The 542,924-nt window shown below is 33.8% G+C and overlaps 6 protein-coding genes and 2 long non-coding RNA genes across 8 annotated transcripts; 7 read left to right on the forward strand and 1 right to left on the reverse strand.

The window, feature by feature from the left end:
- The first annotated feature begins 33,929 nt into the window (after positions 1-33,929).
- LOC134701091 (trimethylamine monooxygenase-like) lies at positions 33,930-44,619 on the forward strand. The gene is made up of 5 exons (XM_063562232.1): positions 33,930-34,056; positions 39,480-39,692; positions 40,087-40,251; positions 41,191-41,881; positions 44,283-44,619. The coding sequence occupies exons 2-5, from the start codon at positions 39,536-39,538 to the stop codon at positions 44,617-44,619; spliced, it is 1,350 nt and encodes a 449-aa protein (XP_063418302.1). The 5' UTR covers positions 33,930-34,056; positions 39,480-39,535.
- A 12,227-nt stretch (positions 44,620-56,846) lies between these two features.
- Positions 56,847-64,424, forward strand: LOC134701102 (trimethylamine monooxygenase-like). Its single transcript, XM_063562238.1, has 5 exons — positions 56,847-56,965; positions 58,138-58,354; positions 59,009-59,173; positions 59,970-60,660; positions 63,801-64,424. Exons 2-5 carry the CDS (start codon positions 58,198-58,200, stop codon positions 64,135-64,137), a joined length of 1,350 nt encoding a protein of 449 aa, XP_063418308.1. The 5' UTR covers positions 56,847-56,965; positions 58,138-58,197; the 3' UTR covers positions 64,138-64,424.
- A 16,738-nt stretch (positions 64,425-81,162) lies between these two features.
- Positions 81,163-84,390, forward strand: LOC134701097 (trimethylamine monooxygenase-like). The gene is made up of 4 exons (XM_063562234.1): positions 81,163-81,319; positions 81,901-82,065; positions 82,775-83,465; positions 83,845-84,390. The coding sequence occupies exons 1-4, from the start codon at positions 81,163-81,165 to the stop codon at positions 84,179-84,181; spliced, it is 1,350 nt and encodes a 449-aa protein (XP_063418304.1). The 3' UTR covers positions 84,182-84,390.
- A 20,576-nt stretch (positions 84,391-104,966) lies between these two features.
- LOC134701092 (trimethylamine monooxygenase-like) lies at positions 104,967-111,880 on the forward strand. Its single transcript, XM_063562233.1, has 5 exons — positions 104,967-105,109; positions 107,054-107,227; positions 108,232-108,396; positions 109,336-110,026; positions 111,043-111,880. Exons 2-5 carry the CDS (start codon positions 107,071-107,073, stop codon positions 111,383-111,385), a joined length of 1,356 nt encoding a protein of 451 aa, XP_063418303.1. The 5' UTR covers positions 104,967-105,109; positions 107,054-107,070; the 3' UTR covers positions 111,386-111,880.
- Positions 111,881-159,052: 47,172 nt separating this feature from the next.
- Positions 159,053-163,244, forward strand: LOC134701101 (uncharacterized). The gene is made up of 3 exons (XR_010104040.1): positions 159,053-159,242; positions 162,767-162,843; positions 163,175-163,244. It is a non-coding gene; the product is annotated as an uncharacterized LOC134701101 (long non-coding RNA).
- A 25,484-nt stretch (positions 163,245-188,728) lies between these two features.
- Positions 188,729-435,142, forward strand: LOC134701108 (death-associated protein kinase 1-like). Its single transcript, XM_063562243.1, has 17 exons — positions 188,729-188,746; positions 189,787-189,870; positions 212,567-212,665; positions 213,006-213,104; positions 213,442-213,540; positions 214,166-214,273; positions 221,942-222,013; positions 393,325-393,376; positions 418,605-418,937; positions 419,639-419,896; positions 423,639-424,076; positions 428,165-428,322; positions 429,140-430,345; positions 431,452-431,532; positions 432,509-432,589; positions 432,941-433,394; positions 434,209-435,142. The coding sequence occupies exons 1-17, from the start codon at positions 188,729-188,731 to the stop codon at positions 434,238-434,240; spliced, it is 3,672 nt and encodes a 1,223-aa protein (XP_063418313.1). The 3' UTR covers positions 434,241-435,142.
- On the reverse strand, positions 282,375-286,069 carry LOC134701106 (BAG domain-containing protein Samui-like). Its single transcript, XM_063562241.1, has one exon. It carries the CDS (start codon positions 286,066-286,068, stop codon positions 285,256-285,258), a length of 813 nt encoding a protein of 270 aa, XP_063418311.1. The 5' UTR covers position 286,069; the 3' UTR covers positions 282,375-285,255.
- On the forward strand, positions 361,792-369,509 carry LOC134701095 (uncharacterized). The gene is made up of 3 exons (XR_010104037.1): positions 361,792-361,992; positions 363,325-363,503; positions 369,438-369,509. It is a non-coding gene; the product is annotated as an uncharacterized LOC134701095 (long non-coding RNA).
- Positions 435,143-542,924: the final 107,782 nt, after the last annotated feature.

Below are 542,924 nucleotides of genomic sequence, written 5' to 3' on the forward strand. Positions count from 1 at the left end.
CAATGATTGATCACAATCAAGACTTGTGCAAACAAATGACAAAAAAACAAGCTGGAATTGAACTATAATATTTGTGCCTCTGAGACAACTCTCCATCCAAGTTGCTATATATAAAAAGTAAACAATTAAAGGTCAAAGTACAGCCTTCAACACAGACCCTTGGCTCACAGAAAAGCAAGCTATTAATGGCCTCAATTGATCTTGTATTCTTCATTCAGTATCCATTGTTATGTGAGACTCTCTGTTTGTATGTCTGTTTGTTCTCCTTTGTGTCTCTGTCTATCATTTATTTGCACGTCAAGTCTTTATTCAATAATTCAACTAACAACAGCTTGGTTAAAAATAAAAAGACAAACAAGCAACATAACATGATACACAACTTAGACAACATACAAATTAGCAACACGAAGCCCACAAAAAACTGAGTCTTAAATTATAAGACAGAACACACCAACGTCAAGATATGACTATTTCAACTTCAAGGGTGGGGGAGTGGGTTGGAGTTATGAATTTTCCCTTAAAACAATATTCATATTTAAACAAGTCGATTTTTGTTTTTGACTTAAATAAGTCGAAACATGTATTTATTATAAAAATGCAGTTTCAATTTTAGACTTATCTAAGTCAGAAAATGACAGACTTGTTTAGGTCTATTTGTGTCGGTGAAAAAACTTAATGTTACTTTGTGGCCAAACTACACTACCTATGACAGCAAAAACCTGTATGAGAGTTCACAAGGACTTGAGCTATCTATATTTAATTATCTAATTGAACATCCTTACTACACACAGCTGTTTTACCTCATTAAGTGTGATTCCAGGTGGTTGCATTGTAAGGTTAATTAACATTATCTCCGATTTTTTAGACTCTCATTCATATTTTTCATTAGAAGACAAAGCATTGGCTTTCAATGTTGTCATTTTTTGATTTAGATGCATGACCTCCTTATAAGTATGCGTGGGTCTTGAAGTTAACCAATTTTGATCACTCATCGACTTGTAGGAGTCGATATTTGCAACTTTTTGATTCTGGTCAATTATTTCTTGTTTAACAATATTGGACTTATTTAAGTCGTATTTTGTCTTACATTAAAGGGAGACAAATCCTAAAACTTACAAATTTAGACCTCTATGAGTCAAAAGCAGATTCAGACTTATATATGTCTGAGCTCTGACTATTACACTATTTACACCACTGGGTCGATGCCACTGCTGGTGGACGTTTCGTCCCCGAGGGTATCACCAACCTAGTAGTCAGCACTTCGGTGTTGACATGAATATCAATTATATGGTCATTTTTATAAATTTTCTGTTAACAAAACTTTGAATTTTTCGAAAAACTAAGGATTTTCTTACCCCAGGAGTAGATTACCTTAGCCGTATTTGGCTCAACTTTTTGAAATTTTGGGTCCTCAATGCTCCTCAACTTTGTATTTGTTTTGGCTTTTTAACTATTTTGATCTGAGCGTCACTGATGAGTCTTATGTAGACGAAACGCGCGTCTGGCGTAAAAAATTATAATCCTGGTACTTTTGATAACTATTTACACCACTGGGTCGATGCCACTGCTGGTGGACGTTTCGTCCCCGAGGGTATCACCAACCTAGTAGTCAGCACTTCGGTGTTGACATGAATATCAATTATATGGTCATTTTTATAAATTTTCTGTTTACAAAACTTTGAATTTTTCGAAAAACTAAGGATTTTCTTACCCCAGGAGTAGATTACCTTAGCCGTATTTGGCACAACTTTTTGAAATTTTGGGTCCTCAATGCTCCTCAACTTTGTATTTGTTTTGGCTTTTTAACTATTTTGATCTGAGCGTCACTGATGAGTCTTATGTAGACGAAACGCGCGTCTGGCGTAAAAAATTATAATCCTGGTACTTTTGATAACTATTACCCAATTTGAAGAAAAAAAAGATTGTGGTCAAGCAGAATACAAAAAAAAATATTCTGAATCCAGATTTTCCTACTACCTTATTGTGTAAAATATTGAACAAATAATTTGACTGATAGTATATATTGAAATATAAACAGAACTATGTTTACACTTTGATCGAAAATTTCCTGACATGGAGAAAAAACCATAACTCCCCTTTGAAATTGACAAATATAAGGATATACAAACCAAGTACTAACTACATCTAACAACACACATATATATATATATATATACAACTCGTCTAAACATCAACCCAATAATGTTAGATCTGTAAATTTGCTTTCGCAAATTTTTGGTTCTTCCCTCGCCGGGATTCGAACCCATGCTACTGTGATATCGTGACACCAAATCGCCTGCACTGCAGCCGTCCCGCTAGACCACACGACCACCTGGGCTCTCTATAAAAAGAGCTTTCGGTGGCCATATGTTACCTTTCCACGTCAGTTTTAATCTAGCGGCGTACTACAGTACATGATATATAAGGCATGAAGATGTTATTGTTACAGATCAGCTAAATTATCTATAGTAAAGGATCCTACAAATTAATGTGAGATACAGTCACAGAAAATAATTATATTCATAAGTACGTCTGAGTCAGTGACAACCCTACAACAGATGTATCCATCGGATCGCCATCAATGATGGTGATACATGGCTGTGTACATAATGTATATACAACTCGTCTAAACATCAACCCAACAATGTTAGATCTGTAAATTTGCTTTCGCAAATTTTTGGTTCTTCCCTCGCCGGGATTCGAACCCATGCTACTGTGATATCGTGACACCAAATCGCCTGCACTGCAGCCGTCCCGCTAGACCACACGACCACCTGGGCTCTCTATAAAAAGAGCTTTCGGTGGCCATATGTTACCTTTCCACGTCAGTTTTAATCTAGCGGCGTACTACAGTACATGATATATAAGGCATGAAGATGTTATTGTTACAGATCAGCTAAATTATCTATAGTAAAGGATCCTACAAATTAATGTGAGATACAGTCACAGAAAATAATTATATTCATAAGTACGTCTGAGTCAGTGACAACCCTACAACAGATGTATCCATCGGATCGCCATCAATGATGGTGATACATGGCTGTGTACATAATGTATATACAACTCGTCTAAACATCAACCCAACAATGTTAGATCTGTAAATTTGCTTTCGCAAATTTTTGGTTCTTCCCTCGCCGGGATTCGAACCCATGCTACTGTGATATCGTGACACCAAATCGCCTGCACTGCAGCCGTCCCGCTAGACCACACGACCACCTGGGCTCTCTATAAAAAGAGCTTTCGGTGGCCATATGTTACCTTTCCACGTCAGTTTTAATCTAGCGGCGTACTACAGTACATGATATATAAGGCATGAAGATGTTATTGTTACAGATCAGCTAAATTATCTATAGTAAAGGATCCTACAAATTAATGTGAGATACAGTCACAGAAAATAATTATATTCATAAGTACGTCTGAGTCAGTGACAACCCTACAACAGATGTATCCATCGGATCGCCATCAATGATGGTGATACATGGCTGTGTACATAATGTATATACAACTCGTCTAAACATCAACCCAACAATGTTAGATCTGTAAATTTGCTTTCGCAAATTTTTGGTTCTTCCCTCGCCGGGATTCGAACCCATGCTACTGTGATATCGTGACACCAAATCGCCTGCACTGCAGCCGTCCCGCTAGACCACACGACCACCTGGGCTCTCTATAAAAAGAGCTTTCGGTGGCCATATGTTACCTTTCCACGTCAGTTTTAATCTAGCGGCGTACTACAGTACATGATATATAAGGCATGAAGATGTTATTGTTACAGATCAGCTAAATTATCTATAGTAAAGGATCCTACAAATTAATGTGAGATACAGTCACAGAAAATAATTATATTCATAAGTACGTCTGAGTCAGTGACAACCCTACAACAGATGTATCCATCGGATCGCCATCAATGATGGTGATACATGGCTGTGTACATAATGTATATACAACTCGTCTAAACATCAACCCAACAATGTTAGATCTGTAAATTTGCTTTCGCAAATTTTTGGTTCTTCCCTCGCCGGGATTCGAACCCATGCTACTGTGATATCGTGACACCAAATCGCCTGCACTGCAGCCGTCCCGCTAGACCACACGACCACCTGGGCTCTCTATAAAAAGAGCTTTCGGTGGCCATATGTTACCTTTCCACGTCAGTTTTAATCTAGCGGCGTACTACAGTACATGATATATAAGGCATGAAGATGTTATTGTTACAGATCAGCTAAATTATCTATAGTAAAGGATCCTACAAATTAATGTGAGATACAGTCACAGAAAATAATTATATTCATAAGTACGTCTGAGTCAGTGACAACCCTACAACAGATGTATCCATCGGATCGCCATCAATGATGGTGATACATGGCTGTGTACATAATGTATATACAACTCGTCTAAACATCAACCCAACAATGTTAGATCTGTAAATTTGCTTTCGCAAATTTTTGGTTCTTCCCTCGCCGGGATTCGAACCCATGCTACTGTGATATCGTGACACCAAATCGCCTGCACTGCAGCCGTCCCGCTAGACCACACGACCACCTGGGCTCTCTATAAAAAGAGCTTTCGGTGGCCATATGTTACCTTTCCACGTCAGTTTTAATCTAGCGGCGTACTACAGTACATGATATATAAGGCATGAAGATGTTATTGTTACAGATCAGCTAAATTATCTATAGTAAAGGATCCTACAAATATATATATATATATAGAATAACCATACATTGTCTCGAAATATCAATGTTATTTGTACGAGGCTTAGAAACTGGTAAAAGCGAGGCTGTGCCGAGCATTTTTACCTGTTTCGAGCCGAGTACAAATAACCGATTGATATTTCGAGACAATGTGTGGTTATTCTTTATATGCTGCAGCTCTCAAAACTGTTCTAAATGAAATATTTAGGGTAAAAAACATCATTTTTAAATTTGAAGCGGACGACGTAAAATTTCCGCGAACCTGTATGTTTTATTGACATCATAAATAAAACTCTACGGAAACGCATTGTCAACGTCATAAACAAGGTGATATACGGTCAGTGACTGTATATGACATATGAATATACGGTCAATGCAATTTGACTGCTCAAATAGCACAGCTGCAGTATATATATATAGAGAGATTCTACCACTTCATTGAGTGTAGTATGATATTTATCCACCCGAGACAGTTAAATTTTCAAATATAACTGTCTAGAATGGGTAAATATCGTGTTACACGATTTGGTGGTGGAATCTGTTTCTCTAATTATTTTCAAACAATATGCAGGCAAACTTATTCCTTCTTTGCGACTGATCTGCAAAAAGATGTGTTCTTTCTATGGGATGTCATCAGACATGGTCGCCTTTTTTCATGCCGTCACAATAGGAAATTCAGAGGAAAACAAGAAAATTCGATGTCACTATCGCATTTTGACCAATGAAGAACTGAGATCAAACGAACCACATGTTGATTATTTTTTTTTATACAATGGGTGCAGAAAGGAATAAATTGACGAAGAATTAGATATATATATATATATATGTTGATTGTTTCACTAGTACTGACACAAAACAAGCTGGAATTTAACTATAATATTAGTGCCACTGAGACAATTCTCCAACCAAGTCGCAATATATAAAAAATAAACAATTATAGGTCAAAGTACAGCCTTCAACACGGACCATTGGCTCACAGAAAAAGCCAGCTATAAAGGGTCAAGTGTACAAAAATTCAAAACATTCTAATCTATATTAAAAACAAGAGGCTGTCACAACGACAGCAAACCGGATTTATTAACATTTATTTGTGTCCTGGCAATATCACAAGAACCATTACTGATGATAAGTGAAAGTGAAAATCGTCAATATCAAATTTGACCTCCATTTTGTCATCAGTATCAACATATTAAAATTTGAAAAGCTTAGATTGAATGGTTCGTGAGTAAATGCAACAACGTGAATGGTAAAGTGTTATTTGGCCTGTCTCGCTGGGCTCTATGGTTACACGAGGGGTTGATACAAGCTAAGCTTAGTGTTAGAGTGCCCTTACCTTCCTACAAGGTGTCAGTCCCAGCTAACCTCGTCTAGGCCCAGATATCAGGCGCATTGCCTTGCTCGTTCCGTGGTAAGAGGGAGATGTCATCGAGGAAGAGGCTGGAAGTACCCAACTGTTACGTCATGTCATGTGTCCCTTCGAATCCCTCGGTGATGTACCAGTACCCTTGTGACAGGTTGGGGAAACCCCAAGATCTACGGGGCAATTACACTACACCCCCCTCCATCTTAAAAAGGAAGAACTACAGTTCCGACAAAAACGACTGTATAATCTTACTAAATACTCCCAAGGGGAAGACTGGCAACGTCTTTTACTAATAAACCATGACACAGGGTATCCTAAGTATCCAACCCCCTAAATCCAGGATAAGGGAAAAATTGACAAAACTTAATATTTCCCAAGAAAACAAATAATTTAATCACCCATGTAAAAAAAACATGAAAATCCAGCTCTGAACAGCTATCTCATCTATGGAGTACCAAACTCCCAACAATTTACACACCAGAGTTGCCACAGGGTGCCAACCTCGACAGGTTCTTCAGGACAAATAACAGCCGAAATCCAGGTCGACCATAGCCATATGCTATTCCAACTTATACAGTCCTGGACATGGGTCTCATTACAAGACAATAAACTGCGTGCTCAACACGTCTAAAAAACCTGACTCTGTAATGTTCACATGCATGTACATGTATCAACTGTTCAGACCTTAACTGACAATATCATACTTCAAAATATAAAACTATCTCAATGTCTAAATGACAAGTTCATTAATACTGCCCTGAATTTCCAAATGAAACTAACTAACATGTTTATCTTTATACATAATTTACAAACGACTAAATACTATAGGTCCATAATCCCAAAACTGGGAAGGATGTACATGACCATAAATAATTTGACTCTTGTAAAAAAATCCCACATATATAGTACCTCTATATAGGGATGCATTTAACTATTTTACTACTTTAATAGTTAGTATAACTACAATTTACACAATAACAGGGTCATGCCACCACTCTTATATCTGTTTCAATTATTCAACATATTTGCACACTTACATGTGAGAGTGTGAAGCTAAAAAAACTAATAAAAATCACAGAAATTACAAAAATGGTTCACACTCAACACAATTTCAAAGGCGTTTAATCCCAAACTGGGAAAACTGTTCTTTTCTAACAATTTTACTATTGAAGGCGCCTCACCTCAATATGAGGACGGTGACCTAACAGGTTAAAGTCATCTAAGACTGATCCTTCACAGATCAGTGAAACATTCCCACTTTCAGGGAAGCGTTCTGTTACTACCTTGTACAGATCCGTCATAGAACTTACACTTGCCATACACTGCAAACCTCCATACTGTATAACCACAATTGTTGAAACTTGAGGGCTCTGTCTCGACTTGAGCTGCGAAGAAGGCTCTACCTGGGATTCAGCTAGTTGTGAAACTTGGTGTCCCAGGAGAATCGCGGTTTCATTCTCCGAAGTATGGTGTGCATCTGTGTCATTGTCCTCAATACTGGACTGAAATTTTCTCTTTTTGCTAGACGTTTCAGGGTTCAAACTTTCACTCTCATAGTGAATTTCTTTTATTTCGTCCATTACTATGGTACGTCCTTCTTGTTCAGACTGAACATTGTCTTCCTCCCCTTCTTTTTGAGGGATTGCTGACTCATCTTGAGCTTTGTTAACAAACACTGGCCAGAAACTGGCATTCATCTCAGCAAGTTCCTCAGGTTCTGGAGGATTTCTAGGATTGTAGCTAAATCCTTCGGCCACCATATCTTGTTGTTCAGGGCTTAAAAAGTGTAGAACTGAAGAAAAAACTCTCCAATTGAGTAAACAAGCATGGCTGTTTACCGGTCTCAAACTATACCTAAAATAATCTGCCCATCCCATCTCTTTACACACTGTACGATGGACTTGCATCTGTATCCCTCAAACATGTGTAGAACGGGGCACAAAAGACTTCTCATTGAGGAAATTCACCAAGTCTTTGGCAGTAACTGTTTCCTGCCCGGTTAACCATTTTGCTATGAGAATAACCACATAAGCTCTATGTTGGTGAATTCTCCATCAGTCTTTTGGAATGATATGTCTGAAAAATTTCAGAAAGATGTTCATCAAAACAATGTCGTTTTCGTCTCTTCTATCTACCACTACTGGGCAGTTCTTTACATGACATTTACGGTCTGTTGGACTTTGAACACAAGTCCTCTCCCTTTTTCCACTGTTGGGACAAGTATAAAACCCAAGGCTCTCTCTTGATTCTACCTTGTCAACCCTACTGTCTCTACATTGATCAGGCTCAGATCCCTGTGTAGATGTTGAGGCCCTCATGGCTAGGTTAGACTCTACTTGAGGAACGACTGTCTCAAGATGAAGTTCAGCATTTTGCCTGCTGGCTGGGAACCTTTGTGTTGACCCTTCTGTTCTGACGATGAATCTGAAGCGTTCTTTCCATGAACAACATTGACATTAGGTTCATGAGTTATATTTTCATCTCCCAGTATAAGTGGCATGTTCCTATTCTGTACAGTTAATGTTAGTTCTCTTATATTCATGACAACTCTATTATGCATGATAAAGTCACATCCCAGTATCATATCACATGAAACTGGAGCTACATACAGTTGTTGATTGAACTGTATATCTCCAATCTTAAACTTTATAGGACTAGAAAGCCAGCATGGCATTGTCATGTTGGTACCAGCACCATGCATGGTAGTCTCCCTGATAACATAGGGCTTAGGCTCCAAAGTGTCAAAAATTGTGTCCTTAAGAATAGTTACTTCAGAACCTGAATCAACTAGAGCGAGTACTTTCTTTCCCGCAATATATACTTCAACTCTAAAGAGTTTGGCTGATCCTAGTGATCTAACTGTACTGATTCCAGATACTACTCCTTCAGATTCATGAGAATCGTCTTTGTTATTCTCATCAAAAGATACTTGTTGAGATGTTGGCTCTTTCTGTACTGACTGTCTTTCTGTTTCTTGTACATAAAGTTCTGGATAGTCTTTGATATAATGACCTTGCTGGTGACAATTAAAGCATTCATTATTATAATAACCCTGTCTGGTATATCTCCTGTCGCCAGAGTTATTCCCTCTCCCTCGACCATAATTACGAGTAGGCGAATAATCAGAATACCTGTTGTCTTGATTAGGTGACCTAGAACTAGGACTGGTTCCATGTTTGGCTGATTGTTCCTGAACCAAACTGGTTACTGTTGACATCATTTTCTTTATATGTTCTTCTATGCGAGAGAGACGATTATCCATACTGGACTTGATGCTACCTACACCAAGAACTACTGGTGAGTTAACTGACTTCTCTGAAAGAGACTCCTCCTTCTTGCTAGTTTTCTGAATGGCACTGACTGCCTTCCTAGTGTGCTGACACCATCTAATCATATCCAAGGCTGCATCCATGGACTTTGGTTTAGAGATACAAGCTTCTGTTCCAGCAACAGTATCATTACAACCCTGACAAAACCTCATGATTGCCTGTTCAGTCATTAGTTGTTCACTGTACCTGCTATAGGCTCTAGTGGCGAGAGTCAACACTCTTTCCGACCACTCCTCTAAGGTCTCCTTTTCACCTTGGCCACATGTCTGAAACTGAATTTGTGAGGTTTCTGGCAGTTCTTGATGACCAAATCTCTTATTCATATTAGATATGATATCAGAAAAACTTGCTGTTTTGTTATTTTCTAGGAGTAAGGTGTAGTACTCACTGGCTGCATCATCTAAACACCAGCAGAGCTGTTCTCTCTTTTGTTCATCTGTCCACTCAGCAATTTTAGCATAACCAGAAAACTTGGTATAAAAGGCTTTCCAGTTGCCCTTTCTACTATAGCGGAGCGTTTTCGGGATCGAGGACAGAAATTGTCTTTTCTCCATTTCTCCTTTTTTCTACTTTCCTGACTGCTTTCAGAACTTTGCTCATCTGTGTCAGATTCTGATTGGGAGTCACTAGACCCTCTAGACCTTCTAGGGCTTGAACGACTACGGTGTAATGGAAAACTCCTTACACTTCTGAAACATTGACATGTCAGAATCACCTATATATTTATGTCTAGGATCACTTCTTTCTTGTCTCCCATAGTAATCACTATTATATTCCTTCTGTCTTACTGAAGGTTGGTTGTAATGCAGCTGAGGTGCTCCTGATGGTGGAGGTTGCTGCTGTGTGCGAGGCATAGGTAACTGAGGCACGTGTAATGGTTGTGACTGATAGCCTGAAAGGTTGGGCTGACCCAAACTTGGGTACGATAAACCAGGTATGTATTGATGGTTGTTATGCGTTGGTGCTTGTGGCAGTGGTTCATCTCTAGGAGGTTGATACATAGAAATTGGGTGACCAATCATCTTATGTTGTTGAACTTCTGGTACAGAACTTGGTGGTTGAAACCTTGGTTCTGGATAATTTGGTTTTTGATGAACAACTTCACTAACCTGTTGTTGTAGCCGCTGTTGAGGTATAGAAACCGGCGCTGCAGCTAAATGTTGTTGTTGCACAGGCTGTGCAAAGTTAATGACCCCTTGTTGAAGCTGGTCTAGCCGTTGTTGTAGGCATTGTACTTTATGTTGCATTTGCACTCTTTGTTGACTCTTGTTGACTTCCAGTCGGTGAAGACTATTGAAGCCATGTTGATATTGGTCGACATAGCGGTGCTCATGTTGTACACTTGGTGAAAAGTGAACATGGTCAGATGTAGGCGTATATAAGAACCTTGGTTGTTGGTCATAATCAGGGCTTTTATATCTTGGCGGAGTCTGTTGCACCTCTTGTTGATGGTTGCAATCTTCCTGTTGATCTACTATTGGGTTTTGAATATGCCAGTTCTGGCTAAGCGGTATGAACATTCTGTCATATGGGACATCACCGTCCTGTTGACTGTCTGGTTGAGGGTGTACAACCATGTTGATCCTTGGTGGTGGAGTGCGATACTCATTGCTACCAACACTCAGGTCTGAGTCCAAACTCTCTGAAGAAAGGCTCTCCTGTGGTGATTCACAATGTAACTGCTCTAACATAGTTAAATGTTCAGAACGCCTTTGTGTTTGTTCCAGGCAACGTTTTTCCCATTCATGACTGGAACAGGCTCCTTCCTCTGAGCAAGATGATTCTACCTCATCTTGAGTATCGTATTCTTCTAACCATTGTCTTGTGTTAGAATTGAAATCTTGCAGAAGTGCAATCTGTTCATGATCTTCTGTCCGTTTATCTCTTGGGACAGGATAATAAGGTGGTGACTCATATTCTGGGATGCATGAAATACCTGTATCCTTCAAACTTGAATGAGGACGATCCTCTGGTTCCATATCAATAATCACATGATCAGGCTTTGGAGGCAACATACTCATAGAACATGCTCTGTCACGGACTTGGTCTTCGTGAAAAATCAATTATGCCCAGAATACCTTCTGTCACTCTCAAGTGTGGAATTTGGAATAAAACATCTCTATCAATGTGGATTCCTTTTGCCCTAATATCCATCATCCTTCCTGCTATGGCCTCCCCTATGCCAGGTATGCAGGTAATTATTACCTTAGGACAGGTGTTAATTATATTGATCATGTACCCCTGCATAGTGACTTTGTACTATACAAAGTTATAAAAATTTATTTCACTTTATTCAATATAATTCACAAAATTATATATATATATATACACGGATCAACAATAATTCTTTATTCAATAAAAACTCAATTCAAAAATAAACTATACACGAAACACTATAAAAGCAAACTGCTCTTGTGTTTGTTTACATCTGTACACAGAATCCAAGATGGCGACAAAATCTCGCCGCTCACGTGACCTCGCTATCACTAAAGCAAACTTTTCAAAAAGTTTTTCCTCAGCCAAAAAAACTATACAAATACGATGTATTTCTACTGACTTTCACATAGAAAGTATACCACCGGACCCCGTTTGTCTCCCATAGACAAAATACTTATTTTTAGATTTGACTGAAGGCACTCAAAATTTTGGAGTGATGCCAAAATGGCGTCCTATCCCCTGCAGGACCAAATTTTAAACCACCCGCAACTACCAGTAAAGTGTTATTTGGCCTGTCTCGCTGAGCTCTATGGTTACCCGAGGGGTTGATACAAGCTAAGCTTAGTGTTAGAGTGCCCTTACCTTCCTACAAGGTGTCAGTCCCAGCTAACCTCGTCTAGGACCAGATATCAGGCGCATTGCCTTGCTCGTTCCGTGGTAAGAGGGAGATGTCATCGAGGAAGAGGCTGGAAGTACCCAACTGTTACGTCATGTCATGTGTCCCTTCGGATCCCTCGGTGATGTACCAGTCCCTTGTGACAGGTTGGGGAAACCCCCCAAGATCTATTGGGCAATTACACTACAATGGAAACACCATTTTACGATCTTTCAAGAACCAAAATTCCTGAACGGTAAAAGACAAAATCGTCATTATTAACCTGGACCTCTATTTTGTCATCAGTAACAACATATAAAAATTTGAAAGGCTTTGGTTGAATGGTTCATGAGAAAATGCACGGACACGACTGGAAACACCATTTTCAATCTTTCAAGAACAACAACTCCTAAACGGTAAAAGTCAAAATCGTAATTATTGAACTTGACCTCTATTTAGTCATCAGTAACAACAAATTAAAATTTGGGAAGCTTTGGTAGAACAGTTCATGCGTAAATGCACTCACACGACTGGAAACGCCATTTTACGATCTTTCAAGAACCATAACTACTGAACGGTAAAAGTCAAAATGATCATTATTGAACTTGACCTCTATTTTGTCATCAGTAACAACATATTAGAATTTAAAAAGCTTTGGTTGAATGGTTCATGCGAAAATGCACGGACACGACTTGAAACACCATTTTTCAATCTTTCAAGAACCATAACTCCTGAACGGTAAAAGTCAAAATCGCCATTATTAAACTTGACCCTCATTTAGTTGTCAGTAACAACATATTAAAATGTTAAAAGCTTTGATTGAACGGTTCATGAGTTAATGCACTGACAACATTTGATTGCCGCCCGCCCGCCGAGCATCCCCAAATCAATAACCGACATTTTTGTCACAAAAATACGGTTAATGAGAAATGAGAAAGACTTCTGAACCAACCCAGCAAAAAATAACCACTGAACAACATTCCCTTTTGTCCACCTAAACCATAAGTCATTTGAGTATAGCATACAATAAGAAACCTTCACAGTTAAATTTCTAACATGATGACCATTAACTTGACCAAGGATGTAACAAATGGTGCCGTTATTTTGAAAGCAGTGACCAGCACTATTGCTCCTATAGGAAGCTACCTTAGGTACCAGTAACTACAAACGTTTGTTTAATGCAACAGCTGCTTATTGTATATTAAGCTAGTCTGGTCATCGCCTCAAATTTGGAAAAAAAACCCGTCTAAATTAAACAGAAAATTTGTGTATATACAAAAAGAAAATGTGGGATGATTGCCAGTGACACAACTGTCAGGAAGAGACCAAAATGATACCGAAATTAACAACTATAGGTCACCATATGGCCTTCAACAATGAGCAAAGCCAATACCGCATGGTTAGCTATAAAAGGTCATGAAACGATAATATAAAACAATTAAAACCAGAAAACTAACAGCTATTTTATATAAAAAAAAATGAACAAAAAAACAAATATGTAACACATTAAACAATTGCAAATGACAACCACTGAATTACAGGCTTCTGACTAGGGACAGGCAAATACTAGTATACATACATAAGGTGGAGGGTTTAAACATGTTAGCGGGATCCCAAGTTCCCAACCCTCCCCTAACCTTCGACAGATAAGACTTGTATAACAGTACAACATAACTGAGAATGAACTATAAAAATCAGTTTATAGTTGTGCTCTGATGCTTATTCAAATTTGCAATATTTTTTGTGTAAATATATGGACATATATATAATAAGAGTAAAATCTGTGTTCATTTTAAAATCAACTGGTGTGATTTATAAATAGCAAATGATGTTACTAACCCCATTCAAGGTTACTCGTTATATAATCTATAATTATTATGTAATCTTAAAATGTAACAAGGACAATAAATAATGGATTTCATAAGTGTCGAAAAGATAACGTGCTTGTTGGTTGTCTAGACTAATTTGTATGTGCACTTCAGATTTGTGTATGTTTAACCGGATGATGGGCGTCAAGTTGGTTACCTATTCCCTATTCCCTATTCGTTACCTATTCCCTATTCCCTATTCGTTACCTATTCGTTACCTATTCACTTATAGTACGTTTGTTGTACGTTGCACCTTGTAGAAAAGGATTTTCAATTAAATTCATATCTCTGGTAACACATTGTTACTATTAGAGACATGAACACAATTATAAAAAGATGTATTTGAAGGTGCACCGTATACCCTGTGCATCAAAAGCGAATAGGTAACGAATAGGTAACAGGTTATTTACCGAGCGCTGGAACGTGTACATGCGCTTTAATAGAGTCATTTCATCTCTAAGAACACATTGTTACCACCAGAGACATGTGCACAATTGAAAATCCTTTTTTAAAAGGTGCAACGTACAACAAACATATTGAAAGCGAATAAGTAACGAATAGGTAACGAATAGGTAACAGGGTATTAACCGACCGCTTGAACGGGTACATGCGGGCTAATAGGGTCATGTCATCTCTAAAAACACATTGTTACCACCAGAGACACGGACACAATTGAAAATCCTTTTCTAAAAGGTGCAACGTACAACAAACGTATTATAAGTGAATAGGTAACGAATAGGTAACAGGGTATTTACTGAGGGCTGGAACGGGAACATGGGCGCTAACAGGGGTATTTCATCTCTAAGAACACATTGTTACCACAAGAGACATGGAGACAATTAAAAATCCTTTTCTTAAAGGTGCAACGTACAACAAACGTATTGTAAGTGAATAGGTAACGAAAAGGTAACGAATAGGTAACAGTGTATTAACCGAGCGCTGGAACGGGTTCATTCGCTCTTATAGGGTCATTTCATCTCTAAGAACACATTGTTACCACCAGAGACACGGACACAATTGAAAATCCTTTTCTAAAAGGTGCAACGTACAACAAACGTATAATAAGTGAATAGGTAACGAATAGGTATCAGGGTATTTACTGAGCGCTATAACGGGTACATGGGCGCTTATAGGGTAATTTCATCTCTAAGAACACATTGTTACCACCAGAGACATGGGCACAATTGAAAATCCTTTTCTAAAAGGTACAATGTACAACAAACGTATAATAAGTGAATAGGTAACGAATAGGTAACGAATAGGTAACAGGGTATTAACCGAGCGCTGGAACGGGTACATGCGCGTTAATAGGGTCATTTCATCTCTAAGAACACATTGTTACCATTAGAGACATGAACACAATTATAAAAAAGATGTATTTGAAGGTGCACCTTATACCCCGAGCATCAAAAGCGAATAGGTAACGAAAAGGTAACAGGTTATTTACCAAGCGCTGGAACGGGTACATGCGCTCTAATATGGTCATTTCATCTCTAAGAACACATTGTAACCACCAGAGACATGGGCACAATTGAAAATCCCTTTTTAAAAGGTGCAACGTACAACAAACGTATTACAAGCAAATAAGTAACGAATAGGTAACGAATAGGTAACAGGGTATCAACCGAGCGCTTGAGCGGGTACATGCGCGCTAATAGGGTCATGTCATCTCTAAGAACACATTGTTACCACCAGAGACACGGACCCAATTGAAAAGCCTTTTCTAAAAGGTGCAACGTATAACAAACGTATTATAAGTGAATAGGTAACGATTAGGTAACAGGGTATTTACTGAGCGCTGGAACGGGTACATGGGCGCTAATAGGGGTATTTCATCTCTAAGAACACATTTTTACCACAAGAGACATGGAGACAATTAAAAATCCTTTTCTTTAAGGTGCAACGTACAACAAACGTATTGTAAGTGAATAGGTAACGAATAGATAACGAATAGGTAACAGGGTATTAACCTAGCGCTGGAACGGGTACATGCGAGCTAATAGGGTTATTTCATCTCTAAGAACACATTGTTACCACCAGAGACATGAACACAATTAAAAAACGATTTATTTCAAGGTGCAACATATACCTCGTGCATAAAAAGCAAATAAGGAACGAATAAGAAACAGTGTTATAACTGAGCGCTGGAACGGGTACATACGCGCCAATAGGGGTCTTTCATCTCTAAGAACACATTATTAACACCAGAGATATGAACTAAATTGAAAATCCTTTGCTAAAAGGTGCAACGTACAACAAACGTTCTATAAGTGAATAGGTAAGGAATAGTTAACGAATAGGTAACAGGGTATTTACCTAGCGCTGAAACGGGTACATGCGCGCTAATAGGATAATTTCATCTCTAAGAAGACGTTGTTATCATAAGAGACATGGAGACAATTAAAAATCCTTTTCTAAAAGGTGCAACGTACAACAAACGTATTATAAGTGAATAGGTAACAGGGTATTAACCGAGCGCTGGAACGGGTACATGCGCGGTAATAGGGTAATGTCATTTCTAAGAACACATTGTTACCACCAGATTCTTGAAAACAATTAAAAAACGATTCATTTCAAGGTGCACCGTATACCCCGCGCATTAAAAGCGAATAAGTAACGGATAGGTAACAGGGTATTTACCGAGCGCTGGAACGTGTACATGCGCTTTAATAGAGTCATTTCATCTCTAAGAACACATTGTTACCACCAGAGACATGGGCACAATTGAAAATCCTTTTCTAAAAGGTGCAATGTACAACAAACGTATAATAAGTGAATAGGTAACGAATAGGTAACGAATAGGTAACGAATAGGTAACGAATAGGTAACGAATAGGTAACAGGGTATTAACCGAACGCTGGAACGGGTACATGCGCGCTTATAGGGTTATTTCATCTCTAAGAACACATTGTTACCACCAGAGACTTGAAAACAATTAAAAAAACGATTCATTTCAAGGTGCACCGTACACCCCGCGCATTAAAAGCGAATAAGTAACGAATAGGTAACAAGTTATTTACCGAGCGCTGGAACGGGTACATTCGCTCTAATAGAGTTATTTCATCTCTATGAACACATTGTTACCACCAGAGACATGGGCACAATTGAAAATCCTTTTCTAAAAGGTGCAATGTACAACAAACGTATTATAAGTGAATAGGTAACGAATAGGTAACAGGGTATTAACCGAGCGCTGGAACGGGTACATGCGCGCTAATAGGGTCATTTCATCTCTAAGAACACATTGTTACCACCAGAGACTTGAAAACAATTAAAAAAAGATTCATTTCAAGGTGCAACGTATACCCCGCGCATTAGAAGCGAATAAGTAACGAATAGGTAACAGGTTATTTACCGAGCGCTGGAACGGGTACATGCGCTCTAATAGGGTCATTTCATCTCTAAGAACACATGTGTACCACCAGAGACATGAACACAATTAAAAAACGATTTATTTCAAGGTGCACCGTATACCCCGCGCATTAAAAGCGAATAAGTAACGAATAGGTAACAGGGTATTTACCGAGCGCTGGAACGGGTACATGCGCTTTCATAGAGTCATTTTATCTCTAAGAACGCATTGTTACCACCAGAGACATGGGCACAATTGAAAATCCTTTTCTAAAAGGTGCAATGTACAACAAACGTATTATAAGTGAATAGGTAACGAATAGGTAACGAATAGGTAACAGGGTATTAACCGAACGCTGGAACGGGTAGATGCGCGCTAATAGGGTAATTTCATCTCTAAGAACACATTCTTACCACCAGAGACTTGAAAACAATTAAAAAACGATTCATTTCAAGATGCACCGTATACCCCGCGCATTAAAAGCGAATTAGTAACGAATAGGTAACAGATTATTTACCGAGCGCTGGAACGGGTACATGCGCTCTAATAGGGTCATTTCATCTCTAAGAACACATTGTTACCACCAGAGACATGAACACAATTAAAAAACGATTTATTTCAAGGTGCAACGTATACCTCGTGCATAAAAAGCAAATAAGGAACGACAAAGAAACAGTGTAATAACTGAGCGCTGGAACGGGTACATACGCGCCAATAGGGGTCTTTCATCTCTAAGAACACATTATTAACACCAGAGATATGAACTTAATTGAAAATCCTTTGCTAAAAGGTGCAACGTACAACAAACGTTATATAAGTGAATAGGTAAGGAATAGTTAACGAATAGGTAACAGGGTATTTACCTAGCGCTGAAACGGGTACATGCGCGCTAATAGGATAATTTCATCTCTAAGAACACATTGTTACCACAAGAGACATAAAGACAATTAAAAATCCTTTTCTAACAGGTACAACGTACAACAAACGAATAATAAGTGAAAAGGTAACGAAAAGGTAACGAATAGGTAACGAATAGGTAACAGGGTATTTACCGTGCGCTGGAACGGGTACATGCGCGCTAATAGGGTCATTTCATCTCTAAGAACACATTGTTACCACCAGACTTATGGGCACAATTGAAAATCCTTTTCTAAAAGGTGCAACGTACAACAAATATATTAAAAGTGAATAGGTAAGGAATAGGTAACAGGTTATTAACGGAGCGCTGGGACGGGTACATGCGCGCCAATAGGGTATTTTCATCTCTAAGAACACATTTTTACCACCAGAGACATGGACACAATTGAAAATTCTTTTCTAAAAGATGCAACGTACAAGAAACGTATTATAAGTGAAAAGGTAACGAATAGGTAACGAATAGGTAACAGGGTATTTACCTAGCGCTGAAACGGGTACATGCGCGCTAATAGGATAATTTCATCTCTAAGAACACATTGTTATCACAAGAGACATAGAGACAATTAAAAATCCTTTTCTAAAAAGTGCAACGTACAACAAACGGATAATAAGTGAATAGGTAACGCATAGGTAACAGGGTATTTACCGTGCGCTGGAACGGGTACATGCGCGCTAATAGGGTCATTTCATCTCTAAGAACACATTTTTACCACCAGACTTATGGGCACAATTGAAAATCCTTTTCTGAAAGGTGCAAGTTGAACGTACAACAAATATATTAAAAGTGAAAAGGTAACGAATAGGTAACAGGTTATTAACGGAGCGCTGGGACGGGTACATGCACGCCAATAGGATATTTTCATCTCTAAGAACACATTTTTACCACCAGAGACACGGACACAATTGAAAATTCTTTTCTAAAAGATGCAACGTACAAGAAACGTATTATAAGTGAATAGGTAACGAATAGGTAACGAATAGGTAACAGGGTATTTACTGAGCGCTGGAACGGGTACATACGCGGTAATAGGGGTATTTCATCTATAAGAACACATCATTACCACTAGAGATATGAATTTAATAGAAAATCCTTTTCTCAAAGGTGCAACGTACAACAAACGTTTCATAAGTGAATAGGTAACGAATAGGTAACGAATAGGTAACAAGTTATTTACCGAGCGCTGGAACGGGTTCATGCGCCCTTATAGGGTCATCTCATCTCTAAGAACACATTGTTACCACCAGAGACATGAACACAATTAAAAAACGATTTATTTCAAGGTGCAACGTATACCTCGTGCATTAAAAGCAAATAAGGAACGAATAAGTAACAGGGTATTATCCGAGCGCTAGAACGAGTACATATGTGCTAATAGGGGTATTTCATCTATAAGAACACATTATTACCACCAGAAATATGAACTTAATTGAAAATTCTTTTCTAAAAGGTGCAACGTACAAAAAACTTTTGAAAAGCGAATAAGTAACGAATAGGTAACAGGATATTTTCCGAGCGCTGGAACGGATACAAATACACTTATAGAGTTATATCACCTCTAAGAGCCCAAATCTTCCACCAGTGACAACAAAACAATTGAAAATGATGTTTTAAAAGGTGCAACGTAAGATACTCGTATTATAAGCCTCAAATTAAGTAGTTATTGTTTGTTTTTGTGTTACATATTTCCTTTTTTTTTGTATATGAAATACGGCGGTCAATTTTGTTGTTTGAATTGTATGAGGTTGTCATGCCTGGGCCTTTTATAGGTGACTACACGGTTTGGGCTATGTTCATTGTTGAAGGCCGTACAGTAAACTATAGTTGATAATTTCTGTGTCATTTTGGTCTAATGTGGAGTGTTGTCTCATTGGCAATCATACCACATCTTCTTTTTTATGCAAGTGCTAACACCGTGATTTCATCCCGTCGAACCAAGATCCATCTTCAAACATACGGACATAAAGCAGTTAAAAGGTAGAACGTATAAAAAAACCAAGTAAGGAACAAATGCGTATCGAACATGAAGTAAAAGGATCGGTTGAGCACAAACACATATAAATAGGTCATAAAAAGATCATTTTACATCAACAAAATTAGAACTATTACCATATGTAAGAGTATTAACAACTAGATTTGTAATTGCTAGCAATAACGGATGGCACCCTTCCCCCTATTACCAGGTGAGCGGCAGCCATTTTGACAATTCCAAAGTGAAAGAGAGCATCTACAGATGTCTAGTAACAAGTTTTATTAAGTTTGAACGTTTTGAAATGTTTGATATTTTTGCTGTTTCCATGGTTAAGGCTGCCATTTTGAAAATCCGTTTCTGCCTATGCCAGTTACCATCCTGTAAAGTTTCATCCAGTTTACTCAAAATTCTTATTTTTGAAATTTTTGACCTTTTTGCATTGTTTCCATGGTAACAAGACCTATTTTGGAAATTCCAACTCCAAATGCCACATCTACCATTGTTGCTCATCATTACTGTGAAGTTTCATGAAGTTTTGAGCATTTTGAGAATTTTGAAAATTTTGGTGTAGTTTCCATGGCAACATTGTAGTTCCAATGATCGCCAAAGTCATCCAACACCTGTATATAGTGGGCACCTACATTGTTTTAAAATATGATGATTCTGAGTTGAAGCATATCCAAACAGTTCACCAAAAACCAAAAACAGATTTTTTTTCACAATTGTGCCGTTTCCATGGCAGCCATATTAAACTTTTCAATGCCATAATTAAAAAGGGGGAAGGATATTAAAAATCAAATAAGTAACGAATAGGTAACGAATAGGGAATAGGGAATAGGTAACGAATAGGTAACGAATAGGGAATAGGGAATAGGTAAGGAATAGGCAACGGATAGGGAATAGGGAATAGGTAACGAATAGGCAACGAATAGGGAATAGGGAATATGTAACGAATAGGTAACGAATAGGGAATAGGGAATAGGTAACGAATAGGTAACGAATAGGGAATAGGGAATAGGTAACGAATAGGTAACGAATAGGGAATAGGGAATAGGTAACGAATAGGGAATAGGGAATAGGTAACCAACTTGACGCCCATAACCGGATGTTTGCGACAAAAATGTCGGTTAATGATTTGGGGATGTACGGCAACAACATATTAAAATTTTAAAAGCTTTGGTTGAACGGTTCATGAGTTTATGCACGGACAACATTTGATTGCCGCCCGCCCGACCACCCGCCCGCCGAGCATCCCCAAATCAATAACTGACGTGACAAAAATACGGTTAATGAGAAATGAGAAAGACTTCTGAACCAACCCAGCAAAAAATAACCACTGAACAACATTCCCTTTTGTCCACCTATTAACCATAAGTCATTTGAGTATAGCATACAATAAGAAACCTTCACAGTTAAATTTCTAACATGATGACCATTAACTTGACCAAGGATGTAACAAATGGTGCCTTATTTTGAAAGCAGTGACCAGCACTATTGATCCTATAGGAAGCTAGCTTAGGTACCAGTAACTACAAATGTTTGTTAAATGCGACAGCTGCTTATTGTATATTAAGCTAGTCTGGTCACCGCCTCAAATTTTGAAAAAAACCCGTCTAAATTAAACTGCAAATTTGTGTATATACAAAAAGAAAATGTGGTATGATTGCCAGTGAGACAACTGTCAGGAAGAGACCAAAATGATACTGAAATTAACAACTATAGGTCACCATATGGCCTTCAACAATGAGCAAAGCCAATACCGCATGGTTAGCTATAAAAGGTCATGAAATGATAATATAAAACAATTCAAACCAGAAAACTAACCGCCCTACTTATATAAAAAATTAACAAAAAAATATGTAAAACATAAACAAACTACACCCATGCCACTGAATTACAGGCTTCTGATTAGGATAGGCACACACATACATAAGGTGGCGGGTTGAAACATATTAGCGGGATCCAAACTCTCCCCTAACCTTGGACACTGGTATGACAGTACAACATAAGAATGAACAATAAAAAATCAGTTGAAAAAGGCTTAACTCATCAAATGGACAAAATTACAAGTACAATGTATATAGTTGTGTTCTGGTGCTTAATCAAATTTGCAACATTTTTTTGTAAATATATGGGCACATATATAATAAGAGTAAAAACTATGTTGATTTTTAAATCAACTGGTGTGATTTGCTATAAATAGAAAATGATGTTGCTGACCCCATTCAAGGTTCCTCATTATGTAATCTATAATTATGTAATCATAAAATGTAACAAGGACCCACAATAACATATGGATTTCATAAGTGTAGAAAAGATACGGTTGTTGGTTGTCTAGACTAATTTTTATGAATGAATGAATAAATGAATGAATGAATGAATGATTCTTTATTTCCTCCATGTATATGTAGATTTTGCATATAAAAAGAAATTAATAATTATTTTCACAATGAACAAAGTATCATACATTTTGAGATAAATACCCAATGAAAAAAAACCACATTTAGATAAACACACAAAACACATATTCTTATTTCTAGTATACACAACAAAAACACAATTTTGTTCAATCAACGTCTATTCAAAATTCAAAATTAAACCTTTTTTCAAATAATACATGTCTGAATTTCTTAAACATGGGATAAACATGCTTTGCTATGTAATACATCATTCTAGACCAATCTACAGGATCGAGATCGTATACTATTATATATCATTAACTTTATTTGAAAAGCACTTTACGCCCATATGGACCAATGGCTTAAAACATTATACATAATATACAGTTTACATAAAACAATGAAAATAAACAATGGACACACTTTGAACTATAATTTGTCTTTTTCTTTTTAAATCAATATATATATATATATATATATAAGAGATTCAAATTATATCAAGGACTCCCTGCCCTCAGTCTTAGTGACTTTTTTAAAAAGGAGCCTAATTTGCAAGTGTCCTGTTTTGTTTCAGGATTGAGAATATGTTTTTATTTATCTATATCATTTAAGTTATTATATTTATTTTCATTTAAAAATTCTTTTCTTAATTGTTCATTTATTTTACATTTAAAAAAGAAATGAAACTCATCATCTAGTACATCACAATGTGTACATAGTCTTAAATCTCTGGGAATTTTCCTGTATCTTCCAGTTTCTATTAATAAGCAGTGGTCACTTATTCGAAATTTAGAAATTAGTTGTCTATATTCAAAGTTTTGAGAAAGTAGGTATGGTTCAAAGTTATAGCTTTTCTTTATTTTTTTAAAAAGTTGGAGTTTGCTATTCTCTTGTAAATTTAATATTTTATCATTATATACATTTTCATAGGAGTTTTCTAGATTTTGTTTGTATATTAGCCTATTATTTTTATCCTTATTTTGGTTAACAATTTCTAAATCATTTTGACTTCTGACATGATTTACATAGTGGTACCAAGAATAAATACCTGCATTATGTAAAGTTTTTGCCAAATTTAGTGTCTCTTTTAGTAAGGGACTAGTTTCTTCCCTTAATAGTCTATCATGAAAAAGAAGAGTTTGTCTTTTTATAAAGCAATCAATAGGGTAGCTGCCTAATTCAGATCGAGCAGCTATATTGCAAGAGCATTTTTTTTTTACTCCTAAAGTTAACTTATTAAATTTATTTAGTACTTTATCAGGTGGACTTTTGTCAATGAAATTTAGAGTATCTACTTTTTTGTTATTTTTATCTCCTTTAATTGAAGCTTTATAAAAGGATGAGTATGCATCCATATACCATATTTCACTGTTATAAGTTAATATTGGTCTGACGAGAGAGTTAAATAAATGGTTTGACAAATTTACAGGAGTCTGATGAATCGAATTACAATATGTTTTTATAGAATACATTACTTTCATAGATTTTTTGGCTTATTCTTGTGCTGAATGAATAAGATTTCCATTCTGACTAATAATATTACCAAGAAATTTAAACTTTTCCATTTGCTCTAATTTATCACCATTATAATTAAAAGAATGGTTAAGATTTTTCCTATTGTTACTTGTGCTTAAAATCATAGTTTTAGTTTTTTTACAATTTACAGTTAACTGCCATTTATCACAGTATTGAGACAAATGGTTTAAACTTGACTGAAGACCCTCTTTAGTTTCAGACATTATCAAAATATCATCAGCAAATAGGAGGCTCCCAATATTTGTCTGTTCTATTTTCAAGGGATCACAGTCATCCTGTTTAAAAATTTGAGGTAGATCATTTATGAAAATATTGAATAGGGTGGGACTTAAAGAATCCCCTTGTCTTACCCCTCTAGTTACTTCAAACCAGTTAGTGAGTTTATTATTAATCTTTATTGAAGATTTAGTGGTTGAATACATATTTTTTATTACTTGATACATTTTACTGCCGATACCCTGGGACAAAATTTTATATAATAAAGCTGTTCTCCAAATGGAGTCAAATGCTTTACTTAAATCAACAAAACAAATATATAATGGTTTCTTTTTTAAATTTAAATATTTATTAATCAAAGTTTTAAATACAAATAGACTATCTGTAGTTCTTAATTTAGGAAGAAATCCAAATTGTTCCTGGCTAAATTTGTTTTCCATATATTTAATTATTCTGTTATTTAAAATTGAGCTAAATATTTTGGCAATACCATTTATAAGAGATATACCTCTGTAGTTATTTGGGTCTTTGGAATCTCCCGACTTAAATATTGGCACTAATAGAGAATATTGCCATGTTTCAGGGGAACATCCTGAATCAAGAACAAGGTTATATAATTTTGTGTAGCATTTAATAGTTACTGGACTACAATATTTAATCACCTCATTTACAATGGAGTCTGGTCCAGGGGATTTTTTCATTTTAAGGGATTTTATAACTTTATTTACTTCTGATGTAGTTATTGGGCTATCAGTTATTTCATTAAATCTATTTTCACTCTCTTTGTTTTTCAAAAAAAGGTTTATCTCATCTTCTGCTTTGTCGCAAGGTTTGTTCCAAAGACCTTGCTTTTGAAAATGGTTTGTTAGGTTATCTGATTTCATATTAATTTCTGTGGTATTCATATTATTTCTTAGAGATTTAAGTAGTTTCCAAAATTGTTGAGGGTCTTTAGTTTGAAGATTTGATAGTTTTTCAATCATTTGTTGTTGATATTGGATTTTTTTCTTTTTACTTGCTTTTTTTAAATATTTTGCAGTTTCAAAAAATTGCTGTTTTAAATTTCTATCAAATGGTTTATGTTTTAGTTTTTTACCTAAATTATTGATTTTACTTTTTAAATCTTTTAATTCATTGTCTGACCAAGGGTTCTTTTTTATTTTACTTTTCTTTTGCTTTATTGGAACTTTTATTATACATGTTTTAGAGGCTACATTATCTAGAATTTCTGTTAATGATTTTGAAACTTCATTTATGCCTTTTTCATTTCTTACAAAGTGGGTGATTTCAAAATTTAAAATCTTATTTTTCACTTCATCAGAGTTTAATGCTTCATACATCTTACCATGTGACACATCAGTCCATCTGTATGTTGTGAATTTTTTCATATTATTATTATTAAAGTCCTTTTTATTTATATATTGTTTTATATCTCATTTTAGTTTAAATGAGATCTGTACATGGTCCGATAAAAAATTCAGATCAGAGGTACAAAAATATTCTACTGAGGGCAGGAGATCCTTGCTCAATATTGCATAGTCAACTATGCTACAGCCATTTTTAGAAAAATATGTGTGATAACCCAACGAATCTCCTAAATATCTACCATTTAAGATCCTAAGTCTTGAGGATAAACACATGTTCAGTAAATTATTACCTTGTTGGTTTAAAATATCTAAATTATTTCTTTTAATAGGAGAATCTAGATCATAGTCTTGGGGTAACATATCCTGTAAAAATTGGATACTATTATTTTCATTTTCAATGTAGTCAGCTTGTTCCCCAGTTCTGGCATTAAAGTCCCCAATTAGGGCTATATCCCCATATTTTGAATAATTTGCTATCTCAGCCTCTAAATTAAGTAAATCATCCTCAGTGTGTGTTGAATTTAATGGGGGGATGTACACCGCACAGAGATAGATATGTGTTCCTGTCCCAAAAAATGTTTTATTCAGTTTAATCCACATTCTATTTGGTGACTGAGAGCCATCCTTTAGATATTCTATTCCTGGATATATTTGTTTTTTTATATAAACTATAATGCCCCCGCTATGTCTCTTAGACCTTTTATTTTTTTCCCTAGATTTTGAGATTGATACAAATCCATTTATTTGTGTATCTGCACTTTCTCCTTTCCATGTTTCAAGAATTACATTTATATCAGATTTAATATGTTCAATAAAACTAGGGTCCATGTATTTATCCCCAAGACCATGAATATTCCAAGACGCTACTGATAAATGCTTTTGTTGAAAAGTCATAATTACAAAAAAAGTGAAACAAGTTTTAAATTCTGGTGGGATAGTTCCAAGAGTTTTACTAAAGTATAACAGTTATCTCCCTTTGTACATGATGTGAATATATTACACACTTAATGTTATTCAATAGTATACATACAAGTGAAAAATATTTTCATTTAAATATATATGTCAATTATATATAAATATTCTTAAAGTTTCAGAAAAAATTTCAAGCTGTAACTATTTTCAATTAAAACTTTCTAAATGTACTTGTACATTCAAATGTATTATTTAAATTTTAGTGTAAATATTGTTCTCTAAGTGCTTAGCTTATATATATCTATGTAAACCGAACAATGTAAATAAATTCTTATAAAATACAGCAAATGTATTTCTTTGTCCTTATGAACCATAAAATATGAATAATTTGAAAGGGATCATATTGATCCTATATGCATGTAGATGAAGGAATTACTACTATTAGCTACCAATATCAAGATAATACAAATGTATTGTCTTTGTTTTCTTTTTGTTTCAACAAACATATAAGCATAGGTCAAGCAAAACATATTGTACTTCCTGTACTACTAAAATAAACAATTCAAAAATAATTAAATCTTATGTTTTCTTTCTTTCTTTTTTTTTTTTTTTTTCTGTAAAGAAAGTGTAAATATTAGAAGCCTTCAGCACCTCATCGAATCTTTCGACATCAAGTTATCATTAATTCTGAACAAAAATTTAAACAGTACCTTTCAAAATTTGATAAACTGTACATGATAAATACAAAACAATAAATTGTTACAAAGCAAATTTAAATTTCAGAGTTATTCATGTTGTTTATGATTTTGCAAAAATATCTAATTAAAAGACAATTTTCTTAATAGTTGTTTCATCAGTATTTCCATGTTGTCATTTTCATGATTCACATTGTTTCTCTCCTCTGATTGGTACGGGTAGTTTTGATCCGTTTGAATGTGTCTATTTTGGTATTCCCTCTCATTTGGGTATCTTTGATATTCTTGTCTCAGATGTTCCCTCTCATTTTGGTAACTAGGGTATTCCCTCCCATTTTGATATTGGTTATCATTATAGTTTGCATATTGGTGTCCATTAGAGTATGACTGATGACGGTTTTGTATTCCATATTGGTGATTATATCCTCGGTTGTACTGGACTCTTTCTCTCCTTTGTTGATTGTTCCCAGAACTGATTCCTAATATTGGGTTCAAAATTTCCTTTAAATTTCTGACATACGTAGGGACCCCCTTTTCCAATGACAGATGTATTCCATCCCTGAAGTCATTTCGTGTCATGTTTTTCTGTCTAATGATTGTAAATCCATATTCTTCAGTGTGATTTTCAAGGATTTTATTAAAGTCTAGCCTTTTTTCATCAAATTTTCGTGTTTCTGTTCTATTTTGGTAGAATCTAGGCAAAATTTCTCCTACAAAGATGTTGCAGTCAGGGGGCATACTCTCTTTTGTTTCTTTCAATAATTCAATAAAAGGAGGAATAACTTGGTCTATACTGTCCTCAAAATCTAAATCATTAGAACCCACTTGTATAACAACATTGTTGATAGGCGTTTTGTTGCTTTGTGATTGAATAAAGCTTCTAGCCCCTTTTATTGTTTTTTCTTTCAGTGTATTAATTTTAACTTGTTTATTTCTGTATATTTTTCTTGGCTCTAGATCTTTTACCACTGATGTTCCTATAATCAACACGTCTATATTTCTTTGTGGTTCGTTTGATTTTGATGAATTCAATCTGTTGATATTTTCAATCCTCTCAATTTTATGTTCTGACAGTTCAGTTTTTTCTTTTGTTTTAGATTTATCACTTTTTTCCAATTTATCAATTATTTCTTTTAAGCATGTTTAATCAATTTTTTCAGTTGAATGTAGAATTTTGGCTGTATTTTTATCCTGTGTGGTCAATATTGTTTCACACTTTTCTTTGATACATTTTTGAGTTTCCACGGTAATATTGTCAACAGCTTTAGAAATATTTTTTTCTGTAAGTTTTCTTGTTTCTTTGTGTTCCTTTTCAACTTTTTCAGAAATTATAATCATTTCAGATTTAATTCCTTTTGTTATTGTTGACATTTCTGTAATTTTATGACACATGTTGTTATTAGACATTTCTAGAGATATCAATTTATTCTCAAGTTCATTTACTTTGTCAATTGTTTGAAATTTTTCAATAAAGAGCAGTTCCATTTTATGTAATGTTTCTTTGATTTTATCAATATCTTTTTTACATTCACAATTTCTTTGGTCACGAGTTGATTCGTCTTCCTTACTGTTTGTATCATTTGGGATACATGTATAATTACTTCTAGTAATGTGTTCATCCTCTACTTCACTGTTCTTTTCTGTGTTGTCAGTATCTTTATCATGAACATCAAGTAAAGTTTTGGGATTTGTTTCCTCAAAGTCCTCATTGTCATCACTACTATGATTGGTAACTGATATTTCTGTTTCTGAGTTTTTATTATCAATAATTGTAAAGTTCGGGGGCCTCATGTTTTTGATTTTCCCATCTAGAATTTTTGGATTATCTCCCTTTAAACACATGTTAATCATTTTCTTAATGTTATCGAATTCCCGTTTAATCCAACCTTGGCACTGAATTCCTTGAACTAAACATTTGTACGCAGTGTAAAACAGTGTAATGGTTAAAAGTTTATTCCCTTTGTAATGGATTTGAACCACCGACTTGAACAGATTTGGGTCCAAAATCTTCTCCGAGAACGGTTTGCTTTCATCGTTCAACGTGAGAAGTCTTGATTTTTTATCATAATCAGACCATACAATATTAGTTTGAGGGTCTTTACCTGCATCAGTGAAATAACGTATTAATAAAGTTCTTCTCCAATACCCGACTGACTTTTTATTAAGCTCAAAGGTAATCTGGCGTTGATCTCTTTTTTGTTGGATACCGGTGTCGTCTGCCATGTTATTAATTTGGTTCATGTAAATGACTTTTTTACAATTATTAACGAAAGTTCTTGTGATATGTAGTTAGAATTTGTGATTGGTTTGTTTTATAACAAGCTTATTAAGTCTTAAACAGCTTGGAATCCACCAGAATTCAACCTTTTTTCACCTGCCTGATTTAGCGTGTCCACTCACTGTGGCGGCCATTTTATATTAACAGCTCCTAGTTATACTTCAAGAAGGTCATCGTCGTCTAAATTGAAAATGTCCACAGATTTTTGAATGGGAAGTTCATCTACAATTTTATAAAACATAACATTTCGCTCTGTGTCGAAAAAATATGGTTGTTGGTTGTCTAGACTTATTTTTATGTGCCAAGGCCGTAACTACCCTTGAGCCTCACTAAAATTTCGACACTGATTATTTTTTTATACATATATATAAATATAATAGTCATTTTTTGTTCTGTCTCAACCTTGATTTCTATAAACTACAATGTATTCTTTCTGGATATAACTCAGCATCGCAACGGGTGACGTTTCTCGATTACATTGACCTAGTAACGATAATCATCATGGATCTCTAGTTATAAATGGGCTATTGCAGAAAAAGGAAAAGCGACACTGAAGGTAAAGAAGGAATAATTCTAGAAGACCTTTTGTGAACAGAGTCTGAGTATTGCATATAACTTCATTATAACAATCCAAAAACGATAAGTAGACTGACAAATCAAGTACTGGTCATCGGAAGGGGACAGTCATGTCTGCGTATTCATTTCTCCGTTTCACCAACTTTTGAAAAATCAAGAACTGGGCATCGCAAGGGGGCAGTCCTGTCTGCATATTCATTTCACGAACTTTAATCTTTATCTTTACAGGCGGGTCACAGATAAATAAAATATAAATAATATGAAACATGCATGGATTAGTTTTTATCCATGTTTTTTTAACCTTAAAAATTGAAAGAATATCCCATATTCCAATTTAATACTATTGAGCCTAGGAATGGTAGAACCTTTAACACAGGATTTCGTCTTTTCTTATTCGGGACTACGGAATTTCGCTTCTTTATATTCGGGGTTTCGGAATCGGACAACCCCTAACCCCTTAATTTATAGATTCTGGAACTAAAATACCACCAACTATTTCCAGAAATACTTGAAAATTACGGACCTACTTGTAAACGTCAAAAAATCCATTCCAATTTCCCCTGTACCCATATCAGATATACTTACTATATAGATCGATAGAATCATATACTTGTATCTTATCTCATTCTATCCCTAGTTTGTCTATTCGTTGTCAGCATAAAAGCGAGTTTAATGTTTTGTAACTGCGATTGTATGATGGTGCTTACAGGAAATCGTAATTCCCTTTTGCAAACACTACTGTTACTACAGATGCTGCTACGGAATTGCTGATGGAGAAGGAATTGGAAGAAGACATTTGTCATTGTGTTGATGATAATGTGCTACCTTTAGAAACACAGACTGCCCTGAATTCCGAAATGACTGAAAACTTGGAAAAGAGCATACATGAGTGGAGAGATTGTGCGGTCTTGTCATGCTCCATGCAATAAGGATATCAGCAGACCAAATTATAATTCTGAAACAATTTGACTGAACCGCCGTAGAAAAATTTGGCAAACTCTACTGAATCGATGTTTGTTCTATGTTCTGGCAGCAGACTCAAATCAGTGATATTTGGATGATTATCTTACATATAAATTTAAATAAAGTTGTTAAAACTTTGGTGTTAGTAAAAGTCTTAAAATATGAAAAATTTATATAAAAAGTGTCCAAATTCAAAACATTATCAAACTCTCTAAAAATGCCTAGAACGCATTTTGCACCATTCATTTCATACCCTCCAAAAAAAAATTTCGCCTCGCTTCGCTCGGCTCATTATTTTGCCTCACTAAAATAAGATGCCTAGTTACGGCCTTGTGTGCACTTTAGATTTGTGTATGTTTTTCCTTCATTCCTGCTGCACACCAAATGTCTAACTAGTCTTTGTAATTAGTCTATTGAGTTGAAAACTATCCATTGAGTTAAAAAAAAACATATGCATTATTTTTTTATTTAAGGTTTCTTATGACTTTAAATAGATAAAAAAGGAAGTAAAATGTAATTTGTAATTTAATGGAGTTAATTACTTTCAAAAGTAATTGCATGAACCTCATGTCTGGTCACCACCACATCAAATTAAAAAAACAAAAAAAACTTCTATATTAGACTGAAATTTGTGCATACCAGGGGGGGGGGGGGTGTTCTGATGCTAAATAAAACATAACACAAGTTTTGCAATCGTTATTAGACATATGTGGTCACATATCTATTATTAGAGGAAAAAAGTGTGTTGACTTTGAAGTCAAAACGTCTATTTCCAGGGGCGGATCCAACCATTTTAAAAAGGGGGGGGGGGGTCCTAACCAAGGACGAAGGGGGGTTCCAACTACCTGTTCCCATCCAAATGCATTGATCGTCCAAAAAAGGGGTTCCAACCTCCGGACCCACTACCCGGACCCTCCCACCCCTTTCCTCGATCCGCGCCTTGTTTCATAATTAATTTATAAATAGCAAAATGATACTACTAACCTTATCCAAGGTCATTCGTTTTGAAATCTAGGGTTATATTAAATAATCTTAAAGTAGGACGAAGGACACATAATAAACTATGGATCTTCTGAGTGTTGAGGAGATACGATTTTTAGTTGTTTAGCTCCTGATGTACTTATTGAACGTAGGTGACGACTTTCTGATATACTACAGGGGAGGCAAATCATTTTGGATGTAGTTACCATTGTAAGTCGAGTAAATGACAAAAGGGTTTCTCGCTGCACCATGTTAATGATACCGGTATCAAATGACAGGATTATTTTATAGTCTTTTTATATGATATTTATTTGAACTTATAATAAATTCACTGTTTGGTTTTTTGATTGAATATTCTGATATCAATGTAAACAAAATTGTATAGTAAGATTTTTTTTACAAATCATTGATTCAAATAAACGGTGTTTTTCTATAATTTAATTCAGTTTTAATACACTCCACCGAGACTGCAAGATCTTAGAAATCTATTATTCGGTTATTAGTTTTAGTCTAGACCATTAGCCTAGTACTCGTCTACTACTGTTGTTCCGCTCTTTTATATCTACACAAACTTTGAGGCGGAACGTCAATCAACGAAAACCAACTTATTAACCCGTTATGGTTTTATTCTCTTGCAATAAACTATAATATTATAAGTGTATGCAGTCTTGCGCAATATGAGTGTCATTCATTCGACTTTTGATTATTTATGTAAAAAAATGAACGAAAAACAAATATGTAACACATGAACATGTTAGCGGGATCCCAACCCTCCCCCTAACCTGGGACAGTGGTATAACAGTACAACATAAGTGGACGTGGCAGGGTACTTATACATCCCGACACAAAAAGACCCAATGAACAGATCTGAGAGTACTCGCAGTTATCTGACAGCTAGTTCAAAGCCACTAACAACTAATAAAAAAATCATGTCCCTAAGACTAAACACTCAGTAGTTCAGAGAATAAGATTTTTGTACAAGATTACAAAAAATGACAAAAAATTGTTAAAATTTGACTATTAAGGGAAATTACTCCTTAAGGAGTCAACTCAAAACTTTTGTCATATTGATATATTTGTATATCTTTCTTTGCTGAAAACCATTGCTGTTTACAGTTTATCTCTATCCATTATAGTACTATTAACCAAAAACTAAAATTTCTTTAAAATTACATATTTTAGGGCAGCAACCTAACAACGGGAGTCGGATACGTCTGACAATTTACAGCCGGATAGATCTTAACCTAATGAACATTTTAACCCCCAATAAAATTTGCTCTAAATGCTTTAATTTTAGTGATACAAGCCAAAAACTGCTTTTTACCCGTATGTTCTATTTTTAGCCATGTCGGCCATGTTGTTTGACTGGCAGGGTCATCGGACACATTTTTAAAACTAAATACACTAGTGATGATTGTGGCCAAGCTTGGTTAAATTTGGCCAAGTGGTTTCAGAGGAGAAGATTTTTGTAAAAGTTAACAGAGGACAACGACGACGACGACGGACAACGGAATACGGACGCCAAGAGGTGATCACAAAATCCCACTTGACCTTTTAAATTCAGGTGAACTTAAAAGCACAATAAATGCAACATATTCAATTTTATTTAACGACAGCTTGGTGTAAAGGCAAAAAAAACCAGGGAAAATCTATACGTTGTATTGTACTTACCCATAACCTTGGACATGCGTATCTTGTTATATATAAATATCTAAATGATATTACTAACCTCATTCAAGGTGAAAGAACATTTATGATATTTATCTAAATAAGATCACGTACTTTTCTTCAATTTACTACTCTAAAGTAATCTTCCAAGCAAAGCAGGTATGTTTAAAGTTATATTATTTTATTGGTTTAGATGCAAAATATTTCAATTTGTAAAAAATAATTTATAAGAATATATTTCACGTTTTATTTTTATATTTTTGTTTTCACGCTGAACTGTGCATATTAAACAAAAAGTGCACGAGTTTTTTTTATTATTTTTTGGTGTCATCTTTCTGTTTTAAAAATTAGAAGTAACAATATACTATTTGCAAATGTTTATAAAAGTACATTATTCAATATCTGTCATGTTGCAAATGACCCATCTTACGTTCCGTTTTTTTTGCTAGGCATAGCATATGGCATTGCTGCAGTTGCTGAACCAAGGGTGTGTGTCTGTGGGGGTGGAGCAGGAATCTCCCCTTTTTTGGACGATCAATGCATTTAAATATATAATATATCAAATATCATATATCAGATACCATATAGATGATATCTCATTAAATATATAAGATAAATTATAAGTCAGGTCTGTGGGCCCTGCTGTGAATAATGTGTGTTAAAACAAATGTATTTCAACCATAGGATATGGGTTTGTCAACTGAAATCAAAGTTTGAAACATTGACCTGTGACCTAGCAACTTGTACATGTACAAGATATAGAGCGGACACGATCTTTACCATAAGACATGGGTTTGTCAACTTAGACCAACGTTTTGTTTTACCTTGACTTTTGATCTAAGAAGTTGTACATACATTATGACACACCCTCTGGTGAAAGTCAATATGCATATCAAGTATAAACTTTGAAATCATAACGGATCTCAAAGTATAGAGCGGATACGCTCTTTACCATAGGACATGGGATTATCTGCTGAAACCAAAGTTTTTGACCTTGATCTTTGACATACATAATGGTACAAACATTATGACACACTCTCGGGTATTGGTTGATATACTTTGAACTCATAACGGTTCTCAAGATCTAGATCTAAAGCGGACACGATTTTTACCATTGAAATTGAAACCAAAGTTTTTGACCTTGACCTCTGACCTAGGAAGTTTTGCATACGGGTGCCACATGTGGAGCAGGATTTGCTTACCCTTCCGGAGCACCTGAGATCACCCCTAGTTTTTGGAGGGGTTCGTGTTGTTTATTCTTTAGTTTTCTATGTTGTGTCATGTGTACTATTGTTTTTCTGTTTGTCTTTTTCCTTTTAGCCATGGCGTTGTCAGTTTATTTTAGATTTATGAGTTTGACTGTCCCTTTGGTATCTTTCGTCCCTCTTTTATGACACACCCTCTGGTGTTGGTTAATTTACATGTCAAGAATAAAGCATGAAATTATAACGGATATCTAGACAAAGAGCGGACACAATGTGTTACGGACAGACGGACCAACATACTAATCACAATAGGGCCACCTGCCATTCGGCGTGACCATTATTATTTTTAAACAACACTCGTTCAATTAAAATAAATCATAACCAGTATTAGAAACGTTCCAGACGAAAAAATAAACAATGCACGAGATCGTAATAAAGTATCAACATTTCATGCGTATTCAAGAACTATAATTTATCTTATGGTCACCGATACGACCAGTGACTCCCCATTGCTTAGTCAACGAAACAATTCTTCCTGATTGGTTCCTTGGTGTACTTCTTGACATTAAGCATGTTGAGCACAGCAAACACCATCTCCATCTAAATATCAAATCAAAGTTGCATGTATACCACGGGTGTCATTCGGTTTATCGAGAGAAATGATCGTGAAAGAATATCTAACGGCGGTCAAGTATTGAGAGACGATCGTGAAAGTTCTGGTAACGGATCGTGAAAGACATTAATCGAGAAGACATATGAAAGTTCAGTAAATATTCTAATTTAGTTAATTACACAGACATATTTACGACAAAATAAAACTGTCTGTCAAAATGGTTCAACATTATGATCAGTATGTCAGAATATCCAGTTTGAAAAGTACATAGTTATTACAAACCGACAAAAGGCAGATCGGTTCTCGACATTTCAATGACATAAAAAATGTAAACAAACTCGATTTTTTTTCACAAATTCGACTAGATAAACTACGTTTATCAAAATAAGGGCATTGTATTTGAATTAATTAAACGGTTTTCATAGTTAATTTGTATAAATATAATCTGAAACTTGATTTTTTTGGATCGTGAAAGATTACGTACAGTATTTTTGAAGATCGTGAAAAGGATCGTGAAAGATCTGATGCTACGAAGACGTACACATTATTCTTCCATAATATGATAATTGATATTTGTTATTGATATTGAAAAAGGCTAAATAGGTCAACATCCTCAATAGGTTTAAGCCAACAAGTAGAATGTTGAAGAGCATGAAGGATCCAAAACTCCAAAAAGTTGTACCAAATACGACTATGGTAATCCTTAGTTTTTCGAAAAATTCTAAGTTTTGTAAACGAGAAATTTGTATCAAATGACCACATTATTGATATTCATGTCAACATCAAAGTGTTGAATACTGGGCTGATGATACCATCGGGGACGAAACGTCCACCAGCAGTGGCATCGACCCAGTGGTGTAAATAGTTATCAAAGGTACTAGGATTATAATTTAGTACTCCAGACGCGCAAATACATTAAAATTATTATTTGGACATTTGTGAACATGTTGTTTGTAAAATAGTTGGATGATTGTGGGATGAAGTTTTTTTTATTGTCATGTGAAGTACTCACTAACCATGAGTTGTAGGATACCTATATTTTGTATATCGGATAATATACGTCATACAGGATTCACCTGACCCTGAATTTGCCTCATTTCATGGATGAAGGTTCACTCACTGTAGTGGTCAAGTCCGTATCGAGGATTCGTTAAGCTTTAGGATAATTGTCTGTTGTTATGATTGTAAGGTGTATATTTTCGACTTGTGCAAGGTTTCAACTAACATTTAGACACGTTATTAGTTTGGTTTTTTAACTCACCTGGCCCAAAGGGTATCTAGTTTAAAATATGTGTGGCGTGACCCGGCCAACCAACCAAGATTGCCGCCACGGCTAAAAATAGATTATAGGGGTAAAATGCAGTTTTTGGCTTATACCTCAAAAACCCAAGCGTTTAGAGCAAATCTGCAAGGGTAAAATTGTTAATCAGTTCAAGATCTATGTAACAAGAATTTTTCAGATGAATCCGACAACCTGTTGTTGGGTTGCTGCCCCTAAATTAGTAGTTTTAGGAAAATTTTTGCTGTTTTTGGTTATTATCTTGTATATTATTGAAGATAGAGATAAACTGTAAACAGCAGTAATGTACAGCAAAGTAAGAACTAAAAATAAGTCAACATGACCAAAATGGTCAATTGACCCCCTAAGGAGTTATAATTGTCCTTTATAGTCAATTTAACAATTTTCATAAAATTTGTAAATTTTTACTAACATTTTCCACTGAAACTACTGGGCCAAGTTCATTATACATGTAGATAGAAATAATTGTAAGCAGCAAGAATGTTCAGTACAGTAAGATGTACAAACACATCACCATCACCAAAATACAATTTTGTCATGAATCCATCTGCCTCCTTTGTTTAATATTCACATAGACCAAGGTGAGCGACACAGGCTCTTTAGAGCCTCTACAGTTTAACTTTCGAGGTAAAGTGTTGAATAGAAAAAAAAAGATATTAGCTTTAATGTTCATCCTTATCAAAATTGTTACAGGCTTAAACCACTTGCAGATTTATCAAATGGTAAAAGAAACACTGATTTCTGATTACTAGTATTAAGTGTGGTCACGCATTTTCTTTCACGATCGAAATAATACGTTGCCTGATCTTTCACGATCAAGATTGATGGAAATTCAACAAATTCAAGGTTTTCATAAACAAATTAACGCTTTTAATGGAAGAAAATACTTTAATTTTACTGTACTATCATTTACACAAAAGATTAAATTTCAAATATGTCATGATATTCTGAAATATGACCATTATAGGTACAAAAAGCGAGTTATTTGTAATTAATTTCATAGACACGCATTGCGCCTTTTGTGTTTTTTCAAAAAGTACTTCATATTTTCTTTATCTTCTTTGACAGTTATGTTGAGGAAGTTGAACCATTTTGACAGACATATTTTTTTGTTCGGATTTGTTCAACGTTTTGAAAATTAAGCGATTTTTTCAAAGATTCTGAACTAGAATGTACATTAAATGTCTTTCACGATCCGTTACCAGAACTTTCACGATCGTCGCTCAATACTTGACCGCCATTGGATATTCTTTCACGATCATTTCTCTCGATAAACCGAATGACACCCGTGTATACGGACTCAAATGAGATCGAATTATTGTCTTGCAAAACTATAATGCATCCTCAATGATTGTATGCTCATTGTGAATTCGAACTGATTCCTGGGTCAGACAAATGTCTGATAATTGTCAGACAAATGTCTGATAATTGTCAGACAAATGTCTGATAATTGTCAGACATAGTTTACACGATTGTAAGGAAAATAAATACGTTGTAAAAAAAGATAATTATACAAATATCATAGTATATTATCATTTGTCAACCTTGAGCTTTTACTTGTTCGGTTGTTACGAGTCATTAACATATATATGAAGACATGTTAAGTGCAGAATTGACCATGAACAATTAAGCAGTCTATAAGTCAAAAGTTCAGATATTTTATATCTCATTTCTTTAAAAATAATCATTTGTAGGAACAAAATCACGCATAACAGGTTAGTGAAAGTTATGTTGCCATTTCATTGTCATTTGGTCTTAGACTTTTTTAACATCAAAATACAGTTTATATATTTTACATGTTTAATGACGTCAATATGATATTTTAAAAATTCAAATTTAAAAAAAGTTTATAATCTGTTTGTTGTAGCAAGAAAAAAGAACTGCTGTTGATTTCAATGTAAAGTTATCTAATTAGTGGCGGATCCAAGGGGAGGGTTCCGGGGGTTGGAACCCCATTTTTCAATGCATTTGAAAGGAGACATATATTTAGACACCCCTTTTTCTCCTTGGTTGGGAACCCCCTTTGAAATAGATAGATAGATTTGTTTACTACATTTTTTCTGTGTCAAAAATCTAGAAGTGTCAAATACTTAATTTCAGTTCAAATTTAGACAGTCCAGCTTGAATATTGTGACCATGTCTGCCCCAATTGTTCCGCAGGGTTGGACCTCTGCGGTCGTATCAAGCTGCGCTCGTCGAAGCAGTTTATTGATATCTTAATTTCAGACGTTTCAGTCTCACTATAAAAAGTTTTGATAAATATCTGACATATATAAAGGTAATGGTGGGATTTAAAGAATAGAAAATAAAAATGGTAAAAAAAACATCGGTCAAAAAAATAAAAATTATAAAGAATAGGCTAAAAGAATAGGGTTGACAGAAAAAAAAAATGGCGGACCCCATCCAGACCATCAAATATGTTTGTTTTTATAACTCATATTATATATTTTTTTCTTTTTGCCAGAATTGTGGAATTTGGGCCAATTTGCTGTTTGTAGTCCCTTTCCCTAAAAGAACACAATGGGTAGCAAAAGGAAAGTTTGTATAATTGGAGCAGGGCCTTGTGGTACCTCAGCATTATTCCATTTTGATCAGATCAGTGACCCTTCGACTGAAGTCGTCTGCTACGAGAAAAGTGACACGTGGCTTGGGCTTTGGAACTTTACATGGATGACGGGTAATTGAAAATATTCTGTCCATTAACTGTTAAATGAGGTGGGCATTTTATCAATTTTCAATATAAATCTTTGTTCGACCATGGAAGTATTATATTATATAATCCGACTAATCATCATTTTGGCAATTAAACATACGCACTGAGTGACACAACGAGTTAGAGTCACATATGAGCCTACGTTGCTCCCTTTCGACCGACACAAATAGGATATCAAACGCATACACTACGTTTAACTACATAACTCTAAATAGAAAAGCACCTTCGTATAATAGAAAATCACCTTCGTATAATGGAAAAGTACCATCGTATATATATTAGAAAAGCACCTTCGTATAATAATAAAAGACACATAAGACAACTATGGCGTTGCATAGATTCTCTGATGATTTTTCAGGAACTGATGAATTTGGAGAACTTTGTCATGGTGGCATGTACAGGCATCTTTGGTCGAATGGTCCTAAAGAAGGTCTTGAGTACCCGGATTACACATTTGATGACCATTATGGAAAAGCAATACCATCTTTTCCTCCACGTCGCGTCTTGAGAGATTACATGGAAGGTATTACCTATTTTATTTTTTTCTGGTTTCTTTTTTTTGATGTCACTATTTTATTTATATTCAAGAGTCACTGACGAGTCCTTTTGTAGACAGAAGTCGCATTCGGTTCACAAAATTATAAGCCATTGTATTCGTAGCAACTGTATCAAATTAAAAGATGAAGCATCCAGTTTTTATAATAAAATTCTGAATAAAACGGTAAACGTGTCAAATTTACAACAACCCGTCCAAAGAGTAGAAAACAGTCCATAGCCGTCTATTGGTCTTCAAAACAGCGAGATAAATCCGCACCTGGAGACGGCCTTCAGTTGGACTCTAAACGGAAATTGTGCACTATTACGGGAAAAATGGCCCGCGGCGTCATACTAAACTCCGAAACATAATAGAAGCGAAATAACAAAACACAAACACGAATAGAGGCACCTGACTATGTACAGGCGCCAAAAAAACATAAGGCGGTAGTAAACATGTTTTGTGCGATCTCAACACTCCTCTATACCTCTTACCAATGTATAATTAACAAGCATACAGCAAAATGCACAGTGCAACTCAGTTGAAAAGAAGTCCGAATATACGATTTCAGAATAGGTAACAGAAGAAACTATGAAAAATGGCAATGACAATGCAAATGATTATGATACATGTTGTATGCTGCTACCGTGACATTACGTTTGCCAATCTATGCATTGCTTAGACGTTGTCACGGATAGCACGTGCTGTCATGAATGTTGTCTCTTATTTGGGAAATAAAATCCAATTTTGAATGGCTCTTCATTGTTTTAAACGAATCAAAAGTGTGGATTGTGATGAAAAAACATGTGATTGTAATGACTCAAAAGAGAGTCAGAAGAAAAATCGAGTTTGGTGTCTATTTACATAGCATGAACATGTTTTGGATTAATGATTAATAGTTTTATATTTTTTAATTGTCCTTTTTAGGGAGGCTTGTCAAGAAAAGTAAATCAGATTTAAAGCGTTTTATTAAATGGAACACCGTTGTAAGATACGTGACCTACAACCAAAAGTCAGATGACTTTACAGTGACAGCGGAAGAACTTAAAACAGGTCGTACTTTTGAAAACAAATTTACACACGTCATCGTTGCCAGTGGAATATTCAATAATCCGAACAAACCATCTTTTGATGGCATTGAAACTTTTCCTGGCCGAACAATTCATTCCCATGACTTCCGGGATGCTGCACAGTTTAAAGGACAACGTGTACTGGTTGTTGGAGCTAGATATTCCGCGGAAGATGTATCCCTACAATGTATGAAATTTGGCGCAAAGAGTGTGGTCACGTCTTACAGGTCAAAACCAATGAACTTCAAATGGCCATCTGGAATTGAAGAACGACCATTAATAAAGAAAATTGATGGAAAAATAATACATTTTATCGACGGTAGTTCAGCAGAAGTAGATTCAGTTATTTTATGTACAGGTTATAGATATTGTTTTCCGTACCTTGAAGACAATTTACGCCTGAAGTCAACTCTTTCGGTGTATCCTGCTGGTTTATACAAGGGATCCCTCTGGTTGAATGGTGGTAACAGAAAAATGTTTTACATGGGAATTCAGGACCAGTACTTCTCTTACACAATGTTTGATGCACAGGGGCTCTGGATATCTAGGTATTAATAACATCTGTTTACTTTAATAAGTCGAAAAGGGAAGTCGGAAAAGGAATTAATTCACTCCATACAACTTCCATATTGAAATTGGAAATTCTAGTACATTTTTATAACAATCTCCATAAGCAACTGATATTGGCGAAGACTATACCACGTCTTATATTATACGTATTTTCCTCCTAAGTGTGTAATTTTACGTATTTCAGAACTCTCATCTCTTTTTATGCCAAATTTATGGCCATTATGTTTTCTTTCTGGTCTGTGCGTCCTTCCGTCCGTTCGTCCATTGTACCGTTCGTCCGTCCGTCGGTCCGTCTGTCCCGCTTCAAGGTTAAAGTTTTTAGTCGAGGAAGTTTTTTTTATGAAGCTGAAGTCCAATCAACTTGAAACTTAGTAAACATGTTCCTTATGATATGATCTGTCTATTTTTTTTTGCCAAATTATAGAGATTTTATCTCATTTTCACGATCCACTGAACATAAAAATGATATTGCGGATGGGACATCCGTGTACTTGGGACACATTCTTGTTTTCTAATACATTTTGACCTGCATGAAGTCAGTAGGTTTAAAAATGCACACCCAAAAATGGGTCAATTACATAGATAATTCTTATAAGTATTATGGATTTATAAATTTGGACTATATGCATCACTTGAAAAGATAACCGCTATCTCACAATTGTATAACTAAACATTGTTCGGAATATATATATATACTACGGGGCGCCGAATGGGACTCTTGTGGTTTTGTACTCGAAATTCAATTTTGTACGGACAAAAGTGACTTTTGTTCAACAAAAATGTGTTCAGTTTAACCAAATTTGTAACGTACTACAAATCTAAAATTTTGTCATACAATATTATCTTTAAGTGGACAAAAGTCACTTTCGTCATGACAAAATTCATTTTGTTACACAGACTTGACTTTTGTTACCTTATTTGATAATTGGGCGACAAAAGTCAGTTTTGTATGCAAATTAGTAAAGTTTGGATTCTGTAAACTAATTTGCATACAAAATCGACTTTTGTTACACAAAATTGACTTTTGTTACACAAAATTGACTTTTGTTACACAAAATTGACAAAATTCAATTTTGTCCCACAAAATTGAGACAAAATTCAATTTTGTCAATTTTGTCTAACAAAAGTAACAATATGACTTTTGTGAGAAATTGTCTTACAAAAATCAATTTCGTCGTTACAAAAATGAATTTTATCGACACAAAAATGAATTTTGTCGTCACAAAATTGACTTTTGTGAGACAAAATTGACAAAATTGAATTTTGTCTCACAAAATTTAGACAAAATTTACTTTTGTCTATTTTGTCTCACAAAAGTGAATTTTGTTGTCACAAAAATGAATTTTGTCGCACAAAATTGAATTTTGTCTTCACAAAATCGACTATTGTGAAACAAAATTGATTTTTTTTTTATCACAAATTGAATTTGGTATCACAAAATTGATTTTTTTCTCACAAAATTGAATTTTGTCTCAATTTTGTCCCACAAAAGTCAATTTTGTCTCACACAATTGACTGTTGTGTTTTAATTTCCATATCAGGTAACAAAAATCCATTTTGTATGCAAATAAGTTTATATTTGCATACCTTTTTGACAAAATTGACTTTTGTCATGACAAAAATGAATTTTGTCTACAAAAATCCATTTTGTCATGACAATATCGAATTGACTTTTGTCATGACAAAAATGAATTTTGTCTACAAAAATCCATTTTGTCATGACAATATCGAATTTTGTCTATATATACAAAAATGAATTTTGTCATCACAAAATTGAAGTTCTCATAAAAGAAGTCTGTATCAAATAGTTTTGTAAGACAAAAATGATTTTGTGATGACAGAATTGAATTTTGTACAAAACCACAAGAGTCCCATTCGGCGCCCCGTATATACATGTATTATAACGTAAAGAATCCAAGCGATGTAATTGTGGTTTCAATGTTGTAATTTATTCAAATGAAGAAGACCGTAATTGCATGCCGAAACGTATGGGAATTTGTGTTATAGTTTTTATTACTAGTATACAATCATTCAGAGACTTTATATGGTTGTCGTTGTCGTTTGTTTATGTATTACATTTTTGTTTTTCGTTATTTTTTTTTTACATATATAAGGCCGTTAGTTTTCTCGTTTGAATTGTTTTATATTGTCTTATCGGTGCCCTTAATAGCTGACTATGCGGTATGGGCTTTGCTCATTGTTGAAGGCATTACGGTTACCTATAGTTGTAAATGTTTGTGTCATTTTGGTCTTTTGGTGGATAGTTGTCTCATTGGCAATAATACCACATCTTCTTTTTTTATATTTATAAATACATATAAATAAGTAGGAAGATATTTGTGTACTCATTATACTGATAACAATTATCCTTTACACTAGATTTATAACTGGAACCTTACAGAACGAACCAAAGAGTATTGAAGAAATGACGAAAGAGGAGCAAAAATGGGTACAAAGACGCAAAAACGTTAAAGATTGCCATGACGACATAGATGTACAAGCGGATTTTATTGCAGATCTCAGCATCGGAACTGGGTATCACCCCAATGCACCAACTGCACGTGCGGCATTCCATAAGTGGGAGCAAGATAAGGATGAAAATATTGTCACTTACAGAGACCAGCAATTTAAATCGGTCTATTCTGGTACAATGGCTGCTAAGCACAAACCGTGGTTTGAGGACTTCGACGATTCAATTGCTTCTTTTATCAAATAAATAGACATACACAGTAATATGAATTATCTTAAAATGACATACTGTCTTCATCAGAACAAACTATGTTTTTTTTATATATATATATAAAGGAAAGTTATCGTTCATGGTTTTCAGGATTTGTGGAATGTAAAAAATGTGTTTGACATGTATACTAGGCTCATCTATCTTATGAAGAATAAATATATTGTACATAACGTATTCTCTTGACTTCACCTGTTAACATATCATTGTATAATTAGAAAAATAAGTATAAAAAAGATACCCAAAATACAGAAAAAGGAACATTCAAACTATTTAGTCGAAAATAAGATGACAAAACCTTGACAAAAAAGAGAGACAAACACCAGTATACAAGATAATACTAAACAACATAGAAAACTGAAGACGGAGCAACCGCACTAACAACCGGGAGTGACCTCAGGTGCACCCAAAATAAAGTTAAGGGCCAGAGTAAATAAACGCGGGAATTTCTAGCTACATGGAGGACCTGTTGGTGACCTTCTGCTGTTGTCAATTCTATGGTCGGGTTGTTGTCTCTTTGACACATTCCCCATTGTTAAATATTAGCCACTGTTAATTAAGTAACCGGAAATTAATAACAAATCAATTATTATCCATACACTTGTTCAATACCACCACTGTCACAGGATTAGGGGTGTCGGGTTGGACGCCAATTAACATTATGTGTGTGCCTGTCTCAAGTCAGGAGCGTGTAGTTCATTGGTTTTCGTTTTTAGCTGTGTTATATCTATCTTTTTTCGTTCATTATTTCGAACATCAATTTGGCCATTAGTCTTCTCGTTTGAAATACTTTACATTTGTCATTTCGGAACCTTTCATAGTTGACTATAAGGGATGACACAGACATTTATATGTGTGTTCTGCAGCGTTCATTTTACCTAGATAACCTTTTCATGTTTCATTTAAGAAATAATTGATGCAAGCTATACTTTATTGTAGTTTTAACAGGGATAGGCATTATATTCATGATTATTTTTGCCCAAGCGATAATGAGGGCTAAAATAACACTAAAATAATGCCTACCCATGTTAAAACTACAATAAAGAATTGCACGCATCAACTATTTCGATTTGATTAGGAGAATTAAGGTAATTTCTATATCCGATGTGTATAAGTGTAGAAGGTTTATGTAAGCTCTTCCATGAAACTTTTTGTTTGTAAACAAGCAAATGACTGGCATTGTGATTTTTAGTGGGAGAAGTGTGAACAGCCAGCATGAACGGATGTCGTATCTTGGTCAAACAGGTCAATTTCCAATTACAACACATGAGAGCCATAATAAATAAACTAGTAAAAACGAGTGCCTCATTTAAAAGAGGGACGAGATATACCAAAGGGACAATCAAACTCATAAATCTAAAACAAACTGACAACGCCATTGCTAAAAATGAAAAAGACAAACAGACAAACAAAAGTACACATGACACAACATATAAAACTAAAGAATAAACAACACGAACCCTACAAAAACTAAGGGTGATCTCAGGTGCTCCGGAAGGGTAAGTAGATCCTGCTCCAGTTTTGTTTTCAACCTATCCTCATTGTCAATTTCTAGATGTATAAGTCAAGATTTGAGGCCGACTTAACTGTATCTATAGTATCCGTTATCTCTAGTTCGATGGGCTAGATGCGTTCCACATAGTCACCAAGTTTTGAATTATTTAGTGAAAGAACATTATCTATATAGCGGAAAGTAGAGTTAAAGGATATTGACAACTTCTTATCTTTCATCCTCAGAAGTTCCTGCATGAAATAAGCCTCATAATAATAAAGAAACAAGTCGGCAAGTAGAGGGGCACAGTTTGTTCCCATTGGAATGCCGAGTCTGTTGAAAAACACGTCCACTGAACGTTACAAATATGTTGTCAATCAAGAAATCAAGCATCTTGATAATATCTGTTTCAGAGAATTTGTTTGTTTGAATAAGAGTGATCCTTTATGAAGTAGGATTTATACCTCCCTAAGACAAGATATTTGTATCTACTTTGGCCATTCTTTTTATGAAGCAACGCAATATCAACTCTTTCAATTGGTCTTTTAGTTTGGAATGTGGAATAACTGTGTAAAGAGTAGAAAAGTCAAATGTTTTAATATTGTTACAAGATGAAAGAGAGTTAGATTATATGTACTCTAAAAGATCTTTGGAATTTTTTTCAAGTATCCACCTCTATAGAATAGGCAGTTTCACAACAACTTTGAAGCCCGTCTTTGATTGCTGATAAAATAGATGTTAATAATTTAGAAAGAGGTTTCGTGGAGCACTTGGATGACCCAGCAAAGAGTTTGGAAGTGTTATGAATTAATGAAATTTATCAAATGCATAACAATTTAATAAAATTCATTATTCTACAATAGTCAATATACGCATGTGCAAACACATTTTATTGGATTTAGAGCATAGGTTTGTTCACAAAGCGAAAGAAGCACGTCATATTAGAATTGTAAATATGAAATGTTCATGGTGTGTTTTCAGTTTTTCTTGTTAAATTAACCATTAAAACATCTACTTTCTTTACAAAAAAATGTATTTTTTTTATTGTCTACATTCTGTCTACAAATTCCAAATGTTATGTTATTTTGCCAACTTTTTTAAATTGCTATTGACAAACATCAGTACATTCGGTAATAATATATATGGCATGATTGTCAGATCAGCCGAAGTGTGCCAAAATGTTCACAAATCATATGATCTGACAAACCGTGCAAATTATTATATCCTCTTGCTTGTCTGATGTTGACCTGCTATTGCATTATGTAGTTCATTACCTAATCTTAAACATGTAATATTAGACGAAGGACACGCTTTTTGGTTGTGAAGACAATTTATCTGATAACGGGCAATCTAGTAAAGCGCCACCTCGAGTATATCTGCATGATGTGTGTTGTTACGTAATCGGAAATCAGAGGTTACATACATGTCGAGAAGATTAGCCTATTTTATTTAATATTGATACACAAAATATATGTGATCAGTATGTTAAATAATGCACAGCTAATCTAATGATGTTTTGTGTTATTTTTATTTTTCCATAATTGGTTTGATACAACTGATGTTAAACAGTAGTTAACAGATAAATACAATATTTGATGCTTCCGTTCTGATACCATTTAAAATATATATGTTAATTAGATTCTCCTTTGACAAATTAAGAATTATTAAACCAATTCAATATATAGAACACAGAAGAAATTATTAAAACTATTCAATAATTGACAGAAGAAATTATAAAAACTATTTAATAGTCGACAGTAGAATTTATTAAAAGTATTCAATAATTGACGGTAGAAAATTGTAAAAACTATTTAATAATTGACAGTAGAAATGATCAAAACTTCAATAGTTGACAATAAAAATTATCAAAACTATGCAAAAGTCGACAATATGAATTATTGAAACTATTCAATGATTGACAGAAGAAATTGTTTAAACTATTCAATAGTCGACAGTGGAATTTACTTTTCAATAATTGACAGTAGAAATTATAAAAACTAGTCAATAATTTACGGTAGAAATTATCTAAATTTCAATAGTTGACAGTAAAAATTATTAAAACTATTCAATAATTTACAGTAGAAATTATCAAAATTATTCAATAATTGTCAGAAGAAATTATTAAAACTATATAATAATTTACAGTAGAAATTATTAAAATCATTCAATAATTGACAGAAGAAATTATTAAAACTATTCAATAGTTGACAGTAGAAATTATTAGAACTTTTCAATAATTTACAGTAGAAATTATTAGAATAATTCAATAATTGTCAGAAGAAATTATTGAAACTATTCAATAAATTGACAGAAAAAAATTGAAGAAATTATTAAAACTATTCAATAGTCAACAGTATAATTTATCAAGACCATTCAATTATTGACAGAAGAAATTATTAAAACTATTAAATAATTGTCAGATGAAATTATTGAAACCATTCAATAAATTGAGAGAAAAGAATATTAAAACTATTCAATAGTTGACAGTAGATAAGATTAGGATATTGATGATATATAAATCATGAGATGTTGTATGACTTGAAAAATCTTGAAAATTTGCTAATGAGACAACTACCCACCATAGGTCAAATCAAGGGTTTGCATAGTGACACTATACAAATCCTTGCTCAAATGAAGCAGATGTAACTACTTATAGGCAAGCGTACGCCATTCAACAATGAACATTCTAAACCGTATAAGTCGGCTGTTAAAGGCCCAAACATGGAAAATATGAAAGAATGTTAACAAGAAAACCACCGGCTTAGTTTATAACAAAACAAATCAAATAAGACAGACAGGTGAGGAATCAAAGACAAGCTTTGGATTTCAAATATTTTGGCCACGAGCATCACTGCAGAGACATAAATTGTCGAAATGCGCATCAGTGCAGGAAAATTGGTACCGTTATTAATTGAACTAGAGGCTCATAACTTCGGACAGACACATACAGGATGTTGCGGGTTTCAACATGTTTTTGATCACTGAACCCTCCTTTACCCGAGACAGTGGTGTAACAATACAACATGAGAACATAATTAGGGTAAAAATCAGTAGCAATTTGCTTAACCTAACTGAATGATCGGTCCGTGGTACAAAATAATAGAAATAAAGCGAAATAAGAGTACTTGCAGTTACTGGAGACTAGCTCGAAGCCAACTACTACTAAGTTATCAAGAATGTTTTAATCATGTTGCTCTTCCCGAATTCAAGTATTCATAGATCCCTAGAATTTTGACTTTTGTCTTAAATGGTCGTTTATTTTTTTTCATTTTTCAAGTTTTAAATTTTCATTTTTCAAGTTTTAAGTTTTCATTTTCCTTACATTCATATTCATATCTAAACCTTATCTGCATGATGTATTTATGATGTAAATAATCGGTCCGAGGCAAAACATAATAACAAAGCAGCAAAAATAGAGTACTTACTGTAGGCTAGTTCAAAGCTAATTACAACCAAATTATCAAGTATGTCTTCGTCATATTGATTTTCACGTCAACAAATTTTCATAGATCCCTGAAATTTGAATTTTTATCTGAATTGATCAAATTTTAATTTATTTAATTTTTAAGTTTCACATTTTCATTTTCCTTTATTCATACTATGTATAACTTATCTGTATGTTGTGTTTTGTTACGTAATCTGAAATCAGAGGTAGTAAACTTGTCGAGGAGATTAACCTATTTTATTTAATATTGATACACAAAATATATGTGATCAGGATGATAAGTTTTTTTAATATTGATACATCAAATAGATCTGATCAGGGGCCGGTAACAAGAAGCATTCGTTTGTCTTACGAATGTATAAAGCGTCTTAAGATTTAAGAATGTAACAAGACCCTACCTCAGACCTATCTTAGAATGATTGACAGCCCTTAGTGTTTTGAAAAAGTGCATGGTTTAAGAACGATTCTTACATCTACCTTAATGTATTCTTACTAAATCCGGTAACACAAAATCAATCTTAAATTTTGGTCAGTTATTAAGAGTTCTTAAAACAAACTTAGCAACTTAGGGGTGTACCAAGAACATTAGCTTCACTTGACATTTTTTGTAAGAGTGGTCCCGACTACTCTTAGCTACACATACATTCACTTGTTGATATTAGAACAAGTTGCTTTAAAAAGTTAATACGTCCACCTTAGAACTTTTTTTATTCTAATTATTAATTCATCTGAATAGGAAATTATATATCAGTGTTTTATTGGCCATGTATGTGGAGGATGGTAGTTTCTTTTTTTTGTAAATCATTACAATTTTGGCTTGTTGAGAGAAGTGTTAAAAATATAGCAAGGAGAAATTTGTGACCTTTTTCGATTTTAAACCAAGAGTTCCAAATGGTGAAGTTTAAATCATCACTTCTTAAATTTTACGGAAGCCATAATGAGTTGGTTGACCAATTATTTACCGGCTTTGTAATATAATAATCAACACGATGGGCGCAACACGTGGAGCAGGATTTGCTTACCCTTCCAAATCATCTAAAATCATCTTCAGTTTTTAGTGGGTTGGGTGTTGTTTTTGTATATCTCTTTTGTTTTTTATTTACATTTTTGCCTATTGTGTCTTTTTTGTTTTCGCATCGTAATCAATATCATGGCATTCGACAAGACTGTCATACAAGTAAGAGGTTCAGCTCTTTAAACCAGGTTCAATCCATCATTTTTTTAACACGTTGAAAATGCCTGTAACAAGTCAGGAATATGAAAAGTGTCGTCCATTCGTTTGATGTGTTTAATCATTTGATTTTGCCATTTGGTTAATGACTTGATTTCCGTTTTGAATTTTCCTCGGAGTTCTCACGGTCGTAGAACAAATCGCAATCAAAGAAAATTTCGGGCCAATCATACCAATATTTCGGGAAAAAATTCACACACCTAATAAAATGGGCATTCAAAAAATCAGAATGTGAATATATATGTTCAAACTCTTTTAGGTCATTTTTTAGTAGCAATAAACAAAAAAAACTATGTTAATTGGACATGCTTTGATACTACATATGCCCTTGAATTTTTACTAGATAACATTTTTGTTCGCTTTGGGGATTCCGTATATCGTCAGATTATCGGAATTCCAATGGGGACTAACTGTGCACCACTTATTGCGGACCTCTTTTTGTATTGTTATGAGTTACAATTAATGACAAAAATAAGCAAAGACCCATCAAAACAACATCTGATAAACAAATTTAATAATACTTTTAGATATTTGGATGATATATTGGCTCTCAATAATGACGACTTCAGTATGTATATTAAAGAAATTTATCCTGCTGAACTTACTTTAAATAAAGCTAATACTAATAATGACCACTGCCCTTTCCTGGATCTTGATATCTATTTCACTAACGGAAAGCTGGATAATAAAATTTATGATAAAAGGGATGATTTTTCATTTCCTATCGTTGATTATCCGTTTTTAGATGGTCACCATCTTACGGTGTTTATATATCTCAACTTGTACGATTCGCTCGTGTTTGTAACAATGTTTTAGATTTTAACTAGAGAAATTTATATATTACTGAAAAATTATTATACCAGGGTTTTCGATATCACAAACTAGTCAAAACATTTACTAAATTTTATCATCGGTATAAAGACATCATTCGTAAATATAGCTCAACATGCAGACTTTTTATACGTTCAGGTATTTCACATCCATTTTTTTATGGAAATATTCTGTATAAAGCACAAAGGTGTCAGTATTCACCTCAGAAACTTACAAAACCTTTAAATAGACTGATTAAGAAGGGATATAATTACGATACTGTTGTCAAGTCATTAAAAATTGCATATTTTGGCGTTAATATTGAGTCACTGATAAGGTCTTTGCGTCGGAACTAAAGACATTTATTCTAAAAACAGTTGTTGGCATGACACGGGTTATGTTCTTCTCATAAATGTTATGATGGTATGATACTAAACCCCAAACAGGAAGGATTGTGCCTGATGTTCATATGATGAAATCATAATCTTTCAGTCAGTTTAATTGAAGTCTGGAGCTGGCATGTCAGTTAACTGCTAGTAGTCTGTTGTTATTTATGCATTATTGTCATTTTGTTTATTTTCTTTGGTTACATCTTCTGACATCAGACTCGGACTTCTCTTGAACTGAATTTGAATGTGCGTATTAATATGCGTTTATTTTTCTACATTGGTTAGAGGTATAGGGGGAGGGTTGAGATCTCACAAACATGTTTAACCCCGCTGCATTTTTGCGCCTGTCCCAAGTCAGGAGCCTCTGGCCTTTGTTAGTCTTGTATTATTTTTATTTTAGTTTCTTGTGTACAATTTGGAAATAAGTATGGCGTTCATTATCACTGAACTAGTATATATTTGTTTAGGGGCCAGCTGAAGGACGCCTCCGGGTGCGGGAATTTCTCGCCTGTTGGTTTTTTTATTTTGTCGGGTTGTTGTCTCTTTGACACATTCCCCATTTCCATTCTCAATTTTATTTTGAAATGTGAAAAAAATATTTTTTAACGTGAAAAAATATAGGAAGATGTGGTATGAGTGCTAATGAGACAACTCTCCATCCAAATTACAAATTATAAAAGTAAACCATTCTAGTAGTGATTTGTATGAAAGGAACGGTAGGATGGAAAAATAAGCCTACGTCATTTGAGACTCGTCATGTATACTCGATTCAAATCCTACCATTGGCTTGGTGAATAAAAGGGCCCTCAAAAGGATTCTCCTGAGACAATCATATTTTTATTAAAATAATGATGTTCTATAAGCAGTTAAAATAATTTCATGTTTGAAGCGGTGCACATTTCTTAATTCAATTGAACTTTTATCAAAAAAAGGTCCGGAAGAACAATCATGGTGGTCTGCGGCCAGAATTGTTTTCCTCATGTTAAATGGATAGTTGATTGTTATGCGCATTTAATCGTTCATTAAATCGTTTCTTAGATTCATTTAAGGTGATTCTAATTTCTTTGCGAGGAACCAAAAACGGAGACATCAGAAAATTATTAAGAACTCGTAACTTGAAAACTATTACGATGCAACTTAAGGGAGAAATAAGAGCGGACGACCTGAGGGAGCTTTGATTTACACTCTTTGAGTGATCTTAGGATTATCTTATATTCCCCTTAACTCAATACTTACGACCTCTCTAAATAAAATTTCTTGTTACCGACCCCAGGTTGATAAGTATTGCACAGCTACCAATATTTTAAAAATTGAGAAAGGAAATGGGGAATATATCAAAGCGACAACTTCCGCTGGCCCCTTTAAAAGAGTGTATACTAGTTCAGTGATAATGGACGTCATACTAATCTCCGAATTATACAAAAGAAACTCAAATTAATCATACAAGTCTAACAAAGGCCAGAGGCTCCTGCATGACTTGGAACAGGCGCAAAATTGCTTTATGAAATCTTAACCCGCTCCCTATACCTCTAGCCAATGTAGAAAAGTACACGCGTAACAATACAAACATTAACATTCATTTCAAGAGAAGTCCGAGTCCGATGTCAGAAGATATAACAAAGGAAAATAAACAAAATGACAATAATACATTAATAACAACAGACTACTAGCAGTTAACTGACATGCCAGCTCCAGACCCCAATTAAACTGTTATTAAATGTTCCAGACCATATGAGTATTTGGACCGTACGCGTACGGTCCGGACCGTATACGTATACTCATACGGTCCGACCATACGCGTACGGTCGGACCGTATGAGAATACGCGTACGGTCCAGTACGAGCTGACTATACATGTTATTTGATCATATTGGTTAAATTGAAACAATCTTTATTTTTAGTTTTTCAAATTGTTATTGATAATGTATTACAATTAGATAGATAAAATGAACAAACCAACAATTGAAATTAAGTATTTGTTTAATCGTATATCTGAATCCAATTTTGGTACTTTCGCCCAAGGTGACACAATTCAAGTAACGTAATATTTTTAGCATTTTCATGTATGCAGTTCATGCATGTTCTTTTGCATTTGCATTTTTTGGTAAAATTGCTAAATATTCTAAAACAATTGAACTCCCACTTTATGTTTACTTCCGATATATTCAATTTCAGCCTTCATAATGCAATTAATGTATTACTGATCGACATGCTTTACAAGAGATTAACATATTTAATTAGCGTGAATTAAAAAAAGTTAAAATATGAAGTTTGTGTTTCAATTACAATTGAACTTTTTTTTATATTAATTTGATAGTTAAATTATGTTGATCTGCTATATGCATTTGTATCTAATAAATTTGACCAACTTTTTTTAAAATATTAGTCAGACCGTACGCGTACAATCCGACCGTATAAGTATTTTGAAAAAGTACGCATACGGTCCAGACGGTACGCGTACGGTCCAAATACTAATACGGTCTTGAACATATATACTGAAGTCGTCATTATTGAGAGCCAATATATCATCCAAATATCTAAAAGTATTGTCAAATATCTATATCAAATATTGTTTCGATGGGTCTTTGCTAATTTAAGTCATAAATTGTAACTCATTACAATACAAAAACAGGTCCGCAATAAGTGGTGCACAGTTAGTCTCCATTAGAATTCCAATAACTTGACGATATACGGAATCTTCAAAACGAACACAAATGTTATCAAGTAAAAAATTCAAGCACAAATATAATAATAAAGCATGTCCAATTAACATAGCTCTTTTGTTTATTGCTTCTAAAAATGACATAAAAGAGTTAGAACATATGTGCTTGCATTCAGACTTTTTAAATTCCCAGTTTATAAGGCATGTGAATTTTTTCTCAATGATAATATGAGGCAAAGTGGTATATCGGGTAGAAAAATCAAAACAGATTTAAAATCACCAACATGTGCATCAAGTACTTCTAAGGAGTTTTTGACACTCCAAAAGTAATTTATTCCACTATTTTTAGGGCCTTATTTGAACAAATTTTATTGTACAAAGTATACTAGTAAGTAGAATAGACAATTTAGTAGTGGAATAATGGCTTGAAATAAATCTATATTTGTAAGGTTGTTTGTGTAGCTTTGGAAGCCAGTACATAGTTGGGACTTGCATTGTAGTTTGTTCTGCCTGTAAAGAAGTAGCTAAAAGTTTGCTTTTGTTACAGATGTGGTTTTCTGAAAATGAAGTCAGTTGGAATGTTGGTGAATTTGTGATTTCCTTTTGCAGAACCTCAATATAATATTTGCGTCAAACTATAATGATATTATTAGCAGCTTTATCAGCTGGGATAAAAACAAATTCCTTGGCTAGTCCTTTTAGTTTATGTTTGATACGCGAAATAGGATTTTTATGGTTGTTGTTAAGAGTAAAAATTCGCCTTCACCGTTCTAAAAATGTTGACACCGTCTAAATAATCATGTTAGTTGGGTCAAAGCATGACAACTTATAGTATACGAATATCAACTATCTTCATTACGGAATTAAAAAAAACAGTCCAAAGGTTGTTGTCAGCTTTTTCCCGTTTTTCCCATTTCAATCAGTAAGTACGGAGTGGGTCGTGGATGAAATAACGGCACTCATTCCAATAAATAATTGACGATATTTAGGTCCTTTACTGGGGAATGGTTTTAACTCTCGGTCGCAAACGAAGTTAAGATCTACTGTTATGACATAGGTAATGGGGCCATACGTATATTCGAAATTACTGCAAATACATGACAGGTGTATCTTTACACAATTGGCTTTAATTATTCACATATTTCCGGGTAGATTTCTTGTAAATATAACAAATAAGAGGGATTTCAGTATTATCAAAATATCCAGGAATTTGGTCTTTAACAGAATGGTCGTTTAAAAACCGGCAATATTGACAAAATCTAAACCTTTATTGACAAACTTTATTTTAATAAAATGTTTAGTATGATCTTCATGATATATATTTGGAAACAGTTTAGAATAACAATATTATATGCCATTATAATTTGAACGATTGCATACTAAGGACTGCAATATGAAATTGTGTTGCAATCCTGTAAATTGGTCGGAAATTTTCTATGATTGCGATTTTTTCTACGTCCATGAGAACGATTTTTACGAACAGTTTTAGAAATTATATCCAAAATGTTAACATAATCGGTTCTTGATATATTACCATTCCCATGATCTTATAGACTGTCTGTAATTTTTTAATCCAAATTAGTTCAATTATTTTCCTTGATCGTACAAACTTTGAATGAGATTCACCAGGCTGCTCATTTGCTACTTCTAAAAGTTGAACTGTATATTAAGATGTTAATAAATGATACTTTTGAATTGATTTGGTATTTTAAAACAATATAGGTGTTCTTGCGTGCGTTTAGCTATATATCGTCCAGTTCCACCTACGTACTGAATACCGCATCCCGGTTTGTTTCATGTGAGTAAATAAATAATATAATAAATACGGTTTGTTTCTCAAGTTATCAGGTTCAAAATTTAAAGAAAATTAGTATGTTATTTTTCTTGAACAGCCGACGAACATTTCACGGTATATTGTTCCTGTTTATCAAAGAGCAAATGCGTTTTGTATTGTTTAGTGCCATCGAAATACTATCAAGTTCTTTACATTGAGGTTTTATGCTTCCCCGCCTCCATGTTGAAGACCTCACTGTGTCTTTTGGACAATTGCACTAATTTAACCTTAAGTCACCTAGTGACAAATTATTTGTTCATCGTCAGTTTATCTGTCTTTTACAGGACACTCGTACTTATTTAACCTTCGGCCATGTCCACTATCAATATTGATATTGACCTGGTGATAAAATATTTGTTTATGTCCACCACTTAGGTATGATATACATTTATCAACATCAAGACAACCACTTAACTATTTCGTTAATACAATCATCGAGAGGGAAAGGTTTCATGAAAAGCAGGTAAATTTAAAATTTGTTGTAAAGTCTTTGGTTTGTCACCGAATTGTTTTTGTATATTGTTTTGAAATATTTTATAAAGAATTATCTAATATTTTAATAGATCGGTAAATTCTATTTTAAAAGACAGAACAAAAATCTTTCTATATTGAAGTATAGATTCTGGGTCCTGACGTTGTTTATCATCTCGATAACGTGTTATAATATTCTTTTAGTTTCATTTATGAATATTACTTTAACTGTTTATTCTGTTTTTTATGATGTACACTTTGCATGTCTCTGTACGTGTACACCCTGTCATTGTGTTATTGTGTAATTGTAAATTAATGTATTTTTGTTTTTCGTTTTTGCTAGTTTGCTTTGTCTGTGTGCCTTTCTGTGTTTCCTTGATGCATATGGCGTGACTCTGTGCTTATGAAACCAGTTATTGTGCTATGGTAAATTCTTGTTTTCTTGTTTTTCATTTTTAATGATGTGCTTTGTCTGAGTACTTTTTGGGGGTTTGTTTTTGCATGTTTGTTTGTTTGTTTGTTTGTGTGATTGTTGTGGTTGCAGTGCAGAGTTGATTGTTATATTCCGTGTTTTGTCATTACGACATTATTGCCTTATGCGTCTGTTTTTGTTAACACTGCTGTCAATATAATGAAATGTTATGCGACTGTCATGCAAGTGATAGGTTAAGCTAGCTATATAACACGGTTTAATTCACCGTTTTCTACATCACTAAATGCCTGTACTAAGTCAAGAATATGAGAGTAGTTATCCATTCGCTTAATGTGTTTGAGCTTTTGATTTTGCCATTTTAGTACGGACTTTCCGTTTTGAATTTTCCTCGGCGTTTGGTATTTTAGTTTTTATCTGATTTAACTAAAGTACGTACTACCTTTAAGAAACTAAGGTGAGGAATACTAAAAGACAGGTAAATAATCAATCGAAACGAAAAGTTATCAAAAGTACCAGGATTATAATTTTATACGCCAGACGCGCGTTTCGTCTACATAAGACTCATCAGTGACGCTCAGATCAAAATAGTTAAAAAGCCACAACATTTCTTTTTTGAAAAAAAGTTCCCCCTTCTATCTCAATTTGCGAGATTTAAGTTTCAGATGTTCCCGAAACACTTAAACTCTCGATAAATTTTCCCCATTAATCCTATCATATTATCTTATTTTTAGTATAATTGTGGAACTTTGAACAATTTGCTGTTTGTAGTCCCTTTTTCCTAAAGGAACACAATGGGTAGTAAACGGAAAGTTTGTATCATTGGGGCAGGGCCTTGTGGTATGACAGCATTATTTCACTTTGATCAGATCGGCGATTCTTCGACGGAAGTCGTCTGCTACGAGAAAAGTGACACGTGGCTTGGGCTTTGGAACTTTACATGGATGACGGGTAAATAATAAATATTCTCTAAATAACTACTGCATTTGAATAGGCATATTTATAAGGATTAAAAGGATGAATACATTTTTTTGGTACTTCAACTAGATCTTTAAAAGAATGCAGTGCAATAGGCGAACTCCTAAGACCACTAGACCACCAAGGACTCTTCTGATAGTGTATACAATTTGCCTCAAAGTAATTAAAGTAAGGCACAATAATGGTCTATCTAAAGAGACGAATGCTTTCAAACGGAGAATCCAAATTGATAAGCGGAAGGAAAAAACGAAAAAAAAAACCAACACAAAAAAAAACATCATCACCAAACGAACCACTAAACGAAACTCAGGGATGATTTGATTTTAAACTTAATATATATATTTTTTTCTTTTCTCAAGATATTTTGTGCATATTGTTTTCTCAGAAATTACAAAAATCTTATGAATTTTTTTTTCAGACTTCAAGTTTTGCATTATACTTTTATATTTGTATTAATCACAGTAGAAAATGACAAAAGCTTCAAAATGATTGATTTTCAAATAAAGAAATGATGCATTCTTCTGAAATGAGACAATATATATAACTATAATTGCACTTCTAATGTTTTATGGTCCTTCCAAGACACAAAATATTCCACGAAAATAAACTCTTCTTTCGTTATTATAGGAACTGATGAATTTGGAGAACTATGTCATGGTGGCATGTACAAACATCTTTGGTCGAATGGTCCGAAAGAAGGCCTAGAGTATCCGGATTACACATTTGATGACCATTATGGAAAAGCTATACCATCTTTTCCTCCACGTCGCGTCTTGAGAGATTACATGGAAGGTATTTTCCTTTTTATTTTTCTCTAGAGCTGTGATGTAATTTATTTGTGTGACAATTCCTTTTTATTGGAGCGTCATGGACGATTTATCATTTATCATGTCTATAATTATAGATGCAACGCGCGTCTGGCGGACATAATTTATAGCCTGGTTTATTAAATGATTTACATGTTTTTGCTCATGTGAAATGATAAGCTATATTACATTTTTATGTGTTTAGCTTTGCTTTGTTGTCACGTGAAGCACGTGATCTTATGAGTGTTGCATCTAAATGAGAAAACAAAATAAAATTTTGAAATTTCTCAGCAAAATTAAAAGTACGGATTATCATGAAAAATACCTGTACTTTTGTGCCTGTCCCTAGTAACGATGCGATGTCCTACGTTAGTCTTGTATTTAAAAAAAAATAAGTTCATTTATATCTTTCGGAGTTAGTATGACATCGATTTTGACTGAACTAGTACACATTTTTGATTTGGAGCCAATTGAAGCCTGCCTCATACTTTTTTCTAGCTGCGTTGTAGACCCATTGGTGACATTTGGTCATTTTCTAGTTTTGTTGTAGACCTATTGGTGACATTTGGTCATTTTCTGCTTTTAGTCGGGTTGTTGGGTATTTGACAAATTCCCCATTTTAATTCTCGATTTTCAGTAGTGTAATTACAATATGCTTAAATGTAGTGGTGGAGTCTTAAACTAACGTCAGAATAATAATCTAATTTGATTTTTTTCTTGCAATGATTCAAATTGTTTTGGTGAAAAATAAATACGTTATACCTTTAAATTGTCCTTTTTAGGGAGGCTTGTCAAGAAAAGTAAATCAGATTTAAAGCGTTTTATCAAATGGAACACCGTTGTAAGGTATGTGACCTACAACCAAAAATCAGATGACTTTACAGTGATAGCGGAAGAACTTAAAACAGGTCGCACATTCGAAAGCAAATTTACACACGTTATCGTTGCTAGTGGAATATTCAATAATCCGAACAAACCAACTTTTGATGGCATTGATACTTTTCCTGGACGAATAATTCATTCGCATGACTTCCGGGATGCTGCACAGTTCAAAGGTCAACGTGTGTTGGTTGTTGGAGCTAGTTATTCTGCGGAAGATGTATCATTACAATGTTTGAAATTTGGAGCAAAAAGTATTGTCACATCTTATAGGTCGAAACCAATGAACTTTAATTGGCCAGCTGGAATTGAAGAACGACCATTAATAAAGAAAATTGATGGAAAAGTGATCAACTTTATCGACGGTAGTTCGGCGGAAGTAGATTCAATAATTCTGTGTACAGGTTACAAATACAGTTTCCCGTGCCTGGACGACAGTTTACGTCTGGTGTCAACGCTGTCGGTGTATCCTGCTGGTTTATACAAGGGATCCCTCTGGTTGAATGGTGGTAACAGAAAGTTGTTTTACATGGGAACCCAGGACCAGTACTTCTCCTTCACAATGTTTGATGCACAGGGACTATGGATATCTAGGTACAACATCTTTATAATTATGTCGCAAAGCGAAATCGAAAAAGAAAATCATACACTCCTTACAATGTCTATATTACATTAAAAATTCCGGACCTATTTGTTGATACCCTAAGATTTTTAATCTTTAAGCCCCAATCCCACTAGACCACGATTGCACCACACTCACCGCAATCTAAAATGAATTCAGTTCGTGGTGATGTTGCGGTATAAGCGGCATGCAAATATAAATGGTCGTTGCTTTCACTACGCTTCTACAACGATCCCTCTACGATTATACCACGTTCTTATCGCGCTTATTCTGCTAACCCCACTACGTTTATCAAGATATTTTTACGCTAATCACGTTCTCACTACGACCAAACCACGAGTTATCCGATTGCAGCACGATCTTACCACGCTTCTATTGCGATTATAGATAGTTTTTATCACGATTATACTGCGTTCATACCGCGATCTTACTACGTTCTCAGCAATTACGTCAATATCGTGTTCCATATCAATACAGTTCCATTCCTTCTATTTTGATTAACACGTAGATTTCTCGGAAACAATACAATCATGCCACATAAATGTACTAAAATACGTAGGGTGGTGGTAGTGGTTGATGTAGAGGCAGAGGGAGCTCTCAAATAGTAACGAATCTTGATCCAGCTGAGATGTCGGACCGACGAATCCTACCTAAATTACAACCTATTGCTGGTCCATCAAGCTCAAATGACGATATTTTAGTGAACGATAGCAGAGATGACACAGCTGTGTCAATGGGTAGAGGAAGATGTGGTATGAGTGCCAATGAGACAATTCCCAATACAAGTAACAATTTATATATAAAAGTAAACCATTATAGGTCAAGGTACGGTCTTCAACACGGAGCATTGGCTCACAACGAACAGCAAGCTATACAGGGCGTCACAATTTACGTGTGTAAAACCATTCAAACGGAAAAAACAACGGTCTAATCTATATAAACACGAGAAGCATGGTTGAGCCGTTAGAGAAAATGGAGAAAAAATCCATAGTACATACAAACAAACAAATCCTGGAGAGATTTGATATATTTTATGTTAAAATGACTTTGAGAATGATTGTCGTAGTATGAACGTAGCGAGAGCGTGAAAAGAGCGTGATGAGGACGACAAGGGCGTGCTAGAATCGTACTGTGGTGTTGAACAGTTTGGTGCAAACGTGCTATGGTCGTATTTGCAGCGTAGTTGAGTCGCGATGAGAACGTAATGGTCGTAGTGAGGTCGAAATAACGTCGCTGTGAGATATTACCGCAGTTTCACCGAAAAGAATCACACTTTTGCTACGCTCTCGCTATGATGGTACAGCGACCTTTGTGATCTAAGTGCGCTCTCATTGCGCTTCTACTACGACCTGATTTCACCACGACCGCACCAAGATTTCATGTTCAACGTTGGCCACGCTCATCATGATCTTGAAGACCTCACCACGTCCATGATACGACCTTACTGCGATCTACACGATCGTACTACGGTCATCAAAATTTTAATTTTTTTACAGATCGAAGTGCGATCGTGGCCTAGTGGGAATGCAGTATTAAGCAATTTATATTACAAAATGTATTACTCAATACCGTATGTCTTTAATGTTCTCCTAGTTTGTATCTTTTACGTATTCATCACATATTTTTTTATGAATTCATTTGTAGTATATTGATTTGTCTGTTGTTCTGTTTAGATGCAGTTGAATGTATTAAAGTGCTACTCTATTTTCCAATCAATTGTTAAAAACCGCATGTTGATCTCTGGATGACCATTTACAAAATATGCTTTAGCAAGCAAGGTTTGGACTTTTTGGATTCAGCATCTCCCTTCGCTTTCTCAAATTGTTGAATTCTGAAAATCAGAAGCCTGAGCAGCTTCAAAAATGCACACTTTTATTAACTTTCCATTCATGTAGTTTGACTGAAACCATTTGGATGGCTTGTGCAGATAACCACTATCTTACAATTGTATTCCTTAATATTGTTCAGATTTTGTATATATATATATATAATTCAAGAGTTTTTTCTAAAAATGAGGGTACTTTTTAGATAGCCTTCCAAATACCGTTTCGATCTCTAACATCACTGCAGAGACATTTATTGTCGAAATCCGGATCTGGTGTACTTAAAAAATATTGACACCTTTTGTTTGTGGCATAACATCGTGGCAACAGATATTTTTTTTTCTGTTTATTATTAAATTTATATAAAGATCCATTTTGTTACATCTTGTCATCAATTTTATTTGGCAATCGTAAATGTCTGTCAGCAGGGTTAAAGAACATCAGTTGTTTGACCTGTTAGTCAAATGCGTTTTGTTTACATATACTATTTCACTTTTTTGTCTTTTGGAAAATGTTGTTTGTGCTGTTTTTAGACCCTTCTACAACGAAATTTGTTTTACAAGCACACGTATAAAGATAGCAGTTTTTATCCAACACAATCATAGGTTTGAACGTAGTTTTCAATTTAGATTCGTTTATACTTTTTCGTTTGGGCTTGTATCATATTTTCCCTACGGTTTATATGATCCGTTCATCTTATTTTTATTCTTAAAATTCAATAGTTTATCTAAAAATTAGGGTACATTTTCAAAACATTAGGGTACTTTTTATTTGGCTTTCCAAATACCGTTTCGATCCCTAACATCACTGCGAAACATTTATTGTCGAAATCCAGATCTAGTGTACTTAAAAATATTGACACCTTATGTTTGTAGCATAACATCGTGGCCACAGGTAATTTTTTTTCTGTTTAGTATTAAATTTATATAAAGATCCATTTTGTTACATCTTGTGATAAAAAAATTTTGTCAATCGCAAATGGCTTCAGCAGGGTTAAAGAACATCAGTTGTTCGACCTGTTAGTCAAATGCGTTTTGTTTACATATTCTATTTCACTTTTTTTTGTCTTTTGGTAAATGTTGTTTGTGCTGTTTTTAGACCTTTCTACAACGAAATTTGTTTGACATGCACACGTATAAAAATAGCGGTTTTTATCCAACGCAATCATAGGTTTGAACGTAGTTTTCAAATAAGACTCGTTTATATATATCTTCTAGGAAGCAAATTTACAGATCTTATATATCTTCTAGGAATATATTCTTGTATTCATTATCAAACTTATCATTTAGGTTTATTACTGAAACTTTACCGAACGAACCAAAGAGCATTAAAGAAATGAAGAAAGAGGAGCAAAAATGGGTACAAAGACGTAAAAACGTTGAAGATTGTCATGATGACATTGACATACAAGCCGATTTTATTCAAGATCTAAGCGACGGAACTGGATATCATTCAGATGCACCAAAGGCTGGAGCATTATTCCACAAGTGGGAGCATGATAAAATGGCGAATATAATCACTTACAGAGACCAGCCATTTAAATCGGTATTTTCTGGTACTATGGCTGCTCAGCACAAACCATGGTTTCAGGACTTTGACGATTCAATTGCTTCCTTTGTCAAATAGGTAGAGCTACACAGTAAAATATATGAAATCCTATTCATGTTTAAATTAGGGAAAACTACATTTTGAGCAAGAAAACTGATCATTCATAATCTTGAGGATGTTTAGAATATAACAATGTGTTTAATATGTGTTCTAGGGTTTATCATATGATAATGTTCATTTCTTTTATAAAGATATACACATACAGTCCTCATGGTGTAACAGGACAGCATTACTCAAATATGTTTCATAGAGTTAATGTTCTTTGTATAGTTTTTGCATATTATATTATAAATACGTAAATGTTTTCCGGGTGCTTTTTTATATTTAGAACTTTAATAGCGGTATAAAAGAAATTTGATAAGATCGTAGGTTGTTATTGAATCTGCCTCTGAACCTACCAAGATGTGTGAAGGCTTCACTATACTAAATATATATAAGAAGATGTGGTATGAGTGTTAATGAGACAACTCTAAATCCCAGTCACAATTTGTAAAGTAAACCATTACAGATCAAAGTAGACTTCGATTTTTATCACGGAGCCTTGGCTCACACCGAAATGAAAGCTGTAAAAAATGAGGAACGAAAAACTATTTAAGAAACCACATAGACAAACGGCACCAACTAAACAGAAGATTCAAACAATTGCTGCGCGTTTAAACGTTTTAATAAACCGCAATAATAGTGTAAATCACTACTTAGAAAGACACACTATAAAAAAATCAATTGAAATGGCTTAACTCAATCAAATGACATATTGACTAAAATGGACATACAGTGAACAGGTAAGCGAGTGTTCCAACTCTCCCTGAAACTGGAGCAGGGGTGTTACAGGACAGTTGAAATGTCATCTTCAAAACATTAAATTTTAAGTCTCTTCGGTGATGATCAAGATAAAACAGCTGAAAATCACAAACCTAGTCTAAATGAAAGTCATTGTTTAAAACAATATTCAATTTTACGACAAATCAGAAGATGATGTACTCTTTTGTTGTTTCAATGAAAAACAGTACACCGTTGCTCAATTGTCATTAATCGGTTAAGCGAAAAGAAATTCGGGTGACATACATGTACCAAAACAGAAAAAAAACATCAACCATGAGAGGAAAACAACGGAACAGCAGAAACACTTTTAGCACTACTACAAAAACAAACGCCAGCATAATTAAAAACGGACTATATGATAACAACTGCCATATTCATGACTTTTACAAGACATTTTAAGGACAAATTAATAGTAGGTTGAACGTATGTTTATGGCTAGCCGAAAACGTCCGCTTATATAGCACATTTATGAATACGTAACAAGAATACATTGCAAATAAAATAATGAACACACATTAAAGAGAAATACATAAATAAGTAATATGATAGTACACCTCAACATGCAAAGCACAGAATTATACCTTTCACACACTGTACACCATAATATAATCATAAAATGTGCGTCACACGAATGTACTAAAATGTGCCCAAAAATGTAACTGCATTTTATACGTTACACGATACACATATTGATTACAATCTGAATGCAGTTATAGTAAATACAAATTATAGGCCAGAGCACCTGACAATGATGAACAGCCTTGATATAACTTGACCTGAATGATATTCGAAATACCAGGTAAAATATCATCAAATTAAAGAAATTCACGAAGACCAGTTGTTTACCACAGATCATTTACTTTGAGGAAATCATTTCAAATGAATAGATGTGTAAAAGTTTATAATAAACCACAAAACATTCTATCGAGAAAGGGTCTTATCAGGTTTCCACAATTAAAGATAATATATTGTATAGATTAAAGAAAATATATTTGATCGAAGCATGCAATATATATGAATCATCAAATCATTCATTAACAAAGCAATAATAGAATACACTTGTGATTGCAGACAAATGTATGAATGCATATGATAATGCATTTGACATATACACAGTGATACATTGAAAAACATATAGAATCTAGACAAAAAATGAAATAACCAATTATTTGCAATAATACTAGTAGGTTATGCAAGGATTATTTATAAAATGATGAAGCAAAAGCTTGCGTTTATTTCACAAAATGCGCATGTATCAGTTCTTATGATTTATATATACACATGGAAAAAAGTATTGCAACACCTTAATGTTTTAAAACTTGAAAAATCAGCCTCTTTTTTTGGAAGAAATATAATAAAATGTTTGTATAATATTATTGAAACTTAGTTTATGATAACATTGGCATTGAAACAACAAAAAATGTTTGAAAAAAAAATATTTATGTAACCACAACTTTAATAACAAAATGAAGTGTTTTTTGTACAAAAAGATGCATTTTACATCTTTAACTGTAGTCGAACTTTAAAATGTCAGACATCTCAAAATTAATCTTCAGATGACTGTTCACATCATGGTTGACCGTTATACGCAAGAGAAAAAGTACTTTGGGCGCAGCCTCCATTCAAACAGATAACCGCATCTAAACTTCTTCTGATTCCTGCCATCAAACGACTAATTTGTTGCTTAGGTAGCAGCAACCATTTCTGATGAAGGGCATTGTTCATTTCATGTTGTGTTTGAACTGGGGTGTCCTTTCGCGTACTTTTCGCCCAAAAGTGTCCCATATATGCTCGATATGGTTCAAATCCGAGCTACGATCGGGCCAAGGAAGATGAACCGAATTCCATTGGAACAATGGATATTTCTCCACGATGCTAATTTCCAACTTTGGCGAGCTCTGCACTACATTGGATACGGGATTGTGTGCCTGTTCGTAAGCAAAGGTCTCCGAAATCGTCTTATCGCACGATAACCAGTAGCGATGAGTCGATCTAGAACAGTTCTTGTTAAAAGGCTCCTGTATGCTCACCACTCTCAAAACGACTTAAAACTGATGTTCATATGATGAAATCATAATCTTTCAGTCAGTTTAATTGAAGTCTGGAGCTGGCATGTCAGTTAACTGCTAGTAGGCTGTTGTTATTTATGTATTATTGTCATTTTGTTTATTTTCTTTGGTTACATCTTCTGACATCAGACTCAGACTTCTCTTGAACTGAATTTTAATATACGTATTGTTATGCTTTTACTTTTCTACATTGGTTAGAGGTATAGGGGAGGGTTGAAATCTCACTAACATGTTTAACCCCGCCGCATTTTTGCGCCTGTCCCAAGTCAGGAGCCTCTGGCTTTTGTTAGTCTTATTTAAATTTTAGTTTCTTGTGTACAATTTGGAAATTAGTATGGCGTTCATTATCACTGAACTAGTATATATTTGTTTAGGGGCCAGCTGAAGGACGCCCCCGGGTGCGGGAATTTCTCGCTACATTGAAGACCTGTTGGTAACCTTCTGCTGTTGTTTTTTTATTTGGTCCGGTTGTTGTCTCTTTGACACATTCCCCATTTCCATTCTGTCTAAATTCTTCTAACATTTCAAAAATGATACTTATGTAAAAAAGAAGATGTGATATAAGTGCCAATTAGAGAACTCTGCAGAGGAACCCAAATGAAACAGAAATTAAAAACTATAGATCACCACACGGCATTCAACAATGAACAAAGCCCACAACGGATAGCCAGCTTTAAGAGGTCACAAAATGGTAAATGTAAAACAATTCAAACGAGAAAACTAACGGCCTTGTTCATGTACAAAAATTAATGAGATTTTTTTGAACACATGGACAAGCGACAACCATTGAATGACAGGCTTGGTCGGGACAGACACATACATAATGTGGCTGGGGTTAACATCAGGGTTTCCGCTGGCGGTCGCCATTTTCGCAATTTGCAAAAAAATAATAATTGTGGCGATTCAAATTCGTCATTGGCGACAGAATTTGGCGAAAGAAATATATATAACGATTTATTTTCAGCCATCTTGTTTATTTACTTTGTTCGAGTTTCTCTGACTTTTCCGATCAGACAATACTCAGAATTCACCTTGAACTCGTTAAGATTTTGACAGAAAATCAATAATCAGCTGATTGCATTCATAGCTATCGACATCAAAGGACGAATTAAGAAAGGTGTTGATTGTATGATGTGACAAAATGATATGATTAAATGGCTTCTTTCACATGTCACAAAAGGGATTTATTGACCACTTTGCGACGCACATGTTTGAAGCAAATTTTTTACGCTTCCTCTCCTTCTTTTAATGATAGTGCAGAAAAGAAAATTGTTGTTATGACGAAAAATGTCCAAAAGCAAGAAAGGTCTCTGATTTAAAACTTTATCATTTAACTTTCATGTAGATCATTGATTTGAGTGGGTACTTCAAAGTCGTTTCAGTTCAAACGTGTTTCAAAGCATATAGTTTTACTTATGTACGATGGTCTAGAAAAGAAAACTGTCGTTATGAAAAAATCTATTCAAAAGGTTGGCATGAGAGTAACCCTTCAATGTAATGACTACACCTTACTCGAGGGATCAATTCCAAGTGATAAGATGCATCGTTTTGTTGTAAAAAACACTTCTTATTTAGGGGGGGGGGGGGGCTGGAAAAAAAGAAAATTTAAAATGAAAAATATATTTGTGTTACTTGGCGAAAAAAATAATAAAGTGGCGAAAAATATATTATTTTGGCGAAAGAGGTGGCGAAAAAAATAATTGACCCAGGGGAAACCCTGGTTAACATGTTATTAGGATCCCAATTCTCCTCTCCCCCTTACCTTGGACCGCAAAGTGGAAAGGGATTAATATAAGTTGCAAAACTTGTTTCCCAATCCACTATAAATAAATATGTTCAAACTAAACATTACAGCATAAGAACGAATCATAAAAAATCAGTTGAGAGAGGCTTAACTCATCAGGTGGATACAATCAGAAATGCTTCACAGAGTGGACGTGGTCGGGTTCTTCTATATCTCATACAACAACAAAAACAAACCCCACTAAGTACAGAATACAGATTTGGAAAAAACCCAGAAAAAACAAACACACCATAGATTAAATAAAACATACTCTCTATGATAAGAAAAAATTGCAAGGGTTCTACAGAACCCAGTGTCTCGCCTACTTTTGCTGCTCAACAAACATGAGTTAAAAAAATCAAAAACAATATTACCCTTGATACTATCTTTTGTTTGCAATGAAGTTTCTGTCAAAGTTTGGTAAAAATCCAGGATAGTTTAAAAAAGTTATTAGAATTTAAAAAAGTTTAACCACAGAGTGAATATATTGATTCCTAGTAACAACAACTATGTCCATTTACAAGTAAAATACGGAAAAACATCAATTTTATTTTTACAAAATTTACTTGTGGATACTATCATATACAGCCATCGTAATGTAGGACTGAAATGTCTCGTTTTTTCGACAAAAATAAACAAACAAATAAATAAATACGAGAAACAGTTAAAACAAATAATACTCCACAACTGAGAACACAATCCCAGACTTTTTAGCTAAAAGCAAGGGGTTTTTCAATGAAGCATTTTGTTTAAAGCAAAAAAAGAAAAACATACAAGTTAAAGATATTGTGTTGTACAAGTTATTATCTTTTTTCTCAACAAAAATTGTACAAGTAATTACTGGTACAATTATATTTTTACAGGTAATAAATTGTATGATGGCATCATACAAGTAATTACTCATACAAAGTGTTTGTACAAGTAATAACCTGTACAAAATAATTAAATGTACACGACATACATACTGAAGTCGTCATTATTGAGAGCCAAAATATCATCCAAATATCTATTAGTATTATTAAATTTGTTTATCAGATGTTGTTTTGATGGGTCTTTGCTTAATTTTGTCATAAATTGTAACTCATAACAATACAAACAGAGGTTCGCAATAAGTGGTGCACAGTTAGTCCCCATTGGAATTCCGATAATCTGACGATATACGGAATCCCCAAAGCGAACAAAAATGTTATCTAGTAAAAATTCAAGGGCATATATAGTATCAAAGCATGTCCAATTAACATAGTTTTTTTGGTTATTGCTACTAAAAAATGACCTAAAAGAGTTTGAACATATATATTCACATTCTGAATTCATGAATGCCCATTTAATTAGGTGTAATATTTTTATCTTAATGAGAATGTGAGGCAATGTGATATACAGGGTAGAAAAATCAAAACTTTGAACAGATTCAAAATCACCAATATAAGCATGCAATTTATCAAGTACTTCCAACGATTTCTTGACACTCCAAAAGTAATTAATTCTACTATTTTCGAAGGCCTTATTTGAACAATTTACTATAAGGTTTTTAATTGTACCAAGTGTGCGGGTAAGAAGAATAGACAATTTAGTAGTTAAACAATGGCTTGAAGACGAAATAAATCTATATTTGTAAGGGGTTTTGTGTAGCTCCGGAAGCCAATACATAGTTGGGACTTTCATTGTATTTGGCTCTGCTTGTAAAGCGGTGGCTAAAAGTTTATGTTTGTTACAGATTTCGTTTTTTGAAAATGGAGTCAGTTGGAATGTTGGTGAATTGGTGATTTCCTTTTTCAGAACCTCAATGTAAAATTAACGTCAAACAATAATAATATTATTAGCAGCTTTATCGGCGGGACAAAAACAAATTCCTTGGCTAGTTCTTTTAGTTTATGTTTGATACGAGAAATAGGTTTATTGTGGTTATTGTTAATATTAAAATGTTCTTTAAAATGTTGAATACGTATATCAACTATCTTCATTACTGAATTAAAAAAAGAGTCCAAAGATTTTTTGTCAGCTTTTTCCCGTTTTATCTATTTCATACAGTAAGTATGGAGTGAGTCGTTGATGATATTACGACACTCATTCCAATTAATAATTGACGGGGGACAATATTTAGGTCCTTTACTGAGGTATGATTTTAACTCTCGGTCTTGAACGATGTTAAGATCTCTTGTTATAACATGGGAAATGGGTCCATAAATATATTCGGAATTATTGCAAATTACATGAAGTAGGTGTATTTTCACTGATATTAACATCTTTACACAATTGACTATAATTAAACACAAATTTCCGGGTAGATATCTTGTAAATATAACAAATAAGAGGTAGCTCAGTATTGACAAAATATCCCGGAATTTGTTCTATAACAGAATGGTCGTTAAATATACCGGCAATATTTACAAAATCAAAGCCTTTATTGACATACTTAATTTTAATAAAATGTTTTTTATGATCTTCAAGGCGATCAATTTTGGGAAATAATTTAGAATAACAATATGCCATAATAATTTGAACAATTTCATACTTAGGACTGCTACAATGTATATGAAATTATGTTGCAATCTTCCAAAATTTTATTTAACTTATTAACCGGTAACTAACAGAGTTTTGTTAACAGACAATGTCTGCCGTTGTTTTTTTAAATAGAAATTAGGTCCGAAATATTGGTGTGATTGGCTCGAAATTTTCTTTGATTGCAATTTGTTCTACGACCGTGAGAACGGTTTTTACGAACAGTTTTAGAAACTATATCAAAAATGTTAACGGAATTGGTTCTAGATATATTACCAATTCCCATGATATTATCATTTAGACCGAGAGGGTAAACTGTCTGTAATTTTTTAATCCAATTTAATTCAATTATTTTCCGTGATCGTACAAACTTTGAATGCGATTCACCAGGTTGCTTATTTACTACTTCTAAAGGTTAAACTGCTAAATATTTAAAAGGATGGTTGTGCTTCTTAAGGTGTTGGTAAATGATACTTTTGAATTTATTTGGTCTTTTAAAACGATACAGATGTTTTTGAGTGCATTTAGATAGATATCGTCCAGTTTCTCCTACGTACTGAATACCACTACCGGTTTGTTTCATGTGAGTAAATAAATAATACTGTTTGTTTTTCAAGTTATATCAGTTTAAAAATTTAAAGAAATAGTACGACCATTAAATGTGGACCTTACTGTATTGTTGGTGGAAAGACGGGGACATGTAAGTCATTTTTTTGGCATGACACTTATGGATAGAAGGATAACCACGATTTTTATTGTTAAAAATGTTAGCGATGGTAGTATTTTTAAATAACCGATTTTGAAGATTGATACGTGTAGATACCCTTTGAACAAGTTTAGTATTTAGTATTTTTCCATTTCTAAGCTTCATAATTGTTTTGTTAGTGAAATACATAATAAAGGAGCAAAGATTGGCGTCCAGAATATGAACCAGCATACAATAATTTAAGTTATGTAAAATTGATAAATTTGTTCGGCTGAAAATGTCAAACGCTATCAGTATAAATTACCCGAAAAAGATAGTGTATATCAGGGTAGGACTGATGGCTGACTAAATAGTAGAATGGGGCTGAATATTGAAATACTACTTTTTGATAAATATTCCTAAAGTAATGAACTAAAGCAGTTCTCGCTCGGACACACACTCCATAATATAATATATTATAAGAGCATAAACCTGAAGCACGGGGAGGCACTCTACTGCCTCCACATGGCAGTTAAGACAAACTCTGTAAAAAATAAAATTAGAGGTATAGGTTTTGACTCAAGGGATCACAAGATTAGTCAAATGAAAGAGAAAAAGATTATGCCCTTAGTTAAGAAAAATTCCAATATACGCCTACAAAATGTTAATATTAGTTGTCTCACTTGCAATTATAAAAAAAATCAAGTTTTCAATTTGACTTTCATGTTCTGTGTAGCATCGATCTCCCAATTGTGACTATAGTTTTTGAACTATAAATTCTAGCATAAGTTGTACATTCAATAAGCACAAGAGGAGCATACCTGAGCATCTGATTGTTTGACTCTGATATTAGTTTTGATTCCTTGTATAGCGACTGTTTTCCTTCTTGGCGAAGTTGTGTTACCCTTTATATCGACTTATTGTTATTATTGTTGTTCTCTTGGCATTGTTTAAAAAACAAAAAAACATAATGGAAATGAATCAATTCAAACTTTTTTTTCGAACATCACAATATTTGAAGTATACACATGGAAAAAAGTATTGCAACACCAAATTGAAATTCAAATTAAAAAGGAACTCTTTATATTTTTGTGATATGATTTGTTGAAATAGAACTTGTTAAACATTATTTAAATATATCCTGAGTTTAATCAATAAATATCGACTCCTCATTGTTTTAAACACTTTAAATAACAAAAATTTATAAAGTTATGTTATTGACACCTTATAATTGGTCATCCACAATTCATAACTGCAGCAAGATGGCAGATAATCAGCATGAGAGATGCTGTCGCTGTGACAATTGCACTTATTGTTGGTCATCACCATTCCACTATAAGTCGTTTTGAGAATAAAAATCAGGCACCAAACGATGTTAAAGACCTACCGAGATCAAGAAGACCCCCTTTAATATCTGCTAGGGAAAATCAAGAATAATGAAGGTTTGTCAGAAGGAAACCCATTTAAAACAATACAATCCTAAAAAGAGAGCCATACAGGAGACTTTATACAAGAACTGTTCAAGATCGGCTCATCGCTACTGATTATCGAGACATAAGACCATTTCGGAGACCTTTGACTACGAACGGACACACATTTGCCCGTATTCATTATAGTGCAGAGCTCGCGAAAATTGGAAATTAGCGTCATGGATGACAATGGAATTCCAATGAAATTCGGTTTATCTTCCTTGCCTATATTAAATGATGTGCACGCGCATAGTTTATTTTCTCTTATTAAGCTCACATCGGCGTGAATACTGCTTCGTAAAGTACATGTATTTAGTTAATCAATTTTAAAGAACATAGATATTGAAATACATGAACATCACACGTGAACAGATTCATTGCGGTCTGTTTAAAAATCTGATTGTATATTTTAACCGACAAACAAAATAGTGTTAAGAATAGGACTTCCATCAAAGCCTATACATCTCATCTGATCTAATTTTCGACCAACAAAGAGTAGGTGATAAACTTTTATATGAAACCAATTTACATCGTATAATTGTCCCATACACGATTCTCAATTTGAGTTAGTAAGTATTGATCAAGCAATTGTAGAAAAGTACAATGACATTTACCACACAAATTGATTTTTAATGCCCCCACCTTACACGTGCCACGTAAGACTACAGTATGTTCCATTATAAACATATTTTATCTGTCGTCAATTGATAGTGCAGTGTAATTTCTGTGAGATCAAGTTTAAAGGTCAAACAAGGATTTTTTTTGATTTTTCTATATGTCAGCATTATTGCATATTCTAAAATTATATGATATTATTAAAATGTACAAAGACAAGAAAAAATATTTAAAAACAGTATGCTTTATTACAAATAAGGTAGAACAAAAAGTTAAAAAGTTATATAGATTATTTTAATAAAAAACCTCATTTTCCAGAAGATCTCGCGAGAGTGATACTTATGAGTGACACAACAAAATAATCGTTTGTTATTCATCAGTTCATTCCCTTATCAATTGAGGGGCCTCAGTGGTCGTTTGATATGAGTAGTTATTACTGAAATCACTAGCCAAAAAATAATAATGTTGTGACTTCAAACACCGCTCGAGTGGATGAACTTCAGTCCAATCTTAATGGAAAAGGATTGTTAGTTTTACTACTGAAAGTCGAAGGTTTTTTTCCGAAAACTCCGGCTTATTCTACCAATAAAAACTGGCCGCCCAAGTAGCACAAACTGGATGTTTTAACAAGGCGTTAAAACACATATACATATCAACTCACTAGTCCACTGCAATCATGCTTGTTGCTGAAATAAACAGTTATGTCATCAGCTACGGAAGAATACGCAGATCCTCTTCCACGTGTGGCCCCTCTTGTGTTGATCATTGATCATTCAACACATCCATAACACACTACACACTTACACAATATGATGTAAAAGTATGGAAACAAAGTTATTTTGAAATCCACCTTTAAAAAATTTAATACTCTTAAACAAATAATTCTACAATCTCTGAATTAAAATTATATTTATCAACTGTTCCGAGAAGTAATGAGTAGCTCATCATAGATACCAGGACTAAATTTAGTATATACGCCAGACGCGCATCTCGTCTTCAAAAGAGTCATCTAACAAAGTTAAAAGGGCCAAATAAAGAACGAAGTTAAGAACATTGAGAACCAAAATTCCTAAAAGTTTTGCCAAATACAGCTAAGGTAATCTATGCCTGAGGTAGAAAAGCCTTAGTATTTCAAAAAATTCCAAAATTTTGTAAACAGTAAATTTAGAAAAATAACCATATCAATGACAATTCATGTCGGCACAAAAATTGCTGACTACTGGGCTTGTGATACCTCAAGGGAAATAAATCTCCACCAGCAGTGGCATTGACTAAGTGGTTGTAAATAAACTCATCATAGAAACCAGGACTTAATTTAATATATGCGCCAGACGCGCGTTTTGTCTACAAAAGACTCATCGTGACGCTCGAATCACATGAGTTTCAGCATAAGCAGAGACAGACAATCTCTCAATAGGCTTTTTTCTTTTTTTTTTACATATATTTATATTGTAACATTTTCAAATGGTAATAAAGCGGAAACACCTTAAGATTTACAATTTTGTGCAGGAGTATATATTCCGGTCCTGTAGAGGACAAACAAGAGTTGTTTACAATTCGTAAACGGGTATTTTAGAACATTACATCACCAATTGATACCGTCGTAACTTAAAATAAAATACTGTTATATCAATTCTAAACAAACTGGTAAAGATGTAATACTACAAAATACTGAACTCAGAGGAAAATCAAATCGGAAAGTCCCTATAATAATGTCAAAATCAAATGACAAAACACATCAAAAACAATTGGACAACAATTGTCATATTTCTGACTTGGAAAAGGCATTTTCAAATGTAGAAAATGGTAGATTAAACCTGGTTTTATAGCGCTAAACCTCTCACTTTGTACGACAGTGTCATTAAAGTCCGTAATATTTACAATGATGCGTGAACTAAACATACATCATAACTAAAATAGTCAAAATATGGGTACAGCAGTCATCATCGTGTTACAACTCTAAAAGAAACAATTTATCAGACCACAAAAGCATCTATCAAATTAAAAACACATTCATTGCTGTGTCTTACATATGGTTACAGCAGTCATCTTAAATCAATGTTAAATTATAAAATGTAAATCTGTAATACCTTGGTTTATAAAATTATTTGTACAGATGACGCTTAAGGTTATTACATTTCCGTGGTAGTCTTTGATTGCTGTTTTTCATAGTTATTTTCGTTCAATGGTTGTCTTATTTGAATTGTTGTAAATTCTGTCATGGTAAAGCCTGTTAAAGCTTATCATACCTCATGGGAGTATTTGCCGGTTTTTGAAATACCGAATCACTGGTCTATTGCTATCGTACTCGCTCTGTTGCGTTTAAAATGCAATCGGAGTACGAAAACATTAGTCCGGCAAGAGTGACATTCCTTTCCCCCGACTGTTTTCTTGTAAACTACAGACTGAGGTACACGAACCCAATAAAAAACGAAGGTGCTCTGGAAAATTAAGCAGATATTACTCTATATGTGGCACCCGTCGTTCTTTTCCTTCTTACTTTATACCATCAAATATCCTACGTGCAATGGAGACGCAAAAAAACAAAAAAACAATTGCGGCCTTATTAGATGTTGTGTTATAAATAAGGTATTTATTAATATAACACAGACAATGCTTATCTAGTGTGTAAAGATCATCAAAACATTATTGTCTAGTCCGTTAAATGCAAAATAACATGACTAACCTAATTGAACTTTGATGACACCGTGCTTTGGAAAAGGTTCAAAGTTGATATCATTATATTTAGATGCGATATGTATTTAAGTAAATTCAAATCAACCTCTTGTATCATTCCTGCAGAAAAAAGAGAAGGGACACTATTTTTTTTAATCAGGTCAGTTTAAAATTATTGTGTTGTCGTTGAGTTGTTTTAAAATTAAGTTTGCTAGTTAAATGTTTAATTGAACGAAAGTTACCGGTGCGATGTTTATTTATTGGAATTTAAAGCAGTCGCTTGGTGTCATCTTTTGCAGAAATTAACACGAATCTGTCTATGTCAATTAGATAGGTTGAAAAGTATATTGCATTTTTACGTGATATTGTTTTTTTAAAAGGTATTTAAGCCAACAAAAGGGCAATTAGAATAATGTTTTTATTACCGACTTTTCACTTCGGATTATATAATTTTCCTACAGGTAACTTACTTTGTGCTAGGAAATCTTGGTACTCTGGTAATTTCAGAGCAACCAAATGAAGTAAAATTTAATCAGAATTGGTGCAATTTAGAGGATAATTGTGTCAATTATAGACAGAAAAAACGCAGAAACTTTTCCATCAAAATTGAATCGATTGTGCGATTAGTTTCACTTTTTGAAGTTGCTCATACATGAACGAGTTTCAAGATTTCAAACCAAAGAGGAAGGTAACCCATCGAAAACATTTTAAACGAATTAGTAGTAAAAAGTTGAAAATATGAAAGGTATTTTTTAAAATGAAAAATAATGAGGATCTTAATAAAATAAAATAAAATAGAAAGCATAATCCATAAGTTTCATTTTCCATAGCCATGCTAATCATAATTTGAAGCATTACTTTACTAAATAACTTAATAAATGTAGATTTCGTTGCTCGCAGTAACTTTTAAACTCAAATATGGTTATAAAAAGTAATCTATAAATCTATATGTTATAATTAAGCACTTTCGATGAACTGACAACTCACCAATTTGTTTGTATTGTATAACGGAACCCTTCCATTTAAACCATTGACAATGAATCTATAATACTAAAATTACGAGGTCCAATTTGTCAGCCGTCATCACGTAAAAACGATTAATCAAAGAATTCAACTTTATATATAACTAATATAGTACAATGGTGTTGATTAAAAAATACACCACTCCAGGCCCCTTTGTTTTCCACGTAATTAATATTGCCAATAATTAAGAAGTTCCAGATCGAGTCCGACACCGATACCAATAGTATATTCACCTGTTACCTATTACCTTATCTGTACGTTCCACATCTGACAGGCGCACCACCAAACGGTGTATTTAGAATTTTGCTGTATACTGTTGAGTAAAAAATAATCCATTCCAGGCCCTTTTGTTTTCCAAATTATTAATATTACCAATAATTGATAGTTTCCAGGTCGACGGGTTCAAACAGAAAGTTTTGAAAGCAGAGAAAAATGTGCGTCTTTTATTATTGGCATGACTTTATCAGATGAATACCAATACTAAAATAAGGCATACACTTAGTTATATACATTAATTCAGTCACGGACCCGCGATATCACGGGTGTGTTCTAGTGTTCTTAATAGTTATCCGACAAGTGTAAGATCACCTCGATGGCCGGAGGCCAGAGGGTGATCTAACACTGTCACACCAAGTCCGAGTGGGATAACTAATTTACATCCCAGCTGCTTCAAAATAGACGAAAAAACATTTACAGTTCATTAAATCTAGTTTTGAACGCCGCAAGACCATTATAATATACTTTATATATTACTATATGATGTATACCCTTTACGACCCCCGAACAAGATGAGTAGATATCAAACAATTGCCAATCGGCCCACACTGCACGCCACTTTTGAGGAGTGTAAAACCAAAATGAAAAATCAGTCTGACAACTCACTTATTAACAAAAAATGTTTAAACCCCACTGAAAAAAGGTCTGCCAATTCGCCCCACTCATTAAAAGATCTTGCTTCCTTTTAAGTATGTTAAATTACTGTAAGTTCGTATCCAGTCGTCCTGGTGTAGTGGAATTAGACGTGGCTTGACATGATAAAGGTCTTCGAATCCCAGCATAGACAGGGGATTTTTTTCTACGTGAATTTTGGTAGATAGTCTTTTCAGTATAATTAATTATAAGTTTTATACTTTATTTGACATTCCCGCTAAATGTTACAGAACAAAGGAAAGCATGCATAACAAAGAAACTCTAATTGGGGTGATCTGGAAGGAATGATCCGGCTCAGATCACCCTTGTGAGAACAAAGGACCTGGGATGTAATTTTGTATATTTACTTACGTACATATATAAAAAAGAAGATATGGTATGATTGCCAATGACACAATTGTCCACAAGACACCGAAATGACACAGACATTAACAACTACAGGTCAACGTACGGCCTTTAACAATGAGTAAAGCCCATACAGCATTATCAGCTATAAAAGATTCCAATAAGAAAATGTAAAACAATTCAAATGAGAAAACTAACGGCCTTATTCATGTTTAAAAATGAACGAAAAACAAATATATAAAATCCATTTAACATATTTAAGTAAAAAACAAACTTACTGTAAATACAAAAAGTAAAACTTTTATTTAACTTTTAAACGTTTACTGATTTAAAACAAGAGTAGAAGAAAGCATTTAATGCGTAATTTTGACATATAACATAAGAAAAGAACAAAAGAGGATAATCAATGAACGTTTTATTAGAAGTGGGACATTTAAAGAGGTATCGTATCCGTTTCTGATACGTTGACGTATCTGCAATATCTATGTTTTATTCATTTCATAGATTATTTTCGTGTTTGAATAAATGTTTTTCTATGTTAGACATCTTTCTGTCATTGATACCCATTGATGCAGTCTTTTTATTACATGATAATTTTCAATTTATGAATACTCGTTTATATCTAAACCGGGCACTCGATAAAAGACACTTCGTTCAGAAAATCGGGACTTGGTGGCAAATATACTGAAAATCTACAACAGACTTAAAATTAAGTTATTTTTTAATGAAAAAAAATAAACATAGTTTACTCACTCGTTTGATGTGCTAGCGTTTATGGTTTACAAAAAGACATACCAACCTGTACATTCAAATGAAAGTCGTGTTAAGTCACCAAAGTCGAACGCACCCTAGATGGTGTACTCGGGGTACACATTTTAATAAAAGGATTGCCTGCTAATTTATAAATTTATTATTATTGGTATTAGTAATCAATTCGATTCATATGATATGGATGATTCAATTCCCTTTTATTAGCAAATTCAAATTACGTATATACATATCGCTAAGGCAGCATTACATATAGTGGCAGCTGAGGGTGAAACAAACAATTTTTTTTCTCAGAATCAAATACAAATTTTTTTTTTCTCCAAAAACTGGAAACAAACTTTTTTTCCAAAAAAAACCATACCTCTCCCCCCCCCCCCCCCCCCCCCGAAAATCAAATGGTTGCTGCCTAACTTTATTTGTTTTATAATTCAACTTCACGCCAGGGTAGTTCTAATGATTTAAATATCAAGTTTTAAAACATGTAGTGTTATGTACTGTAACAAATGAATAGATTGATACGAAAATCACGTGATTGTTAAGGGTGTGTAAATGTTAGCTTCTGATGTCGTCCATGCAATGTTTTCATAATTGTATTATAAGAACTGTTAATATTTAATGAATGGCTATTATTCATTTTGAATTTATTGAACCATAAAACTAAGTTTTGACTCTTCAAATTGAATAATCCGCGAAGCGGATTATGTAAAATGTGAAGAGTCAAAAATTAGTTTTATGGTTCAATAAAATCAAAATAAATTATTGCCATTCATTATAAATAAATTTCCATAAAAAATAAGGCTCAAAGAACTTTTTATATCATTTATATTAACAATAACAACGTACACACAAGTTGGCGTATGAATATACAACGTCAGAGTGGGCGTATCGCCATGAAAATTGACAACATTGAAAATAAAACTAATAATTTTAACCAATTAGAAGACGGTAAATACACCAAATTTATTTATGGTAGAAACATCATTTTAGGACAATAAATATAATTAAGTGCAGATTTTGACATACAAGACGGGAGTATGTTAACACATATTATATATAAATTAAACAATTATTCATTATCATAAAAGAACAATTTATACATTAAAAATGAAATAGATTAAACATTGCCCTCTCCTTGTCCCCCTTTTTTTGATTACTATTTATGCACTTAAACAATCATTTGAATAATAACCCATATATACGTTTAGATACGCCAACGTATCAGATACGGATACGATACGTCTTTAAATGTCCCACTTCTAATAGCCAACACTGGTGTGTTTTTTTTTATTAGGTTAAACAAATACATTACATTTAAAAAAAACATTTTCTGGTGTTAGTCCTTTTTTCCGGAAGAAGACAATGGACGATAAAAGGAGAGTTTGTATTATTGGAGCAGGACCTTGTGGTACCTCAGCATTGTTTCATTTTGATCAGATCAGCAATTCTTCGACGGAAGTCGTCTGCTACGAGAAGAGCGACACGTGGCTTGGACTTTGGAACTTAACATGGATGACCGGTATTTATTTATCCCGTACCATATCTTATTTTGCTTGTACAATATTTCTACTCTAATTACATATACAAAACATTTTTTTACAAACGTTAATCAGTTTTTTCAACAGAATTAGCTTTATTGTGAAAATAATGATAACGCTCAAACACCATCAAACTCGATAGATAGAGTCGTTCATTTAAATATTGAGTGCAATATTGTTTGTTTGTCATAAGTGTCAAGTGGTGATAGATTTGAGACAACATCAGTTGATTGTGGAAAGGTACTACAAAAAGTGTGGTCGACTAGAGAGGTGAAATATACCCAAAGGACATTCATAATAAGAAGACGAAAATAAACTGAACTCGCCATCGTAAAAAAAAAAAAAGATAAAAAGACTAACTACAGTATACAAAGTAAAACTACAAAAACATAAAGATTTATCTCAAATGCGCATACTCAGGGCGAATAAACAGATTCTGCTCCACATAATTTTCATAATTGTTTTCACTTTTGAATTACATGACCTTATACATAAGATGCATAATGCTTATTTCCAAAACACAAAATCATAGGATAATGTTTATACTTTTTCGCTATTCTAGGAACTGATAAATTTGGAGAACCATGTCATGGTGGTATGTACAAACATCTTTGGTCAAATGGCCCAAAAGAAGGTTTAGAGTACCCGGATTACACATTCACTGATCACTTTGGAAAAGCAATACCATCGTTTCTTCCACGACCGGTTATAAGAGATTACTTGGAAGGTATGTTTACTTTTAAATATCATGGTTTTATTTTCTTATAAAATTGTATAGCATCCTTCCTTCCCATTATAACAAATGAAAAGGTGTAGAGATATTTTAATTGTTTTTAAAATTAGGGAGAGGGCAAGACTTACAGTAATTCAAAAATAGAAAGTGAATAAAATGACAAAATCAAACATGATATTGAATTGTCAATTCTTGTCTACTAAACGATCTGTACAATAACAAAATAAATTACTAGTGGGCGGAAAAGGACAAAAATGGTCAAGATTAACGATACAGGGCATTTATTGGTAATTACGAATACAATATACTAGTACAGTGAAAGCAAATCGGGCACTAGGAACAGCCTAATGGAACATTTTTAGTGGCACAATATATATCTTTGTAGATTCAAAGCACCATTCTTCTTTTTTTAGTGTTTCTTTGAAATGTTTTGAAAACTCTGTTACCTGGTATTAAAGCTTGTAAATATGAAAATAAACGATGGAAATTTTACTGGTTAAAATCCAGTTAGAGTTTTTACTTTATATGCATGGACATGTTACATACGATTTTGTCTGTAGTTCTGGACATGAAAGAACTTTACTCATACCGAGTATTTCTTTATTTGAAACAAAAATAAGTGCATATAGCATAGACCAGTATGGGAAAATAAACGGTGGTATTACACCTATTCTTTTAGTCATTAATTCGAAGTTTCTTTTAGGCAGGCTTGTCAGGAAAAGCAAATCAGATTTAAAGCGGTTTATCAAATGGAACACTGCAGTAAGATATGTGAGGTACAACCAAAAGTCAGATGACTTTACAGTTACAACTGAAGATCTAAAGACAGGTCATACAGTTGACACAAATTTCACACATGTTATAGTTGCGGTAGGAATATTTAATTCCCCAGAAAAACCGTACTTTGATGGAATGGAGACCTTTCCTGGGAGGATATTACATTCACATGACTTCCGTGATGCTACACAGTTCAAAGGTCAGCGAGTGTTGGTCGTGGGGGCCAAGTATTCGGCAGAGGACATAGCGTTGCAATGTATGAAATTTGGCGCCAAAAGTATTGTGGTGTCTTATAGATCGAGCCCAATGAATTATAATTGGCCAGTTGGAATTGAAGAACGGCCATTAGTCCAGAAAATACAAGGAAAAGTTGTACACTTTCTTGATGGAAGTTCTACTGAATTAGATTCAATTATCCTGAGCACTGGCTACAAATACAAGTTTCCGTTCATGGAAACAAGTTTACGACTTACTTCATCTAGTACACTATATCCTTCTGGCTTATACAAGGGTTCACTTTGGTTGCAGGGAGGTAATAGGAAACTGTTTTACATGGGTGTCCAGCACCAGTTTTTCACCTTCACAATGTTTGATGCCCAGGGCCTCTGGATATACAGGTGAGACTTCATTATTTCAAAATTCATGTTTAATAAATTAAGGCGCCACTAGGTTATCGCCTCTTAGAACTTAGTAGCCTATGTATTAAACTGATTTAACTCCCTCAAACAAAATTTTCTTTAGATTTTTTGGATTTATTGAAGGCTTTTTGCTTTTGTTTATATGATATCGGTTTATATGTTTTGACTTTGTAGACTTTCTAGAAGCTAGAATACTTAATAATGTGTTTGAGCTAGGTGATATGTTCTTGTCCAGAACTACTACCTTCTGCTAAATCTGGCGATTTCCATTTTATTATGATTTTTAAATAAACAATATTTAGAAACTGGTATGAATATGATGAAAACACTGTTGTTTTCTCTTTCTATATTCATTTAGGCATATAACAGACACTTTATCAGACAAACTAAAGAGCTGTGAAGAAATGAAGGAAGAAGCACATCAATGGGTACAGAAATGTAACAGTCTGAAAGACATCCATGAACAAATTGACTTTCAGGCTGATTTTATCAAAGATCTGAGCGATGGAACCGGATATCCACCCGATGCACCAAAGGCAAATAAATTTTTCCACAAATGGGACAATGAAAAAAGGGCGAATATAGTAACTTACAGGGATCAGCAATTTAAATCCTTGTATTCTGGTACAGAAGCTGCTCAGTGCAGCAAACCATGGTTTCAGAATTTTGACGATTCAATTGGCGCTTTTGTTTAGGAGATAGAATAATTAGGTATTTTTTCTAACTGTCTTCAAATAACATCTCCACAATGTACAATACGCCTTAACATTTTATGGTTGTGTTCTGTACTATATAAGTTATGCGTAAGGTATCTTTTTTTGTAATCTTAATTTTTAAGATGGATAATGTTATGACGTGCTTCCTCGCTTTGTGCACAAACCCATGCTCTAAATCAAATAAAAAAAATTTGCACATGCGTATATTTACTTCCTCAGAATAATGAAGTTTATCAAACTATCATGCATTTAAAAAAAAAATCACACAAACACTGAATTTAGAGGAAATTCTAATTGGAAGGTCCATAATCACATGGCAAAATCAAATAACAAAACACATCAGAAACGAATGAACAAGAACGGTCAAATTCCTGACTTGGAACCGGCATTGAATATATATTTTCTTAACTTTAAAACAATTTCAAACTCTTAAATGGTGCACATGTTGTTACTAACTCATTTATTATGACTGTTATGTGTTGCATTCCGAAATTGACATATTGACCTAGATACGACTGCCGTTCATGCTGGCTGTTCAAACTCCTTTCTCTGAAAAATCACAGTGCCAGCCGTTTGCTTCGTTACAGACAAAAAGGGAGTTCATAGAAAAGCATTCAAAAACGCTTTTACACTAATACTTATCGAACATAGGAATCACATTAATTGTCTTATTCAGAATTGAAATAATTGATACAAGCTATACTTTATTGTAGTTTTAACATGGGTAGGCATTATATTCGTGTTATTTTAAACCCTCACTATCGCTCGGGCAAAAATATATACGATTTTAATGTTAAAACTACAATAAAGTACAGTTTGCATAAATTATTTCTTAAACAATGTTAAGCTGTACTAAAAAGGCTTAAACATAAAAAAGAAGATGTGGTATGATTTCCAATGAGACAACTATCTACAAAAGACCAAAATGACACAGACATTTTAAACAAGTATGTTTTGTGTAAAACACCAATAAAGCATTTAGCCTCCATAACATCTTGTTATACTCGTATTCAAATTTACAAAATATCTATACATATAATTATTTACAAGTTGTTTTTGATATCACAATGTATTTAAGGAATGACTGTAATATTTTTTCTGTCTATTCGAAATAACATAAATGTGGTGCACACTGAAAAACGCGCGTAGCGGTTATTTAACAGTGTGCACCACGTTTTTCATATTATTTCGAATAGACCGATAAAATATTACAGTCATTTGTTATGATATTATTCTAAATTCCATTTTAAACTGTAAAAAACCATGAAAAAACGTCGATGACGTCACGGTCACATGACTAAATTATGTCTATGGGCTGATAACAAACAACGTCAGCCAACCAGAAGACGCGTTACATCCACAATTAATTTATAAAGAAATATAGGACAAAGACAACAAAGCAGCAAATACCAACAAGCAACAAAAAAAAAACGTATCAAATGTGTACCAGCGTCATCAATGAGCTTCCCATATTGTACACTACAAGGGAAACATGAAACATTGTTGAAGACCGTACGGTGATATTTAGTTGTTAAGTTCTGTGTAATTCGGTCTCTTGTCGAGAGTTATCTCATTGGCAATCAAACCACAACTTCTTTTTTATATGCAAACACTAGTTTTACAAACGGGAAATCATAAACTAAAACGGAGTTTGAGGATGTGATTGTATTAAAAGGCCGACGATATAGAGAAACAGGATTATTGGACCTCACGACATTCCGAACCAAACAACCCCAAAAACTATCAATAATTAGAGAGGTCCTCATGCCATCCCTCCTCTACTTTCAGAGGCTTAGAGATGTTCAACCATTTTTTAGATTCAAAGAAAACAAACTGCCTTATTTTTCAGAAATCCTTATGAAAAGGGAATATAAAATATGAGATTTAAAGTGTTTTGTAAGGAGAACTGCAAAAAAAAAAAAGGAATCACACATTAATTGTAAAACCAAAAACTGTATGACAGTCGGCTTTCTTCTTGATCTCAACAGTGTTCTAAAAACAGAAAACAGAAATAACAATGGGGTTAATTAAACAATGACAAATAGGCAAAATTTTTATTTAATGACATAGCTCTTTTCGCTTTCCATAGACAAACAAACCTTTAATACATAGAAATATCTTGCATTGGTAATCGAAATGTTGCAAAATATGAAAAATATGTTTTTTACTATTTTTGTTATATTCATTAACATGGAAACGGAGTAAGAACAAACGTATTTGCCAAACAGGTGTCGAGTACCTTATAAAAATTACAGTATCGTAAAAAAGTGTCAAGCATTTACAAGACAAATAAAAAAGAATGACCTTATACCGAAAAATATAATTTTATCAACATATATCTTTTTTTTTCAAAATGAACATCTGGAATTGATATGGAATTTGTTAGTTTATTTTTGATTTATGAGTTTAACCATTCATTTATTAAAATTACGAATATCTTTGGTTTTCTAAAAAGAGATGGAAAATACTGAGCAAACTTTTAAAGTCAAAAATCAACTAACAACACCAATTTGAAAGTAAAAGCAAGCGATACTAAAAAAAAGATGTGGTATGTCTGTCAACGAAACACCACTCAACAAGGGACACATACATTAACAGATAGAGGTCTCTATATAGCCTTTAACAATGAGCAAAGTCAATTCCGCATAGTCAGTATAAAATGCCCCGAAATGACATATGTCAAAAAAATTGAAACAAGAAAACTTAAGGCCTTACTAATGCGCAAAATAATAAAAAACAAACCACTAACGTAAAAGCAAGCAATATTAAAAAGAAGATGTGGTATGACTGTCAATGAAACGCCACTCCACAAGGGACACATACATTAACAGATAGAGGTCCCTATATGGTCTTTTACAATTAGCAAAGTCCATTCTGCGTAGTCAGTATTAAATGCCCCGAAATGATAAATGTCAAATAAATTGAAACAAGAAAACTAAAGACCTTACTAATGTGCAAAATAATGAACAAAGAATGAGACTTATATCAACAAAACCTTTTAGACTAAGTAAAAAAAAATACATAAAAGACTAAGTAACCCGAACCAACTCTTGTGGTGAGGGTCAGAAGAACCTACTTATTCTGCCACACATCGTGGCTATCTGATTAATAATATATCAAGGGTTATTTATTCGGCTCTATTAGTTGGTTCTGTTTCTTTCAATATACTGGTATATACGTTATCCTCACTTTATCTCTTTGGCTCTAAAATGAGACTGGTTCTCGTCCTTGCTATGTACTGGTATCTAATTTATCCATTTTTTCTGTTTGGCTATAATATCGGACAGGTTCTATTTCATGCAATATACTGTTATCTATTTCATCCAGTTATTCAGCTATTTGGATCTAATTGTATATTGTAGGCTGGTTCCATTCCTTGCAATATAATGGTAACCAAGCTATCTTTCTATTGTTCTTTATATCTGTTTGGCTCTAATAGTTGGCAGGTTCTATTTCATGTAACAGCCAGGTATGATTATCCGTGTTTCCGAACCAAACACATCAAGTATATGAAATCAGTCATAATTACTAGTAGTGTTATCTATCTGTATCTATTGGAAGACACATATGGAATGACTTCATTTGCGTCATCTTTCAGGGAAAATATATTTTATATTAACTTCTCATAAAAGATAGTCGAAAGATTCCTAAAGTCGAACATAAACTGACAACGCCATGGCTAAAATAAAAAAACAGTACACAAACCACAACAAAGATAACTTAACACGGATTAATACGAATCCGACTACGTGTCATTTGGTTTAACGAGAAAAATGATCGTAAAAAAATATCTAAAGCTAGGTTCACACTGTCGATTAGATCAAGTCGTTTGGGAAAGGATCGTGTAGAGATCGAGTTTGATCAGAATACAAACATTTTACCGTTCACTACTCGATCATTTCGAACTTTGCTCGACTAAGGTCCGATCATTTTAAGATTAACTCGACCAATGCCAGATCACTGTGACTTGTTTATTTATTTTATCCCAGACCAAATCTAACAATACCCGATCCCTTCGCGACCACATTCGACCACTCGTCGATCTCTACTCGGTCACACACGAGAACACATGAATGCTACACGATTCTCTAAACGTGTGTGCAGATCGGATTAACTATCATAACTTTGCTTCCGCAAAATATGTTGGCAACATTATTTTAAACTTAACAAAAACTCCTCCAATAACAGTACGTACGTTTATTTACTTTTGCAAGTAATATTTCAAAAGAGAGGCAAAAACCACCAAAGGAACAATCAAACTCAAAGGTAGAAAACAAACCAACACAGCCATTACAAAAACGGTAACCGACTAGATGACAAACAGCAGTCCACATAACATTGAAAACTAAAAACTTAGCAACACGTAACCCAACAAAACATGGGATCTTCTTAGAAGTTCATGAAGGGAAGAAAATCCTGCAATTTTGGCACCGGTGGATTTTTCAAATATTAAAGTAATTTTGCAATGATATTCATTGTTAGACTGCTGTTGACTAAGTTATAAAGTTGGTTTTTAAGAACATCAAGATTATATTTTACCTGTTTTATGGGCTATTTTCTCTTTTGTCTGTCCATATTTTCCGATATTCCAGAAATGTTTGTAGCATAAAAAAAGAAGATGATGTACAATTGCCAACGAGACAGCTCTTCACAGAACACCAAATGACACAGAAATTATATATAACAACTATAGGTCAATTTTTTTTCATTCAAACTTTTTGACGTAATCTCACACAAAAATGAGACAAAGACGAATATTTCTTATTTGGTGCAAATTTCTTTCTAACAGTAACGATATAAACTGTTCCGCAAGCACACGTTTTGATCATATGTTTCTAACATACTTTAGAAAGTTTGCATAAACTTTGACAAACTATACACTCGCTGTAAATGCGACTACAGTTTGTCGTTCATCGTTTGTTAGTTAAAACGATGCAATTCTTTCTAACTTTAACATAAAATAAATTATCTACACGTGTTCTTGCTTGTCACAACTGAAAACTTTGTCTAAAATTACTAAAAATTTCAATCCCCTCTAACCAAACGATGCATTTGTTTCTACTTCTGAAATGATAAACAAACTATAAATAACAGCACACAACGTTTACCGAACTTTTGTCAGAAAGAAATGCACACTTCATCTCTTGAAAGATATATGTAAAGTTGTAAACTGTTTCAGAAAAGGTATCACCCCAGTGGATTCAAATTCTACTTTGGGTCAAATTTTGGGGAAATATGTGACATCTTTGCGTTCTGTTTGCAATATTTGTTGCAAGTACATACATGTTGTTGCCATACAACAAAAAGACAGGAAATATCTTTAACCATTCAACTACTGGATATCAAATCTATGAAAAATACTGATTACATACTTATGCACACATATTTGACAAACAATACGTTTTATTTGTAAAAAAGCAAGGAATTGGGGATGGTAAAGTTTATGTATATTGCTATCTAATATAAGTACTTATCCAGTAACCAATCTCATTTTGTTATGTCATTTTCAAAAAGGAACAATAAGACTACCATTACATATCAATGTCCACTATGCGGAAGGTTTTATAAGCATTGGGTTCCTCTTTGTTGAGTTAGTGCAAGTCTCTCATACTGCCCATGCAGTGGTCATCGTGTCAGCCACTGCCTCACCAAGATTTCTCGGGCCCCGTTGCTGTCTACACCATCTGGTTCGTCTTCTATGCTCTCTTCAAGCTCCGTCACAGCTATTAACCTGTCCCTCTGAGCTCTAACCACTTTGCCGACAAATCCACTTGCTTTATTTTAAATGTATGATTTAACTCGGACCTTCTATTAGATTTAACCAAATAAACGGAGAATATGTCCATAGGACACTGATAATGTCCCAGCTAGCATATATGTAACATTATAGAGGATCATGTTGGGACGTACGTGGGTACGAACGGACAAGGGTAACACTTTATGTCCACTCCGAAGCGGCGGGAAATAAAAAAATTCTGACGTTTTTAAACATTTTTGAAATGTGCATACGCGACCGATTATTCCTACAACCAATCAGGCTGAGATCGTGAATAGTTGATTTGGTCTAGCTAGTCGTTTAATATCGTGAATTGATCGGAATTAACGAATAAGTATTCATTTTGTTGTCGTGCTTGAGTTATTAAGGAGTCTTGAGTGGTCAAGTTAAGGTCGTTTACAGTCGGATTGCGATCATGTCATAAACAGGCCCGATCAAGAATTTGGTAAAGCTTGCTCGTGAAAATTTTTACAATTGGGATCATCGAGTTGATCTGATCGGCAGTATAAACCTAGCTTTAACGGTGGTCAAGTATTGCGATACGATCTGGAACCGGATCGTGAAAGAATTTGATTGTAAATTCTAGTTCAGAATCTGTGAAAGATCGCTTAAATTTCAAAACGCGAGACAAAAGAAAATATGCAGTACTTTATGAAAAAACATAAAAGGCCCAATGCATGTCTATAGAACTAATTAAAAAAAGAACACGCTATTTGTACATATAATGGTCATATTTCAATATACCATGACATATTTGCAATTTAATCTTTGGTGTATAATATAGTAACATAAAGGTATGCTATTCCCTGAAAAGCGTAAATTTGTTTATGAAAACATTGAATTTATAGAATTTTAATCAAACTTGATCGTGAAAGATCAGGCAAACGTATTATTTTGATCGTGAAAGATAATTCGTGACCAGACTTAATACTAGTTACCACAAATCAATTTTTCTTTTACCATTTGATAAACCTGCAACTGGTTGAAACCTGTAACTATTTTGACAAGAATGAACCTTAAAGCTCTTATTAGTATTCAATTTAATACGTTACCTCAAAAGTAAAAAAAAAGAGAAGCTAAAAAAGTGTCTCAATCAGTGTGAAAAATTTAGCTCTGAGAATCGGGTCAGTACAATTCAGGCAGACCACCCCTATTTAGCCAATAATTTGGGTTTGCAACCTTTAAACAAAAATGATAGCCATCAACCAAACACTTATAGCAAAAATAGCATCTTTCTGAACAATTCGAGATTGAACGATAACCAGCATTTTTTTCAACAGCACTTTCTAAAGTTCTATGTGTCTGTATATACAATAGATGTGAATTGATTTCAAATCAGATAACTATATACTACAGACTAAAGAATACTAGAGCGCAAATTGTGAAATGTCTCGTCTGCTTTAATTATGATAATATATGTGTTGAACGTCTGTAATATTGAGGGTTTTGCTAAAAGCGCAAATACTCTTAAAATTATGAATGGTTCATAAAGAAGGCCAAGGTCAGATGAACCATGCCAAACAGATCTCTACAAACATTCCGTACACCAAATATAGGTACATCAGGTGGTATGTGTAAACAGCTTTTATTTCCAAGTATTTCCTTATTTAAGTTCAATAGTAAAGTTATGGCTTCCTAAGCAACAAATTCGTTACAAACAGTTGTAGACTTTTTTTTACCAACTGTGGTTTCCTTATCATTCCTTAGTACTTATTGTCTTGGCATTTGTTAGGACAGATGGAAATCAAATTAAAGTGTCTACAGTTTCCTAATGCCCTTGCAATCAAAGGTATCACAGAAACTGTAATGTTTCAATCCGCGACTTGAATTAAAGGTAGACTGAGCACTAAACTTTTGCAATCATATCATATCTTCTTTTTTCTTTAAATCACTCGATCATCGTGGAAAGGACGTGATGATACCTCTTTACCTACTTAAGATGTTTACTTTAAGCAAAGTTTGGCTGAAAACTGCACTTTAGTGCAAAATTGTCTCCTTTGCAATTATTTCACATCTTCTAATTTTTCTATAATGATAAGTACAATATTGCATTGTGAAATTTCGAATTCTGTTAGGTAACATTTTATTATAGTTTCGAGTTATGCCACTATTCGACAAAGATCATCCATTATGCACGATTTTATGACTAAAAACTGTAATTAATGTTTGTTCGGTAGACAGCAGTGCTGATGAGCAATAATAAGGTTTCAGTTTGCCGAATAATACGTGCAGTAGCATCATATCTTTAAACCACTCGCTTAACATGGAAAGGGAGTGACGATGCCTCTTAACGCACGAAAGATTTTAACTTAAACAGAACTTTTTAACAGAAAATCATCGAACTCGAGAGTTGTCTTTTATGACATCACGCATTGCTTATCTTAATTGATTTTATAGATTCCAAGAACTATGTATACGATGGTGCCACAATGGTCAATGGTCTTCAACTTCGTACTTTATTTGGCCTTTTTAACTTTTTGGATTCGAGCGTCACTGATGAGTCTTTTGTAGACGAAACGCGCGTCTGGCGTATACTAAATTTAGTTCTGGTATCTATGATGAGTTTATTATATCGAATCATCATATTATATCATTATTACACATGGATGTAGTAAAGAGCCAAAGCAGGATTTTCTTTCGAAACAACATGACAAATTCGAAGAAGGTTAAAAAAATGTGCATATGATATTTGTCTTGTAGTAAGCTGACATCGGCGTGAATACTGCTGTATGAATTCGAAGTTAGGTTAATCAATTATAAGGAATACAGATACTAATTGAATTAAATTGGATCAGAAAATTACAGACAGTCTACCCTCTCGGTCTTAATGATAATATCATGGGAATTGGCAATATATCAAGAACCAATTCTGTTTACATTTTGGATATAGTTTTTAAAACTGTTCGTAAAAATCGTTCTCATTGACGCTGAAAAAATCGTAATCAAAGAAAATTTCGAACCAACCATACACACATTTTGGACCTAATTTCTATTTAAAAAAAACAACGGCAGACACTATCTGTTAACCAAACTTTGATCTTTACCTATAAATAAATAAAATGAAATTTTAGAGGATTGCAACACAATTTCATATTACAGTTCTAAGTATGAAATTGTCCAAATTATAATGGCATATTGTTATTCTAAACTGTTTCTAAAAAATTGATCGCCCTGAAGATCATAAAAAACATTTTATTAAAATAAAGTATGTCAATAAAGGTTTTGATTTTGTAAATATTGCCGGTATTTTTAACGACCATTCTGGTAAAGACCAAATTCCTGGATATTTTGATAATACTGAACTCCCTCTCATTTGTTATATTTACAAGAAATTTACCCGAAAATATGTGTTTAATTATAGCCAATTGTGTAAAGATGTAAATATCACTGAAAATACACCTATGTCGTGTAATTGCTGTAATTCAGAATACATCTATGGCCCAATTTCCCATGTTATAACAGGAGACCTTAACATCGTTCGCGACCAAGAGTTAAAATCATTCCTCAGTAAAGGACCTAAATATCGTCCCCCGTCAATTATTTACTGAAATGAGTGTCGTAATATCATCCACGACTCACTCCGTGTCTACTGTTTGAAATGGGTAAAACGGGAAAAAGCTGACAAAAAATCTTTGGACTCTTTTTTTAATTCAGTAATGAAGATAGTTGATATTCGAATACAACATTTTAAAAAACATTTTACTCTTAACAAAAACTTTAAAAACCCTATTTCGCGTATCAAAAATAAACTAACAAAACTAGTCAAGGAATTTGTTTTTGTCCCGGCTGATAAAGCTGCTAATAATATCATTATAGTTTGACGTAAATTTTATATAGAGGTTCTGCAAAAGGAAATCACGAATTCACCAACATTCCAACTGACTTCATTTTCAGAAAACGACATCTGTAACAAACATAAACTTTTAGCTACTTCTTTACAAGCAGAACCAAACACAATGAAAGTCCCAACTATGTACTGGCTTCCAAAGCTGCACAAAAAACCTTACAAATATAGATTTATTTCATCTTCTAGCCATTGTTCAACTACTAAATTGTCTGTTTTACTTACTAGTACACTTGGTACAATAAAAAACCTGATAATAAATTGTTCAAATAAGGCCTTTGAAAATAGTGGAATTAATTACTTTTGGAGTGTCAAAAACTCGTTGGAAGTATTTGATAAATTGCATGCATATATTGGTGATTTTGAATCTGTTCAAAGTTTTGATTTTTCTACCCTATATACCACTTTGCCTCATATTCTTATTAAGAAAAAATTCACATCCCTAATTAACTGGGCATTTAAAAAGTCGGAATGCGAGTACATATGTTCAAACTCTTTTAGATAATTTTTAGTAGCAATAAACAAAAGAACTATGTCAATTGGACATGCTTTGATACTATTCATGCGCTTGAATTTTCACTTGATAACATTTTTGTTCGCTTTGGAGATTCCGTATATCGTCAAGTTATTGGAATTCCAATGGAGACTAACTGTGCACCACTTATTGCGGACCTGTTTTTGTATTGTTATGAGTTACAATGTATGACTAAAATTAGCAAAGACCCATCAAAACAGCATTTGATACAAAAATTTAACAATACATATAGATATTTGGATGATATATTGGCTCTCAATAATGACGATTTCAGTATGTATACTAAAGAAATTTATCCTGTAGAACTTACTTTGCAGACATCTTATACGTTCAGGTATTTCACATCCAATTTTTTATGGAAATATTCTTTATAAAGCACAAAAATGTCAGTATTCTCCTCAGAAACTAACAAAACCTTTAAATAGACTTATTAGAAGGGGATATAGATACGACACTATTGTCAGGTCATTAAAGATTGCATATTTTGGCTTTAATATTGATTCACTGATAGGGTCTTTGCATCGGAACTAAACACATTTATTTCTAAAAAAAGTTGTTGGCATGACACGGGTTATGTTCTTCTCATATATTTTATGATAGTATGATACTAAACCCCTAACGGGAGGGATTGTTCCTGATATTCATATGATGAAGACATAATCTTTCAATCAGTTTAATTGAGGTCTGGAGCTGGCATGTCAGTTAACTGCTAGTAGTCTGTTGTTATTTATGTATTATTGTCATTTTATTTATTTTCTTTTGTTACATCTTTTGACATCGGACTCTGGCTTCTCTTGAACTGAATTTTAATGTGCGTATTGTTATTCTTTTGATTTTCTACATTGGCTAGAGGTATAGGGGGAGGGTTGAGATCTCATAAACATGTTTAACCCCGCCGCAATTTTGCGCCTGTCCCAAGTCAGGAGCCTCTGGCCTTTGTTAGTCTTGTATGATTTTAAATTTTAGTTTCTTGTGTATAATTCGGAGTTTAGTATGACGTCCATTAGCATTGTACTATTATGCATATTTTTAGGGGCCAGCTGAAGGACACCTACGGTTGCGGGAATTCTCGCTACATTGAAGACCCATTGGTTGCCTTCGGCTGTTGTCTGCTCTATGGTCGGTAGGTTGTCGCTTTGACATATTCACCATTTCCTTTCTCAATATTAGATATGGGAAAACCAACCGTCTAATCTATATAAAAACGAGAATTAAGAAAACCTTATGAACCAACTCAAAGCATGGATATTAGTCTTCCCATTGAAAATCTGATCTGCTTTTCGACCAACAAAAAATAGGTGATAAACTAACTCAGGAATGTAGGCAATTTGTATGAAACCGATTTACATCGTATGATTGTCGCGCACACGATTCTCAAATCAAGTGTGTAATAATTGATAAGGTAATAGTGGAAAATTGATGTGACATTTACCATGATAATTCATTTTTAAATACAACCATCTTACACATGTAACATAAGGCTAAATCTAATCCAATTTAAAAATATATCGTATAAATTATTCTTTGTGACCTGTTGTCAAATATCTGTGCTTTGCAATTTCCATCAGATTCAGATCTAGATCAAAGGTCTATGAAAAACAATTGTTTTATTTTATAGGGCAGCATTAATGAATATTCCAAAATTACTCAAATTATTTCATATGAGGACAACAACAATTTTTAGAACAGTATGATCGGATTCATTAGTTATAAATTAAAAAAAAAAAAAAATTTAAAAAGTGTATATAAATAAATAAGTGTCTATATGGTGCTATTACAAGTTTTTTTAAGTGGCAGGATCTATGAAACTGGTGCTAGAACAATTTTGATCATATTTGTTCCCAAAAGCTTGGGGATGAATGAAATTTTAGAAATGACCTGTGATAAAATTCCATCAACAAAATATAATATGAACACAATAACATATATCACTAGTTAAATTGATGAAATGTTTCCCTTGTCATGAATCATTATTGAAGATGTTAGAAAGGTGGGCGGTGGGTGTAGACACACTTTATGTTTTATTCTCAGTTTCGTATCATCTTTTCCTTTCAGTACAAGTTTTGTCAATGTGTTCGTCTGATTTATGATACTGTGTTTCGCTTAAACATTTGTTTTATATTGTTGTTTCCTTTCTGAAGCCGTTACACCTGGAACAATGTCATATTGGTCTTTTGTGGACAGTTGTCTCAGAGGCAATCATACCGCATCTTCTTTTTTTATATTTACTAATCAGATGGATACAAATAGACTTATATCATACATCAGAATAACAAATATCAGAGTACAGATATGAGAGTACTCGACAGCTAGTTAAAAGCCACTAACAACTAATAAATAAATTATGCATCTTACACTAAATTATTTATTAGTACACCTACAACATTTAGTGTAACGACGTCATAAACAGTCACAGAAAAAAATGCCTTGTGCATTGCCAATATACTGGTATCGACAGATTGTAGAATCATGAATGTTTACATGTATATAACAATAATATTTAGATTGCCTTTAATTTACTGATCACACAATCAATATTAATACCAATAAAATCAATATTAAATGATCTAATTACAGTGTTGAATGGGTAACCTTTTAGAATAAGATTATTTAAAGAATCGGTAAGTTAACAAGGATCGTTTCTAAATTTTCGGGCTCTTTAAACAACATTTCCGTAAAATTCAGGATGTGCTATCCCGTTTGAAAAAAAGGTTTCTACAGGTATAACCAAACTCCAAAACCAAATTTGTATATCTATGGAATATATAAAAGAGGGACGAAAGATACCAAAGGGACAGTCAAACTCGTAAATCTAAAACAAACTGACAACGCCATGGCTAAAAATGAAAAAGACAAACAGAAAACAATAGTACACATGACACGACATAGAAAACTAAAGAGTAAACAACACGAACCCCACCAAAACCTAGGGGTGATCTCAGGTGCTCCGGAAGGGTAAGCAGATCCTGCTCCACATGCGGCACCCGTCGTGTTGCTTAATATGTGATTACAAATCCGGTAAATAGTCCTATAAGTAAAGGTTTTAAGGAATTTGTGGTAACGAAATCCCTGGCTTGAGTATTTAACGAAAATATATCATCAAGATAACGATAAGTGTAAAATGCAGTTTAGACAGATCTTTCCTGAGTTTGATCATAAACATGTTTTGTGAAATCTCAACACTACCCCATTCAGCAATACGCACAGAAAAAACTCAGTTTAAAAGAAGTCCGAGTCCGACATCAGAGTAGGTAACAAAAGAAAGTAAACCAAAAGGACAATGATATACAAATTATCAAAGGACTACTAACAGTTACTTACATGCCAGCTCCAGACTTCAATTGAACTGATTTATATATATTATGTCTTCACTATATGAATATCAAGTACATTCCCTCCTGTTAGGGGTTTAGTATCGTACCATCATAAAATATATAAGAAGAAAATAACCCGTATCTTGCCAACAACTGGTTTTAGAATAAATGTGTTGCTTCTGATGGTTAGACAATATAAATAAATCAATAGTAAAGCCAAAGTATGCCTTCTTTAATGACCTGACAACAGTATCGTAACTATATCCTTTCTTAATAAGTTTGTTTAAAGGTTTTGTGAGATGTTGAGGTAAATGCTGAAAATATTGAGCTTTGTAAAGAAAATTACCATAAAAGATTGGATGTGTAATAGCTGAACGTTTAAAATGTCTGAATATTGATGAATATAAACGAATGATGTCCTTGTACCGATGCTGAAATTTAGTAAATGTTTTGACTAGTTTAGTGATATCCAAAATCTAGGCCTGATGAAATAATTTTTTTTCAGTAAAACATAGATTTCCTTCGTTAAAATCTTATACGTTGTTACAAACACGAGCGTCTTGATAACCGTTTGTCGGATATCAGTGCATGGATGAGAATCAACATGCTTAAATTAAACCAAGACAAAACCGAATTAATTGTGTTTGCACCAAAACAACAACTAAAGCAACTATCCAGTTTCCAACCAACATTCGATGGAACTATATTGACTGATGCTTCTTGTGTGAAAAATCTTGGATTTTGTTTTGACAAAACACTCAGCATGGAACAACAAGCTAGTGCAACGACAAAAGCATGTTTTCATCAGATACGAAATATTGGTCGCATTAGATCCCTGATTACAGATGAGGCATGTAAGACTCTAGTGTGCTCACTCGTTACATCACGACTAGATTATGGTAATGCGCTGTTATATGGAACAAATAGCCGTGTTATAACAAAACTTCAGCGTGTGCAAAATACAGCAGCACGGCTAATAACGCGCAAGAGAAAATACGATTCAATAACACCTGTTCTCACTTCATTGCACTGGTTACCGGATCATTTTCGTTGTCAGTACAAACTTCTGCTGTAAATTTTTAAAGCAATTCATGGCAAGGCACCATCATACCTACAGGAATTAGTTGAACATTACAAACCTGGTAGAGCCTTGCGATCGGAGAAAAGCATGCTGTTACGACTACTAAACGATGTTAGGACAAAACGCTATGGTGAACGACGGTTCGATATTGCCGCACCAACTCTTTGGAACAGATTACCTTCATCCTTACGAAATGAACAATCTCTTTACGTTTTTAAAAAGGATCTTAAGACATATTTTTTCCGAAGTGTTTTCATTGATTTTTTTGTAAATTTTGAAATTTATGAACAATTTGTTTTACCAGTTGATTGTATTGTGAACTTTTACTTAATAATTTTTAATACTTGAGTCACTGTGGTTTAATGATAATCATTATTTTAAATTTATACAGAGGAAATTATAAATCATATTTAATATACCTCTATTTTTATTTTTTTGAAACTTTTTACTTTTCTTTCTATTTGATTAATTTTAAATTTTTGATATTTTTTGTGTGGGTTGTACATTTTTTTATATTATTCTATTTAACCGACAATCAATGTTTTCATTTTACACGCCACTGCTCAGAAATTGTATTTATGTGATTGTATATTTTGCTTTTATCTTATGTATCTTATTTTTTTATTCATGTTAAGCGCTAAGGGTAATTTTTCAAATTATATAATGCGCTATATAAATTTTGTATAATAATAAATAGTATAAACACCATAAGAGGATGAAAAAATCTAAATTTTGAACAGATTCAAAATCACTAATTTACGCACGCAATTTATTAAGTACTTTCAACGTTATTTTGGCTTTCCAAAAGTAACTGGTTCTACATTTTCAAAGGCCCTATATCAAAAATGTATGTATGTATCAAGTGTACTAGTAAGTAGAATAGACAGTTTAATAGAGGAACAATGGCTTGAACTCGAAATACATTTATATTTGTAAATTGTTTTTTTAGCAGAACCTAGTACATATTTGAAACTTTCATTGTATTTGGTTCTGCTTGAAAATACGTAGGTAAAAGTTTATTTTTGTTACAGATGTCATTTGTCAATAAATGATTCAATTGGGTGTTGATGAATGCTTAATTTCCTTTTAAAGAACCTCAACGAAATGTTTTCGTCAAACACTATTGTTATTATAAGCAGCCTTGTAAGCCAGGACAAACACATATTCCTTGTTTTAGATGTTATATTTGTTATTCTCGTGGGATTTTGTCTGATGCTTGGTCCGTTTCTGTGTGTGTTACATTTCAGTGTTGTGTTGTTGTTCTCCTCTTATATTTAATGCCTTTCTCTCGGTTTTAATTTATTAACCCGATTTTGTTTTATGTCCATGGATTTAGGAGTTTTGAGCAGCGGTATACTACTGTTGTCTCTATTCCTTGGCGAGTTCTTTAGTTTATCTTTAATGCAAGTAAATAAGATTACAATTGTTGTTGTTAGGAGTAAAATGTATTAAAAATGATGGACTTTTCCGTATTGTTGATGGAAAGACGGAGACATGTACTAAGTAAGTTTTTGGCATGAAACTTATCGAAAGAAGGGTAACTTTGATTTTTTATTGTCATATATTAAAAATGATAACGATTGTAGTATTTTTTGACGAGCGATTTTGAAGATTAAGACGTGTAGATACCCAATGCTGTTTTCATAAGAAAGTCCATACCTTAAATTACTGTACAAGTTATACGTGAAATTTAGTGAAAATTTGTACTATCACTTTTTGTACAAATTACAATTAGTAAAAGTCAAATTACAAATTATAAAATTTGTACAATTTGTTCAATTTGTGTATACAAATCATAATTTGTACAGATGTATGCAAAGTTTTGAGAGACCAAGGTTTACAAAATATTTACAACCAATGTAAATGCTGTCAAATGTTTTTGTTATATATTTGCAAACGTTTGACGATATGGTGAATGTAGCAAAGAAATGGATCATACCTTCCATTTTCATAGTTATTATGATAAATATTGATATTTTCAACATATTTGATTTCAGGAAAATGGAAAGTTTTGAGAGACTGCGGTTTACAAAACATTTCAACCAATGTAAATGCTGTCAAATATTTGTGTTATATTTGCAAACGTTTGTCCATATATTGTTCATGTGTATAAAGAAGTGTGTTTTATTTACTAGTACTTTCCATTATCCATGTTATCATAAAAACTTTGATGAATATCAATATTTGCTACATTACTTTACAGTCGTAATCAAAGGTTTAAGATACTGCGGTTTATAAAACATTTACAGACAAAGTGTATTTGGATACATATACGCACATTCTAAACTTTAAAAAAGTTTGATTATATGTTAATATATTCTATAAACCTCGACCACTCATAACTGTCCATGCAAACATTTTCATAATTCTTAAACTCCGAGATTTCATGTAGTGATAAAACCCTAATTAACCATTGTTTAGTCTGTAAAGTTCACAATAACATTATTGACCTACGAAGAAATCGTGCTTGGAAAATCGTTCAAAGTTGAGATGCGATAGATAGATAGATGCGGTATTTAAGAAAATTTAAAACTACCTCTTGTGTCATTTCTGATTTTATTTAAAAAGAACCCAAATTTATTGAATCAGAATTTTTTGTTTATGTGTTACACATTTGTTTTTCGTTCATTTTTTTACATACATAAGGCCGTTAGTTTTCTCGTTTGAACTGTTTTACATTGTTTTCTCGGGGCCTTTTATAGCTGACATTTTGATCAGATCAGCGATCCTTCGACTGAAGTCGTCTGCTAAAAAAAAGTGACACGTGGCTTGGACTTTGGAACTTAACATGGATGACCGGTATTCTTTTTTTCCGTTATAAATATCGTATTTTGCTTTAAAATAAAATTGAATTATTATATCCTCATAATAGACAGGAACAATTCATTGAACATACATTTATTAGTTTCTTCATCTGAATTAATTTATTTTTTTCTTTTAAAGAGAAAGTTTTAACACCATGCAAAATAATATGGTAGGGTCATTCGTTTAAATTTATCATTTATCTTTTTGTTTTCTTTCAAAATAATGATTTGAAAATCTCATAAACTTCAAACGCGTAAAGAAATCAGCTCCATCGACGCTGTACGCGACCCTTCATTTGGCGTATAAATCACCAGCCTTGCCAATTCTAAGTTAAACGTAATGTTGACCTGCAACGACGAATGTAATAAGCCGTTCAAGTTAATTCCTGAAAACATTTCTTGATTAACCTTCTCAGGAACGCCAAAACTCATCAAATATTAACAGGAGGGGAGAAATATTATTAGGTTTATTTATTACAATTTTTGTTTATGTTTTCGAAATATTCTGTTTATATTGCATGCAAAATATTTACAATTTTAAACTGAGTCCCGAAAGTACTAAACCAAGTGTTGATCAACAAGAGAGGTCAAATATACAAAAAGGACATTCATGCTCAGAAGTCGAAAACAAATTGACAATTCCAAAACTAATACATCAATATAGAAAAAACAAAACAAAAACCCCAACCAAAACTTAGAGTGATCTAAGATGTGCACACTATAAACTGATAATCAGATTCTGCTCGACACATTTTTCATACACTTTTCACTTTTTAATCTACCTTATATATAATGCTTCTTTCCAAAACACAAAAACATAAAATATTGTTTATACTTTTTTGCGGTTCTAGGTACTAATAAGTTTGGAGAATCTTGCCGTGGTGGCATGTACAAACATCTATGGTCTAATGGTCCACAAAGAAGGTATAGAGTACCCAGATTACACATTTATCGATCAATATTAAATTTAGTTAGATGGGCTGATTAGCACCAGTCAAAACTAAATTTGAAGGTCAAGACTAGTCGAGACAGGTCGAGCTATGGTCAAGACCATTTCAGACTACACAAAGATCATCAAGTACTGAATCAGACTAATTAAGTAAAGTCGAGACCTAGTCGAGTACACTTATGTACAGTTAAGTACAGTCGAGACAATGTCGAAACTAGTCGAGTAAAATTTGTGCTCGATTTTACTGGTCGAGCACAAAAACTGGTCAATTCAGACTATGAGCAGTTTGTAGTGCATGTATATACTGTAATACATTAATATCACACGAGAACAAATTAATGGCGGCAAAGATTTCATAACTTTCATCGAAGATTTCATCTAGTTTTCGACCAAAAATAACTAGGTGATAAACTTATTCACGTATGTTAGCAATTTTTATAAGACCAAAATAAACATCGTATAATTGTCACACACACGATTCTCAATTCGAATTAATAATCATTGATGAAGTAAAAGTGGAAAAGTGGAATGACATTTACCATGATAACTATTTTTAATACATCCATATCACTTCTGTTCGTTTACACTTAATTATGTCCAATTTGAAAGGATATAATATGAATTGTACCATCTGATCTATCGTCAAATATTCGCGCTGCGCAGTTTCCCTAAGATCAAAATCAAATGTCAAGGACAGACAATTAATTTATTTTAGTAGTATGTCAGCATATAAGAAACAAAGTTAAATGTTGCCATTTTTTTTCTCCTCGAAAAATGCAAATTCAACAAAGATTAAAAAGGGAAAACAAAAAACGGATAACTGTATTGTTTGCAATCTCCGACGGCATCAACTAATGATTTGATGGTCAGTTTACTGTCGACGCGTTATCATAACATGTTATAAGAATAATTGGTGTTATCAAAACAAATTGAACGTTCACGTAACAAACGTTGTTGCATTAGAATCTTGATTTACCCACTACTGTAAATACTCCTCATTACCCATTGCGGGGTGTTCCTTAGATAGGAAGCTAATACAAAAGAAAGAAAGTATTGTATCTTAGTTTAAAATATGCTTGACACATTTACACATATGAACCGTTAGGTAACAAGCATTATAATTCCATGATAATCCTTGGAATCTGTCTTTCATTGTTTTGTTCATTCAATAATTTATCATAATTCTAACCCTGGGTTGTCATCTTTGAATGGTAGTAGACTCCTTATTCGGTGGTTGTATTTTGTTGATGTGTTACATATTTGTTTTTCGTTTATTGTTTGTACATAGATAATGCCGATTGTTTTTGTGTTTGAATTGTATTACATTTTTCATTCCCATCATTTTGGGGCCTTTTATAGCTCACTATGCGGTATGGGCGTTGCTAATTGCTGCAGGCCGTACGTTGACCTATTGTTGTTTTAAAAGTTGTTAATTTCTGTGTCATTTGGTCTTGTGGAGACTTTTTCTTTGGCAATCAAACCACATCTTCTTTTTATATCTAGTATGTCAAGGCTTAAATAGCTTTTAAAAAGCTTGTTTTTGATACAGAATGAGTTGTTTCTTGTTCTTATAGCACCGAATTTGCGGTCTCTTAATAGCTTACTCGCTCTATTGCGATAAAAAATAAGTTGAAACTAAATCAAACCAAAGAATTAAAAATATTATTTACAGCCTTTTCGCTTAAGAGGCTGCACTAATAGGTCCGAGTACACAGTGATCGTCCCTGATTTTCGTTGTCTAAAAATATAGTCCCTAGTGTTGACAGTGTGTTACTGGTAATTTTTTTACAACCTTCCAAGTTTATTTCTTCCTGTTTTTTGTCTCAAACAGCAAGAATAGGTATAAACTTACAATGTGAAAAATATTCATGATATTTTAAAGTGAAGTCTAGCTAAAAAGGTTAAAAATTAGCATTTGGGAAGCTGTCAAAAGATATCAGGGCCCCTTTTTACATACAATTGTCCATGTTTGGAGTTAGAGCCGATAAAGTTATTTAAAAATGATATATAATTTGTCCCAAAAGTAGTACAGCACACTGTTAAAATATTATTGAGAAATCGCAGTTTTTTTTTATAATTTCCATTTATTATCTTTAAGAATTGCAATATGTAAAACCTGTGAACTCGGATCTAAGATAACAATGCAAACGAAGATTGAAGCAAACAGATACATCATTTGGTCTCTGGTGAGATGTTATATCATCAAATCGTACCACATTTTCTTTTTTTTTCCTGCGTGAGGTTAAGTGACACTATGTAAACCTTATTTTTCTTGTTTAAAGAAAGGTTAAATATCCCAAAGGGATATTCTAACTGATCAAACCACCTTCGTGAAATGCAGGTTCAAACACAATTATAACTGTGGCCTTAACATTATCCATTCTTTAATTTAACCCTGAAAATGCTTGTCTAGTCTTTAAAAGGGCAAAATACTTGAATCCGTCTAGTCTGTAAAGTGAAAAATAACATTACTGACCTAAGATGAAATCATGCACTGGAAAATGGTTCAAAGTTGAGATGGGATAGGTATTTAAGGGAATTTAAAACAATATCTTGTATCATTTCTGCATATAGAATATAAGGGACACTAACTTTTGGAATCAAGTAAGTTGGAGAGTATGTTGTATTGTCATTGATTTGATTTAAGTTCATTGTTGTTAGTAAGATGTGTAAGTAAACGAAAGTATATGTGTATTTATTGAAATTTAAAGCAGCCTCTTGTGTGATTTTTGCAGAAATATTTTGATGAAATACGTCTTCGTAAATCACATAGGTTGAAAAGTAGGTTGTAATTTTAGATGATTATCTTTTATTTTTAGTAAGGTGTTTTAAACAACAAAAGAATAATTACTCCAATGAGTTAAAATTAAATCGTTAGGAACTCAATCAAAAAATTGGGAACCATATACTTTTAAATTTCATTTTTCCTAGCCCTTCTTATACATATTTAATCATTACTATATCAAATTACTTGGTATATAAATAACGATACTCTTATATTGAATTTGTTTAACGCAGTAACTTTTAAACACAAATAACACAATAAATAAATAGAAAACTGAACGTTAAGATAACTGGGAGCTTGCGATGAACTGACAGCTCACCAATTTGATTGTATTGTATAATGGAACCAATCCGTTTAAACCACCAACATTTGTTTTTATATATTAACATACAAGTACCAATATTGTAATTAGATCTCTGAATATAGTTCACATTGGCACTAATATTGATTTTGTCATTAGCAAATTAAAACATAACTAAATTTCATTATCTTTTGAGGCGAGATGTATAGGGGACACAGCCACGTTAACTTTTATTTCTATAGAAGTCGCTCTTCACTATACTACTACCTGTCGATACATTTATTTTTGGCATTGCACAAGTCATGTCTTCTTTGACTATTAATGACGTTAAAATACTAAATCCCTGTGATGTGTTTTAGTCGATTTTAGTCTCTGATGCATGGTTTTTTACTATTAATTGGTTTTGGCTTTTAACTAGGTGTCAGTGACTGCGAGTACTCTCAAATCGTATTTTCTTGTTAATTCGACCTGTTGATACTGTTTATAATGCTTTTTTGTCATTTTTGATTTATATGGATCTTGTCTGTACACCCGCTTTGATTATTTGTAATATCTTCAATTTTTCACTTATTCTTACAACATTTGTATAAACTTCAAGATTATAAAAAAACGGGTTTTTTCTAAAGTGAACATTGATTGGTTAAATATTTCTCAGTGTGTTTGAATTTGTTTGTTAGCCTTTTGGTCATGAATGATTGTCTCTAATATTTAATTAACTGCATTTGTATTCAGATATCGCAGATCAAATTTATTCGTTCATTGTGTAATCATACGTTTTTTGATTGAGTTAAGTCTGTCAATTGATATTTTATCGTATGTTTTTCTCTGTTGTGATGTTATGCTATTGTTTCAGAAAAAGGGAGAAGGTTTGGATCCATTAAAACGTTTAATCCCGCTGCAAATGTTTGCACCTGTCCTAAGTCAGGAATCTGATGTACAGTAGTTGTCGTTTGTTTATGTAATATATAAGTGTTTCTCGTTTCTCGTTTTGTTTATATAGATTAGAACGTTGGTTTTCCCGTTTGAATGGTTTTACACTAGTAATTTTGGGGCCCTTTATAGCTTGTTGTTCGGTGTGAGCCAAGGCTCCGTGTTGAAGGCCGTACTTTAACCTATAATGGTTTAATTTTTAAATTGTTATTTGGATGGAGAGTTGTCTCATTGGCACTCACACCACATCTTACTATATCTATGTAAACATCGTAATTTCGACATATCTCTGAAAATCCGTTGAAGTAAAAAAGATGCTATTTGACGATGAAATCTTAAGTTAAAAAAAGAAACTGTTATTAAAATACTAATTTCAGATTAAAACGTTTTGACATTTTTTTTTATACGAACCTTTAAAATCTCAAGCGGGAAATGGACAAGAGAGGTTTTTTTTACCTAAATTGTCAATAGTCAACAATTTTTTAACGTCTAAAAGATTTTATTTTATTTAAGAATTTTTACCAATTTGCAGTTTTTGGAAACAAGACGATGGCAGGTAAAAAGAAAGTTTGTATCATTGGAGCAGGGCCTTGTGGTACCTCAGCATTATTTCACTTTGATCAGATCAGCGATTCTTCGACGGAAGTCGTCTGCTACGAGAAAAGCGACACGTGGCTTGGACTTTGGAATTTTACATGGATGACTGGTATAAATTATACTTGCTTGTACAGTAAAATATTTTAATCCTCATAATATATTACAAAACAAAAGTCATTTTAACATAAGTTAATCAGATTCTTCAACATGAAACACAATACGTTTGAGTCATCCTTTTAAATATTTAGTGCAATTTTTGTTTGTCATAAATGTGCGATAGCGTGGAAGAGTTAGATACGACGCTATACTACAGATGTTCGACTAGCGCCAACCTATTATGTATTTGTATTGTCGTTTATTTGTTTTGAGAAAATTATATTAACTTAAAACAGAGTGAAACCAGTTGAATCGACGTAATGAGCGACCCTCCACATGTGACGAATAATTAAACCAGTCTTCAAAGTAAAGTGTAGATAACATTTGTCGATTTACCTTCTTCAGGAACGCCGAAATCCTACACAATTTAAATCCGATTTATATGTTATATACAAATATATTGAAAAAAGAATTTTGTTTTCGAATAATACTGTATATATAACATACAATATTTGTACAATCTTAAAAAATAATGATAACAACACGTTTAAACTTCCATGCGTTCGACGCGTGTGTTTTGAATTAGCGTCATCAGGGACGCATACGATAAATTTGGAAAAGATCTCCAAGGTATTGTTCAACAAGAGGCAAAACATACAAATAGGACATTCATACTCATGTAATTAATTGTCAACACGATGATAAAAAAGAATAAGAAAGACCCACAAAAAAACCCAACAGAAGTTATAACAGATGCTCAGCAAGGGTAAGCCGATTCTGCTCCACATGTGTATTTGTAACTTCTTTCTTTTATAGTTACCTTAAAATGCTTCTTTAAACATTTGTAAGACACAATAATATAATATTGTTGATTGGTTTTGTAGCAATGTGTAGTGTTTCAGCTGTTCTGTTGTTGATGTGTTTTCTGAAGATTTGGTTTGTGACCCGGATTAGTTTCAGTTAATTCAATTTAACTATTCAACTTCGGTCTTTATCTTCACCTTTTTGCTTTTCTAGGTACTGATGAATTTGGAGAACCATGTCATGGCGGTATGTACAAACATCTATGGTCGAATGGTCCAAAAGAAGGTCTAGAATATCCGTATTATACATTTACTGATCACTTTGGAAAAGCAATACCATCGTTTCTTCCACGACCGGCTATGAGAGATTATTTGGAAGGTACTATTGCTTTTAATTTGACTATTTGATATTTTATTGCCTTTTAAATTATGATACCCCCAGTAATCCCAAACGAACAGCTGTTGATATATTCTTACATTTTGGCCAAGGTGTGCGAGCATTACCTTCAGAAATACAACATTTTGGCCAAGTTGTGCGAGCATAACCTTCGGAAATGCATTATTTTGGCCAAGTTGTGCGAGCATAACCTTCAGAAATGCAACATTTTGGCCAAGGTGTGCGAGCATAACCTTCAGAAATGCAACATTTTGGCCACCATGTGCGAGCATAACCTTCAGAAATGCAACATTGGATAAATTAACAGGTCTTAGAAGGGTACAATATATATATACTGATACGTGCAGCGATCTAAACACTAAACTTAATGCTTTCTTAGCCACGATGAAATCTGTGGGAATACATTACATGGTATTTTTGGGGAATTACAAATATAATTATACGGTGACGGGGAGTAAGACCGACTTTAGGATTTTAGAAAATAAATGATAGAAGGAAGAAGGTATAATTTGAAGTTCATGATTAAACCTTATCATGCATAATTTTTGTTTAATCGCAATCAAGGTCATAATCCTGGTATCTCCCTGTGCACCATACTTGTATTCGATGTGCACAGTATGACCCCTGGGGCATACTTTTATTGAAATATATACGCATGAAGTATGGACTAGAAAGTATATAAAAAAATGAATATTTCTACCTTTTGACTATTTAAGGTTAATAGGTAGTTTTTAATGGCACACTAAACGAAAAAAACTCGTCAATATTTGTGTTTCAATTTCCTAATACGAATTATATATACAGTGAAAGCTGCAAGTATCGGCAGGGTATTTACAATTAGACTAAAAATAAAGATGACTACTGAGGTACATTTTCCTTATAACTATACATTCATCCATTAATTCAATATTATTTTTATAGGCAGGCTTGTCAAGAAAAGCAAATCAGATTTAAAGCGGTTTATCAAATGGAACACTTCAGTAAGATATGTGAGGTACAACAAAAAGGCAGATGACTTTACAGTTACAACTGAAGATCTTAAGACAGGCCATACAGTCGACACCAATTTCACACACGTGATAGTTGCCGTAGGAATATTCAATACCCCAGACAAACCATACTTTGAAGGCATCGAGACCTTTCCTGGGAGAGTAATACATTCACATGACTTCCGTGACGCTACACAGTTCAAAGGTCAGCGTGTTTTGGTTGTTGGAGCAAAGTATTCGGCAGAGGACATAGCGTTGCAATGTTTGAAATTTGGGGCCAAAAGTATTGTGACGTCGTATAGATCGAGTCCAATGAATTTTAAATGGCCGGTTGGAATTGAAGAAAGGCCAATAGTTCAGACAATTGAAGGCAAAGTGGTACACTTTCTTGATGGCAGTTCTACTGAAGTTGATTCAATCATCCTGAGCACTGGTTACAAGTACAAATTCCCATTCATGGAGGATAATTTACGTTTGTCTTCATCCCGTACTTTATATCCTACTAGCTTATACAAGGGATCCCTGTGGTTACAGGAAGGTAACAAGAAACTGTTTTACATGGGAGTTCAGGACCAGTTTTTCTCTTTCACAATGTTTGATGCCCAGGGCCTCTGGATATGCAGGTAAGACACACCATTGTTTTTATTGTTTCGAAAATTGTGTTTAATAAAAGCGACAGTAGTTTACCGTTTTCAATATTAAGCCTTGTAGCAAGTGTCTCTATATAAGAGTGATTTAATTCACCTTGCTTCTTTTTCATATAATGTTAAAACGTACTTGGCGTTAATATCGGAGCTTGCATATCGAAAAGGGTAAGTAGACTATGTTGATAAACGTGTAAAGACTGTCAGTTGGCCAACATCAATAGTTCAAATAGTTTGGAAGGTAAATGATTATAATTTTTTCACCTTTTTGCTTTTTTTGTTATATATATATATGATTATTTATCTATCGACACCTCTTTATATGATCTGCTCCAAATACATGTATTATTATGAGGTAAACACTGGTTCCTTTAAAACATAAAAACTCTTCCAGTTCAGATATTTGCTGCTTCTAAGGTAAGCAAAAAGGAATAAGGAGAAAGAACAAAGACTAGAAGACTGAATAGTGTGTCCGAGTATTGTGATATGTCTTCACGAAGAACTTCTTTCTAGCATGTTAAAAATCTGTTTAAGAAAATCGGTCTACTGCAGCCAAGGTTCAAAGTCAAAATTTATTAACCTGCTAATGCGCTTAACTGACATTGAATGTTAAAGACCTATTCATCATCCGTCTTAAATCACAATTACACTGTTTAATAATTATTTTTGCATCTTTTTCGAGTAGAAAATGATCCGAATATAAAACGTTGCGTATGTGCAAAATAATTATTTTTCCTTTTAATCTACACAAAATTTAATTTGAAAACCGCCATTTTCAATCGGCGCAAAATGGAGTTACAAAAATTAAACGCGTAATTACGTATCATCAAAAATAGTTTGGTTTAAAATAGTTGAGAATTAGATCGACCCTTGAGCAGTTGACTCCGGTAATGCATTCTTCCTATAAAACTGTTTTCGAATAAAAACAATATATAGAAAATGAAATGTTCATGATACAAAAACAACTGTTGTATTCATTTTCTTTATTCATTTAGGTATATAACGGACACGCTACCAAACAAACTAACCAATTGTGACGAAATGAAGAAAGAAGCACGGCAATGGCTACAGAGGTGTAGAAACCTGAAAGGAAACATTGAACAAATTGATTTTCAGGCTGATTTTATCAAAGATCTGAGCGACGGAACTGGATATTCGCCCGATGCACCTAAGGCAAATAAATTTTTCCACAAGTGGGATAGCGATAAAAAGGCGAATATTGTAACTTACAGGGACCAACAATTCAAATCGCTGTATTCTGGTACTGAAACTGCTCCATGCACCAAACCGTGGTTTCAGAATTTTGACGATTCAATTAGCCAATTTATTAAGAGATAGACTTATTATGTATGTTCGACTTTCATTGAATGACATACCCCAAACATATAATATGCCTAAACAGTGTATACTTTTTATAATCCTGGTACCTTTAGTAACTATTGGGAATGCTTAGTTGTATTTTATTCTTACACTATAAAAAGTATGTTAAGCTTTATATTTTACATTTTGACAACATGCTTGATTGTAATACCATAACAGCTTAGCTCAAGTATTTTGTTTTTATAATAATCAAGCATTTGATAATAACTAAATAAAAGCATTTTCTATAATTTAGCCTTTATTACATCTTGTTAAAGAAATGATATATCAAAAACATCAAATGATGTGGTAAAACTTTTTAATATCACAATTTATCGTCGTCACATTGTCTGTTTCTCTCAACTCATCTCTTAATAATAGTTATCAAAGGTATCAGGATTTAATTTAGTACACAAGACGCGCGTCTCGTCTACATAAAACTCATCAGTGACGCTCATATCAAAATAGTTTAAAAGCCACAAGAAAATCCTTAGTTTTTCGAAAAATTAAAAGTTGTGTTAACAGGTACATGTAATAAAAATGATTTTCATATACTTAGACTAAATAACATTTGATTTTTACTGTATGATAATTGCATTAAATGAATGTAAAGTTTAAGACAAAATTTAGAAAGTTACTTTTAAAAAAGGTTGACTTTTCCAAACAATGTACATTATGTACATTATGTATATTTTTTATTATCTTTTTTTTTGTTGATTCGTCCATATTAAAGTGGGTTTTTTTCTTCTCTGTTGAGCATATGATAGAAAGATTTCATATCCAATGTTCTTAATTTTGGGTTCGACGTCCGTGAACTTTTTCACTCTTTGAACTTTTATTTGGGAACCACGTAAAAGGATCAATATATGAATCTATTACTTTTCTCCATTATTGAAGCATATGATCATAACATGTCATTTTTCATATCGCATGTATTATCAGCCCTCGGTCAATATTTAAGCCCTTGACCCATGCGGCTCTTTGGCTGCTATTGAACCTATGGCTGATAATACAAGCGATATGAAAAATGCGATGTAATAATCTGTTAATATAACGGATTGGAACGTCAAATACTTGAATTGGCCTTTTTTGGTCTGGACCAAAAAATATCACCAACGTCATAAAGAACAAACCGATGACGATATATTTTATCCAAACTTATCAAGCCATTTTCCGGTTTGTTGAATGATCATATCACTTGGTTCAAGGAAAACAAGCAAATACAATTTTTATATCGATATATCGATTCTCTTGTTGTCTGCATATCTATACTAAAAAATATCAATATGCAGATAACTAAATAATCGATACTTATACAGAAATAAAGTTCGAAGAAGACACATTTAGATAAGAAACCAAGTGATAATCAATAGAATACGTACAAGCTTCATCAATGAGCTACCAATATTGTACAATACGACGCAAAGTCATGCAGGTCATACAGGAAACAAAGCAAAGTAAAAAAGACAACGTTCGTTATGAAACAAAATGAAAAAGGAAAACAATGTTAAACGAAAAAAAAAGAAGGAAATCACAGATAACTACCTACTGCACGTACCCACTAGAATTGGGGCTACAACTTTGGAACCATCAACAAAGTGAATGATGAAATTTATTGAAAAAAATGCTTGACTATCAAATTTGTACAAAACATATATAAGATAGAGATGTTCCGGACCATATGAGTATTTGGACCATACGCGTATGGTCATGACCATATGGGTATATACTCATATGGTCCGACCATACGCGTATGGTCGGGGTAATAAACTCTCTGTTACATGAATTAGTTCAATCGAAAATACCTCCTTATTTCAAAGACCAGTCTGTACCAATAATTTCTTATACCTATACCAAACCTATTGCAACTAAAATTTTCAATTACAAACGCGTTTTGCAGGATCTCGATATTGACGACTTCAAGTCTAAACCTCCTGATTGCACTTGCGCTAGTTCCCAATTCACATATAATCCTGCTGGCCACGTTATTAACGGAGACCTTAACATTGTTAATAACAATTCTCTACGAAACGTGTTATCGAAAGGTCCGAAATATCGTGAGCCTAAATCCTTCAATTGGAAATACAACTTTAAAATTCTGATGGATTCAGTCGAGGATTATGCCAGGCAATGGGCTAAGCGCGAGAAGGAAGACGTAGACACTCTATCCGAATGAATTAAGGCAGTGAGGTCGTTAATACAAATCAGAATTAAGAAACTGCATGGGTCCATCAATGCCCATGCTACGTCAATCTTCAAAGATCCAAATGTTGCTAAACACCTATCTGACCTCCATTGTAAATATAGACTTGGGGCTTTGTCCCCGCAGACAAAGCCCCAAATAACATCGTTTTTGTCTGTAAAAGTCATTACATTAATTGCTTTATAAACGAATTAGGTATAGACAATTCACTTGGAAACCCAACATATACCCTCACGACACTTACCAAAGAGGAAATCCTGGATAATCATAGGTCTGTTCTTTGTTCCTTTGGTATTTCCACCAAAGATGAAGAACTGGATCTTCCATCACTTTATTGGATACCTAAACTACATAAGTGTCCTTACAAACAACGGTATATTGCTGGGTCTTCCAAGTGCTCCACGAAACCCCTTTCTAAACATCCATTTTATCAGCAATCAAAGACGGGCTTCAAAGTTATTGTGAAACTGCCTATTCTAGAGGTGGCGTGAATCAGATGTGGATACTTATAAATTCCAAAGATCTTTTAGAGTACATACAATCTAACTCTCTTTAATCTTGTAACAGTATTAAAACATTTGACGTTTCTACTCTTTACACAAGTATTCCACATTCCAAACTAAAAGACAAATTAAAAGAGTTGGTATTACTTTGCTTCATAAACAAGAATGGCCAACGTAGATACAAGTATCTTGTCTTAAGGGAGGGAAAAATCCTACTTTGTAAAGAATCATTCTGATTCTAATAAAAAATTCTCTGAAACCGATATTATCAAGATGCTTGGTTTCTTGATTGACAACATATTTGTTACGTTCGGAGGATGTGTTTTTCAACAGACTGTCGGCATCCCAATGGGAACAAACTGTGCCCCTCTACTTGCTGACCTGTTTCTTTATTATTATGAGGCTGACTTCATACAGGAACTTCTTAGGAAGAAAGATAAGAAGTTAGCAATATCATTTAACTCTACTTTCCGCTATATAGATGACGTTCTTTCACTAAACAATTCAAAATTTGGTGACTATGTGGATCGCATCTATCCCATCGAATTGGAGATAAGGGATACTACAGATACAGTTAAGTCGGCTTCATATCTTGACTTACATCTAGAAATTGACAATGAGGGTCGGTTGAAGACAAAACTTTACGACAAAAGAGATGATTTCAGCTTTCCAATTGTGAACTTTCCATTTCTAAGTAGCAACACTTTTCAGCAGCACCTGCATACGGGGTATATATCTCCCAGTTGATACGATATTCCCGTGCTTGCATTTCCTATCATGATTTTCTTGATAGAGGGTTACTGCTCACAAGGAAGCTATTAAACCAAGAGTTCCAAATGGTGAAGTCGAAATCGTCCCTTCGTAAATTTTACGGACGCCATCACGAGTTGGTTGACCGTTATGGAATAACCATTTCACAAATGATATCGGATATGTTCCTTACGTCGTAACTACAATCCCCTTCCCTTTCATGAATTTGACCTACCGAATTAAACTTTTTACCGGATTTGTAATCACATACGCAACACGACGGGTGCCGCATGTGGAGCAGGATCTGCTTACCCTTCCGGAGCACCTGAGATCACCCCTAGTTTTTGGTGGGGTTCGTGTTGTTTATTCTTTAGTTTTTTATGTTGTGTCATGTGTACTATTTTTTTCTGTTTGTCCTTTTCATTTTTAGCCATGGCGTTGTCAGTTTGTTTTAGATTTACGAGTTTGACTGTCCCTTTGGTATCTTTGGTCCCTCTTTTACAGTTTACTTTTAATACTTTTTAACCCGTTAATTAAAAAGACGCTATCATATATTTAATAGGTAATTTTATTATACTATTATAATAAAACGATTAGCTAAATAAAAAAAGAAGTTTCACACAGTCAATTTAACTTACTTGTCAAAACTATAATAAACACATTTTATACCGATGGTCCGATTACTGATGGTCATTACCGGTTTTTTATTACGAGTGAACGGCAATATGTCGACTTAAAAAAATAAATTCAAAAACTTTTTTAATGAACTGTTGAACAAGAAGTTACTGGAAAGTAACATAGTATATTTTAGTTATCTTGTGAGTATGATGTATTGCTACGATATTTGAGATCTAGAGTTTCTTAAAAAGAAAAACACCAGCGTAGACATATCGGAAAGTCCCAAGACCTCGGTATCAATGTACGAAGCTACAAAAAGGTTAGCTTTTCACTCGCAAACAAAAGGTGTAAGTGAAAAGGATCGTGCACAACCAAGACTTGCAAATGCAAAAAAGCTATGATACCATGTGGAAGTAAATGTTAACCCAAGCATATATGCAAGAATGTAATTAGCGATGAAAACTATCTGTGGCATCATTGAATAAAGATTAAAAAAAATGTGGCATCATTATTTAATTTTTAAGTAGTATTCAAATTATAAAAATAATTCATTTTGTCATCTAACCATCATTGTTTATTTAGATAAAGTTTTTGTATTATTGAAACTTTATTAAAGTAATTTATTAAAAGTACCTATATGGTCCCAATACTCATATGGTCCGGCCCGTTAATAACCAAACGAGTATTATACTCATATGGTCCGACCATACGCGTATGGTCGGATCATATGAGTATACGCATATGGTCATGACCATACGCGTTTGGTCCAAATACTCATATGGTCCGGAACAGAGACATAAACCTTAGGCTACTCATTGTACCAAAAGGTGATGATAGTCCAACAACAACTTCTTATAACTCATAATTTCTAGGCAGAATATTAATAAGAACACCAACGATTTATTGTAGAGAGGGTGTTCACAGTATGTCAACTTGTTAAAGTTAAAAAATTAACATGTTAAAATATCAAAAGGACGTGTAACATTTATGTAGAAATACAAAGAATGTATGAACCACAATGACACTTCAAGACAAGATATTCTATTCCATACACATTTTGGTAATGGTTTAACGTCATTTTGTGGTAAGTGAATCCCTTAATTATAATTTTCCAGCTATATATACATTTGAAATGACAACATCAACCATTTATTTCAAAATAAGATGACATTCAAAAGTAACACGTGATTCTTATAGTACGACCACGTGGTCTATATAGCCTGACATGCTTCAGACACTAAATATGGTTACAAAAAGTTTAATATGCTCATAAACCACTTTATACATATCTAGACAAATCATTGCGGAAGTAAAACATCAACAAATATATTCACAATCGAGATTCCAACACTTATGTTACGAATGTGTACCTCACACGCTGATTATATGTTTTGTTTTAATTGTTCGTCTTTGATAAAAAGATAAATATTTGATATCGTGCGAAAAAACTTGCTTTAACATGGTATGATCTGTACTGATCTGTTCTGTACTGATCTGTTCTGTACTGATCTGTTCTGTACTGATCTGTTCTGTACTGATATGATCTGTACTGATCTGTTCTGTACTGATATGATCTGTACTGATCTGTTCTGTACTGATCTGTTCTGTACTGATCTGTTCTGTACTGATCTGTTCTGTACTGATCTGTTCTGTACTGATCTGTTCTGTACTGATATGATCTGTACTGATCTGTTCTGTACTGATATGATCTGTACTGATCTGTTCTGTACTGATATGATCTGTACTGATCTGTTCTGTACTGATCTGTTCTGTACTGATCTGTTCTGTACTGATCTGTTCTGTACTGATCTGTTCTGTACTGATCTGATCTGTACTGATCTGTTCTGTACTGATCTGTTCTGTACTGATATGATCTGTACTGATCTGTTCTGTACTGATATGATCTGTACTGATCTGTTCTGTACTGATCTGTTCTGTACTAATCTGTTCTGTACTGATCTGTTCTGTACTGATCTGTTCTGTACTGATCTGTTCTGTACTGATATGATCTGTACTGATCTGTTCTGTACTGATATGATCTGTACTGATCTGTTCTGTACTGATATGATCTGTACTGATCTGTTCTGTACTGATCTGTTCTGTACTGATCTGTTCTGTACTGATCTGTTCTGTACTGATCTGTTCTGTACTGATATGATCTGTACTGATCTGTTCTGTACTGATATGTTCTGTACTGATCTGTTCTGTACTGATCTGTTCTGTACTGATCTGTTCTGTACTGATCTGTTCCGTTTTGATTCGTGTCAACTTATATGGTAGAAACTGATTAAAAGAAGTTAATATGTGTGGTAATAATAAAATCAACGGTACCAATTTTCTTGCACCAGATGCGCATTTCGACAAACCATGTCTCTTCAGTGATGCTCGTGGCCAAAACATTTGAAATCCAAAGCTTATATAAAAGATGGAAGAGCTAGAATCCAAAAGGTCCAAAAAGTATAGTCAAATTCGTGAAAGGAATCAGAGCTTTGCATGAGGGAGATACATTCCTTAATTTAAAATAATTTCTAATATTTTGTAACAGCAAATTTTAATAACACAATAAATCCGTATTTTCATGCCAGTACCGAAGTACTGGCTACTGGGCTGGTGATACCCTCGGGGACTAATAGTGCACCAGCAGAGGCATCGACCCACCTAGCATACAGAAAAAATATAAGATTACTACATAGCAAATGTATTTTTAGCCGTAGAGCTTTATGCTTGCTGGGTGATACTGACAGATGGATTGTAATACGTGCATATTTGATGTAAAAAAATACATGTTATGATTATTTTTAACCATAAACTTCAGCAGAAAAAATACTTACAAGTACTTTTTCAAAAGCATTTTATGGAGCGGAGTTTTACCGAGAGTATTGCTATGTGTTTCTTTTTGCTACATTGGATACAGGTATAGAGGAAGGATTCAAATCTAACAAAACTTGCGCAACCCGCAACATATTTCCGCCTGTCCCTAGTCACAAGCCTCTTGCCTTTGTTAGTCTTGTACGTTTATATGTTTTGAGTTCAATATCACACTATTTTCACTGAACTAGAACACAATTTGATTAAGGAGCCAGGTCAAGACAACCTATGTGTTCGGAATTGTTGGGGTTTCGTCTCTTTAACATATCCCCATTTCCAATCTAAATTTTAAATTATTATGATTTGTTTTGCATTACTCAAAATATATTTTTCTGTTATCCTAATATTTTTCCTGTTCTACATTTGAGGTGGATATCGTCATCCGTGTTAAAAATGCATTTCTTTGATGTGTTTGAGCTTTTATTTTGCCATTTATGTGGGACTTTCCGTTTTTTAATTTTCCTCGGAGTTCAGTATTTTAATGATTTTACTTTTTTCAACACACACTCCATAAACACCAAAGACCTAGCAATATGAACCCCATCAAATATATAATGTATCAGGTGGAACAGATCATGTTCAGCTAGGAAACGCGTCATGCTCTAGTGAGTTTCGATGGTTCAGAAAGGCGTTGCACAATTATAGGTACCTACCCTCCTTTAAATTAACCATTGTTGCGTTGTTTGTATCAACGTAAAAGTAACACTTAGTTATGTTGAGACTTATATTTCTTAATCAGTTGTCTCAGAATATCAATAAGCATCAAAAACAATTACCAATATACAAAGATGTACACCAAATAGATTTTTTTTTAGATAAACACAAATATAAAATGTATCATCGTCTAAATACAACAATCATCTTTCGTCTGACAAGATGCTAGACTATTTCTTGAAATTTTGAGTTTGATATTTAGTTACCTATGACGATTTGAATACACTGTTTAGATATATCTTGATGTATAACTGTTCCAAAGAAAATATTGTTATAAAAACAAATTCGTGATATTCAACTGTTATTTTTTTTTGGTATATTGGAAAACTTAAAATTACTAAGAAATTCTACATTTTCAAGTACGACAACCAGGGTGAACTGATTTACATATACACGGTCTCTACACATAGGATTTGTTTTTATCTTTTTATTTTCTTTTTGAAGCAGAACATACTATTTTGTCTTGATACAAAATTCATGCTTTTCACTTTTAAAACTCAAAACGAAAACTTAAAATGACGAATCTATACCCTTAAAGCTCTTTTTCCTATCTATAAGACCTTTTCCTACATATCGTCCTGAATATGCATGAAATATTTGCACCTGGACGTTAAGCAACCAACAATCAATCAATTTTCCTACATGTTTTGCATAACAACCATATCTGTTTTGTTGGTTTTGTTTGTAGAATTCTAAGTCAACTTTGTGAAAGAAGATACTATTTGGCAAGATGTCAACAGCCGTTATTTCTTTGGGTATTTTTGTTTAATCACCCTGAAAAATCACAATTATAATATTTTTTTTCTAAAATATTTTAATTTAACTTGCGGCCATTAAAAACCCCTCGTCATACATTCCAAATGCAGGGAAAATAACAACTTTGTTTTCAGAAACTGCATGTATTGTCTATAGGCTCACATATGGTCTTATCAACCTTATTTTAGGTCACGCATTTCAGTCATTCCCAAAAAATGGGTACAATTACAAAATGTCAGTGTCGCCGGCAAATAACCACAAAATGCAAGCTTAATTGGTCCTCAAAGGTACCAGGATTATAATTAAGTACGCCAGACGCGCGTTTCGTCTACATAAGACTCATCAGTGACGCTCAAATCAAAATGATTTATAAACCCAAACAAGTACAAAGTTGAAGAGCATTGAGGATCCAAAATTCTAAAAAGTTGTGCCAAATACGGCTAAAGTAATCTATGCCTAGGATAAGAAAAATCCTTAGTTTTTAAAAAGTTAAAAGCTTAACATATGTCACAGATAATCTTTTTCGAGTTCTAAGTGATTAATATGTATACTAAAATAAAATTATATTCTTTTGTGATGTATATCGTAAATATGTTTGTGTGATTTTCTATTCAATATACGGAAATCACACGAATTCCGAAAAGCTCCAAATATCGGTGTGAATTAAAATACTTTATTTCATCTAAATCATGATTAGATTTGCTTTTTTGATTTGACACTATATTGATTTTTATCCACAAAAATATTTAAGAATCAAAAGTTATAATATACACTTTGATTTACCCATTAAACCAATGTCGCCGATAAACGTATAACCTACCGTAACGTATCTGTAGTTGATACATCAAATTTAAAAATCCTGCCTTTAACTTTTATTGCAATGAAACGAAAAATAAAAAAAAAATCTTTCTTTCTCTTTTTTCTCGATTGTCGCATATAAGAATCCAACCTACGTAACGCGTATTTTGGAATGCACTAACCAAGAACAAATCAAAATGATGATTATTTCATTAAAAGCACCAATAAAGCTTCTCAAAAATCAGTTTTGAGAAAGCAACTCAACAATATTGTTACATATTTCCATGTATAATGTAAATAAAACTAACCTCCGTTTAAATAACCTCCGTGACGCAGTTATTTACAGTTAGGTTGTCAGACTTTTTTTTTATCAGTATCAGCAGCTGCCGACAGTGCCGAAAGTCATTTTTGTAGCAGACATCATTTATTATAAAGAATACAGTCAAACAAAATACAGATTTTGAGAAATAAAATGTTGTTTTGAGAAAGGTAGGTTAACTTGTTTTTTTCCCTATTATGTGAGCAACATTATAATAAACGTTATATCAGCCATTTTCTTAGATTTAAAATAGTCTACACCACAACTTGTGTAATTACGACGACAATCATAACTTTAACAGCGGTTTATGGCAAACATTTTCAAGGTTATTTAGGACTCATCAATGTAACGGAGGTTATGTAAATAAAATAAATCGAAACATGCATGTAAACACGATCATACCAATTGAAATTCTTGTACATTGTTATAGATACCAAATCAGTTCATCAATTATCACTAATAAAAGTCAAAAGGTGATGTCAATCATAGACGACATCATTGATTTACGTTACGGATGATAAACATTTAAGGAAAAAAAACTTTTTTTTCTAACAGGACTTTACTCTTTTTCGATAACGATTTACTAAGAAAAATGTTTAATTCTGTTGTCTTGTTTGTCATTTAATTCCAATATTTACATTCATTTATATGTTTGCTGTTGGTAAGAACTGGAATTGTCCGTTATGGAGGTTTTAAATGTCGTAACGGAGGATAGACATTTTCGAAATGAAACTATTTTGACTCCAACACTTCATAGTTGAGTATAATACATACATTATGGTGTGAAGGAAGATGACAGTATCTGTATAGAGCTAATAAAATTAAGTTGAACAGTATTCGGTTTAGGTAAAACATATTTTTGAGTGAAAGTTCATGAATCGTTACGGAGATTTTGACAAGAACAAGTCCATTTGACTAAAAAAAACATATAACTTGATAGAAAACCGTTTTTTAGTTTGTAATGTTAATAAATTGTTTAGAAAAGCTAGCATTTAAAGAGTTAAGTGTTACTATGTATCAGCATTCAGATACTGGTTTGATATTAACCTCCGTAACAAAGATGGGGTATGGATTAATACAAGCATAACAAATACATACAAATAATTCATAACATAAATAATAGGGTTTTTCCTGGAAAGCTGTATTATGAAACTAAAATATTATACAGCATAACATTTCATTAGTTTAAATTTATTACTAATTCAAACATGACGTGCTTCAAACGCTTTGAGTACACACCCGTGGTAAAATATGAATATATTGCATTGGCTGTTCCGATTGTACTCCCACGTCATATGTTTTTTTATGAATGAAGTACCCGACGTCATAGAATGATGACGTTATAATTTAAGCATTTTACGGGAAAATACACGCTTTTGATACCGAAAATCATCACAACAAGGAAACGTTAACAAACGATGCTAAAATGTGGTATAAACCCATTTTTTTTTATATGCATAAAACAAATATATAAGTTATCATTAAAATTCATCCAAGTGTATATAAATAAGTTTTGTGAATAGTTTGAGCATGTCACTTATTCTGTTTGCTCTGTTCTTTAACGCCAATCTAAAAGTGCGTTAATTTATGGGAACGGCAAAAAATGGCCTCCACCTAGAGCGCTTCGATCCAAAAAAATTGCCGTATTTGTCCTATTAGAATCGAAATAATTCATGGGGGCTTGAATATATCTAGATTTTACCACGGGTTGTCCCTTTATGCCGATATTTTACCCCTCGCTATCGCTGAGGGTAAAATATTTGTCATAAAGGGCCAACCCGTGGTAAAATAACGATATATTCAAGCCCCCATGAATTATTTCTTAAATAAGTTGTGAAAACTACTTATTTGAATTATTTTTTAAACGCTGTATTAATTCAGACCTTAAAATTGGTATTTGCTTTCAATATATACAGAATAATACGTATAAATCAGTTTGCTATGGTGGTAAATGTAACCCATTTCACGTGAGCCTGGATTTAAATCTTGTGTTTTTCTCTAATGCAATTTTTAAGATGACTTTATATAACACTAACCTCCGATACGTTCATACTTACCTTGTCTTTCAAAAAATGCTAAAAGTAAAAAACAACTAAAATGGTGAAAGTAAAAATTTAAAAAAATGACAGACTAGATATAGACACAGAAGAAAACAGTACTCTCTCTCTGCTCAGTTGAAATTTATTTTTTAACAGTGTCTACATTCGAATTGTACCTATTTTTTGGGAATGACTGATTTGTACAATATCAATATAAATGTACGCAGAATAAATTTAATGAACATCAAAACAACCGATCAAGTAATTTGGTTATTGTTTTTAACATTTTTTATGCATTTAATAATATATAAAGAACTTGTTTACTTCTCTTTAAATAGTCAAATGAAAATACTAATACGCGTTTAACGTATTATCTAGATAAACTCATCATTATCTAAAAGTCATGCACGAATCATGATAAACTATGTCAGGCGTACTTAATTATAATCCTGGTACTTTTGATAACTATACAAACGGAAACGAGTTTTGTTTATTATATAAAATATAATATCATGGCCTCTTTAAGTAGTCAAATGATACGTCAAGCATACCTAAATACAATATTAAACATTGTTAAAGGGTAATGACAAACACATCGTGATAAATTATTTGCAATTGCACAAGTGGTGAACATAATAGTACATATGGCTATACTTTTTTGACCTTTTGGATTATAGCTCTTCATCTTTTATATAAGCTTTGGATTTCAAATATTTTGGCAACGGGCATCACTAAAGAGACAAGTATTGTCGAAATGCGCATCTGGTGCAAGAAAATTGGTACCGTTAATTTTATTGTACTTAAATTTGCAAAACAGCAAACAACATATAATAGATTTTACAGTATGTTATATTGTTTCATAGATCAAATTCATTCGTTCAGTTAATGTTTACTTCATTTAGTTAATACATGTTTTTGATTAAGTTAAGCCATTTTTTTCGCATCATTATAGTATGTATTTCGATAGTGTAATGTTCACCACTTCTTCAGTTGAAATTGGTGCCTGTTAACCACCTGCGTTTGTTTATACATGCCCTAAGTCAAGAACCTGTTGGTCAGTAGTTGTTGATGTGAATCATGAGTGTTTCCCGTTTCTCGTTTTTTGTTTTTTATATAGATTAGACCAGTGGGTTCCTGATTTATTAGTTTTACACGAGTCATTTTCCGGGCTTTTTATAGCTTGCTCATTTGTATGAGCCAATACTTCATATTGAGATTCTAATTTGAACTATAATGGTTTACTTTTTACTTATAATGACTAGGATGGAAAGGTGTCTCATTGGCACCTATACCACATCCAATTTAATTTTGAAAGATCGATTTTGTTTCATTAAATATAACCTTTCTACAGGATAATAATGGATAAGGAATAATGCATGCTTGTGTTAGTACTTGTGAAATTTTACTTTGTGATGAACCACACCGATTCCATCAACCAATACAGCAACCATATTTTTAATCGATTGACAACATATTGTTTGACTTTTTGGTTAATTTATATTCCAAGCACAGTAGGTATTCTAGTATGTACTTATTTTGTATCGCAATTGGTTAACTCATTTGTTGTTATGATTTGAAGATTGTTTTCGCTCAAAGCATAAAAAAGAAGGTTTTTTTTTTAGTTTTTAAACATGTTAAATTTAATATTTTTTGAGATATTAACAAGTGTGGACACAGATGAGTGTGGATAGTATGTTTGGATGTTTGACGGTGTCTTATGACAATAAAGTTCTATGTTTTTCCTATATGGTGTTAATAACTGTGTTGCACGGTGACAACCGATCTGAGCATTAGAAGTGTTATTCATTTGATATTTTTTCTATGTTCAATACAGAATATGGGGAGACAGTAATTATATTAGTTACCAAATGATTATGATAGAACATGTTCTACATCTTTGGTTTTGGATACATTTTGTAGCTGGGAGAGCAATTGTTAATTTCTGTGTCGATTTGGTCTCTTGTGGAGAATTGTCTCATTGGCAATCATACCTCATCTTTTTTATATGTATTTGCTTACTATTGGTATGGTTCTATTTACATTACTTTGTGGTGGATCGTATCATTAGTAATTTTTTTTGTTAAAATGTCGAATTTCTTCCTTAGATTAGAATACATTTATTGGTTTTAAGTAATGACAATGGCTTATGTCTGACATGATTATTGGGGCTAAATGAGATAGGAAGTAAACCTCTGTGCTGATTTATTTCAATTCTTTATATCTCCTCCAAAGCTGGTCGAAGCAAAGACAAGTTTTGACCAATATAAAAATGATTTCACCAAAAGAACCTTTGTGAGCATGCTTCAAAGACTCATAACTGCTCCAAAAGTAATCCGATCGAATTTGAAGCATGTCAAGCAGATATCATCAACATCTACTTAATAAGTCTTAATATGTCCAAATACCTAAAAAGCTATTTAGTACTCAAAAGGTATTGCAAAATTATTCCTTTTCATTTTTTGTTTTGTTATATGGATACAAATATAAGTGATACATGTATCAATACAGTATTTGTTGTGGTATGCAAGTGTAGTAATTAACATTTACTGTAACAATGTTAATTCACACAAATTAAGAAATAACAAATGAATGGAACAGATGCTCCGCAGGGTGCTGCTTTATACGACTGCAGAGGTGGAAACCTGAACAGTTGGGGCTAGTATGGACACAACATTCAAGCTGGATACAGCTCTGAATTTGGATTGTGGTTAAATAGTTGACACTACATAGGTTTCTGACACAGATTGAATGTGGTCTATTAGAACTTCAACTTAAAAAATTTAAATTGGACATTTACCTATTTTGGTCCAATATCCAAAATCTAAATACATGGTTAAATTCAGAATATCATAGAACCCGAAGAATTCAATTTTTGATGAAATCAAATAATGTTTAATTTTAGACCCTTTAGACCTCCATGTGGACCAATTTGATAACCGGGCCCAAATATTAAAAAATCTAAATACACGGTTAGATTCGGCATATTGAAGAACCCCATATATTCAATGTTTGTTGAAAAGAAACAAAGTTCAATTTTGACCCTTTGGATCTTAATGTAGACCAATTTGAAAACGGGACAATACAGTGCAATTGAATATTCCTGGCTATTGGCAATACTGTGCAATTGAAAATTTCTTGCTATTGCGTAATATTGTGCAATTAGATATTTCTTGCTATTGTGCAATTCAGTGCAATTACAAATTTCTTGCTATTGCACAATACTGTGCAATTGGAGATTTCATGCTATTGTGCAATACTGTAAAATTGAGCATTTCTTGCTATTGAACAATACTGTTCAATTAAAGATTTCTTGCTATTGCAGAATACTGTGCAATTGAAAATTTCTTGCTATTGCACAATACTTACTATTAGTATGATAATTTTTGACCCCGATTGGGACCAACTTGAAAACAGGGCCCATAATAAAAAATCTAAGTACATGTTAAGACTCACCATATCAAAGAACCTCAAAAATTCATTTTTTGTTAAAATCAAGCTAATTTTAATTTTGGACCCTTTGGACCTTAATGTAGATCAATTTAAAAACAGGACCAAAAATTAAGAATCTTAACATGGTTAGATTTGGCATATCAAAGAAGCACAATAATTCATTTTTTTTAATGAAAGCAAACAAAGTTTAATTTTGGCCCCTTATTCCTTGGGACCAAAACTCCCAAAAATAATCCAAACCTTCCTTTTGTGGTCATAAACCTTAATAGATTTCTATTAACTTATGCTAAAGGTGTTCAAAAAACCAAGAAAAATGCTTATTTGAGACCTGTTTTTGGTTCCTAAATCCTACACTGTTGGGACTAAAACTACCAAAATCTATTCCAACCCTCCTTGTGTGGCCAAAGACCTTATGTTAAAATATCATAGATTTCTGTTTACTAATACTTGAGTTATAGAGCAAAAACCAAGAACAATGCTAATTTGGGCCCTTATTCCTAAACTGTTGAGACCAAAATACCCAAAATCAATCCCAGCCTTCCTTTCATGGTCATAAACCTTGTGTCTACATTTCATATATTTCTATTGACTTTTACTTAAGTTAAAGTGCGAAAACCAAATGTCTTTGGATGAAGACAATATCGCCAACGTGATACCAATGTACAACAAAAAAGTTTTCAATTTTTGCGGTCGTATAAAAAATATCTCAAATCAAATTTCTAATGGAGTTTGCAACAATAATTATTCAACTACTCATTTTAATAAAACAAAGTATTAAAATATAAATGTCATACAGTCATGGTGATGATGCCCCCGCTAACATATAACGTTAAAAAGGTACATAAAGTGAAGCTGCCAAAAATTGAACTTTAACTGAGTTAAGAGGTAATAAGCATTATATACACATTTCACTAAATTTAGTTGAGACAAACTTGAGAAATTTTTCCATTTGTGAAAGGGCATAACCCTAGAATGATAATCAAAGTGCTTGTAATCACTGAATGGCTATTAAATACTGCTTAAATTTATCAGTTGGTAGTAAAGTGAATTTTGCATTGTATATTGTATATACATGTATAGCATTATTTTAAGTTGATTCAACTACTATTCTGGACAGAGAAATCTAAACTCCAATTTTTAAAGAAGATTTCATAAAGCATTGGTTTTAGGTAATTCAACAACCATTCTGGACAAAGAAATAACTCCAATTTATTGTCTGGAATCTACAAAAATGTTTGTTGTTGGCCCTTAATTCCTAGACTGTTTGCCCCATAACCCACGAAATAGACCTCAACCTTCAACTTATGGTATTCAATATTATGGTACAATTTCAGAACAATTGAAATACGTATACACGACTTTTTGTACAGACACTAGATTAATGCTTGTTTTGGTCACCTTTGGAACCCTTATTCCTAAACCTTAGCCTTAGGGACTATATATATACCCCCCCCCCAAAAAAAAAAAACCAATCCCAAGCTTCCTTTTATGATTATAAATATTACTGTGGATTCATTATTATTCTTTGGATACCAATTTTCAAGGCATTCGTGAGTAGAGTCTATCCACGAAATTAAATGTTCAACAAATTTTCTATACCGGCTTGTATGCAGACTTTGTCAAAACCACGAAATTAAATATCCACGAAAATGCAAATTTTCTTTAATCCACGAAAATTGGTACCCACGAAAATAAATGAATCCACAGTATGTTATAATTTTAAGGCTTTCTTTTTACTTATAGTGATTTGGAAACCATCCGTCTTGGGAATACGACGACAGGATACCTACATGTATTTCAACTGCAAAAATTTCTGTGGTTGTTTAAAAATTTCAAACATGTACAATGAAATATTGTTTTAGAAATTGATAAGCCTAGATATGCCTTATAATTTCCCCCCACATAGTTGAAGGACCATTTACACTCAGAACCGAGTCAACAGTAGGCAGATAGTACAGATGTATTAAAACAACCTAGCATCATATTGCTAGTAGTGGTAGTAGCATTTTCGGGTAAATTTGTTCTTTTTTTATAATATGTTTGGTTCAAATCAAAATAGAATGCTTTTATCTCCCTAATACTTACATTGTACGTAAATAGAGGTGATACTACTTTGTCCATGAGAGTTTTCTGTTAAATCTTTATTTCACAAAGAATGATTTGCATGAACTGAGCTCAAAGCAAAGTATTCAATAATACACTTAGACAAAGAGCTAAATTCAGTGATATACTTTGTACTACAGGTCCTTCATTAACATCCATCGACCAAAACCACTTCTCAAAACCACATCTCAATCAAAGAGCTGAAAGCTCTGAAGAAAAATGACGCCACTGTCTCTAATATTGGGATAGTTTTTATGCAAGTCTTGATTTTCACGTACCGTAATTAGTTTAACAATGCAACATGTATCGTGAGCATATAATTGATATTCGTATATGTGTGTGTGTGTGAAGTGAAGGTGACAACTGGCTGTTTTTTTAAGACAAATGAATAGGTCAAGACTAGCCGATTGTACAAATAAATACCATAGAAAGGCTTGTATATATCTCACTGGTACATAGTCTGAATACGGGTCCGTTCGCGTCCATTCACGTTTGCGCCCACTCATTTTCACCCCCTTTCACTTTCACACCCTACATGTTCGCACCCAATCTTAATTGGTTTTGTGTTTAATAACTCTGTAAGCAAGTGTTTTCTTATAAGTATAATTGTTGGCATTGTCTCAAAATAAAGTAAGACAGCAATTTTTTTTTGTGTTGAATAAATCTTAATCATGTTTTGGATAGGGTATTGCTAAAAATAATACTAATCCTTTCTAAATAAAGTGGTATTTTGTTAACGTTTTATTTTGTGTTGAATAACTCTTAATCATGTTTTGGTTAGTGTATTGCTATAACTTGTTTCATTGACTTGTTTCAAAATGAAGTGAGATTCTGACTATGTTTGTTTCCGTGTGTTGAATAAATTTTATCATGTTTTGGTTATATTAGTGGATTGCTATATTTTGGTGTCTATGTTTTATTGTTTCGTTGTTTCAGATCAATGGGACCAAGCTGTTAAAAAAAATTATCTTTTGTGTTTTTTCCTTTAAAATCTTCAATGTTTTACTCATACCAAGCTATAAATACATTCAGTATTTACACCAAAGCAATTTAAAACAACAACCATGATTTTCCAATTATTCAACTTGAATTTGAATTAAAATTGGGCACGAATGAGTAGAGTGTGAATGTGCGAACGTGTAGGGTGCGAAAATGTATTGGGCACAAACAGACCTGATACAACACAGTCTTAACCCCCTTCTCCCACAAAATATTAAGTAAATAATCTTTTTGTTACTGCTATCAAAGGTCTAATGAAACTCAGATAATTTCAAACATTTGTCAAAGAATTCTAGTCAAACCGGCACCTAGTTAAATTGGCACCTGGACAAATCATCACCTGGTTAAAATCGACACCTGATATAGTCAATTCGTCACCCATGTTAAATATATATTTTTAACAGTATTTTAAGCAATAGGGTAAAAATAAGAAAGGGCTTGCCAGAATTTTATTCAGTATTTAAGCAAAAAGAGTTAAATACTAACTTTCACATTTTTGGGTGTTCATGTACATTTTGTATATATTTATTTTTCTCAACTAAATGACTTTTTTGGTGTAGTTTTAATGATATATATATATGAGTAGTCCAAATAATTATTACGTCTGGCAAGGCTTTTTTAATTTTATTCTGGAACACTTTCCTATGACCGCAAGGCTATATTAATTTTTTTTCTGGGACGCCTTCCTACGAACGTCGTAGGAAGGCGTCCCAGAAAAATAATAAAATAGCCTTGCCAGACGTCATAATTATTTTGACTAATACATGAGATATTGGGTATTTTTCTGCATTATTTTAACCAGTTGAGCATTTTACAGGATTGTTGGTTTAATGCTGTATAAACTTTACTGAAGAAAAAAAAACACCTTAAATTTGCTAATTATTTTGCATGAAAGTTTGATTTATTGAAAGGGAATCATAGTTTTCCATTTTATTTTAATAATTGACTTGTTTTTACAATTACACAAATTGTCTAATTGTTAAAACAACAGCTTTGGTAAGGGCTTCGTTGTTTACCTTTATACACAACATTATTATATTCACTTTCGTTTCGTTGTTTACCAAAATACACAACAACATATTCACTATGTACTTGGTAACAGTAATTAATTAATTGAATAGAAAATATTATAACAAATATTATTGGATGCCGAATTGCCGTCGAATAGGTGCCGATTTGACTAGATGCCAATTTAACCAGGTGACGACTTGACTTGTACGTTTCAATTCCTCTGCGATCGTTTGCGGTATTTTCTTGAGAAAATCTATTTTCCATCATCAAAGAGAAGAAGAAACTGCTTTAAAATGATTCTGGAACGCTTCATGATTGTTAAAATAAGTTTAATTCACTCAAAAACAATTTTAAAACTTGCGATGTTTAAGCAGGAAGTTTCCAAAGCATGTGTAAAAGAAGAAATTAACCGGTGAGAGTGAAAATCCGTATATGACAGATATCCCTATAGTACGACTTTGAAAGTAAAACAGTTCAATCCTTTTGTAAAACAGTCTTTAATATACCTTTCACATTAATGTTTGAAGGATCTTAAGCTTATTTAAACCATATAAGTCGGTATGAAACACCAAAACGGAATGAACAATAACCGATTACGTTTTGTAGTTTACAAATTCTAAAACTGGTTTCCGTCAAACTACAACACTTTGTTCGAGTGTAGTGGAATTCAAGTAGAAACCAGTGTAAACTTGGTCCTGGCTGATTTAATACTACACAATGATGCATAATGATAACACAAGCAGATTCCAGTTTGTATGGAAAATAGTAAATACGAAACCAAGCGCGGTAGGCAGAGAAATGAAATGAAGTTCAGGTCGGCAGTTATGGAACAATGACTGCGTCATTTTCCAAAAACATTCAATACTACATGGTTGGATTCAGAAGTCCTGAAAAAGACAAGATTTTTTTTATCATATTTTATGTACATGTATATATATACACAGGTTAAAACTTTCTTGTGGTACAATCATTCCCTATCTACATGTAGCAACTATCAATTTGCTTCTTGCACATATTGATATGTGTTGAGTTTACCTCTGTTGGAAATAAGAACACACAAACCTCCACCTAATTTTAGTCAACGGACAAAACATTCAAAACTATAAAATATTATCTAAACTTGTCAGTGTCTATTTACCATTGCCACTGAATCAGTGCACGTGATATATGTACATGCAAGACTAAAATTATAAAGTACATATATAAGACTAAAACTGACTTCATGGTAAAATAAGATTCCATATCTACAACCAATGAAAAGGAAATATCCCTCTTATAGACTAGCATTTAAATCACAGTTTTCGAAAATGGAAGCTAGGTCACTGTGGAACCTAGAACTAAAAAAATCGAAACAATATATCTTAAATATTTCAAATGCATGTACATTGTACATGAAATAATATTAATCTCTAAAATTCACCATATTGTTCCCTTTTTTATCTTCTGTTCCATACTGTATATCCAGTGGCGGATCCAGAAATTTTCTTAAGTGGGGGCCCACTGACTGACCTACATGTAAGAGGGGGCTCGCTCCAGTCACGATTCAGTGATTCCCTATATAAGCAACCAAATTTTTTCTCAAATAGCAGGGGTCCGCCCCCCCCCCCCCCTAAATCCACCTCTGATATCAACCTTTAGATGTCTTTCATTTACATTCAGTTTAGTGTGGGTTGATGTTTGATTGTTGTACATGTTACAATGAGCAAAGCCCATACGGCAGTCAGCTATAAAAGGCCCTGATAAGACAATGTAAAACAATTCAAACGAGAAAACTAACATGTCTTTTTAAGGTTACATCATCAAAATATGTAGGGTCGTATATTCTTTTTATTATTTTGTCCATTTTATTTTCTGCGCCATGATTTTGAATTGTGTGGTCTGTCTTGCATGGTCCGAGTTGTCCATGGGGCGAGAGTTCCCCTATTTATAATGATTGAATTATTTCTTACGACGGCAATAAAATGGCTTAGGGTGGGTGCTCAAAATAGGATCGGTCAGGTACCCGTAAACAAACATATATTTTTTTGGCCTTACCGAGAGCACCATTGAAATATATACAAATCACGGATCGGATACGCATCAACTATGTAAGACCTAATTTCAACACCCCTAAACAGTGAATATTTTTTTATCGCAAACAGTAGAATTTTATTACATAATCTGAAAGATGAAACCTTGAACTTCACAGGAAAAATACTCTCATTGCTGGGAAAAATCATTTAAAAAAGTATCAGTTCAATATGTAAAGCCATTATTATAGCATTTTTTCAACTAAAATAGAATTTTCATGCAGCTAAATGATAGCATCAAAGGCATACACCTTGCGTCATAATAGTAGCAAAAAGTTTTTTTTTTTTTAAATGTACATGTACTAAATAAAAGATATCATTTAAATCTATTTGTTTTAAGTTTTGAAAAACTACAAAATCCCAATTTGTGACTAAACCTTGCAAATTGAATTTTCTACTAAAAAAGTGATTTAAAAATCACTTATTTCAGTAAGTGCCCTGCATTACTGAACATGGCAATTTATGAGCTGCCATTTTATCACACCAAAACAGACAAATAAACAAAAAAAATGACAATTGTAGGATACGTTTCTGTAAAATATGATAAAATCATGTTTTTAAATAAATGAATAATACCAAATAGATACACCAAAATTTAAAGCACATTTACAGGAGGGATATATACACAATCATTGCTAAACTATACATTTCATACTCTATGCATTTAATATAAATAAATATTGGTTTAAAAAAAGAAATATTGATGTGTATGACAGTATGACTATCATGCTTATTCCAAATTGATGGTAAATTCCATGTCAGCATTGAATTCGGGAATTCCCAGGTAAATGCCATGTCTAAATACAGCTGTTTCATCTATACTATAGCTGTCTGTAAATATATTCTTCCAATCAAGGCAAACCTAGTCCAAATAATTATGACGTCTTGGACAATGTTGGAAGGCTATTATAATTTTTTTCTTTGACGCCTTACATCGACGATGTAAAAAAAAATATAATAGCTAGCCTTTGACGCCTTACATCAACGATGTAAAAAAAAATATAATAGCCTTTCAAGACGTCATAATTATTTGGACTAAGGCAATTAGTTACCCATCTGAGTACGGTGTATAAAAATACACTGAATATCCTCCACCAGTATTTACATGCGCACAGTATACTAAATCCGTTAAAGAGTAAAACCCTCCTATCCCCCCTCATTAAATGCACCAAGAATTTCAGGGCTGTATTGTAGGACATTTATACACACCAAAATTGTACAAACAACTTATGTCATGTTCTGTATACCAAATTATCATGAAATTGAGCTGTTTCCTTCAACATATACAAATATGTAGAAATAATGTACATCGTTTTCATTAAGATACCAGATACGACTAAACATGTAAACAAACCCCTGAACTACAATGTTATTTGGAGTCGTCCATAATATAAACCCCTAATTTACAATGTTGTATGGAATTGTTCATAGCAGGCGAAAGACAGAATTCGCGAATACACGGTTTCCGCTGTTAATGCCAGTGTTATCATGACTGACATTAGGGGATGAAATGCATATAGATGTCTATAAACAGCTGATAAAGTCTATTCAATAGTAACTTTTTTGTTCGTTGAAATGTGTGGGATTGTGCAGCACGTGTCATCATCACATGTGTCCCTTCGCGGCCTTCAGTTTAGATTATAGACTAGAGTAGAGAAGAGACTATATGCGTACAAACCTGATGTCAAATGAAGATATACGGAATTTAAATAACGTTGATCCTTTAAATGTACGAAACACAACCACATATGACAACTGTTCACATAAAATAGATAGTAAAATTTTCCAAATGAACGTCCATTAAAATTAAGTCTCTGATGAATAATTCCCGCGCAAATGTCATGGAATAGACCAAAACGAATTTTAGGTTGTGTTGTCATTAAAACATTCGGGTCAATGAACACAGTTAGATTAAATATATAAATATGTTAACTATATTTATATTGGTTTATCAGAAAAGTGACTTTACCAGATTTTTTGTGTGGCAAACAACGGTAAATAGCCTATATCATCTTGACATGACATATGAAAACCCCTTAAGCATAATGGTGTGTGTATTGGAATAGTCCATGGAATTGTCCAAACCGATACAGGTGAAATACGTAGAATAATATTGCTGTGTCTATTGTGGACACAGCAATAAAATCATATTTAAGATCCTTATGAGCCCGTAGTAAAGTAAAAAAAACTGTAAAAAGCCTTATTTAATAAAATTTGCTCGATTAACCGTGAAGTGAAGACTAATAACAATTTGCGTGTATAGTGAACCCCCTAAATAAAATAATACTGTGTTCTAGACCACTTCCCCTTTCGATGATCTACAGAAATGATTTTTTCATGTTTTACTATATAGTTTGAGATATTAACAATTTCCCCATAAAATCATATCCTAAAGAGTGTTTGTATCTCACATATCCTACTGATCTAACATTGAGGATACTAAATGAAATCAACCTGTCTTTTCCCTATTAAAATACCATTATTGCAACATACATATTTTCAAAGTATATAGCATGTTGACTTAAGTAGGTTAAAAAAAAAAAAAAAAGATAAATTACATTCTAGCAAAAAATATTTGTGTCTTTTTGGATTGATGTATGTATTTTAACATTTCAGATTGATGCATCTAAGCTTTTATTATTCACCAGTGGTTTACATGAACAGAGACATTTATATAGAGACAACACATATGATACTCGAAGAAAGACAACTTTTTTTTATTAACTTCCAATGACACCATTGGGTGAAAAAAGAGAACATCGTTTTTCGTCAGATTTTTTTTTTATAATAATCAACTGAAATATGACTTTTATTAATATTTCATGATGATTCAGAAAATTCTGGGCCTTAGATTTGACGACTAACATAAACTCATAGTTGGCAGTATTCATAGTTTACCCAAATTTATGTATGCAAAGAAATTTCACAATAAATGCATAAACGTAAAAAGCAAATAAGGAAAAGTACTGAACTCCACGGAATATTCAAAACAGATAGTCCTTAATCAGCTGACAAATTCAGAAGATCAAACACATCAAATGATTAAAAACAAAATTATATTTTCCTGACTTCGTACAAGCATTTTGTATGTAGAAAATAATGAATTAAACAAGGTTTTTAAGGTTTTAAAACTTTCACTTATATGGGAGTCGTATAAAATTCAATTATATTTACAATGATTTGTGAACAAAACAGAAAGAAAAAATAATTATAAATGTCAAAAATATGGGTGTAACAGTCAACATTGTATTTTAATCTAAATCACTATGAAAACAGACAAATGTCAATAAAAAAAATTAGAATTGTTTTAATTCAATATGTTCGTACGGGAAACAAGGAACATTATTCTCATACAAAAATTAAAATAATTCTTAATACACATTAATAAAAGAAATGGAATTTATAACAAAGGATAATCATAAAATATACTTGAATTGTCCTTGACCTCACTTCTGTGATGGGTATATGTTAATGGAATCCTTCTCTGAATACGGGACAAACATATTAGTAGCGGTAGACCCCAATTTCCAATGATCTTCAATTTATACCGAACATTGACTGTCAAAAAAAAATGCTTACATTCCAATTTTCAATAACAGTTAACAGCAAATACATTATCACAATATAAGCCAGCAATGAATAAGACAATAACAGCATACATCAAAGATATAACAACATAACAGTTAAACCCCTTGCCCTCCTCATCCGAGTAACACTGACACACCAAGTCCGAGTGGGATAACTTTTTTTACATCCAAGCTGTTTTGGATTAGACGAAAAACCATTTACAATTCATAAAATCTAATTTAGAACGCCACAGAACCATTATAATATATTTTATACATTAATATATGATTTATACCCTTTTTGACCCCCGAACACGATGAGTAGATATAAAACAATGTCAACTCGCCCCACTGGCCAATCGGCCCAACATATATCGTCACTTTATGAAAAGAACGACCCACTCTTGTTCCCCCCTTCCCTTTTTCATCTCAGTTGGGCATTTATATGAATGATACATCAATAATAAACTTTTCATTATTTGAGATAGCAAACAATCATAAGCTTTGTAAAAAAGTAAAGTTGACACATCTGTTCTTGATACTCGACTGTTATGTAGTATTATTGAATTCTAGTTTTGTCATCCATTGATATATATATACAAATTTATATACTTATAACATTTCCGTCTAAAGGTCTCGTGATTTCAAGTGTTTTCTGTCACGTGGTTTTCATTCATATTTGAATAAAACAATTGTGAAAGTTCAAGTAGTTTCTACAATTGTTGTGAAATTGTGAAAGTTCATTGTATGAAAATAATGTAAACAATTATTTCCTGTTATCAGTTTCAGATTGTCTGAAAAGGTGCGATATAGATCTTAACATATTGCACAGACACCTGGCTATAGTCGAAGACATGTCCCACTGTAGATGTCTTAGTAATTTGTGTCGTTTGGTTGCTGATCCTTTGGTATAAAAAGCCCACATTCTTTAAACATTATATAAATAACACATAGCTGAGAGGGTGATAGAGCAGATTGGTACCCCGAGAAAACATTGTCAACCGCGGCGAAGCCAAGGTTGACAATGCCTTTTCGAGGGGTTCCAATTTGCTCTATCACCCTCTCAGCTATGTGTTATTTAATTTATTATACTGAATGTTCTGTTATTACTGTTGATTTTTTAAAACTCAAAGTAATAAACTGTGACATCTTGTACATAACCATCCGTATTTAATAAAGCGCACACTTGATCAAACGTCTCCGTGAAGGGTAATAGAGTATTTGTCATAGGATAGAGTCATATTTAATAAAGCGCACACTTGATCAAGCGTCTCTGTGAAGGGTGATAGAGTATTTGTCATAGGATAGAGTCGTATTTAATAAAGCGCACACTTGATCAAGCGTCTCCATGAAGGGTAATAGAGTAAATTGACACCCTCGTATTAGCCAATCAAAATCTGTCATTTTGACATGAAGTATAATAATATAATTTGTTGGCTGATCATTCAAGGAATCAGCAATGCACACAACTGTCAACCAGGGACCAACTAATTAAGGAATAGCAGTACTGTAGTTGAAGAGTTGCCACCGTCAATTTAAGGAATAACAGTACTGTAGTTGAAGAGTTGCCACCGTCAATTGTAGATTTGACGGTCGCAAATGCAGTTTTACTGGCGACGCGTAGCGGAGACAGTAAAACGGAGATTTGCGACCGTCAAATCAAAATTGACGGTGGCAACTCTTCAACTACAGTACTGTTATTCCGATTCTAATGCATTACAAAAAGAAAATATACGATAAAACTTGAAAAAATGTCTAAATTTGTCAAATAAAAGAAAATCCACGAAACTTCATGAATGATTTTGGCACAAAGACGTCATGGCTAAACGTGACGTCATACAAATGAAAACTTACAAACTGGAGGATATAACGTTACCTGTACGCTTCAAATTCGGATAAAATTACATTAAAACGGCGAATTCGAGGTAGGTGTTGTTTTGTTTTCGATTATATAGTAGTAATCGAACATTTGTTGATTCATCAATTCAAAATGGCGGGTCCCTCCTTAGTTACGCCTGGTCAACCGTGGATTTGACGGCAACTTTGAGCCAATGAAAAAAATTGTTACATCCAAGTTGCATTAGAATGTAGATTTGACGGTCGCAAATGCAGTTTTACTGGCGACGCGTAGCGGAGACAGTAAAACGGAGATTTGCGACCGTCAAATCAAAATTGACGGTGGCAACTCTTCAACTACAGTACTGTTATTCCGATTCTAATGCATTACAAAAAGAAAATATACGATAAAACTTGAAAAAATGTCTAAATTTGTCAAATAAAAGAAAATCCACGAAACTTCATGAATGATTTTGGCACAAAGACGTCATGGCTAAACGTGACGTCATACAAATGAAAACTTACAAACTGGAGGTTATTTCGTTACCTGTACGCTTCAAATTCGGATAAAATTACATTAAAACGGCAAATTCGAGGTAGGTGTTGTTTTATTTTCGATTATATAGTAGTAATCGAACATTTGTTGATTCATCAATTCAAAATGGCTGGTCTCTCCTTAGTTACGCCTGGTCAACTGTGGATTTGACGGCAACTGTTAGCCAATGAAAAAAATTGTTACATCCAAATTGCATTAGAATAAACATTCTAATGCAATTATTTTGTAACAATTGTTCTGATTGGATGACAGTCAGCGTAAAATTCTCTATCTCCTTGTCTGTAACTAAGGAAGCCGACATTTTGAATTGCTGTATGTATTGACATGTAATTTGTACAATAATAAGCCAAATACCTCACATATTGCACCTAAAAATCTTCTTTTTATCAAATCTTGTTACATTTTTAAGCGGCACAGAAGCCAGAAAACGCCCGGTGTTTATGTTCACGCCGGAAGCATACTTATGACGTTACCTAGTGTAGGGACCAAAGAAGATAACATCTTTTCGCGGAATTTTCTTTAATGAAGATTTCACACTATGCTACTCGTCGCCAGGTAAACTAAATTTGCGACAGTCAAACTACCGATGGACGTTCTTACAGCTTCAAATACAATACAGTTATCTCTTAATTGTATTGTTCTTTTGTTGAGTACAAAACATTACTATACTCGTTAGTGACTTTTTATACATAAATTAAACATTAAAAATTTCGTTTTCATTTTATATTCTTATAATAATAAAGTACTTAGTAGCTATAACATTTCAGGACACATATACATGCACCTATCATAAAAAAGGAAAGGAACGTTGTTGTACCTTTGTTAATACTGGAAGGCGGATAAAAAGGTTATCCAACGAATCGGAAAGATAAGTTTATATGATGGGATATAACCACCTTAGTTAATACTGGAAGGCGGATAAAAAGGTTATCCAACGAATCGGGAAAATAAGTTTATATGATGGGATATAACCACATTTGTTCACGTTGCTTCTCTTTGTTCTCCAAGTTTTCTCACAGACCAAGCAACCAACCAAGATCTTTGGGGTTTTCCGAGTTAACAGTACGTCAGTACTTGTATTATTGTCTCGTTTTCACTACACATTTTCTCTTCCTGTATCTATTACTAACCGAACTGATGTCTTTTAAGGCAACAAGGCGTTTGCTAAATACTGCTAAGATGGACGAATATGATAAGTAATAAAAAACATGATAATTTATCTTCACTATGTCAAAGATATTTTTTTTCAATTTTTAAGAAAAATAATTAAAAGGTTTTCAAACCGTGGGAAAATAGAAAGTTTTTAAAATATAATATTTCCAAAGGTTATTATAGAAAGACTAAAGACAGGAAGGACCATAAAACGGATTTCTAAAGCTAATATCAATGAAATGAATATAATTATTATAACCATTTGTAAAATATAAAATCACAATGAAAGGTCGACCGGGAGATTTGATTGACAACAATGTATCATCATATGATTTTTTCCAATAAATTTCTCCATTGAATGTGTAATTTATAAACACAACTGTTTATTACTTATAAGTATATATATCAAAATTATTGTACATACAGGAAAAGAGTAAATTATTTTTCAAAAGCCTCATCTATCGCGGAAGAATTAGATAATTCCTAGAAACACGGTCCATCTTCTCATTAGGACATGTACAAAGGCGGAAATCGAAATTGAAACTTATCTTTGACCTGTAATATTATTTTATATCTGAAAATAGAAATGTATGTATCTGACAACAACATATTTATGTTAAAGAAAAATATATGAATTGGTGATTGGAGATTATATTATTCTAAGCCGACATATTTAAGAACGTGTTTCGCCGATTTTATGTGATATCTATACAAATGTGCATCTGTTTTGAAAGGTGTACTTCACTATTTCAGAAAATAAAACAGATACATGCATTTTTTTTCGATTTTCAGTTACAGTCGAAATTATGTGCAGAATCTATCTAAGTTTCAAATTTAAAAAAATGCTTGGCATGAGTAAAGTTTTATCCTTTCCAGAACTACATATATAGACAAAAGTTCACATGACATTTCATTGCATATAAAAAAAAACATCAATGGAAATTAACCAATCAAAATTAACCTCTTTTTTCCCCTGTGTACAAGCTTTACATCACTGCACACACGAACATAACGAACGAGTTCTGATATATAAAAACCGTATGATGCTTGTTTACAATTTGACTCTCTGTGGAGCGTACGGGCCTGAACGAAGAAGAATTTATAATACATGTATCGCGAAGAACCTCATTTAATGTTCATACTAGACAAAGAAAAAAAGAAAAAGAACCAGTTTTAATTTTGTTATGATCTCAATAGCTCGACATTTCTTCTCAAAATTACAAAAAAAAAAAACCAACATAAATTAAAACAATGTATCGAACCCTCCCCCTTCCATTTAATATACAGTTCACGTATTTGTGGTTGAGGAGTTCCAAGCACTATGCAAGTAGGCAGACGAAGAAATAAACCAATATATATGGGGTCTTCCGAGTTAACAGTACGTCAGTGCTTTTATATTGTCTCGTTTTGACTAAATGTTTTCTCTTCCTGTGTTCATTACTCATCGAGCTGATGCCTTGTATGCAGCAAGGCGTATTTCTTACGTGCTGCTCAGAAAGGTAAATATGATATTAAGTTGTATGACAGCATGATCATTTTCCTTCAAAATGCTCAGAATTTTTTCAACTTTTAAGAACATTGCTTAAATGCCTTTTCCAACCGTGGGAAAATTAGAACTTTAAAATTTTACTATTATCAAAAGTTTTTAAAGAAGGACTCAACATATGAAGGATCATAAAACGGATTTCTAAAGCAAATATATAAATGAAATAAATATTATAATGATTTTTGAAAAACACAAAATCACAATGAAAACCGGAAGATTCTATTGGCGACAATATGTCAGGAAAAGAATGACTTATTTTGCTGAAGTCTCTCCTATCGGGGAAGGCGGAAATCAATTAGCTTTAATCTTATAGTTTTGAAAACTTATAGTTACATGATTGTCGAAAGTTTTTTTTCAGTTATAAAAATGTGTTTAACTTTAATTCATGACATATAGCAAAGAGGTAAATGTCGGAGAAGCGGAAACCTCTCATCATACACATAGTAACATGTAGAAAGACGGAAATTGAAACTTAAACTTTGAACTGTGTTATCGTTTTACATCATTAAAACGGAAATATATGTATCAAAAATATATAAATTTTGAGAAAAATCTATGCATTGATAATTGGCGATTCAATTATTTTAAGACAAATTTACGTACGTTTTCGTCTATTTAATGTGGTTTCTATACAAATGTGCATCTTTTTTTAAAAGGATAACGTTCGTAATGTTTCAGAAAATTAAACAGATAAATGCTTTACTTTTTCTTCCATATTTAGTTGTAGCTAAACGAGCCAACCTCTATCAAAATCTGGGACATAGCTCATTTACTTTAACTTGACCTTAATGTATTTTACTGTTTATGAAAACTGCATGTCGACAGAGAATTACGTATTATTGTATTATATAGTTTTTTTCAAAGTCATTTCTTAAATTGCAACGAAAATAATATCGTAATGGATAACTCATGTGCTCAATTTTTGACTTGAGTAAAACGGTTCCTCGGTATGGTGTCACACCACTTATTCATTCAATTAGTATTTAGAACATGTAAATAAAAATTGAGAAAGGAAATTGGGAATGTGTCAGAGCGACACCAACCCGACCATAGAGCAGACAACAGCAGAAGGCCACCAATGGGTCTTCAATGTAGCGAGAAAACCTACTCTGACAAATAAATGAAACTTCACTTAATGAGAAGTTTTGAGGCCAAATTGACTTTTTCATTAATTTGAATTACAACATTAGGGTAAACATGTTACTTAGTTTGCTTACGTGTAGAGAAGGTTGTTAGCAATAGGCGACTTCCGGAATGTCATTACTGAATAGACCACTTTCGAGTTCATCCGTCACCGGCAAAAACTCGTCAATTATGCACGCCTTTATGACGTCACTTACCAGATAGAGGGGCTCGCCTGTATCCCTGCACTATTTACGTTCATCAAGCGTCTTAGTGATCGTCTTTGTGCAGGATAAACTAGAAATAATGGTTGCTCTGTAGGTACTTACTGACAATTCCTTAATGACAGCAGTGTTGATTGTCAATTTTGAGAATTCAATTTGCCGAATAATTCGTACAATATAGAATTAAAGTTTTCCAACCACTCGCTCAACATTGGAAGGAAGTGACGACGCCCCTAAACGCAAAAATGACGGTGATAAAGGCGCGTATAATTGACGAGTTTTTTTCCGGTGATGGATGAACTCGAAAGTGGTCTATTACCTCTCCCAAAATATGTGAAAAGTGTTTTTTTACATTTTGTTCATATGCAAAGTTATTTTAAAAACTTTCTACAAATCTTACTTTTACCCATCATTGCAAACCAGAAAGTCTAAAATTAGCAGTATTTGTACTCTACTGTACTGATTATTACTCGATCATTCTGAATGAGTCTAAAATAAGCAGTAATTGTACTCTACTGTACTGATTATTACTCGATCATTCTGAATAAGTCTAAATTTTACTGGAAATTTACTTGACCCCAATCTTAACCATACTTGTATGTACTGATTTGTACTCGACCACAATCAAGACAATACTTAAAAGTCTGAACTAATACTCGATCAGTCTGAATCATTTGTAACTTTAAGAGACTTTACAGCTTAATATGTGGTGAAGGGTTTTGCTCATTGCTGAAGATCTTATAGTGAACTATAATTGCTAACTCCTTCGTCATTTGGTCTCTTGTGGAGACTTGTCTCTTTGGCAGTCATACCGCATCTTCTCAGTACTTATATAAGTATCGCATGCAACTATTTAACCAAATGTCAGGCTTTTCTTGAACTTTTCTATGCGATCTCAAATCTGTAAGGCAAATAATATGTAAGTAACGGTTAGGCAAAATTTTAAATTGTTCAATTAGAAAACATACGAAGGATCATAAAACGGATCTCTAAAGCTAAACTTTCTTATTAATGATGCATACCGTTTCTCGATACAAAAATGTACGTCATTGCCAAAGAGATTTCTCTCCCATCACAGACAACTCTCAATCAGAGACAACTCTTCATCAGTGACAACTTTCCATCAGAGACAAATCTCTATCAAAGACAACTATCAATCAAAGACAACTCTCCATCAGTAACAACTCTCCATCTAAGACAACTCTACAGCAGAGACAACGCTCCATGAGAGACAACTCCCTATCAGAGACAATCTCCATCAGAAACAACGTACTCTCCATCAGAGACAACTTTCCACAAAGACAACTCTCCATCAAAGACAACTCTCAATCAGACAAACTCTCTATAAGAGACAACTCTCATCCAGAGACAACTCTCAACCGGAGACAACTCTCCATTAGAGACAATTTTCCATCAGCGATAACTCTCCATCCAATACAACTCTCCATCAGAGACAACCCTGCATCAGACACATCTCTCCATCAGAGATAAATCCCCATCAGATACAACTCTATTTTACATACAACTCTCCATTGAAACATCTCTCCATCAGAGATAACTCGATCCCCATCAGATACAACTCTATTTCACATACAACTCTATTTTACATACAACTCTCCATAGAAACAACTCTCCATCAGAGATAACTCCCAATCAGATACAATTCTATATCACATACAACTCTCTATTACATACAACTCTCCATTAGAGACAACTCTCCACCAGAGACAACTCTCTATTAGAGAACTCTCCAACAGAGACAACTTACCACAGAGACAACTCTTCATCAGAGACAACTTTCCATCAGTGACAACCGTCTATCAGAGACAACGCTCCATCAGTGACAACTCTCAACCGAAGACAACTTTCCATCAGAGACAACTCTCCATCAGTGACAACTCTCAACCGAAGACAACTTTCCATCAGAGACAACTTTCCATCAGAGATAACTCTCCGTCTGAGACAACTCTCAATCAGAGATAACTCTCCGTCAGAGATAACTCTCCCACAGAGACAAGTTACAACTCTCCATCTTAGACAAATCTCCACAGAAATAACTCTCCATCAGTGACAACTCTCCACAGAAATAACTCTCCATCAGGGACAACTCTCCGTCTGAGACATCTCTCCATCAGAGATAACTCTTCATCAGAGACAACCGTCTATCAGAGACAACTTACCATCGGTGAGAACTCTCCACAGAAACAACTCTCCACAGAGACAAATCTTAATCAGAGACAACTTTCCAACAGAGATAACTCTCCATCACAGACAACTCTCTATTACAGACAACTCTCCATTAGAGACAACTTTCCAACAGATATAACTCTCAATCACAGACAACTCTCTATTACAGACAACTCTCTATTACAGAAAACTCTCTATTACAGACAACTCTCCATTAGAGACAACTCTCCAACAGAGACAACTCTCCACAGAGACGAATCTCAATCAGGGAAAACACTCCAGCAGAGACAACTCTCATCCAGAGACAACTCTCAACCAGAGACAACTCCCCACAGAGAAAACTCCCCATCACATACAACTCTCTATTACATACAACTCTTCATTAGAGACAACTCTCCACCAGAGACAACTCTCTATTAGAGAACTCTCCAACAGAGACAACTTACCACAGAGACGACTCTCCATCAGAGACAACTTTCCATCAGTGATAACTCTCAATCAGAGACAACTCTCCATCAGAAACAACTTCCATCAGAAACTACTGTCCATCAGAGACAACTTTCCATCAGAGATAACTCTCCGTCTGAGAAAACTCTCCATTAGAGACAACTCTCCAACAGAGAGAACTCTCCATCAGAGATAACTCTCCGTCTGAGATAAATCTCCATCAGAGATAACTCTCCGTCTGAGACAACTCTCCGTCAGAGATAACTCTCCGTCTGAGATAGCTCTCCGTCAGAGATAACTCTCCAACAGAGATAACTCTACATCAGTGACAACTCTCCACAGAAATAACTCTCCATTAGGGACAACTCTCCGTCTGAGACAACTCTCCAACAGAGATAACTCTTCATCAGAGACAATTTTCCATCAGAGACAACTCTCTATCAGTGACAACTCTCCACAGAAATTACTCTCAATCAGGGACAACTCTCCGTCTGAGACAACTCTCCAACAGAGATAACTCTTCATCAGAGACAACTTTCCATCAGAGACAACACTCTCCATCGGTGACAACTCTTCACAGAAACAACTCTCCATCAGAGACAACTTTCAAACACGACAACTCTCCACCAGAGACAACTTTCCAACAGAGATAACTCTCCATCGATGACAACTCTTCACAGAAACAACTCTCCATCAGAGACAACTTTCCAACACAGACAACTCTCCATCGGAGACAACTTTCCAACACAGACAACTCTCCATCAGAGACAACTGTCCAACAGAGACAACTCTCCATCGGTGACAACTCTTCACAGAAACAGCTCTCCATCAGAGACAACTTTCCAACACAGACAACTCTCCATCAGAGACAACTTTCCAACAGAGATAACTCTCCATGAGAGACAAATCTCCATCACAGACAACTCTCTTTTACAGACAACTCTCTATTACAAACAACTCTCTCTTACAGACAACTCTCCACAGAGACAAATCTCAATCAGAGATAACTCTCCACAGAGACAAGTCTCAATCAGAGATAACTTTCCACAGAGACAAATCTCAATCAGAGATAACGCTCCATCAGAGACAACTCTCCATCGGTGACAACCCTTCACAGAAACAACTCTCCATCAGAGACAACTTTCCAACACAAACAACTCTCCATCAGAGACAACTTTCCAACAGAGACAACTCTCCATCGGTGACAACTCTTCACAGAAACAACTGTCCATCAGAGACAACTTTCCAACACAGACAACTCTCCATCGGAGACAACTTTCCAACACAGACAACTCTCCATCAGAGACAACTGTCCAACAGAGACAACTCTCCATCGGTGACAACTTTCCAACACAGACAACTCTCCATCAGAGACAACTTTCCAACAGAGATAACTCTCGATGAGAGACAAATCTTCATCACAGACAACTCTCTTTTTCAGACAACTCTCTATTACAGACAACTCTCCACAGAGACAAATCTCAATCAGAGATAACTCTCCACAGAGACAAGTCTCAATCAGAGATAACTTTCCACAGAGACAAATCTCAATCAGAGATAACGCTCCATCAGAGACAACTTTCCAACAGAGATAACTCTCCATCGGTGACAACTCTTCACAGAAACAACTGTCCATCAGAGACAACTTTCCAACACAGACAACTCTCCATCGGAGACAACTTTCCAACAGAGACAACTCTCCATCGGTGACAACTCTTCACAGAAACAACTTTCCATCAGAGACAACTTTCCAACACAGACAACTCTCCATCAGAGACAACTTTCCAACAGAGATAACTCTCCATGAGAGAAAAATCTCCATCACAGACAACTCCCTATTACAGACAACTCTCTTTTACAGACAACTCTCTCTTACAGACAACTCTCTATTACAGACAACTGTCCACAGAGATAAATCTCAATCAGAGATAACTTTCCACAGAGACAAATCTCAATCAGAGATAACGCTCCAGCAGAGACAACTCTACATCAGAGACCAGTCTCCGTCAGAGACAACTAGTCTGTAAACAAGGTTTACAAGGTCATGGCGTTTCTCAGACTGTAATGACTTAATTCGTTGGTTCTGTACTGATTGACATTTTAGTCTGAGAGAACAAGATTTAATTGTTTTGTTTTGTTTGTTTTGTTTGTTTTTTTTAATTTTGTTTGGGGGGTTGTGGTTGTGGTTGTCGTTGGTTCATGTCTTTTGACTCATATTTGATTTTTGTTAATTGTTTTGTTATATATAATAAGTCCGTTATAGTTTTCGTTTGGATTGTTTCACATTTGTCGGGGCCTTTCATAGCCGACTATACGGTATGAGTTTTTGTCATTGTTGAAGGCCGCACGGGTGCCTTGAATTGCTTAAATCCTCTTCATTTGAACTCTGATGGATTGTAACCATACCAGACCTCCCTTTTTCTATACTATCTACCTGACTTTTGAACTTGTTTTTCATTACTTTCGTGAAATATTTGTCACTGGACTTTAAAAAAAATCAACCATCAATCAATCAATCAATTTAATCACGTGATAAATCTATCTATCTTCTTATTTCCGCTCTCAGTCACAACTTTGACTAGTACGTGTCGTTGCATGCGTGGCTTATTTACAATTTAAAAGAAATAAACTTTTCAGTAATACTACGTGACATTGGTGAACAGAAAAAATAAAATATATAACAGTGATTTAATTATTTTTTTTGGGTAAAACTATGTACATGTTATGCAGTGTTTAGAACATCTGCTCTTTGAAGCCGTCAACTGTTGTACAAAGGATTGCTGAGGTTGGAAGTAAGTTCCATTGTACTATTTATTTATATGCGCATAAAATTAGAATTTGTAAGAATCTTTACTGGTCTGAATTTGTTTATATAGTGATTGGTATGCTTATGTCTTGTTCTGTTGTCTGATTTAATGAGAAGATCTTTAGAGTAGATTGCTAAATGGTGGTGTGTAATTTTATAGAAAACCACTAGTCTCGTCTGTATTCGTCTCAGTTCTAATGAAGGCCACTGTAGGTGTTCGAGCATATTTGAGACAGAGCTGATATTGTGGTATCTATTACATGTATAGCGGGCAGCTCTTCGCTGGACCATCTCAATTTGATTGTTTTGATTTTTGTTGTGAGGGTCCAATCCAAAAGAGCTGTACTCAAGCTTAGGTCTAACTAACGACATGTATGCCCTTTCTTTATTTGTTTGGGTGATTCTTTTACGGGTTACGTTTTAGAAAATTTAGTTGTCGATTTGCATTTGCTGTTCTATTATTTACATGTTTATTTCATTTGAGATCTGATTGGATGGTTATGCACAAATATTTTGAAGCTGTTTCAGTTTGAAGAATGTGACCATGAAAGATGTAGCCATGGTTGACTGGTGTCTTTTTTTGTGTGATTCTTAGTATGGAGCATTTGAATCTAAGTCCGATGATTTTGAATATGAATATGATGGTCTGGTAAGAGCTGACAAAAATGGGAAGCTAAGCGACAGATCAATTGAAATCGGAATAATAAATCAGTAAAAAATCATCCTGCCCCTCCTCTCCCCAGAATATCAAAAAGTCATCTTCTTACTGTTATTGTCCGTGTAGTTATCATATTCATACAGCTTATCGTCCCTACAGGGATGTTCTACTAAGGCTGCCATACCATGAAAACGTTTATCACACAGCTCACATTCTATTATATCTGCATTCATAAATTTATTAATGCTATTTAGACTAAACGCATCATGTTTGTTATGCATGTGTCGTCTAAACTATATATGTAAAAGGAAGAGGGAGAATAGAGACAGAAGATATTTCCAATGCAAAGAAATACAAACAGATATTGACCTCTTCTGGCTCACTACCGAAGAAACAAAAAAACACGCCCATCTATAGGAGGGTCACGTGGGTCAGTGGGGTTAACAGTATAGAGAATAATGGGCAAAATATAAAGAATAGAGAAAAATGGACACAAAAAATAAAGAATATAGAATAATGAGGTGCTAAAATATAAAGAAAAGCAAAACATGGACAAAAAGTAAGAAAAATTAAAGACTATAGAAATGAAAGACCGGCTCATCCAACTTCTCAGCCGCCTCCTGTCCATGATGCATTTTATTGGGGCTTTTTTTAAAAGATCAGCTGTTCAATATTTAATACTATGAAGCAGTTAGTATACTAGACTCAGGGGCGGATCCAGGATTTTTGAAACTGAGGGGGGGGGGTTATTCCCAAAAACGGAATTTATATATCGTCGAGCGGATCGAGACGATTTTTTTTGGACAACTTTATTGTAAAAAACATATAAATCGTGAGTAACATGAGAACTCTTTTTTTTTTCGTTTAAAGGGGGTAGTGTACACCCTCTACGTCAACCTAGATCCGCCACTGCGAGGGCAACCTCGTCGGATATATTTATCATGAGATTTTCCGGAGAAATAAGTCCTGAAACGAGTTGTACAATATATGCGCACCAGATTTATTTCGCGCCCCCTGTCAAAAGTCTGTTTCCTGTGAAAGGAATGGAAAAACAGACGACTTTGTTAAGATATACTCTAAGATATAACCAAGATATTGTGAGAACACAGAAAAGTAAGTGAAAATAAAACAGACTTCAATCGAAAAAAAGTTGGTTCTACTAGAACGACAGTCAACATGTAAAAAAATATGAATTTATAAAAAATACCAGTACAGTATACAACGACCTATTTACTATGGTTATGAAAAGAAATAAACTACTTTTGTTTACTTTTTCTTAAAATTGTGATCGCATAGAAGTTTTCATATCAATAATTAAACTTTTGGATACGAGTTGTCTCCACTTAACTTAAACTGTTGGACTGTAGCACCGACAAACAAGAAGAAAACAAATTGAGGGTAAATAAATTATCAAGAAACATGCATTAAAGTCATTCTTTAAAGTGGTGTTGTTTAAAAATGTACGGGAGCAACCATTCAACTTAAAAAAAAAAGGGGGGTTATGGGTTTTTGTCTGAGTCCTTTCGAGCAAAGCCTGAACAATTTTATTTAGTTTTTCATGTTTTTCAACGCTATCAATCAAATTATCTTTTTCATTTTAACACTACATGTATAAGGTATGGGGAAAATCTGGATTCAGAATAAATTTTTTTGTCATCTGCTTGAACAGAATATTTTTTTTTCATCAAATTGGGGATCTAGGAAAAAACAACAACCCCCCCCCCCCCCCCCCCCCCCCATAGACATAGACTAACTGATTGAGTTATGCAATATCATAATAGGGAATGTTGAGTTTTTTTATAAAAGGATAATGTCATAATATGAAAATAAGATGTAGTTTGAATGCCAATGAGACACTCATATGAAGGGGATGTCAGCAAACATAGGCAACGGTAAGGATTCAACAATGAGAAAAATCCATACCTTATAGTTGGCTTATAAAGGCCCCGACATGAAAAATGGGGAACAATAAATTCAAAAGAGAAAACAAACGGCCTGACATGCCTGAATTATAACAAAACAATTTATGAAAAAACAAATACATACATGTATGATTGACAGAAATGAACAGGGTTGTGGAAATATTTGTTGTGAGAACTTGTCCCTAGGCAAGTAAAACTAAATTTTACTTGTCAAGAAAAAAGTTACTTGCCCTGAATTTCCCAATAGATATTGAAGTAATGTATTGTAAGCTTGTATGATTCTTAATTTGACTTAATTTTTAACTTTATCACAAAAAAAAGTATGTTTGTGATATTAGTTTATGTGTATGAATAAAAGGATGTATATGGTTAACTTCAATAAGACAGAAACCCAACAGCAAACCAACAAAAGACATGTGAAGGGCAATTTTGCAATGTTTTTTGAATGATAGTCAGTATACATGGTATAGATAGATCCATGACATTTTATAAGATTTGAAACGAGTGAAGAAATGACTAATTAATACGTACATGTATTTATAATAAATGATTAAGTCTCCCATAAATATTAAATTGACAACAAATTAATACATTGTAATAATTTGTATACATGGTATATACTTTTAAGGTGGTATGGGAGTCTAAAATAAAAATGATAGAATTTGTTCATACTTTGCCAAAATGTAGTATCTATTGATACATGTTAAAAAATATTATAAAAATGATAGGTCACCAGGGGTTTCACTTCATTTTGTTTGAAGGGGCCAATTAGAGATTTAAGCAGGCCCAAACCTAACAGGGGGGGTTTGGGGGGGCTTCCCCCCCCACGATTTTTTTAAAATTAGACGCAAAATCCTGCATTCTGGCGCATTCTGGGCATTAAATTATAGTTCTGAAAATGTCACTTTTACCACTAGCCCACCTCAAAATTTTAACAAAAAGGCTTAAAAACCTGCATACCTGGCATAAAACTATAGTTCTGAAAATGTCATTTCTACCACTTTCCCCACCATCAAAGATTAAAAAAAAAAATAGACACAAAATCCTGAATTCTGGGCATGGCAGAAAATTATAATTGTTCTAAAAATGTCACTTTTACAGTACCACTGTTAATGTAGGCAACCTAAAGTTTTTCTAAGTAAAAAAATTGAATTTAAATATCTAACATCACTAAGTCAGAAAGTATAATATTGAAATATTTTCATTTATATCACTTCACTAAGAGATTAATTATTAGAATGATTGATTGATACAATTCAATGACACTTATGTATAAAAACTTGTTATTCATGCCAAAATAGAGTTCACCAGCAACAATCGTCCTCAAAATCTGATCATCCTCAGAATAAAAAAATACTACATTGAGCATCATAATTTATTTCTGGCTATATAATAATTGTTGATAAAAGGTTACATGTAGTAGCAAAAACTCTGAACCTGAAAAGAGGTTAATTTTATTTAAATAGGGACATGGGACAATAAGAAAATTATGGTGCTATTTACATTAAAAACCAGATACTTGTCCTACCTTTGGGGACCCCTAAAAAAATTTGGACAGCACTTCCCCTGCACGCAGCAGTTTTAAATATCCCCCTTCCCATTAACACGGTGGTATGAAAAGATGTGTTAAGAAAGAAAAAGAAGAAGTGCTGGCCAGGCTCATTTATAAGAAAACATGAGCTTCCACTTCTTCTAAATTTCGTTTGATAGCTTTTAAAAGGGTTACATACCTCAAAACTGAAAGTATTATCACCAGAAATATATCTATGATTTGGAACGGGACCAGAAGTTCTGCCAAAGCAATTTTTCATCGATGTACCCTGCCCCCTTTTCGGATGCTTTGTAGTTGCCGGCAGATCGACGGGGTCCGTTGTAGATCACCTAAACAGTAAAACTATGTATGTATGTACGTAGATCCCTCCGTTTACGGAACACCCCATGAGAGCTGCGAGGGTACAGTGGAATCCGTGTACATTACTATTCATTGATAAGCACGTGTGTCAAACAGGAAGTCTGAAATAACAGCCAATGAAAATCGTCGTTGCAACCGCATGTCGGTTTAAAATATAAACACAAATCTTCGAACTCCGTTGTCATGATTTTAATATAAAAAGATCTGATAAAAAAAATCGGACTTTTTTGTTTTTTTGTTAAGGACAACTGAACCGGCCAGAAATTGATTTGAACAGTTCAAAATGGCCGGCGGCCGGTTCTTAATGAAAACACTGGGTCACCATGCATTTTTTCAAGCTACGGGTCGTGACAAAATGACACATTTTGTATGGATTATACAGGAAAAAACACCATTTTGTGAATAGAAACTAAACGAAATGATAGAATCGTAAAATAAATTAGGAAAATATAGCTTTCAAACAATGCTTTGATAATATCAAAAGAAAAGATAGGGTCACCGTACGTTTTTTCCGGCTAAAATACAAAGTAGGAAAATTCCATGAACAATCCAACAGAAAATGCACTGTTTTAGAGTTACCTCCCCTTAAAATGACAATTTCAAAATATTTAAAAACAGCCAAAAATAATCTACACTTGTACATATATTTATATTTATAAGTTATATTCTTATAAATTGGATCTTTTAAATGTAAAAACACATGACATATCTGCATTCTTGCATCAAATTTTGCTAATTTGATAGAAAATATGGACCTTAGATTCTCTGTTTTTTACAATCCAAGATGGCGAAAGACACCCATACCACCTTTTAAAAATTAGCAAGATGTGGGTGTTTCCTACAAATTGTGCAAAAATTTAATTTATTTCAGAAGTTTCTTTACCATGTTTACTGGAGAGCCAAGGGCAGGGGAAATATGTTAAGGGCATCAGATACAGTTTCTCGATATAATGTCATTTTTATAATTTTGAAATATATTGTAGGCCTTGGCGAGTTATGAAATAAAACACAAAATAAAACATAGGTCACAGTGCATGTTTTCGAGAAAATTGAGGCTGAAAATTGGGGATTTGTGCAATTTAAAAACAAAATAGGCAATGTTATAAAATTTTTGGAGCAGATGTTCTTCGTCGTAAATTATTTAGATCGGGTTCAATTTGAAGCTGTGATAAGTTACAATAAGGAAAAAAATAAATAACTACACGAATAACTTTACAATTATTCGAGCCTTGATTGACATTCTGGACCAGATGCTCCAAGTGGTATTTTTTTAAACCTAAAAAAAATGGAAATAAAGAGTTTTTGAAAATGTAATTTTTATCAATTTTCTTCAAAACTGCATTTTGTCATGCTTTCTCCAAATCTTAAATAAAAAATATAGGTCACCGTGCCGGATTTCATGATAAACGCGATTTGTCCTAAAAATTGTGTCCCCCTTTGCAATGCTTTGTAACCTCAACATTAGCGCTAAATTGCACGACGTCGCTGGCAGATGGTTTCGACGTTATCTCTGCAAATTACCGGCGACATTTTTCAGATGTATAAATATTGCTTGTAAACTACTATCTATAAATTGGTACTATTGTTTTCGAAAATAAAATCATGTGAATAACAAATAACTCTCTCTGTTTGTGGTCTAAGTGAGAAGCAGCTCAAGAAAAGTTTTTAAGGACTGTTGATAATTTTTATAGCTTTTTAAATTAGACACTCGACAATTTAGAACTTGACATACAGGTACATTTACTGTACACACTCGTATATTATTTCATACCGTATGTTGACCTCTAGATGTTGTCCTTTAGTTTGATTTGTTTGGTTGGCTGCTGTTTCATTACAAATATTCCTTAAAATCCTTTTATACACGTTTTAATCATTGAGAAATCTGTTTTTGTTGATACGAATTAAAAGTTAACGTCATTTTGACGATAAATCAAATTTGACGCGCATTGTAATTCGAATTAGAATTTATGTAAAGACGTAAAACTTTTCGAATGCGAATTAAACTAATTCAAATGTTAGTTAATGCGAATCGAATTCGAATAACGTGTGAACTTAGCTTTATCCTGCAAAAGGAACTTCTTTTTTTTTTACATAAATTGCAGCACATAAATAAGGCCATTCCTTTTCTCGTTTGAATCGTTTTACATTGTCATTTGGTGACCTTTTATAGCTGACTATGCGGTATGTGCTATGATCATTGATGAAGACTGTACAGTGACCTATAGTTGTTAATTTCTGTGTCATGTTTGTCTCTTGTTGAGAGTTGTCTCATTGGCAATTATACCACATCTTCTGTTTTATGTGGTCAGAAAACACAAGAAAATCTTAGAAAGGAGAATCTTCAAATTGCTAAAGGATACTTTTATCCAGACAGAGAAACTATAATTTGGTTTTTGATTTGGCAAAAACGATTGAATTAATAGCGAGAGGACTGGATATATTACGATTAGTTGAGATCAAAGTCCTTCTCTCATAGCGTAATTTTATTGGTAAAAAACTAGATATTTTTTTCACCACAGCGAGTACATGAAATATCGCACGTCCATTCCTCTGTCTGTCTTTCTGGTCCTTCTGGTTAATTTCATTTTTCAAGTGTACAATTCTTGCTAACTTTCTATAAAATACGAGCGCATGATACGTCCGTCGTGTTATGAAAAAAAAATTAATACAAGTTTTTAAAATAACACGGGGGAATTCATGCTGAGTTTATCCTGACTCATTTATTATTCTTGCTCAATAGGAAGTTTATGTATCACCACATGTTTTATATGATCCCCAAATTGAAGCCCAATAAAAATTCAAGAACTCAAAAATGAATTAAAGAATCATCACGAAAAATTATACAGATTTTAGAATAAGGCCTAAATTAATATCTTGTTTGTTTCCCCAATCCCGACCCTGCCAGGCCAGGTGAGGGTAAGTAGGTAGGGAAATAGTTTTATTTTTTCCAAAAAGCTTGAACAATATCAGACGATCCGGCAAGCTTGAAAATGGAAAATTAATAAAATAATATTTGACTTAGTTTTGACAATAAAATTTGATGAGTACTTAGCACCGTTTTTGAAGGATCGGTTGGGATTGGGGAAACAAACAATATTTTATTATAGGCCTAATTCAACTAAAAAGTATGTGAAGTTTTATGTAATAATTATAAATAGTTTCTGAGATACGGCAGGACATGTGAAAACCCCTTCTTTTTGTTATAAACCCAATAACTCTAAAATGAAATTCTGAATCATTCTTTAAAAGTGTATACAGATCTTCTGATTAATATAACTAAGAAGTGTGTAAAGTTTTAAGCAATAGTCATAAATCGTTTTTGAGATACAGCAAGAACTCTAAAAAAAAAATGCTTTTGTTACAAAGTCATGTAACTCAAAAAGTTCACCAAAAATTATACAGATCGTTTGACCATCATATCTGAAAAAACAACCATGTACAGTTTAATGAAATTTGGATAATATCCTGTACCATATTTACGACGGACAGACGGACGCGGGCATTTGTATACGATAATTCGTCCAGTCAAAGTTTTTACGGGGGTTACGTATACACATATTGTTGGCTATTGCCTTTTGTTAGACATTGTTAGATAGAATATGTGCAAAGTGGAGGAAAAGGGAACTTTGTTCTTTTATAAAAGTTGTATCATGATTGTTTATATTAGCGGCATACCATTATTTATTAAACATCAATTAATTGAATAGATTGTTCAGAAAGGAAATTTACCTCTTCGTGTACCTACATTTTCGGTATTAGTTTTAAAATATCATTGGTTTCTTGTGCTGTAATAAAATGTCAGAAAATCATGCCGGACAAAATCATTGATGATGAATGATAATAAAAATACATGATATTTGTAACACCAAAAGGGTCAGTCGTCTTGAGGTTGCTTTATACTATAAGACATTTTTTGGAAGATCTCATGGAAACAATAATGTATTTTATTTCTTATGATAGTATTAGACTGTTATTCTGTTAGAATCAAATGCACTAATATTAATGGCGTAGAAGTTAGCATGCGGGAGAAACAGAAATTGGAGCATCGAAATTCCACATTTAAGTAACGATTCTTATTACGGAAAATTACACACATTACGTCCCGCCAAAAGTGACGTTTTGCGGATATTCAAACCCTTAACGTCACACCAAGAGTTAACTTTCTTGAAACTGTATTGGATGCATGACTTTTCAAATTCTCATTTGTCCTGAATATGCATGAAATATTTGCCACTGGATGTAAGGCAACCAACAATCAATCAATCAATCGAATTCTTGTTTTTATTTTTTCATATTCTCTGTATTTCTCCCTCTCCGTTTTTATGCCCCCCGCCGTAGCAGAGGGGGCATTACGCTCTACCCTTGTCCGTCCATACGTATGTACATTCTTGTATGAATTTTAATTCTAGTTTCTTGTGTACAATGTATAATTCGGAGTTTAGTATGACGTCCATTATCACTGTATACTAGTATACATATTTTTTAGGGGCCAATTGAAGGCCACCTACGGGTGTGGGAATTCTCCCTACATTGAAGAGCCATTGGTGGCCTTCGGCTGTTGTCTGCTCTATGGTTGGGTTGTTGTAGCAAATTGACACATTCCCTATTTCCTTTCTCAATTTTATGTACATCTCAAAGTTGGTTTCCATTCTCTAACTTAAGTTTGCCTCTACCATGTCTACCAAATTTTATGAAACTTATAAAAAATGCCTATTATCACAACATACAGATCTAGTTTAATTTTGGTTGTGTCACTTTAACCGTTCTAGAGTTATGCTCCTTTACAAAAGCTGATTTTTTTGTTTCCGTTCTCTAACATGTCTAACTTAAGATTGCCTCAACCAAATGTTATGAAACTTATACACAATGCTTATTACCACAAAATACAGATCAAAATTGATTTTTGATGGTTTCACTTTTACTGTTCTAGAGTTATGCCCCTTTACAAAAGGACAAATTGCTGAATTTTTCGTTTCCGTTCTCTAACTTAAGTTTGCCTCAACCAAATGTTATGAAACTTATACACAATACTTACATGACTAAGTTTAAACATATTTATTTATAGTGGATTGGGAAACAAGTTTTGCAACTTATATTAATCCTTTTCCACTTTGCGGTTGCGAGTGCTGCCTTGTAGCGGCATTAGCCTACTCTTTTTGAAATCTACAAGGGTGTCTTTAACGTGCAAGAGATATGGCTCTCTCTTAACATGGGTCAGCCATTTATCGTCCCCTTCCGACGGACTATCATCGTTTCCTCAAGACCATACTTGCAAATTGTGTCAAGGGAGAGCCGAAAATCAGTCCCTGAAATTTTCATCCCGGAACGGGAATCTATTAAACCAGGAACCTTTGTGTCAGTAGTCCGATGCACTAACTTACATGACTTATGACTACAAGACTCAGATTCCATGGAGATTATTTGGCCCTGCCCCCTCAGTAATGGTCTATTGACGTTAAAACTTTTGCTTAGTTTACATGTATTAGTTTGTGATTTGGTCAGTTCAAGCGGAACCATAAGTAGTAGACAAATGTTAATTGGTATGCATATACATGTATAACCATTAGTGGAAAGCAAAATTATATCCGGATGAAATATCATCTGGGGGAAAAAATGTTACAGAAGTTGTTGTTATTTTTGATCAGGAGGAAACATTTTCACTGTGATATATTATCCATTGCCATGAAATTATATCTGGGAAGTTAAAATATTGAATAGTTAAAAAAAAATCTTTGCAAATTACTATGTACTAATAATAATAGCGTTTGTGAATATAAGCTAGATTAGTAAATAAAAAACAAATAAATGTATTATAATGGGAAATAATTTCACAGATTATACATGTAATTGAAAATTATATCTTGAAATATTAAAGTGAATATCATTCTTTAAAAAACAAATATGAAACATATGAAACAAACCAGAAGTAATTTCACAGATCTTAATTGTGAAATAATATAATGATCAATTTAATACATGTATATAAAATAAGTTAAGTGAAATACAGGCAGAATGACAGGTAAAAGTGAGTTGTTTTCAGATCTCAGTATAAATAAAAATAGAGTCCCATTTTCTACTATGTAAGGTACTCCCAATTAATATATACCTGATCATAATTATAAATGTTTCACCAACCAAGGTAGAATATATTTGCATAATTTATCAATTTATCAATCAAAGGGAGGTAATTATGAGTCATTTATATTTTACAATTGCAAGGTTCTGTGAAATATGAAACGGTAAATATATACTGGTAAACTCTATCCGCATAAGACAGATAGAATGTCACTCTTCTGGATAAAATCTTCCTGTGAAATACCATGTCTGGAAAAAAATAACTGTGACAAATTATCCCTAGGATAAAATATCACAGAGGAAGAAATAAACCGTTACAAAAGCAAGTCTCATTTGCATGGCCCCGCAACTTGCGTTAATCTTCTTGACTTGAGACAGACACATGCATGTCTAATGTGTTTATAACATGTTTAAAGGGGGAACTATTTTATTTTAGAATTGAAACTGGGACTAGATTTGTTATTTTTCAGCACAAACAAAATGTTATTTATATACTCTTTTTTTAGGTCTAAAAAGTAGTGAACGCTGAAGAAAAGAGTACAGAAACATAAAAACAATAATGTCCTGTTAGATATATACATGTGGCCTACATAGATCTGTTATATAGAAAGGAGGAAAGTGATTCAGGTAAATTGTGTCCTGTTAGATATATACATGTGGCCTACATAGATCTGTTATATAGAAAGGAGGAAAGTGATTCAGGTAAATTGTGTCCTGTTAGATATATACATGTGGCCTACATAGATCTGTTATATAGAAAGAAGGAAAGTGATTAAGGTAAATTGTGTCCTGTTAGATATATACATGTGGCCTACATAGATCTGTTATATAGAAAGGAGGAAAGTGATTCAGGTAAATTGTGTCCTGTTAGATATATACATGTGGCCTACATAGATCTGTTAAATAGAAAGGAGGAAAGTGATTCAGGTAAATTGTGTCCTGTTAGATATATACATGTGGCCTACATAGATCTGTTAAATAGAAAGGAGGAAAGTGATTCAGGTAAATTGTGTCCTGTTAGATATATACATGTGGCCTACATAGATCTGTTATATAGAAAGGAGGAAAGTGATTCAGGTAAATTGTGTCCTGTTAGATATATACATACGGCCTACATAGATCTGTTATATAGAAAGAAGGAAAGTGATTCAGGTAAACAGTCAGGGGACTTACTGAAATAAGTGATTTTTAAATGACTTATTTGAGTAGCAAATTGGAGGTTTTAACACAAATTTGGATTTTGTAGTTTTTTCAAAATTTTAAACACATAGGTTTAGATAATATCTTTTAATTAGTAAAATTAAAAAAAATATGAACTTTTTGCTTCTTTTAAGTAGCAAAGTTCATGCCTTTGATGCTATCATATAGCTAAAAATTCCATTTTAGCGGAATTTTTAGCTGAAAAATTGCTATAATAATGGCTTAACATAATGAGCTGATACTTTCATAAAAGATTTTTCACAGCAGTGGGAGTATTTTTCCTGTGAAGTTCAAGGTTTCATCTTTCAGATTATGTAATAAAATTCCACTGTTCGTGATAAAAATTTCACTGTTCCGGGGTGTTGAAATTAGTATGGGTTATTAACAGTATGATACTTAAAGAAGTGATTTTTGGGAAGGAAATTGAGGTCTGATACGTAAACAAGTGATTTTTAAGTCATTATCCTAGATTCAGTACAAGGTCATCACCTGAAATGACCTGGTCATCCTAGACAACACAGATGTTGGTTCTGATAAGTTTAGGAACATAATTAGTCCATTGATCATTAGTATTCTATATTTAAAGCTACATTAAAATAAAATCACGTCTTCTAGTGATTTATTTGTACTACTTAAACAGGTGATTATTAAAGAAAGACAACTCTAACGTCCAACCTTTATGGAAATAATGTTACTTGAATCAGTGTTTAGAAAATCACTTGTTTAAGTAAGTCCCCTGACTGGTAAATTGTGTCCTGTTAGATATATACATACGGCCTACATAGATCTGTTATATAGAAAGGAGGAAAGTGATTCAGGTAAATTGTGTTCTGTTAGATATATACATGTGGCCTACATAGATCTGTTATATAGAAAGGAGGAAAGTGATTCAGGTAAATTGTGTCCTGTTAGATATATACATGTGGCCTACATAGATCTGTTATATAGAAAGGAGGAAAGTGATTCAGGTAAATTGTGTCCTGTTAGATATATACATACGGCCTACATAGTTCTGTTATATAGAAAGGAGGAAAGTGATTCAGGTAAATTGTGTCCTGTTAGATATATACATGTGGCCTACATAGATCTGTTTTATAGAAAGGAGGAAAGTGATTCAGGTAAATTGTGTCCTGTTAGATATATACATGTGGCCTACATAGATCTGTTATATAGAAAGGAGGAAAGTGATTCAGGTAAATTGTGTCCTGTTAGATATATACATGTGGCCTACATAGATCTGTTAAATAGAAAGGAGGAAAGTGATTCAGGTAAATTGTGTCCTGTTAGATATATACATGTGGCCTACATAGATCTGTTATATAGAAAGGAGGAAAGTGATTCAGGTAAATTGTGTCCTGTTAGATATATACATGTGGCCTACATAGATCTGTTATATAGAAAGGAGGAAAGTGATTCAGGTAAATTGTGTCCTGTTAGATATATACATACGGCCTACATAGTTCTGTTATATAGAAAGGAGGAAAGTGATTCAGGTAAATTGTGTCCTGTTAGATATATACATGTGGCCTACATAGATCTGTTTTATAGAAAGGAGGAAAGTGATTCAGGTAAATTGTGTCCTGTTAGATATATACATGTGGCCTACATAGATCTGTTATATAGAAAGGAGGAAAGTGATTCAGGTAAATTGTGTCCTGTTAGATATATACATGTGGCCTACATAGATCTGTTATATAGAAAGGAGGAAAGTGATTCAGGTAAATTGTGCAGTTAATTCAGGGTAGTATGAACCTTTATATAAACAGTATTTAGTTATAATGAAATCAGCCATTAATGATTTAATTTACTACAGATCAGAGAAAAGTGATCTAAGTGGCATATATAAAAACCATTTAAGCCTTTGACCATGCAAAACATTTTTAATGATAAATCTATTAGCTATAATTTTTGTGTCAAGCATAAAGCAATAAACTATTTCAAACCAATGTTGTTGAAATATTCATACACTGTAGCTGTAAACTCATAGTAGAGCTATAAATGTGATGAATTACAAAATGTCAGAGTCTGAAAAGACCATATTTTTTGCTCAACCAGTAATGTTGAGCACAGCCACATATTTTTCTTGACAAGCTTGGCATTATCTTGACAGTACCTAACTAGTCTTGACCTTAAAATTTAGTCTCAACTGGTCTCAACCCTGTCTGTACCATTGATCTATGCAGGGTTTCGACTGGCGTTCGCCATTTTTGCATTTTGAGAAAAAAATTAATTATGGCGATTAAAAATCATGATTGGCGAAAGAATTAGGCGCTGGAAATATATATAAAACGGTTGGTTCGACTTCGCCCTTCTGGTTAATTTTCATAAATTCACTCGTCACACGTATTGATTTTTACAGAATAATCAGCTGATTGCATTGCATGTGATATCATAGCAATCAGTAACCATTGACTAATTATTAATAAAGGTGTTAATTCTATTATTTAATGAAAATGTAAGGTGAAATGGGATCACATGTTATTTAAATTATTCTTTTACAAACTTTGATAAAAAATAAAGTAAAGTTTTATGACTCAATTTTACTTTTAAAATGAGGTAATCCAGAGCTATTGGACTCATTCAAAATAACATTAGACCAGTGCTTTTATTAATTCTTTAAGAACAGGATTAATATTTTTCACTCAGTAACTTTTGTGATGGGATACAAAAGATAAAATGACACAATTACAAAATTAATTGCATTTGGGAGCTGAGACTAACAAAACATTGCAAACATTACAAATAGAGTTGTTAACTTAGAACATGTAAAAAATCAACTTTATTCTCTATAAATGTAAGATGGAAGGTCTATGTCAATGAGGCAGCAACTAATCAACAAAAGAGGTCAACATTTTAATTAAAAATAGACAAGTGTTGTTTTTTCATTTATATAGATTTCAATTTGAAAATCTGTAATGTTTATTATCAGTATTTATTTGGTAATTTTCCAGTCCCTGTGATCATTGTCCAGTCAATGTGATCATTGTCCAGTCCATTTAATCCTTGCCCAGTTGAGTTGCTAGTATAGGTAAGTGTACATTGTATGTGAACTATATAGGATCATTTACTGCTGAAATTTGTTTTTAAAGAGAGGCAAATGTAGAATTAAAACTCTGACAGGGGGAGATAATTAACCATTATACATTTAAAATATCACAACACCTGTGTTTTTATACAATAAACAAGATTAAATCTACTAATTGAATTTAGTTGGCCTAATTAATGAGACATCGATCAACCAATCAATGAAAGAGGTCAAATTTGTATCAAACAATAGACAAGCATCTTTATAACATGTAATTATTATTTCAACCTGAAATAGAAACATTTATATTCTCATTTTACACATCTATTATCAGTATTTATTTGATCCCTGTCCAGTCAAGTTGATCCTTGTCCAGTCGATTTGATCCTTGTCCAGTCAAGTTGATCCTTGCCCAGACAAGTTGATCCTTGTCCAGTGGGTTTGTTCCCTGTCCAGTCAAGTTGATCCTTGCCCAGTCAAGTTGATCCTTGTCCAGTCAAGTTGATCCTTGTCCAGTCAAGTTGATCCTTGTCCAGTCGATTTGATCCCTGTCCAGTCAGGTTGTTCCTTGTTCAGTCAAGTTGATCCTTGCCCAGTCAAGTTGATCCTTGTCCAGTGGGTTTGTTCCCTGTCCAGTCAAGTTGATCCTTGTCCAGTCAAGTTGAACCCTGTCCAGTCAAGTTGATCATTGCCCAGTCGATTTGATCCCTGTCCAGTCAGGTTGATCCTTGTCCAGTGGATTTAATCCCTGTCCAGTCAGACTGTTGTTATAGGTAAGTACATCATATGTGAACAATATAGAATCATTTTGATACTACTGAAATTTGTTTCTAATATAAATATTCAAACTCTTTAACATGTTGAAAGGGAGATAATCAACATCAAAATACCCAAGACCAATACTTTAAAGTAAACAAGACACACAAATCAAATTGTATTGGAATGTTTTATGACTTATTTAATCAAATGAAACTCAGAAATATATTGAAATGTTAATTGAGAAAATTGTTAATTCTTTTAGAACAAGGTTAACATTTTGCATTCAGCAACTTTTGTGAAGGGATACAGAAAAAAATGACACAATTACAAAATTAATTGCATTTGGGAGTTGAAATTAAACATTGCAAGCATTACAGATAGAGATGTAAACTAAGAAATCAAATTGTGCTTTATGCTTGTAAGAATGGGAGATCTATGTCAATGAGACAACAACCAATCAACAAAAGAGGTCAACATGGTTTTTAACATATCTCTATAAAGTGTTGTGTTTATTGCATTTATATTTTCAATTTGAACATCTATAATGTCTAAAAGCAATATTTATTTGATAATTGTCAAGTCGTTGTGATCATTGTCCAGTCCTTGGGATCATTGACTGTCCAATCAATTTAATGCTTGTCCAGTTGAGTTGTTATTATAGGTAAGTGTACATTGTATGTGAACTAAAATGTATATATATAGGATCATTTACTACTGAAATTTATTTCAAAAGAGTGAATGTTGGATTTTAACTGTAACAGGGTAGATATAGTTCACAAGACCCCTGTTTTTATGTAGTAAGTAAGACTCTAAAAACTAAGAATGCATTCTGTATGAGTGAAGGTTTAGAGGTCTACATCAATGAGACAGCAACCAATCAATGAAAGAGGTTAAAATGGAATCAAACAATTCGCAAACATCTGTATAACATGTGATAATTATTTCAACCTGAAATAGAAACATTTATATTCTCATTTAAAACATCTAACATCAGTATTTATTTGATCCATGTCCAGTCAAGTTGATCGCTGTCTAGTCAAGTTGACCCCTGTCCAGTCAGGTTGATCATTGACCAGTTGTTTTGATCACTGTCTAGTCAAGCTGTTAAAGGTAAGTGTATATTATATGTAAACTATATTTTTGTATAATATAGGACCATTTTCTACTGATTTTAAAAAAAAAAGAGAGGTGAATGTAGAATTTTAAACTCTTACTAGGGGAGATAATTAACATATATATTTTACATTCAAAATATCAAAGCATTGTTATACACTGGCAGACCTATTTGGAAAATCACCGTGATTTTTGTAAAATATTCGGTGTTTTTTGGCCAATCTCCGCGGAACGGATAATAAATAGAGGTTCATCGTAGATTTTCCGTTTTACAGAATATTTTGCGGTTCTCCGGAGATTTTCCGTGTCTCAGGGAATTATCCGTTTGTCCGATAAAACGGGTGTGTATTGAGTCATTGATAGAACCAGTGATGCGTGAGCGACGGTTATTAAAAGGTCGGTTGTATAATCCGTTATGCGTGAGCGACGTTCAATCATTAATTGATCATTGTATTATCCGTTAAGTGTGAGGGACGGTTGTATTGAGGTACAGATTGTAATATATGTAGAAGTTTACAGAACTATCATTAATCGGTTGAGATATACGGAATTTTCAAAAATTTATCACATAATGTTTCTGTAAATTTAGAGAGAAACAGATTATATATTTCTCGGGGTTAAAGGTTTACTTTTATGATTGAAAAATACATGTGTATGTCTGAGGCCGAAGATCATTTAAACTTCATTGGCAAATAGGAATTTTTAAAACGATCTTGATCACCTGCTGATCCATTAATCTTTCAGAATGAAATGCACATTTATACCTCTTGGGTTTGAAGGCATATATTAGCAACATTAACAATATGCTACGATGAGATAATGACAAGTTGCGAATTTTAGTCCGAATGTGTATGTTTATGATCATATGGACATACATTCATCTTTATAATTAATCAGTTCATCTGTAATTTGTTTTATTAAATTACTTTTCAATTGTGGTATAAATACAATTTTATCATTGTGTAAGACGATTGAGAATAATGCTTTCATCGTAAATACTTCAGAAATTATAATTGATTCAAGAACCGTTTATTGGAACAAAAATAAAATGAACGGCCTTTAGGAAGTTCTAACCTTAGTTGATATCAGGGGTCAATTGGTATAGCAGTATGTAACGTAATACAACGATCGTCGATGCATAATATGCATATGTATGTATATAGTATGCATGCAACTGGATTTCGACAACTCGTGGGTTGTCTTTTACACAAAGAAGTTCCATTTTAAAGATATGAAAGTACGTCAATGCACGTCTTGTAAACTAATCTGTTACTTTTTGAAATATAAATAAGTTATATTTAAAAGATTGGATGGTTATTTCACACGTATTAAAGTTCTTCTGTCATCATTACTGTTTTTCAATTATTTTTTGAGAGTTCGATCTTAAAACTAAGTTCGTCCTGACATTTATGGAATATTTGCCACTGGAAGTTAAACAACCAACAATCAATCATCTTATTACAAAATTTAAAATATGCCTGAGCGATAATATTCTTTAAAATTTTAATGTGAAAGACAGTTTCTCCATTTATAACAAGGCACTTCCATGTCTAATTTTAAGTGTATCTACATTCCGGGACTGAGATTTATTTACTATACTAGCAAAAAAAAAAGAAAAGAAAAGAAATGATGATACGTTTTTTTTAATAATTAAATAATTAACGTTAAAAATATATGTAATTAACTTGATCTAAAACTTGACCTCGCTCATGATAGAGAATGTTAAAAATCAATTGTGTCGACTGCACGGGATTTTCCAACGGCGGGAAATACCCTGTAACTATAAACACAGGTGATGTTATATACTGACCGATTGTGGAATGTCAATTCAGGGTTAAATTGATGTGTAATGATTGACATTATTGTGCGCTTGAAAGTTGAGGCTCTAGTAGGTTCATTTCAATTGATAATCGAAAATCTAAAATCATTTTTTTTTCAAATCAACGATGAAGTTTTGGATATTATGGAAGGGATTTTTTTAAGGACAACGGAGGTACCTTAAAAGTCTATAGGAAAATATACAAATAAAATAATATAAAACAATTTCGAAGGTCACAACTTGTATCTTATAAATCAATGATAAAGCGACTTCATCAGTATTAACAGTTATAAGATTGCAATCAGATGACTTTTAATTTTGTTTGTGTTTCAGGACTGGGAGTGTATAAGATTACCTTATATTACATTGTATTTACAAATGTTTGTTTATATTGCTTGACCCTTATGGGTGTAATTTTGCAATAAAGATTATAAATATATACTTAGGATGTTCCATTCTCAGCATTGTTTCTGGTCTGTCTGTTCGTTTGTTCGTTCGTCCGTCTGTCCCGCGTCAGGTTGAAGTTTTTGGTCGAGGTAGTGTTTGATGAAGTTGAAATCCAATCAATTTTATACTTAGTACACATGTTCATGATGTTCACAATGATATGATCTTTCTAAATTTAATGCCAAATTAGAATTACCTCATTCCGTCAGTCCACTCAGGGACTTTCTATACTAAGTAAAGAAAGTCCCTGGTCTGTTAAACATAGAAAATGATAGTGCGGATTGGGCATCCGTGTATACTAGTGACATATTCTTTTTTTTAATTTATTAAACTTGTTCTCAGTGGCAGATCCAGATTTTTTTATATATAAGGAGAGGGGAGACTAACTGATAATGTCATGAGAGGACCAGCTCCAATCATTCTCAAGTGATTCCCTACATAGTCAATATTTATTTTTCAACAAAAGGGGCGGACACCGTGTCATTCCCCCTTTATAGCCGACTGAGAAACTCAAAGGGCTGTTTAGGCAGTCAATGTCGTCAAAAACTTCTATGTGTTGTATAGCCAGTCATTGTGTCAGTGTAAAACTTCCATGTATATCAATCAATCAAATCAAGACTATTAAAAACTCCTATCAACGCCATTCCCCACTAAATCCGGCTCTGGTTCTATTAATTTCATTATTTCTTCAGCATACTAGTATCGGTAGCATGTGAGTATGGTAGCACTCCATAGATAGGTCTGTAGTTTTGCATGTATGACACTAACAGTTGGCCTAACGTATTAGAAGGCCAGGGTTGGAAGGTCATTCAACATTCTGTGGCTCAATTGCAACTATATTTTCTGTGAAGCGCTACCTAAGCCGTGGCCAGGTGAACCCTACCCATTTTTTTCAAAGGATTTTCCAATAGCACATCGAAACACTTCCAGCGTTCTATATTTTTTTCACCAAAAAATTGTACCTCAGCATAATACAGGTCAAGAGGTACATTTGTTTGAGGAGGGGGTTTCAATTACTGTTCTTAAGTTTAATTTCCTGTTACTACGAATTTTCGGGATTTTTTTTTTATCAGATTTGCCCTGTTGTCTTTTCTTTTAACTCCGTGTAAACCCTCACACGCGATGTTTACAAAATTATTTAATTGTTTCAAAAATTAAATTTGTTGTATTACCTCTTTTAACAAAATAATATTTAGTTAGCTTTATTTGCGCCTTTTCAAAGTCCAAGCATTGAACATTGCAAACACATATAGATATATTCAAATGAATTAGAAAATATCTTCCCAAATCGACAGAACGTACACAGAGATATTTGCCACTGGTCTTTACCCAGTTAACGATTCACTCTTAAATGCATTTCTCAAAAAACGATGGGAAACAGAAAAAACACAGACTATATCTTTTGGATAAACAGCCAGGGACATTTCCAGACATGCATATAACTGCATGGACCATTGCTTACAAGTTTTGTGACAGAACAGACTTACAACTTTACTATAGTACATGTACAGTGCTTAGAACTGTCTCATAATTTTACTCCAGTTTACATAGTGCATTCTTTTATGTTTTATGATAACAGAACTGTGTTTTATCAAGGTTTATCATAACTTGTATGGTTTTATGATAAATGATTTCTGAGGAATATGTTTAATAATGCAAACTTTATTTAAAGATACGTTTTTTTCCAATTGGCGCTAAAGAAAAGCACCATGTGAATATTCATGAACCTACAACGATTGCTCAAAATCGTTATTTAAAAATCCGGTTTGTGAGATGTAGATTCATTTCAATACCGAAATTTCGTCTATATATTAAGTTTCACAAGTGTATAACACGGACAAGCTATCAGAAGGTACATTACTCCCATTTTGTTTTGGTGTGAACCATCGATGTTTACAGCAATATCAAAGAATAAGATGATGATGGTAGAAAGAACTATGAGCGTCATGTGGCAAATATTACATGCATATCGGACCATGAGTTGTCAATCTGTATGAAAAGATTTCCAATACAACCATATTATTGAGAAGGAATGTTTACATGCTATTCTCTCGTACTAGTATTACAGGGTTCTTGTGTTGTTCACCTTAGACAGACATCTTTTTAACGATGTTTAAAAAAAGACAGAACCAATTTAATGTCATATATCCCTATTTTTTAATATAACTATAAAATACCCCTATTTAGCGGACAAGCAGTTTATTCTTTTTTCTGTTATTGAATATTGAATACCAAGAAGGAAAATAAATCCCGAAATTAATTTGAAACTTTGATACTCAATAGTTTTCCAGCAAAATATTCACATCCCTTGGGGATAATTAGTGTTTGTCCAGTGACATATATAACATGCATGTCGGAACAGGAAATTTGGCATAATGTACTTTCAGAACCATGTTCACATCATTGTACATTAGGCAGCAACCATTTGATTTTCGGGGGGGGGGGGGGGGGGGGGGGGATATGGTTTTTTTCGCGGCAAGTCAAAAAACTATTTTTTTCTTTCAATTTTAGCATTACATATAGTGGCAGCTGAGGGTGTAACAAGCAATTTATATAATTTTGAATTGCAACTATCTATAGTTCCGTAACTTTCTATCAAGGCGTATAAAAGAATGGTCGATAAGTGCGTATATTTTTGTTAAATCAATATTTCTTGTATGTTTCAAACTGTCCTTCACTTTTGAGAACGAGTACTTACATTTCCCCAAATTTACCCTTGGAAAAAATGTGAAAACAGATTTTTATTTTATCAAATCTTTTTTTTTTTGGAATTATTTAGATTTTTATAAATAATATTCTTTACACCAGAAATGTAATTTATAAACAAGCTTATGCGTTTAGTAATGACTAGTATATTGGACACGCAAGACAGAGATTTATACTATACACCTGATAGTTCAAAATGGAAAGTTTCAAGTTATCGGTCGTATACACTGATCAATACCCTTAGAAGTGAAGCGATGCATGAACTTGCAAGTCCGACAGGAAATCGCTTGAATACCTGAACGTGTCACCTCACAATACATTTGGGAGTAATACCTTTAGCCATGCTGGTGATCAGACAAGGGAAGGTACGAATTTTATTACATAAAAGAATTATGAACAAATTAGATTTTCGAAAACAATTTTCACGGAACACTTATTTATGCTCATTTATGACTTTGAACTATGACTTTTACACCAATTCCCATATAAACAGTTAAAAACGACAGACCTTGGTTACCACGGTATTGCCGACTTATATTAAACCAAATTTCAGAAATCCTTGTATTGTAGTTCCTGAGAAAAATTTTCAACTTGGCTATCATGTGTAAAATCAATCAAGTGTTCGGTAAACAGGAAGTTGTTGAGTGATTTATCTGAAAACGCATCAAGTTCCAAGTATAGCTGACTTATATCAAGCCTGAAACCAAATTTCAGAAATCCTGGTAGTGTAGTTCCTGACAAAAAATATTCATGGGACGGACGGACGGACTGACTGACGGACGGATGGACTGACGGACTGACGGAAGGACAGACAGAGGTAAAACAGTATACCCCCTTTTTTTCAAAGTGGGGGTATAATTAAATATCTTACAATGCAAAGCTAGTTATTTGCGATGTGCGATGATGCGTAGCTGCATGGTAGATTACTACGTGAATTAGATCATTTTGATTATCTTTGAATTCACTAACACGTGGCTGTTGACACATTACACACAATATACTTAAAATACCTGGGGCAATTTACACTTCTGGTTTATTGTCCCTTTAACCAGCCAGTGTATCTATGTATGATGTATTTATCTACTGTGCAAGGGTTGTGTAGCCAGTCAAGGTCGTTAAATGTATCTCTAGCTCCATCGACAGACTCCCATAATATATTCGAAAGCGGATCCTGAATTTTGAAAAAAAAAGAATGTGAAAGGACGTAAAGACAACATTACAAATTGGACTTGTGTACATGCAACATTCAATCTATTTCTTGTGTGACAGTTTACTGACTGTCAAACCCATGTTCAATTTATTATTTTGATATGGTTCCATCATTCGAAAATAAGTTATTAAAATCTCAGTAGGCTAAAAAAAAACTACTGGATTTTACCCACAGAGTGCAACAAACACAGGTCACGGAAATGGTCTCTACTACTTCAAACTTTGGCAATCTAAAATAAAATCTTATCAGTCAATTTCATAGTATCACAATTTCATGTAACAGCAGAAGATAGTGCCTTGAAGATAGCTGAGTAAAATAAATATTTTTTTAAACAAGATATATGTAGGGAGCTCTATTTTAACCAACCCGCGCATGAACAGATTCATTTTTTCTTGTATTTACTTCCTAAATGACACGACTCTAGAAATGTTTGCCACTGGACATCAATTTAAAAATTAAATAGAATCAGACAGTCATGCTCGAGCAAATAACATTGAGAACGGAACTTTATAGCAAGATATATACTATAGTGTATACAGATTGTATTTGAACACACACGAGGGTCTTGAATATTGTCTTATAGTTGTAAGTAATTTTTCTGTAGTATTCATATTTTTCCCCATTATTCTATATTCTTTGTTTTCTTGGTGTCTATTTTATTTACTTTTTTGGCCCTTTGTTGTGCACTTTTTGTCCATATATATTCTCTCTTCTTCTATATAAATCCTATTCAAACCCTTATAAACATACACCATCAAAATGTTCAACTCAAAACCCCAGTTGACTTGTCATCCATGGAGTTTTTCTCAACTGTTGAGAATATAACAAATGCTAAATGAGTCCGTTTAAAAAAAAAGATGTGGTGTGATTGCCAATGAGAAAACTCTGGATAAGAGACCATATGCCACAGAAATTAACAACTATACATGTAGGTCACCATACGGCCTTCAACAATGAGCACAGCCCATACTGCATAGTCGTCTATAAAAGGAGAAAAAGTCTAGGAGTCCATTACTGATATAACATATATATATGAGTAATGTATCACGTATACGTCTGATGCTTAATTGTTGGCTCTGCTGGAAGGCAAAATATTTAGCTCTTTACTGACTAGTATTTAACAACTGAAACTAGATAAGTTATGAAAATCAAGGAATCTATACATGATATAACAGCAAATTTGAACGGAACCAAAACGCAAATTAATAAAATAATAAGTATACAACTTGCATTTCAGCATTTTAATATTGGTAATTATTAATGATGTAATGCGTAAATAAGTTATCCTACACAGTGGAACAAATGGGAAGCCAAAGTACGTTAATGTCTGGATTAATCTTCTGCAAAAACAATGTCATTTTGTTTATTTTATCTGGTTAAATCTTCTGACATCAGACTCGGACTTCTTTAGAACTGAATTTTAAATGTGCGTATTGTTATGTGTTTACTTTTCTACATTGGCTAGAGGTAAAGGGGGGGGGGGGGGGTTGAGATCTCATAAACATGTTTAACCCCGCCGCATTTTCCCGCCTGTCCCAAGTCAGGAGCCTCTGGCCTTTGTTAGTCTTGTATTATTTTAATTTTAGTCTCTTGTGTACAATTTGGAAATTAGTATGGCGTTCATTATCACTGAACTAGTATATATTTGTTTAGGGGCCAACTGAAGGACGCCTTCGGGTGCGGGAGTTTCTCGCTACATTGAAGACCCGTTGGTGACCTTCTGCTGCTGTTTTTCTATGGTCGGGTTGCTATCATTTTGACACATTCCCCATTTCAATTTTCAATTTTATTTCAATAAACTGACTTAAATAAAATTTAAGCAAGTTAAACTGTAGGCTTGCCGCCGTTGATACCCCTGCCGAAATATTTCGGTTCACAGGAAGTTGTTGAGAAATGAATCTGAAAACGCACCACACGGTACAACCCTGTAACCAAATTGATAGATACAAAAAAGATAGATACACAAACAAATTTAAGTTAAATAAATGTTTAATTTACATGTAATGTATGACGTACTTAAAATCATCTTTGTGTAAAGAAACGTTTGAATTTGCTGATCTTTTTGTATAGCATGCTATTTTGACGGTTACGGATTCAGACTCATTAAAGATGCATTTCTTTCTAACACAAACGATGCAAACGGCTAAGCTCGCACATGTTTTGATCATTTCTTTCAAACATACGTTTGCAAAGTTTACATAAACTTTGACAAACTATGCAAACGCTAAAAATGCTTCTGCAGTTTGTCGTTTGTTAGTACAAACGCTCCATTTGTTTCTAACTTCAACCTGATTAAACGAAGTATTTGTTTCTACGTTTGTAAAAAAGTCTGATTACCAACAACATGTACATGCATTTTTGAAAATTCAAACAGGGTCATTAAAGATTTATCAAACGATGTATTTGTTTCTACTCGTGTATCGTTTAGAAAACAGTAACGCACGCGACACAACGTTTACAAAATTCTTGTTAGAAAGAAATGCGGCCTAAGAAAAATCTTATTAGAATCACAAGAAGTTCTGATAGGTCGTAAAATAAACTTCCCATCACTTTATTCTTTTCACATGTCAATTTAAAAAAAAAAAATTCGCAACGATGTCATAATTGAAAGCACGAGGAAGGCTGACCAAAATGTTCAACTTGCGGCTAGTGATTGACAGGTATGATTATATCTTGGGGCTCTTGTGCATGGGGAGCGTGGTGTCGGACGGAAAAAAAGATTTCCAGTATTCATATATATATAAATGTCAATCTGATGTGGAAAATTGGGAGTTTTTTTTTAATAGCACAAAGAAAAAGACGTTAGAAAAGTAACAATGTGTAACTATAAACGAATTACTCGTTTATAATCTACGAGATTGATCAGATCGAAGTTTGATAAAAAAAAAAAAAAAAATAGCATTCAATATCAAACCTTGGAATAAACATGTTCAATGTATACCTGCAAATATGTCTGAATAAATTATATTGTGTATTTAAATTATCTCCATTGAATACAATACAATTTATTAAATGTATCTATGATATCCTCCATAAATAAATATCTGTACAGGTAAAATTAAATTCGGATCAACAGATTGATTTATGACCTTCCGCTTGTCCATGTTGTATTGCAAAAATATCACAGCAGGTGTTACTCACACTAGACAAGTGTCAAATCAGTATGACATTATGTCGGATTACGGCATCTGCAGTAATTAAGACCCTGTTTTTACTGTTTTTACAGGAACTGATTTATCTTAAAATGACAATAAAGAAGAATTTTGTAAGGTGAACATATTTGTAGTATTGCAAAGTTACCACGTGCATCACTGGTTCTATCACTGACTCAATACACACCTGTTTAATCGGACAAACGGATAATTCCCTGAGACACGGAAAATCTCCGGAGAACCGCAAAATATTCTGTAAAACGGAAAATTTACGATAAACCTCTATTTATTATCCGTTCCGCGGAGATTTGCCAAAAATCGCGGTCATTTGCCAAATAGGTCTACCAGTGATATCAATGAGACAGCAACCAATCAACAAAAGAGGTCAAACTGGTATTAAACAATAGACAAGCATCTTTATAACATGTGATTACTATTTCAACCTGAAATCGAAACAATTTATATTCTCATTTTAAACATCTATCATCAGAATTTATTTGACTCCTGTCCAGTCAGGTTGATCCTTGTCCAGTCGATTTGATCCCTGTCCAGTCTAGTTGAACCTTGTCCAGTGGATTTGATCCCTGTCCAGTCAGGTTGATCCTTGTCCAGTGGATTTGTTCCCTGTCCAGTCAAGTTGATCCTTGTCCAGTCGATTTGATCCCTGTCCAGCCAGGTTGATCCTTGTCCAGTGGGTTTGATCCCAGTCCAGTTAGTCTGTTGTTATAGGTAAGTACATCATATGTGAACTATATAGAATCATTTTAAAACTGAAATTTGTTTCAAATGTAAAATATTCAAACTCTTAAAGGGGAGAAAATCAACAAATAGTTTTAACATTCAAAATATCCCAAACCAATATTTATAGTAAACAAGACACTCACAAATCAAAGAACATGATAACATCATTGCAAAATTATTTTCCTTCAAAAATTGATTGGTTAAACTTAAGTGTGAACTTGGGGTAAAGGATAAAAAAAAATGGAGGTATTTGCCGTAGCTAAATCAACTATCGTATTAGATAAAGAAAGCAGAAAACTACCATACTGTTAAACATTTACTTCATCTAAATTGAGTGCTTATTATATAAGGCTACATCCCACACTGACATCAACCCTGTATTAAAAAGGTTAAACACAACATCATAACTCACATGATATTTTCAACAGTATACATTGTATGTTATTTATTAATATTTTTCAGAGATGCTTTAGATGGTGGCATTGTCTTACTGACACAAATTTCGCTGACTTCAGACGTACTTCCATCAGTTTTAATCAATTAAGTATGTATTGTATAATATATGTTTTTAGCTCACCTGGCTTTTCTCATCACTTGGCATCAGTTGTCCATCGTTGTAGTTGTTAACTTTTACAAAAATCTTCTCCTCTAAAACTACATGGCCAAATTTAACCAAACTTGGCCACAATCATAATAAGAGTATCTAGTTTAAAAAGTGTATCAGATGACCATGCCTGCCAACCAACATGGCCCACACAGTATATCCCGTCCCTAGGATTTTCATGGCAAAATTTTTGCCATGAAAACGATGGGGTATTGGAACGAGCTTTTTCATGAATTCATGGCATCGAAAAAAAAAGTGACAGGGATTGTATACTCAGTATTTCCATCGTTGCCATGAAATTTATGACAACCATTGAAGGATTGAAAGCATGGCATCGATGGCAAACTGCCATAATTTCATGGAAAGTATGGCATCGATGGCAGGTTGACATGAAAACAGTGGCTACAATTAAAGATTGCCATGGAAAAAATGGCAACGATGGCAGGTTGACATGAAAATGATGGCTACAATTAAAGATTGCCATGGAAAGTATGGCATCCATGGCATTTTCCTGTATTTACTCACAAATAGACATGCAGATAATTTTACCTTGTATGATATATTTCTGTATAGTTGAATAATATATTCTATTCAAAATAGGACAACCGGAAAGTAATTATCTGCAGGAGTTCTCATCAGATTGAATTAACCTGATTACTTTCAAAATAAAGCATAACCGTTTAAATTTCATTGCCATATATTGCTAGCAATAGCAAAATAGATTAAAATAATAAAAACTAATAAAATTGACTATGTTTTAATGTAAAGTTAAATATTTTGGAAATGTTCAAAGTTCATTATTGCTATCTGTCGTCTATCTTGTCTTGTGTTCCTTACTTGGCTTTGGCAGATGGTTGATAACCTGGTTGACAACTTTCCATTTCTTTCGTATGATGCCTAAAAAAAAGTTACCATATATAATAATTTTTATTCTGAAAAATATCATATATATACTAGTGAAATAACATTAACCAAAAATGTGTGATATTTTGCACTGCTGGTGTTTGGATCGTTATCAAGAGATAATGTGTGATAATTATTTAACAAATTGGAAATCTTTGTAAGACACACATGTAGATGCTCCGTAGAGCACATGGCAAACTTCCAACAGCTGTCATGTTACTCATTGAAGTGCAAATTATATATAAAAGTTTATATAGCTTTCTATATCCATATCTTTTGCTGAATTGATAACATTTCCCCATATTCCTCTATTTATAGTTATATCGTACATGTATTATTAACATAACGTATTAATCGTGGTGAGAGTGACTATTACTGACCACAAAAGAAACAGTTGATTGTAGATATCATATAGTTTGTATTGTTGGTTTTATTTTCCAAGATTTAGTTCATGTCCATCAATGTTTTGATTTTGTCTAACATAATAAAACCTCAGTCACCGTCTTTCTACTAACAGTAGATAAAGGCATATTTACCCTTATAGTAAAAGCAAGTGACATTGACCTTTAATAATTTTTCATTGTGGTGATACGTACATATATATTGCTGTCATTTTTCTTGTTTGACACTGGTTTCTGTCCAATTTTCTTTCTTTGGTGTATCCATATAGTTTCTGCTACTTGTGGGAATGGACTATCTGTTGAAAGCTGTGATTCTTGATGTTCTGTTCTACAATAGGCCTGTAAAATTTCATTGAAAACTTTATGTAAATACTAAGATACTTATCATACATGTACCTTACAGAAAAAAATCTTATCAATATCATTTGAGTTTGACTGAACAATCATGCCGTTGTTCACCAAGCCTTACAGTTAAACTAAACAAAGACACATATTATTGGTATACATGTAAGGAAATTTACCTGATCACAGTAATGACTATTGACTGTAAACGCCAGTGTAACCCCCCCTTTGTTTTCTAAATTGAATTTTTAAGCTAGTTTACCCAAGGTGAAAATGAACATGCTTCCAACATAAAATGCTCTTAAAAATAGTATAATTGAAAGAAATTATATATGATAATATATATTGTTCACTGTTGCCCTTCCATGTTCTCAAACTTCATCGGGATACAATGTTGACGTTATATTTTTCTCTGATTGTGCAATTTTAATACCTATTTGGAGTTTCTAGATACAATTCATACATATGAAATACAGTGATAGCCACATAGAAATATCGACATACCATAATGATACTTGATAAGTGGCAAGTTTCTCCTCAACTTCTTTCTTTGTTGTTCTATCTTTTCAAAAACCGGAAAGGCGCGAGTTTAAGTAATGCGCATGCACAATATAACTTCCTGTTCAAATCCCGCTAAAATATGAATATCACAAGTAATAGCTTTTCTAAAAAGCTTGCCGTATTTTAGCTGATAATATTGAGATCAGTGGTCTCTTTAAAGTATAGATTATTTTTATTGGAATATTGCACTCAAGCAATATGAATACATTGCACGTTTTTTCTATGATATTTTAATAAAATGCACTCTGAGTCTATAATCAACTTGATAAGAATAGCATATAACCTTCATGTACTTTTGAGGATTACTACTTGACAAAAATGTCTAACTGTGTATTTTAATTTTTGATTTTTGGTCTTGTTTTCAAATTGTTCTACATTAAGGTCCAAAGATTCCAAAATAAGACTAAGTATGATTTCATTAAAAATTGAATTCTTAGGGTTCTTTGATATGCCAAATGTAACTGTGTATTTAGATTTTTAACTTTGAGTCCCGTTTTCAAGTTGGTCCACATTAAGGCCCCAGGGTCCAAAATTAAACTCAGTTTGATTACAACATAAACTGAATTGTTGGTGTTCTTTGATATTCTGAATATTAACATGTATTTAGATTTAGATTTTTGATTATGGGCCAAATTCAATTTTTAAGTTGTCATTGTGACCACATTTAGCTCCAAAATTAAAATGTTTTGTTTGCATTCACCAAAAATTAAATATAAGGCGTTCTTTGATATATGTTGAATCTAACCATGTATTTCGATTTTTCTTTGATATGCACAATCTAACTGTATTCAGATTTTTTATTTTGGGTCCTGTTTTCAAATTGATCCTCATTAATTAGATTAATTTTCCCAAAAAAAATATTCTTGGGGTTCTTTGATTTGCTGAATCTAAACATGTATTTAGATTTTTGTATATGGGCCCAGTTTTCATGTTGGTCCAAATCGGGGTCCAAAATAAAGCTTTTGTTTAATTTCAACAAAATTGGAATTATTGGGGTTCTTTGATATGCTGAATCTTAACATGTATTTAGATTTTTTATAATGTTTTCAGTAAATTTTTATGTTTCAAATCATCAAAATATTCGAAGTCCAATTTGTTTTCATTTTCATCCTAGAAAATTTCTAAGTACTGCTTTTCCATCGTTTGCCTTCCTTAAAAAATTCAAAGTCCAAGTTTGCCATGGTTTCCATCCCCCCAAAAAGTTAAAGTCCAAACTTTGCCATTGATTGCCATAGATTTTCATCCTTTCCATGGAATTTCTTTCATGGCAAATATGAAAACGATGGCAATTTTTTGCCATGGAAAATTTTTGCCATGAATTTCATGGAATTTCATCAACTTTTACATTATTTCCATCCTTTTTCCATGCAAAAATCGATGGCATAGATGGAATGCCATGAAAATCCTAGGGACGGGATGTTTAATCATATATGTCCGATGGCCCTGTCTGCGAACACCCATGGTCGACATGGCAAAAAAAAAGAACATGGGGGTAAAATGCAATTTTTGTTGAGCCTGCGACTTTTGTTGCAGAAAGCTTCATATAGGGAAAGTGATCCGACGGCGGCGTCAACTAACTACTTAGACCTTTATATTTTAGAAGGTGGAAGATCTGGATGCTTCATACTTTGTCCTTGACCTCATTTTCATGATTCAGTGACTACTAAATTTAGATTTTTTGTAATGTTAATTTCTCTCTTATTATGAGTAAAAGGATAACTATATTTAGAATGTGCCTACCTTGCAAGGTCTTCCTGCCTGTGAGACAGTTTTCATCTGACCTCGACCTCATTTCATGGATCATGAACATGTCTTTTTGTTGTTGGGAAGCACAAGTACCTGGCCACGTCTACTCTGTGTAGTATTTGTATTTGTATCCATCTCATGAGTTAAGCCCTTTTCAACTGATTTTTATAGTTCGCTCTTATGTTGTACTGTTATACCACTGTCCCAGGTTAGGGGGACAAATGGGATCCTGCTAACATGTTTAACCCCGCCACATTCTGCATGTTTGTGTCTGTACTAAGTCAGGAGCCTGTTATTCAGTGGTTGTCATTTGTTTTTGTGTTACATCTTTGTTTTTCGTTAATTTTTTCATACATAAATTAGGCCGTTAGTTTTCTCGTTTGAATTGTTTTACATTGTCATTTCCAGGCCTTTTATAGCTGACTATGAGGTATGGGTTTTGCTCATTGTAGAAGGCCGTACGGTGACCTATAGTTGTAAACTTCTGTGTCATTTGGTATCTTGTGGAGAGTTGTCTCATTGGCAATCATACCACATTTTCTTTTTTACATATAAGGTTATGTTTTCGTGGTCAAGTCCATATATCAGATACTATAAGCAGTAGGTCTACTATATTTAGTGTATGGAATGAATGTTAGGTGTACATGTCCAACTGGCAGACCTATGTCATCTGACCTTGGCCTAATTTTCATGGTTCAGTGGTGTATGGAATGATTGTAAGGTATTCAAGTATATCTGGTTTTGTTTATCTCACCTTGACCTCATTTTCTTGGATCATGTTAAGTTTATGTGATACTTGTAGTTAAGCTGTATATTGTGGTCTATCAACATATAATTAATGGTCAGTAAAGCGGGAAAAATTGTCATTGTGTGCACTTTTGTTGTCTATCTTGAAAACTGCTACGAAGAGGGACAATCTGACAGGGACAGAAATGTTCTCTGAATGTTGAGACCTGCCTGTTGTCTATTTATTTCAAAACTGTCTGACGACTTTCAGGAGTAATTGCCATTAAATGTAAAATTTCGCTAATTTTGTTTCATTTTTATAGGACTGCAAAAACAAAATTTTTGTGGTCCGTTTTTTGGTATCACTTCGTTGTCGTCGTCGTCAGAGTCAGTGTCGTTGTCGTTCAAAGACATTTGGTTTTGTACTATATCTTTAGTATAGGTAAATAAAAATCTATGAAATTTTAACACATGGTTTATGACCACGAAAGGAAGGATGGGATTGATTTTGAGAGTTTTGGTCCAATCAGTTTAGGAATTAGGAGCCCAAAAAGGGCCCAAATAAGCATTTTTCTTGGTTTTTGCACAATAACATTAGTATATAAGTAAATAGAAATCTATGAAATTTTAACACAAGGTTCATGACCACAAAAGGAAGGTTGGGATTGATTTTGGGAGTTGAGGTCCCAACCAAGGGTCCGGAAACGGTCATACTTGTCAGTCATGTCCTAAACTGAAAGTGTTTGTCCTAAATGTGGACTTGGGATTTAGGTCATATTTTATTTTTCAACAGAAATAATTTTGGTCATATCGTTGAGATTAAGTTTTAAATCGCCATTTTGAACTTGGTTTTGTTTTGTTATCCCTTTCCTGTAATAAAACTGCCACTCCAGTAAAGTGTTATAATCCTGAGGGATCTCCTAATAACTATATGAAGTATTGGCTTCTGATCGCTAATCTCTTTACCTGTGATTTTAATTCACACCTGGCTATTGATCACAAGCTCAGAACTAATATTTGTTTAGAAATTAAAATTCCATAACAACTGTCTTCATTATTAAATTTCTTTAAAGCTAAGACAATCGTCAATTCTGATTTAAAACTTGATTTAATTTACGTAGAAAAAGTATTTTGTCACTTCTAACACACATGCTTTGTTTACTATGAGATATATATGCATGTTGAAATCTTCTTCCCCAGATTAGACACTAAATTGTAAATTCAAAAGGATTTCATGCTGAATAAAGCAAGTGCAAGTATTATCATTCATATTGAAACACTATCAAAGGTAAAAAATTACAAAGCCGATGATTTTCTGTGAATTTGATAAACAAGACTAAACCCGTAAATGAGTCAGGAATTGGTCGTTTTAAAATTTCCCAAAACATAGGGTTTCAATTTTGTCTTCAGAATCAAAAGAAACGTAAGCCTTGTCTGAGAAAGTTATCGTTTTGAGTCATTAAAATCATTTAATTTTTAAACTGTTGCCTTCCCTTAATTTCTCTTGAACAATTTTAGGGAAATGGTAGGAAAATTCATTAAGTAAATGCGATGAAGCAACAGCAAGTTTGTTGAGGCTACGAGTTTGAGCATACTAAATAATGAGATTTTGACAATCTTTTTTCGAAAAAGGACACCCAACTTTAAAAATGACCGAATTTAGGATCCTTGGTCCCAACAGTTTAGGAATTAGGGAAAAAAAAGGGCCCAAATTAGCATTTTTCTAGGTTTTTGCACAATAACGTTAGTATAAGTAATGGAAATCTATGAAATTTAAACACAAAGTTTATGACCACAAAAGGAAGGTTAGGATTGATTTTGGGAGTTTTGATCCCAACAGTTTAGGAATTAGGGGCCAAAAGTGTTCAAAATTAAACTTTGTTTGATTTCATCTAAAATTGAATTATTGGGGTTCTTTGATATGCCGAATCTAAACGTGTATTTAGATTTTGGATTTTTGGTCCTGTTTTCAAATTGGTCTACATTAACCCTTTCACCGATTGCTGCCCTGACAGAAGTTACTCTGTGACGATTGCTTCCCTGGCTACTATTACTCAAGTGGGAGATCTTCATAATAAATGTCAATAAAAACTTGTTGATAGCTATTTGTGTATTTATTTCATTCACTAACACCATGTTTACAGTTTTGTTCATGTTTTGACAATTTTTTCTTAATAAAATATTTATAAATTTTCAAATTTTCGGCATTATTTTGGTGAATTTCTCAAAATTCGTCTCTTTCACCCCAAATCGTAATTTTTTAACCCAAAACGGCAAAATTGTGAAAATTTTTATGAGGCTGTACAAATTCCTCACAATGATCGATGTCTATTCCAAGTGTTTTGTACATAAATCGACGATTTATATCAAAAAAGTTTACTAGTTTGGCTTCAATTCTTCCATTTTCCTTCAAAAAAAATGTTCCCTCATTTCAAATCTTGTAAATTCCGTAAATTTCCTCTGATTTTGACACGATTTTCAGCACTTTCATCCGGGTAATTCATCAAAGAAAGATAACTCATGTTTGCACTGTTTGAGCGGGAAATGTAAAAGAGGTATTCCGATCCCGGTAAAACGGGACTCATCGTCAGCTGTCTGAAGCGTGAATCCTGGTAAACCGGGACTCGTCGGCGAAAGGGTTAAGGTCCAAAGGGTCCAAAATTAAACTTAGTTTGATTTTAATAAAAATTGAATTCTTGGGGTTCTTTGATATGCTGAATCTGAACATGTATTTAGAGTTTTGATTATAGGCTCAGTTTTCAAGTTGGTCCAAATCGGGGTCCAAAATTAAACTTTGTTTGATTTCAACAAAAATTGAATATATTGGATTCTTTGATATATGCTAAATCTAACCATGTATTTAGATTTTTGATATTTGGGCCAGGTTATCAAATTGGTCCACATTGAGGTCTAAAGGGTCAAAATTGAACTTTATTTGATTTCATCAAAAATTGAATTCTTGGGGTTCTTTGATATGATGAATCTAACCATGTATTTAGATTTTGGATATAAGACCATAAAAGGTAAATGTCCAATTTCAAAATTTTAAGTTTTTAAGTTTAAGTTCTTAGACCATTCTGTGTTAGAAACCTATGTTGTGTCAACTATTTAATCACAATCCGACTTCAGAGCTGTATCAAGCTTGAATGTTGTGTCCATACTTGCCCCAACTGTTCAGGGTTTGAACTATGCGGTCATATAAAGCTGCGCCCTGCAGAGCATCGGTTTTTAGGCAGTTAAGCTGCCTTATGCGAGCACCCTAGATTCCTACCCAATAAATGCTGAAATACGTGCCATTGTTATTATCTAGCTGGTTACTATGTTATTTATAACTTAATGGACTGTTTTTTCATACTTTACATTCTGGATTAAAATAATAAGACCAGAAAAACCTTAAATGATCGTCGATTTTCCCAAAACTTTTGAAGTTGCACATAGGAAGTAGAGCACATTAGGAATCCTTGTGTAGTTTGTTATCTCCTGAGCTCTTGACTAAGCTGTCAAAGAACAAATGTATTAGATATTCAATCGCCGAAAACCTCTAAAGACAAGTAGTTAAGATTTCCCAAATTGCAAAAGTCGTAGGAATATTGTTTGTCATCAATACGTAGTACAACGTCAGTAGTCTATTATATAATAATTTCAACTGTTCATGCTGTTGGCGGCAATTTCAAATTAGAAGACGAAATTTTTATATCTTTTCAATTTCTAGGCAGGGGTTCAAATTAACAGTGGTCCGAGGTCCGCGTCTTTCCACTTTTGCACGTGGAAATTCGACTTTGTTTCTAGCGACGCCGACGAAGTCACCTTCCACTTAAAGAAAATAAGAAATAACTTTGCTAACCTTTTCACAACAGTCTCCAAATAAACGATATAAAAACTTATTTTCATCATTATAATTCATGACAGCGATGTTTATTTTGTTCAACCGCTAGCTTTATACAGAAAATCGCCGACAAATAGTGTTTAAATTCGATTAAAATCGTATCTGATTAAAAAAAACGACATTGTAACAAACACAATAAAATGGCTGCCGTGTTGACAAAATTTTTCAATATCGGATCCTATTCCGGAAGCGGATAAGGGTAATTCTGGGTTTGGCGGTCAAACAGAAAAAAATCCAGACAGGTGACAAAATAAGCATAGTAAATGAATATAAAAACTATAATTGAAAAGCAAAAGATATATATATATGTTAAAGAAAGAAATGTTCAGCAGAAAATATTTTATACAGACACTCAAAAAGCTAATACTTTTTGACAAATTTTTATGTCAAAATCCAATACAATGTGACAGCAGGGAACAGTATATCTAACAATATATACGTTCATGGTCACAGTATAAATTTTCTTTATCAGTGATAAATGATGACAATGCATATGAGATGCTTTTAAAGTGTAAACAAATTACTGCAATTTTAAAGTGGTATTTTTTCTCAATTTTGTAGGGTCAATTAAAGTAGCTGGAAGTTTCTTACTTTATTTTCACAAAAAATGCAGCTATATTATATAATACCTGAATGCAAGCAAATCATATGATATATAAGTGGCGTCCTTAAGCCACACTACCCTCTCTTGTTTGATAACTTGGAAACTTTAGATCCCCACCCCTAAACCATATTCCGGTATTCAAATTTTGGACAATATGATAAATAAAATAAAATATAGGAGAAGTCCTTTGAGTCACCCACCCCTGCTATTTGAGAACTTGGAAACGGTTGAGATCCCCACCCCTTAACCATATGTATTCATGTTTGTGACAATATTACAAATCAAATGCAATATAGGGAGCGTCGCTGAGGGTCACCCCACCCCTCCTGTTTTAGAATTTTAAAACGGTCCAGATCTCCAACCCTAAACCATATATATGCATGTATGGGACAATATAACAAATCAGATAAAATAAAGGGGGAGTCCCTGGGGTCACGGTATACCCTCCTGTTTGAGAACTTGGAAATGGTCAAGAATCCTAACCCCTAAACCATATATACTCATGAAGAGGGCAATATAACAAATCAAATGAAATATAGGAGAAGTCCCTGTGGTGACCCCACCTCTCCTGTTTGAAAACTTGGAAACAGTTGAAATCCCAACTGTAAAATAATATATATTAATGTCGGGGCCAATATAGCTAATTGAATGAAATAAAGGGGGATTCCCTGGAGTCACTACCCCCTCCTGTTTGATAACTTGGAAACAGATGAGATCCCCAACTTTAAACCATAATCATTAATATATAGGACAATATAACCAGAGACATATATTGTATTATATGTCTCTGATATAACAAATAAAATGAAATTTAGGGGATGTCCCTAGGGTCAACCTACCCCTTCCTGTTTGAGAACTTGAACACCGTTGAGATCCCCACCCCTAAACCATATTAAGTTTTCATGATTACATTTGCCTTGGTTTTTGGTTAACTGCCATCAGCGCTTACAGCGCTTTGATTTTTTGAAGTTTTTGCCTATTATCTCCTCAATATTTCTGAATTTGCAGTAAATGCATGCAGCCACACAGGTCTATTTATCTTGGTCCAAGATACCCTAGGGTCTCACAGCATAGGCTAGTGCCATATTCAATAACGTCTTTTTGTATAGGAATAAGCAACAATCTAAACTATGACAATATAACACACTATTACAAAAATTTACTTTTCAGGGGTTTGAATTAGTGTGGACCCAATGGTCTGGGCACTTTCATTTCTGAGAGGTAACCCTTTGAAATTGGAAAACAAATGTCCAATGCCTCCCATCCTTTAAGTTAGTGCTTTTTTCAGAACTATTACATGTCATGCATGTCTTGAGAAGGGCCTTTCACTTGAAAATTCAAATGGTCTACATGGTTCAGGACTAAACATTCTTTTAAGCAAATTTTAAAACGTACTTATAGAAAATGGCTGTGGGCATGAATTTCGCTATCAATCTATTTACATCTATATTTATGTTTATATCGGTTATGTGACTGACGGCAGTCTTTGGAGCTCAACTCTATACTTATTTAAATGCCGCCAGGACTCAAATACACACGAAACGATAATACATATTATCAAGCCTTGTAAAGTGTTTAATTAAGACTTTTTCTAATTTGGATATACGTTATTTTTCACGTACTCCACTTGCTCTGTGGTGATTGTTATTTGATGTCAAGATCCGGTAAACTTTGACAGTAAACTCATATATGTTATAAATCAAATATGAGAATTTGAATCAAATCGGTGAACATGAAATTGACAGCCAATGTAATGGATTACATCAAATTTGCAGTTTGAAAGTAATTGTAATTTAATCGATGACATTTTAAAGTATTCGACCCTATCCCTGTATGCGGTATGGGTGTTGCTTATCGTTGAAGGCTGTGAGGTGACATATAGTTGTTAACTTCTATGTCATTTGGTCTCTTGTGGAGACATGTATCATTGGCAATCATACCACATATTTTGTTATGTTGAAAAACATTTGCAAAAGGGTCATACTTTATTTATGATTTTATTGTCGAGCCTGCAAGCTCGACATAGGGATAGTGATCCGGCGGCGGCGGCATTAGCTAACTTCTTAAAAGCTTTATATTTTAGAAGGCAGAAGACCTGGATGCTTCATACTTTGTATAGAGATGCCTCATGTTACGAACTTTCCGTCCGTCACATGTCCAATGTCCTTGACCTCATTTTCATGGTTCAGTGACTACTTGAAAAAAAAGTTAAGATTTTTTGTATTGTTAAAGTCTCTCTTATTATAAGTAATTGGATAACTATATTTGGTATGTGCGTACCTTGCAAGGTCCTCATGCTTTTTTCAGTTTTCACTTGACCTTGACCTCATTTCATGGATCAGTGAACAAGGTTAAGTTTTGGTGGTCAAGTCCATATCTCAGATACCATAAGCAATAGGTCTAGTATATTCGGTGTATAGAAGGACTGTAAGGTGTACATGTCCAACTGGCAGGTGTCATCTGACCTTGATCTCATTTTCATGGTTCAGTGGTTATAGTTAAGTTTTTGTGTTTTGGTCTGTTAATATTTCCAGACACATCATTTAAATTTGCTAGTTCCTTTTGGGTTTCGAATGATTCTGCCTTTTTGAAAAATCTTAAATTGTAAAAATCTGTCTCATGTTTGGGAGGCTGATGGGTCAATCCATTGTCCAGTAAACCCATAATTAAAAATTAATAATTTATATTTGCTGCTGCTTTGCCTTTGTATCTACATAAAGCTGAAGTCAAAAGTTAAAAACCTGGCTCAGATGGTTTATAATTCAAATTTGGATTGTTTTGTTTAATACTTTGTTGATTTCATGATAAAAAAGTATATAATTTTGTATAGACTTAAAATATTCTGAATACTAGTACACATGTAAAGATAAGAAGGTATAGGTAACTAAGGTGTTCCCTTCTCATTGTTGAAAGATGTGCAATAACTTGTTCTTTTGTCAAAGTACCATACGCTCTTTAATAGTCTGACTTTTGTAAGACTGATGAGCTGTAGGATGTGTGAATGTTCTGTCTAACACAAATAGTATTGCCGAATATAGATAGATGAAGATGTGGTATAAGTGCCAATGAGACAACTCTCCATCCAAGTCACAATTTATAAGTAAACCATTAAGGGTCATAGTACGGTCTTTAACATGGAGCCTTGGCTCACAACGCTCAGCAAGCTATAAAGGGCCCCAAAAATTACTAGTGTAAAACCATTCAAACAGGAAAACTAACAGTCTAATCTATATAAAAAACAAGAAACGAGAAACACTTATGAACCACATCAACAAACCACAACTACTGAACATCAAATTCCTGACTTAGGACGGGTGTAAACATTTTAATGTATGAATGAATTGTCAGACTTTAATAAAAAAATCCAAAAAAAAGAGTGTTAAAATACGGAAGGCAAACTCATTTTGATATCACATTGAAAAAAAAAATGCACATTTTTAAGAGACTATCAGTTGTTGATGTTTATTTGCCGGTGTAGCACCATATTATTTATACAAACCCCCCTCCTGGCTGTATTTGGTGAAGTTCCTAATCCGTAGGATTACCACAAAAGACCTGCTTATTGAATAAGGGAGCACATTGGTATATTAAATTAGACACAAAATAGCAGAATGTTTATAAACATATGGTATGTTATAAGGACATATTCAATATTTTATGACACATTATGTTAAAAGTTATTAGTCACTTGTGTAATAAATTAAAATTCATATTCATTTACCATGATTAATTTACAACTACACTAGCACATGTTGGGAAGGTAGGCAGTCTTTCTTTCTTTTTACCAGAATTGGGTTTCCAGATGGTAAAAAGAGAACCACGTCATGAAATTATTCAATGAGTTTTTTGTACATTTAAGCAATGATGAAATTTTATTTCAATCATTTTGGTTTGTTCCTTTCTAGAGTTATGGTCCTTGATCATTGGGAAAATTAAAAGATTTTTTGGCATCTGGATAATAAAGAAAAAACAACTGAAATGGTATATACATAATGAAATGTTAAAGGTATGTTATTGAGCACAAAACACAGGCGAGGCTCAGTATCACTTATTTCAGTATTTACCATTTCGGAGTTGTGGTTGTTGATAATTTTCAATAAGCAGAAACAATTAGACTGGCAATTATTACTCAACAGATTTATACATTTATTTTTCTATTTTAGGAAATATGGAAGATTGGAATAAGGTAAGATGTTTTCTTCTTTAAAGTCAAACAGTCGAGTGATTTTTGTCGAGCCTGCAACATTTATGTCGTGAAAGCGAGACAATGTGATCCTACATTCCCTTGACGGTGTTAACATTAAGGTTCATTCTGTTGTTAAATTATTTTTTTAGACATTAATTTTTATTGTCAAACCTTCATGATATTTTAAGAAACTTGGACAGAAGCTTTGTTATGAACAAATTACTGTAACCATTATAACTCGTGCAATAAAGCATTCTATTTTTTAACTGCTTGCTCAACATGGGAAAGAAGTGACAAAGACCCCTAGACGCACGAATGATGTTCACTAAAACAAAAGATTTTGATGGAAATGCAACGAACTCAAAAGAGGTCTTTTCATTTTAATTACCCAAGCTTACCTATTGTTTGTCATAAAACTTGGAAGTAGTGATTAACACCAGTAAAAACACATAAGTGTCAAATATGTCCCCACTGACAAAAAGGCTACTTATAATTAAATAGTCACTATTTATTAATTTCTTTTTCTTGATTGAAAATATGTTTTTGGGCTAAAATATTAAAAACAACACTGTTACTTTTTTAACAGAGTAAGCTCAGAGACATTCAAAGTAAATCTTTCTAAAAAACATACAAATATTACACTGCTCCTTTCCAAGTTGTTATAAATTGCATGTTTATATTGAAACACAATTTTCACTCAGATTAGCTTTTTTATGTGAGGATGAAATGTTTTAAAAAAAAAAATTTCTTCTTCAAAACTTAGGAACAGTATACAATGTAATCGTAAACAGGGTTTCCTCTGGGTACATTTTCCTTTTCACCACCTCTTTTCCCAAAGCAATATATTTTTCGCTACTTTCAATTTCCCCCCTACTATTGTTTGTCACATTGTTGTATACTAAAGACTACAATGTCTCCCTTGTATTAAGCAATCAAAATCAGTCATTCTAAAGTATAGTTATTGTCTGGCATTAGCTAGAAAAAACATTTACTACACTTTTTACATTCTGTTAAATGTAAACTCCATTTCTTATTTACAGAAACTCATTAAAGCTGCTGAAAATAGAAGAGTAGAAGAATTGAAGCTTTGCCTAGCGAACGGAGCTAACATTGATTATCAAAAGGTAAACTTGTAACATTGAATATCAAGTAGGTAAACTTGTAACATTGAATATCAAGTAGGTAAACTTGTAACATAGTAGGTAAACTTATCATGACAACAATGGTGTTCAACACAAAACATGATACATTATGACTTAACACTGATTTTCAACACAGAACATGAGACACATCATGACACAACACTGGTGTAAAACACAGAACATGTAACACATCAGGACACTACAGTTATGTTCAACACAAAACGTGAGTCACATCATGACACAACACTGATGTTCAACACAATATATGAGACACATCTTGACACAACACTGGTGTTCAACACAAAATATGACATCTTGACACAACACTGATGTTAAACACTGATGTTCAACACTAAACATGAGTCACATCATGACACAACACTGATGTTCAACACAATACATGAGAAACATCTTGACACAACACTGGTGTTCAACACAAAATATGACATCATGACACAACACTGATGTTCAACACAGAAATGTAAGAGCCACATAATTACAGAACATTGAAGATCAACATAGAACACGAGCTACGTCATAACATAACTGTTGTTCATCACAACAAATGAGCCACCTCATGGCACAACATTGATGTTCAACACAGAATATGAGACACATCATGACACAACCATGGTGTTTAACACAATACATGAGGCATCATGACACAACACTGATGTTCAACACAGAACATGAAACACATCATGACACAACACTGATGTTCAACACAGAACATGAGACACATCATGACACAACACTAATGTTCAACACAGAACACGAGACACATCATGACACAACATTGATGTTCAACACAGAACATGAGAGACAACATGACAGGTCACTGATGTTCAACACAGAACATGACACATATTAGGAAACAACACTGATGTTCAACACAGAACATGACACATCATGACACAACACTGATGTTCATCACAAAACATGTGACACATCATGACACACCACTGATGTTTAACACAAAACATGAAACACATCATGACACAACCCTTATGTTCAACACAGAACACGAGACACATCATGACAAAACACTGATGTTCAACACAGAACATGAGACACATCATGACACAACACTAATGTTCAACACAGAACACGAGACACATCATGACACAACATTGATGTTCAACACAGAACATGAGACACATGACACAACACTGATGTTCAACACAGAACATGAGACACATGACACAACACTCATGTTCAACACAGAACATGACACATATTAGGACACAACACTGATCTTCAACACAGAACATGACACATCATGACACAACACTGATGTTCATCACAAAACATGCGACACATCATGACACACCACTGATGTTCAACACAAAACATGCGACACATGACACACCACTGGTGTTCCACACCGAAAATGAGACATCATGACACAACACTGAAAACATACATGTAATCAGAGTACTGAACTTAATGTGAAACCTACCATTTTTTTATGACCGCCAAAATTGAATTTTTTTTGTCGTATATTGGTATGACGTTGGCGTCGTCGTCGTCATCTGAATACATTTGGTTTTCGCACTATAACTTTAGTATAAGTAAAAAGAAATCTATGAAATTTAAATACAAGGTTTATGACCATTAAAGGATGGTTGGGATTCATTTTGGGAGTTTTGGTCCCAACAGTTTAGGAATTAAGGGCCACAAAAGGTCCCAAATAAGCATTTTTCTTGGTTTTTGCACAATAACTTTAGTATAAGTAAATAAAAATCTATAAAATTTTAACACAAGGTTTATGATCACGAAAGGAAGGTTGGGATAGATTTTGGGAGTTTTGGTCCAAACAGTTTAGGAATTAGGGGCCAACAGGGTCCAAAATTAAACTTTGTTTGATTTCATCAAAAAAACGAATTATTGGGGTTCTTTGATATGCCAAATATAACCGTGTATATAGATTCTTAATTTTTGGTCCCGTTCTCAAATTGGTCTGCATTAAGGTCCAAAGGGTCCAAAATTAAACTTAGTTTAATTTTAACAAAAATTGAATTTTTGGGGTTCTTGATATGCTGAATCTAAACATGTATTTAGATTTTTACACGCCCGTCAAAATTTCGATGGGACGTATTATGGTATACAAATGTTCGGTGTCCGTCCATCTGTCCGTCTGTCCGGCGTAAACAGGTCGCACCGTAACTTGAGAACGACTTAACCAAATTTCATGAAACTCAATATAGTTGTTTCTTATGATTGTCAAATGATCTGTATACTTTTTGGTGAAAATAAGATTAAAACTTTTTGAGTTACAGCACTTTGTAACTAAAACAGGGGTGTTTTTTTTCACATGTTGCACCGTATCTCAAAAACGATTCTTGATTATGGCTTAAAACTTTAAACACTTCTTTGTTATATTAATCCTTTATTACTGTTTACTTTTTGGTGATGATTCAAAATTTTATTTTTGAGTTATTGAGTATTTTGTAAAAAAGGGGGAGGGGTTTTTTACATGTTGCACCATATCTCAAAAACGATTTATGATTATTGCTTAAAACTTTAAACATGTCTTTGTTTTATAATCTAAAGATCTGTATACTTTTTGGTGATGATTTAAAACTTTATTTTGGAGTTATTGAGTATTTTATTAAACAGGGGAGTTTTTTTTTACATGTCGCGCCGTATCTCAAAAATAATTTATGATTATTGCTTAAAACTTTACACACTTCTTTGTTATATTAATCTAAAGATCTGTATACTTTTTGGTTTTGATTCAAAATTTTATTTTAGTGATATTTAGTTTTTTGTAAAAAAAAAACAGGGTTGGGGGTTTCACATGTCCCGCCGTGTCTCAAAAACAATATATGGTTATTGCTCAAATATTTCTCAGAAACTATTTATGATTATTGCATAAACTTCAACACAAGACGTCGGGTGTATCATGCGCTCATGGCGCAGCTGTTTATTGATTATGGGACCAGTTTTCAAGTTGGTCCAAATCGGGGTCCAAAATTAAACTTTATTTGATTTCAACAAAAATTCAATATATGGGGTTCTTCAATATGCTGAATCTAACCATGTATTTAGATTTTGAATATTGAACCATAATAGGTAAATGTCCAATTAAATTTTTTAATTTTTTTAAGTTTAAGTTCTTAGACCACATTCATTCTGTGTCAGAAACCTATGTTGTGTCATCTATTTATTCACAATCCAAAATCAGAGCTGTATCAAGATTAAATGTTGTGTCCATACTTGCCCCCACTGTTCAGGGTTCGACCTCTACGGTCGTATAAAGCTGCACCCTGCAGAGCATCAAGTTTATGGCATAACACTGACATATTAATATCAACATATGTTCTGCACCTGACAACTCAGAGTAAAAAGACAACAAATATAACAACACACAACACATGGTCTAGACCTGACTACTCAGAGTAAATAGAAAAACAAATATAACAACACACAATACATGGACTTGACCTTATAACTCAGAGTAAATATACAAATAGAACAACACATAACACATGGTGTGGACCTGACTACTCAGTAAAAAGACAAACAAATATAACAACTAACAACACACGGTCTGGATCTGACTACTCAGAGTAAATAGACAAACAAATATAACAACACACAACACATGGTCTGGACCTGACTACTGATAGTAAATAAGCAAACAAATGCAACAACTAACAAAACATCGTCTGGACCTGACTACTCAGAGTAAATATACATACAAATATAACAACACACAATACATGGACTGGACCTGACTACTCAGAGTAAATAGACAAACAACTAACAACACATGGCCTGGACCTGATTACTCAGAGTAAATAGACAAATAAATATAACAACAAACAACACTTGGTCTGGACCAGACCTGACTTCTCAGAGCAAATAGACAAACAAATATAACAACACACAATACATGGACTGGACCTGACTACTCAGAGTAAATAGACAAACAAATATAACAACACACAACACATGGTCTGGACCTGACTACTCAGAGTAAATAGACAAACAAATATAACAACACACAATGCATGGATTTGACCTGACTACTCAGAGTAAATAGACAAACAAATGTAACAAATTAAAACACATGGTCTGGACCTGACTACTCAAGAGTAAATAGACAAACAAATATAACAACAAACAACACATGGTCTGGACCTGACCTGACTACTCTCGAGTAAATAAACAAGCAAATATAACAACACACAACACATGGTCTGGACCTGACCTGACTACCCAGAGTAAATAGACAAACAAATATAACAACACTCAACACATGGTCTGAACCTGACCTGACTACAAGAGTAAATAGACAAATAAATATAACAACACACAACACATGGTCTGGACCTGACTTTCCAAAGTATATTACAAATATAAAAACAAACAACACATGCTCTGGACCTGACCTGTCTACTCAAGAGTAAATAGACAAACAAATATAATAACAAACAATACATGGCCTGGACCTGACCTGATTACTCAGAGTAAATAGACAAATATAACAACACAACACATGGTCTGGACCTGAATACTGAGGGTAAGTAGACAAACAAATATAACAACAAACAACACATGGTCTGGACCTGACCTGACTACTCAGAGTAAATTAACAAACAAATATAACAACACACAACACTTGGTTGGACCTGAATACTGAGAGTAAATAGACAAACAAATATAACAACACACAACACATGGTCTGGACCTAACTACTCAGAGTAAATAGACAAACAAATATAACAACACACAACACATGATCTGGACCTGACCTAACTACTCAGAGCAAATAGACAAACGAATACAACAACTTACAACACATGGTCTGGACCTGACTACTCAGAGCAAATAGACAAACGAATACAACAACTAACAACACATGGTCTGAACCTGACTACTCAGAGCAAATAGACACACAAATACAACAACTAACAACACATGGTCAGGACCTGACTACTCATAGTAAATAAACAAGTACAACTGCCTACAGCACATTGTCTGGACCTGATTACTCAGAGTAAATAGACAAACAAATATAACAACACACAACACATGGTCTGGACCTAACTACTCAGAGTAAATAGACAAACAAATATTACAACACACAACACATGGTCTGGACCTGACCTAACTACTCAGAGCAAATAGACAAACGAATACAACAACTTACAACACATGGTCTGGACCTGACTACTCAGAGCAAATAGACAAACGAATATAACAACTAACAACACATGGTCTGGACCTGACTACTCAGAGCAAATAGACACACAAATACAACAACTAACAACACATGGTCGGGACCTGACTACTCATAGTAAATAAACAAGTACAACTGCCTACAGCACATTGTCTGGACCTGATTAGTCAGAGTAAATAGACAAACAAATATAACAACACTCAACACATGGTCTGGACCGGACTACTGAGAGCAAGTAGACACACAAATACAACAACTGACAACACATGGTCTGGACCTGACTACTCATAGTAAATAAACAAGTACAACAACTAACAGCACATTGTCTGGAACTGACTACTCAGGGTAAATAGACAAACGAATACAACAACTTACAACACATGGTCTGGACCTGACTACTCAGAGCAAATAGACAAACGAATACAACATCTAACAACACATGGTCTGGACGTGACTACTCAGAGCAAATAGACAAACAAATACAACAACTAACAACACATGGTCAGGACCTGACTACTCATAGTAAATAAACAAGTACAACTGCCAACAGCACATTGTCTGGACCTGATTACTCAGAGTAAATAGACAAACAAATATAACAACACACAACACATGGTCTGGACCTAACTACTCAGAGTAAATAGACAAACAAATATAACAACACACAACACATGGTCTGGACCTGACCTAACTACTCAGAGCAAATAGACAAACGAATACAACAACTTACAACACATGGTCTGGACCTGACTACTCAGAGCAAATAGACAAACGAATACAACAACTAACAACACATGGTCTGGACCTGACTACTCAGAGCAAATAGACACACAAATACAACAACTAACAACACATGGTCAGGACCTGACTACTCATAGTAAATAAACAAGTACAACTGCCTACAGCACATTGTCTGGACCTGATTACTCAGAGTAAATAGACAAACAAATATAACAACACACAACACATGGACTGGACCTAACTACTCAGAGTAAATAGACAAACAAATATAACAACACACAAAACATGGTCTGGACCTAACTACTCAGAGCAAATAGACAAACGAATATAACAACTAACAACACATGGTCTGGACCTGACTACTCAGAGCAAATAGACACACAAATACAACAACTAACAACACATGGTCGGGACCTGACTACTCATAGTAAATAAACAAGTACAACTGCCTACAGCACATTGTCTGGACCTGATTACTCAGGGTAAAAAGACAAACGAATACAACAACTTACAACACATGGTCTGGACCTGACTACTCAGAGCAAATAGACAAACAAATATAACAACAGTCAACACATGGTCTGGACCTGACTACTCAGAGCAAGTAGACACACAAATACAACAACTGACAACACATGGTCTGGACCTGACTACTCATAGTAAATAAACAAGTACAACAACTAACAGCACATTGTCTGGAACTGACTACTCAGGGTAAAAAGACAAACGAATACAACAACTTACAACACATGGTCTGGACCTGACCTAGCTACTCAGAGCAAATAGACAAATGAATACAACAACTTACAACACATGGTCTGGACCTGACTACTCAGAGCAAATAGACAAACGAATACAACAACTAACAACACATGGTCTGGACCTGACTACTCAGAGCAAATAGACACACAAATACAACAACTAACAACACATGGTCAGGACCTGACTACTCATAGTAAATAAACAAACAAATATAACAACACACAACACATGGTCTGGACCTGACCTAACTACTCAGAGCAAATAGACAAACGAATACAACAACTTACAACACATGGTCTGGACCTGACTACTCAGAGCAAATAGACAAACGAATACAACAACTAACAACACATGGTCTGGACCTGACTACTCAGAGCAAATAGACACACAAATACAACAACTAACAACACATGGTCAGGACCTGACTACTCATAGTAAATAAACAAGTACAACTGCCTACAGCACATTGTCTGGACCTGATTACTCAGAGTAAATAGACAAACAAATATAACAACACACAACACATGGACTGGACCTAACTACTCAGAGTAAATAGACAAACAAATATAACAACACACAAAACATGGTCTGGACCTAACTACTCAGAGCAAATAGACAAACGAATATAACAACTAACAACACATGGTCTGGACCTGACTACTCAGAGCAAATAGACACACAAATACAACAACTAACAACACATGGTCGGGACCTGACTACTCATAGTAAATAAACAAGTACAACTGCCTACAGCACATTGTCTGGACCTGATTACTCAGGGTAAAAAGACAAACGAATACAACAACTTACAACACATGGTCTGGACCTGACTACTCAGAGCAAATAGACAAACAAATATAACAACACTCAACACATGGTCTGGACCGGACTACTGAGAGCAAGTAGACACACAAATACAACAACTGACAACACATGGTCTGGACCTGACTACTCATAGTAAATAAACAAAACTTACAACACATGGTCTGGACCTGACTACTCAGAGCAAATAGACAAACGAATACAACAACTAACAACACATGGTCTGGACCTGACTACTCAGAGCAAATAGACACACAAATACAACAACTAACAACACATGGTCAGGACCTGACTACTCATAGTAAATAAACAAGTACAACTGCCTACAGCACATTGTCTGGACCTGATTACTCAGAGTAAATAGACAAACAAATATAACAACACACAACACATGGACTGGACCTAACTACTCAGAGTAAATAGACAAACGAATATAACAACTAACAACACATGGTCTGGACCTGACTACTCAGAGCAAATAGACACACAAATACAACAACTAACAACACATGGTCGGGACCTGACTACTCATAGTAAATATACAAGTGCAACTGCCTACAGCACATTGTCTGGACCTGATTACTCAGGGTAAAAAGACAAACGAATACAACAACTTACAACACATGGTCTGGACCTGACTACTCAGAGCAAATAGACAAACAAATATAACAACACTCAACACATGGTCTGGACCGGACTACTGAGAGCAAGTAGACACACAAATACAACAACTGACAACACATGGTCTGGACCTGACTACTCATAGTAAATAAACAAGTACAACAACTAACAGCACATTGTCTGGAACTGACTACTCAGGGTAAAAAGACAAACGAATACAACAACTTACAACACATGGTCTGGACCTGACCTAACTACTCAGAGCAAATAGACAAACGAATACAACAACTTACAACACATGGTCTGGACCTGACTACTCAGAGCAAATAGACAAACGAATACAACAACTAACAACACATGGTCTGGACCTGACTACTCAGAGCAAATAGACACACAAATACAACAACTAACAACACATGATCAGGACCTGACTACTCATAGTAAATAAACAAGTACAACTGCCTACAGCACATTGTCTGGACCTGATTACTAAGAGTAAATAGACAAACAAATATAACAACACACAACACATGGACTGGACCTAACTACTCAGAGTAAATAAACAAGCAAATATAACAACACACAACACATGGTCTGGACCTGACCTGACTACCCAGAGTAAATAGACAAACAAATATAACAACACTCAACACATGGTCTGAACCTGACCTGACTACAAGAGTAAATAGACAAATAAATATAACAACACACAACACATGGTCTGGACCTGACTTTCCAAAGTATATAACAAATATAAAAACAAACAACACATGCTCTGGACCTGACCTGACTACTCAAGAGTAAATAGACAAACAAATATAATAACAAACAATACATGGCCTGGACCTGACCTGATTACTCAGAGTAAATAGACAAAAAAATATAACAACACACAACCCATGGTCTGGACCTTGCTACTCAGAGTAAATAGACAAATATAACAACACAACACATGGTCTGGACCTGAATACTGAGGGTAAGTAGACAAACAAATATAACAACAAACAACACATGGTCTGGACCTGACCTGACTACTCAGAGTAAATTGACAAACAAATATAACAACACACAACACTTGGTTGGACCTGAATACTGAGAGTAAATAGACAAACAAATATAACAACACACAACACATGGTCTGGACCTAACTACTCAGAGTAAATAGACAAACAAATATAACAACACACAACACATGATCTGGACCTGACCTAACTACTCAGAGCAAATAGACAAACGAATACAACAACTTACAACACATGGTCTGAACCTGACTACTCAGAGCAAATAGACAAACGAATACAACAACTAACAACACATGGTCTGGACCTTACTACTCAGAGCAAATAGACACACAAATACAACAACTAACAACACATGGTCAGGACCTGACTACTCATAGTAAATAAACAAGTACAACTGCCTACAGCAGATTGTCTGGACCTGATTACTCAGAGTAAATAGACAAACAAATATAACAACACACAACACATGGTCTGGACCTGACCTAACTACTGAGAGCAAATAGACAAACGAATACAACAACTTACAACACATGGTCTGGACCTGACTACTCCGAGCAAATAGACAAACGAATATAACAACTAACAACACATGGTCTGGACCTGACTACTCAGAGCAAATAGACAAACAAATATAACAACACACAACACATGGTCTGGACCTGACCTAACTACTGAGAGCAAATAGACAAACGAATACAACAACTTACAACACATGGTCTGGACCTGACTACTCAGAGCAAATAGACAAACGAATATAACAACTAACAACACATGGTCTGGACCTGACTACTCAGAGCAAATAGACACACAAATACAACATCTAACAACACATGGTCTGGACCGGACTACTGAGAGCAAGTAGACACACAAATACAACAACTGAAAACACATGATCTGGACCTGACTACTCATAGTAAATAAACAAGTACAACTGCTTACAGCACATTGTCTGGACCTGATTACTCAGAGTAAATAGACAAACAAATATAACAACATTCAACACATGGTCTGGACCGGACTACTGAGAGCAAGTAGACACACAAATACAACAACTGAAAACACATGATCTGGACCTGACTACTCATAGTAAATAAACAAGTACAACTGCCTACAGCACATTGTCTGGACCTGATTACTCAGAGTAAATAGACAAACAAATATAACAACATTCAACACATGGTCTGGACCGGACTACTGAGAGCAAGTAGACACACAAATACAACAACTGAAAACACATGGTCTGGACCTGACTACTCATAGTAAATAAACAAGTACAACAACTAACAGCACATTGTCTGGAACTGACTACTCAGGGTAAATAGACAAACGAATACAACAACTTACAACACATGGTCTGGACCTGACTACTCAGAGCAAATAGACACACAAATACAACATCTAACAACACATGGTCTGGACCTGACTACTGAGAGCAAGTAGACACACAAATACAACAACTGAAAACACATGGTCTGGACCTGACTACTCATAGTAAATAAACAAGTACAACAACTAACAGCACATTGTCTGGAACTGACTACTCAGGGTAAATAGACAAACGAATACAACAACTTACAACACATGGTCTGGACATGACTACTCAGAGCAAATAGACAAACGAATACAACAACTAACAACACATGGTCTGGACCTGACTACTCAGAGCAAATAGTCACACAAATACAACAACTAACAACACATGGTCAGGACCTGACTACTCATAGTAAATAAACAAGTACAACTGCCTTCAGCACATTGTCTGGACCTGATTACTCAGAGTAAATAGACAAACAAATATAACAACACACAACACATGGACTGGACCTAACTACTCAGAGTAAATAGACAAACAAATATAACAACACACAACACATGGTCTGGACCTAACTACTCAGAGCAAATAGACAAACGAATATATAAAACTAACAACACATGGTCTGGACCTGACTACTCAGAGCAAATAGACACACAAATACAACAACTAACAACACATGGTCGGGACCTGACTACTCATAGTAAATAAACAAGTACAACTGCCTACAGCACATTGTCTGGACCTGATTACTCAGGGTAAAAAGACAAACGAATACAACAACTTACAACACATGGTCTGGACCTGACTACTCAGAGCAAATAGACAAACAAATATAACAACACTCAACACATGGTCTGGACCGGACTACTGAGAGCAAGTAGACACACAAATACAACAACTAACAACACATGGTCAGGACCTGACTACTCATAGTAAATAAACAAGTACAACTGCCTTCAGCACATTGTCTGGACCTGATTACTCAGAGTAAATAGACAAACAAATATAACAACACACAACACATGGACTGGACCTAACTACTCAGAGTAAATAGACAAACAAATATAACAACACACAACACATGGTCTGGACCTAACTACTCAGAGCAAATAGACAAACGAATATATAAAACTAACAACACATGGTCTGGACCTGACTACTCAGAGCAAATAGACACACAAATACAACAAGTAACAACACATGGTCGGGACCTGACTACTCATAGTAAATAAACAAGTACAACTGCCTACAGCACATTGTCTGGACCTGATTACTCAGAGTAAATAGACAAACAAATATAACAACATTCAACACATGGTCTGGACTGGACTACTGAGAGCAAGTAGACACACAAATACAACAACTGAAAACACATGGTCTGGACCTGACTACTCATAGTAAATAAACAAGTACAACAACTAACAGCACATTGTCTGGAACTGACTACTCAGGGTAAATAGACAAACGAATACAACAACTTACAACACATGGTCTGGACGTGACTACTCAGAGCAAATAGACACACAAATACAACAACTAACAACACATGGTCAGGACCTGACTACTCATAGTAAATAAACAAGTACAACTGCCTACATCACATTGTCTGGACCTGATTACTCAGAGTAAATAGACAAACAAATATAACAACACACAACACATGGTCTGGACCTAACTACTCAGAGTAAATAGACAAACAAATATAACAACACACAACACATGGTCTGGACCTGACCTAACTACTCAGAGCAAATAGACAAACGAATACAACAACTTACAACACATGGTCTGGACCTGACTACTCAGAGCAAATAGACAAACGAATACAACAACTAACAACACATGGTCTGGACCTGACTACTCAGAGCAAATAGACACACAAATACAACAACTAACAACACATGGGTAGGACCTGACTACTCATAGTAAATAAACAAGTACAACTGCCTACAGCACATTGTCTGGCCCTGATTACTCAGAGTAAATAGACAAACAAATATAACAACACACAACACATGGTCCGGACCTGACTACTCAGAGTAAATAGACAAACAAATATAACAACACACAACACATGGTCTGGACCTGACATAACTACTGAGAGCAAATAGACAAACGAATACAACAACTTACAACACATGGTCTGGACCTGACTACTCAGAGCAAATAGACAAACGAATATAACAACTGACAACACATGGTCTGGACCTGACTACTCAGAGCAAATAGACACACAAATACAACAACTAACAACACATGGTCGGGACCTGATTACTCATAGTAAATAGACAAGTACAACTGCCTACAGCACATTGTCTGGACCTGATTACTCAGAGTAAATAGACAAACAAATATAACAACATTCAACATTCAACACATGGTCTGGACCGGACTACTGAGAGCAAGTAGACACACAAATACAACAACTGAAAACACATGGTCTGGACCTGACTACTCATAGTAAATAAACAAGTACAACAACTAACAGCACATTGTCTGGAACTGACTACTCAGGGTAAATAGACAAACGAATACAACAACTTACAACAGATGGTCTGGACCTGACTACTCAGAGCAAATAGACACACAAATACAACATCTAACACCACATGGTCTGGACGTGACTACTCAGAGCAAATAGACACACAAATACAACAACTAACAACACATAGTCAGGACCTGACTACTCATAGTAAATAAACAAGTACAACTGCCTACATCACATTGTCTGGACCTGATTACTCAGAGTAAATAGACAAACAAATATAACAACACACAACACATGGTCTGGACCTAACTACTCAGAGTAAATAGACAAACAAATATAACAACACACAACACATGGTCTGGACCTGACCTAACTACTCAGAGCAAATAGACAAACGAATACAACAACTTACAACACATGGTCTGGACCTGACAACTCAGAGCAAATAGACAAACGAATACAACAACTAACAACACATGGTCTGGACCTGACTACTCAGAGCAAATAGACACACAAATACAACAACTAACAACACATGGTCAGGACCTGACTACTCATAGTAAATAAACAAGTACAACTGCCTACAGCACATTGTCTGGACCTGATTACTCAGAGTAAATAGACAAACAAATATAACAACACACAACACATGGTCTGGACCTGACTACTCAGAGTAAATAGACAAACAAATATAACAACACACAACACATGGTCTGGACCTGACCTAACTACTGAGAGCAAATAGACAAACGAATACAACAACTTACAACACATGGTCTGGACCTGACTACTCAGAGCAAATAGACAAACGAATATAACAACTGACAACACATGGTCTGGACCTGACTACTCAGAGCAAATAGACACACAAATACAACAACTAACAACACATGTTCAGGACCCGACTACTCATAGTAAATAAACAAGTACAACTGCCTACAGCACATTGTCTGGACCTGATTACCCAGAGTAAATAGACAAACAAATATAAAAACACTCAACACATATTCAGGACCGGACTACTGAGAGTAAATAGACAAACAAATATAACAACACACAACACATGGTCTGGACCTGACCTAACTACTCAGAGCAAATAGACAAACGAATACAAAAACTAACAACACATGGTCGGGACCTGACTACTCATAGTAAATAAACAAGTACAACTGCCTACAGCACATTGTCTGGACCTGATTACCCAGAGTAAATAGACAAACAAATATAACAGCACACAACACATGGTCTGGACCGGACTACTGAGAGTAAATAGACAAACAAATATATCAACTAACAACACATGGCCTGGACCTGACTACTCATAGTAAATAAACAAGTACAACTGCCTACAGCACATTGTCTGGACCTGATTACCCAGAGTAAATAGACAAACAAATATAACAGCACTCAACACATGGTCTGGACCTAACCACTCAGAGTAAATAGACAAACAAATAGAACAACACACAACACATGGTCTGGACCTAATCTGACTACTCAGAGTAAATATACAAACAAATACAACAACTGAAAACACATGGTCTGGACCTGACTACTCATAGTAAATAAACAAGTACAACAACTAACAGCACATTGTCTGGAACTGACTACTCAGGGTAAATAGACAAACGAATACAACAACTTACAACAGATGGTCTGGACCTGACTACTCAGAGCAAATAGACACACAAATACAACATCTAACACCACATGGTCTGGACGTGACTACTCAGAGCAAATAGACACACAAATACAACAACTAACAACACATGGGTAGGACCTGACTACTCATAGTAAATAAACAAGTACAACTGCCTACAGCACATTGTCTGGCCCTGATTACTCAGAGTAAATAGACAAACAAATATAACAACACACAACACATGGTCCGGACCTGACTACTCAGAGTAAATAGACAAACAAATATAACAACACACAACACATGGTCTGGACCTGACATAACTACTGAGAGCAAATAGACAAACGAATACAACAACTTACAACACATGGTCTGGACCTGACTACTCAGAGCAAATAGACAAACGAATATAACAACTGACAACACATGGTCTGGACCTGACTACTCAGAGCAAATAGACACACAAATACAACAACTAACAACACATGGTCGGGACCTGATTACTCATAGTAAATAGACAAGTACAACTGCCTACAGCACATTGTCTGGACCTGATTACTCAGAGTAAATAGACAAACAAATATAACAACATTCAACATTCAACACATGGTCTGGACCGGACTACTGAGAGCAAGTAGACACACAAATACAACAACTGAAAACACATGGTCTGGACCTGACTACTCATAGTAAATAAACAAGTACAACAACTAACAGCACATTGTCTGGAACTGACTACTCAGGGTAAATAGACAAACGAATACAACAACTTACAACAGATGGTCTGGACCTGACTACTCAGAGCAAATAGACACACAAATACAACATCTAACACCACATGGTCTGGACGTGACTACTCAGAGCAAATAGACACACAAATACAACAACTAACAACACATAGTCAGGACCTGACTACTCATAGTAAATAAACAAGTACAACTGCCTACATCACATTGTCTGGACCTGATTACTCAGAGTAAATAGACAAACAAATATAACAACACACAACACATGGTCTGGACCTAACTACTCAGAGTAAATAGACAAACAAATATAACAACACACAACACATGGTCTGGACCTGACCTAACTACTCAGAGCAAATAGACAAACGAATACAACAACTTACAACACATGGTCTGGACCTGACAACTCAGAGCAAATAGACAAACGAATACAACAACTAACAACACATGGTCTGGACCTGACTACTCAGAGCAAATAGACACACAAATACAACAACTAACAACACATGGTCAGGACCTGACTACTCATAGTAAATAAACAAGTACAACTGCCTACAGCACATTGTCTGGACCTGATTACTCAGAGTAAATAGACAAACAAATATAACAACACACAACACATGGTCTGGACCTGACTACTCAGAGTAAATAGACAAACAAATATAACAACACACAACACATGGTCTGGACCTGACCTAACTACTGAGAGCAAATAGACAAACGAATACAACAACTTACAACACATGGTCTGGACCTGACTACTCAGAGCAAATAGACAAACGAATATAACAACTGACAACACATGGTCTGGACCTGACTACTCAGAGCAAATAGACACACAAATACAACAACTAACAACACATGTTCAGGACCCGACTACTCATAGTAAATAAACAAGTACAACTGCCTACAGCACATTGTCTGGACCTGATTACCCAGAGTAAATAGACAAACAAATATAAAAACACTCAACACATATTCAGGACCGGACTACTGAGAGTAAATAGACAAACAAATATAACAACACACAACACATGGTCTGGACCTGACCTAACTACTCAGAGCAAATAGACAAACGAATACAAAAACTAACAACACATGGTCGGGACCTGACTACTCATAGTAAATAAACAAGTACAACTGCCTACAGCACATTGTCTGGACCTGATTACCCAGAGTAAATAGACAAACAAATATAACAGCACACAACACATGGTCTGGACCGGACTACTGAGAGTAAATAGACAAACAAATATATCAACTAACAACACATGGCCTGGACCTGACTACTCATAGTAAATAAACAAGTACAACTGCCTACAGCACATTGTCTGGACCTGATTACCCAGAGTAAATAGACAAACAAATATAACAGCACTCAACACATGGTCTGGACCTAACCACTCAGAGTAAATAGACAAACAAATAGAACAACACACAACACATGGTCTGGACCTAATCTGACTACTCAGAGTAAATATACAAACAAATAGAACAACACACAACACATGGTCTGGACCTAATCTAACTACTCAGAGCAAATAGACAAACGAATACAAAAACTAACAACACATGGTCGGGACCTGACTACTCATAGTAAATAAACAAGTACAACTGCCTATAGCACATTGTCTGGACCTGATTACCCAGAGTAAATAGACAAACAAATATAACAACACACAACACATGGTCTGGACCTAACTACTCATAGTAAATAGACAAACAAATACAACAAATACAACAACACATGGTCTGGACCTAACTACTCAGAGTAAATAGACAGACAAATACAACAACTGAAAACACATGGTCTGGACCTGACTACTCATAGTAAATAAACAAGTACAACAACTAACAGCACATTGTCTGGAACTGACTACTCAGGGTAAATAGACAAACGAATACAACAACTTACAACAGATGGTCTGGACCTGACTACTCAGAGCAAATAGACACACAAATAAAACATCTAACACCACATGGTCTGGACGTGACTACTCAGAGCAAATAGACACACAAATACAACAACTAACAACACATAGTCAGGACCTGACTACTCATAGTAAATAAACAAGTACAACTGCCTACATCACATTGTCTGGACCTGATTACTCAGAGTAAATAGACAAACAAATATAACAACACACAACACATGGTCTGGACCTAACTACTCAGAGTAAATAGACAAACAAATATAACAACACACAACACATGGTCTGGACCTGACCTAACTACTCAGAGCAAATAGACAAACGAATACAACAACTTACAACACATGGTCTGGACCTGACAACTCAGAGCAAATAGACAAACGAATACAACAACTAACAACACATGGTCTGGACCTGACTACTCAGAGCAAATAGACACACAAATACAACAACTAACAACACATGGTCAGGACCTGACTACTCATAGTAAATAAACAAGTACAACTGCCTACAGCACATTGTCTGGACCTGATTACTCAGAGTAAATAGACAAACAAATATAACAACACACAACACATGGTCTAGACCTGACCTAACTACTCAGAGCAAATAGACAAACGAATATAACAACTAACAACACATGGTCTGGACCTTACTACTCAGAGTAAATAGACAAACAAATATAACAACACACAACACATGGTCTAGACCTGACCTAACTACTTAGAGCAAATAGACAAACGAATACAACAACACACAACACATGGTCTGGACCTAACTACTCAGAGTAAATAGACAAACAAATATAACAACACACAACACATGGTCTAGACCTGACCTAACTACTCAGAGCAAATAGACAAACGAATATAACAACTAACAACACATGGTATGGTCATGACTACTCAGAGCAAATAGACAAACGAATATAACAACTAACAACACAAGGTTTGGACCTGACTACTCAGAGCAAATAGACACACAAATACAACAACTAACAACACATGGTCGGGACCTGACTACTCATAGTAAATAAACAAGTACAACTGCCTACAGCACATAGTCTGGACCTGATTACTCAGAGTAAATAGACAAACAAATATAACAACACTCAACACATGGTCTGGACCGGACTACTGAGAGCAAGTAGACACACAAATACAACAACTGACAACACATGGTCTGGACCTGACTACTCATGGTAAATAAACAAGTACAACAACTAACAGCACATTGTCTGGAACTGACTACTCAGGGTAAAAAGACAAACGAATACAACAACTTACAACACATGGTCTGGACCTGACTACTCAGAGCAAATAGACAAACGAATACAACAACTAACAACACATGGTCTGGACGTGACTACTCAGAGCAAATAGACACACAAATGCAACAACTAACAACACATGGTCAGGACCTGACTACTCATAGTAAATAAACAAGTACAACTGCCTACAGCACATTGTCTGGACCTGATTACTCAGAGTAAATAGACAAACAAATATAACAACACACAACACATGGTCTGGACCTAACTACTCAGAGTAAATAGACAAACAAATACAACAACACATAACACATGGTCTGGATCTAACTACTCATAGTAAATAGAAAAACAAATATAACAACACACAACACATGGTCTGGACCTGACCTAACTACTCAGAGCAAATAGACAAACGAATACAACAACTTACAACACATGGTCTGAACCTGACTACTCAGAGCAAATAGACAAACGAATACAACAACTAACAACACATGGTCTGGACCTGACTACTCATAGTAAATAAACAAGTACAACTGCCTACAGCACATTGTCTGGACCTGATTACTCAGAGTAAATAGACAAACAAATACAACAACACATAACACATGGACTGGACCTGACTACTCAGAGTAAATAGACAAACAACTAACAACACATGGCCTGGACCTGACTACTCAGAGTAAATAGACAAATAAATATAACAACAAACAACACTTGGTCTGGACCAGACCTGACTTCTCAGAGTAAATAGACAAACAAATATAACAACACACAATACATGGACTAGACCTGACTACTCAGAGTAAATAGACAAACAAATATAACAACACACAACACATGGCCTGGACCTGACTACTCAGAGTAAATAGACAAACAAATACAATAACACACAACACATGGTCTGGACCTGACTACTCAGAGTAAATAGACAAACAAATATAACAACACACAATGCATGGATTTGACCTGACTACTCAGAGTAAATAGACAAACAAATGTAACAACTTAAAACACATGGTCTGGACCTGACCACTCAAGAGTAAATAGACAAACAAATATAACAACAAACAACACATGGTCTGGACCTGACCTGACTACTCCCGAGTAAATAAACAAGCAAATATAACAACACACAACACATGGTCTGGACCTGACCTGACTACCCAGAGTAAATAGACAAACAAATATAACAACACTCAACACATGGTCTGAACCTGACCTGACTACAAGAGTAAATAGACAAATAAATATAACAACACACAACACATGGTCTGGACCTGACTTTCCAAAGTATATAACAAATATAAAAACAAACAACACATGCTCTGGACCTGACCTGACTACTCAAGAGTAAATAGACAAACAAATATAATAACAAACAATACATGGCCTGGACCTGACCTAATTACTCAGAGCAAATAGACAAACAAATATAACAACACACAACCCATGGTCTGGACCTGGCTACTCAGAGTAAATAGACAAATATAACAACACAACACATGGTCTGGACCTGAATACTGAGGGTAAGTAGACAAACAAATATAACAACAAACAACACATGGTCTGGACCTGACCTGACTACTCAGAGTAAATTGACAAACAAATATAACAACACACAACACTTGGTTGGACCTGAATACTGAGCGTAAATAGACAAACAAATATAACAACACACAACACATGGTCTGGACCTAACTACTCAGAGTAAATAGACAAACAAATATAACAACACACAACACATGATCTGGACCTGACCTAACTACTCAGAGCAAATAGACAAACGAATACAACAACTTAAAACACATGGTCTGAACCTGACTACTCAGAGCAAATAGACAAACGAATACAACAACTAACAACACATGGTCTGGACCTTACTTCTCAGAGCAAATAGACACACAAATACAACAACTAACAACACATGGTCAGGACCTGACTACTCATAGTAAATAAACAAGTACAACTGCCTACAGCACATTGTCTGGACCTGATTACTCAGAGTAAATAGACAAACAAATATAACAACACACAACACATGGTCTGGACCTGACTACTCAGAGTAAATAGACAAACAAATATAACAACACACAACACATGGTCTGGACCTGACCTAACTACTGAGAGCAAATAGACAAACGAATACAACAACTTACAACACATGGTCTGGACCTGACTACTCAGAGCAAATAGACAAACGAATATAACAACTGACAACACATGGTCTGGACCTGACTACTCAGAGCAAATAGACACACAAATACAACAACTAACAACACATGTTCAGGACCCGACTACTCATAGTAAATAAACAAGTACAACTGCCTACAGCACATTGTCTGGACCTGATTACCCAGAGTAAATAGACAAACAAATATAAAAACACTCAACACATGGTCTGGACCGGACTACTGAGAGTAAATAGACAAACAAATATAACAACACACAACACATGGTCTGGACCTGACCTAACTACTTAGAGCAAATAGACAAACGAATACAAAAACTAACAACACATGGTCGGGACCTGACTACTCATAGTAAATAAACAAGTACAACTGCCTACAGCACATTGTCTGGACCTGATTACCCAGAGTAAATAGACAAACAAATATAACGGCACACAACACATGGTCTGGACCGGACTACTGAGAGTAAATAGACAAACAAATATATCAACTAACAACACATGGCCTGGACCTGACTACTCATAGTAAATAAACAAGTACAACTGCCTACAGCACATTGTCTGGACCTGATTACCCAGAGTAAATAGACAAACAAATATAACAGCACTCAACACATGGTCTGGACCTAACCACTCAGAGTAAATAGACAAACAAATAGAACAACACACAACACATGGTCTGGACCTAATCTGACTACTCAGAGTAAATATACAAACAAATATAACAACACACAACACATGGTCTGGACTTGACCTAACTTCTCAGAGCAAATAGACAAACGAATACAAAAACTAACAACACATGGTCGGGACCTGACTACTCATAGTAAATAAACAAGTACAACTGCCTATAGCACATTGTCTGGACCTGATTACCCAGAGTAAATAGACAAACAAATATAACAACACACAACACATGGTCTGGACCTAACTACTCATAGTAAATAGACAAACAAATACAACAAATACAACAACACATGGTCTGGACCTAACTACTCAGAGTAAATAGACAGACAAATACAACAACTAACAACACATGGTCTGGACCTGACTTCTCAGAGTAAATAGACATACAAATATAACACCAAACAACACATGGTCCGGGTTGTCTGATTTGGTACAGGCACACAATGTGGAGGGGTTAAACATATTTGCTTTTTTACGATTCCCCCTTGACCTATCTGGACCAATGGTATTAAAAATAAAACACACCATAATAAAACTTGTACTGTTCAATTACCATTGATCTGTATGGAAACTGAAACTTAGTCATTATACTGAATCAACATTAAATCAAAATTCTGAATTTAATTAGACAGTTTTAATGGAAAAAAATGGATGCAGGGTTTGATTTTGAAATATTTGTCTTTTTGTTTGAGTTATGGATGGAGAAGTTCTTATTTTGCTTCTTGACAAGAAACAATTTTTTACACTAGGGTTTCACTTGATGTTGTGTTAACAACTTCGGTCAGATAGTGATATGTATAAAGATCTAATGTAGAAACATCTTGTAAAAAGTACAAATAGTCGTTAGATTCATATAAAATGTAATTTCATTTTACTCATATAATTGTTCTCAATCAGAAAATACTACTCTTTTTCACTTTTTGATTTTTTTTTTAAATTAATGATTATACTGAATCAACACAAAATCATGTTGTTAATTAGACAGGTTTAATGGACAACTAATATTTGTAATAATCATATAAAGTGGGGTCTCATTTTACTCATAGTATCGTTCTTAATCAGAAAATACAACTTTTTTTCATTTTTCTTTGAAAAATTTACTTTTATAACATTTAATGATTATACTGAATCTACATTAAATCCTGTTGTTAATTAGACAGTTTTAATTGATGTGACTGGTCATTTCTGTTTATATTTATTACACAACATTGTCCAGTTTATCAGACAAGTTTTGATGTCAGTTGTATTATTCCAGGTGTTAGGACGGACAGCATTAATGGTGGCTGCCAGGGAAGGACATGTGGAAGTGTGTCAACTTCTCCTGGAGAACAGATGTAAAAAAGATATCACAGATGTATGTTATCTACTAAATCTGATCACATTACTTTTAATCAACACAAAATCATGTTGTTAATTAGACAGGTTTAAAGGACAATTAATGTTTGTAATAATTATATAAAGTGGGGTCTCATTTTACTCATAGTATTGTTCTGAATCAGAAAATACAACTTTTTTTCATTTCTCTTTAAAAAAAATATTTTCTTAAAATTTATGATTCTACTACTGGATCTACACTAAATCCTGTTGTTAATCAGACAGTTTTAATTGATGTCACTGTTCATTTCTGTTTATATTTATTACACAACATTGTTCAGTTTATCAGACAAGTTTTGATGTCAGTTGTATTATTCCAGGGTAGTGGATGGACAGCATTAATGGTGGCTGCCAGGAAAGGACATGTGGAAGTGTGTCAACTTCTCCTGGAGAACAGATGTAAAACAGATATCACAGATGTTTGTTATCTACTAAATCTGATCACATTACTTTTAATCAACACAAAATCATGTTGTTAATTAGACAGGTTTAAAGGACAATTAATGTTTGTAATAATTATATAAAGTGGGGTCTCATTTTACTCATAGTATTGTTCTGAATCAGAAAATATCACTTTTTTTCATTTTTCTTTAAAAAAAATATTTTCTTAAAATTGATGATTATACTGAATCTACACTAAATCCTGTTGTTAATCAGACAGTTTTAATTAATGTGACTGGTCATTTTTGTTTATATTTATTACACAACATTGTCCAGCTTATCAGACAAGTTTTGATGTCAGTTGTATTATTCCAGGTTGATGGATGGACAGCATTAATGTGGGCTGCCTTTAATGGACATGTGGAAGTGTGTCAACTTCTCCTGGAGAACAGATGTAAAACAGATATCACAACAGTGTGTTATCTACTAAATCTGATCACATTACTTTTAACCAACATAAAGTTGTTAATAAGACAGGTTTAATGGACAACAAATATTTGTCAGAAGCATATAAAGTGGGGTCTCATTTTTCTTGTCTCCTCGTACTAAATCAGGAAATGTAACAATTTTTCATATTTCTTTGAAAAAGTTTTTTTTTTTTAAATTGATCATTATTCTGAACCATGTTTATCAGACATATTTCATTATTATTTCAACAAATACTTGCTAGAATTATATAAAGTGAGATCTCATTCAACTCTGTGCATTACACTGAATCAATTGATATAAATATTTTATGCATTTCTTGAAAAAAAAATGTTTTGTTAACATGACATTTCTGATGGAAGTTCTGACATCCCACAAAAAAAAAAACTTGTTGTTTATTTGTTGTTTATGTACAATATGAATACAAGTGTGACTGGTCATTTTTTTCAGTTTTGACCACTAATTCATGTGAGATATATTTTGTTTATATTTATTACACAACATTATCTAGTTTATCAGACAAGTTTTATATCAGTTGTAGGATATGTTGTATATTATTGACTTTGAGAAAATAGTGTCCATAATATTTACATGTTATTTGGTTATATTATAGATGAATGGAAGAACAGCTTTACATCTGGCTGCTCAGTGGGGACAACTACATACCACAATATGTCTTGTAGAAGAAGGAGGTATCAGTCCCTTCGTTAAAACACCTAAGGTAATAATTTATAGTATATGTCCAATATTCAACTAGTTTATAATGCATCACTAAAATAATGTTTAAGATATTTTTGGTCAAATGGATTTTTTCTTCTCAAGGTTATAGTTACACATATGTCATATGATCCTTTAAATTGAACCAAAAATATGAAAGTGTTTTATAGACATGATAGACTAGGACGGCTAATTTTTGATATAAAACACACGAACATAGATGTTCTTATAAAAGAAGTCCAGTATTTTTTTTTCAAAATCTTCAAAAACATAATGATTTGTTTAGATCACTGAAAAATTTTGGGTGATTAGTTATACTACAAATGAATAATTTTATGATTTCAAAATTTGTAAGTCAAATCATATGAATATCTCAAATTTAGGGTAAAGAGGCAATATTATTATCGTAAAAGTAAATTAATGAAATGGTTTTTGATATCAAAAATGATAATTCGTATTGATGCAAAATTAGACCTGGCAATATGGCTGTCATTAAAACCAGTGTAAACAAACACACTGTCAATAGACACATACACCAATCTGTTGTTGCGACAGTGATAACAAAGTTATTAGAAAGTATCAAAATAGTCTGAAAGTTCATCTTATATGTATAATTAAATACATTTAGTTAAAAGTTATGGTGGTGAAAAAATATTTGAACAAAAAATAAACACTACAAGACAATATTTCTAAGAATCCAGTAAGGAGGAAAAATTTTGCTTAACATTTCATATTGTTGGCAGTTTAACGATATTTAGTGCAATAATTTGTAAAAAAGATGATCCTATTTAGACTGCAAATTTCTTCTTAACCTGTCATCTTTTCCATGATTTATTTATTTCCTTACAAGATTGATAGTTTATATAAATATACAGTGTTAATTTCCATTGTTTATTGTAAGCGTACATTTTAAATGGATAAATTGTTCCTTATTTGTGCATTGTGATTAAAAATTTGTATGTACATGTATTATTACTTTTATTTGTTTCCAACTCTTGTATTGTTCTGGTTGTACTATTGCAAATATTCAATTTCATGACTGCATCATGTGTTTCTAGCAGTTTACCATAGTGCTATCACATGGTAAGGTTAGAAATTAATGGTAAACCCTAGTTTTAAGTGTGTTAATGTCTTATCTTACCATTTTAATTTATTGACATAACTTCACGACCTGATTTTCAATTGACAGTGGTCAGATAATCTTTGCAAAGAATCCTGCTCAAACTTTTGTGAAAGACGGTTTTAACTTTGAAGTGTTGCGAGAGTTTATGTTCTATGTTGAAGGCACTTGTATATTAGTGACCTGCAATACAAGTACTGTTCCATTGAGTTTAGTTATATGTCTTCTGTTTCTGTCCCTGACCCATGTTTTCTGTAGTTGGCATGTGTAGTGCATTATGACATAAGACAGTGTTACATGTACCGTGGTGAACTTTCGTGCAGGACTGCTTTGTGTATTTTTGACATGGAACTCTTGACCAGACTATGACTTTTTGACTCTTGACCTGTGCACTTTGGGTGTGTCTTCATGATACAGTGTGTTCCTTTATATATTACCCTGACCTAAAAGTATAATTTTGTAAAAGTACAATTGACCTTGCATCTGAATATGTAGCATGAAGATGTATTGTCATAAGATGGTGAGGCTTGTGGCACGAGAAACTTCATATGAGCTTGACCTTTGCCCTCATTGTACAACTTGTATATTTTGTTTGAATTATATTGAGAACTGTCTGATTGCACTCATACCACATCTTCTTATATCTATATTAGATATATAGATATATTTGTTAGTTTTGTGTACCACGATGACCCTTTCCTCAAAATCTTTGTGTTTTTTTTTTGTCATGGAACTCTTGACCAGTCTATGACTTTTTGACTCTTGACCTATGCATATTGGGTGTGCCTCTTGGTATGATTACCTTGACAAAGTCCGGAGTCTCTGGTTTTAGTTAGTCTTCAAGTTGTATGTTTTTAACTTTAAGTTTGGTTTTATGTATTGGAGTTTGAACTAGTACACATTTTGTTAAGGGGCCATCTGAAGTCCGCCGCCGGGCGAGGAATTTTCTCACTTTGTTAAAAACCCATTGGTGACCTTCGACTGCTTTTTGCTCTTTTGTCATTTAACTGTCTCTTTAACCTTATTCACATTTCCGTTCTCAATTTTTGAATTGAAGAATGTTTTGATCAAATGAAAACTAAATCTTTTAATTGCTGTGAAAAATTAGAGAGAACATTTACTTCTTCAGTAGCACCATGTGCTGCCAGTTGTGATAGATAATTCAAAGTTTCAATCATTTAACCTTGAATTTCATTTCATGGACATGTAGATATGAATAGTCTGTTTAAGCATCTTGAAAAATCACACAGAAGGTATACACATAATAAATTAATAAAAACAATAAATTGAACATAGTGGGAAGAACCTTCAAAATACACTTAGACATACCCTTACAGAAATGAAAAGTTTGCTGCAATATTGCAACAATATAGCGGCAATATTGCGGCAAACAAATTTGTTTGCAAGAAGTGTTTGCAAGAAAGTTGCAGGTTGTTGCAGCTACCTGCAATATTCCCGCAATGTTACTGCAACAATATTTGTTTGCAAGAAAATTGCAGCAAGTTTGCTGCAATGTTGCAAGAAAGAATTTGTTTGCCAGAAAGTTGCAGGAACCTTTTCTTTTATTATTTAAGGAATGACTATTTGCAACAACTTTGCAAGAAAAGTTTCTTTAATAATGTCAGACATGTAGTAATGCACCAATATTTCAAGTATTTTAAATTATTACATATGATTTTTTTTTTGTTAAAGATTTAAAGGTTCAAATAATACACAACGTATGGTTTCTTTGAACATTCGGTTGTGGAATTACTTCAAATTATCTAAATTTGTTATGGTCATACTTTATTTTACTCAGATAAATCTGGATATTTTGAATAATTTATTTGAAATAATCTTCAAATAACAATTTATGCTTAAAAAGAATTCCTAAACTGCACGTTTATCACAATTATACGATATTTTGTAAGGAAAGAATACTTTGGTATTCATTTCAACAAATTTAATCTAAATAATTGAGTCATAATACTTTTTGTTCTATATGTATTATTATGCCTTTTTGTCACTTTTTTGTGACATTTTTCTATAAACAATATTTTTAATTCTAATATTTTTCATCAAATGAATTTAGCCTCACCTGCAGTTTAATTTCTAGTATCATTATTTTAAAATTATTTATACACAAATTATCTTTCTCATCCCAATTAGTAATGTGAGCTGGTGATAGAAATGTAATGTTCCATTCCCATCTGGTTTTTATTATCTGTGGAGTGGTAAAGACAGGAAGTATCATAAATTAATGTACACAGAGTTTGAGGCCAAATTAAGGGCAGAGCATTTCTTCTTTGTATATATTTCCATTATAACTTATAACACCAAAGATAAAAAAAAATGTATTTATAATTATTTTTTTATTATAATAAATAACAAATATTCAAGATTTAGGCAATTGATATTTATAATTATGGGCAAATTTCAAAGGGATTACATTGAAACAATACCCTAAGCAACCTTGATCAACATATATTCAAAATTTGAACTGGACATGAACATACATACAACAAACAAAGATGTCTTCCATCAGGAACAAAGTAATATGAATTTCACAATGGATTTAGACATGTTAGATCCAAAAGATCCAATTGATTCTATTGACACTGGGTAGTGCAGATGATAGCCTTCAGTTGACATGACTCTTGGATTCAGGAAGATTGGTGTTTACACACAATTTGGACAACATCTTTTGGTAAGTACAATGGAGTTGAATGTCCACCATTTTGAATAAGTGCATGCTCTTTAACAGTTCAAATAGGGATAAATAAAGAGTCTTCTTAATTTAATAGAGTTGGCAAAAGTATTAGACAATAGATTTATGCACATGAATATTATCAAAATTGCGTAAGACAGGAGATATTTTTTTAAATCTTTTAATTACTGTATGTTTTAGAAATAACATTACTTATATTGAAACAAGAAATCTTCTAATAAAAGCAGTTTGGTATTACATTAGAGATCTGTGATTTAACTGTGCCAATAAGATGTTTGTCAACAAATGGCAACAATTTCATATATATACATATATATACACAACTTATCACAAAAATTAACATTTTAAAGAATAGACCAGACCAATTATGTTATAATTCAATGAAAAACAAATATTAAAAAAAACAATAACAACCTAGTACTGGCATGAGGTTGAATGTATTCTATAGTTATATGCAATTTCTAGAAGGACTTAATCACTTTTAGACATTGACCCTTTAAGTGAAACAAAGTCATTTAACAGTGAGCACCAAATTTGTTATGTTATTTTGAATAGACAGAAAAAAAACATTACAGTCATTTCTTATAATTTAATTCTAAATTCCATTTTAAACCGTAAAAAACTATGAAAAAACGTTGATGACATCACGGTCACAAGACTTAATTATGTATATGGGCTGATAACAAAATAACGTCAGCCAATCAGAAGACATGTTACATCCAAAATTAAACTATGTAGTAGTAACTTATATCTGTGTATCTTTGTAATTTTAGTTATTTTTTTATGTCTACTAATTAAAATTCTTCAACTTTTATTTTGCAGTATTTTTGAAATCAGAAAATTCAACTTTAAGGACAGTGAGACTTACAGAGAAACAGAACTAAAAGCTACACAGATGTAACACGACAACCTATAGAGGAAAGAGACCGTTTTCAACCTTTAGAGGACAGAGACATTTTTTTTTATTATTATTAAATCATAAATTATAAAATGTTTAGTATTTAATTCCAAATTTTACACCTGAATTGTTGAAAGATTTGCTGCAATGTTGCCGCAATATTGCAAGAAATTAATTTTCCTGCAATATTGCTGCAACATTGCAGCTAATAAACTTGCCGCAATATTGCTGCAATGATCACAGCTACTGATTTTCCCGCAAACATTTGCCGCAATATTGCCGCAATTTGTTGCAGCAATGTTGCAGCAACTGTTTGCAAGAAAACTAATTTGCATACGAAAAATGAATATTTGCAGCAATATTGCCGCAAATATTTGCAAGAAGCCTTATTTTTCTGTAAGGGTAGAGCTCAACCTAGTGAAACACTTTTTTATGCTGGTCACAGTCTGTTATCAAACTGCACCGCAATCCTAAAAAAAAATATGCAAGTTAATTCTAATTGAAGTAGAATCCAAAGGAAGTAAATATGCTGTTTACTGAAATAAATGTAACAATATGTCTATGGGCCACAGATGCCCCTGTTTGTGAAAACAAAACCACAAGTAAACTTACACATATAGATGCAGGATTCACGTAATTTTGACTGTTTATAGACATTATAAGCATTGTGTATAAGTTTCAACACATTTGGTTGAGGCAAACTAAGGTTAAAGAACAAAACCAACAGATTTAGCATTTTTCCTTTCTTAAGGCTACGTGTTGATATTTGTATCATTAGTACTCGTACCAACTTCTTATATCTAATAACTCATGAACAGTAACACCACCCAATATCAAAATTGATAGATCTGTGTTATGGGGTAATAAGCATTGCGTATAAGGTTTATAACATTTGATTGAGTCAAACTTATTAAGGATTATGTACCCTTCTGTTGATTCAATGTTAAACATATGGAAATTTTATAGAAAATACACAGCCTTTATCCTTGTACTATCCTATTTGGCAATTTGATGACTGACAGATATAGGATTATTGCATGCAGTGCTAGCAATGATTTCCTTAAAACAGGTTTATAAATGTAGTTATTGGTTAAAACAAATAAAAATATGGACCAAATCAAGTACACCTTTTAGGGTGCGCTCGACTTTAGCGACTCAGCATGAGATTTTTGGAATTAACAGGTTGGTTAGAACTCTTTGTAAAAAATAAACACTAGCACATCATAGAAAAGCAAGTGAGTAATCTATGTTTCAAATTTTATAACAAAAATCTCTGTATTAAAGGCTGTGGATTTTCTATAAAAATCTTGATTTATTTGGCACAAAGTACTCTTTCAACCTTAATTTTGATTTGATTATTTTGGGCCTATAATGATTATATGCATGCCTTAATTTCACAAGTAGTATTAAATTTGACAAATTTATTGTACATATACATTTTTGTAATATTTTAGACCCTATTTTTCAATTAAATAAAGCTAAACTTAAATTGATCATCACTTTCTTTTTATATGTGTTTTAACATTCAGTTTTGAACAAATCAATTTGTTACATATACTTCACACGTATTTCTATCAAATCTGACATTATTACAAAGCAGCTTTAAAATAAAATTCATTCGAACTTTAAATGTGCAATAAAATATATATGTAAGTCGTCAACTGGTCAAGTGGCTAGATGCATATATCGTTGGCCAATTGAACCACAGGTCCTAATTTTGTTGTTTTAAAACTTTTAGAAATATTAACGGAAATAAGGAATGTGTAAAGGGAAATAAATAAAAACAGAACGACTGAATTAAATAAAAGGATGTTCGATATAATGTATATTTCGTTTTATTTTTAAAATCTAAACGATGCTTTTATTTTTATCAAGATTCCTAATCAAAATTATTAGAATGAGAATATAAATACCTTACAGCTTCTTTTACCGTCGATCCTGAAATTTCAAATGTTATAAAACAATTTTAGCGTCTTTGACCTACTTTATCTTTTTATTCGGATACTTGTGGTTATCTTCTCCAAGTTCAACGGGGACATTAAAATAATCTAGATTAGAACCCAAATGGAACCAAGAAGTTGGGTTGCAATAACTAAACAACCCGGATGTTGAACCAGTTACCATGGTTTCGAACCAAAGAACCCGGATAGAACCAAGGTTCAGAACCAAACAACCCAGATGGAACCAAGATTTAGAACCTTATTGCATTCGGAATTCTCATGACTTTTTATACCTTCAACATATTTTCCAAATCATTTATTTATTTAGTATATTTATATATAATTTATACGATATCAGTGATAACACTCAAAACTACAAAATGCTGTAAAATAACAATAGACACACATAGGAGGGTGTGAATGTGGTATACAGAAAAGAAAATTTTGAGGGAAGGAAAAAACATTGAGAATGGAGAGAAATGGGCAAACAGATAATGAAAAGAAATAATGGGGTTCAAACTCATAAAGAATATAGAATAATGGGGTGCTTAAGTATAAAATAAACAACTTAAGAATAATTTGTTAAAATATAAAAAAAAAGATAGTTAAAAAGACATCCCAATCCTTACAACCCTCATGTAGACATAATGATGCATTTACCAATTAAAAAAACACTTCCTCATGTAGACATAATGATGCATTTACCAATTAAAAAAACACTTCCAAAAAAAATTAGAAAAACCAAATGACGTAAGTTGGAGCATTATTTTATATGCTTTAAAAAAAAGTTAAAAGCCGTCTTAAAGGAACAGAAAAAATGGAAAATAATCAGAAAGTTGTTCCATGAGTTATATTTTCTAATTGAAAATAATATGTTAAGCATCCGCAAAAAAAAAATTAAACACCACTCAGCTACTACTTGTCTTACTAATTGTATGATAGATGTGACATAAGTTTTCTTTGTAATTAACAGATGAAAGCAATATAAAGATTTGTCTGTATTTCAGGGTAAGACTCCGTACGATCTAGCAGCAGCAGAAAAAGAGGGACAGTATAAAGAAGTGATGGAATACTTACAGGTACACATGCTTTTGAATTACATATGCTTAAACTTAGAATAAATCGGGTACATTTTAATTTACATAATGTAAAGAGATATAAAGCTAAAAAAATAAATGACACTAAACCAGGATACCCCAGGAGAGTAAACATAAAACATTTAACATTCTTTAAGTCTTGAAATAAAAATTTCAAATTCTAATGCAATTTATTTTTTTATTACAATTTTGATTAAACAACATCATATATATTAGAGGCGATAAATTCCAGGCTTTACCAGCTTTTAAGTAATAGAAGCTGCCATTCATATTCAGGAATTTATCGTTATGTGATTTCTTCAATATTAAACAAAATTAGAAGATGTCTCAAGAGTGTACATTGTATCTGGCAAGAACAAGATTTGAAAATTTCTGTTTATGAGACTTTAACACTGACAGTATGTCTTAACTCATTCGCCCCCAAGAGATTTCTGGAAAATCAGGCATTTTCGAAAATTTGCAATCATATGCAAATTAGCAGACTCTTGATGCTGTAACTGGTGCTCATCTATTAAACTATATATTGGGATTTGGGACGGATAGCATAGGTGGGGGGTGGGGTGGGAGGTGGAATACTTTCTCATGGATTTACACCCACCCCCACTGAAAAATGGTAACTTTCCGTCTATTTTCCGATTTTAAAACGACCTTGAGAGGTGAACATTGACAACACTGTGTTTCTTTGTCATTAGGGTATTACCCTATAGTAACAGCAGTCCATTCATGCTAACTGGGAGTTTGTGGGACTTTAGTGTCTTGCTGGGGAATTATTATTGTCAATTAAGGTTGCCTAAATGTGCGTTTTTACTGATTTTTGGCAAAACGGTGACCTAGATTTTACAGACTAGATTCCTATTGGCCATATTATACCTTGTTGTGTTCCTGAACCACCTATGCATGCATTTATGATAGTAGTTTATACCTATACTCACTCCCAGTTACGTAGTGGTCATCAAAAGATGCCCACCCCTCTTGATTTTGGCTAGTTTTCACGTTTTTTCCGATTTTGAACTCTTAAACGGCTTTCAAAGTGCCATATTTTCAAGAACAGACATCTTAGGAGAGTTTATGGACCATGAATTGCTTGGTTGAAGTCCCTGCTATCATGACAGTTCAGCTTGGGCAGTTCAAAAAAAGTATGGAGGGTCATACGGGCCATCAAAGAATGGTTGTCGCCATCACGCCTACAGACGGGATCAGGGGCTAAAGGGTTAAATAAAATGCTTTGTTAATTTTGCATTAGAATGTATAAAAATGAAGATAGCTTTATTGCACTTTTAACTTGGCATACATAATTTTTTTTTCTTATGCAGCAAAAATACTGCAATCTGATTGGTTAATTACCACAGTCATGACAGTGTAAATAACACCCCATCCATGTTCACCCAGGGATAAATAAAAATTTGCCAAAAAATCGGAGAAAAAAATCAAAAATTTGCCAAAATAAAGTCTGATGATACACCATTACCAGCAGTTGTACTCAACACAGTCTGTTAGGTATATGATTCCATTTACAGTAGTGATACTAAAAACTGTCTGTTAGGTAGATGATACCATTTCCAGCAGTGGCACTAAACACTGTCTGTTAGGGAGATGATACTCTTACCAGTAGTGGCACTTAACACAGTCTGTGAGGTAGATGATACAATTACCTGTACTAGTACTTAACACTGTCTGTTAGGTAGATGATACCATCACCAGCAGTGGTACTAAACACAGTCTGTTAGGTAGATGATACCTTTACCAGCAGTGGTACTAAACACTATCTGTTAGGTAGATGATACTTTTATCAGCAGTGGTACTAAACACTATCTGTAAGGTAGTTGATACTTTTATCAGCAGTGGTACTAAACACTATCTGTAAGGTAGTTGATACTTTTATCAGCAGTGGTACTAAACACTATCTGTAAGGTAGTTGATACTTTTATCAGCAGTGGTACTAAACACTATCTGTAAGGTAGTTGATACATTTATCAGCAGTGGTACTAAACACTATCTGTAAGGTAGTTGATACTTTTATCAGCAGTGGTACTAAACACTATCTGTAAGGTAGTTGATACTTTTATCAGCAGTGGTACTAAACACTATCTGTTAGGTAGATGATACCTTTATCAGCAGTAGTACTAAACATTATCTGTTAGGTAGTTGATACTTTTACCAGCAGTAGTTCTAAGCACAGTCTGTTGGGGAGATGATACCCTTACCAGTAGTGGTTCTAAACACAGTCTGTTAGGTATATGATACCATTTCCAGCAGTGGCACAAAACACTGTCTGTTAGGGAAATGGTACTCTTACCAGCAGTGGCACTTAACACAGTCTGTTTAGTACATGATACCTTTACCAGCAGTGGTACTAAACACTGTCTGTTAGGTAGATGATACAATTACCAGTAGTGGTACTTAACACTATCTGTTAGCAGTCAGAGCTCAGACATAAATAAGTCTGAATCTGCTTTAACTCATGGAGGTCTAAATTTGTAAGTTTTAGGATTTTTCTCCCTTAAATGCAAGACAAAATACGACTTTAATAAGTCAAATATTGTAAAGCAAGTATTAATTGACCAGAATCAAAAAGTTGCAAATATCGACTCCTACAAGTCGATAAGTTATCAAAATTGGTTAACTTCAAGACCCACGCATATTTATAAAAAGGTCATGCATCTAAATCAAATAATGACAACATTGAAAGACAATGCTTTGTCTTCTAAGGAAAAATATGAATGAGAGTCTAAAAAATCGGAGATAATGTTAATTAACTTTACAATGCAACCACCTGGAACCACACTTAATGAGGTAAAACATCTGTGTTTAGTAAGGATGTTCAATTAGATAATTAAATATAGATGGCTCAAGTCCTTGTGAACTTTCAAACAGGTTTTTGCTGTCATAGGTGGTGTACTTTGGCCACCAAATAAAATTTAGTTTTTTCATCAAGATAAATAGACCTAAACAAGTCTGTCATTTTCTGACTTAGATAAGTCTAAAATTGAAAACACATTTTTATAATAAATACATGTTTTGACTTCTTTAAGTCAAAAACAAAAATCGACTTGTTTATGTCTGAGCTCTGACTGGTTAGGTAGTTGATACCATTACCAGTAGTGGTACTAAATACAGTCTGTTAGGTAGTTGATACCATTACCAGTAGTGGTACTAAACACAGTCGGTAAGGTAGATGATACCATCACCAGAAGAGGTACTAAACACTATCTGTTAGGTAGACGATACCCATTACCAGCAGTGGTACTAAACACAGTCTGTTAGGTATATGATTCCATTTACAGTAGTGATTCTAAAAACTGTCTGTTAGGTAGATGATACCATTTCAAGCAGTGGCACTAAACACTGTCTGTAAGGGAGTTGATACTCTTACCAGCAGTGGCACTTAACACAGTCTGTTTAGTAGATGATACCATTACCAGCAGTGGCACTTAACACAGTCTGTAAAGTAAATGATACCTTTACCAGCAGTAGTAATAAACACAGTCTGTGAGGTAGATGATACAATTACCTGTACTAGAACTTAACACAGTCTGTTAGGTAGATGATACCATTACCAGCAGTGGTACTAAACACTATCTGTTAGGCAGATGATACCATTACCAGTGATGGAACTAATAAAACACAGTTGGTTAGGTATATGATACCCTTACCAGCAGTCGTACTAAACACAGTCTGTTAGGTAGATAATACCATTACCAGCAGTGGTGCTGGACACAGTCTGTTAGTTAGAGGATACAATTACCAGCATTGGTACCAAGTACAGTCTGTATTTTAGATAGATTATATCCCTTCTAGCAGTGGTACTTAACATAGTCTGTTAAGTAGATGATTCTGAGCGCCACTGATGAGTCTTATGTAGACGAATCGCACGTCTAGCGTATTAAATTATGATCCTGGTACCTGTGATAACTATATCATAGTCATCATTGGTGCTAAACACTGTCTTTTAGGTAGACGATACCATTACCAGCAGTAGCACTGAACTCTGTCTGTTAGGTACATGATAAAACATTTAGTCTATACATATAAAATAAGTTATGGCATATTTCATGCTCTTTATTTTCATTCTCCATGTTATTTAAACATTATACATTTAGTATAAAATTGAGAATGGAAATGGGGAATGTGTCAAAGAGACAACAACCCAACCATAGATCAAACAACAGCAGAAGGTCACCAACAGGTCTTCAATGCAGCGAAAAATTCCCGCACCGGGAGGCGTCCTTCAGCTGGCCCATAAACAAATATAAATACTAGTTGAGTGATAATGATCGCCATTCTAAACTCCAAATTGTACACAAGAAACTAAAATGTACAGATGAAGTCAGTTTGATAATGGGATGTTTCATGCTCTTTTTCCCCCATGTTAATGTACAGTTTCTTTCTTACCGGAATAGATTTAAGTATAGATGTTAATGTATGCTTATTATCTAATAAGGCATTTTTGTATTGCCTGCAAGAAAGTTCCAATATTTAAGACATAGCAGTTCCTGATGAAGATAAATAAAAAAAAGTGCTTCAGATGCATGAAACTATTAAAATGTTTAGTACGGCGGCTTTGTGAAAAATTGTGCATATCTAGCTACACAGTTGTTTTCATTTATTACTTTCCTGCGGCGGCGTAAACTATTTGTATAAAGCTTTATATTTCAGAAGGTAGTAGACATGGAGGCTTCATATATATCTTGTATGCAGATATTTTATGTATCAAGTTTTTATCAATTATATGTTCATTGTCATTGAACTCATTTTCTTGGTTCAACTATTTTATTGCGAAAAAATAGAGTTTTTTTGTCATATGAATGTCACTGATTAATATTATAACTAAATTATGTATGCGGGTTCCTTACAATATCTTCATGACTGTCAGATAGGTTTCATACACACCTGACCTCAAATTTATTTCATGGATCAGTTAAAATTACGTGATTATGTCTATTTCTCAAATACTATAAACAGTAGGTCAACTATATTTGGTGTATGAAATGCTTGTAATGGGAACATGTCAGTCTGGCAGGTTTCATCTGATCTTGACATCATTTTCATGGTTTGTTAGTCAATGTTAAGTTTTGGTGTTTTGTCCAAAGGGTCAAGTTAACTTCTCTTATCACTTCGCGTCCGTCATATATCATCCATCTTCCCTTGTCGACCCATCTTCATCTTCACTTTTACAAAAAATCTTCTTTGAAACTACTGGGCCAGATTTACCTATAAATGCCCACATTGGGTATCTTGTTTTAAAAAATGTATCAGATGACCCTGCCTGCCAACAAAGAACGGCCAACATGGCTTAAAAAAGAACATAGGGGTAAAATACAAGTTTTGTGTCTATCATTTGAAAACCGTTATAAATAGAGGAAATCTGATAAAAACAAAAGTTTTCAGAACGTTGACTTCTACCAATTATCCATATACTTTAACCAATTGTATCCCTCTTCTTGCCGACTTGTTTCTTTATTATTATGGGTCTGACTTCATACAGGAACTTCTTAGGAAGAAAGATAAAAAGTTAGCAATATCCTTTAACTTTACTTTCCGCTATGTAGATGATGTTCTCTCACTAAATAATTCAAAATTTGGTAACTATGTTAAAAGCATCTCTCCCATCGAAGTAGGGATAAAGGATACAACTGATACAGTTAAGTCGCCTCGTATCTTGATTTACATTTAGAAATTGACAATGAGGGTCGGTTGAAAACAAAACTTTACCACAAAAGATATGATTTCAGCTCTCCAATTGTCACGGAAGCCATCATTAGTTGGTTAACCGTTATGGAATTACCGTTTCATAGATAATATCGGATATGTTCCTTAAGTCGTAACTATAATCCCCTTCTCTTTCATGAATGTGACCTACCGAATTAGACTATTTATCGGAACACCTGAGTTCACCCCAGTTTTTGGTGGGGTTCGTGTTGCTTATTCTTTAGTTTTCTATGATGTGTCATGTGTACTATTGTTTTTTTGTTTGTCCTTTTCATTTTTAGCCATGATGTTGTTAGTTTATTTTCGATTTATTAGTTTGACTGTACCTCTGGTATCTTTGGTCCCTCAGGTGCTCCGAAAGGGTAAGCAGATATTGCTGCACATGTGGCACCCGTCGTGTTGTTAAATGAGGATTATTTTTTACCCTCTTTTGTGTTTTGAGCAAATAAACTGAAGAAGATAGAGAGCAACTAAACAGACTACATAACAGAAGTGCAAGATCAGCAAAATATAGACTCCTTTTCTTGAGTTCTATTATTGTATACAATGTTGTAGGATGTCCTTTGTTAAATTGTTATCAAAGCCTGGGATAAGAAAATCCTTAGTATTTCCAATTATTCATATTTTGCAAACATGCTAAATATGCACCAATGTGAGCAAAACAGGCTTTTTAGAGCTTAAGCTTGTTTTTGAAGTGCTAATCCAAAGGCTAGTTTGTTCCAATGAAGGCTGACCCACAATCCATTATCATGATTATAGTCAAGTACTGACCTTGGCTGTAGATATTTTCAGTCCCTGACGTTACTAGCGGGGGAAAAAAGCAAATGAAAAGGAACAGTACTTTTATTGAAGTTATTTATCTTCAAGTCTCATCATATGGTTATGCATTTTTTTGTGTGTGAATAAAACAAGTAAAGACAATCCATTTCTGTTTATACTTAAAAGTTTTAATATATTATATTACGTTGTATATATCCCATTGTAATTTTGCCAATAGCATGAATAGGTCAGAAAATGACATTTGACACCAAATATAAATCAATCGATTTGTTTTTCATTACAGACTATGTACGATATTTTTTAAACTTTAACATTTCTACAAGTTTCGTAATATACACTCAATACATATATCCCTCTTTATTTCAGACTGCTGTTCTAAGGACGAAAGGTATTTTCTTTATTTCATTATTAGATTTCACATTAGGTATTTAGTGTTACTAAGGAACACAATATATATGAAAATTTAATGTGAGGTAGATCCCTACTCAATTTAAGGTCACCAAGTCAGAGGACATTGTCATATAGTTACAATAAATAGTTGTTTAATTATGTAGAATACCAGGGGTCAGCCCTAACATTGTGTGGTCTTGTAATATAAAAAAAGAAGATGTGGTATGATTGCCAATGAGACAATTGTCCACAAGAGACCAAAATGACACAGACATGAACAACTATAGGTAACACTACGGCCTTCAACAATGAGCAAAGCCCATACCGCATAGTCAGCTATAAAAGGCCCCGATAAGACAATGTTAAACAATTCAAAAGAGTAAACTAACGGCCTTATTTATATAAAAAAATGAACGAAAAACAAATATGTAACACATAAACAAACGACAACCACTGAATTACAGGCTACTGACTTGGGGCATGCACATACTTAAATAATGTGGCGGGGTTAAATATGTTAGCGGGATCCCAACCCTCCCCTAACCTGGGACAGTGGTATAAGATTACATCATAAGAATGAACTATAAAAATCAGTTGAAAAGGCTGAACTCATCAGACAAAAATACAAGTGGACTTGGCCGGGTACTTGTACATCCCAACAACAAAAAGACACTAGGAACAGATCTGAGAGTTATAAGCACTTCAATGTGTTATTTCCACATTTTTGGACATTTAGATTGTATCTGTGTTTCTGCATTGGAAAATCAGTGCATATCAAATATTTTCAAAAGTAACGCCCATTGGAAATATGTATTTTATAGAAATTACTATGTTAGCATGTGCACTCTCGTGTGTGCCATTCTTATGATTTATTTATGAAATTCTTTTATATCAACAATGTATTGAAAAAGATTCGAAATCAGTTCCGATCATTTGGGGGATAAACGTTTACCCTTATTGTCTACATATGTCCCTATGTACCACAATTATTTTGTTTTCTTGAATAAAGTGTTCCTCGACCATATAATGTGAACTTCATACACAATACTTGTTACCATAACACACAGGCACAGTGCCAATGTTGGATCACCGTTTGAGATGATTCATTTTAAGAAATTGAAAATGAATCTTAATTTACAAGCTGGTGTATTTTTGTCTCGAGGAAGATCTGTTACAGTTTTTATACGCCCGCAACGACGTATTTTGGTATACCGTTGTCCGTCCGTCCATTGTCCACACTTCCGACAATTACTAAAAAAACGCTTCCACCAACTTTGATGAAATTTTGTTGACCTGTTAATATATTGGCGTAAGCTCCCTTTCGATTTTTATAAATTTCAGATTTTTCGTTTCCATGATGGAAGTGTTTATCCTTAAAAAAGGGGGATTTTCCAGTTTTTGGACAACAACTCAAAAACACTTTCACCAACTTTTATGAAACTTTGATGGATCATTTACATCTATTGATGTAAGATCCCTTTTAATTTGTATAATTTGCCGATTTGAAATTTTTTGTGTTATTCAGTCTTTTACTTTAAAAAAAAATTAGGGTTTTTCCAGTTTTTTGGATAATAAATCAAAAACTATGGTGACTAATGTATATCTATTTAACTAAGTACCCTTATGTTTTTTTTTTTAATTTTTGATTTCATGTTTTACAGTTGTGAAACTTTTCTTCTTGACAAAAATGTCCTAAACGGCCAAAGAAATTTATTTGTTTAAAAAAGTCATGTAAATCATAAAGACAAGCTAAATGTGCAACGAGCTTATTATGCGCTTATAGCACAGCTCTTTATTGCACTTGGAAAGATGAATATGTACAACATGGTGGATAAGAACTGTTATTTTTATACGACCACAAACATTGAACATTTTTTGGTCGTAGATTGGTATACCAATGGCGTCGTCGGCGGCGGCGTCCGAATACTTTTAGTTTTCGCACTATCAATTTCGTACAAGTTAAAAAAGAAATCTATGAAATTTAAACACATGGTTAATGACCATAAAAGGAAGGTTGTGATTGATTTTGAGAGTTGAGGTTCCAACAGTTTAGGAATTAGGGGCCAAAAAGGGGCCCAATTAAGCATTTTTTGGTTTTCACACTATAACTTTAGTTTAAGTGAATAGAAATCTATGAATTTTAAACACAAGGTTTATGACCATAAAAGAAAGGTTGGGATTGATTTTTGGAGTTGAGGTCCCAACAGTTTAGGAATTATGGACCAAAAAACGGACAGATAAGCATTTTTCTTGGTTTTGCATCATTTCTTAAGTATAAGTAAATAGAAACCTATGAAATTTAAACACAAGGTTTATGCCCATGAAAGGAAGGATTGATTTTGGGATTTTTTGTCTCAACAGTTTAGGAATAAGGGGCCAAAAGGGTCTAAACTTTAACTTTGTTTTATTTCATCAAAAATTGAATAATTGGGGTTCTTTGATATGAATCTAACATTGTATAACTGTGTATGTAGATTCTTAATTTTTGGTCCCGTTTTCAAATTGGTCTACATTAAGGTTCAAAGGGTCCAAATTGAAACTTTGTTTGATTTTAACAAAAATTTAATTCTTGTGGTTCTTTGATATGCTGAATCTAAACATGTACCTAGATTTTTGATTATAGGCCCAGTTTTCAAGTTGGTCCAAATTGGGGTCCAAAATTAAACTTAGTTTGATTTCAACAAAATTGTATATATGGGATATATGCTTATTATAACCAGTTGTTGGCATGACACGGCTTATGTTCTTCTCATATATGTTATGATGGTATGATACTAAACCCACCCCTAACGAGAAGGATTGGGCCTGATATTCATATGATGAAATCACAATTTTTCAATCAGTTTAATTGAAGTCTGGAGCTGGCATGTCAGTTAATTGCTAGTAGTCTGTTGTTATTTATGTATTATTTTCATTTTGTTTATTTTCTTTGGTTACAACTTCTGACATCAGACTCAGACTTCTCTTGATTGAATTTTAAATGTGCGTATTGTTATGCGTTTACTTTTCTACATTGGCTAGAGCTATAGGGGGAGGGTTGAGATCTCATAAACATGTTTAACCCCGCCGCATTTTTGCGTCTGTCCCAAGTCATAGCTGGAATTTCTTGCTACATTGAAGACCTGTTGGTGACCTTCTGCTGTTGTTATACGACCGCAAAAAATGAAAATGTTTTGGTCGTATATTGGTATCACGTTGGAGTCGTCGTCCGAATACTTTTAGTTTTCGCACTCTAACTTAAGTAAAAGTATATAGAAATCTATGAAATTTTACCACAAGGTTTATGACCACAAAAGAAAGGTTGTGATTGATTTTGGGAGTTTTGGTTCTAACAGTTTAGGAATTAGGGGCCAAAAAGGGCTCAAGTAAGCATTTTTCTTTGTTTTCGCACAATAACTTTAGTATAAGTTAACAGAAATTTATGAAATTTAAACACAAGGTTTATGACCATGAAAGTAAGATTGGGATTAATTTGGGAGTTGAGATTCTTAATTTTTGGTCCCGTTTTCAAATTGGTCTACATTAAGGTCCAATGGGTCTAAAAATAAACTTAGTTTGATTTTAACAAAAATTGAATCCTTTGGGTTTTTTGATATGCTGAATCTAAAAATGTACTTAGATTTTTGATTATTGGCCCAGTTTTCAAGTTGGTCCAAATTGGGGTCCAAAATTAAACTTTGTTTGATTTCATCAAAAATGTAATACTTGGGGTTCTTTGATATGCCAAATCTAACTGTGTTTGCAGATTCTTAATTTTTGGTCCTGTTTTCAAATTAGTCTACATTAAAGTCCAAAGGGTCCAAAATTAAACTTAGTTTGATTTTTTACAAACAGTGAATTCTTGGGCTTCTTTGAAATGCTGAATCTAATCATGTACTTAGATTTTTGATTATGGGCCCAGTTTTCAAGTTATTCTAAATCAGGATCCAAAATTATTATACTAAGTATTGTGCAATAGCAAGAAATTTTCAATTGCACTGTACTCAGCACTAGCAAGAAATCTTCAATTGCACAGTATTGTGCAATAGCAAGAAATTTGCAATTGCACAGTATTGCGCAATAGCAAGAAATATTCAATTGCACAGTATTGCGCAATAGCAAGCAATATTCAATTGCACAGTATTGTGCAATAGGAAGTATTTTCAATTGCACAGTATTGCGCAATAGCAAGAAATATCTAATTGCACAATATTGTGCAATAGTAAGAAATTTCAATTGGAGTTATCTTTCTTTGTCCAAAATAGTTGTTGAATCAACTTAAATCATTGTTTAAGCAATATACAATGCATATAGATATAGGAATATGTGGTGTGAGCGCCAATGAGACAACTCTCCATCCAAATAACAATTCACTTTTACTGCCAGCTGATAAATTAAAACAATCTTTACCATTCAGTGATAACAAGCACTTTTTTTACATTTTAATATTGTATGATGTATTTAAATAAGTAGTTATTGTTGCAAACTCCATTAGAAATTTGAAATGAGAACGGTTTTGGAATAAAGGAAAGGGGGATGTGAAAAAAAATGAGGGGGGGGGGTAAATTTTTCTCATTTCAGATTTCATAAATAAAAAGAAAATTTCTTCAAACATTTTATTGAGAGGATTAATATTCAACAGCATAGTGAATTGCTCAAAAAATTTAAGTTCATTAGACCACATTCATTCTATGTCAGAAACCTATGCTGTGTCAACTATTCAATCACAATCCAAATTTAGAGCTGAATCCAGCTTGAATGTTGTGTCCATACTTGCCCCAACAGTTCAGGGTTCAAACTCTGCAGTCGTATAAAGATGCGCCTTGCGGAGCATCTGGTTTTTTTATGGTCGTGTTGTTGTCTCTTTGACACATTCCCCATTTCCATTCTCAATTTTATTTAGATTTTTTATGTTTCGGCCCGGTTATCAAGTTGGTCCACATTGGGGTATAAAGGTCCAAAATTGAACTTTATTTTATTTTATCAAAAATTGAATTCTTGGGGTTCTTTGATAAACTGTATCCAACCATGTATTTAGATTTTGGATATTGGACCATAATATGATAATAGGTAATGTCCAATTTAAAATTTAAAGTTTTTAAGTTTAAGTTCTTAGACCACATTCATTTTGTGTCAGAAACCTGTGTTGTGTCAACTATTAAATAACAAACCAAATTCAAAGCTGTATCAAGCTTGAATGTTGTGTCCATACTTGCCCCAATGTTCAGGGTTCGAACTCTGCGGTCGTATAACGCTGCACCTTGCGGAGCATCTGGTCTATGAAGGCAACAGTATGCATGACGCAAAATTTATGAAATTGAAATCTAATCTATGACTCAAATTATCTTTCATGGAAATTCATTAACAACATAGTATATATTCATATGTAATTTAATTAAAATCAAACTGATGTCTAAAATATCCTATTGCAATTATTCTCCTTTAACTATAAATAGTTCAAAACTGGATTGCAGGGTAGAAGAAAAAAACCTAGATATTTCTTACTGCTGAAGAATATTATAATACTACGTAGTCACAACTCCTAATGTGTAAACACATATTTGTTAGACATCAGCAAAACATCAATAATTAACCATTTAAGAAATTTTTATTAATAGATTCTATGTTGAACAAACTGCTTGGCAGCGGAAGCTACCAATCTTTTGACATGCGCTGCATGGTAACCGGCCAGTTCGCTACTGGGAAATCAAGTCTAGTCAAGCTTTTAGTTGGGGATAATGTTCCAGAAGGGCGACAAGCCACTGATGGCATTTCCCTCGTTGAAGGTCGTTGTGGACTTGATATAGAGACAAGAAACTGGATCATGATAGATCCAGGTAAGAATACACATTTACATATATATTGTTTTAATATTACATTAATAATAATAAACATGAAGTCTTGTTTTGCAGGTAGATCTAGGAAAGCTCTATTTTATAAAGAAATGGTCAAATCAGATTTTTTTGTCGTATGACATTCAATCCTTATCTCAAACATATTGTGCGTGCCTGTCTAATACTGCAATGCAGGGTTGGTGTGGGTTGCTTTTTGTTACATCAGTTTTTCATTAATTATTTTGTCATTTATAAGGTTGTTTGTTTCCTCTGTGTCACTGGTTTTAGATGTCTGGTCAAAACTTTTTTTTAAAATCTGGTCAACTGCACTTAACTGAGTAGTTGTCTCATATGCATTCATGACACATCAGTTTTGAAAAAGACTAACATTTGTTTTCCTGTTTCAATGATGAAAAACAGGTTTGCTGCTACTGTCAGTTTTTCAGTTACATTGAGTGACTATATGACTATATAGTATAAATATATATATCAAAGTTTATCAAGTTTGTATGTACTGCATGGGGATTATAAGGGCCCCGCCTTTAGGCGGGTCGCCCTATAGTGATCAGTCTGTCTGTCCGTCCGTCTGTCTGTCCGTCCGTCTGTCTGTCCGTCCGTAACAATTTCGTGTCCGCTACATATCTAGAGAACCATTATGATTTCATACTTTATACTTTACATGTATATTAACCACCACCAGAGGGCGTGTCATGATGTATGTACAACTTCCTAGGTCAAAGGTCAAGGTAAAAAAACTTAGGTTTCAGTTGACAACCCTGTATCCTGTGGTGAAGATCGTGTCCGCTCTATATCTAGATAACGGTTATGATTTCAAAGTTTATACTTGACATCCATTTTAACCACCACCAGAGGGTGTGTCATGATGTATGTACAACTTCCTAAGTCAAAGGTGAAGGTCAAAAACTTTGCTTTCAGTTGACAACCCCGTGTCCTGTGGTGAAGATCATGTCCGCTCTATATCTTGATAACCGTTATGATTTCAAATATTGTACTTGACATCCATTTTAACCAACACCAGAGGGTGTGTCATGATGTATGTACCACTTCCCAGGTTAAAGGTCTGTCTGTCTGTTGGTCTGTCCATCGCTAACAAATTTGATCCACACTATATTTTGAGAGGACAGCTGTTATTATTTCATACTTTATACCTGACAAACATTTTCAACTTAACATATATATTAAACAACACCAGCGAATGTCTCATAATGTATTCATCCTAGGTCAAAGGTCAGTCAGTTGGTCTGTCTATCCGTTCGTTGTTCTTAACAAATTGTGTCCGCTCTACCTCTCGAGAACCGTTAATATTTCATACTTTATACTTGGAGGGTCATAATATATGGAAGGCATAATTCTAAAAATATGTGACAAATATCAATTGGGCAGCACCTTTAAACATATTGTTCAAACATCAATCCATATATCATGAAGTCACCTTAGAGTAGTCAACAATGAGTTCACATCATGCAGTCATATCACAATTATACTATTAAAGTAAGTTGAGAATATTCATCAGTTTTAACTTAAATTCTTAGATTAAAATCACATATGAGAATATGCAATAATTAACTTCAAAAAATGCTTCATATCAGATTATCCATACAACTTATTTACCCCGCGTTATTGACAGTAAGGCCCACAGAGATGGCTCCCATCTCAATGATATCTAGTTTTATTTTGGTTTATACCAAAGTTCGTGGATAGGGGTGTTTGATTAAGTGGTTTTGTTACAAGGCAATAGAACACTTGCAATTTGTTGAACATTTAATTTTTTTGTGTGCATGTTCCTGCGAAATCGTTCTTACAAAAATATCATGAATAATATTGCAATAGTTATTTTGTTTATATACAGGAACATATAATGCCTTGGATGTAGTATACAATAAGGTTTTAATGACCTCTGTTGAAAAGGATGAAAGAAAACAAACAAAAACATCAAGAAAACATAAATCCGATGCAAAACTTGTTGAACTTCCAAATAAAGACGATATTCATTCTCAGAAGTCAGAAGCTACCAAGTCGACATATTTTCCTGTGAACTTCTCAGGTGAGCCTTCTACACAGCCACAAGCTACCAAGTCGACATCTTTCCCTCTGAACCTCTCAGATGAACCCTCTCAGCAGCCACAAGCAGCCCAATCTTTGTCACAACAGATTTCCTCTATTGAGTCTAAAAAACAGCAAATGAAGAAGAAAATTACAACTAAAATGACCAAAAAAGAAATGAAAAAGAAAATGGAAAAGGTCCTCAAAACTGGTAAATATGAAATGAAAGTTGGCAGACTCATCTTCTGGGACTTTGGTGGACAATATGTCTATTATACAACACACCAGACATTCATGACTTTCAGAGCGTTGTTTCTAGTAGTTTTTGATGGAAGTAAAGGATTGAATGAAGAAATACCTGATGTACTGTGTTTTCCAGGGCAGCACATGACACCAACCCCAGCAGGTAATATATATCAATTACTATTGTAACACCTATATATTACTGAACATACTTCATTGACCAATGCATGCAGAATGACAACTAAAAACCAAATGTCAAGAGAAACACATCTTGATGATCAAAAGTCTAACTTATTTGTTGGCAAGTAAATAGATAGAAGGGACACCTAATGGTCCATTATCTAGTTTCCATTCCTTTGCTTGTTTCATAACTTAGTATATGTACCTACAACCTAGCATTTTGAAACATTGCAACATTGCCTTCTGTATGTCTTCGTGTTGTTTTACTGTTGGGTGTCTGTCTCATTGATGTTAATCCCATACCTCCTTTGATTCATTCAAATACACAAATATCACAAACATCATTGATATATTATATGTTTCATAAAGAGTGAGAAGGGATGTCAGAAATAATTTTTTATGTTTTGTCGTGACCTTTTAAATCTGACAAAATGATATTTGTCATTTGTTCTTTTCTGGTGTCAAACTGTAACATCAGACATTTTAAGACTGTTTTTACGCTTCAGAATGTAATAAAATTTGAGAAAAAGAATATTGTAAGGTGAAATGTGTGAGTGTTTTGTATAATCTAATTGAAGAAATCACAATGCCGGTTGCCATGAACGCAATGTACTTTGTCTCAACCTTTGATAGTTATCATTGATTTTTATTTCACTTTTTTGTATCAAATTATGTGCAGTGTGATACGAGAAATATCGACTCATGCAAGAAATAGATAACAGGTCACAACCATAAGTGAATGTGATACTAAACAGTTTTAAGACCCATAAAGGTTTACAGTCAAACACTACAATATTTATTGAGAAATTCAGGTTAAGTAACTTTTTTTCTTGACAAAGAATAAAGTTCTCAAAATTAGTTTCCACACCCCTGAAAATTCAGTTACAGAACAAATTAAAACACATATCATTTTTAACTTTATTTTTCTTTCAGTCTTTTTACTGCACTGGGTAAACTCAATCCTGACCTATTGTAAGGTGGTGTATGCTGGCATCCCTAAGATATTGTTTGTTGCCACCCATAAGGACAAGGTACCAGTGGTAAGTGGAAAACATATAAAAAGGTCTTATATGAAGGCTTCCCTAAGATCTTATGTGTTGTTAAACTACAAAAAGTCTGAAAAGACCAGTTTTTGTCTTGATTTGCATGAATTTTACTCGACATTCTCCAAAAGTATGACTTGTGTCTTAATTTTTCTTGACAAATTCTCATTTATATCAAATTTGTATGAAATTTACTCGACATATTCTTGACATTCTGAATATGGTCTTAAAATTTCTTGACAAATTCTTGACATTTAAATACTGTCTTGAAATTTCTCGAAATATTCTCGACATTCTTATTTTTCTCAGTATGCTTGACATATTCTGAACATTTTGAATTGTGTCTTAAATTTACTTGACAGTTCTAAGTTTAAAAAATCATGTCCAATATTCATGATATAACTTTAATCTGTATTTCTTTTTACATAATATGCTGTTCTTTTAAGTTACACTACTTACAAAAAATATAACAGTTAGGCATGTAAAATAATTGAAAATTTGGGTATCTAAATATTTTTACAAATGCAAATATGGATATGAAATCTAATGTATAAAATAATTTAAATGTGAGTGTGTTGATATAAAACAATTTAAATGTGGATTTTAAAAATAATCAAATTTTAATTCCTAAATCTTATTAATTAAATGATTAAAACCAATCATACTGTATACAAATTTCATTCTTCATTCATAAAATTCAATGTTAATTAATATGGTAAATAATTATTGTACAAAATGTAGTTTATATAAATGGAAAATTATGATGATATACAAACCATTCATTTAACAGAAGAAAAATTTGTGTAATGTCATCTGTTGGAATATATATGTATTACACATGAACTGGATGTTCCCATAAAATCAAGGAATTCCACACCCAAAATACACGCAACTTTCAAATAGAAATTACTGATTTACCTGTAAGCAGCCATACAACTTATCAGTTGACCGTTCCAAAGATTAAGAGAAAATTATTATAGAAATCATCGGTCTTATGAAATGGATCTCAAACAGACATGCACAATATAGATCTAAACATTTTTTTTTTTTCAGGAAGGAGTTATCACAATTTTTTTTTGATAAAAAATTATAAAATTCAACACTCAAATTTGAATAAAAAATGTTTTTGGGTTGTTCTAAAAAATGAATAAGGTTTTTGAATCAAGATGAGAACAAATTCTTTGACCTACACGAAAGCCCGTCCCCCCTTTTTTTTTAGCAACTCAAACCCAAAAGATGAATTGTGGGGTCCAAAAGAGACACATGGTCACATTTTAAAACTGCCTTTAAGACACCTATTTTAGTAAAGCAAATTTAACTGGCAGTTTTTCGAGTGGCAAAAATCTAAATGCTATTGCTTGCTACATATAATTAAGAATGTCGAGTAAAAATTCATGCAAATTCAGACAAAAACTGGTCTTTTCAGACTTTTGTAGTGTTACCCATAAGGACATTGGTACAAGTGGTAAATGAAAAAGATATAAATAGGTCATTTATGCAGGTGATCCTTAGATCTTGTTTGTTGCAACCCATAAGGACAAGGTACCAGTGTTAAGTGAACAAGATATAAATAGGTCTTTCAAACAGGTTTTCTTTAGATCTGTTTTGGTGTCATCCCTGGGGACATTTGTATCATTGGTAAAGTGGAAAAGATATAAATATGTCATTTATACAGGCATTCCTTAGATCTTGTTTTTGATGTCTACACAAACAGAGTAACAACAGTAGGTGATCTAGATAATCAAGATCACCTACTGATATAAGTCAATAGTATATATATATAATGGATTTGTTTATACCTCCTATTGGCTAGGGGTGGTATACTTGTTTAAATACATTGTTCTGTGTTTCCATTCATTCTATGCATTTTTGGTTTTTAACAGGAGCAACACACATCATAGTTTCTTAAAATTTGGTATCAAGCCTCATGTGAACATGCTTTAGTGTGTGATGAACAATACCATCCACTATACCTATAGTTTTATATTCTTAATCATGATGACATGTCAAGGCATTCTTTGTACAAGCATGCATTCCATCAAAAATAATTTCAGTTCCAGAAAACAGCAAGGGTTTAATAACTTACTAAATGAAATAATTGGTCTTCATGACTGTTTGAGAAAAAAAAAATGGAAAAATTGTGATGTAGTAAATATTTAAGGAACAAAGAAACAAAGTTAGGAACATGAAATAGGAAAAGAAACGGTGGCAAATCCAGTAATTTTCATAAGAGGGGGCCCACTGACTGCATTAGAGGGAGGCTGCCCAGTCTAGGTAATCTAGATTTTTTTAAGCTGCAAATCCAATCCAAAAAATTAAAATGCTAGCCTAATAAAATTTACTCTAATATAGAAAAACTCTATTCCAAAGCTCCAAAATATGAATACCATTAACAGGAACAGGCAAAAATATCCTTAATGCAGAATATGTATACTCCACTGGTTTTTATGTTTATGTTAAAATTTTATGGTCCTTGAAAATTGGAAAATAAACATATAACTATGATAACGTTGGAAGTCTCAAGTTCAACAAGGTTTGTTTCCTGTTTAGATCTGTGTTTGTTTTGTCCGAGCCTTACACTGTAAGTAATATGTCAACTATTATTATTTTATGGAATTATTGTAAAGTGAATATGTCTGTATATGTCAGGCAGGGTTTACCTTCACTTCACTTACTCTGTTCATTGATAACAATATAATGTATATCGTTAAGCTATCTATCTACCTATAATAAAACCTATCTTAAAACTTGAAATATAAATTAAACAGTAAAGCAGATGAATTATTTCAGTATTTCCACTTTTTGACAGTTTTTAAAGCATCATCAAACTGTATTCATTTATATAGAAATAAAAGAGAAATTGATAATGACTTCAACCCTTTTTTCAACAACAACATATGCACCTCCAAATATGTGTTCAATGATGATGCTTTTATTTAAAGTCAAGTTTTTGTTTTGGCAGGAGGATGTTGAAACCAGACGTGCACTGTTGTACAGTGAAGTGGAGGAATTATTTAAGGACCACGAAGGAAGAAATCATCTTGTCCTTGACAAACAAATATTTGTCAATGCAACTGATAAAGATGATCAAGAAATTGAAGCCCTTAAGAAAGCCATTACCGGGCTTACTTTCGATCATCCATGTTGGGGAGAGGACATGCCGAATGCTTGTGTCCCCCTTGAACTGGAGATTGCTGAACTAGTAGCTGCAGGAAAGCAAATCTTGTCATTGGTAGAGCTTGAAGAATTGAATTCAATCAGCAAGGTGTCCGTACTGGATTTAGAACAACTTCATGACTTCCTTCACTTCCAACATTCTCTTGGGAAGCTTATCTTCTTTGATACCCTTCAGCTCCGAGATCATGTTATAATTAACCCGCTTCTCATGGTGGAGGTTATGAGATCCTTTGTGACAGGTATTTATCAATTGAAAACTAAGAGTTACTGTCTTATTTCATGTAGATGTCATTGTTGTAATTAATCAGAGCATTGACCAAAACTGTTTTATGGCTTATTTCATGTCCATGCTGATACATATTGTTTCATATACTGTAAATTCAGAAATTATTGCGTGCATTTATTATTGCGATTTTGTCATTTTAGACTTAAATGCGATTTAAATTTTTACGATTTTGAGAAAAATCCTGTTAAATTCATATAAAATATTTCAAATGCGAGTTTAAATTATTGCGTTTACAACTCAGTCGCATTTTTCGTAGTAATAAAAACCTCGCATAAATTTCTGAATTTACAGTATGTCCTTATGGTTTTCTTTATTATCCTTCGATGTTCCCCACAATGTAAAAATAAATGGTAACCCTTTTTTATGAACGTCTGTCCGTCTGAAGCACATCAATATTCAGACACTGTTTGCGATTAGGTTTTGCTTACTTGGTAGGATTGGCTGTCGTCAGATTTTCTACACCCTTAATCATAAGTTCTATTTAGCTTTTTTTACTGTATTAAATGAACTCATACCTGGTTATATAGTCATATTTATTTCTCTGTACATTATTAAAATTGGGAAAGGAAATGTGTCAAAGCGACAACAACCCGACCATAGAGCAGACAACAGATTATTGTATGAATATGTTAAGCGTTCATGTATTCGTATCATCTGCATTTAACATACAATTCTTAAAGACTCCTGATCAACTTGCAAATTTCTTTTCTGAAGCGGCGCTTCCGCCTTTGTTGGTATTTATGATGTTATGACATCAGAAATCTAAATTAAACAATTTTTTTTTTATATAGGTCGTCAATATACAGATAAATAGAAAGATAGCATTAATATCCGTAAAAATAGAAACAAGGCGTCAGATACGACCAATAACTTTGATTGTCATATCCGACAAAAACAGTAAAATGATACACCATATGTTATATTTTAAATAATGTCCTCGACTGCAAACAAAAAATTTGCCATGGCTAAAAAAGGATAACATGCAATTTTTGTCTTTAATCCTAAAACATGTAAAAGACAGAGCAAGTCTGACAAAAGCAGACTTGTTTATAATGTTACGATTTACCTACTCTTTATCAACATCAAAACTGTCAGACTTTTTTCAAATAGGACGTGGCTGTAGACAAGGGGATCCCTTATCACCCTACCTTTTTAGCTCACCTGGCCCACAGGGCCAAGTGAGCTTTTCTCATCACTTGGCGTCCGTCTCCGTCGTCGTCGTCCGTCGTCGTCGTCCTGCGTCCGGCGTTAACTTTTACAAAAATCTTCTCCTCTGAAACTACTGGGCCAAATTCAACCAAACTTTGCCATAATCATCATTGGGGTATCTAGTTTGAAAATTGTGTCCGGTGACCCGGCCAACCAACCAAGATGGCCGCCATGGCTAAAAATAAAACATAGGGGTAAAATACAGTTTTTGACTAATAACTCAAAAACCAAAGCATTTAGAGCAAGTCTGACAGGGTTAAATTGTTTATCAGGTCAAGTTCTATCTGCCCTGACATTCCCTTGTTAGGTTGCTGCCCCTGAATTGGTAATTTTAAGGAATTTTTGCTGTTTTTGGTTATTATCTTGAATATTATTTAAGATAGAGATAAACTGTAAACAGCAATGATGTTCAGCAAAGTAAGATCGACAAATAAGTCAACATGACGAAAATGGTCAGTTGACCACTTTAGGAGTTATTGCCCTTTATAGTCAATTTTTAACTATTTTTCGTAAATCTTAGTAATTTTTTACAAAATCTTCTCCTCTGAAACTACTGGGCCAAATTAATTGAAAAATGGCCACAATCATCATTGGGGTATCTAGTTTAAAAATTGTGTCCGATGACCCGGCAATCAAACCAAGATGGCCGCCATGGCTAAAAATAGAACATGGGGTATAATGCAGTTTTTGGCTTATAACTCAAAAACCAAAGCATTAAGAGCAAATCTGATCGGAAGTAAAATTGTTGATTAGGTCAAGATCTATCTACCCTGGAATTTTCATAAACTGTAAACAGCAATTTTGTACAGCAAAGTAAGAACTAAAAATAAGTCAACATGACCAAAATAGTCAATTGACCCCCTAAGGAGTTATTGACCTTCATAGTCAATTTTTAACAATTTTCACAAAATTTGTAGATTTTCACCAACATTTTCCACAGAAACTACTGTTATAGATAGTGATATTGTAAGCAGCAAAAATGTTTAGTAAAGTAATATCTACAAACACATCACCATCACTAAAACACAATTTTGTCATGAATCCATCTGTGTACAATGTTTAATATTAACATAGACCAAGGTGAGCGTTATACTTTGTTATACTTTGTGCAGAAATTTTGGCAATTAGAATACGAGGGAATAAAAATATTACTGGCATAACTGTGGCTAGGATAGAACTAGTTATACTTTGTGCAGAAATTTTGGCAATTAGAATACGAGGGAATAAAAATATTACTGGCATAACTGTGGCTAGGATAGAACATAAGTTATCACAGTTTGCAGATGATACTTCACTTATTTTAGATGGAAGTGAACACTCCTTAAATCAAACTTTAAATGAATTAGATTGGTATGCAAACCTCTCAGGGCTGAATATAAACTTTTCTAAAACACACGTAGTTTGGATTGGGAGTAAAAGATACTGTAGCGACAAACTTTGTCCAAACAGAAATTTATCCTGGGGTGCAACATCTTTTAAGTTATTGGGTATTAATTTTGACGTAGATCTTGATAAAATTATTAACATCAACTATAGTGAGAGAGTTTTGCAGATAAAAAATCTAATCAAAATATGGTCAAAAAGAAATCTTACCGTAATTGGTAAAATTACAGTTGTGAAAACTCTGATTTTACCTGTCCTTAATCACCTTATTATTACATTGCCAAACCCAAATCAAGAACTTGTGAAAAAGATTAATGAGATTATTTTTACATTTATTTGGAATTCACCTGTTCATAGAGTCAAGAAAGATCTGTTACAAAAAGATTACAGTGAAGGTGGATTGAAAATGACCAATCTTAATTCCTTCATCATAGCACTCAAATCTACATGGGTTAGAAAACTTTTTCAATCTAACAATAAATGGAAAAATGTTTTATTTTCCATAATAAATCAAGAAAAAATATTTAAGTTTGGAAATGGTTATCGGTCAAACATTAAAGTAAAGATGAAAAATAAATTTTGGCAGGATGTATTCCATTCAGGGGACATTATTGTTGATAAAGAAGAAAAGAATATGTGGGAATATTTTTTGTCAAGTTCACTGTGGATGAATAATTGTATTAAAATAGAAAATAAACCTGTATTTTATACATGTTATAAAAACTGGTTTAATAAAGGTATATTTTTCATTAATGACATTGTATCAGATGCTGGAAAATTTTTCAGTTTGGAACAGTTAGAAGAAACATTTAAAGTTGATAGAAATGTTATGAAATATAACAGCATAATTTCTGCAGTAAAGAATGCAAGAAAGGGATATGTTTTTGATAATTATAAACTAGTCACACCTTTTATTCCTTCATTTGCCAAGATTTTTTTTAAAAGTTCAAGGGGAACTAAAGACATGTATTCACTGTTAATAAAAAATAATATAGTTTCAACGGGTCAGAAAAAATGGGATCAAATTGTGAAGGTAGATGAAGAGGAATGGAAATTAATTTTCAAATTACCTTTTAAAGTCACAAAAAATACCAAACTGCAGTGGTTACAATATAGAATAAATCAACATATTTTAGGTACAAATAAATTTTTGAATAAAATTAAGGTCACTGACATCCCAAATTGTACTTTTTGCCAAGAAGAAGTAGAAACTATTGTACATTTATTTTGGAATTGAGAGATTGTTCAAACATTCATTGATGAAATTGACTCATGGTTATTGTCAAATGGTATAAGTGTTCCATGCATTTACCATAAATTATTTTCTTTTTGGGGATATTACAAAATCATTTAGGGGGAATGCTGCAAATTTGATTTATATGCAGATAAAACAATATATTTTCAACTGCAAATATTTTAAGAAATCTCTATCAATGCAGGCAGTGCAAAGTAAAATAAAATCTTTATACAGCACTGAAAAATTAATTGCTGTTAAAAATAAAAGACTCAAAATTTTTGACAAAAGTTGGAATGCTTTTGCCATTCTTTTTGATGAATGATCAGATATTTTGTTTTACATTGTATTATATGTGTACATAAATAAGTAGAAATAGAATTGTCATATGATATATTGTTTCTTACATGAGAAAGAACTACATTATTCATCTCTGCAAATAAATAACCAAAAACAAACAAAAAACTTTTAATTTCCTTGAAACTGAATATTTATCTTTCAATTATCTATTTATATTTACCTATCTATTTAATTTTGTTTCTTCTTTTTAGCTCACCTGGACCGAAGGGCCATGTGAGCTTTTCTCATCACTTGGCGTCCGGCGTCGTCGTCCGTCGTCGTCCTGCGTTAACTTTTACAAAAATCTTCTCCTCTGAAACTACTAGGCCAAATTTAACCAAACTTGGCCACAATCATCATTGGGGTATCTAGTTTAAAAATTGTGTCCGGTGACCCCGCCAACTAACCAAGATGGCCGCCATGGCTATAAATAGAACATAGGGGTAAAATGCAGTTTTTGGCTTATAACTCAAAAACCAAAGCATTTAGGGCAAATCTGACATGGAGTAATATTGTTAATCAGGTTAAAATCTATCTGCCCTGAAATTTTCAGATGAATCTGACATTCCGTTGTTAGGTTGCTGCCCCTACATTTGGAAATTTTAAGGAAATTTTGTTGTTTTTGGTTATAATCTTGAATATTATTTTAGATAGAGATAAACTGTAAAAGCAATAATGTTCAGCAAAGTAAGATCTACAAAAAAGTCAACATGACCAAAATGATCAGTTGACCACTTTAGGAGTTATTGCCCTTTATAGTCAATGTTTAACCATTTTTCGTAAATCTTAGTAATCTTTTAGAAAAATCTTCTCCCTGAAACTGCTGGGCCAAATTATTTGAAACTTGGCCACAATCATCATTGGGGTATCTAGTTTAAAAATTGTGTCCGGTGACCTGGCCATCAAACCAAGATGGCCGCCACGGCTAAAAATAGAACATAGGGGTAAAATGCAGTTTTTGGCTTATAACTCAAAAACCAAATAATTTAGAGAAAATCTGACATGAAGTAAAATTGTTAATCAGGTCAAGATCTATCTGCCCTGAAATTTTCAGATGAATTGGACAACCTGTTTTTGGTTTGCAGCCCCTGAATTGGTAATTTTAAGGAAATTTTGCTGTTTTTGGTTATTATATTGAATATCATTATAGATATAGGTAAACTGTAAACAGCAATAATGTTCAGCAAAGTAAGATCTACAAATAAGTCAACATGAACGAAATGGTCAATTGACCCCTGTAGGAGTTATTGACCTTTGTAGTCAATTTTCAATCTGCTTCCTTTGTTTAATATTCACATAGACCAAGGTGAGCGACACAGGCTCTTTAGAGCCTCTAGTTTTTTTTGCTTTTGTTTTTTTGTTTTTTTTTCTCTTTTCATAATTTTTAATTCAAAATAATCTACAGACATACCTAAAAATATATAGCTTATAGATACTTATTTTTTATTACTTCAACTACTCACATTATATATATTTTTTTCATAACCTGTGCATTTGTTATATGAGATAATTATGTTTGATTATCTTAATGGTAAACTTCATTTTTTGATATTACTGATATGGTATATAATATTTTCAAATATGGAAAATTGTATGTATAATACTAACAAAAACTAACAGTTGTATATATATGTTATTTACTAATGTTAACGAGGCCGGGATAAGGTACCGGTACTTGATGTTTTAAAACTAACAAATGTACAGATTTCAATAAAATATGATAAATTAAAAAAAAAAAAAAAAAAACCTGTCAGATGACTTCTATAGCAGTTATCATGAGTATTGCCATTAGAAATTGGACGTTTACTTTTATTTGTTTTTGATAATTGAATGTCATTTTGAATACGTAGACCATTTGGAAGAAAAGTTCGTCCTCATAAGGATTTTGTGTAATAAATTTTAGTCTACAATATTATACTTTTTTTTATTTGACCATGGTATATCTGGTTGGAACTTTAAAGCATATTTTGCCTATCGTACCACAATGACATAAGCCATAATTGGGATCACATTCTAAAAGATGGGCGAAAGATAAGTGAAAGACATTCAAAGTTGTATGTCGATTATACTTAATAAGCCCACCTAATTATTATGACAGCCTTTACAAGGTACAGAAAAAGATATCGTGTATACTAGTACTAAACAGGGATTATTGACAGTTGGTGATACATGCTACTGTACCTAATTTTATAATTTGTCAGGAATATGACAAAATTCAATCTTTTGTTTGCTTTAGTACCCATCTTTTACTCACCTTGCAGCGATCATGCTTTATATTTTTTGGACACCCACGGGTGTGGGAGTTCTGGTTACATTGAAGACCCATTGGTGGCCTTCGGCTGTTGTCTACTCTATTTCAGGTTGTTGTCGCTTTGACACATTCCCATTTCCTTTCTCAATTTTTGGGCATTATTACTTTTTATTAATGTAATGATACACAGACTGCTGACATTAAGAATTCCATTTAAAATTACCAATGAATAGTTATCATGGTTATAGTCATTAAAATATAATATCGTTCTTTAAAAAATATTTTTCAGATATAGGATTTTGGCCAAAGAAAAAAGAATTACAGCAAACTTTCAGAAGAATGTCAGAAAGTGGGATAATACGCAGAGAAGACCTGTATCAGATCTGGAAACAGAAGGACTTCCGTGCAGTTTTACCGTACAAAGAGTTTATATTCGACATTCTCATTCATTTAGATATTCTGGCAGAGCAACGAAGATATGACACAGCTACAGGAAGTCGGTTGCCAGTAGAGAACTTCTTTGTTCCCTGTATGGTGACAGAAAGAAATACCACCAGCTTCATGGAAAAAGAATGTACACCAGAGAGAGCAATATGTTTAGCGTTTGTTTTTAAGGGAACTGTCATACCACCAGCTTTGCCCAATCGTCTGATCAGTGCATGTCTGAACATGTGGACATTGAAGCAGTATGAAGGAAGAACACTCCTCTTTTCAGGATTTATTGTAGTCTCATTTGACAAGGCACATGATGTTGTAGTATGTGTTGAAGGCAACAAGATTCTCCTTTATATAGTCAATAAATCTTCGGCTGGACTTATAGTACAAGATGTAGCCACTGGAGTTAAGGAATGTTTGGTTACAACAATGAAGAGAATATCAGATTTCTATCAGTCAACCATCCATGAAAAACACAGCCAACAATTACCTTTTCACCTTGAATATTCATGTTCTCAGTTGACATGCTTCATCAGCGAAGAGGAAGCTTTGCAGACCAATGTATGGGTTTGTGACGAACATAGTCAAACACACAGCTCAACAAACTGGGAGGTTTGGAACCAAGATAAGGTATATATTTTATAGCCTCAAATCTTGACTTACATCTAAAATTTGACAATCAGGGTCGGTTGAAAACAAACTTTATGACAAAAGAGATGATTTCAGCTTTCCAATTGTGAACTTTCCATTTCTAAGTAGCAACATTCCAGCAGTACCTGCATACGGGGTTTATATCTCCCAATTGATACGCTATTCCCGTGCTTGCATTTCCTATCATGATTTTCTTGATAGAGGGTTACTGCTCACAAGGAGGCTATTAAACCAAGAGTTCCAAATGGTGAAGTTGAAATCATCCCTTCGTAAATTTTACGGACGTCATCACGACTTGGTTGACCGTTATGGAATAACCGTTTCACAAATGATATCGGATATGTTCCTTACATCGTAACTACAATCCCTTTCCCTTTTATGAATGTGACCTTCCGAATTAGACTATTTACCGGATTTGTTATCACATAATCAAAACGACGGGTGCCACATGTGGAGCAGGATCTATTTACCCTTCCAGAGCACCTGAGATCACCCCTAGTTTTTGATGGGGTTCGTGTTGTTTATTCTTTAGTTTTCTATGTTGTGTCATTTGTACTATTGTTTGTCTGTTTGTCTTTTTCATTTTTAGCCATGGCATTGTCAGTTTATTTTAGATTTATCAGTTTGACTGTCCCTTTGGTATCTTTCGTCCCTCTTTTATATAGTTAGTAAGCAGAATGAGCAAATTAAAAAAAAATCAAAATCAATAACAGGATCAAGGACAATTTGAAACTTATTTTTGTACGAAGATAACACAATGATAACTATAATAAAAATTAGTTCCTTTATCCTTACTGTGCATAGATCTAACATGACTAAAAATGTTGTTCATTTTGTTTACAATATATACTTATAATCTAAATGACAGAATACAGGACATTTGTATATTTTCTGTGTTGTAAAAATTAACGTGGTGATTAAGAACTATTTTGAGTGTTCTATTTATGTCCTTTTTGTTTCTTGTTGCTAAGTTTATCAGTGTTCCTTCCTTTTTTTGCCATGATGACATATGTCTTTCTCTAGCTGTTATTTATGATTTTACCTTTTGCATTTTCTGATTTGTATACTTTCAAACAATGTCAAATAATTATAGGTATGTATTTTATTTCTACAGAGGAATGAACAGTGTGAGCAGAATTGTCCAGGTAAGATATCCCATGTATACAAAGTTAGGATCCGTAAAATGTATTTTCCGCTGGTATACGTTAGTGGCATAGGTAAGTTTTATTATTATAGAAAAAGGATGATAGGAATAATTGTTTAACATTTTAAATGTTCAAAGAAATGATTTGAAGGTGTGTATTACCACATGATTTCCATTAATTGAATTTGTATTTTTTAGTACATTTGTCATAAGGCTAATTTGGACTTATATTTTAATTTATCATTTTATTCAAAAATTGGACTTTTACAAATATACTGTTTTTACAAATTTAATACTTTACATGTCAAAACAAAATGTGAGTTAATTGGTGACATTTGATATTTAAGGATTTGTGACAGATTGAGAATTAATGTGAGAGAATTAAGCATATAAGAGAATATGTGTTAATGGGATTATATGAGGCATTATAATTTTCTTTTATATTAATTATGTGAAAACTGTTACTTATTGCTAGGTGTTATGAAATGTCATATTAATTTGAGTATTGTTACAAATGAAGTATTGTCTGATTAATAGTATAAATACTGTGTGAAAATAAATGTAAAACAGTAGAGTAGAGAAGTAGAGAATAGAAATAGTGTGGATAAAGAGTCGAGATAGTTACAGTTAGGAGTCGTACATTTGATATTGACATTGTCCTATGTTTATTTCTTGGACTTGGAATTAAATGAAAACAAAAGTGAATCTGTTTGATCTTTGATAACTGCAACAACTAGTTCCTGTCATTGGTGTAGACGTTTTTCTAATGATTTTTCGCATAAAATTATGACCCCGTAACAAGGCGTGTCGACTGAGCCAGTAGCCCCTTTGTTACATATGGTGGACGTGACCCGGGGCAAGTTGACTTATCATCTCAACAAAGATACCAGATACCTTTTACTGCAACAAGTGAGTGTTTCCCTTTAAAAGAAACAACTGGCAATATGGAATTTAATTTAAGACCACAATGGAGATTATCGAACTTTCGAAGTCAAAGACCAGTATGTGGTAAATGTGGAATTGGGCATAGCAGATTATGTTTTGCTACTTTCAAAAGTTGTTATAAATGTGAAGAAAAGGGACATTATGCAAGAATGTGTAACATTCATAAACCATCAGTGGAAGTAAAAGGACATCAGAAGTGCAATGACATCAAAGTGAAAAGTAAGAAGAGAGCAGACAGGGACCGATCCAGATTCAATGAACATTTTGACAGAAAACGACAAATGGTGGAATTACCATTTACAAACACCAGAAATACAGCTTTTGTAAGTGCTTTGGACACATCGTATTCAGTTAAAGTGGAATTGAAAAGAATTAAAGAAAAATTAAAAGAGAAAAATATTAACAGTGGAAAATTTAAATTTCAACATAGCAAGAAAGATGAAGAAATAAGTGATCTGAAAGAAGAGCTAAAATCAACCAAGACAAGTTTAGATTCACATGTTATACAAATTAAGGAATTACAAGAGGAATTAGAAAAGTTAAAAGCCACACCAGAAGATGTAGATATGTCTAAACTGCATTGGAGAAATTAATTTTTAAAAAGTGAAAATTTGAGGATCATGGAAGCGTGCAATAAGGAAAGAAGACAGCATCACTTAATTAAGTGTAAATTTGATGAAGACTATGAGGAAATTGTTGCAAACCATCCAAAGTATGTGAATTTAGCATTTGATTATGAGCAATTGCAAAGAACAGTAGGCCAGCAATATACAGAATCACTAAAACATTGGAAAGAAGAAATAGAGCAATTGAAAAAGTAAAATGAACAACAAGATTTAGTGATAAAACGGTACCAGCAACAACAACAGCTCCAAAACCAGCAAAAGGTGATTCAACAACCGCAAGAATGGAATCAACAACCACAACAATGGAATCAACAACCACTACAATGGAATCAACAACAAGATGAGTATCATCAAGGACATTTTAACCATCGGCGAAACAATAGACATGATAGAAGAGAACATGGAGGAAGATTTTACTAACTTTTATAAACACGAGGACGTGTTTAGTGGAGGAGGAGCCATATGTCATAAGGCTAATTTGGACTTATATTTTAATTTATCATTTTATTCAAAAATTGGACTTTTACAAATATACTGTTTTTACAAATTTAATACTTTACATGTCAAAACAAAATGTGAGTTAATTGGTGACATTTGATATTTAAGGATTTGTGACAGATTGAGAATTAATGTGAGAGAATTAAGCATATAAGAGAATATGTGTTAATGGGATTATATGAGGCATTATAATTATCTTTTATATTAATTATGTGAAAACTGTTACTTATTGCTAGGTGTTATGAAATGTCATATTAATTTGAGTATTGTTACAAATGAAGTATTGTCTGATTAATAGTATAAATACTGTGTGAAAATAAATGTAAAACAGTAGAGTAGAGAAGTAGAGAATAGAAATAGTGTGGATAAAGAGTCGAGATAGTTACAGTTAGGAGTCGTACATTTGATATTGACATTGTCCTATGTTTATTTCTTGGACTTGGAATTAAATGAAAACAAAAGTGAATCTGTTTGATCTTTGATAACTGCAACAACTAGTTCCTGTCATTGGTGTAGACGTTTTTCTAATGATTTTTCGCATAAAATTATGACCCCGTAACAAGGCGTGTCGACTGAGCCAGTAGCCCCTTTGTTACACATTAACAGGATTTAAGTCCAAATATGTGTTATCGAAATTAGAATCTAGAATATCAGTTATTACTAACAATTCATTTAAACTTTAAATATGATTATTTGGTTTAATGTGGAAATTTTAAAAATGAAATAGCAGGTTACATATGAACTATCTCAAGTCATTCAACAATGAAATGTAAATCAAATTTCTTAGTAAGCTTTGTTTCCAGCGTACCTACCTAATGTATATCACCTACGATATATACCTTATTTAAAAGGTCAATAGTCATCCTAGCGAAAAATATAGTTTTTTAAATGCTCTTTATTTTCCAAGAGGCATCCATCAATAAAGTGTTATTAGCATGTGATGTTTACAAACAAAGCAATAGACCGAACAGAAAACCTTATCAAATGTTGGGGCTTGGATGTACTAAAATGTCTAAGAAGAATGTAATTTCAATGACGTAATGTCATTGGAATGATTTTTAACCAACATAGAGATGCAGACGAAGTTATTGAGAGATATAATTGGATACTTTTAGCAGTCGGCTCAGTGAAAGGTGTATCATGTACGATTTTGAAAAAAAAATATGATTTTTTTGTTTGGCGCAATTATGAAAACGAAATATGCATTTACATTTAGTATTTCGATATTAACAAACTATTTGGTTTACTTCTGTCCAAAAACATATGGGAAGCCAACGGCGTCAAAATTCTTAATTCGTAAATTGTCAATTCGTAACTTGTAACTGTGTAATTTCAAAATTCTTAATGTGTAAATTGTCAGTTTGTCACATGTATATTTGTAATTTCAAAATTCTTAATTCGTAAATTGTCAATTTGTAACTTGTAACTGTGCTTTCAACATTCTTTATCGGTAAATTGTCAATTTGTATATTGATGATTTCTAACTTATAACTTGTCAATTTGTGAAATGTCAAAGTGTTAAATGTTGTCGTTGTATTATGCTAACGATCAGTATGACGACAGATGGCGCTCAGCTTCTTCTTCTGTAAGTAGGAGCACCTCAATATGGAATATATACATAGCTAATATAAATCAATTATATACAGCACATAAAATACATTGTTTGTTTTATATGGCATGACTACCAGGGACTCAGTTTTATATAGAGGTGATCTTGAATAAACATGTATGTTTACGGTACTCGTCACCAAACCTGAGTTGACCCCGTTGGCTTTCCATAAAAACAATGCTGATGTATTTTTAAATAGCAAGACAATAGTTCAACCTCATTTAAATCTGTACTATTCGTACAAACTTTGATTTGACCATTCGCTGGATATAGGTAACACATATGATAAAAGTGATTAATTTCAAAAACTGTTAAAATGAGCATTGAAATGTGATATGCGGGTTCCCTGTCCATATCTCTTACATGTATCTCGAATTTGTAAAAAAAAAAAATTATGTTTTATTTTTCAGATATATTTATATTATCAAAAACTGTCATTGTTCGGTGATGTGTATGTTTTATTGAAATTTGTAAATTCTTTTATCTGTGTTCAAATTTTAAAGGAAAGGAAAGAGCAAAAAAGATATCATGGATATAGAGCCATAGTCATGATATTAGTCATTATCATCACTTAAAATCGTTTGAATTTATATTTAGTTTTGACATTATACACGTTGAAGAGCATTGAGGACCCAAAAAAAAAAATAGTTATAACATGTTAAATACATTTTTATTAAGTGGAGGATTTAACGGCAACACGATACAACGCTGTAGAAAACATTTCAATTGCTTTCCAGATTTTTAGCTCACCTGGCCCGAATTTACCCAAACTCGGCCACAATCATCATTGGGGTATCTTGTTTGAAAAATGTGTCCGATGACCAGGCCAACCATCCAAGATGGCCGCCATGGCTAAAAATAGAACATAGGGGTAAAGTGAAGTTTTGGCTTATAACTCAAAAACCAAAGCATTTAGAGCAAATCTGACAAGAAGTTAAATTGTTATTCAGGTCAACATCTATTTGCTCTAAATTTTTCAGATGAATCAGACAACCCGTTGTTAGGTTGCTGCCCTTGAATTGGTAATTTTAAGGAATTTTTGCTGTTTTTGGTTAATATCTTGAATATTATTATAGATAGAGATAAACTTTAAACAGTAATATTGTTCAGCTGAGTAAGATTTACAAATAAGTCAAATGACCAAAATGGTCAATTGACCTCCTAAGGAGTTATTGCCCTTTATAGTCAAATTTTCACCATCATTTTCTACGTTTTGACTATTTTCTGCAAAGAGTATAAGTTTATTCAAGACTGGTTTTTACTTTCTTTTTGTTTATATATTATTAATAAATCTTTTAAACACATTGTGCTCATTGTAAGGCAAGTAAGATTTTAAGACAAATGTTTATTTTCAGGTTTAAGTGAGGATGCGTTAAACCAAAGACCAAGTGATACTGAATTATTGCGTTTTTCAATGAAATGTGCATCAAGCCAAATGTATAAATTAGTGACATATCTTGAAATGTCTGAGGAATGGGAGGATGTCACACACAATTATCCAAACAATATAAAGGTTGCAAAATTTTTGGTTCTATCAAAATGGAAAGAGATGAAAGAGGAGAGCAATTTCAAAGACTTGGCAGAAGCTCTGACAAACATGGATATATCAACACATGTTTTGTGTCAAGTAAGTTTTTTAAAATACATTCAAAAGATTTGAATGCTGTAAACCCAGTTTATTTTTTTAATTACTTTAAATTGCGTTTACCCATAATTTCTAGTCTACTTCGGGGTTATTTAATTTCGCGATTTTCTAGTTGATGTAGTTTATTTAGGAAGGATCCAAGTTTTACATTTTGCGATGATTTATTTTCGCGTTATTTTTTACTCGCAATAGGCGAAAATTTTGTTTTAAACAGTCTTCGACATTATAATTTAAGTAATGTATATAGTAATTGTTTAATGTTTCTCTTACTTGTTAACTCATACATCGTTGTATACATTTAAACATTTTATAGTGGATAAAGAAGATTGTGTTCTCTGCAAACCTTGTCTCCCCTGAGATGGCTGTGTACTCCGCCTTATACAAAAATATCCGTCATCACTGTTTATTCATGCATCATTATCAATAACAACACTAAATAGCCAATAGTTCATAAATATGTGTATTACACTAATAAATCAATCAATGCTATCGCATGTTACGAGTTGCAAGTTAATATTCTAACAGAACCTTGGTGATCGTTTCAGACAAATTTGCCGACAGATTTTGGTAAAATCCAATTATTACATTCTACTCCAATAGGGGAGAAAACAATCAAAAACACAAATTGTTTTATAAAATGTTTTGTGTGTGTATAGTCAGCGGTCAAAGCATTTATAGAAATTCTTTTAATCTGAATTAATAAGTTTTTATGCTTGAATGTATTGAGATTGATTATGTCCGCAGCTTTCACATTTAGGTCCAGTCTGGGTGAAAGTGTTGTTAGATATGGTTAACTTTGTCAAACTTTCAATAAATGTTAGGGAATTTGAACAGAATCTTGTTTTTTACCAAAACACATTATCAGAAACTAAATGTTTTGAAAATAGTTATGTTTGTTTTCCTCATTTTACTGATAAATTGATTTGTTTTTACATTTACCAAGTCAAGACACCGTCGGTGGTGATTTTTTTTTTAACATTAATTACTTAGTTCAATTTTGATACTTTGATAGAAGCTTTTATTTCTTATGATTTAGAGATAATATTTGAAGCAATTGTTTGAAAAATAAAGTTATATAATGTTGTAGGATTAATTATCCTGTTACCCACATTTTATGTCCATTGAAAACAAAATTGATTTGAGTTCCCACGATGCGTTGTTACTGCTTTAGATAACAGTTTGAATAATCTACTGTAAAATATTATATTGCCATGTAAGGTTTTTTGGTTACAGTTCTGTCTAACATAAGAGACAATATTGCGGTCATAAATCACTGCAAGGGTGGTACAATTTAAGAAGAATGTGGTATGCATGATGTACGTGTATTCAATTATAAATGTGTAGATAGAACAAATTGTTTTGGAGATATCATACTTTATACCTTTAACATTAACTGTATTTTTTATTTATCATTATATATGCAGGTAAGAAGAGTGAAAATAGCAGAAACTGGTAAGCAATAAACAATAACAAAACCAACATGACCAATACAAACTTCAAAACAAACTAAAGGATAACAAACCCAATACGAACTACAAAACACACTGAAGGATAACAAAACCAATATCAAACCAATATAAACAATAAAACAAACTGAATGATAAAAAAACTTAATATTACAGATGATTGTTACAGATATGACTAATTACATTGCAGTTCTCGTGGTAGTATGTTGTTCTCTAGTGTAGGGTGTCTTCTCGTGTTAGTATGTTGTTCTCTGGTGTAGGGAGTCTTCTCGTGGTAGTATGTTGTTCTCTGGTGTAGGGAGTCTTCTCGTGGTAGTATGTTGTTCTCTGGTGTAGGGAGTCTTCTCGTGGTAGTATGTTGTTCTCGTGTGTATGGTGTCTTCTCGTGGTAGTATGTTGTTCTAAAGTGTAGGGTGTCTTCTCGTGGTTATTATGTTGTTCTCTAGTGTAGGGTGTCTTGGGTTTGAACCCTGATTGGCTTCTCTGCTAAGCATGCGGAATTAAAGAGTCAGGGTAAAGACTGCATGGTCAGATCAGAGTTTCAATAGTGTATCTGGGTAAAGGAACATGTATTCCTGTGGACTATAACGTTGTTAACTAGCATGATAAGGATTCAGCTCAGTGTGTGGGTCATATACAAACAAGGGTTAACATTCATATTACATCAACATGTTCCCGTCCTCAAATAGCATATTTATTTGGCACAGAATCTTTAGAAGCAGTCCCTCAAAATTCGTTCTTTGTTTGATCTATTATAATGTATGTGCTTGTAATATTCTGTTCAGCTCACATGAACGACAGGTCTGCAGTATGCTGTCACCATCACGTTGTGTCTGTTAGTCAACTTTCAAAGAATTGGTCTACCTTCCTCTGAATCCACTGTTACATTTTGACCAATTGTGTTTTAGAAAGCATGAATCTAGTTTAAAAGTAATACGTTCAATGATATTGCTAGTGAATACATCAACCTGGTTCTTGATTTTTTTTTAAACTGCCTAGATCAATAAATGTGTCAAACATACAGGCTGATAAAAGTTTTTGAAAAATATTTTTTTCTGAAAGATAGTTTTTGTTTTATAGTTAACATTTACAGACACACTGGAAAAAAAATGTTGTTAATAAACTTTTTCAAATTTTGAATCTGTATTAAAATGATAAATGTACTCACTTTTTAAGTCCAAATTAAGTATGCTTTTACACTGACATCTTCATGAAATTCATTATTATTTGTTTGTGTTTTTAATTATGTGAGAATATTAGCAGATCTAAAAAGATCTAAAGTTGGTCGGAATATAACCTTCATTTCCAGCTCCCTTTAGCCTTTAGTTTTCATAAATTTTTCAATTTAAATCATTTTGAATCTATCATGTATATTATGTATGTATTTTAGACATTCCTCTTGAATACCTGGATTGTATTCCGACAGATGAGATTTTGGATGCATTAGCACCACAAATAGGTCAGGTATATTTTCAACTTGGTGCTGAAATAGGGTTGTCAATTGCAAACCTAGAAAATATACAGAGCAATAATTACCAAGACTTAGCGGCTCAGAATAAGGAAGTTCTGTTCAAATGGAGAGAGGACAGAACAGTGAAACCTACAATACGAGTACTGGTCCAGGCATTAGTAAACATTGGGAGAGGAGCACATTGCTTACAGGAAGTTATAAAGAATGTGGATCTTAATACCCTTAGACAATCAGAGGAAATGAAAAACAAAGGTGGTAGACAGAAAAGAACAAAGAAATGTTCGATAGCTTAAAAGCAAGCACCACAACGTATAGTTAGAACCACAATGCAATCTAGAGGAAAAGTAAACTACACTTGCGGTGAAAACTATGATGAGTATTAGGCCGTGTTCACATTGACCAAAACTTGGTGTTATGTAAGTGTAACTCACACGTAAACTAAACACATTTACATTCCCATTGATAAAACTCAATGTTTACATGTAGTGTAAATCATTTTTTGTCTACATGCAGTCGATAGTCAATGTAAGCCTTGTGTAGGTTTAGGTGTACACAAAACTTGGCGTTTAGAATATTTATTCTGCCATGTATATCTAAGAAAGAAACGACGATTTTTTAATAAAATTGATATTCATAACAATTATTAATAACGTTCTTTACATAAATATTTGTCTCAACTTGATATATTTATTTGTTATAAAAACAAAACTGTACATAGCCTTATTAACCCCTTATTAAGACTCAAAGCATCATCAATGCCGAACATAATAATTTAATTCATTTGAAAAGGTCTTCCCGAATCGACTGGACGTACACAGAAATATTTGCCACTGATCTTTACTCAAACAACGATTCACTCATAAATGCATTACTAAAAAATGTGTGAGGTAAATTGTATTGTTTATTTAGTATCTCAGATCCGTTAAAATACACTTTGAAATAAATTTAAAAAAACCAACATTACTCCCTCCCTTTGCCAAATATTCATTGGAGAAGAAATAACATTTGAATCAAACAGAAAAGATAGAAATGTAGTGATCCTTCATATCTCAATCCTTTTGCTTCGTATTTAAGCACTCTGTTACAGCCAGCGTTTTCTAATGCATAACGGAGACATCTTTAGTATCTTAAAACTACTGCAAATCATCAAATTGGCTTCCATAAAGGAGCAAACACTTGACTTCAAAAAGGGGGATGGTATGGGTTTTTTTTCTGAGTCAGCTTTTTTCGATGTTAGCAATCAAATAAACTTTTTTCAATATTAAACAATATAATGTATAACTGGATTCAAAATAATTTTTTTAACATCTCTATGGCCAGCCTCCTTTTTGGGAAGTCAAATTGTCGTTCCCTTACTTGTTGTCAGAAAAGTTTGCATTCGGTTCTACGTAATGAACATTTAAATGACATACAGTTATGTACAGATAATTAAACAAGGTGTTTGGTGTGAACAAATTAAATGTGGAACTAGTGTACATTACACTAACCTAATTGTAAACATGTTAACTGTACATGAAGTTTGGTGTGAACACGGCCTTATTCAGCCTTTTTGTTTGTAAGATGTAGAATGCCTACACTTTTACATTTTACTTGTTCCATATATTTGGCGTGCAGCAGGAGACATAGGAATAGTCTTCGTCTGTCTATTTGTCCTTCAATCTGATACAACAATGTTAAGAGAATGTCTGACAGAAAGCTTTTAAACATGTTCTTTATCATTTATTTTCATATATTTGTTTTCCGTACTTTTTTGTTATTTTGATTTAACAATTGAAAGCGGATTTAATGAGATTTTTTGGGGGGAATTGGTTTGATTAATAAAGACAGAATAAACTCATGTTTACTGTTCCAGTGTTATGTTACTTGAATGTTTGAAAATTACTAAGTTTTGATGTTTCTGGATAATCAATGGAGAAAACCATTTTCGTAATTGATTTGTAAAGTTCTGGAATAGTGGCAGGCTCGTGCAATATAAAACAGTACTCTAAACAGTATTAATGCAATAAACCATACTGTTGAAAAATGTATGCATTCTTTAAGTGTATGTTCTCTTATATGATGAAGTAATATAATAATGCAGATACTGTTCATTTTGTTAAATAGTTTGCATATATTAACATGAACATGGATATGATTATTTTTACCCATTCTGAGAATATTTCATTAACTTCAGGACTGCTTGTTCAAATCTTTTGTCTTTAATATAAAATTTGTAATTACAACTAGAAACAGGTTATGTAACTTCTTAGTTGCCCTTTTGCACCAGCAATGAAAGCTAACTTAAGTAAAAGTTTCCTCTTCCTGAAGCAGGGAGTATTTACTAAAGAACTTGCTAATGACCTCGATATTTAAAGAGAAGGAATATCATGAATATAGTGTACATGTATTTCAGCAGAAGCATGCCAGACTCGGCCGTATATTTCTATATTTCAACAAACAGTGACATTTTTGTGTTATAATCACTGATCAGAATGAAAAATAAGGAGATAATTTGTGATTCAATGAGAAAACTATCCACCGAATAGTATAGTAATGTGAATTTAAGCAACTAAACCCCTACATGAAAAAATGTGAAACAATTCAATCTGATTAATGATGAAACAAATAACTCATAAAACGGTGGATTTTAGCGACCTTCACTTCCCATGAGGGTCCAACATGGTCGGTTTTCATCTTTTTTAATCTTTATTTATTGCAAAAGTACATATCTAAAAGGTTAAATTGTCTACATTTGTAACAGCTTTTTTCTTTTAATACGATATCATTAATGCATCTGTATTTTAATAACAAACCCACATTTGCTTGAGAATACTTTTACCCGCTAACATGTTGAATCCAAACACATGCTGTATGTGTGTGCCTGTCCCAGGTTATACAGTTTATTTATGTATATAAAGGATATACCAAAAGCACCAAAAATATTCTTAAGCTGAAAAAGTTGCAGATCGAAGATACGGAAGGGCATTTAAAAGTTGTCTTAAAGAAAAGCAGACGATGCAATGTATATGAAAGAAAAAATGAAAAATCAAACATCAGTACATACAACTTCACACTGAAAAGTTTAGACATGAGAAACATCAACTTAATCAAAAACGGGTGATCTAAGCGGCTCTTGAAGGGTAAGAAGATTTTTGTTAACAAGGGACACCTGTCATGGTTTTTCTTCTTGGCGAGCAAACATTTGGTGAAAAGTTACATACGATGATACCAATGTCAAAGAAGAGGAGTTAAATTGTGGCTTTGACAATTTGATCACATCCGTGGTCCTCCTTTACACCGTTTTTCTTAACGATAACAACAAATGATGGCGTTTTTTATGTTATAAGTGATGACACCAACTAGATCATTATGAACCCTACATTTAGTAGATTTTTTTAGTGCAGTAAATGTCTTCAAATAAATATCATAGGAAACACACGGAATATGGTTGAAACTGGAAAACATGTTTTCCATATTGTGCATGTTGCTACCACAAAATGTTCCTAATTGGAAAAATGAAATCATTTCTTTGGTTGTTATTTTCGTTCTTACCCGACCCCCTTTGTAAACTTTTTGATATAGTCAAGATATGCTGCAGACATAATCATCTGTAGTGTCCGTTATTCGTTTGTTTCTTTAAGTTCCTTTATGATGTATGCCTACTTTTAGTGAAGGAACACAATGACTGGAGGAAGCAAAGATGTTTCTTATAGTAACACCTATTGCCTGTTAAAAAATCGTAAAACTTATAAATATTTATAAAATACAATAATCATAATGTGATCGATTAGATCTGAGACTATTATAACAATGGGCGTCAAGTTGGTTACCTATTCCCTATTCCCTATTCGTTACCTATTCCCTATTCGTTACCTATTCGTTACCTATTCCCTATTTGTTACCTATTCCCTATTCCCTATTCGTTACCTATTCCCTTTTCCCTATTCGTTACCTATTTCCTATTCCCTATTCGTTACCTATTCGTTACCTATTCCCTATTCCCTATTCGTTACCCATTCCCTATTCTCTATTCGTTACCTATTCCCTTTTCCCTATTCTCTATTCGTTACCTATTCGTTACCTATTTCCTATTCCCTATTCGTTACCTATTCCCTATTCGTTACCTATTCGTTACTAATTTGATTTTTAATATCCTTCCCCCTTTTTATACGACCGCAAATTTTGAAAAAAATTTCGTCGTATATTGCTATCACGTTGGCGTCGTCGTCGTCGTCGTCCGAATACTTTTAGTTTTCGCACTCTTACTTAAGTAAAAGTGAATAGAAATCTATGAAATTTTAACACAAGGTTTATGACCACAAAAGGAAGGTTGGTATTGATTTTGGGAGTTTTGGTCCCAACATTTAGGAATTAGGGGCCAAAAAGGGCTTAAATAAGCATTTTCTTGGTTTTCGCACTATAACTTTAGTTTAAGTGTATAGAAATCTATGAAATTTTGACACAAGGTTTATGACCACAAAAGAAAGGTTGAAATTGATTTTGGGAGTTGAGGTCCCAACAGTTTAGGAATTAGGGTCCAAAAAGGGACCCAAATAAGCATTTTTCTTGGTTTTCGCACCATAACGTTAGTATATGTAAATAGAAATCTATGAAATTTAAACACAAGGGTTATGACCATAAAAGGAAGGTTGGTATTGATTTTGGGAGTTTTGGTCCCAACAGTTTAGGAAAAAGGGGCCCAAAGGGTCCAAAATTAAACTTTGTTTGATTTCATCAAAATTGAATAATTGGGGTTCTTTGATATGCCGAATCTAACTGTGTATGTAGATTCTTAACTTTTGGTCCCGTTTTCAAATTGGTCTACATTAAGGTCCAAAGGGTCCAAAATTAAACTAAGTTTGATTTTGACAAAAAATGAATCGGTTGGGTTCTTTGATATGTTGAATCTAAAAATGTACTTAGATTATTGATCATTGGCCCAGTTTTCAAGTTGGTCCAAATCGGGGTCCAAAATTAAACTTTGTTTGATTTCATCAAAAATTGAATAAATGGGGTTCTTTGATATGCCAAATCTAACTGTGTATGTAGATTCTTCATTTTTGGTCCTGTTTTCAAATTGGTCTACATTAAAGTCCAAAGGGTCCAAAATTAAACTAAGTTTGATTTTAACAAAACTTGAATTATTGGGCCTCTTTGATATGCTGAATCTAAACATGTACTTAGATTTTTGATTATTGGCCCAGTTTTTAAGTTGGTCCAAATCAGGATCTAAAATTATTATATTAAGTATTGTGCAATAGCAAGTCTTTTCAATTGCACAGTATTGTGCAATGACAAGAAATATCTAATTGCACAATATTGTGAAATAGCAAATTTTTTTTTAATTAGAGTTATCTTTCTTTGTCCAGAATCAACTTAAATCTTTGTTATATACATTATACAATGTATATTCATTTTTTACTACCAACTGATAAATTAAAATAATCTTTACCATTCAGTGATAACAAGCAGTTTTTTTACATCTTAATATTTTATGATGTATTTAAATGAGTAGTTATTGTTGCAAACTCCATTAGAATATTTTAATTGAGATTAGTTTTGGAATAAGGGAAAGGGGGATGTGATTAAAAAATTGGGTTCAATTTTTCTCATTTTAGATTTCATAAATAAAAAGAAAATTTCTTCAAACATTTTTTTGAGAGGATTAATATTCAACAGCATAGTGAATTGCTCTAAGAGAAAACAAAAATTTTAAGTTCATTAGAACACATTCATTCTGTGTCAGAAACCTATGCTGTGTCAACTATTTAATCACAATCCAAATTTAGAGCTGAATCCAGCTTGAATGTTGTGTCCATACTTGCCCCAACCGTTCAGGGTTCAACCTCTGCGGTCGTATAAAGCTACGCCCTGCGGAGCATCTGGTTAATTATGGCATGGAATGGTTTAATATGGCTGTCGTTACCAAGGAAACGGCACAAATGTGAAAAAAATCAGTTTTTGGTTTTTAGTACTGTTTGGATATGTTTCAACGCAGAATCATCATATTTTAAAACAATGTAGGTGCCCACTATATACATACAGGTGTTGGATGATTTTGGCGATCATTGGAACTACTATGTTGCGATGGAAACTACACCAAAATTTTCAAAATTCTCAAAATGTGCAAAACTTCATGAAACTTCACAGTAATGATGAGCAGCATTTGGAGTTGGAATTTTCAAAATAGGTCTTGTTACCATGGAAACAATGCAAAAAGGTAAAAAATTTCAAAAATAAGAATTTTGAGCAAACTGGATGAAACTTTACAGGAATGGTAACTGGCATAGGCAGAGTTGGATTTCGAAGTTGGAATTTTCAAAATGGCCACCGTAACCATGGAAACAGCAAAAATATCCAATTTTCAAAATGTTCAAACTTAATGAAACTTTGCAAAACTGTTATTAGACATCTGTAGATACTCTCTTTGATTTTGGATTGTCAAAATGGCTGCCGCTCACCTGGCAATAGAGGAAGGGTGCCATCCGTTATTGCTAGCAATTACAAATCTAGTTGTTAATACTCTTATATCTGGTAATAGTTCTAAATTTGTTGAGGTAAAATGATCTTTTTATGACCTTTTTATATCTGTTTGTGCTCAACCGATCCTTTTACTTCATGTTCGATACGCATTTGTTTTTTATACATTCTACCTTTTAACTGCTTTATGTCCGTATGTTTGAATATGGATCTTGGTTCGACGGGATGAAAACACCGTGTTAGCGCTTGCATAAAAAATAAGATGTGGTATGATTGCAAATATGACAACACTCCACAATAGACCAAAATCACACAGAAATTATCAACTATAGTTCACTGTACGGCCTTCAACAATGAGCATAGCCCAAACCGTGTAGTCACCTATAAAAGGCCCAGACATGACAACCTCAAACAATTCAAACAACAAAACTGACGGCCGTATTTCATATACAAAAAAAAAACCGGAAAACAAATATGTAACACAAAAACAAACGATAACTACTTAATTTCAGGCTCTTGTCTAGGGACAGGCACATACTAACATAATGTGGTGGGGTTAAACATGTTAGCAGGGTGAACATCGTTTCGGAGCATGGTATTACCTTTTTAATTCGTTCCATCACTCGCTTATAATTCGTTTATAATACGTGTATCATACGTTGCACCTTTTAAAACATGACTCAATTGTTTTGTTGCCTCTGGTGGTAGATCTGGGTTCTTAGAGGTGACATAACTCTAAAAGCGCATATGTACTCGTTCCAGCGCTCGGATAATACCCTGTTAAAAATTCGTTACTTATTCGCTTTAAATTAGTGTTGTCAACGGTTAACCGGTTAATCGGTCGAACGACCGAATATCAAAACCGTTAACCGGTTAACCGGACTTTTTTCAATTTTGACAGATTTTATATAAATTTGTATTGAAATTATAAAATAGGTTTTATTTGAAAATTGTCGTCTTGGTAATTAATTTAACAGATCAATTGTCCAGTAAATTGATTGCTATTGTTAATCCTATACACATAACATTTATTAATTAATTAGAACTTGTCTCTCAGCTCGGGGCAGGATCTTAAAGAAATATAATTAGTAAATATGTTTTTTTAACAGTAACTCTAAATCAGTAATGCGATTAAATTTTACGATTTACTTCACTATTTCGTTTCTGATCTAATAGTGTGTAAACCTTCACCTAATATACAACCTCCGTCTCGCAAAGCTTAGTCTTACTTTAAACGAATTGCTGACTAAATTTTTTTATAGTGCAAACCAATTTGAATGTACTCAATGTATATGTGATAGTACGAGTAACATGCAAACAATGTTAAGAAACGGTGACCTATAGTTGTGAATTCCTGTGTCATTTTAATCTCTTTGTGGAGAATTGTCTCATTGGCAATCATCTTCTTTTTTATAATTAATCATTTTAATTGAAACACTCCACCTCATTTTCGGAGTCATTAAGTGCAAAGGAAAGAGTAATCAGTTTCATACATATTCAATAATACGAGATCAAGAAGGTTTTTCTCTTTTTCTGAAGTTGGTACAAACGGCGCTATAGTTGATACGGTGTATTTGATTATTAAAAGTCAAACTTTGACAGGAATCCGCACACACAAGCCTTATAACAAAGAGGACAAACTTCAATTCTAAAAGCGTAAATTTATGACTTGGATGAAAGGTTGTCAAATTGACACTCATACCACATGTGGTATTGATAAGGCTTTCAAGCACCAACTCAAACTACCGGTTAATCGGTCGAACGATTATCCGAGTAACCGTTAGGCAAAAGTGTACGAGTTGACAACACTACTTTAAATACGTTTGTTGTACGTTGCACCTTTTGGAAAAGGATTTTCAATTAAGTTAATATCTCTGGTTGTAATAATGTGTTCTTAGAGATGAAATACCCCTATTAGCGCGTATGTACTCGTTCCAGCGCTCGGATAATACCATGTTACTTATTCGGTACCTATTCACTTATAATACGTTTGTTGTACGTTGCACCTTTAAAAAATGTATTTTCAATTGTGTCCATGTCTCTGGTGGTAACAATGTGTTCTTAGAGATGAAATTACCCTATTAGCGCGCATGTACCCGTTCCAGCGCTCGGTTAATACCCTGTTACCTATTCGTTACCTTTTCGTTACTTATTCGCTTTTGATACGTTTGTTGTAAATTGCACACTTTAGAAAAGGATTTTCAATTAAGTTCATATCTCTGGTGTTAATAATGTGTTCTAATAGATGAAATACCCCTATTAGCGTGTATGTACTCGTTCCAGCGCTCAGATAATCCCATGTTACTTATTCGTTCCTTATTCGTTTTTAATGCGCGGGGTATACGTTGCACCTTGAAATAAATCGTTTTTTGTCGAGCCTTCGACTTAAGTCGAAAAAGCGAGACTAAGCGATCCTACTTTCCGTCGGCGTCGTCGTCGGCGGCGTCCACAAATATTCACTCTGTGGTTAAAGTTTTTGAAATTTTAACAACTTTCTTAAACTACACTGGATTTCTACCAAACTTGGACAGAAGCTTGTGTACGATCATAAGATAGTATCCAGAAGAAAAGTTGTAAAAATAAAATCCCATTTTTTCCGTATTTTACTTATAAATGGACTTTCTTTTTTCTGCGGGGAAACATTACATTCACTCTGTGGTTAAAGTTTTTAGAATTTTAATAACTTTCTTAAACTATCCTTTGTTTGAACCAAACTTGGACAAAAGCTTGTTTATGATCATAAGATAGTATCCAGAAGTAAATTTTGTAAAAAAATAAATCCATTATTTCCGTATTTTACTTTTAAATGGACTTAGTTTTTCTACAGAGAAACATCACATTTACTCTGTGGTTAAAGTTTTTAAAAATTTAATAACTTTCTTAAACTAGCTGGGTTTGTACCAAACTTGGACAGAAGCTTATTTATGATCATAAGATAGTATCCAGAAGTAAATTTTGTTAAAAGATATTTCCATTTTTTCTGTATTTTACTTTTAAAGGGACTTACATTTTCTTCCAGTTAACATAACATACAGTCTGCAGTTTAAGTTTTCAAAACATTAATTAGATTCATTAACTATCCTACATTTTTACCAAACTTGGACAGATGCTTCTTACAATCAAAAGGAATATTTTGAATGATTTTTTTTCCTCCTTTATGTTGAGCCTGCGATTTACAGCAAAAGTAGGCGAGACACTGGGTTCCACGGAACCCTTACAAATTTTTAATTGTGTTTATGTCTCTGGTGGTAACAATGTGCTCTTAGAGATGAAATGACCCTATAAGAGCGCATGTACCCGTTCCAGCGCTCGGTTAATACCCTGTTACCTATTTGTTACTAATTCGCTTTTTATAGGTTTGTTGTAAGTTGCACTTTTTAGAGAAAAAAAATTATATTAAGTTCATATCACTTATGGTAAAAAATGTATTCTTATAGATGAAATGACCCTATTAGCGCTCATGTTCCCGATCCAGCGCTCGGTAAATAACCTGTTACCTATTCGTTACCTATTCACTTATGATACGTTTGTTGTACATTGCACCTTTTAGAAAAAGATTTTCAATTGTGTCCATGTCTCTGGTGGTAACAATGTGTTCTTACAGTTGGAATGACCCTATTAGCGCGCATGTACCCGTTCCCGCGCTCGGTTGATACCCAGTTACCTATTCGTCACCTATTCACTTATAATACGTTTGTTGTACGTTGCACCTTTTAGAAAAGGATTTTCAGTTGAGTCTATGTCTCTGGTGGTAACAATGTGTTCTTAGAGACGAAATAACCCTATTAGCTTGTATGCACCCGTTCTAGCGCTCGGTTAATACACTGTTACCTATTCGTTACTTATTCGCTTATACATGTAATACGTTTGTAATACGTTGCACCTTTTAGAACAGGATTTTCAATTGTGTTCATGTCTGTGGTGGTAACAATGTGTTCTTAAAGATGAAATTACCCAATTAGCGCGTATGTACCCGTTCCAGCGCTCTGATAATACCCTGTTACCTATTCGTTACTTATTCGCTTATAATACGTTTGTAATACGTTGCACCTTTTATAAAGGGATTTTCAATTGTGTTCATGTCTCTGGTGGTAACAATGTGTTCCTAAAGATGAAATAACCCTATTAACGCGTATATACCCGTTCCAGCGCTCGGCTTATACCCTGTTACTTTTCTTTACTTATTCGCTTATAATACGTTTCTTGTACGTTGCACCTCTAAGAAAAGGATTTTCATTTGTGATCATGTCTCTGGTGGTAACAATGTGTTCTTAAAGATGAAATAACCCTATTAGTGAGTATATACACGTTCCAGCGCTCGGCTTATACCCTGTTACCTTTTCTTTACTTATTCGCTTATAATACGTTTCTTGTACGTTGCACCTCTAAGAAAAGGATTTTCATTTGTGTTCATGTCTCTGGTTGTAACAATGTGTTCTTATAGATGAAATAACCCTATTAACGCGTATGAACCTGTTCCAGCGCTCAACTAATACCCTGTTACATAGTCCTTACGGATTCACTTTTGATGCGCGGGTATACGTTGCACCTTGAAATAAATCGTTTTTTAATTGTGTTCATGTCTCTGGTGGTAACAATGTGTTCTAAGAGATTTAATGACTCTAATAGGGCGCATGTACCCGTTAGTAACGAATAGGCAACAGGGTATTAACTGAGCACTGGAACGGGTACATACGCGCTAATAGGGTAATGTCATCTCTAAGAACAAATTATAACCACCAGAGACATGAACACAAATGAAAATCCTTTTCTTTAAGGTGCAACGTACAACAAACGTATTATAAGCGAATAAGTAACGAATAGGTAACAGGGTATTAACCGAGCGCTCGAACGGGTACATGCACGTTAGTAGGGTCATATCATCTCTTAGAACACATTGTTACCACCAGAGACATGGACACAATTGAAAATCCTTTTCTCAAAGGTGCAACGTACAACAAATGTATTATAAGTGAATTGGTAACGAATAGGTAACCGGGTATTAACTGGGCGCTAAAACGGGTACATGCGCGCTAATAGGGTTTTTTCATCTCTTAGAACACATTGTTACCACCAGAGACATGGACACAATCAAAAATCGTTTTCTAAAAGGTGCAACGTACAACAAACGTATTATAAGTGAATAGGTAACAGGGTATTAACCGAGCGCAGGAACGGGTACATGCGCGCTAATAGGGGTATTTCATCTCTGAGAACACAGTGTTACCACCAGAGACACGGACACAATTGAAAATCCTTTTCTAAAAAGTGCAACGTACAACAAACGTATTATAAGTGAATAGGCAACGAATAGGTAACGAATAGATAACAGGGTATTAACCGAGCGCTGGAACGGGTCTATGCGCGCTTATAGTGTCATTTCATCTCTAAGAACACACTGTTACCGCCAGAGACATGAACACAATTAAAAAACGATTTATTTCAAAGTGCAACGTATACCCCGCGCATTAAAAGCGAATAAGTAACGAATAGGTAACAGGTTAATTACCGAGTGCTAGAACGGGTACATGCGTGCTAATAGGGTCATTTCATCTATAAGAACACTTAGTTACCACCAGAGACATGGACACAATTGAAAATCCTTTTCTAAAAGGTGCAACGTACAACAAACGTATTATAAGTGAATAGGTAACAGGGTATTACCCGAGCGCTGGAACAGGTACATGCGCGCTAATAGGGTCATTTCATCTCTAAGAGCACATTGTTATCACCAGAGACATGGACACAATTGAAAATCCTTTTCTAATAGGTGCAACGTACAACAAACGTATTATAAGTGAATAGGTAATGAATAGGTAACGGGGTATTAACCGAGCGCTGGAACGGGTACATGCGCGCTAATAGGGTTATTTCCTCTGTAAGAACACATTGTTACCACCAGAAACATGGACACAATTGAAAATCCTTTTCTAAAAGGTGCAATGTACAACAAACGTATTATAAGTGAATGGGTAACGAATAGGTAACGAATAGGTGACGAATATTGACCGAGCGCTGGAACGGGTACATGCGCGCTAATAGGGTCATTTCATCACTAAGAACACATTGTTACCACCAGAGACATGAACATTTAAAAAAACGATTTATTTCAAGGTGCAACGTATACCCCGCGCATTAAAAGCGAATCAGGAACGAATAAGTGACAGGGTATTATCTGAGCGCTGGAACGGGTACATATGTGCTAATAGGGGTATGTCATCTATAAGAACACATTATTACCATCAGAGATATGAACACAATTGAAAATCCTTTTCTAAAAGATGCAACGTACAACAAACGTATTAAAAGCGAAAAAGTAACAAATATTTAACAGGGTATTACCCGAGCGCTGGAACGGAACAAATGCGATTATAGAGTTATATCACCTCTAAGAACCCAAATCTACCACCAGAGACAACAAAACAATTGAAAATCATGTTTTTAAAGGTGCAACGTATGATACACGTCTTATAAGCGAATGATAAGCGAGTGATGGAACGAATTAAAGGTAATAGCATGCTCAGGTACGATGTACACACTGCTTTCATGTTTAACCCCACCACATTATGTTAGTATGTGCCTGTCCCTAGACAAGAGCCTGAAATTAAGTAGTTGTCGTTTGTTTTTGTGTTACATATTTGTTTTCCGTTTATTTTTTTGGTTTATGAAATACGGCCGTCAGTTTTGTTGTTTGAATTGTTTGAGGTTGTCATGTCTGGGCCTTTTATAGGTGACTACACGGTTTGGGCTATGCTAACTGTTGAAGGCCGTACAGTGAACAATAGTTGATAATTTCTGTGTGATTTTGGCCTATTGTGGTGTGTTGTCTCATTGGCAATCATACCACATCTTTTTTTTTTATGCAAGCGCTAACACGGTGATTTCATCCCGTCGAACCAAGATCCATCTTCAAACATACAGCAGTTAAAAGGTAGAACGTATAAAAAACAAGTAAGGAACAAATGCGTATCGAACATGAAGTAAAAGGATCGGTTGAGCACAGACACATATAAATAGGTCATAAAAAGATCATTTTACAACAACAAATTTAGAACTATTACCAGATATAAGGGTATTAACAACTAGATTTGTAATTGCTAGCAATAACGGATGGCACCTTCCCCTTATTGACAGGTGAGCGGCAGCCATTTTGACACATCCAAAGTCAAAGAGAGCATCTACAGGTGTCTAGTAACATTTTTGCAAAGTTTCATTAAGTTTGAACATTTTGAAATTATGGATATTTTGCTGTTTCCATGGTTACGGCGGCCATTTTGAAAATTCTAACTTCAAAATCAAACTCTGCCTATGCCAGTTACCATTCCTGTAAAGTTTCATCCGGTTTGCTTAAAATTCTTATTTTTGAAATTGTTTACCTTTTTGCATTGTTTTCATGGTAAAAAGACCTATTTTGGAAATTCCAACTCCAAATGCCACATCTTCCAATGTTGCTCATCATTACTGTAAAGTTTCATGAAGTTTTGCGCATTTTGAGAAATTTGAAAATTTTGGTGAAGTTTCCATGGCAACATAGTAGTTCCAATGATCGCCAAAATCATCAAACACCTGTATATAGTGAGCACCTACATTGTTTTAAAATATGATGATTCTGAGTTGAAGCATATCCAAATAGTTCACCAAAAACAAAAACTGATTTCTTTCACATTTGTGCCGTTTCCATGGTAACTGCAGCCATATTAAACCATTCCATGCCATAATTAAAAAGGGGGGAGGATATTTAAAATTAAATAAGTAACGAATAGGTAACGAACAGGGAATAGGGAATAGGTAACGAATAGGGAATATGGAATAGGTAACGAATAGGGAATAGGGAATAGGTAACGAATAGGGAATAGGGAATAAGTAACCAGCTTGACGCCCATACTATAACACATGTTATCAAAGGTACCAGGATTATAATTTAGTACGCCAGACGCGCTTTTCGTGTACATAAGACTCATTAGTGACGCTCATATTAAAATATGTATTAATTTAAAGCCAAACAAGTAAAAAGTTGAAGAGCATTGATGATCCAAATTCCCCAAAAGTTGTGCCAAATACGGCTAAGGTTTTTTTTAAACAGAAAATTTGACCACATAATTGATATTGGTAAACGGACAGAAATGCACAGGACAAAAAGTCACAGGACATAAAGTCACAAAGTTGGTAGGACAAAAAGTTACAAATAATTGTTTGAATATATAAGAGAAATATCTAGATTTTTTTAACTTTTTAATACATATATATAAATGTTTATTATACTTGAAATATGTACATTTTTTTAATTTAAATCATATTTTTTGGCATCATGAAGCCATTTAAGTGCCATGCCACAGTTTAATAAAAATGCAAAAATATTTTTGTAGAAATAAGTGGGTTTTTTTTCAGAGAAAATAATCAGAAACAATAGATTGTGACTTTTTGTCCGTGACTTTTTGTCTGTGACTTTTTGTCTTGTGACTTTCTGTCCTACATTTATTGATATTTATGTCAACACCGAAAAGTTCACTACTAGGCTGGTGATACCCTAGGGGACAAAACGTCCACCAGCAGATGCATCGAACCAGTGGTGTAAACAGTTATCAAAGGTACCACTATTATAGTTTAGTACGCCAGACGCGCGTTTCGTCTCCATACGACTCATCAGTGACGCCTACGTTTACTGTTAAGTCTGGCTTTTTTTAGATATTCATTTGACGTGACTTTGTGCTTATGTTTCAAATCATACTTTGAATGACATTTTTTTTTTTATCAATATTATTTTTACTGTTAAGTCTGTTTTTTATGATATACATTTGACGTGACTCTGTACTTATGTATCCCGTCATAATTTGAACCACAGATTCATTTTATTTATTATTATTACTTTTACTACTAGTATAAGTTTGTTTTTTGTTATATCTATTTTACGTGACTCGATCTGTATTGATGTGTCCCGTCATACTTTGAACGACAAAATTATTTTATTTCTACCTGTGCGAATTCCAAACGCACAATTTTACACCAATACTTAAAACCTTCCATCCTATATGGTTGGATTTTACATAGATAAATTAAATCGTATAATATTAGCAAAACGAGGATGTTAAATTTGATGTATGCCTTTTTGTGCTTCTTCGTTACATTTATTGTTTTTATAGTGATTAAGATGATTACACAATGTTGACTGCTGTACCCCTATTTTTAACATTTTTACCTATTGCGTCTGTTTGTTTTGTTCACGCATCGTTGACAATATAATAGAATTTGATGCGACTGTCATACAAGTGAGAGGTTTAGCTCCCTATAAAACCAGGTTCAATCCACCATTTTCTACATAAGATAATGTCCGTACCAAGCCAGGGATATGACAGTTGTTCAGGGTTGTTATCCATTCTTTTGATGTGTTAGAACTTTTGATTTTGCCATTTGATTGGTGACTTTCCTTTTTGAATTTTCCTCGGAGTTCAGTATTTCTGTGATTTTACTTTTTTCATATCAAAATATTATTAAGCCAAACAAGTAAAAAGTTGAAAAGCAGTGAGGATCAAAATTTCCAAAAAGTTAAAATGAAACTCGTTCATGAACCAGCAACAAAGTTGTCGGTGCCATATAGTTTTAACAAAAAGACGTAGTATTAACCTTTCTTGGCAATTCTATAATATTGAAAAAAAGGTTGAAATCAACGGCATTCCTTGTCGTTCTGTTAATGAAAAAAAGTTGAAATCGATGGCATTCCTTGTCTTTCTGTTAATGAAAAAAAGGTTGAAATCAATGGCATCCGTCGTTTGCCGATTTTTTGTTATACTTCACGTTAAAATGCCATGTATTGATTGGCTAATACGAAGGTGTTAATTCACTCTATCACATGACTGAGCGGATGGTCCAAGGACACAGTTATCGTCCTTTGGTTTTCGTTGTTCTCGTTGTCTACGAATATAGTCCCTAGTGTAAACAGTGTATAACTTGCATGTTTTATTTGAAACACTTTCCCAATTTATTTCTTCATATCAAATGCATGAAATATTAAGTCGGGGGATGTAATTAAATGTCAAAATAATTTGGGTGCTGAATCTTTATGTTAAGTAGTGAATTGGTCCAGTTTTAAAAGGTCAAATTTTATCACGTTTGACGCTGTAAACCTGAATTTTACACCCCTTTAACACAGAATTGTCAATATTTTGAGTTAGAGCTGGTAGAACTTTCTTACATTTTGATATAATTTGTCTCACTGGTAGTACACTTCACTGTAAAAATCTTTTTGAGAAAGAGCAGGTGCGATTTTTTTTAATTTGAATTTATTGTTTAAAGGAATGCACTAAGAAATAACTGTGTTCTCGGGACGGGTGATCATTTTTTGAATGTTACCCTCTCGTTCAGACCAATCTGAAAGCGATCATTTTAAGGACAATGAATTAAATTTACAACAAGTATTTAAATGCAATGCCCAAAGTCTGCGTTTTGGCTCAGATTTTATTTTATACTGTTAAAATAAAACATTTAACGTTTGTTCTTTTTTCTAATACGGTTGTTGACACTATTTTCTCGGGGTATTACAGACTAGGGGAATAGCTCTGGTATCATGGATGGAGACGATTACATACGGACACATAAAAACACATCAGCTTCCATTTCTACATTTTAATCAGACACAGATTGACGTCACACACATAATACAGGCAAGGGGGAAACAACTCTCTGTTACACACAGAAACATACTCCGACCATACATACTGATATATAACAGGGGTTACAATCTGATATTTCACCACCTCGGCTATTTGTTATTTATATAATGAAAAGGAAAGAGAGATATAATGTTTAATTGATATATTTCATTTTGGCAGACCTACGAAGATAATATTGCTTAAAATGACACTTTTGTTTGAAATACAGTAAGGGACAATGAGTAGGTAAAAAGGCCTTGATTATCTAGATATCCTCTTTAGTAAGTGTATTTTTAACAAATAGGAGTAACTTAAATATTTTTCAACACAAATTGCAGGAAATATTAGAGGATTGATGTTGCATAATACGCGACGTCAGCAATTATTTATCAATGCTGGCGTACAAGATCGTATGCAGGGCTTGGGATGCCTTTTCTGAAAACAATGTTAGAGGGTTGATGTTGCATTATACGAGACGTCACCAATTATTTATCAGTGTTGGCGTACAAGATCGTATGCAGGGTTTGATATGCCTTTTCTGAAAACAATGTTAGAGGGTTGATGTTGCATTATACGAGACGTCACCAATTTTTTTTATCAGTGTTGACGTAAAAGATCGTATGCAGGGTTTGAGATGCCTTTTCTAAAAAAAATGTTAGAGGGTTAATGTTGCATAAGCGACGTCACCATTTATTTATCAGTGTTGACGTACAAGATCGTATGCAGGGTTTGAGATGCCTTTTCTCAATACATTGTTAGATGGTTGATGTTCCATTATACGCGACGTCGCCAATTATTTATCAGTGTTGACGTAAAAGATCGTATGCAGGGTTTGAGATGCCTTTTCCCAATACAATGTTAGATGGTTGATGTTGCATTATATGCGACGTCACCAATTATTTATCAGTGTTGGCGTACAAGATCGTACTGTCAGGGTTTGAGATACCTTTTCTAAAAAAATTTTTAGAGGGTTAATGTTGCATTATACGCGACGTCACCATTTATTTATCAGTGTTGACAGTTGACGTACAAGATCATATGCAGGGTTTGAGATGCCTTTTCTCAATACATTGTTAGATGGTTGATGTTCCATTATACGCAACGTCGCCAATTATTTATCAGTGTTGGCGTACAAGATCGTAGTCAGGGTTTGAGATTCCTTTTCTGAAAACAATGTAAGAGGGTTGATGTTGCATTATACGTGACGTCACCATTTATTTGTAAGTGTTGACGTACAAGATCGTATGCAGGGTTTGAGATGCCTTTTCCCAATACAATATGTTAGAGGGTTGATGTTGCATTATACACGACGTCACCAATTATTTATCAGTGTTGGCGTACAAGATCGTCTGCATGGTTTGAGATGCCTTTTCTCAATACAATATGTTAGAGGGTTGATGTTGCATTATACGCGACGTCACCAATTATTCATCAGTGTTGACGTACAAGATTTATGTAGAGTTTTGTATGCCTTTAGTGAAAACAATGTTTGAGGGTTAATATTGCATTATACCCGACGTCAACATTTATTTATACAGGGTTAAAGATGCCTTTTCTGAATACAATATTAAAGGGTTGATGTTACATAGTAAGTAAGTAAGTAAGTAAATTTTATATGCCGACTCTAAATAAAATTTACTTACTTACTTACTTAATATGTTACATTGACATATACGCGACGTCACAAATTATGTATCAGTGTGGACGTAAAAACCAATAATATTATGATTCAAACGAACTTACAGTTCAAGTACGATACTTTTGTACATGATAAGTATTAATCAGAAAATTAAGGATTAATGAAATAAAGCACCGTTTGTTAATTATGTATCGATACACCTCTTTACCTTACATGGTTAAACAGTAAGTATGAATGGAGTAAGATTAAATCACATTAATAAGTTATATCAACAAGGTGTATCAGATCAGAAATGTAGCTAAAGGCATATTGATATTGTAGTAGTTACATTGTAACATACGAACAAACGTCAAGGTATTTGTAATTGATTTCTTTAAAAACAAATGTACATGACTTCATTATAATTTAAACAATACCCTAACGCGTAATATAACATGCATAATGAGAGGACATGCCAACTTAACATGTTTGTCGACGCTGAGTAGTTTAATATTAAGACACGGTCCTAACGCGAAATATTACATGTATGTGGACTGGAAATATCACTTCTAGTTGTTGGTTGACGTGTGGACAACATGGTATATAAAATGTATAAGGATAGGCCAGAACTATTTTACATATTATTTTGTCTTAGCGCGGAATATAGGATGCAAGAAACGGACATTCGTTTACACTTGTTTGCTGACCGCAAGAAACATTTATTCCACACAAAGTGCTTATTTTGGAGGTCACATGTTGTCACTTATTTTTCTTTCTTTGGTTACAGCCTTGGGTCAATACATCAGCTGTTGGACTATCAGAGCCCAATGGTATCATCAGCGAAATACCGACAGGTTTTGTAAAAAAAATGTTGGTTAATAAATCATGAAGAAGAAACTGAGGTTTTAATTTCCTGAGGCAACGATGTGTTTAAAATTCTTATAACTTTCTTAAATTATATTGGATTTCTATCAAACATGGACATAAGCTTGTTTATGATCATAAACTGTTATCACAGAGATATGTCTCGCTCTTTTTGTAATTTCGATAATGCAAATGTTGAAATAAAAATAGCAACACTTTAACATGTAAGTTTAACAAATATTCAAGTCAATAAACCATGACTGAAGGTACATTGCTAAACAATCTCCATGGAAATGAGATATGCCAATGCTAATACAACTGCATGCCAAGTATCATTGACCTACTACTACTGGTTCCCCATGAACTGACCTAATCACAAACTTATACATGAAAACTAAGTAAAAGTTTCAAAGTCAATATACCATGACTGAGGGGCGGGGCCAAATAATCTCCATGGTAATGTGATGTGCCAATGTTAAAACAAATGCATACCAAGTATCATTGATCTACCACTACTGGTTCCCCATAAACTGACCTAATCACAAACTAATACATGAAAACTAAGTAAAAGTTTCAAAGTCAATAGACCATGACTGAGGGGGCAGGGCCGAATAATCTCCATTGTAATGAGATGTGCCAATGTTAATACAGCTACATACCAAGTATCATTGACCTACCACTACTGGTTCCCCATAAACTGACCTTATCACAAACTAATAAATGAAAACTAGGCAAAAGTTTCAAAGTTAATAGACCATGACTCAGAGGACGGGATCAAATAATCTCCTTAGAAATAAGATATGCCAATGCTTATACAGCTGCATAACAATTATCATTAACCTATGACTAGTGATTCCCAAAACAACTGACCTAATTACAAAGTAATACATGAAAACTAAACAAAAATTTCAAGCAAAAATTTCAGTTAATAGACCATGAATTAGGGGGCAGGGCCAAAAAATCGCCATGCAAATGAAATAAACTGATGCTTATACAACTGCATACCAATCATCATTACTTTACCACAAGTGGTTCCCCATAAACTGACATAATCACAAACTAATACATGAAAACTAAGCAAAAGTTTCAAAGTCAATAGACCATAACTGGTGCGCAAGCTCAAATAATCTCCATGGTAATAAGATGTGCCAATACTTATAGAACATACCAAATATCTTTGACTTACCACTAGTGGTTCACCATCAACTAGACCTAGTCACAAAGTAATACATTGTTGATGCCGCCAACGCCGGAAATAGATATAGGAAGATGTGGTGTGAGTGCCAATGAGACAACTCTCCATCCAAATAACAATTTAAAAATTAAACCATTATAGGTTAAAGTACCTTTGTCTCGCTTTTTGACTCCGTCAAGCGACACAATAAAACAGTATCCTGAAGTAAATGTTGTCAAACATAAATTCCTGTTTATCCGTATTCTAATTATAAATGGACTTATTTTTTATGCGGGTTAATTTTACATTCACTCTGTGGTTAGGTTTAAAAGCATTTAATAACAATCCTGGATTCTATCAAACTTGGTCAGAAGCTTATCATCAAAAGCCAATACCTTGAACGAAATTGTTTTTTTTAATACTCATATAAATGGTCTCAGTTTACATTTTCTTCAAGTTAACAATCCATTCAGTCTGCAGTAAAACAAAAATAACATTAATCTTTAGATTCATAAACCATCCTAGATTTTTAGAAAACTTGGACAGAGCTAGACTTCTTATAATCAAAAGAAAGTACCTAAACGGAAAGTATCTAATGTTTTTCTCCATTTTTGTTGAGCCTGCAGGTTTTAACAAAAAAACGAGATGTTTTGATCCTATATTTCGTTGTGATTGATCAAGTGAACTGAAGACGTTACAACAGCAAAAGTATCTTTAAGAAAATGAGGTCAAGGTCAGAGGAACCATGCCAGACAGGCATGTACAGCTAAAAATTCTTCCATACAACAAATATAGTTGACATATTACTTATAGCTCAAGAAAAACAGACCAAAACCCAAAAACTTGAGCAATGAACCGTGAAAATCAGGTCAAGGTTAGATGACAACTGCCATTTGGACATGTACACCTTACAGTCCTTTCATATACTAGACCTACTGCTCATAGTATCTGAGAGATGGACTTGACCACTAAAACTTAACCTTAATCACTGATCCATGAAAGTGAGGTTTAGGTCAAGTGAGAACTGTCTGGTGGGCATGAGGATCTTGCAAGGTACGCACATACCAGATATAGGTATCCTTTTACATATAAGAGAGAATTCAATATAACGAAAGATCTGAACTTTTTTTTCAAGTAGTCACTGAACCATGAAAATGAGGGCAAGGACATTGGATATATGACACAAAACAATTTAGAAATTAAAATTTAAGGGTAAACACGTCTTTTGTATGGCAACTTGCACAATGTTGATATCATATATATATACTTGCTACCTTTCAATAAAGGTGATGTTTTCAGTTTAATAAGTGGACAAGTACATGAAGTATGTGTAGTATTATTTGATTGAAAAGATACAAAAAAAAATAACAAAATCCTTTGTTGCATATTTTATAACATTAACAGAATTGCACAATTTTGTGTATTTCACTAATATATACAAGCCTGTTTGTACACAAAGCTAAAATACAGTTAAATATAACAACCATTTTCTCAAGACATGTACATGTAAATTCAGGTACATTTTTATTCTTAGCATACCATTGTGTCAAATATAGATTCTCATAAACAAAAACTAAACTAAATTATCACATTCTTCTCCCTTTTGAAAATTTCAAATCTTCTTCAATTTGTGTGATTTTTTTAAAAGATCAACAAATTATTAACAAAATTCAGTTATTTTTATAAGGTCATTTTAAAAAGCACAAATAATTTTCATTAAAAATAAAGAAAAACAAATTAATAATTTTGATATTCATGATGTTATTTCTTACAAAACTTTATCAATCTAATTTCTTATACAAATAACTTTTACTTCCTTGACGAAACTGGAGGTAAAAGACACACACATGCATAAAGGGATCATGATGGGGGTCCCATGAGGACCAGGGCCTGCCCCCCCTCCCCCCCCCCCCCCCGTATGTGGAAAAATATAAAAACTCCATGCTACTGGTCAAGGAAAATTTAACAGTGGTCAAATTTTGAACCTTTAAAGAATAATTACCAGAGCCCAAAAGTTAAAAAGAATGCAAATTTATAAACAAACTGCAGTTTATTAAAAAGGGATAAAAAGTACCATTAACAATAATTTTTTTTATTATAGATCAGACTTCAGGGTTTCCCCTGGGTCAATTATTTTTTTCACCACCTCTTTCGCCAAAACAATATATTTTTCGCCACTTTATTATTTTTTTCGCCAAGTAACACAATATATTTTTCTTTTAAAATTTTCCTTTTTTCAGCCCCCCCCCCCCCCCCCTAAATAAGAAGTGGTTTTTGCAACAGAACGAAGCATCTTATCACTTGAAATTGATCCCTCATGTAAGGTGTAGTCATTACATTGAAGGGTTACTCTCATGCCAACCTTTTGAATATATTTCGTCATAACGACAGTTTTCTTTTCTAGACCATCGTAAATAAGTAAAACTGTATGCTTGAAACAAGTGTGTCACTGAAACGACTTTGGAGTACCCACTCAAATCAATTATCTATATGAAAGTTAAATGATAAAGTTTTAAATCGGAGACATTTCTTGCTTTTGAACATTTTCCGTCATAACAACAATTTTCTTTTCTGGACTATCATTAAAAGAAGAAGAGGCAGCGTAAAAATTTTGCTTCAAACACGTGCGTCGCAAAGTGGTTAATAGTTCCCTTTTGTGACATGTGACAGAAGCCATTTAATCATATCATTTTGTCATATTATAACAATCAACACCTTTATTAATTAGTCCTTTGATGTCGATAGCTATGAGTGCAATCAGCTGATTATCGATTTTCTGACAAAATCTTAACGAGTTCAAGGTGAATTCCGAGTATTGTCTGATTGGTAAAGTCAGAGAAACCCGAAAAAAAGTAAATAAACAAGATGGCTGAAAATAAATCGTTTTATTTATTTCTTTCGCCAAATTCTTTCGCCAATGACGAATTTTAATCGCCAAAATTATTATTTTTTCGCAAATTGCGAAAATGGCGACCGCCAGCGGAAACCCTGAGATCAGTGCATCGATTAACATTGATGATACTACAAGCCAATCCAAGGTTAAACATTAAGGATCAATTACTTGAACATCAATTTAAAGTTTCACATTAAGGGGCACTAACTCTGATATTGTAAAGCAGGATGAAAGACATCTTTTACAAAGAGTATTCCACATAATGATTTTTCTTATATCAGATTTAATCCTTTAATAATTTTCAAATTCTTTTGTAAATCTTAACACACAACCAGGCTCTTTCACAAATTGTTCACACACTTAATACAAATAATGCTGGTCATAATTATAACTGACATAACTTAAAACCCAATATAACTTAACATCAAAAACAAATCAATAAAATAAACTTGTACTTGTGTTTCATATATTATTTTTGAAAATAAAAATTTATCATTCAGAACTAATTCAGATTGTTGGTAATATATCTATATATATATATATTATGTGAGAAAATGGAGTCTGTAAAAATTATTCTTCCAGTTTTATTTATAATCAATCTGTATAACACTACATGTAATGACTTCATAGTTTAAATGTTTGATACATGTTGATACTGCTATATTTCAATTATTAGACTAACCAAAATAATAGTCTATGCAGTTTCTCTGTGGGCTTTTCAAAGATTAATTGTGTTGAGGGGTGGGCAGAACAAAATAATTCTATATGGGTTTCTACATTTCCATACAAATGTTGTGATAGTAAGTGGTAAGAAGAAAATATTATATTATGAATGGCTAATTATAAAAAAGTTCCATTCCTGCCTCATTTGTTTATTTCTGAGAAAAGCCTTACATAATATACCCTCAATGTAATCACTTCTGATTTGTTTAAAGCTAAAATAAGTAAATCAGACCAAAAATAAATAAAAGTCATCAATTAATAATCATGATAATGCTTTCAATGTTTTTCAGAATGTTAAAACCACAAGTTTTATTTTAATTGGCCCAAGAAAACATTTCAAACTCTAAAATATATATTTACCATGTACCCTGCACAGTTTTGACAACCTTACGAATAAGAGATTCACTTTCTCACACTATATCACAGTCAATATTTAATAAATCAATAAGCTATAGAACAACAAGAGTGGACACAGTGAAATGTCTAGCCTGCTTTACTAACCATTGATTTTATGTTGCAAGTCTACAATATTTGAAGTTTAATATTTACAGAAAGTAAAATCAGATAAATACTGTCAGACAGACATAATACACTTTCCATTTTTTTTTATACACAAAATATGATTGACCTATTGCTTATGATCATTGTAAAAGAGATAAAAAAAAACATTGACAAATGAAACATAGAAATGAGGTCAAGGTCAGACAATACCTGCCAGACAGACATATACACCTTCAAACTGTTTCATACACCATGTTACACTTGTTTTATATGACCTTTTGCATGTTTTGCTTGAAGTACTTTAAAGGACAAAAACTGAAAATCTTAACATTTACCAAAAGCATCAAGGTCCGATAAAACAACCTGTCAGATTGACATGTACAAATTACAGTTATTCCATAAACCAAACAGTTAACTTAACACAAAAACTTAACATTTACCAAGGAACCTTAAAAATAAGGTCAATTTCACATGATACCTGCAAGACAGACATTTACACCTTACAATCAATCAATACACTAAATACATATCTAGTTAGCCTTTTGCTTATTGTACTTATAAATAGTTTACAAAGCTGTGGAAGAGTAATAACTATGTCTCACATAATGCTTCTTTTGTTTCAGGGGAGATAATCATCAAAGAAGCCAACCTTATCATTAAGTACATGTATGTCAGATATGTATTTTGTAAACAGAAGACTTATTGAGTAGCATAACAAAGTCTAAATAAAGTTAAAATATGCAGATAAAGTAAAACTAATAATTGAAAAAGTATTTTAACTTTATATAATATATATACTAACATGACTCAAACCATTTATTACTTTTGCTAAAAGCCCTCAGCTTTTGTTCAAGTTTGGTAGAAATCCATGACAATTATCTCAATTTCAAAAACTTAAACCACAGAGTGAATATTTATGGACACTTAAGACGACAACAACAGAATGTAGAATCGCTATGTCTCCCTTTTTCGACAAAAGTCGAAAGACTGGACAAAAAGACAGTATGTCATGTATGTGTTACATCTAGAAAAGCCGTCATCAGATGGAAGAAATGTATAACATGTTTACAACTTTTAATCAAAATACTTGTTTCTATATCAGTCATTGTTTCCCCCCAATAATATTTAACCAAGGGAATCCAGCTTATGTTTAAAATACCACTGCCTAGTAGATTAAAATATACACCGCACTCATATGAACTGGTATTGAGAAACAGACATGTTTCCTCAATTTTTAAGGTACATTTGTTAACAATACAAGTTTCGAAAAATTAAATTCCCTAATTATGTTATAAAAACAAAAAGAGTTTATCCCTTAAACACATTGTGTATTACATAAATATTCCTTGTGTAGTACTTTATTAACATACCCCAAGAAAAAACTACAACAGCACTTAATAATAATAATAGATCATAAAATTCCATTGAGTAACATACATGGCATATATATTTTAACAATTTATACATCTCAAAAACAATAAAATGTGTCTCTATATAGTATATACATTGTACAGACCATGCAATAAAAGTCATAAACAAAAAGCTTATTAATAAATAATCAACACAAATAACATCTACAACTAGCATTTAGTATTTTCTACTTGATCAACAATTTCTCTTACAGATTTCCGTTGTAGATCAGATGTGTCCATTGGTTCTGTCTTTCCGTTGCCATTATTGTTCGGTTTAGCAGATTCCAAACTGGCGCTTTTATTGTTATTTTCTGTTCGTTCATCTTTGGAACTTGTTTCCATTTCACAACTCTATCTGCTCCTGAGAAAAAGCTTTAAGTTCCAACTGATCTAAATAAGCCTGAATCTCTTTCACTATTTGTTTTCGCCTTTGACGAACGTTATTATCACAACCAGCTTCCACGCCATCAAGTTTCAGTAAATTTTTTGTCAGCATTTCCTCTAACACTTTATACTCCTTGTCTTTTTTAGTTCCTTTAAACTGAGTGACCCTCATTTCATATTCCCCTATATTATTTACCACTTCCTCAATTTGTTCCATCGGTGTAGAGGGTTTCTTTTTTAGTGTACTGGTTCCATTGCCGTTACCAGACTGGGCAGCAGTTTCAGGAGACTGACGACTGCTGTTAGGTGTTTCACTCCTTTGTGAGTGGCTCGGTGGTGTAGGTGTCACCCTTTGTTCCTGTGGTTTTTGTTGTTGCTGTTGTGGATGATGCGGCTGCTGCGGCATGTGTGTTTGATTATGCGGTGGTGGCTGTCGAGGCACAAATGTTTCATGGGCAATTGGTATCTCTCGTAACTTTGGCTCTTGTGATATAGTCTCTGGTTGGGGAGTTGTTTGTGGTAAACTAGTTCCCTGCTGAGAAGGCAGAGGACCAGTCTGAGTATTGGTTGACTGAGGTTGGAAGGAAGCCTGTGGATAAGCTGTTTGACGAGTGGTCTTTGGATAACTGAATTGAGGAAATGTTGCTGTCCATGTAGTGTCAGGATAGCTTCCTTGTTTACTATTTGGATATCCACCACTTTGTGTACTACTTGAATATGCACTGCTCTGTGGGTTATTTTGATATCCAGCTTGAGCACTGGCTTGTGCCATAGCATGTGGTGGATATCCACCTTGGAAGGAGGAATTAGATGAAGCCTGTGCATAAGCAGGTTATTGTGATGCAAATGGAGGTGGTGGCTGTTGTGGATAGCTAACGGGCTGTCCTGGCCCTCCTCCACCTGGCTGTTGACCAGTATAAATCGTATATCCATAAGGTCCAGTGTGCTGGGCTGTACTCTCCTGTTGTGGTGGTGACTGGGGCTGACTAGGTTGATTTGAGGACAAATGCTGAATTGGAATTTTTCTTTCTACTGGAGATAAACTCCTCCCAGACATTGGAGAACCTGTTCTAAAAGACCTTGGGAGAGTTGATGAGTATGTGTTTGGTAACGGCATGTCCATTTGTCTTGGCAATGTTCCAAAGCCTTGCTGAGAAGGATATGAAGGCTGGCCATTTGATCTAAATTTTCCATTTGAAGACTCATGCATAACTGGTATTTCTCTAACAAAGTATTGTCCTGGTGTAGCAGTTGCTCTGTATGTCTGTTATAAAAAAAAAAGAATGAGGTATAAGCATTGCTTCAGTCTTGTGTCAGAATGATGTATAAGCATTGCTTCAGTCTTGTGTCAGAATGAGCTATCAGCATTGATTCAGTCTTGTGTCAGAATAAAGGATTTAACACAATTAAAACCTTTCTCAGGGTTCTCACTAAAGCGAGTCCACGAGTCCTAGACTCATGAAAATATGTCTGGACTCATCATTTTCAAAACTGATGAGTCCAAAGATACATCAAGATTGTAATTTTTTTTATAAACTGAACACACATATCATCATTTAATATCAATAGTTTTATAAAAATCTGAATTTATTGCCATTTCCATGATTTCATTGTAAAATCATATTGCATTAAAATATCTTTTTCTTACTGCTGGACCCAGTGATGTAAATAGTTATCAAAGGTACCAGGATTATAATTTAGCACGGCAGATGCACGTTTTATCTACTATCTACATAAGACTCATCAGTGACGCTCAAAGCAAACTATTTATAAAGCCAAACAAGTACAAAGATGAAGAGCATTGAGGATCCAAAATTCCAAAATGTTGTGCCAAATATGGCTAAGGTAATCTATGCCAGGAATAACTTGGCATTGCAAAAGGTCATGTTTTTCTCTGGCTGTTTAGTACGTTTTTACACTAAATCCATTTGATGTTGCATACGTACGGATTGAAATTTTATTTTTAGATTCATGATTTTTTTATTAGTTGTTAGTGGCTTTGAACTAGATGTCAGATAACGGCGAGAAGTCTCAGATCTGTGCATTGTGTCTTTTTGTGTCGGGATGTATAAGTACCCGGCCACCTCCACCTGTATTTTTGTCCATCTAATGAGTTAACCCTTTTTCAACTGATTTTTATAGTTCGTTCTTATGTTGCACTGTTATACCACTGTCCCAGGTAAGGGAAAGGGTGGAATACCGCTAACTTGTTTAACCCCGCCACATTATTCATGTATGTAGCTGTCCGAAATCAGGCCTGTAATTCAGTTGTTGTCGTTTGTTTATTTGTTAGTACATATTTTTTTTTCGTTGATTTTCTTATATAAATATGGCCGTTAGTTTTCTCGTTTGAATTGTTTTACATTGTCTTATCGGAGCCTTTTATAGCTGACTATGCGGTATGGGCTTTGCTTATTGTTGAAGGCCGTACGGTGACCTATAGTTGTTAATGTATGTGTCATTTTTGGTCTCTTGTGGACAGTTGTCTCATTGACAATCATACCACATCTTCTTGTTTATAAGCCTATTTCGACTGATTTGTATAACTATCACTGTGTAAGGTTAGGAGAAGGGTTGGGATCCGGCTAATATGTTTAACTCCGCCACATTATGTATGTATGTGCCTGTCCCAGGTCAGTGGTTGTCGTTCGTTTATGTGTTACATATTTGTTTTCGTTCATTTTTTAAAATAAATAAGGCCGTTACTTTTCTCATTTAAATTGTTTAAGATCGTTATTTCGTGGCATTTTAAAGCAGAATATGCGGTTAAGGCTTTGTTCATTGTTGAAGGCCATACGGTGACCTTTAACTGTTAATTAATGTGTCATTTTGGTCATTTATGGAGATTTGTTTCAATGCCAATCATATCACATCTTCTTTGTAATCAATGGTTGTAAATACAAATGAAATAATCAATGAACCAACAGATTAAAATGTATATCCGTTTCAATGATGTAAAATGATTACACATTTTAAAGTTTAAGTTTACATTCAATTTCTATTTCCGTCCTCCTAATCTGTCAATGATAACATTTTCCACTTCGCAGCTCTTTTCCCCTAAACGATGTAGAATAAATGTGAATTAATTAAAACTGTTCATGACAATCAAGTTAATATACCAGGTTTTGACATGGTTTAGAATGATTCTAAACTATTCACGTAAAGCTTTCCCCGGTAGGAGAGACTCCATAAATAAAGTAATGAACACGAAAGAGGAAATACGAAGTGTAAAAGAGGGACGAAAGACACCAAAGGGACAGTCAAACTCGTAAATCTAAAACAAACTGACAACGCCATGGCTAAAAATGAAAAAGACAAACAGAAAAACAATAGTACACATGACACAACATAGAAAACTAAAGAATAAACAACACGAACCCCACCAAAAACTAGGGGTGATCTCAGGTGCTCCGGAAGGGTAAGCAGATCCTGCTCCACATGCGGCACCCGTCGTGTTGCTTATGTGATTACAAATCCAGGTAAATAGTCTAATTCGGTAGGTCAAATTCATGAAAGGGAAGGGGATTGTAGTTACGACGTTAGGAACATATCCGATATCATTTGTGAAACGGTTATTCCATAACGGTCAACCAACTCGTGATGGCGTCCGTAAAATTTACGAAGGGATGATTTCAACTTCACCATTTGGAACTCTTGGTTTAATAGCTTCCTTGTGAGCAGTAACCCTCTATCAAGAAAATCATGATAGGAAATGCAAGCACGGGAATATCGTATCAATTGGGAGATATATACCCCGTATGCAGGTGCTGCTGGAATGTTGCTACTTAGAAATGGAAAGTTCACAATTGGAAAGCTGAAATCATCTCTTTTGTCGTAAAGTTTTGTCTTCAACCGACCCTCATTGTCAATTTCTAGATGTAAGTCAAGATATGAAGCCGACTTAACTGTATCTGTAGTATCCTTTATCTCCAATTCGATGGGATAGATGCGATCCACATAGTTACCAAATTTTGAATTGTTTAGTGAAAGAACGTCATCTATATAGCGGAAAGTAGAATTAAAGGATATTGCTAACTTCTTATCTTTCTTCCTAAGAAGTTCCTGCATGAAGTCAGCCTCATAATAGTAAAGAAACAAGTCAGCAAGTAGAGGGGCACAGTTTGTTCCCATTGGGATGCCGACAGTCTGTTGAAAAACACGTCCTCCGAACGTAACAAATATGTTGTCAATCAAGAAATCAAGCATCTTGATAATATCGGTTTCAGAGAATTTTTTGTTTGAATCAGAATGGTTCTTCACAAAGTATGATTTATCCCTCCCTAAGACAAGATACTTGTATCTACGTTGGCCATTCTTTTTTATGAAGCAAAGTAATACCAACTCTTTTAATTTGTCTTTTAGTTTGGAATGTGGAATACTTGTGTAAAGAGTAGAAAAGTCAAATGTTTTAATACTGTTACAAGATGAAAGAGAGTTAGATTGTATGTACTCTAAAAGATCTTTGGAATTTTTAAGTATCCACATCTGATTCACGCCACCTCTAGAATAGGCAGTTTCACAATAACTTTGAAGCCCGTCTTTGATTGCTGATAAAATGGATGTTAATAATTTAGAAAGGGGTTTCGTGGAGCACTTGGAAGACCCAGGAATATACCGTTGTTTGTAAGGACACTTATGTAGTTTAGGTATCCAATACAGTGATGGAAGATCCAGTTCTTCATCTTTGGTTGAAATACCAAAGGAACAAAGAACAGACCTATGATTATCCAGGATTTCCTCTTTGGTAAGTGTCGTGAGGGTATATGTTGGGTTTCCAAGTGAATTGTCTATACCTAATTCGTTTATCAAGCAATTAATGTAATGACTTTTACAGATAAAAACGATGTTATTTGGGGCTTTGTCTGCGGGGACAACAACATATTCATTATGGAGGTCAGATAGGTGTTTAGCAACATTTGGATCTTTGAAGATTGACGTAGCATGGGCATTGATGGACCCATTCAGTTTCTTAATTCTAATTTGTATTAACGACCTCACTGCCTTAATCCATTCGGATAGAGTGTCTACGTCTTCCTTCTCGCGCTTAGCCCATTGCCTGGCATAATCCTCGACTGAATCCATTAAAATTTTAAAGTTGTGTTTCCAATTGATGGATTTAGGCTCACAATATTTCGGACCTTTCGATAACACGTTTCGTAGAGAAGTGTTATTAACAATGTTAAGGTCACCGGTAATAACGTGGCCAGCAGGATTATATGTGAATTGGGAACTAGCACAAGTGCAATCAGGAGGTTTAGACTTGAAGTCGTCAATATCGAGATCCTGCAAAACGCGTTTGTAATTGAAAATTTTAGTTGCAATAGGTTTGGTATAGGTATAAGAAATTATTGGTACAGACTGGTCTTTGAAATAAGGAGGTATTTTCGATTGAACTAATTTATGATGAAGGATATTGCCTACACTTGCACTAAAATTAAAGGAGACAGCAATAAAAGGACTGACATACTGTTAACCCGGACGATCTTAAATATCCTGGTTGGTTTATTGGTATGGGCTTGTCACTCTTGAAGCCCAGATGTGTTTATTTGACTTGATGATTAAATGAATGAGAGGATGGGTTCGATACAGGTTTTCATTGTTAAAACTTGCTATATAATATTTTGAGGAGATATATAGGACTAGTGAAATTATAAAGAAAGACTTTAAATAAAACAACAACATTTTGTTTGCCATAAGTGCAGTTGTGTTGTTAACCAATGACATTGCATATGGAAATGAAATTCGAAACTCTATGACACGTAGAATTAATATATAACAGTTGTTTGAACTCGTTCTCTATTTATAGAACATCTACACACACAAAAAACTTGCTTAAGGTGGTACCCAACACTTGCACTAAAATTAATTTGGCTCGTTTAATTTTCATAAAATTTTGTCAAAGTACTTACTTTGACCCTTTAACAAAAATATAAAAAAAATCTAAAATTTTGAACCGACCGTTTTGTCAGAAAAATTTTACTGGTTATAAAGCAGTTTGACAAACATCAATTTTGATCATTGAGAAGCCTAATGTTCCTTTTACAATACAACGTAATTGGAACGTTTGGCTGACTTTACAGAGTTATCTCCCTGTAGTGTTAGGTACAACCTTAAAATCAAGTCGTTACTATTTTTCAAACGCTGTTTTTGTGACGTTTAGCTATTTAAATCTTACGACGAACACAGAGTGATAACACAGTCTCGAACGAACCTTTATGTTTGTTGAGTTAATTATGGTTGGCGGATTAATATTTCAATTAGTGATCACACATGCTTGCAAGCACTGTTTTGTTTGTTCAGTGAATGAGATATGGTTGACTTTGTGTGACACAATAAGAAACAATTCTTCTCAAGTTAAACATCGAACGCTTGATTTATCTTTTACGATGTTATTCGTTAGATGTCAAGTAATAACTTGAAAAATATATGTAGCACTTTAAAATGGGTATACTTTATTTAATAACACCCCTGAAAACGATAACAAAAAAGTAATTATTTTGTCTGTTTATTTTTAAACATGTTAATTACTGAGATGATCTTTTCAACAACATCAAAATGATGCTCATGTGTACAGAAACTTCTTTAAATCGTCGAAAACATTGCCCATTTTGTTTACAATAAATCAAATCGCACAGTGAGAGGTTTTTCTTAGAATTTATACATTGATGACATGTTGTTAATTATAAAAAAAAATTGGTCTTAAGTTGTGAATAATCAATGAACCAACAGAATAATATATATAAATCCGTTTAAATGATTTGAAATGACAACAGAGTTTAAAGTTTAAGTTTATGATTCAATTTGTATTTCCGTCCTCCTAGTTTGTCAATGATTAAATGTTTCCGCTTCTTGGCTCTTATTTCATAAATGGATGGAGAACGAATTTTGATAAATTAAAAATGTTCATGACAATCATGTTAAAGGGGCACTAGCTACGAGATATATAAAAAATCAAAAGTATAATGTTTTTTGTTCAATCATAAATTAAAGTGAAATAATGAAATTATAATTTTCTTTTATCAGCTAAAATGGTTCAATTTTGTCAAATTAAGCTAATAAACATTGATGCTGAATTATTCACTAGCAAGTGAATAACTCCACCTAATTAAATCCATATTCATGTGAACTACAATTTAACCCTTTATAAAGAGATAGTATAACGCATGAATTGTCAGTGTATCGGTATTAAAAGGGAAAAAAAGACAACATTGAAAGTGAAACTAGGTAAATAATTTGCTTATTCAGACCATGTCCTTTCAATGATTTATTTTATGCTTTTGATTGTTTGGAAAAATGTTTTATATTGTTATAAACAAAATATGAGAATTTGAGTCAAATCGGTGAATATGAATTTGGCAGCTTGTGCCCCTTTAATATACCATATTTTGACATGGTTTAGATTTTTTCTGAACCATTCACTTATAGCTTCTTTTAAGTTTTCCCCGGTAGGAGAGACTATATAAAAAAGTAATGAATACAGAAAGAGAAAATATGAAGTGAAAAAGAGACAGCAATAAAAGCACTGACGTACTGTTAACACGGAAGATTTCAAATATCCTGGTTGATTTATTGGTATGGTCTTGTCACTCTTTAAGCCAAGATGTGTTTACGTGACTATTTAAGTAAATTACTGAGTGTAGGGGTTAAATATGTTTTTTTAGTGTTAAAACTTATGAAACATGTTATTTTGAGGAGTTTTGTAGGCCTAGTGAAATTATAAAGAAAAACCTTAAATAAAACAACAACATGTGTTTAGCCACAAATGCAATTGTGTTGTTAACCGATAAAATTGCATATGGAAATAAAATTCGAAACTCTATGACACGTATAACTGATACATAACAGTCGTTTGGAATCATTATCAATTTATAGAACATCTGAACAAATAAACCCATGCTTAAAATAAAGTCGTGATAATTTTTCAAACGCTGTTTTTGAGACGTTTAGCTTTTTAAATATTACGAAGAACGCAAACTGATAACACAGTCTCACCTAAACCTTTCTGTATGTTAAGTCAATGATGGATGGCGGACTAATATGTGAACAACTGGCCACACATGCTTGCAAGCACTGTTTTGTTTGATCAGTTAATGAGGAAGGATGGACGTGTTGTGACATAAGAAGAAACCATTCTACTCAAGTCTATAATCACTTGATTTATCTGTATCGTTAGACATCAAGTAATAACTTGAATAACATAGGTTGCACTTAAAATTGGTAATACGTAACACACCAAAAATTGGAAAATAATACGTTTGTGTGTTTATTTATTTTTTAAATATTACTGAGGTGATCCTTTCAACAACAACAAAAATGATGCTCATGTGTACAGAAACCACTTTAAATCGTCGAAAACGTTGCCCAATTTGTTTGCAATAAATCAAATGGCCCGTTGAAAGGTTTTTCTTAGAATTTATATATTGATGATATGTTATTTATTATCAAAAATTGGTATTTAATCAATGAACCATGGCAACAGAATAATACTCTATATATATATATCCGTTTTAATGATTTAAAATGATAACACAGTTTAAAGTTTAAGTTGACGATTCAATTTGTATTTCCGTCCCCCTAAATTGTCAATGATGAAATGTTTCCGCTTCTCGGCTCAATTTGCATAAACGATGGACCCTTGTAGATTTCGAAAAAGAGCAGGCTGATGCCGCTACAAGACAGAACTCGCACCGCAAAGTTGAAAGGGATTAATATAAGTTGCAAAACTTGATTCCCAATCCAATATAAATAAATATGTTTAAACTAAGGGTCTATAAATGATAAATCAATCATACTAGAACATACCCGCGAAATCGCGGGCATATACAGATTGTGACCTGTTGTAGGATGATTTTTTGTAAATGATATTATGTATGAAGAATTACATAAAAGTTATCAAAAGCCCTCCCCCTTTTTCCAAAGTCCGATATTTGGTTCCTTTCTGTTAAAATCAATTATATTCGTGTTTCTGGCCTACGACCATAATTATTGTTCTACTTTGCTACAATGCTTCTTTTGGTAAAAGTCAAATCAAATTAAAAATTTGCACCGTTTCAAACATGAAATAAATGTAACTGCTTATATATAGACCAGGAACATATATATTGTTAGATAAACTGTTCCCAGCTGTCACATTGTATTGGATTTTGACATTAAAATTTGTGTACAAAATGTTTTCTGCTTTTTCTTTCTATTACATATATCTTTTTGTTTTCAATTCTAGTGTTTATATTTATTTAACATGCATAGATGTATTTTGTCACCTGTCTGGATTTTTTTTAAAATGATAGCCAAACCCGGGATTACCATTATCCGCTTCCGGAATAGGGTACGATATTGTAATTGACTTCCCCGGCAGCCATTTTATTTTCAATGTTGTTTTTGACAGATGGAGTGAGTTACGATTTTACTCGGATTTACACATTATTTGTCGGCGATTTTCTGTTAAAATCTAGCGGTTGAACACATTGAACATCGCTGTCATGGATAGTAATGATGAAAATAAGTTTGAGATCGTTTATTATGTTATAAGAAAACTTTTGTAAAAATTAAAAAAATATTTTCTTTCAAGGTCCGGCGTGCATGTCGGGTGTAGCTAGTAACCAAGTAGAAAGTCCGACTGCAAAAATGGAAGGTAGCAGACCTCGGACCACTGCTAATTTGAACCCCTGCGTCCAAATTGAAAAGATACGAAATTTCGTATTCTAATTCAAAATTGCCGCCAACAGCGTGATCAGTCGAACTTATTTTAATAGACTACTGACGTAGTTGACTACGTATTGATGACAAACAATATTCCTACGACTTTTGCAATTTGGGAATCTAAACTACTTGTCTTTAGAGATTTTCGGCGATTAAATATTTTATACATTTGGTTTTTTTTTCATCTTAGCCAAAAGCTCAGGGGATAATAAAATACATAAGGATTCCTAATGTGCTCTACTTCCTATGTGCAATTTAAAACTTTTGGGAAAATCGACGCTCATTTAAGGTTTTTTTGGTCATATTTTTTGTAATCCAGAATGAAAAGTATGAAAAAACTGTCCAATAAGTTATAAATAACATAATATCCAGCTAGATAATAACAATGACACGTATTTCAGCATTTATTAGGTAGCACACAAATCAAGGGTGCTCGCATAAGGCAGCTTAACTGCCTAAAAATTATTGGACTCGCAAAGTTCATCCGTATCGAGAAGAAAACTGTTCTTATGACCAACACAAGATCGTATGCAGGATTTGAGATTCCTTTTCTGAATACAATGTTAGAGGGTTGATGTCTCATTGACATATACGCTACGTCACTATTTATTTATCAGTGATGACGTACAAATAAATAGTATAATGATCCAAACGCACTTACAGTTCAAGTATGCTACTTTTATACATAATAAGTATTAGTCAGAAAATTAAGGATTAATGAAATAAAGCTCCATTTGTTAATTGTGTATCGAAACAACCTCTTTACCCATATATGATTAAACAGTAAGTATGAATGGAGTAAGATTAAATCACATTTACAAGTTATATCAACAAGGTGTATCAGATCAGAAATGTGGCTAAAGGCAAATTGATATTGTAGTAGTTAACTAACGGACAAACGTCAGGGTATTTGTCATTGATTTCTTTAAAAACAAATGTACATGACTTCATTATAATTAGGACGAGGTACATGACTTCATTATAATTAGGACAAGGCCCTAACGCGGAATATAACATGCATAATGAGAGGACATAACAACTTAACATGTTTGTCCACGCATGATCGTATTTTAAGACAAGGTCCTAACGCGAAATATAACATGTATGTGGACTGGAAATATCACTTCTAGTTGTTCGTTGACGTGTGGACGTTTATATTATTAGAATAAGGTCCTAACTCGGCATCATCATGAGTACTAAAAGCTTTCTCAAGAAAGACATATTGTCATCTGAATGCTTAGCTCTGGTTATATTTTCCAAATAAAAGGATAGTCCAGAACTATTTTACAATGTTTTTGTTTCAGCGCGGAATATAGCATGCAAGAAACGGACATTTGTTTTCACTTGTTTGCTGACCGCAAGAAATATTTATTCCACACAAAGTGCTAATCTTGGAGGTCACATGTTGTCATGTTTTTTTCTTTCATTGGTTACAGCCTTGGGTCAATACCTCAGCTGGTGGACTATCAGCAGTAGTATCTTCAGCGAAATACCGCCAGGTTTTGAAAAAAAAAAGTTGGTTAATAAATTATGAAAAAGGAACTGAGGTTTCAATTTCCTCAGGCAACGATGTGTTTAAAATTCATATAACTTTCTTAAATTAACATGGACAGAATTTTTATGGACAGAAGCTTGTTAATGATCATAAACTGTTATCACAGAGATATGTCTCGCTCTTTTTGTAATTTCGATAATGCAAATGTTGAAATACAAAAAAAGCAACACTTTTTGTTAACTTATCCATTCGTTTAATGTGTTTGGACTTTGATTTTCCTTTTTTGAATTTTCCTCGGAGTTCAGTATTTTTGTGTTTTTACTAACTATTACATGAAAACTAAGTAAAAGTTTCAAAGTCAATAGACCATGACTGAGGGGCGGGGCCACATAATCTCTATGGTAATGAGATGTGCCAATGTTAATACAACTGCATACCAAGTATCATTGACCTACCACTTCTGGTTCCCCATAAACTGACCTAATCACAAACTAATACATGAAAACTAAGTAAAAGTTTCAAAGTCAATAGACTATGACTGAAGGGGCGGGGCCAAATAATCTCCATGGTAATGAGATGTGCCAATGTTTATACAACTGCGTAACAATTATCATTAACCTTTGACTAGTGGTTCCCCATAAACTGACCTCATCACAAAGTAATAAATTAAAACGAAGTAAAAATGTCAAGCAAAAGTTTGTCAATAGACCATGAATGCTGGGGCAGGGCCAAAAAATTTCCATGCAAACGAGATATGCTGATGCTTATACAACTGCATACCAATTAATATCATTACTTTACCACAAGTGGTTCCCCATAAACTGACCTAATCACAAACTTATACATGAAAACTAAGCAAAAGTTTCAAAGTCAATAAACCATAACTGGGTGGGCGGGTTCAAATAATCTACATGGTAATGAGATGTGCCAATACTAATACAACAACATACCAAATATCTTTGACTTATCACTAGTGGTTCATCATAACCTAGACCTAATCAGAAACTAATACCTTTTTGATGCCGCCGACTCCTTCAAGCAAGACAATAAAACAGTATCCTGAAGTTATGTTGTCAAACATAAATTCCTGTTTATCCATATTTTAATTATAAATGGACTTATTTTTTATGCAGATTAACTTTACATTCACTCTGTAGTAAGGTTTTAAAACATTTAATAACAATCCTGGATTTCTATCAAACTTGATCAGAAGCTTGTTTATCATCAAAAGCCAGTATCTAGAACGAAATGGGTTTTTTTAATATTCATATGATGGTCTCAGTTTACAGTTTCTTGAAGTTAACAATCCATTCAGTCTGCAGTAAAAAAAATTAAAACATTTGTATTTAGATTCATAAACCATCCCCGATTTTAATCAAACTTGGACAGAGCTAGGCTTCTTATAATCAAAAGAAAGTACCTAAGAGGAAAATATTTAATGTTTTTCTCCATTTTTTTTAGCCTGCAGGTTTTGACGAAAAAACGAGATGTTTTTATCCTATATTTCGTCGGAATCGATCGAGTAAACTGAGGATGTTAGTAGTTACAACAGCAAAAGTACCTTAACTCAACAAGATTGCACACGCTGAAATGTCTCGCTTTCTTAACTAATCATTGATATTATGTTGATAGTCCTAAATATAAAGTTATATTCCAACTGTCACATAAACTTAACATTAACCAAGGAAATTAAAAATTTACCAATGAACCATGAAAATGAGGTCAAGGTCAGAGGAACCATGCCAGGCAGGCATGTACAGCTAAAAGTTCTTCCATACAACATATATAGTTGACTTATATTGTTTGAAGCTCAAGAAAAACAGACCAAACCCAAAAACTGTGAACCGTGAAAATCAGGTCAAGGTCAGATGACACCTACCAGTTGGACATGTACACCTTACAGTCCTTCAATATACCAAATATACTAGACATATTGCTTATAGTATCTGAGATATGGACTTGATCACTAAAACTGAACCTTGATCACTGATCCATGAAATGAGGTTTAGATCAAGTGAAAACTGTCTAGTAGGCATGAGGACCTTGCAGCCAAGGTACGCACATACCAAATATAGGTATCCTTCTACTTAAAAGACAGAATCCAACATTACAAAAGATCTGAACTTTTTTTTTCAAGTAGTCACTGAACCATGAAAATGAGGGCAAGGACATTGGAGATATGACACAAAAACAATTTAGAAATTAAAATTTAAGGGTAAACACGTCTTTTGTATGGCAACTTGCACAATGTTGATATCATATATATATCATGTATATACTTGCTACCTTTCAAAAAAGATGATGTTTTCAGTTTAATAAGTGGACATGTATGTGTAGTATTATTTGATTGAAAAGAAATAAAAATAACGAAATCCTTTGTTGCATATTTTATAACATTAACAGAATTGCACAATTTTGTGTATTTCACTAATATATACAAGCCTGTTTGTACACAAAGCTAATATACAGTTAAATATAACAACCATTTGCTCACGACATGTACATGTAAATTCAGTTACATTTTTATTCTTAGCATTGTGTCAATTATAGATTCTCATAAACAAAAACTAAACTAAATTATCACAATCTTCTCCATTTTGAAAATTTCAAATCTTCTTCAATTTGTGTGATTTTTTTAAAAGATCAACAAATTATTAACAAAATTCAGTTATTTTATAAGGTAATTTTAGAAACACATGTCAAATAATTTTCATTAAAAATAAAGAAAAAAACAGATTAATCATTTTGATATTCATGATGGTTTTCTTACAAAACTTTATAATTTAATGTCTTCTACAAATAACTTTTACTATCTTGGTGAAACTGAAGGTAAAAGACACACATACATTGAATCAACATCCTTAAAATTAAGGAGGAAGGTACATTATAGTACAATACAAAAGTTCATGCTACTGGTCTAGGAAATTATAACAGTTGTCAAATTTTGAACCGTTAAAAAAATCACCAGACTAATAAACAAACTGCAGTTTATTATACAGGGTTCAAAAGTACCATCAACAATATTTTTTTCTATTATAGATCAGTGCATTGATGATAATATCAGCCAATCCAAGGTTAAACATGAGAGACACTTACTCGAACATTAATGCAAAGTTTCACATTAAGAGGCAATAACTTGAACATTAATCCAAAGTTTAACATTAAGGGGCACTAACTCATATATTTTATAGCAGGACGAAAGACATTTTTTACAAAGAGTATTCCACATAATGATTTTTTTTTCTATCAGATAATTAATCGTTTAATAATTTTCAAATTGTTTTGTAAATCTGAACACACAACAGGTTCTTTCACAAATTGTTAACACACTTAATACAAATAATGCTGGTCATAATTATAACTTAACATTAATAAGAGTGCACACACTGAAATGTCTCGCCTTCTTTACGAATCATTGATATTATGTTGATAGTCCTAGGTATAAAGCTTTATTACAACTGTCACATAAATTTAACAAACCAAGAAAACTAAACATTGACCTTTGAACCATGAAAATAAGGTCAAGGTCAGATGAAACATGCCAGGAAGACATGTATAGCTAACAATTCTCCATACAACAAATATAGTTGACCTATTGCTTATAGTTTAAGAAAAGCTAAAACGCAAAAACTTAACACAAAGCAATGAACCGTGAAAATGAGGTAAAAGTCAAATAAAACCTGCGCAACTGACATATAGATCATAAAATATTTCCATACACCAAATAAAGTTTACATATTGCATATACTAATAGAAAAAAAGACCAAAACTCAGAAACTTAACTTTGACCACTGAACCATGAATATAAGGTCAAGGTCATATGACACCTGTCAGCTAGACATGAACACCTTACAATCATTCCATACACCAAATATAGTAGACCTATTGCATACAGTATAAGGAAAACATACCAAAACACAAAAACTTAACTATAACCACTGAACCAAGAAAATGAGGTCAAGGTCAGATGACACCTGCCAGTTCGACATGTACACCTTACAGTCCTTCCATACACCCAATATACTACACCTATTGCTTATAGTATCTGAGATATGGACTTGACCACGAAAACTTAACCTTGTTCACTGATCCATGAAATGAGGTCGAGGTCAAGTGAAAACTGTCTGACGGGCATGAGGACCTTGCAAGATACGTACATACCAAATATAGTTATCCTATTAATTATAATAAGAGAGAATTTAACATTCCAAAAATCTTAACTTTTTTTCAAGTAGTCACTGAACCATGAAAATGAGGTCAAGGACATTGGACATGTGACTGACAGAAACTTCGTAACATGAGGCATCCACATACAAAGTATGAAGCATCCAGGTCTTCCACCTTCTAAACTATAAAGCTTTTAAGAAGTGAGCTAACACAGCCACCGCCGCCGCCGGATCACTATCCCTATGGTGAGCTTTCTGCGACAAAAGTCGCAGGCTCGACAAAAACCAAATCAATAAAATAAACCTGTACTTTTGTTTCATATATTATTTTTGTAAATACAAATTTATCATTCAGAACCAATTCAAATTGATTACAGGTAATGCTATCCATTTGCCTTATTTGGGAATTTATATACATGTATTACGTGAGAAAAATGTTCTACCAGTTTCATCTCTAATCAATCTGTATAACAATACATATAATTACCATGAAATGACTTCATGATTTACATGTTGATACTGCTATATTTTAATTATTACACTAACCAAAATAATAGTCTATGCAGTTTCTCTGTGGACTATTCAAAGATTAATTGTTTTGAGGGGTGGGCAGAACAAAACAATTCTGTACAGGGTTTCTACATTTCCATACAAATGTTGAGATAGTAAGTCGTAAGAAGAAAATATTATATCATGAATGGCTACTTTAAACAAGAGGCTCTCAAGAGCCTGAATCGCTCACCTCAATTTTTTTGGTTAAATCTCTCATCAATGATTATTTTGGCTTTTCAATTTATTTAAATGTTCTTTGAAATGTCCTATTTTCTTCAAAAGCAAAAAAAAAAATCATTTTCTCCTATGTTCTATTTTAGCCATAGGAGCTATGTTTAATGACATACAAGGAAATAAAATATAAAATTTATACTAGATACTCTGAAACTCATTTAGCATAAGTTTGGCTGAAATTGATACAGCAGTTTCAAAGGAGAAGATTTTTTAAAGTAAGTCAACTTAATGAACAAATTGTGAAAAAAGTCTTTAAAGGGCAGTAACTCCTTAAGGGGTCAATTGACAATTTTTGTCAAATGGACTTATTTGTAGATCTTACTTTGGTTAACATTTTTGCTATTAACAGTTTATCTGTATCTATAATAATATTCAAGATAATAACCAAAAACTGCAAAATTTCTTTAAAATCATCAATTCAGGGGCATTATACCTGCAAAACCAGTTACCCGATTCGGCTGAAAATTTCAGAACAGGTAGACCTTGACCTAATAAATACTTTAACTTCTTGTCTTATTTGCTCTAGATGCTGGAGTTTTTGAGATATAAGCCAAAAACTGAATTGTAATCTGTGTTCTATTTTTAGCCATGACGGCGATGTTTTTTGACGAAATAGAAAATAAAACACAAACTTTATTTTATACACCCTACTGATCGTTCAGTTGAAGTTTGGTTGAATTTGGTTGAGTAGTTTTTAAAGTTAGCAAATATGATGAACAAATTGTCATTAAAGGACAATTACCCCTTAAAGGGGTCAATTGACAATTTTGGTCATATTAACTTATTTGTAGATCTTACTTTGCTGATCATTTTTGCTGTTTACAGTTTATCTTTATCTATAATAATATTCAAGATAATGACCAAAAACTGCAAAATTTCCTTAAAATTACCAACAATGGGTTGTTTGATTCATCTGAAAATATCAGGGCTGATAGATCTTGACCTAATGAACATTTTTACCCCTTGTCAGATTTGCTCTAAATGCTTTCGTTTTTGAGATATAAGCCAAAAACTGCATTTGACCCTTATGTTCTATTTTCAGCAATGGCGACCATGTTTTTTGATAGATCAAAACTTCGGATACAATTTATAAACTAGAAACCCTAAGAAACATTCAGTTTAAGTTTGGAAGTATTTGGCCTAGTAGTTTCAGAGGAGAAGATTCTTGAAATAGTTTACGACGACGACGACAGACGACGCCAAGTGATGGCATAAGCTCACATGGCTATGTGAGCTAAAAAGTTCCATTCCTGCCTCATTTGTTTATTTCTGACCCTTACATAATATACCCTCAATGTAATCAATTCTGATTTGTTTAAAGTTAAAATAAGTAAATCAAACCAAAAATAAATAAAAATCATCAATTAATAATGCTTTCAATGTTTTTCAGAATGTTAAAACCACAAGTTTTATTTTAATTGGCCCAAGAAAACATTTCAAAATCTAAAATATATATTTATCATGTACCCTGCACAGTTTTGACAAGCTTCAGCAAGCCTCTTTAATAAAAAATAATGGAGTTCATGTCATTAGTTGAACAGCTAGTTTCTCCTCTGATTTTAGGTAGTTCATGACATTAGTGGAATGGCTAGTGCATCCTCTGATTATAAAGAGTTCATGTCATTAGTGGAATAGCTAGTTCCTCCTCTGATTTTAGTGAGTTCATGACCTAAGTGGAATAGCTAGTTCCTCCTCTGATTTTAGGGATTTCATGTCATTAGTGGAAAAGCTAGTTCCTCCTCTGATTTTAGTTAGTTCATGTCATCAGTGGAATAGCTAGTTCCTCCTCTGATTTTAGTGAGTTCATGACCTAAGTGGAATAGCTAGTTCCTCCTCTGATTTTATGGATTTCATGTCATTAGTGGAATAGCTAGATCCTCCTCTGATTTTAGGATGTTCATGTCATTAGTGGAATAGCTAGTTCCTCCTCTGATTTTATGGAGTTCATGTCATTAGTGGAATAGCTAGTTACTCCTCTGATTTTAGGGAGTTCATGTCATAAGTGGAATAGCTAGTTCCTCCTCTGATTTAGGGAGTTCATGTCATAAGTGGAATAGCTAGTTCCACCTATGATATTAGGGAGTCCATGTCATTAGTGGAATAACTAGTTCCACATCTGATTTTAGGGAGTTCATGTCATTAGTGGAATAGCTAGTTACTCCTCTGATTTTAGGGAGTTCATGTCATTAGTGGATTAGCTAGTTCCTCCTCTGATTTTAGGGAGTTCATGTCATAAGTGGAATAGCTAGTTCCACCTATGATATTAGGGAGTTCATGTCATTAGTGGAATAGCTAGTTCCACATCTGATTTTAGGGAGTTCATGTCATAAGTGGAATAGCTAGTTCCTCCTCTCAATTCATGGAGTTCATTCACGTCATTAGTGGAATAGTTAGTTCCTCCTCTGATTTTAGGGAGTTCATGGCATTAGTGGAATAGCTAGTTCTTCCTCTGATTTTAGGGAGTTCATGTCATTAGTGGAATAGCTATTTCCTCCTCTGATTTTAGGTAGTTCATGTCATTAGTGGAATAGCTAGTTCCTCCTCTGATTTTAGGGAGTTCATGTCATAAGTGGAATAGCTAGTTCCTCCTCTGATTTAGGGAGTTCATGTCATAAGTGGAATAGCTAGTTCCACCTATGATATTAGGGAGTCCATGTCATTAGTGGAATAACTAGTTCCACATCTGATTTTAGGGAGTTCATGTCATTAGTGGAATAGCTAGTTACTCCTCTGATTTTAGGGAGTTCATGTCATTAGTGGATTAGCTAGTTCCTCCTCTGATTTTAGGGAGTTCATGTCATAAGTGGAATAGCTAGTTCCACCTATGATATTAGGGAGTTCATGTCATTAGTGGAATAGCTAGTTCCACATCTGATTTTAGGGAGTTCATGTCATAAGTGGAATAGCTAGTTCCTCCTCTCAATTCATGGAGTTCACGTCATTAGTGGAATAGTTAGTTCCTCCTCTGATTTTAGGGAGTTCATGTCATTAGTGGAATAGCTAGTTCTTCCTCTGATTTTAGGGAGTTCATGTCATTAGTGGAATAGCTATTTCCTCCTCTGATTTTAGGTAGTTCATGTCATTAGTGGAATAGCTAGTTCCTCCTCTGATTTAAGGTGGTTCATGTCATTAGTGGAATAGCTAGTTACTCCTCTCAATTTAGGGAGTTCATGTCATTAGTGGAACAGCTAGTTCCTCCTCTGATTTTATGGAGTTCATGTCATTAGTGGAATAGCTAGTTTCTCCTCTGAGTTTAGGGGGTTCATGTCATTAGTGGAACAACTAGTTCCTCCTTTGATTTTAGGGGGTTCATGTCATTACTGGAATAGCTAGTTCCTCCTTTGATTTTAGGGGGTTCATGTCATTAGTGGAACAGCTAGTTCCTCCTTTGATTTTAGGGGGTTCATGTCATTACTGGAATAGCTAGTTCCTCATCTGATTTTAGGGATTTCATGTCACTTTTGGAATAGCTAGTTCCTCATCTGATTTTAGGGAGTTCATGTCATTAGTGGAACAGCTAGTTCAACATCTAATTTTAGGGAGTTCATGTCATAAGTGGAATAGCTAGTTCTTCCTCTCAATTCATGGAGTTCACGTCATTAGTGGAATAGTTAGTTCCTCCTCTGATTTTAGGGAGTTCATGTCATTAGTGAAATAGCTAGTTCTTCCTCTGATTTCAGGGAGTTCATGTCATTAGTGGAATAGCTAGTTCCTCCTCTGATTTTAGGTAGTTCATGTCATTAGTGGAATAGCTAGTTCCACCGCTGATTTAAGGTGGTTCATGTCATTAGTGGAATAGCTAGTTCCTCCTCTCAATTCAGGGAGTTCATGTCATTAGTGGAACAGCTAGTTCCTCCTCTGATTTTAGGGAGTTCATGTCATTAGTGGAATAGCCAGTTCCTCCTTTGATTTTAGGGGTTCATGTCATTAGTGGAACAGCTAGTTCCTCCTTTGATTTTAGGGGGTTCATGTCATTAGTGGGATAGCTAGTTCCTCCTCTGATTTTAGGGGGTTCATGTCATTAGTGGAAATAAACTCATTATAGATACCAGTACTAAATTTTGTATATACTCCAGACGCGCGTCTCGTTTGTTTACAAAAGACTCATCAGTGACCACAGGCACTTGTCTCAGAAAAAAATTTTCCTATATACCTTATTATAACACAAGGTACTTAACTTGCATTTTAGAAAAATGTTAGGTGGTGACGAAGTTCCGTTATATGCCGCTTTATAGGCTGTCAACCCCTCTAAAGCTTGTTATATCGTAAATCTAAATTGATTTATCTATACAGTGGTGTATAACATGCCTACATTTGTTGTCCGAATCATCCGTAGCAATCCTACCAAAGCATGTCAATCGTAATAATTTTGCAATCGGCTGAAGAATTGGCAATACACGGCCGCAGTAAATGATTTATTATAAACATCGTTTTAAAAAAAACTGTTAGTTTTCGTATGAATAGAACTTATCATACAGTTAGTAAAATTGTATGATATACCGTGAAAAAAATCTAACAAGTGTTGTTTGTGGTATGTCTAATAAGTTACAAATTTTCCCATGACGTCAATGCCTTTCAGACTCTCTCTTGACTTTACGTATGAAATGAAACAAGATCAGATAACTCCGAGAATCATTTAGACTTTCCCATAGAATTGACCAATCGGAAACCGAGATATACAAGGAGCATGACGCGTTTATTGCCAATTCTTCAGCCGATTGCAAATTTATTACGATTGACATGCTTTGGTAGGATTGCTACGGATGATTCGGACAACAAATGTAGGCATGTTATACACCACTGTATAGATAAATCAATTTAGATTTACGATATAACAAGCTTTAGAGGGATTGACAGCCTATAAAGCGGCATATAACGGAACTTCGTCACCACCTAACATTTTTCTAAAATGCAAGTTAAGTACCTTGTGTTATAATAAGGTATATAGGAATTTTTTTTTCTGAGCCAAGTGCCTGTGTCAGTGACGCTAGAATCCAAAAAAGTTAAAAAGGCCAAATAACGTACGAAGTTTAAGAGCATTGAGGACCAAAATTCCTAAAAGTTTTCCCAAATAGCTAGTTCCTCCTCATATAGTAGAGGTTCATGTCATTAGTGGAATAGCTAGTTCATCCTCAAATTTTAAGGAATTTCATGTCATTACTGGAATAGCTAGTTTCTCATCTGATTTTAGGGATTTCATGTCACTTTTGGAACAGCTAGTTTAACGGAAATCAAGTCACAATTAAAGCAACATGTCTTTCTACGTGTTTAAGGGAGTTGGTGTTTCAAGCGAAGTAACATGTCGTTACAAAGGTTTAAAGGAATATGTGTTTCTTGTAGAGCAGCTAGTTTCCATACTGGATTTATTGAGTTCATATCACTTGTGGATCAGTTATTTCCTCCATAGGTTAAAAATAGTTCATGTCACTTGTGGAGCAGCTAGTTCCATCATTTCTTAAAAGGAGTTTATGGCACTTTGGGATCAGGATAAAATTCAGATGCTAATGCACGATTTTGAAAGGGGCCAACGTTTGGTGGGACATGCAAAACGTCTATGCGTTAGCCATTATATGTAATTCTATAAAAGAGTCTGCTCCCCCTTAACCTGCCACTTTCTAGAAGGTCCACGTTCACAGTCTGAGTGGTCTGATTAGTAGATACCGTTGTGCTGCATTCTAGAAGACATAAGCTGTCAGACCACTTATTTTCCTTTAATGCCTTTTTACCATTTATGACATTTGGATGTGCACGTGTACTTTTGAAAATTGTAATTGAAAATGAGCAAGTAAACAAGTGTAAGGAACAAGAATGAGCAACAGGAAAAGATCTACCGAAAAGTCAATCGGCTGTCGACTCCATGTTGCCCCTCCCTACATGACAATTTTTTACCCATTTTTTTTGTGGAAACTATCAGATAAAGCAAAACTGTAAGACTATCAAAACCATCAGATAAAGCAAAACTGTAAAACTATTAAAACTATCAAATAAAGCAAAACTGTAAAACTATTATCAGCAGGTGAATATCTATTCGTTGGTTAACATGAAACTTCAGTCATCATTATAAGAGAGATTGCTTTTAAATGATGATTTTATTTTGGCTAGAAACTGAAAAAGGTAAACATTATCGGCAAGACTAGATGTACAAATAAGTCAACGTAGCTTTAATGTTCAGTCAGTTCATAGGTCTGGACTTAATTTATATTTTTTTTCAGTATTTTTGGGATTATGTTGCAGATGAATATAAAAAGAAACTAATTAAAACCATGATCAGCTAAACCAGACCTATTTATGTGTCAATGTTGAAATAGCCAGGCATCTTCTCATGGAAGTCAATGATTGCACATAATTGGTGATCATATACTATTTTTTAGGGAAACTATTGTAGATTACAGAATGTGTAAAAAATAAATAAAAAATAAGCAGGACAAATCTACAAGAAGTTTATAATTTTATCGTTAAGTTAGGTTCTTTTAAATCGTGACTTTCCTTAATATAGATATACGCTAACAATCAATGCCGTTTTTCTAAGACAAACTATCTGTCTGTTCATTTTTTGTGTTGTTGAGTTGCTGTCTCGTTCAGGTATAATAAACTGTCTGACAGGTCTATAATTACCTGTTACAATGCAAAATGTTTGTCTGTTTCAAACATTCCCGTCATTTTTCAGTGGCAGTCTAAATTCCCCGCCCTTTATCTTGGTCGATCTACATGTACCTTGCAGCACCTACCTAAGTATTATTATTTCCTGTCCATCATTCCGGGTAAACTATTTGCCACTGGACCATTAAGCAAACACAAATCAATGAAACGATCAGTGACATATACCCTAGATCTCTTTTTAGTCAAACGATCAGTGACGTATACCCTAGATATCTTTTTAGTTAAATATTTTATACATTTTGTTGTATTTCTTACAATATAACAACGTATACATATAATTATTTCATGGAACGTTTGGTGATATCGGCCCAGTAAATGAAGGTCAACTTCATCAATCCTTAATACCTCGAATTATCTGAATGTCAACTAGAAACTTATATGTTATGTGGGACACTATGACGTGAACCTGAAAGTACACAAATAATAATGTAACACTATAAACTGTTATTACTATTGAAACTCTTCTTTTTGAAGCATAATCAAATGATTTATAATTAATGCAAGACTCGAGGCAATGATATACTCCACATATTGAAGAGAACTCTGCCAAAAGTTTTACGTCCGTTTTTTTTTTTTATTTTTAGATTGGTTTGGTTTATGTCTAATGTCTTGCGTTTTAGTCCTTATTTTGATCTCTATACATTGGTCTAATTTCTGTGTAGTAGTGTCTAATGTTTTAAGTCTGTATTTTGATCTCTTGATTGGTTTATTTTTTTGTGTAGTTGAGTCTAATGTTTTAAGTCCGTATTTTTATCTAATGATTGGTCTAATTTCTGTGTAGTTGTGTCAAATGTTTCAAGTCCATATCTTGATATCAAAATTGGTCTAATTTCTGTGTAGTGGTGTCTGATGATTTAAATTCATATTTTATTCTCTATAGATTGGTCTAATTTCTGTGTAGTAGTGTTAAATTATTTAGTCCGTATTTTGATTTCGAGATTGGTCTAATTTCTGTGTAGTTGTGTCAAATGAGTTAAGTTCAGATTTTCATCTCTTTAGATTAAACTAATTTCTTTGTAGTTGTGTCTAATGTTTTAAGTTCTCGTATTTTGATCTCTATATATTGGTCTAATTTCTGTGTAGTTGTGTCTAATGTTTTAAGTCGGTATTTTGATCTCAAGATTGGTATAATTTCTTTGTAGTTGTGTCTTGTGTATTAGGTCCGTATTTTTATCTCAAGATTGGTCTAATTTCTGTGTAGTTGTGTCCAAGGTTTTAAGTCGGTATTTTGATCTCAAGTTTGGTCTAATTTCTGTGTAGTTGTGTCTTATGTTTTTAGTCCGTATTTTGATCTCAATATTGGTCTAATTTCTTTGTAGTTGTGTCTAATATTTTAAGTCCGTATTTTGACCTCAATATTGGTCTAATTTCTTTGTAGTTGTGTCTAATATTTTAAGTCCGTATTTTGACCTCAAGATTGGTCTAATTTCTTTGTAGTTGTGTCTAATTTTTTAGGTCCATATTTTGATCTCTAGAATGGTCTAATTTCTTTGTCGCTGTGTTTAATATTTTATGTCCATTTTTTTTAATCTCTAGAATGGTTAAGTTCCTGTGTAGTTGCATGTGTCAAATGTTTTAAGTCCATATGTTGATCTCTAGAAAGCTCTTATTTCTGTGTAGTTGTGTCTAATGTTTTAAGTCCGTATTTTGATCTCTAGAAAGGTCTTATTTCTGTGTAGTTGTGTCTAATGTTTTAAGTCCGTATTTTGATCTCAAGATTGGTCTAATTTTTTTGTAGTTGTGTCTAATGTTTTAATTCCGTTGTTTTATCTCAAGATTGGTTAAATTTCTATATAGTTTTGTCTTATGTTTTAGTCCGTATTTTCATCTCAAGATTGATCTAATTTCTTTGTAGTTGTGTCTTATGTATTAAGTCCGTATTTTTACCTCAAGATTGGTCTAATTTCTATATAGTTTTTTCTAATGTTTTAGGTCGGACTTCGTATTTTGATTTCAAGATTGGTCTAATTTCTGTGTAGTTGTGTCTAATGTTTTAAGTTCACATTTTGATCTCTTTAGATGAAATTAATTTCTTTGTAGTTGTATCTAATGTTTTAAGTCCATATTTTGATCTCTAAAAAGGTCTTATTTCTTTGTAGTTGTGTCTTATGTTTTAGGTCCATATTTTGATCTCAAGATTGGTCTAATTTCTTTGTAGCTGTGTCTAATGTTTTATGTTCATATTTTGATCTCTAGATATGTCTAAAATTTTTGTAGTTGTGTCTAATGTTTTAATAGATATAGGAAGATGTGGTGTGATTACCAATGAGACAACTCTCCATCCAAATAACAATTTAAAAAGTAAACCATTATAGGTTAAAGTACGGCCTTCAACACGGGGCCTTGGCTCACACCGAACAACAAGCTATAAAGGGCCCCAAAATTACTAGTGTAAAACCATTCAAACGGGAAAACCAACGGTCTAATCTATATAAACAAAACGAGAAACGAGAAACACGTATATATTACATAAACAAACGACAACTACTGTACATCAGATTCCTGACTTAGGACAGGTGCAAACATTTGCAGCGGGATTAAACGTTTTAATGGATCCAAACCTTCTCCCTTTTTCTGAAACAATAGCATAACATCACACCATAGAAAAACACACGATAAAATATCAATTGGCAGACTTAACTCAATCAAAAAACGTATGATTACACAATGAACGAATAAATTTGATCTGCGATTAAGTCCGTATTTTGATCTATAGATTGGTTTAATTTCTATGTAGTTGTGTCTAATGTTTTAAGTCCGTATTTTGATCTCTAGATTATCATGTGTGAGCTATGTGTAGAATTGAGAACTGAAACGGGGGATATGTCAAAAAGACAAAAAAACAAAGAGCAAAAATTAGCCCAAGGCCAACAGTGGTTCTTCGACACAGCGAGAAAATCTTGCACCCTGAGGCGGGCTTGAGCCAATCTAATTAAAAACAGATCTCTCATCGCTCCCGTTTTCTGATATTTCGCGTGGGAGATCTAACGAAACCCGCTTTGAGGTCACATGTGAGTGACCTCGTAGGTGTGTCTTTTTCGATCAATGAAATTGAGTCTTCCAGGATCTTTAAAAAATATCGTAAGGTAAAGGGATGTAACTCATTTTATATACGACGATATCGTCTGTCAAAATAATTCAAAAACTATTTTTGATTGGTTTATCAATAGGTCGTCAACTCATTTGCATATCATTATAAATTCATAACTTCTAGTTCACTCACATGTGACCTCAAAGCGGGTTTCGTTAGATCTCCCACGCGACATATCAGAAAAAGGGAGCGATGAGAGATCGGGTTTTAATTAGATTGGGCTTCAGCTGGCCCCTAAATAATAATGTATACTAGTTCAGTACGCTACACTAAACTCCGAAACATACAAAAAAAAAAAAAAACTTAAAAATTGAACTGATCCTTTGTAACATAAGCTTATGGATAATAAACATCAGTAATAAATCATGGCAAACTATATGAACATTATAATAGAAGTGATAAACATATTTCATATTCGGCAGATGTTCGTTAGTTTCAGGACCAGTGATGAAGATCGTACGTTGACCTCTAAATGTCTGAATTTGTTTGGTCGCGTGGTTGCTTTCTTATTAACTTTCACCAAACTCTTACTTGTATGTATAATATGTAACGTATTTTAATTCTAAAATCATTGATTCTTACATTTAGTGAGATTAACTTTCAATCAGTCATCAGTCATTGACTGTTGTTTAAAAGGGTAAAATGCGAAAATGTGTTTCTTTGTGTTTTCTAGATTTGAAGTACACACATGTATATGTATACACAAGATTTTTTTTAAAATTTTACGAAATACTTGTTAGAACAATCTTTTTTTACATTTCTCTTTTACGTTGTGATATTTCTTACTTTCACCTGGACATTGTCAGTTAGAAGTTGTCATTGCTCACTTTCAAGTTAACATTTCTCAGTTTAGACTTTATCGGTTGTTTATCTGAGGAATCCATGACAGCTTCATCTGCATTAGGAACGGAACACATCGTGTTACTGCACGGGTTGTTTGTCTCATCCATGACTGCTCACTCTGTTTTCGGAACACATTGCATTACTGCATGGGAAGAACATAACAACTGCATTTCGTTAGTATCCATGACAACGCCCTCTGCATGAGGAACACATCATGATACTGTACGGGAAAAACCTTACAACTGCGTTCGGATTCATGACATCGCCATCTGCATTAAGTGTCTCATCCATGATAGCTCAATTAATTGTGTTCGTGATACAGATGGAGCATCATTGGTTCCTGAAACAGACAACTATGCAGTTAAATGATGAGAACACAATGGATCTGTCATGGATGAGACAAACAGCTCATGCAGTAACACGATGTTGTCTTATTAATACAAATTAACAACTGCACTCCGTTCTGTCTATATGACATCGATATCTGCACAAAGAACACATCGTGTTATTGCATGGGTTATTTCTCTCATCCATGACATCTCCATTGTGTTCTCAAAAGAGACGAAGCTGTAATAGATGAGACTAACAACTCATGCGGTAACACGATGTGTTCCTTACACATAAAAGTGTCATGGACGAGATCAACCACAAATGTGTTCCAAATAAATGTGGAGCTGTCACGGAATCATGTGAGATACAACCTATTTGCCTATTATTCTCTATTCTTTATTATTTGGTATATTTTGTCTTTTTTTCTAAATACTATTTGCCATGTATTCTGTCCTTTTTGTTCATTATTCTCTATTCTATAAACCCAAACAGACCCTCAAACAAGTGGGTTTGAATTGCACCACTGACTCATGCCATGGTCAAATACCAAGTCAAATTTATCAATGGAGGGACAACAAAGGAGTTCCTGTGTCAACAATAATAAATAAGTACATGGCGTGTTCCATATGAAGATTGAGCTGTCATGTATTACCCAAATAACCCATAACAAAATAATGTGTTCCTTTTCGTGATGGAGCTGTCCTGGATTCGTGAAGCATACAACCAATTCAGTAGCACGACGTGTTCATAATGCATGTGGAGCTGTCGTGGATGAGACAAACAACCCATGCAGTAATACGATGTGTTCCTTAAACAGGGGGTGCTCTCATTGATGAGACAAACAACCCATGCAGTAGTACGATGTGTTCCTTAAACAGGGGGTGCTCTCATTGATGAGACAAACAACCCATGCAGTAGTACGATGTGTTCCTTATACAGGGGGTGCTCTCATTGATGAGACAAACAACCCATGCAGTAGTGCGATGTGTTCCTTATACAGGGGGTGCTCTCATTGATGAGACAAACAACCCATGCAGTAGTACGATGTGTTCCTTATACAGAGGGTGCTCTCATTGATGAGACAAACAACCCATGCAGTAGTACGATGTGTTCCTTATACAGGGGGTGCTCTCATTGATTAGACAAACAACCCATGCAGTAGTACGATGTGTTCCTTATACAGGGGGTGCTCTCATTGATGAGACAAACAAACCATGCAGTAGTACGATGTGTTCCTTATACAGGGGGTGCTCTCATTGATGAGACAAACAACCCATTCAATAGTACGATGTGTTCCTTATACAGAGGGGTGCTCTCATTGATGAGACAAACAACCCATGCAGTAGTACGATGTGTTCCTTAAACAGGGGGTGCTCTCATTGATGAGACAAACAACCCATGCAGTAGTACGATGTGTTCCTTATACAGGGGGTGCTCTCATTGATGAGACAAACAACCCATGCAGTAATACGATGTGTTCCTTATACACGGGTTGCTTTCATTGATGAGACAAACAACCCATGCAGTAATACGATGTGTTCCTTATACAGGGGGTGCTCTCATTGATGAGACAAACAACCCATGCAGTAGTACGATGTGTTCCTTAAACAGGGGGTGCTCTCATTGATGAGACAAACAACCCATGCAGTAGTACGATGTGTTCCTTATACAGGGGGTGCTCTCATTGATGAGACAAACAACCCATGCAGTAATACGATGTGTTCCTTATACAGAGGGTGCTCTCATTGATGAGACAAACAACCCATGCAGTAGTACGATGTGTTCCTTATACAGGGGGTGCTCTCATTGATGAGACAAACAACCCATGCAGTAATACGATGTGTTCCTTATACAGAGGGTGCTCTCATTGATGAGACAAACAACCCATGCAGTAGTACGATGTGTTCCTTATACCGAGGGGTGCTCTCATTGATGAGACAAACAACCCATGCAGTAGTACGATGTGTTCCTTATACAGGGGGTGCTCTCATTGGTGAGACAAACAACCCACGCAGTAGTACGATGTGTTCCTTATACAGAGGGGTGCTCTCATTGATGAGACAAATAACCCATGCAGTAGTACGATGTGTTCCTTATACAGAGGGGTGCTCTCATTGATGAGACAAATAACCCATGCATTAGTACGATGTGTTCCTTATACAGAGGGGTGCTCTCATTGATGAGACAAACAACCCATGCAGTAGTACGATGTGTTCCTTATACAGAGGGGTGCTCTCATTTATGAGACAAACAACCCATGCAGTAGTACGATGTGTTCCTTATACAGAGGGGTGCTCTCATTGATGAGACAAATAACCCATGCAGTAGTACGATGTGTTCCTTATACAGAGGGGTGCTCTCATTGATGAGACAAACAACCCATGCAGTAGTACGAGAGTAGTACGATGTATTTTTTTATGCAGATGGAGCTGTCATTGATTCGTTAGACTATACAGCCTATGCAGGAACACGATGATTTGCTTATGTAGATGGAGCTGTATTACAATGAACTCGGTTGAAAACGAAGATTTTTTTTTATTAAAATGTACCTTTTATAATAATGAAAGAAAAACCTTTCTGGATGAACTCTTTACACATACCCATATTTATCCCAAATATCCGATAGAAATCTGCTTATTTGGTTCATGTCAAACGATAGCCTTAATTTTAACTCTAAATTATGTGAATTACTATCCTCATTTTACACATTGAGAAACTAAATCTTTGCTTAACTGAAACTTATAAAACTTATTTATAGTCTTCACCAGTTCATTGTCACATTACACTTGAATTGGGTTCTTTTCTTTTCTGAACAGTAAGAGTTTATCCTTCGTCCCATATATACAATGTAGGCAACTGACTCTCCTCATAAAATTAAAAAAAAAATACATGTGTATCTGTATTTTTACTGTATTTCATTTTTCATTTACATGTTGCACTGTTAAATCAATCATCCTTAATCAGAACGATAGTTGTATGTGTGAGTGTATGCGAGCGGGAGAGAAAGGCTTTTTATTTTTACTTTATATGATTACATGCTTGTTATGAGCCCTATGATTAGGAAATAAAATATCTTTATCTTTATCTTTATCAATAGTAGGTTTGTGATACAAACAACTCGCACAGTGTTGTTCCTAATGCAAATGGGGCTGTCATGGATTCGTGAGAAAACAATCCATACAGTAAAACGATGTTTACCTAATGAACATTCAGCTGTCATGAATGAGACATACAACCACTTGAGTACCACTATGTGTTCCTAATACAGTTTTAGTTGTCACATATGAGACCAACAACCACTTGAGTACCACTATGTGTTCCTAATGCAGTTTTAGTTGTCACATATGAGACAAACAATCCATACAGTAACACGCTGTGTTCCTTATACATATGCAGCAGTGATTGAACAGACAAACAACCCAAACAGTAACACGCTGTGTTCCTTATACACATGCAGCAGTTATGGAAAAGACAAATAAACCACACAGTAACAAGATATGTTCCTAATGCAGATGGAGCTGACATGGATTCGTGAGCTGAAAAAGCGAAAAAAAATACAAAAGAAATGTTGATTAAATGATTGTTCTTTACACGTTCAGTAGGAAATATTTCAAGCATATCCATTGCGAGAACAATAGACTGGTTCTTCAGAAGGAATTAAGAGATGTCAACCAAGTTGCATAAGTCGAAGAAAGACAATGAAAAAAAAATACAACAGTTTAACGAGCAGACAAACAACGATTCTCAATGCACAGGACAGAAAGCTGAAGATTGACCTACGGAAATATAATAAATTCTTTTTCCACTTGTGATACCAGTCGTGTCGTTTATTGTAAGTAAAATCTCAGTGATTATTTGCTTTCGGTGACAATCGATTATAATAACTAATTTTTCAAGTTTTGTTTGAACCTACCATAGACCAAATGATGTTATCCACAATCTCCCGAAATTAAGGTGAACATCTACCTATATGAAAATAAGGAAATATGGCATGGTTGTCAATGAGATAACTATCCACTAAATTTCACGTCTATAAAAGGTCCCGACATGAAAAATATGAAACAATTAAATTGAAAAAAGTAAGGGAGTAATTTATACATAAAATTATACGAATAACACATACATGTATGACAGACATGACCCAACGATTACCACTGAACTACAGGATCCGGACCTGACGACAGGCACATGAAGCATTTGGCGGGGTTAAACATACTAATGAGCACTTAACCCCACCCTTACCTGGGGCAGGAGGTTTGTCACAATTGCTATAAAAATAGGGTGACATTGTTTCTATGATAAGTGAACATTTCAATGGTCAATTAGTTGTACAACGATTAACCAACTTATGGTTTTGTCCGTAAAACTTCTAAAGGGCTCACATAAAATATTCTGTTTGGAAACCCTGCCCTTGTACGCATGAATTCCTATTCTAGCAATTAGACAAGAAACGCTTTAATATCGATTTTACTTGAAATTTGTTTTAATTCGACCCTTTATATCTAAGTGGACACACTGTATATTACTGAATGCAAACAAGACCAGGTCTGCGAACTCACTCCGCCTTACTGAATGAAAACACGACCATGTCTCAGAACACACTTCGAATTCCTGAATGAAAACACGAGCAGATCTGAGAACTCACTCCGTATTCATGAATAAAGACACGACCAGGTTTAAGAACTCACTATGCATTACTTTGTCTCTGTTGACAATGTTCTTTTCGGGGTAACAATCTGCTGTATCACTCTCTCAGTTATGTGTTACTTATATAATGTGCAGGCGTATTTTGGCATTTAGGTCCTTCGTAACCCCTCTAATGACCATCGCGGCACATATTAATTTTACATATTTTGTTTCTTAATCGATAAGATTGCGATTGGTGTGTAAGGTATTTCTGTAATAAGGGGTTGAAGGCTCGCAACAGTCCGTTCCATTATTCAAAATAGCAATTCCATTCTTCAAAAAAGGCTACTTCATAATGTATTTAGGACCTTCTTAACCCCTCTAATCAGCATTGTGGCACACATTGATTATATTTGTAAATTTTTTTCCACTATCGATAAGCTTTCGAATGACGTATAAGGCATTTCTGTAATTGGGCTGACGGGTTGCAGCAGTCCATTTCATTATTCAAAATTGGCTATCTCTTAATGTTCTCGCGAATTTTGGCATTAAGGTTCTCGATAACTCCTCTAATCGCCATTGCCGCACAATTGACATGTTATATCTATAACAGGGTACGAAGGATTACAAATAATGTATAAAAAAAGATAAAAATCGAATGTTTAGGTTTGTTATTGTTACAATGTATATATGTTTTTGTTATTCAGGTCGTCCATACATGAAAAAATGGCTATGTTTTTTTTGGAAAAGTTTGTTTCCAGTTTTTGGAGAAAAAAATAGCCCCCCCCCCCCCTAACAGAAAATCAAATGGTTGCTGCCTTATTGGATTTTAAGTCATGAAAAATGAATAATGAATAATGGACGTCAGGAGTAGTGTCGGTTCAGTTTGCCCCCCCCCCCCCCCCCCCGAAAAAAAAACCAGGGCCCCAGAGCGCACACATTTACATATACATATAAGGACATGCCCCGCCCCAATATTATATATGGCCCTAATGACGTCACCGAAAGTAAGGAAAATGAATCACGACGGATGCATGTTGACCATATTTGGATATGAATATAACAGAATGACGTAGAACCATGCAAATTCTATTAGTCAACCCGAATGCACGCCCGAAACATCAGGACGTGTCGCGGCATTATAGGAATGGTTCTCTGTCATACTCATGATACTGTTATATTCATATCCAAATACGGTCAACATGCATTCGTTGTGATTCATCTTCCTTACTACCGGTTCGTCATTAAGGCCACATATAATATTAAGGGCGGGGCATGCTCATATATGTGTGCGCCCTAGTGCCCTGTCTTTTTGTTGGGGGGGGGGGGCAAAACTGAACCGACATTGCTACTGACGTACTATAGCGCGGTAAGATTAGATGTACAGCAGTCAACATTAAATCAATTCAAAAACAAACAAAGAAAGAAAACAAATAAAAATAGTATGGCACTATTGGTTGAACTACTGATGCAAAAATATTTTGATTTTGGCAAAACGCTTTTTAGCTAAGGAAAAGGCGAATGTATACTTGAAAAAGAAAAAAGCTCCATTTTGTTCTGCATGAGAATTATATACAGTAAAAACAGTTATTGGCATGACACGGGTTATGTTCTTCTCATAAATGTTATGATGGTATGATACTAAACCCCTTACGGGAAGGATTGTGCCTGATGTTCATATGATGAAATCATAATCCTTCAGTCAGTGTAATTGAAGTCTGGAGCTGGCATGTCAGTTAACTGCTAGTAGTCTGTTGTTATTTATGTATTATTGTCATTTTGTTTATTTTCTTTGGTTACATCTTCTGACATCAGACTCGGACTTCTCTTGAACTGAATTTTAGTGTGCGTATTGTTATGCTTTTGCTTTTCTACATTGGTTAGAGGTATAGGGGGAGGGGGTGAGATCTCACAAACATGTTTGACCCCGCCGCATTTTTGCGCCTGTCCCAAGTCAGGAGCCTCTGGCCTTTGTTAGTCTTGTATTATTTAAATTTTAGTTTCTTGTGTACAATTTGGAAATTAGTATGGCGTTCATTATCACTGAACTAGTATATATTTGTTTAGGGGCCAGCTGAAGGACGCCTCCGGGTGCGGGAATTTCTCGCTACATTGAAGACCTGTTGGTGACCTTCTGCTGTTGTGTTTTTTTATTTTGATCGGGTTGTTGTCTCTTTGACACATTCCCCATTTCCATTCTCAATTTTAGGTTTGTTAATCGTGTATAGATATAAGGTCATCGTGGCTATTCACACTATTTATGACGTAGATTTATTAACAATGATAAATTCTACTGTAAAGTATAGCCACCGATTAAGCCATAATTACATACCAGCATGCTCCTTACGTTTACCTCGCTTTAAATAACTGTTAGCCGTCTTTGGTAGAATAATATTTATTAATGATTTGTTTGTTTTTGTGCTTTTGTTAATAAATATACTAACATGTTCAATTGTTCATCAATTAGCACAAATATATAACTGCCTGAATAAGAAGTAAATGAGTTGTTTTGTTTCTAGCGATTTTCCAAAAGCCTTTCATAAAGTTTGGCATACAATGAAGGCTTATAGTATAAATAGTGATATGTTGACATAGTTTTAGATATATCTGAATAAAAGAAAAAAGTGTTTACATAACAGTTTTCTTTAAAACTTTGCAATGTTTAAGCTGAGGTTCGTAAAGGTTCTGTTCTCGGATCCTTGCTTTTTTATAATATATGCATAAATGATATTGCGTAAAAAACTCAATTTTCATTGCAGGCTTTTTGCAGATGACATGTCTTCAGCACTGTGGATCGTGATACAATACAATTATATGGAACGCCACATCTGCCTTATTCTTTATTATTTTGTTTGTATTCACCTCTTGTTACACATGTAAATGTGACGGAGTGTTTTAAATAAAGCATATATAATTAAAATATAATTGAGAAAGGAAATGGGGAATGTGTCAAAGCGACAACAACCCGACCATAGAGCAGACAGCAGCCGAAGGCCACCAATGGTATGGAAGATGCTATGATGCTAGGGTTAGTACTTCGCTTTTGTAGGCAATAAAAAGACGTTGTGTTGCTTTCAATTCTATAATTCAGATCCCATACAAGTTTGCGTTACAATAACGTTACGTCAACAATAGTAACGTTGGGTACGTTTGAACAAGGTCGTGAATCTTTGACACTCCGGGCGCCGAAAGTGAAATATAAATAGAAATGAAATGAAAATTTGACTAAATTGAAGACATATATCATAATTCATCACTTAACTTTAAAGTCTATGTATCATAAAAGAAAGAATTAATCACTTTGAATTTGAACAGTCTATTTCGATCATAATTTGAAAAGTTATTTTGTCCACTCGTGAATCTTTTGTACGGCATCTGACTTCGCCTGACGGAACATCTTGGGTCGTGTAACATCCTCCGGTTCAGATTCAATACAGTTCACTTCGATTGGGTATAATTTCGTGATTGGGCGGTTGGTGGTTCCGTTTTTAGTGCGAAGTTTTACAGTTCTGATAAGATTATCCTCTCCTTTTACGAGTTCTTCGACAACGGCGAGTTTCCATGAATTTCTTAAAGTTTCGTCATGTATTTGAACAACATCACCAATAGCTATCGATTGTTCGTTATTTCCTACACTTCTGTGATGTTCCCGTAATGAGGTCAAATACTCATATTTCCATCGCTGTTGAAAGTGGTTTAGAATGTCTCTTTGTAATTGAACACGTTTGTTAAAGTTAATTGGTTCAAAATGTCCATTGTTTTCACTAACTGGATACGGAAGTCGCGTAATTTTTCGACCATACAAAAGATGTGATGGTGTCAGTGGTTCTGGATCCGTAAGATCGGATGAAACATACGTTAGAGGTCTATCATTGAGTGTTGCTTCGATCTCTGTTAACACAGTTTGTAAAGTCTCTAAATCGACACAGTTACTTCCTAATACTTTCTTCAAACACATTTTCGTTAACCCAATCAACCGTTCATAGAAACCACCAAACCACGGAGCTTTCTTTGTAATAAATTTCCAATTTGTTCCTGTAGAGCTTAGACTTTCGCGCACTAAATTTGAGTTTGTAAGATGTTTGATTTCTCGACTGGCTGCTTCAAAAGTTAGTGCATTGTCAGATATTAGTAACTTCGGTAAGGATCTCCTGCTTGCGAATCTTCTGAAGGCTAACATAAATGTAGGTTCTGATAAGTTATTCACAAGTTCTAAATGAACAGCTCTCGTCGACGCACATGTAAACAAACATAAGTATACCTTTGATTTTACATCATCTGTATTTCGCACATACATAGGACCAGCAAAGTCTACGCCTGTAACAGTAAACGGTATATCCTCGTGTAACCTCTCTTTGGGCAGTGGCGGTGGATCAGGTTGTTGGTAAGCATGCCCTGTTACTTTCCGACAGTTAACGCATTTTCTAAGAATAACTTTGACTCGTTGACGAATTCGAGGTATCCAGTATACTTGTCGCAAGTGTGTTACGGTAGAGTTGACGCCTTCATGTAAATGATTGATATGAGCATCCATAATAATGAGTGAAGTGAGTCTATGAAACGGAGGTAACAAGTATGGATGTTTAGCTGATTCCTCCAAAGGTGCATGTTGAATTCTCCCGCGGCAACGAAGTGCATTTTTTCCATCAAAGTACAAGTTCAATTGTCTTACAATAGACGGCTTAACTGTTACAGATTTGTTGAAATAATTAAACACTTCATGATATTCTGATTTCTGAACCGTTTGTATCCACGTCAATGTAGCATGCTGTATTTCATTAACGGTCAATTCCGACAATGTTCTATCACTCCGTGCTAACTTACAGTTTTGTATAAATCTCATCACATAGGCTGTAACACGTATTAATGTCTTCAAACTGCTATAACGTTCGATATCCATAATCTTATGTATGCCAAATTCTTGACGTTTCTGAGATGTGAGTAAGACGTGCTGTTTTTCTGAGGTTTCATTAGTGGGAATCTCCATTATATTCTCGTTTTCAACAATTTCGTTTCCGCTCCATGTTGGCCATTGTGTTTTGTCTGTTATCCACTCGGGTCCATGAAACCATAATCTGTTGTTTATGAATTTCGTTCCTGTTATGCCTCTAGTTAATAAATCTGCAGGATTTGCATCCGTCGGACAATAACGCCATTTTTGATTTTCATTTGACTCCTTAACTTCCTTGACTCTGTTTGCGACAAACTTTTTGAGTGGTTTTGTTGATTGAAGCCATTTCAAAACGATCTGACTGTCACACCAGAAGTTGATTTGTAAGTTTCCAATATGTAGATTTTGAATAAGATGTTTCGCAAGTCGAGCCCCTAAAAGGGCAGCCATCAGTTCAAGATTAGGTAGAGTGACACTTTTCAATGGGGAAACTCGATTCTTTGCCATTACTAATGCAGACTCCTTTTCTGTGACAAGATACGCACAGGTTCCATAAGCTAGTTGACTTGAATCTGTGAAAATATGTAATTCTGCTGTTTCAATGTCCGTTATTCCTGAACACTCAAAATAACATCTAGGAATCTCAATGTTCATTGTAAATTGTAGATCTTTGGTCAAATCACTCCATATTGATTCGATTTCTTTTGGTAAAGGGCAGTCCCATGCAAACTTTTCTTTCCACAACAATTGCATTAACATCTTTGTTCTGACGGTGACGGGGCTAAGCAGACCTAGCGGATCATAAATGTTTGAAGATTGTTTTAAGATCTCACGTTTTGTTATTATCCTTTCCGTTGTTGTATTTATGTTGTTTCGAAACGAGATTTGATCGTTGTTCACATTCCAACGGAGACCAAGAATTTTGATGTTCGTATCTCTTTCTATGCATTTTTCAGATTGGGCTAAGCGTAGTAATTATGTGCTATTTGACGTCCATGATCTCAGATTGAATCCTCCTCTTGCCAATAAATCTCGTGATTCTCTGTAGAATTTCAGCATTTCTTTCTCATCCCAGAAGCTTGACAGAACATTGTCAACATACAGGTCGTTTTTCAGTATCTCGGCTGTTTTACAAGAATTGAGTTTGAAGTGCTTCATAAGGGTGGCATTCAAGATGTAAGGTGAGCATGTAGTTCCAAATAGAACGACTCTAAAACGGTAAGTTATCAGTGGACTGTCTGGGTCAGATGGATCACTCAACCAAAAAAATCTTGTGACGTCCCTATCTTCTTTATCCAGTTCGACATTCAAAAACGCTTTCTCTATGTCGGTAGTCACTGCGTGCTTGTGTAATCTGAATCTAGCTAAAATTCCCGTCAAATCGTTTAACATCGGCGGAACTGACATGAGACAATCGTTTAAACTAGTCTTGTGAGGTGATTCGTGACAACTACAATCATAGACTATACGTATAGGAGTCGTAGATGAGTCCTTTTTTACTGCATGGTGAGGAATGTAGTGAATTCTGTTTGACTGGTTTCCATTTTCTGTTACCTGCTCAATGAACCCTCGGCGTTTTTGGTCCTTAATTATGTCGCCATACATTTTCAGCATGTTGGTATCCTTTTTGAGTCTATCGATCATATTACAAGTTCTGCGTAAAGTGACATTATAGTTCGTAGGTAACTCATTGAAATCATTTCTCCATGGCAGTTTTGCGGTATAGCGATTATCTTGGTAAGATATGTATTTTGTTTCGTATTCATCATTGAAGTCTTTCATGGTGGTTGTTTCTAATTCGTCTGCTTTGACACCAATAGATTCTAAATCCCAAAACTTTTCCAGGCTGCTTTCCTCTTGCTGATGTTGAATCAGTACATTAAACATTCCTGTTGATGATTGTTCTCCTGTAAAAGTATGCATCGGTCCTGACAACAAGTATCCCAAACGGGATTTTACGGCCGTTGGCCCATCTCATCTGATCACGTGATCCTGCACAATACTCCAATAGTAGTCCGCTCCAATTAAAAGAGAAAGTTCAAATTTCCTATCCTCTGTGACTGGGTTAGCTAATCGTAATCCTTTGAGATATGGCAGTTTTGAAGCGATGACATTTGTAACATTACTGAGGGGTGCGGCAATGCGCGGTACTATCAGTACATCCATAGGAATAAATCCACCAGTTTCAATTTCTAAAGTAATCTGAGCCTTATCCATGAGTCTCACGTTCTGGTTGGCGTTTCCAAAAGTTGATAAACTAATTGTAGAATTTCCACAAGGTTTAAGTTGTAATTGTGCTGCTAAATCTTCTGAAATAAATGATTTCTGAGACCCTTCATCTAGTAAAATGTTAGACATCGCGCTCCGATCCTCGAACCATACAGGTGCCACTGCTGTCTTAAGAAGTATCTCGGTATGTGCCTGTGCTTGTGGTGTTGACGTGTAAAACGTTGACATAGGGTTACTTTCTTCTCCATTAACATTTACTGTATTGACAGCGGCGGCATCAGCGGGAGGTACAGGTGCTTGAATTTCCTGATTACATAGAGCAGTGTGATGTCTCTTGTCACATTTACGACATTTATATCGTGATCTACATTCTGATATCTTATGTTTACCAAAACAGTTGAAACAAAGTTGTTTTTTCTTGACTATTTCGTAACGACTGGCATTATCTTTAATCTCTGAGCAATCAACAGCTGAATGGGATTTGTTGCAAAATATGCATGGCTTGGGTTTATTCGATTCAGTGTTGTTCCTGGAGTTTGTGTGTACTCTATTGACTTGTCTATAATTTCCTTTCATTGTAGCCTTTGTTACAAACGATGCGGTAGGGGTTAAATTATCTGTGTTCATAGCGTGGCCAGCTTGTTGAGCGCGGAGCTCCTTCCCTATAGCCTTCCGTAGTAAGTCTATGGTCCATGTACTTGTATCATGCTCTCTTGTCAATGTAGTTCTCAATTCCGGTGGTAGTTTTCTAAAGATGATGGGTGTAAGTACTGTTCCAAAATTTGTTTGACACTGTCCTAGTGATTCTAGGCCTCTAATACTAGTTTCAACTTTGTCATAGAATGTTCTGAGACTGTTTAATGACATTGTAGGGTTTGGCAAATCGACTAGTTTTTGCATATGTGCATCAATAATGATTCCTTGTTGACCATATCGCGCTTGTAGTAATGAAATTGCTTGCTCATAGTTTGCGTGTGTAAGTGACAATCCCGATATGCAACTTTCCGCTTCTCCGTGAAGCTGGGCCTTCAAGTATGTGAAATGTTGTACGTTTGTCAATGATGGGTTTGTATGGACAGTAGTTTCGTACGATTCCCAGAAAGTTTGCCATAGAAGTAAATCTCCCGAAAAAGTCGGCAAATCTAGTTTTGGAAGTTTGTGATAGAACTTATAAGTTTCATTTAATGGCGGATCTCTGTTGATCTCATATTCTCCTTGTGAGTTTGCACTTGTCGATGTTTGCATGTGCTGATTTGTATTCTGATTGAAATTATTTGAAGATGAATGTGTTGGTCTAGTATTTTGTACGATACTTGAGGTTAATTGACTCACCGAATCCTGAGGTGTACTTGATCTCAACTCCAAATCACATTCTTTGTAGCGGCGAATATTAATGTCTATATGCTGATTAAATTCGTCTGCATCCAAAATTTCCTGTTCCACACTTTCTGCATCCAAGGAATCCAATATTTCAGCGTCTAGTTTCTGCAAAAGTTCATGTTTACGTTCAAGGTTTTCAATGGCACTATGAATGTCCCGTCGGGTGATCTCTCCTTCGTTGATTTTCTCGTCAGTTTTGTGAATCTGTCTGGTTACGGCGCTTCTGTGGCCTCCTCTCACTGCTTTCAGCTTATCCATCGGTCACGGTACCAATATGTAAGATGCTATGATGCTAGGGTTAGTACTTCGCTTTTGTAGGCAATAAAAAGACGTTGTGTTGCTTTCAAATCTATAATTCAGATCCCATACAAGTTTGCGTTACAATAACGTTACGTCAACAATAGTAACGTTGGGTACGTTTGAACAAGGTCGTGAATCTTTGACAAATGGTTCTTCAATGTAGCCACAATCTCCCGCACCCGGAGGCGTCCTTCAGCTGGCCCCTAAACAAATATGTTCTTTTATTTTTTGTACATAAACATGGCCGTTCGTTTTCTCGTTTGAATTGTTTTACATTTTCGGGGCCTTTTATAGCTGACTATGCGGTATGGGCTTTGTTCATTGTTGAAGTCGTACGGTGACCTATAGTTGTTAATTTCTGTGTCATTTTGGTCTATTGTGGACAGTTGTCTCATTGGCAATCATACCACATCTTCTTTTGTATATGTATAGTAGTTCAGTGATAATGGACGTCATACTAAACTCCGAATTATACACAAGAAACTAAAATTGAAAATCATACAAGACTAACAAAGGCCAGAGGCTCCTGACTGGGGACAGGCGCAAAATTGTCGCTAGGCATATATAGAATTTTCCAACCCGCTCAACTTGATTAAAACAGGTGGATATCATCTAAAATTAGCTTAATGTGGCCATACTAGAATTTGCTGAAAATACAGAATAAGAAAAAAAATGAAAAAAAGTTATTTATAGAATTGTCTTCTGAAAGTATGACGAAATGATCATGTATTGTAATCAAAAAGTCGACTGGTACATGTATATAAATGACACCTCGAGGTGTAAGAAATTGGCAGCTTGATATAATTATATGTCTTCATAAGATAGTAATATGAAAAACAATGCTCCAAAGTTATCGTAAAAAGATAGTAACATGACATACTAGTATAGTGAGGTGACATAATAGTATGAAAAAGTTGCTCTATGTTATATAATTAAGATGTTTTTATACTATAAAATGTATTTATTTTTTTATAAAACCGCAGTTCCACTAGGCCAATCGTGTAGATTGCAGTAAGGTCGTAATACGGTCGTGGTAAGGTCTTCAAGATCGTGATGAGCGTGGTATACTTTGAACATGTTCAAAACAATCGTGGTGCAGCCGTGGCGAAATCATGTCGTAATAGAAGCGTAGTAAGAGCGCAGTAAGGTCGTGGTAAGATCGCAAAGGTCGCTGTACCATCATAGCAAGCGCGTAGCAAAAGCGTGATTCTATTCAGAGAGACTGCGCTATGATCTCACTGTGACGTTACCACGACCTCACTACGACCACCAGGTTCTCACTGCGACCCATCTACGCTTCCACTACGACTATACCACGTTTTGTTTTTAAATTAAGTTAGTTGGAATATAAAGCAAATTTTGGGATGAAAATCAATTTTGTGTGTATCATCAGAAAATGAAATTGACGCTTCACAACAAATATATTACCAAAAAAATAAATAAACAAGCCTATGAGAGTTCTGCATCTATTGGTACCAATTTTGATTTAAACCCCCAATATGGAATAGTCCCTGAATAATTTTTAAGAAAAAACATAGATTTACATAAAATATATATAACAACAAATCGTAGGCGACAAATCCTTATATCCATTTACTGAATATCCAACATATTTTCGTTCATAGAACACATTACGTATACCTTATACTTTCTTTTGTCCTACAGAGAACATGGTGTTAACCCTTATCTCCTTGTATTCACAAAAAACTCCAATGTGTTTAAAAATATAAAGACTTTACTAGAATGCAATAAAACATCACGTCAATAAAGTCACGACTTTGACGTTACCAAAAGTGACACCAGTAGCATGCGTAACGTCCACAATGTTCAAGACCGTTGTACGATTATAGCACGCCCATGCCGTCTAGTCCAGTCAAACTAAGATTTAACCTCAAACTAATTGCAACAGAAAATGTTTTACTTCTAATCTATAGTATTATGCCCTATATATACACAGAAAAAAGTCCCATAAAATCTAACTTGAGGAAAACTCAAAATTAGCATTTTAAATTTCCTATGGAAATTAACATTGGGAGGGGAGATAACTTGATTCAACAATAGAACATTGAAAGTACAACCTGTGTATTTCTTATTTATTTAAATCTACCGCTAGTTCCCCCGTGTTGTAAAATTACAATACGTCAATTGGTGCGAGGTCCCAGAAACATTCTGCTGATTATATAACATCAATCAACAGTTTGGGTTGCAAAATCTCGTGTATTATAAAGCATTTACGGAATTCCAATCGTTTACGACAGAAACCACACAAGACAAGAAAACAGTGTGAATCGACAAAAGGAATTTAAACTTAAGGAGTCGCTTATCACGAAAGAAACTTTCAACGGCCTCAAACAAATTCGACTTTTGATCGCCATGTGAACTTCAAGTGCTTTAGGTGTGGACAATTTGGACATTTTAAAGTTAACTGTACATCACACAACAAGAAACCAAGGTCAACGAAAAGGAAAGAAAGGGACTCAATCAGACTTCGTGCGTTTCTCGCAAAGAAAATTAACAATGATTTTCCATTCTCAACTTCAGACGATGAGTTTTCAAATTACTGTGACTAAAACCAATCATCCGGTTAAAATGAAAATGAACACTTTAAAGATTAATATCCAAAAACTCAGGAACGAAATAGTCGCGCAGGAAAAAGAGATTGTCAACAAAAATACTAGAATTAGCGATTTGGCTTTATCCTTAGAAGTCAAAGAAGAAATGCACGACGAAGAATGTGAACAGCTGGAGAATTTTATCAAAGCTCAAGGAGAACAAACCACATCTTCCTTTATATATGTGCCGTTGTTATTGTTTTATGGACTTCCATATGTAACTTTGATTTATGTAATTATATTGAGATAATTTGATTCAACTATAATATATATATATTCATACTAAAAATAGTGTAATCCTTGACAGTGAATAATATCACTCAAATTGAGAGAAGTGTGTTATGATTATTTTTGTCTATTTAATTTTGTATAAATACTTGTTGATAATTTTTATGAACAAGATTTGGACTCAAGACTTTACACTGAACACTGTCCACCTGAAATAAAAGTATTCCATGCTGAATTATTAATTATGCATCACGTATTCCAGAGTTTCAGTAGTTATTTTGCATAAGATTTTCATTTTCTGAGTTCCAGACAACCAACTCAGTCAGTCACCCAGCCTGTCATTGTCATTCGGAGTACCGGTATTCGTTCGTTGTGTGATCAGGAGCATCGCACAGCTTCATTAACAAGAGGCCATTCATGCAGTCAGACACTTGTGACACAAATCCTACAAGTCACCCATTTTCCCCGGTGACAGATGCATGATAACCGCATGTTCCATGTTGTACGGTTGATGTCTCATTTCCATATACTCATATCTCCTGTTGTGTTTTAAACAATAGGCTTCTTAATTTTTATTTTAATTAGGCATATTGCTAAGTTTTTGAACATAAGAAGCAGAGTGCATTTACTTTGAAAGTGTTCAGTTTTCACTGAAATCCAAAATTTACTATGAACGTTACGTTACATAATTTGTTATGGTCCAGTTTTAATCATGAATGGGAAGAACTCTTGATGTCGCTTCTCATTTTACAATCCAGTGTTCATAAGTTGAAATGATGCATGGATTTAACAATTCGACTACCTACTGATCTCTCATGCAATTGTTATGGTTCAGTGGTCACAAGTTGTATATAAATATATAGCTAATCGATATTGAAACACATCGTGGTTTGCTTGACTTCGGAAGTTTATTACATGCTTTAAAGTGATATCAAACACTCGACTGAAGGAGAATACTTCTGATTAGACCTTTTTATGCAAAATAGTTTTTATTTTAATGTACACCATGTTATATATGTGTTATTTGGTTAGCTACTCATTTCAGTCAAACTACCGCTAAAATATTTTTTCCGTCATTTTCGTATCTTAATCTGATAAGTGTTAGAAAAAAAGTCATATGTAACTTTATCTTACCTCCTATACATTTCTAGGAATATCGTTGGTTAAAAGCTACCGCGTGGTGACCGTGTATATATCATATTGGGTTAGAATGCGGGGCTCATTTTAAAAGGAGGTTAGTTGTGGTATTACGTCCATCTGTTAAAACAACACGGTGTTGAAGAAAAATTTGAAAGGTTTCAACAAACAAAAAAAATGATGATGAACGATTGAAATAAATGCAGAAAACAAGTTAAAAGCTAACAAGTTGTTATTGTTGGCATTTGTTTTTGTATAGACAAATGGAAGTAGATTCTTAATATTGAAGACTTGATTACTTTGATAGACCACTAGTCTGAATGCTACTTGTTAAGATAGTCGGCAACATAAATTCGACAAACAGTGCGCTAGTGACGTAATACGATATATATGGGGTCAATAAATTCAATTTTGAATTTTCAGACCCCATATATATCGCATTTGCTCTCACTTTAAATGGAATTTATTGACCCCATATATATCGTATTAGGTCACTTACACACTATGGAACTATTAATATATATGACAATGTTTCAATGAATGTATTTCTCAATTATGCCATTTTTAAAGCAGTCGGGCAATCTTTACTTCTAATCAGAGTTTCAATGCTTCATTGACCATTTTGAGAATGACTTATTCTAAACAGTTGACAGAGTTATAAATGCCAGAAGAAAGCATAAAACTGCAATTTTTACAGAATTTGGCAAATTTTTAGTATTTATCTTTAAACGCAAAAAGTATATAAACGACCTACATAACCAAAACCGAAATTCTATAGGAAGCTAAGATAATTATTGTATATTGTAATATTTAAATATTGAACGTACCGAAGAGTTAGCATGCAACTTTATATGATATTGCACTTGTGCAAATATATCGTTAAATTATGGACGTCATCAGTGACAAAAATAACTTTAAAGGTTTTCAAGCTTTGCTGTAGAATAGTAAGGTTATTGCATTATTTCTACACATGTTTATTTAGCCCCTAAAGTTACATTATCTTAGTTTTATTTCCTTGTTGTTGGGTTTTTTTTTTTGCATTTTTCGGTAAAGATCCTTCAAGACCGACATTGAAGTTTTCTGTTTTTGAAATTTGTTTCATTTTTGTAAATTACCTAAATCTTTGCCGCAATGGTTTCATGGGTAGGATTGCAGCAGTCATATATCATAACCTTCAATTTGTCCTATTGACAATAATACACATATTTTAGATACTTCTGGATAACGGAGTTGCATTTATATCTACTTTAGCACACATCATTTAGTTTCAAAAGCCCATCGCATGCATCAACAATTAAGAACAGGACACATTTAAGTGTAATTTGGACTTTTAAACTTGAGGCGTTATTGAAAATTTTCCTCATTTGTAACTTACCCACCAATATTTGAAGACGCATATTCTAGGTGCCCTGAAGTAAGTAGATTTTCTTTTTTAGCCTACAAGTTTAAATTTGACATTTTACTTAAATTTCTTAAATCATAATTAAGAGCTGCTAAAAGTTATCAATGTTAATTTATCTTCAAACACAAGGCGAACAATATCGTGAGAAGGTCATGCAAACAATGTTAAAATATTAAAAAAAAAAACACCTGAATGATTACTTTGCAACAAAAATATATCCCTTCTAAATGGTACTATACAGTATTCGATAACACTTGTAACAATTTCTAAATTAATTGGATAATAATATCAATTTAGTTTGTCTGTATGCGCACAAAATATTAGAGAATAATAAAGATAGAGTATAGTGGAATAAGACTGAGGCAAAACTGGTCACACACATATGTCCCTTTTAAATAAAAGTCGTTGGTATTTGATGCGTTCTCCGTATTAACACGATTAAGATGTATTTGGTTTTGATGTTATATTTGTTTTTCTCATCGGATTTTGTCTAATGCTTAGTCCGTTTCTGTGTGTGTTACATTGTAATGTTGTGTCGTTGTTCTCCCCTTATATCGAATGCGTTTCCCTCAGTTTTAGTTTGTTACCCCGATTTTGTTTTTTTGTCCATCGATTTACGAGTTTTGAACAGCGGTATACTACTGTTGCCTTTATCTGAGAAATATATTAACGATATGAGTTCACATATATTCATGTGTATAGTAATAATATTCCAAATAACAATGAAACAAGGATATTATAAATATGTCATCATTTCCTTGACTTACTTATGAATAGTTACTTTTTAGCTGGAAAAAGAAAACAAGCTACGTGATTTGATCATATCTGATTAAAAGATATGTAAAATGCAATGTCCATATAATAAAATGTGAAGGAATTTCTACGTGTATTGGGCCATGTGACCAAGACATTTATTTTCATGAGAATGATTCATTTTGTTTTCATTTGCCCACTCTTAATTGTTTCCTATTTACGATATTTTCGAAAGGGGAACAACAACTAGAAGTAAGACAAACTGTATCCTGCCTATACAAACCTTATGAAAAGAGTATGCTTTGATAGGATAGATGTACGAAAGCTTTAATGAATTTCCCGATTACATAATCACTTTTTTTTGCAATTGCAATCCATTTTTGCCATGCATGTGAAATACATGTAGAAGTAGGAAAAAATGTAATTTCCACAAATTTAGTATACTCGTTCAACTTGCTTTGTAATGCCAGGAATAGAGTTAGCCCTACTTAGCTGTAACTTCCCATTATAAAATCTAACATAACCGGTAATTTTAAATGTATCAATTGAAAAAGTGAGAATTTTTGTTGTTGTTGTTATTTTTTTCAATTCTTAATCGCGTATTTTCGTTGCAACTGGGAAAAAGTAGTTCGTTGTGACATTTGCTTTTAATTAGTAATCATATCATAACTGATAGCGAAGGGAAAGTCACTATTCCGTTTCACATTGCACAGCAGGCCAACCTAAAATTAAGACATTTTAGATAGTAAGAACTTACTCAGGTCACACACCGTTTGCAGTGTGAAATGAGGAATATCTTCCTGCAAGGAATGCGAATGTATATTGCACACACAAAAAACATTATTCTTTGAATGTCATTTAAAAAAGTGACACAGATGACCACGGGCAAGTTCAATTAAAAGTAGTCACGTTCTTCCTTCATTGTTTATATCGCGATATTTTCTCATAGCATAAACTACATGACTGGTGCCAAAATTTGAGCAGAAACTCCTTATCTTTCAGAGCAAGCGAGTTCATATCCGGTATTTGGTTTATGCGTCTTGCTCAATCTTAAGTTGTCTTCGTCTACAATAGGACGGGGGCTTGAATGTACTCATAGTCAACCATTCGCACTGCTAGATAGAATTTGTATAACCCGTTTACAATCCAATGGTGGTTAGTTTTCAAATTAATTCATTCTAAAATTGAGAATGGAAGTTGGGAATACAATCCAATGGTGGTTAGTTTTCAAATTAATTCATTCTAAAATTGAGAATGGAAGTTGGGAATGTGTCAAAGAGACAACAACCCGACCAAAGAGCAGACTGAATTCTAGGTAGAAATTATGTGACTCATCATTATATAATTGGGCTTGATTGTACTTTCAAGTCAACAATTTTCACTGCTGGATGGCTTTTGTATAAAGAAATAAGAAAATGTGGTATGAGTGTCAATGAGACAACTCTTCATCCATGTCACAATGTCAAACGTAAACAAGTATAGGTCAAAGTACGGTCTTCGACACAGAACTTTGGCTATCACCGAACAGCAAGCTACAAAGGGCTCCAACATGACTAGTATAAAACAATTCAAACAGGAAAATCAACGGTCTAATCTATACAAAAAATAGAGAAACGAAAAACACTTATGAATCACATCAATAAACGACAATCACTGAACAGGCTCCTGACTTAGGACATACAAATGCATCGAGTTAAAACGTTTTAACAGGCGCCAACCTTCACAATAACCTGAAACAGTAGTGTAACATTATAACAAAAAAGGAAACACTGTATAATGTCAATTGAAATGGCTTAACTCGATAAAAAAAATAGACAAAAACAATTAATCACACACACTACAAACTGCTCAGATTCTGTCTGCTAATTGGAATTTGAATGATGTGTCTACAATAGGACGGAGGCCTGTTGTACTCTTTAGTTATTCATTCTGCCTGCTGGATGGAGATGTATATGTAACGTCTACAAAAGAATATGGGCTTTATTGTATACTTAGTTATCCATTGTTTATGCTACAACCATAAAATTACGGGTTAGATCAAGCTTTTCCTTACTTGTTCTATGCATTTTTTTAAAATGTAATCACGGGGAGCACGTACAATCGTATTTTATGCAAACATAAGCTTTTGAAATGCCTCGGCCAATCAAAATTACGAAATTGTGTCACCGGGGAAAACTGGGTGACTTGTGAGGTCGTAATAATAAATGCAGCTGCTTTTTCCACTGTCACAATTGTATGACACGTCCATGTGATAAAATTATTTTTGAAGAGTCCTCTTTCGGGAATCTGTTAATGACTAATAATTCTTTATTGAAAAGCACTTTACGCCCATATGGGCCAATGGCTTAAACCATGATACATAATATACAGTTTACATATATAGAGTAATGAAAATTAACAATGTAGACACTTTGAACTATAATCCTTGTCTTTTTTAAAATCAATATATATACATGTAGTATATATACAAGAGATTTAAATCATGTTAAAGACTCCCTGCCCTCAGTCTTTGTGACTTTTTAAAAAGGAGCCTAATTTGCCTGTGTCCTGTTTTGTTTCAGGATTGAGGATAATAATATGAGTTTACATACGTTCCACTGCTGGTGGAGTTTTAATTACCCGAGGGTATCACCAGCCCAGTAGTCAGCACTTCTGTGCTGACAAAAATGATCATTGATATGGTCATAGTTATAAATTAACTGTTTACAAAACTTTTGAATTTTTGAAATACTAAGGCCTTTCTAGATACCTCGGAATGGATTACCTTAGCTGTATTTGGCAAAACTTTTAGGAATGGTGAGTGTATTCTTGTATATGCTAATAATAAAAAATGAAGTTAATATAGGGCTATCATACTTATTTCATAATTTTTCGCAACATAATAATAATGTAAAGTAATGACTATTCGTATAGACACTTTGTTTTTCCTTATGTCCTTTATCCATGATTCAGTCTGTCTTTCCTCGATTTGTTTTTGTATAACATCCCCCTCCTTTTTGAATATTCTTACTTTTTTCTGCATTTTTATATTTTCTTTGCTTAAATATTTTTTATTGTATTCAGTAAAAGCGACGAAATAAGTCTTATAAAATTACTGATTATCGCATTAACCTCCCCCCTTCTTTGTGATCTTCAGTGCAAATTTTTATCATATACAAAATGTAGTTTAAATGGTTACTTTATAATAATTAGTTAAAAAGATATCTTGTACTCTAGTCATGCTATTGTTACGGCATGATTTTTATGTATAGAATATAATGTTGCTATACAATAACAAAGCTTACAGAATAATCTATAATCTTACTTAATAATAGACTAAAAAAACTCCACCGGTGTTCTCTCAATAGCGTCGTCCTTTTTCATAAAGTATTCATAAAAAAAATTTGAGATTTAAATCAGTATTTCGTATTCATTAAAATAATCTTGAAATCATTTTACTTTGTTTCAGTAGGTTTCATATTAACAAAGACTTGTGAGGCGTTGAACAAAATGTTTTAAATGTAGCTACAATTTGTCATGCGATAATTGTAATGAATCTATCTTAAATATCCCTTTAGACTGTCGATAAGAATAAAGATGTAATAGATTCTTCAAAATATGTCCGTGTAGCGTCAACCACTTCAGAAGGCTAGGGGTGGAGAGTAAAAATATTTTGTTTGATTCTAAATGTAATGAAAGAAACAGTTTTAGAAGGAGAGTGAAGAAAATAGTTTGTTTTCATTGAAAATTCGACAAAGTTTATGATACCAAAAGTACTTTTATTAATTTTATTAGATTATTACAATCATTTGTGCCTTTTTGTTCAAATGTCTTATCTCCTATACTACTCCATACAACGTTTGCGAAGAATCCAATACCTAAACAGGGTGATGTCCTTTTATTTTAGTGCGTAAAAGCACCATATTGAATTATACTTGTTACTTTGTTTATTAAGCAATGATTCCGTTGATATTATGAACATTTATACATGTTATAGAAGACGTGTTAGAAAATTCAATTCGATTACTTGCGCTGACGTTGAATACGAATACTACTATAGGCTATGAGGGGGCCATCTAAAAAAGCAGATACTAAATGAGTATAGTTACCCGTATAGATGTGTTTGATATTGCTGAGATGATTTTTAAATAATAATAAAAAATATACCACAAAAAGCAGACGAGGATCCGGCATGCAATCTGGTGGTTATTTGTACTTATTAGTCTTTCTTATTTATTTTCTCTGACTGTACCAACACAATCAATTATTTGATACAAAAAAAGTAATACAAATACGGATATCTGTTAGAATCGATGGTCATCCTTTATAAATTACGGTCATCCTTTACAAATTACGGTCATCTTTTTACCAATCACGGTCATCCTTGTTTTATGTTACGGTCATCTTGAAAATATTTTACTTTCGATTTACGGTCATCTTAGCGATTTTTTCAAATCCAATTTACTGTTTCATACACATTTCTCGGTAGTAATATGTGATTTCCCTGTGATTCTTTTATGCTTTGTAAAGAAAATGCTTTAGAAACACTTAAACAGACAATACAAATACTGACCTAATTTTTCATCCGACATCTTGGGATGACCGTGAATGCAGTTACGGTCATCAGCTTTACCCCAGTGATTTATAGTTCGTGATATAAAGTATTCGTTCCATGCTCAGATTAACGAAGAGTTGTTTCTATGCGAAGAAACAAGTGTTTGAATTACCCGATAGATAGCCATACATATGTTTGGTGATGACATGGAAATTTTATATATTCGTCCACCAGACAGCAACAAAACAACAGTGATAAACACCATTATTCATAAGACAAACTTAGTTTAGTTGATTGGATGGAAAGAGATCTCATTTGACACTCGTACCTTATCTTCTTCTATATATATACATTTTACAAAACAAGTTTTCAGAAAACTTAAAAGGTAATGTAGCATCCAATATTATCCACAGGGATAAGATAATTTGAGATATTGCACATACGTCAATAGGACAGCAGCCGAACGATTAAAATACCTCTGAGGTATATTTTGGGATAAAATACGCAACCGTCGGACTTTATAAATGGATCTTAACCCTCCCCCGAAACATCTATCCAATGTAGTAAACACAAAAACACAGCAATATGTAGAGTAAAACTCAGTTAAAAAGCAGTCCGAATCAGAATAGGTAACAAAAGAAACTAAACAAAATGACCATAATACGTAAATTAACGAATGACTACTAGCAGTTACTTACGTGCCAATCCAGACCTCAATTACAGCCGATTTCATTGAGTGTGTAATGAAAGGTAGAGAATCCTTAGCGTGTTTATTAGCTGAACCGTAAAGTCGTTATTATGTACCGGGTGTACTACCCTCCTTTTGAATTAGTTTAGACTGACAGACATGTAAATTGGCTATTATCGGACTTGTCTACTCTTAAAGGATTACCTAACCTGCAATCGGCTGTGAACTAGTACTGATTGAAAGATTATATTTTCAACACTCGAATATCAAGCACAATTCCTACCCACTTTTATAACACTTATTTTAACATACTGAATATTATGATGTTCTTACTTATAGTTCAGGTCCTGATAAAAATTTTACACATCCAGTTCAGGTAGACGTGTTTCTATGTCATTTTTTTTTCGTGGCAGAAATGTTTTTAATTGACATTATACATGTTTTAAGAGCTCAAAACATTTACTTTCTGGAGAGTGGTCACTCCATCTGAAATTTCACTGTTTCACGCCGTGAAATTAGTGCACAGGTACAATACATAACAATGGAACAAACCTGTTCAACTACTTTTACAAGGCGAAAAAGAAAGTCGAATTGTGAAGCCCGTAAACAATACTTTTTTAATCTGAGCATGCAAATTGAAGATTTATTTATATTATATATATTTCAATAAACATATTTGCAAAACAAAAACATTTATTTTGAGAATCCCAGCCACAATATTATCTTTCACTTTTCCCACTAATTCCTCGTGTTTTCAAGCTATAGTAAACTCGTAGTAGCCCACAACGCATTGTAGTTCATTTAGTCGATTGGTCAGTTTTTCAAGGCCATGTGTTTTGGAAATTACTATGCAAATATATTCTGACGTCAGGAAATCTAGAGTTCTCGACCTGTTTAAAAACACCACTTGCATAAGTTTTCAATTTATTTAGTACAAAGTTAAGCAGAACAATTAGATATCAAGTCGACGACATGAGTATTTTTCCAGTTGGATGTAGAAAATTCATAACCTCCGATTTTTTTTAAAAATTTACTACGGACGGAAAACATATCAATCTTTTAGTTCAGTATTTTTCGTGTCTGCCCTTCCATTATGTGACTCAAGAAAAAATTCCAAAAAATGGGTAACAAATGTATCAAAAAGAAAAATCGAGTGCACCTTTTTATGTTAGGGCGTGTTTGTGTTGAATATTTTGTCTTGATATCGTACAAAGCAAGAATATTTCATACATCGTCTCGCTTCAGATTCTATCATTTTTGTATATCAAAGCTACAAGTTGACTTTATAACACAAAAAAATCACAGTACTAAAAGATGAAATATATGGGTCAAGTAAAATACCTATCTAATGAATCACAAATACAGAGTAGGTGTGTTCGAATAGCTATTTTTTACTTAAAGTACTTGACGACAGTCTTTCAAGTTGGATGATGAAAATGCATATCTTCGAAAAATTATAATTTTTTGTGTGTGAAAACTAGGATTTATAGTCTTCAACCACTAAAAAAATCGAGTCTGCCCTTTCACGAAATATTTAATTAGAATTTTTTCAAATGTTTATGAATTTTCGAAAATTCCACCTGACAACCGATCAGACAATAGTTTTAAGTTGAATCAATGCAGACAAGATCATTAACTGATGCTCATTAGCTAGTTGATACATTTGTCTTTTAAAATACAACTGACATATAAGGATCGTAATGGTGCAATGTGGATAAATTTATCGGTGAGCAAAATTTGCAGCGCGTCATCCCTACAATGGCTTCCATTTCTACGATTGTGAAAATGAAATGGCGTAATGGGGAGATAATTTTGACGAAGTAGAATCCTGACTGTATATATATATGGGCGTTTTTCAATTAAAGCGTAACTTTCAGACCTAAAACTAGAGGCTCTCAAGAGCCTGTGTCGCTCACCTTGGTCTATGTGCATATTAAACAATGGACACAGATAAATTCATGACAAAATTGTGTTTAAATTTGGTGATCATGATGTGTTTTAGATCTTACTTTACTGGACATTCTTCCTGCTACAATTATCTCTATCTATAATGAACTTGGCCAAGTAATTACAGGGGGAAATATATTCTAAATATTTACAAAAATTTACAAAAAAATATGTGAAAATTGTTAAAAATTGCTATAAAGGGCAATAACTCCTTAAAGGGTAAACTGACCATTTCGGTCATTTGACTTATTTGTAAATCTTACTTTGCTGAACATTATTGCTGTTTAAAGTTTATCTTTATCTATAATAATATTCAAGATAATAACCAAAAACAGTAAAATTTCCTTAAATTTACCAAATTAGGGGCAGCAACCCAGCAACGGGTTGTCCGATTCATCTGAAAATTTCAGGGCAGATAGATCTTGACCTGATAAATAATTTTACCCATGTCAGATTTGCTCTAAATGCTTTGGTTTTTTAGTTATAAGCCAAAAACTGCATTTTACCCCGATGTTCTATTTTTAGCCATGGCGGCCATCTTGGTTGGTTGGCCGAGTCACCGGACACATTTTTAAAACTAGATACCCCAATGATGATTGTGGCCAAGTTTGGTGTATTTTGGCCCAGTAGTTTCAGAGCAGAAGATTTTTGTAAAAGTTAACGACGACAGATGACAGACGACGGACGACGGACGCAAAGTGATGGGAAACGCTCACTTGGCCCTTCGGGCCAGGTGAGCTAAAAAATGAAAAATCAACTTGTCTAAAATTTAATTTCAAGAGTTATTTTAAATACCTCTATTATAGACCTGTTTGTAAACAAAAAGTGCAATCTTAAATATTCTTTAAAATGATATAATTTTCATAATTTGTGTACTATTTCGTAGGGGACTTTTGTCAAAATGACACAGACATTAACAACTTTAGGTCACCGTACGGCCTTTAACACTGAACAAAGCCTTTACCGCATAGTCAGCTATAATAGGCCCCGATAAGACAATGTAAAACAATTCAAACGAGAAAACTAACGGCCTTATTTATGTAAAAAATTGAACGAAAACAAATATGTAACACATAAACAAACGACAACCACTGAATTACAGGCTCCTAACTTGGGACAGGCACATACATAAATAATGTGGCGGGGTTAAACATGTTAGCGGGATCCCAACCCTCCCCCTAACCTGGGACAGTGGTATAACAGTACAACATAAGAACGAACTATAAAAATCAGTTGACAAAGGCTTAACTCATCAGATGGACAAAAATACAAGTAGACGTGGCCGGGTACTTATACATCCCGACACAAAAAGACGTAATGAACAGATCTGAGAGTACTCGCAGTTATCTGACAGCTAGTTCAAAGCCACTAACAACTGATAAAAAAAATCATGCATCAAAGACTAAACAATCAATCCGTACACATCCAACATTCAATGGATTTAGTGTAAAGACGTCATAAACAGCCAGAGAAAAACATGACCTTGTGCAATGCCAAGTTACAGGTATCGACAAATTGTAGATCCATGAATATTTATATGTATATAACATACTAGTAATATTTAGTTAGCTTTAAATTTACTCATAACAAAATCAATATTTATACCAATAAAAACAATATTCAATGATCTTATTACAGTGTTGAATAGGTAACCTTTTAGAATAAGTTTATTTAAAGGAGCGACAAGTTTACATGGATCATTTCTAAATTTCCGGGCACGGTTAACAACATTTCCGTAAAAATGAGGATGTGCTATCCCGTTTGAAATAAGTTTTCTACAGGTACAACCAAACTTCAAAACCAAATCTTTATATCTAGTATGGAAAAATTTAGTAAAGGTTTTAAGTAATTTATGGTAACGATGTCCCTGGTTTAATAATTTACCAGTAATACATAGGTTGCGTTCGTTAAAATCAAAAACGTCACAACAGACACGGGCAAAGCGAACAAGTTGTGAAATATAAACACCGTAAGATGGTGCCAAAGGAACATCACCATCTAAAAATGGAAAATTAACAATAGGGAACGAAAAATCGTCTCTTTTGTCGTAAATTTTAGTGTGGAGTTTCCCGTTTAAAACCGAAATATCTAAATCCAGGAAAGGACAGTTATTACCGAATAAATTTGATTTATTTTAAAGTAAGTTCCTTGGGGTAAATTTCAGCAGTATATTGAGAAAATTCTTGATTATTTAACGAAAAACTATCATCAAGATAATGGTAAGTGTTGTTGAATTTATCAATTAAATAATATTTTTACGGGTCTTTACTGAGTTTAGTCATAAACTGTGATTCGTAACAGTACAAAAACAAGTCTGATATTAAGGTAGATTGATGGTATACCGCCATCTTGGATTATACAATCCCAGTAAAAAATCGGTCTAGTTATTTGCCTAAATCTGCAAATTTAGAGACAGATTTGAAATTTAATGGTTAGACATTTTTTTCTATTTAAAGAAAACTTGGTAATTATTCAAATTATACAAAATACTTTAACAAATATATATTTTTTTGGTTTTAAAATCATTTTTTTCAAATGAGCCATTTGAGGGGAGATAACTCTATTAGTAAAAAATTTATACTGGGCTAATAGGGATTTTTTTAATTTTTACATGTAGCAAGAAAACAAGTTCGGTGACACCATGTTTTATTTTTATTTTCTTAAAACATGTTATGAAACCTTTCTTCTCACAATTTATTTCAAAATTCTATCTCATAGAATTTTTTTTATGCACACTAATGTGTTTTTTCATGAACAAACTAACCAAATTTTTGCAATTTTCAACGCCCAATAGCTTGAAAAATAGCACGGTGACCCATACTTTTTATAAAATTTTTGAAAAGAGCATAGTAAAATCTTCATTTTGGCAAATTATGAAGAAATTCTGTCTCAAGAAATATATACCTGTGATCTACCTTAAAGGGGCACAATTAGTTCCCATGGGGATACCTACAACCTGTCGATTAACTTTGTTGCCGAAACGTACATAAATATTATCAAGGAGAAAATTAACAGCTTCAATCATCTCATCACACCTCCAGTAAGTATATCTAGCATATTTACCTTTCTCATTTGAGAAGAAGGCTTTAAATGAGTTGCAGCAAATATATCTACATTCAGCTTTACCAAACGACCATTTAATTAAATAGGAAAACTTTTGTTTAATAAGATAGTGTGGAAGTGTAGTGTAAAGAGTAGAAAAATCAAAACTATTAACAGAATCAAAAGGACCATCAAAAGCACGTAATTTATCTAAAACATCCAAAGATTTTTTTACACTCCAAAAATGGTTTATACCACTATGTTCATATATTTTATTACAATAGTTTATGATAAGCTCTTTAATAGTAGTTAATGAACTAGTTAAGAGCACTGAAGTACATTTCCGTTTTTATTTTTTTTAAATTGCACATTGAAATACAGTTACTTTCTTTATTTAAATATTGCAACATTATTTCCTTTTTATTTAAACAATTTTAAGGAGGTCATATAACCTCCTTTATTAAAATACAAATCAGATTATTATAGGTACGTACACCTGAATCCTTTTCGTTATTGAAATATTTTTATATGTTGTGATGTTATGCTATTGTTTCAGAAAAAGGGAGAAGGTTTGGGCCCATTAAAACGTTTAATCCCGCTGCAAATGTTTGCACCTGTCCTAAGTCAGGAATCTGATGTACAGTAGTTGTCGTTTGTTTATGTAATATATACGTGTTTCTCGTTTCTCGTTTTGTTTATATAGATTAGACCGTTGGTTTTCCCGTTTGAATGGTTTTACACTAGTAATTTTGGGGCCCTTTATAGCTTGTTGTTCGGTGTGAGCCAAGGCTCCGTGTTGAAGGCCGTACTTTAACCTATAATGGTTTAATTTTTAAATTGTTATTTGGATGGAGAGTTGTCTCATTGGCACTCACACCACATCTTCCTATATCTATAAGTATATTATATTAAATATGTAGAAAAAAAATCAAAAATAAAACTGAAATCTAAATCTAAAGTATATTAAAAAGAAATACATTTGACTATGCAGATGTAAGAAATAATACTTCAAGCAATGACATAACGATTTAAATGTGCCGCTTTGAATACGATTGATAACCCTAAAATTAATCATGCATGCAATTTAAGCAGACTTAACTGGGTCAACGATAAGACATCAAATGTCACAAGCTATTTATAGACACCGAGTGATGATAGATGCAGACAGAGATAAGAAAAAAAATCTATTATATAGTTATGGTCAGGGAACAGATCATCTAACTATATGTTCCTGTTGTAATTAAGGCTCTTCAAAATATTCGTCAAAATAAAAATAGATAATTATAATTTTTGAAGACGATCACTCACACGATGATGAATTTTCGGATTTAATATATATATATGAAGTAGGAACATGAAAATAGTGTAAGGAGATTTTGAGCCATCTCACTGATCAGTAGGCTACACAATGTTCACAAATGAACAGTTTAAAACTATTCAGCAAGAGAGAAAAAAGATAGGTCAATATAAGAAACTAACAAGGAAACCGTTTAGTTCAATTTATACATGTAGATTATTCTAATGCATTTGTCAAATGTTAGAGGGAATATCTTTTTAAATGTGATAGGAATAACAATGAGGCAACTCTCCATGAAGTGTTAGACACAGTGTAGTCAAAGTTATTATAGGTCATAATACAGCCTTCATATCAAAGACTTGTGTCACATTGGACAGCATTCTATTAAGGGCACCAAAAACCCTGTTATAAAACAATTTAAACAGGAAAAACAAATATAATTTAACTTCAAACCAGAAACAAAAAGCAAATATGAACTGCAACAAAAAAAGACAACCCCTAAACAACATGCTTCTGACTTGGGATATGTGCTTATATGAATACACCTGGTTTAAAAGAATGTACATACATACCATTAGACAGAAGTGTTACTTTTCAATGCAAAATACACCCTTTAAAAGTTAATGAACAAATCGTGTTCAGAAAAAAAGGTACAACAGTTCATAAATGTGGCCTTTAAACAAACTTATATTTAGGCGATGGGTATTCAGTTGTTATTTCAGGTTTGATCATGTTATTTTTTGTTGTTGTTTTCAATTTAGTTTGTTTATCGATAAGTACAAGGTTTAAGCTGTTTTGTCTAGGCTATAAATAACTTTATTAATGAATTGGTTTCGGTCATCAAGGTGAAGAGGATGTAGTTCAATTCAAATTATATGTATTTACAATTTAACTTGTATGGTTTTTTCATGACCCACAATTTGAAATAAAAGAAAACATCAAAATAAAAAGGGACTTTCGGAAAATATCTTCAAAGCGATTAAAGTTTTTAATAAGTTTTTGTTTTTAACAAAAGAGGTTTGTCATCTAAAACTTTTAAGAACACAAAGCACACAACTTAAAATTGCCAATTCTTACTATCCTAAGCGTAACAAAAACCTTGCAGAGCAGGTGTGAAGATAATAATAATTATCAATATCAAATTTGAATAAAAAACAGATATTTTACAGGTTCACGTATTGCATTTCTTTAACACAAATAATCATTAATTGATTACATTCTTCCCATTTGTATTTAAATTTTAGCCTAAAACCTAACTCTTTAAAAAAATACTTATAATGGAACATCAAGTGGGTGACTTAGCATGTTGTTTTTCGGGAGAGAGGAAAAAAAATCCTTGGTCGCGGGCAATGATTCCTTTAGCAAGAATATATCTACCCACATTGAACTGTAGTTTCATTAAGTAAACAATCAATGTCAGTTTTTAATTCATATACCACACAAAATGATATAAAACAATACATCTTTATTAAACAATTATCTAATATTTTATGCCAAACAAGCATTTGGGTTTACGATTGCATTTCTTTTTATAAAGAAAGCAACTTGTTTTGTACAGTTTGTCCTTGTGTCGTGCAGTTGCACCACTATTCCAGCTTAGGGGAGGTTTGAGCGCTAGCTTACATGCTTAACCCCGCCACATTATGTATGTGCCTGTCCCAAGTCAGGAGCCTGTAATTCTGTGGTTGTCATTCGTTGCTGTATATCTTATTTGTTTTACGTTTATTGTCTTGTACATAAATTATGCCGTTAGTTTTCTCTTTTAAATTATTGTTCATAAATTTGTCATTTCGGGGCCTTTTAAAGATGGCAGTGGCTATGTTGCCGGCAACGGCAAAATAGAAAATATTGTTCATTTTTGGCTCTGATTGAAATAACTTAATGCAAGGCGGCAAAATAGCATATTTCTTTAGAAATGGCTATCTTCCCGGCACCGGCAATATAATGAATTTAAAGAACTGACTATTATTTCAAAAGCAAATTTAAATACAATGTACTATAACATTTTTGATTTTTGAAGCTATGTGAATGATTTTGTTATATTGTATAATGTTTTATCAAATTTATGATGCAATGATATTTTAACTTTTTTTTTTAGGGGGGGGGGGGGGGGGTTATTTAAACATGCAGTTAACAAATCTGAGATTTAATTCTTATGCATACATGTAACATTAGACTGTGACTGATTTTAGAAATAAATTCAGCTTCATGATTTCATATGATTTCATCATTGTTCATTGCAACAAATGGATGCTCAAATTTTTGTTTGTTTTTTTTGTTATAATTTTTGGAATTATCATTTTGACTGATAAATGTATTTAAACGATTATATGTTGACAGTGCACATTTTCGTAGTAATTTCAAAAGTAAATATTAAATTTCAATCTTTACAAAGAGCCGACGAAATAACAAATTCACTATATTGCTGTTGTCGGTAAAATAGCCAGCAACTGAAGGACGCCTCCGGGTGCGGGAATTTCTCGCTACATTGAAGACCTGTTGGTGACCTTCTGTTGTTGTTTTTTCTATGGACGGGTTGTTGCCTCTTTGACACATTCCTCATTTCCATTCTCAATTTTACTTCTAAAGAAATATGCTATTTTCCTGGCTTTGATTAAGATATTTTAACCAGAGCCGGCAATATAGCATATTTTCTATTTTGCTATTTTTCTATGTGAAATTCATATCTACAGAACATAATATGTTTGTAAGGCAAAAGTTTCATTTCAGGTCTGACCAGATGTCAGACACACATTCAACATCTCGAAAAGATAGTGACCAGTATCACGTACCATGATACATGTATACATGAGAGTAGGATTTGGGTACCACATGACGAATGACAGTAAAATACTAGTTAAATAACGTAAACGATAAGCATTCTACTCCATTATACGTAGCGGTAGCTACAAAATGATATATAACGATAAACAAAAATTTCTTTATAGCAATAAAAACCATGGCCGAAACGAGTTTCCTTAGTATGGATGAACTGGCAGTATGGCCGTCATTTTTTTCTATTTAGCATTTTAATTCGTGTGATTTTTGAAAGATCAGCTGTTTAACATGTAAGACTATGGAGCAGTCACTGACATACAAAACTAAGGGCGATCGTATCCAGGATTTTTGAAAGGGGGACTTAATATTCCCGAAAACTGAATCATAAACACCGAGCCGAAGGAGTCGATTTTTTTAGCAGATATTATGCTAAAAAGTTATATAAATTATGAGAAACTCCTTCTAATTTCTCCTGGGTCCCCTACTGTAAAATTATACACAAAATTGTTGAAGTCCCTAGTACATGTAACCTTTTGATCCCACCAGACAATAGAACCAGACATAACAACCACACTCATTTAGGCAACTACAAACATATAAAGACAGTTTAACAGGGCCGAAACTAGCCTCTTTTAATAGTGAGGCAAAAAATATTAGGTGAAATTTTTTTGGCGAGGAGTCTGGGGCCGCTCAGTCAAGGCCCCCAGAAGCTCTGAGAAAAATAACGCAAAATCGTGCATTCTTAGCGTTTCCCGGACTTTTTCTTACACAGAAACGCAAATGATTTAAGCTACTTTTTCGACAATATTCTAGTCTCAAAGCAAAAACATAGATTCATTGTTATTTAAGACTTTAAGGTTTTTGGGAAAACATTAAAAGACCGATATGTAGGATAAGTCAAAAATCGTAATTCTCATAATCATTAATACCGGATCGGTCTGTCTGTTCTTGTCTTGTATTGTGTTGACTTGTGATTTTTTTATGACTAGACTTAAATATAGTGACAGTGCCAGGCGCGGATCCAGGGGGAGGGGGGTCCGGTGTTGGACCCTCCCTTTTTTTTTATGATCAATGCATTTGAATGGGGACATGTAGTTAGACCCCCCCCCCTTTTTTTGTCCGGGTTTAGGACCCCCCCTTTTTTTAAATGGCTGGATCCGCCCCTGAGTGCAGTGTTATACTTTAAGTACTAGTACTGCTTAAGTCGACACTAGGGACCATATTGACCCGGTTTTACGGTATTTATGTTTCTTTCATTATTGAAACCCTCCAGCAACTATCAAGATGAAGGACAGGCATACAAACTTTGACAAATAATTATTCATCATTTGAAATGATTTGATCCCGGGAAATTGGTGGTCTACTTTAATATAAACCATGTCAGCTATTAAGATGTATCCACCGGCGCTTGGCTATATGATACAGATATTTTTTTTAATTTTTTGTTGTTGATTAAGATATTCATTTTTTTATATTTATAATACATATCTATCACGTCTGTGCATATCTCACCTAGTGTCTAGTGATTTTAACGACTCAGAGAAAATACCCAATTTTACTATCCATACTAAGAAAATTGGGTGTTTTCTCTGAGTCGTTTAAATTCCTCGAAACTAGGTGAGACATGCACAGAAGTGATAGATATCTATCATAAATATGGAAAATTGAATATCTTAATCAACAAGAATAAATAAAAAGAAATGTCTGTATCATATACCAAGCGCCTGTGGTTTTATATACAAAAAGGCAGTTTTGTATTCTTCAGTGATATTAATGTGTATTCATGTGTTTTTATACCCCCGCTTTCAAAAAAGGGGGGTATACTGTTTTACCTCTGTCTGTCCGTCAGTCCGTCCGTCCGTCCGTCCGTCCGTCAGTCCGTCCGTCCGTCCGTCAGTCAGTCCGTCCCATGAAACTTTCGTCACATTTTTCTCAGGAACTACACATCCACCCTTTCTGTAATTTGGTATCAACATTTATATATGTCAGCCATACCGTGTGAAGCGTTTTCAGATTCATCATTCATCGACTTCCTGTTTACCGAACACTTAAACGATTTTACACATGATAGCCAAATTGAAAATTTTCGTCACATTTTTCTCAGGAACTACAATACAAGGATTTCTGAAATTTGGTTTCAGGATTTATATAAGTCAGCTATACCGTGTGATGCGTTTTCAGATTCATCACTCGACAACTTCCTGTTTACCGAACACTTGCATATTTTTACACTATTAATATTATCCACTTGCGGCGGGGGTATCATCAGTGAGCAGTAGCTCGCAGTTTCACTTGGTTTTTTTGTTGTTTTTTTGTTGTTTTTTTTGTTGTCTAAATGTACTTTAATAATTCTAATCATTTTCTGTGCTTTATTTTGTAATTCATTCATTTGATTGTACAGCTCAAATTTTGGGCACCATGATTGGTTAATAAAAATTATCTTATCTTATCTTATATTAAGTACAATTCTCCATGCAGAAACGACCATTTCTTTCTGTGTCCAGTGTGAGTAGTATCCTATATTCTTAAAATATTTTCTCGCATAATGCCTGGACATCGGTGGACATGCAGCATTACACAGTGTTAACATGTTTACAAATGAAAATCAACACTCGGACTAGTCATTAAGTAGGACAGCAAATGAACAAAAGACAAACCCGGGACACAGAAGTACAAACAATAGACCATCAAGTTCAACTGTGGAAATCAAACTGAGTAAAATAGAAACATGGATTAAGAAAAACATGCAGAGGCGACATGAGAGAGTGAAGAGAACATGCTTCTTGCAAGACACTTTCCGTGAAAACAATTTGATATGAAGACAATCTTTTGCTTTAGTTTCTTTTTTCTTTTTTTTTTTTTAATTTAAAACATGAGGCATTTGCCTCATTTGTCTCAATGTAGTTACGGCCCTGCCTGAGTTATTTATATATAGATATTCATTTTATCCACGTACAGTTATAGATTGGAATCGCCTGCCACAACAAATAGTGTCATGCAGTACAGTACAGGGATTCAAGAGTATGATCCCAGAATCTGCTCTCATCCCTATTTTCTATCCTTAACTATAATTATTATATATCATATAGTATTAGCTGCTACATGTTATTTTTCAAATGTCGGAGGCGGATTTAGGGGTGCCAGGGTGCCCGGGACCCCCTTTTTGGGAAAAAAATTGGTTGCTTATTATGTACATGTTTTTTGTACATTATTTTGATTTTTGATTTTGTTGGATTTTTTCTGTTTACCTTGTAATTATATAAATTTGTATAGTCGACACCCGGCGATTAATCTTCAATAATTGTTATGTCGGTTTTAAAAGCTGTTATGTCGGTTTTAAAAGCTCTTCAGAGCTTATGTTTGTAATTGCTTGCTTATACCGACTCTAAATAAAGCTTTATGTCTTATGTCTTATGTCTATCGCTAGAAACTGACAGAAGAAGACTGCCATATCGTAAGAATTTCCGGAAATAAGTCCCGAAACGAGCTGTATATTATGCGCAATAGTTTTCGCGCCCCCTGTCACAAATATGTTTCCTGTTACAAAATACGAAAGAAAGGACAACAACAGACGGTTTGGTCAAATATACTCAAAGACATAACCAAGATATTGCGACAACTTTAAGAAGTATGTTTAAATAAGACGTGTATTTTGAAAATGGTCCCAGCAAGGATTTGTATACTATAGATCTTACTCCCAGGGGTTGTCCCACACAAATGTGGATAGGCCCCTTTAGGCAGCAACCATTTGATTTTCTGCGGGGGGCTATGTTTTTTTTTTCTGTGCAAACTTTTTTTTTTCGCCTTTGGCAAAGAACAATCTATTTTTTTAGCGACAAACCGAAAACATTTTTTTCTTTCAATTTTAGCATTACATATACATGTGGATATATTTGAATTCATGGTTTGCCGATTTCTGTGTACAAAGCCTAAAGAAAATTTGTAATTCATTGAAAATATGAATTCGTGGTTCACCTGTCCCCAAGAAACCCACGAAAATTGGTATCCAACGAATAATAATGAATCCATAGTAGACAGAATCAAGTTATGAAAATGCAAAAATGTTTAGCACAATAAGATCTACAAATAAGTCAACATTCAGCAGAATTAGAGCTACAAATCAGTCTCATCCCCAAAACTGTCAACATACTTTTAATAAACTATAAAAGTTATTTCCCCTTACTGATGATTTTTATGCTCCACCTATGAGGGGCATTATGTTTTCGGCATGACACAATATCTGCCATTTGAGACAACCTGGCTAACAACAGGCTGTCATGATATGATGAATTTGTCATAAAACTCTTCAAATGAGCTTTGTATGGTACTATGGAAGGTTATACTTTTCTTTTTTCATTCATGACAAGTAAATACAATTTCAGGAAATTTTAGCGATGCTATATCACCGTGTATCATCAGTACAGTAGATATAGGTACTAACCAAGTGGGCATGACCGATTTTGACCTGACACAGTAACGAAAATCTTTGTTTTGCTTTGTTAATATTCAATGTACATTTCTCAACATTTGAAATTCCTGCTCCCAAATAATTTTCGCATCGATTATTTCCTATTTATAAAACAACTTTGATATATATACTAATAAGAACAACTAACGTGTAAATGCGCAAATAGTTTTGAATGTCAACACCAACTTTCAATTTTGATACAGTTGTTGAGACGTTTACATGTTTTATCTGAAAGAAAGCTAATACAGGGCAAAAGTAATATATACCAATCATAAACCTGTCTGTGATTACTCATTCCTTGAAACTTTTTGGGTAATAAACAAGTATGAAAATAAAGTTTTTGTGTACGGTGTACAGCAACTTAACTGTGCACCGTACAGAAGGATTTATGTGGTCAGCTAAACACTGTACACAACGCTTCTTTTCGGAATAAAATTTCGGAAAATAACATATGTATGAAAGATTTCAATGCCAATTAATGAAACAGCTATACTTATTACACACACACAGTGGCCTTCTATCAGAAAAAGAGTTGCAATGAATATAGAATTATATCGGATGAGACAAGTGTCAACTTCCTTGACAAGTATTTGAACATGTTTTTAGTTATCATTCTTGTTTTGGGACATGAGACATCTCTAATCATCAACCTACGACCAAATCATTTCTTAAAACAACAATTGTGTTTAAATTGAAGTACACATTGATATTATGTGAACAAAACAAAAGATTTTCGTTACCGTGTCAGGTCAAAAATCACTTATATCTGCTGTACGATGATACATGGTGTATATAATCATGATAATTAAGTTACATGTATTTTATATTTTCAGTTTGAAGATCTTCTATTTATATTTATTTGATTCAAGGCTATATAATTAATTACTATACATTCTATAGGTGAGTGAACATTATATTTATATATTGGACATTTAACATGTTTAATGATTTATTTAAATGAATTGAAACTCGGAAATATATTGAAATTTTAAATGGATAAATTCTTAAATGGGAGATAATCCAGAGCTAGCGAATTCATTCTAAGTAGCATTACACCAGTGTTTTTAATGCTGTTGGAACAAGATTAACAAAAGTTGTATTCAGCAGCTTTTGTATTTATAAGGGGAGACAAAAAATAAAATGACATAATTCCGAAATTAATTGCATTTGAGAGTTGAAACTAATTAAACATTGCAAACATTACAAATAGAGTTGTTAACTAAGATATCAAATTGTGCTTTATGATTGTAAGATGGGAGGTCTATGTCAATGAGACAGCAACCAATCAACAAAAGAAGTCAAAATGGTATTTAACAATAGACAAGTGTGTCTATAACATGTTTTTATTTCATTTATATTTTCAGTTTCAACATCTATAATGTCTATTATTGATATTTATTTGATCATTGTCCAGTCCCTGTGATCATTGTCCAGTCCTTGGGATCATTGTCCAGTCCTTGTGATCCTTGTCCAGTCAATGTGATCCTTGTCCAGTCGATGTGATCCTTGTCCAGTTGAGTTACTATTGTAGGTAAGTGAACTATATATGATCATTTACTACTGAAATTAATTAGGGCCCCGCCGTTAGGCTGGTCGCCCTATAGTGATCAGTCCGTCCTTCTGTCCGTCCGTCTGTAACACTTTAACTTTGTGTCCGCTCCATATCTAGAGAACCATTATGATTTCATACTTAATACTTTACATGTTTATTAACCACCACCAGAGGGCGTGTCATGATGTATGTACAACTTCCTAGGTCAAAGGTCAAGGTAAAAAAACTTTGGTTTCAGTTGACAACCCTGTGTCCTGTGGTGAAGATCGTGTCCGCTCTATATCTTGAGAAATGTTATGATTTCAAAGTTTATACTTGACATCCATTTTAACCAACACCAGAGGGTGTGTCATGATGTATGTACAACTTCCTAGGTCAAAGGTCAAGGTCAAAAACTTTGGTTTCAGTTGACAACCCCGTGTCCTGTGGTGAAGATCGTGTCCGCTCCATATCTAGATAACCGTTATGATTTCAAAGTTTATACTTGACATCCATTTTAACCACCACCAGAGGGCGTGTCATGATGTATTTACAACTTCCTAGGTCAAAGGTCTGTCTGTCTGTTGGTCTGTCCATCGCTAACAAATTTGATCCACACTATATTTTGAGAGGACAGCTGTTATTATTTCATACTTTATACCTGACAAACATTTTCAACTTAACATATATATTAACCAACACCAGTGAATGTGTCATAATGTATGCATCCTAGGTCAAAGGTCAATATGTCGGTCTGTCCATCCGTTCGTTGTTCTTGACAAATTGTGTCCGCTCTACCTCTCGAGAACCGTTAATACATTTTGTAATATTTCAATCATACTTTATACTTGACCGTCTGTCTGTCGGTTTGTACATGACACCAGAGTGTGTGTTACCAAAGTGCCAGAGTGTGTGTCAAAGGTCCGTCTGTCGGTCTGTTCATCCGTTTGTTGTTCTTAACAAATTAAGGAAGTTGGGAATATTTATCAGTTTTAACTTAATATCTTAGAAAGTAAGTATCAGTTTTAACTTAAAATCTTAGAATAAAATCACACATGAGACTATGTAATAACTTCAAATAATGCTTCATATCAGATTATCCATACAACTTATTTACCCCACGTTATTGACAGCGGGGCCCACAGAGATGGCTCCCATCTCAATGGTATCTAGTTTCAAAAGAGAGGTGAATATAGAATTAAAACTCTAATAGGGGGAGATAATTAACAGATATATTTCACATTCAAAATATCACAACACCTGTGTTTTTATGTAGTAAACAAGACACAAAAAAACAAAGAATGCATCTTGTAAAAGTAAAGATTTAGAGGTCTATATCAATGAGACAGCAACCAATCAATGAAAGAGGTCAAACTGGTATCAAACAATACACAAGTATCTGTATAACATGTGATTATTATTTCAACCTGAAATAGAAACATTTATATTCTTATTTTTCAAATCTATTATTAGTATTTATTTGATCCCTGTCCAGTCAAGTTGATCCCTGTCCTGTCAAGTTGATACCTGTCCAGTCAAGTTGATCCCTCTCCAGTCAAGTTGATCATTGGCCAGTTTATTGGATCCCAGTCCAGTCAAACTGTTGTTATAGGTAAGTGTATATTTGTATGTGAACTATATTTTCATATAGGATCATTTTCTACTGAAATTTGTTTCAAAAGAGTGGCAAATGTAGAATTTTAACTCTAACAAGGGAAGATATTAATTGACAGATATATTTTACATTCAAATATCACAAAACCTGTGATTTTAGCTCACCTGGCCCAAAGGGCCAAGTGAGCTTTACTCATCACTTAGTGTCCGTCGTCCGTCGTCATCCGTTAACTTTTACAAAAATCTTCTCCTCTGAAACTACTAGTCCAAATTTAATCAAACTTGGCCTGAATCTTCCTTAGAGTATCTAGTTTAAAAAATGTATCCGATGAACCCGCCCATCAACCAAGAAGGCCGCCATGGCTAAAAATAGAACATGGGGGTAAAATGCAGTTTTGGCTGATATCTCTGAAACTAAAGCATTTAGAGCAAATCTGAAAGGGGTATACATGTTCATCAGGTCAAGATCTATCTGCCCTGAAATTTTCAGGCACATCAGACAACTCCTTGTTGGGTTGCAGCCCATGAATTGGTGAGTTTAGAGAAATTTTGAAGTTTTTAGTTATTATCTTGAGTTTTATAATAGATAAAGATAAACTGTGACAGCAAAATTATTCAGCTAAGTAAGATCTACAAATTAGTCAATAGGACCAAAATTGTTTATTGACCCCTTAAAGAGTTATTGCTCTTTAATGTCAATTTTTGACAATTTTTCTACGCATTTGTCTACAGGAGAGTTGTCAGTGGATCTTATGGATATATAACGGCCGTCTTTTTGTGTGAGGTTACAAGAACTTACCAAACATATAACTAATAGCCTGTTGTTGTTAGCTTGCTGCTTAAGTTTGCTTACAGCCAGTCGTAACGGTTTTGAAAAGTTTCGCCACCTTTGCACCACCATTGAATATGTTGAGTAACAGGATGGTCCAAAAATACTTTATTTTTTAATTTAATTCCTTTACTATCTGATAAAACCACTGGAGTATAAGCTCTTGTATTTGATGGAGATATTTCTGGCTTGCTAAGCTGTTTGTGAAGTTTATTGAGTGACATATGTTAGGCAGAAGTTAGTGATTCTGGATTTGTTCAATGTTAGATATAATATATATATATATATATATGTCAAGCACTATATTGATATAATTATGGCACTATATATACTACTCTATATGCAAGCTAAATATTGTATATAGGCACTGAAAGCAGTAATTCTTATATTATTAAATATTCGAAAGAAACCAACAGAAGTCAATTTAGGAATACGATATACCAGATAAAAGATAACCCAAATTCGTTAAAATCCCTTGTAATATTTCCAACGACTCTAGATTACCTTCGTTGTACAAATGTGAACAAATTGTAAGACAAACTAATATATGATCATAATATAAAAAACAACAAATAGTAAGTTTGAATTTTTGGCAATTTTTTGTCATGGATTTATTAGGACAGTTCAACTATGTATCAACCGGCCAACGAATTTGCATTCATCGACAATTTCTCATTAATGTCCAAGATTAAAACATTGAAGGGCAACCATCATATGTTTTCTCCAAATGGCGACTGGGCTACCAGACGCCAACTGTGATAAATTCAGCCAAATGCTAGCAAACTTCGTTTGTGAGCATCGCCAAACAAAATTTATCAATCCATGACAAAAAATTCAACACTTAAACAAATTCTGAAGTTACATAGGTTTTCAACTCAACCATTTCAATTGAACTTAGTAAATCAACCATACTTACAACAGTTCAATGTAGTAATCAACCATACTATAAAACAGTTGAACGCAGTATATCAATCATACTGTACAACAGTTCAACGTAGTATATCAACCATACTATACAACATTTCAACGTAGTATGAAACCATACTATAGAACAGTTCAACGTAGTATATCAACCATACTATACAACATTTCAACGTAGTATGAAACCATACTATAGAACAGTTCAACGTAGTATATCAACCATACTATACAACAGTTCAACGTAGTATGAAACCATACTATACAACAGTTCAAGGTAGTTTACAACTATACTATACGACAGTACAAATATAAGCAATGTGTACAACTCAACATTAACTTGACCGGGTTCCTATGTTAAAACCAATTTGAAACTGAACTCTTATAAAGGATTTCTCATCAATAGGTATAAAAGCGGACCATTATTTCCAGGTCGTATTTGCAAAAAAAGTTATCAAACTACGTAAATGTAGAGGAAACATCTCATTTGTTTATTTTTATCAACAAACTTTTAGAGTAATGGATCTCCCTTTTTTATACGACCGCAAATTTTGAAAAAAATTTCGTCGTATATTGCTATCACGTTGGCGTCGTCGTCGTCGTGGTCGTCGTCGTCGTCCGAATACTTTTAGTTTTCGCACTCTAACTTTAGTAAAAGTGAATAGAAATCTATGAAATTTTAACACAAGGTTTATGACCATAAAAGGAAGGCTGGTATTGATTTTGGGAGTTTTGGTCCCAATATTTTAGGAATTAGGGGCCAAAAAGGGCCCAAATAAGCATTTTCTTGGTTTTCGCACTATAACTTTAGTTTAAGTTAATAGAAATCTATGAAATTTTGACACAAGGTTTATGACCACAAAAGAAAGGATGGGATTGATTTTGGGAGTTTTGGTTTCAACAGTTTAGGAATTAGGGGCCAAAAAAGGGCCCAAATAAGCATTATTCTTGGTTTTCGCACAATAACTTTAGTTAAAGTAAATAGAAATCAATGAAATTTAAACACAATGTTTATGACCACAAAAGGAAGGTTGGTATTGATTTTGGGAGTTTCGGTCCCAACAGTTTAGGAATTAGGGGCCAAAAAGGGACCCAAATAAGCATTTTTCTTGGTTTTTGCACCATAGCGTTAGTATAAGTAAATAGAAATCTATGAAATTTAAACACAAGGTTTATGACTATAAAAGGAAGGTTGGTATTGATTTTGGGAGTTTTGGTCCCAACAGTTAAGGGAAAAGGGGCCCAAAGGGTCCAAAATTAAACTTTGTTTGATTTCATCAAAATTGAATAATTGGGGTTCTTTGAAATGCCAAATCTAACTGTGTATGTAGATTCTTAATTTTTGGTCCCGTTTTCTAATTGGTCTACATTAAGGTCCAAAGGGTCCAAAATTAAACTTAGTTTGATTTTAACAAAAATTGAAACCTTGGGGTTCTTTGATATGCTGAATCTAAAAATGTACTTAGATTTTTGATTATTGGCCCAGTTTTCAAGTTGGCCCAAATCGAGGTCCAAAATTAAACATTGTTTGATTTCATCAAAAATTGAATAATTGGGGTTCTTTGATATGCCAAATCTAACTGTATGTAGATTCTTAATTTTTGGTTCAGTTTTAAAATTGGTCTAAATTAAAGTGCAAAGGGTCCAAAATTAAACTAAGTTTGATTTTAACAAAAATCAAATTCTTGGGCCTCTTTGATATGCTGAATCTAAACATGTACTTAGATTTTTGATTATGGGCCCAGTTTTCAAGTTGGTCCAAATCAGGATCTAAAATTATTATATTAAGTATTGTGCAATAGCAAGTCTTTTCAATTGCACAGTATTGTGCAATGGCAAGAAATATCTTATTTCACAATATTGTGAAATAGCAATTTTTTTTTTAATTAAGAGTTATCTTTCTTTGTCCAGTAAAGTAAGCAAGAAATATCTGCAAGAATTTTTTTTAATTGGAGTTATCTTTCTTTGTCCAGAATCAACTTAAATCTTCGTTATATACAATATACAATGTATATTCACTTTTTACTACCAACTGATAAATTTAAATAATCTTTACCATTCAGTGATAACAAGCAGTTTTTTTACATCTTAATATTTTATGATGTATTTAAATGAGTAGTAATTGTTGCAAACTCCATTAGAATATCTTAATTGAAATTAGTTTTGGAATAAGGGAAAGGGGGATGTGATTAAAAAATTGGGTTCAATTTTTCTCATTTGAAATTTCATAAATAAAAAGAAAATTTCTTCAAACATTTTTTTGAGAGGATTAATATTCAACAGCATAGTGAATTGCTCTAAGAGAAAACAAAAATTTTAAGTTCATTTGAATACATTCATTCTGTGTCAGAAACCTATGCTGTGTCAACTATTTAATCACAATCCAAATTTAGAGCGGACTCCAGCTTGAATGTTGTGTCCATACTTGCCCCAACTGTTCAGGGTTCAACCTCTGCGGTCGTATAAAGCTACGCCCTGCGGAGCATCTGGTTACAGTTTAGAAAAAAACTATAGTAATAAAATCTGACTTTACATGATCAATATATATATCTCGCCTATGTTCATCATGTGATGGAGTGGCAAGTTCATTCGCACGTAAAAATGCAGCAAATGCTGTTTGAAGCTTATAATTTTTATATTTCAATTTGCAACAATAGCCAAATTAACACAATGAAATTCATTTAAATGCATAAAAAAGATGACTAAAGCATAGGTATTATTTTTATATAAGTAATGTCAACTAATAAAACTTTGTCCCAATTATATGGCTATTTTGAAAATGATCATGACTCATTTGAATAAACTGCACAACCCAAGAAAAAACCACCTGCACTGTCAGCATACAACTGTAAATCAGCATTAGAAAAGAGTTCATTTACATTATATGTAAATTATCTTTTGTTAAAACTTCCTTTTGGGTGTTGTCTATTACCAGAGTTGTTTATGAAATGTCATTCCTATTATACCTAGATGGATCAGTATCAATTTCATTGTCCATAAATCGACGACATCTTTAGGAAGAGTGATCTAAACCACATTTTAGACATGCATGTCTGTATTGGCAATTGCGTTTATTGCAAAAACCTTTGAAATTAAAATCGTACCATTTATTACTAACATCAGCGTGTTGTTGTTTTGAAGTATTGGCTGTTAAAATACGTAACCACTAAAAACCATCTATGGATGACCATTTCTTTGTATGGTCCCTTGATACCCTTAAACGGAATTGTTGGTCATAAGAATAGCATTTTTCAAAAGAATGATCAGCTGCTGCACCCCTTATGATGAACATAAGGACAAGGACCTGGGCATAGGCAATACATGAATCAGTCCAATCTTCAACAGAACTTACAGTATGGTTTTTTTTTAACTCTGTTTTGTATAACTAGCATACCCTCATTGATGCCAATTGTATTTTCGGTATTTGTTTGGCTGTTAAAATTCTTACGGTGCATAAGAGACAAATCAATGTATTCAAAATTCCAAATTTTGTCCTTAAGTTTTTGGCTTATAAATATGTCAACTTCATTAAAGCCAGGTAACATTAGAGGTTCATCATAAACTTCATTTACCTCACCTAATGCAGCTAATTGTGGCTCATTCACTCGAATGTCAACAGGTCGCATGGCAACTACTTCGGGTTCGTCAACCCGCTGTCTTCTTTCTATATGTGCTTCTTGTTCTACATCAGCTGGTGGACGCCTTCCCACATTTCTCACAACTGGTTGTGGCTGTTGTACTTCCCTGGGAGCCCTCCTAACCCGAAGCTCCGGACCTCTAACCTGGTCCTGTCGGCGACGTCTTCCTCTACCTCTTGGCATTGTTATAACTATTATAATCATAAATACAGATTAGATACATACATCAAGCTTTAAAGTCCAGATCATATTTAAACATGTATGAATTTAACATAAGATAAATTGAAATAAATTGAAATACCAAAATGTTTACACTGCGTAATCTTAACTAAACTTTTGATACATTTTTATGCATCAAAACAATGGAAGTTGATTAAAAACATAACTCAAAACAGGTTTCTTAACAAAATAAATATCGTTTTGAAAACGTTTGATAGCTTCTATACCAAGCTTAACTTAATTAAACTATGTTTCCGCAAATTAAACACACATGTATTAATCATGTAATGTTTAATAAAATTAAACGTTTCCGGTCATGTTAAATATAACACGGCATACACAACATACATTGTAATTACCTGTTCAAAGTGTATTGCTAATACTTTTAAAACAAAATATATCACCTGTAGTAAAGCATTTAATTTTAATGCTTGTCAATGAAATATACATGTGCACAGTGAAACATAACTATTATTATTAGTTATAGTTTGTTCCGTGATATATGCTATGCAAGTGAGAGAAAAATTGAATTAATGAATCGAACTGTGTGCAAGAAATAACTTTAATTAAAACTCAAATATTTTTTTTTACAAATTACAGAAATAAAATAATCCAGAAAATACGATTGCAGTAACTAATCTTACATCAATAAAACATAATGTACTTATCTTATGTCCGAATCGCCTGTCCTTTTTGTGTTCCTTCAGAGTTCAAATCACGCAATGAACAAATCACGAAAAGCATGCAATTTTATACCAAATAAAAGCGGGAAAACCGCTTATGAAAAATGTAGGTGAACAAAAGACGCTTAAGTCCGTCAAAATTAAAGAAAAGTTAACTCTAGTTTAGCAGACGATACTCTCAATTTATTAAATTGATTTAATGCTGAACGATTAAATCTTTTTAATTTTGGGCAATCTCTGTGAAATGGGGTCAGCCTTAAATACAATTTAGAAATTTAATATATATCGGTATATTACAAGAGTTTATTTGAAATTACCTATATAATATAACTGAAAAAGTTTTAATAAAATCTTTTATTGTTTAAGACTGTTTGAATTTCGCGCCTCTGTGAAAAAAAATGGCTTCAAAATTTTCTGACAAGTATCGTCAGTTGATTTTCACTAAAACACTATTTAATTGTGGGCTTTTTAAATAAATATTAATGCTAGGATATAATGACTTTGTATGTACAAAAATATCACAATGTAACACAATGTAACTAAAGGTAAACACAAAAAAACTTCAAATATTCGCTCCAAGTCAGATTCACGTCTTCACTCTTCAATCACACAATCACTTCTTATAGTGTTTAAATTTTCGTGTTTGCCTGTGTTTTCAATAAAAATGCCCCAGGACTTGAAACTCAATTGTCACGTATTTTACATTGCATGTATAAATGATCTGTATGGAAAAACTTGGCGATTTTACTGCCAAATATTCTCCACTTTACACACCTTTGGTTCATGTCAGATATAAATAATATTTCAATGCTGGTCGAAGGCATCGTTAACATAATCATCCTGATCTACGGATCACCAAAGGCCATTCTTCATAGGATACAACGTTTGTTTACAAAATAGATTGTACACACGTTGATATTGATTGTATTGGACGAACTTTTAAAAAAAAAAACCCTGCTCTTCAAGTATAAAGACACAGAAGCGATCATATCATGATTACAAGCTTTCCACATCAATTTCAAACAAATGCTTTGAAACTCTAAATGCAAGTGTTCATGTCAAACGCTCACCTGATACCAAACGGACTAGACCTTATACGGGAAAGATAAAACCTGAGAATTCGGCTAAAAAAGTTTTGAGCGTGAAATACAAATATAAGATTTTTGGTAGGAACGAAACATTGAATAAAGTAAAATCTTGCTGGTAATTACAAATAAAAGATTTTCAGGCGGAACGAATTTATATGGTCGGTCGGTAAAGGGCAAACAAACAATATTTTAATTTAAGCCTCATGACAAGTAAATACAATTTCAGGAAATTTTAGCAATGCTATATAATCATGATAATTAAGTTACATGTATTTTATATTTTCAGTTTGAAAATCTGCTATTGTATGCAGCAGCTTTTGTATAAGGGGAGACAAAAAATAAAATGACACAATTCCGAAATTAATTGCATTTGGATGTCGAAACTAATTAAACATTGCAAGCCTTACAAATAGAGTTGTTAACTAAGAAATCAAATTGTGCTTTATGAATGTAAGATGGGAAGTCTATGTCAATGAGACAGCAAACAATCAACAAAAGAGATCAAAATGGTATTTAACAATATACCAAGTGTCTCTATAACTCTATATTAAAATAGATTAGTGTTTTTATTTCATTTATATTTTCAGTTTCAACATCTATAATGTCTATTATTGATATTTATTTGATCATTGTCCAGTCCCTGTGATCATTGTCCAGTCAATGTGATCCTTGTCCAGTCCTTGTGATCATTGTCCAGTCCTTTGGATCATTGTCCAGTCCTTGGGATCATTGTCCAGTCCTTGTGATCCTTGTCCAGTCGATGTGATCCTTGTCCAGTTGAGTTACTATTGTAGGTAAGTGAACTATATATGATTATTTACTACTGAAATTTATTTCAAAGGAGAGGCAAATGTAGAATTTTAACTCTAACAGGGGGAGATAATTAAGAGATACATTTCACATTCAAAATATCACAACACCTGTGTTTTTATGTAGTAAACAAGACACAAAAAACAAAGAATGCATCCTGTAAAAGTGAGAGTTTAGAGGTCTATATCAATGAGACAGCAACCAATCAATGAAAGAGGTCAAAATGGTATCAAACAATACACAAGCATCTGTATAACATTTTAGTAGTATTTCAACCTGAAATAGAAACATTTATATTCTCATTTTAGGCCAGGATTTTTTAATAAGTTGGTTTACGGATCCGCCGACCCGATTTTGCTGATTTCCAAAATAAAAATAAAATCGAATTTTCAGGTTTTTTTTTATTCTCGCCGACCCTAACAAATGCATTATTACTGAAAAATAATTAAAATATCCTTTTTTATGAAATGAAATGTATTAATCACTAACGGATGTGATGACACTTTCTGTTGTGAAAAATGAAACTTTCAGTTTCAGTTCTAAAAATAGAAAAATCAATTATTAATGACCTTGAAATGTCGTTTGCGCAAAGAATTTTGCGGAACGAAACCTGTGTTTAAAACCAATTACACAATAAGTTCGTTTTCCTTATTTGTCACCAGTCCGTAAGATGCATGTTCTCATATAAATAGACTCGTCCAAATGTGGACAGGTGGAAGTTCAAGACATCAAGTTAAAATACTGAATTTTAACAAATCATTTGATATTTGTTTGTTTGATAGATAAAAAAAAATATCGTCCATTTGAATAAAAAAACTGGAATGCATGACAACAGATTATTTAACCTGATATTCTCGTTTTTTCAGTGGACTAGTCTATTACGTTTTTGACACGTGTGTTGAAAACTTTTTTTTTCTTTATCAGTTTTCGTGCTTATCATTTTTCACCAAGTTATGATTAAAAGCTAAGTCAAATAACTGACGTGAATCTTTTTTTCTTGTCTGTGAAATGACGATTTAATTTCGTCTTTGTCAGTGTACCCCCCTTTTTTTACGGGAAATTATTAGACAATGTCATGCGATGTTTACAGCTGAGCAATAATATTTCATCAAACTAAAATTTAAGAACGATGAAAAAATAGTATGACAAACATATTATTAGAAAGGTGAAATATATTTTTATTTTGCATATCAGTTTTCTGTCTTGAAAGATTTTTTTTTTTCTTTTTTTTTCCGACCGACCGACCCGACTTTTTCATGGAGAAAATCCGTAAACCAACAAATTAAAAAACTGTGGCCTTACACATCTATTATCAGTATTTATTTGATCCTTGTCCAGTCAAGTAGATCCCTGTCCAGTCAAGTTAACCGCTGTCCAGTCAAGATGATTGTTGTCCATTTAAGTTGATTGCAGTCCAGTCAAGTTGATCCCTGTCCAGTCAAGTTGATCATTGACCAGTTGATTTGATCTCTGTCCAGTCAAGCTGTTGTTATAGGTAAGTGTATATATATGTATGTGAACTATATTTTCATATATAGGATCATTTACTTCTGTTTCAAAAGAGTGGCAAATATAGAATTTTAACTCTAACAAGGGTAGATATTAATTGACAGATATATTTTACATTAAAATATCAAACACCTGTGATTTTAGCTCACCTGGCCCAATGGGCCAAGTGACCTTTACTCATCACTTGGTGTCCGTCGTCGTCCGTTTACTTTTACAAAAATCTTCTGAAACTACTAGGCCAAATTTAAACAAACTTGGCCTGAATCTTCCTTAGGGTATTTAGTTTGAAAAATGTATCCGATGACCACACCCATCAACCAAGATGGCCGCCATGGCTAAAAATAGAACATAGGGGTCAAATACAGTTTTTGGCTGATATCTCTAAATCTAAAGCATTTAGAGCAAATCTGAAAAGGGGTATACATGTTCATGAGGTCAAGATATATCTGCCCTGAAATTTTCAGGCACATCAGACAACTCCTTGTTGGGTTGCAGCCCATGAAATGGTAATTATAGAGAAATTTTGAAGTTTTTGGTTATTATCTTGAATATTATAATATATTAGATAGAGATAAACTGTGACAGCAACATTATTCAGCTAAGTAAGATCTACAAATTAGTCAATAGGACCAAAATTGTTAATTGACCCCTTAAAGAGTTATTGCTCTTTAATCATGTTAATGTCAATTTTTGACAATTTTTCTTAATTTTCGTTATCTTTACAAATATCTTCTCCTCTGAAACTACTGGGCCAAATTTAATCAAACTTGGCCCAAATAATCCTGAGGGTATCGCGTTAAAAAAATGTATCCAATGACCCCACTTATCAACCAAGATGGCCACCATGGCTAAAAAATGGAACATGGGGATAAGATGCAGTTTTTGGCTTAAATATCTCTGAAACTAAAGCATTTAGAGTGCAAATCTGACATGGGCTTAAATTGTTCATAGGGTGATAATTTATCTGTCATGAAATTTACAGACGCAACAGACATCCTATTGTTGGGTTGTTGCCCATGAATTTGTAATTTTTGAATATTATAATGGGTAGAGATAAACTGTAAACAGCAAAAATGTTCAGTAAAGTATTTAAAGATCTTAAAATGAGTCAAACATGACCAAAATTGTCAATTGACCCCATAAAGAGTTATTGCCCTAACGTCATTTTTTATAAAATTTTGTACGTATATAGTAAACAAGCATCCTGAGTCCAGAGCTCCAAATTTGGGTTTTTACCCACCAATTTTGATGTAATTGAGTGAAATAGTTTTTCCATTGCATTAATAATTCCAGTTCACCCCTCATGCAAATATCATAACAAAATTCATCACCAAGCTCTGGAATGTATTTGGTTTCTTTCATCATCTAAAAATTGAATTGAGACATGTTATTATGTAATCATCTCAAACAAAGATGTTCATCTATTGTTAGTTGTTTTATTCCAAAGATGGTTTCCGTTCTTTAACTTTAGTTTTACTTCAATCAAATGTTATGTTACCGTGTGATGCAATTTCAGATTCATCACTCGACAACTTCCTGTTTACCGAACACTTGCATATTTTTACACTATTAATATTATCCACTTGCCGCGGGGGTATCATCAGTGAGCAGTAGCTCGCAGTTTCACTTGTTTTTATTCTTTCACATGCATAGATTTTGTCTTATATTTGCGTTTATCTGCATTTCATTTTTTTTCTCTTTCACTTGAATGTGTAGATTATGTCTTATATTTGCGCCTATCTGCATTTCGTTTTTTTTATTCTTTCACTTGTGTATATTTTGTTTTTCATTTGCACCGATTGTGTACAGGTTACATGGTAATTAGAATAGTGAAAGTTATTTTTATGTCCAATTTATGTGTTCTGGTCTGTGTGTCCGTTTGTCTGTTCGTCTGTCCGTCCGTCCATCCCTCTTCAGGTTTAAGTTTTTGGTCAAGGTAGTTTTTGATGAAGTTGAAGTCCTATCAACTTAAAACTTAGTACACATGTTGTTTCCTATGATTTGATCCTTCTAATTTTAATGTTAATTTTTCACAAATTTCAAAAATTAAGTATTCAGAAGGTCAGGCCGATAACAAACTATTCCTAGAAGTTTTAACATACTGGCAATGTATGCATGTAACTGGTGTCTTGATGATTCTCGTAAAAATATTGTCCGATCTTGCAATGAAGTTAAAAATTTATTTATACTGCTTATTTGACAAAATCTTAAAATAAAAATAAAATGAGGACAAAGGGTCATTGTCGTTTGTCATTTGTTTTATTCCAAATTGTCTTAAGAAGAAATGATAAACATTTCGCCTGATCTGACTGAAGCTTACAGCTAATTTCCTAATGTATGTAGATCAACACTTTGGTTAGCTTGCTTGTTTTATTTGTATATTTTGTATAATTATATTTTGATAATGTCCAATTGAATTTAAATATCATATATACAGGTCTACATACCTATATATGAAGATGTCAATCTTAAATACAAAGCTTGAATACACATTTATACAAACAAAGCAAGAAAGCCAACCAAAGTTATACCCTTCATGCAGTCGGAAATAAGCTGTAAAGGTAAAACACATTAATAAAATTATTACTCTGCGAATATGAATTGAAATCAAATTTTTCCCTGTTTAAAACTAAATTGTTTTAAATTTAACTTACTGTAATATGACAAAAACAATTGCTTCAAGAATAATATCCAATATAAAATCTCTCCCTTTCATTTAGCTACAACTATGACCGGAAAGATTGAAAACAAATTTCGAATTTCAATGCCGGCAACAACCTTGTCTTTGTCTTAATTTCCAAAATTAGCAATTTAGATTTATAATATTTTATCCTGTTGGAGAAATCTTACTTTGTAGTTTTCAACAGAAAAAATATTTCTAAATTATTTTTTTTAATTTAAAACTTTTTGTATTTTATATTTACTGTCTCATTCATTCAAATCACTTGAGGTAGTATCTTAAATATTCTGAAAAAATGAATTCACAAACTAGATAGAATAATTTCTTTAATTTCTTTTGTATGTCCGTCTGTAAACAGAATAATTATACTTTGATTATGTATAAATAATTACCGGATAATAAATAAAGTAGTTGAATATAGTTTTTATTCTTGTAAATTTAAATGTGGGTTTCAAACGTCCAATTTACAATTTTTTGCAAATAGTGCGCCAGCAAGGGAAGTTTGTACTATGACGTCAGATGCAATGTTCGGAAGAAAGACAACTCTTTTCTTCAAAAGGAACGAGAAAAAAACATGAAAATTACTCATAACGTTTTTGAAAGGTCGGTGACATACACTTTTTTTTTGCTTTATTTTGAAAAGTACACATGACCCTTTCCTTCTTGAAATTATTATGAAGAAATCACTGGTAGATATTTTTTAATTCTGGAAACGTTTTTCATTTTACATTGTATTTTTGGCGGGAATTAAATAAATCATTAATTTAAAGATCAAAACAATATGAGGCTATGACCAGGGTTTCCCCTGGGTCAATTATTTTTTTCGCCACCTCTTTCGCCAAAACAATTTATTTTTCGCCACTTTATTATTTTTTTCGCCAAATAACATAACTATATTTTCGTTTAAAATTTACATTTTTTTCTACCCATACTTTGACTCATTTTAAGATCTTAAAATACTTTACTGAACATTTTTGCTGTTTACAGTTTATCTCTACCCATTATAATATTCAAAAATTACAAATTCATGTGGGTTTCAAACTCATGGGATAATTAAAAGTTTTAAATCCGAGATTTTTCTTGCTCTTGGACATTTTTTGTCACACCAACAGCTTTCTTTTCAAAACTATCTTTAAAAGCGGAGGAGACGTCAAAAGTTTGCTTCAAACACGTGCGTTGCAAAGTGGTGAATAAATTCTGTATGTGACAATTAGCAGAAGCCATTTAACCGTATCATTTTGTCAAACAATTCAATCAACACCTTTATTAATATAGTCCTTTGTTGTCGATAGCTATAAAATGCAATCAGCTGATTATTGATTTTCTGTCCAAACCTTAATGAGGTCAAGGTGAATTCCGAATATTGTCTGATCGGGTAAAGTCCGAGAAACTCGAAAAAAGTAAATAAACAAGATGGAGGAAAATAAATCGTTCTATATATTTCTTTGGCCAAATTCTTTCGCAAATGACGAATTTTTATCGCCACAATTATTATTTTTTCGCAAATTGCGAAAATGGCGACCGCCAGCGGAAACCCTGGCTATGACTATGTGTTTATATAACAAGCAAATATTATGTTGATATTCGGGAAAACACAAAACTGAGGTTGCTATAGCAACAAAACTAAGTCGGTGACCCCCAATTTTTTTTCATCATATTTTGTTCCTCAAATCTTAAAATACCTTCACACAAATTTTTAAGGAAAAATCACTGGTAGAAATGAATAGGCTGTTTGGTCTTTAACATGTTGTCATGATTTATAATAGTAAAGTGTGAGTCAGACTCTGCTTCATTATCATCACATTTGATATCAGAAGCAACTTTGCCAATATGTAAATTTTTTTGATGATATCTGAGACTACTATAACATATGTGGTATTGGTTATAGCAGTTTTAGATGATATTCTTGTCACTGCGGCCCAAAACACATGTTATTTTGTTGTCTCAGTGGCTTGCGGTAGACTTACATTCAGATCAATATATATGTGAGACCCGTGTTTAATCAATTTTATTTAGCTATGGGACCAGGGTTCTTTCCTTTCCAGGCAATTGATTGAGTTAAGCTATTTCAATTGATATTTTATAGTTTGTGTTTATATGTTGTGATGTTTAAATACACAATTTTTTCAAGTGAGGCTGAAGGTTGGCGCCTATTAAATCAGTTAAACCCGCTGCATTTGTTTGCACCTGTCCTAAGTAAGGAACCTGATGTTCAGGATGTGTCGTTTGTTGATGTGATTCATAAGTGTTTCTCGTTTCCGTTTTTTTATATAGATTAGACTGTTGGTTTTCCTGTTTGAATAGTTTTGCACTAGTCACTTTTGGGGCACTTTATAGCTTGCTGTTAGGTGTGAGCCAAGGCTCCATGGTGAAGGCCGTACTTTGACCTATAATGGTTTACTTTTACAAATTGTGACTTGGATTGAGAGTCGTCTCATTGGCACTCATACCACATCTTCTTAAATCTAATGAATGTCTTATCTGACACTGACTGTCTTTGCCTAAATTTAGTACTATTTTCATCGAAGGAAGAAAGGACATCGTCGATGGTTTCGTCTAAAATGTGACATATATTCAGAGTTGTTGCCTTCTTCATTAAGGAATTAATAATGTGACTTGCTTAATTTCTTGCTTCTGCACAGCGGTCTGTTGTCAAATAAGTCAACAAAATATACAACTTTGTCACTTGGCAATGATTTTTCCCTGCCCCTCAGACTCATGTCTACTAAAGAAAATTTTATAAACTGGTTCCTTATGTTTATCAGGGATACAGCTTTGGGTGACTGATAATTTCTTCTAACAAAGACCTAGATCAGATATTTGATGTAAACATACTCTATTTTTAGAACGAAAGTAGCTAACAATAACTAATATCATGAATATTACAAAAATAGATTTACGCGACAAAATTTATCGATAAGGGTAAATAACACTCACAATAGCAACAAATAGGGTTGCGAATGCATAGTTTTGACATATAATAAGTTTTCCTTTGCATGACTTTGGTTTTTGAACCATGCAATTGTCAGTTAAATTGGGTTTTCAATTGTTTTCATTGCTTAATCGTGCAAATATGCAGCTTATCTAGAGCTCTGAATAGTGAAGGTTTAGAGGTCTATATCAATGAGACAGCAACCAATCAATAAAAGAGGTCAAAATAGAATCAAATAATACACAAGCATCTTTATAACATATTCTTATTTCAACCTGAAATAGAAACATTTATATTCTCATTTAAAGCATCTGTCATCAGTATTTATTTGATCCCTGTCCAGTCAAGTTGTTCCCTGTCCAGTCAAGGTGGTGTTATAGGTAAGTGTACAGTCAATTTGATCCCTGTCAAATCATGGCTGTTATTATAGGTAAGTGTAAATTATATGTGAACTATATAGGATCCTTTAATTACTACTGAAATTTGTTTCTGAAATTAGTTTCGACTGTAAAATATGCAAACTCTTAAAGGGGAGATAATTAACAAATAGTTTTAACATTCAAAATACCCAAGACTAATACTTTATAGTAAACAAGACACACACATCAGAAAACATGATGACATCATTGCAAAATTATTTTCCTTCAAAAAAAGATTGGTAGAACTTATGTGTAAACTTGGGGTAAAGTATAAAAAAAAATGTGAGTTATTTGTTGGAGCTTAATCAACTATCTTAAAAAGAAAGCAGAACACAGTCATACTGTGAAACATTTACTTCTAAATCTAGTGCTAAGGCTACATCCCACACTGACATCAAGCCTATATAAAATAGGTAAAACACAACATCATAACTTCCCCAATATTTTCAACAGTATATGTCAATGAGAACGCAACCCAACAAAGTAAAAACGGAGATGTGTAGAGGTCAATATATAGTCAACGAAAAAAAATTCAAATGACAAGGTCTAGATTTTCATGAAGCTGGCCATAAGGTTAGGATTTATTCATGTTAATGAATAATTAAAAAATATACCTTTATTGTTCATAATTGTTGATAAAGAAACATTCATATCACAACAGTTACTGAAAACAAAAAGTACCGATACAGTATTATTAAGTCACTTTGTGATACATATATTTTACATATATCAGACTAAAACAAGTAAATATGATTTATCAATATTTTTCAGAGATGCTTTAGATGATGACACTTTCTTACTGATAAATATAGCTGACCTCAGTTTTCATCAAATTAGTATGTATTGTATCATATATATGTTTTAGTTCACCTGGCATTCTCATCACTTAGCGTCAGTTGTCTATCGTTGTTGTTAAATTTCTACAAAAATCTATCCTGAAACTATTGGGACAAATTTAACAAAAATCATCATTAGCGTATTTTGTTTTCATAATGTGTCAGATGATCCTGCCTGCCAAACAGCATGGCTGACACGGCTAAAAATATAACATAGGTGTAAATTGCAAGTTTGTCTATTATCTTGAAAACTAGTATTAATAGAGAAAATCTGACAAGACAGTTCAGAACGTTGAGATCTACCTGCTGTTCATTTACATCAAAGCTGTCAGAAGACCTATTATAGGAGTTATTGCCCTTAAATGTCAAATTTTACTGATTTTTTTTTTAATTTCTGCTTATTATTTTCCAAAGTATAATAGATGAAGATAAACTTTTATATGGAAAAATTATCAGACACAAGATCTACAAATAAGACAAACATAGCTGAAATCGTCAGGCAACTCCATATTTTAGTCATTGCTCTTTAAGACCAATTTTACAATTTTTTGCAACTTTGATTAATAATCTACTCCTCTAAAACTACTGGCCACAATCATTATTATCGTATATATTTAAACAAATATGTCCGATGGCCCTGTCTGCAAACAAACATGGTTGACATGGCTTAAAAAATAGAACATGCGGTAAAATGCAAGTTTTGTCTATCTTGAAAAATGATATGAAGAGTGACAATCTGACAATAGCAGACATGTTCTTAATTGTAAGACCTTCCTGTTGTCTATTTATGTCAAAACTGTCTGACAACTTCTTTCAGGAGTAATTGCCCTTAAATGTAAAATTTTTACTAATTTTTTTTATTTTTGCTGATTATTTTGAAATTTATAATAGATAGAAAGAACATTTAATAACCCCCGTTTTACCCTTGAAACTTAAGAAAAAAAGTTTCATTTATGCTTTATACGCAGGGGCTTTCTGGAAAATCCCAACTTGAAACTCGGTAAAATGCTTCCATTGAAAATTATTTCTTTTTCGGAGACAAATTGAACTCCAGTCCTGGTTGATTACAAGATAATGAAAATTGTATTGCAGAATAAATAATTTGGCCAACGATGTTTGATTCTTTATTGTTTGTTGAATGTGTTTGATTGAGAACAACAGGAAGTGTTAAATCAGGGAAGTTGTTTAAATGCAAATCGTTGTTGGTGAATCTTGTATGGAATACAGAATCATTATAAATATTCTTAAATACACAATAGATAAATAAATTTTAATATTTATGTTGCTCAATAAGTGCAGAAATAAATATCAATCTCTGCTAATTTTTGTCTCGCCTTGACGGAGTAAAAAAGCTATACATAGGTATGCTGTTTCCGGCGGCATCGACGGCGTCAGCAATGTATTAGTTTGTGATTAGGTCTAGTTTATGGTGAATCACAAGTGGTAGGTCAATCATATTTGGTATCCACTTGTATAAGCATCTGAAAACAACTGAAATGGTATATACATTATGAAAAAGTGTTAAAGGTATGTTATTGAGCACTAAACACAGGCAAGGCTCAGTATCACTCATTTCAGTATTTACCATTTCAGAGTTGTGGTTGTTGATAATTTTCAATTAGCAGAAACAATTAGCCTGGCAATTATTACTCAACAGATTTATACATTTATTTTTCTATTTTAGGAAATATGGCAGATTGGAATGAGGTAAGATGTTTTCTTCTTTAAAGTCAAACAGTCGAGTGATTTTTGTCGAACCTGCAACATTTATTTTGCAAAAGCGAGACAATGTGATCCTAGATTCCCTCGACGGCGTCAACATTAAGGTTCATTCTGTTGTTAAATTTTCTTTTAGACATCAAGTTTTTTTATGAACAAAATACTGTAAGGGCTGTTCCAGAAAATACTATGTCCCCCCCCCCCCAGGGACGGCACTTTTTTTCAGCCCCCACCACCCACAGAAATAAAGATAAATTAGAACAACACTTCCTTTGCATTATGGTATTTCAAATACAACCACCCACATAATATTAAAAAAAATTGCCTTCCCTGGGGGGGACATAGTATTTTCTGGAACAGCCCTAACCATTATAACTCGTGCAATACAGCATTTTATTTTTAACTGCTCGCTCAACATGGGAAAGAAGTGACGAAGACCCCTAAACGCATGGATGATGTTCACTAAAACAAAAAGTTTTTGAAGGAAATGCGACGTTCTCAAAAGAGGTCTATTCATTTTAATTACCCAAGCTTACCTATTGTTTGTCATAAAACTTGGAAGTAGTGTTTAACACCTGTAAAAACACATAAGTGTCAAATATGTCCCCGCTGAAAAAAAGACTACTTGATCATTAAATAGTTACTATTTATTAATTTCTTTTTCTTGATTGAAAATATGTTTTTGGGCTAAAATATTAAAACAACACTGTTATTTCTTTAACAGAGTAAGCTCAAAGACATTCAAAATAAATCTGTCAAAAAAATTATATCATCAAACATACAAATATTACACTGCTCCTTTTCAAGTTGTTATAAATTGCATGTTTATATTGAAAATATTGAAACACAATTTTCACTCAGATTAGCTATTTTATGTGATGATCAAATGTTTAAAAAAAAAAGTGTTTTTCTTCTTCAAAACGTAGGAACAGTATACATCGAATCATAAAAATGCATAAGCAGGGTTTCCTCTGGGTCTATTTTCTTTTTCACCACCTCTTTTGTCAAAATAATATATTTTTTGCCTCTTTCAATCCCCCCCCAACTATTGTTTGTCACATTGTTGTATACTAAAGACTACAATGTCTCCCTTGTATTAAGCAATCAAAATCAGTCATTCTAAAGTATAGTTATTGTCTGGCATTAGCGTGAAAAATATTTCAGTTACTACACTTATATACACAGTTATATTCTGTTAAATGTAAACTCTATTTCTTACTTACAGAAACTCCTTAAAGCTGCTACAAAAGGAAGATTAGAAGAATTGAAGCTTTGCCTAGCAAACAGAGCTAACATTGATTATCAAGAGGTAAACTTGTAACATTGACTATCAAATAGGTAAACTTGTAACATTGAATATCAAGAAGGTAAACTTGTAACATAGTAGGTAAACTTATCATCATGATCATGACACAACAACGGTGTTCAACACAAAACATGATACATTATGACTTAACATTATGACTTAACACAGATGTTCAACACAGAACATGAGACACATCATAACACAACACTGGTGTAAAACACAGAATATGTAACACATCAGGACACTACAGTTATGTTCAACACAATATGTGAGTCACATCATGACACAACACTGATGTTCAACACAATACATGAGCCACGTCTTGACACACCACTGGTGTTAGACACATAATATGACATCATGACACAACATTGATGTTCAACACTGATGTTCAACAAAGGACATGGGATACACCATGACACAACACTGATATTCATCACAAAACATGAGACATATCATGAGATACATGACACACCACTGGTGTTCAACACAGAACAAGAGCCACATAATGACATTGGTGTTCATCACATGACACGATACACATCGTGACACAACACTGATGTTCAATATAGAACATGAAACACATCATGACACAACACTGATGCTCAACACAGAACATGAGACACATCATGACACAACATTGATGCTCAACACAGAACTAGAAAAAACATCATGACGAAACACTGATGTTCAACACACAACATGAGACATATCATGACACAACACTGATGTTCAACACAGAACATGAGACATTTCATGACACACAACTGATGTTCAACACAGAATATGAGACACATCATGACACAACACTGATGTTCAACACAGAACATGAGACATTTCATGACACACAACTGATATTCAACACACAACATGAGACATATCATGACACAACACTGATGTTCAACACACAACATGAGACATTTCATGACACACCACTGATGTTCAACACACAACATGAGACATATCATGTCACAACACTGATGTTCAACACACAACATGAGACATATCATGTCACAACACTGATGTTCAACACAGAACATGAGACATTTCATGACACACAACTGATGTTCAACACACAACATGAGACATATCATGTCACAACACTGATGTTCAACACAGAACATGAGACATTTCATGACACACAACTGATATTCAACACACAACATGAGACATATCATGTCACAACACTGATGTTCAACACACAACATGAGACATTTCATGACACACCACTGATGTTCAACACAGAACATGAGACATTTCATGACACACAACTGATGTTCAACACACAACATGAGACATATCATGTCACAACACTGATGTTCAACACAGAACATGAGACATTTCATGACACACAACTGATATTCAACACACAACATGAGACACATCATGACACAACACTGATGTTCAACACACAACATGAGACATTTCATGACACACCACTGATGTTCAACACAGAACATGAGACATTTCATGACACACAACTGATGTTCAACACACAACATGAGACATATCATGACACAACACTGATGTTCAACACAGAATATGAGACATATCATTACACAAAACTGATGTTCAACACAAAACATGAGACATATCATGACACAAAACATGAGACATTTCAAGATACAAAACTGATGTTTAGCCATTTAAAGGGGCACTAGTTGTCAAATTCATGGTCACCGATTTGACTCAAATTCTCATATTTGATTTATAACGATGTAAAACATTTATCCAAACTATCAAAAGTCTGAAATAAACAGTTTACAGAGCATGGGATAGCTAATATATAGGTCCGTTTCGTCCAGACGCCATCTAATTACCTATCGATTTGACCTCAGATGACCATATAAGCGATGTAAACATAAATAAAGATATGAATAGATTAAACCAACACATGCAATTGGATTGTTATAGGTCTGTTTGATTTTATTTTATAGATTAAAAATAGATGTTTCTCGTTGTTTTTAACCGTATAAGAATGATTTTATGTGCATTGCATTAGTAATCAAATGATTTACCGTTGTTTCACTTTCATTGTTGACATTCTTTTTCTTTAAATGACCAGTACACGTACAATGCATGCGTTGTCAATCTCTAGCGAGGGGTTAAATTGAAGTTCACATGGATACAGATTTAAAGAGGTCGACTCATTCACTTGCAAGTGAATTACTAATTATCAATGTTTCTTAGCGTAATTTGACAAAATTGAACCTTTTTGGCTGCAAAAAGAGAATTATTTCACTATTTCACTTTCATTATTGATTGAACAGAAAAAAAATCAAACTTTAGATTTTTATATACCTCGTAGCTAATGCCCCTTTAAAGCATAACACTGACACACTAATACTAACATATGGTCTGCACCTGACTACTTAGAGTAACACACAACACATGGTCTGGACCTGACTACTGAGAGTAAATAGACATACTAATATAACAACACACAACACATGGTCTGGACCTGACTACTGAGAGTAAATAGACAAATATAACAACACACAACACATGGTCTGGACCTGACTACATAGAGTAATTAGACAAACGAATATAACAACACACAACACATGGTCTGAACCTGACTACTCAGAGTAAATAGACAAACAAATACATCAACAAACAACATATTATCTGGACCTGACTACTCAGAGTAAATAGACAAACAAATACAACTAACAACACATGGTCTGGACCTGACTACTCAGAGTAAATAGACAAACAAATACAACAACTAACAACACATGGTTTGGACCTGACTACTCATAGTAAATAGACAAACAAATACATCAACAAACAACACATTGTCTGAACCTGACCTGACTACTCAGAGTAAATAGACAAACAAATATAACAACAAACAACACATGGTTTGGACCTGACTAATCAGAGTAAATAGACAAACAAATACAACTAACAACACATGGTCTGGACCTGACTACCCAGAGTAAATAAACAAACGAATACAACAACTAACAACACATGGTTTGGACCTGACTACTCATAGTAAATAGACAAACAAATACAACAACACACAACACATTGTCTGAACCTGACCTGACTACTCAGAGTAAATAGACAAACAAATATAACAACAAACAACACATGGTCTGGACCTGACTATTCAGAGTAAATAGACAAACAAATATAACAAAAACAACACATGGTCTGGACCTGACTACTCAGAGTAAATAGACAAACAAATATAACAACACACGGTCTGGACCTGACCGGACTACTCAGAGTAAATAGACAAACAAATATAACAACACACAACACACGGTCTGGACCTGATCTTACTACTCAGAGTAAATAGTCAAACAAATATAACAACACACAACACATGGTCTGGACCTGACTTCTCAGAGTAAATAGACAAACAAATATAACAACACACAACACATGGTCTGAACCTGACCTGACTACTCAGAGTAAATACTAGACAAACAAATACAACAACTAACAACACATGGCCTGGACCTGACTACTCAGAGTAAATAGACATACAAATACAGCAACTAACAACACATGGTCTGGACCTGTCTTCTCCCAAGTAAATAGACATACACATATAACAACACAAAACACATGGTCTGGACCTGACTACTCAGAGTAAATAGACATACAAATACAACAACACACAACACATGGTCTGGACCTGACTACTCAGAGTAAATAGACATACAAATATAACAATAGACAACACATGGTCTGGACCTGACTACTCAGAGTAAATAGACAAACAAATATAACAACAAACAACAAATGATCTGGACCTGACTTCTCAGAGTAAATAGACAAACAAAAATAACAACAAAAAACACATGATCTGGACCTGACTTCTCAGAGTAAATGGACAAACAAATATAACAACAAACAACACATGGTCTGGACCTGACTTCTCAGAGTAAATAGACACATAAATATTACAACACTCAACACATGGTCTGGACCTGACTACTCAGAGTAAATAGACATACAAATACAACAACTAACAACACATGGTCTTGACCTAGCTACTCAGAGTAAATAGACAAACAAATACAACAACACAACACATGATCTGGACCTGACTACTCAGAGTAAATAGACAAACAAATATAACAACAAACAACACATGGTCTGGACCTGACTTCTCAGAGTAAATAGACAAACAACTAACAACACATGGTCTGGACTTGACTACTCAGAGTAAAAAGACAAACAAATATAACAACAAACAACACATTGTCTGGACCTGACTACTCAGAGTAAATAGACAAACAAATATAACAACAAACAACACATGATCTGGACCTGACTACTCCGAGTAAATAGACAAACAAATATAACAACAAACAACACATGGTCTGGACCTGACTACTCAGAGTAAATAGACAAACAAATATAACAACAAACAACACATGGTCTGGACCTGACTACTCAGAGTAAATAGACAAACAAATATAACAACAAACAACACATGATCTGGACCTGACTACTCAGAGTAAATAGACAAACAAATATAACAACAAACAACACATGTTCTGGACCTGACTTCTCAGAGTAAATAGACAAACAACTAACAACACATGGTCTGGACTTGACTACTCAGAGTAAAAAGACAAACAAATATAACAACAAACAACACATTGTCTGGACCTGACTACTCAGAGTAAATAGACAAACAAATACAACAACTAACAACACATGGTATGGACCTGACTTCTCAGAGTAAATAGACAAACAACTAACAACACATGGTCTTGACCTGACTACTCAGAGTAAATAGACAAACAAATACAACAACACACAACACATGGTCTGGACCTGACTACTTAGAGTAAATAGACATACAAATACAACAACTAACAACACATGGTCTGGACCTGACTACTCAGAGTAAATAGACAAACAAATACAACAACTAATAACACTATCTCGACCTGACTACTCATAGTAAATAGACAAACAAATACCACAACACATAGTCGGGACCTGACTTTTCAGAGTAAATAGACAAACAACTAACAACACATGGTCTGGACCTGACTTCTCAGAGTAAATAGACAAACAAATATAACAACACACAACACATGGTCTGGACCTGACTACTGAGAGTAAATAGACATACTAATATAACAACACACAACACATGGTCTGGACCTGACTACTGAGAGTAAATAGACAAATATAACAACACACAACACATGGTCTGGACCTGACTACATAGAGTAATTAGACAAACGAATATAACAACACACAACACATGGTCTGAACCTGACTACTCAGAGTAAATAGACAAACAAATACATCAACAAACAACATATGGTCTGGACCTGACTTCTCAGAGTAAATAGACACACAAATATTACAACACTCAACACATGGTCTGGACCTGACTACTCAGAGTAAATAGACATACAAATACAACAACTAACAACACATGGTCTTGACCTAGCTACTCAGAGTAAATAGACAAACAAATACATCAACAAACAACACATTGTCTGAACCTGACCTGACTAATCAGAGTAAATAGACAAACAAATATAACAACAAACAACACATGGTCTGGACCTGACTAATCAGAGTAAATAGACAAACAAATACAACTAACAACACATGGTCTGGACCTGACTACTCAGAGTAAATAGACAAACAAATACAACAACTAACAACACATGATCTGGACCTGACTACTCAGAGTAAATAGACAAACAAATATAACAACAAACAACACATGGTCTGGACCTGACTACTCAGAGTAAATAGACAAACAAATATAACAACAAACAACACATGGTCTGGACCTGACTACTCAGAGTAAATAGACAAACAAATACAACAACTAACAACACATGGTTTGGACCTGACTACTCATAGTAAATAGACAAACAAATACATCAGCAAACAACACATTGTCTGAACCTGACCTGACTACTCAGAGTAAATAGACCAACAAATATAACAACAAACAACACATGGTCTGGACCTGACTAATCAGAGTAAATAGACAAACAAATACAACTAACAACACATGGTCTGGACCTGACTACTCAGAGTAAATAGACAAACAAATACAACAACTAACAACACATGGTTTGGACCTGACTAATCAGAGTAAATAGACAAACAAATACAACTAACAACACATGGTCTGGACCTGACTACCAAGAGTAAATAAACAAACGAATACAACAACTAACAACACATGGTTTGGACCTGACTACTCATAGTAAATAGACAAACAAATACAACAACACACAACACATTGTCTGAACCTGACCTGACTACTCAGAGTAAATAGACAAACAAATATAACAACACTCAACACATGGTCTGGACCTGACTACTCAGAGTAAATAGACAAACAAATATAACAACACACAACACACGGTCTGGACCTGACCGGACTACTCAGAGTAAATAGACAAACAAATTTAACAACACACAACACACGGTCTGGACCTGATCTTACTACTCAGAGTAAATAGTCAAACAAATATCACAACACACAACACAAGGTCTGGACTTGACTACTCAGAGTAAATAGACAAACAAATATAACAATACACAACACATGGTCTGAACCTGACCTGACTACTCAGAGTAAATACTAGACAAACAAATACAACAACTAACAACACATGGCCTGGACCTGACTACTCAGAGTAAATAGACATACAAATACAACAACTAACAACACATGGTCTGGACCTGTCTTCTCCCAAGTAAATAGACATACACATATCACAACACAAAACACATGGTCTGGACCTGACTACTCAGAGTAAATAGACATACAAATATAACAATAGACAACACATGGTCTGGACCTGACTACTCAGAGTAAATAGACAAACAAATATAACAACAAACAACAAATGGTCTGGACCTGACTTCTCAGAGTAAATAGACAAACAAAAATAACAACAAACAACACATGATCTGGACCTGACTTCTCAGAGTAAATGGACAAACAAATATAACAACACTCAACACATGGTCTGGACCTGACTACTCAGAGTAAATAGACATACAAATACAACAACTAACAACACATGGTCTTGACCTAGCTACTCAGAGTAAATAGACAAACAAATACAACAACACAACACATGATCTGGACCTGACTACTCAGAGTAAATAGACAAACAAATATAACAACAAACAACACATGATCTGGACCTGACTACTCAGAGTAAATAGACAAACAAATATAACAACAAACAACACATGGTCTGGACCTGACTTCTCAGAGTAAATAGACAAACAACTAACAACACATGGTCTGGACTTGACTACTCAGAGTAAAAAGACAAACAAATATAACAACAAACAACACATTGTCTGGACCTGACTACTCAGAGTAAATAGACAAACAAATACAACAACTAACAACACATGGTCTGGACCTGACTTCTCAGAGTAAATAGACAAACAACTAACAACACATGGTCTTGACCTGACTACTCAGAGTAAATAGACAAACAAATATAACAACAAACAACACATGGATCTGGACCTGACTTCTCAGAGTAAATAGACAAACAACTAACAACACATGGTCTGGACCTGACTTCTCAGAGTAAATAGACAAACAACTAACAACACATGGTCTGGACCTGACTACTCAGAGTAAATAGACAAACAAATATAACAACAAACAACACATGATCTGGACCTGACTTCTCAGAGTAAATAGACAAACAAATACAACAACACAACACATGATCTGGACCTGACTTCTCAGAGTAAATAGACAAACAACTAACAACACATGGTCTGGACCTGACTACTCAGAGTAAATAGACAAACAAATATAACAACAAACAACACATGATCTGGACCTGACTACTCAGAGTAAATAGACAAACAAATATAACAACAAACAACACATGATCTGGACCTGACTTCTCAGAGTAAATAGACAAGCAACTAACAACACATGGTCTGGACTTGACTACTCAGAGTAAAAAGACAAACAAATATAACAACAAACAACACATTGTCTGGACCTGACTACTCAGAGTAAATAGACAAACAAATACAACAACTAACAACACATGGTCTGGACATGACTTCTCAGAGTAAATAGACAAACAACTAACAACACATGGTCTTGACCTGACTACTCAGAGTAAATAGACAAACAAATATATTAACAAACAACACATGATCTGGACCTGACTTCTCAGAGTAAATAGACAAACAACTAACAACACATGGTCTGGACCTGACTTCTCAGAGTAAATAGACAAACAACTAACAACACATGGTCTGGACCTGACTACTCAGAGTAAATAGACAAACAAATATAACAACAAACAACACATGTTCTGGACCTGACTTCTCAGAGTAAATAGACAAACAAATACAACAACACAACACATGATCTGGACCTGACCTGACTACTCAGAGTAAATAGACAAACAAATATAACAACAAACAACACATTGTCTGGACCTGACTACTCAGAGTAAATAGACAAACAAATATAACAACAAACAACACATGGTCTGGACCTGACTACTCAGAGTAAATAGACAAACAAATATAACAACAAACAACACATGGTCTGGACCTGACTACTCAGAGTAAATAGACAAACAAATATAACAACAAACAACACATGATCTGGACCTGACTACTCAGAGTAAATAGACAAACAAATATAACAACAAACAACACATGGTCTGGACCTGACTTCTCAGAGTAAATAGACAAACAACTAACAACACATGGTCTTGACCTGACTACTCAGAGTAAATAGACAAACAAATACAACAACACACAACACATGGTCTGGACCTGACTACTTAGAGTAAATAGACATACAAATACAACAACTAACAACACATAGTCTGGACCTGACTACTCAGAGTAAATAGACAAACAAATACAACAACTAATAACACTATCTCGACCTGACAACATAGTCGGGACCTGACTTCTCAGAGTAAATAGACAAACAACTAACAACACATGGTCTGGACCTGACTGCTCAGAGTAAATAGACAAACAAATATAACAACAGACAACACATGGTCTGGACCTGACTTCTCAGAGTAAATAGACAAACAAATATAACAACAGACAACACATGATCTGCACCTGACTACTCAGAGTAAATAGACAAACAAATACAACAACACACAACACATGATCTGGACCTGACTACTCAGAGTAAATAGACAAACAAATACAACAACTAACATTTCATGGTCTGGACCTGACTACTCAGAGTAAATAGACAAACAAATACAACAACTAACAACTCATGGTCTGGACCTGACTACTCATAGTATATAGACAAACAAATATAACAACACACAACACATGACCAAGACCTGACCTGCTCAGTAAATAGACAAACAAATATAACAACAAACAACACATGGTCCAGGTTGTCTGATTTGGTACACACACAAAATGTGGAGGGGTTAAACCATGTGTGTTTTTTTATGATTCCCCCTTGGCCTATCTAGACCATTGGTATTAATTATAAAACACACAATAATAAAACCTGCACTGTTCAATTACCATTGGTCTGTATGTTAACTGATACTTAGTCATTATACTGAATCAACATTAAATCAAAATTCTGAATTAAATTAGACAGTTTTAATGGAAAAAATGCATGCATGGTTTGATTTTAAAATATTTCTCTTTTTGTTTGAGTTATGGATGGTGAAGTTCTTATTTTGCTTCTTGACATGAAACAATATTTTACACTAAGGTTTCACTTGATGTTGTGTTAACAACTTTGGTCAGGTAGTGATATGTATAAAGATCTAATGTAGAAACATTAACAACTTTGGTCAGATAGTGATATGTATAAAGATCTAATGTAGAAATATCTTGTAAAAAGGACAAATAGTCATTAGATTTATACAAAATGTAATTTCATTTTACTCATATAATTGTTCTCAATCAGTAAATACTACTCTTTTTCACTTTTCTTTGATTTTTTTTTAAATTAATGATTATACTGAATCAACACAAAATCATGTTGTTAATTAGACAGGTTTAATGGACAACTAATATTTGTAATAATCATATAAAGTGGGGTCTCATTTTACTCATAGTATTGTTCTTAATCAGAAAATACAACTTTTTTCATTTTTCTTTGAAAAATTTACTTTTATAAAATTAATGATTTTACTGAATATACACTAAATCCAGTTGTTAATCAGACAGTTTTAATTGATGTGACTGTTTAGTTTTCTTTATATTTATTACACAACATTGTCCAGTTTATCAGACAAGTTTTGATGTCAGTTGTATTATTCCAGGAGTTAGGATGGACAGCATTAATGTGGGCTGCCAGGGAAGGACATGTGGAAGTGTGTCGACTTCTCCTGGAGAACAGATGTAAAACAGATATCACAGATGTATGTTATCTACTAAATCTGATCACATTACTTTTAATCAACACAAAATCATGTTGTTAATTAGACAGGTTTAATCAACAAATATTTGTAATAATTAAATAAAGTGGGGTCTCATTTTACTCATAGTATTGTTCTAAATCAGAAAATATAACTTTTTTTCATTTTTCTTTAAAAAAATTATTTTCTTAAAATTTATGATTAAACTGAATCTACACTGAATCCTGTTGTTAATCAGACAGTTTTAATTAATGTGTCTGGTCATTTCTGTTTATATTTATTACACAACATTGTCCAGTTTATCAGACAAGTTTTGATGTCAGTTGTATTATTCCAGGAGTTAGGATGGACAGCATTAATGTGGGCTGCCAGGGAAGGACATGTGGAAGTGTGTCGACTTCTCCTGGAGAACAGATGTGAAACAGATATCACAGATGTATGTTATCTACTAAATCTGATCACATTACTTTTAACCAACATAAAGTTGTTAATAAGACAGGTTTAATGGACAACTATTGTTTGTAATAATTACATAAAGTGGGGTCTCATTTTTCTTGTCTCCTCATACTAAATCAGGAAATGTAACTATTTTTCATATTTCTTTGAAAAAGTTTTTTTTTTTAAATTGATCATTATTCTGAACCATAATTATCAGACAGATTTTATTATTATATCAACAAATACTCGCCAGAATTATATAAAGTGAGATCTCATTTATCTCTGTGCATTTCACTGAATCAATTGATATAAATATTTTATACATTTCTTGAAAAAAAAATGTTTTTGTTAACATGACATTTCTGATGGAAGTGCTAACATTCCACAAAAAAACATGTTGTTTATGTACAAAACAAATACAAGTGTGACTGGTCATTTTATTCAGTTTTGACCACTGATTCATGTGATATACATTTTGTTTTTATTTATTACACAACATTATCCAGTTTATCAGACAAGTTTTATGTCAGTTGTAGGATATGTTGTATATTATTGATATTGAGAAAATATTGTCCATAATATTTACTTGTTATTTGGTATTATTATAGAGATATGGAAGAACAGCTTTACATCTGGCTGCTGAGGAGGGACAGCTACAGACCACAAGATATCTTGTAGAACAAGGAGGCATCAGTCCCTTGGTCAAAACACATCAGGTAATATTTTACAGTATATGCTCAGTATTCAACTAGTAAATAATGCATCACTAAAATGATGTTTAAGATATTTTTGGTCAAATGGACTTTTTTCTCAAGGTTAAAGTTAGATCCTTTAAATTGAACCAAAATTATGAAAGTGTTTTACAGACTTGCATGGCTTAGTTTTTACTATAAAACACATGAACAAATATGATCATATAAAAGAAATCCAGTATTTGTTTTCAAAATCTTCAAAAATAAAATGATTTTCTTATAGACAACTAACACATTATGGGTGATTAGATATACTAAAAGGGGATAATTTTAGTATTCCATAATTTGTTAGCCAAATTATATGAATATCTCAGTGTTAGGGAAAAGAAGCAATGGTAATAACTTATAAGTAAATGGATAAAATAGTTTTTGATATCAAAAATAATAATTTGTATTGATTCAAAATTAGACCTGGCAATATCCTGAATATTGCATTTGTTGTCATTAAACCCAATGTAAACAAACAAACTGTCAAAAGACAAATACACCAATCCGTTGTTGTGACAATGATAACAACGTTATTAGATAGTATCAAAATAGTCTTAAGCAATACATTAAAATAAGTTCATTGTATATTAATAATTAAAAAATCATTCTATTGTAAAAGTTACTTTCTCTGAGTTATCTCCCTTTATATGGCAAAGTTTTAAATAAATTATTAAAACAACACTAATCTGTTTTTTTTTGTAAAATATAGCCGTATTATGATAAAACACACAATTTTCTATATCAACATGAAAAGTCTTACACATAAATTACATACAACTTTCGAAATTTGCACATTTCACTAAAGATTTAGACTGTTTGTTGTCTGTTTTTTTTTCAAAATCCAAGGTAGAGGAAGACCCCCCATTCTCCTTTAGACTGAAAATTTCTTCATATTTTTGTATATAAGCTATCTAGTTGGAATAGTTGCAGAAAAAACTTTCATCTTTGCCATAATTTATGTATTTCCTTAGTTATAGTATAATACGGTGTCAGTGATAACACTAAAAACTATGAAATCTGTAAAATAACAATATATAGTAATAGGAGGATATGGGGTATACAGAATAGAAAATCATGTATGATAGAAAAAAACTTCGAGAATAGAGAGAATTGGGCAAAAAGATGACGAATAGAAAATAATGGAGTGCAAAAATATAAAGAATAAAGAAAAATGGGGTGCTAAAATATAAAAATAAAAAGTTAAAAAGACCCCCAAATCCTACAACCCCCATCTAGACATAAGGATGCATTAACAGATTTTTTTTTAAAAACGCGTAAAAAAAATACAAAGACTAAATGCTTACAGATTGAGATTATTTCATATGCTTTACAAAAAAGTTAAAAGCCTTCTTAAAGGCTACAGAAAAAGTTATATTTTATAATTAAAATAATATGGTTAGCACCTGTAAAAACAAAATAAGACACCACTAAGCTGCTACTGGTCTTGTTTATTGTATATGTGTAACAAAAGTCTTCTTTGTAATAATCAGATAAAGGCAATATAAAGATTTGTATTTCAGGGTAAGACTCCATACGATCTGGCAGCAGCAGGAGTATTCAGCCCGCATAAAGAAGTGATGGAATACTTACAGGTACACATACTTTTAAATTACAAATGCTTACACTTAGAATAAATCAGGTACAAAACCAGGATACTACAGGGGACATTCTTTATGTCTTGAATTAAAAATTTCAAATTCTAATGCAATTTATTTGTTATTACGATTTTGATTGGACAAAATCATATATTTGAGACGCTAAATTCAACGCTTTACCGGCCTTTCACAAAGCTAAGGCACTTTTTGAATTCAGGAAATTATTGGTTTGTGATTTCTTCAATAATAAACACAATTAGTAGATGTCTTTTATTTCATTCAAGAGTGTTTAAGGCGAAAACAAGCTTTGCAAAACTCTATTTGAGATTCTTACACCGACAGTCTGTTTATAACCTCCTTTTCATGATTAACTAGTCTCATCTCAGATCAGGTTTGGGGTAATTGTAATTGTAATCATTAGTCAGCTATAATTCATTTCAATTTTTATGCCCTGTCTACGATAGTAGTAGGGGCATTATGTTTTCTGGTCTGTGCGTCCGTCCGTCCGTCTGTCTGTTCGTCCGTCCGTCTGTCCCATGTCAGGTTAAAGTTTTTGGTCGATGTAGTTTTTGATTAAGTTGAAGTCCAATCAACTTCAAACTTAGTAAACATGTTCCCTATGATATGATCTTTCTAATTTAATTGCCAAGTTAGACTTTTGACCCCAATTTCACGGTCCGATGAACATAGAAAATGATAGTGCAAATTTCAGGTTTAAGTTTTTGGTCAAGGTAGTTTTTGATGAAGTTTAAGTCCAATCAACTTCAAACTTAGTACACATGTTCCCTATGATATGATCTTCCTAATTTAATTGCCAAATTAGACTTTTGACCCTAATTTAACGGTCCACTGAACTTAGAAAAGGATAGTGCAAGTTTCAGGTTAAAGTTTTTGGTCAAGGTAGTTTTTGATGAAGTTGAAGTGCAATCAACTTCAAACTTAGTACACATGTTCCCTATGATATGATCTTTCTAATTTATTTGCTAAATTAGACTTTTGACCCCAATTTCACGGTTCACTGAACATAGAAAATGATTATGCGAGAGGGGCATCCGTGTACTATGGATACATTCTTGTTTAAGTTATCATTGTAATCATTAATCAACCAAAAATTACAAGTAATTTGATTTAATCAATTACTTTTCAAAACATCTTTTAATCCTGATTTTTTTACAGTATTACATTCTGATTAAATTGATGAAAAATTCTAAAAATTGCCTTTATTTTCAATATGAAAAAATAAAATATTTCATGTCTTGGATAAACCTTTTGTTATTCATTTTAAATAAATAGGATAACTTTATTTAGTATGTGCATACATGTACCTTGTAAGGTCCCCATGTCTGTCAGACAGTTTTCATTTGACGTCAATCTTATTTCATTGTTCAGTGAACAAAGCTAAGTCTTCATGGTCAAGTCTATATATCAGATACAATAATCAAAAAGTCTACATACTATAATTGGTGTATGAAATGATTGTAAGGTGTACATGTCCAACTGACAGGTGTCATCTGACCTTCACCTCATTTTCATGGTTCAGTGGTGTAATTTGATTTTTTGTGTTGTTCTTTTTTTCTAATTTATATGCAATAGGTCAACTATATTTGGTGTATGGAAGTAAATTACGATGTACATGGCAGGTTTATTTGACCTTTTTTTAGTCATAGGAAAGACTTCCGGTTTGAAACATGCACCATTACAACCAATAGTATGATAGATAACAAAACTGAAAAATAAATAAGCTAATCAGAGCGTTCTCCATATCACATATCATGGTGTTTAGGTCGCAAGAACCACCTCCTTTAAAGTAGTGGACAATTATTTTTCGTGTTTATCTACATGTAAACTACGATTATATGATTATACTACTTTCAATTGATAAATAGAGCATCTCTGTATTCTGTCTACTGATTTCTTTGAAATGTTTACTATTTAAGGGATCAGACCAGTTGCATATATATATTAAAATAAGTAAAACATGTGGAAACAAGAATGTGTCCATAGTACACGGGTGCCACATCGGCACTATATTTACTACTGAAGTTGATTGGACTTCAACTTCATTTATAACTACCTCGACCACAAACTTTAATCTGAGGCGGGACAGACGGACGGACGAACGAACGAACGCACGGATGCACCGACTAGACTTGAAAACATAATGCTCATAAATGGGGCATAAAAATATATATTGGTGAAAGTGGTGATATGGCAAAAATGAAAGTAGGGTAGAGATTAGAGGGAGGCAGGACCTTTTTCGGGACGTCGGGATCGGGTGTTTTAAGCTCAGAATTTGGGTATTGATCCTTACGGGATCGAGGAACATATTTTATGATTTCGGGATATGAATTTCTTTAAAGTCTGCATCTCAGGATTTCATTTTTTTATGCCTGGGATTTTGGGATCAGGACCCCTCCGACCACCCCTCAAATAAGCCTCAGCCGGTCTTAGTTATTTATACAAGATTCATATTCTACCATTGGCATGTTAATAAGGCTCTCAAAAGAAAAACCACTGATGGATTGTCCTAGAAGCATATTTTATTAGACTAATAATGGTCTATATATAAGCAGTTATTTCTTGTTCAGTTGAAGCGGTGCAAATTTTTAACTTAATTTGACTTTTACCAAAAGTTGCATTTTAGCAAAGGAGAAGAATAATTGTGGTCTGAGGCCAGAAACATGAAAATAATTTAATTTAACAGAAAGGAAACAAATATCGGACTTTGGAAAAAGGGAGAGGGCTTTTGATACCTTTTATGAAATTCTCCATACATAATATCTTTTACAAAAAAATCATCCTACAACAGTTTACAAGCTGTATATGCCCACGATTTCGGGGGTGTGTTCTAGTGTATATAGATTTTATCATAAATATAGCACTTAATTTGCTGAAACTAAAAAGAATAGAATATACATTCACTTTTTTCTACAATATTTTAACAATTTGATAACTTTGCAAAACAAAAATGTTCATAAATTAGAAACCACTTATAACAGCACTACATGTAAATATGCATTTCTAAATAACATATTGTTGTGGTTTGTTCCAAGAAATAATCTTCTGAGTAGTCTTTATATGTATATATGGAGTAACTAGGTAGCAGATAGACCCTAGGAATTGCATGTGGGGTTCCTGGTCAAATCTCTACAATAAGATTGGTGACGTCTGATCACAAATGTGTAGGTTAGTTCTGGTTAATTTGACCTTGACCTCATTTTCACGGTTCATTGCTCAGTGTTAAGTGTTTTGGTCTATTTCTCTTGAACTATAATCAATAGGTCAACTATATTTGGTGTATCAAATGATTGTAAGTTGTATATGTCTGTCTTGTAGGTATCACCTGACCTTGACCTCATGTTCATCTTTGATTGGTCAATATTAAGTTTTCATGGTTAAGTTTTTTTCTTGGATACTATACCAACAAATACCAATGATTTTAAATTCGACGGATTATCAGCTTATTAATAATGCTCTGTTTGCTAGAATTTAATGCTTTTCGACATTTTTTGGAAACACGTCCTCGTTGTGCACGTTGGATACGATCAGGACTGCAATATATGGATTTTTGTTCAAGATAATGTGTATTTGTTCTTTTCTTGTTTAAAATATATTGAATGTTTACAACTTACATGTCGAAGCTATAAGGTTCCAGTTCCGAATTATGCTCAAAAGAACAAGGACTAAACAGACACCCACAAATATACACAATATCGTCTTTTGTGTCAAGTCAAGTGTAACCAATATATCATTTTCTACATCTAAATCGAAAAAAAAAAACCTAGTGAAAACATGTATATTTGCTATAATATAGTATCAAACCTTCTAAGAGATCAACACGTCATCACACATGTACGTGATTTATTGATCAGTAGTTTTTGCAGGGTTGTAAAAGCCTTGATCGTGTGCACAAACTTTGAATATTATGAATATGGTGCTTCAATTCTTACCAAAAATGATTGCGACATAAAGGGTAACACTAACGCAAAAATATCTGGAATGTTGTGGCATTGCACATGTTCATAATTTTTGTGGGTTGACTGTTAATGGCAATAGGCCAACTATATTTGGTGTATGGAATGATTGTAAGGTATATATGTGCCCAATAGCAAGAAATTTTCAATTGCACAGTATTGCGCAATAGCAAGAAATATCCAATAGCACAGTATTGTGCAATAGCAAGAAATCTTCAATTGCATAGTATTGCGCAATAGCAAGAAATTTTCAATTGCACAGTATTGCGCAATAGCAAGAAATATATCCAATAGCACAATATTGCGCAATAGCAAGAAATCTTCAATTTCACAGTATTGCGCAGTAGCAAGAAATATTGAATCGCACAGTATTGCGCAACTGCAATTAATATTCAATTGTACAGTATTGGACAATAGCAAGAAATTTTCCTTTTCACAGTATTGCGCAATAGAAAGAAATCTTCAATTGAAATTTAATACAAATTTTTTAACCCATTTAAACTTTTTCAGATAATTCACCACATTTATTTTGTGTCAGAAACCTATATTATGTCAAAAAATTTGATCACAATCCAAATTCAGACAGTATCAAGCTTGAATATTGTGTCCAAACTTGCACCAATTGTTCAGGGTTCGACCTCTGCGGTGGTATCAGGCTGCGCTCAGCGAAGTATTTTATTCCATTTGTAAAGGGGTATAACTCTTAAAGTGATGCCACCAAAATTCAAACTTGATCTGTATATATTTTGTGGTAATAAGCATTGCGTATAAGTTTTATAACATTTGGTTGAGGCCGGAAACTTAATTTGGGATGTACGGGTGGACGAACGGACGGACGGACGGAGGAATGAATGGATGGACAAACAGACAAACCGACACACAGACAAATGAACACTATTATAAGTCAAAATTTGTCATTTTTAAAGGTCAATAACTCCTGTTGTTTATTGCTTTTTGTCATATTGACATTTTTATAGATCTTGTACAGTTGATAAGTTTATCACGACGGAAGCCAAGTGATTAGTAAGCATGTTTGTGTTGACATGAATTATTATTGGTATTATAATTATGGTCATAATTACAAATTAGCTGTTTACAAAACTTTCAGTTTTGATGAATACTAAGAATTTTCTACCACAGAAAAGATAGTTCTAGCTGTATTTGGCAAAAACTCTTTGAATTTTGGGTCCTCCATACTTTTCAACTTTGTACTTTATTTGACCCTTTTTATGCCACCGCCGTAGCGGATCCGGAGGGGGTATTAAGTTTAATCCTTGTCCGTCTGTACATACGTCCGTCCGTACGTCCATCCGTACGTCCCTCCGTCTGTTCGTCCATTTGTTTCCGGCCTCAGGTTAAATTTTTTGGTCAAGTTAGTTTTTGATGAAGTTGAAGTCCAATCAACTTGCAACTTAATACATGTTCCCTATGATATGATCTTTCTAATTTTAATGCCAAATAAGAGTTTTGACTCCAATTTCATGGTCCATTAAACATAGAAAATGATAGTGTCAGTGAGGCATCCATTTACTATGGACACATTCTTGTTGTCTATTATCTTGAAAACTATTTTAGACAGATAGAAAATGTTATTTGAAAAAATCAGGCATGCAAGATCCACAAAAATGTCAATACTAACAAAACAATTGGATAACTCCTTTAAAAGCAGTAATCATGGTAACAGCCTTAAACAATGATTTTTGACCAATTTTCTTTGTCCATCTTATAATTTTTCAAAGATCATCTCCTCTGAAACGAATGTCTGTCATTTTTATTTAAGTAAGGCTGTTAGTTTTCTCAATTGAATATTTCATATTTTTCATGTCATAGCCTTTTATAGCTGACTTTATGGTACAGGTTTTTATACGACCGCCAAAAAAATGCGTTCTTATAATACTATCATGTCGTGGTTGTCGTCCAAAGACACATTTGGTTTCCGGACAATAACTTTAGTTTAAGTGAATGGTTCTCTATGAAATTTTACCAGAAAGTTCAATACCACAAAAGGAAGGCTGGGATTGATTTTGGGGTTATGGTACTAACAGTTTAGGAATAAGGGGTCAAATAGGGGCCAAAAACAAGCATTTTTGTAGTTTCTGGATAATATCTTGTGTGTAAGTGTATGGATCTCTCTGAAATTGTACCCTAAGCTTCCATATATCAAAGGGCAGGCTGGGATTTAGATGTTTTAAAACACCAACAATCAATCAATCTAATTTTGTTTTGGCAAAATGCCTAATTGCATTGTATAGTTTTGGGGGCAAACATGATAGATTAGGGATATCCAGACACCTTCGAGCCTCTAGCTGGTTTATACCCTAAATACTATGTTAAAGGACAATTTTTTTTATATGATGGAACAATTTTAGATACTTGATTTACTCGATTTTACATATGCTTAAAATGGAGGTTATCCAAAAGTGAACGGATAAATTTTATCAAGACAAATGATATCAAGTGTGAGATCACCGCGGAAAATTGGGATATTCTACAGTTGGAACAATTTTCAATTTAAAGGTGCATTCAAAATGCATTTGCAAATCAACATGAAGCGAGATTATGTCTACAAGGGGATGTTCCAAATTCAAAAACCACCTTTACACTTTAAACTATATATCTCTATTACTCTGGGCTACCCTTTTTCCTGAAAAATATGAAAAATTGTTCGATATAAATATTATATAATGTGAAACATTTGTTTTATAAAGTATATTTTGGGGGGTTGATATTTTAGAATGTTTATAGTGCAACTAGTGACATGAGTAAAGATATATTCACAGTGCATATTCCTTATTTTTCAGACTGTCATGTCAGAGAAATCTTCAGGCGTGAATGCTGGAATAGGAATAGAAGGTATTCTTATTAGTTTATTATTAATAATACTCTAGCTAGGAATTGCAAAATAACAATTTTTTTTTTGTACGACGTCATGCAATTAAATGCAATGTATTGATGAGATTTATCACTATAGAATAGATAATAACAAACTATGGAGCTATATAGTGCATGGAGTGTAAGCAGCTTTCCAATATATGAAATACACCACATAGTAAGTACCCTCAAATATATGGTCTTCTATAGGATGCTATAATACATGTTCATACATACTTTGTAATTGCAAGCAATATTCTACTTTGCTTGAATTATTTCCCCAAGGAAAAAGGTAGCCATTGTACAGACAATACGCTGACATAATAGCTGTTAGAAAACATTTATTTTTGTCTCACCTGCGACCCAAGTCATAGAAAGTAAGACATAACACTCCAATCATGTCATGCATCGATATCAGTCATCAAGGTAAAGCTCTTGTTGACAAGTCCGTTTCTAAGTTACTATAAACAAAATGTAAACTATATTTGATGTATAGAATTATTGTAAGATGAACATGTCTGTCTGGCAGCCTTAATCTGACCTTGATATCATCTTCATGGTTCATTGGTAAATGTTGAGTTTTGTTTTCGTCCGTTTCTCAGATCCTGTAAGCAATACATTATAGGTCAACTATATTTGGTTTTCGTGATGATGGTAGGGTGAACAAGTCTGTTTGGCAGGATTCATCTCACTAAATCGTAATCCTGGTACCTTTGATAACTATTTCCACCACTGGGTTGATGACACTGCTGGTGGATGTTTCGTCCCCTAGGTTATCACCAGCCCAGACAGTAGTCAACACTTCGGTTATGACAAGAATATCAATAATTTGGTCATTTTTATAAATTTCCTGTACGAAGTCGAAGGGGATTTAACGTGTGTACTCTGTCCGTCTGTCTGTCCGTCTGTCTGTCATTAGATTGCTGACTTAGGACAGGTGAAAACAATTACAGCGGGTTTTAACGTTTCAATGGTACCAAACCTTCTCCCGTTTTTTAAAGAATAGTATAATACATGTGTAATATCGCAACATAGAAAGACACACTAAAACATATCAATTGGCATGACTAAACTCAATCAAGAAACATAGTAACACAAATTTACATGCAATGAACGAATACATTTGATCTGTGATACAATGTAACTACATAGTTTATAAAAATAAGTGAGGATTAAAGTAAAAGTATAAAACCGCTGTGGAATGTTAAAACAATTTTAGAAAAACATCAACTATGGAATAAAATACGTCATATTATAATCAGGTGAATGAAAATAAGAAATCATGTTTGATTTGTTATCTGTCAATCACCTGAGTAAATACCTGCCAACCTGACAACCCATCTTTATACTAGAATTAAATGTTTACACTAGTCTAGACTACACAATACAACTTTTGTTGAGGACATATATGGTCTGAGACCACAATTAATTTGTAGTGCATTTCTTTTAGAACGTAAATGAAAATTTAAAAAATCCCACCTGCGCTTTCTCAATGAAATTTTAACAGTGTGTTGTACTACTTTTGGGACAAATTATATCAAAATTATAGAAAACTTCATCGGCTCTAACTCAAAATATGGACAATTTTATGTTGAGGGCGTCTTGAAATCTTTTGACAGCTTCCGAAGTGCTAATTTTTAACCTTTTTCAGCTGAACCAAATCACTACTTTCCTTTAAAATTATGGACCCAAATTTTTTTACAGTGTAATTTCACCCCCTTCTTGCAATTTGAGGCATTAAACATGGAGACATAAATTTGGAAGGGGTATAAAAATTAATGGCAAGTAACCCACTGTCAACACTAGGGACTATATTCGTGAACAACAAAATTTCTTTGTCTAATACAAATAACGCTCTTTTTTAGCTCACCCGAAGGGCCAAGTGAGCTTTTCCCATCACTTTGCGTCCGTCGTCCATCGTTAAATTTTACAATAATCTTCTCCTCTGAAACTACTGGGCCAAAGTAATCCAAACTTGGCCACAATCATCATTGGTGTATCAAGTTTAAAAAATGTGTCCGTTGACCCGGCAAACCAACCAAGATGGCCACCATGGCTAAAAATAGAACATAGGGGTAAAATGCAGTTTTTGGCTTATAACTCAAATACCAAAGCATTTAGAGCAAATCTGACATGGGTTAAGTTGTTTATCAGGTCAAGATCTATCTGCCCTGAAATTTTGAGATGAATCGGACAACCCGTTGTTGGGTTGCTGCCCCTGATTTGGTAATATAAGGAAATTTTGCTGTTTTTGGTTATTATCTTGAATATTATTATAGATAGAGATAAACTGTAAACAGCAATAATGTTCAACAAAGTAAGATTTACAAATAAGACAATATGACCGAAATGGTCAGTTGACCCCTTTAGGAGTTATTGCCCTTTATAGTCAATTTTTAACCATTTTTCGTAAATCTTAGTTATCTTTTACAAAAATCTTCTCCTCTGAAACTACTAAGCCAAATTAATCCAAACTTGTCCACAATCATCTTTGGAGTATCTAGTTTAAAAAATGTGTCTGGTGACCGGGCCATCAAATCAAAATGGCCGCCATGGCTAAAAATAGAACATAGGGGTAAAATGCAGTTTTTGGCTTATAACTCAAAAACCAAAGCAGTTAGAGCAAATCTGACACGGGGGTAAAATTGTTTATCAGGTCAAGATCTATCTGCCCTGAAATTTTCAGATGAATCGGACAACCCGTTGTTGGGTTGCTGCCCCTGAATCGGTAATTTTAAGGAAATTTTGCTGTTTTTGGTTATTTAATCTTGAATATTATTATAGATAGAGATAAACTGTAAACAGCAATAATGTTCAGCAAAGTAAGATTTACAAATAAGTCAACATGACCGAAATGGTCAATTGACCCCCTAAGAAGTTATTGTCCTTTATAGTCAATTTTTAACAATTTCATAAAATTTGTAAATTTTTATTAACATTTTCCACTGAAACTACTGGGCCAAGTTCATTATAGATAGAGATAATTGTAAGCAGCAAGACTGTTTAGTAAAGTAAGATGTACAAACACATCACCATAAAAAAAACACAATTTTGTCATGAATCCATCTGCTTCCTTTGTTTAATATTCACATAGACCAAGGTGAGCGACACAGGCTCTTTAGAGCCTCTAGTTTACATTTCTCGTTAAAATGATTTTAAAGTTCAACTTTTTGTAATTAGATTTCTTTTATTCTGTTCATTTATTTTGGTAATCCGCATTGTATTACCTAACTCATTTATGTTCCATAGTTATTCTTTCTATTTGTAATCCCAAGGCCAAAAATAAAATATTGTTTGTTTCCCCTCCCACTACTGACCCGGTAAAATTGCCGCGACTCGAATAATTTTATTGGCCATTCTTGCCCCAAATATTTTTTTGTTGCTATGTTGGTTTTTAGGCAGTTAAGCTGCCTTATGCGAGCACCCTTGATTTGTGTGCTACCCAATAAATGCTGAAATACGTGCCATTGTTATCATCTAGCTGGCTACTATATTATTTGTAACTTATTGGACAGTTTTTTTATACTTTTCATTCTGGATTACAAAAAATATGACCAGAAAAACCTTAAATGATCGTCGATTTTCCCAAAAGTTTTGAAGTTGCACATAGGAAGTAGAGCACATTAGTAATCCTTATGTTGTTTATTATCCCCTGAGCTTTTGGCTAAGATGTCAAAGAACAAATGTATGAAATATCTAATCGCCAAAAATCTCTAAAGAAGAGTAGTTAAGATTTCCCAAATTGCAAAAGTCGTAGGAATATTGTGTGTCGTCAATACGTAATCAACTACGTATATAAGTTCAACTGATCACGCTGTTGGCGGCAATTTTGAATTTAAAAGTAGACGAAATTTTCGTATCTTTATAATTTGGACGCAGAAGTTCAAATTAGCGAGGTCTGTGACCTTCCACTTTTGCAGTCGGACTTTCTACTTGGTAACTAGCTACGCACATGCCCGACGGACCTTGAAAGAATATAAAAAATAACTTTGCAAACACAACTTTGCAAACACTTTTACCAAAGTTTCATAATAAACGATCTCACACTTATTTTCATCATTTACTATTCATGACAGCGATGTTCAATTTGTTCAACCGCTAGCTTTATACATAAAATCGCCGAGAAGTAATGTGTAAATCCGAGTAAAATCGTATCTCACTATGTGTCAAAAACAACATTGAAACCAAAATGGCCACGAGATTACAATATCGGATTCGATTCCGGAAGCGGATAAGGGTAATCCCGGATTTGGCTTCTAAAAAAATCCAGACAGGTGACAAAATACATCTATGCATGGTAAATAAATACAAACACTAGAATTGAAAACCAAAAGACATATATGAAAAAGAAAGAAAAAGCAGAAAATATTTTGTACACCAATTTTAATGTGAAAATCCAATACATTGTTATAGCTGGGAACAGTTTATCTAACAATATATATATGATCCTGGTAACAGTATAATTTTTTTTTATCAGTGATAAATGTTGGTAATGCATGTTAAATGCTTTTCAAGTTGAACATATTACTGCAATTTCAAGGGGGTATTTTCAAGTATCCCAAACAAAGTTTAACTTAAGCTTTCATAGAATGTTAGACTAATCATGCTAATATGTCAAGGTGAGCCATCAATCTTTTGTTTGTGCATTGGGGTCTGTTAAGGGGTATTTTGGGGGGCAGAAAGAAGGGTGGGGTTTACTAAGAACCCTATGGGATTTTATTTTCTAATTTTTTTTAATGAATATAACTTGAAAACTGTAAGTGATAGATACATGTAGTCTTCAGAAATGATTATAGGACAATAAAACAAATCACATAAAATATAGGGGGAGTCCCTTTCGGTCATCCCCACCCCTTCAATTTGGAAACATGCTATTATCTTGTAAACGGTCCAGATCCCCACCCCTAAACCATATATATTCTTGTAGGGGACATTAAAACAAATGAAATGAAATAAAAGGGAAGTCTGTGGGGGGTCACATCACCCCCTCTTGTTTGGAAACTTGTAAACGGTCAACATCCCCACCCCTAAACCATAAATATTCTTGTGGGGGACAATAAAACAAATGAAATGAAATAAAAGGGAAGTCCCTAGGGGGTAGCCCCACCCCCTCTTGCCTGAAAACTTGTAAACGGTCAACATCCCTACCCCTAAACCATATATATTCTTGTATGGGACAATTTGGCTAATAATGATGGGACAATAAAACTAATTAAATGAAATGAAATGGAAGTTCCTGGGGGTCACCCCCACCCCGTTTAATTTGAGAATGTACTTTTATCTTGTAAGCGATCCCCACCCCTAAACCATATATATTCTTGTAGGGGACAATAAAACAAAAATAAAACAAATGAAAATGAAATAAAAGGGAAGTCCTGAGGGGGTCTCCCCTCTTGTTTGAAATCTTGTAAACGGTCTAGATCCCCACCCTTAAACCATATATATTCTTGTGGGGGACAATAAAACGAATGAAATGAAATAAAAGGGAAGTCCCTAGGAGGTCGCCCCACCCCCTCTTGTCTGAAAACTTTTAAGCGGTCAACATCCCTACCCCAAAACCATATATATTCTTGATAGGACAATTTGGCTAATCAAATGAAATTAAAGGGAAGTTCCTGGGGGTTGCCCCCACTCTGTTCAATTTGAGAATATGTTTTTATCTTGTAAACGGTCCAGATCTCCACCCCTAAACCATATATATTCTTGTAGGGGATAATAAAACAAATGAAATGATATAAAAGGGAAGTCCTGAGGGGATCACCCCACCCCCTTTTGTTTGAAAACTTGCAAACGGTCAACATCCCCACCCCTAATCCATCTATATTCTTGTAGGGGACAATAAAACAAATCAAATGAAATATAGGTAAAGTCCCTGGGGGTCATCCCCTCCCCCTCTTGTTTGAATACTTGTAAATGGTGGAGATCCCAACCCGTAAGCCATATATATTCTTGTATTGGACAAAAAATCAAATCAAATGAACATGGGACCATATGAATGGCGAGTTATGGGAGCTTTGTTTGGGAGATTTCGTAACAGTACTTCTTGTTTTCTTCTCAATTTTGATAGGTCAGTTAAAATAGCTGGAAGTTTCTTATATAAAAAAAAAGATGTGGTATGATTGCCAATGAGACAACTATCCACAAGAGACAAAAATTACCTAAACTTGGTAACGGTCAAGTTCCCCTAAACCATATATATTCATGTATGGGATAATATAACAAATCATATGAAATATAGGTGGAGTTCGTGGGGCCACTGCTGTTGAAAACCTTGATAAAATATGAATTATTTGCCTTAATGATTAATTCATCAAATGAACATAAATGTACAATTATATATGAATGTTTAATGTTTGTTCTTTTAAATCTTTAAAAAAAGTTGAAGCAACATTGCCACAGTTTTCATAATTATGTTTGCCTTGGTTTTTGGTTAACTGCCTACAGTGCTTACAGCACTTTGATTGGTGATATCTTTCCGATGCTGTAGTAAACCATTCGTCTCAACTCGGTCGAGAAGGAGAGTAGCGGATTATACCGAGGATTGCCGAATGGTAGTAAACGTGCGTTGGTTTTTTTGTCATTCCTTTCCGATGTAGTCAACAAGCGTTTTAAATCAAGACATTTTTGCATTGAAGCGTCTATATGATTCGGAATCAAGGAAAACAAACATAATGCCTCGTCACACGATTTGTGTTGTGTGCAAGGGTGATATTTGAAAATAAAAAATCTGAAGAATCTTTCATCCCACTGAGTGCATATTGATTGGCTTTGTGTTTTACCTCAGTTCTTGTTTAAAGGGTAAAATCTTTGAGTAAAAATGGTCTGAATCGTGATTTTAAATCAATCTACTTTGTCTTCGACTTCAAACAATTTGAGCACAAGTCAAATGTTGGATACGTGAATTCCCTGCGTTCTGGTGTAAACATGACCAGTTTAAATGTGTTTTTATTTTTCAATTTATGGCATGAAATTTACAAAAGGGCACGTTTTACGTTATAACTGCATCAGTTGAATTTGTAAATACTCAAAGTATTCTAGGAACAACAAAACATGAATAAGTGAAGCCTTGTTTTTTTCTAGAACTCGAAAACACATACAAATCTTTTGTTTAGGAATTAATTGACCAAGCTGCATGATCCAGGTGTAACTGAACATAACTGAATTATGTTCACTTCTATTGAAAATTTTTATTCATTGAATTTTAATTCCCAAGTCATTATAAACATATCTTTTTGTCATCTCATAATTGATTATCAAGGTATGGATTGGTGAACACAGGAATTGTTTTGTTCATGTGAGTTATGCATCAAATTAGACTTGAAATAAGCTTGATTTTTAACTAATTAAACACTTGCTTTCATTAAACATTGTTATCACATGAAGAATGTGTTCTTTTGTAGATTGCATACCATAAAATGAATAGGAAAAAAGGAGGTCCCTGTATACTGTACATTGAATACAGGGAATACCCCACTTTCTTGACTTATTTTACCTGTTGAATTTTGTAAAAGTTCAATATAGAAAAATAATATATAAAGAAATAAAATAAAATAATTTGCCTACCTACCTACCCATACCCTGATAACCTCAGTCGGGGAGGGAAAACAAAGATATTTTTAATGTTGACCCAATTATTCTGTAGTTTTTGCCTATTTTTCTCTATATTTTTTTGGCCATTGTTCTCTATTCTGTATACTCCATCCACACCCTTATATATAGGCTGTTTTTGTTTCTTGTCTGACAAGGTCCATGAATCGTAAATAAAACAATGTATAATGTATATAGACCCTATTGCGTTTACTTGTGACTATTGTAATTTCGAAATAAGCTTCATGTCTTTACTAGTCTGTCTGTTGTAATTATTCTAAGGCCAACTAAAATTAATTAGTAGATTTTCATCCAAATTTTTGAAAAAAATGGGGCAGGTGGGAGGATTTTATTTTTAAAATTTTATTTCATATGAAACCCTTGTCAAGAGTTCTTCATACCGCGGGGTATATATGCTAGTGCAAAACCAGCTTGTCTAATGTTTATACAGGCTGTATAAGGAATCCTACACTATTTTTTAAACTTTTAAATAAAAATCCCTGATTGACAACCACTGTTATACATGTAATTGCCGCTTCAGAAACCTATTTATAGTATACATCAAAAAGAAGAGAAATGCTCTCTTTAGTTGGACTATACATTGTACCTACACCAAATTTATTTTGCTTTCTAAGCAATGATTTGTAGTCCCCATAAAACCAATAAAATGTATTGGTACAATTGTATGCAACACAAGTATTATGAGTACAGAATAAAATGTAAACTCAGTGTTGAAAGTAATTAATATGATGCAAAACATGACCTTAACCAAAAAGTAGTAGTTTAATGACTAAATTGAAGGTATTGGGACAGTTACGGTGAGTGTTTGCTGTTTGTTAACAAAAATAACAGCCATGGGTAAATATAAGGGCTTTTTATAATTAAAATCAGCGGCGTGTTTGTCGACTTTTTTCTCAATATAAGGTCATAAATCAAACAAGTTAGTGCTTGTGTCCTTTAATCCAGTCATGTGTTTTGTACCAATTTGTTCTACGATTCTTGCGCTCTGGGTATCATTCACAGTCCAAATTTCCTGACACAAAGTCATTGTGTAAATAATAAATTAAAAAAAAACACCGTTTTTTGATTCACTTGTGACTACCGCAATTTGCGTTCAAAGACAAGGCGTTTTACTGGTAACTCGAATATTTCATGCCCTTCTCGTTATCAATCTCTACTCTCGGTAGATGATATTGTCATCATAGAGCAGCAGAATGTGTCGACTTAATCATTTTCGTTAGATTACTCGAAGAAATACAAAAAAGAAATTTGAAACAGGAAGTTTTGAATGAAATGAAATTATCGATGGTTCCCAGTAACGGACATGAACAAAATCCGGAAATCATATTTTTGTTAAATAAAAAAAATCGGGGCGGGACGATTTCAGAGGGGCGGGCGGGGATGAAAATCTAGCAATTAATTTTAATTGGCCTAATATATAGAAAGAATATACCTGTGTTTTCTAAGTTATTGTGCAACATACAACATGTACAATAGAAAAGAAAAACACAGATTGAAAGAATTTCTCTGATTGATAGTATATAAATAAGAGGAATAAATATATGTCACGAGTTTCTGAGAAAACAGAGACACAATAATTCATCGTAAACATGATAAAATGAATACAAATTGAACTTAAAATACACAATTAAGCTAAGGCACACTAATTTATTCATAAAACAATACAACCAAAATCACAATTCTTTATTAACAGATGGGTACATGAAGTGGAAAAACTGATACAATTTCATGTCATATTGCTAACTGACATGCCAAATTATAGTTTTGACCCCAGTTTCACGGTCCACTGATCATATAAAAATATAGTGCGAGTGGGGCATTCGTGTACTATGGACACATGCTTATTTCACCCTTTTTTTGTGTTTTGAGCAAAAACCAAAGGAGATAGAGAAACACATTAAACATACAAAATGATCAGCAATAAAAGATCAACAAAATAATAATGTTTTTCAAGAATTCTATTCTTGTCTACAATGTTAGAGAGAGCCCATTGCTGAGTTTGCACATATACCTAGGTGAGCGACACAGGCTATTTAGAGCCTCTTGTTTTCTCTATTCGTTAGTTTTTGGATATTTTTCTCTGTTTTGTAAACTCTATCAACACTCTTATATGTAGGCCCAAATACACGTCAGAAGTGTCAGAGAAAAAAGATAAAAAGTAAAATCACAACGATACTAAACTCCGAGGAAGATTCAATACGGAAAGTCCCTTATCAAATGGCAAATTTAAAAGCTCAAACACATCAAATGGATAACAACTGTCATATTCTTGACTTGGTACAGGCATTTTCTCATGTAGAAAATGGTGGATTAAACCTGGTTTTATACATGCAGCTAGCTAAACCTCTGACTGTTATGACGGTAATTTCATTATATTGACAACGATGTGTAAACATGGTAAAGAGAACAAATAAACATAATAGTTAAAAATGTCAAAAATAGAGGTACCGCAGTCAACAGTCGTGTTATAATCTGTAATTGTATCTTTTCTACAAACGAGCCCTGTTTTATCTCAAAATGGTGATCGTATGAGATGTATATGTTGTGTACAAGTTATCATTTTGTACAAATTTTGTATATATTTGACGAAAATTCACTTATAACTTGAACAACAATTTATAATATGGATTTTGGTGGATAAAAGCATTGATACACACCACCATAGAATTGTTATTAAATTACTATACATACATCTTATGTACAAAATACAAAAGTAGTTCTTTATCATTCGTTTGTGCAGCATGTGCAGTTGAGTGAACTATGGCATCAGGAATTACAGCTTTTGATTTTCACATTCATCTCTTCTTCAACACTTTGAAATGGCTATTTACTTGGGGTCAATTGCTTGAATAAGTTGCAAAAGCTTTATATTCCAGGAGTTTTTATTTACACTCTTCTAGTCATTTACTCTGTTGATGTATTTGTGTAAGCATGGTCGACATTTTTTATCAGAGGGAGAAATTTATCTAAAATGTTCTGACCTGACTGGAATGATACACGAAGGAACAAATATGTGTACAACAAGGACAGGAATAATGGGCTTATAGTTAAATCGAGTATGACACTCACATTGAAAAAATAATCATTCTTGCTTGTGAGGAAAATAAACCCAAGACTTACATCTTACCAAGAAAACGAGACATTAACTATCAGAACTTGTTGTTTGGGATAAATGTCACTTTTCATATTTCTCAGTATGATCGTGTCCACACCAGTCCTCAAAATATATAAGTTGCAATTGTTGAATCTGGAGATTTTGGGTAACAAATGTAGCAAAAGCTGTATGAATTTAAGCAGGTGATTACTTTTGTCTTAAAGTTAAATTGATGCACTAAAAGACACATGTTTATTTACAGCAAAAGTTCTCGAACTTCAACTTTCGATACGTAAAGCAGTTTCACATGCAGTCTTTTTAAAGGTTGTCCAGTTGTAATTATCAATTAACTGTTTATAAAACTTTGAATTTCAAATATCCTACCGTAGTCTAAAATCGTTCATCTTGTCAGTTCGTTAGGTATTTGTGTTTGGACTTAACACACAGGGAAACTCCGCATTGACGTCACTACACTACTCCCGGCGTTGAAAAACAGTGCAGAATACGTTTTTTCTGCACTTTTGAATAAAAAAACATTTCTTAAGTTAAGTTTTCATTGTTGTTCTCAATTATTGCCAAAAAATGCCAATTTTCTAATGCCCGTTTCAATCCCAACTTCCGAATGTCTAAAAACATTCTAGAACTTCACAAAATCCTACTTCCGGCCTCCATTGCTTTGTGTACATTCCATTCAGCGTCATCAATCTTGTGGCAGGCAATACAGGTCAAGCAAATCGTATTTTTAGGAATTTTAAAATGACATGCTCCTTACGTATTTTGCGATTTTCCCGCGAAAAAAGCCAAACCAAAATGAAAGGAAAACTATATGAAAAAATGATGTCCATGCCATAATTTTGTACAGGAATATAGAGTTGGTTAATAAAAAAACAATTTACATTTATTTTTCATAGAATTTTCTTTTTATTCATTATAAAAAGATCCATATGTCTGACCATCATGACTGTAGGTAATTATTCATACAAAATTCTCTTGATGTCAAAAGGGATGGCAAAAAAAGAGTTTTCCTGTTGAATAAAACCCAGAATTATTGCAAACTATTTTGAAGCAATATCCCACAAAGAAATAACGTAATTGCCGTAGACTGAAAAATCACCTCATTGACAGTAAAGCAATTTGATTGGGTATAACGAATTGACATCACGTGATTTTGACGCCATTGAAATTTTAATGTAAACAAACAAGGTCAGAAGGTCCGAGTACACAGTTATTTCGTAGTGCATTTCTTTTAGACAATAAATGTAAATAAAAAAAATCCCACCTGCGCTTTCTCAATAATATTTTTACAGTGTGTTGTACTACTTTTGGGACAAATTATATCAAAATTATAGAAAACTTCATCAGCTCTAACTCAAAATATGGACAATTTTGTGTTAAGGGGGCCATGAAATCTTTTGACAGCTTCCGAAGTGCTAATTTTTGACCTTTTTCAGCTGGACCTAATCACTACTTTACCTAAATATTTATGACCCAAATTTTTTTACAGTGTCATTTCATCCCCTAACTTGCTATATGAGGCATATAACATGGAGAATTAAATTTGGAAGGGGTATAACAAAAATTGGCAAGTAACACACTGTCCACACTAAGGACTATATTCGTGGACAACGAAAATCAAAGGACGATAACTGTGTACTCGGACCTAATAGGATAGAAAAAGTTGACCAATCTTTATAAAACTTGGTATGACAAAAGCCTAATATATTATAAGACTGCTTACAAAGTTTCATAGCAATAGGATATATATTATAGACACTATGATTAATTCTATATTCAACTTTATGTGTTAAATTTGGACGTTAAAATTGAGAAATTTCAATTATCAACATTTGGGGCTTTTAAAATTAAAATATTGCAAAAAAATACTTTTAAAATGCCTTAATATATAATACATCATGTATTTAAAGCAATAGAGTACTCATTTGATATATCAGACTTAGCATAATTTTTCAAAAGTCAAATTTATATGAGCCTGTGCCTAAAAATGGAGGTTTTCCAATGAAGGGGAGCCTTACATGAAGATGTAATATTTTCCAGCAATTTTAAATTTGTGAAGCTTTTTGATTATAAACAATCCTTACATATGTACTTAATGTACTTTAAATGGAAAGAAAACTTACAAATAACATATCATATTAGTTTAAAAGGGTCTTAGGCCAAGTATGACTAAAACAAATTTTGGGTTAATTTAGGCCGTAGCACATATTTACATTTAAAAATGCATATTGAAGCTATAGGAAATAAAAAAAATGTGTCTTTTCTATCATTTCTATACTCAGGTGACATAATACAATAAATCTGAGCACAACAAGGCTCTTACATTCAACTTTTTGAGCAGACAGTATGGTCTGATACAAAGATTTTTCACTTTTTAGTGAAAAACTTGCATGCAATTTTAGTCTCATCAGGCTTATATTCGAACCACATGGTATCCTACAGAGATAAAGAAAGATATTATGTGAAATGAAACAGGTACAACAGACATTGTTAAATGCTTTTTACACAAATTTAGTGAGGTCTTTATTATGGACTTCAACTTTGATGTGCCATGCTCCTCATATTTGACTTGATCCAAACAGGGCGTTAGATGAGGGTCATTTATACAACACACTTTGCTCATATTGTCTGAGATAATCTTCTTTTCTGTAGATTCAGAGTTCACAAATGAGTAATACAACTGGATTAAAGCATAGAAACACAAAAATTGACACATGAAAACATGTCAGATAGAAAGTCAAAATGCCACTTATGCATCAAAATTGAAAAAGCTATGAAATGCTTATTTTGACCATATAATGCCAAAATTGGTCATTTTTGCAGAAATTCTATCAAATAAAAGTTTAAATCCTTTAGTTTTATGCTATATGACAAATTGACACCATCAAATCATTCAGGGAAGTTTCCAAAGTACAGATTCTATATTTCCTGATTTCACCTCTTAGGTCCGAGTACACAGTTATTTCGTAGTGCATTTCTTTTAGACAATAAATGTAAATAAAAAAAATCCCACCTGCGCTTTCTCAATAATATTTTTACAGTGTGTTGTACTACTTTTGGGACAAATTATATCAAAATTATAGAAAACTTCATCAGCTCTAACTCAAAATATGGACAATTTTGTGTTAAGGGGGCCATGAAATCTTTTGACAGCTTCCGAAGTGCTAATTTTTGACCTTTTTCAGCTGGACCTAATCACTACTTTACCTAAATATTTATGACCCAAATTTTTTTACAGTGTCATTTCATCCCCTAACTTGCTATATGAGGCATATAACATGGAGAATTAAATTTGGAAGGGGTATAACAAAAATTGGCAAGTAACACACTGTCCACACTAAGGACTATATTCGTGGACAACGAAAATCAAAGGACGATAACTGTGTACTCGGACCTAATAGGATAGAAAAAGTTGACCAATCTTTATAAAACTTGGTATGACAAAAGCCTAATATATTATAAGACTGCTTACAAAGTTTCATAGCAATAGGATATATATTATAGACACTATGATTAATTCTATATTCAACTTTATGTGTTAAATTTGGACGTTAAAATTGAGAAATTTCAATTATCAACATTTGGGGCTTTTAAAATTAAAATATTGCAAAAAAATACTTTTAAAATGCCTTAATATATAATACATCATGTATTTAAAGCAATAGAGTACTCATTTGATATATCAGACTTAGCATAATTTTTCAAAAGTCAAATTTATATGAGCCTGTGCCTAAAAATGGAGGTTTTCCAATGAAGGGGAGCCTTACATGAAGATGTAATATTTTCCAGCAATTTTAAATTTGTGAAGCTTTTTGATTATAAACAATCCTTACATATGTACTTAATGTACTTTAAATGGAAAGAAAACTTACAAATAACATATCATATTAGTTTAAAAGGGTCTTAGGCCAAGTATGACTAAAACAAATTTTGGGTTAATTTAGGCCGTAGCACATATTTACATTTAAAAATGCATATTGAAGCTATAGGAAATAAAAAAAATGTGTCTTTTCTATCATTTCTATACTCAGGTGACATAATACAATAAATCTGAGCACAACAAGGCTCTTACATTCAACTTTTTGAGCAGACAGTATGGTCTGATACAAAGATTTTTCACTTTTTAGTGAAAAACTTGCATGCAATTTTAGTCTCATCAGGCTTATATTCGAACCACATGGTATCCTACAGAGATAAAGAAAGATATTATGTGAAATGAAACAGGTACAACAGACATTGTTAAATGCTTTTTACACAAATTTAGTGAGGTCTTTATTATGGACTTCAACTTTGATGTGCCATGCTCCTCATATTTGACTTGATCCAAACAGGGCGTTAGATGAGGGTCATTTATACAACACACTTTGCTCATATTGTCTGAGATAATCTTCTTTTCTGTAGATTCAGAGTTCACAAATGAGTAATACAACTGGATTAAAGCATAGAAACACAAAAATTGACACATGAAAACATGTCAGATAGAAAGTCAAAATGCCACTTATGCATCAAAATTGAAAAAGCTATGAAATGCTTATTTTGACCATATAATGCCAAAATTGGTCATTTTTGCAGAAATTCTATCAAATAAAAGTTTAAATCCTTTAGTTTTATGCTATATGACAAATTGACACCATCAAATCATTCAGGGAAGTTTCCAAAGTACAGATTCTATATTTCCTGATTTCACCTCTTAGGTCCGAGTACACAGTTATTTCGTAGTGCATTTCTTTTAGACAATAAATGTAAATAAAAAAAATCCCACCTGCGCTTTCTCAATAATATTTTTACAGTGTGTTGTACTACTTTTGGGACAAATTATATCAAAATTATAGAAAACTTCATCAGCTCTAACTCAAAATATGGACAATTTTGTGTTAAGGGGGCCATGAAATCTTTTGACAGCTTCCGAAGTGCTAATTTTTGACCTTTTTCAGCTGGACCTAATCACTACTTTACCTAAATATTTATGACCCAAATTTTTTTACAGTGTCATTTCATCCCCTAACTTGCTATATGAGGCATATAACATGGAGAATTAAATTTGGAAGGGGTATAACAAAAATTGGCAAGTAACACACTGTCCACACTAAGGACTATATTCGTGGACAACGAAAATCAAAGGACGATAACTGTGTACTCGGACCTAATAGGATAGAAAAAGTTGACCAATCTTTATAAAACTTGGTATGACAAAAGCCTAATATATTATAAGACTGCTTACAAAGTTTCATAGCAATAGGATATATATTATAGACACTATGATTAATTCTATATTCAACTTTATGTGTTAAATTTGGACGTTAAAATTGAGAAATTTCAATTATCAACATTTGGGGCTTTTAAAATTAAAATATTGCAAAAAAATACTTTTAAAATGCCTTAATATATAATACATCATGTATTTAAAGCAATAGAGTACTCATTTGATATATCAGACTTAGCATAATTTTTCAAAAGTCAAATTTATATGAGCCTGTGCCTAAAAATGGAGGTTTTCCAATGAAGGGGAGCCTTACATGAAGATGTAATATTTTCCAGCAATTTTAAATTTGTGAAGCTTTTTGATTATAAACAATCCTTACATATGTACTTAATGTACTTTAAATGGAAAGAAAACTTACAAATAACATATCATATTAGTTTAAAAGGGTCTTAGGCCAAGTATGACTAAAACAAATTTTGGGTTAATTTAGGCCGTAGCACATATTTACATTTAAAAATGCATATTGAAGCTATAGGAAATAAAAAAAATGTGTCTTTTCTATCATTTCTATACTCAGGTGACATAATACAATAAATCTGAGCACAACAAGGCTCTTACATTCAACTTTTTGAGCAGACAGTATGGTCTGATACAAAGATTTTTCACTTTTTAGTGAAAAACTTGCATGCAATTTTAGTCTCATCAGGCTTATATTCGAACCACATGGTATCCTACAGAGATAAAGAAAGATATTATGTGAAATGAAACAGGTACAACAGACATTGTTAAATGCTTTTTACACAAATTTAGTGAGGTCTTTATTATGGACTTCAACTTTGATGTGCCATGCTCCTCATATTTGACTTGATCCAAACAGGGCGTTAGATGAGGGTCATTTATACAACACACTTTGCTCATATTGTCTGAGATAATCTTCTTTTCTGTAGATTCAGAGTTCACAAATGAGTAATACAACTGGATTAAAGCATAGAAACACAAAAATTGACACATGAAAACATGTCAGATAGAAAGTCAAAATGCCACTTATGCATCAAAATTGAAAAAGCTATGAAATGCTTATTTTGACCATATAATGCCAAAATTGGTCATTTTTGCAGAAATTCTATCAAATAAAAGTTTAAATCCTTTAGTTTTATGCTATATGACAAATTGACACCATCAAATCATTCAGGGAAGTTTCCAAAGTACAGATTCTATATTTCCTGATTTCACCTCTTAGGTCCGAGTACACAGTTATTTCGTAGTGCATTTCTTTTAGACAATAAATGTAAATAAAAAAAATCCCACCTGCGCTTTCTCAATAATATTTTTACAGTGTGTTGTACTACTTTTGGGACAAATTATATCAAAATTATAGAAAACTTCATCAGCTCTAACTCAAAATATGGACAATTTTGTGTTAAGGGGGCCATGAAATCTTTTGACAGCTTCCGAAGTGCTAATTTTTGACCTTTTTCAGCTGGACCTAATCACTACTTTACCTAAATATTTATGACCCAAATTTTTTTACAGTGTCATTTCATCCCCTAACTTGCTATATGAGGCATATAACATGGAGAATTAAATTTGGAAGGGGTATAACAAAAATTGGCAAGTAACACACTGTCCACACTAAGGACTATATTCGTGGACAACGAAAATCAAAGGACGATAACTGTGTACTCGGACCTAATAGGATAGAAAAAGTTGACCAATCTTTATAAAACTTGGTATGACAAAAGCCTAATATATTATAAGACTGCTTACAAAGTTTCATAGCAATAGGATATATATTATAGACACTATGATTAATTCTATATTCAACTTTATGTGTTAAATTTGGACGTTAAAATTGAGAAATTTCAATTATCAACATTTGGGGCTTTTAAAATTAAAATATTGCAAAAAAATACTTTTAAAATGCCTTAATATATAATACATCATGTATTTAAAGCAATAGAGTACTCATTTGATATATCAGACTTAGCATAATTTTTCAAAAGTCAAATTTATATGAGCCTGTGCCTAAAAATGGAGGTTTTCCAATGAAGGGGAGCCTTACATGAAGATGTAATATTTTCCAGCAATTTTAAATTTGTGAAGCTTTTTAATTATAAACAATCCTTACATATGTACTTAATGTACTTTAAATGGAAAGAAAACTTACAAATAACATATCATATTAGTTTAAAAGGGTCTTAGGCCAAGTATGACTAAAACAAATTTTGGGTTAATTTAGGCCGTAGCACATATTTACATTTAAAAATGCATATTGAAGCTATAGGAAATAAAAAAATGTGTCTTTTCTATCATTTCTATACTCAGGTGACATAATACAATAAATCTGAGCACAACAAGGCTCTTACATTCAACTTTTTGAGCAGACAGTATGGTCTGATACAAAGATTTTTCACTTTTTAGTGAAAAACTTGCATGCAATTTTAGTCTCATCAGGCTTATATTCGAACCACATGGTATCCTACAGAGATAAAGAAAGATATTATGTGAAATGAAACAGGTACAACAGACATTGTTAAATGCTTTTTACACAAATTTAGTGAGGTCTTTATTATGGACTTCAACTTTGATGTGCCATGCTCCTCATATTTGACTTGATCCAAACAGGGCGTTAGATGAGGGTCATTTATACAACACACTTTGCTCATATTGTCTGAGATAATCTTCTTTTCTGTAGATTCAGAGTTCACAAATGAGTAATACAACTGGATTAAAGCATAGAAACACAAAAATTGACACATGAAAACATGTCAGATAGAAAGTCAAAATGCCACTTATGCATCAAAATTGAAAAAGCTATGAAATGCTTATTTTGACCATATAATGCCAAAATTGGTCATTTTTGCAGAAATTCTATCAAATAAAAGTTTAAATCCTTTAGTTTTATGCTATATGACAAATTGACACCATCAAATCATTCAGGGAAGTTTCCAAAGTACAGATTCTATATTTCCTGATTTCACCTCTTAGGTCCGAGTACACAGTTATTTCGTAGTGCATTTCTTTTAGACAATAAATGTAAATAAAAAAAATCCCACCTGCGCTTTCTCAATAATATTTTTACAGTGTGTTGTACTACTTTTGGGACAAATTATATCAAAATTATAGAAAACTTCATCAGCTCTAACTCAAAATATGGACAATTTTGTGTTAAGGGGGCCATGAAATCTTTTGACAGCTTCCGAAGTGCTAATTTTTGACCTTTTTCAGCTGGACCTAATCACTACTTTACCTAAATATTTATGACCCAAATTTTTTTACAGTGTCATTTCATCCCCTAACTTGCTATATGAGGCATATAACATGGAGAATTAAATTTGGAAGGGGTATAACAAAAATTGGCAAGTAACACACTGTCCACACTAAGGACTATATTCGTGGACAACGAAAATCAAAGGATGATAACTGTGTACTCGGACCAGAAGGTTCAGTATGGGACAGCATCGTACAGTTAGTTACTGACAAACAATTATGAGTTACCAAGCTTGACAATGCATGGTAATAAAAAATGAAAGCTAAGTCTACAGAAAAAATAAGAAAAAAACAGCCTTAGGATAATGACTTATCAACACACCTGGATATTCTGAGGCTTTTCTACCTATGATATTGATTACCTAATATGTATTTAGCAAAAAAATTGGGAATTTTTGGTCTTCAATGCTCTTCAACTTCTTAATTTATTTATATAATTAGCAATTTTAACTGCTAAAACGAATGATAAAGAACTACCTACATGTATGTATTTGATCAATAAGATAAATTGAACGTTGTGGTCATTTAATAAAAGTTCTGTAGTGTGTATCAATGCCTTTATCACCAAAAGACATATTATGAATTATTGTACAAGTTATAAGCATGATAAGTGAACTTTCGTCAAATGTTGTACAAATTACAATTTGTACATGCAGTTTTTGTACATATTACAATTTGTACAAAGTCAAAATACAAATTATAATTTGTACAACTTTTTTGTACAAATCATAATATGTACAAAATGATAATTTGTACACAACATATACATATGCACACAATAAATTGGGAAAAATTCAGAAAAAAACCATCTGTTTTTAGGACAGGGGATGGGGTATGTGGGTAATTTTAAATTCAGCTGGTCTTTTAGGAATTTCCTACTACTTTCCAAGTAAGAAGAAATGTTGTAATCTATCAAATAGCACGATTGTGATTCTTTGATTTATGACTACTCTCTTGAATGAATTAACACTTTATTGTTATCAAAGTTACAAAATCAACAAAGTATCGTTAACCTCTGCATATGGACAAACATGTTGAATGAAAATCACTGTGGTTCATTGGCCTTTGAATTAATAAAAGCTTATTTAGAAAACAGTATACATTAACGTTCAAAATGTCGAATAAAAGAAATTTCATGACAGAATTTATATATTATAAGCAGTAATTTTTTTTTGATAATTAACAAGGTCTTTTTATGAATTATTTACATTTTAATATGTTCGAGTTGAATCAACTTTAAGTGACATATGGATCATATAATTATGACTTAAAGGATGTAGTGACCAACTTAAGACTTTTAAAAACATGACGAGAAATGCTTATAATCAGCACATGATATTTCATTGGCTTGATTTCTACTGTCTTTACAGTCTGTTGACATACATCCAGTGTCACCTTGGTTGTTGTACATTGTATCTACATGTCAATCATCGATCATTACATACGACAACAATTTTAAATTGACAACTGGACATAATTTCAATTAATGTTAACCCATTGATGTAAAATCAATACAAACTGAACTTTATATAAATAATTAAGCTAATGCACAAAAATTTATTTACAAAACAATGCAAAAAAACTCACAATTCTTAATTATCAGATGGGTATATGAAGTGTAAAATCTGCGATCAATACATTTGCAAATCAATAATTATATAGCTGCTTATTCACCTTAATATAATGTTAATTGAACACCTTCCGCCTACCCAATCTTCCATGGACAGCAGTGGGCGTGAATCCCACTCTATACTGTGGACCCATGAGCGGGGGTGGACCAAAAATGTTATCCAATGCCCAAGCCTACCGTGGGCGCAAGGAAAAGACAAAAGTCCACCACGGCTGTAGACTATTGTGTATGTCAAATGTTTAATCCCCATGCTAATTCAGAGCTGTATCAATCTTGAATGTTGTATCTATACTTGCCTTAACTGTTAAGGGTTTGACCTCTGCAGTTGTATCAAGCTGCGTCCTGTGGAGCATTAATCATTTATATATATATACAGAAAATATCATAAATTACCAATTCAGTAAGCATTTTGTTCCAGTGCAATGCATTTTTAATCGATAAGGGACTATATATTGCCATGCAATACTCTCAGAATGCTTGTTCTAATTTATTTGCCTGTCATAGTCAATATGTAATATGGTACACCCTTGTCCATCTTTCTTTTCACCCTGTCTGTCTGGAGAACGCTTTAATAACATTTAATAAAATATTTATGCAATATTTGAATCGATGGAATAAATCTTTACTTTGATTTTCAAAAATGTGTTTGTCTGTCGTTCCATAGTTTCTATACGTCAGATATATGTCAGTTTTGCTCATGTTGTGCATTTACTTTAATAAGTACACTTAGTTTGACTTATTTGAGATATACACTGGTCTATTGTTGGGATTGATAAAAGTAGGCTCCCTTGTTATCATTTAATTGTTTTCCTCATTTACTCTATTGTAACCCTTACCCAATTATGCCCTGATTTCATCTTGCAAGAGCAACACCACCAATGCCACATGTGAACCAGGACCTGGAAAACCTCCAAGATCACCAGACGTCATCTCTGTATTTGTTGGTTTAAGTGTTGCTCAATATTTGGATTTCTAAATAATGTTTGGTATAGTTTCTAATATTTTTTACCGGTCTGTGATGATGGCGAGGTGTAAATCATTTGAATAAAGCTTCATATTTTAGGAGATGGAAGACCTTCATGCTTCAAAGCTTAAATACAGATGCTGCTAAATGTTATGAAATATCTGTCAGCCATGTGTACATTGTCCTTGATCTCATTTTCATGGTTCAGCCAGTGCTAAAAAAATTGTTTAACACATGAATTTCTGGCTTATTAGTAACATGAACATTTTTATACTAGAGTTATGGGAATTGATTAGATTAACGAAATATGTAAATGTTAAATGTGAATTAAATCACTATGCTAGGATTAATTAACTCTTTACCATATTTACACTTTACTTAAGCATTGCGCTAGCTGAGGAAGGTACATTCATGAAAGCGGTTTTGATCATAAATAAGTAAAGTTTTTATTTCATTTACATGGTTGTTGGATTTAGGGAAACTATATGCACTTTTATTTTAACTGATTCTTATTCAATGTCTATAGTTTTTATACGACCGCAAAATTTGAAAAAAAAATCGTCGTATATTGCTATCACGTCGTCGTCGTCCGAATACTTTTAGTTTTCGCACTCTAACTTTAGTAAAAGTTAATAGAACTCTATGATATTTTAACACAAGGTTTATGACCACAAAAGGAAGGTTGGGATTGATTTTGGGAGTTTTGGTCCCAATAGTTTAGGAATAAGGGGCTAAAAAGGGCCCAAATAAGCATTTTCTTGGTTTTCGCACTATAACTTTAGTTTAAGGTAATAGAAATCTATGAAATTTTGACACAAGGTTTATGACCACAAAAGAAAGGTTGGGATTGATTTTGGGAGTTTTGTTTCAAACAGTTTAGGAATTAGGAGCCAAAAAAAGGGCCCAAATAAGCATTATTCTTGGTTTTCGCACAATAACTTTAATATAAGTAAAAAGAAATCAATGAAATTTAAACACAATGTTTATGACCACAAAAGGAAGGTTGGTATTGATTTTGGGAGTTTAGGTCCCAACAGTTTAGGAATAAGGGGCCAAATAAAGGCAACAGTAGTATACCGCTGTTCAAAACTCATAAATCCATGGACAAAAAACAAAATCGGGGTAACAAACTAAAACCGAGGGAAACGCATTAAATAAATGAGAACAACGACATAACACCGAAACGTAACACACACAGAAACGGACCAAGCATCAGACAAAACACCACGAGAATAACAAATATAACATGAAAACCAAATACATGAATTTGGGATAGATAAAAAGGGACCCAAATAAGCATTTTTCTTGGTTTTCTCACCATAACTTTAGTATAAGTAAATAGAAATCTATGAAATTTAAGCACAAGGTTTATGACCATAAAAGGAAGGTTGGTATTGATTTTGGGAGTTTTGGTCCCAACAGTTTAGGAATAAGGGGCCAAAAGGGTCCAAAATAAAACTTTGTTTGATTTCATCAAAATTGAATAATTGGGGTTCTTTGATATGCCGAATCTAGCTGTGTATGTAGATTCTTAATTTTTGGTCCCGTTTTCAAATTGGTCTACATTAAGGTCCAAAGGGTCCAAAATTAAACTTTTTACAAAAATTGAATCTGTTGGGTTCTTTGATATGCTGAATCTAAAAATGTACTTAGATTTTTGATTATGGGCCCAGTTTTCAAGTTGGTCCAAATCGGGGTCCAAAATTAAACTTTGTTTGATTTCATCAAAAATTGAATAAATGGGGTTCTTTGATATGCCAAATCTAACTGTGTATGTAGATTCTTCATTTTTGGTCCTGTTTTCAAATTGGTCTACATTAAAGTCCAAAGGGTCCAAAATCAAACTTAGTTTGATTTTAACAAAAATTGAATTATTGGGGTTCTTTGATATGCTGAATCCAAACATGTTCTTAGATTTTTGATTATGGGCCCAGTTTTCAAGTTGGTCCAAATCAGGATCTAAAATTATTATATTAAGTATTGTGCTATAGCAAGAAATTTTTAATTGCACAGTACTCAGCAATAACAAGAAATCTTCAATTGCACAGTGTTGTGCAATAGCAAGTATTTTCAATTGCACAGTATTGCGCAATAGCAAGAAATATCTAATTGCACAATATTGTGCAATAGCAAGAAATTTCAATTGGAGTTATCTTTCTTTGTCCAGAATAGTAGTTGAATCAACTTAAATCAATGTTTTATACAATATACAATGTATATTCACTTTTACTACCAACTGATAAATTAAAACAATCTTTACCATTCAGTGATAACAAGCACTTTTTTTACATTTTGATATTTTATGATGTATTTAAATGAGTGATTATTGTTGCAAACTCCATTAGAAATTTGAATTGAGATCGGTTTTGGAATAAAGGATAGTGGGATGTGAAAAAAATGGGGGGGGGGTCAATTTTTCTCATTTGAAATTTCATAAATAAAAAGATAACTTTTCAAACATTTTTTTGAGAGGATTAATATTCAACAGCATAGTGAATTGCTCAAAGGCAAAACAAAAAAAATTAAGTTCATTAGACCACATTCATTCTGTGTCAGAAACCTATGCTGTGTCAACTATTTAATCACAATCCAAATTTAGAGCTGAATCCAGCTTGAATGTTGTGTCCATACTTGCCCCAACCGTTCAGGGTTCAACCTCTGCGGTCGTATAAAGCTACGCCCTGCGAAGCATCTGGTTGAGTTTTGGTCTATTTTTCTTAAACTACATGCAATAGGTCTACTATATTTGGTGTATGGAATGATTGTAGGGTGTACATGTCGAGCTGACACTTGTCATCTGACCTTGATCTCATTTTCATGGTTCAGTGGTCAAAGTTAAGTTTTTGAGTTTTGGTCTATTTTTCTAATACTATATGGAATAGGTCAACTATATTTAGTGTATGGAAATATGATCTATATGTCAGTCGCACAGGTTTTATTTGACCTTGACCTCATTTTCACGGTTCATTGCTAAGATTTAAGTATTTGTGTTTTGATCTGTTTTTCTTAATTTATAAGCAATAGGTCAACTATATTTGTTGTATGTAAGAATTGTTACCTGTACATGTCTGGCTGGCATTGTTCATCTGACCTTGACCTCGTAGCAGCATCATGTTACAATTATTTCTAGTATAAAGTTGTTTTTTTTTTAACGCAATCTACACATTTACAATTGCATCTATTTGAAATATTACAATCTACCGTTGCACAGGTGCTTTCCAGCACTTTTATTATTTGTGGAAACAGTTCTAATTATAAGATAAAACACATTTTTAGGTGAAAAATCTGACAAATAAATTACAATCGTATCTCAAAATTGCATATTTCATTAACGATATGGACCAATTGTTTGCTACACCCGATCCCCCTTAGACACAATATCAAAAAGAAAGAAAAAAAGCCAATTATTTTATTTTCTATTGATAGGAAACTATGAAGAAACTGAAATTCATTCAAGACTATTGAAAGAATACAAGGAAAAACTTCAGAACAAAGGAACAATAGAAGAACCAGTAACATCCCACATTGCTATAAGGGACAACACACCAGCAACAAGTTTTGATGAATCAAAGAAATCAGGGACAGTATATCAGCAGCATACAATAATGACACCTCTAGTAATCACTGAATCTCAAGTTGAACCTCCAGTAACCTCGCAGCAACCAAACCAATCATTAGAACAGGCAAAAAAGGATATTGAAACCATGCTTAAATCTAATGTAGATTTACATGACAAAGCTGCGCCCTGTGGAGCATCTGGTTCATTTTATTCTTGCAACCATTTTAATATGCATATACAAATGTTGTATCTTTCTCTACTGTTGCAACTGTTTTACTTTATATAAATGCTTTATGCTTGTATTCCTATTACACTGGAAAAGAAAGTATATATGGTATATCAAATGATACAAAATCAACACTGCATCAAATTATATGATATTTAACCAAAAGCCTTATCTCACTGAAAATTCATGATGGCTTCTTTAACTTGTTGGAACAGAATCTCTAACAGATGTCGATGACACTTCATCAGTGCATTTAAGAAAACAACTACAGGGTTATATCAACAAATTATGAAATATATTTGGCATAGTAATTTTACAAATACTATGATAATCACGAATTGCCCAGCATTTCACTGTAAAATTGGAAAACCATTTTAAAATTGTGGTAACTTCTGAGACCCATAAAAATACATGTTAAATAACTTTACAGTAAATTACTTCTGAAAAGGACATAATCGACAAAGTCACAATGAAGCCTCTAAGAAAAATCCTCACCTGACTGTAGGTTCAAAAAGGCCCTTAATTATTGTTTAATCATCTAATTTCGCTAAAAACTAAATATTTAATATTTAAAAACAATGAAAAAGGTGCATAATAGAAAATAATTGATTATAATAATTTGTGTAAAATAGTAATTTTCTTTATTAAAATAACTTTATATCTTTGACTTTGTAGATGAAGTCCCAACTGAAATAAAATTAATGACTGACAAAAGATCTGTCGAATTGTACCTTAAATTACTTGAGTCAGGCTCTGAGAAAAAGAGAGACATACGTTTAGTAGTAGTTGGAAAGAAAGGGGCGGGAAAGACTTCATTGATTAAAAGATTGTTTGGTGAAGATAATACAGATGTTACCAGTACAAATGGAATAGAAATTCATAAAATAAAATGCAAAGCAATGTCTGATGATGGAATATGGAATAAATTAGATGGTATGTTTAAAGATAAAACAAATATAACAAAAGTTTTGAAACTTATATATAATGAATCAATCAATTCCAACATACTTCATTTTACAATCATATCTGTATTGACAAAATGTAACTTTAAATTTGGACACCTGTGGATACAATTGAAAACAACAAGCCTTTGCAAGTCTAATGTCAGGTGAAGGTCTTATTGTACCTCCTAAGACAGAAGGATGTTTTCCGGGCGCCAGTGGCCATATTAACTCTTATATAAAGCTCCAGATTTCAAAAGATTAAAGGACTGGTTAGTCATTATCTGGTTCACTGATGCCTAATCATCTGAGGTTTCAGTCCGGAATATATATGTTGTTTTAGGCTCTGAAGTTTCCTGATTATTTCCCTTTCTCAGATACTAAAGGTACCAGGCCATCTTTTTTTTTTGGTAGGGTTCAACTGAGCTTGACCTCCTTTTCTTTGGGTCACATAATTTTTCATGATTAGATCTATTCTTAGATACTTTAAGTAATGAGTCAACTATATTTGGTGTATAGAACAATTGCAAGTTGTACATGTTCATCTGAATGGGCCGGTTAATATGACTTTGACCTAATTTTCATGGATCATTTATAGTGCTTAGCTTATTTTATACCTGTATTATGACATTAACCTTAGGGATGACTGGGGTATAGAAATAAGGTCATCTCTAAAATTTGTCTACATCTGACGGGCATTGAAACCAGTGCCAAAGAGGGGTGTCCGTTCTGCTATGTGGAATGAATAAATTTGCAGCCTGACCAGTCAGAATAGTGACGTTAATTCCAATAGTTCTTGTAGAGAGAATTCAAAGCCCTCTGTACATTCAATTTGTAACAACACTTTACTGGGTCTGTATGTGACCTGTTAGAAGGTAAAATTTCTTATTAATTTGTTCTCGTCCTGAACATACAACAATCAGTTATAAATCTTAAAGACATTCAACATCAAATTCAATCATATCAGTTACACAGGTTAGACATTTCAGTATATGTTATCTTTTAAGTTCATCTGTCCCTAACCTTGACCCTTTATAAATAGTTTGTGAAACTTCAATTTTTCTGTCAGAAACAGGCTAGACATTTCAGTGTATGCAATGTTTTAAGTTCCTCTGTCCCTAACCTTGACCCTTTATACATAGTTTGTGAAACTTCAATTTTTCTGTCAGACACAGGCTAGACATTTCAGTGTATGCAATCTTTTAAGTGTATCTGTCCCTTATAACCTTGACCCCTATACATAATCTGTGAAACTTCAATGTTTCTGTCAGACACAGGCTAGACATTTCAGTGTATGCAATCTGTTAAGTTCATCTGTCCCTTACCTTGACCCTTTATAAATAGTTTGTGAAACTTCAATTTTTCTGTCAGACACAGGCTAGACATTTCAGTGTATGCAATCTTTTTAGTTCATCTGTCCATAACCTTGACCCTATACGTAGTTTGTTAAACTGAATTTCTTTCTGTCAGACACAGACCTGACAGAAAGAAAACTATTGCTGATCCTTCCAGAAATTTGGTGGATCTTCATTTTTAGCTCACCTGGCCCAAAGGGCCAAGTGAGCTTTTCTCATTAGCTTTTACAAAAATCTTCTCCTCTGAAACTACTGGGCCAAATCAAACCAAACTTGGCCACAATCATCATTGGGGTATCTAGTTTTGAAAATGTGTGGCGTGACCCGGTCAACCAACCAAGATGGCCGCCGAGGCTAAAAATAGAACATAGGGGTAAAATGCAGTTTTTGGCTTATAACTCAAAAACCAAAGCATTTAGAGCAAATCTGACATGGGGTAAAAATGTTGATCAGGTCAAGATCTATCTGCCCTGAAATTTTCAGATGAATTGGTCAATCGGTTGTTGGGTTGCTGCCACTGAATTGGTAATTTTGAAGAAATTTTGCTGTTTTTGGTTATTATCTTGAATATTATTATAGATAGCGATAAACTGTAAACAGCAATAATGTTCAGCAAAGTAAGATCTACAAATAAGTCAACATGACCTAAATGGTCAATTGACCCCTTAAGGAGTTATTGCCCTTTATAGTCAATTTTTAACAATTTTCATTAATTTGGTAAATTTATGTAAATTTTTACCAAATATAGTTCTCTGTTACTAATGGGCAAAGTTCATGATAGATATAATTGTAAGAAGCAAAATCGTTCAGTAAAGTAAGAACTTCAAACACATCACCATCACCAAAATACAATTTTGTCATGAATCCATTTGTGTCCTTTGTTTAATATGCACATAGACCAAGGTGAGCGACACAGGCTCTTTAGAGCCTCTAGTTTTTTTAAATTATTACCTTATTTGTAAATAGATAAAGGAAGATGTGGTGTGAGTGCCAAGACTGTTTATTGCTTATTTTATACCTTTCACTAAATAAAGTTTTTCTTCGGGGAAATAAGGGTCTAAATTAAATGAATAGAGTTTTTCAATAAGTTGCCAAAATGAATTTTATCATGTTTTTTGTCGAGCCTGCAACTTTTGTTGTAGAAAGCTCGACATAGGGATAGTGATCCGGCGGTGGTGTTAGCTAACTTCTTAAAAGCTCTATATTTTAGAAGGTGGGAGACCTGGATGCTTCGTATTTTGTATATAGATGCCTGATGTTACGAACTTTCCGTCAGTCACATGTCCAATGTCCTTGACCTCATTTTCATGGTTCAGTGACTACTTGAAAAAAAAGTTAAGATTTTTTGTAATGTTAAATTCTCCCTTATTATAAGTAATATGATAACTATATTTGGTATGTGCGTACCTTGAAAGGTCCTCATGCCCATCAGACAGTTTTCACTTGACCTCGACCTCATTTCATGGATCAGTGAACAAGGTTAAGTTTTGGTGGTCAAGTCCATATCTTAGATACTATAAGCAATAGGTCTAGTACTGAAGAACTGTAAGGTGTACATGTCCAACTGGCAGGTGTCATCTGACCTTGACCTCATTTTCATGGTTCAGTGGTTATAGTTAAGTTTTTGAGTTTTGGTCTATTTTTTCAATACTACATGCAATAGGTCTACTATATTTGGTGTATGGAATGATTGTAGGGTGTACATGTCGATCTGACACTTGTCATCTGACCTTGACCTCATTTTCATGGTTCAGTGGTCAAAGTTAAGTTTTTTGAGTTTTGGTCTATTTTTCTAATACTATATGCAATAGGTCAACTCTATTTGGTGTATGGAAATATTTTATGATCTATATGTCAGTCGCACAGGTTTTATTTGACCTTGACCTCATTTTCACGGTTCATTGCTAAGATTTAAGTATTTGTATTTTGGTCTGTTTTTCTTAATTTATAAGCAATAGGTCAACTATGTTTGTTGTATGTAAGAAATGTTACCTGTACATGTCTGGCTGGCATGGTTCATCTGACCTTGACCTCGTAGCAGCATCCTGTTACAATTATTTCTTGTATAAAGTTGTTTTTTTTTTAAGTAGGAATAAAAGTTAACCACGCAATCTACACATTTACAATTACATCTATTTGAAATATTACAATCTACCGTTCCAAACTTTCCACAGGTGCTTTCCAGCACTTTTATTATATGTGGAAACAGTTCTAATTATAAGATAAAACACATTTTTAGGTGAAAAATCAAACAAATAAATTACAATTATATCTCAAAATTGCATATTTCAATAAATATGGACCAATTGTTTGCTACACCCTTAGACACAATATCAGAAAGAAAGAAAAAAAGCCAATTATTTTATTTTCTATTGATAGGAAACTATGAAGAAGCTGAAATTCATGCAAGACTATTGAAAGAATACGAGGAAAAGCTTCAGGACAAAGGAACAATAGAAGAACCAGTAGCATCCCACATTACCATTAAGGACAACACACCAGCAACAAGTTTTGATGAATCAAAGAAATATCAACAGCCTAAAATAATGACACCTCCAGTAATCACTGAATCTCAAGTTGAACCTCCAGTTACCTCGCAGCAACCAAACCAATCATTAGAACAGGCAAAAAAGGATATTGATACCATGCTTAAATCTAATGTAGATTTACATGACAAACAGAAGTATGCCACATTATTTTTATGGGATTTTGCAGGAGATGAAGAATTTTACCATACACATCAAACCTTTTTATCCCCAAATGCAATTTATCTTGTTGTTACAAAACTCTATGAGGCTGGCGACAAACAAGCACAAGGTAAAATTTCATATATAGATACGAAAAGTGAGAATTAAAATCTTAAACATTTCATTTTATTAACCGGATTTTTGTGACAAAAATGTCGGTTATTGATTTGGGGATGCTCGGCGGGCGGCCGGACGGTCGGGCGGGCGGGCGGCAATCAAATGTTGTCCGTGCATTAACTCATGAACCGTTCAACCAATGCTTTTAAAATTTTAATATGTTGTTACTGCCAACTAAATAAAGGTCAAGTTCAATAATGGCGATTTTGACTTTTACCGTTGAGGAGTTATGGTTCTTGAAAGATTGAAAAATGGCGTTTCCAGTCGTGTCCGTGCATTTACGCATGAACTGTTCTTCCAAAGCTTCCTAAATTTTAATATGTTGTTACTGGTGACAAAATGGAGGTCAAGTTCAATAATGACAATTTTGACTTTTACCGTTCAGGAGTTATGGTTCTTGAAAGATTGAAAAATGGTGTTTCCAGTCATGTCCGTGCATTTTCTCACGAACCATTCAACCAAAGCTTTTCAAATTCTAATATGTTGTTACTGATCACAAAATAGAGGTCAAGTTGAATAATGATGATTTTGACTTTTACCGTTCAGTAGTTATGGTTCTTGAAAGATCGTAAAATGACGTTTCCAGTCGTGTCCGTGTATTTACGCATGAACTGTGCTACCAAAGCTTCCCAAATTTTAATATGTTGTTACTGATGACTAAATGGAGGTCAAGTTCAATAATGATGATTTTAACGTTTACCGTTCAGGAGTTATGGTTCTTGAAAGATTGAAAAATGGTGTTTCCAGTCGTGTCCGTTCATTTTCTCATGAACCATTCAACCAAAGCTTTTCAAATTTTAATATGTTGTTACTGATGACAAAAAAGATGGTCAACTTCAATAATGACGATTTTGACTTTTCCCGTTCAGGAGTTATGGTTCTTGAAAGATCGTTAAATGGTGTTTCCATTCATGTTGTTGCAATTACTCACGAACCATTCAATCTAAGCTTTTCAAATTTTAATATGTTGATACTGATGACAAAATAGAGGTCAAATTTGATATTGACGATTTTCACTTTCACCAATCATCAGTAATGGTTCTTGTGATATTGCCAGGACACAAATAAATGTTAATAAATCTGGTTTGCTGTCGTTGTGACAGCCTCTTGTTTTTACTTAGCTTAAGATGCAAATAGATGTCAAGAACTATATATCCACTTTTGCTACAAGTAATATGAGTACAGAAGAAAACATGTAAAACAATCAGTCAATAAATTAGATTTACTTTACCAATGCAAATCCAAATATGCATTTCTTCAACAACGACTGTCTCCTCGGTGATCATGGTGATGCTTGATGAAAAAATTTTGAAAATCCAAAACCTAATACAAACGTTAAAGAGCTAATTTAAGCTTTTGTTTAAAGAACAAATGTATCAGTCGCACATATGTTATATTTATATGATACTGGTCAGTGATTCTATATCTTCCATAAGGTAGCTATATCTATAGACCAGTTGGACAATCCAAATATTGTACACAAATGACTTATGGTTTAAAGTTTTCGTCTGGCATGACTACTGACATGACGAGAATGCCAGGTTTAATGGTTACCTTAGCTGAAGTAGGTTTTGCCTGTTCTAGATCTGTTATCATTGATGGTTCTGCCAAATGCCTAGTTATTAGTCCCATACTGACGAAGTCGAAAGGGACTTAAGGTTTGCATTATGTATGTCTGTTTGTCTTTCCGTCTGTCTGTCCGTCTGTCCGTCCGTCCTTCCATCGGTCCGACTGACCATGCTTGAAGATATTGATTTGATATTTGGTATATATTTTCATCATGACAAGTTACAGATCAAGTTCAAATTTTGTTCTGTTCTGATGATTTTGTCCATTCACTCAAATATTCAGTTTTCCGCTTCTTTTTTTCTTTTTGAAGATATTAAATTGATAATTGATATGTATACAGTGTTATCATGATCAGATCAACTGTGAATTTTGTTCGGATCTGATGATTTTGTGCAGAGTTATGGTCCTTGGACTTGTTTGTTTTGGTCTGATGATTTGTGCAGAGTTATGGTCCTTAAGAAAATTGACCCAAATAAATCAGTTTCCACATCTTTTTTCATCATGCCTGAAGATATTAACTTCAGTGGTCTCGTTAGCCACGAAAAGAAGGGTACCGCGCCCTGGGTGCCCTCAGCCGCGCCATGGGTCAAAAAGGACATTCAAACTAATAAGTCTTAAATTATAAATGATGGCATTGACAAATTTGTACTTACATTAAATGTCTTATCAAGTTTTCTCAGAGTATGGTATTTTTGGATTGTAATGTGTGATTACACGTCCAAATCATGATTTGTTTATTAATTAGATAATTTTGAGTGTTAAAAAGCATTGAACTGAAACTGTTTTTTTTGTGTGAATTTCAGGGCTGACAGGGAATTAAAAATTCTAACTTAATTGTGTTACAATATTTGAAATCTTATTTTAAATTAACTTTTCGCAATCATGTCTTTGTAAATCCCTTTGCTAATAACGCAAATCAAATGTTTTCGAAATCTTCTTTTTATTGAATTGATGTATTTTAGCAATTTTTCTAAAATTGTTCAGATACTTGAGACTTATAGTGTTAATGACGAAATTCTTAATCTGTCTAACATCAATTCTGGAACATAGTTCTAACACGTTCAGACAAAATGAGACATTTTCAAAAATTCTGAATTAAACTTGATGAAAAACATGATTTATAACTTTCCTAAATGTTTTGATAAATTAAGAAATTTTCATCAATCAAAGTTCACCTTTGATGAAATTTGCCATTTATTATGTGCCTTTTAGCTCTGAACATGTTTAGGTCTAATACATCTTTGGCATTCAAATCTTTGATTTTGAGCATTCCTGATGAAGGTTAATCACGAGTATCTACAAAAGTGTCTCAGACACACCAAATTAGTAAGACAAACTCAAAAGAATTAAGACATTTTCAGACAAATAGAGACAGTATATATACATAACTTGTTTGCCATCATGGAAAAATGCACTTAAAAGCCAATCTGACAGAAAACCATGATGGAACAAATGGACTTTAATTACATTTGAAATAATTATTTTTGACAATGATTTTGATGATATATATATATATATATATATATATATATATCAGTCTAAAGATTTGCACAATGGTACTGATATAAGGTGTTATTAAATGAAAATGTTGTTATAAAATCGTGTTGACAAATATTTCGGCTCAACAAATGGCCTTCTTCTTGTGTCACAAGTTTAAACAAGTTGGTCCTTTTTATAGACTTTTATATATATATATATATATATATAGTAAAATTAAAATGTATGTATTTCGTTTAAAGGCGGATAATTTAAACGTCAGTTGTTCACAGAAGGTTTCTACTATCTAGATAATCTTGCTATTCACTGTTAGTGAGAGTTCAGTTTTATATTGTTTATTGACTCATTGGAAGATCTGATTGACAGGGGTCTTTTGTTCATTTAAGGAATGACTGTAATATTTTCTTTGTCTATGCAGAAATAACATAAAAAAATGTGGTGCACGCTGAATAACCGACGTAGCGGGTTATTTTAAAGTGTGCTCCACATTTTTTTTATGTTATTTCGAATAGGCAGACAAAATAGTACAGTCATTTCTTATAATTTAATTCTTAATTCCATTTTAAACTGGAGTAAATCACGAAAAACTGTTGATGACGTCACTGTCTCATGACAAAATTATGTCTATGAACTGATAAACAAAACAATGTCAGCCAATCAGAAGATGTGTTACATCCAAAATTAAATTATACTTAAATAAAAAGGTCAATAATCAATTGATAGATGGAAATGATTGACACAGATCATTTTAAAAGTTGAGAAAAGTTTGTTTAGCCAGACAGTTTGTTATCTTGTAATAACTATTATTTTGTGAATTGTATATCTTTTCTAAATTCTTGATATCTGTTAAAACCTGAAAAGGATGACTAGTCTTCTGGTCAGTTGTTCTTTGGTGAATTGTTGTCTCATTATCAATCATACCACATAAGACTTTAATGAATGGTGATAAGAATTCTTATACACATTTCTTTGTAGATTTATTCCAATTGTGGATGGATTCTATACATTGTTACAGTAGACTGGAAGAGGATGGACATACATCTGATGTCAATGAGAAAACATCAGATGATCTTGATCCACCGATAGTTATTGTTGGCACTTGGAAAGATGCTTTGATCTCTGATGTACAAGAGGTATTGAAAATTGCTAATTTTGTCAGATGTTAGTGTTTATTTGTACAGGACCATGGTGAACTGATTTATATTATACTAGACCAACATATTGACAATACTCAAACAAAATAACTTTATCAGATTTTAAGGTTTAAAGTTTTTAAAGGATAACAATATTTTCTAGTAGTTTACAGAAACTTAGATCTTTCAATAATTACATTAGATGTATGTTTCATTATAATACGTTATTCTGATTGGCTAACTAGCAATCTTGTGATATTCCCTAATCAATTGCATTACACAATGCAACTTTTCATTCATAATGACACGAGGTCCCACAATAAAGTGAACAGGTAAATGAAATCAAATCTGGATAAAAGGCGTGTTTTCATGATCCTATAGGTAAAAATGTAATTATAAGTATTGAATGTTTTTTTTTGTAACTTTATAGGGTTGTAAAAGCGTTGATTGTGCGCACATTTTTTAGTATGAAGCGCTTCCGCGCTTCATACAAAATGTACTTCGGTCAACGCTTTTACACCCCAATAAATTTACAAAAAAGAGCATTCAATTCTTAAATAATATCTGAAAAAAGAGCACAATTATAACTCGTTATAGAAACAATGATTGAAATTTTGTATGCCAGACAGTGTTACTTCTACACAATTCATAAATGATGTTCTAATAAAAATAATTAAAAGGCCAAATAAGGTACGAAGGGGAACAGCTTTGACGACCCATAATTTTGAATATCATTATTATAAATTGATATTTTTTTAGTGTTTTCAATGTTTTGTTTTGCAAAGAGAAAGCAAACACACTTAATTTTATCTTTTAGATTGATGATGCATGCAGTGAAAGTATATTAAAGTATACAGAGAATATGTCAGAAGATGAACTAAGACATATAAGGCAAGACTACTTTATCTCCAACACAGAAGATGATCCTAGTGTATTCCAGCAAATACGAGAAAACATCCTTAACTTAGCCAGAAAAATGAAAACATGGAATACAGATTATCCTTTAAAATTCATTCAGCTGGAAACAAAACTTCAAGAAAAGAAGAAGGAGTTACCTATTATTTCCCTTCAGGAAATTCAGAATATCGCTAGTGATACACCTAAGCCACTAAATGATGAAGAACTAAGATTGTTCCTTGAATTTCACCACGAGATCAGAGCTTTAGTTTATTTCAAAGATCTTCCTTCTTATATTATTTTAGATACACAGTGGTTATCTGACGCTTTTAAATGTATTGTAACTGCAAAGAAATTTAGAGCCATGAGTATCAAAAATAGAAAAAAATGGGATGTATTCTACAGTAGAGGCAAATTATATAATGAGGTTTTAGAAGATATATTCAAAAAGGATAACAGTTTTTCCAAACACAAGGATCATATTCTGAACGTCATGGAGAAATTTGATATAATTATACGTCCAAACTTATCAGATGGAGATGCTGCTGATGAAACCCCTTGCTATTATGTACCTTGTATAATTAAAGCAGAACCTGAGTATGACATGTACAAAATGTTTAATGTGACAGAAATCACATGTTCTAAGTCTACCTGGTTATGTTTTAAATTTAGGTTTCTTCCACCTCATTTAATGAATCATTTAATTGCGTCACTGTGCAGGAAATACGCAGTTGCAGAATTTGTCACTAAGGAACAGAAAAGACAAATTGCTCTTTTCAGAGGCTCAGCTGTCTTTGAGTTACAGAAAACGACAAAATTAACCAAATTACATGTAATGAAATGTCCGAATTGGATCCAAATTCAGGTTTGGCAATTTGGTAAAGAACGTGAAGGAAGTTCGTTCAAATGCATTGGCGAATGTGTGACAGAGGAAATTGTGAAGATAATAAGCACAAGATTTAAGATGTCTAATGTGAAGTTTGAGAAAAAATGGGAATGTGGCCATACACAACAAGAGCTTGTTACAGGAACAAATGACTTTAGTGAAGAACAGATTACGGAATATTACTGTGAAACATGTAAATGCACCCATATATTCATTGGTGAATGGCAAGATCTGCAAAAAGTAAGTGAAATATTTTATCTATTTCATAGCAACTTTTATAGAAAGTGAATATAGTATGTTAACCTCTGTGCACCCTTCCTGAAATTTGATATCAAGCATCGCGTAGACATGCCATAATGATACTGTAGGAACGCTTGTTTCTAGTTAAACAAATGTGAAGAACTATTTAACTGGAACTATCAATCTTATTATCTGCCATTCCACATGTTTCCTTTTAGTAGTTCTGTTGTGTTTTCTGCCTCTTCGTTATCTACAACTTTGTTTGAGTCAGAAATTGCTATCATTTGACACCATCTTACATACGTTAGCATAAAAGCTGTTTTCAATAAGAAGATGTAAAGCATATTATTATTCATATTATTGCCTTCATGCATGTGATGTGACTTGGAGCTGTGTACTCAGAGTTAAAATACTTGATTCTATTTGGCTTTAGTGTCTGGAACATTACTTTGTCCTTTGTCATAGGCTTTTGATAATTGAAGCAGTGGCTCAATGCAATGTTGGAGGATGACATTATCCTAATGTGTTTTATATCTATCTACCATTTTCGACATGTTTATTTCATTTGTTTTGTGTTCCCATGTTTTCATTTATCTAACTATTATATTTATCTACTGAATTATGTATTTTTTTCCCTTAATTATTATGTTATCTTGTCTAAAATTTTGTTAATGTATATGATAAGCTTTTCTATAACATATGAACTTCATGGTTTTATAAAAAATAAACTAAACAAAACTAAACCAGAACTTCAAATACATTCTTAATAACCATCTATAATGTACTAAGTATTGGTTGTTGTATTGTTTTTAACTCAATTCAGCATTTTAATTAAAAATAGATACCGAGGCTGCATCATTTTCAAAATGTTGATTTCTAATTATTAAATTACACGTGAAAGAGAGACAAAAGGGACACTCATACGTTTAAGTTGAAAATAAACAGACAAAGCCCTGGCAAAAAAGAAAACAACAGCACACAAAACACAGAGTAGAAAACTAAAGATTGATCAACATGAACCAAAACAAAAAAGATTGTAGCACACATTTTTATAGAAAGTAGTGAACCTCAAATACTAATAAATATCATTTTGATAATTATTTTAGCTGTCCCAGAGTTGTGAGATTAAACCAGTATCGAATCCTAACATAGAAAGCATCAGCCAAGTCCAAGCGACATCCTCTAAGGTAACAAACAACTTTTTCAAGTTATCATTTTTAAATTATTGATATTTTTATTACAAATACTGCAGATGGATATCACCATAACATGTATATAAACTTTTATGCATGATTTTCGGCCACATTTTATAAGAGAAAGATCACTATTGATTTTTTGACGTCAAAGATCAAAGTCATTGTGATATGAACATGATGAATATAATCCAAAAACCCTGCAAAAATGGACCTTCCAGATTTTATAAGAAATACTACTTTTTGAATTGCAACTTGGATAAATGATCATATATGATAAGATAAGGTAACATATCCTCATGGGGACTGTTACCTTGCATGTGAACTAGCACGTTCAAGCTCAATGTGTCGGGCTAACAAAAGGTATTGAAAATATTCATATAGCATGAAGTTCATCCTATATGAATATTTTCCTTTCATGAATATGCATATTAACTTTCCCCCGAAAGCTAAGCGATTAAGCGTCATCATTTTCAAAGTTCCTAACAAATAGATATGTTGACACAATAGTGCTGCCCAAAATTATAAATTCCGAGGATCATTCCTCAAAGTAAACAGAAAAAATATGCCTCAAGGACATTAAAAGTTTCAGCCTTTTGTATGGGGAAGGGAAGGATGTTTGTGTATGCAATCTTATAAAAAAGAAGATGTGGTATGATCGCCAATGAGACAACTCTCCACAAGAGACTAAAAGGACACAGAAATTAACAACCATAGGTCACCGTACGGCCTTCAACAATAAGCAAAACCCATACCGCATAATCAGTTATAAAAGGCCCCGAAATGACAATGTTGAACAATGCAAAGGAGAAAACTAACGACCTTATTTATTTTAAAAAAGAACGAAAAACACACAAACAAACGACAACCACTGAATCACAGGCTCCTGACTATTACCGGCACATACAAAATATAATGTGGTGGGGTTAAACACTTGCTCTCTTAAGGCTCTTTTATTTGTGAATTGTAGGTGTGTGTCCGTGTCAAAGTAAATAAGAGAGACATTTCAAATATTCATGGAGAAACATCTGCAGCAGCCATTTTGACAGGGGTATGTTATATTACTAATCTAGTGTTGTTTTAATTTGATAAAAGTACTTGGATATTATATTGCAGAAATGTGTCTTTGCATAATATGTTTCGTAATTATTTTGGACAGCATTTACAAATTTCGGTTGTGAAAAAAAATATATATTTTCGAGTTGGAAAATTGTTTCTGCAAGCTGATTGGTTTTAGGTTTATTATTATTTTCGTTTTTTTCATTTTTTTTTTGTTGTTGCAGATTTTAACCCTCCGATCACATGACCATTTTTAGCGAAAATACATTCACCAAACAATTTTATTGCGCCTTGTAATGGCTTTTTACCTATTTTAAATCATAATTTACAACTTTTATCTCAGTTCACAAAAGAAGAAATCAACTTTACAAAGATGGGAATGATAGCGCTGAATATTCTGGCTGATGCTTTATATGACCTCTTAAAACAAGACAAAGCAAATCTACGTCCAAGGAGCGATTGTGATATAACAAACTTGTACAGTGAGCACAGGAAATTAAATAAACACATTCCTAGTGGTTCATGGGGAGGGTCATGGCAAACTATTCGAAATACAGACATAGCTATTGGAGATGATATTGAGCGCATAAGACTAACAAGGAACGAACTACAACACTCTCGCATATTTAAACTCGAAGACAAACGTTTTATTGAATTATGTAATATATTAAGCGACCTTTTAAAACGATTTGATCACCATAACATACCAAGAAGACTGTATACAGATGAGCTGAATGATATCTTGGCTAAAACTATTTCTGCAGAGGAAGTGAAATCAATTGAGAATGATATATTAGGTAAATGATCTTTAAACAGTTTGATTGACTGAGCCTTTATCATGTTTTTCTTGAAATGTTTAATGTCTGTTACTATTTTAAAATATGAGTGTATGCAGACTTACATATTTATTAAAGTTTAATTATGACTGTTGATTGAACCCATGTTTCTAGAAATACGTTCTTTGATCTGAAACAACTGTTTAGTCCTGCCAGTAAGAAAACTTTTTTTTTCTTTAAAAGTAGAATGTCAAACAAATAGGACCAAGTTTGAGTTAAGAATATAACAATGGTCACATTTAGTCTTATAGAAACCGACAGTAAAAATGAGGTGTCCGTTTGCCTACGATATATATAAATACGTAACTATATCCGGTCAACATTGGTCAACTTAATCCAGTGTTCTGTGTACGAACCATTGCGACAACGTTTTGGTGGGTTCGTGAGTAGTCTATTACAATGCGTTATCCAATGCATCTTCGGTTTGATTCTGGAGGACGTCTTTTGTATCACTGAACCTACGATTGTACTACTTGTTAATTTGTTCTCGTCCTAAACATGTATTACTAAAGTGATTTGTGGATTGGTATGCAACACCACTTTCAGTACGATTGTACTAGTGTACTACTAATTGGTGGAGGAAGTCGGAGTGTCTGGAGAAACCCACGACCTTTGGCATGATTACTAGTTCTAATATTTAGACCAATGGACCATCAAAGCCTCATTAACATGCTTTAAATAATTGTTACTGGACGTTAAGTAACACAATCGATCAATCAGTAGCATATTGTATTCTTGTATTGAATCAGTTCTGATTTATTTTGTTTCATTTCAGGAATGATGATTGAAGTTGAAATTGAACACTAAATCAAACAGTTATTTATACACGTCATGGGAAATATACATACATTGTTCTGCCATAGCAACAGATTTGCAGAAGACCAAACCTTTTTGGATAGAAGGCAATCATCTATAATTGGAGACATTATTCTGTTGATGAAGCATTATAAAGTCGGAATGAAACTATATAGTCATAAAAATATAGAAAGAAATGAGAAAGATGAAAAAGTGGACCATATGGAAATAATGGGACTAAAGTTAAAGATTGGATCAATACTGGATTGTATAAATACTTTTTTTTCAAATGTAATCACATACCGCAAAGACTTTAATGTTGATATTGCTAAATACTGTATTAATTGTATTACGTACATTAAAAATAATATCTGTTTATAAACATATATATATAGATCTAATAATTTGTATAGTACAGTGAGAAACTTGAGACAACATAAAGCATTTAGGACAATGTCCTCTATGACTATGTTTTTAATGAGAAAGATCATCAGATGAATTATTATTTTTTTTTGTCCTAGAGAGAATAAGGTGTAGATGTTAGATTTCCTTTAACATAGTCATATCTTTTTAACTTGGCATGAGTTGATGACTAGCATATTGTCTTGTTATTTGTTTATCCCAGAAAACTAGTTTGACCATCAGATGTCTTTCTAATTTTTTGTAATTGAATTGCTGTTTCGTTGACATATACACACCATCTTGTTTCATTCATGAAATAAAAATTAAAAAAAAGATATGTATTAGGAAATATATATAGTCTTAATATTTCCATGTTTTGCTCGACATATGTAATAGTTGGTCTATTGTTATATCAAAATGATATAAAGCAATAAACCATGAAGGGACAAATCTATTGCAATGTGTGTGTTTTAACCTTTTGAAAGGGTGTGTATTCATGATAACACATACTTCAGAGATTATAAGTTATCTACGTTCATATTCGTAGATATGGATATTTTAACACCCTGAAGTACCCCAGTACACCATGAGGCGAAGCATATTCTCGAGATCAGTCAGAAATCATCATTAGCCGACAATATATGATTATCATATTCTTGAGATCAATCAAAAATCACCATTATCAGACAATATATGGTTATCATATTCTCGAGATCAGTCAGAAATCAACATAAACAGACAATATATGGTTATATTCTCGAGATCAATCAGAAATCACCATCATCAGACAATATATGGTTATCATATTCTCGAAATCAGTCAGAAATCACCGTAAACAGACAATATATGGTTATATTCTCGGAATCTATTATAAATCACCATTATCAGACAATATATGGTTATCATATTCTCGAAATCAGTCAGAAATCACCGTAAACAGACAATATATGGTTATATTCTCGGAATCTATTATAAATCACCAATATCAGACAATATATGGTTATCATATTCTCGAGATCAATCAGAAATCACCATCATCAGACAATATATGGTTATCATATTCTCGAAATCAGTCAGAAATCACCGTAAACAGACAATATATGGTTATATTCTCGGAATCTATTATAAATCACCATTATCAGACAATATATGGTTATAGTATACTCGAGATCGATCAGAAATCACCATTATCAGACAATAAATGGTATCATGTTCTATTGGTCAACCAGAAAACATCATTATCAGACAATGTCTGTTTAATGTGTTATCATTTTCATAGAATATATGAGTTTTACTTTTTAGAGATCAACCATAAATGATTGTTATCAGACAATGTCTGGTTATCATGGTGTATGGTCAAATCAGAAACACCAATGCCATATAATTACTAGTTATCATGTTTTAAGTTTTGATAGGAAATCACTATTATCAGAAATTGTCTGGTTATTATACTTGTAAAAGGGACCATTTACAAATCACCATTATCTGAAATAAAACACCTTATTTTGGGTGGGAAATTTAATTATTGTATGATAAAAAGATATAATGATGATTGATTGATCAATTGATAGTCCAGCGGAATACATTAAATTAAGCAAGGCGCACGTGTGAAAGATGCTGGATAAATTGCCCAGGTGCACTTGTGACCTAAATTCAGGATGAATTGTTCATATCTCTTTTTCAATTGATGGGTTCTTGTTTGCTAAACATCCAGCAGTGGCAAATAGTTCATATATAATCAGTACGAGAATAAGTAACAATAAATGCAATCGATAGGTTCATAAAAAGTGGGACAAGATACCAATGGGGTCAATGATAAAGTAAAGTCAAACCATGGACAAAAAGAAAGGCGTCTCAAATCAAACAGCAGTCCATGAAAGAGTACACAGAAATATAAATATTTACCTCTGTCGTGGCGCTCATGGTTTGTAGAATCTAAGTGATTATTTGCATTCGGTAATGTCACCCCGTATAACCCCGATCCAAAAGAATCCGGACGTTGACGCGTTCGAAGCGATAATCAGGACAACATTTGGGATGACAATAATTTCGAATGCCTCTCTAGAACTTATTTGAGTATATATAAATATGTTAATGAGCATGTTAGCTTATTTATTCAATTATACAATTGTTATAAGTTTTAGATATTGTATAAAACGTTTGATAAAACTGCTAGATGCAAAACGCACAGACATGGTGCAATTTCATACGGTTTATGATATAAACAATGCTGAATATCTTTTCATGCATACACCTTTGCGTATTAATATTTTAAGCAATACTAAATAACTATACATTGAACTACTACGTGCCTTCAAATGTTCCCTAGAACTTAGAATAAACGCAATATCATAAAAAATAAATTTTCTCTTACTGTATTGTTCGTGCCACCAAATGTGTCGCGCTCGTTGTGCGTTTTGAAATAATCACTGTACAGTTCGTTGACAAAAACCGTCACAAATCACTTTCTTGTCAAGGTTTTGGAGATGGTGTCGGTGACCCTTTTTCTGTATTTGATTGTTAATGTTCATCTGTTAACTTAGTCAAAGTAGTTAAACTTAAAATATCTGTCATACAAAGCCAAAATTGAAATATTTAACCAGCGTACATCTGCTTGGAATGTTTCTATTGAAAATTTATACTTTCAATGTTTTTCCAGATGAAATGAACAGTTAATAGATATATTCCAGAGGAAATAAAGTTTCAAAAAATATATAATGACTTACTTTTAACAATTTGAGGCTCTACCAAATGTTGATTTTGGGCCAAATTCGCCTAGACGAAAGCAGACATACATGTAGGAGCTCTTTGAACTTAATTTGCCAAATGCCATAGATGGCATTCCAACTGCTTTATTTTTTTTATTATTTTTTTTTTACATATGAAGCTTTGTAGATGTGGTGTGATGGCCAGTGAGACAACTTTCCACCAAAGTTTAAATGAAGTGGGTATATAAAGCAACTGTTATAGTCCAATGTACAACATTTAACAATAAGGAAAAACTATTCCATACAGTCGACTAAAAAAGGCACAGATATAAAAAAAAAATATGAAAAATTAAAACGATAAAACTAACGGTTATTAATTTATAACTTATCAATTATGTAAAGAAAAAAAAGAGTGATAGATCTGTATAACCAATGTACTACAGGATCCTTACGTTGGACCGACAAAAAAAGTGAGGCGGGATTAAACATGTGAGCCTCCAACCCTCTCCTTAACATAGAACACTGGTGTAACAGCACAACATGATAAAAAAAAGTTCAGTTGCAATTGGCTAAACTGAAAATGTCGGTACAAGGCACAAAAACGAAAAGCGAATTACAACTAAGAAGTAAATCATGTATCTAAAGTGTTAACCAGTATATCCTACGCTTTTAGGTAAAGACGTAATAAAACGCATGAACTTGTGCAATGCCAAATATAAATAGTATCGAGAGGATGTACGGTATTGCAAGTTCTCATAAATGTGCATAAATCGTAATAATGTTAAGTGATGTTTTGATTTAACAGGTACAGCAAAACTTTCTATATTGTGGCCAAACACAAATTGGCCACAATATAGAAAGTTTTGCTGTACCTGGTTTTTTTTTATGTATCAAAGAATTTGGTGAAAGGTGACTGGGAAATATACTATTATATATGATCACTTTGGTCTTTTTCCGATCGGCAGTAAAAACTGACCGAAGTTGGCCATCCATTTAGTTGTGTGGGATGTAAAAGTACACAGTCACGTCCAGCCCAAATGGGAATATAAAATCCAATGTCTCGTGTAAAGAGAGTACGCTAACTACACTGTACGAACCCCTGCAAAAACTTCAAGAGAGGTCCTTAAATAGCCTGCTGAAAGGCACCATTTGTGTTCTTATAAAATATACATCATTTTATCCAGTGGCAGTCCAAACGTCTCTGACGTAATTCCGGAGGGTCTCCTTCCAGGACTTGCATGTAGTATGTGTTGCTACTTTGTGCTTATCCTGAACATGCATGACATATTTGCAAGTAAACGTTAAGCCATCAGCAATCAGCCATTATGTACGCGTGTCATACACAAATAAAAGGGTCCATATATTGTTAAGTACCAACATGAAAGAAGAAACACAGCAAATGTCTAAGGTTAGGTTGGCGATTGATGCTTTGCTCAACCCATAATTTATCAATGACGCCAAAGGTATCTGGGGATTATTAATATGGTCCCTGTGGTCTTCTGTGAAATAAATCAAAATTTGAATGAAATGCATATGGGTGGGTATAGACTTTAAAGGTGCTTATGTATAACCAGAATGACCTGACCAATCATTTAGATTTTTGCACCACAGTAGAAAGACCTTAATGTTTCGAGGAATTTAAGCATAATCTTTATACCTTAAGAATTAAACAAACACAATAACATAATTGAAGAAAGAAAAACAGTTAATCCCTACATCTTTATATCTTCACATTAAAGTAACTATATTACTATTGATGGCTATCAGTTACATGTTCCTTGCATACACATATATATTCTTTAGCCTTAATGTGACTCTATTGTAATCTATGACCCCCCTAAGACCCGCCTCTGAGGTCAAAAGGCTAAACCTATAATCCATTGATTTCTATAACAATAGAAGATGTGGTATTGAAACAGCTCTTCGCAAGAGACCAAACGGATCAAAAATGAACAACTATAGGTCACCGTACGGCCTTTAACAATGAACAAAGCCCACACCGCTATAAAACACACCGAAATGACAAATGTAGTACAGTTCATACGAGAAAACTAACGGCCCAATTTATGCACAAAGTAGTGAACAAAAAAATATACATGTATATATAACTACTGAATTAAACGCTCCTGACTTTGAACAGGCACATACAGAATAAGGCGGGATAAAACATGTTAGCGGGCATCCAACCCAACACCTAACCGTACATTGACTGCTGTATGGTAAAAACTTTCAAAAATGCTATCAAATTAGATATTCGGACGTGTGTATCTGCATGCTAATTCATAGTTGCATCTGTCGAGTTATTGTATTTTCCTACCAATTAATACTTTCGTATACATGAGGATTTGTTTACATGTAAAAATTCAATTCCAAGAGTTTTTCGACAATATAACGGACATTATGGGTTGTTGTCTGCATGTTATGGTGGTTAATTATTATTTTCAAACATGCATATTGGTTAAAATCATATCAAAGCATAATTTAATACATGCAAAATTCATTGACAAGCGCAATATTGCGTCAACGAAGCGTACAGTATAAAAAGGTGTAATGACAACGAAGCGTACACAACATGAAAATAAAGACAATTTAAAACGTGTATTTTTTTTTGTTTCTAGATACAACATAAACAAACGATCTTTATAAATTTGTTAATTTATACTATGAAGTTTTCAAAAATGTATGTTTTAAAATCTATGAGGTACGAGAAACATTAAGTTTTGGATGTTTAAAAATACCAAGCACGTTTTATCATTGATATCGTTGTGCGTTTTTTTATGTTTGTATATAAACATGTCACATTTTTGAAAAACCTTTTTAAGTAACTAATGAGTATTATGGCAAAGAATATATTGGTGCAATATATCCGAAGAATAGATATTGGATTGTCTTTAAAAGTATGAATTCCTTACTGTGTGTCTGAACTCAGTGTTACACGGCGTGTTCGACTCGCACGCGTCAACGTCCGGTTTCATCTGCAGGTGGCAGTAAGGTCCGCTGCTGTATGCCCTGAGGTAATCGGTGCCCTGAGGTAATCGTGGTAATGCGCTATTGATTAAATACGCACGAAAATATAGTTCTTATTTAGATAGATCTTAATACCAAATTTTAATGTGACCAAATACAAAAGATGTCAACAAACTTCCCAAATGATTTTATTATTTGTATTCACCGATCATTCATTACGTATGTACGTGTAGGGAGGGGATGGCTGGTAAAATTATAAACTTTTTTTTTTATAAAAGTTCAATTAATGATCTGAAGTATTTATTCATGACAGGGTTACCTGAGGTAACCCCAATTACAAAAACAAATACAACCATTAAACTCAAGTCAATTGAGGTAACTTTATATATACATCACATAAACAATACAAATATATGAAGTCCTACATTCTAAATTAAGAAATTGTGTTATTAAAATATAAATGTATACACTAGCAAAGTATGTACTAAAAATTCTTTCATAACAGGGTAACCTGCGGTAACCCAAACAATATCAGCAAATACAACCTATTTAACCCAAGTTAATTCAGATCACCCTTACATATACATCACATAAACAATATAACTTTATTGAATTCCTACATTTAAAATGAAGAAGATGATTTATTACACCATAATTGGATACACTAGCAAAGTATCTACTAAATATTCTGTCATGACAGGTTACCTCAGGTAACCCATGAAATAGAAACAAGTATTATCCATTCATATCAAGTAAACTTAAGTCGCCTTTCAGAAATATCACATAAACAATACCCATCTATGAAGTCCTACATTTAAAAAAAAGAAATGGTCCGATTACAATATAATTGTTTACACAAGCAAACTATCTCAAAAGGATTCTTCATAACATGGGTACCTGAGGTAACCCCAGACATAATTACAAATATAACCCACTTAACTGAAGTAAACTGAGGTTACTTTTACATGTGCATCACATAAACAATACAACTTTCATGAAGTCCTACATTTAAAATAAAGAAGTTTGTTTATTACAATTAATGTAAACACTAGCAAAGTGTCTACGAAGGATTCATTCATTACAGGGTTACCTCAGGTAACCATAACAATAACAACAAAGATAACCCATCTAACTCAAGTTCACTGAGGTCACCTTTTAATATATATACATCACATAAACAAAACAAATCTATGAAGTCCTACATTTCAAATTAAAAAATTGTGGAGTTACAATACAAAGGTATACACTAGCAAAGTATTTACTAAGAATTCTTTCATAGCAGGGTTACCTGAGATAACCAATACAATAACAACAATACAACCTATTTAACTCAAGTTAATTCAAATCACCTTTACATATACATCACATAAACAATACAACTTTCATGAAGTCCTACATTTAAAATAAATAAGTTTGTTTATTACAATTAATGTAAACACTAGCAAAGTGTCTACGAAGGATTCATTCATTACAGGGTTACCTCAGGTAACCATAACAATAACAACAAAGATAACCAATCTAACTCAAGTTCACTGAGGTCACCTTTTAATATATATACATCACATAAATAATACAAATCTATGAAGTCCTACTTTTCAAATTAAAAAAATGTTGAGTTACAATACAAAGGTATACACTAGCAAAGTATCTACTAAGAATTATTTCATAGCAGGGTTACCCGAGGTAACCAATACAATAACAACAATACAACCTATTTAACTTAAGTTAATTCAAATCACCTTTACATATACATCACATAAACAATATAACTTTAATGAAGTCCTACATTTAAAATAAAGAAGTGTGTTTATTACAATTAATGTAAGCACTAGCAAAGTGCCTACAAAGGATTCATTCAATACAGGGTTACCTCAGGTAACCATTACAATAATAACAAAGATAACCCATCTAACTCAAGTAAACTGAGGTCACCTTTATATATATACATCACTTAAACAATACAAATCTATGAAGTCCTACATTTTGAAATTAAAAAATTGTCGAATCACAATATAAATGTATACACTTACAAAGTATCTACTAAGAATTCTTTCATAGCAGGGTAACCTGAGATAACCAATACAAAAACAACAAAAACAACCTATTTAACTCAAGTTAATTCAAATCATCTTTACATATACATCACATAAACAATATAACTTTAATGAATTCCTACATTTAAAAAGAAGAAGTTGGTTTATTACACCATAAATGGATATACTAGCAAAGTATTTACTAAATGTTCTGTCATGACAGGGTTACCTCAGGTAACCCTTGAAATAGAAACAAGTATTATCCATTCATATCGAGTTAACTTAAGTCGCCTTTCAGAAATGTCACATAAACAATACGCATCTATGAAGTCCTACATTTAAAATAAAGAAATTGTCCGATTACAACATAAATGTTTACACTAGCAAACTATCTCAAAAGCATTCTTCATAACATGGGTACCTGAGGTAACCCCAGACATAATTACAAATTTAACCCACTTAACTGAAGTTAACTGAGGTTACTTTTACATGTGCATCACATAAACAATACAACTTTCATGAAGTCCTACATTTAAAATAAAGAAGTTTGTTTATTACAATTAATGTAAACAGTAGCAAAATATCTACGAAGAATTCATTTATTACAGGGTTACCTGAGAGACAGGGTTACCTCAGTTTACCTAATAATAACAACAAATACAACCCTTTTAACTCAAGTTTCCTCAGGTAACATATATCTATTCATCGCATAAACAATACAAATATATGAAGTCCTACATTTTAAATTAAGAAATTGTGTAATTACAACATCAATGCATATACCAGCAAAGTATCTACGAAATATTCTTTCATAACAGGATTACCTCAGGTAACCCAAAAAATAACAACAAATATAATCGATTCAAATCAAATTAACATAAAGTTGCAGTCTTGTTATTGACTGCTCCATAGGCTTACATGCAAAACAGCTGATCTTAGAAAAAAAATTCATGTTCATATCATGTATGTACCGAAGTGAAATTGTGATTTACTGTGGATTCATTTATTTTCGTGGATACCAATTTTCGTGGATTGAGGAAAACTTATATGTTCGTGGATATTTAATTTCGTGGTTTTGGAAAAATCTGAATACAAGACTATAGGAAATTTGGTATTCGTCGGACATATAATTTCGTGGTTCGTCTGTTCTCACGAAATCCACGAAAATTGGTATCCAACAAATAATAATGAATCCACAGTAATTAAAAAAAGGGGGTCTTGCCACGAAGAATAAAACGTTACGCAATCGTGAAGTCAACTCATTTTTTTTTCTACTTTCTGTTTGCTGTTTTTACTAGACCTCACCACTGCAAGTAAACATGATATCCTTCCACTTTCCTGGAATGATATCCCCAAAAGATGCAAGATTTTTTAAAAAGTATATATTAATGTTTCCATTCACCATAAACCTATAAACAAACCGAAAAAAATGAGTTCAGAAAAAAATTCAATCTACTAAATTATCTGTAGATCTCATTCTTGTCTATCTTTATGAATAAGCTGACCATGCACAGTTGTACAGTGGTTCACTGAGGTAACCTGACCATGCACAAGAGTACAATGGTTCCCTGAGGTAACCTGACCATGCACAGTTGTACAGTGGTTCCCTGAGGTAACCTGACCATGCACATTAGTACAATGGTTCCCTGAGGAAACCTACCATGCACAGTAGTACAAAGGTTCCTGAAGTAATCTGACCAGGCACAGTAGTGCAATTGTTCCCTGAAGTAACGTTGAACTCTCACAGAAGTACAATGGTTCCCTGAAGTAATCTGACCATGTACAGTAGTACAATGGTTCCCTGGGGACACCTGACCATGCACAGTAGTGCAATGGTTCCCTGAGGTAACATGACAATGCACAGTATAACAATGGTTGCCTGAGGTAACCTGACCATGCACAGTAGTACAGTGGTTCCCTGAGGTAACACGACAATGTACAGAAGTGCAATGGTTCCCTGATGAAACCTGACAATGCACAGTAGTACAATGGTTCCCAGAGGTAACCTGATCATGCACAGTAGTTTAATGGTTCCCTGAGGTAACCTTAAAATACACAGATGAACAATGATTCCCTGAGGGACCATGATCATGCACAGTAGAACAATGATTCCCTGAGGAGACTTGACCATGCACAATAGTACAAAGGTTCCCTTCACTGTAGTACAATGCTTTCCTGATGTTATCTGACCATGCCCAGTTGTACAGTGGTTCCCTGAGGTAACATGACCATGTACAGTAGTACAATGGTTCCATGTAGTAACATGACCATGCACAGTAGTACAATGATTTCCTAAGGTAACATGGCCATACACAGAAGTACAATGGTTCCCTGAGGTAACCTGACCATGCACAGTAGTAAAATGGTTCCCTGAGGTAACCTGGCCATGCATAGTAGTACAATGGTTCCCTGAGATAAACTTACCATGCACAGTTGTACAATGGTTCCCTGAGGTAACCTGACCATGCAATTAGTACAATGGTTCCCTGAGGATACCTTCCATGCACAGTAGTACAATGGTTTCTGAAGTAATCTGACCAGGCACAGTAGTGCAATGGTTCCCTGAGGTAACATGACCATGCACAGTAGTACAGTGGTTCCCTGAGGTAACATGACAATGTACAGAAGTGTAATGGTTCCCTGAGGTAACCTGACCATGCACAGTAGTACAATGGTTCCCTGAGGTAACCTGAACATGCACAGTAGTACAATGGTTCCCTGAGATAAACTTACCATGCACAGTAGTACAATGGTTCCCGGAGGTAACCTGCAATGCACAGAAGTACAATGGTTCCCTGCAGTAACCTGACCATGTACAGTAGTACAATGATTCCCTTGGGAAACCTGACCGTACACAGTAGTACAATAGTCACCTGAGGTTACATGACAATGTACAATAGTACTGTGGTTCCCTGAGGTAACATGACCATGTACAGTAGTACAATGGTTCCCTGAGGAAATCTGACAATGCACAGAAGCACAATGGTTCCCTGAGGTAACCTGACTATGCACAGAAGCACAATGGTTCCCTCGGTAACCTGACCATGCACAGTAGTACAATGGTTCCCTGAGGTAACATGACCATGTACAGTAGTTCAATGGTTCCCTGGAGTAATCTGATCATGCACATAAGTGCAATGGTTCTCTGAAGTAACCTGAGCATGCACGGTAGTGCAATGATTCCCTAATTACTTACCATGCACAGTAGTACAATTGTTCCCTGAAGTAATCTGACTATGCAGAGTAGTACAATGATTCCCTGAGGTTACCTACCATGCACAGTAGTACAATGGTTCTCTGAAGAAACCTGACCATGCACAGTAGTGCAATGGTTCCTTGAGGTAACCTGACCATGCACAGTAGTACAATGATCCCTTGAGGTAAACTCACAATACACAACAGTACAATGGTTTCCTGAGGTACCATGACCACGCACAGTAGAACAACGTTTCCCTGAGGAGACTTGAACATGCACAATAGTACAATGGTTCCCTGAGGTTACCTGACAATGCCCAGTTGTATAGTGGTTACATAATGTAACATGACCATGCACAGTAGTACAATGATTCCCTGAGATTACCTACCATGCACAGTAGTACAATGGTTCACTTAAGTAACCTGACCGTACACAGTACAATGGTTCCCTGCAGATTAGTATAATGGTTCCCTGGGGCTACTTGACTATGCCCAGTTGTACAGTGGTTCCCTGAGGTAACCTGGCCATGCACAGTAGTAAAATGGTTTCCTGAGGTAACCTGGCCATGCACAGTAGTACAATGGTTCCCTGAGATAAACTTACCATGCACAGTAGTAAAATGGTTCCCTGAGGTAACCTGACCATGCAATTAGTACAATGGTTCCCTGAGGATACCTTCCATGCACAGTAGTACAATGGTTTCTGAAGTAATCTGACCAGGCACAGTAGTGCAATGGTTCCCTGAGGTAACATGGCCATGCACAGTAGTACAGTGGTTCCCTGAGGTAACCTGGCCATGCACAGTAGTACAATGGTTTCCTGAGGTCACCTGATCATCACAGTAGTTCAATGGTTCCCTGAGGTAACCTTAAAATACACAGCAGAACAATGATTCCCTGAGGGACCATGACCATGCACAGTAGAACAATGTTTCCGTGAGGAGACTTGACCATGTACAATAGTACAAAGGTTTCCTGCACAGTAGTACAATGCTTTCCTGAGGTTACTTGACTATGCCCAGTTGTACAGTGGTTCCCTGAGGTAACCTGGCCATGCACAGTAGTACATTGGTTCCCTGAGGTCACCTGATCATGCACAGTAGTTCAATGTTCCCTGAGGTAACCTTAAAATACACAGCAGAACAATGATTCCCTGAGGGATCATGACCATGCACAGTAGAACAATGTTTCCATGAGGAGACTTGTTGACTTGTCCATGGATTTATGAGTTTTGAACAGCGGTATACTAATGTTGCCTTTATTGACCATGCACAATAGTACAAAGGTTTCCTGCACAGTAGTACAATGCTTTCCTGAGGTTATCTGACCATGCCGAGTTGTACAGTGGTTCCCTGAGGTAACATGACCATGCACAGTAGTACAGTGGTTCCTTGTAGTAACATGACCATGCACAGTAGTACAATGATTTCCTAAGGTAACATGGCCATACACAGACGTACAATGGTTCCCTGAGGTAACCTGACCATGCACAGTAGTAAAATAGTTCCCTGAGGTAACCTGGCCATGCACAGTAGTACAATGGTTCCCCGAGATAAACTAACCATCATAATAGTACAATGGTTCCCTGAGGTAACATGACAATGCACAGTAGTACAATGCTTTCCTGAGGTTACCTGACCATGCATAGTTCAACAGTGGTTCCCTGAGTAACCTGACAATGCATAGTTGAACAGTGGTTCCCTGAGTAACCTGACAATGCATAGTATTACAATGGTTTCCTGAGGTAACCTGTCAATGCACAGTAGGGTAATGTTTTCCTGAGGTTACCTGACCATGCATAGTTGCACAGTGGTTCACTGAGTAACCTAACAATGCACAGTATTACAATGGTTTCCTGAGGTAACTTAAACATGTACAGTAGTACAATTGTTCCCTGAGGTAACCTGACTATGCACAGTAGTACAATTGTTTCCTGATGTAACCTGACTATGCACAGTAGTACAATTGTTCCCTGAGGTAAACTCACAATACACAACAGAACAATGGTTCCCTGAGGTACCATGACCATGTACAGTAGAACAATGATTCCCCAAAGTATAGCCATACACAGAAGTACAATGGTTCCCTTAGTTAACCTGAACATGCACAGTAGTACAATGGTTCCCTGAGGTAACCTGACCACGCACCGTTGTACAGTGGTTCCCTGAGTAACCTGACCATGCACAGTAGTACAATAGTTTCCTGAGGTAACCTGACCATGCACAGTAGTACAATGATTCCATGAGGTAACTTACCATGCACAGTAGTACAATGGTTCCCTGAGGTAACCTGACTATGCACAGTAGTACAATGGTTCCCTGAGGTAACATGACCATGCACAGTAGTACAATGGTTCCCTAAAGTAACCTGACCATGTCAATAGTACAATGGTTCCCTTGGTAAACCTGGCCATGCACAGTAGTACAAAGGTTCCCTGAGGTAACATGACAATGCACAGTAGTACAGTGGTTCCCTGAGGTAACCTGACCATGCACAGTAGTGCAATGATTCCCTCGGTAACATGACCATGCACAATAGTACAATGGATCCCTGAGGTAACCAGACCATGCACAGTAGAACAATGGTTCCTTGAAGTAACCCGATCATGCACAGTAGTACCATGGTTCCCTGAGATAACCTTACCATTCACAGTAGTACAGTGGTTCCCTGAGGTAACCTGGTCATGTATAGTAATTTACATAGACCTGAGGTAACCTTGTCATGTACAGTAATTTACAGATGACCTGAGGTAACCTGGTCATTTACAGTAATTTACAGATGACCTGATGTAGCCTGTCCGTGAAAAAAAAGAACATAGATGTAATCTGGACTGACTAAGCTGACGAAGGGAGTTATGAACATTCAATTGTGGTAACTTGCGGTTTGTAGAAAATTAGCGTTTTGCAAAGTTTATCTGTGGTAACATGCAGCTGGTACAATGACCATGAAGTTGTGACCTTAGGTAACCTCTCCATATTCTAACATACAGAGGTATTCTGAGGTTACATATTTATATACAGAAGTTAAGAAATGACATTAGTTAACATGTGCACTTGGCCATGTATAGAAATGCAGAATTGCCCTGAGGAAAACTAAAATAATAGTGTTTTGTAAAGCTTATACAGTGTGGTAATACGAGTATGTGCAGTAATACAGAGTAACCTCACCATGTACAACAATACAGAGGTAATATTAGGTAACCTCACAATGTTCAATCATACAGAGGTGACCTGAGGTAACCTCACCATGTGAGCAATCATAGATATGATCTGAGATACAGGAAATACACAGTAATTTAGATATGACCTAAGGTTATCTAACCATGTACAAAAGTCCACTGGAGATGTGAGGTTTTACCTTGAAAATATCCAACATCTCTCAAATAAGATTGATTAAGACAATTAACATTTTAAAAAAGAAGTTATATACTATATAACCTGTGCTTGTAACTACGTTACTTTCAAAGTAATTTCAAATGAAAAAAAAATAGATTACTGTTCGTACTGCAATGTTTCTCTTTTTTAATACTGGTGAATAAAATCCTTGCAGTGTGTACTGGCTTGTCATCATCGCGTATGATACGATTTTTTTGAATGCATTGAATATTATGCATGAATATAGATAAGATCAGCACGTGTAGCCATAGACTGAGAGTTGTAGATTTGTAGTGTAAATATATAGATGCCGTTTATAGAATACAAAATTACATCAGAAACATAGTTATTAAAATTGAGAAAGGAAATGGTGAATATGTCAAAGCGACAACCACCCTACCATAGAGCAGACAACAGCCGAAGGCAACCAATGGATCTCCAAGGTAGCGAGAATTCCCGCAGCTGTAGGTGTCTTTCAGCTGGCCCCTAAAAATATGCATAATGGTTCAGTGGTAATGGACGTCATACTAAACTCCGAATTATACAAAAGAAACTAGAAATTAAAATCATACAAGCCTAACAAAGGCCAGAGGCTCCTGACTTGGGACATGCGCAAAATTGCGGCGGGGTTAAACATGTTTATGAGATCTCAACCCTCCCCCTATACATCTAGCTAGTGTAGAAAAGTAAAAGCATAACAATACGCACATTATAATTCAGTTCAAGAGAAGTCCGAGTCTGATGTCAAAAGATGTAACAAAATAAAATAAATAAAATAACAATAGTACATAAATAACAACAGACTACTAGCAGTTAACTTACATGCCAGCTCCAGACCTCAATTAAACTGATTGAAAGATTATTTGTTCATCATATGAATATCAGGCACAATCCCTCCCGTTAGGGGTTTAGTGTCATACTATTATAAAATATATGAGAAGAACATAACCCGTGTCATGCCAACAATTGATTTTTAGAAATAGATGTGTTTAGTTCCGATTCAAAGACTCTATCAGTGATTCAATATTAAAGCCAAAATATGCAATCTTTAATGACCTGACAACAGTATCGTAACTATATCCCTTTTCAATAAGTCTATTTAAAGGTTTTGTTAGTTTCTGAGGAGAATACTGACATTTTTGTTCTTTATATAGAATATTTCCATAAAAAATTGGATGTGAAATACCTGAACGTATAAGATGTCTGCATATTGAGTTATATTTACGAATTATTTCCTTATACCGATGATAAAATTTAGTAAATGTTTTGACCAGTTTGTGATATCGAAAACCCTGGTGTAATATTTTTTTAGTAATACATAAATTTCTCTCGTAAAATCTAATACGTTGTTACATACCCGAGAGAATCGTACAAGTTGAGATATATAAACACCATAAGATGATGACAAGGGAACGTCACCATCTACAAATGGATAATTAACAATAGGAAATGGAAAAAAAACATCTCTCTTATCAACAATTTTTGTATTAATCTTCCCGTTTATGATATAGATAACAAGATCGAAGAAAGGGCAGTGGTCATTGTTATCGTTAGCTTTAATTGAAGTAAGTTCTACAGGATAGATTTCTTTAGTATACATAGGGAAGTCGTTATTAATGAGAGTCAATATATCATCCAAATATCTTAAAGTATTGTTAAATTTTTGTATCATATATTGTTTTGATGGGTCTTTGCTAATTTAAGTCATAAATTGTAACTCATAACAATACAAAAACAGGTCCGCAATAATTGGTTCACAGTTAGTCCCCATTGGAATTCCAATAACTTGACGATATACGGAATCTCTAAAGCGAACAAAAATGTTATCAAATAAAAACTCAAGGGCATAAATAGTATCAAAGCATGTCCAATTGACATAGTTCTTTTGTTTATTGCTACTAAAAAATTATCGCAAAGAGTTTGAACATATGTACTCGCATTCCGACTTTTAAAATGCCCAGTTAATTAAGGATATGATTTTTTTCTTAATAAGAATATGAGGCAAAGTGGTATATAGAGTAGAAAAATCAAAACTTTGAACAGATTTAAAATCACCAATATATGCGTGCAAATTATCAAGTACTTCCAACGAGTTTTTAACACTCCAAAAGTAATTAATTCCACTATTTTCAAAGGCCTTATTTGAACAATTTATTATCAGTTTTTTTTTATTGTACCAAGTGTACTAGTAAGTAAAACAGACAACTTAGTAGTTGAACAATGGACAGTGGCGGGTCCAGGGGTGTTCTGGGTATAGGCACCCTTTTTTTGGAGATCAATGCATTTGAATGGAAACATATACTAGTAGTTGGAACCCCCTCCTTGTGTCCTGGATTGGGAACCCCCTTTTTTTTAAATGGATGGATCCGCCACTGCCCCTCATGCAGTCGGACAAGATGGACCGATTTTCAATAACCTATCTATTAAATGTTATCATTTTCTACTTAAAGGGAAACTTCGCAAAAAAATCAAAAATTGATATTATGTTCATTCTGTATAAAAATGCTCAAATTCATAGATATTAAAGTTTTATTCCGCTAGATAAGCGATCACCATCGATTTTAAATTTAGAGTATCAATTCTCCGAGATCCGCCATCTTGTCTTCTTTCCCGATGAATAAAAACGATATGTCTATAAACCACAAAGAAACAAAACTACAGTAACCGATGTAGTCGTAATTGCGTGTCGATATCTTGTCAATCGTGCGGTTGTTTAATCCGACTAACTAACTTGATACGGAAAATATTCTTACTTTTTTTAAAATACCATGGTCTGTTGTTTTTAAACTGTTGATATTGGAATTAGGTGAAAAGTCAAAGTTGAAATCATAATTAAGTGTTCCGTGAAAATTGTTTTCGAAAATCTAATTTGTTCATAATTCTTTAAAGTAATAAACTTTTTTCAAATATATTTTGATCTTCCCTCATCTGATCACCAGCATGGCTAAAGGTATTACTTCCAAAGGTATTGTGAGGGGTGTGAGGTGACACGTCCAGGTATTCAAGCGATTTCCTGTCGGGCTTGAAAGTTCATGCATCGTTTCACTTCTGCAGGTATTGATCAGTGTACACGGCTGATAACTTATAACTTTCCATTTTGAACTATCAGATGTATAATATACAACTCTGGCTTACTTGTCATTACTAAACTCATACGCTTATTTATAAATAACATTTCTGGTGTAAAGAATATAATTCATAAAAATATAAATAATACCCAAAAAACAAGATTTGATGAAATTAAAATCTGTTTAAATATTTTTTCCAAGGGTGAATTTGGGAAAATGTAATATATAGTCATTGTCAATAGTGAAGGACAGATTGGAACAGACCAGAAATATTGATTAAAAAAATGTACGCACTTGCCGACGATTCGTTTATACGACTGGATAGAAAGTTACGGAACTATAGCGCAATTTACAATATATACGTGTATACATTGAACATAAGAAAAACATATATTTTGAATAAATAGGGGTAAAAGTGTTGTAAATAGACTAGTCCACGTTTGCCAACAGTATGTAATCATCGAATGTCGATAGACTACAGTTGTATACCAAAAGAAGAAGAGAACCAATTTGATTTAAATACAGGTCGATGTATAACTTTTGCTTTGGTTCATTGAAGCTGTGGACCTAGGAAAATCACAGATTTATATTTCAATAAGATTGTTCTCAAACAAAGGAAGGAATTCGTCATCACAATTGTTATATATGCCACTGGACGAACACTAATTATCCCCAGGGGATGTGAATATTTTGCTGGGAAACTTTTGAGTATCAAAGTTTCAAATTAATTTCGGGATTTATTTTCTTTCTTGGTATTCAATAACAGAAAAAAGAATAAATTACTTGTTCGCTAAATAGGGGTATTCTTGTCAGATAAAAGAATTTTAGTTATATTTAAAAAATAGGGAAATATGACATTAAATTGGTTCTGTCTTTTTTTAAACATCGTTAAAACGATGTGTGTCTAAGGTGAACGCCACAAGAACCCTGTAATACTAGTACGAGAGTATAGCATGTAAACATTCCTTCTCAATAATATGGTTGTATTGGAAATCTTTTCATACAGATTGACAACTCATTGTCCGATATGCATGTAATATTTGCCACATGACGCCCATAGTTCTTTCTACCATCATCACCTTATTCTTTGATATTGCTGTAAACATCGATGGTTCACACCCAAACAAAATGGGAGTAATGAACCTTCAGAGCTTCTCCGTGTTATACACTTGTGAAATATATAGACGAAATTTCTGTATTGAAATGAATCTACATCTCACAAACAGGATTTTCAAATAACGATTTTGAGTAATCACCTTACAAACCAATATAAACGTATGGCAAGATATAACCATGAAGGAATTTAGTTTTTGTCAGACGCAAGAACTCATCACTATATCATAAACGTATACGTATATATATATGCATACAGTTTCAAATATCAAGAACAAGCGGTCGATGTCGATAGTCTGTTTTCTAACTGTTCAGAGTTAGGCATGTCACTTGTTCATTCTTGGAAGCCTTCATATTCCCCGTCTAACGATGGGAACTCTTTCTGATTGTGTTGACTATAAATGCTTGTTTGGTAATTCTGTCGTTTATCTGTACAAGCGGTTGCATTTACTCTCCTTTCCCAAACAAACAAACGAACGAAACGCCACTAGTCTGATTTCTCTGGAGCTCATCCTCAATGGCTCTTATACGTCAGGAAACTTACATGTATACTAATAATGATTGTTTCATGAACAACGATGTATGAACGAACTATTATAAATTCGTCAATATCTGTTATGCATGACTAAAATATAACTTTTATTACAACTACTGTATTACTTATTTGGATTAATGACGGCTATCATGTTCAACATTGCACAAATATTATCATAGAATTTTTAAAAAAATCCTCAAAAATTCTCAAAAGAAATAAAGCCTTAGCTTAGATAATTGGTATTCTTTTCACAAAAAGTTCGTGTAAATGATTGTCAAATGAATTTAATTATGTAAGAATAAAATGTTAAAAAGAAACTAAAAAAAAATTATGCATGTTGTATGTTGTATTTTTTTGTCAATTAAAAACTTTATATATTGCAATAGTTTTATTAGCATTTAAACACAGCCAGATTTGAATACAAGTTAAGAAATTCCGGTAAAGTCAACAATGGTCAGAGGCGGATTTAGGGGAGGGGGTGGGGGGGCCCCTTTTTTTGGAAAAAAAATGATTGCTTATATAGGGAATCACTGAAGCGTGACTGAAGTGGGCCCCCTCTTAGGTCAGTCAGTGGGCCTCCACTTATGAAAATTCCTGGATCCGCCACTGATGGTATATCAAATTGGGTAAAATTGCATTTAGTTTTTATTAAAGATTAAAACTACTATTTTATGCTTCATATTTGAATCTTTACGCCAATTGCCGCTAAGAAAGTAACATTATATTTTTATACACTTTCGGAATTACGAATCAGAATTTTATTTTCAATTAATTTACACAATTTAATTATTGTATCTTTATTCTCATCGTGTATTAAATCTTAGTGTATTAACATCATGGCAGCATATACTCTTTCTAATCCTTTCTGTTTATCCTTTCCAAATAACAACATGTATACCTGTGTACGCTTGAACTCACACCTGCGGCTAAATAGCTACAAGGTAAACGAATTGACCTCAAGCCGAGAAATATACAGTGACATTTACAAAATAATATACACACTCTGCTCACACATTAGTTGCATTGAAATGATTTTCAAAACAATAACGGTAAATAGAATTGAAATATTTTCAGTTCAATATCAGTAAAAATGTTCAATAAATATTTTATGAAAAAAATCTCAACAATAATTAATTAAATTTATTCAAAAACATTTACTAGAGATAATTTTATAGGAGTTTAATTCAATCAATACAAAACGGTATATATATATGCATATTCACTTTCGTTCATTCTTATATTGTGGTTAATAACTTCGACCATTCGTCAGCTGTGCGCTTTTAATTACGTATATTGTCGATAAGCTATAAGAGTTAAACAGATTTTATTTTTTCCCAGAATTCAATAAATCGGGCTTATACGTCACGACCCACTCGAGAATTCAACCAAAAAAGTTACAAATACTTGATTTTCTCCGTTATTAGAAGGAATATAAATTTAAAACTTAACCAAAATCAATATATACGTAATCTGTCCATATGTTAGTGTCATATATTATTAACTATTTTAAAGCCAATCGAGTAAAATACGGATCTATAAATGTATGCTTTGCTTAATTTGCTTTGATATAATTGATGGAATACTTTTTACTTATCAATTTTTTGTACAACTTTTATGAGAAAAAAAACCGTATGTGCCTGCCCCAAGTCAGGAGCCTGTAATTCAGTGGTTGTCGTTTGTTTACTAGAATGTGCTACATATTAGTTTTTGTTCATTTGTTTTATATAATTATGGCCGTTAGTTTTCTCGTTTGAATTGGATTTCATTGTTATTTCTAAACCTTTTATAAATGACAATGCGATATGGACTTTGCTCATCAGTGGCGGATGCAGGAATTTTCGAAAGGGGGGGTGCTAGCCCAGGGCAAAGGGGGGGTGCAGGGGGGGGTGCAAAATTATCCCGATTCAAATGCATTGATCGGCCAAAATAAAGGGGGGTTGCGGACCCCCGGAACCCCCCCCTCTGGATCCGCCACTGCTCATTGTTGAAGGCCGTACGGTGACCTACAGTTGTTTATGTCTGTGTCCTTTTGTGGACAGTTGTCTCATTGGGATTTATACCACAGCTTCTTGTTTATATGTATCATTATTGAACGCATACATATCGTTATCTAGGTTCTTCTATTTTAATTGTATATATATATATATATATATATATATATGGGTTCGAATCCCGGCGAGGGAAGAACCAAAAATTTTCGAAAGCAAATTTACAGATCTAACATTGTTGGGTTGATGTTTAGACGAGTTATATATATATATATATACGGGACGGCTGCAGTGCAGGCGATTTGGTGTCACGATATCACAGAAGCATGGGTTCGAATCCCGGCGAGGGAAGAACCAAAAATTTGCGAAAGCAAATTTACAGATCTAACATTGTTGGGTTGATGTTTAGACGAGTTGTATATACATTATGTACACAGCCATGTATCACCATCATTGATGGCGATCCGATGGATACATCTGTTGTAGGGTTGTCACTGACTCAGACGTACTTATGAATATAATTATTTTCTGTGACTGTATCTTACATTAATTTGTAGGATCCTTTACTATAGATAATTTAGCTGATCTGTAACAATAACATCTTCATGCCTTATATATCATGTACTGTAGTACGCCGCTAGATTAAAACTGACGTGGAAAGGTAACATATGGCCACCGAAAGCTCTTTTTTTGAGAGCCCAGGTGGTCGTGTGGTCTAGCGGGACAGCTGCAGTGCAGGCGATTTGGTGTCACGATATCACAGAAGCATGGGTTCGAATCCCGGCGAGGGAAGAACCAAAAATTTGCGAAAGCAAATTTACAGATCTAACATTGTTGGGTTGATGTTTAGACGAGTTGTATATATATATATATATATGTATATCTACCCCTTTCGAATAAACAAAGAATGGTACACAAAGAAGCTTTAAATAAAATACATTTCAAACAAAGATAAGAAAAAAACAACAAAAGTGGTAATTATTTAACAATTTTGCATTAGTGTTAATGCTAATCTTACAGTGCAAGATGCATGCAGTACACCTAAATTAAAATAATGCCGTGACAGTTTATAGCGATATTTTTTATAACAGCTCAGTGGCGGGTCCAGGGGTGTTCTGGGGATAGGAACCCTTTTTTTTTGGAGATCAATGCATTTGAATGGAAACATATAGTTGGAACCCCCCCCCCCCCCCCTCCTTGAGTCCTGGATTGGAAAAAAAAAAGAAATGAATATGCAGTCGAACAAGATGGACTGATTTTAATAACCTATCTATTAAATGTCATCATGTTCTACTTATGTTACTTTAAAAGAAGTAACCAAAATCAATGTATGCGTAATCTGTCCATATGTAAGTGTCATATATTACCAAACACAATGATAGTCAAAGTTTCAACAGGACATTCACGAAACTTAGGCAGCAATCATTTCATTTTCAGGGGGGGGGGGCTATGGGTTTTTTTTTTAGTTTGTTATGCCACTATATGTAATGCTAAAATTGAAATGAAAGAAAAAAATGTTTTCGACCTGTCTCCAAAAAACATTGTCTTTCGCCGAAGGAAAATAAATCCATAGGCCCCCCCCCCCCCTCCCCCGAAAATCAAATGTTTGCTGCCTTAGGCATGTGTCGATAACTTTTATTCTTTAATAGTTAGTTAAAATAATTGTATATACATTTATTTACATAAATCTCTATGAAACCAGTTAGACAACTATTATTATAAAAGTTTTTTCTTTTTAATTATTTTAAGTCATTTACATTTCACTAAATAAATATCTGTTCACGTAGCAATGATCACAAATAAATCGTGAATTATTTGTCGTAACTTATTGTAAAAAATTGTATGTGTTCCTGTTTTCTCCTTTTTTTCGCACATATACTGTCAGTCGAAATTGAAAGTACAATGATGTATTTTTAGTTTATTCTATTTTTAGATCATGTTATTACTACGCATATGGGCACTATTGCCACGATTACCTGAGGGCACCGATTACCTTAGGGCATACAGCAGCGGACCTAACTGCCATCTGCGTTTCATCTGTATCGGGGTTATACAGGGTGAATGTCACAATCGTTGAAAATGACGATGATAGATGTGTGTAACATCCAGTGACAAATATTAAATACATATAAGGACAAAACATGTCGAGATGATATGAATATGACTCTTTTTACACTAGGCCGACAGGTTGATCTTTAACGTACTAGTTTACATGATAAAAGCCATCAAAAAGACATGTAACTTACCAGGATACACTATTTTTGACTCCAAATCCCCAACAATACACCCACCATTCTTTGCTCTTTCTCCTAAGTGACACGTGCTTAATGGAAAGTCAAGCCTTCCATTTGAACCCACCAGCTCCTGTACTTGAGGCGAGTTCGCTATCACTAGGCCATCGAGGCAGTTTGTCACAATTGACGAGAAGAGGGCCATATTGCAGCTAAGACAAATATTCCATAACGGTCAGCCCAAGCAAGGTGTTGTTCGTAAAACATTCAAAGGGATCACTTCACATTAAACATTTAAAACACTTTAGTTTAATAGTTGCCTTGTAAACAAGGACAGGACAGGAAATACAAACCGTTTAAAAAAGTATCAACTGAGAGAGATACAATGACTACTCAATACGATGTCGCTATTGGAATGTGTTATTACACTAAAATAGAAAGTTCACGTTGCATTATTTCTTGACTTTGGTATACGAAGCAGATATCAGTGGTATTCTTTTGTTTGATACGAGAATAAGGAGATGGGGCTTGATTGTCAGTGAGACAACTATCCACCAAAGTTCAAGTAAAGTGCATGTAAGCAATCGAAGCAACCGTACGACCTTCGTCAATAAGATAATCCAATACCGTATAGTCATTTTTAAAAGTACCCGTCATGAAAAATATTTAACAATTCAATTAAGAAAACTAACGGCATAATTTATAACAAAACAATTAATGAAAAACAATTATGCCAGACATTCACTTAGATAGATATGACCGATATAGCTGTTAGTTACAAAATCAACGACAAGAACACTGAAAAATAAAGTCTCGCTAGCACGTTTGCCGCCATTGAATGACTGACGAAACCAAATGAAATACAAATGTAGAGTTGAAATGACTATGCTATATTGTAAAATAGGACGAAGGACAGGCAACATAGATGTCCACTGCAAAAGGGGTGTAATTAAGCGAGCATAAAAATGTGTCTTATAAAATGTCTAGGATATATACGGACCTCTCAAACAGTTATTATAATGCTTCGTTAACGGCAGTAGCTATACAAACACGTGGCATATATCCTACACCAAGCAATTGATACATGTATAACATCCTCTTTCCGTCCCCACATTTCTGCGCATTTATACTTCCCATACAATAAAAAAGGATGCATTTCTTTAGGGTTTTTTTTTGTTGAAAGGCAGAAGTGGCTGCGTATTTATCCATACATTTTTTTTGTACCACACAGTAAGAAATAATGCGTATCTTAGGAATGGGGTTTTCTTTTGGAAGGCAGATGTAGCTGCATATTTATACTTCACAAACAGTAAAAATGATGATTTCTTTAGAATCGGGTTTTCTGTCAGAGAAAGCAGGCGTGGCGCAAATTTATACATCACAAACAGTAACAGGATGCATTTCTTCAGAATGAAGTGTTCAGTCGGAAAACGGGCGTGGCTGCATATTTATACATCACAAACAGTAAAAGGGTGCATTTCTTTAGAATGGGGTTGTCTGTTGAAAGGTGGGCGTAGCTGTGTTTTTATACATCCCCCAAAGTAAAAATGATGCGTGTCTTTAGAATGGGGTTTTCTGTTGGAAAGCAGACGTAGCTGCGTATTTAAACATCAAAAACAGTAAAAGAATGCATTTTTTTAGTATGGGGTTTTCTGTTGGATGGTAGACGTGGCTGTGTTTTTATACATCCCCCAAAGTTAAAATGATGCGTTTCTTTAGAATGGGGATTTCAGTCGGAAAGCAGACGTAGATACACATTTATACATCACAAACATTAAAGTGATGCATTTCTTTAGAATGGGGTATTCAGTCGGAAGACAGACGTGGCTGCGTATTTATACATCATTCACAGTCAGAGGGTATCGTTATTTAGAAAAAAACTGAAAAGGAAAAAAATTCTTATAGAGAGTATTTACTATTAGTGTTGTTAAGTTAAAAAAATAAAAATGTTATGCTCTTGCGTTTTACAAATAACAGATATAAAATGAAAAATAATATAAACCTTCCTTAAGTTCAAATGGTCGTTCACGTACGAGGCGGTACCAAGTCTTGTATTTGTCGATAGATTTTTACTACTTTTTTCCCGTTTTTTGGTTAAAATATTTGCTGATGATCAATTGACATTTTTTTTTGTTCGTGGACGAGGTGACAAGCTGCGTCCAGTTTCAATAAGAAGTATCATAAACATATTTCTTTTAACTCAGTAACTAAGACACAATAACAGAATATAAAGTTGACAGATTTTATTATCACTACAAGAGTGGACACATATCAGTGTGGATAGTACTTGTTTCAAACGTGTTAGTGTGTTTGACCTTAGGAGTATTATATAGTTATACTTCCATTGTTTGACAAATTGTTCTCCAGTAATTTATGCATGCTGGTTTCATTTAAAAGTGTAAGATATTTTCTGAGAATAATCTATGTGAATGTATACGTATTGCTCATAGTTCTATTCATTCTACTATTTTCATTTATGCAAGTGGTGGTGGTCATCTTGAATTTGGCTATTAGCAACAAATACTCTAAATTGCTATAAGAATATCATTGGATCATTTCTACAATAGAATCTATATGCAGATTTTTGTAATTTCAGGCAATCAACAGTATTGTCCCTTGGAGTCAATTTTAAATTCAGATTCACAAATCGTACTTCTACTTCATATGGTATCTGGTTGAAATTTGTCTCATTGGCAATCAAACAACATCAACCTTATTTTTATTTTGTAATGGAGAGAACATGCACCTTCAGATATACACATTAATGTTAAGTTTGGTCCCAGTTCACAAGAAGGATTTTGCACATAGTTAGAATATGAAAACTTTAGACAATACCTCACCCGTTGTTTTAGGTGAGCTAATAATAGATGTAAATAGTATATTTTTCCTATGTCATTTTTTAACCGGATTTTTGTGACAAAAATGTCGGTTATTAAATTGGGGATGCTGGGCGGCAGGGCGGGCGGGCGGGCGGTCGGGCGGGCGGGCGGCAATCAAATGTTGTCCGTGCATTAACTGATGAACCGTTCAACCAAAGCTTTTAAAATTTTAATATGTTGTTACTGACAGCTAAATGATGGTCAAGTTCAATAATGGCCATTTTAACTTTTACCGTTCAGGAGTTATGGTTCTTGAAAGATTGAAAAATGGCGTTTCCAGTCGTGTCCGTGCATTTACGCATGAACAGTTCTACCAAAGCTTCCCAAATTTTAATATGTTGTTACTGGTGACAAAATTGAGGTCAAGTTCAATAATGACGATTTTGACTTTTACCGTTCAAGAGTTATGGTTCTTGAAAGATTGAAAAAGGGTGTTTCCAGTCGTGTCCGTGCATTTTCTCATGAACCATTCAACCAAAGCTTTTCAAATTTTAATATGTTGTTACTGATGAAAAAATAGAGGTCAACTTCAATAATGACGATTTTGACTTTTACCGTTCAGGAGTTATGGTTATTGAAAGATTGTAAAATGGTGTTTCAATTCACGTTGTTGCATTTACTCACAAACCATTCAATCTAATTAGCTTTTCAAATATAAATATATGTTGATACTGATGACAAAATAGAGGTCAAATTTGATATTGACGATTTTCACTTTCACCAATCATCAGTAATGGTTCTTGTGACATTACCAGGACACAAATAAATGTTAATAAATCCGGTTTGCTGTCGTTGTGACAGCCTCTTGTTTTCTTACTTGTGGAATGTTTTCTACCTAGACTCCTAAGGCCTGAACAAAGCGATATGATCGATTTATTTTCAAAATATAAAACTTGTTTAAATAAAAAGATCTTTTTTATCATGATTGATAATTTTCAGAAAGTCTATTATGATTGATTGTGCACCAAGGTATTTCGGTACACAAATCAATTCAAATCAAATCAAATCAAATATTTTATTATAGTCTCACCTCTCTACATGTACAATACAAACATGAATACAATATATACAGCATGTTTTAATTAAAAGTACAAAACAATCTTAAAAACATTCGAGAGCCACTCTCAAAAGAATTATGAGAGACATGAGAAATATAAAAATAATGAGATGAGGATGTATTGCCGATAGGACAAGTTATTAGATGAAATAGAACTAAACGGTAATCTGCTCTGTTATCTCTTTAGATAGATTTTGGCCATTTTTAACGTCCTTTTTGGTTATAACGACCTTCAACTGTTTCGGTTCTTACACATTCTAAGCGTTTCCAATAAAGATAAATCCAGAAAAACGCTTCGAACGCATAAAAAATATTAACGTGTTGTTTTCATTTTTTACAATACTTGGTCGATACCGCTGCTGGTGGATTATCAGTCCCTGAGAGTACCCTCATCTCAGTAGTTAGTACTTCGGTACTGACATGGTTTGTATCAAACCTTTCTAAAATTGTCCACTGATAAATTTTGAAACTATAAAGAAACTAAGGTGTAAAATCCCTCAGGCAAATTGGACCTAAGATGGATTTGGCTATTTTCAAAGTCCTTTCCTTGTTATATAGCTTTTTTAACTCGGACGGTTCTTATATATACATCACTTACTTTCAAATATTCAGCTACGAGTGTTCCTTATGAAGGTAAATCTAGAAAAGCGATGCGGACGCATGAAATTAATAACATGTCGTTTTCATTTTTGTCTCTCTCAAAATTATGAAGCTTTTTTAGCTTTTCGTGATCATTTACATTTAATATAAAATGGGTTTTCGTTTTGTTTATCTCGATCATACCTGAGTGAAGAACTCGATCACACACGAGTGAAGAACTCGATCATTCCTGAGTGAAGAAGTCGATCACACCTGAGTGAAGAACTCGATCACACATGAGTGAAGAACTTTATCATACCTGTGGAAGAACTCGATCACACCTGAGTGAAGAAGTCGATCACACATGAGAGAAGAACTCGATCACACCTGAGTGAAGAACTCGATCACACCTGAGTGAAGAACTCAATCACACATGAGCGAAGAACTCAATCACACCTAAGTGAAGAACTCAATCACACATGAGTGAAGAACTCAATCACACATGAGTGAAGAACTCAATCACACCTGAGTGAATAACTCAATCGAACATGAGACACTCAATCACACCTGACTAAAGAACTCTATTACACCTGAGTGAAAAACTCAATCACACCTGAGTGAAAAATTCAATCACACATGAGAGACTCAATCACACCTGAGTGAAGAACTCAATCACACATGAGTGAAGAACTCGATCACACCTGAGTGAAGAACTCAATCACACATGAGTAAACTCAATCACACCTGAGAGAATAAATCAATCGCACCTGAGTGAAGAACTCAATCACACCTGAGTGAAGAAATCAATCACACCTGAGTGAAGAACTTGATGCCAAGCTTTAAATCGCCCCGGGTCTACACAAGCACTTACATAAGGGAGTAGACAAATTCATATATATTATGAATATAGTATATTCATTATCTTAATATCGGAAAATGGTATTGACTGTCCCATTGCTTGTACCTTATATTTATTATACAATCATATCGATCTTTTCTGTGAACCGCCTATTAACCGTATACATAAAGTACATTGCAGATTTCATTGTATGTCTCTTGTCTGTCCTATAATATTGTTCTATGAAATATTGAAATAAATTTCAAACATAAATTCAGTCTTTTTTTCTGGTTAATTTTTTAAAAGTTCTCCTTTGTAAAGCATGTGTATAATATCTATATCAGAAACAGTAATGAAAATCTAACAATCATTAAACAAGACAAACAATTACACAAAATATTTACAGCCGATTGCATTAAGTGTGTAAGTAAAGATAATATCTTTGGTTAGCTTGCTTGCTAGCTAAACCGTGAAGTCATTATAATTTAGGTTAGATAAACTACACTCCTTTAAGAGCACACTATTCCGACAGATAACCCTTAATATGTGTTATGAAAAAAAACGTAGATTTTCATGATATATGTAAAAACTAATTGTAGGTGACAAATGCTGACCGTTATACTTTACTGGCTTGACAGTTCTTGAAATACAACGTACCTAAATGTTCTAAAAACATATCTTCCAAAATTGGACAAAAGTGAGTTCCCACACAAAAAATGTCCTATCATTTCAACTAAAATCGATATTTTTCAAAAAAATAATACCAAGTAAATCTATGAGTGGTTTTTATAAAATAGATACCATAAGATGCAGAAATGTCTGAAGTTTTATTGTTTATTTGGCCATGATATTATTCATTCTTATTTTAAATTGCTGACGAGGTATACACAAAGAAAAATATTTCTTGAAAAGTTTGCTATGTATTCTAACCAAATTAAAATCATAAATATTTGCATTTGTGTTTCACCCATTAGATAACGAAAACGAATCTCACCAAAATAATGGCCATTTCTGCATCTTCTGGTATCTATTTTATAAAAATCATACATAGAGTTACTTGGTAATAATTTTTCTTTTTTAGATCGATTTTAGTTAAAATGATATTACAATTTTTGAGTGGGAACTCACTTTTGTCCTATGACTGTATGTACTTTCATATTTTCAATTGCAATTTGAGCATTTGAACTCAATTTCAAACATTTTGATTTCAAACAAGAACATGATGGTTCAAAGTCTATTTTTGATGTTTTGGCTGCTGTGAAGTCTAACATACACTGAATGGAAATCTTACTTATGTTTTATAGGTATTTGCAAAATAAATTTAAATGTCAAATATAGGCTACAAATTATGTTTCTAGCATATACATAAAGAGAACGCTATGTTGGAGTTTCTTGTGGATGAACAAAAGTTTATTAAAGAATAAAAAAAGTATAATAGCTAGTTAACTTTTCAGAAATGTTGTCTGTTTGGTCGATAGAAAATCGCAACACAAAGATCAAATTTATGGTGATAAAGCAAATACTATATATAATATTTTCATTCATCAAAAATATAATTTATGCTGACAAGATATATTTTTCTAAGAACAAAAGTCCATGCTTTTAAATAAATCTATAATATCGGGTGTAAAAAAAGAAAATTGATCTTTTGATAATACAAACAAATTGTTTAACGCTTTTTTTTGTGGACTTTAGCGCAACTTGTTATTGTGAACTTTAATGGTGTTTTCTTGCGGAGGTCATTTTGTGGACTTTAGCGAATATTTTGTGTACTTTAACGGCGTTGTGGACTTTAGCGGAAAATTGTTGTGGACTTAAGAGGAATCCTGGACTTTAACGGTGCCTCACAGCAGCCTGACGACACAAATAACAAAAATACATCAACATACGAAATACGTCAAGTAGACAGCAACCTGACGACATAGATAACCAAAGTACATAAGCATACGATAAACGTCAATTAGACAGAAACCTGACAACACAAATAACCAAAGTACATCAATCAACATATGATATACGTCAATTAGACAGAAACATGACGACACAAATAACTAAAGTACATCAACATACGAAATACATCAACAAGACAGAAACATGACTACACAAATAACTTAAATACATCAACATACGAAATACATCAACATACGAAATACATCAACATACGAAATACATCAACATACGAAATACATCAACAAGACAGAAACCGGACGACACAAATAACTAAAGTACATCAACATACGAAATACAGCAACAAGACAGAAACCTGACGACACAAATAACTAAAGTACATCAACATACGACATACATCAACAAGACAGAAACATGACTACACAAATAACTTAAATACATCAACATACGAAAAAGGTCATATTTTGTAAAGGGGAAGAAACCATTTACCCTGTGCTAATATTTGTTTAACGGACAGGTTAAAAAAAGAAAGTGTTTTAAAAAACCTACTGCATTTTGAATATCTAATATTAAATTTGTTTAAAGATAGATGTTTCTTTTTGTTAAATTAGAGATGTTGGTTGCTACGGTAGGTACACTAAGCTCAGTTAGATGTTGGTCGCTCGTGTAAGTATACTTTGCTCAAATATATTTGTTTGTCGCCAGTATAGGTATACTTTGCTCAGTAAGATGTTGGTCGCTCGTGTAAGTACACTTTGCTCAGTAAGATGTTGGTTGCTCGTGTAAGTACATTTTGCTCAGTAAGATGTTGGTCGCTCGTGTAAGTACACTTAGCTCAGTAAGATGTTGGTCGCTCGTGTAAGTACACTTTGCCCAGTAAGATGTTGGTCGCTCGTGTAAGTATACTTAGCTCAGTTAGATGTTGGTCGCTCTTGTAAGTACACTTTGCTCAGTAAGATGTTGGTCGCTCGTGTAAGTACATTTTGCTCAGTAAGATGTTGGTCGCTCGTGTAAGTACACTTAGCTCAGTAAGATGTTGGTCGCTCGTGTAAGTACACTTTGCTCAGTAAGATGTTGGTCGCTCGTGTAAGTACATTTTTCTCAGTAAGATGTTGGTCGCTCGTGTAAGTACACTTTGCTCAGTTAGATGTTGGTCGCTCGTGTAAGTATACTTTGCTAAAATATATTTGTTTGTCGCCGGTGTAGGTACACTTTGCTCAGTTAGATTTTTTCGTGGCTCGTGGAAGTACACTTCAACAAAAAAAGTAGCCGTTTATTTATTCCTATTTTTTTTTGTATTTTTGTTGAGTTTTCTATTGATTCTGCTTTCAACATTGCATTGATTCCCTGCTAATTTAAGCTTATATCAGTATGTAGCGATGTCCGATCTTAAATTTTGAACTAATCAGTACTTTTCTAGCAACGCAGACACAATGTGAAGCCCAAATTTATCCTTCATATACATGTACCAGCCCGTTGGCAAACGTGATCTTCTGTTTATCCCATATCTGCAATGCAAAATACGGATATCACTTGAAAATGTATGACAATATTCAATAACTATCTCTTGAATAGGTAAATACAATGTTTGTGCTAGCGTGCTTGCCTCGCGTGTGGGAGGTCGTTGGTTCGAACCCCGGCCGTGTCAAACCAAAGACTTACAAATGGGTACTTCTTGCTTTTCCGATCAGCACGTGGCATTTTAGAAGTCAGAGCAAAGACCGGTTGACTAGGGATCAAAATTATTTGTCCCAGTAGATTGACATGTTTTCCTAGGAATGGCACGGATTTTTTTATCCCTGGGATGCCAACGATTGCTTGAGGCACAGCCGAGAGGAAAAGTTTGTTCCGAAGGGACAACAAACTTGCTATTCAACTCATTAACAACCATTATTTTTTTCCGAACAAGATAACTATCAAAGAAGTTTACATACACCACCAAGCAAAAATAAATATATGCACATCCAGTACATATGAGGAATACAAAAACTAAGGAGATGTGGTTTTATTGTCGTTTGGATGAAATAGCACAATTTTTTCATTCTTTTTGTCGAGGCTTCGACTTTTGTCGAAAAAGCGAGACATAGCGATCCTTCATTCCGTCGCCGGCGTCGTTGTCGTCGGCGGCGGCGTCCACAAATATTCACTATCATATACTACTACGGTAGTCAAAGTTTTTGAAATTTTAATAACTTTCTTAAACTATACTGGATTTGTACCAAACTTGGACAGAAGTTTGTTTACGATCATAAGATAGTATCCAGAAGTAAATTTTTCCGTATTTTACTTATAAATGGACTTAGTTTTTCTTCTAGTTATCATTACAGACAGTCTGCAGTTAAAAGGTTTTAAAACATTTATTAGATTCATAAGCTATTTTTACCAAACTGGGACAGAAGCTTCTTACAATCAGAAGATAGTATAGAGAGGAATATCTTTATGGATATTTTTCCTCATTTTTGTTAAGCCTACGATTGACATTAAAAGTAGGCGAGACACTGGGTTCCACGGAACCTTTACGATTTTTTTATAAAGAAAAAGCATACTGATAAATGATTATCTGCTTTATTATTTTATCAGCTGTGTGTTATTGGTATGACAGCCTCTCTAAACTCTGCGGCCTTGTTAGCTTTTCCTGTTCTTTTAAATCTAATATGACATGTGTTTACATTTTGTTTATCGCGACCATGCCTAAGAGAAGAACTTGTTAGGTATGAAACATAATATGCGGGTCACACGTCAGAGAAGACAGCAACACAAAAACATCACACTTTCAACACAAAAGTCATTTAGGGATCAACATACTGTCTTTAACAAAAGACAAGTGTCTGTATAATATGAGAAAGGCTACAGTGGAGATCACTTCTAACCTCTCATTAAATCTGTCAGAATCTGTCAGGAGAACTGTTCTAAGACAATATGACAAAGGCTACATAATTAGGAAATTTATTTCAGGATACATCTTCTACGCCAAATAAAGGTGCAAGACCCCATCAAACTATGTCGAACTGGAAATGTGCTAGTGCTGTATCTATTTTTTTTAATTTTAAGATACAATCATAATGCTATTCATGAGGGCCCTCATGGGATTTTTGATTATGTGATTACTTGGCCGTTTTTTTAATGATCATTTGATTATTAAGCCAAATATTTCATGATTATTTGATTACCTAGGACTGTATTTTTAGTTTATGATTATTTGATTACTAAAGATAAGCAAATATTTAATGATTATGTGATTATATTGGCAAAAAATGGTGATTATGTGATTACTAGGACCCCCCATGAGGGGCCTCATTCATTATAGTCCAGTCTTAGTAACTGTTATATATTGTCTCCACGCCAAACAGTCTTTGCTCTTACTCCTAAGTGTCACGTGCTAATTTGAGAATAATAAATTACAATTACAATTTGCAAGTCTTTTGTTCAATTCGGTCCCTAGCAACAGGGATCGAACCTCGCTTTCACGAGGCCATCGAGGTGGTTTGTCACAGTTAATGAGAAGAGGGCCACATTGAAGCTAAGACAGATATTCCATAACGGTCAACCCAATCAATGTGTTGTTTGTTAAACATTCAAAGTGATCACTCCACGTCAACCATTTGAAAACCGTGGTTTAATTGTTGCCTTTTGAACAACAACTCTCTTTCCAGGAAATCAGGACAGAAAATAAAAAACCTTTGAAATTCAATATATAAATAAACTAAGAGATATACACTCAATACGAAGGCGCTACTGGAGTGTGCTATTTTACTAAAATAGAAAGTTTACGTTACATTATTTCTAGATGTTGTTGAAAGGTAAAGTAGCAGATATATCATATCTGTGGTATTCTTTGGTTCAGTATTAAAATAAGGAGATGTAGCATAATTTTTTATCAGACAACTATCAACCGAAGTTCAAATAAAGTGCAAGTAAACAATTATAGCAACCGTACGTACTTCAACAATGACAAAAACCAATACGGTATAGTAAGCTAGAAAAGGCTCCGCCATGAAAAACATGAAACATTTCAATTGAGAAAACTAACGGCATTATTTATAACATAACAATTTATGAAAAACAATCAATATATACATTATTGCACTTGCAGTCAATTTTAAATTCAGATTCACAAATCTTACTTTTACTACATTTGTTATCTGGTTGAGAATTGTCTCATTTGCAATCAAACCACATATACTTACTTTCATTTTGTAATGGAGAGTTCAAATTTACATGTAACTTCAACTTAAAGATTACTGTCAAGTTTGATTTCAGTTCGCAAGAAAGATTTTGCAGATGGTTAGAACATGGCACCTTAAGACAGTACCTCACACGACCCGTTGGTCTAGGTAAGCTAATAGATGCATTAATATATTTTTCTTATGTGATTTTTATTCTTTCTTGGAAAAGTATTTCTGCCCTGACTAAAGTGATATAAAAGATTTTTTTTACTTCAAAATTTATTTTAATAAATTTAAAATTCTCTTTTTTTATCATGATTAATAACTTTCAGAAAGTATATTATGATTAATTGTGAACCAAGGTATTTCGGTGCTGGGTGGGGTTTACAAAATAGAAAATAATTAACAAAAAGTGCAGAATTAATACATGGCCAAAAAAAATAGAGCTGAGAAACAGGGAAAAAAAAAGAATAGAGAATAATGAGGCATTGATAATCATTATAATAAGAAATCGTGAATACTAGGCAAAATAATTAAAGAATAGAGAAAACTGTCCTTAAAAATTAAAGAATAAAGATATAAAGAAATAAACACCTTGTTACCATTTTTTCTAACCTAAAGCCAGGACTTTTTTATAATTATGCTGGTTCGTAAAGAAATGAAAATATTAGAACAATCAAGACCTCGGGTCTCTCCTTGTCCATTCCCTGAGAGTTTTGTTACATGTACTAAAGAAAAAGTAAAATCACAAAAGTTCTGAACTCGGAGGAAAATTCAATCGGAAAGTCCCTAATCACATGGCAAAATCAAATGACAAAACACATCAAAAACGAATGCACAACAACTGTCATATTTCTGACTTGGTTCAGGCATTTTCAAATGTAGAAAATGGTGGATTGAACCTGAATTTATAGCCCTAAACCTCTCACTTTTATGATAGTCGCATCAAATTCCGTTATTTTTACAACGATGCGTGAACAAAACAGACATACTCGGTAAAATAGTCAAAATATGGTTACAGCAGTCATCACTGTGTTACAATCTCAAGACAAACAAACATATACAAAAAAACACAAAAAGCATCTATCAAATTAAAAATCACATTTCTTTTCGAGGTTTTTTGACAAGTGTCTGAAGGAACTTCGATTCATATGAAAATAAGAAGTGGTCGGCAAGGAGAGGCACACAGATCGTTCCCATTGGAATGCCGACAATTTGTTGAAACAGTCTACCTCCAAATTCAACAAATATGTTGTTGATAAGAAACTCCAGCATACTGATCACTTGTTCTTCTGTGTAGCATGTTTTACCCATTTGTTTTTCACTATTAACAAAATATGCCTTATGATATCCCAAAATAATAAATTTATAGCGTATGCTACCATTTTTATGTTGAAAGGCATTGTGGATTATTTCTTTCAGACGATTTTTCAATTTCACATGGGGAATGGTGGTATACAGGGTTGAAAAATCAAAAGTTTTGATATAACTAATTTCAGAAAAAGACAGAGATTGAAAATTATCAAGAAGTTCTTTAGAATTTTTAAGAATCCACATATAGTTAATACCACTACTTGAGTAAACAGTTTTACGGTATTTCTGAAGACCCTCTTTCACTGCGGACAGAATTTTAGTCAATCTAATGGACAACTCTTTACTGGAACATGAAGAAGAGCCAGCAATGTACCGTTGTTTGTATGGAATTTTATGAAGCTTAGGTATCCAATACAAACAAGGTAAAATATTAGTTACATAGTGTGCTAGTGACGTAATACGGTATATATGGGGTCAGTAAATTCCATATGGGGTGAGAGCGAATATATGGGGTTAGGAAATTCCATATGGGGTGAGAGCGAAGCTCGAATCCCCATATGGAATTTACTGACCGCATATATACCGTATTACGTCACTAGTACACTATGTAACGAATTTATCTTACCGACTATCTTAACGTGTGAAATTAAGACTAGTGATTCTCAAAATGAGCAAGTCTGCAATACTGTTAGCATTAAGAAAAGACTTCCATTGATCCTACAAAAACAGATGCCAACAATAACGACTTGTAAGGTTAAAATGTGTTTTATGAATTTATTTCAATTTTAATCATCAATTTTGTCGTCTGTTGGAACTTTTAAGATTTTTCTCAGTACCGTTTTGGTTTTGTTTCCACCAAAAGAGACCAATTGATTAGGGGGGAAACAAACTTATACTTAAATGTAACCATATAAAAATAAGGAGATGTGGTATGATACTGAGCTAATGCGACAACTTTCCACCAGAGACCAATTGACGTAGATGGAAAACAATCTGATACTAGAATGTAACCATATAAAATGAGGAGATGTGGCATCATTGCTAATGCAAAAACTTTCCACCAGAGACCAATTGACGTAGATAAAAACAATCTGATACTAGTATGTAACCATATAAAAATAAGGAGATGTGGTATGATTGCTAATGCGAAAGCTTTCCACCACCTGAGACCAATTGACGTAGGGGGAAAACAATCTGATACTAGTATGTAACCATATAAAAATAAGGAGATGTGGTATGATTGCTTATGAGACAATTTTCCACCACCTGAGACTAATTGACGTAGAGGGAAAACATTCTGATACTAAATGTAACCATATAAAAATAAGAAGATGTGGTATGATTGCTTATACGACAACTTTCCACCACTAGAGACCAATTGACGTAGGGGGGAAACAATCTGATATTAGAATGTTACCATATAAAAATAAGGTGATGTGTTATGATTGCTTATGAGACAATTTTCCACCAGAGACCAATTGACGTAGGGGGAAAACAATCTGATACTAGTATGTAACCATATAAAAATAAGGAGATGTGGTATGATTGCTTATGAGACAATTTTCCACCACCATAGACCAATTGACGTAGGGGAAAACATTCTGATACTAAATGTAACCATACAAAAATAAGAAGATGTGGTATGATTGCTTATACGACAACTTTCCACCACTAGAGACCAATTGACGTAGGGGGGAAACAATCTGATATTAGAATGTTACCATATAAAAATAAGACGATGTGTTATGATTGCTTATGCGACAACTTTCCACCACTAAAGACCAATTGACGTAGGGGTAAATCAATCTGATACTAGAATGTAACCATATAAAGATAAGGAGATGTGGTATGATTGCTAATGCGACAACTTTCCACCACCAGAGACCAATTGACGTAGGGGTAAAACAATCTGATACTAGAATGTAACCATATAAAAGTAAGGAGAGTGGTATGATTGCTAATGCGTCAACTTTCCAACTGAGACCAATTGATGTAGGGGGAAAACAATCTGATATAAGTATGTAACCATATAAAAGTAAGGAGAGTGGTATGATTGTTTATGCGACAACTTTCCACCACCAGAGACCAATTGACGTAGGGGGAAAACAATCTGATACTAGAATGTAACCATATAAAAATAAGGAGAGTGGTATGATTGCTTATGCGACAACTTTCCACCACCAGAGACCAATTGACGTAGGGGTAAAACAATCTGATACTAGAATGTAACCATATTAAAGTAAGGAGAGTGGTATGATTGCTAATGCGTCAACTTTCCAACTGAGACCAATTGATGTAGGGGGAAAACAATCTGATATAAGTATGTAACCATATAAAAGTAAGGAGAGTGGTATGATTGTTTATGCGACAACTTTCCACCACCAGAGACCAATTGACGTAGGGGGAAAACAATCTGATACTAGAATGTAACCATATAAAAATAAGGAGAGTGGTATGATTGCTTATGCGACAACTTTCCACCACCAGAGACCAATTGACGTAGGGGGAAAACAATCTGATACTAGAATGTAACCATATAAAAATAAGGAGAGTGGTATGATTGTTTATGCGACAACTTTCCACCACCAGAGACCCATCGACAGAAGGGGGGGGGGGGGGTGGGGGTGAAACAATCTGATACTAGAATGTAACCATATAAAAGTAAGGAGAGTGGTATGATTGTTTATGCGACAACTTTCCACCACCAGAGACCCATCGACAGAAGGGGGGGGGGGGGGGGTGGGGGTGAAACAATCTGATACTAGAATGTAACCATATAAAAGTAAGGAGAGTGGTATGATTGTTTATGCGACAACTTTCCACCACCAGAGACCCATCGACAGAAAGGGGGGGGGGGGGGGGGGTGAAACAATCTGATACTAGAATGTAACCATATAAAAGTAAGGAGAGTGGTATGATTGCTTATAAGACAACTTTCCACCACCAGAGACCAGTTGACGTAGGGGGAAAACATTCTGATACTAAATGTAACCATACAAAAATAAGAAGATGTGGTATGATTGCTTATACGACAACTTTCCACCACTAGAGACCAATTGACGTAGGGGGGAAACAATCTGATATTAGAATGTTACCATATAAAAATAAGGTGATGTGTTATGATTGCTTATGCGACAACTTTCCACCACTAAAGACCAATTGACGTAGGGGTAAAACAATCTGATACTAGAATGTAACCATATAAAAATAAGAAGATGTGGTATGATTGCTTATGCGACAACTATCCACCACCATAGACTAATTGACGTAGGGGAAAAACATTCTGATACTAAAATGTAACCATATAAAGATAAGGAGATGTGGTATGATTGCTTATGAGATAATTTTCCACCACCTGAGACTAATTGACGTAGGGGGAAAACATTCTGATACTAAAATGTAACCATATAAAAATAAGGTGATGTGGTATGATTGCTTATGCGACAAATTTCCACCACTAGAGTCCAATTGACGTAGGGGGGAAACAATCTGATATTAGAATGTTACCATATAAAAATAAGAAGATGTGGTATGATTGCTTATGAGACAACTTTCCACCACCAGAGACCAATTGACGTAGGGGGAAAACAGTCTGATACTAGAATGTTACCATACAAAAATAAGGAGATGTGGTATGATTGCTAATGAGACAACTTTCCACCACCAGTGACCAATTGACGTAGGGGGAAAACAATCTGATACTAGAATGTAACCATTTAAAAATAAGGAGATGTGGTATGATTGCTTATGAGACAATTTTCCACCACCAGAGACCAATTGACGTAGGGGGAAAACAGTCTGATTCTAGAATGTAACCATATAAAAATAAGGAGATGTGGTATGATTGCTAATGAGACAACTTTCCACCACCAGAAACCAATTGACGTAGGAGGAAAACAATCTGATATTAGTATGTAGCCATTTAAAAGTAAGGGGAGTGGGATGATTGCTTATGAGACAACTTTTCACCACTAGAGACCAATTGACGTAGAGGGAAAACAATCTGATACTAGAATGAATCCATATAAAAGTCAGGAGAGTGGTATGATTGCTTATGCGACAACTTTCCACCACCAGAGACCAATTGACGTAGGGGGGAAACAATCTGATACTAGAATGTAACCATATAAAAGTAAGGAGAGTGGTATGATTGCTTATGCGACAACTTTCCAACTGAGACCAATTGACGTAGGGGGAAAACAATCTGATACTAGAATGTAACCATATAAAAGTAAGGAGAGTGGTATGATTGCTTATGCGACAACTTTCCACCACCAGAGACCAATTGATGTAGGGGGAAAACAATCTGATATTAGTATGTAACCATATAAAAGTAAGGAGAGTGGTATGATTGTTTATGCGACAACTTTCCACCACCAGAGACCAATCGACAGAAGGGGGGGGGGGGGGGTGGGGGGAAACAATCTGATACTAGAATGTAACCATATAAAAGTAAGGAGAGTGGTATGATTGCTTATGCGACAACTTTCCACCACCAGAGACCAATTGACGTAGGGGGGAAACAATCTGATACTAGAATGTAACCATATAAAAGTAAGGAGAGTGGTATGATTGCTTATGCGACAACTTTCCACCACTAGAGACCAATTGACGTAGGGGGAAAACATTCTGATACTAAAATGTAACCATATAAAAATAAGGTGATGTGGTATGATTGCTTATGCGACAAATTTCCACCACTAGAGACCAACTGACGTAGGGAGGAAACAATCTGATGTTAGAATGTTACCATATAAAAATAAGAAGATGTGGTATGATTGCTTATGAGACAACTTTCCACCACCAGAGACCAATTGACGTAGGGGGAAAACAGTCTGATACTAGAATGTAACCATACAAAAATAAGGAGATGTGGTATGATTGCTAATGAGACACTTTTCCACCACCAGAGACCAATTGACGTAGGGGGAAACCAGTCTGATACTAGAATATAACCATTTAAAAATAAGGAGATGTGGTATGATGCTTATGAGACAATTTTCCACCACCAGAGACCAATTGACGTAGGGGGAAAACAGTCTGATTCTAGAATGTAACCATATAAAAATAAGGAGATGTGGTATGATTGCTAATGAGACAACTTTCCACCACCAGAGACCAATTGACGTAGGGGGAAAACAATCTGATATTAGTATGTAGCCATTTAAAAGTAAGGAGAGTGGTATGATTGTTTATGCGACAACTTTCCACCACCAGAGACCAATTGACGTAAAGGGGGGGGGGGAAACAATCTGATACTAGAATGTAACCATATCAAAGTAAGGAGAGTAGTATGATTGCTTATGCGACAACTTTCCACCACCAGAGACCAATTGACGTAGGGGGGAAACAATCTGATACAAGAATGTAACCATATAAAAGTAAGGAGAGTGGTATGATTGCTAATGAGATAATTTTCCACCACCTGAGACTAATTGACGTAGGGGGAAAACATTCTGATACTAAAATGTAACCATATAAAAATAAGGTGATGTGGTATGATTGCTTATGCGACAAATTTCCACCACTAGAGACCAATTGACGTAGGGGGGAAACAATCTGATATTAGAATGTTACCATATAAAAATAAGAAGATGTGGTATGATTGCTTATGAGACAACTTTCCACCACCAGAGACCAATTGACGTAGGGGGAAAACAGTCTGATACTAGAATGTAACCATACAAAAATAAGGAGATGTGGTATGATTGCTAATGAGACAACTTTCCACCACCAGAGACCAATTGACGTAGGGGGAAAACAGTCTGATACTAGAATGTAACCATTTAAAAATAAGGAGATGTGGTATGATGCTTATGAGACAATTTTCCACCACCAGAGACCAATTGACGTAGGGGGAAAACAGTCTGATTCTAGAATGTAACCATATAAAAATAAGGAGATGTGGTATGATTGCTAATGAGACAACTTTCCACCACCAGAGACCAATTCACGTAGGGGGAAAACAGTCTGATATTAGTATGTAGCCATTTAAAAGTAAGGGGAGTGGGATGATTGCTTATGCGACAACTTTCCACCACTAGAGACCAATTGACGTAGAGGGAAAACAATCTGATACTAGAATGAATCCATATAAAAGTAAGGAGAGTGGTATGATTGCTTATGCGACAACTTTCCACCACCAGAGACCAATTGACGTAGGGGGGAAACAATCTGATACTAGAATGTAACCATATAAAAGTAAGGAGAGTGGTATGATTGCTTATGCGACAACTTTCCACCACCAGAGACCAATTGACGTAGGGGTAAAACAATCTGATACTAGAATGTAACCATATAAAAATAAGGATATGTTGTATGATTGCTAATGCGTCAACTTTCCAACTGAGACCAATTGACGTAGGGGGGAAACAATCTGATATAAGTATGCAACCATATAAAAGTAAGGAGAGTGGTATGATTGCTTATGCGTCAACTTTCCACCACCAGAGACCAATTGACGTAGGGGGGAAACAATCTGATACTAGAATGTAACCATATAAAAGTAAGGAGAGTGGTATGATTGCTTATGCGTCAACTTTCCACCACCAGAGACAAATTGACGTAGGGGGGAAACAATCTGATACTAGTATGTAACCATATAAAAGTAAGGAGAGTGGTATGATTGTTTATGCGACAACTTTCCACCACTAGAGACCAATTGACGTAGAGGGAAAACAATCTGATACTAGAATGAATCCATATAAAAGTAAGGAGAGTGGTATGATTGCTTATGCGACAACTTTCCACCACTAGAGACCAATTGACGTAGGGGGGAAACAATCTGATACTAGAATGTAACCATATAAAAGTAAGGAGAGTGGTATGATTGCTAATGAGATAATTTTCCACCACCTGAGACTAATTGACGTAGGGGGAAAACATTCTGATACTAAAATGTAACCATATAAAAATAAGGTGATGTGGTATGATTGCTTATGCGACAAATTTCCACCACTAGAGACCAATTGACGTAGGGGGAAAACAGTCTGATACTAGAATGTAACCATACAAAAATAAGGAGATGTGGTATGATTGCTAATGAGACAACTTTCCACCACCAGAGACCAATTGACGTAGGGGGAAAACAGTCTGATACTAGAATGTAACCATTTAAAAATAAGGAGATGTGGTATGATGCTTATGAGACAATGTTCCACCACCAGAAACCAATTGACGTAGGGGGAAAACAGTCTGATTCTAGAATGTAACCATATAAAAATAAGGAGATGTGGTATGATTGCTAATGAGACAACTTTCCACCACCAGAGACCAATTGACGTAGGGGTAAAACAATCTGATATTAGTATGTAGCCATTTAAAAGTAAGGAGAGTGGTATGATTGTTTATGCGACAACTTTCCACCACCAGAGACCAATTGACGTAAGGGGGGGGGGGAAACAATCTGATACTAGAATGTAACCATATCAAAGTAAGGAGAGTGGTATGATTGCTTATGCGACAACTTTCCACCACCAGAGACCAATTGACGTAGGGGTAAAACAGTCTGATACTAGAATGTAACCATTTAAAAATAAGGAGATGTGGTATGATGCTTATGAGACAATTTTCCACCACCAGAGACCAATTGACGTAGGGGGAAAACAGTCTGATTCTAGAATGTAACCATATAAAAATAAGGAGATGTGGTATGATTGCTAATGAGACAACTTTCCACCACCAGAGACCAATTGACGTAGGGGGAAAACAATCTGATATTAGTATGTAACCATATAAAAGTAAGGAGAGTGGTATGATTGTTTATGCGACAACTTTCCACCACCAGAGACCAATTGACGTAAGGGGGGGGGGGGGGGGGGGGGGAAACAATCTGATACTAGAATGTAACCATATAAAAGTAAGGAGAGTGGTATGATTGGTTATGCGACAACTTTCCACCACCTGAGACTAATTGACGTAGGGGGAAAACATTCTGATACTAAAATGTAACCATATAAAAATAAGGTGATGTGGTATGATTGCTTATGCGACAAATTTCCACCACTAGAGACCAATTGACGTAGGGGGGAAACAATCTGATATTAGAATGTTACCATATAAAAATAAGGTGATGTGTTATGATTGCTTATGAGACAATTTTCCACCAGAGACCAATTGACGTAGGGGGAAAACAATCTGATACTAGTATGTAACCATATAAAAATAAGGAGATGTGGTATGATTGCTTATGAGACAATTTTCCACCACCATAGACCAATTGACGTAGGGGAAAACATTCTGATACTAAATGTAACCATACAAAAATAAGAAGATGTGGTATGATTGCTTATACGACAACTTTCCACCACTAGAGACCAATTGACGTAGGGGGGAAACAATCTGATATTAGAATGTTACCATATAAAAATAAGACGATGTGTTATGATTGCTTATGCGACAACTTTCCACCACTAAAGACCAATTGACGTAGGGGTAAATCAATCTGATACTAGAATGTAACCATATAAAGATAAGGAGATGTGGTATGATTGCTAATGCGACAACTTTCCACCACCAGAGACCAATTGACGTAGGGGTAAAACAATCTGATACTAGAATGTAACCATATAAAAGTAAGGAGAGTGGTATGATTGCTAATGCGTCAACTTTCCAACTGAGACCAATTGATGTAGGGGGAAAACAATCTGATATAAGTATGTAACCATATAAAAGTAAGGAGAGTGGTATGATTGTTTATGCGACAACTTTCCACCACCAGAGACCAATTGACGTAGGGGGAAAACAATCTGATACTAGAATGTAACCATATAAAAATAAGGAGAGTGGTATGATTGCTTATGCGACAACTTTCCACCACCAGAGACCAATTGACGTAGGGGTAAAACAATCTGATACTAGAATGTAACCATATAAAAGTAAGGAGAGTGGTATGATTGCTAATGCGTCAACTTTCCAACTGAGACCAATTGATGTAGGGGGAAAACAATCTGATATAAGTATGTAACCATATAAAAGTAAGGAGAGTGGTATGATTGTTTATGCGACAACTTTCCACCACCAGAGACCAATTGACGTAGGGGGAAAACAATCTGATACTAGAATGTAACCATATAAAAATAAGGAGAGTGGTATGATTGCTTATGCGACAACTTTCCACCACCAGAGACCAATTGACGTAGGGGGAAAACAATCTGATACTAGAATGTAACCATATAAAAATAAGGAGAGTGGTATGATTGTTTATGCGACAACTTTCCACCACCAGAGACCCATCGACAGAAGGGGGGGGGGGTGGGGGTGAAACAATCTGATACTAGAATGTAACCATATAAAAGTAAGGAGAGTGGTATGATTGTTTATGCGACAACTTTCCACCACCAGAGACCCATCGACAGAAAGGGGGGGGGGGGGGGTGGGGGTGAAACAATCTGATACTAGAATGTAACCATATAAAAGTAAGGAGAGTGGTATGATTGTTTATGCGACAACTTTCCACCACCAGAGACCCATCGACAGAAAGGGGGGGGGGGGGGGTGAAACAATCTGATACTAGAATGTAACCATATAAAAGTAAGGAGAGTGGTATGATTGCTTATGAGACAACTTTCCACCACCAGAGACCAGTTGACGTAGGGGGAAAACATTCTGATACTAAATGTATCCATACAAAAATAAGAAGATGTGGTATGATTGCTTATACGACAACTTTCCACCACTAGAGACCAATTGACGTAGGGGGGAAACAATCTGATATTAGAATGTTACCATATAAAAATAAGGTGATGTGTTATGATTGCTTATGCGACAACTTTCCACCACTAAAGACCAATTGACGTAGGGGTAAAACAATCTGATACTAGAATGTAACCATATAAAAATAAGAAGATGTGGTATGATTGCTTATGCGACAACTATCCACCACCATAGACTAATTGACGTAGGGGAAAAACATTCTGATACTAAAATGTAACCATATAAAGATAAGGAGATGTGGTATGATTGCTTATGAGATAATTTTCCACCACCTGAGACTAATTGACGTAGGGGGAAAACATTCTGATACTAAAATGTAACCATATAAAAATAAGGTGATGTGGTATGATTGCTTATGCGACAAATTTCCACCACTAGAGTCCAATTGACGTAGGGGGGAAACAATCTGATATTAGAATGTTACCATATAAAAATAAGAAGATGTGGTATGATTGCTTATGAGACAACTTTCCACCACCAGAGACCAATTGACGTAGGGGGAAAACAGTCTGATACTAGAATGTTACCATACAAAAATAAGGAGATGTGGTATGATTGCTAATGAGACAACTTTCCACCACCAGTGACCAATTGACGTAGGGGGAAAACAATCTGATACTAGAATGTAACCATTTAAAAATAAGGAGATGTGGTATGATTGCTTATGAGACAATTTTCCACCACCAGAGACCAATTGACGTAGGGGGAAAACAGTCTGATTCTAGAATGTAACCATATAAAAATAAGGAGATGTGGTATGATTGCTAATGAGACAACTTTCCACCACCAGAGACCAATTGACGTAGGAGGAAAACAATCTGATATTAGTATGTAGCCATTTAAAAGTAAGGGGAGTGGGATGATTGCTTATGAGACAACTTTTCACCACTAGAGACCAATTGACGTAGAGGGAAAACAATCTGATACTAGAATGAATCCATATAAAAGTCAGGAGAGTGGTATGATTGCTTATGCGACAACTTTCCACCACCAGAGACCAATTGACGTAGGGGGGAAACAATCTGATACTAGAATGTAACCATATAAAAGTAAGGAGAGTGGTATGATTGCTTATGCGACAACTTTCCAACTGAGACCAATTGACGTAGGGGGAAAACAATCTGATACTAGAATGTAACCATATAAAAGTAAGGAGAGTGGTATGATTGCTTATGCGACAACTTTCCACCACCAGAGACCAATTGATGTAGGGGGAAAACAATCTGATATTAGTATGTAACCATATAAAAGTAAGGAGAGTGGTATGATTGTTTATGCGACAACTTTCCACCACCAGAGACCAATCGACAGAAGGGGGGGGGGGGGGTGGGGGGAAACAATCTGATACTAGAATGTAACCATATAAAAGTAAGGAGAGTGGTATGATTGCTTATGCGACAACTTTCCACCACCAGAGACCAATTGACGTAGGGGGGAAACAATCTGATACTAGAATGTAACCATATAAAAGTAAGGAGAGTGGTATGATTGCTTATGCGACAACTTTCCACCACTAGAGACCAATTGACGTAGGGGGAAAACATTCTGATACTAAAATGTAACCATATAAAAATAAGGTGATGTGGTATGATTGCTTATGCGACAAATTTCCACCACTAGAGACCAACTGACGTAGGGAGGAAACAATCTGATGTTAGAATGTTACCATATAAAAATAAGAAGATGTGGTATGATTGCTTATGAGACAACTTTCCACCACCAGAGACCAATTGACGTAGGGGGAAAACAGTCTGATACTAGAATGTAACCATACAAAAATAAGGAGATGTGGTATGATTGCTAATGAGACACTTTTCCACCACCAGAGACCAATTGACGTAGGGGGAAACCAGTCTGATACTAGAATATAACCATTTAAAAATAAGGAGATGTGGTATGATGCTTATGAGACAATTTTCCACCACCAGAGACCAATTGACGTAGGGGGAAAACAGTCTGATTCTAGAATGTAACCATATAAAAATAAGGAGATGTGGTATGATTGCTAATGAGACAACTTTCCACCACCAGAGACCAATTGACGTAGGGGGAAAACAATCTGATATTAGTATGTAGCCATTTAAAAGTAAGGAGAGTGGTATGATTGTTTATGCGACAACTTTCCACCACCAGAGACCAATTGACGTAAAGGGGGGGGGGGAAACAATCTGATACTAGAATGTAACCATATCAAAGTAAGGAGAGTGGTATGATTGTTTATGCGACAACTTTCCACCACCAGAGACCAATTGACGTAAAGGGGGGGGGGGGAAACAATCTGATACTAGAATGTAACCATATCAAAGTAAGGAGAGTAGTATGATTGCTTATGCGACAACTTTCCACCACCAGAGACCAATTGACGTAGGGGGGAAACAATCTGATACAAGAATGTAACCATATAAAAGTAAGGAGAGTGGTATGATTGCTAATGAGATAATTTTCCACCACCTGAGACTAATTGACGTAGGGGGAAAACATTCTGATACTAAAATGTAACCATATAAAAATAAGGTGATGTGGTATGATTGCTTATGCGACAAATTTCCACCACTAGAGACCAATTGACGTAGGGGGGAAACAATCTGATATTAGAATGTTACCATATAAAAATAAGAAGATGTGGTATGATTGCTTATGAGACAACTTTCCACCACCAGAGACCAATTGACGTAGGGGGAAAACAGTCTGATACTAGAATGTAACCATACAAAAATAAGGAGATGTGGTATGATTGCTAATGAGACAACTTTCCACCACCAGAGACCAATTGACGTAGGGGGAAAACAGTCTGATACTAGAATGTAACCATTTAAAAATAAGGAGATGTGGTATGATGCTTATGAGACAATTTTCCACCACCAGAGACCAATTGACGTAGGGGGAAAACAGTCTGATTCTAGAATGTAACCATATAAAAATAAGGAGATGTGGTATGATTGCTAATGAGACAACTTTCCACCACCAGAGACCAATTCACGTAGGGGGAAAACAGTCTGATATTAGTATGTAGCCATTTAAAAGTAAGGGGAGTGGGATGATTGCTTATGCGACAACTTTCCACCACTAGAGACCAATTGACGTAGAGGGAAAACAATCTGATACTAGAATGAATCCATATAAAAGTAAGGAGAGTGGTATGATTGCTTATGCGACAACTTTCCACCACCAGAGACCAATTGACGTAGGGGGGAAACAATCTGATACTAGAATGTAACCATATAAAAGTAAGGAGAGTGGTATGATTGCTTATGCGACAACTTTCCACCACCAGAGACCAATTGACGTAGGGGTAAAACAATCTGATACTAGAATGTAACCATATAAAAATAAGGATATGTTGTATGATTGCTAATGCGTCAACTTTCCAACTGAGACCAATTGACGTAGGGGGGAAACAATCTGATATAAGTATGCAACCATATAAAAGTAAGGAGAGTGGTATGATTGCTTATGCGTCAACTTTCCACCACCAGAGACCAATTGACGTAGGGGGGAAACAATCTGATACTAGAATGTAACCATATAAAAGTAAGGAGAGTGGTATGATTGCTTATGCGTCAACTTTCCACCACCAGAGACCAATTGACGTAGGGGGGAAACAATCTGATACTAGTATGTAACCATATAAAAGTAAGGAGAGTGGTATGATTGTTTATGCGACAACTTTCCACCACTAGAGACCAATTGACGTAGAGGGAAAACAATCTGATACTAGAATGAATCCATATAAAAGTAAGGAGAGTGGTATGATTGCTTATGCGACAACTTTCCACCACTAGAGACCAATTGACGTAGGGGGGAAACAATCTGATACTAGAATGTAACCATATAAAAGTAAGGAGAGTGGTATGATTGCTAATGAGATAATTTTCCACCACCTGAGACTAATTGACGTAGGGGGAAAACATTCTGATACTAAAATGTAACCATATAAAAATAAGGTGATGTGGTATGATTGCTTATGCGACAAATTTCCACCACTAGAGACCAATTGACGTAGGGGGAAAACAGTCTGATACTAGAATGTAACCATACAAAAATAAGGAGATGTAGTATGATTGCTAATGAGACAACTTTCCACCACCAGAGACCAATTGACGTAGGGGGAAAACAGTCTGATACTAGAATGTAACCATTTAAAAATAAGGAGATGTGGTATGATGCTTATGAGACAATGTTCCACCACCAGAAACCAATTGACGTAGGGGGAAAACAGTCTGATTCTAGAATGTAACCATATAAAAATAAGGAGATGTGGTATGATTGCTAATGAGACAACTTTCCACCACCAGAGACCAATTGACGTAGGGGTAAAACAATCTGATATTAGTATGTAGCCATTTAAAAGTAAGGAGAGTGGTATGATTGTTTATGCGACAACTTTCCACCACCAGAGACCAATTGACGTAAGGGGGGGGGGAAACAATCTGATACTAGAATGTAACCATATCAAAGTAAGGAGAGTGGTATGATTGCTTATGCGACAACTTTCCACCACCAGAGACCAATTGACGTAGGGGTAAAACAGTCTGATACTAGAATGTAACCATTTAAAAATAAGGAGATGTGGTATGATGCTTATGAGACAATTTTCCACCACCAGAGACCAATTGACGTAGGGGGAAAACAGTCTGATTCTAGAATGTAACCATATAAAAATAAGGAGATGTGGTATGATTGCTAATGAGACAACTTTCCACCACCAGAGACCAATTGACGTAGGGGGAAAACAATCTGATATTAGTATGTAACCATATAAAAGTAAGGAGAGTGGTATGATTGTTTATGCGACAACTTTCCACCACCAGAGACCAATTGACGTAAGGGGGGGGGGGGGGGGGGGGGGAAACAATCTGATACTAGAATGTAACCATATAAAAGTAAGGAGAGTGGTATGATTGGTTATGCGACAACTTTCCACCACCTGAGACTAATTGACGTAGGGGGAAAACATTCTGATACTAAAATGTAACCATATAAAAATAAGGTGATGTGGTATGATTGCTTATGCGACAAATTTCCACCACTAGAGACCAATTGACGTAGGGGGGAAACAATCTGATATTAGAATGTAACCATACAAAAATAAGGAGATGTGGTATGATTGCTTATGAGACAACTTTCCACCACCAGAGACCAATTGACGTAGGGGGAAAACAGTCTGATACTAGAATGTAACCATACAAAAATAAGGAGATATGGTATGATTGCTAATGAGACAACTTTCCACCACCAGAGACCAATTGACGTAGGGGGAAAACAGTCTGATACTAGAATGTAACCATTTAAAAATAAGGAGATGTGGTATGATGCTTATGAGACAATTTTCCACCACCACAGACCAATTGACGTAGGGGGAAAACAGTCTGATTCTAGAATGTAACCATATAAAAATAAGGAGATGTGGTATGATTGCTAATGAGACAACTTTCCACCACCAGAGACCAATTGACGTAGGGGGAAAACAATCTGATATTAGTATGTAGCCATTTAAAAGTAAGGGGAGTGGGATGATTGCTTATGCGACAACTTTCCACCACTAGAGACCAATTGACGTAGAGGGAAAACAATCTGATACTAGAATGAATCCATATAAAAGTAAGGAGAGTGGTATGATTGCTTATGCGACAACTTTCCACCACCAGAGACCAATTGACGTAGGGGGGAAACAATCTGATACTAGAATGTAACCATATAAAAGTAAGGAGAGTGGTATGATTGCTTATGCGACAATTTTCCACCACCAGAGACCAATTGACGTAGGGGGAAAACAATCTGATATTAGTATGTAACCATATAAAAGTAAGGAGAGTGGTATGATTGTTTATGCGACAACTTTCCACCACCAGAGACCAATTGACGTAGGGGGGGGGGGGAAACAATCTGATACTAGAATGTAACCATATAAAAGTAAGGAGAGTGGTATGATTGCTTATGCGACAACTTTCCACCACCAGAGACCATTTGGCGTAGAAGGGAAATCTGATACTAGAATGTAACCATATAAAAGTAAGGAGAGTGGTATGATTGCTAATGAGATAATTTTCCACCACCTGAGACTAATTGACGTAGGGGGAAAACATTCTGATACTAAAATGTAACCATATAAAAATAAGGTGATGTGGTATGATTGCTTATGCGACAAATTTCCACCACTAGAGACCAATTGACGTAGGGGGGAAACAATCTGATATTAGAATGTTACCATATAAAAATAAGAAGATGTGGTATGATTGCTTATGAGACAACTTTCCACCACCAGAGACCAATTGACGTAGGGGGAAAACAGTCTGATACTAGAATGTAACCATACAAAAATAAGGAGATGTGGTATGATTGCTAATGAGACAACTTTCCACCACCAGAGACCAATTGACGTAGGGGGAAAACAGTCTGATACTAGAATGTAACCATTTAAAATTAAGGAGATGTGGTATGATGCTTATGAGACAATTTTCCACCACCAGAGACCAATTGACGTAGGGGGGAAACAGTCTGATTCTAGAATGTAACCATATAAAAATAAGGAGATGTGGTATGATTGCTAATGAGACAACTTTCCACCACCAGAGACCAATTGACGTAGGGGGAAAACAATCTGATATTAGTATGTAGCCATTTAAAAGTAAGGGGAGTGGGATGATTGCTTATGCGACAACTTTCCACCACTAGAGACCAATTGACGTAGGGGAAAACAATCTGATACTAGAATGAATCCATATAAAAGTAAGGAGAGTGGTATGATTGCTTATGCGACAACTTTCCACCACCAGAGACCAATTGACGTAGGGGGAAAACAGTCTGATACTAGAATGTAACCATTTAAAAATAAGGAGATGTGGTATGATGCTTATGAGACAATTTTCCACCACCACAGACCAATTGACGTAGGGGGAAAACAGTCTGATTCTAGAATGTAACCATATAAAAATAAGGAGATGTGGTATGATTGCTAATGAGACAACTTTCCACCACCAGAGACCAATTGACGTAGGGGGAAAACAATCTGATATTAGTATGTAGCCATTTAAAAGTAAGGGGAGTGGGATGATTGCTTATGCGACAACTTTCCACCACTAGAGACCAATTGACGTAGAGGGAAAACAATCTGATACTAGAATGAATCCATATAAAAGTAAGGAGAGTGGTATGATTGCTTATGCGACAACTTTCCACCACCAGAGACCAATTGACGTAGGGGGAAACAATCTGATACTAGAATGTAACCATATAAAAGTAAGGAGAGTGGTATGATTGCTTATGCGACAACTTTCCACCACCAGAGACCAATTGACGTAGGGGGAAAACAATCTGATATTAGTATGTAACCATATAAAAGTAAGGAAAGTGGTATGATTGTTTATGCGACAACTTTCCACCACCAGAGACCAATTGACGTAGGGGGGGGGGGGGGAAACAATCTGATACTAGAATGTAACCATATAAAAGTAAGGAGAGTGGTATGATTGCTTATGCGACAACTTTCCACCACCAGAGACCATTTGGCGTAGGGGGGAAATCTGATACTAGAATGTAACCATATAAAAATAAGGAGATGTGGTTTGATTGCCAATGAGAGCTATCCACAAGTGTTCAAATGAAGTGGATAAATGGCAATTATATAACACAACATATCCTTCAACAATGAGCAAAATCCAAACCGAAAACCAACTTTTAAAAGGCCGTCACATGACTAATGTAAAACCAAAGCAAACATGACTGATTGTAAGAAAGAAAAAAATACACACATTTTTCTTTGTGAACAAACTATAATAATCAGGCTTAACTCAATCAGATCGATGCACAGAAGAAAAGCATCAAACAAAGACATAGACAGAACGTGCTTGTTTTTAGGACTTGAATCTGTTTTAAAAAAAAAGAAGGTTATAAACAAACTTATAAGTAAGGGTTATCGTACCAATATTGTAATTAGATCTCTGAATATAGTTCACATTGGCACTAATATTGATTTTGTCATTAGCAAATTAAAACATAACTAAATTTCATTATCTTTTGAGGCGAGATGTATAGAGACACAGACACCTTTACTTTTATTTATATAGAAGTCGCTCTTCACTATACTACTACCTGTCGATATATTTATTTTTGGCATTGCACAAGTCATGTCTTCTTTGACTATTAATGAAGTTAAAATACTAAATCCCTGTGATGTGTTTTAGTCGATTTTAGTCTCTGATGCATGATGTTTTACTATTAATTGGTTTTGGCTTTTAACTAGCTGTCAGTAACTGCGAGTACTCTCAAATCGTATTTGCTTGTTAATTCGAACTGTTGATACTGTTTATAATGCTTTTTTGTTATTTTTTATTTATATGGATCTTGTCTGTACACCAGCTTTGATTATTTGTTATATCTTCAATTTTTCACTTATTCTTACAACATTTGTATAAACTTCAAGATTATAAAAAACTGGTTTTTTTCTAAAGTGAACATTGATTGGTTAAATATTTCTCAGTGTGTTTGAATTTGTTTGTTAGCTTTTTGGTCATGAATGTGTGTCTCTAATATTTAATTAACTGTGCATTTGTATTCAGATATCGCAAATCAAATTTATTCGTTCATTGTGTAATCATACGTTTTTTGATTGAGTTAAGTCTGCCAATTGATATTTTATCGTATGTTTTTCTATGTTGTGATGTTATGCTATTGTTTCAGAAAAAGGGAGAAGGTTTGGATCCATTAAAACATTTAATCCCGCTGCAAATGTTTGCACCTGTCCTAAGTCAGGAATCTGATGTACAGTAGTTGTCGTTTGTTTATGTAATATATACGTGTGTCTCGTTTCTCGTTTTGTTTATATAGATTAGACCGTTGGTTTTCCCGTTTGTATGGTTTTACACTAGTAATTTTGGGGCCCTTTATAGCTTGTTGTTCGGTGTGAGCCAAGGCTCCGTGTTGAAGGCCATACTTTAACCTATAATGGTTTACTTTTTAAATTGTTATTTGGATGGAGAGTTGTCTCATTGGCACTCACACCACATCTTCCTATATCTATTATAAACTACTAGTATCAAAATTTCAAAATGTTCTCTTTCTAAACATTTTCCGCAATCAGCTCATTAATGACGACCTTTGTTTTTGTAACACTTGACCCCAACAGGAAGTTGTCTATGTATTGGACTAAATAGCAATACGGTTTATTGAAATTGGTATACATTTACAAGAATATATCTTCATAGGACACAATGCCCCATAACTCTATCCTGTGTCGGTGGTTGGTGAACCGTCAAATCAGCTCTAAATTAAGTTATGATTTTATTTGGTACTAAGTTTCAAGTTTAACCTGAGAGTGTACTTTTTTTCAAACTATCACAGTTCTTAGTTCAATGAACCATGTAATCGGGATCAAAATCGTCATCTGCTATTCCATCTGAAAAGTTCACATTATAATGAACAATTATATTAAATTTTCAAGTGGATGTGATCATACCTTCATGATAAACTACTAAAACCTAAACCCGATACGGAAAGGACTAACAAACTGACACACAGAACAAAAAAACAAAGCCCATCTCCCCCTTTTATTCGTAAGTTGGCATTTAATTGAATGTTACAACAGTAATAAGCTCTCCATTATTTCAGATACATTGTAGCAAGCATAAGCTTTCAATTGGTTTTTGTTTTGTTAAAATTAAGTTTAAGTTAATACATCTGTTCTCGATACTCGACTTTTATGTTACATTTATTGAATTCTATTTTTGTTATTCATTATAGATAAATACTTATAAAATTTCCGTCTCTGAGGATCTGGCTCCAGTGTTCTTCAGTTCTGTATTCTTGATTTTTTTTAGGTCATTTTTCTCTATTCTTTAAGTTATAGCCGCAAATTTTTGTACATTTTTTATGTTCAATATTTATTTTTATTTTTTCCATATTTTTCTCTATTCTTTATTTTTCTGTAGATTTGCCAAATCATCCTTTATTCTGTTAACCCCATCAGACCCTCGTCTATAAGTACTATCTCGTGATTTCAATTGTTTACTGTCATGTGGTTTTCATTCATATTGAAATCAAACAATTGTCAAAGTCCAAGTATTTTCTACAATTGTTGTGAACTTGTGAAAGTAAGTTATTTGATAAAAATGTAAACAATTATTTCCGTATCAGTTTCACATTGTTTGACTCGGTACTGTGTAAAGATTACATACTGTATAGACATCTGGCTATTGTCGAAGACTGGATGTTGCTCTCTATTTGTCTTTTATTTATGTGTGTCGTTTTGGTTGCTTGTCGCGTTGGTAAAAGGCTTGGTCTGTTCTTGACCTCATTTTCATGGTTTTTGCTAGAAAAAAAAGATTTGTTTTTGTCATGTGAATTTCTCACTTAGTAATAGTAATAGGATAACCATGGGTTCCTTGGAATGTTAACATGCCGCCAGACAGGGTTTATCTGACCTTCACCTCACTTCATGGATCAGTAATCAAGGTTAAAGTTACGCGATTAGGTCCGTTCCTTAAATATTATAGGCAGTATGTCAACTACATGTGATGTATCGAATGACTGGAACGGGTACATGTCAGGCTGGCAGGTTTCGTCTTACCTTGATCTCAATTTCATGGTTCATTGGTCAATAAAATTAAGAATGGAAATGGAGAATGTGTCAAAGATACAACAACCCAACAAAGAGCAAAAAAAAGCTGAAGGCCACCAATAGGTCTTCAACACAGCAAGAAAATCCCCCACTTTGAAAACAAAATTTTAAGTTTTTTATAGTTTGGCCTGTTTTTCAAGTACTATTGGCAACATGTCAACTATATTTAGTGTATAAAATGATTGTGAGATGTACATGTCTGTCTGGCAGGTATCACCTGACCTTCACGTCATTTTTATGTTTCATTGGTCATTGTTTTTTGTCTGTTTTTCAGTACTTTAAGCAATATAGATAAACTATATTTGGTATGGGATGATTGTAATTGGTACATGTCAGTCTGGCAGGTTTCAGCTGACCTTGACCGCATTTTCATGGTTCATTAGTCAATGATAAGTTTTTGTGGTTTGATCTGTTTTTCAAGTACTATAAGCAATAGGTCAACTAAAGTTGGTGTATGGAAAGATTGTTAGGTGTACATGTCTGTGTGTCAGATGTCATCTAACATTGGCCTCATTTTCCAGGTTCATTGGTCAATGTTAAGTTGGGTTTTTTTTGTTTTGTTTTTTGGTCTGTTTTACAATTATCATAAGCAATAAGTCAACAATATTTTCTGTATAAAAAATGTATGGGGTATATATGTCTGTCTAACAGCATTTATCTGACCTGAGTTTCTGTGATGTTTTTGGTTAAACCTTTATTTTTGAGACTTTCAGCATAAAATCAATGGTCAGTAAAGCCGGCGAGACATTTCAGCGTGTGTACTTTTGTTATAAATGTATTAGATAAGAGAAAGGTTTAAATCATTTTTTTTTTTGTTTTTAACATTACACTCAGGCTTTCCCTTGTTTATAACAGTGAGTTGTAAGTTTTAAGATTTAACACTGAGAGCCAAAAAAATACGCAAAGCAAGCTGAAGGATGCAAATAGCAGAAAATAGATTTTAGACAACAAAAAAAGGTTTGTAATTCACAATCAGATTTCATGCTTCTGCTAATGAAAATAAAGTTAACTTTGATTTTGACAATTTCCGCTTTTGGTGTTCATGAGTTTTGGCACTTGCTTGTCTTTACAATAACACTGATCAGGGGCGGATCCAACCATTTTTAAAAAGGGGGTCCAACCATATTTCGCCGTTCAAAAGCATTGATCGTAAAAAACAGAGAGGTTCCAACCCCTGAAACACCCCCTCGCCCTAACTGGATCCGTCACTGCTGATAAATATATAAAAAAAAAAGACGATTTGCTGTAACTGTGTTTTTTTATTGTCGGATATTGATGGGCATTTGAAAAGTTCACATTATAATGAACAACAAACTTCATTTGGATGTGACGTACCACACCTTCATGATAAGCTACTTAAAACTAAACTTGATACCCAACGGACAAATAAACTGAAACATAGAACAGAAAACATAAAGCACCCCTTCCCCCTTTTTTTCATCGTAGGTGGGAATTTAAATGAATGATAATAAGCTCTTCATTATTTGAGATAGCAAACAATCATAAGCTTTGATTTCTGCTTTGGAAAAAAGTAAAGTTGATACATCTGTTCTTGATACTTGACTGGTATGTAGTATTATTGAATTCAAAATTTATCGTCCATTAATATATATATACATACTTATAACATTTCCGTCTAAAGATACTATCTCGTGATTTCAAGTGTTTTCTGTCACGTGGTCTTCATTCATATTTGAATCAAACAATTGTCAAAGTTCAAGTAGTTTCTACAATTGTTGTGATATTTTGAAAGTTCATTGTATGTACATAAATGTAAACATTTTTCCCCCATCAGTTAAAATTTCCTGTTATCAGTTTAACATTGTTTGAAAAGGTGCGATATAGATCTTGCATATAGACACCTGGCTATAGTCAAAGACATGTTCCACTGTAGATGTCTTTTAGCTATTGTCGAAGACATGTTCCACTGTAGATGTCTTAGTAATTTGTGTCGCCGGTTTGGTTGATGTTCCTTTGGTATAAAAAGCCCACATTCTTTAAACATTATAATTTGTTGGCTGATCATTCAAGGAATCAGTCTCACACTAACAAGTCTGTTATGTTGTATAGTTCCCTTGTAAATATCGGTTGTTGTTCAGTAAATTTTAAGCAATTGTAATTTTTATGCATGAGCATGTCGAAAAACTAAACAAATTTTATAATAAAGAAATGTATGTTAAATGAAACTAAAACATTATAGACCTTACAATACATCTATATAAGATGCATAACAGAATAAGACTGATTCAAGACCCCTAATTCAGTATCACGAATGCAATACCATTACATATACCGTAGCTGGAAAAGCCTTATAATAGAACAAAAAAAGTAAATTATGTTGATATTAAAATGTAAATAGTAGGATATTTGTTATGATTGCCAAAATGAATGAGAAAACTTTCAACCAGGGACCAACAAATAAACAATGAGACAAATGTTCATCAGAGACCAATGAATAAACAATGAGCACAACTATCCACCAGGGACCAGCGAATAAACAATGAACACAACTATCCACCAAGGACCAACGAATAAACAATGAACACAACTATCAACCAGGGACCAACGAATAAACAATGAACACAACTATCCACCAGGGACCAACGAATAAACAATGAACACAACTATCCACCAGGGACCAACGAATAAACAATAAACACAACTATCCACCAGGGACATAGGGATAAACAATGAGCACAACTATCCACCAGGGACCAGCGAATAAACAATGAACACAACTATCAACCAGGGACGAACGAATAAACAATGAACACAACTATCCATCAGGGACCAACGAATAAACAATGAACACAACTATCCACTAGGTACCAACGAATAAACAATGAACACAACTATCCACCAGGGACCAGCGAATTAACAATGAACACAACTATCCATCAGGGACCAACGAATAAACAATGAACACAACTATCCACCAGAGACCAATGAATAAACAATGAACACAACTATCCACCAGGAACCAACGAATAAAAAATGAACACAGCATTCCTCCAGGGACCAGCGAATACACAATGAAGACAACTATCCACCAGGGACCAGCGAAAAAATAATGAACACAACTATCCACCAGGGATCAACGAATAAACAATGAACACTACTATCCACCAGGGACCAACGAATAAACAATGAACACAACATTCCACCAGGGACCAACGAATAAACAATGAACACAACATTCCACCAGGGACCAGCGAATAAACAATGAACACAACATTCCACCAGGGACCAACGATTAAACAATGAACACAACTATCCACTAGAGACCAACGAATAAACAACGAAACAACTATCAACCAGAGACCAACGAATAAACAATTAACACAACTAATACCGTTTAGTTAACAATAAAAGAATCCGGGATGACAGTAAATGAAACAATGAAAAAGAACACACACACGGCCTGAACTATATTACAACAATAAACGAAAAAGGCATAATTTTGACTCTAGTAAACTGTTTATCCTTGGTTATTTCACCACGTCTTTTCATGTTTATTTGGCAAACAATTATCAACAATTTCTGGTCCGAATTTCCGCAATGCATACGTAGCTTATTGTGTTAATATCATTAGCGAAGATCCGTACGAAGTTGTTTTTGTGGTATTAAAATCAATATCGTTTGATGAAGCATTACTAGCCCCTTTTTACGATAACTTTGAAGCAACGTTTTGAAGGGACAGAAGTAGGAAAACATTACTTATTCTACCAAACCATCTACCATCTATATTGGCAGCTCAAATATTTAGCACTTCATTTAAATTTTCTAAATTTGCAAAATATTACTGGTAGGTTTTTGTTTAATTTGATTTTTTTGTTTACCCTGAATGCGCCTGAAATATTTGCCCATTAACGTTTAACAAAAATGTTGACTGCTTTCCAAGTTTACTTAAGAAATTTTCATTGGAAGAAGAGCAGACCTAAAGTCAGTTTTTTAATGACTGCTGCAGACCTACTGACAAGTCTGCTCCAGACTTGTGGACAAGTCTACTATTGACCAGTCTCGATGACAGGTCTGCCCAAGACCTAAGGACAGGTCTGCTCCTAACCAGACCTAATGACAGGTCTCCTTATGACAGATTGCCGTGTTTAAGACTTTTCATATCAGACTTGAGTTTTTTTATTATATAAACAATAATTGTATTGTTCTTTGTAAAATTTCAGGACACATATAGATGCACTGTTATAACTTTGTTAATACCGGAAGGCGGATAAAAAGGTTATCCAACGAATCGGAAAAATAAGTTTATATGATGGGATATAACCACATTTGTTCACGTTGCTTCTCTTCGTTCATCAAGTTTTTCACAGACCTAGCAACCAACCAAGATCTTTGGGGTTTTCCGAGTTAACAGTGCGTTTTCACTACACATTTTCTCATCCTGTATCTATTACTAACCGAACTGATGTCTTTTAAGGCAACAAGGCGTTTTCTAAGTACTGCTAAGAAGGATGAATATGATTTGTAATAAAAAAGCATGATAATTTATCCTCACTATGTCAAAGATATTTTTTTTTCAATTTTTAAGAAAAAATAATTTAAATGTTTTCAAACAGTGGGAAAATAGAAAGTTTTTATAATGTAATATTTCCAAAAGTTATTATAGAAAGACTAAAGACAGGAAGGACCATAAAACAGATTTCTAAATCTAATATCAATGAAATGAATATAATTATTATAACCATTTGTAAAACATAAAATCACAATGAAAGATCGACCGGGAGATTTGATTGACAACAATGTATCATCATATGATTTTTTCAATAAATTTCTCCATTGAATGTGTAATTAATAAAAACAACTGTTTATTTCTTATAAGTATATATATATCCAAATTATTGTACATACAGGAAAAGAGTGAATTCTTTTTCAAAAGCCTCATCTATCGCGGAAGAATTAGATAATTCCTAGAAACACGGTCCATCTTCTCATTAGGACATGTACAAAGGCGGAAATCGAAATTGAAACTTATCTTTGACCTGTAATATTATTTTATATCTGAAAATAGAAATGTATGTATCTGACAACAACATATTAATGTTAAAGAAAACTATATGAATTGGTGATTGTAGATTATATTATTCTAAGCCGACATATTTAAGAACCTGTTAAATTCGCCGATTTTATGTGATATCTATACAAATGTGCATCTGTTTTGAAAGAAATACTCCACTATTTCAGAAAATAAAACAGAAAAATGCATTTTTTTTCGATTTTCAGTTACAGTCGAAAGTATGTGCAGAATCTATCTTTGTTTCAAATTAAAAAAAATGCTTGACATGAGTCAAGTTTTATCCTTTCCAGAACTATAGACAAAAGTTCACATAACATTTCATTGCATATAAAAAAAAAAACATCAATGGAAATTAACCAATTAAAATTAACCTCTTTTTTTCCTGTGCACAAGCTTTACATCACTGCACACACGGACATAACGAACGAGTTCTGGTATATAAAAACCGTATGATGCTTGTTTACAATTTGACTCTCTTTGGAGCGTACGGGCCTGAACGAAGAAGAATTGATAATACATGTATCGCAAAGAACCTCATTCAATGTTTATACTAGACAAAGAAACAAATAAAAAGAACCAGTTTTAATTTTGTTATGATCTCAATAGCCCTACATTTCTTGTCAAAATTACACAAAAACATAAATCAAAACAATGTATCGAACCCCCCCCCCCCCTTTCCATTTAATATACAGTTCAAGTATTTGTGGTTGAGGAGTTCCAAGCACTATGCAAGTAGCCAGATAAAGAAATAAACCAATACCTATGGGGTCTTCCGGGTTAACAGTACGTCAGTGCTTTTATATTGTCTCGTTTTCACTAAATGTTTTCTCTTCCTGTGTTCATTACTCATCGAGCTGATGCCTTTTAGACAGCAAGGCGATTTTTCTAACGTGCTGCTCAGAAAGGTAAATATGATATTAAGTTGTATGATAGCATGATCATTTTCCTTCAAAATGCTATTTTTTTTTTCCAACTTTTAAGAACCATGCTTAAATGCCTTTTCCAACCGTGGGAAAATTAGAAGTTTAACAAATTTAATATTATCAAAAGTTGTTAAAGACTAAACATAGGAATGATCATAAAAAGGATGTCTTAAGCAAATATATAAATGAAATAAATATTATAATGATTTTTGAAAAACACAAAATCACAATGAAAACCGGAAGATTTCATTGACAACAATGTGTCAGGAAAAGAAAGAATTATTTTGCTGAAGCTTCTTCTATCGCAGAAGGCGGAAATCAAGCTTTAATCTTATAGTTTTGAAAAATTTCTAAACCCTGTCAAAACTGAATAGTTACATGATTGTCAAAAGAATATTTTAGTTATCAAAATTCGTTTTACTTCAATTCACGACATATGAAAAAGATGTAATTCCCGGAGAAGCGGAAACCTCTCATCATACACGTAGTAACATGTAGAAATACGGAAATTTGAAATTGAAACTTAAACTTTTAACTGTGTTATCGTTTAACATCATTAAAACAGAAATATTTGTATCAAAAATATATCAATTTTGAGAAAAATCTATGCATTGGTAATTGGCGATTTAATTATGTTAAGACAAATTTAAGAAAGTTTTCGTCTATTTAATGTGGTTTCTATACAAATGTGCATCTTTTTAAAACGACAATTTTCGTAATGTTTCAGAAAATTAAACAGATAAATGCTTTACTTTTTTTTCCATATTTAGTTGTAGTTAAACGAGCCAACGTTGCATGCACAATTTTACCAAAATCTGTGACATAGCTCATTTACTTTAACTTGACCTTAACGTATTTTACTGTTTATGAAATCTGCATGTAGACAGAGTATTACATATAAGTAATTGAATTGTATTATATAGTTTTTTTTCAAAGTCATTTCTGAAATTGCAACGAAAATAATATGGCGTAATGGATATCTCATGTGCTCGATTTTTGACTTGAGTAAAACGGTTCCTCAGTATGGTGTCACACCACTAATTCATTCAATTAACGTTTAGAACATGTAAATAAAATTGAGAAAGGAAATTGGATATGTGTCAGAGCGACAACAACCCGACCATAGAGCAGACAACAGCCGAAGACCACCAATGGGTCTTCAATGTAGCGAGAAAACCTCCTCTTACAAATAAATGAAACTTCACTTAATGAGAAGTTTTGAGGCCAAATTGACTTTTTCATTAATTTGAATTACTGTGGAATCATTTATTTTCGTGGGTATCAATTTTCGTGGATTACAGAAAACTTGCATATTCGTTGATATTTAATTTCGTGGTTTTGCTGAAGTCTCCATACAAAACTATAGAAAATTCAGCATTCGTTGATCATTTAATTTCATGGTTTCACTGTACCCACGAAATCCACGAAAATTGGTATTCAACGAATAATAATGAATCCACATGTTACTTAGTTTGCTTACGTGTATTGAAGGTTGTTAGCAATAGGCGACTTCCGGAATGCCAATAAACTGAATTACCTCTCCCTAAATATGTGAACAGTTTTTTTTATTACATTCTGTTCATATGCAAAGTTATTTTAAAAACTTTCTATAAATCTTACTTTTACCCATCATTACAAACAAGAAAGTCTAAAATTAGCAGTAATTGTACTCTACTGTACTGATTATTACTCGATCATTCTGAATAAGTTTAAATTTTACTGGAAATTTACTTGACCCCAATCTTAAGCATGCTTGTATGTATTGATTTGTACTCGACCACAATCTAGACAATACTTAAAAGTCTGAACTAATACTCGATCAGTCTGAAACATTTGTAACTTTAAGACCCTTTACAGCTTAATATGTGGTGAAGGGTTTTGCTCATTGCTGAAGATCTTATATTGACCTATAATTGCTAACTCCTTCGCCTACTTATATAAGTATCGCATGCAACGATTTAACCAAATGTCAGGCTTTTTTTTAAACTTTTCTATGTGTTCTCAAATCTGCAAGGCAAATAATATGTAAGTAACGGTTAGGCAAAATTTTTCATTTTTCTGTTAGAAAACACATACGAAGGATCATACAACAGATTTCTAAAGCTAAACCTTCTTATTAGTGATGCATATCGTTTCTCGATACAAAAATGTACGTCATTGCCACAGAAATATCTCTCCCATCAGAGACAACTCTCAATCAGAGACAACTCTCCATCAATGACAACTTTCCATCAGAGACAACTCTCTATCAAAGACAACTATCAATCAAAGACAACTCTCCATCAGTAACAACTCTCCATCTAAGACAACTCTACAGCAGAGACAACGCTCCATGAGATACAACTCTCTATCAGAGACAATCTCCATCAGAAACAACGTACTCTCCATCAGAGACAACATTCCACAAAGACAACTCCCCATCAGAGACAACTCTCCATCAGACAAACTCTCCATAAGAGACAACTCTCATCCAGAGATAACTCTCAACCAGAGACAACTCTCCACAGCGACAACTCTCCACAGAGACAACTCTCAACCAGAGACAACACTCCACAGAGACAACTCTCAATCAGTGACAACACTCCACAGAGACAAATCTCAACCAGAGACAACTCCCCACAGAGACATCTCCCAATCAGATACAACTCTTTATTACATACAACTCTTTATCACATACAACTCTCCAATAGAGACAACTCCCCATCAGATACAACTCTCTGTTACATACAACTCTCAATCACATACAACTCTCCATTGAAACATCTCTCCAATAGAGACAACTCCCCATCAGATACAACTCCCAATCACAGACAACTCTCTATCACATACAACTCTCTATTACATACAACTCTTTATTACATACAACTCTCCATTAGAGACAACTCTCCACCAGAAACAACTCTCTATAAGAAAACTCTCCAACAGAGACAACATACCACAGAGACAACTCTCCATCAGAGACAACTTTCCATCAGTGACAACCGTCTATCAGAGACAACTGTCCACAGTGATAACTCTCCATCAGAGACAAATCTCCACAGAAATAACTCTCCATCTGAGACAACTCTCAATCAGAGATAACTTTTCATCAGAGACAACCGTCTATCAGAGACAACTCACCATCGGTGACAACTCTCCAAAGAAACAACTCTCCACAGAGACAAATCTCAATCAGAGACAACTTTCCAACAGAGATATCTCTCCATCACAGACAACTTTCCAACAGAGATATCTCTCCATCACAGACAACTCTCTATAACAGACAACTCTCCATTAGAGACAACACTCCACCAGAGACAACTCTACAATAGAGACAACTCTCCATAGCAGACAACTCTCTATTACAGAAAACTCTCCGTCTGAGATAACTCTCCGTCAGAGATAACTCTCCGTCAGAGATAACTCTCCGTCAGAGATAACTCTCCAACAGAGATAACTCTACATCAGTGACAACTCTCCACAGAAATTACTCTCCATTAGGGACAACTCTCCATCTGAGACAACTATCCAACAGAGATAACTCTTCATCAGAGACAATTTTCCATCAGAGAAAACTCTCTAATCAGTGACAACTCTCCACAGAAATAACTCTCAATCAGGGACAACTTTCCGTCTGAGACAACTCTCCAACAGAGATAACTCTTCATCAGAGACAACTTTCCATCAGGGACAACTCTCCATCGGTGACAACTCTTCACAGAAACAACTCTCCATCAGAGACAACTTTCCAACACAGACAACCCTCCACCAGAGACAACTTTCCAACAGAGATAACACTCCATCGATGACAACTCTTCACAGAAACAACTCTCCATCAGATACAACTTTCCAATAGAGACAACTATCCATCGGTGACAACTCTTCACAGAAACAACTCTCCATCTGAGACAACTCTCAATCAGAGATAACTTTTCATCAGAGACAACCGTCTATCAGAGACAACTCACCATCGGTGACAACTCTCCAAAGAAACAACTCTCCACAGAGACAAATCTCAATCAGAGACAACTTTCCAACAGAGATATCTCTCCATCACAGACAACTTTCCAACAGAGATATCTCTCCATCACAGACAACTCTCTATAACAGACAACTCTCCATTAGAGACAACACTCCACCAGAGACAACTCTACAATAGAGACAACTCTCCATAGCAGACAACTCTCTATTACAGAAAACTCTCCGTCTGAGATAACTCTCCGTCAGAGATAACTCTCCGTCAGAGATAACTCTCCGTCAGAGATAACTCTCCAACAGAGATAACTCTACATCAGTGACAACTCTCCACAGAAATTACTCTCCATTAGGGACAACTCTCCATCTGAGACAACTATCCAACAGAGATAACTCTTCATCAGAGACAATTTTCCATCAGAGAAAACTCTCTAATCAGTGACAACTCTCCACAGAAATAACTCTCAATCAGGGACAACTTTCCGTCTGAGACAACTCTCCAACAGAGATAACTCTTCATCAGAGACAACTTTCCATCAGGGACAACTCTCCATCGGTGACAACTCTTCACAGAAACAACTCTCCATCAGAGACAACTTTCCAACACAGACAACCCTCCACCAGAGACAACTTTCCAACAGAGATAACACTCCATCGATGACAACTCTTCACAGAAACAACTCTCCATCAGATACAACTTTCCAATAGAGACAACTATCCATCGGTGACAACTCTTCACAGAAACAACTCTCCATCAGAGACAACTTTCCAACAGAGATAACTCTCGATGAGAGACAAATCTCCATCACAGACAACTCTCTATTACAGACAACTCTCTATTACAGACACCTCCCCATCAGAGACACCTCTACATCAGAGACAACTCTCCACAGAGACAAATCTCAATCAGAGATAACTCTCCACAGAGACAAGTCTCATTTAGAGATAACTTTCCACAGAGACAAATCTCAATCAGAGATAACGCTCCATCAGAGACAATTCTCCATCGGTGACAACTCTTCACAGAAACAACATTCTATCAGAGACAACTTTCCAACACAGACAACTCTCCATCAGAGACAACTTTCCAACAGAGATAACTCTCCATCGGTGACAACTCTTCACAGAAACAACTGTCCATCAGAGACAACTTTCCAACACAGACAACTCTCCATCAGAGACAAATCTCATTTAGAGATAACTTTCCACAGAGACAAATCTCAATCAGAGATAACGCTCCATCAGAGACAATTCTCCATCGGTGACAACTCTTCACAGAAACAACTCTCTATCAGAGACAACTTTCCAACACAGACAACTCTCCATCAGAGACAACTTTCCAACAGAGACAATTCTCCATCGGTGACAACTCTTCACAGAAACAACTCTCCATCAGAGACAACTTTCCAAAACAGGCAACTCTCCATCACAGACAACTTTCCAACAGAGATAACTCTCCATAAGAGACAAATTTCCATCACAGAAAACTCTCTATTACAGACAACTCTCCACAGAGATAAATCTCAATCAGAGATAACTTTCCACAGAGACAAATCTCAATCAGAGATAACGCTCCAGCAGAGACAACTCTACATCAGAGACAACTATCCACAGAGACAAATCTCAATCAGAGATAACGCTCCAGCAGAGACAACTCTACATCAGAGACAACTCTCCGTCAGAGACAACTAGTCTGTAAACAAGGTTTACAAGGTCATGGCGTTTCTCAGACAGTAATGACTAAATTCGTTGGTTCTGTACTGATTGATACTTTAGTCTAAGATAACAAGATTTTTTTTTTTTTTTTTATTGATTTTTTTTTGGGGGGGACGTTGAAAAATGATTCAGTAGCTGAATATACCTTTATGTCGGTGCTCTGTGTCTATTGTCTCAAAGTTAGTTGTTTTTGTGTCTTTTACCGGTCCTTTGAGTTTATCCTATTGCAACTGCATGATTTTTAAAGTTTGTTCTTATGTTGTACTATTACGCCACTGTCACAGTTTATGGAAGGATTGTGCGTTCACAAACATGTTTTACCCTGCCATATTATTTTAATATGTGCCTGTGTTAAATCAGGATCATGTAGTTAAGTGGTTGTCGTTGGTTCATGTCTTTTGACTCATATTTGATTTTTGTAAATTGTTTTGTTATATATAATAAGACCGTTATAGTTTTCGTTTGGATTGTTTCACAGTTTTTATGTCGGGGCCTTTCATAGCCGACTATACGGTATGAGATTTTGTCATTGTTGAAGGCCAAACGGGGGCCTTTAATTGCTTAAATCCACTTCATTTGAACTCTGATGGATTGCAACCATACCAGACCTCCCTTTTCTATATTATCTACCTGACTTTTGAACTCGTGTTTTCCATAACTTTCATGAAATATTTGTCACTGGACTTTAAAAATAATCAACCATCAATCAATCAATCAATTTAAACACGTGATAAATCTATCTATCTTCTTATTTCCGCACTCAGTCACAACTTTGACCAGTACGTGCCGTTGCATGCGTGGCTTATTTACAATTTAAAAGAAATAAACTTTGCAGTATTATTACGTTACATTGGTCAACAGAAAAAATAAAATATATAACAGTGATTTAATTAAATGTTTTTGTGGATTGTTATCCTATGTATATTTCTTGGTAAAACTATGAAGTATATGTTATCCAGTGTTTCGAATATTTGCGAACGAGCAGATATAGAAATCTGCTCTTTGAAGCCGTCAACTGTTTTTGAATTTGTAAGAATCTTTACTGGTTTGAATTTGTTTATATAGTGATTGGTATGCTTATATCGTGTTCTGCTGTCTGATTTAATGAGAATCTTTACGGTAGATTGCTAACTGTTGGTGTGTAATGTAATTTTATAGAAAACCACTAATCTTGTCTGTATTCGCCTTAATTGTAATGTAGGCCACTGTAGGTGTTCAAGGATATTTGAGTCCGAGCTGGTATTGTGGTATCTATTACATGTATAGCGGGCAGCTCTTCTCTAGCTGGACCATCTCAATTTGATTGTTTTGAATTTTTGTTGTGAGGGTCCCAGACACAAGAGCTGTACTAAAGCTTAGGTCTAACTAACGAAATGTTTGCCCTTTCTTTTATTTGTTTGGGTGATTCTTTTAGGTTACGTTTTAGAAAATTTAGTTGTCGATTTCCATTTGTTGTTCTATTATCTACATGTTTATTCCATTTGTTGTTCTATTATCTACATGTTTATTCCATCTGTTGTTCTATTATCTACATGTTTATTCCATTTGTTGTTCTATTATCTACATGTTTATTCCATTTGTTGTTCTATTATCTACATGTTTATTCCATCTGTTGTTCTATTATCTACATGTTTATTCCATTTGCTGTTCTATTATCTACATGTTTATTCCATTTGCTGTTCTATTATCTACATGTTTATTCCATTTGAGATCTGATTGGATGGTTAGGCATAAATATTTTGTAGCTGTTTCAGTTTAAAGAATGTGTTTTTTTTTTTGTGTGTGATTCTTAGAATGGAACATTTGTTTGGATGGAATGATATTAACCAGTCCTTTCCCATTGTGCCGCTGAATCTAAGTCCGATGATTTTGAATATGAATAATTATGATGGTCTGGTAAGAGCTGAAAAAATGGCAAGCTAAGCGACAGATTGAAATTGAAATTGAAATAATAAATCAGTAAAATATCCTCCTGCCCCCTCGCCTCCCCAGAATATAAATAGTCGTACCCTTACTGTTATTTTCCGTGTAGTTTTAATACTCATACAGCGTATCGTCCCTACAGGGATGTTCTACTAAGGCTGCCTTACCATGAAAACGTTTATCACACAGCTCACATTCTATTATATCTGCATTCATAAATATTAATGCTATTTAGACTATAGACGCATCATGTTTGTTATGCATGTGTCGTCTAAACTACATATGTAAAAGGAAGAGGTAGAAGAGAGACAGAAGATATTTCCAATGCAAAGAAATACAAACAGATATTGACCTCTTCTGGCTCACTACCGAAGAACCAAAAAACAACGCCCATCTATAGGAGGGTGTGGGTGAGGTTAACAGAATAGAGAATAATGGACAAAATATAAAGAATAGACAAAAATGGACAAATAAAGGATATAGAATAATGAGGTGTCAAAATATAAAGAAAAGCAAAACATGGACAAAAAGTAAGAAAAATTAAAGACTATAGAAATGAAAGACTGGCTCATCCAACTTCTCAGCCGCCTCCTGTCCATGATGCATTTTATTGGGGCTTTTTTTTATAAAAAGATCAGCTGTTCAATATTTAATACTATAAAGCAGTTAGTATACTAGACTCAGGGGCGGATCCAGGATTTTTGAAACTGAAGGGGGGGGGGGTTATTCCCAAAAACGAAATTCATTTTTTTTTGACAACTTTATTGTAAAAAACATAATATAAATCGTGAGTAACATGAGAACTCTTTTTTTTTCGTTCAAAGGGGGGAGTGTACAAACTCTACGTCAACCTGGATCCGCCACTGCGAGGGCAACCTTGTCGGATATATTTATCATGAGATTTTCCGGAGAAATAAGTCCTGAAACGAGTTGTACAATATATGCGCACCAGATTTCGCGCCCCTGTCAAAAGTTAGAACTTTGTTTCCTGTAATTGTGAAAGAAATGGAAAAACAGACGATTTTGTGAAAATATACTGTAAAATATAACCAAGATATTGTGAGAACACGGAAAAGTAAGTGAAAATAAAACAGATTTTAATCGAAAAAAAGTTGGTTCTTCTAGAACGACAGTCGACATGTAAAAAAATATGAATTTATCAAAATTGATCGTTACCAGTACAGTATATAACAACCTATTTACTATATATGGTTATGAAAAGAAATAAACTACTTTTGTTTACTTTTTCTTAAAATTGTGATCTCATAGAAGTTTTCATATCAATAATTAAACTTTTGGATACGAGTTGTCTCCACTTAACTTAAACTGTTGGACTGTAGCACCGAGAAACAAGAAGAAAACAAATTGATGGTAAATAAATGATCAAGACACATGCATTAAAGTCATTCTTTAAAGTGGTGTTGTTTAAAAATGTAATCATGGTAATGGAGCAACCATTCAGCCTAAAAAAATAGGGGGGGCATGGGTTTTTGTCTGAGTCCTTTCGAGCAAAGCCTGATTTTATTTAGCTTTTCATGTTTTTCAACGCTATCAATCAAATTATCTTTTTCAAACTTTAACACTATAGGGTATGGGGGGAAAATCTGGAGTCAGAATATTTTTTGTCATCTGCTTGAACAGAATATTTCTTTTCATCAAATTGGGGATCTAGGAAAGGATAATGTCATATGATAATATGAAAATAAGATGTAGTTTGAATGCCAATGAGACACTCATATGAAGGGGATAGGCAACGGTAAGGATTCAACAATGAGAAAAATCCATACCGTATAGCTGGCTTATAAAGGCCCCGACATGAAAAAAGTGGAACAATAAATTCAAAGGAGAAAACAAACGGCCTGAATTATAACAAAACAATTTATGAAAAACAAATATGATTGACAGAAATGAACAGGGTTGTGGAAATATTTGTTATGAGAACTTGTCCCTAGGCAAGTAAAACTTAATTTTACTTGTCGAGAAAAAAGTTACTTGTCCTGAATTTCCAAAAAATATTGAAGTAATTTATTGTAAGCTTGTATGATTCTTAATTTTTAACTATCACAAAAAAAAGTATGTTTGTGATATTTGTTTATGCGTATGAATAAATGATGTATATGGTTAACTTCAATAAGACAGAAACCCAACAACAAAACAACAAAAGACATATGAAGGGCAATTTTGCAATATTTTTTGAATGAAAGCCAGTATACATGGTATAGATAGATCCATGACATTTTATAAGTTTTGAGACGAGCGAAGAAATGACTAATTAATACATGTATTTATAATAAATGATTAAGTCTCCCTTTTATCTATTAAATTGACAACAAATTAATACATTGTAATAATTTGTATATACTTTTAATTAGCAAGATGTGGGTGTTTTCTACAAATTGTGCAAAAATTTAATTTATTTTAGAAGTTTCTTTACCATGTTTACTGGAGAGCCAAAGGCAGGGGAAATCTGTTAAGCATGACTTTTCAAATTCTCATTCGTCCTGAATATACATGAAATATATGCCACTGGACAATAGGCAACCATCAATCAATCAATCAAATTCTTGTTTAAATTTTTTCTGTCGTAGCAGAGGGGGCATTAAGCTTTACCCTTGTCCGTCCATACGTACAACTGTATGTACATCATGCAGTACGTCTCAAAGTTGGTTTCCATTCTCTAGATTAAGTTTGCTTCAACCAAATGTTATGAATGCTTATTACCACAAAATACAGATCTAGTTGAATTTTGGTGATGTCAGTTTAACCATTCTAGAGTAATGCCCCTTTACAAAAGCTGAATTTTTTGTTTCTGTTCTCTAACTTAAGTTTGCCTCAACCAAATGTTATGAAACTTATACACAATGCTTATAACCACAAAATACAGATCAAGATTGATTTTTGGTGGTGTCACTTTTACTGTTCTAGAGTTATGCCCCTTTACAAAAGGAAAAATTGCTGAATTTTTCGTTTCCGTTCTCTTACTTAAGAGCATACGATACAGTAGAGATCCCTCATTGATTTTTTCCTAAAATTTTGATAGGTCAATTTCAATGTGTGCTTTCTAAATATGAAAAGAAAAAAGTACCTTCATGACTTAATTTTTGAGATAATTTGGGTAGAAATTTGCATATTTGGAAGAAAATCCCAGAAAATTCATAAATAAAGACTTTTAAAGAAAGTAACAATACTTTTGAACAAAAAGTCATAACTTAACCGGGTTTTTTGTAAAACGTTCCCTTGATCCATGGCATCTAATTAAATGCTGAGACAAGTTTAAGGTTAAATCAAATTATCATTTTCCGGATTTAGATTGATATATGCGAAATAAAGAAATTTACCATATTTTTGTGTCTTTTCGGAAGTGTAGAAAAAATTTGATTGTTGATTTTTTCTTGAAATTTTGGCGGAGTGATCTTGAAACAGTACTTGAATGATTGCAAAAGAAAAAAATATGAGTCCATGTGCTTGTTTTTTCAATAAAAGCCATATACCTTTATTTTTTACGACATCTGTCAGTATGGCGCTAAATTACGTTATATAAAGTTTTAATTGCACCAACGTCGTGTAATCATTCCCGCCATACACGACTATGCTGTCAAAGCGTTGATATTTATCATAAAAATTCATAAGATGGTTATCATGGTTATTCGTAAAATCGCTATACATTTGTGCTAAACATGAGGCTAAATATCTACGAAACGGAATTTGGACTGTGAGGAACCTTTTCATAAGAAAAAAAGGATATAAAAAAGGATCCCAGCAGATTAGATGTACGACAAAACAGAAAAAATCTTATAGAAGTATAAAGGTGCAGCTCCGTCCAACATTAGTTTTAAATTGCTTCATGTAGTTCGACAGAGGATAGCCAACATTATTGCAAAGGCGCTAACATGGCAAAATGTGAACCAACTGTAAATTAGTGAGGTGATACCATTAATTAACAACTGTTTAACCTTCAACAATGACAAAACCTGTCAGCTTTAAAAGGCCCCGACGTACTTGGATTTTTTTTTCTTTTTACATTCAAAAGATAATCATCTTTAAAATTTAGATTATAAGGAGTACTTCTTGTTCTATAGTTTGAGCTGTTTTGTGCAATTTCATGTCATAACTGCCTCAGTCGACTGAAAATGAAGTTGTAGTATAACATTTCATAGGAAGTACAGCAGCTAGTATTAGAGAATAATATTCAAGGATGTCTTTATCAATAGATAAGTTGCATTACCTTTCATATGGCGTAACTGTATGAATATTGGCGTACTTGTTTGTCTAGAAGTAGAGCTATATTGAAAACACTTTATTTGTTCTTCTGTCCGATCGTCTAACTATAATTGTGTTACTTTTCTCAGAAACAATGCTACTGCATGACTTCATATTTGCTCATCAGCTTGACAGCAACAAGTTTTAATGTGTGTACACTTTCTGATCTGTCTGTCTACAATTAGTGTACATTTGTCGATACTTCAAATTATATCTCTCAGTACAAAAGGGAGATGCCTTTACAAATAAAAAGACGTGGTATGATGACCAATGAGGCAAATCTCAACCAGAGACCAAATGACAAAGACGTAAACGACTATAGGACATCAGAGGGCCTTCAACAATGATTAAGACCCATACCGCATAGTCAGCTATGAAAAGACCCTACATGACAAATGCAAAAATACTCAAACGGGAAACTTACAGTCTGAGTTAAGTACAAAACAATGATTATTAATGAACGAAATACAAATATGATATACAAGAACAAACGACACCATTGAATTGTAAGCTCTTTAACAGCATGTGAACGGACGTTTTCTTGTTTTGGTCTATAACATCCAGATTGATATACACAGAAAAAACCCAATAAAACAAACTAACGTGTGACAATTCTGCATCTATCATTTGTCTATTGGCAATATTTTACTTAAATTCAAACAAAAACGACACCAATGTAATTTTTTTAACGGACTTTTATTGACACCTTTAATTTTCTACATACACATATAAACATATAATATCATATATTTTTAAAAAATCAATTAAACTCTGCAATTTTTTTTTTATGTACCAAGGCAAGTCCAGAACAGGATGAGAGACTTCTTTATTTATAATTTTATTTACGAATAGGGGTGTTGTACAACCTTGTCCAGCCATGAGGGTCTTGCATATGCAGTCGGTTATGTTAGTTTATTGATTGTCTGTTAATTTCGGCCGTACAATAACAATTCACCATTCAATTTGCAGTCTGCCCAATACTATACAATGAAGACACAAACTATTTTGATTCTGATTATCTTTAAATTCAAGATAGTATTATTGACTTCATTATCAATGAATGAAAATAAATGTTCTCGTCATGAAAAATATTGCACAGCTGTACCCCAAGCCGTAGTAATGACTTTTGTGTATGGATTTCAAATCTTCCAACACAAGACCCGATTATATTTTGTTAAAATTTTCTTATAAATCACGGGTTCATACATTTTCTCATTTCTTTTAGTTTCATGAAAATAACATGTTGATATCATAAATGTGCAAATAAATATTTGCCGCTGGACGTCAAGCAGCTATTAATAGATATAGGAAGATGTGGTATGAGTGGCAATGAGACAACTCTCAATCCAGGTAACAATTTATAAAAGTAAACCATTATAGGTCAAGGTACAGCCTTCAACACAGATCCTTGGCTCACACCAAACAGCAAGCTATAAAGGGCCCTAAAAATTACTAGTGTAAAACCATTCAAACAGGAAAACCAACGGTCCATTCTATATAAAATCTATACTCATAATTAGCTATTGCAGCTTTTGTCCTGTTTGTGCTGATGTCAAAAATAGCAGGTCTTTTTGTTCTGTAATGTGTCTCATTTGTTAAAATGTTATTCAGCATGTTACAGTTTAAGCAACGAATAGTAGGATAGCTCCGAAACCCTTGCAATTTTTCTTTCTCTTAGTCATGTTAGTACGTTGAACAGATTCCGTTTGGCCGTACAGTTTTTGCAGTTATTCAGTGCTTTTGCCAGACTAAAAAGCTCCACAATTCTTCTTCTGTCTTTCTATGTTATACTGTCAGAACTCTCTTCTGTGTCTTTTACCTTTTCTTTAAATTCATCATGCAAAGTTGTATTTTATTTATTTTTGTTCATCTCCAGTATTTCCTTTGATCTCACTGCTCTTCGGCGGATTTCGCCGTCTTGTATAAATTCCCGCAACCTGATTATGACGTCAGTGAATATTCCCCGAAAATATGACTTCATTTAAAGCGACGTCGCGAAATTTTAACGTTCTTATTACATATTAGACACAAAAAGTTTTGAAAACATTATTATCTACCCCTGCTACTGTATCCTATTTCCTTAACCCCTTGAGTGCCAGGAATGTTTGTGATTACTCCCTTTGAGTGCCAAGAATCGACCCAACAAAAAGTTGTTTTTTCGTGAGAACGTCATAGACGTAATTATTATTCAACGTCATAAACGTCAATGGAATTAATTTGTTCTGTGGCGGGCATTTTTCAGACGAAAAGACAGATAGAAAGAGTTCACTTGTTGATGGTTTAAACATGCAAACATATATATGACAGTTCTAAAACTATGCATATGTTTGTTTTTATACTTTCTTCGTTTTAGATTGTGTACTTCTTCATCCTTTTGAGTTTATAAGGGACAAACCATTTAACTTATAAAATAATTTTTTTTTTCCAATGTCTCTCAAAATTATTTATGTTTGAAAGACGAAGCAACAAATTATATTTTATCACAAAAATTTCTCTCTCAAAATATTTTTTTCTTCCCTTGGTTTTCTACGAAAATTCCATGCAAATTACTTTCTTGCAAGTTAAATTGTCCTCCCCAAAAGGATCGGCCTTTTAACTAAAACAAAATCTCTGATCAATTGATGTTTTATTTTTATACGACCACAAAAAATAATTTTTTTTCGTCGTATATTGCTATCACGTTGGCGTCGTTGTCTGCGTCGTTGTCCGAATACTTTCAGTTTTCGCACTCTAACTTTAGTAAAAGTGAATAGAAATCTATGAAATTTTAACACAAGGTTTATGACCACAAAAGGAAGGTTGGGAATTTTGATCCCAATATTTTAGGAATTAGGGGCCAAAAAGGGCCCAAATAAGCATTTTCTTGGTTTTCGCACAATAACTTTAGTTTAAGTAAACAGAAATCAATGAAATTTAAAGACAAGGTTTATGACCACAAAAGGAAGGTTGGTATTGATTTTGGGAGTTTATGTCCCAACAGTTGAGGAATTAGGGACCAAAAAGGGACCCAAATAAGCATTATTCTGGGTTTTCGCACCATAACTTTAGTAAAAGTAAATAGAAATCTATGAAATTTAAACACAAGGTTTATGACCATAAAAGGAAGGTTGGGTTGGATTTGGGGAGTTTTGGTCCCAACAGTTTAGGAATAAGGGGCCCAAAGGGTCCAAAATTGAGCTTTGTTTGATTTCATCAAAAATTGAATAATTGGGGTTCTTTGGTATGCCGAAACTTACTGTGTATGTAGATTCTTTATTTTTGGTCCCGTTTTCAAATTGGTCTACATTAAGGTCCAAAGGGTCCAAAATTTAACTTAGTTTGATTTTAACAAAAATTTAATCCTTGGGGTTCTTTGATATGCTGAATCTAAAAATTTACTTAGATTTTTGATTATTGGCCCACTTTTCAAGTTGGTCCAAATAGGGGTCCAAAATTAAACTTTGTTTGATTTCATCAAAAATTGAATAATTGGGGTTCTTCAATATGCCAAATCTAACTGTGTATGTAGATTCTTAATTTTTGGTCTCGTTTTCAAATTGGTCTTCATTAAAGTCCAAAGGGTCCAAAATTAAACATGTTTGATTTTAACAAAAATTGTATTCTTGGGCTTTTTTGATATGCTGAATGTAAACATGTACTTAGATTTTTGATTATGGGCCCAGTTTTCAAGTTGGTTCAAATCAGGATCCAAAATTATTATGTTAAGTATTGTGCAATAGCAAGAAATTTTCAATTGCACAGTATTCAGCAATAGCAAGAAATCTTCAATTGCACAGTATTGTGCAACAGCAAGAAATTTTCAATTGCACAGTATTGCGCAATAGCAAGAAATCTTCAATTGCACAGTATTGTGCAATAGCAAATATTTTCAATTGCACAGTATTGCGCAATAGCAAGAAATATCTAATTGCACAATATTGTGCAATAGCAAGAAATTTTCAATTGGAGTTATCTTTCTTTGTCCAGAATAGTAGTTGAATCAACTTAAATCATTGTTTTATACAATATACAATGTATATATTCACTTTTACTACCAACTGATAAAGTAAAACAATCTTTACCATTCAGTGATAACAAGCACTTTATTTTACATTTTAATATTTTATGATGTATTTAAATGAGTAGTTATTGTTGCTAACTTCATAAGAAATTTGAATTGAGATCAGTTTTGGAAAAAGGGAAAGGGGGATTTGAAAAAAAAATGGGGGGGGGGGTTAAATTTTTCTCATTTCAGATTTCATAAATAAAAAAAAAATTTCTTCAAACATTTTTTTGAGAGGATTAATATTCAACAGCATAGTGAATTGCTCAAAGGCAAACAAAATATTTTAAGTTCATTAGACCACATTCATTGTGTGTCAGAAACCTTTGCTGTGTCAACTATTTAATCACAATCCAAATTTAGAGCTGAATCCAGCTTAAATGTTGTGTCCATACTTGCCCCAACCGTTCAGGGTTCAATCTCTGCGGTCGTATAAAGCTGCGCCCTGCGGAGCATCTGGTGTTTACATGGTGCAACATATCCTTCATTGTTTGGCATTATAGTTTATGTTAAATATTCTCTTTCAGATTGTGTTCTTCCCTTGAAAGCCAGATATATTTTTTTCAAGTGTAGAATCAAATAATTTATTTCCGAAAAAAAAACAAAAAACATTCACTCCTTCCTCCGAGTTTAAAATGGTCGTTCCATAAGTAAAGGAAAGACAAAACCTTGTCGTTTGAAAATAAAATCGGCTTTTAATGCATTCATATTTTTTTTTACAAGAATAATTTTTATCATAATTCACAAAACAATTTTAAGAAAGTCATGATCGATTCCTTATCAACATTCATGTCTACGAACACACAACTTGTGCAGTCCCTTCGCACAACGTGAACACTCGGTCCTTGCTCTTCTTCGTCTGCCGTTTATCCTGTTGGAACACACAGTACAGTCTTTTTCTTTCCTTTCTGTTACCTTTCGTATTTTTTGTCGTTGTCCAGGATTCTGCTGTCTATTTGATAGATGTTCCTCAGTCAAATCTTGATAATATTGGGTTATGGGATGTGTGCTGATAATACAGGATGTAAGAGTTAAGCAGTATTCTGTGAAACATGTGTAATATAATTTTTTTCCAGACTGGTTTGTTTTCTGTTATCGTTATAAAATGCCATCATTTGATCCGAAAGGTCTACACCGCCCATGAAGTTGTTATACGCGTTAACGATAAGTGGTTTTGCATTAATTGCCCGGGCAGCGCTTTAATACATAGACACTAGTTTTACCTGCTTACGCTGATTCTGGTCTCGGAGAGAGCACAACAGTATTTTCCCTGTCTAGCACCGTCTTGGTCTATAGTAATACAGAAATTTACGATTTACAAAGTCAGTTAATGGTTTAATTCTTGAAGCCGGATTGTAGTTTTGGTTATTTCTTGCCGGGATCTTTTTACAGTCTACAATATGTAAGAATCTCAAAACATTTTGAAACCGATTGCGGGCAAAAATCATTCTTAACCATGGCGTAGATTGAGACATGTTTTTTCGATTCCAATACTCTTTTATGGAACTTTTCCTATTTAATCCCATATTGAAAAGGACGCCTAAAAATCCTTGAACTCGGAAATTGTTAGCTTTCCTTCTTTTCTCCACTGACATTTCCTGGAAAATCTACCAGTCTGGAGTCTAGTTCTGTCATACAGGTCTGAAGCATATCTGAAAATTGTAATGATTGTAATTGAGAGTTTATATTCAATTATATAAAAATATTTTTTAGAAAAAGCACCTTTTTAAGCCTACATGTATTACCGGAGGAAATAATACTAATGTCAACCGTCTTTCCGTTTTGCCAAGTTTTATGTCCTTCAAAAACAATATTTGATGAAAGAAAAATTTTAGCTGACACAAATTATTCTATGTTGTCATATAAGTGAAAACCCATCCAAAAACATATTTTATTCAATTTTCGGAATATTATCACTCGTTCTTCCCGTGAAAAAACTTTTGTTTTCATTGACTCAGTCCTTGTGTTTGTGTTTTTTTTTTTTTTTTTTCAATAATTAAAAATAATCGATCATTTTTCCTGCAAAAAACTTTCCCTTTGGTTCCGAAAGTAGAAATCGGTGAAAGCTGAATAATAAGAATAAAAAGCTCTGAATAAAAATCTTTCAAAATTTGTAGTTGTTTGTTTGCTTCACAAATTCTTTCATCAGGTCCAATGAAAAGAGTAGATAAACGTGCAGAATACATGGAATAGGAGGTGAATCTCTCTCGCTGGCATCCTGATTGGTCCAGATGCGTCTCCGTGAAATGGCGTTTTCTGCTCTGCCTCTGGTGGAAACAAACGGAACCAAATTGGGTGATTTCGCGGTGCGGCCATTTTTGACAGCGTCGCTTGCCGTAGGTTTAGCTGTGACGTCACATACTTTGTGACGATAAACCAAATTCAAACATTTGGCTGGGCCGATCTTTGGCACTCAAAGGAAGCATAACAAGATCGGCCAAATCAGCCCTATGGCACATAGGAGGTTAAGTTTGCCTCAACCAAATGTTATGAAACTTACAATGTATACACAAGGAGCCTCTGGCCTTTGTTAGTCTTGTATTATTAGCTCACCTTTCCTAAAAGGAAATGTGAGCTTTTGCCATCACTTGGCGTCGTCCGTCGTCGTTGTCCGTCTGTCGTCGTCGTAAACTATTTCAAAGATCTTCTCCTCTGAAACTACTAAACCAATTACAACCAAACTTTAGCTGAATGATCCTTAGGGTATCTAGAATAAAGATTGTGTTTTATTTTCCATTTTGTGAAAAAACATGGCCGCCATGGATAAAAATAGAACATGGGGGTAAAATGCAGTTTTTGGCTTATATCTCAAAAACGAAAGCATTTAGAGCAAATCTGACTTGGGGTCAAGATCTATCAGCCCTGAAATTTTCAGATGAATCAAACAACTCATTGTTGGGTTGCTGCCACTTAATTGGTAATTTTAAGGAAATTTTGCAGTTTTTGGTCATTATCTTGAATATTATTATAGATAAAGATAAACTGTAAACAGCAAAAATGATCAGCAAAGTAAGATCTACAAAAAAGTTAATATGACCAAATTTGTCAATTGACCCCTTAAGGGGTTATTGTCCTTTAATGACAATTTTTCACAATTTGTTCATCATATTTACTAACTTTAAAAAATCTTCTCCTCTAAAACTACTCAACCAAATTCAACCAAACTTCAACTGAATGATCAGTAGGGTGTATAAAATAAAGTTTGTGTTTTATTTTCTATTTCGTCAAAAAACATGACCGTCTGACATGGCTAAACATAGAACACAGGGTAAAATGCAGTTTTTGGCTTATATCTCAAAAACTCCAGCATTTAGAGCAAATAAGAACAGAAGTTAAAGTATTTATTAGGTCAAGGTCTACCTGTCCTGAAATTTTTAGCTGAATTGGGTAACTGGTTTTTCAGGTATAATGCCCCTGAATTGATGATTTTAAAGAAATTTTGCAGTTTTTGGTTATTATCTTGAATATTATTATAGATGCAGATAAACTGTGAATAGCAAAAATGTTAAGCAAAGTAAGATCTACAAATAAGTCAATTTGACCAAAATTGTCAATTGACCCCTTAAGGAGTTATCGCCCTTTAAAGACTTTTTTCACAATTTGTTCATCATGTTGACTTACTTTCAAAAATCTTCTCCTTTGAAACTGCTGTATCAATTTCAGCCAAACTTAGGCTAAATGAGTTTCAGAGTATCTAGTATAAATTTTATATTTTATTTCCTAGTATGTCAAGAAACATAGCTCCTATGGCTAAATAGAACATAGGAGAACATGATTTTTTTTTTTGCTTTTGAAGAAAATAGGACGATTCAAAGAACATTTAAGTAAATTGAAAAGCCAAAATAATCATTAATGAGAGATTTAACCAAAAAAATTAAGGTGAGCGATTCAGGCTCTTGAGAGCCTCTTGTTTTTAATTTTAGTTTCTTGTGTACAATTTGGAGTTTAGCATGGCGTTCATTATCACTGAACTAGTATAGTTGTTTTGGGGCCAGCTGAAGGACGCCTTTTCTCACTGCATTGAAGACCTGTTGGTGACCTTCTGCTGTTGTCTTATCTATGGTCAGGTTGTCTCTTTGACACATTCCCCATTTCCATTCTCAATTTTACAATACTTACATGACTTATCACTACAAAACACAGATTCCATGGAGATTATTTGGCCCTGCCCCCTTAGTAATGGTCTATTGACATTAAAACTTTTGCTTCATTTATACATGTATTTGTTTGTGATTTGGTCAGTTCAAGCGGACCCACAAGTGGTAGACCAATGTTAATTGGTATGCATATATATAAGCATTAACACATCTCATTTTTATGGAGAATATTTGGCCCCGCAACTTGCATTAATCTTCATGATCTTCTTGACTTGAAACAGACACATGTCTAATGTGTTTATAAAGGGGTAACTATTTTATTTTAGAATTGAAACTGGGACTATATTTGTTTTTTTTCTTCAGTACAAACAAAATGTTATTTATACTCAACTCAATATACTCTTTTTTTTAGGTCTAAAAAGTAGTGAACGCTGAAGAAAAGAGAACAGAAACATAAAAACAATAATGTCCTGTTACATATATACACGTGGCCTACATAGATCTGTTATATAGAAAGGAGGAAAGTGATTCAGGTAAATTGTGTCCTGTTAGATATATACATGTGGCCTACATAGATCTCTTATATAGAAAGGAGGAAAGTGATTCAGGTAAATTGTGTCCTGTTAGATATATATACATACGGCCTACATAGATCTGTTATATAGAAAGGAGGAAAGTGATTCAGGTAAATTGTGTCCTGTTAGATATATATACATGTGGCCTACATAGATCTGTTATATAGAAAGGAGAAAAGTGATTCAGGTAAATTGTGTCCTGTTAGATATATACATACAGCCTACATAGATCTGTTATATAGAAAGGAGGAAAGTGATTCAGGTAAATTGTGTCCTGTTAGATATATACATACGGCCTACATAGATCTGTTATATAGAAAGGAGGAAAGTGATTCAGGTAAATTGTGTCCTGTTAGATATATACATACAGCCTACATAGATCTGTTATATAGAAAGGAGGAAAGTGATTCAGGTAAATTGTGTCCTGTTAGATATATACATGTGGCCTACATAGATCTGTTATATAGAAAGGAGGAAAGTGATTCAGGTAAATTGTGTCCTGTTAGATATATATACATACGGCCTACATAGATCTGTTATATAGAAAGGAGGAAAGTGATTCAGGTAAATTGTGTCCTGTTAGATATATATACATGTGGCCTACATAGATCTGTTATATAGAAAGGAGAAAAGTGATTCAGGTAAATTGTGTCCTGTTAGATATATACATGTGGCCTACATAGATCTGTTATATAGAAAGGAGGAAAGTGATTCAGGTAAATTGTGTCCTGTTAGATATATACATGTGGCCTTCATAGATCTGTTATATAGAAAGGAGGAAAGTGATTCAGGTAAATTGTGTCCTGTTAGATATATACATGTGGCCTACATAGATCTGTTATATAGAAAGGAGGAAAGTGATTCAGGTAAATTGTGTCCTGTTAGATATATATATGTGGCCTACATAGATCTGTTATATAGAAAGGAGGAAAGTGATTAAGGTAAATTGTGTCCTGTTAGATATATACATGTGGCCTACATAGATCTGTTATATAGAAAGGAGGAAAGTGATTCAGGTAAATTGTGTCCTGTTAGATATATACATACGGCCTACATAGATCTTCTATATAGAAAGGAGGAAAGTGATTCAGGTAAATTGTGTCCTGTTAGATATATACATACGGCCTACATAGATCTGTTATATAGAAAGGAGGAAAGTGATTCAGGTAAATTGTGCAGTTAATTCAGAGTATTATGAACCTTTATCATGTGTTTATATAAACAGTATTAATTTATAATGAAATCAGCCATTAATGATTTAATTTACTACAGATCAGAGAAAAGTGATCTAAGTGGCATATATAAAAACTATTTAAGCCTTTGACCATGCAAAACATTTTTAATGATAAATCTATAAGCTATAATTAAGTTTTGTGTCGAGCATAAAGCAATACACTATTTCATATCCATGTTGTTGAAATATTCATACACTGTAGCTGTAAACTCATAGTAGAGAAACTGTAAATGTGACGAATTACTAAATGCATTTTATAGGCAAAAGACAAAAAACATATTAACTGTTTTGAGTACATTCACTAATTAACTGTACTTAACTTTGGCAAGAAATATCTAATTGCACAGTATTGTACAATAGCAAGAAATATCTAATTGCACAGTAGTGTAAAATAGCAAGAAATCTCTGTTTGCACATTTTTGCGCAGTATCACAATATTGCACAATTTCACAGAATTGGACAATATCACAGTAATGCACAATATCACAGTATTGCACAATAGCAAGAAACCTTCAATTGAAAATAAATACAAATATTTTAACCCATTTCAAATTTTTAAGATCTTTCACCAAATTAATTTTGTGTCAGAATCCTATATGATGTAAAAAAAAATAGATCAAATTCAGACGGTATCAGACTTGAGTATTGTGTCCAAACTTGCACAAACTGTTCAGGGTTCGACCTCTGCGGTCGTATCAGGTTGCGCTCAGGGAAGCCTTTTATTGAAAAAAAAAAATAATAATTTCAAAGTTGGAGTCTTACAGCATATGTTTGTGCCATTTTTATGCCTCACTTATTATGCCCCACTTTGATCTGTACCTCCGTTCCAGTCCATCCCGTCCGTCTGTCTGTCCCTCTTTAGGTTAAAGTTTTTGGTAAAGGTAGTTTTTGGTCAAGGTAGTTTTTGATGAAGTTGAAGTCCAACCAACTTGAAACTTAATACATGTGTTCCCTATGCTATGATCTTTCCAATTTAAATGCCAAATTAGAAAATTTCATGGTCCACTGAACATAGAATTAAGAAAATGATAGTGCGAGTGGGGCATTTGTGTACTATGGACACATTCTTGTTTACATTTAGTAAAGATCTTTACTGCACTCAGCTAAAATGTGGCTATATTACAATAAACTATTTAAAATAATGATGTATTCTTAGGACAGGGTTGTGTAATTTGTTGGTTTACGGATTTTTCATGTGAAAATGTCAGGTTTGTCGGTCAGAACAAAAAAGAAACAAAATTCTTACAAGACAGAAAAATATGCACAAATTTGATAAGTATTTCAATAATTTTAGTACAAGCATCTTAATTTTCAGTTCCAAACATTATTGTGCAGCTGTTTTAAACAAACAATGCATGTCCACGGACAATCAGGAAATAATTGGTCATTTCACGAACAAAGAAATAAAAGACAATCTTCTGGTTGCTTTTTATCAACTTTCAGAAAACATATTAATAAGCTCATGTTTAAGCATGAAAACACGTAAGATAAAAGTTGCAAACATGCTAACGAAAAATAAAACTTGACCATCCATGTCATAAACGAAGTAGACTGTCTAATGGATATCATCCTTTGGCAGGCAATCCCGCTTTTGAAATCCAAACAAACGAAAAATAAAATTCAATCTATGAACAATAGCATTCCAAATTGTTTATGGATATTTGTTACTTTTAAATTTACGTCTTTCACATTTAGACGGGTCCATTTCATTGGAATTATGAAACAAAAGAAAAACAAACTTACGGTAATGGGCTTTTAACATAGGTTTCGTTTCGCAAAATTATTTGCGTCAGCAATGTTTCAAGGTCAGTTTTGATTGTCTATTTTAAGGCACACAAACACAACGGATTATGCTTAGATTTCTTAATATTTATTTATATTTAGTTGGTAGTTTTATATTTAGTTGGTAGTTTTTCACAAAAGGAATAAATATACTTGACCGATTGATAGCAAGTGAGGAAGATGCAATCGAAGTTTCTCTTTGTGAAACTACACATATATAAAGACTTAATATTCCAATTTAAAAGGTTAACTACATGTATTAATGTTAGATAAGCAGGAAACAGAATGACTTCATGCTATAATGAATATGTCCTAACAACTTTTCCACTTATTAGCTTTGTATGGTACATGTACCTTTTCTTTTTTTAATTCATGACAGGTACATAAAAGTTCAGGGAAAGTTTTACCAGTATTTATATCAACGTGAAACAAACTGAAATTAAGCTACATGTATTTTTTTATATTTTCAGATTAAAGATCTACTATTTGTATTTATTGATTCAAGGTCCAGTCAAGTTACTACTATCTATAGGTAAGTGAATATTACATTTATATTGTATTGGAACGTTTAATGATTTTTTTATCAAATGAAAATCAGAAATATATTGAAATTGTAAATGTGAATTAAAGGGGAGATAATCCAGAGCTATAGGATTCATTCTAAATAGCATTAGACCAGTGTTTGTATTAAAGGGGAGATAATCCAGGGCTATAGCATTCATTCTAAATAGCATTAGACCAGTGTTTGTATTAAAGGGGAGATAATCCAGAGCTTTAGGATTCATTCTAAATAGCATTAGACCAGTGTTTGTTTGTAATTATTCTTTTAGAACAAGTTTTAAAAATTGCACTTAGCAACCTTTGTGACGGGATACAAAAAATAAAATGACACAATTGCAAAATTAATTGTACTTGGAAGTTGAAACTAATTAAACATTGCAAGAATTACAAATAGAGTTGTTAACTTAGAACATGTACATTCAAGTTGTGCTTTTTAAATGCAAGATGGGAGGTCTATGTCAATGAGACAGCAACCAATCAACAAAAGAGGTCAACATTTTATTTAAAAATAGATAAGTGTCTCTATAACTTGTTGGTTTTATTTCATTTAAATTTTCAGTTTGAACATCTATTATGTCTATTATTGTTTTTTATTTGATAATTGTCCAGTCCTTGTGTTTATTGTCCAGTCCGTGTGACCAGTCCGTGTGACCATTGTCCAGTCTATGTGATCCTTGTCCAGTTGACTTCCTATTATAGGTAGATTTAATTGTATGTGAACTAAATAGAATCATTTACTACCGAAATTTGTTTAAAAAAAGAGGTGAATGTAGAATTTTAACTCTGACAGGGGGAGATAATAAACAGATATATTTTACATTCAAAATATCACAACACTATATAAAAAAGAAGATGTGGTATTATTGCCAATGAGACAACTATCCACAAAAGACCAAAATGACACAAACATTGACAACTATAGGTAACCGTACGGCCTTCAACAATGAGCAAAGCCCATACCGCATAGTCAGCTATAAAAGGCCCCGATAAGACAATGTAAAACTATTCAAACGAGAAAACTAACGGCCTTATTTATGTAAAAAAATGAACTAAAAACAAATATGTAACACATAAACAAACGACAACCACTGAATTACGACTCCTGACTTGGGACAGGCACATACATAAATAATGTGGCGGGGTTAAATATGTTAGTGGGATCCCCCCCCTAACCTGGGACAGTGGTATAACAGTACAACATAAGAACGAACTATAAAAATCAATTGAAAAAGGCTTAACTCATCAGATAGACAAAAAATACAAGTGGACGTGGCCGGGTACTTATACATCCCGACACAAAAACACACAATGAACAGACCTGAGAGTACTCGCAGTTATCTGACAGCTAGTTCAAAGCCACTAACAACTAATAAAAAAAAATCATGCATCTAAGACTAAACAATCAATCTGACTAGTGTTTTTTTTATGTAATAAACAAGACTCTATAACATCTTGTAAAAGTGAAGGTTTAGAGGTCTATATCAATGAGACAGCAACCAATCAATACAAGAGGTCCAATAGACAAGCATCTTTATAATATGTTATAATTATTTTTCAACCTGAAATAGAAACATTCATGTTCTCATTTTAAACATATATCATCAGTATTCATTTGATCCCTGTCCAGTCAAGTCAATCCCTGTCCAGTCGATTTGATCCCTGTCCAGTCAAGTTGATCCTTTTCCAGTCAAGTTGAACCTTGTCCAGTGGATTTGATACCTGTCCAGTCAGGCTGTTGTTAAAGGGGAGATAATCAACAAATTGTTTCAACATTCAAAATACCCAAGACCAATGTCAATGAGACAGCAACCAATCAACAAAACAGGTCAACATTTTATTTAAAAATAGACAAGTGTCTCTATAAAGTGTTGTTTTTATTTCATTTATGTTTTCAGTTTGAACATCTATCATGTCTATTGGTCCGAGTACACAGTTATCGTCCTTTGATTTTCGTTGTTCACGAATATAGTCCTTAATGTGGACAGTGTGTTACTTGCCAATTTTTGTTATACCCCTTCCAAATTTAATTCTCCTTGTTTTATGCCTCATATAGCAAGTTGGGGGGGGGGGGGGGGGGGGGGGGTGAAATGACACTGTAAAAAAATTTGGGTCATAAATATTTAGGTAAAGTAGTGATTAGGTCCAGCTGAAAAAGGTCAAAAATTAGCACTTCGGAAGCTGTCAAAAGATTTCAAGACCCCCTTAACACAAAATTGTCCATATTTTGAGTTAGAGCTGATGAAGTTTTCTATAATTTTGATATAATTTGTCCCAAAAGTAGTACAACACACTGTAAAAATGTTATTGAGAAAGCGCAGGTGGGATTTTTTTTATTTACATTTATTGTCTAAAAGAAATGCACTACGAAATAACTGTGTACTCGGACCTAAGAGGTGAAATCAGGAAATATAGAATCTGTACTTTGGCAACTTCCCTGAATGATTTGATGGTGTCAATTTATCAAATAGCATAAAACTAAAAGATTTAAACTTTTATTTGATAGAATTTCTGCAAAAATAACCAATTTTGGCATTATATGGTCAAAATAAGCATTTCATAGCTTTTTCAATTTTGATGCATAAGTGGCATTTTGACTTTCTATCTGACATGTTTTCATGTGTCAATTTTGGTGATTCTATGATTTAATCCAGTTGTATTACTCATTTGTGAACTCTGAATTTACAGAAAAGAAGATTATCTCAGACAATATGAGCAAAGTGTGTTGTATAAATGACCCTCATCTAACGCCCTGTTTGGATCAAGTTAAATGTGAGGAGCATGGTACATAAAAGTTGAAGTCCATAATAAAGACCTCACTAAATTTGTATAAAAAGCACTTAACAATGTCTTTTGTACCTGTTTCATTTCACATAATATCTTTCTTTACCTCTGTAGGATACCATGTGGTTCAAATATAAGCCTGTTGAGACTAAAATTGCATGCAAGTATTTCACTAAAAAGTGAAAAATCTTTGTATCAGACCATACTGTCTGCTCAAAAAGTTGAATGTAAGAGGCTTTTTGTGCTCAGATTCATTGTATCATGTCACTTGAGTATAGAAATTATAGAAAAGACACAATTTTTTATTTCCTATAGCTTCAATATGCATTTTTAAATGTAAATATGTGCTACGGCCTAAATTGACCCTAAATTATTTTTAGTCATACTTGGCCTAAGACCCTTTTAAACTAATATGATATGTTATTTGTAAGTTTTCTTTCCATTTAAAGTACATTAAGTACATATGTAAGGATAATTTATAATCAAAAAGCTTCACAAATTTAAAATTGCTGGAAAATATTACATCTTCATGTAAGGCTCCCCTTCATTGGAAAACCTCCATTTTTAGGCACAGGCTCATATAAATTTGACTTTTGAAAAATTATGCTAAGTCTGATATATAAAATGAGTACTCTATTGCTTTAAATACATGATGTATTATATATTAAGGCATTGTAAAAGTATTTTTTTGCAATATTTTAATTTTAAAAGCCCCAAATGTTGATAGTTGAAATTTCTCAATTTTAACGTCCAAATTTAACACGTAAAGTTGAATATAGAATTAATCATAGTGTCTATAATATATATCCTATTGCTATGAAACTTTGTAAGCAGTCTTATAATATATTAGGCTTGTGTCATACCAAGTTTTATAAAGATTGGTCAACTTTTTCTATCCTATTAGGTCCGAGTACACAGTTATCGTCCTTTGATTTTCGTTGTTCACGAATATAGTCCTTAATGTGGACAGTGTGTTACTTGCCAATTTTTGTTATACCCCTTCCAAATTTAATTCTCCTTGTTTTATGCCTCATATAGCAAGTTGGGGGGGGGGGGGGGGTGAAATGACACTGTAAAAAAATTTGGGTCATAAATATTTAGGTAAAGTAGTGATTAGGTCCAGCTGAAAAAGGTCAAAAATTAGCACTTCGGAAGCTGTCAAAAGATTTCAAGACCCCCTTAACACAAAATTGTCCATATTTTGAGTTAGAGCTGATGAAGTTTTCTATAATTTTGATATAATTTGTCCCAAAAGTAGTACAACACACTGTAAAAATGTTATTGAGAAAGCGCAGGTGGGATTTTTTTTATTTACATTTATTGTCTAAAAGAAATGCACTACGAAATAACTGTGTACTCGGACCTAAGAGGTGAAATCAGGAAATATAGAATCTGTACTTTGGCAACTTCCCTGAATGATTTGATGGTGTCAATTTATCAAATAGCATAAAACTAAAAGATTTAAACTTTTATTTGATAGAATTTCTGCAAAAATAACCAATTTTGGCATTATATGGTCAAAATAAGCATTTCATAGCTTTTTCAATTTTGATGCATAAGTGGCATTTTGACTTTCTATCTGACATGTTTTCATGTGTCAATTTTGGTGATTCTATGATTTAATCCAGTTGTATTACTCATTTGTGAACTCTGAATTTACAGAAAAGAAGATTATCTCAGACAATATGAGCAAAGTGTGTTGTATAAATGACCCTCATCTAACGCCCTGTTTGGATCAAGTTAAATGTGAGGAGCATGGTACATAAAAGTTGAAGTCCATAATAAAGACCTCACTAAATTTGTATAAAAAGCACTTAACAATGTCTTTTGTACCTGTTTCATTTCACATAATATCTTTCTTTACCTCTGTAGGATACCATGTGGTTCAAATATAAGCCTGTTGAGACTAAAATTGCATGCAAGTATTTCACTAAAAAGTGAAAAATCTTTGTATCAGACCATACTGTCTGCTCAAAAAGTTGAATGTAAGAGGCTTTTTGTGCTCAGATTCATTGTATCATGTCACTTGAGTATAGAAATTATAGAAAAGACACAATTTTTTATTTCCTATAGCTTCAATATGCATTTTTAAATGTAAATATGTGCTACGGCCTAAATTGACCCTAAATTATTTTTAGTCATACTTGGCCTAAGACCCTTTTAAACTAATATGATATGTTATTTGTAAGTTTTCTTTCCATTTAAAGTACATTAAGTACATATGTAAGGATAATTTATAATCAAAAAGCTTCACAAATTTAAAATTGCTGGAAAATATTACATCTTCATGTAAGGCTCCCCTTCATTGGAAAACCTCCATTTTTAGGCACAGGCTCATATAAATTTGACTTTTGAAAAATTATGCTAAGTCTGATATATAAAATGAGTACTCTATTGCTTTAAATACATGATGTATTATATATTAAGGCATTGTAAAAGTATTTTTTTGCAATATTTTAATTTTAAAAGCCCCAAATGTTGATAGTTGAAATTTCTCAATTTTAACGTCCAAATTTAACACGTAAAGTTGAATATAGAATTAATCATAGTGTCTATAATATATATCCTATTGCTATGAAACTTTGTAAGCAGTCTTATAATATATTAGGCTTGTGTCATACCAAGTTTTATAAAGATTGGTCAACTTTTTCTATCCTATTAGGTCCGAGTACACAGTTATCGTCCTTTGATTTTCGTTGTTCACGAATATAGTCCTTAATGTGGACAGTGTGTTACTTGCCAATTTTTGTTATACCCCTTCCAAATTTAATTCTCCTTGTTTTATGCCTCATATAGCAAGTTGGGGGGGGGGGGGTGAAATGACACTGTAAAAAAATTTGGGTCATAAATATTTAGGTAAAGTAGTGATTAGGTCCAGCTGAAAAAGGTCAAAAATTAGCACTTCGGAAGCTGTCAAAAGATTTCAAGACCCCCTTAACACAAAATTGTCCATATTTTGAGTTAGAGCTGATGAAGTTTTCTATAATTTTGATATAATTTGTCCCAAAAGTAGTACAACACACTGTAAAAATGTTATTGAGAAAGCGCAGGTGGGATTTTTTTTATTTACATTTATTGTCTAAAAGAAATGCACTACGAAATAACTGTGTACTCGGACCTAAGAGGTGAAATCAGGAAATATAGAATCTGTACTTTGGCAACTTCCCTGAATGATTTGATGGTGTCAATTTATCAAATAGCATAAAACTAAAAGATTTAAACTTTTATTTGATAGAATTTCTGCAAAAATAACCAATTTTGGCATTATATGGTCAAAATAAGCATTTCATAGCTTTTTCAATTTTGATGCATAAGTGGCATTTTGACTTTCTATCTGACATGTTTTCATGTGTCAATTTTGGTGATTCTATGATTTAATCCAGTTGTATTACTCATTTGTGAACTCTGAATTTACAGAAAAGAAGATTATCTCAGACAATATGAGCAAAGTGTGTTGTATAAATGACCCTCATCTAACGCCCTGTTTGGATCAAGTTAAATGTGAGGAGCATGGTACATAAAAGTTGAAGTCCATAATAAAGACCTCACTAAATTTGTATAAAAAGCACTTAACAATGTCTTTTGTACCTGTTTCATTTCACATAATATCTTTCTTTACCTCTGTAGGATACCATGTGGTTCAAATATAAGCCTGTTGAGACTAAAATTGCATGCAAGTATTTCACTAAAAAGTGAAAAATCTTTGTATCAGACCATACTGTCTGCTCAAAAAGTTGAATGTAAGAGGCTTTTTGTGCTCAGATTCATTGTATCATGTCACTTGAGTATAGAAATTATAGAAAAGACACAATTTTTTATTTCCTATAGCTTCAATATGCATTTTTAAATGTAAATATGTGCTACGGCCTAAATTGACCCTAAATTATTTTTAGTCATACTTGGCCTAAGACCCTTTTAAACTAATATGATATGTTATTTGTAAGTTTTCTTTCCATTTAAAGTACATTAAGTACATATGTAAGGATAATTTATAATCAAAAAGCTTCACAAATTTAAAATTGCTGGAAAATATTACATCTTCATGTAAGGCTCCCCTTCATTGGAAAACCTCCATTTTTAGGCACAGGCTCATATAAATTTGACTTTTGAAAAATTATGCTAAGTCTGATATATAAAATGAGTACTCTATTGCTTTAAATACATGATGTATTATATATTAAGGCATTGTAAAAGTATTTTTTTGCAATATTTTAATTTTAAAAGCCCCAAATGTTGATAGTTGAAATTTCTCAATTTTAACGTCCAAATTTAACACGTAAAGTTGAATATAGAATTAATCATAGTGTCTATAATATATATCCTATTGCTATGAAACTTTGTAAGCAGTCTTATAATATATTAGGCTTGTGTCATACCAAGTTTTATAAAGATTGGTCAACTTTTTCTATCCTATTAGGTCCGAGTACACAGTTATCGTCCTTTGATTTTCGTTGTTCACGAATATAGTCCTTAATGTGGACAGTGTGTTACTTGCCAATTTTTGTTATACCCCTTCCAAATTTAATTCTCCTTGTTTTATGCCTCATATAGCAAGTTGGGGGGGGGGGGGGGGGTGAAATGACACTGTAAAAAAATTTGGGTCATAAATATTTAGGTAAAGTAGTGATTAGGTCCAGCTGAAAAAGGTCAAAAATTAGCACTTCGGAAGCTGTCAAAAGATTTCAAGACCCCCTTAACACAAAATTGTCCATATTTTGAGTTAGAGCTGATGAAGTTTTCTATAATTTTGATATAATTTGTCCCAAAAGTAGTACAACACACTGTAAAAATGTTATTGAGAAAGCGCAGGTGGGATTTTTTTTATTTACATTTATTGTCTAAAAGAAATGCACTACGAAATAACTGTGTACTCGGACCTAAGAGGTGAAATCAGGAAATATAGAATCTGTACTTTGGCAACTTCCCTGAATGATTTGATGGTGTCAATTTATCAAATAGCATAAAACTAAAAGATTTAAACTTTTATTTGATAGAATTTCTGCAAAAATAACCAATTTTGGCATTATATGGTCAAAATAAGCATTTCATAGCTTTTTCAATTTTGATGCATAAGTGGCATTTTGACTTTCTATCTGACATGTTTTCATGTGTCAATTTTGGTGATTCTATGATTTAATCCAGTTGTATTACTCATTTGTGAACTCTGAATTTACAGAAAAGAAGATTATCTCAGACAATATGAGCAAAGTGTGTTGTATAAATGACCCTCATCTAACGCCCTGTTTGGATCAAGTTAAATGTGAGGAGCATGGTACATAAAAGTTGAAGTCCATAATAAAGACCTCACTAAATTTGTATAAAAAGCACTTAACAATGTCTTTTGTACCTGTTTCATTTCACATAATATCTTTCTTTACCTCTGTAGGATACCATGTGGTTCAAATATAAGCCTGTTGAGACTAAAATTGCATGCAAGTATTTCACTAAAAAGTGAAAAATCTTTGTATCAGACCATACTGTCTGCTCAAAAAGTTGAATGTAAGAGGCTTTTTGTGCTCAGATTCATTGTATCATGTCACTTGAGTATAGAAATTATAGAAAAGACACAATTTTTTATTTCCTATAGCTTCAATATGCATTTTTAAATGTAAATATGTGCTACGGCCTAAATTGACCCTAAATTATTTTTAGTCATACTTGGCCTAAGACCCTTTTAAACTAATATGATATGTTATTTGTAAGTTTTCTTTCCATTTAAAGTACATTAAGTACATATGTAAGGATAATTTATAATCAAAAAGCTTCACAAATTTAAAATTGCTGGAAAATATTACATCTTCATGTAAGGCTCCCCTTCATTGGAAAACCTCCATTTTTAGGCACAGGCTCATATAAATTTGACTTTTGAAAAATTATGCTAAGTCTGATATATAAAATGAGTACTCTATTGCTTTAAATACATGATGTATTATATATTAAGGCATTGTAAAAGTATTTTTTTGCAATATTTTAATTTTAAAAGCCCCAAATGTTGATAGTTGAAATTTCTCAATTTTAACGTCCAAATTTAACACGTAAAGTTGAATATAGAATTAATCATAGTGTCTATAATATATATCCTATTGCTATGAAACTTTGTAAGCAGTCTTATAATATATTAGGCTTGTGTCATACCAAGTTTTATAAAGATTGGTCAACTTTTTCTATCCTATTAGGTCCGAGTACACAGTTATCGTCCTTTGATTTTCGTTGTTCACGAATATAGTCCTTAATGTGGACAGTGTGTTACTTGCCAATTTTTGTTATACCCCTTCCAAATTTAATTCTCCTTGTTTTATGCCTCATATAGCAAGTTGGGGGGGGGGGGGGGGTGAAATGACACTGTAAAAAAATTTGGGTCATAAATATTTAGGTAAAGTAGTGATTAGGTCCAGCTGAAAAAGGTCAAAAATTAGCACTTCGGAAGCTGTCAAAAGATTTCAAGACCCCCTTAACACAAAATTGTCCATATTTTGAGTTAGAGCTGATGAAGTTTTCTATAATTTTGATATAATTTGTCCCAAAAGTAGTACAACACACTGTAAAAATGTTATTGAGAAAGCGCAGGTGGGATTTTTTTTATTTACATTTATTGTCTAAAAGAAATGCACTACGAAATAACTGTGTACTCGGACCTAAGAGGTGAAATCAGGAAATATAGAATCTGTACTTTGGCAACTTCCCTGAATGATTTGATGGTGTCAATTTATCAAATAGCATAAAACTAAAAGATTTAAACTTTTATTTGATAGAATTTCTGCAAAAATAACCAATTTTGGCATTATATGGTCAAAATAAGCATTTCATAGCTTTTTCAATTTTGATGCATAAGTGGCATTTTGACTTTCTATCTGACATGTTTTCATGTGTCAATTTTGGTGATTCTATGATTTAATCCAGTTGTATTACTCATTTGTGAACTCTGAATTTACAGAAAAGAAGATTATCTCAGACAATATGAGCAAAGTGTGTTGTATAAATGACCCTCATCTAACGCCCTGTTTGGATCAAGTTAAATGTGAGGAGCATGGTACATAAAAGTTGAAGTCCATAATAAAGACCTCACTAAATTTGTATAAAAAGCACTTAACAATGTCTTTTGTACCTGTTTCATTTCACATAATATCTTTCTTTACCTCTGTAGGATACCATGTGGTTCAAATATAAGCCTGTTGAGACTAAAATTGCATGCAAGTATTTCACTAAAAAGTGAAAAATCTTTGTATCAGACCATACTGTCTGCTCAAAAAGTTGAATGTAAGAGGCTTTTTGTGCTCAGATTCATTGTATCATGTCACTTGAGTATAGAAATTATAGAAAAGACACAATTTTTTATTTCCTATAGCTTCAATATGCATTTTTAAATGTAAATATGTGCTACGGCCTAAATTGACCCTAAATTATTTTTAGTCATACTTGGCCTAAGACCCTTTTAAACTAATATGATATGTTATTTGTAAGTTTTCTTTCCATTTAAAGTACATTAAGTACATATGTAAGGATAATTTATAATCAAAAAGCTTCACAAATTTAAAATTGCTGGAAAATATTACATCTTCATGTAAGGCTCCCCTTCATTGGAAAACCTCCATTTTTAGGCACAGGCTCATATAAATTTGACTTTTGAAAAATTATGCTAAGTCTGATATATAAAATGAGTACTCTATTGCTTTAAATACATGATGTATTATATATTAAGGCATTGTAAAAGTATTTTTTTGCAATATTTTAATTTTAAAAGCCCCAAATGTTGATAGTTGAAATTTCTCAATTTTAACGTCCAAATTTAACACGTAAAGTTGAATATAGAATTAATCATAGTGTCTATAATATATATCCTATTGCTATGAAACTTTGTAAGCAGTCTTATAATATATTAGGCTTGTGTCATACCAAGTTTTATAAAGATTGGTCAACTTTTTCTATCCTATTAGGTCCGAGTACACAGTTATCGTCCTTTGATTTTCGTTGTTCACGAATATAGTCCTTAATGTGGACAGTGTGTTACTTGCCAATTTTTGTTATACCCCTTCCAAATTTAATTCTCCTTGTTTTATGCCTCATATAGCAAGTTGGGGGGGGGGGGGGGGGGGTGAAATGACACTGTAAAAAAATTTGGGTCATAAATATTTAGGTAAAGTAGTGATTAGGTCCAGCTGAAAAAGGTCAAAAATTAGCACTTCGGAAGCTGTCAAAAGATTTCAAGACCCCCTTAACACAAAATTGTCCATATTTTGAGTTAGAGCTGATGAAGTTTTCTATAATTTTGATATAATTTGTCCCAAAAGTAGTACAACACACTGTAAAAATGTTATTGAGAAAGCGCAGGTGGGATTTTTTTTATTTACATTTATTGTCTAAAAGAAATGCACTACGAAATAACTGTGTACTCGGACCTAAGAGGTGAAATCAGGAAATATAGAATCTGTACTTTGGCAACTTCCCTGAATGATTTGATGGTGTCAATTTATCAAATAGCATAAAACTAAAAGATTTAAACTTTTATTTGATAGAATTTCTGCAAAAATAACCAATTTTGGCATTATATGGTCAAAATAAGCATTTCATAGCTTTTTCAATTTTGATGCATAAGTGGCATTTTGACTTTCTATCTGACATGTTTTCATGTGTCAATTTTGGTGATTCTATGATTTAATCCAGTTGTATTACTCATTTGTGAACTCTGAATTTACAGAAAAGAAGATTATCTCAGACAATATGAGCAAAGTGTGTTGTATAAATGACCCTCATCTAACGCCCTGTTTGGATCAAGTTAAATGTGAGGAGCATGGTACATAAAAGTTGAAGTCCATAATAAAGACCTCACTAAATTTGTATAAAAAGCACTTAACAATGTCTTTTGTACCTGTTTCATTTCACATAATATCTTTCTTTACCTCTGTAGGATACCATGTGGTTCAAATATAAGCCTGTTGAGACTAAAATTGCATGCAAGTATTTCACTAAAAAGTGAAAAATCTTTGTATCAGACCATACTGTCTGCTCAAAAAGTTGAATGTAAGAGGCTTTTTGTGCTCAGATTCATTGTATCATGTCACTTGAGTATAGAAATTATAGAAAAGACACAATTTTTTATTTCCTATAGCTTCAATATGCATTTTTAAATGTAAATATGTGCTACGGCCTAAATTGACCCTAAATTATTTTTAGTCATACTTGGCCTAAGACCCTTTTAAACTAATATGATATGTTATTTGTAAGTTTTCTTTCCATTTAAAGTACATTAAGTACATATGTAAGGATAATTTATAATCAAAAAGCTTCACAAATTTAAAATTGCTGGAAAATATTACATCTTCATGTAAGGCTCCCCTTCATTGGAAAACCTCCATTTTTAGGCACAGGCTCATATAAATTTGACTTTTGAAAAATTATGCTAAGTCTGATATATAAAATGAGTACTCTATTGCTTTAAATACATGATGTATTATATATTAAGGCATTGTAAAAGTATTTTTTTGCAATATTTTAATTTTAAAAGCCCCAAATGTTGATAGTTGAAATTTCTCAATTTTAACGTCCAAATTTAACACGTAAAGTTGAATATAGAATTAATCATAGTGTCTATAATATATATCCTATTGCTATGAAACTTTGTAAGCAGTCTTATAATATATTAGGCTTGTGTCATACCAAGTTTTATAAAGATTGGTCAACTTTTTCTATCCTATTAGGTCCGAGTACACAGTTATCGTCCTTTGATTTTCGTTGTTCATGAATATAGTCCTTAATGTGGACAGTGTGTTACTTGCCAATTTTTGTTATACCCCTTCCAAATTTAATTCTCCTTGTTTTATGCCTCATATAGCAAGTTGGGGGGGGGGGGGGGGGGGTGAAATGACACTGTAAAAAAATTTGGGTCATAAATATTTAGGTAAAGTAGTGATTAGGTCCAGCTGAAAAAGGTCAAAAATTAGCACTTCGGAAGCTGTCAAAAGATTTCAAGACCCCCTTAACACAAAATTGTCCATATTTTGAGTTAGAGCTGATGAAGTTTTCTATAATTTTGATATAATTTGTCCCAAAAGTAGTACAACACACTGTAAAAATGTTATTGAGAAAGCGCAGGTGGGATTTTTTTTATTTACATTTATTGTCTAAAAGAAATGCACTACGAAATAACTGTGTACTCGGACCTAAGAGGTGAAATCAGGAAATATAGAATCTGTACTTTGGCAACTTCCCTGAATGATTTGATGGTGTCAATTTATCAAATAGCATAAAACTAAAAGATTTAAACTTTTATTTGATAGAATTTCTGCAAAAATAACCAATTTTGGCATTATATGGTCAAAATAAGCATTTCATAGCTTTTTCAATTTTGATGCATAAGTGGCATTTTGACTTTCTATCTGACATGTTTTCATGTGTCAATTTTGGTGATTCTATGATTTAATCCAGTTGTATTACTCATTTGTGAACTCTGAATTTACAGAAAAGAAGATTATCTCAGACAATATGAGCAAAGTGTGTTGTATAAATGACCCTCATCTAACGCCCTGTTTGGATCAAGTTAAATGTGAGGAGCATGGTACATAAAAGTTGAAGTCCATAATAAAGACCTCACTAAATTTGTATAAAAAGCACTTAACAATGTCTTTTGTACCTGTTTCATTTCACATAATATCTTTCTTTACCTCTGTAGGATACCATGTGGTTCAAATATAAGCCTGTTGAGACTAAAATTGCATGCAAGTATTTCACTAAAAAGTGAAAAATCTTTGTATCAGACCATACTGTCTGCTCAAAAAGTTGAATGTAAGAGGCTTTTTGTGCTCAGATTCATTGTATCATGTCACTTGAGTATAGAAATTATAGAAAAGACACAATTTTTTATTTCCTATAGCTTCAATATGCATTTTTAAATGTAAATATGTGCTACGGCCTAAATTGACCCTAAATTATTTTTAGTCATACTTGGCCTAAGACCCTTTTAAACTAATATGATATGTTATTTGTAAGTTTTCTTTCCATTTAAAGTACATTAAGTACATATGTAAGGATAATTTATAATCAAAAAGCTTCACAAATTTAAAATTGCTGGAAAATATTACATCTTCATGTAAGGCTCCCCTTCATTGGAAAACCTCCATTTTTAGGCACAGGCTCATATAAATTTGACTTTTGAAAAATTATGCTAAGTCTGATATATAAAATGAGTACTCTATTGCTTTAAATACATGATGTATTATATATTAAGGCATTGTAAAAGTATTTTTTTGCAATATTTTAATTTTAAAAGCCCCAAATGTTGATAGTTGAAATTTCTCAATTTTAACGTCCAAATTTAACACGTAAAGTTGAATATAGAATTAATCATAGTGTCTATAATATATATCCTATTGCTATGAAACTTTGTAAGCAGTCTTATAATATATTAGGCTTGTGTCATACCAAGTTTTATAAAGATTGGTCAACTTTTTCTATCCTATTAGGTCCGAGTACACAGTTATCGTCCTTTGATTTTCGTTGTTCACGAATATAGTCCTTAATGTGGACAGTGTGTTACTTGCCAATTTTTGTTATACCCCTTCCAAATTTAATTCTCCTTGTTTTATGCCTCATATAGCAAGTTGGGGGGGGGGGGGGTGAAATGACACTGTAAAAAAATTTGGGTCATAAATATTTAGGTAAAGTAGTGATTAGGTCCAGCTGAAAAAGGTCAAAAATTAGCACTTCGGAAGCTGTCAAAAGATTTCAAGACCCCCTTAACACAAAATTGTCCATATTTTGAGTTAGAGCTGATGAAGTTTTCTATAATTTTGATATAATTTGTCCCAAAAGTAGTACAACACACTGTAAAAATGTTATTGAGAAAGCGCAGGTGGGATTTTTTTTATTTACATTTATTGTCTAAAAGAAATGCACTACGAAATAACTGTGTACTCGGACCTAAGAGGTGAAATCAGGAAATATAGAATCTGTACTTTGGCAACTTCCCTGAATGATTTGATGGTGTCAATTTATCAAATAGCATAAAACTAAAAGATTTAAACTTTTATTTGATAGAATTTCTGCAAAAATAACCAATTTTGGCATTATATGGTCAAAATAAGCATTTCATAGCTTTTTCAATTTTGATGCATAAGTGGCATTTTGACTTTCTATCTGACATGTTTTCATGTGTCAATTTTGGTGATTCTATGATTTAATCCAGTTGTATTACTCATTTGTGAACTCTGAATTTACAGAAAAGAAGATTATCTCAGACAATATGAGCAAAGTGTGTTGTATAAATGACCCTCATCTAACGCCCTGTTTGGATCAAGTTAAATGTGAGGAGCATGGTACATAAAAGTTGAAGTCCATAATAAAGACCTCACTAAATTTGTATAAAAAGCACTTAACAATGTCTTTTGTACCTGTTTCATTTCACATAATATCTTTCTTTACCTCTGTAGGATACCATGTGGTTCAAATATAAGCCTGTTGAGACTAAAATTGCATGCAAGTATTTCACTAAAAAGTGAAAAATCTTTGTATCAGACCATACTGTCTGCTCAAAAAGTTGAATGTAAGAGGCTTTTTGTGCTCAGATTCATTGTATCATGTCACTTGAGTATAGAAATTATAGAAAAGACACAATTTTTTATTTCCTATAGCTTCAATATGCATTTTTAAATGTAAATATGTGCTACGGCCTAAATTGACCCTAAATTATTTTTAGTCATACTTGGCCTAAGACCCTTTTAAACTAATATGATATGTTATTTGTAAGTTTTCTTTCCATTTAAAGTACATTAAGTACATATGTAAGGATAATTTATAATCAAAAAGCTTCACAAATTTAAAATTGCTGGAAAATATTACATCTTCATGTAAGGCTCCCCTTCATTGGAAAACCTCCATTTTTAGGCACAGGCTCATATAAATTTGACTTTTGAAAAATTATGCTAAGTCTGATATATAAAATGAGTACTCTATTGCTTTAAATACATGATGTATTATATATTAAGGCATTGTAAAAGTATTTTTTTGCAATATTTTAATTTTAAAAGCCCCAAATGTTGATAGTTGAAATTTCTCAATTTTAACGTCCAAATTTAACACGTAAAGTTGAATATAGAATTAATCATAGTGTCTATAATATATATCCTATTGCTATGAAACTTTGTAAGCAGTCTTATAATATATTAGGCTTGTGTCATACCAAGTTTTATAAAGATTGGTCAACTTTTTCTATCCTATTAGGTCCGAGTACACAGTTATCGTCCTTTGATTTTCGTTGTTCACGAATATAGTCCTTAATGTGGACAGTGTGTTACTTGCCAATTTTTGTTATACCCCTTCCAAATTTAATTCTCCTTGTTTTATGCCTCATATAGCAAGTTGGGGGGGGGGGGGGGGGGGTGAAATGACACTGTAAAAAAATTTGGGTCATAAATATTTAGGTAAAGTAGTGATTAGGTCCAGCTGAAAAAGGTCAAAAATTAGCACTTCGGAAGCTGTCAAAAGATTTCAAGACCCCCTTAACACAAAATTGTCCATATTTTGAGTTAGAGCTGATGAAGTTTTCTATAATTTTGATATAATTTGTCCCAAAAGTAGTACAACACACTGTAAAAATGTTATTGAGAAAGCGCAGGTGGGATTTTTTTTATTTACATTTATTGTCTAAAAGAAATGCACTACGAAATAACTGTGTACTCGGACCTAAGAGGTGAAATCAGGAAATATAGAATCTGTACTTTGGCAACTTCCCTGAATGATTTGATGGTGTCAATTTATCAAATAGCATAAAACTAAAAGATTTAAACTTTTATTTGATAGAATTTCTGCAAAAATAACCAATTTTGGCATTATATGGTCAAAATAAGCATTTCATAGCTTTTTCAATTTTGATGCATAAGTGGCATTTTGACTTTCTATCTGACATGTTTTCATGTGTCAATTTTGGTGATTCTATGATTTAATCCAGTTGTATTACTCATTTGTGAACTCTGAATTTACAGAAAAGAAGATTATCTCAGACAATATGAGCAAAGTGTGTTGTATAAATGACCCTCATCTAACGCCCTGTTTGGATCAAGTTAAATGTGAGGAGCATGGTACATAAAAGTTGAAGTCCATAATAAAGACCTCACTAAATTTGTATAAAAAGCACTTAACAATGTCTTTTGTACCTGTTTCATTTCACATAATATCTTTCTTTACCTCTGTAGGATACCATGTGGTTCAAATATAAGCCTGTTGAGACTAAAATTGCATGCAAGTATTTCACTAAAAAGTGAAAAATCTTTGTATCAGACCATACTGTCTGCTCAAAAAGTTGAATGTAAGAGGCTTTTTGTGCTCAGATTCATTGTATCATGTCACTTGAGTATAGAAATTATAGAAAAGACACAATTTTTTATTTCCTATAGCTTCAATATGCATTTTTAAATGTAAATATGTGCTACGGCCTAAATTGACCCTAAATTATTTTTAGTCATACTTGGCCTAAGACCCTTTTAAACTAATATGATATGTTATTTGTAAGTTTTCTTTCCATTTAAAGTACATTAAGTACATATGTAAGGATAATTTATAATCAAAAAGCTTCACAAATTTAAAATTGCTGGAAAATATTACATCTTCATGTAAGGCTCCCCTTCATTGGAAAACCTCCATTTTTAGGCACAGGCTCATATAAATTTGACTTTTGAAAAATTATGCTAAGTCTGATATATAAAATGAGTACTCTATTGCTTTAAATACATGATGTATTATATATTAAGGCATTGTAAAAGTATTTTTTTGCAATATTTTAATTTTAAAAGCCCCAAATGTTGATAGTTGAAATTTCTCAATTTTAACGTCCAAATTTAACACGTAAAGTTGAATATAGAATTAATCATAGTGTCTATAATATATATCCTATTGCTATGAAACTTTGTAAGCAGTCTTATAATATATTAGGCTTGTGTCATACCAAGTTTTATAAAGATTGGTCAACTTTTTCTATCCTATTAGGTCCGAGTACACAGTTATCGTCCTTTGATTTTCGTTGTTCACGAATATAGTCCTTAATGTGGACAGTGTGTTACTTGCCAATTTTTGTTATACCCCTTCCAAATTTAATTCTCCTTGTTTTATGCCTCATATAGCAAGTTGGGGGGGGGGGGGGGGTGAAATGACACTGTAAAAAAATTTGGGTCATAAATATTTAGGTAAAGTAGTGATTAGGTCCAGCTGAAAAAGGTCAAAAATTAGCACTTCGGAAGCTGTCAAAAGATTTCAAGACCCCCTTAACACAAAATTGTCCATATTTTGAGTTAGAGCTGATGAAGTTTTCTATAATTTTGATATAATTTGTCCCAAAAGTAGTACAACACACTGTAAAAATGTTATTGAGAAAGCGCAGGTGGGATTTTTTTTATTTACATTTATTGTCTAAAAGAAATGCACTACGAAATAACTGTGTACTCGGACCTAAGAGGTGAAATCAGGAAATATAGAATCTGTACTTTGGCAACTTCCCTGAATGATTTGATGGTGTCAATTTATCAAATAGCATAAAACTAAAAGATTTAAACTTTTATTTGATAGAATTTCTGCAAAAATAACCAATTTTGGCATTATATGGTCAAAATAAGCATTTCATAGCTTTTTCAATTTTGATGCATAAGTGGCATTTTGACTTTCTATCTGACATGTTTTCATGTGTCAATTTTGGTGATTCTATGATTTAATCCAGTTGTATTACTCATTTGTGAACTCTGAATTTACAGAAAAGAAGATTATCTCAGACAATATGAGCAAAGTGTGTTGTATAAATGACCCTCATCTAACGCCCTGTTTGGATCAAGTTAAATGTGAGGAGCATGGTACATAAAAGTTGAAGTCCATAATAAAGACCTCACTAAATTTGTATAAAAAGCACTTAACAATGTCTTTTGTACCTGTTTCATTTCACATAATATCTTTCTTTACCTCTGTAGGATACCATGTGGTTCAAATATAAGCCTGTTGAGACTAAAATTGCATGCAAGTATTTCACTAAAAAGTGAAAAATCTTTGTATCAGACCATACTGTCTGCTCAAAAAGTTGAATGTAAGAGGCTTTTTGTGCTCAGATTCATTGTATCATGTCACTTGAGTATAGAAATTATAGAAAAGACACAATTTTTTATTTCCTATAGCTTCAATATGCATTTTTAAATGTAAATATGTGCTACGGCCTAAATTGACCCTAAATTATTTTTAGTCATACTTGGCCTAAGACCCTTTTAAACTAATATGATATGTTATTTGTAAGTTTTCTTTCCATTTAAAGTACATTAAGTACATATGTAAGGATAATTTATAATCAAAAAGCTTCACAAATTTAAAATTGCTGGAAAATATTACATCTTCATGTAAGGCTCCCCTTCATTGGAAAACCTCCATTTTTAGGCACAGGCTCATATAAATTTGACTTTTGAAAAATTATGCTAAGTCTGATATATAAAATGAGTACTCTATTGCTTTAAATACATGATGTATTATATATTAAGGCATTGTAAAAGTATTTTTTTGCAATATTTTAATTTTAAAAGCCCCAAATGTTGATAGTTGAAATTTCTCAATTTTAACGTCCAAATTTAACACGTAAAGTTGAATATAGAATTAATCATAGTGTCTATAATATATATCCTATTGCTATGAAACTTTGTAAGCAGTCTTATAATATATTAGGCTTGTGTCATACCAAGTTTTATAAAGATTGGTCAACTTTTTCTATCCTATTAGGTCCGAGTACACAGTTATCGTCCTTTGATTTTCGTTGTTCACGAATATAGTCCTTAATGTGGACAGTGTGTTACTTGCCAATTTTTGTTATACCCCTTCCAAATTTAATTCTCCTTGTTTTATGCCTCATATAGCAAGTTGGGGGGGGGGGGGGGTGAAATGACACTGTAAAAAAATTTGGGTCATAAATATTTAGGTAAAGTAGTGATTAGGTCCAGCTGAAAAAGGTCAAAAATTAGCACTTCGGAAGCTGTCAAAAGATTTCAAGACCCCCTTAACACAAAATTGTCCATATTTTGAGTTAGAGCTGATGAAGTTTTCTATAATTTTGATATAATTTGTCCCAAAAGTAGTACAACACACTGTAAAAATGTTATTGAGAAAGCGCAGGTGGGATTTTTTTTATTTACATTTATTGTCTAAAAGAAATGCACTACGAAATAACTGTGTACTCGGACCTAAGAGGTGAAATCAGGAAATATAGAATCTGTACTTTGGCAACTTCCCTGAATGATTTGATGGTGTCAATTTATCAAATAGCATAAAACTAAAAGATTTAAACTTTTATTTGATAGAATTTCTGCAAAAATAACCAATTTTGGCATTATATGGTCAAAATAAGCATTTCATAGCTTTTTCAATTTTGATGCATAAGTGGCATTTTGACTTTCTATCTGACATGTTTTCATGTGTCAATTTTGGTGATTCTATGATTTAATCCAGTTGTATTACTCATTTGTGAACTCTGAATTTACAGAAAAGAAGATTATCTCAGACAATATGAGCAAAGTGTGTTGTATAAATGACCCTCATCTAACGCCCTGTTTGGATCAAGTTAAATGTGAGGAGCATGGTACATAAAAGTTGAAGTCCATAATAAAGACCTCACTAAATTTGTATAAAAAGCACTTAACAATGTCTTTTGTACCTGTTTCATTTCACATAATATCTTTCTTTACCTCTGTAGGATACCATGTGGTTCAAATATAAGCCTGTTGAGACTAAAATTGCATGCAAGTATTTCACTAAAAAGTGAAAAATCTTTGTATCAGACCATACTGTCTGCTCAAAAAGTTGAATGTAAGAGGCTTTTTGTGCTCAGATTCATTGTATCATGTCACTTGAGTATAGAAATTATAGAAAAGACACAATTTTTTATTTCCTATAGCTTCAATATGCATTTTTAAATGTAAATATGTGCTACGGCCTAAATTGACCCTAAATTATTTTTAGTCATACTTGGCCTAAGACCCTTTTAAACTAATATGATATGTTATTTGTAAGTTTTCTTTCCATTTAAAGTACATTAAGTACATATGTAAGGATAATTTATAATCAAAAAGCTTCACAAATTTAAAATTGCTGGAAAATATTACATCTTCATGTAAGGCTCCCCTTCATTGGAAAACCTCCATTTTTAGGCACAGGCTCATATAAATTTGACTTTTGAAAAATTATGCTAAGTCTGATATATAAAATGAGTACTCTATTGCTTTAAATACATGATGTATTATATATTAAGGCATTGTAAAAGTATTTTTTTGCAATATTTTAATTTTAAAAGCCCCAAATGTTGATAGTTGAAATTTCTCAATTTTAACGTCCAAATTTAACACGTAAAGTTGAATATAGAATTAATCATAGTGTCTATAATATATATCCTATTGCTATGAAACTTTGTAAGCAGTCTTATAATATATTAGGCTTGTGTCATACCAAGTTTTATAAAGATTGGTCAACTTTTTCTATCCTATTAGGTCCGAGTACACAGTTATCGTCCTTTGATTTTCGTTGTTCACGAATATAGTCCTTAATGTGGACAGTGTGTTACTTGCCAATTTTTGTTATACCCCTTCCAAATTTAATTCTCCTTGTTTTATGCCTCATATAGCAAGTTGGGGGGGGGGGGGGGTGAAATGACACTGTAAAAAAATTTGGGTCATAAATATTTAGGTAAAGTAGTGATTAGGTCCAGCTGAAAAAGGTCAAAAATTAGCACTTCGGAAGCTGTCAAAAGATTTCAAGACCCCCTTAACACAAAATTGTCCATATTTTGAGTTAGAGCTGATGAAGTTTTCTATAATTTTGATATAATTTGTCCCAAAAGTAGTACAACACACTGTAAAAATGTTATTGAGAAAGCGCAGGTGGGATTTTTTTTATTTACATTTATTGTCTAAAAGAAATGCACTACGAAATAACTGTGTACTCGGACCTAAGAGGTGAAATCAGGAAATATAGAATCTGTACTTTGGCAACTTCCCTGAATGATTTGATGGTGTCAATTTATCAAATAGCATAAAACTAAAAGATTTAAACTTTTATTTGATAGAATTTCTGCAAAAATAACCAATTTTGGCATTATATGGTCAAAATAAGCATTTCATAGCTTTTTCAATTT

The sequence above is a fragment of the Mytilus trossulus genome, unplaced genomic scaffold, assembly GCF_036588685.1.
Source record: "Mytilus trossulus isolate FHL-02 unplaced genomic scaffold, PNRI_Mtr1.1.1.hap1 h1tg000215l__unscaffolded, whole genome shotgun sequence".
Classification (NCBI taxonomy): Eukaryota; Metazoa; Mollusca; class Bivalvia; order Mytilida; family Mytilidae; genus Mytilus; species Mytilus trossulus.

Excerpts from the sequence above, each read along its gene's own strand:
- LOC134701091 (XM_063562232.1), top strand. The coding sequence starts at position 39,536 with ATGGGTAGCAAAAGGAAAGTTTGTATAATTGGAGCAGGGCCTTGTGGT. Across the intron at positions 39,693-40,086 it reads GAACTTTACATGGATGACGG|GAACTGATGAATTTGGAGAA; the intron begins GTAATTGAAAAT and ends ATGATTTTTCAG. Across the intron at positions 41,882-44,282 it reads CAGGGGCTCTGGATATCTAG|ATTTATAACTGGAACCTTAC; the intron begins GTATTAATAACA and ends CCTTTACACTAG.
- LOC134701102 (XM_063562238.1), top strand. The coding sequence starts at position 58,198 with ATGGGTAGTAAACGGAAAGTTTGTATCATTGGGGCAGGGCCTTGTGGT. Across the intron at positions 58,355-59,008 it reads GAACTTTACATGGATGACGG|GAACTGATGAATTTGGAGAA; the intron begins GTAAATAATAAA and ends TCGTTATTATAG. Across the intron at positions 60,661-63,800 it reads CAGGGACTATGGATATCTAG|GTTTATTACTGAAACTTTAC; the intron begins GTACAACATCTT and ends CTTATCATTTAG.
- LOC134701097 (XM_063562234.1), top strand. The coding sequence starts at position 81,163 with ATGGACGATAAAAGGAGAGTTTGTATTATTGGAGCAGGACCTTGTGGT. Across the intron at positions 81,320-81,900 it reads GAACTTAACATGGATGACCG|GAACTGATAAATTTGGAGAA; the intron begins GTATTTATTTAT and ends TCGCTATTCTAG. Across the intron at positions 83,466-83,844 it reads CAGGGCCTCTGGATATACAG|GCATATAACAGACACTTTAT; the intron begins GTGAGACTTCAT and ends ATATTCATTTAG.
- LOC134701092 (XM_063562233.1), top strand. The coding sequence starts at position 107,071 with ATGGCAGGTAAAAAGAAAGTTTGTATCATTGGAGCAGGGCCTTGTGGT. Across the intron at positions 108,397-109,335 it reads TATGAGAGATTATTTGGAAG|GCAGGCTTGTCAAGAAAAGC; the intron begins GTACTATTGCTT and ends TTATTTTTATAG. Across the intron at positions 110,027-111,042 it reads CAGGGCCTCTGGATATGCAG|GTATATAACGGACACGCTAC; the intron begins GTAAGACACACC and ends TTATTCATTTAG.
- LOC134701108 (XM_063562243.1), top strand. Across the intron at positions 214,274-221,941 it reads CCTTCGTTAAAACACCTAAG|GGTAAGACTCCGTACGATCT; the intron begins GTAATAATTTAT and ends TCTGTATTTCAG. Across the intron at positions 419,897-423,638 it reads AATATGGAATAAATTAGATG|GAAACTATGAAGAAGCTGAA; the intron begins GTATGTTTAAAG and ends TTCTATTGATAG.
- LOC134701106 (XM_063562241.1), bottom strand. The coding sequence starts at position 286,068 with ATGGCACAAGCCAGTGCTCAAGCTGGATATCAAAATAACCCACAGAGC.